The sequence below is a fragment of the Narcine bancroftii genome, chromosome 1 (genome assembly GCF_036971445.1).
Source record: "Narcine bancroftii isolate sNarBan1 chromosome 1, sNarBan1.hap1, whole genome shotgun sequence".
Classification (NCBI taxonomy): Eukaryota; Metazoa; Chordata; class Chondrichthyes; order Torpediniformes; family Narcinidae; genus Narcine; species Narcine bancroftii.
The window spans coordinates 333,147,596-333,681,858 of record NC_091469.1 but is presented as its reverse complement, the minus strand read 5'-3'; the positions used below and the strand labels follow the sequence as shown (position 1 = coordinate 333,681,858).

Here is a 534,263-nt window from a genome sequence, read left to right as displayed (position 1 = left end):
CATGTTAGCATGTCATGTCATGCACATGAAACATTAAAGAACAAAGAAAAGGAATTTTTTGTTGGGTGGGCAGACTTACTGATGGGTGCCAATTTACATCTCCTTTCCTTTGGCTTGGCTTCGCGGACGAAGATTTATGGAGGGGTATGTCCACGTCTGCTGCAGGCTCGTTTGTGGCTGACAAGTTCGATGCGGGACAGGCAGACACGGTTGCAGGGGAAAATTGGTTGGTTGGGGTTGGGTGTTGGGTTTTTCCTCCTTTGTCTTTTGTCAGTGACGTGGGCTCTGCGGTCTTCTTCAAAGGAGGTTGCTGCCCGCCGAACTGTGAGGCGCCAGGATGCACGGTTGGAGGCGAGATCAGCCCACCGGCAGTGGTCAATGTGGCAGCACCAAGAGTCCTTGTACCTCTTCTTTGGTGCATCTCTGTCTCAGTGGCCAGTGGAGAGCTCGCCATAGAACATGATCTTGGGAAGGCGATGGTCCTCCATTCTGGAGACGTGACCCACCCAATTTACATACTGACAAATGAAAAGACAAAATGTGACCTATTCCAGCTTGCTGGTGTTTTGAACCTCGGCGGGGAAATCGACTGTAAAAACTCAAGGTCTGCAAAATGGACACAAAAACATCAAGCCGGGGCAAGACGCGGAGAAATGAAATATTGTACATATAGCAAAACATGATGTTGAACACTTTAGCAGCAAAAGGCAGAATAATTTAAGTAAAGAGAAACAAATAAATTTTGTGCACAGATCGATGAGTTTGGTTTCAGAAAATAGATCATCATTTCGGTCATCGGGATACTACTGGCAAGGATGCATAGGGAGGATTTATGCACATTTGGAAAGTTAGAAGAGGGACAGTTAATGTGAGGGATAGCATATGTCTTACCAATTTGAATTTTTTGAGATAATATCAAAAGTGGTTGTTGAAATTAGGGAGGTGAGTGTTGCCTATTTGGATTTTGGAAAGGTATTTGACAAAGTCCCTCATAGTAGGCTGATTCAGAAGATACAGGTGCATGGGTCCCATGGAGAATTAATTTTGGCTTGCCCAGAGAAGACAGAGAGGGTAATAGCATTATTTTGGCTGGAGTCAATGTTGGCATTTGTGTTGTTTGTAACATTAGAAACAGAGGTTGAAAAAGTAGATAGAGGGTTAATAAATTTGCAAATTAAGATTGAAAGAGTATGATGCACACATCATACAGAGCTATCAAAAAAAATAACAGTTACAGATTGATGGGTGGAGAAAGGGCAAATGGAGGTTAATCCAGGTAAGTGAGGGGTGTTGAACTTTTGGAGGTTAAAATGTAAGGAAAAGCCTTTGAAAAGGGTATAGAAGAGGTTTGCCAAAATAGTGCCAAGTTTAGAATGTATGATTTATCGGAGGAGGTTGAACAAACTTTGGGTGGTTGTCTCTGGAGTGTAGGAAGTTAATAGAAGGTGAAAAGTCACAGGAAGCATCTATAGATGGACTGTCAGAATATTTTTCCTCCAGAATAGAAGCATCACTTACTATAGTTTAAGAAATTTAGAAGTATAAGAAATATGCTTGGTGTATTTTTTTCCCAGAAATAGTTGCAGAAGCAGATACAATAGTAGCATTTACTAGGATTTTAGAGACATGATTCTGAAGGGGGTAGAGGGTATTGATCAAGTGCAAGCAGCAGAGTTTTAGTTTGATTTGAACTTCATGTTTTGTACAGACATGCAATCTGGAAGTTATATTCATTACTCATGACTGATCAAGGATTATTCTTGCATATATGGGAAGGAGTTGACTGACAAATTTTTGACATTGTCTGCGCCTTCCTGATGTATGGCCTCAAGCTCCTATCCTAACTTATGCACTTTGGTTGTGGGTCAGATGAAGCATTTCTTTACGTAGGCTTTGAACACATCCATAGATTTTTTTTTATTTGTCAGCCTTATAATTTCTTCCTGTGAATATCTGTTTCACCAGTCTAGTAGTAGGCTTGCAAACACAATGGCCAGCTCAACGTGGTTGAGTAAAATAAGGGCCTCAATATTCGGAATGTTGATCTGTTTGAGGGCACTGCCTCTGGTCTGCTTGGCCTTCCAATGAATTTGAAAATTTTTGCAGAGTTTGTGCTTTATCTTCCAAACTACTCAAGGTGCCTTGTAGAGCTAGTTAAAAACACAAAATGCTAGAGAAACTCAGCAGGTCAAACAACCTTGAAGAGCTGTTTCTCTTCTCTTGCAGAAGAATGCAGTGGCTAATGCAGGAATGCCTTAACTTTCCACTGCAGTTAATTAGCTCTTGGTCGATTTCCTGGTCATGCTCATGAAACTGTGCCTTAGTTCTTCCAATCTGGGAAGCCAAGAAACTCTTTGTAAAATCAGTACATTCCAAAAGCTATGGACATTTTTCAGCTCCTGTAGACAGGAATTTTTTTTTAAAACTGCAGATGATGGGAGTCTGAAATAAAAACAGAAAATGTTGGAAATGTTCAGCAGCTCAGCCAACATCTTGGGGAAAAAAGTTAACATTTCAAGACAAAGACCCTTGGTCAGAATGAGGAAAGAGACAAAAATGTTTGTTTTAAATTGCAGAGAAGATGGGAAGAGGGATGGACATGACAAAGGTGAAAGTGTAAGACCAAGGTTGCTGTAGAGATAAGTTATGGAGGACCTTTGGTCAGATGGGTAAAAGAGGGCATTAGAGAGTGATAACAAGGTTAACATGTGGAAACAGCAGGACTGTGGGACACGTCCAGTAGGTCAGACTGATAAGAGAAAAAAACTAAGCCAGAATCACAAAGGGATGACATAAGAGTTCAGACATTTAAAAAAACAAATAACCTGAAGTTAGGAGAATTCATTGTTGAGTTTGGAAGGCTGTAAGATGATGAAGTATTTTTTCTCAAGATTGACATATAGAAGACCATAGACGGATAACTTAAAGTGGAATGTGATAGATGACAGACAACGGGAAGATTCACTAAATTCACTGCTATGGACTGCAACAGGTGGTTTGCCATGGTCACACAGTCATTGGATGTCTTTTCCAGTGTGGAGGAGACAACAATGTGAACATCGAATGCAGCACACTACCAGAATCACACGTAAATCGCTGCTTCACCTGAATCGACTCCTTGGGGTCTCTGGACAGTTGGAAGAGGTGAAAGTATGTGGACCAATTCCCATAATCACTTTAGTATGATCTCTTTGGGTTGGATCCAGTGACAGGCATACAAACAATATGGCTTGCCTTAGGAGATAAAACAAACATTGGTTCGTTTATCTTGGCAATTAAGGCTTTATGCTGACCAAGCTAATGTTACCTCAGCCATACTTTGTGGCTGCTATTGGTTGTCCATATCTGAGGTATTCAGGTAACTCTGTATTTCATCATCTTTGTCTCGCTTGGCTGGGATAGGAAATGTGGCTCACATTGTGGACCTTTATTATCGAAGGACAGTATTGTGCAATGGGAGCATGGTAATAGAAGACTTCTGTTTTGGGGGTGATTGGTGTATACTTCAATATTGATAATTTGGGTTTTGGCAATTTGTAGCGTCCGTGTTACCGTGAAGTGTGGAAAGAATGACGCACACCCAAGAAGTCGAAGACTGATTTATTGCACTGGCAGCTCTCCTTATATTCTATCCCTGTTGCTGACGACAGGAGTGACATCACACTGGTGCTGGCCTTAGATTGGTCAGCGTTCCCATCTTTGCTCGTTTCCCACCATGCGGTTGTCATCTGGGACGAAGGTCGTTGGATCCCGCGGGATCTGCGCAGTTGCAGCGTTTGTCGGTCATCTTGTGTACTGGGTTGCATCCTGGTTAGCGAACTGCTACATAACTCTTTCCCCCCCCCCCCCCCACCCCCAAACTGGCGATCAGAGAGTTGTTCACCACTTTTGGTGGGCTACCTCTGCACTATGGGGCTGAGTGGAAACCGTTGGCTAATGTCCAGATGTGCTGGCTTGAGGCAGTCAATAGTGAAAGTCCCTTCCTTACCGCCGATATCCAGCACACAGGTTGATGATCCATTGTGTCTGACAACTTTATTTGGCCCCTCGAGGTGTCTGGTGTTTCCCTCCCAATGAAAGTATACTCACAGGTCTCTAAACTTTTGGGGACATAGAACTTGGCCTGGTCATGTGGTGGAGGCTGCAGAGGGGCTAGAGTACCCAGTCTTTCCCTCAGCTTAATCAATGAGGCTGTTAGGTCCTCTGGGTCCTTGGCAGCAGCCAGGAACTCCCGATATCACTAACAGCATGCTGGACACCATCTCGGCTGCTGAGGCATTGAAGTCTTCTTTTGGCATAGTGTAAATCCCCAGGAGGACCCAGGATAGGTTGCCTGACCAGTTCAGCCCCTTGAACCAAGCTATCAAGGCCACCTTTAGATGCCAGTGGAACCGCTCCACCAACCCGTTGGCCTGTGGAGGTAAGCCATGCTATAGTGGAACTGGGTTCCCAGCAAGTTGGCCAACTCCACAAAGAGTCCCAAAGTGAACTGTGTACCTCCAACAGAAGTTGTATGCTCCAGGACTCTGAATCTCGACACCCAGGTGTTAATCATCTGGCACAAGTTTTGGTGGTTGTGTCGGCCAGCTTGACCACTTGCAGCCACCTTGTGGAATAGTCTGTCATGGTGAGGAGCTATCTCGCCCCGCGGGAGACCGGTAGCGGCCTTACATCATGGCTGAACTTACATTGTGCTGGCTCAAAAGTCTGACTGGGGTGGGTGGGTGGTGTCTTGACGTATGTGCACTTTGGATGTCTGGCAGAGCATGCAGGTCTGACCTGTTTCCAGAGGGCACCATCTGAACAGTTCTGATGGCTGGGTGTGCCAGATTGTGCACTACATTCGAAAACCTGCCATCTCCATGCTGCCACCAGCATGATGGAGTAGTGTTTGACAATGGAGGCGTCACAGAGGAGTGTATGGTTACCAGGACCAATGGCGACATCCTCCAGCCTGATCCCGGAAACTGCCATTCTGTATGCCGGGATCTTGGTCTTCCTGCTGTTCCCTGGCTAGGGTTGAATAGACTGCCTGGATGGACTTGATCGCGGGGTTGGACAGTGGGTCAGCCACCATGTGGGTCTTACCTGCGATATGCTGAATGTCCGTGGGGAACTCAGACACATATGAGAGGTGATGCTGCTGCCTGGCTGACCACAGGTCCGACATTTTATTAAAGGCAAAGGTTAACTGTTTATGGTCTGTGAACAACCTGAATTGTCTATCTTCCAAAAAATACCTGACTGCCAGGTACAGCACCAAAAGCTCCCAGTCAAAGGCACTGTATTTGAATTTGGGTGGCCAGAGGGGTCTTCTAAAGAAGACCACGGGTTGCTATTGCCCTTCAATGAATTGTTCCAGTATGCCCCCTACCACTGAACTGGAGGCATCATCAGTGTGAGCAGTTGGCTCCTCTTGTCTGGGGTGTACCAGAAGAGTGGCGTTGACTTGTGCATCCTTGGCCATCTGGAACACTTCTGAGGCCTCACTGTCCCAGGTGATGTCTTTACCTTTCTCCACCATGAGTGCAAAAAGGGGGCACTTGATACGGGCTGCTGCCGGTATGAACCGGTGATTAAAATTAATCAGACTGGTGAATTCTTGCAACCCCTTCACTGTGTGGAGCTTGGTGAAGCGCCAAACAGTCTATACCTTTTTGGGTAGGGGTTTTGCTCCGTGCCTGTTGATTCGATGCCACAGGAAGTCTATTTCCAACCTGAACTGGCACTTAGCAGAGTTTATAGTTAGTCCAAATTCCTGCAGCTGGGTGCACAGTCGCTTTAGATGGGCAATGTGCTCTGGTTGATTATGGTTGACAATATCATTCAAATAGGTGAATACGAATGGGAGATCTTGGCCCACGGCATCCAACAGCCTCTAGATGGTTTGGGCTGTGTTCTTAAGTCCAAAGAGCTTTCTCAGGAACTCAAAGTCCAAAAGGGGTAATGATGGGAGTTTTAGGGATGGACTGGGATCTGGTAATAGCCTCTGATGAGGTTGACTTTTGAAAATACCCATGCCCTTTGTAAGTGAGCAGTAAAGACTTGGATATGGAGTACAGGGTACCTGTCAGGTGTGGTGGCCTTGTTTAGGTGGCGATAGTCTCCATATGGCCTCCACCCTCCTGCTGCCTTCAGTACCAGAGGCTGTTGGAATGCTGCACTATCCCCAACTCTTCCATCTTTTAACACTCCTCCTTGGCGAGGGTGAGCTTCTCGAGGGGAAGGCAGTGCGCCCTGGCGAGGAGCAGGGGGCCTTCAGTGAGAATGTGGTTCAGTGGAGGAAAACTGGCACTATGATCAAAGGAAACTCCGCTAGGATCTATGTAAATGTGTTGTTGGAAAAAGTCATGGTAGGAGTCAGGTAACATGGCTTCCCCTAGGGGCATTGTTTGAAAAGACCTGGCATATGCCAAATGCCACCCTTTAAGGTCCACCAGCAGGCAGTGGGCTCACAGGAAGTCTGTTCCCAGGAGCGGTTGCGCCACAGCTGCAATTGTGAATGTCCACGATCCGGTTGCTGCCAAAGCTGAGAGGGACGGTGCAGATGCCGAAAACTTAAATGGTGGTTGTTCGCTGCCCTCAATGCCAAGCCTGGCTTGCCATTCCAGGTGTCATAGGCCAAGGGAGTGGAAGGACACTTTTTTGGTGCTGGTGTCAATGAGGAAGCGCCTTTCTGACAGAGAGTTCCATACGTGGAGGAGGCTTTCACATTGGCCAACAGCCACAGCCATTATGGCATTACCCTGAAATATGCAGGGTGGGCGGCATGGATATCCCCTGCACTCCATTGTTGGTGATAGTAACAGTACTGTTGGGTTGTGGGGGGGGGGGGGTCCACTTGTCTCTCCATTTGTTATGGCCTTTTTGCCGGCATTGTGTAGGGCCCAGCGATCTGCTCCACTGAGGCGCCATTTTCATTCTTCATTCTCTTTTTTTAAAATTTTTTATTTTACACACCATAAACCACATTGACCATGATACATACACTTTCCTTTTCAAATATATACAGTGTCATTTTCTCCCCCCCCTCCCATCCCACCCTCCCTACCTCCCCCCCTCCCTACCTCTCCCCCCATCCATTTAAAGTACAAAATCTAAGATACATTAAACCAGTCAAACAATGTTGTCATTCAATAAAAATAAACAAGAAATTCCACGGAGTCAATTCTTTTCATTTCCTTCTCCTTTCGTTAATTTAGGTAGTGAATGTCCCCGGTAGGTTTTCTCTATTGTGTTTCATGTAAGGCTCCCATATTTGTTCAAATATTTCAATATTATTTCTTAAACTATATGTTATTTTTTCTAATGGAATACATTTATTCATTTCTATATACCATTGTTGTATTTTCAAATTATCTTCCAATTTCCAGGTTGACATAATATATTTTTTGCTACGGCTAGAGCTATCTTAACAAATCTTTTTTGTGCACCATCCAAATCAATTCCAAATTCTTTGTTTTTTATGTTACTTAGGAGGAAGATCTCTGGGTTTTTTGGTATATTGTTTTCTGTAATTTTATTTAATATTTGGTTTAAATCTTCCCAAATTTTTTCTACTTTCTCACATGTCCAGATTGCATGAATTGTTGTTCCCATTTCTTTTTTACATCAAAAACATCTATCAGATACTGTTGGGTCCCATTTATTTAACTTTTGAGGTGTAATGTATAGCCTGTGTATCCAGTTATATTGTATCATACGTAACCTCTTATTTATTGTATTTCTCATCGTTCCAGAACCTAATTTCTCCCATGTTTCCTTTTTTATCTTTATATTTAAATCTTGTTCCCATTTTTGTTTAGTTTTACCATTTGTTTCCTCATTCTCCTTTTCTTACAGTTTAATATACATATTTGTTATAAATCTTTTGATTATCATTGTATCTGTAATCACATATTCAAAGTTACTTCCCTCTGGTAACCTCAGACTTCTTCCTAATTTGTCCTTCAAGTAGGATCTCAATTGGTAATATGCCAGCACTGTATCTTGAGTTATATTGTATTTATCTTTCATTTGTTCAAAGGATAATAATCTATTTCCTGAAAAACAATTTTCTATTCTTTTGATCCCTTTTTTCTCCTATTCTCTAAAGGAAAGGTTATCTATTTCTTTCTTCATTCTCCAGAGCACGTCCGCCCAGGTTGTGACTTTCCTGGAGTCGCTGAAGTCCTCATCGGTGAGCAAGAGTCAGATATCCTCAGGCAGCTGCTCCAGGAAAATCTAGTTGAAGAGCAGGCAAGGCCAGTGTCCCTCAGCAAGGGTAGGCATTTCACTTATGAGGGCAGATGGGGCCCTGTTCCCCAATCCACCCATATGCAACAATTGGGTGGCACTTGCACCGTGAGAGCCCAAAGGTGCGGGTTAATAGCTCCTTGAGGCCATCGTATTTGCTTTGCTCCGGAGGCTGCCGCAAGAAGTTGATGACCCTTGCTGCTATGTCCTGGTTGACCGAGCTCATCACGCAGTAGTAATGTGTATCATCAGCGGTGATCTGTCAAAGGTAGAACTGGGCCTTGGCTTATTCAAACCACGTGTGGCTGTGACTTCCAGAATGTTGGCAGCTTCAACAAAACCATGTGAAGAGCCACTTGGTCTGTCATCTTCAGGTACAATTGGCGGTTGGACCTGCTGGGGTCACCGATGTAGTGTATGTGCTATTGTGAAGTGTGGAAAGAATGACACACACCCAAGAAGTCAAAGGCCTCATATTGGTTGGTTTTCCTGCTGTTGCTCATACTTTCCTACCATGCAGGTCGTCACCTGGGACAAAGTTTGTCGTCCCCTGCGGGGTTTGCGCAGTCGCTGAGCATCTTATGTATTGCATCCCAATTAGCAGGCTGCTACAAATTGAATGTCCATATCCACAAATATTGTATGTGTACTGCAGTTTGATATTCCTGGCTAGAGCCAGTCCTTTCACTCTGCCGATTACTTGTGGGTTGAACTGGGTAATTTATCGGGTCCGTGCCCAGTAATCGTGCGGTGTGAAACATCCCAATCTGGCAAGATGAGTTAAATTCAACCAGGCTGATACCTGGTGGGACAGGGGTCAGAGCCTGGCTGAGTTAACTCACTAATTGCCTTCTGGTGGTGTAAAAGCACAACCTACTCTTGCATTGTCCCCGCTAGAGGCGGTGACACCTCTCGCACCTCCTAGGAGGGTTGGCAGTGTGAAAGGGGTTGATCTGGAGAAGAGGTGACATAGCTTCCCATAGATTTTGTTAAATTTATTGGAAGTGAGGTGTAGTATTGTGAAAAGCAATTGAGGCAGTGACACTGTTCAGACATTCTAGAAAGTGGGAAAATTTGGCATGCTGCACTAAATAATCTGCCCAAATTATCCACAGAGGGTCATTTTTTAAACAAAGTCCACCTGATTCCGATTTATCAATTTAGGTAAATATTGCCCTGGTCTATTAGCTAGGGGTTTAGCCAGAATCTTGTAATCCACATTTAATAGAGAAATGTCTATATGAAGTCAGTTTTAATAGATCTCTGTATTTTTTTTGATAGGGCCGTGATATTAGCTGTTGAGAAGGATTCTTGGAAAGTCTGAGTCTCTGTCGCCTTGTTTACCACATCCAAGGCTTTTTCAATATTTGATCTTTACTTTCCAATTTTGGCAATTCAATCGATGAGGGAAATTCACCCATCTCTTGAGAATTACCTAGTAATTCTGACTTGTACAGTTTTGTATAATATTGTTTAAAAGTATAATTGATTTATTTTGGATTATATATTAATTTATCAGGCTGTTTGGATAACATTAATCATCCTTGATGTCTCTTCTGCCACGACAGAACTTTATTTGCTCAATCTCCCAATTTATAATATTTCTTTTAATTTTAAAATAGTTCTTTCAATTTTATATGATTGTAACTGACAGAGGTGCACCAAAGAAGAGGTACAAGGACTGCCTAAAGAAATCTCTTGGTGCCTGCCACATTGACCACCACCAGTGGGCTGATATCGCCTCAAACCATGCATCTTGGCACCTCACAGTTCGGCGGGCAGCAACCTCCTTTGAAGAAGACCGCAGAGCCCACCTCACTGACAAAAGACAAAGGAGGAAAAACCCAACACCCAACCCCAACCAACCAATTTTCCCTTGCAACCGCTGCAACCCTGTCTGCCTGTCCCACATCGGACTTGTCAGCCACACACAAGCCTGTAGCTGACGTGGACATTACCCCTCCATTAATCTTCGTCCGCAAAGCCAAGCCAAAGAAGAATGTATTATAGTTGTTTTTTTATTTTCCAAGATCTTGTATTTATCTTTCAAACCTGCTCTTCGTTACTCTTTTACCAGTTCTATTATTTCTTTCTTCAGACCATTAACTTTGGTATGTGTTCCTTCTTTTTTTTTAAGTATATGAAATTATCTGTCCCCTTTAATAGGCCTAAGTGCATCCCATATTCTTTTATAAAAATAACTGTCATTAGTAGAGGGACAATTTGTTTAACAGAACAATTCTAATTGTCACAGAATAAAATTACAGAAATCTGTCCTTCTCAACAGTGTAGGATTTAGACGCCATCTATAGACACTCTCTTGTTTTTCTGGCATCAGTATTGTTAGAGTCAGCGGTGCATGATCAGATAGCAATCTAGTCAGGTACTCTGTTTCAACCACTCTATTTTCCAATTGCGCAGACATTAAAAAAATCAATTTTCATAAGAGTCATGAAACTTTGAGTAGAATGAATAATCTCTCACCCTGGGCTTTGACTGTCTCCATATATCTCAAATTGAAATTCTTCATAAAAGATAAAGTAACTTTCACACCTTTTGCTTTTGTCACCATCTTTGCTAATTTATCAAGGATGGGATTCAAGCAAAAATTAAAAACTCCTCTTACCAATATATTTTGTCTTCTTTCCACTGGTTTATTGAAGACATTCTGCATAAAGGATTCATAATCAAAATTCAGAGCATATTCAGAAGTGTCCAGGATTCTGTGTATATTTGACAATGTGCCATTACAAATGTTCCCGCTGAATCAATGGATATGTCCTCGACCAACACCGGTACATTTTTGCATTGGAGTTGAAAGAAGACAAAATGATTGTCCCACCCAATCCCTTTTTATTATATTCCAATTTTATAAGGTGCATTTCCTGTGGGAAAACTTATGTTTGACTATAATTTTTTCAAGTGTTTCTTCCTCTTTGGGTCCGCTTAACCCATTAACATTATAACTAATAAACGTTAATGTTTTACTCATAATCATATCACACATATCCAACTCTGCCATATAAGCCTTCTGGTTATTCATACAGTACAATGATTTTTCCCTTTTAAAAAAAAATGCAATGCCCCTGCATTGACGATGATGTAAACAAGAAACTGCAGAAGCCAACAAAAAAAAGCCCATAGTACTATCTAAAAAAAATTTCTCCCCTTAACTTCAGTGCCATATAATCCAAAATAAATCAATTATACTTTTAAACAATATTATACAAAACTGTACAAGTCAGAATTACTAGGTAATTCTCGAGAGATGGGTGAATTTCCCTCATCGATTGAATTGCCAAAATTGGAAAGTAAAGATCAAATATTGAAAAAGCCTTGGATGTGGTAAACAAGGCGACAGAGACTCAGATTTTCCCAGAATCCTTCTCAACAGCTATTATCACGGCCCTATCAAAAAAAATACAGAGATCTATTAAAACTGACTAAATATAGACATTTCTCTATTAAATGTGGATTACAAGATTCTGGCTAAACCCCTAGCTAATAGACCAGGGCAATATTTACCTAAATTGATAAATCGGAATCAGGTGGACTTTGTTTAAAAAATGACCCTCTGTGGATAATTTGGGCAGATTATTTAGTAAAAACTCTCCTTCTCTGACATCATCAACCCCCTTAAATTGAGGTATCTGCATATTCAACTGCTGCTCTTAGTGTTACCTCCCGATCCCAATAACTCAAAAATCTTACCAGGACTGGTCATGGTGTTTGACCATCTGGTCTTCTGGGACTGAGGATCCAGTGGGTTCTCTCAATAAGCAAGTTTTCTTTGAATCTTCCTGTTCCCAACACTTGTGGAATCCATTCCTCAAAGAACCCCACTAGGTCATTCCCTTCAGTCCCTTCTTTTAATCTGCTGATACAGACATAATTCCTTCTGAAATCCTCCATGTGATTATTTTCATCCAGCAGCAGTTGTTTATCCACTTTCCATGCCATTGCATTTTCTTCCAGAGTATTCAGTTTTTCCTGAGCCATTGTCAGGTCATTTTCAACCTGGTCCACCCGAATCATCAGGTTTTCAAGTGTTGTCTGCCACCTCGCTCAGTACATCTTCTACCTTAGAAAATCATCTACTCAATGTCTCCATTGTTTCCAGCAAATTTTGCAGATCGGGTGTCATTCCCCGCCCCCTTCCCCGGTTGATTTGAGTCTCCTCCAACATCATGGCGGCACCTTCTTCACCACTCCATTCTGGACTTTCTGTCGATGATCTCAGCAACTTCTTCACCCCTTGTTTTTTGGGTCTTATTTTTCTTAACCGTTATTTTCTATTTTTCGCACGCAAATCTTTAATCTGGTAACTTTGAATCATCTTTTTAATCACTCTTCATAAAGAACTCTTCTAATACAAGTTTGACTAGATTCTTCACGTGGGCACGGCCCCATGTTTAACAATCTTGTAGTTTTTCAAGGTTACCAGGAAAGTAGATGAAAGAAATGCTGTGGATATTGTCTACATGAACTTTAGTAAGGCTTTTGACAAGGTCCTGCATGGGAGGTTAATCGGAAAGGTTCAGACATTAGGTATTCATGAGGATGTAGACAACTGGATTTGACAATGGTTACGTGGAAGAAGCCAGAGAGTAGTGGTGAATGATTGCTTCTCTTGCTGGAGACCTGTGACTATTGGAGTGCCTCAGGGATCAGTGCTGGGAACATTGTTTTTTTTATATATTTTATTTATGATGTTCTAGTCTTGAACTCCAACAGTTATCAACATTATCACCATCACTGTTAACATAGTCAGCATTGACAACAATTTACAGTAATCCATAATAGTTTCCGTAGAGTTCAAGCACCTTGTATCTCCCTTCCATCCCACCCTCCCTTTAACACTGAACGCATAAGCAATCACACATACACAGGACACTAAAAACATACGACTATTGTTGTTTGTCATCTATATCAATGACCTGGATGAAAATTTTGTAAATTGGATCAGCAAATTTGCAGATGACACAAAGATTGGAGGTGTTGTTGTCAGTGAAGACAGCTTTCAAAGCTTAGAACCATAGAATATTACGGCACATAAACAGGCCCCTTCATCCCTTCTAGTCTGCGCTGAACCATTTTCTTTGCGTAGTCCCACTGACCTGCACCATAGCCCTCCGTACCTTTCCTATCCATGTCCATGTTCTTTTTAAATGTTAAAATTGAGCTCATATTCTCCACTTCAGCTGGCAGCTCATTCCACACTCCCACCAATCTCTGTGAAGAAGTTCCCCCTCATGTTCACTACATTACAAGCTCCTGTTTCACTTTAAAGGTTAAAACAGGCTGCAAACCATTCACAGCTCAGACTCAGAGGCACCATTAAGTGATAACTATAAATAAAGTTAATGCTCTAAAAGAAGACAAAAGAACAATGGTTGTTTATTCAGAAAAACAGCAAGACGTGTTTGGGACACTTAAAGAAAGTTTCATTATTGATCAGGCAATCATTTGATGAACACAAATGTGGAGTGACTTTGTGTGAAATGGACAATTTTGCTGATTCTCCTTGTCAGGAGAATTATTGAACCACTGTAACCATTGTACTATTCCTTTTGATTGCCCCATTCTGGGTAAAGGAAGCAGGATCATTCCTGCATTTGGATCGTGACCATTTTGATGGTCATTTCGTCTGACCCATGCCTGAGCTTTGAAAGCATTAAGGAAGTTACCCCATTTTGTTTCCCCTATGCAAGGAAGAGGGGAGAAGTGACAACCATTCGTATGAAAAGACATTTCTCTGGAAGCAATTCAACAAGGATTTTTATGTTTTTGGCAGTCTGATCACCAGTGTCTCACCTCCTTCATAAATTCAGTCTGAGTTTCAACACAGGATTTCTAAGTTTGAACTTTGGGAATGACTTTCCAGAAATGTGCATAAACTGTAATGGTTTGGGTAATTTTCCTCCCCCCCTCCCCACACACACGCAGTGATTATTAGTGATTATTAATGTATTGTTTTAAAATACAATGATTTATGAAGGCCAATATTCTAATATCTCTATAACCCTCTTTATAACATCTTCCTGAGACACCAATTTCATGGAATTATGAATATGTATTCCCAGATCCTTCTGTTCCATCACATCCTCAGTGCCCTACCATTTACTGTGTATGTCCTTTCTTGGTTTGTCCTTGGAAAATACAAAACCTCATACTTATTTGCATTAAATTCTATCTGCCGTTTTTTTCCAGCTGGTCCAGATCCCTCTGCAAAGTTTTCAAAGCTTGTTGAGGGATCTGGACCATCTGGGAAAATGGGATTGAATAATTCCCCGAAAGTGGCGTCACAGGTGGATGGGGTTGTAAAGAGAGCTTTTTGGCATATTGGCCTTCATTAAATCTGAGTATATGAGATGGGATGTTATGGTAAAGTTCTAGAAGACATTGGTGAGGACAAATTTGGAGTATTATGTGCAGTTTTGGTCACCTAACTACAGAATAGATATCAAAAAGATAGAAGAGGGCAGAGAAGATTTAGTAGGATGCTGCCAGGAACTGAATTACAGGGAAAGGTTAAACAGATTGGGACTTTATTCCCTGGAGCGTAGAAGAATGAAGGGAGATTTCATAGAACTATTTAAAATTATGAGGGGGGATAGACAGAGTAAATGTAGACAGGCTCTTTACACTGAGGGTAGGTGTGATACAAACCAAGGACATGGGTTAAGGGTGAAAGATTTAGGAGTAACATTAGTGGGTACTTCTTCACACACAGAGTGGTGGAAGTGTGGAACGAGCTGCCAACTGAAGTGAATGAGGGCTCAATTTTAAGAAGAATTTGGACAGGTTCATGGATTGGAGGGGTATGGAGGGCTATACTTGGGCTACAGGTCAGACAAACTAAGGAGAATAATAGTACGGCACAGAAAGCCTGTTTCAGTGCTGTATTGTTCTATGATTCTAATCCCATTCCTTTATCCTTCCCTGTCCCCATACCTTCACCCATCTTATCCTTCTTCCCCTCTGTCCCAACTCCTTCCCCAAATCCCATCTCTTTCTACTTTCTGACCCCATCCCCGCTCCTGCCTCCTTCAATATTCCCATCCCCGCTCCTGCCTCCTTCAATATTCCCATCCCCGCTCCTGCCTCCTTCCCCACTCCTGACTGTATGCCTTTCTCCTTCTCCCGTCCCCTTGGTGCTTCACACACCCACCTTGTCCCCTCCCCTTGCTCCTTTTCGTCCCATCGGCCCCACCCCTTTCTCATCCCCGTGCCCACCCCTTTAGTCCCCTGTCCCCTCCTCTCCCCAACCCACCCTTTTCCTCCAAGCCCCACCCCTTTCTCAACCCCTCGTCTCCATCTGTCCCCGCCCGTTTCCCCTTTCCCCATCCATGCTGGCCTCGCCATCTTCTCGTACTCGTGCCGGAGGGAGGCACCCAGCAGCTGCTCTCACACACGCCACCATCCATCATCACTAGCTTCGAATCACGCTCTCCTCTTCCACGCAACCAAACCTGGCGGAAAGGATGTGCAGCCCCACGCTCTGGGTCTCCAGCGGCCGTGATTGGCCGGCCCCGAAGTGGCTGCCAGGTCTGATTGGTTGCGGGTGCTGACGATCTGGGTGGGTTTCCAGTTCCGGCGACGGCAAGTTCGGCTGCACCGAGGCGGCATGGGCGCGCGGATGGGCTCGCAGTAGTCACGGTGCTGCCTACTGGTAACCGCCGTCATGGCCGAGCGAGAGCACAAGAGCCTCGACGATTTCTTTGCCAAAAGAGATAAGAAGAAGAAGAAAGATAAAACCAAAGCGGTGAAGACAGGGCCGTCCGCGCCGCCTAAGGTTGTGCTGGCGGCAGAACCCGTGGCCTTGTCCGCGGAACCTGTTCCGACCTCGGCCCCTGAGCCGGCCGCAACTGCGGCTTCGTCCACCGATCCGGGCGCGGTGTCCGCCGAAACGGCGCCGGTATCTGTCTCTACCGCCACAGGAGTGACCAGGAAGCCCAAGAAAGAGAAGGAACGGGCGGCGAAGGGGGAGAGCCAGGACCCGCAGCAGGAGCGGCCCAGGGTGAGACACGCAGCCTGTGTAGGCCGCACCGGGCCCCTTGCCCCAGTGGACGTGGCCTTATCGACGAGCTGCATGGCCGAGGTGTAGTCGTCGATGCTGCCTCTGTTGGAGGATAAGGGGTTGGTGGGGTTCCTAAACTAGGGCGGAAACGGAGGGGCGATATGTGGTAGACAGTCGAGCTTTGTGTGTGGTGGGAAAGGTAAAACCACAAGTTTGTTGAGATGGGAAATGTAAAGGAAGATTCAGTACGGTTCTTGAGTGGCGTGGATGATAGAAAAAATGTTTCTCCAATTCAGGTCTGTTGTACACCATTGGTTTCGTTTGAACATGCTTTTGGCAATTTTACATCCAACATTCTTCAGTGTTTCCTCTTTCTCAGTTGTTTTAAAATGCCTTGAATGTTTGGCTTTAGTTTTTTTTCTGACTAGTTTTGAACTTGACTTAGCACTTCTAATGTGGTTTTATATGCGTGTTATATGTATGTTGGATCATTTCAGCCTGTGGTATGTCCAGTTTATGAAAATTAATTGAGCTTGAAGCATTCAACAGGTCAGGCCCTGTCTGGGAAGAGAACTGGAGGCTGAAGACTCTTTGTCAGAAGTGATCGAAATAAAAAGCTTTTTAAGCTGCAGAGACTATATGGAAGTTTAGATTTTCAGCACCGACTATTTTCATTCCTAAGGTTTTGTGTGCCATGAAAAGTTGATTTTAATTGGGTGGTTTTAAGCAGAAACTGGTCATCCAAGCCACTTCTGATGTGCTTTGTATCACTTGCAGAATAAATGTGTTTTGAGCTAGCCTACTAACTACACTATGCAGCTATCCACTTAAGTTTGTGGATAAACATCAATCCCCATCCTCATGTTGGTCGTTGTGGCGATCCCTCGAGGTCAAGAATGATTACCTTCATTCCATAGTGACCATGAGGGGGAACTTCTTCACAGAGAGCAGACGCCGGTGCATGTATTTACCGTGTAGTCCAAGAAACACATGCTACTTCACAAATCAACCAACTAATTCTAATGGCACGGAAACCATGACGATTGGAGCTGATGGATTTGTTGCCATCGAGTTCAGAGTAACTTTGCCTGCCTTTTCCACCATTGAGTTCTTTTGGATTGTTCTTGGAGGGACCTCACCCTCGACCTTACTGCCATGGGTGGCCCTACCAGGAGCATAACTCCAGCGGGATCTCATGACCACACAAGCTTCTCCACCGTGACAAGGTGACAATCCATGGAGAAGTCATGTTGATAAAGGTGCATTCAAAGACATTATTATCAGTCAGGAGAGATAGAGAATCATCATTTGCATTGTGTATATGACTTGTGAAATTAAACCTTATTTGCGCTGCAAATTATGAATGAGTATTTTCATTTCTGCCATTTAAGCAGTTGAAGTTGGTTAAATGTTGAAGAATCTTAGGAGACAGATCATTAAGTTGCACCAGTTCATGCTGTTTGAAAGACTATCAGTTCCACTAACTTGGCGGCAAAAGGGTGTTTACTGTTTTGGGTTGTGATTCTACTTCAGGACTGAGTGTTTAAAAGGCACTATCATAGGTGAGAGGGAGGAGTAAATGGGCTGACATTGAAGAGGTGGAACCAGGTGAAGTGGAGGATGATGGGCAGATTGAACCATTTGGGGAAAGTTTAGAGACAAGGCATTGGATGATAGTTAGAAATGGGAGTTAAAGGCAGGTTGGGTAGACAGAGGCTGATAGGTGACAGGTGAAATTTGATGTTGATGGACAGATGTGGAAGGAATAGACCAAGGGGTGAAAAACCCTGTGTGTGTGTTAAAATAGGTTATTTGTATGTATTTTCATTTGACCATGTAGAAATTTTAGCACTTCTTTATACACAGTTCCTCCATTTCAGGGCACCACAATGTTTTGGACATTTGGCTTCACACATGTTTGTGATTACTTGGGTATGTTTAATTGCTTAATTGGTGCAGATATAAGAGCTGGGCTTGCTTCTAAGCTTTTGATCACCTTTGTAGTCTATAGTTGTCATTTTTCAACATGAGGACCAGAGTGGTGACAATGAAAATCAAACAAGCCATTATGAGACTGAAAAATAAGAATAAAACAGTGAGACATTGCTCAAACCTTACCAAAATCAACTGTTTGGAACATTATTAAGAAGAAAGAGCATACTGGTGAGCTCAGTAATTGCAAAGAGACTGGTAGGCCAAGGAAGAAATGCACTACTGATTCTAATCATAATGAAGAAAAATCCCCAAACGCCTCTCCAGACAGATCAGAAATATTCTTCAGGAGGCAGATGTGGATGAGTCAATGACTACTATCTGCAGAAGACTTCATTAACAGAAATACAGAGGCTGCACTGCAAGATGCAAATCACTAATTAGCACAGAAACATATTGGCCGGATTACAGTTTACCAAGAAGTATTTAAAAGAGCCTGCAGAATTCTGGAAAAAGCCTTGTGAAAAGATGAGAACAATATTGACCTATATCACAGTGATGGCAAGAACAAAGTGTTGTGGCATATGCCCAAGATCCAAAGCATATCACTTCATCTGTGAAACGTGGTGGGAGTGTTATGGCCTGGGCACATATGGCTGCCAAGGGTACTGGCACATTTGTCTTCAGTGATGATATAACTGCTGATGGCAGACAATTATCCCAATGTACTGCGCAGTGCTTCTCAAACTTTGTGTCTGCTGCCCCCTTGGCCTCAAGGCCACATCCCAAGCAGACCCCCCCCATACAATGGCACTGGGGGTGGGTAGTGTCAGCGTTGAGTGGGGTGGGAGGATAGTATGGCACTTAATGGGGTTAAGGGGGAGTTTAGAGTAGTGGCAGCGCTGGAAGGAGGGGGTGTAGTGGCAGCGCTGGGAGGAGAGGGTGTAGTGGCAGCGCTGGGAGGAGAGGGTGTAGTGGCAGCGCTGGGAGGAGAGGGTGTAGTGGCAGCGCTGGGAGGAGAGGGTGTAGTGGCAGCGCTGGGAGGAGAGGGTGTAGTGGCAGCGCTGGGAGGAGAGGGTGTAGTGGCAGCGCTGGGAGGAGAGGGTGTAGTGGCAGCGCTGGGAGGAGAGGGTGTAGTGGCAGCGCTGGGAGGAGAGGGTGTAGTGGCAGCGCTGGGAGGAGGGGGTGTAGTGGCAGCGCTGGGAGGAGGGGGTGTAGTGGCAGCGCTGGGAGGAGGGGGTGTAGTGGCAGCGCTGGGAGGAGGGGGTGTAGTGGCAGCGCTGGGAGGAGGGGGTGTAGTGGCAGCGCTGGGAGGAGGGGGTGTAGTGGCAGCGCTGGGACGAGGGGGTGTAGTGGCAGCGCTGGGACGAGGGGGTGTAGTGGCAGCGCTGGGACGAGGGGGTGTAGTGGCAGCGCTGGGACGAGGGGGTGTAGTGGCAGCGCTGGGACGAGGGGGTGTAGTGGCAGCGCTGGGACGAGGGGGTGTAGTGGCAGCGCTGGGACGAGGGGGTGTAGTGGCAGCGCTGGGACGAGGGGGTGTAGTGGCAGCGCTGGGACGAGGGGGTGTAGTGGCAGCGCTGGGACGAGGGGGTGTAGTGGCAGCGCTGGGACGAGGGGGTGTAGTGGCAGCGCTGGGACGAGGGGGTGTAGTGGCAGCGCTGGGACGAGGGGGTGTAGTGGCAGCGCTGGGACGAGGGGGTGTAGTGGCAGCGCTGGGACGGAGGGGGTGTAGTGGCAGCGCTGGGACGAGGGGGTGTAGTGGCAGCGCTGGGACGAGGGGGTGTAGTGGCAGCGCTGGGACGAGGGGGTAGTGGCAGCGCTGGGACGAGGGGGTGTAGTGGCAGCGCTGGGACGAGAGGGGGGGGGTTGGGGGGGTAGTGGCAGCGCTGGGACGAGGGGGTGTAGTGGCAGCGCTGGGACGAGGGGGTGTAGTGGCAGCGCTGGGACGAGGGGTGTAGTGGCAGCGCTGGGACGAGGGGGTGTAGTGGCAGCGCTGGGACGAGGGGGTGTAGTGGCAGCGCTGGGACGAGGGGGTGTAGTGCAGCGCTGGAGCGCTGGGGTCGAGGGGGTGTAGTGCGCAGCTGGACGAGGGGGTGTAGTGGCAGCGCTGGGACGAGGGGGTGTAGTGGCAGCGCTGGGACGAGGGGGTGTGTGGCAGCGCTGGGACGAGGGGGTGTAGTGCAGCGCTGGGACGGGGGGTAGTGGCAGCGCTGGGACGAGGGGGTGTAGTGGCAGCGCTGGGACGAGGGGGTGTAGTGCTAGTGGCAGCGGCTGTGGGCACGAGGACGGGTGTAGTGGCAGCGCTGGGACGAGGGGGTTAGTGGCAGCGCTGGGACGAGGGGGTGTAGTGGCAGCGCTGGGAGGAGGGGGTGTAGTGCGCTGGGAGGAGGGGGGTGTAGTGAGCAGCGATGGGAGGAGGGGGTGTAGTGGCAGGGAGGAGGGGGTGTAGTGGCAGGTGGGAGGAGGGGGTGTGAGGTGGAGGATGGAGGTGGGTGGATGAGCTGGGAGGAGGGGGTGAGGAGAGGCTGCTGTGAGGGAGGAGGGGTGTAGTGGCAGCGTGGGAGGATGGGAGGGGGTGTAGTGGCAGCGAGTGGGGTGAGTGGAGGGTGTATGGGCGAGGAGGGGTGTAGTGGCAGCGTGGGAGGAGGGGGTGTGGCAGCGCTGGGAGGAGGGGTGTGGGCTGAGAGGGTTGTGCAGCGCTGGGAGGAGGGGGTGTAGTGGCAGGATGGGAGGAGGGGGCGTAGTGGCAGCGCTGGGAGGAGGGGGCGTAGTGGCAGCGCTGGGACGAGGGGGTGTAGTGGCAGCGCTGGGACGAGGGGGTGTAGTGGCAGCGCTGGGACGAGGGGGTGTAGTGGCAGCGCTGGGACGAGGGGGTGTAGTGGCAGCGCTGGGACGAGGGGGTGAAGTGGCAGCGCTGGGACGAGGGGGTGTAGTGGCAGCGCTGGGACGCCACCAATATGGCGGCTACCAAGTTCAGCTCTCGCTAGAATGCCTTGTCGCTGTTTATTTTGCTCACTACTGCCACCCTAAATCTGGCTAGAAAATTACTGCACTAGCAAATTGAATAATAAAAAGATGGAAGGTTCAGACTGCCCTCTACTCGCCGCCGCCTAACCCACAGATGGGCAGCAGTGTCCACTTAGGGAATCACTATGCTAAAGCAATAAAATCTTTCAAAGCTTAAAGACTAGAAAATTTTTGAATGGCCAAGTCAGTCACCTGATCTAAATCCACTCGAGAATACCTTTTATATGCTGAAGAGAAACTTGAGGGGAAAAGCTGAAACAAGCAGGAGCTGTAGATGGCTGCAGTAGAGGCCTGGCAGAAAGAGCATCACCAGAAAAGATACTCTGCACCTGTTCATATCTAGGGATCACATTAGAGTAGTTATTGCATGCAAGGGATATACATCGAAGTACTGAACGTGACTACTTTAATATACATTCCATTGCTATGTCTCAAATATTAAGGTGCCCTGAAATTTGGTGGTGGTGGAGGGAAACTATGTATAAAAAGTGCTGTAATTTCTACATGGTTAAACCAAAATTTACACAAATGACCTTTTAGAAAATTTGGTGAATTGTTTAATTACAAATTTAAAGCTGAAGAACATTGGGGTAAATAAAGAGGAAAAAAAAAGTCCTAAACTTTATGGAGGGCATTGCAGGTGAGTGGGTGATGGGGAGATGGTGTAATGTTGGGGGGGGAGGGGGTGGTGGTGGTGAGGGTAACTCATCTAGGTAAAAAGAAAAAACAAAATGTGAACATAGGGTGAAAACTTTTGGAGAGGCAGCTTGAGAGGACAGTTATGTTAGTCCCTAGGCTAATTTGTCATACGAGAAGAGAACAAGTAGATGGTTCTGTAATTTTTTTGTCAAATATAGTCTTTATTCACAATAAATTATTTACAATAAAAACCATTTCAAGTCTTATCACACCATAGTGTCAATTATATCTATACATTCACATCAATGTACATTGTTACATTTGATTTTGGCAGAAATTGCCTGAAATGCTTCCTACAGTCAGAAATAGAAGCAAAAGAGAGTCCCATCAGGAGTCCAAGATCACTACCTCAATCAGGGTAAACAATTTAGGATGAGTATTTTTTGTCACTTTGGATGATGATTCTTCATTTTTTTTCCTGAGTCATTTTAATGATAGTTCATTCAAAACATGAAACATTACATTACTGTGTTGATGGAACAGGTTAATCAAGCTAATATAATTGGTCATGATCTTGATGATTGGTGGCCCAGGCACCATATTCTAATTGCCACAATCTGTAAAATTAGTCACTCTATTCCCACAGTTGGAATTTATTCATCTCATCCAAAGGAATAGATTTCAATCTTTTAGGTCCTCCACTTGTTCTGCATTTTATTTGAAACTTTGCAGATAATAATTGCATTTTATTTTGTTTAGTTGGGAAAAAAAATCATCTGAAGTTTAGAATTGAGGTAAAGGTCGGTGTACAGAATTAAATCACAGTTCAGCCATCTCTTCGATAGGGACAAATGAAAATTTTGTATCCCTGTTTTGTAGTGAAACCCTAGATTGACATTTCAATAGGCGCAGCTGACCCAACTTGTTACTAGCCACATGTTTGATAAAGATGAATTTTTGAGAGTATAGCTGATAAAATACATAAGAGAAATCAAATTAATGTAAGATTTTTGGTAAGACTCTGATAAATTTCCACATGCTGGAATTCAAGCAACTGGCAAAAAAATGAGGAAAATACATTTTAAAAATATAATAGGTAAAAATATGCAAGTTTAAAATTATAAAAGTCAATGTTCTCTGAAGTAACATGTAAACCTTTGGTGAAGCTGGGAGCAAATGTTTAGCCAGCAGGGTTCCTTGGTCATGTTTTGTTCATAACAGCTGTTGGGATAAAGTTGTGTGAAACACCAATGGTGCTGCCCAAGATGAAGTGTTGATTGATGCCGCTCGCCGTGGAGTGACTGTCTTAAAGTGTCTCCTTATAGTCAAATTTGCTCCAGTCAGAGGGTTTGTTTGTAAATTTGGAGAGGGTGGGGGGGTGGGTGTTAATTATCTACAATGTTACTGTTTGCCTTTTGGGTGGGAGGAACCTTCAGATGCAGACTATTTTCAAAGAATCTTACTGAAAATAAAATAAAATGCTTTAATGCTTACATATTCATGCAAGTGAAGATTGTTCAGTGTAAGTGTAGTATTTTTGTCTTTTAAATGGTTTATTCAGATGTTGGGCATTGTCAGAACAAGTCTCAAGCAATCGGAAAATACATTTATCCGGTATCTACCAACCTACCAACCCCCATATCTACTGGATTCAATGGTTTTTACTAATTATTGACAAATTAGTTGACTACATGAAATAGGAGGGAAAATTGGATCTTTTTTGTTGGCAGTAGTTAACTGGAAGTATCAATGATTGGGCCTTAGCTATTGAAAGGTAAGAACAAAGTTTTTTCAGCAAAATTAAACTGGAATGTATTATGAGGCTTGAATAAAATGAATGAATAAAGAAAGAGCTGCAGTTTCGTGTGGAGAAATGCAAAGTTTTACACTTTGATAGGAAAAAGGATGCACATTATTTAAATAGTGTTAGACGGGGAAGTGTTGATGTACCAAGAGATTTGGATATCCTTGGACACCAGTCACTGAAAAAAAAATGTTCAGGTGCAGCCAACGGCCAAGATAAATTGTATTTAAAAGCAAAGATGCTGGAGGAACTTGCAGTGTCTGTAGGCAGTAAAGATCTATAATCAATGTTTTGGGCCTGAACCATTCTTCACTGTATGAGAGAAATGATATGTTGGCTATGAGCACGAGCATTTGAGTGAGACAACATGAGTATTGTTTGCATTTCTGGTTTCCTTTCCCACAAAGGCTATACTTGCTATTGGAGTGCAACAAAGCTTACAAATTAAACTGGTGGCATGGAATGACTGCTTGTATGAAGTGTGATTAGGACAACTTGGTGTATTTTTTTTAACCAGAATTTAGAAGAATACAATACCTTATTAAAGTGCATAAAATTCAGGTGGGGCTGGACAGTCTGGATTCAACATCTGGTGGGATGTCTAGTACATGGATGAGGTTGTAGTCTTGGGTTAGATGTCAAGAGATTTAGGATGAACAAGAGAAAATGGGTGATTAACCTGTGACATGCACTACCACAGAGTAACTATGGAGTCTAGGGGTAAAACACAGGATTCTGTAGACACTGTTAAATGAAAAAGCACACAAATGTTGGAGAAACTTAGCAGGTCAAACAGCTTTGATGAAGGGCTCAAGCCTGAAACATATCTTTACCTTTGCTACATAAAGGCACTGTTTGACCTAAGTTTCTCCAGCATTGTTTTTTTTTCAACTATGGAGACTACGTAACTGAATAAACTTGAAAATAGATTTTTAGATATAAGGCATGAGGTATGTAGAGAGAATGGTGTGATGAAGGACAATCAAGCATGATTGTATTAGATGGTGGAGTCAAGAGGCAAATAGCTTACTCCTAATTTCTATGCATCTTTGTCGAGTAACCTCTCTTCCTTGAAACCCATTGATCTGGTCTTTCACCCTTAACTCCCCAATAGCTCAGTATTGTGGTGTTCTGGCCTTTTTGACATTCATACCTTTGTAGGTATACCCCCATCCACCCATAACATGACTGACTTGTTTTTTTCTATTATTGTGTGGAGTAGCCTAATTATAGGAGAATGAAGGAACTCGTTATGTCCACTTTACTTGTGTAGATTTTTAAAAGAGATGTCAAATTAATTCTGTTCTCTCCTTTCCCCCCCCCCCCCAGCCCATAACAATGGACGTTGACATTGAATGTAGCAATGATGTCCTCTTGGAATCTCCTTTCAGATAACATTCTGTGTTACTATGCATGAAATAAGTTTTAAAAAAAACCTCAATTGTCATGCTCCTTTTTTATTTTGCCAATTAAAAGTTTTCCTTGCAGCTTGCCAATTGAAGTACTTTCTCCCTATTTTCTCAATAAAATTATCAAATGATTTGGATTGTGGACTATCTGGTTTAAGGTGACATTTTTGTCCCCTGGTCCTTCCATGTTGGTTATTTTTAAATTTAAAGTTAAACATACAGCATGGTAACAGGCTCTTCCAGCCCACAAGCCTGTGCACCCAATTAACCTACAACACCTGTACTTTTTTGAAGGATGGAAGGAAACTGGAGTACCGGAGGAAACCCACACTCCTTATAGCGCCGGGCTATGTAACAGCATGGTGATAACTGTTATGCTAACTGCTACCCTCAAGCCAATTACTAGCATGGTGATAACTGTTATGCTAACTGCTACCCTCAAGCCAATTACTGATCAGTCCCATGTGGTTTCTGGCTTAAAATTGCATTACTATTTTAGTAAATCTCTTTATTTTCTCTAAATCTTAGACATCTTTGATAAATACAATGGTCAAAATTGATAGATTAGCTGAAACCTCCTCTTCAACACAACTTTAGCATACTTTTTCATATTGTTCTTTGTGCATTTTGTCCCTTTTGCAATGGCATTTGACCACTCTCTTTTCGTGAAGTTTAAATCTATCCCATTGTGCATTTTGCTGTTCATTTTTACTGCAAAGTATGTTACTTTGTACTAGATGTGGTGTCTGAGTATATAGAGGTGTTTGGGAGATAAATTGGGAAAGGTTTGTTAGAGCAGGTCACACACAAACACTTTAAAACACAGAATTTTGGCAGGAGCTTTTGCGAGAGTGCTCAGACTCATGATGGACTGTCATTTTGCAGAAGGCCACAAATGTAACAATGGGCAGTAGCAGTTTTGTCTGGAAAAGAGCATTTACTGCCTGGAAGGTCATGTGATCTTTGCAGGCAGAGAGGAAAAAAAATAGGCTCTGCTCTCAGAGGGAGAGAGAGAGGAGAGACAGACATCAGTTCCAGAGGGACAAGCTGGCACTCTTGGGAAGATGGCTTGGTCAAAGGAGAACACTGGCTGTTCGATGTTTCCCTTGGAATAGGAGAAACAGAAAGGAACTCGATGGTGACCTGAAACAAGAAAAACTCTCTGAAAACCAACAAGAACCCTTCTGAGTGGTAACCATTTACCTGTTAAGCACCAAAGGCTGGAGAACTTTATTAATGTTAACTTCTGCGCACAGTACAAGAATTGCCTGCAACCAGTGAGATTGGACTGTGAACCAAAGAACTTTACTGAACTTAAACACACGTGTACTTAGAATTAGAAGGGAGTTAAGTAAGTCAATAGAGATAATTTAAAGTTTGATTCTATTTTCATGTTTAAAGATCATTCAAAGCAACTTTTGTTTAAGTAACCCATTGTTGTGGTGCATATCTATTGCTGCTGGGTTTTGGACTCGTAACAATGTTAAAAATCTGACACGTCTGTAAAATTAATTTATCTATATGAAATCTGCTTTTGACCTCATTGCTGCTACAGTTTCTATATTGGAAAGGGGTACTGATGGTAGTGATCAGCCATGATCTGTAAAATGGCGGTGCTGGCTCGACGGGCCGAAGGGCCTACTCCAGCTCCTATTGTCTATTGATTTAAAAAATTCTTGTTTCTGAGTCCAGGCTCTCATAGACAACTCTCATAGGCTTCGGGTTGCCATACTTTGGCAAGGAATGTTGGATAGTAGCAATCAGGCCACTGGAGTATATAGAATGCAGTTAACTAGATATCTGTGGTTGAATTGTTATTTTCTAGAAGGACGAATGGCTGTTATAGAATTTTTTGGGGGTGCTTTAAATCACATTGTGACAAAAGACACTGGCCTTTCCTTGATTTTTATTTCCCTTGTATTCGACATTTAACGCAGATCATGAGGCTTTTGCAAGTTTATCACTGATTATTTTATAAACAGACAATCTATTCAAGTGTACAAACTAACCTTTAGATCTGTTACAGGAGGATGAGGAATGGAAGGAGTTTGAGCAAAAGGAAGTTGATTACAGTGGTTTAAGGATCCATGCTTTACAAATAAGGTGAGCAAAAAAATTAAATATGCACTTTCAATAAAAGATCTTTTCATTAAACTTAAGCCATAATTATATGTTTCCACTGGCTGTGTGATTTTGTTTGCTTAGTGTTCATTGAGTAGCAAGTAACATTTTGGTCATCACTTATTAACTCATGGCCTGTGAGGGAGTCTAACTACCTGCTCTTGACATGCAATAGCTTTACCATTGCAAGAGTTCCCCATCACCTTCTGGGAGTTACTACTGAAATAATCAGGCCAATTACATACATTTTCTGTGCAAGGGCAGATCAGAGTCTGGGTATCTTGCAGCACTTTCCTTCTGATGCCCAGAGCCTATCACCTGCCCACAGTGCATAAATCAGAAATATAATTGATTTCTTAATACTTTTCTTGATGGGAGCTGGTCCTTGACACCATGTAAATCAAAGCATCCTGCTTGACTGGTACTCCACCCTAAACATGGAATACCTCCACTGCAGCTACTTGCCTAGGCTCCTTCGACAGCATCTCTTGTAACCATGAACTTTGCCACTGAAATGAAGAAGGGCTTCAGGAATACATGAGCACCACATCATGCTATAATGTTGTGTAATTACAGTTGTGAATAATTCTGAATTAGTATGGCCATGGTTTTGGCTACTATCTTTAACAGTGGATTGTGACAGACGTGTTTGTACTTACTAGTGTCTGATTTGAAAATGTCACAGTTGCTCATCATCCTGAGACTCTATCCCACATACCATTGTTGTTACCTTCGTTAGAACTACTTTTTATTCCAATGAGATCAAAAACCTAAGAAATACAAGAGAAAATTTGGGTCCATTAGTTTCTGGTGTTCGCCTGATCATATTGTGACACAGTGAAGTAAGAGAATATTTGATATACGGTGCCCCTTTTGTTGTTCTATCACAGTTATTTTTATTCCATCTTCTAATATTTAACATCTGAAATGTAGCTGTTGAGTCTGCTGTCACCTTATCAGGCAGCAAATTCCCTATTACAGTTTGCTGCTTTGTTTCTTCATGCTACCCTCTTGTACTTTTGTGAGTCATCTTTTCATCAGTTCCATTTTGCTGCTAAACTTCCTAATAGAAAAGGTTTTTCAAAGCTGTGCATAATTTTTAACAAACAATTTTATTTTTATTAAATTATTTTCATCAATACCTTTTCATCCACTTTACTTTTGTTGCCTTTACTATTTTTATCCCTAGCCTTCATTGTAACTGGAGCCAGCATCCTTGATCTAGTAGTTAACTTGTGTAGACTTCAAACTCTGTGTCTCTCCTACAGCATGGTGCCCAGAATTCTAGCTGAGTATTCAGCATTATATATAGATAATACGATAATTCCATGCTTTTGTACTCTGCCTCTTGATGGTTTTTTTTGGTTATAAAACCTTGTTCTGCTTTTGCCAAAGATTAATAGGATTGATGGATGCAAGAAGTTAAAGATTATCCATAATGATCAGATAAGAGGACTGGGAAAATGGCTTGCTTCTGCTATTACTTACGATTTGTGTCTTTTAACATTTTCATCCTTCAACTCATTTGAGGAAAGTGCTGTAGTATTAGCTTAAAAAAGTTAAGCATCTCAACTTCAAGAAAATACTTGAGGACCTGACCATTTTTAGCTGCTTGTAGAATAGAAGAGATTGCAACACCTGACTCAGTTGAGTATGTTATGTGCATTTGCAGCTGGGCCTGAAAAATATTAAGGTGAGGTTTAAAGGTAGTGCTCTAGCCACAGTAAAGCCAAATACCCAGCTGTAGGAAGGATATCAATAAATTGCAAGGGGTGCAGAGGATATTTAGCAGGTTATTATTGGGACTGGATGCATGAGTTATAGGGATTGGATAGGCTGGGTCTTTATTCCCTAGATAAGAAGCTGTTTTATAAAATTATGAGGGATGTACATAAAGAGAATATTCAGTCTTTTCCCCAGGGTAGATGATTCCAAAATTAGAGTGGGTTCAAGGAAAGAGGCAAAGATTTTAAGGGGAACATAAGAGGCAATGTTTTACTCATATTGGCCAGCATTTGGAATAAGCTGCCAGAAGAAACCATAGAAATGGGATACAATTTTGACATTCAAAAAACATTTGGACTGTCATGGATTGGAAGACCTTGAAAGGATATGGACCAAGCACATTGGACTAGCCCAGAATGCCAACTTGGTTGACCTAGACAAGTTGGGCAAAAGGTCTGTTCTGTGACCATTTGTAGGAAAATAATGTGAGAAAAAATGCACAATACAAATGTGTTGAGGAAATTCAGCAGGTCACACAGCATCCATAGGAAGAAAAGGGTAGCCAATGTTTTGGGCCTGAGCCCTTAGGGAGAAGCAAAAACAGGCAGGTGCCTGACTTTATAAAAAAAGGTGGGGGAAGGAAGAAAAGCAGAGAGGAAGGGGGAGGAGCACAGACCAGCAGGCAAGAAGTCATAGGTGGATACAGGTGGGAAGCAGGAGAAAAAAGCTGAGAAGTGATGGGGAGAGAGAGTGGCTCTCTGATGGGAAGGGGATGAGGAGCTGGAGGAAAGTAGATAGAGAGATTTGGGGAGGGGATGAATGGAAATTGGAGAAGTCAGTTGTCTGGTTGGAGAGTGCCCAGAAGGAATAATGAGGTGGTGTTCCTCCATTTTGCACGGTCAAAATTTCCTTGGTTTAAAAATCCATTGGTGACTGTTCTATTCATGAATTATCATAGCCCAAAAGTTCCTGTGTCAAAAGGCAACTTAATTTTGGTTTTGCTCAATTAAGTCCAAAGTATGTCTTACATATATGCATATCTATATATAGCTCCTGTGAACTGCTTTGACAATGAGCGTTGTGATTTTCATTACTAATTCTAGTGATGAAAGGGAGGAAGAAGATAATGAGAAGAAAGAAGATCAAGATGAGAATGGAGAAAATGTTTCTTACAGAGAAGGAGACCGGACCTTTGGACCTTGGAACAAGATAACACCAGTGCAGGCACCTGTCACTGTGGGTAAGCATAGACATAAAAAAAAAAGACGTTTCCTCCAGTACTCCCACAGTGCTAAATAGTTAGAATCGTCAGGCAGTGTGCACCGGCATTCTTGAAATGTAGACAGAAGTTATTTATTCCCAGAATTTTATGAAATTCTTGTAGGACATTTACATTCACCTCTTAACCACAGGATCATGAAATAGCCATTAAAGCAGATTTGTGTTTGAATGTTTTTTATTATGCCACTACATTTATTATGTGGAACACTTTTTAAAATAAAACAAAAATCACTACTTGAAGACTGCATGCTTATTGAACTTGACCCTTATTTCCTGAGTTGAATGATTTTGTGGCTTGAATGAAATCTTCAGCATATAGGGGTCTTAATATGAGAGCTGAAGTGGGCTTGAGTGTCTTTTATCTGAATTGTAAAGCCATTATGCTTCCTTTTCCCATTGATTTTCAAGACTCATTAGATATGGAAATTATTTCCATTCTAAATCTCTTTGCCAAGGAAAAGGAAGCCATCTGATTGATTTAAATTTAGCGTTTGGTGTGCAGCTCTTAAGAAATGCCTATTGCCCATTCTAGCATCTTTAAGTTTAAAGAGTTGTGGTTGAAGTTTCCATGCATTGAAGGAGGGCTTACTTTTGTGTTCACAAAAGAAATATGTAACTTTTGAATGTGGAGGAATCAGATGTTATAGAGAATAATATCAATGTGTTGATTCATTATTTTTTAAGCAATGCTTTCTCCTACCTTTGCTATTTTGTAAATCACTCCATGAGCTAAAGGATCAGAATAATTCTACTTGGCTTATTGCTACTTATAAGTCAGTTGAAATTGTCATTCTTAACCTTAATTCTCTTTCTTCTAGAACAGGGTACAGTAAAATCCCTGGTATCTGGCGCCTAAAGGGATTGCAGCTACTGGAAATCTGAATTTTCTGGTTGCCTAGACATGCTTTTACAATGCCAAATTAAGCATTAAGAATAAACAGTATAAATGACAAAATACAGTGAAAAATGAAGTTATTTGATTAAAACAAATCAGTATTGTAGTCTTTATTATGTAAAGTTCACTTTAATCAGGTAATTCCCATAATTTAAATTCATACCCTAGACACTAACAGTGTTGAGCTAACCATGCCATTGTTGTACTTAACAACCCCCCCCCCCACCCCCCCCAAAGTTTACAGATAAAGCCTTACTAAAATACCAATGCTAATAAAGATTAAAAACTAGTCAGGGATAGGGAGACACTTTGGGAGAGTCACCACAGCTGCAAGTGGCATCAATTGACTCTTCATACTAGGTGCCACCTTTTAATTCAAGCTTAACTTTATTCAAAATGCTGCTGCAGGCAGGGCATGATCAGGTCACTCCACTGGCTGTTTTGTGTTGCTTTGGAGAGCATTTACTTTTACGATTTAAAATTTTTATTTACATTTTTATTTAATCTTGTTTAGTTATTTTCTTTTTTTTTGCCAGTTGCTTGGGTTGCCGATTGCTTGAATTCAGGATACCAGGAATTTTACTATATTCATATAATCATACGTTTTGTATGGTTAATCTTGGATTTAACACTGGAGGCATAGGGTACGATTTTTGATTTCCTTACTGTGTAAACATTTGAACTGCCTGAGAAAATTTACTTTTTTGTTTTCAGTTGAAGAAATTCCAGAAGCAAAACCTGCTGGTGTCTATCGACCTCCAGGAGCCAGATCGGGTAATGTGAGAAGAACGCAATCACAAGGACCGCCCGAGATCTTCAATGATGCACAGTTTCCATCCCTACAGGCATCAGCGAAGCACGTAGAAACCAGAAAGTAAGCCTTGATATCTTGCCGTTGGTGATACCTACTTATTTGTTTGAAAAATGGTTTCAACAAATTGTCACCTTTGATGACCATGTTCTTTGCTAACATTTTCTTAAGGTTCTTCATTTTCATTTTTTTAACTGATAGATTTGATGGCCTGCCAAATGTTAATCAATATTGTACGTAAATCTTGCAGATTATACTGCAATAATAGGTGGTCCATGAAGATGATATTGTCTTGGCTTATTTCTATCAATGCAAAACGTGCAATATTTGTAGTTTTAATTTCAAAATGGTTCTGACCAGACACTTAAAATTTTTGTTTAACAAATGGGAGTAAGAATCTGAAAAAGGATGAATGAATAAATACAGTGCAATACAAGTGCTTCACCTTTTATCCGGGATCATTGGGACCGGATGCCTGCCTTTGTTCGGAATCTTCCAGATTTCAGAATCATTTTAAAATGGCAATCCCCTTAAGCAAATGTTATGTTTCAAAATCGCACAAAACGGGGTGGGGGGGGGGGGTGCGGGGGTTGTTAAATAAAGTCCATAAAAGACTCTAATATCACTAGCTTGTTTATTTATTTTAAAGTAAAACTTCAAAATAAAACTGGCTCAGACCCCCCCGTACCTATCCCTGCCATCCTCATCCCTGCCCTCTCTTAGTTTCAGTGGAAAGGTGACTCTTGGTCTCGAGCCCAGAGTTTAGAAGTCGCAGTGGCTGACTCAATGTGGGAGTAAAGGCTGGCTTCCTTATCCATAATCCACCACTCAGCTGGAACCGCTCTGGTGCTGGCAGAATGGTTCCAGCTGTGGGGATTATGGGTAATGGAAACAGCCATTGTTCCCCCATTAAGCTGTCGCCAGCCACTGCCACGAGTGAGTTCCGGGTTCGGCAGCACGGCACCCCTGCTGCAATGTCAGGAATTAGATTGGGAGGGGATGACGGCTGGGGTGGAGGGGGGAACAGACAGACAGCTGGGGGCAGGGGTTCGACCGGCAGGTGGCTAGAGGGGGGGGCGACCAGCAGCTGAGAGTTGGGGGGAGACGAGGAGCAAGGTGGTCGGGCATTTTCATTACCAAAAATAGTGCCGGCTTTTGGAGGTTGCCGGTGTTTGGAATCCTGGATAAAAGGTTAGGCACCTGTTTTATACTTTCACATTTTGGAGGGTTGCTTATAAATATTTACATTTCAATAATCTATTTTTTCATCTTTTTGTTCAATCTCCACATACAAATAGGCTGCTATGATTGAATTGTTTTCTGGACTAAATCAGCTAATCTAAGCATGGTTGCAGTGACCCCAGCACAGGAGCCAAATGGTTTGACAACTTGGGAGTGAGCTAGCTAGTCAAGCAAAGTTCAGAATCTTGCAGTTCCAAAGAACTTTTGTGTATAGTTATACTTGGATTCATGCCGTCTTATTAATTAAACACCCCATTTGACAGTTTCATTGAACAAGCATGTATTTCCTGAAAAACAAGCAATTACAAGCTTTCTGAACTGTGGTATGCATTGCCTGGATGCCTGAACATGCAAGTTTCCTTTGGAAACTGCACAGGCTACACATTTGAATTCAGAAATTGAAAACAAATATCCTCACTTTCTGTTCAGACTTGAGTGGTGGATTGTGATTTAAAATAAAAATTGGACAGGAAATTTTTAGTTGAGAAACTTGCTTAAGAATGAGGAGTTCTTGGATTTTTCCAAAATTTAGAAGAATAGCCATGGAATAGGCAACGTGATTAAAAATCCTTCAGTCTTGTTTCAAGGATCTGGAAGGTAAATTTTAAATTTAGATATACCACACAGTAACAGGTCCTTCTAGCCCCTGGGCCTGTGACCTCCGAATACACTAATTAGCCTACAACCCTAATAGGGGGAATCTGGGTCATTGGCATTGGAATAGTGTTGTGCTAACCATACTGTCCACTGTATTCAAGACTTTTTTTTACTAGCGAGTAATATATGTTAATGTGATTCCAGGGAACTGAATAATAAAAAATCAAAATTTAGTATTGAATTTGTGTGAGTTAATGTACATGGATGTTTGTACAGAGCAAGAAGTTATCACTTTTATCTTTTTAAACTGGGTACCCAAGTTTTTGGTGATCTTTTGCATTGAATCATTCCTGGGCCAGCTATTTGTAGAAGTGCTAGATGATCCCAATAGATTGATGTTTGAATAGGAGCAGGCTGCGCCAGAGGGCCTCACGGCCTGCCCCGCGATTCAGTGTGACCATGACTGATCTATCTTGGGTGCAACAACTCCCCTGTCAGATCTCTATAGCCCTTGATTCCAATTTTCAAAACTATCTACTATATCTCCACTTTAAATACTTCATAAAATTCCAGAGATTTGCCACTTTCTGTGGGAAGTGTCTAGACTGCTTGGGAGATGAACAATATCATAATATTGCTTCAACATCTGAATTCACACTCCTTTATGGATTGCATGGAGCCCTGAAATTATTAAATTTTCAGCTAATTCTGCAGGGTGCATCAACTGTATGCCACCAATCTAACAGAAAGCATCTTTTCATTTAATTTTGAGAGAAATTAGCTCAGATTGAGCCAGAAATTGCCCGCCATTTTAAAACACACAGCAGCTATCTTGTTGGAGATGATGCATTGAGTCAAATTAATAAAGTAGCTTGAGCACCACCTGTATCCATTGCCCAGATGTTCTTGGGTATTCCACCTGCAGGATCTCCAGTATGTATAATCCTCATTAGGAAGTATATCTGCCTGTATTTGTCACTGGGTCAAAATTTAATGTGTGTATATATCATATGTGCCACACAGACTTTGAAGGGCAAAAAGGGATGGGAACAGATGAGCAAATTCTGGGCTAGCGCAGTACACGAAAGTACCTGGAGAAGCTCACCAAGTCGTGCAGCATTCATAGAAAGTAAAAACTGGTCATTTTGGGACCAAGCCCTTTGTCGAATGTTGAGAAGCAGGAAGAAGCCTGAAAGTGTGGAGTGGGAGGAGCAAAGGCGAACAGGCAAGAAGTTATAGGTGGATGCAGGTGGGAGGGTTGAAAGGAAAGAAGCTGAAAAGTGATGGGAAAGAGGGCAGTGGACTGAGAAGGATCTTTTTATGAGTGGATAGCTGGAGGAAGGGAAACTGGGTGGGGGGGACAGTAGAGAAAGAGAGCGTGGTGTTTATACTTCCTGTGCTTAATTTTCAAATTTATTTAATTTTGTCTTTCCCTATTCCTATATTTGTTTACCAGTCCATTGATTCCTGTACTGGCTTCTTGAGTCAACTCACTCCATTGATTCTAATTTTATCTGCATTGGGCTTGAATACTCAAATTTTTCCTTGAATCTTTGTGTTTCCAGTTTTAAGCCGATCAACACATCTCTGGCCAAACCTTTGGTTGTCTGTCCTAATCGTGTCATCACTGGTCTAATTTTAGGAGAATCTGATACTCTTTTGGAGGGGGGGGGAGGGAGAAGGAATTTCATCATCCTTTCCTGCTCTGGTGTGTATAATTCAAGATCCATTAATGTGAGTGAATTTTCCTACTATGCCCAATCAGGGAAGACAATAAATACTGGCCTTGTTACTCTCCATGCCAGAAAAGAGAAATTAACTGAACATTTGCACTGTTGTTTCGTACACTGTTGTCATCTTTGAAACTCGATGACAATAGTAGAATTTGTACATATTCCATTTGTACTCTGGTGTTGAAATAGAGTACCTCGTGTGGCTGAAGCTCAATCAGATTGGACTCTAGTGAATCTATCATTTTGATATTTGTGAAGCTTTCATGTACTGACTTAGTTTAGAAAATTTCATAACAAAAAAATTTGTAATCAAGATGTGTATATATATGTGTGTGTATGTGTGTGTGTGTATATATATTTATGTATATGTGTGTGTGTATATATATATATATTTATGTATGTGTGTGTATATATATATTTATGTATGTGTGTGTATATATATATTTATGTATGTGTGTGTATATATATATTTATGTATGTGTGTGTATATATATATATTTATGTATGTGTGTGTATATATATATTTATGTATGTGTGTGTATATATATATTTATGTGTGTGTATATATATATTTATGTGTGTGTATATATATATTTATGTGTGTGTGTATATATATATTTATGTGTGTGTATATATATATATTTATGTATATGTATATATATATATATTTATGTATATGTGTGTATTTATGTATATGTGTGTATATATATATATTTATGTATGTGTATATATATATATTTATGTATGTGTGTATATATATATATTTATGTATATGTATATATATATATGTGTGTGTATATATATATTTATGTATGTGTGTATATATATATTTATGTATGTGTGTATATATATATATTTATGTATGTGTGTATATATATATATATTTATGTATATGTGTGTATATATATATTTATGTATATGTGTGTGTATATATATATTTATGTATATGTGTGTATATATATATTTATGTATATGTGTGTATATATATATTTATGTATATGTGTGTATATATATATTTATGTATATGTGTGTATATATATATTTATGTATATGTGTGTATATATATATTTATGTATATGTGTGTATATATATATTTATGTATGTGTGTGTGTATATATATTTATGTATATGTGTGTGTATATATATTTATGTATATGTGTGTGTATATATATATTTATGTATATGTGTGTGTATATATATATTTATGTATATGTGTGTGTGTATGTGTGTGTATGTATGTGTGTGTATGTGTGTGTATGTATCTGTGTGTATATGTGTGTGTATGTATCTGTGTGTATATATATGTATATTTATGTATGTGTGTGTGTATATATATATTTATGTATGTGTGTGTGTATATATATATATATTTATGTATGTGTGTGTATATATATATATTTATGTATGTGTGTGTATATATATATATTTATGTATGTGTGTGTATATATATATATTTATGTATGTGTGTGTATATATATATATTTATGTATGTGTGTGTATATATATATATTTATGTATGTGTGTGTGTATATATATATTTATGTATGTGTGTGTGTATATATATATTTATGTATGTGTGTGTGTATATATATATTTATGTATGTGTGTGTGTATATATATATTTATGTATGTGTGTGTGTATATATGTATGTGTGTGTTGTGTATGTATCTGTGTATGTATCTGTGTATGTATCTGTGTATGTATCTGTGTATGTATCTGTGTATGTATCTGTGTATGTATCTGTGTATGTATGTGTGTGTATGTATGTGTATATATATTTATGTATATGTGTGTGTATATATATTTATGTGTGTGTATGTGTGTGTGTAAAGATGTGTGTGTAAAGATGTGTGTGTAAAGATGTGTGTGTAAAGATGTGTGTGTAAAGATGTGTGTGTAAAGATGTGTGTGTAAAGGCGCGTGTGTGTAAAGGCGCGTGTGTGTAAAGGCGCGTGTGTGTAAAGGCGCGTGTGTGTAAAGGCGCGTGTGTGTAAAGGCGCGTGTGTGTAAAGGCGCGTGTGTGTAAAGGCGCGTGTGTGTAAAGGCGCGTGTGTGTAAAGGCGCGTGTGTGTAAAGGCGCGTGTGTGTAAAGGCGCGTGTGTGTAAAGGCGCGTGTGTGTAAAGGCGCGTGTGTGTAAAGGCGCGTGTGTGTAAAGGCGCGTGTGTGTAAAGGCGCGTGTGTGTAAAGGCGCGTGTGTGTAAAGGCGCGTGTGTGTAAAGGCGCGTGTGTGTAAAGGCGCGTGTGTGTAAAGGCGCGTGTGTGTAAAGGCGCGTGTGTGTAAAGGCGCGTGTGTGTAAAGGCGCGTGTGTGTAAAGGCGCGTGTGTGTAAAGGCGCGTGTGTGTGAGGGTGCGCGCGCGTGCATACATGTTTGCAGAACAATCTTCAAAAATCCAATGTTGACATGCAGTATTTAAATGGATGCAAAGATGTTCAGTAAGAAGGTGGGAGAGACCACTGTGACAGACTGTTATAAACTCATGAAATCCTTGTTGAGGTGCTTCCAGATAAATGTCCCTTTCAGACAAGTGGCAATCATAACTCCCCTTCTCTTTGCGTAGGGATGGGTCATCCGAAATGCAGTATTTCTTCTGCTTCCAAAACCCTTTCATGGGTCAGCTGTTCCAAGTGACCTTCACAATGGCACAATCCAACTTCAGAATTCCTCTGCTTCCAGAACCATTTTGTGGATCAGCTATTCTAAGTGACCTTCCCTTTTGGCCACGGTGTGGCATACTCATTCTGCTGTAACACAGAAACCACTTCAGAACTATTATTTTCAAGAGCTTTGCTCCAAAATGGCCTCTGAGCAAATAGTCTTTAATCTGTTGGTCACATGTTCTTTGCACTTGTGTTTTCCATGGCCTTCCCCTCTCATCAGAAGTATCCAATTTGGGTATACACTGCCCCCAGCCTGTCGACGCCCAGTCAATCTCCAAAGCCTGCAGGGTTTGCAGTTTGATTTGTTCTCTTAAAGTGACAGTCCCACTCAAATGAAAAAAACTGAAAATGGGACCATGTAATACCTGCCACCAACAAGGAAAATTTTGAGTTGCAAGAGCAAAATTTTAACTGCAACCTACAATGTTTGAAATAACACATTCACTATTTCCATGACATAATACAAATATAACATTTTCCAGTAATGTTAAGTTCGCAACATTGAAAGGCAATCTTTTTCTTTAATATGAGTTATCATTAAATCATATTCCTGTAGAACTAGACTCCAGTTTAACAAATATCTATTTGTATTTTTCATTTTACTAAAGAAAACAAAGGAATTATGGTCAGTATACACAAAAAGTGGTTCCTGAGCTGTGCAGATGTACACATTGAAATGCTGCAAAGCCAATACAGGGCCAATAATTCTTTCTCTATAGCAGAATAATTCTTTTGATGTTTATTGAATTTCTTGGAGAAGTAGCTACTGGATGATATATACCAAGATGACCACCCAAGGATTGCTATGGGCCAAGATTAAAATTTTGTCCCTATAGGAGGAACTACAATCTGGTGAACAACTGTCCATTCTCTATTGGTAGGGATATCAGGTGGTCTCCACTTCCTCATTATTACCCCCTTCCTTGTAATAGTATCCAGCTGGCACTTTCTTAATTTCATCCTTAGAGGCTTATCTCTCACCTTGGCAAATCAGGATCTCTGTTCTACCCACTATAAATTATTTTCAGGCAGGGACAAATCCTTGCTCTCAGGTTTAACACCAGAACTCTGTCCTAACAGTTGGTATTGGCAAGCTTCTTTTGGACATAGCTCACGTAACTGCACAGGCCAGATATATATATCTGAATCTGTCTCGGCAGTCAATCTCACCACAGGGACAACTTTACCCTCTGCAATTTGTTTCCTGCAATTCCCTTTGGAGAAATTGTTTTGCCTCCTCTTCTCCGAACTTCCCTTTCATTACATAATAGTCACCTAAAATTTTCATAGCGTACCACTGCAAGTTCAAACTTTTTTGTGATGGTCAGTTAATTATTCTTTCTTGCCCCCTGGAAACCTGCAAAGGTGGGCAATTCCAAAAACTTATCAATGTCTTTTGCTGCTATCATTCCACACACAAGCCTTTAATTTGGCTCAAAAAAATCTAATCACTCAAATTTTGACAATTAATTGATCATCACCTTCAAATTTAGTGAGATCCCAGACGATTATCCCCCAATTTTGTTATGTGCCAGACAGCAGCAGTAAAAATGAGCCCAGTGTTATATTTAAAGTAATAAGGTTTTATATTATTGCTAATAATTTAAAATATCTAATTCATCTGAAATTATCTACTTAACTCCCAACTATGCACGAATATACTAAAGTGTATGGGGAATACCACAAGCCACTACAGCTTGGGCATAATTCTGGAAAGGCAGTTCAAAGCTCAGACTCAAAAAATTTAATGTTGACATGCAGGCTTTAAATGGATGCTAATTTTTTGTCCCATGCCAGAATGAACACACTTGTGTGTAGAGTTTGAACAAAAGTGTAAATGATAGATAACCTGCTACTGGTAAGGTTGTCCATTAAATGTAGTTCAGCCTCCACATACAAAGCTATGTCTGGTGTATTAAGTTTCCTTACTTCTCTGAAATATTGAGTTTAATATTTTGCTCTCACTGCTATTGGCTTCAGAAGAACCAGATTACATTTGTAGAGTGTGTCCTTTTCTGGGTAGGGGGGAACTCTGCAACCATTCTGACACCTTTTTAAACTTTATAAGGGTCAGTGACCTGATGGATCTCCCTCATTGAATGCTACTCTGTCCATTTGTATGTGGCGGTTGAACCATTCAAACAATGAGGAAGGCCACAAGTATGGTAGGTAAACTTACTCTTGTTTGGACACGTTTCCTTATCTTTGTGTTTAAACGTTTGACTAGCTGATCGTAACTTGTTTTCCCCCAGAGATAAAGAAATGGAAAAGACCTTTGAGATGGTGAAATACAAAAACAGAGCCAGAGAGGAAGGTTCTAAAAGTCAGTCCGTTCAGCTAGAACTTGGCAACCAGTTTGCTGTTCTTGAAGAGCAGTAAATATTGGTGCATATTTTACAGACTGCTGCTCTGTTCCATCCCAGGTAATTAAGCAACATGGAACCCACCTGTCTTCACCACATTGCCAGAAAAATGTTTAATTGAGGTGGCATCGGCTTCCGTGGACAAATGAGGCACCTGCAAGACATCATGGGAATATTAAGCTTGAAGCACAATAACTGCTGTCATCTGCTTTGGATACGAATTGCTACAAGGGTTTGAATAAAGTGTCAGTCTTGGAATGACATTTTTTGGATAAAGATTGAAATTGCAGCCATTAAGTGGTCCATTTGTTTTCATCCTGCTTTCTAGTTGAATGTTGAGCCTCACAGGTGACTACCTCAATTTGGCAGTAAGAACTGTGGACACCATTTTGACTGTTCCTCATTTGCCATCACATTTTTTAGAGGAGTGTTACACTAGTTCAACATTACAGACCATTAATCTGCTAAATTCCTGGGAGCTGAAGTAGAAATATTATGACCATCAACAAATTGAAATTGCAACAGAATAATATTAAGTGACCTTAGTGTAAAGTAAAAGTTCCGTATGGGATTTATTAAAACATTTGGTTTTCAAGTTGGAGCAAACTGGCTGCATACCCTGGCTTGGGCTGCATCGCCTCCTTGATGAAGATCATTTCTGTGTTTCCGGAAGTAATGCAGAGATGTAGTACATAGCATCGTCCTCCAAATTCTTGATGCTCAAAGAATCTAACTTGGACCTTGGATAAATATTCATTTCAGATTGACATTCTAAGCGGCAACACCGTTAAAATCACACAGTCGTCAAATCTTCAAACTTCTTAAGATGGTCTTAAAACTAAAGTGGTGACCAACAGTAAAAACCTGGAAATGGGGAATGGAAAATGGGGATTTGCAAACAAGTGTTCCTTTTAGAATTATTTGCATAATCTCATCTGAACAATCAAAATCTAGTGTTTGTTACGTGGCATGAATGATGATGACATGTCACACTCTAAAGGTTGAATTTAATTCATCTAACTTTTATGTATTTATATAATTAACTATTGTGAAACCTTAACATGGGGGTGGGGGGTGGAGGGGAGTAAAGCTCAAGGTTACAATTCAAAAATTACAACTATTTATGAAGTCTGGTACAGTATTTTCCTAAAGCTTGAAGACCATCTGTAAAATTGGGCATATTGAAATAAATGCATCAGGCTCTGGCCCATTGCATTAGAAATTCCATTCCTTTTAACCCTTGCAATAAAACTAATTCTCTGTTCAAGAACTAACAGCAACACTTGGTCGACATTATTGAGTTGTTTTAAGATGCAGATTTAGAACCTATTTTGTGCTATACAAATGGAACAGCAGCTATTGTCTGAACATAAGTAAATCCTGGGCATGTATTATGGCTGTACTGGTGGAAACATTTAAATAAATCAATAAATCTGCAACATGTGCATATTTTGTTTCTTTTATAATGACTAATGTAGGAATTATTACTTAATATTTATTGGGTAACAACTTTCGTATTGCTGCAGGACTAATTAGAGCAATACCATTGAATTTTTCTGAATTTTACCTTAATCTTTTCCAGTAGATGATCTGGTGTTTTTTTTGGGGGGGGTGGGGGGAGAAGTAGAGTATTCCACAGATAGATGAAACTGGCCTGTGTCATCTACTAAAAGTCTTGTCTATTGGTTGCAGTTCGCATTGGGATCCAACTTGTTTTACAATATTTTTTTTAAAAGGAAACATTTTCCATTTTGTGCTGTATCCAAAATCTTTTATTTTGGTCATGAACTTGGTCAGAGAAAATGTGTTCTGACATGTCATATTTTGTACTACGAAAAGATGTCCCTCCCTGAGGATAGTTGCGGTGTTCCCATTGTAATTTTCTGGACTGTGGTAACCATGCATCTTTTGCTGTTGAAAGTAATTATGTAAAGTGCTTTGTCCATGAATGTTAGTGAAAAAACACTCATTTTTTAAAATTAAGTTTTTATCTAGATTATCAGTTAACCTTGTGACAATCATTTGCCATGGTAGTATCTATGCATGCATTTATTCTCAAGGTTTAGTGGATATTGGGCAAAATGAGCCAAAATGCTAAGTGATCAGTATTGAAAGGGACAGTAAATCAAATAGCAAGACAAAAAAAAGCTACAAGTAGAAGAACAAGCACCGAAGCTCAAATGGCAATTTTAATAAGATTTAATGGTACGAAATACCTGTGAGACTACTACCCTCCTGGTCAGATCGGATTCCGCATCCAGCACTTGCTGTCAGCCTTTTTATAAAAAGGCCTTGCATTTAAACAACAAGGGAAGGCTGTTTAAGCATTAAAATAATGTTTCATTCTCATCAAAACAAATGCTAGCTGTAACACCGCCGCAGACCACTGCCACCGCCAATCCCCTACATGTCCCCACTGCTGCCGCTGATCCCTGGGGAGGCTTCCTGGGCCAGTGGAACACTCAATGGAGAGTCACCAGGCTCATGTCTCTGAGTTCAGATTCCAAATCCTCCCCTCGGTCTACTACCGCACACACACTGGAAATCTCGTGTACGATTGTTGGCCAAGAGGAAGGTTCGGAGTTGGTGTCGGGAGCTCTGGTGTGCTGAGGAGGGAGGAGAGGGAATGGCACTGAGCCCAAGGTCCCACTCCTGCTCGGGAGGCTGCTCTCCTTGATGATGCGGCTTGTGGCTGGGAGGCAGTTTGAGAGGGAGAGTCAATAGGGGAAGGTAAAGAAGAAATGGAAAGGGAGAGGGAAGGGAGTTACCTGAAACAAGGACAATTATTCTAAGTTCATGTTGAGTGAAATCATTTTTCAACCTGTGAGGTTATTTTGGCTCCAAAAATATTTTAGATTTGTTTTGGATATCCTCATTTATCGGAAATTATTTTGGAGAATCCAATTTTGGATAAATGGAATTGTACTACTTTTGACTGCAGTAAGTACCTGCGTCGTTTGAGGTGTCAGGAAATCAGATGGGCGGGTAGCTGGCTGGGAGCAGATGGAAAGTTTGAGTTTGGGGTGTTGGGAGCTTGGTTGGACCGGCAGCGAGGGTCTAGGCAAGAGCTCACAGTCAGGGCTTTGGGAGCTCCAGTGGGTGGGTAGCCTGTGCCAAAAATGGGGAGGTGTCGATTTTTGCATGTATGAATATGTATACATGCAAACCCAAAAAAGGGGAGGTGTCGATTTTTGCATGTATGAATATTTAAAATGGATGATGTACAATTTTTCCCTGAAAGTCTTGACTCTTCCTCAGGATGGTGGGAACAGAGTAAACATTTTCATGTTGAGTAAGACTGGTTACTGTCATTGGAGGGGGAGGGAGGGGAGAGGGAAAGAAGTACTGATCTGGCCGCAATGTCAACCCTGTCTTGATTTATTGAAAGAACAGGTTCCAGGGGCAAAATTAACTAAAGTAGAAGAGATTCTGAAAAGATCTATGCAAGGCAATAGTTGAGGTCACAGTGATGATAAAGCAGATTAACTCATTAAATTTAGTATAGTTTGATCCATTAACAGGAGCTGGCCTGATTTCCCTATTCCTTGCTCTGCCTGGGATAAGTTCCTTTGGGATTTAAGGATGTCCCACTTTGTCAGTAGCACTCGTGTAAGAACAGCTCATTAAGGACTTGGTTAAATTTAACCAACAACGCTGTTTCAATAATCTAATAGCATTTGGGCTATAATCATGGCCTCTTGCCTATTCTTAAGAGCTAAGGAAATTCAGCTGTCTGGATAATGGAGACCTAAGAGATGGGCTGCAAATCTCATACTGCATTTGCAGTCTGATATGTGCTTCTGTGTACTCCTTTTCAGAGGTGAGAGCTTCAAACTTGGTGATGAAGAGGCTGATGGAGATTGAGGAATGAGATTATACTGTGGGTTCTGTGCTATGACCGTTTTCTGACTAACACTGTTCTTGGTGTGCAATTTTAGCAATGGGAAGTCGAGTCTTTCCACAGTGACTTTCTTCTCTCTCTTCTTCCCTTCTACCCCCCCCCCCCCACCTTAAAGCTTTTAAGAACATCTTTGAGATGTTTTCATTGCTATCTAGGAAGTGTTAGTGAAGTGCCAAGGTCACACGGGGGGCTGCAGATGGTGGAATCTGGAGCAAAAAAAAAATCTAACCTGGTGGAGGGGCTCAATATGTCAGGCAACATCAGTGAGAGAAAAATAATGGAACCCTTTATCAAGGTGCCTATCTAGGGTGCTGGGGATAGGAACAATGTCACCTGCCCATAGGAGCAGGCTGAGTGTACTATATAAGCTTTGATTCTGAAGCCATCGGCATGGGAAAAGGTGATAACTCTGATTTATTAGAGCTGCATTTCTTAAGAACGTTTCCACTCTAAGATTGCCTTGTGTTGATGGTTAATTAGTTCCTGGTTATTCTCATCAAATCAGTCTTGGGGTTTTTGATAGCTCGAGTGGGTGCACTGACTTCTGGGAGTGATGAAGCCATCTGATGCACTGATGGAGATGCACTTTTGTGCCACAGTATATCTGTTGCTGCAGTTGTTCAGGGGCTAAGGTGAAGTTTGAGCATGAGGACAGGTAATGTGATGCCCTTGTCAGTGATGTAGTTTCATAATCACCCGCATTTGGAGCAGCATGTTGCGCTTGTCTTCACCACAAGGAGATCAGCTACTCACGAGGGATTTCTCCTCCCCTTCCACCCCCCCCCCCCCCAACCCCCCAACTTTCCCTTTGTCAATCACACATTCCCAGAGGTTTGCATCCTCTGGCGCTGAAATATTGTAGGAGAATCAGTTCTATCACTGTGACTTGGGCTAGCCACTGGTCAAGTTGGAGTAGAGTTTTTTTCCTTCACCTCTTCACTAGTTTTTGGGATTGAACTTTCTACACCAGTGGTTCTGAACCTTTTTCTTTCCACCCACATACCACTTTAAGTATTCCCTATGCCATCGGTGCTCTGTGATTAGTAAGGGGTTACTTAAGGTGGTATGTAAGTGGAGAGAAAAAGTTTGAAAACCACTGTTTTAATCGTACTTAATTGACTCGTTATGTGCCCGGTTTCATAACTCCAAAGGAAATGGGCCAATGACAATTTCTCTCAAGCAAAATATTTCAGTAACAATTGGGTCTAGAGCAGTGGTTCTCAACCTTCCCTTCCCACTCACATTCCACCTTAAGCAATCCCTTACTAATCACAGAGCACCGATGGCATAGGGATTACTTAAAGTGGTATGTGAATGGAAAGAAAAAGGTTGAGAACCACTGTTCTACACTGACTCCATTTTGGAATGCACTGGAGCATCCTGAAACATTAATTTATCCCAAAACAGGCCACCCATGAAGACCTCATTCTTATCACTTCTTTCATTCAACTATCCTTTCCCTCTGCATTACCCAGGGTAGTTGTCTCCATGTGTGTTCCTGCAGTAAAGTGTTCAGGTCTGTCACTAGGATGTCCATGAGGTAACTGGCATTCTCTTCTCCTGTCTTGCCACATCAGGCTCTTGTCCTTTTGCCTTAGCTGTAGAACATCACAGAGTAAAGGCAAGAGTAAATGCCTCATTTAACTTAAATTTTTAATTATAGAGAAGTAGCATGGTAGCAGGCCCTTCCAGCCCATAACCCAATGCTGCCCAAATACACCCATCTAACTAATGAACATACTATTTGTCTTTGGAAACTGGAGCACTAAGGGGTGAATGTACAAACTCTTTGCAGTCAGCAGTGGATTTAAACCTGGGTTGCTGATGCCATAATAGCAGTGTGCTAACCATGCCCTAACTAGCTGGAAAAAGCCAAGTACCAAAAGTATTAAAAGAAGAGAATTGTTCTCTGACACTTTGTCTTTTGCACTGGTTTTAACTTTAGTAAAGTGCTCATCAACTTGTGAAAGAAATGTCCCATTTCTATCCCAAGGTTCATCTGTCTTAAACCAAAAGGCATGGGTTTCGGGTGGTTAGAGAGGATCGCAAGAACCCTTTCACCCAGAGGACGGATGCAATCTTCAGCACACTGCTGGAAAGGATGGTGGAGGCAGGAGCTTGCAACCAAATACTTAACTAATCATCTTTTCTAACCCTCTTTGTTAGAAACAAGTTTTAAGGAATGGTATAGATTAGGCATTAAAAGTCTGAAAGATCTTTTAATCAAGGTGAGGGGGTTGGAGGGTTATTGGCAGAGAATGGGAGGTTTGAGCAAGTGGAGTTGTTCTAGTGAACCGGTGTGGACTCAAGGCTGACATGGCCTGTTTCCGCTCTATAAATGGTTATATGGTTAAATCACCAAGCATAGTTGGTCATGTGCTCAGTGCTACTATGTGAGATTAATGTGGATTGGTGTTGGCATGGACAGATTGAGCTGCATTAATCCATGACTTGAATTAATCTTAGTAAAAAAGACAGCTTGCCTCCTGCAATGTGTCTGACTCTTGGGCACATGGATGTAAGAATAATACATGGTTATGTGTGTAAGGTAGGGAAGTTGTGGAGTAAGGCATGATATGGTATATCCAGCAAGTTGGTGGGGAATATGATGCTGACCACTGCGGAATATCATGGGCCCAAATGTAATATTTTTTGTATCCCGTATAGATCAAGGGATTAGAGATGTTTTACCATCACGCATCTCTGGGGTTTTTCTTCACGTTCTTTCTTCTTACTACTTTTCTTTTTTTTTGTTCAACACCTGGATTGTGAATGTAGGGGGTTGAGGGGGACGCTGGATGGACACATGGTTTAGTATTGGTCTTTAATGGCAGGTAAATTGACTTTTATTAGTATTAATATTAACAGAATTCAGAATCCGATAAAGAGAAAAAGGTTATAAAAGAAAAAAAGCCAAAGTGGATTTAGCTTTTTTACAAGAAACTCATTTAATGAAAATAGAACATGCAAAATTAAAGAGGGATTGGGTAAGAATGGTATTGTCTTCATTTAACTCTAAAGCCAGAGGGGTAGCGATATTAATAAGTAAAAGTTTATCATTTAAAATATTGGATATATTTATTGATAAAATAGGAAAATATGTGATGATAAATTATAACATTTATTTGGAATATTGGACATTGAATATATATGCACTGAATATAGATGATGGAAAATTTATACAAGATGTTTTTATGCAGTTACCCAATGCAGAGTTTATCTTACAAACTCTGAAATTTCATTAAAAAAGTAAATGTTCGATTGACAGAGTATGATTCAATATCAAGTTATAAAGTAAATATTGAAAAAAGTGAAGTGATGCCCAATGATTGAGGCTGATTCTACTCAAGCTAAGAAAATGACAACATTTAAATGGCAGAAGGAGGCAGTTAAATATTTAGGAATCAATATTGATAAGGATTTGAATAATTTATTTAAATTAAATTATATACCTTTACTGAAGAAAATTAAAGAAGATTTAATATAAAGGAAGGATTTACCAATTTATTTAATAGGAAGGATAAATTGTGTGAAGATGAATATCTATTTTTGTACCAACAACCTTTTTCAAGATTTAAATAAAAGTGTAAGAAAATTTATTTGGTGAGACAAAGCCCAGGATGGCTTTGGAAAAATTAACATGGAAATATGATCAGGGGGACTACGAATGCCTAATTTAAAAAAAACTATTATAAAGCAGCTCAACTTAGATTTTTGTCTTTCTATTATCAGACTGGTGAAAAGACCACATGGGTACAAATTGAAATGAATAAAATAGGGGAAAATAATTCTGAACACATTTTGTATAAGTGGCACGAAGAGCTGTTAAAAGGGAAAATAAATACGCCAATTTTTAAACATAAAGTATGGAATGGAATTCATATAGAAAGTGGAATGAAAAATTATCATTTAGCTAGAATGTTAAAGCAAAATCCTTTAATTCCCACTGCAGTTAATAATTTTTTTTGATATTTGGTATAACTAATAAAAAGGATAAAGGATTGTGTTTTGGGTTATTTTTCTTTTGACCAATTGAAAGATGAGTATAATGTACCAAATAATACTTTTTTTCTTATTATCAACTTAAATCGTATTTAAAAAGAAAGTTAGGACTGAATTTTAGATTACCTGAACAAAGTCAATTTGAATATATAATAACTGAAAAGATTTATTACTAATATATATATATATATATATAAAATTGCAAGAGACTATGCAATAAAAAAGATCTATTTAAATCTAAATTGAGATATGAAAGAGCTTTAAATATACAAATTCAAGAATAAGTATGGTCAAAACTTATGAAAGTGTTACCAATACAATTAATGTCAGATATCAAATTTTACATTAGTTATATTATACTCCACATAAACTACATGAAGTTAATTCAAATTCCTCTGATTAATGTTTTAGATGTAATAAAGAGGTAGGAATCTTTTTACATGCAATATAGCAATGTGAAAAAGTAGAACAACTTTGGGAAGATAGAAGTATTTTATTGGGATGTTGTGAAAATGCAACTTTTGAAAGACCCAAAAATATTTTTGTTAGAGGATATTTATGATTTGAAGTTGGATATTTATCAGAGGGAATTTTTAAGTATAGCAGTAGCAAAGAAATGTATAGCCGTAATGTGTAAACTAGATAATTGGGGTTGAACAGATGGCAAATGATGGCAGATTACAAAATTGTATACCATTAGAGAAAATAACGTATAATTTGCGGAATCAATCAGAAAAAAATTATTAGATTTGGAAACCTTATATGGATTTTATTGGTAAGAGTTCATCTACAGAGACTACTATTCTTGCCCCAACTCACTCTAGTTAATTTAAGGTCTAAGATTATATTTGTAAATTTGAAATTTAATTAATCAATGAAGGATATATGATTAATTCAGACAGGTTTTTTCTTACTTTTCTGGGGAGGAAGGGGGAGGGTAGGAGGAGAAAATATCAAATGATGTATTCTTGGATTGTTTTTTAATTATTCTGTATGATTACGGATAGTACTGTATTTGTTATTGATGCAAATGAAAAATAAAATTTTCCCCCCAAAAATTCCCCAAGTCCTGTAGATCAGGATTCTTCACTTAATTCGATGGTTTAGTTCTGTCTGTGCCCCAGTTTTGTAACGCTAGCTGCTTGACCTTTTTGAATGAGTTACTGGACTGATTTCTCCACCTTAAAAGTGGAAAGCTGGTTTGTTGGTAATTGTGTTTACCATGCACTTGAGTGGGGATCCTGCTCTTATTTTCTTTTGTTTTCCTGTTGAGCTCAATACAACTATGCAATGTTTAAAAGAATATCTTGCATTTCACCTATGTTTATTTTCCTTTGTCTTGTGTTCAAGTAAACATTACGAAATAAATAGTGCAAGTTAAATAGTTTTACTGAACAATAAACAAACTGTATTCAGTACAGTGGAAACCAAACTGCTTTGCCTACTATTGTTTGGAAGTTCAAACATATGCTAAGTAAAACGAGAAATTGATCTGCAATAGCAGTGGTGAAAGGCAGTAGTAATCAGTTTTTGGGATAATGGTTTAAACAGCAGTGAAACATTGATAATTTTTTTCTCCCACTAATGCTACTCAAACTACTGAGTTCCCACAGCAGTTTGTTTTTTTGCTTCATATTCCAGCAACTACGGTCTTCTGTGCGTTTCCAATGAAATCTGATGCTGTATGAAAGATGGCTTGATCCTTTGGATGACCAGAGCCTTAGCCCATAGTGGACGTCTCCTCCATTGTCGTCTCTGGCAGTGTATCGTTCCCTCATTGCGATGTCAGTCTGGATGGGAAGGAATAGTTTGCTGGTTCCCTGCCAACTATTACCATTGTCTAATCCAGCCATACTCCATGTGGGCCCTAAGCCCTCCCTGGAGGCCACAGGACATTTAAGTAAAAGCCTTATTTTCTTTTCACCTTGCATAACATTAATATTGTTTTTTTATGTAGTTGGAAGGAGAGAAGTGTGGAAGAAACCAAAACTTGACTGGTTCACAGTAAAGGGGACCCATAAACTTTGAGTAGAGTCTTAGGGGGCCATAGCTGATACAAGGTTGAGAATGGCTCCTTTAAATCTTTCTAACAATACATTTAGTTATTAGTCCATTGGAGAGTAATGTGTTAATGATTTGTCATATGGATTGCATGATGTACATATGTACCAAAATTCATATTGCTGCAGCTGAACATTAAAAAAAAACTTTCATATATTAAATTGAAATGAGATAAATACAAAAGATTATGGGCCCAGATAACCCCAAAACCTAGCAGCAATAAAAATTCACCAAGACAAATGGTTATTTAAACAAAAGTTGCTTTTAATATCTTTAAACATAAAACAGGATCAAACTTTAACTTATTATTATTATTAGCTAACTTAACCCCCTTCTAATTCTAAGTACGTGTGTGTGTGTGTGTGTGTGTGTGTGTGTGTAATATATATATACACACACATATCTTTTTTTCTTTGGCTTGGCTTCGCGGACGAAGATTTATGGAGGGGGTAAAAAGTCCACGTCAGCTGCAGGCTCGTTTGTGGCTGACAAGTCCGATGCGGGACAGGCAGACACGATTGCAGCGGTTGCAGGGGAAAATTGGTTGGTTGGGGTTGGGTGTTGGGTTTTTCCTCCTTTGCCTTTTGTCAGTGAGGTGGGCTCTGCGGTCTTCTTCAAAGGAGGTTGCTGCCCGCCAAACTGTGAGGCGCCAAGATGCACGGTTTGAGGCGTTATCAGCCCACTGGCGGTGGTCAATGTGGCAGGCACCAAGAGATTTCTTTAGGCAGTCCTTGTACCTTTTCTTTGGTGCACCTCTGTCACGGTGGCCAGTGGAGAGCTCGCCATATAACACAATCTTGGGAAGGCGATGTTCCTCCATTCTGGAGACGTGACCCATCCAGCGCATATATATACACATATATACACATACATATACATATATATGTGTGTATATGTGTATGTATATATATGTGTGTGTGTGTTTTTATATAAGTTCAGAATAGTTCTTTGATCCACAGTCCAATCTCATTTCTCATTCCTCCAAGTTCTCTGGTTGCAGGCAGTTCTTGTACTGTGCACAGAATTTAACATTAATGAATTTCAGCAGGCTTTGGTGCTTGGAAGGTAAATGATTTCCGGTCAGCAAGATTCCTTTTGGTTTTTAGAGAGAGATTTGTTGCTCGTTGGACACAAACTGATTTTTTCCGATCAGCCACATCTTAGTCTTGCCAGAGAAACTTCCCCCATCAAGGTTTTCCAGATGAAAACCTTTCTTTTAGGTCACCACAGAGCTCCTTTTCTGTTTCCTTTATTTTAAGTGAAACATTATGCAGCTAGCCATCTCCTCTTGTATGGACCACAAGGGTTTTAACCAGGCTGAACTACGAACTTACAACCCGTTTTCAAAATGGGGTTTTTCCACAAGCTTGCCAGCCTGTCCTGTTCCAGTCCCAGCTGTTGCTGCTGAACTGTGGAACTGAATTCTCTCTCTGTCCCTCTCTGTCACTCAGAGAAAAGCACAACCCTCTGAGAAGAGCCAACTGCACTCAGATTGTGGCTCCGGACCTAATCTTCTGAGTTTGTTCATTTGTTATTTTCCAAAACAATAATTCATTACTCCACAGCATGTCCAATTAACAGCTAATTGTGAAGTCCTTATAGGTATTCTTTGCAAGTTTTTGCAAAGGCACCTGGGAGCCTGGACTATCTGGCTTGAGCAGAGCTCTGGCATTTTAAATGAGCTCTGTTTAGAAGTGTTTGTATGTGACCTACACTTAAAAAAAAACTGCCACAATTTATCTCCTTTTTAAAACATAACTATATACAATATAAAGCAACATAATCTGTCACATCAGAACATAGAAAAATTTGGTATTACAGTGCTTCTGTGGTGTTGAACCAGTCAATTCCTTTTTTAAAAATGTTCCTCAGGCATTTGTAAAACATTTGCCAAATTTACCCTCATCCAAAATCTATTATGTCTTAGGTAGAATAATCTAAAATATTGTCCCTAGCGTTTAGAACTGTGTTGAACTGGCTAGGAAAATGCCAGCTTCCAACCTCTGGACTTGTTTCTCCAAGAAAGAGTTTGAAATGTACAAGGGTGTTTGTTGCAGTAACCATGCCCTGCTCAAAAATCCTTGCGTGTGTACACGCCACATTTTGAAATCTCCTTCAGTTTGTTTCATATTTGCAATGATCTTGACTAAATATTATTCCATTTCAGATCACTATAAATTGTAATACCTTGCTTGAGGCCTTGCAAGTGAATTCACAGAATTCCCCTGTAGGAGTTTGAATTTAATGCACCGCATTCATTTTTCCTTGAAGCATATAAATTTTTTAACTTGCAATGTACGATTGAATCAAGTGATTCAGTAAGTGCGGTGTTTGACCTTTTGGCAATGTCTGTTCACATTTTCAGTGTTACGTGTGTAAAGTATGTCCACATTTGCCATAATTTTAACTTTTTATTGGAAATCAGAGGGGCTTGAGTAACTGGAGCAGGATACTGAGGGAGTGCTTCTTGTGGCTGATTTGGGCTTGCTATTTATGCAGTTTGGAATTCTTTACCCTAATGGTGATGTGGATCTTCTTGTACATTTAAGGGTGACATTGATTTTCTGGGAGGGGGGAGTAGTGAGGATCATATGTATGACCATAACTGATTCTTTATCTCGACACCAATTAGTGTTGAGTTAGAGATTTGGTCATTATCTCATTGAATGGCAGTTTCCTTGACAGCTTGATATTTCTATTGGGGTTGAGGTGATAAAGGTTTCCTTTAAAGTGAAATAGGGATCAGATTGGAAATAGAACAGCTTGCAACATTGGAATGTTATTTTATCCATATGGGGAGAAGGGATATGGGGAGAAGGTGGGTAGGTGGAGTTAGGTCATAAATTAGATCAGCCATGATCTTATTGAATGGCGGAGCAGGCTCGATGGGCCATTTTTGGCCTACTCCTGTTCCTACTTCCTATGTTCCTATTCTCTATCGATGTAAGACTGTAGACTAGGTTTTGATGCAGAACTTGGGTGCTATTTAGCTCTGATACATTTCATTGGGTGGGGTTGATGCTATCTTGTGCATTTTAAATCTTGGACTCTGGTGCTCTGCACAGTTGAAAGCACAGCCACCACATTGAGGGTCGTTAATGACTCTATATTTGAATTTAGTGCGCACCCCTTTAAGAACAGCATGGGCTCAGTCACCACGTGTGTGGTGACATCATAATCGCTGCCCAAGGCACGCACTGAGAGGGAGGTTTGAATCAGGAAGAACCCCTGATGGCGCCATCTTCCCATGGCTGCCCCACCACACGGCGTTACATGCGGGGCCGGTTCGCCATGAGAGAGTGCGTCGCCACACAATCTTCCCAGATCAGGCTATGCGTCCCACCGCTTGGTCAGGCAGCCTCGGCGCTTGGCCATGGCTGTCTTTACTGGCTGCGACGTCCAGGTGGGCCACTTTCCAACTGTCCACTGTAAAAAGTTCCTCTTTCCCCCTCCCACCATGTTTAGAGTGAAAGTTCTGCTGGATCGCTGGAGGACCTTATGTGGATCTTCATACAGGTGCTGTAGTGGTGCCCGCTGGCCGGGTGCTATGGCGTGATGGGGATGGAGGGGCCAGGGAGGCCAGTTTCCTGTGGAGAACCACCAGCAGGTTCACGTCCTTGGGTGCTGTGCCCGTTTCTGAGCTGAAGAACTTGCCAGGCAGAGAGAGTGGTACGCTGTATACCAATTCTGCCAAAGAGGCTTGCAGGTCCTCTGGTACCATTCTGAACAGAGGAGGACCCAGGGCAGCTCGTCTGTCCATCCGGGCCAGTGAGACTGGCCATGAGAGTGGACTTTTGGTGCTGGTGAAACCTCTCCACCAAACTGTTGGATTGTGGGTGATAAGCAGTGGTGTGGTGGTGTTTAACCCCCAAGAGTCTTGCCAGGTGGGCCCATAGTGCGGAGGTAAACTGGGCACCCTTGTGTCAGGTGATGTGCGCCAGCATGCCAAAATGAGCGATCCACTGGCAGACGAGGATTCTAGTGCACATCTCGGCCAAAGCCTCTCTGATCGGGATGGCCTCAGGCCATCTCATGGCTCAGTCCACTATCGTAAGTAGGTAGCGCGCCTCTCTGGATACCGGCAAGGGGCCTGACGACATCGTGGAAGTGCTGGAGCATCCGCACTGATGAGTCAAAAGGTTGGATTTGGGCCTTTGTGTGCCTGTGGATCTTGGAGGCCTGGCACTTGGTGCAGTTCCTCGCCAGCTCCGCCACCTCTTTCTTAAGTCTGTGCCACATGAATTGCTCCGCCACCATCCGCACAGTCGTCTTCAAGGGAAGAGCAAGGTTGTGGACTAGACTGAAAACTCTCACCCTCCACTGCAGTGGGTCTACTGGGCGTGGTGGTCCTGTAGAGACGTCGTCCGGGCTGTTGGGCAACTGGATGTCTTTGAGGTCGAGGCCCGAGATGGCGGTCCAGTGGGCTCGTGTCTCTATGTCATGCTGCTGAGCCTGGGCTAGCTGTGTGTAGTCCAGGCTGGGGGCTAGAGTATTGATGGACGGGTGAGAGAGTGCGTCCGCTACCATGTTGTCCTTGCCTGCCCTGTGCCGGATGTTGGTAGTGGCACTGTTGTCTGACTGACTATGGGTCCTTGGCCATGGCGAGTGCCTGGGTGAGGGGCTTATGGTCCATGAAGGCTCTGCCCTCCAGGAAATAGTGGAAGTGGCAGATGGCCAAGTACAACACCAGGAGTTCCCGATCGAACATGCTGTACTTGAGCTCCGGTGGACGCAGCAGCTTACTGCCCATCCAACCATTGCTCCAGCACTACCCCGACCGACATGGCTGAGGCATCCACTGAGAATGCCGTGTGTGCCTCCGGGCATGGGTGCACCAGCAGCGTCAGACTGGCGACGGCTTCCTTTGTCGCAATAAACGCCTTGTCCGCCTCCTCTGACCAAGATAAAGTTTTTTCCTTCATGACGATCAGTGTGAACATTGGACACATGGTACGGGCGGCGCTGGGGATGAACCGATGGTAAAAGTTCATCATCCCGTTGGGTGGCGGGTTTGGGGAAATGTTGGATGGCCGCCACCTTTTACGGCACCGGAGTGGCTCCAGCCACCAAGATGGTGTGCCCCAGTAACTGCAGCGACTGCTTTCCGAACTGGCATCTGGCTGCGTTGACCATGAGGCTGAACTCCGCCAGCCGGGCAAACGGTGCGGAGATGGGCCTTATGTTCTTTGCGATTGCGACTGGCGATCAGGATATCATCTAAGTAGATGAACACAAAGTCCAAGTCCCTTCCCACTGCATCCATGAGGTGCTGGAATGTCTGGGCCATATTCTTTAACCTGAATGGCATACTGAGGAATTCAAAAAGGCCGAACGGAGTGATGATCGTATTCTTTCCAACATCGTTGGGGTGCACTGGTATCTGGTGATATCCTCGCACCAGGTCGACTTTGGAAAAGAGCTGCGTGCCATGGAGGTTGGCCGAGAAATCTTGTATGCGAGGGACTGATACCTGTCTGGAGTTGTGGTGTCGTTTAGCTGTTGGTAGTCTCCACAGGGACTCCAGCCTCCTGATGATTTGGGGATCACGTGGAGTGGTGGGGCCCAGGTGCTGTCTGAACGGCGGATGATCCTCAACTCTTGGAGCCTTGAGAATTCCTCCTTCCCTGCTGTAGTTTTTAGCGGGGGTAGCCGCCTGGGCTTGGCGTGCAATGCGGGCCTTGCTTGGCGATGTGGTGAAAAAGTCAATGTGTGGGGAAAGCGGTATTGAAGCATGGCTCCAGAATGGCGGGGAATTCGTGGAGTATCTCGGCGTACTCATCCCTGGCGGTGGCCATGGTGGCAATTTCAGGTCTGCAGGCGTCCGCTGTGTCCAAAAGCACGGAGTGGAAGGTGCGGGCGTTGACCAGCCTCTTGGCCCTCATGTTAACCAGGAAGCATGAGCCCTCAGTAAGTCGGCCCCCAACAGCGCAGTGCCCACCAAGACCAGCACAAACCTCCAGTGGAATTTTTCTTTGCCATTCTGGATCTGCGCCCTGCAGGTGCTGAAGGTCTTGATGGTGGAAACATTGGCCGCCCACAGGGTGATCGGGCGCGAGTCTCTAGTGCCATGGGGGGGTAGGACACTCAGTTCAGCCCCTGTGTCCACCAGGAAAAGCCAGCCGGTGGACTTGTCGGTGACATAAAGGAGGCTGTTCACATGACCAGCCGTCGCAGCCATCAAGGGCGGCTGGCCTGGTCGTTTCCCTGGAAGCTGCAGGGTTGGCAGCACTTATGGGCTTGGGCTCCCTAGAGCTGGTAGAAGCACCAGGTCGGATTGCTCTCTTCTGGCTTGTGCTTGGAGGTGGCTTGCGGTTGACTGGTTCCTAGTCTTGAAACCTGGTTGAGGGCGGCCTCGTTCTCCCTCTTCGTGCGCCAGAGGTCATCCGCTCGGGCTGCGACCTTGCGTGTGTCCACGAAATCCTTGTCTGCCAGGTGCAGCTATATATCTTCTGGCATTTGCTCGAGGAAAATCTGGTGGAAGAGGAAGCAAGGCTTATGATCCTCTGCCAGGGCCAGCATTTCGTCCATTAATGCCGATGGGCTGCAGTCCCCAAGCCCATCCAGGTGCAAGAGCCTGGAACCCCGTTGCTGGGAAGAGAGACCAAATGTCCCCAGGAGCAAGTTCTTGAGGGCGGCATATTTACCCTCAGCTGGGAGATGATGGATGAGATCGTCCTCCCTGGCTGCTGTGTCATGATACAAAACGCTCACGACGTGGTAGAACATCGTGGCGTCTGCTGATATGTTTCTAAGAAGGAATTGTGCTTCCGCCTGCCAAAATCACGTCCGCGGGCAATGAGTCCAGAAGGGAGGCAGCTTGACTGCCACGGTGTTAACCTCTGCCAAATCCATACTTTTGAGTTCAGAAAGCCGTCTGGGCTTGTCGGGGTCACCACTGTGGCGCTCTGCACAGTTGAAGAAAGCATAGCCACCACGTTAACGACTATATATTTGAATTTAGCGTGCGCCCCTTTAAGGGCAGCACAGGTTCAGTCACCAGTTGTTTAGTGACATCATAATCACTGCCCAAGGTGTGCGCTGAGAGGAGGTTTGAATCCGGAAGAAACCCTGATGGCACCCTTCCCATGGCTGCCCAACCACGTGGTGTTACACGCGGGGCCGGTTCGCCATGAGGGAGTGCGCTGCCTCAGGACCTTAGTTCTTTTGGAGGTTGAAGAAGTGGGAAACCATCTTTCCCAGGGCTTGGTGTTTGAGAAATATTTTATTTGTGACAGTTTTCTATATTCTGATGTTGCTATAAAATAATCAAAAGTTCGGAATAAGTGTTGCCTGCGATAGTTCCTGATGTAACTTGGCAGTTATCAGAAGATGGATTTCAGCTTTTACCTGCATCTCAAAGCCTCTATCTCTGAGGTTCTCTATTGTTTTGATGGGAAACTCCAGCAGGAAACATTCCTTTGAGGCAGCAGCTACTCTGCTCCTGCAATAACACACACACAGACGGGTTGAGCTCAGTGAGCAGACTAGTTTATTGCAGGCTGCTGGGCTGCACTTATACTCCCAGCCCGGACCTGGCTGAGAACCATGCTGGAGGGCGCTGACATCACCCGGGCATCACGTGGTCCCCCAGCACGGGGCTTCTGAGCCCCGTGCTGGGAAGAAGGGAAGACCCCTGATGGTGCCATTTTGGCCAGGTGCCCCACCACGTGGCTTACAAGCGGGGCCAGTTCGCCTGCCTAGTGGTGAGCCACCACACAGCACCCCTCGCCCTCCCCTCCGATGTCCTTTTTCGCCGGGCAGCCTTGCTTCTTGGGCTGGGCTATGACCATGGGCTCAGTGGGATCAAGGTGCGCTGGCTTCAGCTTGTCCATGGTAAACAGCTCCCGCCTGCTGCCAATGGCAAGTGTGAACATGGAGCTGGAACACTGAACAACCCTGTACGCCCCCTCGTATGGTTGCTGCAGAGGTGCCGTGGTTGGGCCCTGCCGATCGAAAACTTACTCCGCGGAAAGCAGTTTGCCAGAAATGTGACGGCGGTGGGGGTTCGAATGAGTCCAAGCATGTTCTGAGGTGAGGAAGTAGTTTGTGTGGCGACCACTGGGGATTGTGAGGTGCGTTGACGAATTCACCAGGTAGTGCTCAGCAGATGATGCCTGCAGATCTTCCTTGGGAGTAGGGCGGATGCCCAGGAGCACCTAAAGAAGTTCATCTGCCTGTTGAGACCGGTAAGGCGGGCCATGAGTGCCGACTTAAGGTGGCAGTGCAGACGTTCAACCAGTCCATTGACCTGTGGGTGGTAGGCCATGGTGTGGTGTAGCTGGATCCCCAACCTGTTGATGAACTGTGCCCAGAGCGCAGATGTGAACTGGGTGCCCCGATTGTTGGTGAGGTGACCTGGGACGCCGAACCGGGTGACCCAACCATGCAACAGTGCTCGGGAGCAGGAGTCGGTGGAGGCGTCTGGCATCGGGATCACCTCGGGCCAGTGAGTGATGCGGTCCACCATCGTAAACAGGTAACTGTGGCCCCGGGAAACAGGTAAGGGCCCGACGATGACCACGTGAATGTGGCTGAACCGTTCCCGGACGTGCTCAAACTCCTGTACAGGTGCCTTGGTGTACCTGTGCACCTGGGTCGTCTGACAATGGGTGCATATTCTGGCCCAGCCTGAAATCTGCATACGCAGCCCATGCCATATGAACCGTTCTGCCGCCATCTGGACCATGGACCTGATGGACGGATGTGAAAGGTCGTGGATGTGATGGAAGACCTGCCTGTGCCACTGCTGGGGAACCACTGGTTGTGGGGTGCCCATGGAGATATCACACAGGATGATGCCTTCGCCACTCGGAGTGAGGAGGTCTCGGAACCACAGGCCCATGATGGCGGTCTTGAAGGCCCTCGTCTCCTCATCAGACTTCTAGTCCTGGGCAAGCTGGTCGAAGTCGAGGCCGGGCGTCAGTGCGCAGATGGTGGTCGAGAGAGTGCATCGACAACCACATTGTCCTTCCCAGCCTTGTGCCGAATGTCGGTGGTAAACTCCGATACGAAGGAGAAGTGACGCTGCTGGCGGGCTGACCAGGGATCCTTTGCCATCGCGAGTGCCTGGGTGAGGGGTTTGTGGTCGGTGAAGATGGTAAAAATAGCGGAAATGCTGCACAGCCAGGTACATGCCCAGTGACTCGCGGTCAAAAGAACTATACTTGCATTCTGGCGGGCGGAGCAGGCGGCTGAAGAATGCCAGCGGCTTCCAATGTCCCTCAGGTGCCTGCTCCAGGATGGCACCGACAGCTGTGGCAGAGCCATCAGCAGAGAGTGCCATATGCAGGTCGGTGTGCGGGTGGGCGAGCATCGTGGCCATCGCGAGGGCATCCTTAGTGGCCTCTAATGTGGTGCAGGCTTCTGGGTTCCAAGCGAGCATTTTGTGCTTGGCTGCGATGAGAGCGAATAGCGGCTGCATGATGCGCGCAGCTCCCGGGATGAAGCGGTTGTAAAAGTTGACTATACCCGGGAACTCCTGCAGCCCCTTGAGGCTGTCCAGGCGTGGGAACTCCCTGATAGGAGCGACCTTTGCAGCGGCAGGCGTGGCTCCTTCGGCCGTGATGGTATGGCCCAGGAGCTGTATGGACTTTTTCCCGAAATGGCACTTGGCTGGGTTGATGGTAAGGCCGAAGTCAGCCTGCCGGGAGAAAAGGGCGCGTAGGTGGGCCTTGTGTTGTGCTTGGTCCTTGCTGGTGACAAGGATGTTGTCCAAAATGTCGAAATGCTGCACAGAGGGGTGGTCCATGAGGTCGGTTCCTAGACTCGACGACCGTGGCCAGGATGATGCTGATCTTGGCTCCAGTGTCAATGAGGAATTGCCAGCCGCTGACTGACTCCGATAGGTAGAGGAGGCTGTGTCCTTGCCCACCCGCCGCAGCCATTAACAGTGGCCAGCCTGGTCATTTCCCTGGAACGAGCAGGGCTGACGACACTTCCGAGCCTTGGCTCCCCAGTGCTGGTGGTAGAAGCAGAGGCCTGGAGCGGATGCTGTGGCCCTAGGGGCGGGCTCGCATGGTCGTGCCCGTGTCTCGTGACCTGCTGGACCGCTGAGCCCTCCGGGAATCGTGTGAGCCATAGCTCTTGGGCCTTCTGGGCGACTCCTCGGGGTGGTGAAGCTCTCCTGGACCAGCAACAGGCGGATGTCCCCAGGCATATGGTCGAGAAAATGCACTCGAAGAGTGGGCAGTTGGTGTGCTCACCCATGAGCGTGAGTATCTCGTCCATCAGCTCCATCGGGTCCTGTCCCTCAGGCCATCGAGGTGTAGCATCTGAATCGTCTGAGGGATCTGGTAAGCACTCGCTTCATGGTCTCGTAATTGTCTTCGGTGGGTTGGTGCTGAACGAGGTGCAGCATGCATCTGGCGGTGGCCTCGTCCAGGGCAGTGACCACATGGTAGAATTTGGTTGTGTCGAACAAAATCTGGCAGAGGTGAAACTGAGCCTCCACGTGGCCGAACCAGGTCTCCGGCTCCTGAACCCAGAATTCAGGCAGTTTCGCAGCTATAACACTGATCCCAGGCTCTCTCATGATGGGTTCAAAGATGTTTGAACCAGTCGGGGTCACCAATTGTAGCGGGAGCTACACCTGCTCCTTAAAGAACACACACAACCAGACGGGTTGAGCTCAGTGAGCAGACTAGTTCATTGCAGACTAGTTTATTGCAGGCTGCTGGGCTGTACTTCGTGCTGGAGGGTGATGACATCACATGGTCCCCCAGCGCGGGCTTCTGAGCCCTGTGCTGGGAGGAAGGGAACACCCCCGACGGCGCCATTTTGGCCGGGTGCCCCGCTGCGTGGCTTATGTGGGTCCGGTTCGTCTGCCTAGTGGTGAGCCACCGCACCTTAACATTTCTATTATTTTTCATGTGGGGGAACAAATGAGCATTTTTGCTTGTTGACATTTGTTCAAAATTTATTCTCTTTCGCAGACTAAATTCCCTGCTGTAACTTTGAGTTGATCAATACATAGGATTCTGAATAATTTATTTGAAGTATAAAATCTCGGGTTGAGTAGGGTTGTGTTTTGATTTGTGGCTGAGGGATAGTTGCCTCCTGCAGGGACTGCATCACCTGACCTGTTTGTTTTCTCCTCCCTTTTTGTTTTCACTTTGGCCTTTCCCACCTTTGGCTAACCCTGAACTATATGGAAGCTTAATATGAAGAGTGAGAAAAAACCTCTGCCAAGGTAGGTCATATTTCTATATGGTATCTTAAATCTAGTAAAAATCCACATTGAATCTCATTTTATGTCATCATGTGGGTTCTCAAGTGGTGGTAATATTTGTAATTAGGAGTGTTTTCAAGCAAATTACAAAGCAAAGACATTGGTTGAAATGATTACTTTGTTTTGGTATATTTTCAGTGTTTAGTTATGTACACAAACCAAAATATTTCTTCCAATGTGATATGTGCAGAGTTCATGTCTGACCAGTCACTGCTCTAATGGAATGTCATGACCAAGTTATAATGATGCAAAAGTGAGGTAAATGTAAAGCTGTTAAGTGTGAGTTCATGAACAGAATGAAATTACTCAGTGTTTGAAAAAGGCTTGCTTTTACATACAGTAAGACTTCAGCCATTGAAACACTTTGAAGTTTAGTAAATGCATCTGTTATCAGGACTGAAACTCACTGGGGAATAACTCCTATTTCTGCTTAAAATAACACCACGCCCACCAGGGAACTCAAGTAATGCCTCTTTAATGTCTCATAACTGCACTGGGAGAAACATCCTGGGTTCTTGTCTTCGGGTCTCTGAAGTGAATTTAAATCCCATTCTTTTGTTTTAGTGAGCCAGTTACCACCTAACACACGGGAAACATAAATCAGCAAATATCCTCCCACAACAGAGTTTAAAAATGCAAGAAGCTTATGTTCAACAAACCATCTAGAATAAAGAAATGCATCAGTTCTGTTCGCTGGAATGATGAAAGAATGTGACATAAAGATCGCAGTTTGAGAAGGAATCCCCAGTCATCCTAAGTTTTGTGTTTAGGAAATTACAAATGCTATATTGCTCCTGTTTTATGACACTTTTAAAGATGATTAGGTGTTGAAGAAATCACATTGCCTGTGTTAATCTAATTGGGGTATAACAATTGTGATGTGCATTGAGAGGATGCAGACAGTCTTGCAATCCATTTATTGACTTTTTAAATTTAAAATATTCTTCACAACCGAGAGAGTTTCCTAGAAGGGAGGACAAAAGGATGCAGTCCAGTGGAAAAATAAAATCAGGAAAGAGTGGACAATACCCAATGTAGGATTTACCTTGCCTTAGTATCCAAGACTTGAAAGATTGTGTTTAAAACATTCTGCAGGACCAACGATGAAGCTGGTCGGTGGCATGGTTAGCCCAGCTGTTAGCCCAACATGTTACAGCAGCAACGACTTGGCTGAGGTTCAAATCCCGTGCTATCTCTAAGGAGCTTGCACATTCTCCCTGACTCTGCGTGGGTTTCCTCCCACCCTCCACAAATGTAGGGTAATTGGATATAACTGGGCAGCATGGCTCGTGTGCAGAAAGGGCCTGTTACCATACTGTAGGTTTAAATTTAAAAAATAAAATTTAAATGGTAAAACATGCACGACACCTGCAGCTATTCTTCAAGTACATCCAAAATACCGCAGATGCTGGCAAATCTGAAGTTTAAAAAAAAAACTGGATAAATCTCAAGTGCTTAGACAGGATCGTCAGAGAAAAATAGTTAACCTTTCAAGTCTTTAATTAAACGTACAGCACATTCTAATGAGTTTGTTAACCTGAAAAGTTAATTTTTCTTTTCTATACAGTGAAAACTAACTCAGTTTGGGGGCACAAAATATCATCCAAAGAGCTTCAGAAGAGGCAGTTAAGCAGCTGTTGTTACAATGCTTCAAAACATTATACATCCTTCCCAGAACACGCTGAGAGACAACGTGTTTTAAGATGGAATAAACACCAAAACCACTTAGTTTTTGAGGCAGGGTATATTTTAGTGCTAAAATTATTATAGATAAAATCTGTTCAATAAAATTCATGTTAGTAGCCCAAGGATTGTCTTCTACCACACCACAAGATGAGGATTTAACAGGCAGTAGATTGTGAACCTTAAACATTTCCAGACCTTTTTTTTTGCAAGCTATTATAACGGTTATTCTTAAGAAAGATAGGGATCCTTTGAATCCAGTCATATAGACCAATTTCATTATTGAATGTTGATTATAAACTTTTGATTAAGGTTCTAGCTAATAGATTAGCTCAATTTTTACTGACGTTGATTCATATTGATCAAGTGGAGCAGGTTTTATTAAAGGTTGTTATTCTGCAGATAATATAACTAAATTAATTAGTTTAATTAATATTTCACGGGAGAAATCCAACTTACCAATAGTCTTAGCATTAGATGCTGAAAAAAGCATTTGATAGGGTTGAATGGTGTTTATTTAAAGTGTTGGAAAAGATTCAATTTGGACCAATGTTTATAAGTTGCATTAAGGCAATATATAAATATCCATAGGCTAGATGACAAATGGACTTTTATCTGAGTCCTTTAAGTTGAAAAAATCAACTAGACAAAGTTGTCCTTTGTCACCTGCATTATTTGCATTGGTGATAGAATAAGGCAGGATAGTGATAGGTATTAAAACAGGATTGGATGAATTTAAGATTAGTTTATTTGCTGATGATGTCTTGATTTATTTAACAGAACCACAAGAGTCGTCAAATGTTTTACAGGAAAGATTAAAACAATATGGAGAATTATCGGGATATAAAGTTAACTGGAAGAAAAGTAAACTTATGCCACTGTCTGAGGCTGATTCTTCTTCTTGTAAAGATGTAGCTTGGTTTAAATGGACAAACAAAATTAAATATTTAGGTATTAAAATCAATAGATATATAAATAATTTGTGTTTTAAATTATTTACTGTTATTTTCTAAAATTAAAGATGATTTATTTAAATGGAAAGACTTACCGATAACTTTAATAGGGAGAGTGAATTGTATTAAAATGAATGTATTTCCAAAAGACTTCAATATATTTTTCAATCTATTCCGTGTAAAATCCCTAAATTTTTACAAAAAGATTTGAATATGGTAGTTAGGAAGTTTTTAATGGAAGGGTAAAATGAGAGTACCCATTCAGAAATTAACATGGAAATATGAATTAGGAGGTTTACAATTTACAAATTTTCAAAATTATTATAAAGCTGCTCAGTTAAAATTCATTAACAGAATGTATGATTCTGATAATTTGTAGACTTTGGCAGATATAGAATTAATGAAAATAGAAGGGATCAATTTGTTTATAAATGGAAAACAAAATTGCTATGCCCATATAAGTTGCCAATATTATCTCATTTGATAGAAATATGGGATAAGATAAATGAAGAAATTGGTACTCAGGTAAAATATCTAGCTAGACTCTTCTGTATATCAGAATAATTTTTTTCCTTTTTATAGTTAATCATCATCATAAAATTTGGGATCAGAAAGGCATTAAGATAGTAAATGTTATGAATCAAATTGATATCAAACACGACCCATTCGCTTTTTTGTTATTATCAAATTAAATAGTTGTTTAATGATTGTGGTAAAAATTTGGAACTTCCAAAGGAGTCGAAATTTGAAATGATAATTCGGGAAAGTGAAAAGAAAGGATTTATATCTGAAATGTATAAATTATTGCAACAGAAAATGTCTAAAATAAATTTACAAAAGTCAAGATTAAAATGGGAAAAGGATTTGAATTTAATATAGATCATTGGAAAACTATTTGTAAAGATAGCAGGATTATAGACTTGGACATTATAATTTTATACATCAATTACATTTAAATCCCAGAGAGTTTAAAAAGATATAATTTGATTTATTACGATTTATGGTTTATGTGAAAAAGTTAAACCTTTTTGGTCTCGGGTTAAGGAATTTTTACAAGATATTTTGAAAATTAAGTTTTCTTTGGACCCAGGAGTCTTCTTAATTGGTGATATAAGTACAATTTGTTTGAAAAATGGTTTAGATAAATTTCAAAAAGCTTTTTTAAGATTGGCTTTAGCAGTAGCGAGGAAGTGTATTGTAATTATGTGGAAAGACCAGATAGAACTTAATTTAGAGATGGCATTCAGATTTAAATCTTGTATTCCTTTAGAAAAAATAACATACAATTTGAGAGATAAATACTCTGCTTTTAGGAAGGTTTGGAGCCCTTGTGTGGATTATTTGGATTTGAAATTTTAAAGATTTGGGCCTAGTTGTGGCAGGGTCTCCCCATCACATGACTTGGTTATTTCTCTTTTGCTCCTCATTTTCTTTCTAGGGGTTAGTGAGGTTTTAGATAAGGGTTGTGATGTTGGGAGGAGGCTAATGTTAATATAAGGGGATATGAGTTGATTTAGAGGTGTTTTTATTATGTAAACCATGTTTTAAAGATATATTTTTGTATTGTGTGTAATCATAGTTATTTAAATTTTAAATAAAATATTTAAAAAAAACAGGTAAAAATCACGGCTTCGTATATAAGCAAGATCAGATAAATTTACCATTCAAGCCACTATAATTACTGTTTCTCACTGATCTCTTCCTTTGATCATTTCTTCAGAGAATTAGATTTTGTTTTTTTAAGCCACCAGGCATTTTATAATTTTTGATTTATATATCTTTTCTGTCACGTTTCTTTTCAGGCACTGATGGATAACTGGAAAAGTGCAGCCAGATCCAGTGTGCCACCATTTTGTTAAATCGATGCTGGAAAACCAATGCGGATCAAACGATACTGCTACCATTTCTGTAGGAAGAGTGACAGCACTTAATGCATTCAACTGTTGAGTTAAAATTGTTTTGTATGTAGCATAAACCATTAAATTACAAAACTAATTACTTCTATTGACAAGCTTTCTGATTATTTGGTGAAACAAATTGTATGAAAATGCAGTAGAATAGGAGTATGTGGAACTTTTCTATTCTATGTCAACCAATTCTAGAGTTGCATAGAGTGTATCTTTTTTGTTTGAGGGGATTGTTAATGGGGCAGGAAATAATTCCATAATGTGGCCAGGGTAGAGAGCAAAGGAGACATTGGGAACAAGGGGCTCACTGTGGGTAAACTGATAATCTAGAGCTGTAGAATGTAATGCATTTAAACAATATTGGTGGGAATATGAAATAATTAGAATAGTTTGAGTTGAGTGGGACTCTGATGAGGGGAAATGTTTATCCAGGGAAATACAAGAAAATCCACTGGACATTGAAACTTTCATCTGTCCCAGATCAAACCAGGACCCACTGGGGTCAGGCAACTTTCTTAGCAGAGGTAGCAACCTGATAGAACTGCTAAGTCATGTTTGAAATGTTTTTTTCTATCCCTTACAGTACATAATTCTGGCAAAAATCCATCCCTTTTGGTCCTTGGCAACTGTTAATATCTTCCAATGCTTTTCCAAAATGTGGGATTGCATTTGCCTTACTTCAGTCAGAAACTGGTGTCTTGAAAGATTGAAAGCACAACAGCCCAAGTCACTGTTGTGACTATAAGTGTGGGTGAGACATTTTGGTTGGCGTGGGCAAGTTGGGTCGAGGGATTTGTTTCCACACTGTCTCTGTCAACACTTCTGCACTGAACCCTTTACCAATTCATTGCCCATTTACTTGCTCAACATATTGCCTGTGTTTTAATTTAAAACTCATTTCACTCTTCCCTTGACAAATGAAAGAAGCCTCAATACAGATAGAGGAGACACCTATCACATACTGCTTAAAAAAAATTACTTCTACAATTTGACGGCAGCATTCCCTGTAGATGTTTGCAATGGCAGAGAGGGTTTTGCCTGTGATGTACTGGGCTGTGTCCACTACGTTTTGCAGGGATTTCCACTCAGGAATATTGGTGTTCCCATATCAGACTGTGATACAGCCAGTCAGCACACTTTCCACCACACACCTGGAGCAATTTGCCAGGTTTCCAATGTCATACCAAAACTCTGCAAACTCCTGAAGAAGCAGAGGTGCTGACATGCTTACTTCATAATGCCATTAGTGTGTTGGGTCCAGGAAAGATCTTCTGAGTTGGTGACTCTCAAGAACTTAAATTTGCTCACCCTCTCTTCCTCTGATCCCCTAATGATCACTGGTTTTCTCTTCCTGAAGTCAATTGTCAGCTCCTTGCTTTTGGTGGGTGTAAAGTTGTTAGTACATCATTCAGACACATTAACAATGACCCTCTTCATACAACCCACTACCATGGTATCGTCAGCAAATTTGTAAATGTTGTACCCAAGTCAGTCGTAGGTGTACAGCGAATAGAGCAGGAGCTAAGAACGCAATTTTGGGGAGATGTTCTTACCAATCCTCACTGATTGTGGTCTGGAGGCGAGGGAATGCAGGATCCAATTACACAGTGAGGTGTTGAGGCCCAGAGCTTGGAGTTCACTGATCAATTTTGAGAAGATGTTGGTGTTAACTGCCAAACTGTAGTCAATAAAGAGCATCCTGATATATGCATTGTTTGGCCTGGACGTCAGTCTGAAGAAAACTGAGGTCCTCCATCAGCCAGCTCCCCACCATGAGTACCAGCCCCCCCACATCTCCATCGGGCACCCAAAACTCAAAACGGTCAACCAGTTTACCTATCTCGGCTGCACCATTTCATCGGATGCAAGGATCGACAACGAGATAGACAACAGACTCGCCAAGGCAAATAGCGCCTTTGGAAGACTACACAAGAGTCTGGAAAAACAACCAACTGAAAAACCTCACAAAGATTAGCGTATACAGAACCGTTGTCATACCCTCACTCCTGTTCGGCTCCGAATCATGGGCCCTCTACCGGCATCACCTACGGCTCCTAGAACGCTTCCACCAGCGTTGTCTCTGCTCCATCCTCAACATTCATTGGAGCGACTTCATCTCCAACATCGAAGTACTCGAGAAGGCAGAGGCCAACAGCGTCGAATCCACACTGCTGAAGATGCAACTGCGCTGGGTAGGTCACGTCTCTAGAATGGAGGACCATCGCCTTCCCAAGATCGTGTTATATGGCGAGCTCTCCACTGGCCACCGAGACAGAGGTGCACCAAAGAGGTACAAGGACTGCCTAAAGAAATCACTTGATGCCTGCCACATTGACCACCGCCAGTAGGCTGATATCGCCTCAAACCGTGCATCTTGGCACCTCACAGTTCGGTGGGCAGCAACCTCCTTTGAAGAAGACCGCAGAGCCCACCTCACTGACAAAAGACAAAGGAGGAAAAACCCAACACCCAACCCCAACCAACCAATTTTCCCTTGCAACTGTGTCTACCTGTCCCGCATCGGACTTGTCAGCCACAAACGAGCCTGCAGCTGACGTCGACATTACCCCTCCATAAATCTTCGTCTGCGAAGCCAAGCCAAAGAAGATCTAGGTGTTCCAGGGCTTTGTGTAGAGTCAGTGAGATGGCATTTGCTGTAGTCCTGTTGCTACATTTCAAAACAGTTCACAGGATAATAGTCATTTAGGCAGATTACCACACTCTTCTTTGGCACACATATGATTGACACTTGTTTGAAACAGGTGGTCACTTCAGAAGGAGTATTAGTATTCAGTCAAATTGTCCAATAGGCAAGTCTGGGAGCAACTGTTGGTACTTTGTTTCTAGGCAGATGATGAGGTATCAGTCTGTTTTGTGAGGTGCAAGCTCTTACAGAATACTTCCACCTTGTTGACTAGAATTTTTGGCACATATTAAAAAAAAACAGGTAATTGAAGACAGAAAAAACATATTCAACTTACAGAGTTTGGCTGGATTGCTGCAGGGTTATTTCCTAATCATCACTAATAAACTCTTGCATATACACTGAGAAAATCAGTGTTAACAATGTTGGACATGTTATTTTCACAACACACCACACTACTTCTCACCAATTGTTCTCTGTCCCAGCAACAGATTCTGGTAACAACCATACAAGTTAACAATTTCCCTTGGGTAGTTTTCAGACCAAAAGATAGCAAGTGCCTGCTACTTCCCTGTGAAAAGGGATGGAATGCAAAGAATGTAGATGAGAGCTAGTAGGCCTCTTATCAGAAGCCGCAAGGATCTGGTTCAGGCTGGTAGAGTGACCTAAGGTAGTGTTATAGCTAGTACTGCGCTTGCTTAATAGATGCCTCTAAGGAGGGAATGAACTAATTAACATAACATGTGAAGTATGAAGAGGAACTGAGTGATACCTGTATTGATGGAAGGGAAAAGGAGAATGTTGTAATGTACTGGGATACTGATTGGAAGAAGGTAAATGAAGGTGGGGTGATGTTGAGCGCGGGACTATACAAAAGAGTGATGATTCTGAACCTCCGTCTCCAGACCAGGGACACCCGACTCTGCAGACTTGAAATAAAGCTGAACCTGTTCTCCAAGACTTTATCTCCACAGTAGGGATTGTGAACACTTTATATTTCACAAATACCCATATTTGTCAAGCTGCCCTCTGCATATTTTTTTAAAAATAATCGCTAGATTATTTAACAAGAAACAGTAAGCTTACAGCCACTCAAAACAAAGCTCGAAGCAACTAATGGAGGATCAGATTCTCTGTTCATTACTTGATCACTGTATATTTCAAAAGGTGTAGTACCAGCTGGGGGATAAATTTTAATACATCGAGCACAGGTAGAGTTTGTAGAGCCCATCAACATGTTTCATGTAATCTAGCCTATACATGAAGTAAAAGTTTTGGATGTATTTATGTTATGGTTGACTCTTCCTACTGGAGTTTTATCAATTACTGTTCAGCACATCAACTATGTTATGGAAATAAATAACATTTATCAAGGTTACTTTTCACTTTAATGGTGTGAGCTCCTTGGAGTTTTATCATCTTAAATGGGCTGAACCATGGGTACCAGTAATTAATGGTCTCTAGAAAGTGAGAACGTGAAATAAAGTGTTTTAGATTGTGCAAACCACAAACATTAAAAGATACTCTTAAAAATAATTCAGTCTGCAGTCAAGATTTTCTAGGCAAATAGATTTATTAAAAATACAAATGAAAATGTAATCAAATAATCATTTTCTAGTGGCCTTGGCAAAAAAAGTTTAGTATTATTTCAAATTTTCCAGCTTGCACCTCTGAAGCAGGTGGAATTTAGATATCTGATGGCTGGAAAATACATCTGGCTTTAGAAAGAACTGCAGCTCGGTTCTGCAATATATTTTTGTAAAGTTTATCAAAAAGGGAAAATTGAAATTCACGTTTTTTTACTCCTTTTTGAATTTGCATGATCGTCAGATGATTTCCGTTTCCGTGCTCCATTTCCTGCCTCAGTGAGGTAGTAATTCTCGATCGGAGGGGGGCGGTCCTGAAAAAAAAGTAGTTTGAAACTTGATGCCTGAAAGAATAGTTCTCAACAACTGCCACTAAATATGAAGTTTGTCTCAGTTTTCCCAGAGCTACATTCCTTGGGTAAACCTCTCCAATTAATTAGACAATAGACAATAGGAGTAGGCCATTTGGCCCGTCGGGCCAGCACCGCCATTTTAGATCATGGCTGATCATTACCATCAGTACCCCTTTCCAGCCTTATCCCCATAACCCTTAACTCCATTACCCACAAGAGTCTTATCTAACTCTCTTTTGAACATAGTCAGCGAATCCGCCTCTACCACCCTCTGTGGTAGAGCATTCCACAGATTCACACTTCTCTGGGTAAAAAAATGCTTTCTCATCTCCGTCCTAAAGGGCCTACCCTTTATTCTTAAACTATGCCCTCTAGTCCTCGTCTCCCCCATCATTGGGAACAAGTAATCAGACTTCACCTTGTCTATCCCCCTGATGATTTTGTATACCTTAATCATGTCCCCCCTCATCCTTCTAAACTCCAATGGATACAAGTCCAGTTTTTCTAGCCTTGCTGCATAGGACAACCCTGCCATCCCTGGAACTAACCTTGTAAATCTGCACTGCACACCCTCTATAACTAGTATGTCCTTCCTCAAGTTTGGAGACCAGAACTGGACACAATACTCCAGGTGGGGTCTCACCAGGGCCCTGTATAACTGCAGAAGGGCGTCTCTGTTCCTGGTTCATCCAGTTCAATCCAATGCCAAGTAAGTGTACCACAATCTCTATTTCCTTAGAAGCCTGAGGAAATTTGGCATGTCACCAGCATCTCTTAACAACTTTAATAGGTACACCACTGAAAGCATCATGTCAGGGGGTATCCCTGTGTGGTACAAGAAATTCCAGAAGGTTGTGAGCGTGGCTCAGTCCATCACACAAACCCCATTCCCCTCAATCAACTGCAAACCTCCCATCTTGGAAAAGCAGCCAACATATTAAAGACTCATCCCACCCCAGTCACACTCCACCACCACCCTGTCAGAAAGAAAATTCACGGAGTTTCCTTCCTGCCATTTTCAGACCCCTGAATGAACCCCAAAATAGTAAAATGATGTTGCCTTTGCACTGGACCAACTGATCTCTTTATAACTGCACTTTGTCCTGTCTTACTTGCTGTACTATGAATGAGGTATCTCACTGATCTGCTTACACATCTCTGGCACTGATTCTTAGTACCTGTGACAATGAACTTGAAGATGTCAAACCATCATTCTCCAGTTAAAGCAAATTTGTAACTTACCCCCAATTAACGTAGATCCACTAGGTAGCAATAAATAAACATAAAAGACCCTTACATCATGGAAAGAGGCCAAGTCTGTCCATGCCAAACAACGTGCCCCCCTGTTTTAGTCCCACTTGCTTACATTAGACCCATAGCCCACCAATCCCCTCCCATCCACAGAGTTATAAAAGTGTTTCTAAAAGGAAGCTTATGTACCTACCTCCAGCACTGTCCCATCATATCCCTTCTAAATCTATAGATTCATCATAAATTCTCCTTCTCTGGGAAGATGACGGACACTGTTCACTTTATCGACACCCCTCTGATTTTATAGACCTCAATATGATCCCCTCAAAGCCTCCTGCACTCCAAGTAAAATTTCCCAGTCTCCCTCAATAATTCAACTTCCCTATTCCCAGCAATAGCTCCATCAATTCTTCTGTTCCAACTTTATAAAATCCTTCCTACAGCTGGGCAACCAAAACGGCACACAATATTCTGAATGTGGGTTCAACATTGTCTTGTATAACTTCAACATAAAATGCCAACACTTGTACTCAATACCACCATCAAGACCAGCATTCCAAGCACTCTACCCTACTGCTTACCTCTGCTGCCTTCTTTAAAGAGCTGTGTACCTCCTCCCCATGGTCCCTAAAGTCTGCCATTAATAGTCCTGCCCTGGTATGATATACCCAAATGCAGCACTTCCTACTGGTCAGAGTTAAACTGCATCTCCCATCCCTTAACCTGAGTTTCTCATTTAATCTAGGTCCTGTTGCAAATCCAGGTAACCTTCACTGTAGCACATAGTTTCATGTCATCAGCAAACTCAAACATCCTTGTCCATCATTTACATATATTACACAAGGCCTAGTACTGAAACCGAGGCAATCCACTGGTCACTATCCTCTGGTCCGAAAAACTTTCCTCTACCACCACTCTGACTCCTATCACTGAGCCTATTTTTAAATTTTAATCTAATTGGCCTCCATGTGGGACCTTATCAAACACACAAAATCCATATAAATAACATCAACTGCTTTGCTCTTGTGTACCCTCTTCAAAAATTTTTATCAAATTCGAGAAGCATGATTTTGTACATACTGGCTCTCCTTAATTTTTCCCTGGCCATTCAAATATTGATAGATTCTACCTCTCAGAATCCCCTCCAGCAATTTCCCTGCCACTGATATCAGAGTTACAGGCCTGTAGTTACCCAGATTATACTCACAGCCCTTTTCAAATAATAGCACATGTGCCATCTTCCAGTCTTCTGGAACTTCTCCTGCCCTTAGTAATAATGACTAATGGTATCCTTTTCCAAAACTATCTTAAAACTAACAGAATTGTGGTTCCCCTACTGATAGTTACCTGAACAGCTTCATTCCCTAGTCAAGGTCTAATATTGCCTCTTCCCAGTAGTCCTATCCAAATATGGTGAGAGAAAGATATCCTGGACACATTTAACAAAGTTTATCCCATCCAAACCCCTAACACTTTGACATTTCCAGTCAATGTTGGGGAAGTTGAAATCCTACAATAACAGCTCAGCTACTTTTAAGGACATCTGCAATCTCTACATATTTGATCCTCTAACTCCCAGTGACTGGTGGCCTATTTGTATACACCCATCAAGGGGATGACACCTTTTCAGTTCACCACACTGCCTCACACCACAGTTCTCTGGCTATAACCTCTCTACACTACAGTGACTAATATTGCAGCCCACCTCTTGTCCACTAATCCAATCGCACCTGTAACCCTGGATCATTAAGCTGCCACTCCTGATCCTCCTTTAACCACGTCTCCATTATGGCTGGAATATTCCACTTTTCTGTATCTGTCCAAGCCCTAAACTTGTCCACTTTTCCCTTCTTACATTAAAATAAACAAAATTGACCTCTCCTACCTCGATGCTTGACCTCCACTAAGCTATTCTGCTTCAATGCACTTCCTTTCTCTCCTTAATCCATTTTTTTTTGCAGGCTCTAGTTTTGACATTTATAAAGAGTGGCAGCCTACACTATAAATCATTTTTATGCAGATCAAGAATGTAGGACAAACCTGTATGAGATAGTCTGCGATGTATTCTGGCTTGAGGCACAGGACATTCTGCTCCAAGGCCTCAGTCAAGTTCACTCTTGGGTCCTCCGGTTTAAGTTTACTGAAGTCAGCAAAGAGATGAGTGGCCTCTTTGTATTCAGCAGACAGGTGACCAGGAAGGACCTTAAAAGCACAGTGACTGGTATATTAATCCCAAGGACAGCCACACTTGTTTTACACTACATCCAATATCCTTCAAATAGAATTCAGAAGAGTGCATTCAGACTGTTCTATAAGTTAGGAGTAAAAACGTAGAAATCCTAGAGAAACTCAGCAGGTTCCACAGCGGCCATAGGAGGTAAAGATATATTAACAACAGTTCGGGCCTAAGCCCTTCTTCACGGTTTAAAGTAAGGGACGTTAAGTTACTTTATAACACATAAAAAATAAAAATTTCTACCATAAAATGCTAAGTGCATCTAAAGGAAAAATGCTTCCTAAATGACAGGATGTCAAGAATTTTATTTTTGTTTTCTATTTCTGTGAGAGGATGGGAACTTCATAAATTGGATGCACATTCCTGGAACTAACAGAATAAACATTTAGTTGATTCGATATTTTGAAGAGCAGATGGTTTTAATTGAGAGGATATGTATGAAATGCAAGCTAATGAATTCCCAGTCAAGATGTACAAATGTGAAACACCACAATCAGAAAAAAGGACTGACCTTGGCTCCACCAGAGAGCAGAAGTCTCCTGAAGCCTGCCTCCTTGGTGTGATCAAAATTTAAAATAACTTCCCAGCCACTGAATGCACCAATCTGCAGAAATAAGACAAAGTACACAACTTACAAAAAATATACAGAGTACAAACAGGCCACATGGCCGAAACTGTCCACTCTGGTATCCCATACTCCACTTGAACTTCCTCCCATCTTTACACCTCCAAGTCTATCAATGCAAAACTCCAATACCATTTCCCTTATAAATTTGCTCAGTTTTGCAACCTGTGTGTGTGTGGTGTGTAAAACACAAACATAATGCCGTCCTGTATTGTACAGAACAATTCCCATACCACGCCGAAATACTGTGTCAGCACACTCTCAACAGTAAGTCTATAGAAATCCAATAGTATTCGAGGGCAGGCGGAGGTGTAACTTACTCATACGTCTCAAAAAATAAAGACATTGTGTGCCCTTTTGATCAACATTGATGAATTCAAACACCATGTGAGATCATCAGAGATATGGGCGCCCAAAAATTTGAAGTTCTGTAAATGCACCATTGATGTAAATAGGGACGTGCTTATGGATTCCCGCCCGTCTAAAATCCACAATGATCTATTTTGTCTTTTGGGTATTAAGTAACAAATTGTTCTCAGCACACCACAGGTGCTCAATCTTACCCCCTATAGGCCTTTTCATCGTCTCCTGTGATCAGGCGGACCACCATGGTGTCATCTGTGAACTTTATAATTAAGTTTGAGTTGTACATGGGAATGCAGTCAGTAAAGATGGAATACAAAAGGGGGCTCAGTTTGCAATCCTGGGGCATCCCAGTGTTCAAGATGATACTGGAGGAGAAAATATTGCCCAACCTAAGAGACTGGGGTCTGTTAGTAAGGAAATCCAGAATCCAATTACAAAGGGATGAACTGATACCATACAAACAAAGTTTGGTTATCAGCTTTGATGGTACAACAGTGTTGAAAGCTGAACTATAATCAATAAATAGTAATCTTACATAAGAGTTCGATCTATCCAGGTGACTCATAGTAGAGTGTCGCACTGTGAAATGACATCCTCTCTCGTCCTATTTGCTTGGTAGGTGACTTGATGTTGATCCATAGTGGCAAGATTTCAGATGAAATAAAACCACTCACATGAGATATATACACACACAAATACACTCACACTTGTATGTACTGTGTATATACCGTATTTGGTGGCATGTAAGACCCACATTTTCTCCCCAAAAATTGTTCAAAAACATCCCCCAGGTCTTTATGTGAAGTTGAAATTGGGATGAGTAATGCCAAGTGATCATCGTAGAACATAGAACACGACAGCACAGCACAGGCCCTCAATGTTGTGCCAACCCATAGATTCCTTCCTTAAAAAAAAGTACTGAATGCTCCCTACCCGTAACCCTATATTTTTCTTTCATCCAATTGTCTAAGAGTTTCTTAAAAGCCCCCAGTATTTCAGCCTCCACCACCATCCCCAGCAAGGCATTCCAGGGACCCACAACTCTGTGTAAAAAAAAAACTTAACTCTGATGGATCCCTTAAATTTCCTTCCCTTCACTTTGAACATATGTCCTCTGGTGTTTGCTGATCCTGCCCTAGGAAATAGGTGCTGGCTGCCACCTTATTGATGCCTCTCATAATCCTGTAGACCTCTATCAAGTCTCCTCTTGTCCTTCTACGCTCCAAAGAGAAAAGTCCCAGCTTTGCTAACCTTGCCTCATTTGTTTCGCATTCCAGGCAACATCCTGGTAAATCCTCTCTGCACCCTCTTCACAGCTTCCACATCCTTCCTATAATGAGATGACCAGAACTGAACACAATACTTTAAGTGTGGTCTCACCAGAGATTTGTAGAGTTGCAACATGACCTCACTACTCCTGAATTCAATCTCCCTATTAATGAATCCCAGCATCCCATAGACCTTCTTACCTATTCTATCAACCTGTGCGGCGACCCTGAGGGATGTATGAATTTGAACCCCAAGGTCCCTCTATTCATCCACACTCTTAAGTAACCGACCATTAACCCTGTACTCAACCTTCTGGCTCGTCCTTCCCAAATACATCACCTCACATTTATCTGGATTGAAATTCATCTGCCACTTTTCTGCCCAACTTTGCATCCTGTCTACACCCTCTTGTAACCTTCAACAACCTTCAGCTTGATTCACAACTCCTCCAACCTCTGTGTCATCTATAAACTTACTGATCCATCCTTTTGCCTCCATCCAGGTTATTAATAAAAATCACAGGGAACATACGAAGTAGGAACAGGAGTAGGCCAAAAATGGCCCATCGAGCCTGCTCCGCCATTCAATAAGATCATGGCTGATCTAATTTATGACCTAACTCCACCTACCTGCCTTCTCCCCATATCCCCTAATTCCTCTATCATGTAAAAATTTATCGAACCGAATTTTAAGTATGTTTAATAAAGCAGCCTCAACCACTTCCCTGGATAGAGAATTCCAAACATTCACTACTCTCTGGGAAAAACTATTTTTCCTCATCTCTGTCCTAAATCTACTCCCCCGAATCTTGAGACTGTGTCCTCTCATTTTAGTTTCCCCGGCCAGCTCAAAAAACCTTCCTACATCTATCCTATCCATACCCTTCATAATCCTATATGTTTCTATAAGATCTCCTCTCATTCTTCTGAACTCGAGGGAATACAATCCTAGACGATTTAATCTTTCATCATAAGTCAACCCCTTCATCCCAGGGATCAACCTAGTAAACCTCCTCTGGACCATCTCCAAAGCCAGTATATCCTTCCTCAAATATGGAGACCAGAACAGGACACAGTACTCCAGGTGCGGTCTCACCAGTACCTTATACAGTTGCAACATTACCTCCCTACTCCTGAATTCAATTCCTCTAGCGATGAAGACCAACATTCCATTTGCCTTCTTAATAACCTGCTGCACCTGCAACCTAACTTTTTGCGATTCATGCACAAGCACTCCCAAGTCCCTCTGCACAACAGCATGCTGTAATTTTTCACCCTTTAAATAATGTTCAGCTCTTTTATTTTTCTTGCTAAAGTGGATAACCTCACACTTACTAACATTGTACTCCATCTGCCAGACCTTTGCCCACTCATCCAGCTTAACTATATCCCTCTGCAGACTCTCCACATCCTCATTACAATTTGCTCTTCCACTCAATTTGGTGTCATCCGCAAACTTGGCTGCACCACATTTTGTCCCCTCCTCCAAGTCATCAATATAAATGATGAACAGTTGTGGGCCTAACACTAACCCCTGCCAACCTGAAAAACTCCCATACTTCCCGACTCTCTGACTCCTGTCAGACAACCAATTTTCAATCCAGGGCAATATATTTCCCCAGACTCCACTTTCCTGTAACTTACTGATAAGTCACTTGTGCGGCACCTTATCAAACACTTTCTGGAAATCCAAATATACAACATCAACCTGTTCCCCTCTATCCACCGCACCCATTATATCCTCAAAGAATCCTAACAAGTTTGTCAAACAAGATCTTCCCTTTCTAAAGCCATGCTGCGTCTGCCTGATTGAACCCTTACATTCCAAAAGTTTCACTATTTCATCTTTAATGACGGCTTCAAGCATTTTTCCAACAACAGACGTCAAGCTAATTGGCCGATAATTTCCAGTCTTCTGCCTACATCCCTTCTTAAAAAATGGCGTTACATTTGCTGTCTTCCAGTCTGCTGGGACCTGCCCAGAATCCAAGGAATTTTGGTATATGATCACCAATGCATCAACTATAACTTCTGCCATTTCCTTCAGAACCCTTGGATGCATATCATCAGGACCAGGTGATTTGCCTGGCTTTAGTCCCATTAGTTTCTCCATCACTACTTCCTTTGTAACAACTATTTTATCAAGGCCCTCCCCAACATTTGCATCCTTAACTCCGCACTTGGGCATGCTGGACGTGTCTTCCATCATGAAGAGTGACACAAAATATTTGCTCAATGCCTCGGCCATTTCCTCATTTTTTGCTACCGGTTTTCCTTTCTCATCCTCCAAGGGTCCTATATTAACTCTGGCCACCCTCTTCCTTTTTGTATATTTATAAAATTTTTTGCTTTCTGTTTTTATATTTTGTGCCAATTTACTTTCATAATCCTTTTTCCCATTTCTTATTATCCGCTTTGTAACCCTTTGTTGTCTCTTAAAGTTATCCCAGTCTTCCAGTTTCCCCCTGCTCTTTGCAGCTTTGTACACCTGCGCCTTCAATTTTATACTCTCCTTTATTTCCTTTGTTAACCACAGTTGATTTTTCCCTCCCTTGCTGCCCTTTTTCCTAACCGGAATATATTTTTGTTGAGCATTACAAAATATTTCTTTGACAATCTTCCATTTTTCATCAATTAGCCTGTGCTCCCAGTCCACTCTGCCCAATTCCTCCCTCATCCTATGGTAGTCACCCCTGTTTAAGCATAATATATTAGTTTTAGATCTAACTATTTCCCCTTCCATCTGAATGAGAAATTCAATCATACTATGATCGCTATTTCCCAGATGGTCTCTGACTATTACATCATTTACTCTACCTATCTCATTGCACAACACTAGATCTAGGAGAGCATATTCTCTTGTGGGTTCCTTAACATGCTGCTCAAGAAAGCTATCGCGGATCCATTCTATGAAGTCCTCTTCCAAACTCCCATGACCAACTTGATTTTCCCAATCTATGTGGAAGTTAAAGTCTCCCATGACTACTGCCGTATCATTATTACATGCCTCACTTATCTCTCTATTTATTTCCTGTGCCACTAAACTATTGTTATTTGGTGGGTGATAGATAACACCCACCAATAATTTTTTCCCTTTGTTATTCTTTATCTCTACCCAAATGGACGCAACATTATGCTCTTTAGATCTTATATCATCCCTCACTATTGCCTAGAGCGCATCTTTGATTAAGAGTGCAACTCCACCTCCCTTACCATCCTGTCTATCTCTTTGCACCATCTGATACCCTTGAAAGTTTAATTCCCATTTAGTGTCATCTTGTAGCCATGTTTCCGTGATAGCTACCAAATCATAGGCATGGGCACCGATTTTCACCTCAAGTTCACTAACCTTATTTCTAATACTGCGGGCATTCAGATAAAGTGCCCTTATGCTCTTTGTCCTTTTAATATCTAGTGACTTCTGTAACCTTTTCTTTTGATTTTTCTGCCCACTATTTTTCTTTGTAATTTTCTTAAGACTATCATTGACCCGAAAACTCACTGCACCATCTGATTTTTTTTACTTTCTCCTCCCAACATTACTTTTCCTATTTTACTTTTCCTGGCCATTACTTTATCTTCCCTACCCTTTTCCCTATCACTCAGGTTCCCATACCCCTGCCAAATTAGTTTAAACCTTGCCCCATTGGTGTTCCAAACATACTTGCCAAAATGTTGACACCTTTTGGATTTAGGTGCAACCCATCCTTCTTGTAAAGATCATGCCTTCCCCAAAAGAAATCCCAATGATCCAAGAAGCCAAATCCTTGCCCTATACACCAGTCCCTCAGCCACACGTTCATTTTCCTTATCCTTACATTCTTTTCATCACTTGCATTTGGAACAGGTAATAATCCCGAGATCACCACCCTAGCGTTCCTGTCTTTCAGCTTTTGTCCCAGCTCACTGTAATCCCTTTTCATTACCTCCTCCCTTTTCCTGTCAATGTCGTTTGTACCCACATGTACCAAGACATCAGGCTGCTCTCCCTCTCCTCTCAGAATATTTTGGACCCGATTTGTGATATCTCATACCCTTGCACCAGGGAGGTAGCACACCATGCGGGTATACTTATCTGGCTCACAGAACCTCCTGTCTGTACCCCTGACAATAGAGTCCCCAATAACTACTGCATTTCTCCTTTTCTTTTGCACCACTCTGCCAGGCTCATTGCCATTGACCTGGTGCCTGTGGCCATCTTCTGTCTGGTCATCTCCCTCAACAGAATCCAACACAACATAACTATTGCTGAGTGGGATAGTCACTGGTGTGCTCTCCATTTTTCTCACTTTTTTCTTTCCTCCCCTGACGGTTTCCCACTTACCTGACACGGGTTCTGGAGTATTTATCGCCCTGAAAGTTGAGTCGATTAACTCCTCACTCTCCCTTACAAGCCGCAGGTCATCAATCTGGAACTCCATATCCCTAATTCGCACCCTTAGTAACTGCATCTCGGTACACCTGGTGCAGATGTGGCCAGTTGGGAGGGTGGAGGTCACCCATTGTTCCCACATCTGACACCCAGTACAGAGCACTAACCCTATTGGTATGACTCTGAATACGAAGGCAAATAACTCAGCTTACCTTTTCTCCTTGCCTGCTTTTGCCGAAGCCTGATGAGCCAAAGCCAGGAAGTCTCACTCCTTCACTGCTCCATTCACTCACTGAGCCGCTCCTCGCTGGCCGCTCCCTCCCCTTTCACTCCTTTTATTGGCCCCTTGACCAATTAACCCCGTCACTTTCACCAAGCTCCTCCTCCGACTCACAGTCCGACTCTCTCCAAGCTCCTCCTCCGACTCCCAGCCGAACCAAGTAGGCCCAAGCCCCGGTAAGCCCCCGACTTTAATAGCTTACCTTCTCGTCACTTTCACCAAGCTCCTCCTCCTCCGACTCACAGCCCGACTCTCTCCAAGCTCCTCCTCCGACTCCCAGCCGAACCAAGTAGGCCCAAGTCCCGGTAAGCCCCCGACTTTAAAGGCTTACCTTCTCGTCACTTTCACCAAGCTCCTCCTCCTCCTCCGACTCACAGCCCGACTCTCTCCAAGCTCCTCCTCCAACTCCCAGCCGAACCAAGTAGGCCCAAGCCCCGGTAAGCCCCCGACTTTAATAGCTTACCTTCTCGCCACTTTCACCAAGCTCCTCCTCCTCTGACTCACAGAACAGATCCCTGTGGCACTCCACTAGACACTAAACTCCAGGCAGAATACTTTCCTTCCACTACTATTCTCTGCTTTCTTCTTACAAACCAATTTTTTATCCACACAGCCAAAGTTCCACTGATCTCATGACTTTCTGGATGAGTCTCTTGTGGGGAACTTTGTTAAATGCCTTGCTAAAATCCATGTAGACCACATGTACTGCTCCACCATCATCAATTTCTTTTTTGTTACCTCCTCAAAAAACTCAATTAGACTCATGAGGCATGACCTTCCCTTCACAAAGCCTATCCTTGAGTGGACTGGACTTCTCCAAATACTTGTAGATCCTATCCTTAAGAATCCTCTCTATTAGTTTGCACACCACTGACGTAAGACTCATTGGTCTATAATTCCCAGGATTCTCCCTATTACCTTTTTTAAATAAGGTGTCTTTATTTGCTATTCTCCAATTCTCCAGCACCTCCCCTGGAGCCAAAGAGGATTCAAACATCATTACAGCAGTTTTGTTATTAAAAAGATTTTTCCAGTTGTTCTTCTTGCTTGTTTTGCCCAAGTTTTAAATGCTGACCCATAAATACACTAAAAAAATTCTTAATATTCTCTGCTAAAATGGGGGATGGGGGATGTCTTATATCTCTGTCTCTCTATATTTGTGTGTGTGTTATATACTCACTCATCTACACAGAGAGATAGTGAGCTAGAGTGAGAGAGAGAGACAGACAGAAAGACAACACGCGAGACAGAGCGCAAAAGAGAGAGCCCTAAAAAAATTCTTAATGTTCTCCACTAAAATGTGGAATGGGGAAGTAGTGTCTTATCTCTCTCTCTCATTGTAAACAAACTCTTCACCTTAAGGTGTACGGTAGTAAATAATTGAATGCTCGCTTTTCCTTTAGTTTCGACCAACTTTCCTTATGTTCACTTTTATCTCTCTGAAAATAAACTTAGCGACTGGTCCTACCTTTTAATGAGCTTCGCATGTCTCGATATTAACATTACTAATGTTGTTTATTTTAAATTTATTTCTCTTAAACAAATAGTGATATAGAATTTATATAAAAATGCTGGAGAAACTCAGCAAGTCATGCAATATTCTTTATGTGGTGACATGTTATGTGAAGCAGTTAGTGCAATGCTGTAGCATCAGCGATCAGGATCTGGATTCAAATTCCACATTGTAAAGAGTTTGTATGTTCTCCCAATATCTGCATGGTTTTCCCCAGACTCTCCGGTTTTCTCCCACCCATCAAAACATAATGGAGGGTTTAAGACAATTGGGTGTAATTGGGCAGCATGGGCTTTTGGGCCGAAAAAGCCTGTTACCATGCTGTATGTCAAAATTTTTAAAAATTAAATGTAAAAATAATCAATATTCGTGCCTGAGCCCTTTATAAGTTATGAGCAAAAAGCAGATAGGCATCTGAATAAAATGGTGGTGGGAGAGGCAGGGACAGGAGCACAGGCCAACAGGCAAGAGGTCATATGGGTGGGAGCGCACAAGAGATAAAAAGATGAGAATTATAGGAGAGGGGATAGCTCTCTGAATGGAGTGAGAATACATAAAAATCCTGGAGACTCTCAGCAAATTCACAAAAATTTTGGAGAAACTCAACAAAATATTTAATCACTGCAGGCTTTCTTGTTTATCTTTGATGTGAAATTTCTCATTTTGCAAGAATTCCTGCATAAATCTTTGCTGCTTCCAAGCATCTGTTAGAAGGATCAGAAATGCCTTTCAAGAGCACAGTTAATGTATTTGCTCTAAACTGAATCTTTTTAGTTCATTCCATTTTATCGTATTGCAGTTCCTGTAACTGCATTGTTCTTGAACTCCAGTTAGCAAGGAGCAAAGAGGCGGGAACGTGCTGTGTGAACGAACGTGAGTAGAGTGGTCCAAATCTGTTATTTGAATTGTAAGGGGAAGGGTTTCTTGGTGTAAATTTAAAGTTGTAGTTAATTTAATTTTAAGTTAAAATTTAAAAGGGGGAGGGGGCTGGTGCGCAGGCGTGTGGTGACGTCAGCAGGGAGGGAGTTTTAAAAACAAAGAAAACCTTACCTCAGTGGTAAGAAAACCTTACCTCAGAGGTCCAGTTGTCAAGGAGCGAAGAGGCGGGAGCGTGCTATGCTGATCGGACGTGAGTAGAGTGGTCATTTAGTCTTAATTAAGAGTTAATAATTTAGGTGGGGATTGCTGTTCAGTGCAGAGACAGTAATTGAATAAGGAGTGCAGGTGGGAGTAATTAAAGGATACTGGTTAGGATTGGACAGTGCTAGTGGTGACATTGGGTAATATATTAAAGTAAAGGAAAGGTTTTTGGGAGCGGCAGCGAGTGAACGGCCCAAGCGAGTGAGTGGGAGCACAGGTTGAGGACGAGTCACTGCACATTAAGGTAAGATAGTCTTTATTACTACTTCATTGGGGTAAAGGATGAGTGTTAGGGCTGTGTGTTGTTGGGAGTGCCAGATGTGGGAGGTCCTGGAGTCTTCCAGACTCCCAGATGTCCATATCTGCACTAGGTGAGTCGAGCTGCAGATTCTTAGGGACCGTGTTAGGGAACTAGAGCTGCAGCTCGATGACCTCAGGCTGGTTAGGGAAACAGAGGAAGTCATAGACAGGAGTTACAGCCAGGTGGTCACGCCAGGGCCACGGGAGGAGGAAAGGTGGGTAACAGTTAGGAGAGGGACAGAAAAATGTAAGGTGCCAGAGAGGAGCCCTATGACTGTAACCCTCAGCAATAAGTACGCCTCTTTGAGTACTGTTGAGGAGGTTATCAAAGTTGGGGGGAGCAGCAGTGGCTGTGCCTCTAGCACAGGGTCAGCTCCTGTAGCTCAGAAAGGTAGGGAAAGGAAGTGGAGGGCAATAGTGGTAGGGGACTCCATAGTTAAGAGGATAGATAGGGGATTCTGTGTACGCAGCAAGGAGAACCGGATGGTGGTTTGCCTCCCTGGTGCCAGGGTCCGGGATGTTGCTGCTCGTGTCCCGGATATCCTAAAGTGGGAGGGACAGGAGCCAGAGGCCGTGGTACATGTAGGTACCAATGACATAGGGAGGAATAGAGAAGAGGTCCTAAAAAGTGAGTACAGGCAGTTAGGTAGGGAGTTAAAAAGAAGGACCGCAAAGGGGGTAATCTCTGGATTTCTCCCTGTGCCACGTGACAGTGAGAATAGAAATAGAATGAGGTGGAGGATTAACACGTGGCTGAAGGGGTGGAGTAAGGGACAGGGTTTCAAGTTTCTGGATCACTGGGACCTTTTTTTGGGGAAGATGTGACCTGTACAGTAAGGACAGGTTACACTTAAATCCCAGGGGGACCAGAATCCTGGCAGGGGTATTTGCTAGGGCTACTCAGGATCCTTTAAACTAGAATGGTTGGGGGGAGGGAGCAAAATAGTACAGAGCAGTAAGGAGAAGGTTAGAATGCAAACAAAGAAAGTTTGTAGTAAGTATTTGAATATGGATGGGAAGGTGATAGAGAAAGGAAATGCTCTGGAAGAAGATGAAGGGCAATTGGCAGGAAAAGGAAATAATGTTATTAAAGATGAGGGAAAACAGGGATTAAGAATTGGGAAATCTCTGAAATTCATATATTTTAATGCCAGGAGTATTGTAAAAAAGGTGGATGAGCTGAAGGTGTGGATTGAAACTTGGAAGTATGATGTGGTAGTGATTAGTGAGACATGGTTGCAGGAGGGATGTGATTAGCAGCTGAATATCCCTGGGTTTCGTTGCTTTAGGTGTGATAGAGTCGGAGGGGCAAGAGGAGGTGGTGTTGCATTGGTTGTCAGGGAGAATATTACAGCGGTGCTTAGGCAGGATAGATTAGAGGGCTCGTCCACGGAGGCTATTTGGGTGGAACTGAGGAGTGGGAAAGGAGAGGTTACACTTGTAGGGGTGTATTATAGACCACCCAGAGGGGACCGAGACCTAGAGGAGCAAATCTGTAGGGAGATAGTGGCACAGGGTTGTAATTATGGGAGATTTTAATTTTCCATATATAGATTGGGAAACACATTCTGTGAAAGGGCTTGATGGGTTAGAGTTTGTGAAATGTGTGCAAGATAGTTTTTTACAACAATAATGTAGAGGTGCCGACCAGAGAAGGAGCAGTGTTAGATCTACTGTTGGCAAATGGGATGGGTCAAGTGACGGAGGTTAGTGTTGGTGAGCAGTTTGGGTCCAGTGATCATAATGCCATCAGCTTCAATGTCATTATGGAAAGAGATAAGTCAGGGCCAAGGGTTGAGGTTTTTGATTGGGGAAAAGCTAGATTTGAGGAGATGCGAAAGAACTTACAGGGTGTGCATTGGGACAATTTGTTTTATAGGCAGGATGTAGTAGAGAGATGGAAGTCTTTTAAAGATCAGATTTTGAGAGTGCAAAAGCTTTATGTTACTGTTAGGTTAAAAGGAGGGGAAAAAGGTTTGAGAGAGCCATGGTTTTCAAGGAATATTGGAAACTTGGTTCGAAGAAAAAGGGAGGCGTACATTAGGTATAAGAAGCATGGAATTAAGGAGATGTTTGAAAAATACATTGAATGTAAGAGGAATCTTAAGAGAGGAATTAGGAAAGCTAAAAGAAGGTACGAGGAGACTATAGCAAGCAGGGTGAAAATTAATCCAAAAGGGTTCTACAAATATGTTAATGGTAAAAGGAAAGCGAGAGGACAAAATTGGTCCCTTAGAGAATCAGAGCAGAAAACTGTGCGTGGATTCACCAAGGAGAAGGATATTGGGAGATGTGAGATTAAAAAAAAGCAAATTGGGTAAATATGGAGAATATAGTGATTACGAAAGATGTAGTGTTAGGATAAGTCTCCGGGACCAGACGGGATCTTCCCCAGGACATTGAGAGAAGTAAAGGAGGAAATAGCAGAGGCTCTGACGGTAATTTTCCAAATGTCATTAGAGATGGGGATAGTGCCGGAGGATTGGCGTATTGCGCATGTGGTTCTGTTATTTAAAAAGGGTTCAAGGAGGAAGCCTGGCAATTATTGGCCTGTAAGTTTGACGTGTGTGGTAGGTAAATTAATGGAGAAAGTTCTTAGAGATAGGTCTGATCAGGAGCACTCAACACAGATTTGTGGGCGGATGGTCCTGTTTGACCAATCTGATTGAATTTTTTGAAGAGGTGACAAGGAATGTGGATGAGGGTAGCGTGGTGGATGTTGTCTATATGGACTTCAGTAAGGCCTTCGATAAGGTACCACATGGAAGGTTAGTTAGGAAGGTGCAGTCTTTAGGTATAAATTTTGAGATAGTCAAATGGATTGAACATTGGCTGAAAGGGAGAGGCCAGAGAGTGGTAGTGGAAAATTGTCTGTCAGGTTGGAGGCCGGTGACCAGTGGTGTGCCTCAGGGATCTGTATTGGGCCCATTGTTGTTCGTTATATACATTAATGATCTAGATGATGGGGTGGTGAATTGGATTAGTAAATATGCAGACGATACTAAGATAGGCGGAATAGTGGATAATGAAGAAGGTTTTCAAGGATTGCAGAGGGATTTGGGCTGCTTAGAAAAGTGGGCTGAAAAATGGCAGATGGAATTTAATGCTGATAAGTGTGAGGTGCTTTATTTTGGTAAGAAGAATCAGAACAGGACATAGGTAGTAAATGGGAGAGCATTGATGAATACAGAAGAGCAGAAGGATTTAGGAGTAACGGTACATCGTTCTCTGAAGGTAGAAACTCATGTGAATAGGGTGGTGAAGAAGGCATTTAATATGCTGGCCTTTATCAATCATTGCATGGAATATAGGAGTTGGGAAGTGATGTTGAGATTGTATAAGGCGTTGGTGCGGCCTAATTTAGAGTTCTGTGTGCAGTTCTGGTCGCCTAATTATAGGAAGGATATAAACAGAGTGGAGAGAGTGCAGAGAAGATTTACCAGAATGTTACCTGGGTTTAAGCATCTAGAGTACAGGGAGAGATTGGGCAGATTAGGTCTTTATTCTTTGGAGCGTAGAAGGTTGAGAGGGGATTTGATAGAGGTATTTAAGATTATGAAAGGGATAGACAGAGTGGATGTGGATAGACTATTTCCGTTAAGAGTAGGAGAGATTGAAACAAGAGGACATGAGTTAAGAGTTAAGGGGCAGAGGTTTAGAGGTAACATGAGGGGGAACTTCTTTACTCAGAGAGTGGTAGCGGTGTGGAACGAGCTTCCGGGAGAAATAGTGGCGGCAGAGTCAATTTTATTATTTAAGAAAAAGCTGGACAGGTATATGGATGAGAAGAAGTTGGAGAGTTATGGTCATTGTGCAGGAAGGTGGGACTAGAGAGGAGTGTTTGGTTCGGTGAGGACTAGAAGGGCCTAATGGCCTGTTTCCGTGCTGTAATTGTTATGTTATGTTAACATACAAATTATTTCCCATGAATTAGAGACCCAAAGTGGCAAAATAAAGCTTTAAAATAGTTATTTAAATCAAGTCAAGCTTCTCTTAAAGGTTTCTGCATTTGCACCCCAAGTTATATTTCTTTTTCAAGTGTTCATACACAATGTTTCACTGAGCAAATAATTAGAGCAGTACAATAGGTTATCGAAAAATGTCAATTTACATCCATCTATCACACTTCATTGAGTCAATAGCTTCACACATTCAAGAAAAAGTACAAAGTATTTTCCACATCTTTCTACAGGGAAGAAAATAATAGAAGTGCAAAGGTATACATATTAGGAAAGGATAAACAGACTTGCTTTCTTTTCAATGGTTTGCAAGATAGTGAATGCACATCTCGAAATGGGCAGCATGGTTAGCGCGATGCTATTACAGCACTGACAACCCAGGTTCTCTTCATGACCTCTGTGGGTTTTCCCGGATCTCCTGTTTCCTCCTACCCTCCAAAACATATGGGTTTGTAGGTGGCCAGAATCAGCTTATACATTGTTTTTAAATTTTAAAAAATTAAGAATTAAAAATGATTCACTGTAAGCGAACTCTTCACCTTAAGGTACACGGTAGTATATAAGTGAATGCTCATTTTTCCTTTCAAGAAGTTAACACTTCTGATGCTGTATTCACATCCATTCAAAATCATTATAAACCTGCAAAACAGTTCATCTTTCAAGACTGGTCTAAAGGAAATTTCAACAACTTCCTTTTTGTTTCATATGAAAAAAAATCTGATATTCGTATTTGCATCTTATACCGTGGCCTAGCTATCTGGCAACAACATGTAATCTGTATATCCTGTAACCGCCTATCGGCGTTTCCTGTATCTAGTGACTCAGGAAGTCCTCATAAAGGACACATGAAACAGCAACAATGAGAACAATTCATGATTGCAGTACCTCAGCACCAGCGTTCTTCTGTCTCAGCATCTCCAATCTTTTCCTCCATCGCATAGCAGCAATCGCAAGTTTTTTCTGTTGCAAGCTAATTCCAGGAAGCACATCAAGGATGAAACTACTGCCCCATTCATAATTTTCCTCCTGAAAAAGGTAAACAAATTATGAGTGAAATTGAAACATCAACAATGATTTTCTCTTCACAAATACTGTCTGATCTGTTGAATACAGTGTCCCCCATAATGTTTGGGACAAAGATTTTTTTTCCTTTATTTGCCCCTGTGTTCCAGTTTTAAATTTGTAATCAAACATTTCACATGAGATTAAATGTTTCACATTACAGATTTTATTCAAGGTTATTTGTATACATTTTGGTTTGACCATGTAGAAATTACAGCACTTTTTAAACATTATCCCCTCATTTCAGGGCACCATGATATTTGGGACACATATTAAAGTAGTCATGTTTAGTACTTCGTTACATATTCCTTGCTTGTAATGACTGCTTGACATCTGTGATTCATAGACATCACCAGGTGCCAAGAATCTTCTCTGGTGAAACTCTGCCAGGCCTTGACTATGGCCATCTTAAGTTTCTGCTTGCTTCGGGGGCTTGTTCCTTAAGTTTTCTCTTCAGCATATGGAAGGCATGCTCAATTGGATTTAGATTGGGTGACTGTCTTGGCCATTCAAAAATTTTCCAGTTTTTAGCTTTTTTAAAAAATATTTTATTTTTGATTTTATTTTCAAAATTATACACAGTAACATTTTAAATGTGCAATATATTAAACTTTTTTCTTACAAACAAAAGTCCCCGTCCCCCCTCCATACATACAGATCTATTCACCATCAGAGCTTACATATATTTTAAATTTATAGAGTACAACTGGGGAAACTACATTTTTGTACATAAAATAATTACTTTTATAACTTTTTTCTCCCTTTTTATTACTGTATCTGGCCCCCTATATGGTCCAGGTATGGCTGCCAGACCTTTACAAAAGTGTCATACTTGTTATTTAAGTTATATGTGATTTTTTTTCCCCCATCACTATACAGTTATTCATTTCCGCAGTCCATTGTGCTATAAGTAGAGGGAAGTCCGACTTCCAAGTGATCGTGATACGTTTTTTCACTCCCACCAGTGTTATTTTTATAAATGCGATTTTATAGTTCTTCAATTTGTTGCTTATTTCCATAAAATTACCAAGTAAATATGGCTCCAAGTCACCCGTGAAGGCCATTCCTGTTATAATTTTCCTGCAATTTCTTGCTAAAATGGCCTCACCTTCACACACGACCAAGTGGCATGTAGAAAAGTTCCTGTCTCAATCCCACATCTCTGAAATTTCAGCTTTTGATCTGTGGAACTTTTGTGGGGCAAGATATAATGGTGTAAAAAATTATACTGAACCAATCCATAGTTTGCATTTATAATTGACGTCATGCTGTCCTTACACCAATCAGACCAGCTTCTTTCAGAAATCACCACACCCATGGTCCAACTTCCATCTCTCCCTTGACCTCTGCAACCCTGGTTTTGCACTTTCGCTCCGGAGAGCACAGTACATTTTTGTTATAAATTTGGGTGTATTCCCCATCCAGACCATTTGTTCAGTTTCACTAATTTCAGGTAGGGGTTAACATTTCTAGTTTTTATCTTTGAAAAACTTCTTTGTTGCTTTAGCAGTATGTTTGGGATCATTGTCTTGCTGAAGGAGGAAGTGCCATCCAATGAGTTTGGAGGCATTTGCTTGCCCCTGAGCAGATATGTTTCTATACACCTCAGAATTAATTTTGCTACTGCCATCAGCGGTTGTATCATTATTGAAGATAAGTGTTACACGGATGATTTCACACCATTGCCACTGCTTCCAGATTTGTAAAATATGATGCTAACTTCAATTTTCAGTAAAACTGACTACAAGTAAGGACTTTTTCCTACTTATCCATCACTCAACCTGGTCACTCAGTTATTGTATCTTAGGCAGTTCCTTTACGCCTCCAGACTTTGCTCTTGCCATCACAGATATTGGTTAATCTTGGTCTCATCTGTCCACAAGACCTTTTCTCAGAATTCTGAAGGCTCTTTTAAATACTTCTTGGCAAACTGTAATCTGGGCCATCCTGTTTTTGTGGCTAACTTGTGGTTTGCATCTTGAGATATAACCTCTATATTTCTGTTACGGAAATCTTCTGCGGACAATAGTCATTGACACATCCGCACCTGCCTCCTGATAAGTATTTTTGATCTGTTGGACAGGCGCTTGGGGATTCTTCTGTCATCATCAGCAGAGACCTTCCTTGGCCTAACGGATCCTTGGCGATTACTCTGTTCACCAGTATGCTCTTTCTCCTTAATGATGCTCCAAACAGTTGACTTTGATAATCCTAAAGTTTGGGTGATGTCTAATGACAACTACTGACTCCAAAGGTGATCAAAAGCTTAGAAGTAAGCCTAGATCTCTTATACCTGCACTAATGAAGCAATTAAACATACCAGAGTAATCACAAACACATGTGAAGCCAAATGTCCCAAACATTATGGTGACCTGAAATAAGGGGACTATGTATAAAAAGTGCGTAATTTCTACATGGTCAAACCAAAATATACACAAATAACCTTGAATAATATCTGCAATGTGCATTTTAATCACATGCAAATTGTTTGATTACAAATTTAAAATGAGCACAGGGGTAAATAAAGGAAAAAAAGTGTCTTTGTCCCAAACATTACGGAGGGCACTGTATATCAAACATTTTCATCCATTTTTGTTTCTTTACATTTTTTTGAGTTGCAAATTCAGAAGAAATTAATACCCAAAATATCAAGTGTAATCTGCTACAGTATCCATGGCTGTTCCAGTTATAACTCAGAATTTGAAAGGCTGTTTTTCAATAGTTCCAATTAGAGCTCAAATCATAGTCATAAAAAAACCTGATCAAAAAGATATATCAATAAATATTTAAATATTTATCAAATTTAATTTGTGTTAATTGTTTTAGCAGTTGCTAGGAAATGTATAACAATATCATTAAGTCAGAAATAGATTTAGGCATGGAAAAATGGCATGCAGAACTTCGTAGTTGTATACCATTAGAGAAAATTACTTGTTATTTGAGATAAATATCATTTTTTGGAAAATATAGAGCAAAATTTTGTTTGCATGTATGATTGACTCTTTGAAGACCTCACTTCTTGGTAATCTCCAATTGAATTTTTCTGTACAAATGTTTTATTTCTTGGCATTCTTCAATTTTTTTCTTCCTTTTTTCTTTTCTATGGGTGGGGGATTGGGAGGGTAGGTTGTGGGGAATGGGAGTTTATCACCACATGTAATAATTTTTTCAAAAATAGTTTACAATTGAATGTAATGTAATTATATTGTGGTTTAAAATTTGTATTAAATTTGTATTGTATTAAAAATATATCAATACAAGTATTTGAAATAATAAAATATAATTTTACTAACAATTAAATCTTTAAAATACAAATAATGCAACCCAAAAATCTCTAATAATCAAAATCAAGCATTAAAATGACTATACAAGGTTTTCCAACTATGATTGTGATCTGGGTTATCAAGACAAAAATCTACAGGAAAGAGCAAATATGGATCTTGGAAGCTGTAATCACTTTCACACATCACCTGCATTGCTTTAAGGATTTGAAATAAAGGGGATACAGAGAGCTATGAGTAAGAGTTGATAATGTGAATGAGACAAATGCTTCAAGTGGTTTCTTGGGAGTACATTACCTGGATAAATCTAGCTGCAGCTCTGCATGCCTCCAAATAGGATCGATGTAGAACCCACTTTCCAGCTGCCATAGAAGCTAAATATTTTTCATTTCTCAGTGGCTGTCCAACAATGATATGAGTACAGGAAGGATCAAAGCACTGTCTGTCCAGTACCACAGCACCTAAAAGCAAGCAACATTTTCCTCTATAACTGGCAAACTATTGAAGACATATTCACTGATTGTGATTGGTAGGCTCAAAATCCTGGAATACAATGCATGAACAGAAAGTAATTGACTTGAAACATTAATGCTGTTTATTTCTCCAAAGACACTCCCTGGCCTGTTGAACATTTCCACCTTTCCTCGTTTTATTTCAGATTTCCAGCACCTAGGTTACTTCAGCTCAGAAGGTTGGCAAGATTGGATTTTCTGTACCAGAATATGATGGTTCGCCATGGCAAACCACCATTTTTAAACGAACTTTTGATTGGTCGACTTTCTTTTTCACAAATAATCAGTTTACACAGATTTTCCAGTGTTTACATATTGAATGTTCAAAGCCAACAAAGTAAATAATTGATTTCTTACAGCAAAGGGGGACATCTGGCTCATTGAGACCACACTGGCTCATTTAGACTAATCCAATTAGTTTTATGGCTCCATTTTGCCCTGCAAATTATCTGCAGACATATGCCCATCTAATTCCCTTTATACAGCCCTGAATAAATGTTTCTGTTACCCATTCAGGCAGTGAGATCCAGACTGTGACTACTGTGCAGTAAAACTCTTCCTCCCCTGTGGTTTTGCCCATCACTTTGAATCTGCATCCCCAAGTAGTGATGGTGCACACTAAGCTCCCAGAAACAGCAATATGAAAACAATGTGATCGGTTAAGGGATACACTTTGGCCAGAATATGAACCAGAACTTTTTTGTAAATATTGCCAATGAATCTTTCAAACTTGCCCTAAAGATAGCACCCTATTCGCACAATAGTGGAACTTCAGCTGAGATTAAGTCTTTGGGATGGGGATCAAGCTTAAACCTTCCAAGTCAGGCAAGCGTGCTACCAACTAAACTACCATGGAAGAACAGAAATTTTAAAATTTGAAAACTTAAAATTACTTGTATCAGAAAGCCATAGCCAAGCGGACTACCAAGTATCCTCTTATAAAGAGAAGTAAAGGTGAATCAGGTTATTCTTTTGACAATATTTCCAAACCCTCAAAGAAGGTAAAAACCTGTGATATGCGAGCTATATACTGGCAGTGTAGCTGCTTCTGAGATTGTGTAAATCGCCACTGCATCCAGATTTGTAAACTTCAATTCTCAGTAAAACTGACTGCAAAGTAACTACTCTCTTTTGCTTATCCACCACTCAACCTGGTCACTGAGTTACTGCATCCCCAACTTCTAGACTGAAAATGTCACATCGCATGGAAACTCGTCACACAGTAAGTATTTGGATTTTAGTTTGGATAGCTGCAAGATGCAGAATTGAGGAAAGACTACAATATTTAAGAAGGAAAATGTTGCTAAGGATTTAAAAGGTTTCCAAGCTAGAGTTCAGATTATAAAAAGGATGGCTCCAGTTTTTTAGATATTCTTCATTTAGTGGTTGGCAAGATGTTTTAACTGGATGCCAATCAGATCTTTTGTAGCATAGAGTTGTCAAGGGAGAGTGAGTGTTAAAAAGTGAAAATGCAGAGCTGGATACCCCATAAATGTATCTCATGCTGTGATGATGCTGGAACAGAACTAGAGCTCACAGAAGAGGTGTGGAAGAATAATGGAATGATTCACTTTGTGAATGGCATCTAAGGGATTAAGGACAAGAGCAGAAAGCAAGTCACAGAACTCTAACATTTGCTGCACATCTGCCTTGGTTGTCTCTATCTCTAGACCCAATAAGGACAGGATTCCCCCTGTCCTCACCTACCACTCCACCAACCACCACATCCAACATATTAACCTCCACAATTTTCAACACCTTCAACATGATCCCACCACCAACCACATTTTCCCCTCTCTGCCTTTTGCAGGGACCATTCCTTCCGTGATCCCTCATCCACTCATCCCTTCCCACTAATCACTCCCTTCGGTACCTATTCTGTGACTGCAGGAAGTGCCATATTTGCACTCACATCTGCTCTCTCAACACCATGAGGCCCAAACAATTCTTCCAAGTGAAGCAACTCTTTACTTTTGAATCTGCAGGGGTCATCTACTGCATCCCATAGTGGTCTTCTCTACATCAGAGAGACTAAACGCAGACTGGGAGATCGTTTAATTGATCACCTTTGCTCTGTCTTCATCAATGGCAGGGATCTTCCAGAGGCCAATTATTTCAATTCCGTGCCCACTCCCACACTGACATTACTGACCATGGTCTCATGCATTGCAAAACCAAGACCACCTGTAAATGGGAGGAGTAACACCTAATATTACACCTGGGCATTCTCCAAACGAACGGCATAAATATCGACTTCTCCGGTTTGCGTTGGGCCGCTGCCCATCTCTCTCTTCCCCATTCCTCAGTCTCCTTTATCCAGCTCTCTGTCGCCTTCCTTCTCCATTCAGAGATATCCCTTCTCCCATCACTTCTCATCTCTTTCTTCTTGTGCTCTCTTACACATATCCACCTATGACCTCTTGTCCATAGTCCTGTGTTCTTCCCCCTCCCCTTCCCCCATCAATTTATTCAGACACCTTCCTGCTTTTTGCTCATACCTTGATGAAAGTTTCAGGCCTGAAACATTGGTATGTATCTTTGCTACATGAAGAACGCTGTGTGATCTGCTGAGTTTTTCCAGCAATTTTTTTGTCACTCCAATCAAAATGTCTGCAGATTTTCTTGTTCAAATCACAGAAGGATAAAGGTTGAAACTGGATTATGGGGAGCTAAACAGGAGAAGTGAAAGAAAGGAGACTGCAAATGATGAGAAGATAGATGTGCCAATTAGAGATAAAATGTTTAGACAAAATTAAGGGTTTTCTTTTACAGACAACTGATAATAGAAGTTTTGAAATGAGCAGCCAATAAGGTGATATGAAAGGAACAAAATCCAACATCCCCCATATTCCAAACATGTGTAGGTCGGTAGGTAATTGGCCACTGGAAGATGTCTCTAGTCTGCAAGTAGGTGGTAGAATCTGAGGATGCCAGAGGGGTGGTTGGTAGGAAGGTGAAGAAAATAAATAGGGATTAGTGTAAAAGGGATGGACTCAGTGGGTTGAAGGGCCTGTTTCCACCTTGTGTGACTTTGGATTACAAATATAGAAGTTAGATAGCACTCAAAAGTAGAAAATCTATCAGTTGCTGAAATGATGCAGACACTGGTTGAAATTTCTCATTAAATAATGGGAGTGTTGCCAATGAACTGGAATGTTACCATCTATTTAAAAAAAAATGGTATGAAACAAATCAGATTAGACACCTCACTGATGGCAGGAAGTCTTCTTGAGCCATGTCAGAGATAAAATTAATTATCACTTTGAATAACACAAGTTCACAATAATAACCAATGTGTATTTTTAAAGACAAACCCATAGGTAGATGGACAAAATGCCACTGATGAGTGCAACAATGCTCAGAAAGTGTTTGATAAAAATGCTGTAGAATTGTTAATGTTCAAAAGGAGATTAAAGTGTTTTGAGCATTGAATAGACAACCTGTCAAGAAGCCAGATAGTGGCAAGCACTTATACTTTCCCAATCTATTACATAAAGTAGTTTTGCAAGGGACCATTGCTCTTTTTGACAGTTTATATTTCAGTCAGGATTAGGAGGCAATTTTCTGAATATTGCAGAAACACAAAACTTGAATGAGTAATTTTGTGAGAATTGTAACAAACTCCAGGAGGACAAATAAAGTGTTAAAAGACCTATTTTAAAAAGCATAAGGAGGCAACACAAAATAAACAGCACAGTAAGAGAAAGAAGAAAAATACCACACCTAACTGCTCGATCAGATGGCAGTAATCAATCCGCTCCTGAGGGTTCAGCGATGATAACTGGAATCTCCGCTGAACGGGAGGTTCTTTACTCTCATCCACAGCCACCTAGAAGTTTTACCAAAAACACTATGAATTCCATTCCTCACAAACTGTATCTACTCTCTTGCAACTATCTGGGGTTGAGTCAAACTGTTTGCACCATTGGTCCCCGAGAGGAGTTTCTGAGCAAAGATCTGTGTCAACACTGGGGTGTCCATTTGTACCTCCTTGAAGCTTCCAAACTCTACCCCCACTTCAGCTCTTGTGAAATTGGAACCCTCCTCTATGCCTTTGATTCATCTAGACTTAATTATTCCAACTCACTTTTGGTCACCTTTTCTTAAATGAGGTCAGCCAAAACTCTGGTGCTCAGATCTTACATGGATCAAGTCCCACTAAATTTCCTTGCCTTGTCTGGCTTCTGGGAAAGCCACATGTAAATTTTAACAATCTATCTTTCAAATTCTTCCGCAGTCTTATCTTTCACTGTATCTATAATTTCCTCCAATTGTTAAATTTGTCAGGGTATCACAAGCAACCAAAATTTAAATGTGCATCACAATTGAGGCTATGTTTTCAACTACCATGGCATGTCCTATTTTGTAATTCTCTCCCTAACGATCTCTGCTTCTTTCCTCCTTTGATCTGATCCTTAAAACCTTTCTGTTTGAGCAACAACCCCTTTTGCAACTTGGTGTCAATTTTTTTCTGGTGGCCCAGTAAGTTGTTTTATTATATTCAATGCATTATTGCCACAGGTTATTTGGAATCACAGAGCAGGATGTTTTGCTCTTCATCTCCACATGGATTTTGAAATCGATAGATTGAGAGGTCTGGAGTTCATGGCTTGAAGAGTATTGAGGCTTAGGATCTATTTTCAACCTATGGTCTGGTGGCCCCTCAGCTGTTAAGATTTTCTATAGTGAGGAGAGAACATGGAGATCAAAGGATGGACGAGCCAACTATAGTTTTCCCACATTTCTCACCGCACCAATCATAGAAAGTTAAGGGCTTGAAGGGAGAGAGGATATTGTGAAGAGACAATATACTAAGTCAGTGTGGGTGTAAGTCAGAAACAGGAAGCTTAATATCTTTGGTGGAAGGAAGGTGATTATTTGAGCATTAATTCACGGGAGGGCACGGTACAGCAGTACAGTTGCGTAGCGGTTAGTGCAACTATCCGGATTGTGATTGGACAGGAGTTCAAATTCGCGTTGTCTGTAAGAAGTTTGTATGTTGTCCCCATGTCCTTGTGGGTTTTCTCCAGGGGCTCCAGTTTCCTCCCATTGTTTAAAACATACCAGGAGTATAGGCTTATGGAGTGTAAATTTGACAGCACGGACTCTGGGTCGAAGTGGCCTGTTATTGTGCTGTATATCTTAAATTAATTTTTAAAAAACATTTAATTTCACTATCAACACCACACAATCGTTCACATCAATTATCTCAACACTACTATTTAACCTCTATCAACTGCCCTCAGGAAATTATATTCCCATCAGTTAACTAGACTTGAGTATATCTCAATAGTTTGGGAAAAGTTTCTTAATCATGAGAACTAAAAGAATGTCTATTGAATATTAAAAAATATGTACATAAACACAAGAAAGAGCACACTTTTTGCTTGTAAATGAGAACTAAAAAATTTGCAATGATACAGGACAATGCTTCTTATTGAACCTTGACATCAATTTCAAAATAAAAGAGGAATGTTGGTTTAGATTCAAAACAATCAAGAATCTATTTCTAACATAGCAATGCCTCAGATGGTTTGCATGTTCAGTGTATTCTCCTGCATTTATTTACAAATACACTTCCTTCATTTCCCTATATTGCTATTTTTATTGCAAGAAATTCTGTATTTTCCAAACCTGTTCTTTAGGCTGTGGTGCCACTGGAGGTTTTGCTAGTGGAAAAGCAATACTGGGCGCTTGAGGAGTTGGGGTGAGATGGTCAACCTTTACTGGAACATCACAGTTTGCTGCTGCAAGAGGTTGCGGAATTTCTGCGACATAAGTGGAGTTAATATCAAAGCTTCATAATGTGTTTCCGATTATGGCATATTTAGTAAAATATTAAATACTACAAAAGGCCACCTAAAATTAAAAATTGGCTGAAATGTTTTGCAAAGTCAAGCAACTGGGCAGCACGCTTAGCGTAGTGGTTAGTGCAGTGCTGTTACAGTGCCATTGAACGCAAGTTTGTACGTTCTCCCCGTGTCTGCATGGGTTTCCTCTTGGTGCTCCAGTTTTCTCCCACCGTGGAAGACGTACTGGGGGGTTGTAGGTCAACTAAGTGTAATTGGGCAGCACAGGCCTATGGACCAAAAGGGCCTGTTACTGTGCTGTACGTCAAAAATTAAAAATTTAACTCAAGATTATCCACATGGCCATAACAAGCATGATAAATATATTGAACAACAGTAAGAAAATGTATTTTTTTTAAAAACACAACACTTAAAATTAAATTTATGTACTGGGGAAACCAAAGTATTTAAGGCATAGGAAAAATTAATGTACCTAATGCAGCAATTTCTGAATCAGTTAAAGACTCTGCATGTTTAGCATTTTGTTCCTCCACCTGCTCTGTGTTTTTCTGAAACTGCTCAGAGTACTGAGAGGGGCTGCCAGGCCACTGCAGGTTGTTAGCCAGCTTGGCTCTCTCTTCCCTAGCTGTTGGATCATCCCAAATAATCTGCTCATTCTGTGACGGTTCCGTATTGATATCCATTACAGCTGGATGAGAGCACCTAAAGATGAGAATATTGAAAATTAATGTTGAATGTATGTGTATTTACGAACTGGCATGTTATGGCTTTCCTTATACAGTAAAATCTCCATTATCATGCACTCAATCAACCAGAAACTCAAAACACCAGCAAAAAAAAAAAATCAAGGAAATAAATGTTAAGATAAAGTCTTAAATAAAAGTTTAAAATTGTTAATTATTAAAGTGTCTACCTATCCCTACCTGTGAGAGTCTTTGTCTTTATTAGTATATTATTAAGAATATTGTCTGTAAACTTGTGGGTGAAGGGGGTGGGGTTAATTATGATGGCAGCATGGTTAACATAGCAGTTGGCACAACGCTGTTACAGCGCTAGTGAATAGGGTTTGAATTAAAGGGAGGTGCGCCAAGGGCATGAACGGGACACTTGCATGGTGGTGAGTCAGGATACACTGAGGGCCTGACTGGAACACTTAAGTGGAGGTGAGGTTTGCACCGAGTGTCTGACTGGGACACCAGATGCTGCTAATCGCTGGGGTGACTCTCCCCAAGTGTCTCCCTATCTCTGCCTAGTAAAAGTCTATATCTTCATTAGTATTAAAGTATATTAGTAAGGTTTTATCTGTTAACTTGGAGGGAAAAAGGTTAATTATGATGGAGGCACAGTTAGCATAGTGGCTAGCTCAATACTGTAACAGCGCCAGCAAATGGGATGGAAATTTAAATTTTATAAGTTATGGGAATTACTTGGTTAAATTGAATCCATAATTAAAGACTATAGTACTGATTTTTTTTCTAATTACTTTACATTTTGCACTGTATTTTGTCTTTTAAATGGTATATTCTACATATAAGTGTATTAATTAAGCATTGTAAGAATGAGCCTGAGTCAACTGGAAAATTCACAATTCCGACACCTGCAATCCCTGTCGGTGCTGGATAATGGAGATTTTACAATATATTCATTTTAATACTTTTTTAAAAATGTTCTAAATTAATTTGCCAGAAAGTTGCAGAAAGAAATTAAAATGAATTACAGCTCTTTATAGTGCTTTTCCAATAGTGTTTTATTATATTTTTTCTATTAACATAGAATTCTAAGCTATTGAGTTCTTATTTGACTAAGGATAAAATTGCAATCCAATAATGCAGCTGAGTAGCAAATTCATGAAACAAAAATAAAACATTAATTTAAAAATACATTTGAAAGACAAGAACTAATTTTCACTGACCAAACAAGTTGTACAATTTGAGCAGTGTGGGCATATTATTTCCCACAATATAATTGTTAAAATAAACAGCAATTTCTACAAAATGATATTAAAGATGTACCAAGTATTCTACATCTTTAAAAAAGTTGAAATGTAAAGTCAATATAAGAGACCTGAGGGATTCCAGTGCTCTGCTGCGCCCTGAACGAACAGCACTCTCAGCTAAAGAAGAGTATTCCAGAATTCCCCTTGACACCACTCCACGGTGTACTACTGATTTCTCCACTTTTGTAGCAGACATTATTTCCTGTAACTGACGCTGAAAATTCTCTCTCATTTCAGAAGTTTCTGTCAAGTCTGTAAAATGGTATATAAAGGCAGAAAAGTTAATAATTTAGGTTGTTTTGAGAATCCTGCTTTACAATAAAACTATCAGAATATAAACAGGAATCTTGGAGGTTAGGTGAGCTGTGATCCTTGTCCTTTAAGTAACAGAGGTCATGTATTTGGGAGGTGCTCCTCAAAGCTCTTAACAAGCTACCATAATTTATGTTTTGTAGATGATAAATATTCCTCCCATGTTACCCACACAGTAGAAGTAGTAAACCTGGAGGCCCGTATCAACAGTGCGTTGCAGGAGTTGCTGCTGGGCCCACTGTTGTTTGCCATCAATTTTAAAGACTTGGATTACAATGTTGCATGGTTAGTAATTTTGTAGATAATACCAAAGTCTGTGCCTAGTGAACAGTGAAGAAGATTATCTAAAAGTAAATAAGATCAAAATGAACTGGGAAAGTAGGCCAAAGAATGGCTGATGGAATTAAACTTGGACAAGTGAGAGGTGCAGAAGTATGTGGATGCCTAACCAGGAAATGTCTGTTCAATTACTGGATGTAATACCAGTAGTCGAACAGGTTAGAAAGAGGGTATCATGAGGGAGAAAGTGATCAGGTAGAAAAGGCTTTCCTCTCCAAGCAGAGAGCAGGAGAAGGGAAAAAGGAACAGTATTCTGAAGTTATTTTACTGTGCTAGCAGATTATGCCGAAGCCAGTCACACAGGATTTTTACTGTACCTTGTTTCAATAGATAAGTCAACAAACAAAGGTTAAGAGTTTGACAGAGTTAGAGTAAGGGTGGCCAAACATTTTTGGTTGTGGGCCACATATAGAAAAAATACAAGGAGTCACGGGCCAAATAATATTAACCCTGGTAGTTTTCTATCAGAATCCGTAAGAAAAACGTCATCATTTCTATTTAATTATGCGGCGACATCTAGTGCAATGATAGCTTAATATTGTTCAAAATGGGAGCGGCATCAAGTATTGAAACTAAGAAGTGCAATGCACATCCATGAAATTTATTGTTAGAGACGAGGTTCTGATGGGCCACTTAAAAATGGGCAACAGGCCACAATTGGCCGTGGGCCATAGTTTGGCCAGCCCCAAGTTAAAGTTTATACAAACACTAACCTGTCTGGACTAATTTTGATCTGTTACTAATGCAAAAATATTTTTTAATACATGCCAAAATTCAGATGACAGTGAGTAATAAAAAAAATGTTTGTCATTAGATGTCAAAAAGCAGAAACAAATACAAAGTGAAACAGTTTACTGAATAATAATGACTTTACCTCCAAATCCTTCTTTTTGAACATTATTTTCCTCCTGGGGAGGTTGTTCATTGTTTGACGCTTCATCATTTTCATTCTCAATTTGCTCATGCACTGGAGGAATAATCTGACAAAAACCCATCAGCAGCAGTTACTTATTTGCACGAGCTCAAAGGTTAGAACATATTCATACCAGTTTACTTCATTAATAAAATAAATGATGGAATTAGTCCCTCGATGCCAACTTATTCCTTTGGGTATCAGCTGCAATTTTAAAAGAGTGGTTGATGATGGATTATTCTGATATGCAACCCAGATAACTATTGACCTGTACTGGACCAAATAAGGGCTATTTTAGGGGAGACAACAGATTTATGTCTTTCCATTTATTTATTTTACACAGAGAGTAGCAGATGCCTGGAAGGCATTGCCAGGGGTGGTGGCAGAGGCTGGTATAATCAGGACATTTCAAAGACTCCTGGACAGGCACATGGATGCAAGAAAAATAAAGGATTATGGGTGTGAGGTAGAGAAGGTTTATATAGGTCAGCACAATGTCATGGGCTGAAGGGCCTGCATAGTGCTGTTATATTTTGTTTAACTGAGAGTAGGAACACCTAGGGGCTAAATTAAAAAGTAGAACTACAGAGGTAATCATCTCTCCCCATTACCAGGTCCTTTATGTCTGCTCTGCATTCAACACGATCATGGCTAATCATGATTCACAACCTAATTTCACCCACAGTACCCCTAATAACAAATCTGTGAACCACAAAATTGAGAAATACTGCTCTATCTCAATTCTGCTCTCTCCCCGATTTCCTTCATGATTTCTTTCCTTAAAAATATTCAGTGATTAACCTCTGCAGCCCTCAGTAGTAGAGAATTCCACAAGTCCACCACTCTCCTTTTTATCTCAGTCCCAAATCTCTCACTTTGTAATATGAGATTAAACTCCTCAATCTCAACATGTGAGCCAGAGGAATATCCAGTCTGTCAAGCACTGTCAGAATTTTCAAAGTCATATTTAGATCTATTTTCATTCTTCTAAGATCTGATGAATACAAACGTAATCTACCTAATTTCCCTCCAAAGGCAGTCCAGCTATTGCAGGGTTCAGAAATTGATCATGGATTAGAGAAATGCTCATGCAACAACTCCACTGACACTGAGGAAAGAAATGTTCATTTGAGACAGGCTACACTTGAATTAGTCCAGGACCAGCATTGTGACAAATCAAATAACTAGGGGTAGAGAAATACCTTTAAATACTGGCAATTCTCACCTTACAAAAATTGAGAGGAGAAACATCTTGTAGGAATATACCATCAAAACCCATGATGGAAGTGGAGATGCACTCCTATGAGATGTTTATCTCTCAATGGTAATGGTGAATGTCACAGCTATTGGTTCACAATGAAGGATGATTTGAGAGATTGTGCTTGTCAGCCTCCAAAGCAAATCTTGCAAGTAGTCAGCAACTGCATTTGAAGGCACAAGTGACTGCAGATCTCCTTCCAGCCTTCAGCTTGAATGGAGGCATTGGAAATATTAATGATACAATTCACAAAAAGTACTATAGTTATTTCTTCCTCAACATCAGACCCAACCAGTCTCTCTCCACCACCACCTCCTCCTCCAGATGGCAGAATATGTCCTTGCCTTCAATAACTTCTCCTTTGACTCATCCCACTTTCTCCAAGACAAAATAGTAGCCATGGGTACCCACATGGGTCCCAACTATGCCTGCCTTTTTGTTGACTATGTGGAACAATCCACCCTACAAGCCTTCACAGGAAAGGTTCCTCAACTCTTCCTTCACTTCACTGATGACTACTTTGCTGCTGCCTCATGTCCCCATGATGAGCTCGTTGACTTTATCTACTATGCAGTCAACTTCCACCCCATCCTAAAATACACTTGGTCTATCTCCAGTAACACTCTCCCCTTCCTACATTTGTCTCCATCTTGGGAGACAAACTCTCAACAAACATTTTCTACAAACCCACAAATTCCCACAGATATCTTGACTACACCACATCCTGTCCTCTGTAAGGATTTCATTAATTTCTCATAATTCTTCCATCTCCATTACAACTGGTTCCAGGACAAGGTCTTTCATGCAAAATCATCTGAAATATCTTAGGTTTAGGTTTACATGAAGCAAAACATGTTTGATAATAATAATGAATTTATTGTGATATACATTTTACAATGAACATATGCAATAAAATTCTTGTTTGCTGCAGGCAAACAGCTACTCTTAGATTTCACTCTGCCTATATCCAAGAGCAACATATCATCTACCTTGCTAATTTTTTGTTGAATCTGAACATTAATGACCAGTGATTTGTCCACAAGGACACTCACTCTGAAATTAACCTCTTTCAATTTATACAATTTAAAAAAATATACCATCTCTCTCCTCATCTGCCAAAGTAGATGACCTTACATTTCATAATATTTAATTTTCCATGCACTTCCCAGCCTACATCTCCTGTAGATACCCTGGATTCCCTTCACACTGCCACGAAGATCTGGGTACATTTTACTTGATCTTTGCTGTCAAGATTGCAGGTAGGGCTGTTTCACACAACACTACAAAAATGACCCATTTATCCCTAATTTCTGTTTTTCTCAATCTATGCCCAAATGTTACTCTCTGGTCTGTGCACCCAATTTTGTTTAAAATCTCTTGAGTTATTTTTTCAAATATCTTCTGAAAATTCAAAACACCACATCATAAGTTCAGATTGACTGCCCAATCTATTATTAGTTTCCTCGTGTACTAGAACTACATTTCAATAATGATGCCTGCATTTTTCTCAGTTTATAATGTCAGGCTAACTTCTACAGATCCGTTTATTTCCCAGGATTACATTTACTATCTTCTAAACTATGAGAATTGTACAAGAATCTACAGAATTTTGAAAGATGATAATCAGTGTATCCACTATATTCATAGAGGTCCTCTTTAATGTGCTCAGATGCAGGTCAAAGAATCCCAGGAACTTACCACATTTCAGTCCTCTGATGCTTGTTTCTCCAAATCCGTCTAGATTTGCATTTACAGTAGATTTTTACATTAGGATTAGATAAAATATTGCCCAAATTCTTTTAATTTCCTTATTGAGCAAATCTTTTCCTCTTCAAGTATCTACCAAAGCTCTTGTAATCTATTTTTATGCATTTGGGATCTTCCCTTTTACATTCCACTTTCAAAATTCTTGCGAATACTATAGTCCATACATGACTCATCATGAAATTTTCCCAATCCTCGTTCCTCCTGCTATGTTTGGTAATTCTATGATCTTTTAGATGTGATATAATATAATTTGTCACTTTGTTCAAAGCTATGGTTGCCCAGTTTCTCATTGACTTTTTCTCCCTTAAATTTAAGAAGTTAGACATTACTAGTTTACTGTGATACTCTTTAACATAGCTAGCTTTCTCTACCTTAACCAACTCACAGCTCATGCCTTTGTGGTTAGCTTTATTCAGGTTCAAGGCCTGGGAGCAAATTGAAATAAATATTTTTCAACCTTTACATGAAATATTTTATGATTATTATTAGCATCTCAACAATTACCCCTTTTTCATTACATAATACTAAAGCAAAAATAGCTTTTCCCTGCTTGGCTCTTCAACATAATTATCAAGGAAACATCATGTGTATATGCCATAAATTTATCTTGACACTATTACTGTGCAATAGGATAGACGAATCAGGGAATACAGATACACAATTGCCTGACAGTATGATCATTGAAAGAGCTTTTGGCATGGTGGCCTTCATAAATCAAAGGAGTCGGAATGCTACAGTGAAGTTGATATTGATGAAGCCAAATATGGAGAATTGGGTGCATTTCTGGTCATCTAATTACAGGAAAGATGCAAACAAGATTTTTGAAAGGCTCCAGAGAAGATTTATGAGAATATTGCTGGGACTTGATGAACTGAGTTACAGGAAAAAGTTAAGCAGGTTAGGACTTTATTCCCTGGAGCATCAGAGAATCAGGAGAGAACTGATCGACGTATACAAAATCCATGAGGCAAATAGCTCAAGTTTATTATCATCTAACTGTACATGTACAACCTGATGAAACAGCATTTCTCCAGACCATGGTGCAGATTTGTACACACACACACACACTATATATATATATATATAATAAAATTAATAAAAATAAATATTTTTGGATCCTTTACTCAGTTACAGGATATTGTTCAGCAATCTCACAGCCTGCGGGGCAAAAGACTATTACCCAGCTTAGCAGTCCTGATTTTGATGCTCCTTTACCTCCTGGTTGATCTTAATGAGTCAAAGATACTGTGTGCTGGATGGAAAGGGGGAAAGGGTCCTCTAATTCTTTGAGTCCTTTTTAAGCAACACTCCTGGTAAAGGTCATCAATAGAGGGAACAGAGACCCCAGGGAGACAGAGTAAATGCAAAAAGGATTTTCCACTGTTGAGGTGAGACAAGAACTAGAGGACCTGGGTTAAGGGTGAAAGGTAAAATTTTCAAAGGGAAATTTAGGGAGAATTTCTTCACTCATGAGGGTGATGAAAGTGTGAAACGTGCTGACAGCTGAAGTGGTGAATGTGGGCTCAATTTTGACATTTAAGAAAAACTTGGATAGGTACTTGAATGGGACCATCGAACACACCAGATGTGCCAAAGGGTATGCAGTCTGCGCTGTAGTGTTCTATGGTTCTCTACTCAGTACCTGTGTTCCCACTGACCTTTTGGGTAAATACTTTTAAAGATTGACTTGCTAGATGAAGACATTTCTTCTTATTTCTGCCCTGAAAGGCTGACCCTTTATTTTGAATCTGTGACCCCTGCTTATGGACACCCTAACAAGGATAATTTCATCCTTGTTAAGTTCTGGAATAATTTTGTATGTTTGACAAGACCACTACTCAGTCTAAGCTCAAGGCTCAGTCTGCTTGAACCTTTCCTCAGAGGAAAAACAACCTCATGTCTGGAGTTAATCTGATAAACTTTCATTGTGCTCTTACACCTGGAATGTATGACCATCCTTAGTCAGAATGGACATAACATTTGGTGGTAGGTTAATCATCCTGCATTTTATCATTATTAATTTAATTTTAAAATTAAATTTTATTAACCTTTTGATTTTAAATTGCAGAGATATAAACAAGAAAGACTAACATGTAACTGGGTAAGAACTAGAAATAATTAATTATGCAAGTCATGCTGTTTCCTGGGGATATAAATTCATAATTCCAGTTGAAGGCCCACCTAGCATGAAGACACACAAGATGGTGAAATCTGAAGCTAAAAAGTTGGAAGAACTCAGCAGGTCTAGAAGCCTCACTGAAGGGTTTGGGTTTGAAATGTTGACCATTCTTTTTCTCCCACTTATTCTGTTTGACCTGCTGAGATCCTCCAGCAGATTGTGTTTAGCTAAAGGCCCAGAATGTCTGTTTTTAGCAAAAGCATCTATTAAGTGGGACTTCAGTAAATAAGTGATTTGGCCATAGCAAAGCAGCACAGAAAAAAAATGAGATAAATAAATTGAAATTGTGTCAAGAATGGAAAAGGCAGGCATTGTACTTCCATTAGAGTACGTAGGAGTTGAGGGAAACCATTGGAATCTATCTTTCGGCATTACATCTTAAATATTATTATAAACCCACTCTCATAATAGACTGAGAATGAAAGGAGAGTGGAGAGTGGAATTTCTTTATGTTAATCAAGGTTTTCAAGATGAAAAAGTGGTATATTTATTTCAGAATCAAGAGGGTTCACTTGGTCCATAAACTTTATTGTTTTATTCTCAGGAGTACTAACACATAATAATTCTTTTGTGAAATAGGAGAATCAATGGCAGTATCACAAATTATGTACTGCATTATACATTGTTACAATACCTGTTCATCTCTGCATTTTGCTTCAGAAGGGCATTGGCGAGAGGAGACTTTAGTTTCGTGAACTGCACTCATATCCAGACTCATATTAGGATTATACGTGTGAGGATAAAGAGATTCAGGCACTCTTTTCTGTTCATCAGCACACTGTTTTAAAGAATTCCAGAGTTAGTGTTTTAATTTACAAGTTGTTCATAAAAAACAAAAGCTCTAAGCATTAACCATATTCTACGTCAAGTCCCACATCAATCAAAATAACCAAAGGACCTGTATTGTGCTGTAGATTTTTATGTTTAAATATTAACTTATTTCTATTATAATTATGTTCTTTTGAAATCTAGAATCCAATAATTTGTTGCTCTATTCCACTTTATCCCCCACTACAAATCTGTGCAAAACTGGAAACTAAAGGCGACAAAACAGTGGAGCAAAAACAAAATATGCTGTAAAAAACATGGCAGTTCAAGCAGTCTCTTTGGAAAGAGAATGTTTCACGTCTTCAGTTTCGACAAAGGGTTTCAGAACGGTATCATTAACTATTTCCATTTTCATAGATGCTGCCTGACCAGTTGTGAGTTCCAGCATTTTTATGTTTAGTTCCAGGTTTCAGTATATGCAATTTTCTTGATGTTTAACAAAACTGTGTGGGCTTTGGGAATAAAATAAAACTTCAGATTTCATGCAAATCTATGAAGAGAGAAAAAAGGGTCAATCTTTCAGCTGAGTGATCCTTCCTTAATGGATAAGCTTTAACACTGCAACCAGTCAAGAATTAAAATCGTAGAGACACTGCAAAGAAAATATAATAGAATAGTACTAGGGACCTCAATAATGTGACAACATGAGGGAAACTGTATAAACACACATTTTCTCCTTAGAACTGAGAATTTTAATGCCATTGTCTCTAAATAATGAAGGTTTTTGTGAAAAAGTTAAATCTGGCAGAAAAATAATACTAACTAATGCAAACATAAAAGAGATGGAAAGACACTTTGGTGAGAACAGTTTTCAGAGCTAAGGGTAAAGGACAAAAGAATGGGACCTATTTGAGTTTTCTGCAAGGAGCCAGCTTGGTCTCAATTGGCTTCCTTCGCCACTACAACAAATTCATGATTCAAAGTTTTACATCAGGACTCAGTTAACATGTTTTGCTATTCCTGCAGATGCTGCAATTTAACACGACAGTACCAGGATTAGACCCCTTAGCAGATGCAAGGAGTAATCATAATTTCTGCTAAATATGTGAATGGGACAATACATAGACTAAACCATGGAATTTTCATTGAGAGTAGCATCAATTGTCTAAATACATTCACAACAGTTAACAGTTTAAACAGAGAACAATCAAAGTAAAATGATATCATATTCAAAGGGAATGGCTAAAGGATTGTTTATAATAGTCACAAATGCGGATTTTCCACAAGTACAATGTCCACCACCAAATCCACAAAAACTTTAAAATGTATAATTTTTACTGTTTTGTTTAAAGAAAGAGGTCATGAGGATTATTTTGTTTTAAAAAAAAATGGGGAATAATTTTTTTTTAAATGGGATGAAAAGAATGCAAAATTCTCTTACTCTAGACTTGCAGCTGATGATTCAAACATTTAGACCTATAAAGTACTGTATAGAACAGAATATTCAGACCATCACTGGTGCAAATAAAGTGAAATAAGAATTCAACTTGTGGGCAATCAGGTTTTTTCTGCAGGTCACTAGAACCACACCAGATCAAAAGGTAAATCTCTTACTGCAAAAAGCCAGTATTCCGAGACAATGTGAATGCCCTTTTCTTTGACAGACTTGTACTCCCGACTGGTGTCATTCTGCCTGCCCTGGTAAATTAAATGCGTTACTGTTTCATCGTAACTCCACCTAAGAACAAAAATATCAAAATTTTGTTTCGACCTAAGTTGGAAAAAAATTTATTCTAAGAAATGGTGCATTGCAGCAAAAAATAAATACCTGTAATCTGCTCCCAGTGAGGCTGCAATTGCATTTAAATCACCCTGTCGCTTACCAAGCTTCTTGCTGACACAAATCACAACATCGGCTAAGATGTTACGTTCTTCCTGTCAAAGAAACCAAAATTGCAGTGAACGTTTTATTTATTATGAAGGCAGATTTCAAAGGAATGAATTTCAAAACATGAGAAAATACATCTCAAGCCACAGAAATCTAATTTATCTCAACTTATGGGTGACACAGTAAACATAGCAGATACTACAACACTATTAGTGATATGGATTCAAATTGGGCACTGTCTAAGAAGTTTGTTACCCCCTCCATAAATCTTCGTCCGCGAAGCCAAGCCAAAGAAGAAAAAAGAAGAACATTTTGTCTGTGTGGCTTGTCTCTGTATGCTCCGGTTTCCTCCCACCCTTTAAAATGTACAGGGGTTGTGGGTTAATTGGGGTATTTGGGTGACATGGGTTCATGGGCCAGAAGGGCCTGTTACTATGCTGTATGTCTAAATTTAAAAAAAACATGATCTCAACCTATTTATTCCAATAAACCAATGTATTGCACCAACACAAGAGTAGAATGAATAAGCAAAGTGCTCCACAATTTTTTTAAAGTTTGAGTGCAATCTGGAAAATGTTTGATTCAATACTAAATAATTACTATTATGAAGCAGAAGTTATCATTTAGAAAAATGTCTGCAAGGTGAAGCACCATTATTTAAAATGAAAGACTATTGAAGAACATAGGATAAAAGATTCAACCAAAAGGCTCACTGCACAAGAATGTTATCAGAGAATTGAGTGACCAGCATTGTTTTTATTTCTGATTTTCTGTATCTGCACTAGTTTCTGCTCTTACTTTTGATTTACAATACGTACAGTATTTCCCTTCAGTTCTCACATTGGCAACCAAGGCTTAACATGGTACTGTATTTGAATGCAATAGAGAGAAGGAAATAGATGCCCACATACAAAGCCTTATATTTAGTCAGACAATTATGTTTATGAAGATCATAGAGTCAGGATGCAAGTGCTTCACCCCATTACACCAACTATCAGGAACCCCATCTATACAAATCTCATTTTCACCTCTTTTGTATTCCCATCAATAGTTCCCTTTCCCCAATCATCCAATTACCCCTTTACACAGGTGACAATTTACAGTATTGACCAGCACAACTTTGCTTTTTGGAAGGAAAATGAAGCACCTCAGAGATGACATGGTGAAGATACAAACTTAGTCAGACCGTCAGTTAAGTCACATCTTGAAGAAGGGCTCAGTCCTGTAATGTTGGTAATACAGTGCCTCCATTATGTTTGGGACAAAGACAATTTTTTCCTTTATTTGCCTCAGTGTTTCACAATTGTAAATTTGGAATCAAATAATTCACAAGTGATTTGGCCATTCAAGAATTTTACAGTTTTTAAAACGTTGAAAAACTCATTTGTTGCTATAGCAGCATGTTTGGGATCATTGTCTCAATGTAGGATGAAATACTGTCCAAAGAGTTTGGAGCCATTTGCTCGAACTTGAGTAGATAAAATGCTTCTATGCACCTCAGAATTTATTTTGCTACTGCCATCAGTAGTCACATCATTAATGAAGATAAGCACACCAGGACCTGTGGCAGTCATATGTCCCCAGGCCCTAACACTCCCACCACCAAGTTTCACAGATGAGGTGGTATGCTTTGGTTAATCTTGATCACATCTGTCCACAAGGTTTTTTTCCAGAATTCTGCACATTTTTTAAATACTTCTTGGCAAACTGTAATCCAGTCATCCTGTTTGTGACTAACTTGTGGTTTGCATCTTGAGATATAACCTCTGTATTTCTGTTCATGAAATCTTCTACGGACACCTGCCTCCTGAGGTGTTTGTGGATTTTTCTTCATTATTATGAGAATTCTTGTCATCAGCAGTGGTCTTCCTTGGCCTTCCAGTCCCTTTGAGATTAGTGAGCTCTGCAGTATGCTCTTTCTTCTTATTGATGTTCCTTTTCTTTTAAAATGAATTTTATTGAGTTTTATCATGCAACCATACATAATAAGTCCATATAAATTAAATATAATATAAATTTGGATTGGTACCCTAACATATAGAAATAATAATACATGGACTCATACTCCAATCTAAACATATAGTGAATAGTAAAACAGAAAAGGAAAAAGAAAAAAAATGTTGATATAAAGATCTAACCCCAAGCATCAACCAAGGTTGAAATTTTTTCAAAATTTATTTTATTGACACATGTATTCAAATTACATATATAGTCAAAGCTTAATCTAATCAAAAACATACATGCTTTTTGTCCATTTTTCTCCCTCCCCCACCCACTCCCTTCCATGAAACCCCCGAAGAAAGAGAAGAACTAAACTAGTTTAGCAATAATATTGGATAACAAAAAACAACTATATAATATGTTAATAACAATCTAACAATAAAGGTATAATATATAACAATTTTAAAGATTATAAAAATACAATTGTAGCTAATATTAAATAAAATATAATAAAAACATTTCATCATAATGAGGCCATGGAGTGACAAATTACCTCAGATTTAACCAATAATCTTAATATAACATTATAAAGTAACAACATCAATCTTCTGCATATATGGGAACCAAATTTTTTTTTAAATCTCCATATTTATTCCTTAGATTATAAGTGATTTTTTTTCAAAGGTATACAACTTCAAATTTCATTATGCCAGCATTCTAGTACTAGATCTGTTTCCAATTTCCACGAAACCACTGTACATTTTCTAGCAACTGCCAAAGCAATCTTTAAGAACTCCTCTCCTTCTGGAACCATTCCAAGTTGGGCCCCAGATTAATCTTTGATATATTTTCTAACAAAAATAACATAGGGTCCCGTGGAAGTGGAGTCCCTATTACCTGTTGTAAAAAAATCAAATTTGTCCAGAAGGAATTTGATTTAGGGCATGTAGAATGCATCAAAAAAAAAATCTGACAAGTCTAATTTCAATTTATTAAGCTTTTGTGGCGTAATATATAACTGATGCAAAAAGTTATATTCTACCATTCTATATCTAACATTTATTGTATTTTTCATACTATCGTAACATATCTGGGCCCAGTTTTTAACAGTTTATAACCATACCTAAATCACCTTCCCACCTTTGTTTAGATTTATAAAAGTATTTTTTCTTAACTCCTCTTAAAAGTAAAAGATACATAACTGAAATAAATTGTTTAAGGTAAGGATCCGTTATGATAGTTTCAATTTCATCTTCTTGTGGTAATAAATGACGTCAAATGTACCCGTAAAAAAGCCTTTAATTGATAATATTCAAATATTGTATTATTTTGTATCCCATAAGTAATTTTCAATTGGTCAAACATCATTAAACGTCTACCTTGATAACAATCTTTAATAAACTTTATTCCTTTCTTTGACCAATCAATAAAATTCTTATTATTCAACATAAAAGGTATCAGTCTATTTTGTACCAATGGCATATTTGCTAATCCATATCCCTGCATTCCCATCAATCTATGAACCTTATGCCACATTCTTATGAAATGTCTCAATATTGGTGTATCTACTTTCCCAGTCATTAACACTTCATAGCATTTATATCTCTTCAGATTGTTGTTCACCTATCTTATTCATTTCAGCATTGACCCACGCTACTTTATCCCCTTCCTCAAAACAAAATCGTAATTGTGTTGCTTTATAATAAAGTTAGGAAGTTGTAGACCACCCAATTCATACTTCCAGTCAATTTTTCCATAGAAATCCTTGGCATCTTTCCATAAAAACTTCCTTATAATTTTATTTCAGGTTGAATTCTTAATGATGTTCCAAACAGCTTATTTTGGTAATCCTAAGGTTTGGGCGACGTCTCTTACTGTTTATTACTCTTGTTTTTCAGCCTCATAATGGCTTCTTTGACTTCCATTAGCACAATTTTGACTGGCAACAACAGACTGCAAAGGTGATCAAAAGCAAGCCTCACTCTCTTAAACCTGCACTAATGAAGCAATTAAACAAGCCAGAATAATCACATACACTTGGGAAGCCAAATGTCCCAAACATTATGGTGCCCTGAAATGGGGAAATTACATATATAAAAAGTGCTGTAATTTCTACATGGGCAAACCAAAATATATATAAATAACCTTTAATAAAATCTGGAACGTGTACTTTAATCACATGTGGATTGTTTGATTATGAATTTAAAACTGTGCAGCATATGGACAAATAAAGGAAAAAAAAGTATCTTTGTCCCAAACATTATGGAGGGCACTCGATATCTTTACCTCCTATGGATGCTGTGAGACCGGCTGAGTGCTTTGATGACAATCACAGCATCTTCAGACTTTCATGTTTTACTTCAGTCAGACTGCTGTCAAGGTCAAGGTTAAACCTGAACTGTGATGCTGCACATCCAACTGCTGTAACACTTAGTAAGGCTTTACTAAAATCATCTGATTTACGTAGAAATTAAGTGGCTACATAGAATCAATACATTTATCTCCTGGTACTGAAATATTATACTCTTGTAGAAAGATTGAACCCAAGCGTCAACCAAGGTCGTATTCTTAATGATGTTCCAAACAGTTGATTTTGGTAATCCTAAAGTGCTAACCAAATGAAAAAACGAGGCCAGCAGTCAGTGGGCTCGTCGGAACTCGTGAGCTTTATTTTGACAAGCGTGCTCCCACTTTTAAGGCATTCGAAACTCCTTCCCCTGCGTGCTGGAAACTACGTCATCGTGATGTAAGTGTTGTATTTGCGCGCATGTGGGCCCTGAACTTCTACCAGAAAAGAAGGCCGTGCAATGCCATCTTTGATGCGGCTGCTGCGATGGCGCGCACCTAACACATGGAGCCAGATCGCCTGGCCATCAAATATGTGCATAGTCACACTCTCATTTTACCTTGCCTGGTTTAGACACACAAAGTTGTGGGCTAGCTGCAGATGTTGTGACCACATTCCGCCTACTGTTAGCCAGAGCTACCTTCAAATTCCTACCAATGATTTCAGAAAGGGGAGTACTCATCTTTCTGTGGTGTTGATTTGGATTCTTTGGAGTTTCCAGAATTGCCAATGCATCCTGCAATAAAGAAAATATAGCTGATAAAAAAAATTGAGAAGGACCACAGCATCAATAAATTGAAGAGCAAATGTATCACATTTACAAACATCATTGCCTGTATTGGATAAGCTTCATGACATAAATAGACATTTTAATTGAGAGTTTTATTATACAGCTGTGCTTTCAGGAGACTCCACCGCAGCTTTATAGGATGATTTAATCATTTATCAAGAAATTGTCACTGAATTCAACATTTTAATCTATTTATTATATAATCAATTTATGTGTCTGCTGAGTAAATATTGCTTTCCAGGATTCCAGTGTTAAAAGACTTCACTTTCAAAGCATAATATATACAAATAGAAATTACTCAAAATTAGACTGGAGAAAGCAATATGATATTAATTTACCCCAAATCAGAGCTATATGAACATATACCCAATACTAGAGCATGATTTTGTGGCTCAGTGGCAGGAGTACTTAAGGTGGAGATTGATACATTTTTTTTTCGACATTTAGGCATGGGATTGGTGTAGGAAAGAGCCAGAGGTAAAACATCCTGCATCATCCTGCTGAGTAGTTCAGCGGGCATGAGGGATTGACTGGTCTTATTTCTCATGTCTGAGATGAGAAAATGTAAAGAAAAAAATCTGAGCTATGACTAGGCCAAAATTTTTGGTGATCTCTCAATTCCCTGAACTAATACAGTGCTTCTAGTGAATGTGCCTCAAGTTCAGTTGGGTAGGAAGTGGCATATTTAAACTCACCGATGATGAATGAACAGATATACAAATTAATATGGTGTGAAATTTGGATGGATGTTTCAATGCAGTTGACTCTTCTATCTACTTGGTGGGAGAGGTCACAGGTTTGGAAGTTGCTGTCAGAGTAACCTAGGTGAGTAACTGTAAAGGACTGTGTTGACTGAACACACTGCAGTATAAATATTAATGTTTAGAGTGGTGAGCACTTTATCCTAGATATTTAGGTTCTTGAGTGTAGTTTGAATTGCACTTTTCCAGCAAGGGGATTTTTCCCCATTCCATTTCTGACTTGTACCTTGTTCATGATGGGAGAGGATTTGAAATGTCAGAAGCTAAGTTGCTCACCACAAGATACCCAGTCTTTGACTTGCCCTTGTAGCCACAGTGGCTGGTTCAGCGAAGATACTGGTTACTTATGATCGGTACAATGTTCATGATGGTTAAGTCACTTCATAATGGAGTAGGTAAACATTAATTTGCCAGACACTTAAGAGGCACAAGTGTCACTCTTTGTTTATCAGTTCATGTCTGAATCTTGTTTGGGTCTTTGTTGAATGACTCATTAGCAGAGGGTCTAGAAATGGAAAGGAATGCCATTCACTTTCAGCAGAAAGACGTCATTAGTAAACCTACTTTTCACTTTGGGATGGATGCAAGTTCAATGAAGCAGCAGCTGCAGATGGTTGTGTGTTGAACACTGCCCTGTGGAACTCCTGCAGTGATGCCTTGGGAATGAAGGACCTTCAACAATCACAAATGTCGTCCTTTGTACAGGTATTGACCAACTATTGAAATATTTTCCATTTTGACGTAAGTTGACTCCAAATATACCAGGGCTCCTTAAATGCTCAATCACAGGGCCAAGAGCGGCAGAGAGGACTACTAGAGGTCTCCCTCCACTCCATTGACGTGATCTACTGGGATCGTTGTCTGAAGAGGTTGCAAAAAATCATTGTCTCTTTCATCCTGCACACAGCATCTTTCAGCTGCTCCAGTTGGGAAAGAGTTAAAGGAATATCAGAGCCACCACCACCAGGTTGAGAAACAGTTTCTTCCCACAGGCATTGAGAGCGCTGAATGACCAAAGGAACTGCTCACACTAACCATCCAAGACTCTCATATTTACAAAATAATATTTATTCATTTGTATATATGAATACATCCTGGATATGTATTGTTGTCTGTATGCGTGTTACAGTACATCTCGTGTGTCTGTGTGTTTTACACTGAGCACCAGAGAATGCTGTTTTGTTGGGTTGTACTTGTGCAATAAGATTACAATAAACTTGACTTGCTGCCTTGATCAGCCCCATTCACATAATCCCTGCTATTAAATTCTTTGGTCTATGCTGTCATGAAAACAGGAGCCTTGTGATTTTCATGCACTGCTTTCATTTGCTCACAACTGAGAAAAAACAGATTAGGCAATAATCGGCAAGGCACAATTTTTTTTTGCAATTTTGTACATTACCGTGTTGCATTAATTCTGGCATATGTCAGCGAAAAGAGACAACTAATTCTGCCACCAAGCTATTTAATTCTACAGCTAAGATGTTGTGCAGTCCTTAGCCTTTGCTATATTCAGTGCCCTCAGCTGTTTCTTATTGAGTACATTGAGGAACTTGGATAAAGCCTGCCTCCTACAAAGATGGGATCCAAGGATGAAGGTCAGACTGATCATCCACTGGGTACACCTGGCTCAACAAAGTGATGATTGCTTTATATTTGTCCTTTACACTTCCATGCAATATCCTGCTACTATGTTATTGCGCTTCGTCCTCCCATTAGCTGTTTAATTGACCATTACCATTCACTGTCTGACAGGGACAGACTGTAATGCAGTGATCTGGTTTGATGGCTTTGAATGAACAAGATGAATGGTGAGTCCGCATGGAATATTGTGTGGAGTTTTGGCCCCCTGCTATGTTTACTGCATGCTATTCGGCTAATAAGTATTCCAGTGCTGTAGTTTCACTAGATTGGCACTTTATTTTTTGGTATCCCTGGTGCTACACCTGTAGAGCCTTTCAACAATGAAAGGGTTTATCTCCTGGCTCAGTAGCACGGTAGAGTCAAAGCTATGCTGGGCTATATATGATGGCGTACATTCCTGTTGCTGTCACAGTTCCTCATGGGTACCCAGAGCAAAAATCAAACTGCTGGAGGAACATACCCAATCAATCCAAGATCTGTAGAGAAACAGATGGTTGATATTTTGGGTTACAAACGTGCTCAGGGTTGAGGGTGTAGAGAGTTTATAAGTGATATAAAGACATGAAGGAAAGAGGTGAGATTGGTGCCAGCAGGAGGTGCAGATCCAGGTGAGGAGGGTTGATGACAACTGAGAGCTTAAGTTGGCAATTGCATCCAGTGCACAAGCACTCAACATAGCCATCACTTAGTCTGTGCTGAGTGTTGTTAAATGCCAAATCTATTCAGAGTCTATCCCAATAAGCATGCCACTCAATAGAAGATGCCCTCAGCATGAAGACAGGATGACACCAAACTGGTGGCACAGTTGGCAGTGTGGAAGGTTGACTCGGATTACATCTGGGTTTAGATGAAATGGGGAAGTGAGTAGATGGAATTTAACTCCAACAAGTGTGATGTATTTCATTTTTTGTAGGTTAAAGGTGCAGCAGAACTTAGAAAATGGAGAACAGAGAGGCTTTGAGGAACAGGTATATAGTCCCAAGAAAGCGGCAAAATATGTAGACAGGGTGATTCACATACTTGGTCAGGGCACTGAATACAGGAAAAGAGACATCATGTTGGACTGTACAAGATGATGGTGAGTCTGCTTGGAATATAGTGTGGAGTTTTGGCCCCCTACTATCGGAAAGATATTGTTTAGCTGGAAAGGGAGCAGAAAAGATTTACAAGAATGTTATCAGGATTGGTAGGCTTAAATTGTAAGGAAAGGCTGACAAGCTAGGGCTTTCTTCCCTTGAATGCAAGAGACCAATGGAGCACCTTATCAAGTTTATAAAATTATGTGGGCATACGCAAGGTAAATAGCCATAGTCTTATTTCCCAGATAAGGAGAATCTAAAGCTAAAAGGCATAGGTTTGAGGTGAGAGGGGAAAGATTTAAAAGGGACCCAAGGAGCTCCCTCCTGGTACGGAGGTGATGGGTATATGGAACAAGATGTCAGAGGAAGAGTCAGATGGCATCAATATCTCCTCTTCATTTCATCCAATGTTTTTTATGGGATCTTTCTAATGTTAAGGGTGCCTATGATGGCACAGCCTTTAAACGAGGGGAATTCCACTTTCAACACTTTTACTGTCACCGCTTTTCTCGATCCCTGACCAAGACAAGACAACCCATGTCCTTGCCTTCCATCCACCAGCCTTCAGTGAACAGCAGCTCATCCAGAACTCCTGAGAGCTCTGATGCTGCTGGATGACAAATTTTCTTATCTACTCCCATTTCAGCATTCTTTTTCTTTGGCTTGGCTTCGCGGACGAAGATTTATGGAGGGGGTAAAAGTCCACGTCAGCTGCAGGCTCGTTTGTGGCTGACAAGTCCGATGCGGGACAGGCAGACACGGTTGCAGCGGCTGCAGGGGAAAATTGGTTGGTTGGGGTTGGGTGTTGGGTTTTTCCTCCTTTGCCTTTTGTCAGTGAGGTGGGCTCTGCGGTCTTCTTCAAAGGAGGTTGCTGCCCGCCAAACTGTGAGACGCCAAGATGCACGGTTTGAGGCGATATCAGCCCACTGGCGGTGGTCAATGTGGCAGGCACCAAGAGATTTCTTTAGGCAGTCCTTGTACCTTTTCTTTGGTGCACCTCTGTCACAGTGGCCAGTGGAGAGCTCGCCATATAACACGATCTTGGGAAGGCGATGGTCCTCCATTCTGGAGACGTGACCCATCCAGCGCAGCTGGATCTTCAGCAGCGTGGACTCGATGCTGTCAACCTCTGCCATCTCGAGTACTTCGACGTTAGGGATGAAAGCCCTCCAATGGATGTTGAGGATGGAGCGGAGACAACGCTGGTGGAAGCGTTCTAGGAGCCGTAGGTGATGCCGGTAGAGGACCCATGATTCGGAGCCGAACAGGAGTGTGGGTATGACAACGGCTCTGTATATGCTTATCTTTGTGAGGTTTTTCAGTTGGTTGTTTTTCCAGACTCTTTTGTGTAGTCTTCCAAAGGTGCTATTTGCCTTGGTGAGTCTGTTGTCTATCTCATTGTCGATCCTTGCATCTGATGAAATGGTGCAGCCGAGATAGGTAAACTGCATTACAAATGCAGCATTTGCATCTAATTTTCCTTTATTTTTAAATGATCTGATCCAATCCAGTTAATTATTGTTGATCTCATTTACAAATACAATTGATGAGGTTTTTTTAAAGACATACAGCACAGTATCAGGCCCTTTTGGTCCATGTGCCCATGCCACCTAATTACACCCAATTAACCTACAACCCTGGCATGTTTTTGAATGATGAGAGGAAACCAGAATGCCCACAGGAAACCCATGTAGACATGGGGAGAACGTACAAACTCTTTACAGACAGTGCGGGATTAAAACCCCGGTTACTGGCACTGTAACAGCGTTGCACTAACCACTACGCTAAATGTTTCCATATGGGCTGTGCTGCTGAGTATTTCTTGCAGTTTCAATTTTTACTCCAAGTTTCTTTCTTCCAATTTGAGAACCTTGTTACCTTATTTTTGCCTACCAGGCAAAAATTACACAATTACACTATGATCTGGAATAATTGTCTGGAACTCTGACAACTGTATAAACTTCTTCAGTATCTTTCCAATTTTATAATACCCTTCCTATAGCTAGGTGACCAAAACTGCTCACAATATTCCAAGTGCATCCTCATCAACATCTTCAACACAATGACTTAACACTTGAATTCAATGCCCTGACTGATGAAGGCAAGCACTCCTAATGCTCTCTTCCATACCCTGCCTCCAGCTAGTAAAGAGCTATGTACCCTAGGTCTCTCAGCTCCATCAGTCTTTAGGACACACTGCCACTAAAAGGGTCAGTCCTTCCCTGGTTCAATTTACCCAAATACAGCACATCACACCTGCCATTACTTAACCCATATTTTGTGACATCAGCCAACTTGCTCACCTTGCCAAAATAATTTATGCATATTATAAAAAGCAAAGGTCTGAGTATTGTACCCTGAGGTACTCCACTGCTCACTGTCCTCCAATCTGAAAAACCACCCTTTACAGTCACTCTCTGATTCATATCACTAAGCCAATTATTTATTGTTGGCTTCCTATCACGTGCCCTAGCCTTCCAATACTAAACTTCCAAACGGGACCCTATTCAATACTTTGTAGCAGCCATGTAGCGGGCCGATCGGGCGCATAGCACGGTATCATGAACTGTCACAGGTGTGGCTCATCAGCGGATGCGTGGAGTAGCAGGCCAGGCTGCTATGCGCTCACCTGGGCAATGGACCGCGTACATGTGGTACTGTGTGCTGAGTAGCGGCACGTTGGGTTACTATGCCCCTTTCTAGAGGGCATGGGGCTCCCACTGTGTTTACTTTAACACACCAGCATGCAGATTGGTGGAAAACATGTAGTGACATCACCCCCCCCCCCCACCCCCCACCCCCATCCTGTGGAGCCTGGGGTGGGAGAGATACAAGGATGGCAAACTCAAATAAACAATCTTTGGCTGACTAACCTTGATTTAGTAGCTCTACCATATAAATAACAACAACAGCCTTGCCTGAATATACCCTCCTTGTCACTTCTAATGTTTTTTTTAAATCAAGTTCATGAGACAGGATTTCCCATGCACATATCCATAATGGCTCTCTTTAATTTTCCCCTGGCCATTCAAATGTTATTAGATTCTATTTCTCACAATATTCTCTTGCAGTTTCCCTGACAGTGATGTCAGACAAACAAGTTACCCAGATTATTGTTACAACCCATTTTAAATAACAGCGCCACATTTGCCATCCTCTAGAACTTGTAAAAACACAGATGTCGGAGGAACTCAGCTGGTCTCACAGTATCCATAGGAGATAAAGTTATATTACCGATGTTTTGGGCCTGAGCCTTTCCTCATACCTTCTTACCTCCTATTGTAATCTGCGAATTTGCAAATGACACCATGGTTGTTGGCGGAATCACAGATGGCAATGAGGAATTGTACGGGAGAGATAGATCAGCTATTTGAGTGGTGTCACAATAACAATCTTGCTCTCAGCATTAGGGAAACTAAGGATTGGACTACAGACCTCAGGAAGGGAAAATCAGAACACAAACCAGTCCTCATTAAGGGGTCAGCAGTGGGTGTCAACATCTCTGAAGATCTATTCTGGGGATACCAGAATAGATGCAATCATAAAGAAGGCTCGCCAACAGCTATATTTTGTTAGGAGTTTGAGGAGACTTTTTATGTCACCAAAGACTTTCAAATTTCTACAAGTGTACCGTGGAGAACATTCTTGCTGGATGCATCATTGTATGCTATGGAGGTGCCAATGCACAGGACAGGAAAAGGCTACAGTGGGTTGTGAACTCACCCAACACCATTATGAGCATCAGTCTTCACTCCATTCAGGATATCTTAAGAGGGGTGTCTCAAGAAAGCAGCCTCTATCATCAAGGACCCTCATCATCAAAGTTCTGCCTGTTCTCACTACTATGATCAAGAAGGAGGTACAGGAGCCTGAAGATGCCCACCCAATGTTACAAGAACAGCTTTTTACCTTCTGCCATTCGATTTCTGAACAGACCATTAACCGATAGACACAACCTGACTTTTCTTCTCTTTTTGGACTAATTATTTTTAAATATCGTATTTACAAAACCGTAATTTATTGCAACTTTGAACCTGTAATGCACAATACTGCTGCTGCAAAACAACAAATTTCGTGACAGAGAGGCAGGACAATAAACCTAATTCTGAACCCTTTTAGCTCTCCTCATCTCCCTCTTCACTACATTCCTGGATTCCTCAAACCCCTCAAGAGATTCCATGACACAGATATAGGAGAAGTAATCCATGCAAGCCGTTGAGTCCACTCTGCCATTCCATTATGAACTGATCCATTTTCACATTCAGCCCCACTCCCTGCCTTCTCCTCATAACCTTTGATACCTTGACTATTCAGATAACCCTCAAACCCTTTTTTCCCTGTAACTAATATATGCCCCCTTTTCATTTATGATCTTTGCCTCTATATAGTTTGTTAACCAAGGTTCCTTTACCTTGCCATTTCTGTCCTTTATCCTATTGGGAACATGTGCGTCGTGGGCCTTCTTTATTATACTCTTAAACACATCCCATTTAGAAGTCACACTTTACTCTCTAATATTCGCGTCCAGTCAACTATTACTAACTCCTGCCTAATCCTGTCAAACTTGACTGTGCCCCAATTTACGGTCCTAACTTGAGAACCAATGTTATCTTTTTCCATAACTATCTTAAAGCTGATAGAATAGTGATCACTAGACCCAAAATGTTCCCCTATCAATTCCCTTGGTTACCTGACCAGCTTCATTCTCCTGCACAAGATTCAATATTGTCCCTTCCCAAGAGAACCTATTCACGTACTACTGTAGAATTTTCCACTGGACAAACTTCCACCCCAACCAATTCCTAACACTTGGTATTTCCAGGCAATGTTGGAGAAGATGAAACCCTACAATAACAGCTCAGCTATATTTTTTTAAAATACGGATATCAGCAATCTGATTAATCTTTCCACATATTTGATCCTTTAGTTTCCAGTGACTGTTTGGTGGTCAATGGTATACATCCATCTCCTTTTTGGTTCCTGATTTTCACCCACACAGCCTCACACAATAGTTTTCTGGCAATAGCTTCTTCTACTACTGTGGTATCTTTATTGATTTGTATTCCAAACCCCCTCACCACTTTTCCTGTCACACCTGTAAGTGCACTACCCTGCCACTCTTGGTTCTATTTAAAATGTTTTGGCCATAACATCCCATTGTTCTGTACTAATCCATGCCCTAAATTTGTCTGCTTTCCCTGTCAGACTTCTGGTTTTAAAATAAACCTAACAAAATTTATCTGGCCTTCCTCAACACGTCCTACATCATCCTGTTCTAATTCAACATACTTCCTTTGCCTTCTTCATGATCCTTACCTTTGCTAGTCAGTCTCTCTACATCTTGGATTTCAACCGCTTGCCAGACAAGTTTAGAGCCTTCTGAATAAACTGTAATGTAGGAAATACCATACTTTAGGCAGCAGAGAGAACACTGGGGAAGCTATCGCATTTAAAATGAATAGAAATGTACCAATCTGCAAAATCAGCATCAATTCCACACATCACTTTTACTATTAAATTTGCTGTGTGTTTGGATACTTCCTTCACCTGCCATTGTTCTATTATTTAAAATACTATTCTTGAATAACACCTTGTTGTAACCATGATTCCACACCTGCAAGATTAAATTCAGTGTTCATCCAACATGTGTAAATTGTTAACTCACCAAGTATACTTAATCCAAAATAATTCAAATCTATCCGGCATGAAAAAAATGTGCAAGTACCTGAACATCAAATGATGGCTTGAAGAGCTTGTCCTTGCACAAGAATTTTGAAGGTGTATCAAGCCACAAATTAGCTTCTTTCTGCTGACTGGGTTCTCCCACTTCTGCTTCTGTTTTCCCTGTTCTGTTTTGTTGAGATATGACCATCTGGAAGGCTTTACTCTGGAACCTATTTATATCCAGTGGAGTTACAGCAGTGCTTGGTTTGGGCGAGGGAAGCTCAGGTGTACGTTCTGGTATTTTGTTCACATCTGCGGCAGCCTGATTCACTTCTTCAACTTTGTTCATGTTAAAATTCAATAAAGTTAAAAATATTTGAACAAAACCATGCATAATTACAGATACCAACATATCTTAAATAAAGCTGCAGAAATCAGAAACTTTCCACTAATACAATAAAGAACCCTATCAGCAACATTAGTTAAATTCTTAGCTCCAAAACAACGTAGCATTTATTTAAAGCCTCAGATTAAACGTCTCATTGGGCATTTAACCAGACTGCTGTTGAAAAAAAATTGTTGATAATAGAGCAGATTTTTTTTTTGAAAAAGCATGATCAAGGTAGTAAGTTTCAAGAACTATCTTTCAAAAAGGGAAGTGCTTTATGGAGGTAAGCATAATATTTATGACATTTGAATGTAGAAGAATATTGTGTAAATCTGAAATAAAAGCAAAATCTATCAAAACTATTCAGTCAGCAGCTAGAAACAGAATTTGCAGGTTCAAAGTTGATTAATAGTTTTAAATGATAAAAGGGCAGGGAAGTTCCTACGTGCTGTGAAAATATAGTTTTCTAAAACCATTTTATTTCTTGTTAAAACAAATGTGAAATGTCTCATAAATGAGAACAAAGTGCTGGAAATTCTCAGCATGACATGCAGGGTTTGTGGAAAGAAACTTAATATTTCAGGTTGATAATCTTTCAACAGTTCTGACCTTTTAAGTATTTTTTATTCCAGTACCTTGTTTTGGAAAGTTTTAGTTAAAATGCTCATGATTAGTCTATTGAAGGAGTCTTGAGATTCTGATGTTGCAGAAGCAGGTAATGGTGGTCTATGGAACAAGGGAGGAAGGCACAGGCATCCCTAGCAATGAAACGAGAAAATTTTGAACAGAAGCATGGGCTAAGAGCAGCACCAAGAATACTTAAAAAATGAAGTGTCAATTTAGTGAGCTACAAAACAGTAGTCTGTATGCATACTAAACAGCAAAAACCATGCAACAGACACATCACTATCGAATTTAAAGCTCTCAGTCCTGTCACATCTAGTTGAAAATTATAATGGACAATCAATTAAACAACCAATGGGATGACATCAAAATTTCAAGCAGAAGTGATGAGTGGTTAACCTACCAAGGTTATCAGTTTGATACAATTCATCCAGGTGAGAACACTGGATATAACAAAGATTAGGGCTCTAGGTCTTCTCGGCAACTATTTTAGCTGTTTCAGTACAGTTATATAGTTATATATACCCAACATTATGGAAAATTGCTCAGGTAAGTCCTGATGCTAAAAAGCAGATGATTGACCATCCTATCACTAGCACATGATGGAAGGTTTCAGCAATGAAATTCAAATGATACAGGAACAAGGTCAATATACAAAATATTTCTTTCTCAAACTTCCAATCACACTATCTCCAAAAAGGCTCATTTGATTCACTCATACATAACAATGAGCTTACTTTGGACTGACATACTTTTGATTATCAACATTTTCAGCTTGAAAATTCATTTTGAACAATCATTCACACACTTACCAGGCTTAATAGAATTATCTACTAGGAATTTGTTTTCATCAGCCTTCTTCCCCAATCGAGCCGATTCAAAAAGCCAAGCAGAAGATACAGCTGGTAAACCCCATTTTATTGCAGCTTCATACTTAGAGCCTTGTGGTTCTTGCAAGACCAAATGAGTGCTAGCAAGCATGTCTTTCTTCACATTAGCTTTTCGAACAAAAAATTCCTGCACTCTAAATAAAGCAAAATAAAATCAATAAATTCTGTTGCATGTAGACATCTTCTGAGTAAGGCTGTATTTCATTTAAAGCCTATTATTTTTATTCCCTATCTGTAATGTACCAAGTTTTGGCAGAATAACAGTTTCTAACAATGCACTTAACAACTGAAAGGCAAAATGTATTTTCCCTTGTGTGGAAAGATCAATAACAATTCCAACAAACCACTGCTAACATCAAAAGTAACACATGATTACTTTGTACAGGACTACAACTTGGTTCAAATTCTCGATTGCCATCCTCTCAGGAACACCATTATTCCCTCAAAACTGATCAGCAAACTGCAAGACCTGGGCCTCAATACCCCACTGTGTAATTGGATCCTGGATTTCCTCATCTCCAGGCCACAATCAGACCAGATTGGCAAGAACATCTCCACAATCTCTATCATTACCAGAGCAGCACAAGGATGTGTATTTAGCCCCTTGCTCTACTTGCTTTACACCTATGATGGCGTGGCTCGGTACAACACCATTTACAAATTTGCTGAAGACACCACAGTAGTGTGTTGTATAAAAAGGGGCAATGATGGAGATTGAAAACTTGGCTGAATTATGTCCTAACAACAATTTCTCACTGTATGTCACCAACACCAAGGAACTCAGATTCATATTCAATTTATTGCAGGAGTACATACATAACATCCCATACAGCGCTGAGAATCTTTTCCCTGAAGGCAAGGCAGAATGATCACTTATTGGCAATATACATATGTAAACAAGTAAAGAAATATAAACAAACTGACTGTGCAACAGGAACATTCTTGGTGACAATGCAAAGAATAATTGGAATTATATTTTCTATGATCATAAAAGGGCCTGGCTAGTGTCTCACTTTGTTCAAAATAGTGCTCAAGGACACAGTCTGAACATGAATATAAACAAGTACAAAACTAGTCAACGGGAAAAAAAAATTATTGAGAAGTTGAAATAAGTAGTAATGATGAAAAATTTGCCTGATATATTTAATTGCAAATTAGACAAATCACATTCAAGAAATTATATGTTTGTCTATATGTGATTATCTGGCCACTAATCTTAGTTCTTTCAACCATTCTTTATCTTTTCAGAAATCACACACTGTTATCCTGAATAAAATGTCTCAGTAATTGCCAAATCAACCCAGCAGGCAGAGTCCTCCAAAACCCAGAGAACTATGTAATTTTCCAACCATAGCATACAGGAATCTTCTGGCAATCTTAATTAGACTTTCCTTTCTCCTCATACAATTTTCCAACAGACTGCCCACACGTTGAAGCTCTGACCCATGAATATAGATTTTCATAAAAGGCAGGTCAAGCAACACCTATTCTGAACATAGAAATCGACTGCACAATGCAGGCCCTTCAGCCCAGTCCTGTGCCAACCTAATAACCTACTCTAACAACTATCAAGAATTTACCAACTGCATAACCCTGGGAAAAAGCCTCCGGCCATCCACACAATCACCCTATAGAGTTCAATCAGGTCACCCCTCATTCTCAGTCACTCAAAGGGGAAAAGGCCAAGTTCACTCATCTTTCCACTTCCTCCTCCAGGTCATTTATACAAATCACAGAGGAGGGGCCCCAAAACAGATTCCTGCAGAACACCACCGGTCACTGACCTCCATGCAGAATATGAACCATCTTCAACCACTCTCTACCTTCTCTGGGCCAGCCAATTCCACAAAGTAAAGCTTCCTTGGATTCTACGCCTCCTTACTGTCTGAATGACCATTGCATGGAGAAGCTTATCAAACACCTTATTAAAATCCATATACACTACCTCCATCACTCTACCTCCATCAATATTCTTTGTTTATACCCTCAAAGAATTCAATCAGGTTCAAGAGACACTGCCTTCCCTTGACGAAGCCTTGCTGACTATCCTCATCTGAATATGCCTATCTAAATGCTTGCAAATTTTCTCAGCTTTCCCACCTCAGTAAGACTCATTGGCCTATAATTTCCTGGGTAGGTCTATTCCTTTTCTTGAATAGGGGAACAACATTTGTCACCCTCCAAATCTCTGATACTTCTGATCCCAATGATGATACAAAGATCATCGCCAGTGGCTCTGTAATCTTGTCCCTTGCTTCACATAGAATCCTTGGGTAAATCTTGCCTGGTCCCAGTGACTTCTCTAATTTCATGCTTTTCAAAAGCTCCAAAGCATCCTTATTCTTAATTTCATGATGCTCAAGTGCTTCGGTCCACTTTAAGTCATCCTCACAATTGCCAAGATCCTTTTTTTCTGGTGAAAACTGAAACAAAATATTCATTAAGGACCTATGCTACCTCCTCCAACTCCAGTCACATGTTTCCACTAATACCCCGGACAAGTCCTATCCTCAACAACTCATCCTTTCGTTCCTCATGTAGAAGGCCTTGAGTTTTTCCTTAATCTTGCTCGCCAAGGCCTTCTCACGGACCCATCTCGCTCTCCTGTTCTATCTTAAGTTCTTTCCTAGCAATCCTGTAATTTTCTAGAACTCTTGTCAGTTCCTATCTTAAACTTCTTTCAAGTTTCATTTTCTTCTTAACTCGATTTTCTACATCCCTTGTTCACATCATGGTACTTTCTCCTTACTGTCCTTTCCCTGCCTCAATGGCATATACTTGTGCAGAACATCATGCTCTCTGAACATTTCTCACATTTCTGCTGAGTACATCTGTTCCCAATTTATGCACCCAAGTTTCTGCCTAAGAGCATCATATTTTACCCTATACCTCAATTAAATGTTTTCCAAATTCTCTATTCCTATCCTTCTCCAGTGCTCTGGTAAAGCAGAGATTTGTGATCAATTTCTCTGAAAAGATCGCCCTCTGAGAGCTCTTATACCTGACCTGGTTCATTTCCCAATACCAGATCAAGTATAGCCTCTTCTCGACTTGCTAACTGCTTCTTGCCTCCGAAGTGTGACAGCCTCCCTATAACTCTTCCCTATGACTCCCTCTGCCTCCCAAATGATCCAGAGTTCATCCGGCTCCAGTTCCCTAACTCGCTCTGCAGAGCTGCAGCTGCATGCATTTCTTACATGTGTAGTTATCAGGGACACTTCTGCTGTCCCAGATTTCCCACATCTTTTCAGAGGAGCACAAAGTACTACTCCCATTCAGCCATTCCCACTGCTGAGACTGTACAACAAGACCTTACTTGAACTCACCTGCTCTTATGTTTGCCTTTGCTCAAGAAGGCCACTGTCACCTACACCATCTCCTCAGCCTCTGCTTGCCAAAGCTTCTCAAGCCAAAGTTTCAAGTTCTACTCTTACACTGACCACTCTCATAGTGGTCGCTCCATTTAACTTTCCCTTCCTTTTGTTGGCTACAGTTAATTATCCAATTATAAACTAGCAGGCACCTACCTTTGCAGTGCTTTTCAATGGTCGTGTTCTCGCTCCAACTCTCACTCTCACCACTGCTATGGAGAAACTAAGAAGCACCAAACTTTCCCAATGCTTTTCAAAGATCCAAATTCTTGCTCCAATGCTCACTCTCGCAGCTGCTGAGCTGAATGCTCCCTCAAGCATTCCTTCAACGGCATGTCTGTTCTTAGCCTCATTCATTGTCAGAATGAGGCCAAACATAAACTTGGGGAAAGCATTGGATTCCTCCGCAACAGCCTTAAACTTAACAGCATGACCATTAATTTTTCTAATTTTGGGTAAGGATGAGAAGTATGGTTTTAAGCTACATGTTGCAGCAGACAGCCTGTGGATTCCTGATATTACTCAGTTACCTTGCTCCAATTAATTCTGCTATGTTAAAGAGTGCATCACGTTCTACTCCAGAAAACTGGCTAACAGAAAGTACGCAGTTATTCAGTGGATTGCTTCCTTCCACATAGGATATAGGAGTAAATAAGGGATTGGAGTGCGAAGGAAAAATACATTGCTGATCCATGCACATCGCCTGCAAAAAGAGAAAAATGTAGGTATCATCAAAAAAAAAGTGATGGCTGCACACACAAGAATGAATTTGAAGTCAATACAACATAGTTTTAAAAATTTTAGACATACAGCACGGTAACAGGCCCTTTCGGCCCACGAGACGGTGCTGCCCACTTACACCCAATTAACTTACAACCTCAGTACATTTTGAAGTGTGGGAGGAAATCAGATCACCTGGAGGAAACACACGCAGACATAGGGAAAACATACAAACACCTTACAGACAGCACTGGATTTCAATCCCAGTCACAGGCACTGTAACAGTGTTGCGCTAACCGTTACACTAACTGTGCTGCCCCTTTACCTTTTAAAAAGGCAAATCAAATGTCAATTATTTCAGTTATAGAAGTTCCATTGGTCTTCTCCAAAATTTAGTTAAAGGGATATTTTGATCAAATGCTGTACAAATAATTCTTCATTTAATTATAAATGAATGCCATAATCAGCCAGAATAGCCAAGATAAAAACATTGCATTATTTAAAAAAAAACAAGATATGGAAAACTAGGCTGTGCTTTGACCATCTAATTGATCTTTTACCCTCACATCCTGTATATTGCTATTGGAAGTGAAAGGATGTTTACAAAATACATTTCTGTAAATGTGAAGTTTGCCATCAGGACCAGCAATATTGTCTACAAGGTTGTTAGAGAGCAGGAAAATCATCTGAGGGTGATCTAGCTGGCTATGCTCTCTTTCTGCTTCCCCCACAAATTCCTTGATTACAATAATGATTTATATTAGATTCAGTTTCAGTCTGGTAAAGGAGGGATTTAACAGCTAGAATTTATGATAGAGGCTAAAGGTAATGCCTTCACAATTAAAATGAGGCAGAGGATTCATGAAGTAAATTAAATGCGTCATTGCTGTACACAAATCTGAAGTCGTGTATTCAGATAAAGCAGCTGTTGAAAAGTGCATGATAAAGGAGGTTAAAAGTATGCTTGGGGAAACCAAAAGAAACAGGCAAATGAGAGATGAGACAATTTGGTGATTCTTTGGCTGGATGGACAAGATTGAAATAAGGTAAGTGTTTTCCCCAAAGCTGGGTGATGAAGGATGAGGTACCAACCTTTAAAGAATGATGAGGAATCAACTAGTTTTGCCTAATCGTAGAGGTTCTCAAAACCAAAGCTGAAAAGAGCAATTCACTAATGTGAAAGAGACAAAATCCTGATCTGTCGTGTGATTTTTGAAGTATTCCAAATGGATACTGACAAACCAAATCAGTTTTAAGGGCAGATAAAATGGTTGAGTCAGGTTTATCACTGAGAGGTTCAATTGGGATAGGGGGATAATAGAAGTACTGTATATGCTTAATGCCTAAATAAAATTTTTTTTAAAAGTTGGAAAAACTTGCAGTCAGACGAAGTGAGAGGAAACTTCCAGGCAAACCTCAAAGCAAAGCTCGAGGATGCAATCCGCCTCACGGACTCGTCCCCTGAAACCCTCTGGGATCAGCTGAAGACTACCATACTGCAATCCACTGAAGAGATACTGGGCTTCTCCTCCAGGCAAAAAAAAGAACTGGTTCGACGAAAACAACCAGGAAATCCAGGAGCTGCTGGCAAAGAAGCGAGCTGCCCACCAGGCTCAACTTACAAAGCCGTCATGGCCAGAGAAGAAACGAGCCTTCCGTCGCGCATGCAGCCATCTTCAGCACAAACTCTGGGAGATCCAAAATGAGTGGTGGACTAGCCTCGCCAAACAAACCCAGCTCAGCGCGGACGTTGGCGACTTCAGGGGTTTTTACGAGGCTCTAAAGGCTGTGTACGGCCCCTCACCCCAAGTCCAAAGCCCGCTGCGCAGCTCAGATGGCAAAGTCCTCCTCAGCGACAAGATCTCCATCCTTAACCGATGGTCAGAACACCTCCAATCTTTTCTCAGTGCCAACCGCTCAGTTCAAGAATCCGCCCTGCTCCAGCTCCCTCAACAGCCCTTAAGGCTATAGCTGGATGAGGTCCTCACCCGGGAAGAGACATATAAGGCAATTGAACAACTGAAAAGTGGCAAAGCAGCAGGTATGGATTGAATCCCCCCAGAGGTCTGGAAGGCTGGCAGCAAAACTCTGCATGCCAAACTGCATGAATTTTTCAAGCTCTGCTGGGACCAAGGAAAGCTGCCTCAGGACCTTCGTGATGCCATCATCATCACCCTGTACAAAAACAAAGGCGAGAAATCAGACTGCTCAAACTATAGGGGAATCACGCTGCTCTCCATTGCAGGCAAAATCTTTGCTAGGATTCTCCTAAATAGAATAATACCTAGTGTCGCCGAAAATGTTCTCCCAGAATCACAGTGTGGCTTTCGCGCAAACAGAGGAACTACTGACGTGGTCTTTGCCCTCAGACAGCTCCAAGAAAAGTGCAGAGAACAAAACAAAGGACTCTACATCACCTTTGTTGACCTCACCAAAGCCTTCGACACCGTGAGTAGGAAAGGGCTTTGGCAAATACTAGAGCACATCGGATGCTCCCCAAAGTTCCTCTACATGGTTATCCAACTGCACGAAAACCAACAAGGTCGGGTCAGATACAGCAATGAGCTCTCTGAACCCTTCTCCATTAGCAATGGCGTGAAGCAAGGCTGCGTTCTCGCACCAACCCGCTTTTCAATCTTCTTCAGCATGATGCTGAAACAAGCCACGAAAGACCTCAACAACGAAGACGTTGTTTACATCCGGTACCGCACGGATGGCAGTCTCTTCAATCTGAGGCAACTGCAAGCTCACACCAAGACACAAGAGCAACTCGTCCGTGAACTACTCTTTGCAGACGATGCCGCTTTAGTTGCCCATTCAGAGCCAGCTCTTCAGCGCTTGACGTCCTGTTTTGCAGAAACTGCCAAAATGTTTGGCCTGGAAGTCAGCCTGAAGAAAACTGAGGTCCTCCATCAGCCAGCTCCCCACCATGACTACCAGCCCCCCCACATCTCCATCGGGCACACAAAACTCAAAACGGTCAACCAGTTTACCTATCTCGGCTGCACCATTTCATCGGATGCAAGGATCGACAATGAGATAGACAACAGACTCGCCAAGGCAAATAGCGCCTTTGGAAGACTACACAAAAGAGTCTGGAAAAACAACCAACTGAAAAACCTCACAAAGATTAGCGTATACAGAGCCGTTGTCATACCCACACTCCTGTTTGGCTCCGAATCATGGGTCCTCTACCGGCATCACCTACAACTCCTAGAACGCTTCCACTAGCGTTGTCTCCGCTCCATCCTCAACATTCATTGGAGCGACTTCATCTCCAACATTGAAGTACTCGAGATGGCAGAGGCCGACAGCATTGAATCCACGCTGCTGAAGATCCAACTGCACTGGGTAGGTCACGTCTCCAGAATGGAGGACCATCGCCTTCCCAAGATCGTGTTATATGGCGAGCTCTCCACTGGCCACCGAGACAGAGGTGCACCAAAGAAGAGGTACAAGGACTGCCTAAAGAAATCTCTTGGTGCCTGCCACATTGACCACCGCCAGTGGGCTGATATCGCCTCAAACCGTGCATCTTGGCGCCTCACAGTTCGGCGGGAAGCAACCTCCTTTGAAGACAGCAGAGCCCACCTCACTAACAAAAGACAAAGGAGGAAAAACCCAACACCCAACCCCAACCAACTAATTTTCCCTTGCAACCGCTGCAACTGTGTCTGCCTGTCCTGCATCAGACTTGTCAACCACAAACGAGCCTGCAGCTGACGTGGACATTGCCCCTCCATAAATCTTCGTCTGCGAAGCCAAGCCAAAGAGAGAAAGAGAGAAATATTACTAAGTTAGATACTGAACCAAGGCCAAACAGATATCGATCATAACGAGAACACTCTCTGTACATGATATGTACTCAGTACTGATCAACTAGCAAGGGTGGGCAACCTTTTAATTTTTAATTTAGACATAGAGCAGGGTAACAGGCCATTTCGGCCTGCGAGTCTATGCCCCCCAATTAATCTATGCACCCCCCCCCAATTAATCTACACCCCCAGTATGTGCTTGTGGGCTGAAATGGCCTGTTACTGTGCTGTATATCTAAATTAAAAATTAAAAGGTTGTCTACCCCTAAAGATTTCATGTAAGTGAAAAACTAATGCTAATCAACAAACTAGAACACAAAAGCTTCACAATTAAATGAATACTTTAGCATAAGGCATTCATTTTAAACATTAAATTTTCACAGGTCAATATGAACCAAATTTGGCTCCTGCAAACTTGATCTAGGACAACTAAATTAAATCAAAAATCAAATGAAAGTCTGGCTATTTGATAATCATATCCATTAGCCTTTATATTCTGTTCAAAATTAAATTTTGTTGATTATTTCCAAATTTCTCCAGAGGAGAAATTTTTTAAAAATTTGTTATACCACAAAATAAGAAGTCAACCTTTGCCTAAAATACTGTATAACTGAAAAAGCAGTTGCTCATATTACTTATCTTCAGTGCCCTGCATAATGTTTGGGGCAAAGACACATTTTTCCTTTATTTGCTCCTTTGCTCCATAGTTTTAAATTTGTAATCAAACAATTCACGTGATTAAAATGCACATTCCAGATTTTATTAAAGGGTATTTGTATACATTTTGGTTTGACTATGTAATTACAGTACGTATTAAACATAGTCCCCTCATTTCAGGACACCATAATATTTGAGACACAGCAATGGTATGTCTATAAGTCATGTTTAGTTCTTTGTTGTAAATCCCTTGCATGCAATGACTGCTTGAAGTCTGTGATTCACGGACATCTCTAGGTGCTGAGCATCTTCTCTATTTTTTTTTTTTTTTTTTTTTTTTTTTTTTTTTTTTTTTTTTTTTTAAAATTTTTTATTTTTCACACCATAAATCACAATAGCCATGATATACACTTTTTCTTTTCCACACATTTACAGTGACTTTTTCTCCCTCCCCCCTCCCTCCTCCCAAGCCACCCCCCCATCCCTCCCCCCTCTCATCCATTTTAGTTATACAATCTAGGTTGCATTAATTCAGTTAGACAATGTTGTCATTCAACAAAAATACACCAGAAATTCTACTGAGTCCATTTTTTTCTTCTCTTCTCCTTCCATCAACTTAGGTAATGTTTGTTCCCGGTAGGTTTTCGCTATTGTATTTAATGTAAGGCTCCCATACTTGTTCGAATATTTCAATATTATTTCTTAAACTATATGTTATTTTTTCTAATGGAATACATTTATTCATTTCTATATACCATTGTTGTATTTTCAAATTATCTTCCAATTTCCAGGTTGACATAATACATTTTTTTGCTACAGCTAGGGCTATCTTAACAAATCTTTTTTGTGCATCCTCCAAGTCAATTCCAAATTCTTTATTTTTTATGTTACTTAGGAGAAAGATCTCTGGATTCTTTGGTATATTGTTTTCTGTTATTTTATTTAATATCTGATTGAGATCATCCCAAAATTTTTCTACTCTCTCACATGTCCAGATTGCATGAATTGTTGTTCCCCTTTCTTTTTTACATCGAAAACATCTATCAGATACTGTTGGGTCCCATTTATTTAACTTTTGCGGTGTAATGTATAGTCTGTGTAACCAATTATATTGTATCATACGCAGCCTCGTATTTATTGTATTTCTCATCGTTCCAGAGCATAACTTCTCCCATGTTTCCTTTTTTATCTTTATATTTAAATCTTGTTCCCATTTTTGTTTAGTTTTACCATTTGTTTCCTCATTTTCCTTTTCTTGCAGTTTAATATACATATTTTTTATAAATCTTTTGATTAACATTGTATCTGTAATCACATATTCAAGGTTACTTCCCTCTGGTAAACTCAAGTTGCTTCCTAATTTATCTTTCAAGTAGGATCTCAGTTGGTAATATGCCAGCGCTGTATCTCCCGTTATATTGTACTTATCTCTCATTTGTTCAAAGGATAAGAATCTACTTCCTGAAAAACAATTTTCTATTCTTTTAATCCCTTTTTTTTCCCATTTTCTAAAGGCAAGGTTGTCTATTGTAAAAGGGAGTAGCTTATTTTGCGTCAATATTAGTTTTGGTATTTGGTAATTTATTTTATTTCTTTCTACATGTATCTTCTTCCATATATTGAGGAGATGGTGTACTACTGGAGAAGTTCTATGTTGTACCAATTTTTCGTCCCATTTATATAATATGTGTTCAGGTATCTTTTCCCCTATTTTATCTAATTCTAGTCTCGTCCAGTCTGGTTTTTCCCTTGTTTGATAAAAATCTGATAGGTACCTTAATTGTGCGGCTCTATAATAATTTTTGAAGTTTGGCAATTGTAAGCCTCCTTGTTTATACCATTCTGTTAATTTGTCTAGTGCTATCCTCGGTTTCCCCCCTCTCCATAAAAATCTCCTTATTATTTTCTTTAACTCTTTGAAGAATTTTTCTGTCAGTTGTATTGGCAATGCCTGAAATAAGTATAGTATCCTTGGAAAAATGTTCATTTTAATACAGTTTATCCTTCCTATCAGTGTTAGTGGTAGCTCTTTCCAATGCTCTAAATCGTCCTGTAGTTTTTTCATTAGTGGATTGTAATTGAGTTTGTATAATTGGCCTAGATTTTTGTTTATTTGCACACCTAGGTATCTTATTGCCTGCGTTTGCCATCTGAATGGGGATTCCTCCTTAAATTTTGAGAAATCCGCGTTATTCATAGGCATTGCTTCACTTTTATTTACGTTTATCTTGTATCCCGACACTTCTCCATATTCCTTCAATTTCTTATATAGTTCTTTTATTGATAGTTCTGGTTCTGTTAAGTACACTATCACATCATCCGCAAACAGACTGATTTTGTATTCCCTGTCTTTTATTTTTATTCCTTTTATATTATTATCTCTTCTTATCGATTCTGCTAGTGGTTCTATAGCTAGCGCAAACAATAATGGTGATAGTGGGCATCCCTGCCGCGTTGACCTGCTTAAGTTAAATTGCTTTGATACATGTCCATTTACTGTCACTTTCGCTAACGGTCCCTTATATAATGCTTTAATCCAATTAATATACTTCTCCGGTAAACTGAATTTTTGCAATACTTTGAACAAGTAATTCCATTCTACTCTGTCGAAGGCCTTCTCTGCGTCTAAAGCAACTGCTACTGCCGGTGCTTTATTTCCTTCTACTGCATGAATTAAGTTAATAAATTTACAAATATTGTCTGTTGTGCGTCTTTTTTTGATAAATCCAGTTTGGTCTAAATTTACCATTTTCGGTACCTGTTCTGCTAATCTGTTCGCTAATAGTTTAGCTATTATCTTATAATCTGTGTTTAGCAAAGATATTGGTCTATATGACGCTGGTGAGAGTGGATCTTTCCCTTGTTTTAGTATCACTGTAATTATTGCTGTTTTACATGAATCTGGTAAGTTTTGTGTCTCATCAATCTGGTTGATTACATCCAGGAGGGGCGGTATTATTAGGTCTTTAAATGTTTTGTAGAATTCTATTGGGAGTCCATCCTCTCCTGGTGTCTTATTATTTGGTAAATTTTTTATTATCTCTTGTATTTCTACTGTTCCAAATGGTTCTGTTAATTTATTTTGTTCCTCTATTTGTAGTTTTGGTAGTTCAATTTTAGTCAAAAATTCATCTATTTTCCCTTCTTTCCCTTCGTTTTCGGTTCGGTATAATTGTTCATAGAATTCTCTGAAGTTTTCCTTAATTTCTTTTGGATTATATGTAATTTGTTTGTCTTTTTTCCTTGTTGCCAATACCGTTTTCTTAGTTTGCTCTGTCTTAAGCTGCCATGCTAGGATTTTGTGTGTTTTTTCCCCTAGTTCATAATATTTCTGTTTTGTCTTCATTATATTTTTCTCCACCTTATATGTTTGTAATGTTTCATATTTTATTTTTTTATCCGCCAATTCTCTTCTTTTGGTTGTATCTTCCTTTATTGCTAATTTTTTTTCTATGTTTATTATTTCCCTTTCCAACTGCTCTGTTTCCTGATTATAGTCCTTCTTCATCTTGGTTGCATAACTTATTATTTGCCCTCTAATGAATGCTTTCATTGCGTCCCATAGTATAAACTTATCTTCCACTGATTCCGTATTTACTTCAAAGTACATTTTTAATTGTTTTTCAATAAATTCTCTAAAATCCTGTCTTTTAAGTAGCATGGGGTTTAATCTCCATCTATACATTCTTGGAGGGATGTCTTCTAGCTCTATTGCCAATAACAGGGGTGAGTGGTCCGATAATAGTCTAGCTTTATATTCCGTTTTCCTAACTCTCCCTTGTATGTGGGCTGATAACAGGAATAGGTCTATCCTTGAGTATGTTTTATGTCTAGTCGAGTAGTATGAGTATTCCTTTTCTTTTGGGTTTTGTTTCCTCCATATGTCCACAAGTTTCATTTCTTGCATTGATTTAATTATAAATTTGGTTACTTTGTTCTTCCTGTTAATTTTTTTCCCCGTTTTATCCATATTTGGATCCAAATTCAGATTGAAATCCCCTCCTATTAGTATGTTCCCTTGCGTATTAGCTACCTTCAAAAAGATATCTTGCATAAACTTTTGATCTTCTTCGTTAGGTGAATATATATTAAGTAGATTCCAAAGCTCTGAATATATCTGACATTTTATCATAACATATCTCCCTGCTGGATCTATTATTTCCTCTTCTATTTTAAATGGCACATTTTTGCTAATTAATATAGCCACTCCTCTTGCTTTTGAATTATACGATGCTGCTGTTACATGTCCTACCCAATCTCTCTTTAATTTCTTGTGCTCCATTTCAGTTAAATGTGTTTCTTGGACAAATGCTATATCTATTTTTTCCTTTTTCAGTAAATTTAGTAGTTTCTTCCTTTTAATTTGGTTATGTATTCCATTAATATTTAGAGTCATATAGTTCAGCGTAGCCATTTTATATTTTGTTTATCTTCTCTTTCCGTTTTTCCATCATTACCTTTCCTCCTTTTCCATTTCTGTTTTCTTATTTTCAACTCTTTACCAGACAACATTCCTACAACATCTAACATTTTCCTTATTCTCCTATTTCTATCTTCTTTATCCCCAATCTCCCCTTCCCCTCCTGAGTTGCCCTTTATCCCTTGTCGGACAACCACATCTCCCCTCTCCATTTGGATTTGCGAATCCACTCGCAAGCGTCAACTGATTTTGCAGTGACCGCTCTTTTCCCCCCACCCAGCCCCCCCCAGAAAAGATTTCGTTTTTTATATGTCACAAAGGTCACTCTTTTAGTTCCCTCCTTATTCTCTCTATTCCATTACCTTCCCTTATTAATTCTTGTCTATACTTTCTATGTTTTCCTCTAATTACAGTTACTTTCACATATGCCCGTTGTCTCTATTCACTCTTATACCTCTTTACCCGCATACATATCAATCGTGGTCATTTTTACCCTCCTTACCCGTCTTCATCCCTCAGTCTATTTTTGTCTTTACCCACATACATATCAATCGTGATAATTTTTGCTCTCATTACCCGTCTTCATCCCTCAGTCTATTTTTGTAATTGTTCTGCAAATTTTCGTGCTTCTTCTGGATCCGAGAATAGTCTGTTTTGTTGTCCTGGAATAAATATTTTCAATACCGCAGGATGCTTCAGTGTAAATTTATATCCTTTCTTCCATAAAATCGCTTTTGCTGCATTGAACTCTTTTCTCTTCTTTAGGAGTTCAAAGCTTATATCTGGATAAATGAAGATTTTTTGCCCTTTATACTCCAGTGGTTTGTTGCCCTCTCTTACTTTTTCCATTGTCTTCTCCAGCACCTTTTCTCTTGTAGTATATCTTAGGAATTTTACTACAATAGATCTTGGTTTTTGTTGTGGTTGTGGTTTAGGGGCCAATGCTCTATGTGCCCTTTCTATTTCCATTTCTTGCTGTAGTTCTGGACATCCTAGGGCCTTAGGGATCCATTCTTTTATAAACTCCTTCATATTCTTGCCTTCTACATCTTCCTTAAGGCCCACTATCTTTATGTTATTTCTTCTGTTATAATTTTCCATTATATCTATTTTTTGGGCTAGTAATTCTTGTGTCTCTTTAGTTTTTTTATTAGATTCCTCCAATTTCTTTTTTAAGTCTTCTACCTCTATTTCTGCTGCTATTGCCCGTTCTTCCATCTTGTCCATTTTTTTCCCCATTTCTGTTAAGGTCATATCCATTTTATTTATTTTCTTTTCTGTGTTGTTTATTCTTCTTCTTAAATCATTGAATTCCTGTGTTTGCCATTCTTTAAATGACTCCATGTATCCTCTAACAAGAGCAAGTACCTCCTTTACCTTGCCTATCTTTTCTTCTTCTATTTCCCTGTACTCTTCCTCTTCCTCTTCTTCTTCCTCTAGGTTGACCATCTGTTGTTTCTTTGCTGCCCTTTCCTCCTCTTCTTTCTTGTTTCCATTGTCTTCTGTGGTGTCTTCTTGCTGCAGGTGTTCTGCAGCTGTCGTTGCCGGCTGTGGAGATCGACTCCCCAGCTGGTCCCCCCTCCCGTCGGTGTGTTTTTTTGTATGCGCATCGCGCATGCGCGAGGAGTCGCGCATGCGCGGTTGCGCACTTTTACTCGGCTCTGTGAGCCATTGTTGTAGTTCTCTTTCTACCGACCTGAGGTAGTGGGGTCTTCTCTCCGCAGCGGGCCTCTTCGGACAGGTAAGGCCTTCACCTTTTTCCTCCGTTGTCTTCTCTTCCTCTCTTCTTTCCGTTGATTTTGATTTTTCTCCTTTTGTCTCCATCTTCTTTCCACCTTTATATTCACTTTTCTTTAACTTGTATTTCTGTGCCTTTGTATTTTCTCTCGTTTTTCCCGACTTTTCTGGAGAGGGCTGGAGTTCACCGTCCGGCCACTACTCCATCACGTGACTCCTCCCCGAGCATCTTCTCTATTGATGCTCTTTCTGCCAGGCCTCTATTACAGCCATCTTCAGCTCCTGCTTGTTTCGGGAGCTTCTCCCCTTAAGTTTTCTCTTCAGCAAATGAAAGGCATGCTCAATTGGATTTAGATTGGGTGGCCAACTTATCCATTCAAATATTTTCCAGCTTTTAGTTTTGAAAAACTCCTCTGTTGCTTGAGCAGTATGTTTTGGATCATTGTCTTGCTGTCAGAAGGAGACATTTGAGTGAATTTGAACAGAAAATATGTTTCTATATACCCCAGAATTCATTTTGCTACTGCCATCAGCAGTCGTGCTGTCAACGAAGATAAGCGGCAGCCATACATGCCCAAGCCATAACACCCCCATTACCATGTTTCATAGATGGGGTGGTATGCTTTGGATTTTGGGCAGTTCCTTTTTGCCTCCAGACTTTGCTCTTCCCATCATTTAATCTTGATCTCATCTGTCCTCAAGACCCTTTTCCAGAATTCTGCAGGCTCTTTTAAATACTTCTTGGCAAACTATAATCTGGCCATCTATTTCTGTGGCTGACCAGTGGTTTACAGCTTGCAGGGTAGCCTCTGCAATCTTCTGCAGTCAGTCGTCATCAACACATTCACGGTTTCTGATTGGTTAGACATACATTTGGGGGCTTTTCTTCATTATGATGAGAATTCTTCTGTCATCACAGTGGAGGGCTTCCTTGCCCTACCAATCCTATGCAATTACTGAACTCATTAGTATGCTCATTCTTCTTAATAATGTTCCAAGTGGTTGATTTTGGTAATCCTAAGGTTTGTGTGATGTCATTCATTGGCTTTGTTTTTTAGCCTCATATTGGCTTCATTGACTTTCATTGGCAAAATTCTGGTCTCATGTTGAAAAATGGCAACTACAGATCCCAAAGGTGATCAAAAGCTTAGAACCAAGCCAAGCTCTCTTTTATCTACACCAATGAAGCAATTAAACACCTGTGAAGCTAAATGTCCTAAATAGTATGGTGCCTTGAAATGGGGGAACTATGGGGAATGTGCTGTAATTTCTACATGGTCAAACCAAAATATATATAAATAAGCTTGAATAAAATCTGGAATGTGCACTTTAATCATATGTGATTTGTTTAATTACAAATTTAAAATTGTGGAGTACAATGGAAAATGAAGGGGAAAAAAGTCTCTTTGACCCAGTCATCATGGAGGTCATACAGCCAATCGTCACTATAAACAATTTTCTTACCAGCCACGTATTTGTCACCACTTCACCCACAGTTGCATCCACATAGGTTCCCAATAAGGGCACGATGGCATAGTCTGCAATAGCCCGGCTGTGGGATTGGAGGACTTTCCCACCATTTCTCTCAATTAATTCAGCCATATAAGTTGTGTCTTCATTAGTGAAACCAAAAATTAGAAATCGCTTTTTACAAAATAGTCCTTCCTCTGCAGAATTTGTTTGGTTTGCCGATTCATTATTTTCCAGCATGGTTTTGTGGAAACTATCTGTTTTATTCCCATTTTCATGACCATCTATTTGACAAGAAAAACATTGGATTAACTTTTCATTTATTGAAACACAGGGGAAAAAAATGAGAAAGTGGAAAGTTTAATTGACTGAGCAAGAGAACAATTCAAAGTGCAAAATGAAAAAACTCGGAATATAATGAAATAGATGCAGGTATGTAGGAAAAGGAATAAGCTCTGAGCTCCTCAAGCCTGCCCCACCATATAATAGGATCATGGCTGATCCACTCACCTCATCTCTGTCAATCTGTCATTTCCATTATCTTTCAAAAATGTAAGTTTTCTTCACTTTAAATACTTGTTTAAATTAAATTAAATTTTATTTACATGGTAGAAGCTGATTCTGGCCATTGAAACACATGTCGCCCAATTACACCCTATAACTCCATACTTTTTTGGAGGGTGGGAACAAACCAGAGCACCCTGGGAAAACCAACAAAGATCATGTGGACAACTCCTTATAGACAGTGCTGGATTAGAACCTGCGTAGCTGGCACTGTAATAGCATCAGCCTCACCGTTATGATAGCCACCTGTTCATTAGAACTGGCTTTTTCAGATCAATCATTGGACAACCATGCATTTTAAAACTTTGTGAACTGCCTCCTTTCAAATACCCAGTATACAATAAGTGAATTAACAATGGTAATTTTGTATCTCACACTTATACACCACAAGATCAAGATCTTGCCTACATTAAGTTTGACTGAATATTGGATGAGGATATCTTGATAACTAACTGTTTTAAAGGAAACAGGAATGACAAATACGATGAATGGTTAGTCCAGCATTGCTTTTTCCCTTCTCCCTATTTATACATTCTTCAGACAGATCAGTTGCAATCACCGAGTTTTCATCAGCCACAAGTATAACATTTTATGTCTCAGTGTTCCCTGCATCAGATGTTCCCTTTATTATCCTCACTCTTCCCCATTCCTTACAAATTGAAATATTATTGATTTCTAGCCATTTCTAACTCCAATGATCATTCCTGCTGATGCTGTCTGACCTGCTCAGCATTTTGAGCACTTTCTGCTTTATGTTATTAAGTTACACCATCTGATCACAGTAATTCTGATAAGTCTGAGGCTGATAAAGAAATCAACATTAACTTTTCCTTTCCCTGCTGTCCATTAACTAGAGATTTCAGCTGCTGGTGTAGTAACAGTTTGTATGGGAATGAGCAGCAAAATGTGGTTTCCACAATCCCAGACTGAGAACCAAGGACATTTAAAACTCTTATCTACAATCTGCGATTATATGAATTAAGGATGTATAGAGAACCATATTTTGCATTCGGGCCAAGCAAGGAATTGCACATGAACCAGTGGGGTGCAGGGAAAATAAAACTCCAATTAGCAAGACAAAATACTGATTATGCTGACACTCACCATACATGTAGCTATCTGAGAAAAGTATCGCCAAATTTTTTAAAATGCCAAATGATTGAATACTCATGCATTATTTCAATTCAGAAGGTATTTGCACAGAAGCAGAGTCCACTCTGACCATCAACCAACTTCATCAATACTACAAGTACAAACTAAAATGTGGCCATTCCTGGGGACTGACCTCAATCAACCCCAATTAGTACTTCACTTTTGACCAACCTTTCAAATGATAGCAGGTGTTTGTTAGATGGCTGTTGACCCTATGAGAGGGTTCGTCTCCCCTTTGACAGGTCTTGTTTTCATCCTGCAAGGTGTCTAGCCTTCCTCTGCACCAGGCAAGACTGATGCACTCAAAGCAGTCTTGAAGTGCATGAATGGCCCCCACTGGCCAGGTTTTAACCTGCTTCCTAACTGGTCTGGAATGTCTGACGAGCAGTCTGTATGCTGGGGTTAGCATTACAGAGATGTGATCTGAGTATCTGAGGTGGAGGCAGGGCTCCGCCTGAAATGTTTATATACACAAAGTCCAATGACTTCATCCCTCTCAAAGCAAAATCCACATAAAGACCTGCCTTGAGCTTTGCCTAGTTAAAATCTATTGCAATAATTATCAGTCCGACAGGTTGTGCAGTCTGCAAATCGCTTATAACCTCATACAGTTCCCAGATCACCTCCCTAATGTTAGTGCCGGTGTGGGGGGGGGGCGGTATACACTGTGACTATGAGGACTGTGGTGAATTCTTGCAGTAGATAAAATAGTCTATTCTTTCTCACATTGAATCTCCCTCCAGCTGCCAGTTTTCCCATTGGCTGAATCTGTCTCTCTTATGATTAGTATAATGGTTAGCACATTATTACAGCACCAGAGACCTGACTTTTCAGTCTATGCATCAATAACATGAATGAAGAAATATAGCATGATAAATTGATACCAAGTTAAGATGCACAATAAGTAGCAAATTACACGGCAATTTAATTTTAGAAATACTGCACAGTAACAGGCCCTCCTGGTCCATAAGCCAGTGTTGCCCAAATACACCCACCTGACTAATTAACCTATTAACCCTGTGCAACCTTACATGTGGAAGAAAATCAGAGCATCCAGAAGAAACCCACACAGAAATAGGGAGAATGTACAACCTCCTTACTGGCAGCTCTGGATTCAAACCCAGGTCTCTAGTGCTGTAATAGTGTGCTAACCATTACACTGACCATAAAAGAGACAGATTAACCAAACAGGAAAACTGACAGCTGAAGATTCAATATGAGGAAGAATATGGTCATCTACTTCAAATCCAAGATAAAATAATTGATTATTATACAACAGCACTGATAAGCTTCCTTATAACTAGTGAAAAGAAAAAGTTTCAAGTCTTATCCAAAATTAAGGTTAAGCATAAAGTTAAAAAAGATGAATACTGACCCAATAATGCCCAAGCCCGAGGAAAGAAACCGTGCATCACGTTACTATAATATTTGAAATTGAAAAATAAAAGATTAGTCTCTCACCTACAGATTTGTCGTTCTCCAGGTACTGAAACAGGAGATCATCGTCTGCTTGTTGCTGTCTGTTCAGACTGACTTTGGTTGCTTTCATCGTGTCAATCCCATTCAGAGTCAAATGAGTTTGGTTACCGCTGACATGTCCTGGTACTGGAACATCAGGCTGATAATTTGGATGGAAATACTGCTCAGCAGGAAGAAGACGTTTCTTGGAAAAGCAATCCACCAACCATTTTGCTGTAACCACATGTGGCCTAACACAAATATTAGTTCAATAAATATAATTCCAATGAAAAGTTGGAAATCTTTGAAAGATAACTCATCATGACCAACAATGTTATATATCAAGTGTCTTCAATTTCAACAAGTGGCCTGTCCTAATTATGACTTACGATTCCACATAAACCATTGGCTTACTATTTTATACCTAATTTGGGTATGGTAGTGGTACAAAAGTTAAATAACTGGACAGCAATCTAAAAACCTGGCTAATAACCAGAGACTGGAGTTCAACTCCCAACACATCATATACCTTGATGAAGGGCTCGAGCCCAAAACGTTGGTAATGTACTTTTATCTTTGCTAATATAAAGTACATTGTTTGACCTGCTGAGTTTCTTCAGAATTGTTTTTACTCCCACATCAGCTGTGATATATAAATTCAATTAATAATCTTTAATTAATAATATTTATAATTTTATGTCATACATAACAATGAACACAAAATTGCCAGACTGCCACAAAAACGATTTAGTTCATGAATCAGATTATACAAAGTTTTCATTGCATCTCATCATGCACAGCCAAACATTTTAAGGCAAAGCCAAGAAAAATTTGACATTTCGGTGAGCTTTGCCTTTATCTGATTCTGGTGGCAAGGCTAATGGCTTCACAGTTCTGTATTGCTGTCAGTTTGTTTGTGATTTTGTCCCCTTTCCTTATACACTAGATATTAGGTCTAAGGTGATATTGGATCCCCAATATTTAAAGGTGGTCACTCAGGCTTTTTTATCTTGAATCATTTTTCGGGATCTGGACATTACTGGCAAGGCTAGCATTTATTGACTGTCTAAGAAAAATAGGAAGCACAGAATTGCCCCTGCAGACTGAATATTGGTGCTGCACAAAGCATCATCCAATATGCCTTTTATGAATAGCAGGAAAGGTAGAAGCGAGCAAAAGTGGAAGGAGATATAAACTTAAGCAAAGACAAAGGAAGCAAAGCAAAACAAGAAAAAAAAAACAAGGGAAAGCAGAATGACAAAATAAAACTTCAGCAATCCAGTACTCTTAGGACTTTGGTACTGTTGGACTATGTCTCTGCAGTTCACTCAATGATACTCCTGTTTTTATCTATACATGTTGAATAGTATTTAACAAATTTTACAATAAACCCAGTGAATTTAGTGAGTGGGAAATCTATAAGCACCACAGATCCTAGATCTGGCACACCTATCCACATTCCTGATATCAATCAAAACTGTGGCCAGTCTGGCCCCTGGTCCCACTATACACTCCTAGCACATTCGGACCAATTCATCCACACTGACCAAGTTAAATTCTGGGCTTGTCCCATTATCTGTATTTGGTCACTGTTTTCCAAGCCCTTCCTACTGATCTATCAGTCCAAATGTCTCTGATCATCTAAACTATGCCCTCTTCATTGGTTTCCTATGGCAGATTGTTACAGATACAGACCATACTCTGAGTGAAAAAGCTGCCCTTCAATTCCCTCTTAAATCTCTCCCTCTCACTTTTAGCCTATGCCCTGCATTTCTGGAATCATCTACTCTGGGAAAACACTGAACATTCACCTGAAACATGCTCCTCATTATTTTATAAACAGCCACCTATGCTTTAGGGAAAAGAGACCTGGCCTATTTAACTCCTTTGAAAACATTTTTGTGAACCTCCTCTGCACACCTTCCAACTCATTAATGTCCTTCCTATAACTCAATGCTCAGAACTGCACACAGTTTTCCAAATATGGTCTCACTTAAGCTTAGTATTTAACATCACTCCCAATGAGGGAAAGCAATCAACTATCTTCTTCACCACCAGTGCCACCTGCATTGTCACTTTCAGAAATTATGCATTTGGACACCTAGGCCTCTCTGTTTTACAACAGTCCAGAGTCCTATCATTCATTGTGTAAATCCTACCCTGGTTTGACTTAAAGTGCAACATTTCACATTGTCAGAGTAAGTGGTTGCCATGCACACCACTTGGATTGTAAGCCCCCAACTCACATCCTGTATTTATGAATGAGATCGATGTTGTACCATCAGGATTTTTCAACAATTAAAGTTTTACATTTCTTCAAATGTAAAATTCTTCAAAAGAATACATGAATAAAACAAATTTTCTGCGATAGGACTTAACCAGGATGAGTAACGGAAATGAAAGTGCTATCATCTACTTCTACAGTGATTGTATTTTTTAGATTTGTTTCCAAGGGCATAGAAGCTCAAATTTCAATCCCACCACAGCAATATGAAAAATTTAGAGCTGAAATCAGTTATGGCAACCGCAAAAATGTTAGACCAGTGGTTCTCAACCTTTTTCTTTCCATTAACATCACTTTAAGTAATCCCTATGCCATAGGTGTTGTGATTAGTAAGTGATTGCTTAAGTGGGTGGGAAGGGAAGATTGAGAATCACTGTTCGAGACTCAATTGTTACTGAAATATCTTGCTTGAGAAAAATTGTTATTGGTCCATTTCCTTTTGAGTTATGAAACCCTGTGCATAACGAGTCAATTAGCTACGATTAACACAGTGGTTTTCAAACTTTTTCTTTTCACCCACATAATACCTTAAGCAATCCCTTACTAATCACAGAGCCCCTATGACATAAGGAATACTTAAAGTGGTATGTGAGTGGGAAAAAAAAAGGTTGACAACCACTGTGATAGACTGTCATTACAAAATCCATCTTCTTCACCAATGCTTTCCAGGGATTTTAAATATGCCATCATTATATATGCCAACTGATTGGATGATGAGTAACTCCAGACCCACAGCTAACTGGTTACCTTATAAAATAGTGCATCAATAAATCACAGCAAAGTATTTCTCAGGACCAGAGAACAAATACATTAAAAATATTGACTCATTTTCTGTGAGCAATGACATGAGATCTGCTACATAACCAAATTAACACGTTTTCCATTCATTTTGCAGTTGGAAATAAGAAATAAATTCAGACTTTCCAGCTCATTTTGGTTCTGATGAAAGGATATCAACATGAATTAGTATTTCTAATACTTTCTGTTTTAATCTAAAAATATAAAAGTTTCGAGGAGTCACGTGATGGAGTAGTGGCCGGACGGTGAACTCCAGCCCTCTCCAGAAAAGTCGGGAAAAACAAGAGAAAACACAAAGGCACAGAAATAAAAGTTACAGAAAAGTGAGTATAAAGGTGGAAAGAAGATGGCGACAAAAAAAGAAAAGTCGAAAGCAACGGTAAGAAGAGAGGAAGAGAAGACAAAGGAGGAAAAAGGTGAAGGCCTTACCTGTCCGAAGAGGCCCGCTGCGGAGAGAGAAACCCGCTCCCTCAGGTCGGTAAATAATGGACTACAAAAATGGCTCGCAGAGCCGAACAAAAGTGCGCAACCGCGCATGCGCGAAGTTTCGCGCATGCGCGATGCGAATGAAAAAAAACACACCGACGGGAGGGGGGACCAGCTGGAGAGTCGATCTCCACAGCCGGCAACGACAGCTGCAGAACACCTGCAGCAAGAAGAGACCACAGAAGACAATAGAAACAAGATAGAAGAGGAGGAAAGGGCAACAAAGAAACAACAGATGGTCAACCCAGAGGAAGAAGAAGAGGAAGAGTATGGTGAAATAGAAGAAGAAAAGAGAGGCAAGGTAAAGGATATACTTGCTCTTATTAGAGGATACATGGAATCATTTAAAGAATGGCAAACACAGGAATTTAAGGATTTAAGAAAAAGAATAAACAACACAGAGGAGAAAATAATTAAAATGGAGATGACCTTAACAGAAATGGGAAAAAAAATGGACAAGATGGAAGAGCGGGCAGTAGCAGCAGAAATGGAGGTAGAAGACTTAAAAAAGAAATTGGAGAAATCTAATAAAAAAACTAAAGAGACACAAGAACTACTAGCTCAAAAAATAGATACAATGGAAAACCATAACAGAAGAAATAACATAAAGATAGTGGGCCTTAAGGAAGATGAAGAAGGCAAGAATATGAGGGAGTTTATAAAAGAGTGGATCCCTAAGACCCTAGGATGTCCAGAACTACAGCATGAAATGGAAATAGAAAGGGCACATAGAGTATTGGCCTCTAAACCACAACCACAACAAAAACCAAGATCTATTGTAGTAAAATTCCTAAGATATACTACAAGAGAAAAGGTACTGGAGAAGACAATGGAAAAAGTAAAAGAGGGCAACAAACCACTGGAGTATAAAGGGCAAAAAATCTTCATTTATCCAGATATAAGTTTTGAACTCCTAAAGAAGAGAAAAGAGTTCAATACAGCAAAGGCGATTTTATGGAAGAAAGGGTATAAATTTATACTAAAGCATCCAGCGGTATTGAAAATATTTATTCCAGGACAGCAAAACAGACTATTCTCGGATCCAGAAGAAGCACGAAAATTTGCAGAACAATTACAAAAATAGACTGAGGGAGGAAGACGGGTAATGAGAGTTAAAATGATCACGACTGATATGTATGTGGGTAAAGACAAAAATAGACTGAGGGATGAAGACGGGTAATGAGAGTAAAAATGATCACGATTGATATGTATGCAGGTAAAGAGGTATAAGAGTGAATAGAGACAATGAGCATACATGAATGTATCTGTACTTAGAGGAAAATATAGATAGTATAGACAAGAATTAATAAGGGAAGGTAATGGAATAGAGAGAATAAGGAGGGAATTAAAAGAGGGACCTTTGTGACATATGAAAAGTGAAATCTTTTCTGGGGGAGGCGGGGTGGGGGGAAATAGCGGTCACTGCACAATCAGTTGACGCTTGCGAGTGGATTCGCAAATCCAAATGGAGAGGGGAGATGTGGTTGTCCGACAAGGGATAAAGGACAACTCAGGAGGTGAAGGGGAGATTGGGGATAAATAAGATAGAAATAGGAGAATAAGGAAAATGTTAGATGTTGTAGGAATGTTGTCTTATGAAGAGTTGAAAATAAGAAAACAGAAATGGAAAAGGAGGAAAGGTAATGATGGAAAAACGGAAAGAGAAGATAAACAAAATATAAAAGGGCTACGCTGAACTATATGTCTTTAAATATTAATGGAATACATAACCAAATTAAAAGGAAGAAACTACCAAATTTAAATGAATAAATGTATTCCATTAGAAAAAAATAACATATTGGTTAAGAAATAATATTGAAATATTCGAACAAGTATAGGAGCCTTACATTAAATACAATAGCGAAAACCTACCGGGGACAAACATTACCTAAGTTGATAGAAGGAGAAGGAAAGAAAAGAATGGACTCAGTAGAATTTCTGGTGTAATTTTGTTGAATGACAACATTGTCTGACTGGATTAATGCAACCTAGATTGTATACCTAAAATGGATGAGGGGGGGGGTGGGGGGGTGGTTTGGGAGGAAAGGGGGGGGGGGAGAAAAAGTCACTGTATATGTGTGAAAAGAAATAGTGTATATCATGGTAATGTGATTTATGGTGTGAAAAATAAAAAAATTTAAAAAAAAAAAAAAAAAAAAAAATATAAAAGTTTCAAGATAAAAGGTGCAAAGTATCTATCTTCTCTGGTGATAGAACACAGATCAAAATCATCTGTGCAAAAAAAAAAATCAATTTCTGCTTCATAAATATACTCCAGAGATTTTGAATCTTGCAACTAATAGATTTTCTTAGTTCAGGGTTAACCAAAAAAGATACATAATAATCAAAGATATTGATAATACAAACAAATAGCAGATCATATTTAATGTTACCATTAAAAACCAAAAAAACTATAGATGTAATAAAACTAAAATAAAAATGAAAAATACCAAAAGTAATAAGTGGTCAGGTAACATTAGTAGAAAGACAGAGTTACGTAACATTTCTAATCAATGGCCTTTCATCAAAACTGAGCTGTTAAGTTCATAGCTTTAGGTTTACTACACATTTGATTATAAGCAAAAGCATTCAAAATGCACGTTCCTTCTTATTCATTTTTCTTTGCTAAATTTATCAATTTTTCTTCCAGGAAAACATTCATAATCTCCCTAATACCTTTTTACCTCTATTTATCAACTATAGTCTGACTTTGAACAATGCTATGAGACATTTCCTGATGACATTTCAGCAGAAAGTTACATTAAAACCAACAAATAGCTTGCAACAGGAATTTTGTTTTGCAAAGGATATATTTGATATGCAAGTGTAATGTAGCGACTATACCTGTGTGATATTTTGTTTAAACATTGTTTCAGGTCCTTATCTTCTTTTCCCACAATTATATGAGTAACATCTTCAGAAGTTTGATTAAATCGAACACCACCTCCAAAGTTAATCATCCGCCTTAATCTATCCAACTTTTTACCACCAAATCCTGATAAATAGATCTGACAAAAATACATATATATATATTTTCATACATTAGATTTTATATGCAAAATGTTATCCATTTACAATACTTCTTAATCAGAAAAACAAGTTTGTCATTACAAGGTTAATAAAGAATTATGTTTTTAAAATGTTTATACATGAGCAAACATGAAACAAAATATCTTATCCATGTACTTCCTCTCAATACAATTATTCAGTGGTACAGTTCTTGAGAAATTACTTCAAACATTCTTACTTTACATCCATCCAACAAATCCTCAGGAACTTCAGAAAGACTAATATCCAGTGCTTCAAGTTGGTCATCAGGAACTTCAAGCCTGGCCGTCATGGCAGAGAACGCAGATTCATTGATGGAGCTCGTGCTAATGTTGGAAATATGGCTCACATCTGATAGGGGTCGAGCTAAAAATAGGAGAAGCATAAATGTAAAATAAAGTCAATCAAATGAATGAAACTAAACTGATAGTTAATAACAAATTAATGGGCATTATGTCCACTTTGAGGTGAAAATTTACAAAAACAAAACAAATTGGTTATAATACTATTTGAGTATCATTTAAACTAAAGCAATTCAGGAATACCAAATTCTGTACCACTACTGAAAAATAAATAAAAACACGCATTTAAGCTCTACTTACAGTTCAGTGCATCGTTCATATTTGTAGGAGTTGAAGTGCTTGGAGCCAAATCTTTAGATGTTCTTCCCAATTCAACTTTATAATTGCCTTCATCTTGGCAGGCACCCAGCTTAATAGAATTAAAGAACCATTGGATAGACACGCAATACACATTCCATTTTTGTGCGCATTCATACTTTTGACCTGGGCAGACAGCAGAAAACACAGTCAAATCAATGATTCATATTTGGTTAAATTAAAATAGTTCTTTTTAACTATCATGAATCATTCAACATGGATCTATTCCATAAATTTTGTTGACTGTTGAAGGATTATGGGAGTTCAGTCACATAATCTGAAGTAGAGCGCTAACCTGGGAATGACTTCTAGAACAACACATTGACAATTTTGCATGATGTAATTGATTTTTACAGTATTTGAAACAAATCCTACAGTGTATGTACAAGGATAGGAATGTGGTTCTCATCTTTAAAGTAAAAGTAAAGCTGGAGAAAGATTTTTGCTAAAATATAGGTAAACTAATTGAAAGCATTATGAATAACTCAACTTGGATAAAGTCTCAATTTCAAAACTAATACTGTTGAATAATTTGCATTTGATGAAAGTCAGCATTTGTACATTGTTGAAGCAGAGAACACTTCTCATTAAGAAAACAGTTAATTGAGCAGATAGGAACCTGAAGGGGACAGGCTTGTCCAATCCTGCAATGTAATAAATAATTAAAATTGTATTATACATGATAAATTTCATCCTTTGCTTGCCACAAATCAAAGAGCCCCTAACAAAAGGAGAAAGAGAAGCAAGACTTCCTTCAAAGACAATGAATGTCCATGGATTCACCTCCAGCACTCCCTCAGCCACAGAAGTCCAGTTTAAATGATCAGTAACCCGAGCTCCAGATCCAAAGACCCGATACAATCAGGAAGCCTTCAATGCCTGAGGGCCTTCAAGAACTCTTCTTTATCTCATCACCCTTTCGAATCCCAATTCCTATCCTTGGCTCCTATAACCCAGTCTCCAGCAGCCTATGTGGGTCCTTTGACTGCAAGTTAACAACAGCCCACAGCCTGTGTGATCTTACAGTCTCTGAGTCCATGGGAGGTCCACTTCCAAAATTAGAGCGCACTCTAACTTTGAGTAATTAGTATACAAAATTATCAATGGTTAGATTTTTTGAATATTTTTCATTTTTCATAAATATACATAGTAAAATCTTCACTATCACAATATATTAAACTTTTTCATATAAAAAAGAAAGAAAGCCTCTCCCCACTTCTTACAAAATATAAATCCACATACCTACAGAGCTCACACTTAAACTATCCATAAAAAAAATCTATGCGGGGAAGTCACATCTGCTTATATTGTTACAGCATCTGTTTTTATCATTGGGCCCCTATATGGACCAAATATGGCTGCCATATCTTAATAAATATCATACTTATATAATTTTCTCCACAGGTATACAGCTATTCATCTCCACAGTCCATCGTACTATGAGTAAAGGAGTGTCGGACTTCCAAGTAGTTGCAATACACTTTATAGCCACTGCTAAAGCTAATTTGACAACAGAAAATTGGAATTTAGTTAATTTATTACTTATTTCAATGAAGTTACCAAAAAGATAAAGCTCCAGGTCGCCTGTGACGGCCACTCCTGTTATCCTTGTTAATATTTCAGCAATATCCAGCCAAAAAGGCCTCACCTTCACACACGACCACGTAGCATGTAAAAACATTCCTGTTTCAATCCCACATCTAAAACACATCTCTTATATTTCAGATTTTGACCTATTTAGCTTCTGTGGTCTAAAATATAATTGGAGTAGGAAGTTATTCTGAAACTATCCAAATCTTGTATTTATAATTGATGTCATACTATCCAAACACCAACATCTTTCTTGTATTATATCTGACTCCCATCTTTCTCTCGACCTCTGCAAACCTGGTTTGCACTTTCACTCTGGAGAGCAAAATACATTTTTATTATAAATTTAGGTGTGTTCCCCAGCCAAATCATTTATCCCATTTCAATTTCAGGTGGGACCAACATTGGCCACCATCTTTCTCTCAAGAACGACCTTAGTTGGAGGAAGCAGAAGAAAGTTCCTTTAGCTACTCCATATTTCTATTTTAGTTGATCTAAAGACATAATAACTCCCACTGCATAGCAATCTTCAATGTATCTTATTCCTTTGTCACACCAGGAGTTTAGTATTCTGTTACCCAGATTCATAGGGAGCAACACATACTTGCATAATAGTGCTCTTAACGATATCCCTGCTTTTTGTCAACACACTCATCGATTTCTTGCCATACTCTAATCATATATATTAACATAAGATTATCCATCTTTTTTTTATTATTGATGTAACATTCCACTTATAAATAAAATCTTTTGTTGTCCCCTCTCTCATTTGAATCCAAGAGGGTGGGGCTACTTTCTTTAAAGAAGGAAGAAAGGAATCTAGATTGGGCAGCCAAAAAGTACTTTTTGATATTCAGTACCTTAAGTCCCCCTAGCATATAGTTTCAAATTAACTTTTCCAACAAAATCCATGGCACCTTATTATTCCAAAGGAACTGCCTAATACAATTATTTAGTAATTTAAAGAATTTTTTCAGCAAAGAAATAGGCAGCAATTGGAAAAGATATTGTAATCTTGGCATCACTTTCATTTCAACAGAATTAACCATTCCCACCAAAGTAATCGATAAATCTTTCTATTTCTGCAAATCCTTCTCCATCTTCCCTAAAAGGGGAGTATAATTTAATTTATACAAATTCTGCAAGTTATTATCAGTCATTATTCCGATATGTTAAATTCCACCCTCCTTCTGTAAAGGTTAAAACCTTGTGTTTTTATTCATAGTTAATTTTGTGCCTATCCCTTTAAGAAAAATATTTTTTGTAGTGATACCATAGTGACAATGATGTTATATGTCGTAATATCTGAGCAGAGCGAGATCTTGCATCTCATTCTTCGAAGAATTATGAACGGGACGCAAGCATGAGATATGTTTCTTTGTATTGATCTTATTTTGTCTATTTCTTCTTACATCTGTTTAAAGTTGAATATCATTATATCATTTACAGTATGCATTGTTTATACATCATTATGAAAATATCAATGAAAAGTTATGAAAATGTTTATCCATGAATTAAAGCTACTTAAATCTTCATCTACAAAGTTTAGTTTATTGGATTAATAAAATAGTAATTCGGAATATTATCATTCAGGTTTCCTTTAAAGATGACACATTTTGAAATCGGGAAATATTAGAACTTGGAAAGTGTCATCTATAATTTTAGTCAAAGAAAAGTTATGATTGTGAACTTTGTTTGGAAAAAGGCTCGTAGAATTACAACTTGATTTAAAAATCAAGATGTATTTAAGCCTTAACAAGAAGTCCAGTTGCCTTTGAAAATATTCCAGAAGCTTCTGTTAGAATGTCTATCTGACTGCAGACACCTGTAACCTTGGAAAGAAAAGAGCTAGTGGTTTGCAGAATCTGGCAGGAAGCCCAGAAGGATGTTTTGAAAAGTTATTAAAACAGCCTGATATGCAAGCTTGTGTGAGACAATTCAGCCAGAGAAATCCTCTTAAAGGGACCATGCAAGATACAAATTTGTTTACAGTTCCCAGAAACCAGAAGAGGAGAAGACAAGCTGCAGTGTGAAGAACCCAAGAGGGAGAAGAAGTCTCATCAGGCTAAAGACCTTGAGCAAACAGCTCCTCTCAAAGAGCTGTTTAGTTGTGAGTTGAACCAGCAAGGCAAACCGACAATGTTTGGCAGGAGATTGGAGCCAGCCACCAATGAAGAAGAGGCTTCAACTACCAAGCAAGAAGAAGACTCTGATAATGCCCTGCAGGAATTGAAACAGATGAATGTACATTGCAAAGCCCCACTGGTGCTATAGCTGAAGATAGAGACTCAATCAGCAGTATGATGATAGTATTTCCAAGGTTATGAGCACAGGAAGATCTTCAAAGTCTTCAAAGGCATCTAGAGCAAGTACAGCTTCACATGCTTCAAGCATATCAGCTATGCATGCTAAGGCGCAAGCAGACTTGGCTACTATCTGCACACAACATGAGTGGTTGGAGAAAAGACACGCTTTAGAAGATATGGAAGCTAAAATGAAGAATCAGCAACTCAGGCAAGAATCTAAAATCAAGAAACAACAATTCCAATAAGAAAAACAAAAAAGATTATTGAAGAGAGAAAAGAAAAAAAAACTAGATCTTGAGGAACAATATGCTATGAATATGGCTAAAATAAAAGCATTAGCTCAGGCTTCTGCAAGATCTATCACTCAAAGTGAAATACCCAAGGTGCTAGCACCTAACATTCCAACAGATCAGTGGGTACCGCAGCTGTAAGAAATGAGTAGACTCGAGCACGGAGCCAAGGGTGACGCTGCTAGTGCTCAAATGTCAATGACCAACCCTGTGGAAAGGGCTAGCGACATTCAATCTCTTCCGAGCGCACAGTCTATGAATCTTCCCAAAAGAAGAGCATTTCAACCATGCAAGTTGGTCATACTCAACAAATGATAACTCTTCGTGTTGCTGAAGAACCAGCAACAAATCAAGGATCTCCACCAATGCCATCACATACATACCAAGGATCCCCATCAATGCCACTATGAAATTCAAAACTATTGAAAATGTAGCAGGTAATGAATGCCTGCAGAGAACCAACATTTTAGATCAATGCTATTTATTAGAATTAGAAAAATTAGAATTAGGTCCTACACCTATGGCACCAGTTCAAGTTCAGCCAGCTCCATTCACAAGACAACTAGTCACAAGCCATGGTGGACAAGCAAAACAAAATGAAATTTCTGCTATGTTAGCACAGCACAAGGTTCATATGGTATACCTAAGAAAGAAATTTGTTTTTAAATGGAGATCCATTGCAATATTTGACCTTTATGAAATCCTTTAAACATCATATTGAAAGTAATACTAAAAACACTAAAGATCATCTGTATTATGTCCTGGAGGACAGGTGAAGGAGTTAGTCAAAAGTTGCCAATATATGGATCCAGACCAAGGTTTTATAAGGGCAAAAGAATTATTGCATCATCATTATTGGCGATGAACATAAAATCGTAAGGGCCGATAGAGACAAGATTCTTTCTTGGTCAGTAATAAAAATCAGAGAACACAAAGGCTTTATAAGCATATGCACTCTTTCTGAGAGAATGTTTTAACACAATGGGAAGAAGTGGACATTTGCAAGAGCTAAATTTGCTTGCTAATTTGTCGATTATTGTAAATAAATTACCTTATAAATTGAGGGAATTATGGAGAACTAAAGCTGCAGAGCTTAAGATGCTTTCCAGAAGGGACTCCATTTTTGAGGATGTTGTACAATTCTTGGAATGGCATGTATAGGTTAACACTATACCAGTATTTGGAAATATTAAGGATACTTCAATGTTCCTAAAGATGTAAAGAAGTCTAATCATCGTCTCAACAGAAACCAAATGGAAGTACCTTTGTTACTGCTGTGTCAGATGCAAGCACAAAAGCGAACAAAGAAACAAAGGAAAAATAAGATCAGACTGTGCAGGAAAGCTGTTTGAATTGCAAGGATAAGCATACTTTAGAATAATGTTCACAATTGGAGAAAAAGTCATAGGATAAGAAAAATAACCTTTGTAAAGAAGAATGGAATATGTTTTAGTTGCTTGTGTAAAGGACACATCAGCAAAACTTGTAATAGTTGCTCAGTTGTGATATATACGGTTTAAAGCCTCCCAAGATCAAGTTTGACAACTGAAATTCTGTTGACATTTACATTTGATGACTCCTGAAATAAAGTTGATAAAAAAGACAAACAATCTGAATCCAAGACTAAAGGCACAGTCAAAGAGAATGCCTCAGCTTCGGAGCAGACAAACAGTCTTAATGGGGACGGTGACAGAGCTCTCTCAATAGTTCCTGTGCAGGTTAAAGCTAAAAAAGGAAACTTCAAACTGAAGACCTACACATTTCTTGATCCAAGAAGTACTGCATCAATAATCTTAATCTTCATGGTAAAAGATCACAAATCTTGTTGAAGACAATGAATGATGAAAGGAACATTGAAACTAATATAGTTTCAGGTTTACAGATTGCTGGATTGAATAGCAATGAATTTTGCCCTCTTCCAAGTGTATATACTCAGAAGACTATGCCAATGAACAAGGAGAATATTCCCTATCAGGATGATATCAAACAATGGGATCATCTAAAAGATGTTTGCTCACCCAAGATTGATGCTAAAATCAAGTTATTAATTGGATTATACGCACCAAAATCTCTCAAACCTCTAGAAGAAATAAGGAGTCAAAATAACGGACCTTATGCCGTGACAACTTTGCATTGATGGACAATTAATGGACCATTAGGAGGAAAAATGATCAGGAGTCATCAAATGTAAATGTCAACAGAATTTCAGTTGTCAAACTTGATCTATGGGAACAAATCAATTTCCCTGAATGTCTGAACCTTCGAAGGAGGGCAGTTTCTGGAATTAGTTTCAAATTCTGTTACACATGTTGATGGTCATTACTGTATAGCATTACCCTTGAAGAAAAATTTGTATGCCAGATAATAAAATAATTGCAGAACAGCAAATGCTGAATTTGAAGAGAAAATTCAAAATAAATTCTTCCTTTCCTTTGGAATATACCAATGTTATGTTGGACAAGAATAACCAAGGGTATGTAGAAAAAGTATCAGAAAATATCTTGGAATGTAAAGATGGTAGAAAATGGTATTTACTTCATCATGAAATTATACTTCCACAAAAGGAGAAACTACATATAGTATTTGATTGTGGACCATCATTTCAAGGAGTTTCATTGAATTCTCAACTTTTACAAGGTCCAGGCTTAACCAGTATTTTAATAGGCCTTCTGATGTGATTTTGCAAAGAGCCTATTGTAATTGCTGCAAATATTGAAGCGATGTTTCATCAAGTGAAAGTACCATCAGAAGATCATGATTTTCAATGATTATGGTGGCCTAATGGCGATTACAGTGAAGATATGATTGAATACAGAATGACAGCTCATTTATTTGGAGCAACTTCGTCACTAAGTTGTGCAAATTTTGCTCTCAGGCAATGTACTGAAGATAATGAGTGCAATTTAGTTCTCAAGCTATAAGCATCATCGAAATAATTTCTATGTTGATGATTGTCTTCAGTGGTTTCAAAAAAAGCAGCAATAGATCTTTATCATGAGTTAAAAGATCTGTAATAAAGGAGGTTTCTTCCTTACAAAATGGATTAGCAACAGTTGAGACATGTTGGTTGATATTCCTGAGGCAGAAAGCGCAAAGGAGATAAAACTCTTGACTTGGATTGTGACGTTCTACCTGTTGAAAAAATTCTAGGAGTGAAATGATGTGTTCAATCTGATGTTTTCAAATTCAAAATTGTTTTGAAAGAGTGACCTTTGAAAAAAAGAAGTATTCTTTCGATTGCAAGCTCTATATATGATCCTTTGGGAATATTGGCACCAACAGTATTAATACCCAAGAAAAATTCTGCAAAAATTGTGCAGAAGAACATTTGGATGAGATGAAACTATACCAGATTCCATCGCACAAGATTGAATGAATTGGATTGAGTCTTGAAATGTTAGAAAGTTTTGAAGTCAATAAATGTTTTAAACCTACAGACTTTGGAATTGCCACATTTGCTCAGTTACACCATTTTGTTGACACAAGCAAAGATAGTTATGGTACTGTCAGTTATTTAGAACTGCTAAATAACCGAGGGCAAGTACAATGTGGATTTGTAATGGGAAAAGCCAGAGTGGCTCCATTAAAACCAGTCACTATACCTCGAATGGTATTGTCTGCTGCTACTCTGGCTAGCAAAGTGGACACTGTTAAAAAGAGAATTACAGATGGAGTTAGCAGATTCTATGTTTTGGACTGATAGTACATCAGTGCTTAAATGCATTAATAACAAAACTATGAGGTTTCATACCTTTATGACTAACAGAATTAATGAGATTGAAAAGGTTTTGCATGCTAATCAATGGAAATATGTTAAAACAGTGGATAATCCAGTTGACATGGCTTAATGAGGATCTAAAGTTCAATAGTTTCTGAAAAGAGCCAACACTTGGGTGTTTGGTCCTCAATTTCTTTTGCAATCTCAAGAAGAATGGCCTCAAAATCCAGAAGAGTTAAAAGAATTTTCAATGGAGGATCCAGAAATCCAAAACACTAATGTGAATACTATTCAAATATCTAAATAGAATGATCCAATTATTCAATTAATTTGCTATCATTCTTCATGATTTTGTTTGAAAAGGGCAAAATTGGATCAAAAAGAGAATCTAAAGTCTCGAAAGTGCTGTTACCTAAGTGTTGATGAATTAGCGAATGCTGAATTTGAAATAATTCAATTTTATCAGAAAAAAGCATTTGATAATGAGATATCAAAATTGAAGAAGAATCTGAATGCTATAAAGGCAAGTTGTGTTAACAAGCTAAATCCTTTTCTTGTAAATGACATATTGAGAGTAGGAAGAAGATTAGAAAAAAGCAATAATGCCAGATGAAATATTATATTATACAATTATATTAGTTAAGGAATTTCATATTTCTGAATTGATTGTTCGACATATACATGAGAAAACAGATCATGGTGGTTGTAATAATGTTATCAGAATTACACCAGAAATATTGGATACTTGGTCCTTTGCAAGTAAAACAAAGAAGTGTTGAAAAACGAAACGGAGCTATTTTTACTTGTTTGACTACAAGAGCAATTCATACTGAAGTAACATCATCACTTGAAACTGACTCATTTATCAATGTTCTTCGACATTTTATCACCAGACGTAGTCAAGTAAAAGAATTACGTTCTGATAATGGATCTAATTTTACAGGAGCTCAACTAGAGTTATGAAACGCAATTCAAAATTGGAATCAACATCAAATTCAAGATGCATTACTTCAAAAGGAAACTAATTGGACATTTAACCCACCCACAGGATTACATCATGGAGGTGTGTGGGAAAGAATGATTAGATCAATCAAGATAATTCTTAATTACATTTTGAATAGTCAAATATTGAATGATGACAATCTTCAGACAGTATTGTGTGAAATCGAAGCTATTTTAAATAGTCGTTCAATAATGAAAATTTTTGTTGATTCAAATGATATCGAGGCACTTACACAGAATCATCTGTTACTTCTTAAACCTTTAATGCCTCTAGGTCAATTTCAGAAAGAAGATATTTATGCAAGACACAGATGAAGACAAGTGCAGTTTATTGCGGATTTATTTTGGAAAAGATGGATTAAAGAATATCTTTATTACAAAAAAGACAAAAAATGGTCTAAAGCTAAATGCAATTCTGTATGCAGAGGCAGTGTAATTATCATGGACGATTCTGCATCAAGAAATTCTTGGTTGTTGGTGAAAATCATGGATACAGTCAAGAAAGATTTTGTTCAGCAAGTGCAGATTAAAACCAAGACTGGTTACTTAAATCAATCTATTACTAAAATCTATCTTTTACAAGGAGCAGAAAGTTTTTATTTCTAATCTTATACTTACCATATTTACTTTTGTATCTGTAGTAGTAATTATTATATACTAGTCATTAATGTCTATAATAATAATTAGGGGCCGGAAAGTAAAGGTTAAAACCTTGTGTTTTGATTTGTAGTTAATTTTGTGCCTATACCTTTAAGAAAAATTGTTTCTAGTGTTACCATAGTGATGTCATATGTTGTAATATCTGAGCAGAGCGAGAGCTTGCATCTCATTCTTCCAAGGATTATGAACGGGACATAAGCTAGAGATACTTTTCTTTGAATTCATCTTAATTCGTCTTATTTTGTTTAAATTTTGTCTATTTCTTTTTATATCTGTTTTAAGTTGTATATTGTTATATCATTATAGGCAATAAGACATATAAGGCAATCGAACAACTGAAAAGTGGCAAAGCAGCAGGTATGGATGGAATCCCCCCAGAGGTCTGGAAGGCTGGCGGCAAAACTCTGCATGCCAAACTGCATGAGTTTTTCAAGCTTTGTTGGGACCAAGGAAAACTGCCTCAGGACCTTCGTGATGCCACCATCATCACCCTGTACAAAAACAAAGGCGAGAAATCAGACTGCTCAAACTACAGGGGAATCACGCTGCTCTCCATTGCAGGCAAAATCTTCGCTAGGATTCTACTAAATAGAATAATACCTAGTGTCGCCGAGAATATTCTCCCAGAATCACAGTGCGGCTTTCGCGCAAACAGAGGAACTACTGACATGGTCTTTGCCCTCAGACAGCTCCAAGAAAAGTGCAGAGAACAAAACAAAGGACTCTACATCACCTTTGTTGACCTCACCAAAGCCTTTGACACCGTGAGCAGGAAAGGACTTTGGCAAATACTAGAGCGCATCGGATGTCCCCCAAAGTTCCTCAACATGATTATCCAACTGCACGAAAACCAACAAGGTCGGGTCAGATACAGCAATGAGCTCTCTGAACCCTTCTCCATTAATAATGGCGTGAAGCAAGGCTGTGTTCTCGCACCAACCCTCTTTTCAATCTTCTTCAGCATGATGCTGAACCAAGCCACGCTGTTTACATCCGGTACCGCACAGATGGCAGTCTCTTCAATCTGAGGCGCCTGCAAGCTCACACCAAGACACAAGAGAAACTTGTCTGTGAACTACTCTTTGCAGATGATGCCGCTTTAGTTGCCCATTCAGAGCCAGCTCTTCAGCGCTTGACGTCCTGCCTTGCGGAAACTGCCAAAATGTTTGGCCTGGAAGTCAGCCTGAAGAAAACTGAGGTCCTCCATCAGCCAGCTCCCCACCATGACTACCAGCCCCCCCACATCTCCATCGGGCACACAAAACTCAAAACGGTCAACCAGTTTACCTATCTCGGCTGCACCATTTCATCAGATGCAAGGATCGACAATGAGATAGACAACAGACCCGCCAAGGCAAATAGTGCCTTTGGAAGACTACACAAAAGAGTCTGGAAAAACAACCAACTGAAAAACCTCACAAAGATAAGCGTATACAGAGCCGTTGTCATCCCCACACTCCTGTTCGGCTCCGAATCATGGGTCCTCTACCGGCATCACCTACGGCTCCTAGAACGCTTCCACCAGCGTTGTCTCCGCTCCATCCTCAACATCCATTGGAGCGCTTTCATCCCTAACGTCGAAGTACTCGAGATGGCAGAGGTCGACAGCATCGAGTCCACGCTGCTGAAGATCCAGCTGCGCTGGGTGGGTCACGTCTCCAGAATGGAGGACCATCGCCTTCCCAAGATCGTGTTATATGGCGAGCTCTCCACTGGCCACCGTGACAGAGGTGCACCAAAGAAAAGGTACAAGGACTGCCTAAAGAAATCTCTTGGTGCCTGCCACATTGACCACCGCCAGTAGGCTGATATCGCCTCAAACCGTGCATCTTGGCGCCTCACAGTTTGGCGGGCAGCAACCTCCTTTGAAAAAGACCGCAGAGCCCACCTCACTGACAAAAGGCAAAGGAGGAAAAACCCAACACCCAACCCCAACCAACCAATTTTCCCCTGCAGCCGCTGCAACCGTGTCTGCCTGTCCCGCATCGGACTTGTCAGCCACAAACGAGCCTGCAGCTGACGTGGACTTTTACCCCCCTCCATAAATCTTCGTCCACGAAGCCAAGCCAAAGAATTATACAATATGTTTTGTTTATTCATCGTTATGAAAATCTCAATGGGAAGTTATGCAAAATGTTTATCTGTTTTGTCACAATTTGAAGCTACTTAAAGCTTCATCTACAAAGTTTGGTTTATTGAATTAATAAGATAGCAATTCGGAATACTGTTGCTCACGTTTCCTTGAAGATGACACGTTTTGAAATTGGGAAATATTAGAACTTGGAGAGTGTCATCTATACCTTCCATTTAACGACTTCTTCTTTGATATCTTTCATAATCAAAGTTCGTCAATGGCAATTATCTCACTTTTATCCAAATTAACTTTATAACCTAAGATTTTTCCCATATTTTTCTAGTGTTGTGTGTAATTTCTCCAAGGACTCAATCAGATTGGATAGGTACAATAGCCCATCATCAGCAAAAAGGCTAATTTTATGTCCGGATCGCTCCTTATAATCTCCGCCAGCAGATCAATCGCAAGGATAAAAAGTGCTGGGGACAAGGACACCCCTGCCTACTCGATCAACACAAAGGGAAGACTGCTGAAATCTGACTATTAGTTATAATTTTAGCTTGTGGTTTATGATAGCGTTTTTATCCAATTTATAAATATTCTACCTATACCAAATTTCTCCAAACATTTTAAACAACAAAGGCCATTCTAATAGGTCAAATGCCTTTTCAGCATCCAAAGAGAATGTTATACTAGAATTCAATTTTGATTTAGCCGTATGTATTATATTAAATAGTTTGTCTTCCTTTAACAAATCCCACCTGATCTGAATGTATCAGTTTAGATAAATATTGCCACAGCCTGTTGGCTAAAGCCTTTGCCAATATCTTATAATCATCATTCAGAAGTGAAATAGGCCTATATGATGAAGTTTTTAAATGGGTCCAAATTAACATTATCTGTTGAAAAAAAGTCCGACTCTCTATTGCCCAGTCCAGTGCATCCATCAGAAGAGGCATCAGCAAATCCTTAAATTGTCCATAGCACTCAGGTGGGAACCCATCCTCCCCTGGAGACTTATTAGCCTGAAAAGTGTTCAGAGCCTTCCCCATTTCCTCTCTTGTGAAAGGAACTAGCTTCATCTGATCTCCGGCCTTTAATTTTGGAAGCTCAACAGTCGCAAGGAACACGACCATCTCATTATTATCTCCTAATAATTTTGATTTATACAGCTTTGTATAATATTGTTTAAAAATATAATTGATCTCTTTCTGATTGTGGGTTAGCATGTCTGCATCTGCTTAGATTGCATTTATTGTCCTCAACGACTCCTCTACCTTCTCTTACCAGGACAAAACCTTATGTACTTATTCTCCTAATTAGTAATATTTTTGGTTAGTTTTTAAAATAGTTTTTTTTCTGTTCTGTACATTTGAAACATATTGTTTCTCAATTTTTTAAATATTCCTAAGGTCTATACTTTACTTCTTTCTCCAATTCTGTTATTTCCTTTTCCAAACCATCCTAATGGTTAGATTTATCTGGACATCTAAAATCCAGAAAGCTCCAAAAATCCGGCAAGTGGGGAGAGACCGGCAATGCGAGTCAGGCGGGCGGGTGGGGGTGGTAGATGGCAGTGCGACTGGAAGGGAGTGGGGGTAGATACGGCTGCACAATTCGGGAGGCTTAAAACTGACTTTATGAAATCCGGAACACACTATCCTCCAAGAGTTCCGGATAAAGGATTCTGTATCTGTATTTTGAAATGCTTACCATACCAAATAGCTGATTTTTTTTTTAGAAATTGCAATGTTCTAAGAAATGTAGAGAATATAGTAGATATACCAGTCAACATATCAAAATGCAGATCAGTAATCAATCATCATAAAGATGGGAGAGGTTGCAAGATTCAAGTCTTTTAGTCTACATTTTACAATTCTGATGACAGAGTCACAAAGAAGAAATGCAAGCCCTTTAACCCATTCAAGAAACTTAACTGTCAGAAGAGTGAAGGAACTTTAAATTTCAGACTGAAGAGGGAACAGAAGTAGTTAAAGAGGTAAATCCAGAACTCCACAGTAGGTCGAGGGACACCAATTTAAAATTTAAAATTATGAACATCTCCTTGAATACCATCAAATCTATAATTCATTAGATCATTTAATTTAAAACTTATACTATTTTAGTATTACTTTTGAATTTAAATATCCATCCCAGTGACTTCTCCATAATTCCATTGCTTTACTTCTATTTTGACAGAAACCTTTCTCCAGATTTACTTTAAGGAGAGAAACCGATTCCATCCCTACCCGATACACACTCTGTAGCATTTGTTTCAGACATTAATACTATTTCTCTTTCCATTGGCATGACTTTATTACTTTTGGTCTGTTCTGACCATTTCTAGTCTTTGCATCTTGTATTATAATCATATATATTAAATTAACTTTTAGATTAAGTACCTGAGACAAAAAGAATGAATGATTTAACTGGATTCCAATATTGCCAATTGTTACGCACATTAGCTGCAAGCCACATTAAAATGATGGCTTGAAATCCAGAAAATAACAAGGATTGTAGTTGCAATAGTCACATGATGCAAAAAATTAGGGAGTGCAAGCAACCAGGTGAGAAATAGATCCATCAGTCAAGGAAACAGTTGTGAGAATTTCGAGGATGGAATTTTAAGAAAAAAAACATTACAGCAAATTGGTTTGTAACTGACAGAACTTGTAAAAGACAAAGAGTTCAAGGTCTGTAAGAAGGTGATTCTCTATACAAATTCCAAAATGCACTAATTTACAACCAACTGTCTTAATTACGACAGAAGCCTTGATTGGTTGAATGTAAGTTCTCTGCAGGAATGGTCAATTTCAGATTTATGGTCAGAATACATATATCACATACAACCCTGAGAGTCTTTTTCCTGCAGACGAGGCAAAATGACCATTTATTGGTAATGCAAAAAAAATATAAACAACTGACTGGGCATTACAGAGAGTTAAAAAAAACAATAAAGTGCAACAGTAAGACTTCTTAAATGAGACCCTGATTGAATTTATTGTTGACAAGTCTGATGGTGGAGGGTAGTAGCTGTTCCTGAACCTGGTGGTGTGAGCCTTGTGGCACCGATACCTCTTTCCTGATGGCAGCAGCAAGAACAGAGCATGTGCTCGGTGATGTGCATCCTTGATGATTGCTGCTGCTCTCCGACAGCTGCATTCCCTATCGGTGTTCTCAACGGTGGAGAGGGTTTTGCCTGTGATGTCCTGGACAACCTTTTGCAGGGCTTTACACTCAGGGGTATTGGTGTCCCATACCAGACTATGATAAAGACAATTGCCAGGGTTTCCGATGCAATGCCAAACCTCTGCAAACTCCTGAGGAAATAGAGGCACTGACGTGCTCTCTTCTTGATGCCATTAGTGTGTTGGGTCCAGAAAAGGTCCTCCAAGATAGTTACTCCCAAGAACTTGAATTTGCTCACCTTTGATCTCCCAGTGATCACTGGATCTTGTACAGCTGGAATTATCAGCGAATTTCATATAGTTTGGGGCTTATACCATTGTATATTTGCTAAATACCTAAACAAGAAGTTAAAGTCCCCACACTAAAAGAAGCCCATCCTGCTTCTAATCTTCTAACAATTGGATTAGTGAGTTAAAGGACTTTTATAAATCGGTTGTTGATTTGGAATATTACTTCTTTCCTAAAATAAATGATAAAACCTAGCAGCCTAGTGCAGGCCAAGAATAAATTAGAGAGAATTGTGGGGTCGATCTCTTCTGTGACCACCTCAAGAAAATAACCAAAAACCCTCAACTTGTCAACCACCATGTTGCACATCACATGTCTGTCTTTTAAGATTAGAGTTGCATTGATGATAAATGTTATTCTTCATGATCAGAAAACTCCAATCTCCAAACATTTGAGTAATCTGTGATCTGAAATAGATTTGCCTCTGCACAAAATCAGATCAAGTATCTTCCACTAAATTAACTGTGTGCCTAAAACACTGTGGCCATTATCAAGTACACAGCTCTCTTGGCTTCTGTCAGAGGGTTTTGCGTCACTGCTTTGTTTAGCAGAGTTGATTATGTCTATGGATTAGAACAATCCTAGAACAGCAGGCTCTGCCACAGTTGCTACAAATATACGGTATAGTTGAACTGTTGTGCACTGTGCTCTTTGCTCCTCAAACTAACTCAAGACCACACCTTCACCTTTCTCTAGGTGTTGTGGTCATCAGTTGTATCCTCCTAGCACTGTGTTGATTTTTAAGGCTTTCATGTGGCGCTGGCAGAGGTCCTTGAAGCGAAACTGGGGTCTACCAAGGTTTCCTTGCCTATTGCTAGTTCTCCGTAGAGGATGCCCTTTGTCAGTCTACCATCCTTCATGCGACGGATGTGGCCCAACCAGCAGTCTGCATTGTCTTAACAGCGTGAACATTGTGGGAAGTCCAACTCGGGAAAGGACCTCAGATTTCCAGGTGATGCCGAGGATGCAGCGAAGGCTGTACAGGTGAAAACTGCTGAGTTTCCTTTCAGCCTCAGAATAAGTGGTCCAAGTCTCACTACCATACAGGAGGATGCTGATAACATATGCATTGTACACAGAAGTCTTGGTCTTTATAGTGAGTTTCTGATTCTCCCAGACCCATGAGGAGAGTCAAACAAGGATCGATGCTGGTCTGCTGAGATGCCTATTGATTTCAGCATCAAGTGAGAGAGTGTTGCTCATGGTTGACCCCAAATATGTGAACTCATGGACCTCTTCTTGACGGTAGTTGTCGATGATAATGGCTGGTGCCTCCACTATGTTCTGGGGAAGGACATTTATTTTCTTTAAGCTGATGGCAAGTCTGAAGTCCTTGCAGGCCTTAGAGAAGCGGTTCATAAGAATTTGCAGTTGCTGCTTGCTGTGCGAGGTTATAGCAGCATCATCGGCAAAGAGCACATCGTGTCATAAGATCTTTTGCCCCTTTGGAATTGCTCTCAAGTGCGCAGGATTGAACAGCTGCCCAGACCTGGTGTGCACCTGGCCTTCTGTCAAAGTCCCAAACGCGTGCTTCAATAGCAGAAAGAAGATGTCAAATAATGTTGCAGCCAACATGCATCCTTGTTTGACTTCACTACACATAGAGAAGGGTTTTGATGAGCTGCCATAATACTGAACAGTAGCCCTCATGTCATCATGGAATGACGATGATACTGTGGAGTTTTGGAGGACAGCTGATCTTGGGGAGAATCTGAAAGAGCTCACCCCTGCTAACAAGGTTGAATTCCTTGGTCAAGTCAATGAAAGCAACACAGAGGGGTTTCTGTTGTTCCCTGCACTTCTCCTGGAATTAATGGAGTGAGAAAATCATGTCGACAGTTGACCTCCCTGTGTGGAAACCACACTGAGATTTAGGGTACCCCTATAGAAATTTCTAGTGTATAACAATGCTGTAAATTTTCCAGATAATTAAGTGAAGATAGTTTTCATCATTTCAATTGTCTATTGATACACACATCCCATTCTCCAATCTAGCTGTATACTGACCACAGCTAATTTACAAATACAAAATTTTTCATACTTAAAAGCAGAAGAAAAATGAGTACATTCTAAATAATTTCTATATTTATCCTAAAAACAAAAAGCGTGGAGTTAATAATGAAGATAAAAATGTAGTTTTATTTAGCAAGAAATGGAGCTGAAACACAAATTGAAAACTGCAATATTAAAAAGCTAAAGTTTTATTGCAATGTAAACAGAGAATTCACTTTTTTGAATTAGAAAGGTATAAAAATCATGGTGCCTTTACCTTGAGCTTCTTGTGCAATAAGATGTGTGCAGTCATTCATCTTCAGCTGTCCAGTATACCGACCCCCATTTTCCAGGGTAAGTCTCTGCACTTCTTGCCTGTCCAAGCTGCTGAGTCCTGTCACACAGATGGTGCAGCCAAGGAATGGAGGACAGAGATGCTCCTCCAGTTTCACATCTGTAAGGTTAATCATTCTGTTTGAAAGAAAGTCAAACCAGAGTAATTAATGATACAATTGCATTATTTCATTGTGATCTTTAGCAATAAATGAAATCCAATTTTGAATACATTAAAATGCTTAAAATGTTTCTATTTACAATGATCACACTCTCAGAGTAGCTCAAGGTACACTGTATATAATGAAGAACACAAAGATGCTAGAGAAACCAGCAGGTCATGCAACATCCATAGAATGTAAACGGTAATAGATGTTTTGGGCCTGAGGGCTCAGATTAATAATTTCAATGATTAATTTTGGACTCAAGCCCAAAACATCAACAGCCTTTTACTTCCTATGGATACTCATGCCCTACTGAGTTTCTTCAGCATTTTTTGTGTATTACACAGGACCCCAGTGTCTGCAAATTTTCTTGTTTAACTTTGTTGTTGGTATTATTTGTAAAGGCATTCTTGATTCTCATTTCTATCTGATTTTTCTTATCTATTTCTTTTCATTAATTTGTATTAAAATGTGCAACTGTTTTCAACAGTCATTTTTCTGACATAAGCATTCACTTTCTTTCAGATATCGGAGATAAAAGTACTAGTTTAGTGGAGCAGAGATCACAAGCCCTCTTTTTTCAAAGGACACAGATACCAACTCAAAAGCCTAGCCGACCAAGGATAGCTTATGGAAATGCCATATGCACTTTGCAATTTGACAACATGCTTGAGGACAATGGGTCAGGTTCTCATAGTTCAGAGTATACATTTTTTCCCCCAGGAACAATAATGTTACGATAATGTTTCTTCAATAACATTACAACTGTACAAGATGTTGGTAAGACTACACTTGGACTGTTATGTGATGTTCATGTAACCAAGGTAAAGGAAGGATGCGATGAAACAAAATTACAAGTTGTGAATATAATCAGTGATGTACTGGTTACAAGACTAGTAACCCAAAGATTGTGGGTGGAAAGAACAAGTTTGAAAAGCACTGTTTTAATCATACCTAATTGACTTGTTATGTGCACGGTTTCATAACTCCAAAGGAAATGGGCCAATTACAATTTTTCTCAAGCAAAATATTTCAGTAATAATTGGGTCTAGAGCAGTGATTCTCAAGCTTCCCATCACATTCACATACCTCCTTTAGTAATCCCTTACTAATCACAGAGCACAGGGATTACTTAAAGTGGTATGTGAGTGGAAAGAAAAAGGTTGAGAACCACTGGGTTAGCATAAGGGGAACATTTGTTGGCTCTTGGACTGTACTTGGAGTACAGGATGAGGGGGCACATTTTGGATGATGAAGGGCCTGGACAGAGTAGATGTGGAAAAAGTTGTTTCCCATGGTAGGGAGTCTAGAACAAGAGACCACAATTTCAAGATAAAATGGTACCAATTTAAAACAGAAATGTGGAGAAATTTCTGTAGCCAGAGGGCCCATGAGTCTGTGCAAATATGTTGCCACAGGTGGCAGTGGAAGTGAGGTCGTTGAGTTTTTAATTAGTCAGGGCATCAAGGTTATGGGGAGAAGGCCAGGGAGTGGGGCTGAGTGATAAGGATCAGCTCATGATTAAATGGTAGAGCAGTCTTGACTGCCTGATTGGCTTACATTTGCCCTTATATCTTGTGATCTTGTCTGGCTCGTGGGAGCCAGCTATCAAAACCGGAATTCGAGAGAGTGCTGAATTCAAGAAGGGGTCTCAAAGGGCCTCGAGCATTGAAGGCTTCCTGATCATGTCGAAGGTTTGGATCTGGAGCTCAGGCTGCCAATGAATCAAACAGGGGTCTGTGTAGCTGCAGGAGCATTGGAGACAAATCTACAGACACTCAATGACTCTAAAAGGACCCTCTTTCACTTCTCTTCCTCTGTTACTGTAGGGGGTGGGGGGGGGGGAGGCAACACTAATGGCGACAGTCTGCCTTACAGCAGGCAGAAGGCAATTTTGAGTAATATATGTTCTGTACCATTACATGTCAATAAAGGAATCTTGAAAATCTTGGAAGTATAATAATACAATATTAAAGATATAAAATCAAATAAGTAGATTTGAGGATTTAGCTGACTACGATGAGTTAGGAAATTAGGTTATACAGCATGATATTACAATAAAATTTAAAGACAAAAAGATTAGAATAAGGCCACCCTCAAGCCTGTCCTGGCATTCAATAGAAGCCAGACTCATCTGCCCCAGGATTTAATTCTTCTGTGCCACAAAGCCTTTCACAAAGTCTTTCAAAAAAATTATCCACTTCCCCTTGTGAGGAGCTGTCTTAAGAAGACAGCCATCACCCTAAAGGACCCCATTCACCCTGGTCATAACCTCTTCTCCTTGCTGCCATTGGAAGAAGATACAGAAGCCTGAAGACCAGCAACTTGAGGCTTAAGAAGAGTTTTTAATCCAACAGCTGTCAGGTTCTTGAACCTTCCTGTACTACACAAATCTTAAATTGTTCCAACATTGCAAAAGGCTTGTCTGCACGATTGTAATGCCACGGTTTTTCCTACACAACGGTAACTGTGAACGTTATCTATTGTACTTATCTCTTTTTAACAATGTATATTACTGATTGCTGCTTTTCTTTAAAACTAAGTACCTGTTGGCCGCAGCAAGTGATTGTCATAGACAATGTATATGGTGATAAATTAATCATTTTAATGGCTCCAATTACCTAGTCTTCACAACCCTTGATGAAGAAATTCCTACACACCTCAATTTTAAATTATTGTCCCTTACCATATCATATGGCCCCCATGTTGGAAATGCTCTCCTTTGTGCAAACATTTCAGAATCTAAATTTATTACCTTAAACACATCATGCACTTTGTTGTCTTACAGCAGCAAAATTGCGATAAATAACATTTCAAAATAAATAAATAAATAAATAGTGCAAGAAAATAGGATAAAGTGAGGTCGAGTCAGTGGCTCATTGTCCATTCTGAAATCTGATGGCAGATGGGAAGAAGTTGTTCTTGTGTTGTTGACTGCTCATCTTCAAGCTCCTGTACCTCCTTATCAGGAAGCTGGGGTCATTGGAGTCTTTTCCTGACCTGCACATTGGCACCGCCATGTCACACAGTGATGCAACCAGATAGAATGCTCTCCATGGTACACCTGTAGAAATATTTGAGTCTTTAGTGACAAATCAAATCTCCCCAAACTCCTCACGAAGTATAGCCATTGGAGAGACTTCTTCATGATTTCATTGATGGGGAGGCCCCTCGACAGATCCTCAGAGATGTTGACACCCAGGAACTTGAAGTTCTTGACCCCTTCCACTGCTGATCCCTCAATGAGGACTGGTTCATGTTCTCCTGATTTCCTCCTGAAGTTCACAAACAGCTCCTTAGTTTTGTTAACATTGAGTGCAAGATTATTGTTGTGACACCACTCAACGAGTTGATCTATCTCCTTCCTATATGCTTCCTCATTGCCATCTGTGATTCTGCCGATGACCAAGGTGTCATCGGCAAATTTGTAGAAGGCATTTCAATTGTGCCTAGCCTATGGGTGTAGAACAGTGGGTTAAGCATACATCCTTGAGGTGTATCTGTGTTGATTGTCAGGGTGAAGGAGACGTTGTTTCCCATTCGTACTGACTCTGGTCTTCTGATGAAGAAATCAAGGATCCAATTGCAGAGGCCCATGGTCTGAAGCTTGTTGACCAGCATTGAGAGAATGATGGTGCTGAAGGCTGAACTGAAGTTGATGAAGAGTAGCCAGATGTTCTTTCTTCTTTGGCTTGGCTATGTGTTAGCCAGATGTATGTGTTACTGATCCAGAGCTTAGTAGAGAGCAAGTGATATTGCATCTGCTGTGGAGCAATTGGAGTAAGTGAATTGCAGTGGGACCATATCTTTACTTAGGTACGTGTTAATTCTAGCCATGGCCAACCTCTCAAAGCATTTCATCACAGCAGATGTTAATGCTGCTAGGTGATAGTCATTAAGGCAGCTCAGGATTAGGCTTGTTCTTAGGCACCGGGATTATTGATGCCTTTTCAAGCAAATGAGAATGTAGGACTGCAGCAGCAAAAGATTGAAAATGTCCATTAACACTCCATTTAGTTGAATGGCACAGATTGGTACACCATCAGGGCCTGAATCCTTAAGGATTCACCCTCTTGAATGATGTTCTAACACCAGCCTCAGAGACAAATATCACAGGGTTGTCAGTCTCTACAGGGATTATTATAGGCAGAGTTGAGTTTTCCTTCTTAAAGTGAGCACAAAAGGTGTTCAGTTCATCTACCCTGTCACACTCCCTTTTGAATTTATATGCTACTGTAGCTGACCGCTACAAAGAAACACACACAAACACAATGTGGCAGGTTAAGCTCACTCCTTTATTAGGGCTGGAAAGGCTGCTTTTATACTGTTCAATTTCCGGACATTTTTGCTGATTGACTGAGTCATCTGTATGAATAACAAAAGCAGGCGTGAACATCCATGCACATGAATGCGCTTCTTCCCCAGCCTGTTTCTGCTGAGTTAGCTGGGCAGCTTGACCAATGCCATTTTAGGGCTGTTGGTCTGATGCCCCAGCTTCAACCCCTGCCGGTTTGTTGTCCTGGGAGTCCTGGCCGCGCGATGTGCCGGCCCAATTTCCGCAATTGCAGGCCGTCACATGACCCCTCACCCCTCCACCCCTGTTGGAACCAAGGGGTTAAGTAATCATGGAAAATATGCCTATGTACTATTCATTAGGTATTCATTAATCCATTACTATGTTATGCCTATGTACTATTCATTATGTATTCATTAATACATTATTATGTAACAATTTACTATTTACTTCAATTATACTGTTTAAGGGAAATATTAATGCAATTAAGTAACAGCCACAGTATGTAGAAAAGTTGGCTGATTATAGTCTGTGTAGAATTTGCTGCCTCCAAATACAAAGAGAGAAAATACTTTCATCCCCAAGGTTACACTGCTAATTGTAAAGCACATATGGGAGAAAAAGGATAGCAGATAGGAGAAGTTAGACAGGATGAAGTTGGAGGAGCCATAGGGACAGTGATTTATTCTGAAACAGGCTAGGGACAGGAAGATAAGTGGATTGCAAGGATAAGTGATAAGAGTACCATGACTGAGAATGTCAGAGACAAACAAAATGGATAAACCAATTTAGTAAGAATACTAAGTCATAAGGATACATGGGAGGTGTTGATTAGAACAGAAGACTATAGCCCGACGAGAACAAAGGAATAATTAGAAATATCTGTGGTATGAATTGACTTCTGATCAAAACAGCAGGATATTCTGGCCTTAGGATTAAGATACGAGGTCTACACCACAGATAATTGCAGAGCAGGAAATTGCTTGTGATACATCTTAGGCAAGGAGCCTATCAAAGAAAGCCAACTTTTGTTCAGTGTAACAATGTTGATCTATATAAACAGAAGAGACTGGACAGTAGGGGTCAGTCTTGGGGAATAGCTCACTGAGCAGGTGACCTATGAACTAACGACTGAACCAGAGCTCTGTTAAGCTTTATTCTTGTGCTATGTAATAAACTGATTGTGAAACCGAATACCTTCTCCTATCACTTCATTCAACGAGCACGCTGGACTCAGACAACACATAGACCAAATTGAGGGAAGGGTCCAACACCCCCCAGTCGATAGTGTCCGTAGGTATGGTCCCCAAAGTTTTTTGTGGTTTGGCTTGCTCCGGATGACTTGAAAAGGACCTTCGTATAGCTTTTGCAGTGGTGAATGGTGGGGTCCTCTGCGTACAAATACGTACTCACAGTCCTTGAGTTCTTTGGGAATGTTGGACTTGGTTTGTCCGTGTCTGGAGGGTGGGATCAGAGCCAGGTTACTGACCTTTTCGCACAGCCTGTCCAGGAAGGTGGTTGTCTCCTCCTGCTGTCCTCTGGCCTGTGAAACGAAATCCCTGGGTACCGTAATTGGGGCTCCATAGACTAGTTCAGCGGAGGATGCGTGGAGGTCTTCTTTCGGTGCTGTTCGGTGCCCAGTAGTGCCCATGGTAGCTTGTCCACCCAGTTGGGGCCCTTGAGTTTGGTCATGAGGGTGGTCTTGAGGTGCCTGTGGAAACACTCCACCATGCCGTTGGCTTGTGGGTGGTTTGCTGTCATATGGTGCAGCTGAGAGTCCCACAGGTTGGCAATGTCGGTCCACAAACTGGAGGTGAACTGTGCACCTCGGTCAGAAGTGATGTGCTGTGGCAGTTCAAATCTTGCAATCCAGGATTGGCACAGGACCTGGTGGATGCGTCGGACAGAAGGATTGCTTCTGGCCACCGGGTGAAGCAGTCAACCACTGTGAACAGGAAGTGGAAACCCCCGAGAGATTGGCAATGTGGTCAAACCTGCGTTCCGTTGGCTCGAAAGGCTGGGAGGGGATCTTGGTGTGTTGCTGCACTTTGGCTGTTTGGCATTGCATACATGCCTTGGGCTAGCCCTGGACTTGTTTCTGCAATCCATGCCACACATACTTGCTGGCCACCAGCCAGACTGTAGTTCTGATGAATGGGTGTGCCAGTCTATGGATGGAGTCAAAAATTTGTTGCCTCCATGCTGTAGGGACAATAGGTTGAACCTGCCCAGTGGCCACATCGCACAGGAGGGTGGTAGTACCTGTACTGACTGGAATGTCCTGAAGCCGAAGGCCTCTGACAGTGGTCCTGTACTGCAGGATCTCATCGTCCTGTTGCTGTGTCTCTGCCAGTGCTGCAAAGTCCAGACCATTGACAAGGGAGTGGATGCTTGTCTTGACAAGGCATCCGCATCCACGTTGTCTTTGCCCAAGATGTGCTTGATGTCGGTGGTGTACTCCGAGATGTAAGACAAGTGTCTCTGTTGGCGGGCTGACCAGGGATCAGAGATTTTAGCCAGGGCAAAAGTCAGTGGTTTGTGGTCCGAGAAAGCCCTTCCCTCAAGAAAGCACCAGAAGTGGCGGATGGCTAAGTACAGCGCCAGCAGCTCTCTAGCAAAAGCACTGGACTTTAGTTCAGGGGGTGATAGATGTTTGCTGAAGAAAGCTAATGGGTACCAACTTCCTTCTATCTGCTGTTCCAGGACTCCACCAATCGCTGTTCCTGCGGCATCAACTGTGAGGGCCGTGGGTACATCTGGTCTGGGGTGGGTCAGGAGTGCAGCTTTGGCCAGGGCTTCTTTGGTTTCCACAAATGCACATGCGGATTCGTCGTCTCAGGTCAGGTCTTTCTCCTTGCCGGACATCATGATGAACAGAGGGTGCATCACTCAAGCAGCTGCTGGGATAAACCTGCGATAAAAGTTTATCATCCCCACGAACTCCTGCAGACCTTTGGTTGTACTGGGCTTCGGGAAGCTGCGGATGGCCTCTACCTTGTCAGGCAGTGATGTAGCCCCATCATTTGTGATCCTGTAGCCCAGGAAGTCGATGGTGTTCAGGCCAAAATGGCATTTGGCCAGGTTGATGGTGAGGCCGAACTCCTGCAGATGACTACAGAGATTTCAGAGGTGCTGAAGGTGTTCCTGTCGGGTTCTACTTGTCACAAGGATATCGTCGAGGTAGACAAAAGTGCCATCCAGGTCTCGGTCCACTGCGTCCATCAGTCGCTGGAATGTCTGTGCCGCATTTTTGAACTCGAACAGCCCAAATGGAGTGATGATGGCCATCTTAGTGATGTCATCAGGATGCACCATGATCTGGTGATATCCTTGCACGGGTCTATCTTTGAGAATATTGTTGCCCTATGCAGGTTTGCCACTAAATCCTGGAAGTGTGGCATGGGGTAATGGTCTGGGGTGGTGGCTTCGTTAAGCCGGCAATAGTCGCCACATGGTGTCCAGCCCCAGTTGCTTTAGGCACCATGTGCAGGGTCGAGGCACATGGGTTATCTGACCATCGAACAACAGCCAGCTCCTCGAGCTGGCGGAACTCCTCCTTGGTCAGTCGGAGCTTCTCCGGGGGAATTTGTCCTGCCATTGTGTGGAGAGGTGGACCCTTGGTCAGGATGTGATGTCTGAGACCGTGTCGAGGCATCTCCACTGTGAACTGAGGGGAAAGGATTGCCGGGAATCCCGCTAGCACCTTGGAGAACTCATCCCCCGAGCTGTGGATGGAGTCCAGGTGCATTGCAAGAAACCTAGCAGCCCTCAGTGCGATGGTCTGGTAGGTCTCGGTGTGGACGAGTTGCTTACCCTTAAGGTGCACTAGGAGGCTGTGGGCTTGCAGGAAATCTGCTCCAAGGAGTGGTTGTTCCACTGCAGCCAGCATGAACTCCCATGAGAAGTGACTGCCCCCAAAGTGGAGCTCGGCCCTACGAGTGCCATAGATCCATTTACTGCTGTTGGCAGCCCTCACGCTGACCTCTGCCCCTGTATCTACCCCAAGAGGCGTCTGCTGGACAGGTGGTTCCAGACATACAGTAGGTTCTCTTGCTGGCCAAGCATCATGGCCATCAGCGATGGCTGGCCTAGTCATTTCCCAGGAACTCGCAGGGGGACTGGCATCAGCGGGCCTCGGTGCCCTATCTCCAGTGGTAGAAGCACCATCTGTTGCTGGACTTGCTCCTGCCCCTCATCTGCAGTTCATTGCTTGGGACTGCTCTGGTCTGATTGCAGGACTTCTTTACGAGGCCTACAGTAGCCGAGCACTTCTGTTTCTGTTTCCACAGAATGTCTGACCGTGCTGTGACTCTCCGGGGATCGGTGAAATCCACATCTGCCAGGAGCAGTTGGATGTCTTCAGGCATCTGTTCCAGGAACACCTGCTCGAACATGATGTCGGGCTGCTCATCTCCCAGGAGGGCCAGCATCTCGTTGATGAGTGCTGACGGGGATCTGTCTCCAAGCCCATCCAGGTGAAGCAAGCGTGCTCTTGACTCTCACCGCGAGAGTAAGAACGTCTCGGTTAATAGATCTTTGAAGGTAGTGCAAGTTCCTTCCAATGGTGGCCTGTGAATAAAGTTGGCCACTCTGTCTCCAGCCTGCGGATCCAGGGAGCTGACCATGTGGTAGTACTGGGTGGTCTCTGCTGTGATGCCCCGAATCTGGAACTGAACTTCAGAATGGTCTCTGCTGTGATGCCCCAAATCTGGAACTGAGCCTCCGTCTGGTTGAACCACACACCAGGTCAAATGGTCCAGATGGTCGGGAGCTTCAGGCCGACTGAGCTGACTGCTGCTTCGTTCTCCATCGCTAGGTTTATATTCCTTCTAAACTGTCAGGGTCACCAATTGTAGCCGACTGCTACAAAGAAACACACACACACACTCCTTTATTAGGGCTGGAAAGCCAAATGAATAACAATGGCGGGCGAGAACATCCATACATATGAATGCCCTTCCTCCCCAGCCGGTTTCTGCTGAGTTAGTTGGGCAGCTTGACATTTTAGGGCTGTTGGTCTGATGCTGCCCCAGCTTCTACCCCCGCCGGTTTGTTGTCATGGGAGTTGTTTTAGCGATCTCTGTCCGTGTCTGCTGCCGCGCAATATGCCGGCCTGATCTCCACAATTGCGGACCGCCACACTACTATAAAATTACAATCCACTCTAAAGAATACAGATCCACCTTATTCATTCAGAGGATTGAGAGATGTGGAAACTAATTACAAGGGTGATATTGAACGAAAGACGAAGATCTGTCCGACATTGTGAATGTAGTCAAAAGACAGAAGTGCAGGAGGAACTCAGACAGTGTCCATAGAGGTAAATATATATTTCTGACTTTTCCTCAAGGTCCGAGTGGAAAAAACAGATATCCAAATTAAAGGATGGGGGGAAAATGGGAAGGGAAGGAGTAAAGACCAGCATTCAAAAGGTATTATTTGAATATGATGAGAATAAAGGTGAGAATTGATTTTGGCTCTGTGAAAGGAGACAGAGGGAAAAGGGGGAGAGGGAAAAAGAGAGAATGCACTAGATGAAAGTGGGTCATGGGGTGTGGGGGGGGTTTCTAATGGAAACTGGAGGTCAATGTTAATGCCATCCCATTGGACGGTGCCCAGACAGAATGTTGTTCCTCCAACTTGCAGGTAGTCTCAGTCTGGCAGTGCATGAGACTCTGGCCAGATGTGCCAGCAAGAGAATATGGCCAGGAATTGAAATGGTTGGCCACTGAGAGATCCAGTGATATTATTAGATGTGGAATTCAGTGCCATCAAAGGATATGGGGATTAAGAAGGAAGATGATCAGCCGTGATCTTGTTAGGCAGTTGGAGCTTGAAGGACCACAAGGGTTAATCCACTTCATATTTGCAAGTCTTTAAGAAGATGGCAAAATTAATTTCTTTTGCTTTGCACTGATATCATTGTCAGTGGGACAAAGTCAGCTGAACCATATTGATGAACCACATCAATGTCCCATGCCAGCAATGTCCAAGCTGATGTTATCAATGTTTCTAAATAGAAAAAATTACATTTGACAACATAATCACATCAATGTTTGCAGGTGTTTGCTGTGTGCACAAACCAGCATGGACATACTTCATTACTAACAAAATGCTCTGAGACTTTCCAAATTAATGTAAAAGATTAAGTGCTTACTATATTGTGAAGGTCTGGCTCCCACAACCATCTACATTATAACAATAATTACCATTTATTTCGGCATACAAGTCAAGTCTTGAATCCTTCAAAAAAAAGGATGGGGAGTCAACTTGTATGCCAGAAACAAAAATGAGACTTTAAATTCAAATTTTAAACCACTTGACACTGATTCGGCATACATCAACCCTTGAAAAAAATCACAACAAATTTTCATGCTATCAGTATATTAGAACAAAATTTTTATTGAAAAAAATTTAGAATCCTTCAAAAGCACCATCATCGACTGAGGAAAGATCTCAGCAAGTACATCCAGAGTCTTAGTTTAAACCTTCATCATACAGTTCCAGTCTGTATCTGATGAGGCGGTTTCTGCTTCGTCGTCAGTGTCCCACAATAAATCATGTTCCACACCATTCATTGCACTAGAGATACTGCAATTTTTAAACAATTTTATTAATCTCTACTTTCACTTTATCCCAAGCTTTGAGCGCAGCCACACAGCACATCAAGTGATGCAGAATGCATTGCCTTGCCTTTTGGAAACAATTTTTCTGCACTCAACATCCAAGTATTCCATTCTTGACACACTTGGTCTATGAATGGATTATTATTCAAGCAGACATTTAGAGTTAAATCACCTGGGATAACCGCCATGTAAGTATTATTTAGTGCTAATCTACTTTTCGTGTTCTCAGTTAAGCGGCTACAAAATATAGCCCAGATCAGCAAACTCCATTCTTTGTGTAAACCGCTTAGCCACTTGTTCCACACGTCGTCTATCCATAATTTTACACCACTTTCATCCATTCATCCTTTTATCATGAGAATGTACAAAATACCTGTTGGGAATTTTGTTTTAGTTTAAGTTTGCTCTTGAAGATTACCATGGGTCTTAACGTTGTCCCATCAGCCATGCATGATAACACCGCTGTAAACCTGGTCCTTTCATGGCCTGTAGTTCTGGCTTTATATTCCACTGTTCTACTGCCTATTATGTCAAAATTAATGTGGGTTTTGTCCACGTTTCCAATATATGCCAATGCAAACTGATGTTTCTACCAGTTACGTATAATAAACTGGTGAAAACTTACAAATTTATGATCAAGTTTCTGTACAATTTTTATTTTTTTGTTGTAATACCAGATTTTTCCTGTTCTTGAAACGGTTGTACCAGCCGACTGTAGCTTCAAAATCTTTACTGTGTTCTGGGTGCAACTTTGCCCACTTCAGTGCAAATGCTCTTTGTTTATTTCACGTGACTATGTAGCAATCTTGCCACTGGTCAAGTACCCATGCTGCAACGTGACTTTCCAACTCTGGCCAACGAAGGAGCCCTCTTCTCATCGAGCATCGCTTCTTTGGCATTTTTCTTAAGTATTTCTTTTTCCAACTTCTCATATCTTAAATTTTCTTGCAGCAGTTCAGCTGGTGGAGCTCTTGGCCATTTTTATTACATTTAACTTAAAACTCACTTCATACTTTTGTCATTTTTCTGGTGGCTCCACAGCAACCACCCTGAGGCAACGCCCAACAGGCCAGTCATCGTAATTTTGGTTGGGGGGGATGTCAACATAGGCCCGATAAATGAAAATGAGGCTGAAAATAGAAACCCAACTGATCTGAAGGTTGACTTTTACGCCAAAATATATGGTATGCTCTAAAATTTAATGAAAGGTCACTATAGAGATGGTGTCTAATCTGCTGATTATTTCCAGCATCTGTTTTTCTTCAAAACTATCTCATTGAATTGATAAGAAGTTGGGCCTTTCTGACACTGGATTAATTTCCTTTAATAAAAGGCAACAAATGCGTAACAGACTGTTATCACTGCATTTTAAAGAGACAAAGGGATGCATTAATTGGGTAGCGATGAGCACCTACCTCTGTTGTGTTTTCTCCCAACATGCTTTGACCCAGGATGGGAGCAAGATGGGTTTTTTCAGATTGGCAGCCACCAGGTACTTCTTGCTTCCGACCTCCCCAGCTATCAGATGAGTTACTGAAATGTTAAAGTCACGGAGGATCCTACCACCCATCAGTTGGACTTGTCGATGCACTTCATCCTTGGGAGATAACATGGAACATTCATCAGGAAATAAATATTTAAAATGTAGCTTTATTGGCTCTTTGAACTTTATTTCAAGGTACAAAATGTGTTCAAACTGTTGTAGTTGGTATGCTCTGCAGCAAACAAAAGAAAAACCACAGAAGCTGCAAGCAAGCTGAACCAACCAAATGATTTTACTGGAACTTTCTGAGACCTTAGCACCACATACCCCATGATCCTATGTAGTGTTTCCCCCCCCCCCCCCAACCCCCCACCCGGACCATTGTGATGTCAGCAAGTGCCAGCCTGCACCTCTATGACCACTGTGGTTCACTTGCAGGTCAGTGAAGCCCACTACACTGTTACTGTTATCAATGCTGATTGATTGCATTTCATAATTAATGTATATTCATGTCAACATAAAGAAATAATTGAGTAAATTACATCAGTCTTTACCATGGAAGATACTAGCAGTGTGCTGGATGTCCAAGGGCATCAGGGAAGGAAAGTGAGTGCAGTTAATATTTCAAGTGAGAGGTGCTCAGAAAGATGAATGATCCAATGGTCGACCAGTCTCCCAGACCAAATGGATTGCATCCTCAGGTTCTGAGAGAAGTATTTGCAGAGATTGCGGAAGCATGGATAATGAAAAGACCATAAGCCTATAAGGCATAGGAGCAATAATAGGCTATACAGCACATCAAATCTGCCCCATCATTTAATCATGAGCTGATAGGTGGAGGAGCAAGTAGTGTTGAGGAAACAGGTAAACTCCAGAAGGACTGAAGACAGATTCGGAGAATGGGCAAAGAAGTGGCAAATTAGATACAATGTTGGAAAGTGCACAGTCATGCACATTGGTAGAAGAAAAAACAGGCAGATGATTTCTAAGTGGGGAGAAAACTGAAAATTCCCAGATGCCAAGGTACCTAGGAGTCCTCATGCAGGATACCGTGGTGTTGAGTCAGTGGTGAAGAAGGCAAATGCAATGCTGGCATTCATTTTAAGAGGAATAGAAAGAGCAGAGATATGATGTTGAGGCTTTAAAAGGCACTGATAAGGTGTTACTTGGGAGCACTGTGAGCAGTTTTAGACTCCTCATTTAAGAAAGGATGTGTAGATGTTGGAGAGGATTCAGAGGAGGTTCACAAAGATGAATCTGGGTATGAAAGGGTTTTTTTTTTAAAAAAAGACAAAGCATGGTAACAGGCCCTTTTGGCTCACAAGGCCTTGCCGCCCAATTACACCCAACTGACCTACAACCTTAGTAGATTTTAAAAAAAATCTCCTCCCTCTAATCAAGGTTACCGTATAAATTAATTTTTTTTTAATTAATAATGTGGAACCACAGACAATCTCCAGAGAACAGGGAATGAACCACCAGAACATACAATAATTGTTAATTCTTTCAATTATAAAAAAATTCTAAGAATGGACCCCTCAATTTCATAAATTGAAATTTTCTATCTTTAATATTATATCTAATTTTTTCTAAACTTAAATAGGACATTACATTATAGAATCACTGTGTATGAGTAGGGGATGAATCATCTTTCCATTTCAATAAAATTGATCATCTGGCGATCAATATGGTAAAAGCAAAAACTTTTTCCTGAGATGCCAATACAAGTTTATCTGAATCACGAGAAAAACAAACAAACCAATTAATGGGCAAGGATTCAAATTAATCTTAAGAATTGTTGATAAAGTTTGGAAAATGTCTTTCCAGAATCTCACTAAATTTGGGCATTCCCAAAATATATGGATCAGTGAAGCTTCAAAAATTTTACATTTCTCACATAATGGATCAATATCTTCATAAAAATAAGATCATTTAAGTTTGGACAAATGAGTCTGTGCACTACCTTAAATTGTAATATGCAATGTCTTGTACAGAATGAGGAATCATTAATCAAACTGAGAGTAGAGTACCAATCTTCATCTGAAAATGTTAAGTTCAAATCTTGTTCCCAATCGCTCTTGATCCCAGCCATGGGAACTGAATTTAAATCCAATAAATTATTATAAATACATGATGTTAATCCACCATGAAAAGAAAACCGTAAAATAAAAAAACAGATCAAAAATATTAGTGCTGTAAATTCGTGGAAAATTCAAAACCTTAGACTGAATAAAATGTCTAATTTGTATATATCTAAAAGTGTTTATTGAAAAGATTAAATTTAATTGGTAATTGTTTGAAATAGGCAAAATTATATTGAATAAAAGAAATCATTAAAACTTTGAATACTTATTCTATGCCATTCCTTGAAAGCTATGTCCAACAAAGATGGTTGAAAAAGATGTACATTTTGAACAGTGGGAGGAAACCCATGCAGACACAGGGAGAATGGTCAAACTTTTTAAGACAATATGGGATTCTAACCCAAATCCGATTGCTGGCACTTTAACAGTGTGATGTTAACTGCTGCTCATCATATGAGGAACATTTGACAGCTCTTGACCTGTACTCGTTGGAATTTAGGAAAATAATGGGGAATCTCATTGAAAGATTTTGATGATTGAAAGGCATGGACAGAATAGATGTAGAAAGGCTGTTTTCCATAGTTGGAGAGTCTAGGATAAGAGAGGATTGAAGAGTTTCCATTTAGAACAGAGATGCATAGAAATTTCTTTAGCCAGAGGGTGGTGAACCTGTGGAATTAGTTGCCACAGACAGATGTGTAGGCCAAGTCATTGGGTGTATTTATGGCAGAGATTGATAGGTTATTCAATAGCCAGAGCATAAAGGTTGTGGGGAGAAGGCCAGAGAGTGGGACTGTGTGGAAGAATGGACCATCTCATCATTGAATGACAGGGCAGAAGGTATAGACAAATCACAGTGTACAAGTCCAAGGATCCCTGAAGATGGCAGTATTGGTAGTTAAGATACAGCTATAAATGGTGGTGGACAATACAATAGCTAAAAGTTGGAACATTGATGAACATGACAAGATTTCAAATCAGGAAGAGTGCAGCAAACAAGTCCAAAGGAAACTTTTGGAATCAGAACTGCCAGAAGTCCCCATCATAACAAAACCCAATTCACTCCATGTGATACTCAGAAACAGCTGAACAAACTGAATATAGAACAGGAATAAGATCTGCTTGATTAGAGCAATGTCTAAAATATGTCTAAAACTGGTACAGCTCTCTGGCCAAACTTTTCAACAACCATCTAGAAAACTGGAATTTTTCCACATTGTTGGTTAGATGTATTTCAACACATTATTCTTAAATTATTACAGAGAAAAGCTGCATTTAACTCAAGGAGCTGAAACAAAATAGAGATGATCGAGATCCGGAAAAAAAATCTATTCAATACCTTGAGCATTAACAAAACAAAACAATTCAAATTATATCTACATTAAGGGAAATGTCCTGAAGCTAACCATTGCACTCAGAAATGGGATGCTTGGAAGTGTTCTGTTGTCCACACAGATAATGAACTGGACTGTGGCACCTACTGAAAGACCTGGACATTATCAAGTCTGGGCTGATTTACAACAGAGTGTCAGGTAAGGACCATTTCTACAAGGGTATACAAATAGCATTATCATCACTGAATCCTCCACCAACAACATTCTGCAGGAGTTGATGCTGATAAGAAATTTTACTGATCCAGTCACACCTGAATAAATTACCACCCAAGTCTCCAAAGCCTTTCCACTGTCTTCAGTACACAAGTCAAATGGGAGATCAAATATTTGGATCAATGATTGTAGTCCTACCAAAAGCTCAATAGCTTCCAGAATAAAACAATCCATTTTACTACCATCTCATACAGCACTTTAAACAATTTCACTTCATTACAGAATGAATCAAATATGCTATCGGTTCAACTTATTACGTTTTAGCTACTACTATGGACTCACCTTTCTTCGACATGGGATAGTAATTATTGCCATTTGTTAAAGGTGCAGGTATGCCTCTGGGGCCTTAGTGGTAGAGCTACAGTCTCCAAGCTCTAGCAATCTAGTTCAATCCTGACTTCTAGTAATGCCTGTTTAGAGTTTGCACAGTGGTTAATTGCCCATTGTAAATCACCTACAATGTGTAGGTGAGGGGTAGAATCTGTAATAAATTGGTGGGAATGTGGGGAGGGGGGGAATAAAATAGTAGGAGTCTAATTAGGCTTGTGATGGTTGGTACAGCCAGGGGTCACCTGCAACCCAAGGGTCTGCTCTCAGTTTGTAGAAATACAAATGCCTTATTAATTTGAACATGTTAGAAAATTCAACAGTCAGGTACAGAAAGAGTATAGTTCTGACAATCCTCGGAGCAACGGCTAAAAGCAAAAAGTGTGTTAGTTTTAATGTCAATGGTTTAAATGCAAATCAAGAGAAAAATGGCCTTGGCACACATTAAGAAAATGAGGGCAGACCTGCCGTTCCTTCAAGAAACCCACCTAACGGAATGAGTTAAAAAGAGGATAGGTGGGCCAGGTAAGAGCTTCCTCATTTTGTTTGAAGGCAAGGGGGGGGGAGGGGTGGCAATTCTGAGAGGGAAAAGTGTTCCAGTGAGAGTGCAGGTTGTGACTGCAGATAAAGCAGGTATATTTGTACTGGTGCACTGTTGGAATTATTCGGAATCCTGGACTTTAGTTATGTATATGCCCCCAACTTCGATGATGAAAAATTTATGCAAGATATTTTTCTGAGATTGGCAGAGAGAAAGAACATCCTAGTTGGGGGAGGTTTTAATTTCTGTCTGGGTACTGTCTTAGACAAGTCAACAAAGAAAATAGTGAAAACAAAGGCGGAAAGAGCCACCATTGACGGAATGAGAGAGCTGAATTTGATAGATATATGGAGGTGGTAGCATCCGAAGGAGAGGGACTATTCCTTCTACTCAAGGAAACAGGACTCCTACTCTAGAATAGATTATTTTCCTTGGCTTAAGCCCATGTGGGTGTAGGATCATGGAAGCTAAGTATGCAGCAAGACTTCTCTCAGATCATTCACCCTTGATAATAACAGTGGAAATGCCACACAAGCAAGATACAGTATACAGATGGTGTCTTAATTGTTGTTAAAGGAGCTGGAGTTTTGTAGTTTCATAAGAACACAGATAGATAAGTTCTGCGAGGCCAATTGTACCTCAACTTGAGATAAATTCCTCTTATGGGACACCCTCAAATCATTTATGAGGGGGTCAAATAATTGGCTATACTAAAACAATAAGGAAAGAATAAGAAAAGGAGGTGGATAAATTGGAACAAGAAACTGCCCATCTGGGGGGGGGAGGGCGGGGGGTGGGGGGGGGGGGGAAAAAAAAATCAGCCTAAGAAGATCAATCCAGGGGTATAACAAATAAGAAGCTGAAAAAGGCCATATTGCGGTCAAAGCAAAAATATTATGAATTGGGTGAGAGAGCCCACAAAATCCTTGCTTGGCAGTTGAGGACAGAGCAGGCCTCAAGGACAATTAATGTGGTACAAATTAGGATCTGCTAAAAGCCAAAGGAAATTAATGACACCTTCCGGAAATACTATGAAGGTTTATATAAATCAGAATTTGTAGGGAGGTCGGACAAAACTGATAAGAACAGAAAATAAAATAAAAGGGATAAAAATAAAAGAGAAGGAATATAAAATCAGTTTATTTGCAGATGACATCATAGTATACTTAACAGAACCAGAATCATCAATAAAAGAATTACATAAGAAATTGAAGGAATATGGAGAAATATCGGGGTACAAGATCAACGCAAATAAAAGTGAAGCGATGCCAATGAATAATGCGGACTTCACAAAGTTTAAGAAAGAATCACTATTTAAATGGCAAACACAAGTAATCCAATACTTAGGTATTAGACTAGATAATAATCTAAGCCATCTATACAAATTAAATTATCAGCCATTAATGAAGAAATTACAAGATGACTTAGAACATTGGAAAGATTTACCACTAACACTGATGAGAAGGGTAAATTGGATTAAAATGAATATCTTCCCAAGGATACAATACCTATTTCAATTGTTACCAATTCACCTAACAGAGAAATTCTTCAAGGAGCTAAAGAAAGTAATAAGGAAATTCTTATGGAAAGGGGGAAACCGAGGATAGCGCTAGATAAATTAACAGACTGGTACAAACAAGGGGGCTTACAGCTACCAAACTTTAAGAATTATTATAGAGCAGCACAATTAAGATATATATCAGATTTTTATCAAACAAGGGAAAAACCAGATTGGACCAGGGGAGAAGGTACCAGAACATATACTTTATAAGTGGGATGGAAAAACTGGTGCAACATAGAAGTTCACCAGTACTGCACCATCTGCTCAACATTTGGAAGAAGATTCACGTAGAAAAGAAAAAAACAAATTATCAACTACCAAAATTATTATTGATGCAAAATCAACTAATCCCTTTCACAATAGATAACCTTTCCTTTAGAGAATGGGAGAGAAAATGGATCAAAAGAATAGAAATGGTTTTTTAGGAAATAATTTATTATCTTTTGAACAAATTAAGTACAAATATGGTATAACTCACAGTACAATGTTTGCATACCACCAACTGAAGATCTACTTAAAGGACAAATTGGGAAGCAGGCTGAGGTTACCAGAAGGAAGCAGCTTTGAATATGTGATTACAGACACAATGATAATTAAAAGATTTATAACAAACATGTACATCAAGCTGCAAGAGAAAGAGAATGATGAAATAAGCTGTAAACCGAAACAAAAGTGGGAACAAGATCTAAACATAAAGATAATAAAATGAAATATGGGAAAAGCTATGCTCCGGAACTATGAGAAATACAATAAATACGAGGTTACGCATGATATAATATGATTGGTTACACAGGCTATATATCACACCCCAAAAGTTAAATAAATGGGACCCAACAGTATCAGATAGATGTTTTCGATGAAAGAAGGAAACAGGAACAATAGTACATGCAATTTGGGCATGTGAGAAAGTGGAAAAGTTTTGGGAAGATCCAAATCAGGTATTAAATAAAAATCACAAAAAGCAACATACCAAAAAATCCAGAGATCTTTCTTCTAAGTAATATAAGAACTAAAGAATTAGACCTCAAACTGCATGAAGCACAAAAAAGATTTATTATGATAGCCTTAGCCGTAGCAGAAAAATGTATAATGTCAACCTGGAAATCAGAAGAGAGCCTGAGAGTACAGCAATGGTAGATAGAAATGAATAAATGTATTCCATTGGAAAAAATAACATATCATTAAAAAATAAAGTCACAGTATTCAAACAAATTTGGGAACCGTACATGGAACACAACAGAGAGGACCTACCGTGGACCTCCACCCCCTAAAATGATAGAATGAGAAGAAGACCAAATGAACTGACCCAGTGTGTAAAAGTAGATGACACAATTTTCTTGTTTATTTTCATTGTGTGATGACATTGTTTAATGGGTTTATTGTATTGTATATGTTGAATGTTTAGTGCACAGGGAGTGGGGTGGGAAGGAGGGAGGGGGGGGGGGAAAAGGGGAGAAAATGACACTGTGTATATTCAAGAGGGAACTGTTTGTGTGTAATTTGGTTAATATGGTTCATAGTGTGAAAAATAAAAAAAGACTTCAGTATCTCTTCCAGACACTGCCCATGGTGTTTCCCAGGGGAAACTTGCTGTCTCGTTTGAGAGCATTTTTATGGTACGGAAAAGTAGCTGGCCTCTCTATGGAAAAATTGACCTGGGAGTACAGTGTTGGTAGACTATGAAACCAGACTACAAAAAAAAACTATTGGGAAGTCCAGTCGAGATACATTTCCTCACTCTTTGAAAGAGGGGAAGTACCGTCCTATACACAAATTGGTCTGCACTGGTGGGCGAGAAGTGGAAGAGGAATTTATCTACAAATGGGACAGTAAATTGTTACCTGGGAAAAGACAGCCCATGCTAAAACAAATTATCTGCATTTGGAATAACATTAACCAATATTTAGGAATTAAAGTGGGGCTGTCCCCAAAAACACCTGACTCCGAATAGATTAATATCATTGATAGTAGGTAACAAGATCCTGGACACCTGGAGTCAAAATGGTGTTGGGTGTAAAGAGGACTGTTACGAGCAGGGGCAACTAATGCCATTCGAACAACTTAGGCACAAGTACAATTATCAAATAAGTAAATTTCATTGCTATCTTCAGGTAAGATCTTTTCTGCAGGACAAATTAGGTCCAACCATGGCCCTACCACAGTGCAGTGATATAGAGACCATAACTCAAAGGGGGAGCCCACGGAAATTCATTTCAGCAATGTGTTTCTTGCTCCAAGCGGAAGGACCCAAATGAGGCCTTCACAAATCAAGACAGATTTGGGAGTCGGACTTAGGAATAGCGATCGATGAGCGGTGCTGGTCCAACACAGTGCACGATACAGGTTGGTGCAATACAATTTTCTGCACTAGCTGTACCTGACACCACAAAAGATGAACAGATCTAAACCAGAACTATCAGATCAATGTTTCAGATGTGGCACTGAGACAGGAACTTTTGTGCACGTGACTTGGACATTTGCCAAGGAGAGACACTTTTGGGTGGAACTGGGCAAAGTCTAGGGAAAAATTATAAGTAAGGAATTCGCTGAGGATCCAGAATTGTTCCTGTTGGGTAACATAATGGACATAAGACTTAAAATGAAGCTGTTCAAATTTCAAATTCAATTTGTAATGATCACATTAGTGGTAGCCAGGAAGTGCACAGCGGATACCTGGAAGTCCGACTCTTGTCTGATTATTGTATGCTGGAGCAAGGATATGTTCCCCTGGAGAGATCATTTATAACTTAAGGGAAAGGTATACTTTCCAAAAAATCTGGCAACCATACTTAAATTTTATAGGAGCACAGTTGTAAGGAGTACCATTGGACCTTGCTGCCCTGCCTTCCCCGTTTACTCCTCAAACGTGGGAGGGGTGGGGAGCCTGTCTCATTCAAACCAGGTAAAGTCAAGAAAAGAAATCATCCTGAGCCTGGGCCACCATGCCGTGACAAACCTACAATACCCTAATATATGATTTATACCTCTGTTGTGAGTGTCTTTAGTGTCCTGTGTGCTTTTGGTTAGTTAAGTGTTATGTTTAAAAAGAGCCGGGGGGGGGGGGGGAGGGGGAAGAGAGAGAACTTGAACCCAGCAGAGAAACCTGTATAGAATTGATATGGATAAGCTGTAGTCAGTGTTGATTTATAAACACGGACATCAATAATTTTGAAAACTGTTCGTCTGGAAAATCATAAATAAAATTTAAAAAAAAGAAAATTCAATAGTCTTTACTAACCTTTAGTTGGTCCCACTATTACTTACTCTGATTTTCTTCTCCAAGCTGGTGCAAGAAATCACCACATCAGCCATGACCATACTGTAGACAGGATGAATGGCTTCAGGTACATTCCGCTGTTGCTGAAGACAAAATATAACCACTTGTGGACCAACAATCCTACAACCAAGCTGCACAAAATGACAAGAAATCAAAAATTTAAGACAGTTGGATTGTTAAACATTACAACTATCTATGGTGTTTGCCCTCGCTTTGTAGGATATAATGGTCTGGAATCTTTGCCTTAGTTGGCAAGTATCTGTGTCTATCTCTAGCTTCCTCTGGAATTGCTTCTTTGTTGCTCATATAGCCTTCCACAGTTTGTACCTCGACTTCTTGTAGATATCTGGATCACCTTTAAACACCCATGATCTCACCCTCAGCAGGTTGAAAGTCTTCTGGTTCATCCAAGGTTTCTAGTTAGAAAACTCCCCGTATTCTCTCCTACACCATTGTTAAACTTTTTTTAAAATCAAAAAACATTCACCGGATGCATTTAGTTGGCAACATCAATTTTTAATAACCAATCTAACTAAAGAAAGTAGTTTCCAAAACCATTTCACAGATAAGTTAAGAATTAGCCACATACTTGTAGGTATAGAATCAGATGTAACACAGACGAGGTAGAGCGATGATTTCATTTGATATGAGTGTTTATTGTTTCCGCTCACGCATGCACATACCAATGTCCAGATTATGCAAGATTCACCAACCAGCAACAATAGTATAAATTACCAAAATGATATTGGCATAAAAAGAGCTAATACAAAACGGTAGATAAATATTCAGAGTTGCAGTTAGTGCAAAAAAAAAAGAAATTTCAGTCATGCAGACAGATCACTTAACCTATTGACCTCTCTGCATCCTCCATGTAATTTGTTTCTCTGCTCAACTTAAGTGTATCATTATAGCTTCAAACATTTTCTTGACTACAGACGTTAAGTTACTGCCTACGTCCTTTTTAAACAATGAAATGATGTTTGCCATATTCCAAACCACTTGCCCAGAGTACAGAGAATTTTGGTAAATTATCTCAAGCTCCTCTCCTATAAATATTGCCATTTCTTTCAGTAACTTGGGACACCTTCAATTGGAACAGGGGGTTTTCCCACCTTTAGACCTGCTAGTTTACTCAATGCTACTCCTTTATTAACAACAATTGTACTGAGATCCTCATCTCCCATCACACTCATAATACCACTCTATGGCATGTTAGATATCCCTTTTAAATCTTTCCCTCACCTTAAACCTATGCCCTCTTGTTCATGGCTTCCCTACACTAGAAAAACTATGACTATTTATCTAAGCCTCTCATAAAGTCACTCAACTTCCTTCATCAGGGAAGACACTCACAACAGAGGTGTAAATCATATATCGGTATTGTAGGTCCCAAGCTATCCTTATGACTCAAGTCTTCCAATTCTGGCAACATCCTTGTGAATTTTTCCAGCACCGTTTCCAGCTTAATGACATCTTTCCTATAGTTGGGTGACCATACTGCACACAATATTCCAAGTGTGGTCTCACTAATATCTTGTCCTCAACTCCTGCATTCAATGTCCTGAATTTAAAAACACATTCACCTCCCTGTCAACGAGTCCAGTAATAAATCACTGCAGCACCATATCCTATGATATTGGAAGAGTTGCTCTTGCTGTACCTCTAGATCTTATTGGTAGCTTCCTATTGCATTTACTGAGGAACCCTTGCAACATTCTCAGAACTTGGACCTATCTGTGTTCGTCCATCTTCGCTTTCAACATTAAAACATATTGAGGTTTGTATGATGGCTGTTTAATAACCAAATATTGGGTATTACCCTTAAAAAAATTTTCCAGACATTAAACTCAATGCAAAATTGAAGAGATTTAATTTCTTATTTTGTACAGTCCTCAATCCCATTATAGCATAGCACAGGAAAGAGATAACTTAAACTTCTAAACCTCCATAATGAGATACTTCATCCAATTATGCTTTATGTTGCATAGATCTTTAGCTGCAAAATAATTGATTGTATTTGAGTAGCTAAAAAATATTAGATGATGTCTGTTAACGAGAGAGACACAAGAGACACAGAATCTGGAATCTAGAGCAAAAAATAAAAAAGTTGGAAGAACCCAGTGGATCGGGCAACATCTCTGGCAGGGGGAGAATTGTCAACTTTTTGGGTTGAACCCCTTCACCCTTGATGCACTCTCCAGTTTCATGGGAAACCACTGCAACACAAAGGCTGGTTGATACAACCAGATCTGAGTCACAAAGGAAGTGTTCCCTGAAAAACATATTTCTATTGGTGGAATCTTTCTTTTTCAATATTTTTATTGGAATTTACAAAAATAGTACATACGTAGAAGCCATTCATCAAAGATAATATATAAAAAGGAATATACAGAAAAAAGTTATACAAGAAAAATAAAACTATTATAATAGTTAAACAGAAAAAAGGTAGTAAACACTTAATCAATTATAACATATGGCGACTTGAAAAAGATTTTTAAAAAGTAAATATACTATACTACAAATTCTCCCCCTTTCCCTTCTGAAGATATCCAATAGGTACATATAATTTCACTACCATTAAAGAATTCACAAACTCTGTTGATAGAATCTTATTGGAGTTGGAAGAAATTGCAAAGAATGATCTGTTGGGGTAGAAGATGATAAATAGGGGAACTCTGTTTTTGCTCTATCAATAAAGAGAAGGAGAAAGAGAATAAGTGCAGGAAATAGTCAAAGGTTTTGTTTGCTGTATAAAAGGAGAGACGGAAAACATTACAGGGAAAGCTTTGTGGAAAATCTCATCACTGGAGTAAATGTCAGAGACAGAAGAACTGGGAAAATAGAACCTGTACAGAGGCAAAGTATAGTCAAAATAGCTGTGAGAGTCTGTGGGCTCATAAAATGAATGTCTGTGACCAACTTGAGATGAGAGCGAAAAACAAAATTTTTTCCTGTTTAGCACTTAGCAAACACTAGTTTGTACTATGCCAAGATCAAATACAGTATACTGGTTCGTATCTTGGCGTAGATTTTTCTGGTATGCTGATATTTCCAAAAAGTACCAACATTTTCACATTTAAATCTTGAAATCCACATTCTCATATCCAGACAGTATCTAGTGAGGTCTTAGAATCTCTAGCAAACATTGTTCTCATGCTTTGACTCCATGACACCTTGACATCCTTTGATAGTAGGCAAGACAACATGGAGCAAGCCTTCGTCTTCTGGCAAAACCGGGACTGTAACATAAAATGTGTCTTAATGCAAAGATGTGTACAAACCATTATAATGAACATAATTATTTTTCTAAAAATACAAAAAAAACATGAAAATGCACCAGCATATTCAAGATTTATATCTTGGAATTTATTTATAATGGAGTAATTGAATATTGGTTGTAATATGCCCTGGTAGTAAACAATTGATGATGAGTTAACACTTTAATGAGTTTATCAGATACTCTGATTGGACTGCATTCTGTCCATCTCTGAGCAATTCTTGTCTTGTCCTTATGAACCAGTTGAACTATGCCAAACTTGGGTGGCCCACAGATGGTTTTTGAGAGTCCCCTTTGAGCGAAGAAATAAACCATTGGTGGAATTGTCAGTCAAACAGCAACTGTGGAGGTTTTAGTAAACAGTTCCAGGGCTAAGAATGTAGAGGAAAGTACATAGAGAAATGGCAAAGTTGGATGAAACAGGGGCTGGAAGTGATATGTGCAGCAGAGTGGGGGGGGGGGGGGGGGGGAGGAGAGTGGGGAGTAGGTAGAGACAAAGACTGCAAGGTGATAATTTTGAAGGACAGAATATCTCCATTGCAATTTTAAATTGATGGAGAACAATTCCAACTTTCCCTTTGAATTCATTGATGTTAGGTTATTCAAAAGTGAAGTTGAAAGTACGCACTAATGGAATTATGGGAATTTAATTATTTCCACTTTCCTTAGTGTATCTAGGTACAATACACCATATAAAACTGTAGCAGTGAGTTATTTCATTTAGTTTATGCTTTTGCAGAAAATGAAACAAAAACATCAAAATAAAATCCCATTCTGCAATAGTAAAACATAAAAATAAGCACCTTTTGTAGATGACCATAAGCAGCTCCCTCAAACGGGTCACATATATAAAGTGAACTGTCGTTTACTTTTAAACTAAATATTTCATCTTCATGGACAATCTGCAGAAATTCCTCAGATTGAAATTCTTTAACAGCCTGAAAAGCAAGAAAATACTTCTCAAGTTTGTCTGAATTTAAGACAGTTAATAGTGAAAACTTCAACTTTATTTCACCAACCTTAAAAGCTTTTGTGAAATATTCACTATCTTTCTCCTTTGCTTTTATAAATTTTACAAGGAAAGGTTCTTGGCATGGAGACTTTGGCATTTTCACAATCTAAATTTGGAGACAAAAAAATTCATAAGACAATAAGAAACAGGAGCAGAAGTACGCCACTTAGTCCGTCAAGTCTGCTCTATCATCATGAGCTGATCCATTCTCCCACTCAACCCCACTCCCCTGCCTTCTCTCCATAATCTTTCATACCCTGACTATTCAGATATCTATCAACCTTTGCCTTAAATAGACCCAATGACTTGACCTCCTCAGCCGTACATAGCATCAAATTTCAGAGGTTCACCACTCTTTGGCTAAATAAATTCTTCCTCCACATCTCCATTTCAAATGAGTGTCCTTCAATCCTGAAGTTGCATCGTCTTGTCCTTGATTCCCCTTCCATGGGAAACAACTTTGCTCCATCTACTCTGTCAAGGCCTTTCAACATTCAAAATGCTTCTATGAAGTCTCACCTCATTGTTCTGAACTCCAAAGAGTACAGTCCAAGAACTGTCAATTTAGTCTCTCTCATTACTTGAACCCAGTGGCCTTCTGTAAACTATTAAGCAACATGAGGATGGTGTGATTGGTGTAGTGGTTAGTGCAATGCCTTCACAGCTCCAGCAATCAGGACTAAACCTGGGTTCAAATCCCACACTGCCTGTAAGGAGTTTGTATGTTCTCCCCATATCTGTGTGGGTTTTCTCTGAGGTTTCATCCCATCGCTCAAAATGTACTGGGGGGGGGGGGTGTAGGTTAATGGGGTGTAAATTGGGCAGCATGGATTTGCTCTCCAGCTATCATTTCAAGATAATAAAGCAGTAACAATCCTGTGGTATTATCTTAAAGGAGTGGCAATTGAAATCTCAACCCTGCATCCCCAACTTTTTGTGGGCACTTTCAAATCCATGCTTCACTAATAACTATCTACTACTATCCAAAAAATACTCAACAATTCTTTTCCATCAGATTTTGAGAACACCCATTGAGTGAAAATAATCATCACAACTTTCTTAAATAGGGGAATGGTCTTACCTAGTTCTAGAAACTCTCACGAGGAAACATCCTCTCCAAATCTATCCTGCCAAGGTTCCTCAAGTTCTTATGTTTCTATCATGCACCTCTCATTCTTCTGTTAAAATGCATCTCAGTAAACAGCTCCCATAATAATGGCCATGATCAGATTGTTGAGACCTACAACACTTTATTGGTTCCAAAGTGTCTGGGGGACTCATCCAAAAGTTAAGAAAGTTTCTATAGAAATATAGTGTATTTCAAAGAACCTTCGATTGCTCCACAAAAATCCATCATTCTATGTTCAACTTCTAAGCCTGACAATGCAGTCCCCAAAGAACTGAATTTCCATTGTAATCAGGGCAGCTTCTTAAAAAAATAAATCTTCTTCAACTAAGTAGACAAGCTACGTGAAGAAGATAATTCAACCAAAATTGGACACAATTGTCCAGTTGAGGTTAGACTATTATTTGGAAAAAAATTAGCATGACGCCTCTGCCTTTTTACTTTGCCTCCTTTGGAAAAGCCTAGAAGCACGTTCATCCTAACCACTTTCTCAACACACCCTGCCTCTGACGAAATGTGTGCATCCATAACCCGCCAGACTCCTCCCCTCCTGCACTTCCTTTGATGTAGCGTCCCTCATTACCTCTCCTCAACTTTTCAGAAAAATGCATCACCTCACCTTTCTCTTCACTAATCTTTATCTGCCATGTATTTGCCTATTCTCTTTATATCCTATTTATACACAATAAAGTTGTGTAGCACAAATTCTGGCTAAGTCATTAATATTGATCAGAAGAAAAAGCAATAGCCCCAGCATTGATCCTTGAGGAATGTTACACTTTCCTCCAGTCCAAAGGACAACCATTCATTATGATGCTCTTCTATGCGTTATGAAATTAACTTCATATCCATGTTGTCAATGTCTCTTTTTTACCATGTTTCAACTTTACTACACCTGTTTCATGGCACTTTAATCAGACACATTCTGGAAATTCATACAAAACGACATTGAAAGCCTATCATCTACTCTGTTCCCTCACCAAAAAAAATCCAAAGCAGTTAAATTCATTTTGTCCATGCCAGCTTCCTTTAATTCAACCAATTTGCTCCAGGTAGATCAAGGTTTCAAAAAACTTTCTCAATACTGGTGGTAACATGCTTGGCTGGCAGTTACTAGAAATAGATTTTTTTTTTCTGAAGAAGGGGCCAACATCTGTCGATCTCTTGTCCGCTCACACCATCTTCATATCGAAAGAGCATTGGAAGATTGTGTCCCAACTGCAATTCCTCCTTTTAAATCCAAGGATACATTCCAGCCATTTTTGCTGATTTACCTACTTAAATTCAGTCAACTTTTCCAATGCCTCAGTAATCTCAATTTTTATGTGTATCTGGTGTCTTAACTACCTCATCCTTCAGTGATACATTACAAGCACTCTCTTACCCAATGATACAATCATTGCGTACTTTAATACTGCCCTCAGCACGCATGTGATATGGACTGACCCCACTCCACGCCTTCACTACCTGGTCCTCGCTTTGAGAAGGGCAGTAGTGCAGACATCAAAGTACAATAAGTCAAGGGCCAGAAAGACTAAAGGTGGTTAAAAAAAAAGCTTTCATTTGTTAATCACTTTCAATACTTTTTTATTGAAGTGATGGATTTCCAAGTGTTTGATAAGGACACTGACAGCATGAATATGAAGGGGCTTAAGTAACAGCCAAAAGAAGCACTTGATCAACTTGAGGTTCAACACTCACATATTCCTGGACAGCATTAACATTGATTTTTCTCATTTTAGGAAACCCCACCCCCATCTGATTCTACTGTTTCCATATTTTCTTTATCTACTCCAACTTTTATTCTTCTCTAATATTTTCTTCTCTTGCTGTGCTTCTATCTTTCCGACCTTCTGTGCTACATCACCTCTGGGCCCTTTCCCAACTTTCTTTCCTGCTTTATATATGTAATTTGACCTATCTTAATCTTGATAAAGTTCCTACCCTAAACGTTGACTGATCACTTCTACCTATGCAGCTCAGTTCCTCCAGCACCTGCGGCTTTGGCATTTCCTCATCATAGTGAAGGAGTGTGTGTATAGTAGCATCCTCAGAAATCACTTTTCTTCCTGATCAATATTTTACGACCTGTCAGTGAAACACAAAAGTCTGCAGGCACCATGGGTGAAGTAATGCTGGAGAAACTCAGCAGGTCAAACAGTGTACTTTATAGAGCAAAGTAAAGGGCTCAAGCCTGAAACGTTGGTTATGTATCTTTATCCTTGCTGTCTAAAATACACTTTCTGGCCTACTGAGCTCTTCCATCACCTGCAGCTTTTGCGCTTCTTCATCGCAGTGAATGCTTGTTTTATGGGCTGGAGGACGGTGCATAGTAACATCCTCAGGGATCAGGGTTGGGGAGGCTGCTCGAATTGAAGGTGTAAGCCAGACTTCCTAAACTTGCAATTACACAGAACAGCTGGATTGTGACAGTCAGTAGGATATAAAGAGAGGAATGAGTAAATTCATGGCAGAATTTAAAAAAAAAGTGGCTATAAATTGTGCACAGAGAGGGTTGGTGAAGAATAAACGGTGGAGGGGCCCGATGCGCGGAGACGGTCAGTACCGAGTCCAGGACAGAGCGCTGCCGCTGCCCGGACGCCCCAGGGCAGGAGTGGAGACCGGCCTCTCTCCCCAGGCCTCGGTACCGTCCGAACTCGGCCCCATGTTCCCCGAAACAAACCGCCTCAGGACGCGCCAGACCCGGGAATCGCCTCACCTCGGTTCACCGTCGGTCCCGCCACGGCGAGGCCCCGGTCGCCCAGGAAACTGAGGCCGCCCGAAGTCGCCTGAAGCCAACCTGACGGAGGCCAAACGTTTCCGACCGTCTCTTCACAAAGCCCGCGATTGTTTTTTTATTTATCTGAAGGAGTGAATTACATCAAGATTCCCACCTGGTTTCAGGAGAGATTTCAGGCAACGTCTGATATACAAATTTGGATGGGCCTAAAGGGAAACGCCGCGTAATTCAAACCGAGGGGATCACGTGACTGATGGGACGGGTTGAGACGTTGTCAGCGTGTCGGTAAGTGATGCAGATGTGGGCACAGCTGGGCAGGAGGGGGAGATGGTGCAGGTATGGGCACAGCTGGGCAGGAGGGGGAGATGGTGCAGGTGTGGGCACAGCTGGGCGGGAGGGGGAGATGGTGCAGGTGTGGGCACAGCTGGGCTGGAGGGGGAGATGGTGCAGGTGTGGGCACAGCTGGGCAGGAGGGGGAGATGGTGCAGGTGTGGGCACAGCTGGGCGGGAGGGGGAGATGGTGCAGGTGTGGGCACAGCTGGGCTGGAGGGGGAGATGGTGCAGGTGTGGGCACAGCTGGGCAGGAGGGGGAGATGGTGCAGGTGTGGGCACAGCTGGGCAGGAGGGGGAGATGGTGCAGGTGTGGGCACAGCTGGGCGGGAGGGGGAGATGGTGCAGGTGTGGGCACAGCTGGGCAGGAGGGGGAGATAGTGCAGGTGTGGGCACAGCTGTACAGGAGGGAGAAATTGTGCAGATATGAAAACAGTAGGGCAGAAGAGGATGGTGCAGATGTGGTCACAGCTGAACAGGAGAGGATGGCACAGATATGGGCACAGCAGGGCAGGTTGAAATGGTGCAGATGTGGACAGCGGGGCAGGAGGGTATGGTGCAGATATAGACAGCAGGGCAGGAGGGTATGGTGCAGATGTGGACAGCAGGGCAGGAGGGTATGGTGCAGATGTGGGCACAGCAGGGCAGGAGGGCATGGCACAGATGTGGGCACAGCTGTACAGGAGGGGCATTTTGCAGATATGGGTACAGCTGTACAGGAGGTAGATTCTGCAGATATGGGCACAGCATAGCAGGGGAAATGATGCAGACATGGGAACAGTAGGGCAGGTTGAAATCGTGCATATGTGGACACAGCTGGGCAGGAGGGGGTAGTGGTGCAGATGTGGGGACAGCTGTGCAGGAGTGAGAAGTGGTGCATATGTAGGCACAGCTGGACAGGAGGGGGATGATGCAGATGTGGGCACAACTGGGCAGGAGGGGGAGGTACAGAAGTGGGAACAGCTGTACAGGAGGGGGAAGTGGTGCAAATATGGGCACAGCTGTACAGGAGGGGGATGGTGCAGATGTGGGAACAGCTGGGCAGAATGGGTGGTGTAGATGTAGGCACAGCTGGGAAGGAGGGGGAGATGGTGCAGATCTGAGCACAGCTAGGCAAGAGGGGGAGATGGTGCAGATGTGGGCACAGCTGGGCAGGAGGGGAAATGGTGCAGATGTTGGCACAGCTGTACAGGAGGAAGGAAATGGTGCAGATGTGGGCGCAGCTGGGCAGGGGAAATAGTGCAGATGTGGGCACAGCTGTACAGGAGGGAGGAAATGGTGCAGATGTGGGCACAGCTGGGCAGGAGGGGAAATGGTGCAGATGTGGGCACAGCTGTACAGGAGGGAGAAATTGTGCAGATATGAGAACAGTAGGGCAGAAGAGGATGGTGCAGATGTGGTCACAGCTGAACAGGAGAGGATGGCACAGATATGGGCACAGCAGGGCAGGTTGAAATGGTGCAGATGTGGACAGCGGGGCAGGAGGGTATGGTGCAGATGTAGACAGCAGGGCAGGAGGGTATGGTGCAGATGTGGACAGCAGGACAGGAGGGTATGGTGCAGATGTGGGCACAGCAGGGCAGGAGGGCATGGCGCAGATGTGGGCACAGCTGTACAGGAAGGGCATTTTGCAGATATGGGCACAGCTGTACAGGAGGTGGATTCTGCAGATATGGGCACAGCACAGCAGGGGAAATGGTGCAGATATGGGAACAGTAGGGCAGGTTGAAATCGTGCAGATGTGGACAGCAGGACAGGAGGGTATGGTGCAGATGTGGGCACAGCAGGGCAGGAGGGTATGGTGCAGATGTGGACACAGCTGGGCAGGAGGGGGTAGTAGTGCAGATGTGGGGACAGCTGTGCAGGAGTGAGAAGTGGTGCATATGTAGGCACAGCTGGACAGGAGGGGGATGATGCAGATCTGGGCACAACTGGGCAGGAGGGGGAGGTACAGAAGTGGGAACAGCTGTACAGGAGGGGGAAGTGGTGCAAATATGGGCAAGGCTGTACAGGAGGGGGATGGTGCAGATGTGGGAACAGCTGGGCAGAAGGGGTGGTGTAGATGTAGGCACAGCTGGGAAGGAGGGAGAGGTGGTGCAGATGTAGGTACTGCTGGGCAGAAGGGGGAAGTGGTGCAATTGTGAAAACAGATGGCGGGGGGAGTGGTCCAGGTGTGGGAACACCTGAGCAGGAGGGGCAAGTGGTACAGCTGTGGGCACAGCAGGGCAGGAGGCAGTGGTGCAGCTGTAGGCACAGCGGGGCAGGAGGCAGTGGTGCAGCTGTAGGCACAGCGGGGCAGGAGGCAGTGGTGCAGATGTGGGCACAGCTGGACAGGAGGGTGAAATGGGTCCAGCTATGGACAGCTGGGCAGGAGTTATGAGCACAATGGAGAAAAGGGTGTGCCAAGTTCATCTGTTGAATTTGATGCAATAATGCAAATTTTAGTTATAGGAGTCACTATCTCGGAGGATCTCTCCTCGACCCAATACACTAATGGCATTGTGAGGAAAGCCTTTGCTTTCTCAGGATTTTGCAGAGGTTTGGAATTACATTGCAAATCCTGGTGAATTTTTACAGATGTGTGGTGGAAAGTGTGCTGACAGGCTGCATCATGGTCTCGTATGCGGACACCAATAGCCCTGATCGTAAAGCCCTGAAGAAGGTAGTTGAAACAGCCCAGGTCATCACAAGCAAAACCTTCCCCACCATCAAGAACATCTATAGGGAATGTTGCCATCAGAGAGCAGCAGCAATCACCAAGTATCCACACCACCCAGCACATGCTCTGTTCTCACTGCTGCCATCATAAAGAGGTCTAGGTGCCACAAGACTCACACCACCAGGATCAGGAACAGCTACTACCCCTCCACCATCAGACTCCTCAACAACAAACTCAATTGGATTAATTTAAAGACCACTTTATTTTTTATTTTTCTCTTTCTATTGCACAGTTTACAGTTCTTTTATTTGTTTACATATTTATGTTGATTGCAGTTTTTTTCCCCTTTGGTCCATAGGAAAAAGAATCACGGTTGTAAGTGATGTCATGTATGTACTCTGACAATAAATCTGAAATCACAACCGACCCATTTTGTGCTACAACCCCTTCTTATCACAACAATGAATAAAAAACAGGTTTTATCCCATTCCTTTTTGAATTGTTCATTTTTCAAGATAAAGCATCAGTCACAAAGGCTGAAAAGCTTCTCTCCCAGAGGTTTTTGAGAGATATTGGGGATCTGGTTCAGAAGAGAGAGGTGTACAGTAGGTATAGGCAACATGGAGAAAATAAGGAACTTGAGGAGTATACAAAATACAAGAATAACCTCAGGATTGAAAGAAATGCCTAGAAGACAACATCAGGTTGCTTTGGCAAACAATGTGAAGGAAAATCCTAAGGGTTTCTATAGGTATATTAAGAGCAAAAGGCTAGTAATGGACAAAATTGGTCCCTTTGAAGATCAGAGTGGTCAGCTATGTATGGAACCAAAAGAGATGGGGGGAGATCTTATGTTTTTTTCTCATCAGTTTTCACTCGAAACTGGCACAGAGTTGTGGAGAGTAAGGAAATCAAGCAGCGATGTCATGAAGCTTGTACAGATTAAAAAGAAGAAATTGCTTTTGTTTAAATCCCCAAGACCTGACAAGATATTCCCTCAGATGTTGAGGGAGGCCTGTGTAGAAATTGCAAGGCCTCTGGCAGAAATATTTAAAATGACCTGAGCCACAGGTGTTGTGCCAGAGAATTGGAAAGTAGTTCATATTCCTTTTTTTTTAAAATAAAAAAGGCTCCAAAGTTACCCTGGAAGTTATAGGCCATTGAACCTAATGTCAGTAGTAGGTTAATTATTGGAAGGTGTTCTAAGAAATCAAATATACAATTATGTGGATAGCCAAAAACTGATTAAGAATAGTCAACATGGCTTTTTGCATAGTATGTCATGTTTAACCAATTTTATAGTTTTTTTAAGGGAGTTACCAGGAAAATTGATGAAGGAAAGGCTGTGGATATTGTCTAAGGTACTTTAGTAAGCCTTTGACAAGGTCATACATGGGAGGTTAGTCAGGAAGGTTCAGACATTAGGTATTCATTATGAAGTAGTGAACTGGATTCGACAATAGCTGGATGGGAGAAGCCCATGGTGAATGATTGCTTCCCAGACTGGAGGCCTGTAACTAGTGGTGTGCCTCCAGGGATCAATGCTGGAAACATTGTCATCTACAGTATGTCAATGATCTGGATGATAATGTAGTAAATTGGAACAGCAGGTTTGCAGATGACATTAAGATTGGAGATGTTGTGAACAGTAAAGGTTTTCAAAGCTTGCAGAGGGATCTGGACCAGCTAGAAAAATGGGCTGAAAAATGCAGATGGAGTTTAATGCAGACAAGTGTGAAGTATTATATTTTAGAAGGACAAACCAAAAACTTCATACACAGTAAATGGTAGGGTTCTGAGGAGGGCGGTAGAACAGACAGATCTAGGGATACAGATACATAATTCCCTGAAAGTGGCATCGCAGGTGAATAGGGTTGGAAAGAGAGCTTTATGGCCTTCATAAATCAGTATCTCGTATATGAGTTCAGACATTATAGTAAAGTTGGGTAAGACATTGGTGAGGCCAAATTAGGAGGATTGTGTGGAGTTTTGGTCACCTAACTACAGGAAACATAAAAGATAGAAAAAGTGCAGAGACAATTTACTAGTATGTTGCCCGGATCGCAAGGACTGAGTTACATGCAAAGATTAAACAGGTTAGGACTTTTTTTCTTCTTGGAGCATAGAAGAATGAGGAGAGATTGGATAGAGGTATTTAAAATTATTAGGGGGATAGACAGAGTAAATGTAGATAGACTTTTCCACTGAGGGTAGATGAAGGTACAAACCAGAGGACATGGGTTAAGAGTGAAAGGGTAAAAGATTAGGGGGAACTTCTTCACTCAAAGAGTGGTGGGGGTGTTGAATGAGCTGCCAGCTGAAATGATAAATGTGGGCTCATTTTTAACTTTTAAAACAGAGCAAAAATGGTTCAGTACAGTACAGACTAGAAGAGCCGAAGGGGGGTGCTTGTGTGCTGTGGTTCTATCACATCCATGGATCCTGTCATCTCCTCAGAAACCACCGCCTCCTAAAATGAATCTTCCCAATCATTTTCAGAAATTAACCTCTCACCCATCCAGCCTTGGACATGGTATTTTCATCAAGAAATACAATATTATTAATGTGGTTATAATTATTGTAATGAATGTGTTCTTTTCTCTTTTTTCTATCTGTAGGGATTAGGGTTGGTGGGAGGTGAGGGGGGTGAAAATTGAAAACTATTTAGTATATTTTCTAATGTTAAAGCAAGTTAATTTGTAATGTATGTTGATACTAATAAATAAAATTTTCAAAAAACCCATCTCCTCCTGAGCCCGTTCCCTCTTTAGCTGAATAGCCTCCTTTCCTGTCCAGCAGTGAACCAGAGTTTGGGGATCCAAATCACCCTCCATTTCCAAACTCCTGAAATGTTAGAAAGATCCTGTGGCCACCAGCACACCCTCATAAATCTGATCTGTCCACTGCAGTGGTGGGGTTTTCCCAGTGGCCACCCATTTCAATTCCCATGCTGGCATGTCTGTCCATGGTCTCATGCATTGACAGACTAAAGCCACCCGCAGATTAGAAAAACAATATTCCAACCAGATTGTATTGATAGCTGCTTCTCCAGTTACGATTGGCTCCCCTTACACATTTCTTTCACCTTTCCCAGAGCGCGCTACCTTACCCATAGCTCTATCTTTCCCTTTGCTCTATCTTTCCCTTTGCTTTCCTCCAGCACTTCCTTCACTTCTCACCTTTCCTGTCCAATTATGGCCTTTTTTCCTGTTGGCCTGTGCTCCTCCCCTTGCCTTTCTATTCATATGCCTACCTGCTATTTGCTCATACCTTGAAGAATGGCTCCAATCTGAATGTTGGTTATATATCTTTACCTGCTAAGTTCCTCCATTAGCTTTGTATTTTTACTCATGAATCCAATACTTGGTTCTCAGAAGCTGGTCACCAACATGCCAAATCCCATGCTGGAGCCTTGTTTATTACTGTGACTACCCATTCTGTAGAATCCTTTCCAAGGAACCCCCCTCTCAGCGATTGGGGGCAGGGGAGAAAGGTGAGGAACGTGTCATCACACATCACTAGATTTAAGGATGGGTTCTTTCCTACTATTATCATATTCCTGAATGAACCTCACATTACTAAAATAATGTTGCCTTTGCTCGGTTTGATCTGAACTCTCTTGGTAAATCTGTACTTCTGTACTGTATTTTTACTGCTGTACTATGAATGGGTTGAGTAGCTGGACTTGCAAAATACATTTTCTCATTGTACCTCTGATACAAACCAAGTTAAAAATGTAAATCTTGAGCTGTCCAAATCAAAGTACCATTGAATTGTGCCCAAGATGCATGTTTTTAAACTTCATTTGTCATTCCTTTATCATGAATGCAAACCTACACTCCTGTGACATTCCAGCCCTCATCCTGTACCATTTCCTGCCAATGTCCTAAACCACAGCCCCATTATCTTCTACATTAGTTGCCCATAATTCATTCCTCAATTCACTTGGTCTACCTTCAGTAACTTTCCCCCTTTTCAATATCTCCATTTTGGAAAACAAACTATCCATCTTCTATAACCCCACAAACTCCCATTTACCTTGACCACACCTTTACCCACTCCATCTCCTGTGAGGAATAATTCTTTTTCTCAATTTCTTCATCACTGCCACATCTACTCCCAGCATGAATTTTTCCATTCCGGGACAATGGAGATGTCCTCCTCCTTCAGGAGATGTGACTTTCCCTTTATAGCCATTAACTCAGCTCTTACCCACATTTCCTCTATTCCCCACACAGATGCAACAAAAACAGGGCTACCCTCCTCCTCACCTAACACTCCACCTAGCTCCACATCCAATATATCATTCTATGCCACCTACAACATGATCACACCACCAGACACATCTTCTCCCCTCCTAGCTTCCAGACCTTTCACCTCAACTCCCTTGCCACCAATCATCTCCTTGGTACCTACCCCTTTGACAACAAGCTTTATTCCTACAATCTTATCTTTCACCATTTGGGGATCTAAACAGTCCTTCCAAGTGCATCTTGGGATCTGCAGGGGTCATTTACTACATCCAGTGGTCTCAATACAGCCTCCTCTACATCGGGGAGACTAAATGCAGACAGGGAGGTCATTCCATTCAGCAGCTCTGCCTGTAGCCCACAACTTCCATTCCCCACCCCATCGCCATGTCTGTCCATGGCCAGGATGAGGCCACTCATAAATTGGAGGAACAGTTAGTATAGCCATTAGCACAACAACACTATTACAGCACCAGCAACTTAGGTTCGTATCCAGCACTGTCTGTAAGGAGTTTGTATGTTCTCCCTTGTCTACGTGGGTTTCCTGAAGGCCATTCAGTTTGCTCTCACCCTTCAAAATGGGGGTTGTAGGTTAAATTGGGGTATTTGAGCAGCATAAGCTGATGGGCCAGAATGGCCCGCAACTGTGCTATATGCCCAAACTTAAAATAAATTTAAATTTAAAAAGACCTTATACTTCCGGTTCAGGTTTGATATGGAGTAGACACCTCTATGATTACCTTCAGTATACTTTTAAAAAACATCACTGTCAGGAAGTTATGTCATTAGTGATATCAAGGTACAAACCAGAGGACATGGGTTAAGAGTGAAAGGGTAAAAGGTTAGGGGAAACTTCTTCACTCAGAGTGGTGGGGGTGTTGAATGAGCTGCCAGCTGAAGTGATAAATGTGGGCTCATTTTTAACTTTTAAAACAGCAAAAATGGTTCAGTACAGTACAGACTAGAAGGGCCGAAGGGGGATGCTTGCGTGCTATGGTTCTATCACTCCATGGATCCTGTTAAAAAAAAAAAAAACCTGTGTTTGATGCAGGTCAATATCCCGCATTTTCCACAGCACATTTTGGGAGCTAGTTCACTTGCTGGTAAGTGTGTCACCACATGACACCCCTCCCCCCCATCCCAGAACTGGCAATCCTGCTGTGGACCCCCAAAGTCTGTATATTATTTGGGCAGCCTTCCTCTTCACCAATGCGCCTGAACTACAACTGGTCCATCCAGATCCAGATGGGCAGGTTTGAGGCAGTCAATTGCAAAAGCTTCCCCTTTACTTCCTATGTCCAAAATGTAAGTCAAACCATTGCATCTTAGTACTTCAAAGGGACCCTCATACAGATGCTGGAATGGTGCTCGGTGTGCTCCTTTCTGCACAGAAACATACTTGCAGTCCTTCAAGTTCTGGGATATTTAGGACCTGGCCTGACCATGTTGAGATGTCGGTATGGGGACTAAAGAACCAAGCTTCTCATGGAGCTTGCTTAGGACTGCTGCAGGTATCTCCTCCCATCCTCGTATGATAAAAATTCTCCTGGAACCATCAGGGATGCAGTATAGACCAGTTCTGCCTCATCTGCCATGGCAATTCATTAACCCAGTTAGGACCCTGCAGATGCACCATAAAGGCCGATTTCAAATGCCTGTGGAGCCTTTCTATTGGTCCGTTGGACTGTAGGTGGTATGCAGTTGCGTGGTGCAACTTGGTTCCAAACAGGTTAGCCATTGCTGACCACAGGCTTGACATGATATGTGTTGGCAGACTGATATGTGCTATCCAGGCAGAAATGAGGGCCCTGGCACAGGTGTTGGTAGTCATGTCTGCCAGTGGATCTGCATCCAACCAACACGTGGCCCAATTCACAACAGTGAGAAGAAAATGGGAACCACATGACACCAGCATGGGACCTACAATGTCCATGTGTACATGGTCAAACCTCAGATACGGTGATTCAAAAGATTGTACTGAGACTTTCGTGTGTGGCTGGACTTTGGCTGTCTGGCAATGAGTACACATCTTAACCCAGTTACTTACCTGTTTTCGAAGGCCATGCCACACAAATCCATTGACTACCATCTGGACAGTCATTCTGATCAATGGATGTACCAACCCATGTACTATGTCAAATACCTTCCGCCTCCAGGCCACCGGAAGTGATTAGGCGAGGATGACCTGTAGATATGTAACACAGGAGTTTGAGCTCACCCAGGCCTACTGGAATTTCTTCCAGCTGCAGGTTCAAGACTTCTGTTCCGTAACATGGAATTTATTTGTCTGCCTGTTGCGCTTTCACAAGTGCAGCGTAGTCCACCCCTTGGGCTAAGGTCTGCATGGATTGTATGGCCAGGAAAGTCAACGTATCTGCCACTATGTTGGCCTTTCCTGAGATATGTTCGATGGCCATCATGAACTCAGAGATAAGATAAATGTCTCTGTTGATGAGCCGACCACGGATCTGATACCTTAATGAAGGCAAATGTAAGTGGCCTGTGGTCTGTAAAAGGCGTGAAATGCCTGCCTTCTAGAAAGTACCTGAAATGCCTGATAGCTAGTACAGTGCCGACAATTCTCGATCAAAAGCACTGTACTATTTTCTGGTGGTCTTGGATGCTTGCTAAAGAAAGCCAACAGTTTCCAATGCCCATCGTTGTACTGTTTAAGCACACCTCCTCCTGCCATACTGGATGCATCCAATGACAGGGCTGTAGGGACATTCGTTCTTGGGTGGACCAGCAATGCAGCATTACCCAGTGCTTCCTTGGTGTTCTCAAATGCTGCTGACAATTTTTCATCTCAAGTGACTTCCTTGCCTTGCCTGACAACAGGGCAAAGAGGGAGCGCATGATGCGAGCTGCTGATGGTAGAAACCAGCGATAAAAGTTCATCATTCCAATGAACTCCTGGAGGCCTTTAACTGTGCTGAACTCAGCGAATGCCTGGATTGCCTCAACCTTTGCCAGGAGTGGGTTTGCTCCATGTTTGTTGATTCTATGGCCCAGAAAGTCAATGGTTGCTAACCCGAATTGACACCTGGCCAGGTCAATGGTCAGCCCAAACTCATTCACATTAGTGAAAAGCTTGTACAGGTGGGACAGATGTTCCTGATGACTACTAGCTAGCAATAAGTATGTCGTCTATGTATATGAAGGCAAAGACAAGATTGCATCCCACTTTGTCCATTAAATGTTGGAAAGTCTGCATGGCAGTCTTGAGCCCAAAAGGCATCCTTCTGAATTAAAAAGGCCAAAGGGTGTAATAATAGCCATTTTTGGAATGTCATCTGGGTGGACCGGGATCTGATGATAACCCCGCAGGTGTACCTTGGAAAAGATGCAGGCATCCTGCAAGTTGGATGTGAAGTCCTGTAAATGCGGTACTGGATAGTGATCCAGTGCAGTAACTTCATTTAACCTGCAGTAATCACCACAGGGTCTCCATCCACCTGCAGCTTTGGGTACCATGTGGAGCAGGGTGGTCCAGGAGTTATTGGACTGTTGCACAATACCCATGCCCTGCATCCTTTCAAACTACTCTGGGCAGATGAAGTTTATCTGGAGGGAGTCTGTGAGGTCAGGCATGCAGCGATGGCCCTTTACTTGGTAATGTGGTGCTGCACCCCATGTTTCAGGATCACTGAGGTTAATTGCGGCATAATTGTTGAGGGGAATTCCGCCAACAACCTGGAAAAATCATTCTCCGAAAGAGTAACAGAATCTAAATGCTGCAGCTTGGCCTCACCTAGGGCAAAGGTCTGGAAAGTGTTGTTGTGAAAGAGCCTTCATCCCTCTATATCAACCAGAGGCCACACGCTCTGAGAAAATCTGCTCCCAGTAGCAGTTGTGCGACCACAGCCAATGTGAATGTCCACGTGAACTTAGTATTGCCGAACTGAAGCGGGATCCTGCACATGCCAAATGTCTGGTTAGTTCTGCAGTTTGGAACTTTCATTGATGGTCCAGGTTTTCTGTTATGTGTGTCATGCCCCGAAGGGGAAGTACACTTAGTTCAGCTCCTGTATACGCCAAGAAACATTCCAGACATAAAAGCTGTCTCGATGGCCAATCATTGCAGCCATTAATGATGGCTGGTTCCAGCAATTTTCACTGAAACGAATAGGAAGGTCGGCAGCCGTGAGCTTCAGTGCCCTATCGTTGATGGTCGAAGCACCAATTGGTGCTATCTTCATCCCATTGTCTCCTGGCCCGACTGAGTCTGACAACAGATTTTAATGGCCCCGCTGCCGATCTAATGTTGTAGTTGCAAGGACCTGCTATGAATGGGATCTGGTGATCTGGCCTACGAAAATCACATTTTCTTGCTTAGCCCACCATAGAATGTCACTATGGGCCTCGACACTCCATTTGTCTCTGAAATCCTCATCGGCCAGTAGCACGTTGATATCTTCTGGCAACTGCTCCAAGAAAGCCTGCTTGAACATGAGGCAGGGCCTACACCCTTCTGCCAGTGGCAGCATTTCATTTTTCCATCCAAATAAAGTAAATAGGCCACACACAAACGCCATGAGAGTCCAAAGACACGGATGAGCAGACCCTTAAGCACCATATACTTTCCCTCCTCTAGCAACTGCTGCAGAAAATCAGAAACTCGATATGCCATCTCTTGATCCAAGCCACTTTGTACTTCTGCTTTGTTAAACCATATACGTGGATGTGAAGTCCAAAACATTGACAGTTTCAGAGCCATGGCATGCATCAAAGAAAAAAATTTGCATGTTGAGGTCCAAATATCATTTGGACTGTTGGGGTCACCAACGTAGCGAAGTATTCCATACTGAGCTACTATAGACATTAGTGTACTTGTTGTGGAATTGCTGTACACAGTCGAGTTGACGTATATGCAGGGAAGTCTATATACACACTGTAGAGTCTAGTGCAAGATTAACACCTCCAGGCTTGCATGCTGGGCTTATATGCATCACCACTTCTGTCACATGGACAGAAAGTGATATCAGTGATGTCATCAGCTCAGATAAAAAAACCCGTGTTAGATGCAGGTCAATTTTCCACAGCACATCTGCCATTTTGGGAGCCGGTTCACTTGCTGGTAAGTGGGTCGCCACACTGATCCATAAACATCTACTTGTAAAACTCTCACAAATACTCTCCCATTAGTCTTGGGAAAGCCAAATGGAGACATGAAGTCTCCTCCTGCATGGCATTTGAGATGCTTGTTGGTGAAATGTGATCCAACAACTAAACCTCACAATCTTACCCTTTTTAAGATATATTTTAATAATTTTATTAACCCATTCTGCAACATTTCTTTAATTTTGAAAGTAAAGACACAACCAAATGTTCCTCCTAGATCGATCTCCTTAGCCAATAGGATGGAAAACACTTTACCATCAGTTATTTCTGAAGATCAGATGGGGTTTATCAAGAACTGATATTCCTATTTTAATGTATGTCACATAATGAATATTATGTATTTGCCCTCAGGGTAAACCCCTGAGCATATTCTTTCACTGGATGCAGAAAAAGCTTTTGATCGAATAGAATGGGCATATCTGTTTACAATCATTGAAAATTTTATCTTTGGTTCTGATTTTATTACATGGGTTAAATTATTGTTCTCACAGCCATCTGCCACAATTCTTACTAATTTACAATGATCTCGACCTTTCAATCTGCAATGTGGCACTTGTCAAGGATACCTGTTAAATCCTTTATTATTTGATGTGGCAATTGAACCATTGGCAATTGCATTTCATGAGTGCAAAGACATCTTGGGGATATGGAGGAAAGGGATAGAACAGAGGTTCTCAAACTTTTTCTTTCCACACACACACACACTAAGTATTCCCTATGCCATCAGTGTTCTGTGATTAGTAAGGGATTGCTAAGGTGGTATTTGGGTGGAAAGAAAAAAAAGTTTGAAAACTACTGTTTTATTTGTTATGTGCACGGTTTCATAATTCCAAAGGAAATAGGCCAATGACAATTTTTCTCAAGCAAAATAGTTCAGTAACAATTGGGTCTAGAGTCTAGAGCAGTGATTCTCAACCTTCCCTTCCCACTCACCTACCACCTTAAGCAATCCCTCACTAATCACAGAGCATTGATGACATAGAGATTACTTAAAGTGGTGAGTGGGAAGGGAAGGTTGAGAAGCACTGGGATAGAACACAAGGTCTCCCTTATACAAATCCAGTCACTTCTCTCCCTATATGATGTCATTACTTTCAAAATTCAGTCAATTTTCAGGATATAAATTGAATGCTCATAAAAGTGAAGTTCTTCCATTAAATTCTCCTGCGGCAAGGAATGATTATTCTCCTTTTAAGATTTTTAAAAATTAATTTACCTATCTTGGTATTACAATTACAAAGAATCAAACATCTTTTTAAGGAGAATTATCTTGCTATGCTTAAACAAGTGAAGCATTCCCTGATCCAAAGGTCACCTTTGTCTACAACTCTAGTTGGCGTTATAAATTCTATTAAATGAATATTTTGCCTAATTTTTTTATATCTTTTTCAATCTGTTCCAATTTTTGTTCCTAAATAATTTTTGACTTACTTGATTTGAAGGGTAAGCATCCTTACCTTAATAAAGTTCTTCTACTGAGATCTAGGTAAGATGGTGGTATGGCTCTGCCAAATTTTAGATTTTACTATTGGGTAGTCAATATATGAAGTATTATGTTTTGGTCCTTTTCTAATAAATCATTCTGACTGCTCATCAAGGGTATCAATGGAGCTGAATTACCCCCCCCCCCCCAAATGTTTTTCTAATTTAGTGCTTCTTGGCTCTTCACTTCCATTTTCAACTGTTAATAAGAATATTCTATGAGAATTTCAGCACAATTTAGAAAACATTTTGCATTCATAATTTCTCTCTTTCAAGCCCTATTGTATCCAATCATTTTTTTCATTCTTTACATGATGCTATTTTTCAAAGATGGTTCAGAGTTTTAAGGATCTGTTAATTGATGGATATTTTTGCATCATTTGAGCAGCTTTCTGGTAAATTTAACCTGCACAATTTCAATTTTTTTTAGATATTTGCAAGTCTGGCATTTTCTTGAATCATAATTATCTGATTTTCCTAGAGAGTTTGAATCTAATTTTGTAGACAAGTTTTTAAGTTTAATGCCTTCTTGTAAAGGCTTAATATCTATTATTTTTGAGAAATTGTTATGTTTAAATCAGACTTCCTAGAGAAAAAAATTTTAAAATGCTCAGGAATAGGATTTGAATTTGACTCTAATGGATGTGGATTGGGACACAACTCTTAAGTTGGTTAACAGCTCTTCATTATGTGCCTGCCATTGTTTATTACAATTTAAAGTGGCACATAGGGCACATTTTTCTAAGGCTAGTCTTGTTTTTTTTTCTGATAAACACCCATCTTGTAACAGGTGTCAGAGAGGAGAAGTGTCATTAATTCCTATGTTCTGGACTTGACCCTATCTAGAAAAATACTGGAGAGAGGTTTTCCATACTTTGTTAAGAAAATTAATATAAATTTAATACCAAATTCTTTGGTACAATGGGAGGGAATGACTCTTTTATGTCTTTGGTTCAGAGTCACGCCATTTCTTTTGGCGTGGCATGCAATTTTGCTTAAATGTAAGGATGTTACCTTGCCTACTCATCATCAGTGGTTGCATGACATCATGTCCTGTTTGATATGGAAAGATTAGTTATTCAGTTAATAATTCAGATACAAAATTTCAGAAGTCAAGATGTCATTTATGACATACTAGCTTACTTCATAATTTCATTTCAATATAATTAAATCTTTTCCATGTTCTTTTTATATCTGTTTTTATTTTAATATTAATCATATTTACCATCGGCAACACGGTTAGGCAGGGGATTTGAATGTTTCTCCTTTCTCTTTATTTTTTAAATTAATTTTTAATATGGATCATTTGGAATATGAATTATGGACACGATTCACAATTTATGTATGTTTTTGATATACTGAATGTTTAAGTTAGTGTTACTATCCATATCATTTTATTGAATTGTATTTTTGTACAAGTTCTTTATTAAAATATTTTAAAAGGAAAAACCCCTTTTACTCCTATAGCAGTCTCCAACAAGATGGCATTAATATCGACCTCTAATTTCTGTTAACTCCTCCCCCAAGTCTATCTGTCCCTCATCTATCTGCTTTCCCACAGCTCCCCCACCTTTCAGAGAAATCATACTTAGCTGCATATCCTTTCCACCCATGATCTCTCAATCCCCCCCCCCCCCACCTGTATCCATCAGATAGCCAGTATTCCTTACCAACTTTCTATTCAGATATCTGCCTGATTTTCAGCACACTGCAAAAAAGATTGACTACCTTGTGCTTTCTATGCATGCTGCGTAATCTGCCAAGTTTCTTCAACACTTGTGTAGTACACTGGACCCCATCATCTGCAAATTTTCTTGCTCATATTAATCCCTCCACCATTGGCAGCTATGCATTTAATTGTTCAGGCACCATCTCCAGAACATTGCATGCTTTCCCTCATAAACTTCTCAAAAATAATCTTAAGAACTTCCCACTTATCTGCTCCATTGTCTCAAGTAGCTCAGCATCAAAGAGTTATGAAATGAATTGGGATAAATTGCAACATGAACATACTTTTAGAATGGAATATTGCCATCTATTTCCATTTCTATGTCATCACCAACTCTACTACAGCAATGCTCAGATGCAGTTGTACAAACCAGTAGCAGCAAGGTCTACCCATCTCCCTGGTCCTGCCGTCAGGAGAGTGGAAATCAATGGGAACAATTCTCTAACCTCTACCACCCCATCATCCATTGCAGAGCCTTCTGATCTTCACCAGTACCTTGGCTAGCAGGTTTTTAATCCTTTCATGTCCTTATCCTTTTTCTAATTTCTCTCCACTCCACAACATTCCAAAGTATTGCCACTCTTTCTTGGTCATCCTTGATTTTAAATGTTCCAGCCAAGGTAGTTGTAGGTGCTCAAGCTTTTGCATCTTTCCCAAACTGCTCCTTGCATCTATTTTAAGTTGCATTTAAGACACTTTGAAGTGTACAGCATCAAAATGACACTACTCTGCATTGTATTTCACAAGTTAAAAATGTTAATCCCACTTGCACTATAATACTCAGGATCACCCAGCGAAGAACAGTCACCTTGACTAGACTAGTCCATGCCAACCCAGTTGGTATTCTGGGTAATCGTATGTGCATGTATTTGGTCCACCTCCCTACAATCCATAAATCTGTTCAAATATCTTTTGAATGTTATTGTGCCAACTTCTAATGTTCTCGAGCAGCTCATTCCAGATATAAACCATCCTCTGTGCAAAAAAAAGCCTCTGAAGGCCCTCCTAAATTGTTCAACCTCTCACCCGAAATCTATGCCCTCCAGTTCTAAGACAAAGAATGTGACCATTCACTTATCCATTTTGTATAACAATCTTAAACCATAACTAATTAGGGTGGGCTGGATGGGAGTGTGGTGGACACTGTAGGTAAAGTCGAAGCAATAAAGTCCAAGTAGGGTTTCCAAATCTTATCAAATTTTTTCTGGTTGATTTTGTAAATTATACATAATTCTCTCTAATAGTATACAATTTAATAATTCCATTCGCCATCTATTCAACCCCACAATATCATCAAATTTCCATGTTACAGCTAGATTTCTTGCTATTGCTGCACTTAAAAACTTCTTTTGATACATATCTAACTTCAATTGGGAAATATCTCCCAATAAAAATATTCTGGGATCCTTCAAAATTTGTGACTTCAAAACTGGTGCCAAAAAAATATTTATATCCTTCCAAAATTTAACTACTTTTTCACATTGCCAGACTGCATACAGCAGGCGTGTCAAACTCAAATTCACGGAGGGCCAAAATTAAAAACTTGGACTAAGTCGAGGGGCGAACTAAATATTTATTGAAAATTTTCAACAACATCTGCATGTTTTCTCTTCTTTCAACATATGTAATGTTAAACTTTTTCTTATTAAAATAAATGTTTAATAATAGTTTTGGATAAACTCTTTCTAGAAGCATTAACAAATGAGAAATAAAATATTCAATAAATGATATTTCTCTATAGAGGATTTGTCAAATGTTGCTAGTGTGCTGTCAAATAGTAAAATCTGAGGGCTATTGAGAATGTGGGAGAATAACATGATTCCTGAAACAATCAAATGGGTGACTGATTGTGGGCATGAACTCTAGCAGGGTTATTTGCCATGCCCTTTTTCCATTGGTACAGATATCCTTTGATTTACACACTTTTCAAGTTTTATGCCTAATGAGCTTGTATCCAGGTGCAGGACCATTTTTAACCAGGAATATATTTATCACTGTGACATGAAACTATTGGAAGATCGTTTTATCCTGAGATTAAAGTTCATAATCCTTACTCAGGCCTGTGTGCGGGAGGGCGGGGTTTGCGGGCAATCGGGTTGGACAACGACAGTGCGGGGGCATCGGCTCTCGCTGCAGGGCGGCATCTCGGCGGATCAGCGGCCCCGTCACCGTGAGTCGCGGATCGGCCTGCGGCAGGGAGGGTGAGTAGGCAACGGTCCTGGCCAGGTCAGGCCCGAGGCCTCCAGTTCCGGGTGCTGGGAAGCGGCCTTGGCTTCCCCTGACATCGGCCAGGTCCCAAAACCAGAGTCCACGGTGAGACCCTGCAACATAAACAGAGGAGGTGGGGGCGATTAGCAGGCTGACGCCAATGCATTCTGGGATTTGTTGTATTACTGTGCATGCGCTATACTGGTGCGGCGGCCAGCGGGCCACCTCTAATACATTTTTGAAATGATCTTGCGGGTCAAATATAATTATATCGCGGGCCAAATTTGGCCCGCGGGCCAGAGTTTGACATGTGTGGCATACAGGAAAGATTCTACTTCTTATTACATCCAAAATATTCATCAGAACAATTCGAATGAAGTGCATGCAATTAGTATGGAGTATAATATAATTGATGTAAAAAATTAAATTGTACCATGTGATAACTAACATTAATTGTATTAGTTACACTTTCATAGCATAATTTTGACCATACTTCTTCTTGAATCTGTATATTTCAATCATTTTCCAATCTAGATTTGGATTTTAATAAATAATTTATGAATAGTCTCTTGTAATTTGATATACATATTAGTAATATATTTTTCAATAAACAACTGTTATTAGATATTCAAATGGACTTTGTTCTGGTAATTTAAAATTCCTCCCCAATTTTCTTTTTAAATATAATTTAAGTTGATAATATGTGTTATGGGGTATATTATACTTATCTTTAAATCAATCTAAAGTTAAAATAAATCCCTTATTTTTAAAAATTCCACAATTATACCAAACATCGAAATAATGATTATTAACCAAAAAAGGAATTAATAATCCCTCATGCCATTTATATAAAATGTGTTCAGAATTACTTTCTCCTATTTTACACCCATGCAATCTTTTTAATCGGTCTGTATGACGTTAATTGCACCAATCTGCCATTTAAATTTTGTCCTTTTTTTTATTTGAACACAGTCTGTCTCGATCATTGGCATCACTTCACTTTTATCAATATTTTCTTTGTATCCTGATATTATCCTATACTCCGCCAATCAATCATTTACTTTTTGTAATGAGCTTTAAGGATTTGTAAGATATAGTTATCTGCAAAAAAGACTAATTTTATGTTCTTTATCATGTATCTTAAACCCCTCAATTTCATTATCACTTCTAATCACCTCAGCAAAAGATTCTATAGCTAATGCAAATTTAAAAAGGAGATAATGGACATCCTTGTCTTGATGATCTTTCCAATAAAAAAGATTTTGATATTTGCCTATTTGTAATCACTTTAGCCTTTGGAGAATTATATACTCTTATCCAATTTATAAAATTTGTCAGAATTCCAAAAACCTTCAGTACTTTAAATAAATAATCCCATTCAAATCTATCAAACGTTTTTTCTGCATCTAAAGCACTGATGGTATTTTTCTTATCTGAGTCATATCTATTAAACTTAAAAATCTAACAATATTATCAGATGATCTATTTTTAATAAAACCTGTTTGGTCCATATTAATCAATTTAGGTAAACATTTAGCTAATAGTTTGGACAAAATTTTATAATCAGTATTCAATAGTGAAATTGGTCTATATGAAGTTGGAAGCAAATGATCCTTCACTTTTTTTTGAATAACTGTTATTAACACAGTTTTAAACGACTCGTGTAAGTCCCAAAGAGCTTCCATTTTATCTAACAACCCCATAAATATCAGAATTAATAACTCTTTAAATTGATTATAAAACTCTGGAGAGAAACCATCCTCCCCTGGAGCCTTATTGTTTGGTAAAGACGTTAATATATTGTAATTCTGTAAATGGATTTGTTAATTCTGTCTTCTCTTCAATACTTAACTGTGGTGAGGAGTCACGTGATGGAGTAGTGGCCGGACGGTGAACTCCAGCCCTCTCCAGAAAAGTCGGGAAAAACAAAGGAAAATACAAAGCCACAGAAATAAAAGTTACAGAAAAGTGAGTATAAAGGTGGAAAGAAGATGGCGACAAAAAAAGAAAAATCGAAAGCAATGGTAAGAAGAGAGGAAGAGAAGACAAAGGAGGAAAAAGGTGAAGGCCTTACCTGTCCGAAGAGGCCCGCTGCGGAGAGAGAAACCCGCTCCCTCAGGTCGGTAAATAATGGACTACAAAAATGGCTCGCAGAGCCGAGTAAAAGTGCGCAACCGCGCATGAAAAAAAACACACCGACGGGAGGGGGGACCAGCTGGGGAGTCGATTTCCACAGCCGGCAACGACAGCTGCAGAACACCTGCAGCAAGAAGAGACCACAGAAGACAATAGAAACAAGAAAGAAGAGGAGGAAAGGGCACCAAAGAAACAACAGATGGTCAACCCAGAGGAAGAAGAAGAGGAGGAGGAAGAGTACAGGGAAATAGAAGAAGAAAAGAAAGGCAAGGTAAAGGATATACTTGCTCTTATTAAAGGATACATGGAGTCATTTAAAGAATGGCAAACACAGGAATTTAAGGATTTAAGAAAAAGAATAAACAACACAGAAGAGAAAATAAATAAAATGGAGATGACCTTAACAGAAATGGGAAAGAAAATGGACAAGATGGAAGAGCGGGCAGTAGCAGCAGAAATGGAGGTAGAAGACTTAAAAAAGAAATTGGAGAAATCTAATAAAAAAACTAAAGAGACACAAGAACTACTAGCTCAAAAAATAGATACAATGGAAAACCATAACAGAATAACATAAAGATAGTGGGCCTTAAGGAAGATGAAGAAGGCAAGAATATGAGGGAGTTTATAAAAGAGTGGATCCCTAAGACCCTAGGATGTCCAGAACTACAGCAAGAAATGGAAATAGAAAGGGCACATAGAGTATTGGCCTCTAAACCACAACCACAACAAAAACCAAGATCTATTGTAGTAAAATTCCTAAGATATACTACAAGAGAAAAGGTACTGGAGAAGACAATGGAAAAAGTAAGAGAGGGCAACAAACCACTGGAGTATAAAGGGCAAAAAATCTTCATTTATCCAGATATAAGTTTTGAACTCCTAAAGAAGAGAAAAGAGTTCAATACAGCAAAGGCGATTTTATGGAAGAAAGGGTATAAATTTATACTAAAGCATCCAGCGGTATTGAAAATATTTATTCCAGGACAACAAAACAGACTATTCTCGGATCCAGAAGAAGCACGAAAATTTGCAGAACAATTACAAAAATAGACTGAGGGAGGAAGACGGGTAATGAGAGTTAAAATGATCACGATTGATATGTATGTGGGTAAAGACAAAAATAGACTGAGGGATGAAGATGGGTAATGAGAGTAAAAATGATCACGATTGATATGTATGCGGGTAAAGAGGTATAAGAGTGAATAGAGACAATGAGCATACATGAATGTATCTGTACTTAGAGGAAAATATAGATAGTATAGACAAGAATTAATAAGGGAAGGTAATGGAATAGAGAGAATAAGGAGGGAATTAAAAGAGTGACCTTTGTGACATATGAAAAGTGAAATCTTTACTGGGGGAGGCGGGGTGGGGGGAAATAGCGGTCACTGCAAAATCAGTTGACGCTTGCGAGTGGATTCGCAAATCCAAATGGAGAGGGGAGATGTGGTTGTCCGACAAGGGATAAAGGACAACTCAGGAGGTGAAGGGGAGATTGGGGATAAATAAGATAGAAATAGGAGAATAAGGAAAATGTTGGATGTTGTAGGAATGTTGTCTTATAAAGAGTTGAAAATAAGAAAACAGAAATGGAAAAGGAGGAAAGGTAATGATGGAAAAACGGAAAGAGAAGATAAACAAAATATAAAAGGGCTACGCTGAACTATATGTCTTTAAATATTAATGGAATACATAACCAAATTAAAAGGAAGAAACTACTAAATTTAAATGAATAAATGTATTCCATTAGAAAAAATAACATATAGGTTAAGAAATAATATTGAAATATTCGAACAAGTATAGGAGCCTTACATTAAATACAATAGCGAAAACCTACCGGGGACAAACATTACCTAAGTTGATGGAAGGAGAAGGAAAGAAAAGAATGGACTCAGTAGAATTTCTGGTGTAATTTTGTTGAATGACAACATTGTCTGACTGGCTTAATGCAACCTAGATTGTATACCTAAAATGGATGAGGGGGGGGGGTGGTTTGGGAGGAAAGGGGGGGGAGAAAAAGTCACTGTATATGTGTGAAAAAGAAATAGTGTATATCATGGCTAATGTGATTTATGGTGTGAAAAAAAAAATTAAAAAAAAAATACTTAACTGTGGTAAAGTAATTTTGGACAAATATTCATCTATTTTATCCCCAACCTTCAAAGATTCCGATTTATATAATTTCTTATAAAATTTCATAAACACATCTTTAATACCTTGTGTTTTGTAAGATGACCCGAATCTTCTTTTACAGCTACTATTGGTCTTGATATTTGTTCAATCTTCAATTGCCATGCTAAAACTTTATGTACTCTATCCCCAATTCGTAATATTTTTGTCGGGCTCGTCTTATATCCCTCTCTACTCTACATGTTTGATTTGCATTAAGCTTCAATTTCTTTAAATCCAATATTTTCCTTTGTTCATCATTCCCTCGATTTTGCAATTCTTTTTCCATCTTTATTTTCTTTTCAAAAGAATTAATTTCAGACATGTATTCTTTTTTATCCTTAGCTGTATAACTTCTTATTTGTCCTCTTAAATAAGCCTTCAAAGAGTCCCATACCACAGACTTATTAGTTACAGAATGTTCACTCAGGTCCATAAAAAGTTTTATCTGATGCCTTATAAATTCACAAAAATCTTTTCTTCTCAGCAATGCTGCATTAAACCTCCATCTATAACCTATATTTTGCTCCTCCTCCATTAAAACTGACATAACTAAAGGTGAATGGTCAGACAATATCCTTGCCTGATATTGAATACTATGAACTCTTGTCTGGAGTTGAGAGACTATTAAAAACATATCTAAACGGGATTCTGTTTTATGCCTATAAGAGTAAAATGAATAATCTCTAACATCAGGATGCATCCTCCTCCAACTATCACAAGTTTCATTTCATTCATAAAATTTTTTACATCCTTTGTCACCTTATTTTTAACCGTAATTCCTCCTGATTTATCCAACTTGGAATCAAAGATAAAATTAAAGTCTCCTCCCATAATTATTTTCCATTTTGCATTAGCTAACTGCATAAAACATCTTGTATAAATTTTCCATCATCTATATTTTACAATTTATTATCACATACCTCCTCAATTTATCAATCATTACATCCAATATTTCAATTGGTAAACTTTTATTTATTAATATTGCTACTCCTCTAGCTTTATAATTAAATGAAGAATACCCCCCTACCCAATCTCACTTTAATTTCTATTTCTGTTGAGTTTCATGTATAAAAGCTACATCCACTTTAGTTTTTTTTTCCATATAATTCAATACCTTTTTTCTTTTAATCAGATTCGGAATTCCATTAATACTAATAAATGACAATTTCCCTGCCATTAAACATCAAAATTAAAACCCATATCCCTCCATCTCCCTACCTAACCCAACTCTCCCCACATAGTATAAACAGTCCAGTGTAAGAAGCAAAAAAAAGATAAGAAAGGAAGAAAATAGAAGATAGATAAGGAAAAACCCCAGAGGCGCGTGATGTTAAAGCGTCTCTATCACCCTGATTTGTACGGGATGCAAAACTAGTCGCATTAGTGCCCATGATAGCGTAGTGGTCAGCATCACATTCCCCACTAACTCACTCGAAACATCATTCCATCCCTTACTATAAGCTTATCAATAGACCTTTTAATCCATTAATCTTATACAGTATATTAGATCCCATACAAGTTAAACCTTCCTCCCCTTTTAAACTCAATGCATTTTCAGTTATAGCAAAACCTCTCAGTTATATAATAAATTCAAACGTCTACAACCATCTGCTGATCTTTTACAGGCAATGTATTAGCATATATCCTTGCTTCACTAGGTTCAGTAAAAAATCTATTCCTCCCTCCCGGGACAAATACTTTCAAAACAGCTGGATATCTCAAAACAAAGGCATGGCCTTTTTACCACAATACATCTTTAACCGGATTAAACTCCTTTCTCTTTTTCAACAAATCAAAACTTATATCTGGATTTAAAAAAACTCTTATTTCTGTTACAAATCAAAGGTGATTTTCTTTCTTTAACTTATTTCACTAGCAGCTCCAATATCTTCTCTCTTACTTCATATTGAAGGAATCTGAGAAATATTGGACAGAACCTTTGGTCAGGTTGAGGTTTAGGTTTCAATGCCCCATGGGCTCATTCTATCTGCAAATCATCTTGAAATGCAGCCTGACCTAAAGATTCCGGTATTCACCGTTGCAGAAATTTTTTCAAGTCTTGACCCTCGTCCCCTTCTTTAAGTCCAACAATCTTGATATTATTCCATCTACTAAAATTTTACAAAGTCTCTCTTTTGCATTAACTGATCACGCTTTGCAGCTGCTTGTGTTTTCTTCATTTGATCTTTAAGATTTTGAATCTTTAATTCATTCCCTTTAATTTTTTAATCCATTATTTCAAATCTAGTGTCCACTGTCATGATAATGAATATGTATGAGATATACCGGAAGTCACGTGGTAGGAGAGAGAGATAAGAACACAAGCAAGAGAACAAAGGAAATGGGAGAATAAAAGCCACAGAGAAGTTTACCTGATAAACTTGTGTTTAATGTTTTATTAACTTCACATTTCGGGCCACAAATGTGACATTGGTGACGAGGATGAAAGAAGCTTGAAGAAAATTAAAGACTAAACAAGATTACAGAGGATTACAGACAACTTCAAGGTGATAAGAATTTTCTCTGTGACTCAGTACTTTTGGGGCTGGAATATTTCCTCATGGCTGGTGCAGACGGTGACTTCCTAACACATAGTGGAATTGTTCATTTTGACCCGACTGGTGATGCAAGCACTGTAAGTGTGAAGTGGAAGGCATGGCTGGAAGAATTTGAATCCTATGCCGACAGTCGTGGCCTATTTCTAGATACCGGTACAGTTGAACAAAAAGCGCAGAGGAGGGCGTTACTTCTTTTCACTGCAGGACCCTCAGTTCGGGAAACATTTAAGACACTTTTGAATACTGGAAGAAAGGATGAGTACCGGAAAGCGGTAGATGCATCAAATGCACACTATGTAGTAACACCGAATGCTACATTTCAACGCCATTTGTTTCGGAGAACGAGACAAGAAGATGGCCAGACAATTGCTCAGTACGTGACGAGACTACGCCAGCTAGCTGTTGGATGCAATTACATGCCAGCTGATTTGGACAACCAATTATTGGATCAAGTCGTACAGCACTGCAGATCAGATAAACTCAGAAGACGTCTACTGGAAAGAGGGAGTGAGTTGGAACTCACTGATGCTTTAACCATTGCTGCTGCATTAGAGGCTGTTGAAGGGCAATTTCATACCATGACCCTGAAAGACAACTCAAGCCAGCAAATTAAGAGGCTCTCACATCGCCATAATCAGCCAAGATATACGTTGACACAGGACGTGGAGTGTTATCGATGTGGAAACCGAGGTCACTTTGGAAAAAACCCATATTGCCCGGCCAAAGGCAAAGTTTGCAGAAAGTGTGGAGGTAAGGACCACTTCGCAAAGAAGTGCAAAAGCAAGTCCAATGCAGACCAGAAGAGGAAGAGTACAACTTCCAAAGGCAAAGCCTGGGGGGAAAGGAAAGTATCCTGGAAAGAAAGATACCATTCGCCAGATAGACGGTGACAATGATGATACCCAGGAGGAACAGAGTTGTTACCAATTTACGTTGAATGAAGTACGTCATGAGAAAGTCCCAGTGATCATTGGTGGAGTGACAGTGCAGGTCATTGTAGACTCAGGCAGTGACAGTAATGTGATTGATCGACATTTATGGGAGAAGTTGAAAAGGAAAAAGATTATCTGTACCTCAAAGAAGTGTTCCAAGAAACTGTATCCATACACAGCAACCAAGCCATTACAGACCATTGGATGTTTTACGGCAACTGTTGAAGCTGGAGATAAGTACACCGAAGCAGAGTTTATGGTCATAGAAGAGAGGGGAGAACCATTGCTGAGTAGAAGCACAGCGCAAGACCTGGCAATACTTTATATTGGAGCTTGTGTCAATTCAATTCAGTCATACGAGGATATGAAGCAAGAATTCCCCGCAGTCTTCCAAGGAGTAGGAAAGCTGAAAGGTCGATAATTGAAGCTAGCAATAGATGAAACGGTCAAACCCAAGGCACAACCAATGCGCCGAACTCCGTTTGAACTTCGTGGGAAAGTCGAAGCCAAAATTAAAGAATTGATCAAACAAGACATTATTGAACCGGTGGAACATTCGACACAATGGGTCAGTCCCGTAGTGATTGTGCCCAAACCAAAGGGTGACATAAGACTATGTGTTGACATGAGAATGGCCAATGAAGCTATAATTAGAGAACGACACCCTATACCAACAGTGGAGGAAATACTTCAAGAACTAACTACCAGCAAGGTATTCTCAAAAATTGATCTGAAATGGGGCTATCATCAATTAGAGCTGGATCCAGGTTCCCGAGATGTATCTACATTTGTGACTCACTGTGGATTGTATCGTTACAAGAGACTATCATTTGGAATTAATGCAGCTTCGGAGATCTACCAGTATGAAATCCATCGAGTGATTCAAGGCATTCCTGGAGTTGCCAACATTTCTGACGACATCATAGTCCATGCACCAATGAAGGAAGAGCATGACAAACGGTTGAGGCGTGTACTATCTAGACTACAGGAGACAGGCCTTACCGTGAATGGAAACAAGTGCCAGTTTGGTGTGTCAGAAATGGACTTCATGGGACACAGACTTACAAGGGAAGGACTAAACCCTGCAGAGGCCAAGGTGAAAGCTATTGCAGAGGCACGTGCACCTCAGAACGCAACAGAGGTGAGGAGTTTCCTGGGATTGGTCAATTTTTGTGCAAAGTTCATTCCTAATTTCGCTACAGTGGCAGAACCACTAAGGAAACTAACCAGGAAAGGTGTACCATTTCATTTTGGATCGGAGCAGAAGAAAGCGTTCACAGCGCTGAAGCAAAGCCTGACAGATGCAAAAACTCTTGGATATTACGATCCGGCGGCATCAACCAAAGTCATAGCGGATGCCAGCCCGGTTGGTTTAGGAGCCGTGTTGGTCCAGATGCATGATGGAGGACCAAGAATCATTGCCTATGCCAGCAGATCGTTATCAGATGTGGAAAGAAGATACTCTCCGACAGAGAAAGAAGCACTCGGACTTGTATGGGCCTGTGAGAGGTTCCATGCATATTTACACTGCATTGATTTTGAACTCATCACAGATCATAAGCCATTAGAGGTGATCTATGCACCTAGATCTAGTGTCTGGAATCCAAACCATTCCAATGCCAGAATAGAGAGATGGGTACTCAGACTACAACCCTACAAATATAAAGTAATCCACATTGCAGGGAAAGCAAACATTGCAGATCCGCTGTCCAGATTGGTGAAGGATGGAGGTCCACATTCCAAGTCAGAATTGGGAACAGAAACAGAGAGCTTTGTACGCTTCGTAGCTATTCAGGCGACACCGAAAGCTGTGACTACGAAGGAAGTCGAGAGAGAATTATAACGTGATCCAGAACTCATGGAAGTAATGCATACAGAGTGGACAATGGGACAAGTGTACTCACAAGGCTTACATTCCCATTAGAGACGAACTTTGTTGCATTGGACAGTGTGTATTAAGAGGTTGCAGATTGGTGATTCCGCAAAGATTGAGACCGAAGATCGTATTCTTAGCGCATGAAGGACACCTAGGTATTGTTGGTACCAAGCAAAACCTCAGAACCAAGGTATGGTGGCCAGGTTGTGATAAAGACGCAGAGAGATTTGTTAAAACTTGTCACGGATGTCAAATCACAAGTAAGAGTAATCCGCCAGAACCGATCCGGAGTACGCAACTCCCGACAGGACCATGGATCGACGTAGCTGTTGATTTTCTTGGACCTTTACCGACGGGTGAATCAATTATGGTAGTGATAGATTACTACAGCAGATACTATGATTACGTGGTGTTGAAGTCCACAACCACTGAAAAAACAATACAAGCGTTAGCAGAGATATTCGCAAGATATGGATAACCTGTTACATTATACTCTGACAATGGTCCACAATTCATTTCAGAGACAGTTACGGAATACATGAGGACAACAGGTATCCACCATCATAAAGTAACTCCGAAATGGCCGCAAGCCAATGGAGAAGTAGAGAGACAAAATCAGTCCATTGAAAAACGATTGAAGATTGCACACGCAGAAGGACAAAATTGGCGAGAAGCATTGCTATCTTATGTGGCTGTCTATCGAGCAACGCCTCATGCAACCACTGGAAAAAGTCCTGCAGAAGCATTTTTTGGGAGAAAAATCCGCACAAAAATGCCAGAAATAAAGGAAATCCGAGACGACCAGGAGATGAGGGACCACGATGCTGAAAAGAAAGGTGCAGCAAAGCTGTACACAGATTCGAAACGTGGAGCCAAGTACTCAGACATCATGCCAGAAGATAATTTTCTAGTGAGGCATGAAACTGGTCGTAAGCTAGACACACCTTATTACCATCAACCCTATACTGTCGTATCCAGAAGTGGCAGTATGGTGACAGTCAAGTCTCCAACTGGAGTCCTGTATAAGAGAAATGTCTCAGATGTAAAAAGGAACCAGTCCAGAGATACATCGAGCGAAGAGGTTGAAAGGCCAATACGAGATGCTGAAACTGAGAGACCTGATGATGTTCCAGAGGCAGTTACCAGCACTCCTGATGAAGTGACTAGAGCGCCAGAAACACCCGAAGCCGTGGTGAGCAGTATTTCCGACGCCAAGAGTGAACAACCGAGAAGCGACGACAATATCGCAGGCAGGCCGAAACGAAACCGGAAAGTGCCCAAACGATACGAAGACTTTGTGCCATAGTTTTAATAAGAACTTTGGGACAGTATTTTAATCTTATATCATAAAGTGCATGTATGAATGCTGTAGGAAGTAAACTTTATGTAGTTGAGTTATAGTATTACCATTAGTTACGATGTTTGTAAGTTTCCGAGAGATATTGGTAAGTGAAGGTAAAGTTTATTTCTGATTAAAGGAGGGATGTCATGATAATGAATATGTATGAGATATACCGGAAGTCACGTGGTAGGAGAGAGAGATAAGAACACAAGCAGGAGAACAAAGGAAACGGGAGAATAAAAGCCACAGAGAAGTTTACCTGATAAACTTGTGTTTAATGTTTTATTAACTTCACATTTCGGGCCACAAATGTGACATCCACCTATTAAATTTTCCATCTTATCACCATTCTTCCTTACTTCATCAGTTAACACTTCCTTGGGGGGGTCGAAAAAAGTAACATTTGCTTTCATTTACCAGAAGGTAAAGAAGCTTCTGAACCTTTATTTTTAAAACTTTTTTCTTGATTGTAAGTTGTTCTTGTTCTTTCCTTTGCCTTTCCAGGTCTTCTTCTTGATCACTGGAGCTGTGAGTGTCTGGAATCTTTTTAAAAATCTCCAATTTTTTGTGCTCTGCGCAAGCGTGACTCTTTGCGCACGTGCAGAGTCACTTCTTCACCCAATGTTGGCAGCCATTGTCGGGGGAGACCTCGTCCAGCAGTGTCCAAGGTCTCCCCAGCTTCTGGCCTCTCTCCTTTAGATACCATCTTACGGACAGCTCCAGGATCATTTCTTAAGGTAGGCCTCTCTTCCTTTTCTTGCTCAGTTTCTTGTACAACGGTAAGTCCTTTATCCTTCTTTAGTGGCATTGTTGATGTCTTCTTTGTGTCTTCAGACAGTTCTTGCATATATTTTCTGTAACTTTTATAACCTTTTTTCTCACCTTTTCAAGGAGAATAGGAATTATAGTCTAACCCCAGGTCATCACGTGGCACGCCCCCAACATTCATCTCATCATTCCTTTTAGTTGCAAATCCAGGCCCTGTTGCTTGATCACACTGATGACTTTATTGCTAGATGCACAAGTATAGATCCAATTAAAGTTTTGTTTCCTGCAAACAAGTGTGCATCATATGCCACAAGGGAAAGATAATAAAGATTAAACAATAAATAAATGTTCACAGTCAAAGTTAGTGCAAGGAAAAAATGTTCAATTGTTAGATGGATCTTTTGATGATCCCAGAGTAGTTTATAGTTTGTTTAGGGAGGTTGAAAAGCTTGATAGCCATTGGGGGGAAAAAAAAACATCTTGTTGGTGCTAAACTTCTGTTTAAAAGGAGCAGAGAGATGTTGGGCATGGTTCCTTTATGATGTTGGCTGCCTTCTTGAAGAAGCATGAAGATGAAAAATTTGAGGTTTGATGAAAAAAATCAAAAGGAGCTCTCAATACAAAGTATATTCAGTTGTAGCAGAAGTGGCAAAATTAGATTAGTTGCTAGAATACCACAGAACCAATGATGCCAATTCCCTTTGCACTTTATTCTTAAAATTTTATGTACAAGTACCTGTACTGATTTTCTAATGTACATTCAAATATAGAAAGTTTACATATGGTATATAGCACAGGTCACAATTACAGTAGGTATTTATAATATGAATGTCCACGTTAGCACTTTTTTGAAGCATCTTTCATCAGAAATAGAAAGCAGTTATACAAATGTTTTACAATGTTTTATTAAGCAGGCTCTTAAAGATTAGCCACTAGCAGGATCAGGCCTGATCAGAAACTGGTTTAGTTAACATCAATGATGCTTTTCAAAAAAAAACTTTCCTCACTCTCATGTTTTTAAAATAGCAGGCAGACAGTTGGAAAAGATTGAACTCCTGCTATCCCACAAACTGAAAACTAAAACTGTAAAATTAAGAAAACAATCCAGTATTTAGATTCACAGTCAGATATATTAAGTGCAAAGTAAATATTTGGGTATTTTTTGGGAAAAATCTTGAACTTTCCATCTGTGAACAATACCATTTTCAATGAAACATGTTGATCACCTGTATAAAATTACCATTTTACAAATAAAATGTAAGCATTATTTTCTGAATGCAACAAGTGGGAAGAATTAACTTTGTAATTCTGTACAACAGTTTATTTGGAAGGTCATCATAAGGATGGTTCACAATTAGGATGTACTTGATCTTCATGGCAAGGAATGTCAACCATCTGTCATCTGGCAACATCAACCACTTCACTATCTACAGGAGGTGGTCCACTTGAAATTACTGGTGACATTGTTCCTGAAGTAAGATAGCCAGCAATTCCAGGACCTGGATAAAAAGAATACAAGTTGCAGAGCATATTTGGACTGACCAAACATATCTTGGAAAGCATCTCAAACCAACATCACACAAAATCACATTCAATCACTCAAGTTTACAGTTGAGTATCCCCCAAAATATTGATTTTTCTCATTCATGCCTGCTCTTCTTCAGCTCACCTCATTGTTATGAGACCTCTGTATTCTAATTTCTTCACTGACTTCCAAAGCATCAATCCAACTCACCAGGGCTTCCTCAGCTGTATTTCCCAAACCTCTGCCAATTAAAGGTGGTCACCAGGCTTGTGGAACTCCACTCACAGGCTCTCCAGGTAACACACAATCCTGACTTACAAACCTGAATGAAACCTGAATGAATCCTGAAGCTCCTTACATTACAGCCCTGTTGGAGGACCTTTACCAGATGGAATGCAACAGCCCTAGATGGTGGCTTGTTACCACCTTCTCAGGAGCAAGTCAGATGATAAATGAGCATGAACCAATGGACTTGCCATTGTTCACATTCAGAAAAGTAATGAATTAAAAAAGAGTTCATCCACACATTGATCATATAAAATCCATATGGGCAGAAGTCAGAGAGGTCTCATTTGAGTGTGTACAATTTGAAGAGCACTTCAAAAGGCAGTGATGCAGTGAATCTACAAGGTTTGGTTCTACAGATTTTGGCTAACTAGATTTAATTTAAAAAACCTCAAAAACAAGCATTGAGGAAGATTTTATCTACCTGCTGCCCAGTTAAGAATTGAACATTGTGCCTGCCAGAGAAGCCCTAAAGCCCACTTTTGAGATGAAGGGTATTAGTACCAGTTAGGAGAGAAGGCGAGGCACCTAGGGAAGAAAAAAGATAGACAAAAGATGACAGGAGAAAGCTTAAAGAAAAGCAATGCTGTATTAGGTAAGTAAATAAAGCAGGAAAGCATAGATCATCTTGAGTAGCTGTTAATCTTTTACATAACTTGGAGCAAAAGAATTCACCAGTACAGAATATTCCGTGCAACTATGACTCAAGTGAGAGTGTACCACAAATGAACAAGCCACACGAGAGGCAAAGTCCACTGAGGACATGCTATTAAGCAACCTTTTGTGCAAATACTATGTGAAACTCTTCAGTTTGCATTTTATAGAAAGCTCAACCAATCCAAAAATAATCCGAACAGTTTCAAAGTCATTTTACAAAATATCCAAAGCAAGTTTCGTTCCATAAGACTGCTCTAGATCAGTGATTTACAGGTTCAAAAGAGGAACAAATTGTCAGAATATTGGTGACACTATGATAACTATCAGTTATTCCCAAATTTAGCAGTTAACATTTTCTTCATTTTTTAATGATCATGTGATCTAGACCTTTGATGTCCGGTTTTTAAAATCCCTTTCATGTCCACAGCCTCTAATCCAGCCTCAAATGAAGGCACTTCAAAAAATACTGGGGTTTCAACTCTGGAGGAGGCCCTTACAACTAAAGCAAAACCAATAGAAGTTACTTGAAAGCACAATTTACATGCAAAGATTTAAAACACAAACAAGGAATGGATAGCAGAATAAAATTAAAGGAACTGAGCTAATGGAACATTCTATTGCTCCATGGACAAGTGATGAGCAGTATAAATATTGCATTAAAACTGGAGATCAATTTTCTCATGCAAAAGGTATCATGGAATATGTAAAATAGCCTCAAATAGTTACTGAAGTCATTAAAATCAGTTTGAGCGGAATTAAACCAAAATGTGAAAAGAAAAAGCAAAAGATATGTGCAAGTGCATTCAGACAATCTTATTTGGTAATAATGTTACCAAGATTAGTCCATTTTTACTCAGCTCAAGTCTGAAGATTTTCCACGTTTATTGAACTTTATACCCTTGCTTTATGTGAGTGTGTATTCAAGTCGTCCCTATGTACTGTTTCCAACATCTATAGGTATTGCCATTCAGAGCAAGATTTGTTTTGCTTTCCAAATATTTAATTCACAATAGATATGACCACCAGGGCCTATAATGTGTCATTTTTTTTTCCCCCATGGTATTCTCTCCAGCTGAAACTTCAGTTGGTCTGACCTCTCCTCTTCCAGAGTGGGGACTGTTGATCATGACATTGTCATGTCAGGTGCATATGTGGGGAAAACTAGAAGCCAACTATCACAGCCATTTTCTCCTGAACAAATTACCCAAATATCTGTGGGGGGAGAGAATCATAACCCAGAGCAATTGGTAAATCTACAATGAATCTAACAGTAAATTCAAAAAAATAAATTGTCATGTACTTCAAATGGAATTCCCACACAACATTTAAATATTGGAAACAGAAAATATTGCAGAACAGCTGCCATCATACAGTGTATTACAGACGAGTGAGAATAGTACTCACCTGTAAGATATCCTGCTGTTTGAGACTCAGAAATAAATAAATCATGCTTCTGGTCTTTAAAGGCACTCCATACAGAAGAACGACACAGGATTTCATTCACCTGAACAAATAAGCTATTTAAACACATTGTGACCAACTCCCCAGATGACTGTACATCTAAACAATGCCAGCTCTCCAAACTACACAATCTAGAAATGCTTACACAGAGCTTCATGGGAAGTAGGAAAATCAAATGATCAAACCAGTGACAATGAACATTCAGGGAAATGAGAAAAGGAATATTCATTTTTTATAAGATGAATTAAATGCTCCCATTTTGATCTTCAGTTCCTGCAAATGGACTTTTTAAAATCACTCCTGGTTAATGAGCACGTTAATACAGTTCATATTAAAAATTCCACCCAACCCAACTTCTGCAGTTTTCCATCATATTGAAGATATAATTTCAAATATACAGTTGTTTCACAGTAAATACAGGAAAACAATTTCTGTTAATTTTTGGACACTAGCATCATGAACACTACACAGGCAGCTCTGCCTTCTGCACTCAAGGTTTAAGGTCACTTTCTCAAGCAATCAGAGAGAATGGAATCTAAACATTTGACACCTGGGGATCCATGGCAGTTGGGAGCTCTAGGTTTATCACGGTCAGCAATTACTGACAAAGGAAGGTGTACGTTTCGTAAATACACAGAAGTGCCAAAGAAACAGCATGGTGAGCGAGCGCAAGGGCAGCACAGTTAGCACAATGCTATTACAGTGCCAGCAACCTGGGTTCAAATCCAGCACCATAAGGAGTTTGTATGTTCTCCTCACATCTGCATGGGTTTCCTCCGGATGCTTCGGTTTCACTCTTCAAAACATATAGGGGTTGTAGATTCATTGGGTTATTTGGCAGTGCGGGGTCATGGGCCAGGTGGCCTGTTACCGTGGTCTATCTCTAAAATTTTTTAAAAAATAATTAAACTCAGCAGGTCCCACAGTGTCCAGTTTTTCAGGCTGCTGAGTTTCTCCAGCACTTTTATGCATTTACTACAATCACGGCGTCTGCAGACATTCTTGTTTCACCCAAGGAGTATATGTAGGATCTGATGACAGTGAATGTCTCCCTCGGTGTTTCAACCAACCTGGACTATGATAACTTCCATTCAGCACTACACAGACCAAGTAGCATTCACAGGGTGAACTGAAACTGGTCAACCATCAACAATTGCAAAAGTAAATAATTCATTTAAAAATATAATGTGCCAGGCAACGAATCTTGCAGGATAACCGACACGCTTTTATGCAGGGTATCTCCAAAAGCAGAGATTTCAGCAAATTTCTTTCCAAAATGGCACAGATCACACTCTACACCAGGTAGAGCAACAAGGCTTTCATGGAAAGCCACTTCAGGCTTCAGAGTGACAAAGCATTTCTGATTTATTCATTTAAGTATTAAAATTATTCTGAACATAGCTCCGTTTCTTTGGAAATTTACAAACAAGTTGTCAAGAATGGAAAAGAGGAACCTCTGTCCCTTTAGAGTTCACCTTTCTTGCCGTTAATTTTGGTTACTGGATATCCACATATAGATCATCTCTACAATAGGGCAATGTCTCGAATTGTTCAGATTGCTCTCATCAGGGCAGAATCTGTGAGACTTTGAAAATTAATACATCTTTACCTGTTCACCATACTGTAAACTCCGTGTCATTGATTTAAGTGCATTTACAATCTGAGCTTTAGTGGCAGCTTGGTTTTCAACCTTCTCAAGTCCTATTCCTTCCAACAGCTGCAAAAGATATGGCACCAACTCCACCTTTAGACCCTTGAGGAATAAAAGAGAGGAAAACGGTAACTCTGACTTGGAAATTGGAACAAAGGATTGTAAATTTACTATTTCCACATCTATAAATGTCAAATGATGGCTGGATTAACCATTCTGCAAAGCAGTGAAGGGAAATTTCCGGCTGTAAAATTTTAACAAATTAACAGGCAAATATTATATTTTGAGCCAAGCTTCAATGCTGCTTCCACATTTCACTCTGTGCACTCTATAACAATATAGAGAGTCCAGAGATATTAGGAGAAACAGATGGATATGGGGAATAATCCATCCAGCACATTCACCTCCACGTTTTAACACTGACTACATCTGCCCTGCTCATCTTCTATTACAGAGCTGGTTGCCAGTGAACCTCTGCCATGTGCTCCACACACCATAAACTTGCACTTTGCAATCAGAGAGGGTGATTAGAAGGGATAGTGAAACTGCAGCAAGGGGTTGAACCGGTGGGAGAAATGAAGTCACAGGAGAGTGAAGAGCAAAAAGATCAGTGCATTGGAATGGCCTTGGTCCTGCCAGCCCCTCCCACCTTACCCAGGATGAGAGACCAAGGACATGACAGGTGGAAAATGTGGCAAAACAGAAGGTCTTCCATTTTTGTTCAAAAATAAAGATGACAAGAGATTAATATCAATGACACAGTTAACATGCAGGTAAGCCAAACAATCAGGAAACAAACAATACTTTGGATTTTATTGCAAGAGAATTTCAGTACAAGGTTTTTCCGAGGATATGTATAGTCCCCAACAATGCAGATAAAATCTTTTGTGCTAGCTTCAGGCCCAAGGAAGGATATCAAAAGTGTGGATGGGGAAAACAGTTGGGTGTTGTTCTTGAGGGTACATTAGGCAAAGTTTAGAAGCAGACAAATTTTTTAAGGTGCACAACAGGGTAGATGTTTCCCTGGTGCATGTCCTGAATGCACTTTATTTTGAATCGAAAACTCAAAATTAGAAATGATCACTCGGGGCAAAGAATCCCTTCACTCAGAGGATTGTGAATCTTTGGCATTCTCAACTTGAAGGCTGTGGAGCATCATTCTTGATTTTAACGAATGGTGGGCAGGTTCAAGGTACCAAACAGTTCACTCCTGCTTCTTTATCTTGTGAATTTATAACCCCCTTGTCAATAAAATGTCAAACTCCTCAGGAGGCTGAGGCAAGGCTACTGGCCCCCTTTTTGACAATATTTTACAAGAGCAGATTGAGTGTCCTGTCTGGCTGTATCATGAGTGGTATGGTAGCATCAGTCTCTAAGGCATCAGACCAGAAATCAATCCAGAGGATCATCAAAATGGCTGAGAAAATCATTGGGGTGTTAATTTCCTCTCCTGAGGACATTCACCAGGAGCATTGTTTAAATAGAGTCCAAAGAATTATTTTCCATCTATCACAGAGGATCTTTGACCCACAGCCATCAAAATCAGGATTGCCAAGCTTCTCTCACAGGCCGAGTGATTGGTGAATAGTATCCAATAACCTTGGGTCTCATAAATTAAACTAGCAAATTATTCTAAAAAAATATTTTCTTGTATATTTTTTATCTATAAAAATGATTATTATGTGCCGTGTCTTGTATTTGTGTGTGTATCACAGTCCAGAAAATGCAGTTTCATCTGGTGGCATATGTACAGTCAGATGATAATAAATGAACTTGAAGCTATTTGTTCAGTATAATTATGCCCAATTACTTTCATTTCCCCTTGCATTTTCAATTCTAAAGGCAGGTCTGCCACAGGAGTAATTAAAGTGGCTTGTGATTAGTTGCAATATGAAGGGTTGTAACATTTATCACACTCCATCCTACATCTGCAGCAAGAACGTTGGTGCAAACGTACATTGTATATGTAGGACAAACTCTATCACCTCCAGGGAGGACTGGACAATTATAACCAGCTCTTTCACTCTGCCTCCCATATCCCAGGCAACAAACCACATGTTGGGGAGAAATATTCAATACTCACCAATTCAGATTCACAAAATAAACAGCTACACACCTGAGCTACCAAGTCAGTCTGCTCTTTCTGAAACATTCGATTCAGAGACTCGGAGGCAAGGCCGATCATATCCGATCGCATCTTCATTCCATTCATCAACGGCCCAATAGTTTCCAGAACTGCCATAGCTCGGACACACAACTTAAACAAGAAATTTGTCTCGTTAAAGTGGAAAACAATTTCATGTGTTTGGAAAATATTTGGGAAATTTTACTAAAAGCTGCTCTCTGACATTATTTTTAGTTATCTGTATGATCACAATCTGAAAATAACTAGCTACCATATACCAATTTCTAAGGGCATTAAGCATTCTTTTCCTCTGACTGCCATTGCTGCCATCACACTGTACAACCCAGTCTGATTCAATGGATACAACTTGGCATCTCTAGTGATATTCAGAAAGGCATCAGATGGGACATCCTTATTTCTTTCACAGCCAATGGGGATTAAACAACAAGGGGAAGGTGACCTCTGCATGAAAACCTCTGAAGCACATGCAAAATATCTATATCAAGAGTTTGGAAAGGAAGAGTGAAAAACTGCTGTTGTAATCAACGTCTGGGATAAAAAGTTCAGAGATCTTAAGTTTCTGCTGCTGGAATATCAGGAATTCATGGGCTAAATCAAAACAATGATTAGATTAAATGTGTCACCTGAATCTCTGGCTAACTGCATGGCAAGCTGGTAAGAAGATACAAGACCAAGGATTAATGCAAAGAGAAGGAGATAAAGGAATTTACAAGAAGGTGCAGAAACCTTGTGGGTGCATCTGACTGGGTTGCTTGAAAGGCTTCATGTGAGTAAATCAATCCAGCAGAGGAGTGGAAGATCTCAGCCAGACAAAACTAAAAATCAGTTTTAAGGCAAAGAAAGTAGTGAGAGAAATTCCAAGTGTTGAGACAGTACCAATATTTTTAGATTCAGAAAGGAAAAATAACAACATAAAAATGCAGTGAGAAAACAGGAGTGGATAAAATGTGGAAGATGATATTCAAGGTGAAAGAACTGACTTGAGTACTTGAATACACAAAGGAATCAAAAAGCAATTTTGAAATAAATATGTCATTAGTGATTCTAACTTATAAACTAAGTATGACTGGATAATATCCCAGGTGATAGCATTGTCAGAGGACAGGAAAATCAAAGAATGAATAGCAGCACTGATAAAATATTCCATTAAGGCATCATAAAACAATTGGCAAGAGTTTATACAACATACACTGTTCTTACAGAATAATAACAAAAAAAATGTTGCAAAGTGTTGCCTACAGACCTACTGATTTTTTTTTCCTCTCTGATTTCAGCCATCTTATTTCCATTCTTTAAATGTGTACGTTGCGTACAGTTTCTTTTTGCACTACCAATAAGTGGTAATCCTACTTCAACCACAGGAAAAAGAATCTCAGGGTTATATGTGATGTCATGCATGAACTCTGACAATAAATCTGAAATCTGTGACCTGGGGTTGGATGAATAAATGCAGAGTTTAGAAAATAACTCCACAAAAATGTGATAACAGAAGACTAATATCACCAGACAGCAGGAAATGAGGCTGGAAACAAAAAGAAATAAATTTCAGGTGTGATCAACTCAGAATAATGTATTCTGGAGTAGAGAGCAAAGGTAGTGTTATATTTAATGTCCAGGATAGATAATATTCTCAAGCTAAGGAACCAGCCACCTAGTATTGACTGCACATTGTGGAATACCACACTAAATAGGGAGAGTATAGTGAATTTATGAATAATTCAAATTCTTGCGAGACTGACTGAAGAAATGCAAATATATTTCACAGTACAGTGGGTAGCTTATGAATGCAAAAAAGGTGCGAAAAGGTTGAACAATGTACATATCATAGATGGGCAAGTGTCCTACATGTAATAAATCTTGTACAAAATCACAAGGGTTTATAGAAATGCAAAGAATAGAAATCCTATTGCTAGAGTTATAAACCACAGCAAAAGGATTTAAATACAACTAACCATTTTAAAAACTCAGAATATCAAGGACAATACTAAAAGGTTTAGAGGAGAATATGGAAGAAAAAACTATCTGACCGGCCTTCTGGTTTTGTTTCAGATTTCCAGTTTATGCATTTTTTAAAAAAAAAATTCAGGATAGAGGCTATTAACAGTTTTCTTATTACATTATCAGATAGTACATCTCTCCTTTAAAGCTCAGGCATGGTGGAGAAAAAGCCAACTTTAAGAAAAACTTTAGGGATTCTAGTGCAATAATTACAAGGAGATGCAACAGAGGGACCACATTTAGTAAACCAATGTTGCCCTTGCATTGATTTAATTTTTATTTAATGATTTTTAAAGTTAGAGATGCAGCACGGTAACAGGCCACTCTGACCCACAAGCCTGTGTAGCCAAACACCTTACAAGGCAGGGGCAATTCTAAACCGGGTCGCTGGCACTGTAATTGTAATTGTAATGCACTATCTATGACCCTTTTATTTTAAACTTTTCTCTGACCCTTTTCTCTGTAACACTATTCATTCCACTTGCTTTCTGCACCATCCTGTGGTTGAAGTGCCTGGATAGCAACTAGAACAAGTTTTCCATTGTATCTTACCATATGACATGTGACAATAAACAAATCATTTGTTGCAAAATTAATTCAAGCGATACTCAGAGATGGAGGGCTACAAATGCTGCTGAAGTACAGGTTCGGGGATCAATGACCAAAGAAAAGGAGATGATAAAATCGTAAACTATAGATCACTTTAAGTCAGCCATTCTCAACAAATATTTCATTTTTTCATGCAGTGGATAGGAGAAAAGTATGGAAGAAACCAAAATTTGACTGCTTCACCGGGGGGGGGGGGGGGGGTGTGGGGGCGGTTGGTTACATAAACTTTGAACAAAGTCTTAAGGGGGCCATAGCCAAAAAAAGGTTGAGAAATGCTGTTTTCAGGCATGGCTGTAGGACATAAATATAAGACATTAAATAAGTATTAACATTATTCCTTTAATTAAAAAAACACAAATGCACAAATATTGGGGAGAAAAAAAACAGGAAATTCTTGAAATATTCAGCAAGTTAGACAGCATCTGTGGAGAGATGAAGAGTTAATATTTCCTAATCACCAAGCTAAAACATTAACTCTGATTCTGTCTCAACAGACAGGTCTGCTGAGCATTTCCAGCATTTTCTGTTTTATTCCTCTTAACAAAAAAGGTATAAAATTATTTCTCATCTCCAAGCCGCGGCAGAGCTCACGAACAGCCTGTCTAATATGTCAAGGTAATTCAACTCCTTTAAAGATAGAGGGAAAGATTTTTACTGCAAGTTAACCACCTCCTTAGAGATTAGAATTCTACTTTATCAAGACATCTCTCGACATGGGATACATTTAAATGACCATGCAGGCTTGAAGTGAACATCAACTTTGTGTTGCACTTGGAGAGTTGTGGGATAAAGTACTTATTTTTAGATTAAATATTAATTTAACATTAAATTGTGAACCCAATATATAAACTTATTTAAACTGTCTGAGTCAAGCAGCATCTGTGGTGGGAGTGCATGGGTAAAAGAATTGCCGAAGCTTTGGGTTGAGACCCTGCAGACATAGACAATTGCTCTCCATACCCCTCCACAGTCGCAGTTCAACCGACCAAGTTCCTCCAGCAGTCTATTGTTTTGCTCCATATTCTAGTATCTGCAATCTCCTTTCTTGTCCTCGCTCAGCTTTTGTTTGTGGATTGTAAATGCCAATGATTTAGTGCATTACCTTGATCTGACAGGCTGACTTTTATAAAAAGGCAGGAAAATAAGGAGCTACATGAGTACAGGTGGTTCATTGCAAGAAAACTGAACTCAAGCTTGTGTTTAGTGGAATCTGTAAGCAGCTTATGATATTTCCTGGGCAACGTGAATTTTTAAAAAAAATGCTCACATTCTAAAACTATTTTGCTAATCCTAGAACAGTCTTCTTTTGTAAACAAACCCATGACAATGGATTAAGGTGCCTTGCAGCACAAACATTATTCGCCATTTGTGCCAACACGAAGGTAGCTGCAGAAGAGGGAGGATTACTTATGTGTCCTATCCTATGTATGTATTTGGAAGTGATTAACCTGCATGCAATACACTACATAACTGAAGTCAGCTTGATTCATATCATGGGATGGTCTTGATGGACGCAGTCTTCAGCAGCAGAACTGAAGAAAATCTCATCAGGCAAATCCAAAACTTAGGTAATGTACAGATGAATAAGCACTAGTTACAGAAGTGACAAAAATCAAATCAAGCAAATGCAATGAAGACTTAACTCACAGAACCTAATGATTAAACACAGTAAAAAAAAAATTAAAAGCTGTAGAAGAAAATCAAAATCGCTATTTCACGCTGGAATAAAATAAATCTTTACCTCGTTGTCAGAAAGAGCATGAATGAGCCGGATTGATGACTTGGGGATGGCATTATTTTTGTGGTTCAGAGCTTTAATAACTTTAGGAAGATGGCCTAATGGAGGTACCTGGTCTGCCAGCTGAGGCTGCGAATAAAAGAGGCAGACTGCTGCTGTGGTAACCATTTCTAAAGTTTCACCCTGTGCAGAGAAGACGACCAATTACAAGAGTGCAAGATACAAACTTTGTTTCCCACTAGATGATAAATTTAACCTGTAGAGAGAAAGCTACACAGATAAAATAACAGAACAAGAAAATGACATTTGGACCAACTGAATTAATGTTTTTTTCATTACTTGAGCTTCAATATATGCCTCAATTGCTTTCTCCCATACCAACCTGTGCTTTTCATCTGAGGATTCCACGTAATAGCATTCTATGTTCTTACCACTTTTGCGTTTAAAAAAAAATCCTGAATTCTTTATCAGATTTTCAGGTTCTTATTGTGCATTTTCCCTTGCTTTGAATCCCTCACAACAGGGAACATTATTTGAATGCCTAATCCATTAAACCTCCAAGCAACTAGGAAGCAAATAAAAAGTCAGCCAAACCAAGCCTTTTTAAGCAGAAGAAAGAGGCCTCTAATTATACTGGACAATGAAGATTTTGTTTCCTGAACACTTTTGGCTGTATTTTCTTGAGTTCATGATCATAAAAATTTCCTATCATTTACTTCTTGTGATTTCCTGTCATATTTTTAACATGCTTCAAGCATACAAAGCCACAAGTGCAAAATGTCATCGAAAATAATTTTTCTGCATTTGCACTTTGACGTCTTCCCTGCTGATCTTGGTGGAGTCAATGATAAACAGGGTGAAAGGTTTCACCAAGACATAGCGACCATGGAAAAACAGTATCAGGGCAACTGGACTCCGTCAATGCTGGTATGCTGGTCAACTATTGTTGGGACACTGACATGAGAGGTATCAGATGCTGAGTACAAACAAAAATAACCCACAAAACATTCTTAGGCCAGTTGAATTAAAGCAATGGATCAGCATCATTATGCAATTAAACATTCCAAATTCAATAAAAGTTAATGTTTCTCCAATTTCATTATACAGCAAACATGAAATCATCTTTGCGCTCATAATCTTTGTTTTTTTCAAGAAGCAAACTTTTTGAAAAAAAATTGGTTGTCCTGTGTTTTCAGTATTTCCTGATAGTTGCACCCACCCAGTTCTAACGACAGATAATCATTTTTGCTCTTTCCCGTGCTTCAAGTTTTGGTCTCCAAATTGCAAAAGAATTTATCTATTGTACCTCAAAAGTGCTGCAACTGTGATTTGAGTTTAACATTAATTCAAAAGCAGAGAAGTTGATTTTTCTAGAAGTCCTGGTAACTGCACATCTTATTGTGACTCAATATTTTGTGAATCTGCAGCCATTTATCATTCTCTGTTCTCTAATTTGACGAGAATAATCTCATCAAACCTTATGGTTGCAGACACACCTACAATGAAATTCATTTCCCATTTCACTCATTCTGCCAGTTTGTTGATGCTGCTTTCTGCAACCTTCTTAATGTTAACTATATTCCCATTTGGGAAAGTCATCTTGCAAATGCAGATCTTCTATTGGTTAGGTAACCATTTTTGGAAACAATTCCTGTAGGTTTAAAAATTGCATTTTAATTAACAGAAGTCATTATTTTTTTGTACTCATTCACTCATTGTTTGACAAACACATTAGACTTACATGAGGATTATTTGATTCCAGAAGTTCAGTCAACTTCTCCAGCAATGCAACAAGAAATTCTCGAGGTTTCCGGAGAACCCAACCTGGCTGTGCAATAAAGATCCGCAAAAATACTCCTCCCACTGATAATTCATCTCCAACTTCACCATAGACAACTGTAAAATCTTCAGGCAGCTAAAGAGCATGGAGATTAGTTTTACACAAACAGAAACATCATTTCCTTAAGTCTCTACCAGACTACATAAGCTATACTATAATTCACAGTTTACAAAGTAATTTTGCATTATATTTAATTACCCTGCCATAAATTTGTCACTAAGCTAAAAGTCTTTATATTAAAAAAATCACAAGCACAGATTGATGCTTGCACGACAGCACACTTCTCCTCCTGAAATTTTTTGGGTCCAAGCTTTTCCTTCAATGGCCAGGGAAGTGTCAATGTCAAACAAATTAGACGAGGCTTCCTTTCAGCTGTGTTCAACATTCACCTACATTTTGAAGGAATAGATTGTCATCTTCCATGTCCAAATGATATACCCATAAAAGCATTTAGACAAATTTAATTACACATTATCTTTAATAATAGAAACAGTTTTGCAGTGAATACAATGTGGCTTCAACTGTATCTGTAATCTATAATTAACCCCATGAAAATTTTCAGAAACACTGACATTTATATATTCACGACTGAATATGTATTTCACAGAAAAATTCAGAATCTATACCTGTTAGCAACCCTGAATGGGAAACAGCAATAATTTTTGCAAATGCTAAAATTTTATGTAACATGGACCTCTGATTATTGCTACCACCATGATTGCACAATCTAGGACAGATTCTGGTAAAATTCCAAAATAAAAATCCATCAAAATGCCTTGTTCTTCCCTCCCCACATCATACCACTGACATCCACATAGACACCCACCACACACATACACAGGGCTAGAATTTAAATTGCAGATTATACAAATGTTCTAGTCATCTAATACCTTTAAAGTGAATTATTTAAGTGATACATTTTGGGGAAGGGTGGGAAGGGGTGGTAGTAGTAAATTAATACAAGTAAATTACTAGTCTTTTTGACAAATTTATTTGCAGAAAATGGTGAAAAATCAAGGAACAAACATTAAAAATAGAACTCAAATAAAATATTGATTTTCCAGAAGGCAATGAACAGACTACAAAAAATGCAGAGTTCAAATACTACAACATAGAAGGATTACTGAAGCAAATCAGAGTATCTGCCAAGGAGAAGAAATCTTTAGGATGACTTTTTTTTTAATTAATTTTTTTATTTTTCACACTATGAACCATATGAACCAAAATACACACAAACATTTCCCTCTTGAATATACACAGTTTCATTTTCTCCCTTTTTTCCCCCCGTCCCTTCCCTCCCCTCCCTACCCCCCTCCAAACCCATTAAACGTTTAACATATACAATACAATAAAGCCATTAAACAATGTCATCACACAATGAAAATAAACAAGAAAATTGTGTTATCTACTTTTAGACACTGGGTCAGTTCATTTCGTCGTCTTCTCATTCTTATCATTTTAGGGGGAAAAGGTCGCGGTCGGCCCTCGCTGTTGTGTTCTATGTAAGGTTCCCAAATTTGTTCAAATAATGTGACTTTATTTCTTAAATTATATATTTATTCCAATGGAATACATTTATTCATTTCTATGTACCATTGCTGTACTCTCAGGCTCTCTTCCGATTTCCAAGTTAACATTATACATTTTTTTGCTACAGCTAAGGCTATCATCATAAATCTTTTTTGCACTTCATCCAGTTTGAGGCCTAATTCTTTACTTCTTACATTACTTAGAAGAAAGATCTCTGGATTTTTTGGTATGTTGCTTTTTGTGATTTTATTTAATATCTGATTTAAATCTTCCCAAAATGTTTTCACTTTCCTACATGCCTAAATTGCATGTACTGTTGTTCCCATTTCCTTCTTACAGCGAAAATATCTATCTGATAAGGTTGGATCCCATTTATTTAACTTTTGGGGCGTGATATATAGCCTGTGTAACCAATTATATTGTATCATTCGTAACCTCATATTTATTATATTTCTCATAGTTCCGGAGCATAGCTTTTCCCATATTTCTTTTTTTATCTTTTATATTTAGATCTTGTTCCCACTTTTGTTTGGGTTTACAGCTTGTTTCCTTGTTCTGTTTCTCTTGCAGCTTGATTACATGTTTGTTATAAATCTTTTAATTATCATTGTGTCTGTAATCACATATTCAAAGCTGCTTCCTTCTGGTAACCTCAGCCTGCTTCCCAGTTTGTCCTTTAAGTAGATTTTCAGTTGGTGGTATGCAAACATTGTACTGTGAGTTATTCCATATTTGTACTTCATTTGTTAAAATGTTAATAAATTATTTCCCAAAAAACAATTTTCTATTCTTTTAATCCCTTTTCTCTCCCATTCTCTAAAGCACACATGTCAAACTCTGGCCCGCGGGCCAAATTTGGCCCGCGATATAATTATATTTGGCCCACAAGATCATATTAAATATATATTAGAGTTGGTCCGCTGGCCGCCGCGCCAGTATAGCGAATGCACACTGAAGGTGAAAATGAAGACGCCGGAGGTGTGGAGGGATCTCAGAGTTCCGAATCCCGAGGATCGGAGCGCCGCACTCAGCCCGCCCAGCTCCCGGACACACAGACGCGACTGGAGTTGGGGACCATCCTCGCTGGGTCTGCGGTTCAGCGGCGACGCCGGACCGAAAGTCTCGTTGGCGATGCCTTCGCCCTCGCTCCGTGCGCGGCGGACCCTGCCTCCCGCTCCTTTTGTTGGAGACGAGCCCGGCGCCTTGAGATCGCAGTTTAATCCCTCTCCAACCATGGGAGGGGTTGGGAGCAACGCGCTCTTCTCAGCCAATTCCTTCACCGCCCCGGACGCTGGTGTTTCAACGGGGAGTTCGTGTGCCTTCGTCAGGCGACCGACCTGTTGGTCCAAGACAAGGGGAGAGCGTACAAACTCCACACAGACAGCACCTGAACTCGGGTGAACGTGGAGCTGCGACCCCACATTCCACATCAGGACTGTGTGTAAGATTGGGAGCAGTGAGACGGAAGCTTATTTTGTTCCTGTGATTTAAGCCTTTCTTGGGGTGGGGGGGGGGTCCTTCTCTGACCACTTGCCTAACAATTAACCTAATCAGATGTGGAGTTACCACAATACAACAGTTCTCAACCTTTTTCTTTCCACTCGCGTCCCTGTGCCATTGGTGCTCTGTGATTAGTAAGGGATTGCTTAAGGTGGTCTGTGGGTGGAAAGAAAAAGTTTGAAGACCACTGCTTTAATCATCCCTCATTGACTCGTCATGTGCACGGTTTCAGACGCTAAAGGAAATGGGCCAATGACAATGAAAGAGTTTATCCAAAACTATTATTAAACATTTATTTTAATAAGAAAAAGTTTAACATTACATATGTTGAAAGAAGAGAAAACATGCAGATGTTGTTGAAAATTTTCAATAAATATTTAGTTCGGCCCTTGGCTTAGTCCAAGTTTTTAATTTTGGCCCTCCGTGAATTTGAGTTTGACACCCCTGCTCTAAAGGAAAGGTTATCTATTGTGAAAGGGATTAGTTGATTTTGCATCAATAATAATTTTGGTAGTTGGTAATTTGTTTTTTAACTTTCTACGTGAATTTTCTTCTAAATGTTGAGCAGATATTGCACCAGTTTTTCATCCCACTTATAAAGTATATATTCTGGTAACTTCTCCCCTATTTTACCTAGCTCTATCCTGGTCCAATCTGGTTTTTCCCTTGTTTGATAAAAATCTGAGAGATATCTTAATTGTGCTGCTCTATAATAATTCTTAAAGTTTGGTAGCTGCAAACCACCTTGTTTGTACCATTCTGTTAATTTATCTAGCGCTATCCTTGGTTTCCCCCTTTCCATAAGAATTTCCTTATTATTTTCTTTAGCTCAATGAAGAATTTCTCTGTTAAGGGAATTGGTAATGATTGAAATAGGTATTGTATCCTTGAGAAGATATTCATTTTAATGAAATTTACCCTTCCTATCAGTGTTAGTGGTAAATCTTTCCAATGTTCTAAATCCTCTTGTAATTTCTTCATTAATGGCTGATAATTTAATTTGTATAGATGGCCTGGATTATTATCTAATCTAATACCTAGGTATCGAATTGCTTGCCGATATTTCTCCATATTCCTTCAATTTCTTATATAATTCTTTTATTGATAAATTCTGGTTCTGTTAAGTATACTATGATGTCATCTGCAAATAGACTGATTTTATATTCCTTCTCTTTTATTTTTATCCCTTTTATTTTATTTTCTGTTCTTATCACTTCTGCCAATGGTTCTATTGCTAAAGCGAACAGTGAGGAAGATAGTGGACATCCCTGCCTAGTTAACCTGCTTAATTTAAATTGGTTCGATTATGTATCCATTTACTATCACCTTCGCCATTGGACCCTTATATAATGTGCTAAAGCGAACATTGAGGGAGATAGTAGACATCCCTGTCTAGTTGACCTGCTTAATTTAAATTGGTTCGATATATATCCATTTACTGTCACCTTTGCCATTAGACCCTTATATAATGCTTTAATCCAATTAATATATTTCTCTGGTAGGTTGAACCTCTGTAATACTTTGAATAAATAATTCCATTCTACCCTGTCAAAGGCTTTCTCTGCGTCTTAAGCAACAGCCACTGTTGGCGTCTTATTTCCTTGTACTGCATGAATTAAGTAAATGAACTTACAGACATTGTCCGTTGTTTGCCTTTTCTTAAAAAATCCAGTTTGATCTAGTTTTACTATTTTTGGTACACAGTCGGCCAATCTGTTTGCTAATAGTTTTGGTATTATCTTATAATCTGAGTTAAGTAGAGATATTGGTCTATACAATGCTGGTGTTAGTGGATCCTTTCCCATCTTTGATATTACTGTAATTATTGCTGTTTTACATGACTCTGGCATGCTTTGTGTTTCTTCTATCTGGTTCATTACTTACAGGAGAGGAGGAATTAGTAACTCTTTAAATGTTTTATAGAATTCTATTGGGAGTCCGTCCTCCCCAGGCGTTTTATTGGTCGGTAGCTTTTTTCATACATCTTGTATTTCCTCTATTTCAAATGGTTTTATCAATTTGTTTTGCTCCTCTTCTTGCAATTTTGGTAGTTCAATTTTAGCTACAAACTCATCTATTTTGTCTTCTTTCCCTTCATTCTCAGTTTGGTATAATTACTCGTAGAATTCCTTAAAGTCAAATCTCTTTTGGGTTATATGTAATTTGTTTGTCCTTTTTCCTTGATCCCAATACCATACTTTTAGCTTATTCTGTTTTAAGCTGCCAAGCCAGTATTTTGTGCGTTTTTTCTCCTAGCTCTTAATACTTCCGCTTTATTTTCATTATGTTCTTCTCCACCTTATACGTTTGTAGTGTTTCGTGTTTTATTTTTTTGTCCGCCAATTTTCTTCTTTTTGTTGTATCTTCCCTTGTTGCTAGTTATTTTTCTGTACTTACTACTTCCCTTTCCAGCTGTTCTATTTCCCGATTGTAGTCCTTCATCTTAGTTACATAATTTATTATCTGCCCTCTGATGAACGCTTTCATTGCATCCCATAATATAAATTTGCCTTTCACTGATTCCGTATTTATTTCAAAGTACATTTTAATTTGGCACTCAATAAATTCTCTAAAATCCTGTCTTTTAAGTAGCATGGAGTTTAATCTCCATCTATATGTTCTTGGTGGGATGTCCTCCAATTTTATTGCTAATAACAGGGGTGAGTGATCAGATAACAATCTAGCTTTATATTCCGTTTTCCTAACTCTCCCTTGGATATGGGCTGACAACAGGAACAGGTCAACCCTTGAGTATGTTTTATGTCTACTTGAATAATATGAGTATTCCTTCTCCTTTGGGTGTTGTCTCCTCCATATATATCCAAAAGTTGCATTTCCTGCATTGATTTAACCATAAATTTAGCTACTTTGTTTTTTCTACTAGTCTTTTGTTCAGTTTTATCCATCTTTGAATCCAATTAAGGTTAAAGTCCTCTCCTATCAATATATTCCTCTGCGTATCTACAATCTTCAAAAAAATATCTTCCATAATCTTTTGATCCTCTTCATTAGGTGCATGTATATTGACCAAATTCCAGAGTTCTGAATATATCTGACATTTTAACATTATGTATCTCCCTGCTGGATCTATTATTTCCTCCTCTATTTTGATTGGTTCACTTTTATTAATATAGCTACACCTCCGGCTTTTGAATTATATGATGCTGCCATTACGTGCCCTACCCAGTCTCTCCTTAATTTATTGTGTTCCACTTCAGTTAGACACGTTTCCTGCACGAATGCTATATCTATTTTTACTTTTTTCAGTAAACAGCCTCTTCCTTTTGATTTGGTTATGTATTCCGTTAATATTTATAGTCATATAGTTCAACGTGGCCATTTCATACTTTGTTTACATCTCACTTCCACTTCCTCACCACCACCTTTCCCTTTCTCCCCATTTCCATTTCTCTGTTTTCTTTTTTTGAACGCACTGTATGACAACAGTTCTAAAACGTAAAATATTTCAACCATTCCCACATCTATAATTCCCTTAACCCCAAGTGTTTCCCCCCCCCCACCCCCGAGTCGTCCCTTGTCCTTTGCCGGGCAACCACAACACCCCTCTCCATTTGGACTGCGAACCCGTTCGCAAGTGTCAACTCATTTCGCAGTGACTGTTATTCTCTCCCACCCAACCCCCTCCAGAAAAGACTTTTATCTTCACATTACAACAAAGCTCCCCCTCTTTTCTTCTCTATTTCTTTCTATTTATTTTTTTTAACCCCTCCTCTTTTTTTTCCACCCTTCTCCCTTACTTCCCTCCTTTAGTTCTTACTTGTACATTATTTTTACTTCTTTATATGTAGTTTGCCATCATTCTTTGTTCTTGTTACATCTCTTCATCTCTCTTTCTGTTTTGCAAGCGTTCTGCAAGCCTTTCTTCCATAGGGTCAATTTTGCTGCATTAAACTCCTTCCTCTTCTTTAGGAGCCCAAAACTTAAGTCTGGGTAGGAAAAAAATTTTTGACCTTTGTATTCCAATGGTTTTTTGTCTTCTCTAATTTTATTCATTGCCTTTTCCAATATATTTTCTCTTGTCGTGTATCTCAGGAATTTTACTAAAACGGATCTGTTTTTGTTGTGACTGTAGTTTCGGGGCTAATGTTCTGTGTGCCCTTTCCATTTCCGTTCCTTCCTGCATTTCTGGCATTCCCAAGACTTTTGGGATCCATTCTTGTACAAATTCTTTCATCTCTTTCCCTTCTTCATCTTCCTTTAGGCCCTCTATCTTTATATTGTTTCGCTTACTATAGTTTTCCATTAGATCCATCTTCTGAGCTAAAAACTCTTTTGTTTTTTTAACTTTTTTGTCACTTTCTTGCAATTGTCTTTTTAAGTCGTTCACTTCCATTTCTTCCACCATTATACATTCTTCCACATTTTCTAATCTTTTTCCAACATCTGTTATGACCAGCTCTTTTCTACTCACTTTTTCTTCTGTACTTTTCAATTTTCTTTTCATTTCACTAAATTCTAGTGTCAACCATTATTTTAATGCTTTCATTTGTTCTTGAAGAATTTTTTTATCTATGTACTGTCCATTCATTTTACCTCCTATTCCTCTGTACAGAGCTTGGTGTTCTTTTTATTCTTCTGTCTGTTCTTGGGTTTGTGTCTTCTATTTCTCTTCTTTGTATCTGTGTCTCTTCTGACTTTCTTGTTGAGCTGCTTGTCTCAGTTTGTTGGGTATTTTTTTTTCCTTGGTTTCTTGATGTTGGTCCCCTTCTTCTGGGCTGGTTATCTGTTGTGTCTCTGGTTTCCTTTATTCTTTCTCCCCCCCTCCCGTACCCGTTGCTTTCTTTATCATCCAGCTGGGAGCCCTACTGTCAGGCCTCTCTCAGCTGTTCGTGCTGTGGAGTTTAACTCCACAGCTGGTCTCCCCTCCAATCGGTATTCTCCTTGTCGTGCGCATGCGCAGTAGCGCACCCGAATTTTGTCCATTCGTTTTTTTTTCTAGAGCTTTGATTTGTACTTCTGCAGACTGTGGCTGGTCTAGATTAGAATTTTTCAGCGTACCTCTCTTCCTGGAGGACTTCATTGGGACGAATTATACAGGCAAGCCTGAAGGCACTGTCATTGTAGTGCAAAACACAAAAGAGTCGGAGAAACTCAGTAGGTCATGCACCATCTATAGGAAGCCAACATTTTGGGCCTGAGCCCTTCTTTCTTTCTTTGGCTTGGCTTCACGGACGAAGATTTATGGAGGGGGTAAATGTCTACGTCAGCTGCAGGCTCGTTTGTGGCTGACAAGTCCGATGCGGGACAGGCAGACACGGTTGCAGGGGAAAATTGGTTGGTTGGGGTTGGGTGTTGGGTTTTTCCTCCTTTGTCTTTTGTCAGTGAGGTGGGCTCTGCGGTCTTCTTTAAGGGCTGAACAAAAAGCAGGCAGGCACCCAAATAAAAAGGTGGGGGGGGGCGGAAGGAAGGAGAGAAGAGGAGGTAAGGTAGAACCATAGGCTAACAGGCCATAGATAGGAGGGCAGAAAAGAAAAAAAGCTAAGAAGTGATGGGGAGGGGGGAGGGGTGTGGAGAAGAGAGAGGGAGACACAGAGAAGGGGCCTAATTGAGACTAGGGAAGTATATTTTAATGCCATCTGGTTGGAGGGTGTCTTGACAGAAAATTAGTGTTGTGCCTCCAATTTGCAGGTGACATTAGCTTGGCAGTGAACAAGAACATGGACTAACATGTTGGTGTTGAATTCAGGCATGCAATTAAAATGGCTGGCCATTGAGGTGCTCAATGAAACAATCTCCCAGCCTGTGTCCAGTCTCTCTGATGTAGAGGAGGCCACAACAGGAGCATCTGATGCAGTAGATGAACCCTGCAGATTCACAAGTGTTGCTTCTCTTAGAAGGTGTTTGGGTAGATGGAGTACAATTTCTCATCTTCCATTATTTTCTGGATTCCAATATTTATAATTAATTGTAGTATTTTGAAGTAAAATTTGGTTTGTTCACACCTTTTAAAGCAGTGGTTCTCAATCTTTTTCTTTCCAGTCACATACCACTAAGGATTCCCTATGACATAGGAACTCTGATTAGTAAGGGATTGCTTAAGGTAGTATGTGGGTGAAAAGAAAAAGTTTGAAAAGCACTGTTTTAATCGTACCTAATTAACTCGTTATGCGCAGTTTCATAGCTCCAAAGGAAATGGGCCAATGACAATTTTTCTTAAGCAAAATATTTCAGTAACAATTGGGTCTAGAGCAGTGACTCTCAATCTTCCCTTCCCACTCACATATCACCTTAAGCAATCCCTTACTAATCAGAGCACCAATGACATAGGGATTACTTAAAGTGGTATGTGAGTGGAAGAGAAAAGTTGAGAACCACTACTTTAAAGTAATTGATAATATATTCTAATCAGACAACAGTTGGGCATTTGTAATGTGCTCATTAAAATTTGGGAGCAAGAGTGAAAGGGAAGTGAGCACAGACCAACATTAATCTGGTGTCTTGTAATTTCTCTTTGATGCGCAAGATATATCAAACATTTGAACAGTAGTTGATGAGGTCACTTGATGATGTTGACCCCAAGAGTTCCCAGACCAGAAGAACTAAAAACGGTTCAAAAAGTCAAAAACGACAAAAACAAGCAAATAAAAGCCCCTATCTTGCTACAATGGAAAAGAAGAGCATCAATCAAGTGAAGGCAGTCAACAAAGTGGGAAGAACAGTTGGCACCCGACTGAGTCAGCCTCGTGGAGCCAAGATGGCGACGTTAAGTCCAGACCTAGGAAGCCCCATCAACTGAGGTCTGACCCACCGAGGACGAACGATGCTCATCCAAGACGGGAGCAGGAGATGGGACCAACCAGGGGAGGAGAGGCATCATTGTCTCTGGCTGAGCATCTGCAGATGAGGGGCCCACAGAGATATCCAAGCTTTGGAGCAAGGTGCCCTTCCCCCCTCCCCCGAAGACAACAAGCAAATAGCACCCAGGAGTGCAGCACGATGGGCAGAGGGAGCAATTTTCACCTGGGGATGTGGGAGACCTCAGCCCTACATCAGGAGGTGGCTCCAGAGGCGACCCTAGTGAGGCTGAGAAGGCAGGAGGCAGCGTTGAGAGAGAATCACGCAGAGGACCTGGGACCCACTGTGGAAGCAAATTGGCATCGGCAAGAGAGGGAGGGGGCACGGAGCCCACATTACATGATATCCTACAGGCTATGACAAGAATGGAAGAGAGACTGGCCAGGGATTTAAAGGAAAAGACAACAAAATAGATAGATTGGAGACTGCCCTAACTGAATTATCAGGAAGGATATCTGACTAGAAGATAAAACCGGTGATAATGAGGACAGAATAAATTAGAGACAGAGGTTGCCGCATGGGAGGTGGAAAGGGGATGTCTCAAGCAGAGGATTGACACCTTAGAAAAACACAGCCGGAGGAATACCATTAAGATCGTAGGGTTGCCGGAGGGCCAAGAAGGGAGAGAACCCATAGCTTTTCTTAAAACATTGGATCCTAGAAGCCTTGAGAAATGAAAAATTGGGGGATCTGATGGAAGTAGAGAGGTCCATTGGACCCTCTTCCCGTGCCCAGCCCCTGGTCAAATGCCACACTTGATTCTAGTCACCAGGATCACGAGAAAAATTTTTAAGGGGAGCGGCGGTCGGGGCAAAAGCAAGGTGTTGGGGGGAGGGGGGAGCTGGAGCGAAAAAAGATTCTATTCTCCCCAGACATAAACACAGCCCTCCTCAGGCAAAGAAAATAACTTGAGCCAATAAAAAGGATAGCTAAGCAGAAAGGATACGAAGGTGTCCTTAGGTACCAGGCAATGCCAGGAGGTAAAAGAAAATTCCTGTCAGAGGCCAAAGAGGCCCGGGTGTTTGTGAAGCGGATACTGACTGGTCTGTCAGAAACGATGTATGTATGTGTAGTGCTAAATGAACAAGAGTGTATTGTTGGAAATAGTTACATATCAAGAGAGTATCAGTAGATTTAACCATTTGGGATATAAATATGCTATCGGGAGAATTTTTTTTTTTTAAAATTTTTTTATTTTTCACACCATAAATCACATTAGCCATGATATACACTATTTCTTTTTCACACATATACAGTGACTTTTTCTCCCCCCCCCTTTCCTCCCAAACCACCCCCCCACCCCCCCCTCTCATCCATTTTAGGTATACAATCTAGGTTGCATTAAGCCAGTCAGACAATGTTGTCATTCAACAAAATTACTCCAGTAATTCTACTGAGTCCATTCTTTTCTTTCCTTCTCCTTCCATCAACTTAGGTAATGTTTGTCCCCGGTAGGTTTTCGCTATTGTATTTAATGTAAGGCTCCTATACTTGTTCGAATATTTCAATATTATTTCTTAACCAATATGTTATTTTTTCTAATGGAATACATTTATTCATTTAAATTTGGTAGTTTCTTCCTTTTAATTTGGTTATGTATTCCATTAATATTTAAAGACATATAGTTCAGCGTAGCCCTTTTATATTTTGTTTATCTTCTCTTTCCGTTTTTCCATCATTACCTTTCCTCCTTTTCCATTTCTGTTTTCTTATTTTCAACTCTTTATAAGACAACATTCCTACAACATCTAACATTTTCCTTATTCTCCTATTTCTATCTTATTTATCCCCAATCTCCCCTTCACCTCCTGAGCTGTCCTTTATCCCTTGTCGGACAACCACATCTCCCCTCTCCATTTGGATTTGCGAATCCACTCGCAAGCGTCAACTGATTTTGCAGTGACCGCTATTTCCCCCCACCCCGCCTCCCCCAGAAAAGATTTCACTTTTCATATGTCACAAAGGTCACTCTTTTAATTCCCTCCTTATTCTCTCTATTCCATTACCTTCCCTTATTAATTCTTGTCTATACTATCTATATTTTCCTCTAAGTACAGATACATTCATGTATGCTCATTGTCTCTATTCACTCTTATACCTCTTTACCCGCATACATATCAATCGTGATCATTTTTACTCTCATTACCCATCTTCATCCCTCAGTCTATTTTTGTCTTTACCCACATACATATCAATCGTGATCATTTTAACTCTCATTACCCGTCTTCCTCCCTCAGTCTATTTTTGTAATTGTTCTGCAAATTTTCGTGCTTCTTCTGGATCCGAGAATAGTCTGTTTTGTTGTCCTGGAATAAATATTTTCAATACCGCTGGATGCTTTAGTATAAATTTATACCCTTTCTTCCATAAAATCGCCTTTGCTGTATTGAACTCTTTTCTCTTCTTTAGGAGTTCAAAACTTATATCTGGATAAATGAAGATTTTTTGCCCTTTATACTCCAGTGGTTTGTTGCCCTCTCTTACTTTTTCCATTGTCTTCTCCAGTACCTTTTCTCTTGTAGTATATCTTAGGAATTTTACTACAATAGATCTTGGTTTTTGTTGTGGTTGTGGTTTAGAGGCCAATACTCTATGTGCCCTTTCTATTTCCAATTCTTGCTGTAGTTCTGGACATCCTAGGGTCTTAGGGATCCACTCTTTTATAAACTCCCTCATATTCTTGCCTTCTTCATCTTCCTTAAGGCCCACTATCTTTATGTTATTTCTTCTGTTATGGTTTTCCATTGTATCTATTTTTTGAGCTAGTAGTTCTTGTGTCTCTTTAGTTTTTTTATTAGATTTCTCCAATTTCTTTTTTAAGTCTTCTACCTCCATTTCTGCTGCTACTGCCCGCTCTTCCATCTTGTCCATTTTTTTTCCCATTTCTGTTAAGGTCATCTCCATTTTATTTATTTTCTCTTCTGTGTTGTTTATTCTTTTTCTTAAATCCTTAAATTCCTGTGTTTGCCATTCTTTAAATGACTCCATGTATCCTTTAATAAGAGCAAGTATATCCTTTACCTTGCCTATCTTTTCTTCTTCTATTTCACCATCCTCTTCCTCTTCTTCTTCCTCTGGGTTGACCATCTGTTGTTTCTTTGTTGCCCTTTCCTCCTCTTCTTTCTTGTTTCTATTGTCTTCTGTGGTCTCTTCTTGCTGCAGGTGTTCTGCAGCTGTCGTTGCCGGCTGTGGAGATCGACTCCCCAGCTGGTCCCCCCTCCCGTCGGTGTGTTTTTTTTCATTCGCATCGCGCATGCGCGAAGTATCGCGCATGCGCGGTTGCGCACTTTTACTCGGCTCAGCGAGCCATTTTTGTAGTCCATTATTTACCGACCTGAGGGAGCGGGTTTCTCTCTCCGCAGCGGGCCTCTTCGGACAGGTAAGGCCTTCACCTTTTTCCTCCTTTGTCTTCTCTTCCTCTCTTCTTGCCGTTGCTTTCGATTTTTCTTTTTTTGTCGCCATCTTCTTTCCACCTTTATACTCACTTTTCTGTAACTTTTATTTCTGTGCCTTTGTGTTTTCTCTTGTTTTTCCCGACTTTTCTGGAGAGGGCTGGAGTTCACCGTCCGGCCACTACTCCATCACGTGACTCCCCCTATCGGGAGAATTTTTGAAAAGGAAAATGGTCCAGGAGGGGGTGAGGGTCGAGAGGTGTCGTAGATAGATGGCTGCAAAATGCACAACCTTTTAGAAATGAGGGGAATGGTGATGATATAGAGAGTAAAGTCACCAGAAGCCAGGGGAGGGAGGGTTAGAGGGTTAAGTTTGGTATAGTATTTTATGTTGTCTTTGTCTGTTTTCCTTTTTCTCCCTTTTGTCGAATCTTCTTTTACTTACCCTTTGGGGGCTTGTGGCCTTTGTCTCGGTTTTATTTTCTCAGGGTATGTCGCATGCCCAGTAGGCTGGAGCGGACAGCTGGAGGAATAAGATTGCGCAAGGATGGACATGGACAGTGAAGGTATGGGGGGAGGGGGTGTAAAAAACACGGATCTGGAGATCCCTGGGGCAATGACTAAGCACAAAATACATTAGTTTTAATGTTAACAGTTTGAACAAGTGGGTACAGAGGAAAGAAGTTCTGGCACCCTTAAAAAAAAATGAGAGTGGATCTGGCCTTTCTTCAAGAAACATATTTAATGGAGCAGGAACACTAAAAACTAAAAAGGGGATGGGTGGGTCAGACAGAATCCTCCTCGTTCAACTCGCACGCAAAGCAGGTGGCAATTTTGATAGGGAAGTTTTCCAGTGAGAGTACAGAAAGTGACCACAGACAAAATGGGAAGATTTGTAATGGTGCACTGTCAGATATATTCAGAATCATGGCCCACAACTTTGATGACGAAAAGTTCATACAGAGCACTTTCCTAAGATTGGCAGAAGGAACGAGAACATCATGATTGAAGATTTTAATTTTTGTCCGGATCCTATCTTAGAAAAGTCGACAAAGAAAATAGCTAAAGCAAAGGTGGCGAGGGTTACCAATGGCTATATAATGGAGCTGAATTTGATAGTCATGTGGAGGTGGAAACATCCAAGGGAGAGGGATTATTCCTTCTACTCAAAAAAAGCATGACTCCTATTCTAGAATTGAATTTTTCCTGGATTCAGCCCACATGGACAGGTAGGATCATGGAAAGTAAGGAGATGGCAAGACTTCTCTCAGGTCATTCACCCCTGAGATTAACAGTAGAAATGCCAGATAAGCAGGATACAGATGGCGTCTTAATGTGTTGCTGTTAAAGAAGCCGGTTTTGTAATTTTAAAATAACACAGATAGACATATTTTGAGGCCAACTGTACCCCTTCTCCAGATAAATTCCTGCTATGGGATACCCTCAAAGCATATTGGAGAGGACAGATAATTGGATATAGTGAAGAAAGAATATATGAGGGAGGTGGATGTATTGGAGCAAGAAATTACTCTCTTAGAAAAGGATCATCAGGAAAAAAAACTCATTATCATTATCACAAGAAATAAAATAGACCCAAACTTAACCAAGTCTTTTATAGCTAACATAGTATTCAGAGAGCACAGTCAACTTCAAAATAACTTGTTTTCACAGTTATGATCACAAGTTATAGTGGTAGTACTACAACATCCAAATCATTAACTTTAAAAAAAAATACACAGACCTCATGAACTTTGCCCAGCATTTTGTGTTTTTAATTTCAGATTTCCAGCATTTTGGTCACTGAAATCCTGTTTATAAAAAGTAGGACATTTCCAATCTGGCTAAATACCAGTCTTTTGATTTACACTGTTCGGGAGTACAACATGGAGAAACATACCCATCAATTTAGCAAGGTGGTGGTTTGATCTTGGGTCTGGAGTTGATGATGAGGCCTTCGAATGTTAATGTTTTAATCTCAGTTTTGTAAAACGGAGTAGCTTGCTAGCCATTTAGAGGGCACTGCAAGTTAATCACAAAACTCTAGGGCCACAAATAGATTAGATTATTAACTGAATTTAAAGTTCACAGCGAACCCAATGGGATTTGGCCTTGTGCCTCTGGAATATCAGGCCAAAGCATTGAGCTTATTGGATAAGCAACAATCACTGTCCCACCATCACCAAAACAAATGGGGTTTTAACAATCCAGCAGAATTATGATTACTCCATCTAAATATCATTGTTACAAGTGAATGTATCATATCAATTTTAACCTAAGATGATATCTACAATCTTTCCTTACCTTCCAGTTTACATCTGGATTGTCACATTGATGGTTGTAGTGCCTGTAATGAAGATTAAAATATCAGTTTAATTAACATGTACTGCATTCCATCTGTTGAATTACTGAAATCTATTGATCTGCTTTTGTTCTTAGGACAATTTCAACTCCAGCTAATTCAAACCCTTGCCTCTTGCTTGCCTTTGAAATTCTTTTTTCACCCACAGTCTTGTGCCCCATGTAACACCGTCAATTCTGTGCTTAAAGTTGACTAAGTGACTGAATAGATCAAACAACTATCGACATGTCACTGGTCAGAAGGCATTTGCTTTTTATGGAATTAAAATAAAAGGGAAGACATATGTTAATCTTTAAAAAATGAAGAAAAACAAAAGATCAAGAGCTGTGAAGGTATTGGCATGTTTATTGATATTTTCTCTTGAATATAATTCAGAGGGAGATTATATAATATTAAAAGAAGGACACCAGGTAACAAAGATAGCTTTCAAATTTTGGGAAAGACTTGACCGCATGCACCTATATTGCAATCGTATATGTAGGACGATGTGAAAACTAATCATAGGCTTTAGCTGGAGTAGAATTTAAAGGAAAGAAAGATTTGTTACTACACAAAATACTGCCAGAAGTTCTATTCAAAATTCTATGCATCATATGAATGAAATGGTAGGGTGACTTAGGGAATGTAGATTTTGAAAGTGTAGATTTACCCAGAATGTGATCAAGGACAAGAGTTAAATTACAAAATTACTCAAATCCCTGAGTCTTAAACAATAATTTAGTTTTGGAATGTGAAAGGAACTGAAAGCAGTAAAGATTTTCCTGAGGTGACAATTGCAAACGCCAGAGGACATCTGTTTAAGGTGAGTGGAAGAAAGTTTTGGGGAGATATGCGAGGCAAGTTTCCCCCCACCCACCCCCAAGAGAACGGTGGGTGCCAGGAATGCATTGCCAAAGGTGGTGGTGAAGGCTGGTACATCAGGAACATTTAAAAGACTCTTAGATTGGCTGATAAATGCAAGAAAGAGAGGGTTAAGGGCGTGAGGAAGGAAAGATTAGATTGTTACGGAGTAAATTTATGTAGGTCAGCACAACATGGTGGGCCAAAGAGCATGCAATGTTCCATGTTCTATTTCACATTGATGGGCAAATCTAGGACAAGGAACACAATGTTAAGACCAGAGGCAAGCTTTCAAGAAAAAGTTTGGAAAACCTACAAAAGTTGACAGAAGTGGGGAAGCCTCTCCTATTTAATTTTACAAAATCTGAGGCATTTGTATTTTGGTAGCTACGGTGATTAGCGTAAAGGTTCACAGCAGGTGAGCAGTTGGGATCCAGGTCAGCCATGATTTTATTCAACAGGAAACAGGGTCCCTGTGAGGAACAACCACCTCCTGTAATTAAATTATCAATTTCTCTTTTTTAAAAAACCATACAGTTGAGAGTAAATATTTTTCCAAATCACTGGCAATATTTGGAGTGGCAATTCAATATATATTACACTTTAGGAACATCAATTCTGAACATAAAATGGGAAGTTACAGGAAGCTTTGCCAGTTGTTATTTAATACAAGCTAGAGGCTCACACATAAAAATCTACTATAGAAGTTTGATCATTTCATAACTTTAGAAATGCAATGTCACCATTAGCTTACGCACTCGAGCATCATTTCTCGAATAATTGTAGATACTCGCTCCCGAGAGTTGTCATTCCATATTAGTTCTGGGTTTTCATGTGTCCCCTCAAATATGTGCACAGATGCTTCAGGATTGTCCCTCATGGCATCCATGAAGACACCCGGTAGAAATTTGGTGAAAGTTATCCTCACCTAAGTTTGAAAAATAGGTTAGTGAAATGCTTTGAGTACTAAATAGTTAGATAATTGAAATGACAAACACTCAATTGACAATTCCACAACAATCCACTTCCCAACAGCATTCCTTAAAGGAGTTTGCCTGCTGGGAAAGCATTTCCAATGGGCTACGTAGGGCACCAATCCATGTCTGGGTGAGAGGTCTGCTTACAGCATGTGAAGCAGCATTTGAGAAGAGATCAAACTGAATACTGAACTGTACATCTTTATTATTAGTAAACAAATGATTCCTTGAATAACCAATCGCTCATATTTTCTTCCTCTAAATTGTTCATTAAAGATCAATTGCTTTCCACAAATGTAACTGCAGTGAAGTTTTGCTGGGTAACTCTAAAGAGTTTGTTGGTAGGAACTTGGATGAAACTGCACTCTCAAAAGAACCAAATGTAACTCCAGAAAATAAAGTTTTAAAAAAAGTAAAGGCAAAGCAGCAATGGAAAAATAAATGTTTGCTCTCTCTCCAAGTGCTTGAAGCTCAAATTCTTGCACACTTTGGAAGTGAACAGGGCCAGTTTTCAATCCACATAATAATCAAGAGCTCTGGCAAAATGTGAAAAACTGGATAGTTTCTCCATCTAAAGATCAAACTAATAAATGCTTTAATGATGAGAGCCAAAAATAAGGATTTCAAGGAGGGCGAGTTTGGAACAGTAGCTAGCAAAATGTTGTAAGTCTTAAGAAATAAATGTGCAAAGCTACACTGTTCCAGATAAATATTTACTGAAGAGATCACTTTACACTCACAATATAATAAAATTCCAAAACATTTTCCTAGGTTAATATTTTTTAAAAACGAATTTAACAAGATTTGAGGAGCAAAATATCTTGGCCTAAGATTGGTGGAGCTGTGGACAGTGTAAAGGCCTATCACAAAATAAAAAAAATATATAGAAGTTACAAATAAGAGCAGAGAAATGGCAGATAGCATGAGTATTGCACTTTGGAGGTCAAAGGCAAGGGACAAGTATTCAGTTAAAGGCAAAGCCCTTAAAATCATTGATCTGCAGAGGGATCTAAGGGCCCAAGTTCATAGATCTTTGAAATTGGCCAGGCAGAAGATAGGGTGGTAAAGGCAGCATCTGGTATGCTTGGCTTCATTGAATAGGATATTGAGTAGAAGCCCCAGAGGTATTAGAAATTATACCAAAAGATTTACTATGATGCTGCCTGGATTAGAGGTTATGAGCAGTTGCACAAGGTGGTTCAGAAACTGAGGAGCAACCTGTTAAAACTTTACAAAAGTGAGAGGTATTAAGAGAGTAGACTGTCAGAACCTTTCTCCCAGGGTAAAACTGTCAAAAGGTGGTGGGGATGGGGGGCGGGGAGAGAAAGGAGTTTAAAAGAGATAGGTGGGGCAAAATATATATATATTTTTTTAAGAGAGTGGTAGGTGCCTAGAATGGGCTGCCAGGAATAGTTGTGGAAGCGTTTGAGGCTTCTAAATAGACACGAGTATGCAGGGAACAGAGGGATATATATCAGACACAAGCAGTTTTATCTTACACTTGGCACAAAGCTTGTGCCTATGCTATATTATTCTGTACCTATGCACAAACATAGCAAAGTTTCATAGATTCTGCAGGAATACAAGGATCCAAGATTCACATTCAGAACTTTGAATGTGGCATGTCAAAACGTGCCAAATTAAAAATATGCATTATTTATTCACCATTATTTATTAGTCAGCATTTATTATTGTCATATGTACACAGATGCAATGAAAGACTACATCTAACAAAAAAGGAGAAAGGAAGAAAGTCTTTTTGAGTCAGTGGCTCGTTGAGGATCATGTCACTGTCTTCATAACCACTGCAGCAACCAGCCACCGTTGTGACTTTATCCCTTTCCTTCCTCAGTGCCCTGCGAATGCTAAGTACAAGCTCAAACCCCAGTAACCAACTCCCAGCTTTCCACTGAACCTCCAATCTGCAGTCTCAATTCCCATAAGCCATCAGAACCTGCAACCTGATCCAGCCATCCTCAGTCAGCTGTGTGAAAATACAGTTAGATACCAAACCACTTTGGGTATATCCAGAGTAAGATGGTGACTGCGGAAAGAATGAGGCTCAATGGGAACCAAAGGCTCACATGGTAAATCTTTTGGTATAACTTCTAATGGTTGCCAGGAAGGAGCTTAAGAAGAGATAGGAGAGCATGAAGGAGGCATGAGAAGGCCTTGACATGTAGAATTTAGGAGAACCCCAAGGCGTTCTATGCGTATGTGAAAAACAGAAGGATGACAAGAATGAAGGTGGGCCACTAAAGGATAGAGGAGGCAACATGTGCCTGGAGGCAGAGGTGATTGGGGAGCTCCTAAATGAGTATTCACAAGAGAAAAGGACCATGATCAGTGTGGTGAAAATTGAACAGGCCTGTATGCTGGACCATGTGGAGATTAAGGAAGCGGAAGTGTTGCATCTTCTTAAAAACATCAAGATTGATAAGTCCCCAGGGCCAGACATTATATAACTCAGATTGCTGTGGGAAGTGAGGGAGGAGATAGCTGAGGCAGCAGCTATGATCATCGAGTCCTCTTTGGCCACAGGGGAAATGACGGAGGATTCGAGAATGGCAAATGAGGTCCCCTTGTTTAAGAATCATAATAGGGAAAATCCTGAGAATTATAGACCAGTGAGTCTTACATCAGTTGTAGGCAAACTATTGGAGAGGATTTTTTAGGATAGGATCTATGAGCATTTAGAGAATTAGTCTATTCAAGGATAATCAGCATGGCATTGTGAAGGGAAGGCCATGCCTCATGAGTCTAATTGAGTTTGTTTGAGTAAGTAACTAAAGAAATTGATGAGGGTAAAGCATTTGAGAAGGTCCTCTACGAGAGACTCATCCTGAAAGTCATGAGGCACGGGATCAATGGAACCTTGGCTGTGTGGATAAAAAATTGGCTTGTAGGAAGAAGGGAGAGAGTAGTAGTAGTAGAAGTATTCTGTCTGGAGGTCGGTGACTAGTGGAGTACCACAGGGATCTGTTCTGGGACCTCTGCTCTTGGTGATTTTTAAAAATAACCTGGGTGAAGAGGCGGAAGGATGGGTCAGTAAGCTTGCAGACGACATGGAGGTTGGAGGAGTTGTGGATGGATCTGAGGGCTGTCGAAGATTACAAGAGGATATAGACAGGATGCAGAATTGGGCAGGTTGATAGGATAGTTAAGAAGGTCTATGGGATGCTGGGCTTCATTAATAGGGGGATTGACTTCAGGAGTAGAGGTCATGTTACAGCTCTACAAATCTCTGGTAAGACCACACTTAGAGTATTGTGTTCATTTCTGATCACCTCATTGTAGGAATGATGTGGAAGCTCTGGAGAGGGAGCAGAGGAGAATTACCAGGATGCTACCTGGATTACGAAATGTCATATGAGGGAAGGTTAACAGAGCTGGGCCTTTTCACTTTCAAGTGTAGAAGGATGAGAGGAGACTTGATAGGGTCTATAAGATTATGAGAGGCATAGATAGGGTGGACAGCCAGCACCATCTTCCCAGGGCAGAATCAGCAAACACATATATACAAGGTTAAGGGAGGGAAGTTTAGGGGAGAGATCAGGGGTAAATTTTAAAAAATATATACACACCCAGAGAGTTGTGGGTGCCTTGAATGTCTTGGCGGGTATGGTGGTGGAGGCTGAAACATTAGGGGCATTTTAAAAAAAACTCAGACAGACACATTGGTGGAAGGAAAATAGAGGGTTATGGGGTAGGGAGGGCTTAGTATATATTTTTTTTGGCAGGAATATATGGGTCAGAAAATATTGTGGCCGAGAATCGAACCAGAGGAGATAGGCAAGTCTCCAAATGAATTCTATTTGTGAATTCACCAAGGAAATGTGGATGGAAAATTCAGGAAATTGGATTCCAGAAGCAATCTTTGAAAACAGTAAGATGTCTTTGTAGGCTTACAGATGGATAAATCCCAGGCTGTTATGTGAGGCATTTGTGACATTTTCACAAGAAATGCCTGCCAAATGACTGGGACCTTTATTCACAAAAGGGACTGGGGAGAAGACAGATAATTATCAGCATCTATGTTTGGGAAGTTACTGGGAAAAATCCTGAGGATTACAATTTATCTGCACCCAGAGACCAAGACAGTGTGCTGTAGAAGTACAATTCAAAATAATTGTGGAAAAACTGCACCCTCACGCGTCATCAAAGGCAACTAGGAGCTAATAAAATTCACAACGTCAACACCAAACAGGTGGTAGTCTTTACCATTCCACCCATGCTGTGCCATCGAGGAAGATCATGTACTTCAGCCACTTTCCTGCCTAATTCTCCAAATAAATCTAAATACACTTCTCCCATGACATGCATAATAATAAAACACATTCATGTCTCGGTTTTAAATTACTCTCCTTCTCCTGTTTCTATTATTGAATATGGTAGCAGCCCACTACTTGGCAAGCGAACCAGCACTCAAAATGGCACACCAGCACGGTTAGCGCAGAAATGGCCTTCACTAGCCAGGAGCCTGCACAGCAGAAACCATAGCCAAAGGCCAACTCACTGTTGAGGTCACATATGCCCGCAGTGGCAGGAAGCTGGGTCAAAAAAGCAGGGTTGAGGAGATCAATAAATCAGTTTTTTTTTGTATTTCTTTATTTATCGCACTATGAACCATATCAACCAATATACTTACAGATGCATTTCTAAATATTCAGTGACATTTTCTTTTTTTTTCCCCCATCCCTGATTTCTCACCCCCCTCCAATAAAACAATTTCTTTATACAAAAGGAATACAAACAAAAAAGACGCATCATCTACTTATTCACATTAAATCTGATCGTGTTTATCTTCTTATCATTTTAGGTGGTGGTGGTCTGAGGCCTGCTCTTTCTATTATGTTCCATATATAGTTCCCTGGTTTTTTCAAACATTGTAATTTTGTCTTTTAAATTATATGTGATTTTTTTTTCCAATGGGATACACTTAAACTTGGTTATATATTCCATTAATGTTTATAGTCATATAGTCCAATGTGGCCACCTTATATCTTTATTTTCACTTCTTTTCCGCCTCTTCACCACCTCCATCCCTTTTTTCCATTACTGTTTTTTAAGTTTTCCTTTTTAATCTCAATATATGACAACGCACTTAAGACAGGAAATACCCCAACAATCCCCATAAGCAATAACCTTTTAACCCCAAATGAACCTCCCTTCCTTGGATTGCCCCTTGTCCCTTGATGGCAACCACAACTCCCCTTTCCATTCAGTTCGTGAACTTACTCGCAAGCGTCAACCGATTTTGCAGTGACCATTATTCTCCCCCCCCCAGAGAACACTATTTTCATATACTTATAACAAAGCTCTCTCTCTTTTTTCCCTTCTTCCCTTTCTCTTATCCATCTTTAAATCTTTATATATACATTATCTTTACTTTATATTTTTACATATTTTTGTATATTTTCTTGCCGGTCATCCTTCTTGTCACTCCTCCTACTCTCTTCTCCGGTCCTGCAAATGTTCAGCAAATGCTTGGGCTTTCTTTGGGTCCGAGAACAGTCTATTCCGTTCCCCAGGAATGAATACTTTGAGTACTGCTGGATGTCTTAATATAAAGTTATACCCTTTCTTCCATAAGATTGTTTTCGCCATGTTGAATCCCTACCTCTTCGTTAAAAGTTCGAAGCTCAAGCAAAAAATATTTTTTGTCCCTTATATTCCAACGGCTTATTGTCTTCTCTAACCTTCTTTCTTGCCTGCTCCAGTATGTTTTCTCTTGTCATGTATCTTATAAATTTTACCAATATGGATCTCAGTTTTTGATGTGGTGGCTATATACTAGAGCTCTATGTGCCCTTTTGATTTCTATTTCTTCATGTGAATTTGTCGTTCCCAGCACCTTCGGGATCCATCCTTTTATAAATTCCTTCATATCTGACCCTTCTTTGCCTTCTTTCAGGCATAATATTTTTATGTTGTTTCGCCTACTGTAGTTTTCCAATACATCAATTTTTTGTGACAATAAATCTTGTGTCTCTATTTTTTTTCGGTCTCTTCCAACTTCCCTCTTAAATCATTTATCTCTATTTATACAGCAGCTTCTCGTTCCTCAACATTTTTTTACTCTTTTCCCTATTTCAATCATGACCAACTCTAAGCTTTGCATTCTGTCTTCAGCTCTTTTCATTTTTCTTTTGATTGAACTAAATTCTAATGATAGCCATTCTTTTAATGACCACATTTGTTCTTCAAAAAAGGCTTTATCTAAATTTTGTCCTTCTATTTCACCTTCTTTCCTTTGAAATTCTTGGTCTTTTTCCTCCTCTTCTTCTGTGCCTGTATCTATGTCTGTGTATCTTCATCCTTCTCTGGTGAGCTGCTTCTGTATCGCGGCTGGGCCTCCTGCCGCAGTTCATCCCCCTGCCAGTCGCCCTGTTGCCGCTCACCCTCTTCCAGCCCTTCATTCTCTTTCTCACCACTCTTTTCTTCTTTCTTGCTTACTTCTCCCAGCCGAACGCCCCAATACCGGGCGTCTCTCAGCTGGCCGCTCCGCAGCTGAGTCCCCCTCCCACCGGCGTTAACCTTTTCTTTTACTTGCACACTGCGCATGCGCACCTCTTCTTGGCTCTGAGAGCCATTTTTGAAGTCCGCCGGTCGGGAGGACACCGCTCTGGGGACTCACCAACATCGGAGATCGGCCGCTGCTCTCCAAGGTGGCTCTCTGCTCCGACGTGCAGGTAAGGCTGCCTTCTCCAGTAATTTTCCTTCTTCCCTTTTCTCTGTTATTCTTACTTTTTCTCTTTTGGGTTCCATCTTCTGTCTCTTCTCTGTAACTTTCTCTTCCTGTATTTTATGTTTATTGAGCTCTGTTTTTTCACACTTTTTTTTCAATAAATCAGTCGACTTCATTTACACCCACATGTGTGTCATTCTTCTCTTGCTCTGCAGTAGCATTTTGCTACACTATCCCATTTAAAAAGCATCTTTCAGCATCCATCCTTCTGATGACCCACAAAGCAGTTCATGTTTATAGAAACAACACAAATTGTAAATCTGTTTCTTCAGCGACTTGGATTTAATCTTGACCTTGGGTACTGTGCGGAGTTTGAACTTTTTCCCTGTGACCACATGGATTTTCTCCCACATCCCTAAGATCTGCTGCTTTGTGAAGTTAACTGAGCACTGTAAATTGCTCCCAAGATGTGAGAGTATGGTGAAACCTGGGGAGAGCTGATATACATGTTAAAAAAAGTAAAAGAGGTTAATGTCGAATTTGCGTTCAATGATTGGAAAAGGCTTGATGGGTTGAAGACCCTGTGTCCGTGCCATATGACCATGTCTTCAAATTATAGGATGCTGCAACTTGAGAAGAAATAAGTTGACTGATTGCTATGTGGCAAAAATAATCTCAATGAGGTATAGGAATGTATTGGAGAATTTAAACCATACTTTTTGCTTCAGCTTCAAACCATGGTTTTTGCTCCTGCAAGGCTGAGAATCAGTAACCTGCTTGAGTCTCAGCAGACATAAGCTAAATTCCACCATGGGGCCCAGAGATGCAGTTATCTGACAAAAAGTCATCTGTGCACCAAGAACATTTAATCTTCCTGCTTGTTTTGGTCAAAGTCTTTCTGGCAGAGACCTAACCTTGATGCAAAATAAACCATTGTATTCAAAGTGATAAGCTGAAAGTTGTGTTATTCGATAGAAGCCTAGGCATGCTAGCTTGCTCGCTTATCTTTCTTTCTGTGCTGGAAATAAGTGCTTGAGTAAGTAGTTTTTGGGAAATATAAGCCATGGTCCCGCTGCTGAGACTCTCCAAGAAGTGGCAACATCTCTCAGCAAGAAGAAGAACTGCTAGAGTCCAGCCAACGTCCCGGTTGGGGGAGGTGGAGAAGCTGCTACCGGCACCCCGACAACCAAGTGTGCGGTCGTTGCCTCACCTTGGCAGTTGGGACCAGTCTAGGCGTTGATAAGTATAGTTGGGAAGGGCTTGCATATTGTAGTTTTATATCAGCTTTAGAATTTCTAATAAAGATTTGTATAAACTGAAGTGCTCTCGGCATGTGTGTCTATTTTCTTTCGGTAGCTCAAACACTGTGACCAATCTAAAACGAACAAAGTGAGAGGTACAAGTTTACCCAGGACAAAGAATAAAAGGATTATTCAGAGCAGTGGCTTTCAAACATTTTCTTTCCACTCACATACCACCTTAATAATCCCTTACTGTTTGTTATCGCACCAAATAGCAGGCAACACAAGTGGTAACCTTAGTCAACATTTTACTGTTAAACTCAAACAACACTATGTACAATGCGAACTTCTCTTAATTGTGACTGCTATTAGCCAAGCTCCAATTTTAACTGCTGCGCTCATGGGGACTCGCGCATGTGCAGTAGCACTGTGGCGAGTACGGTGGCTGCAACGCAATTGCAGTGGGTGCAGAGCAGCTGATGGGAGTGGCTGTCAACATCCCCTTTCTCGAACAACCCCCCCACATACCTCAATCCATGTTGGTGCTGTACACCACAATAGTTACAGTTCAGCAATGAACAGCCACTCCAGTTTAGTACCGAATCAAATACGCCCAGCGCTTGTTTCGTAGTAGCCACTGGTGGAAGTGGAGGCTTGGAGTGTTTCAGCCTAAGCGAATGTGCCATCCGTGGTCTCAGGGGTGCGGCCATATGTTTTACGGGTTGTTCCTGAGGGAGATCTGCCTACCCCTACCCCAGGTTCACATTCCAGATCCTGGTATATAGTCTCATCAGGAATGGTTCTGGATAGGGGTCTCCTCCTTATGGGTAGGATGTGTCGACGGTTACACCCTTCCTTCTGATTTTACCAGGTATGACCTGGGCTCTTGGCAGCTCCTTTTGACTATGTCCTTGCAGTCGTAACCTTATGGCTTGCCCTTCTGCTAATGGCTCAAGTGGTCGGCTGTTTCTGTCGTAGCACCTTTTCTGTTAGCCTCCTCTTTAGTAGCTGGGACTTAATTTCTTGTGGGCCCTTTAGCAGGGGCTCCAGGAGCCTCCTTGCCACTGGCAGGGTTGTCCACATCTGCCTGGACATGAGTCTTTGTGCAGGAGAGCCCAATGTGGCATTGCAAGGGATGTTCCTAAGGTTCAGCAGATTGAGGAATACATCAGTCTTCTCCCTGAGAGACTTCTTCATGAGCTGCTTCACGCTCCTCACAGCTCTTTCAGCCAACCCATTTGACTGTGGGTTCTCCAGGCTGATAGTGATGTGGTTAAAATCCCATATCGCTGCAAAGTGTCTGAGATTTTCCACTGGTAAACTGTGTGCCATTGTCTGATAGCAGAGTGTGGGGTGCCCATGCACCAAAAAGTGCCTCTTCAACTTAATAATGACTGCCAAAGATGTGACGTCAGGTAAAAGGTCTATCTCAAACCATTCAAAGTATGAATCGATAAGTACCAAATACTGCAGACAGTGCCATTCAAAGATGTCTAGTGCCACGGTTGACAAGGGAAGTTAGGCACCGGGTAGAGCTGCAGCAGCTCTTTCTGCTGGTGTGGCCTGGTGCTGTTGCACACCGAGTAAGCTTGAATCTCCTGGTCTGTCTTCGGTCATCCCTGTCTCTAGTCCTGCGTTTGGTTGCTTCTGCACCCAGGTTCCCTCTGTGCAGATGCTTTGCAGTGAACTTTGGACTACTGCTCTCAGGTCCTTCGTTATGATTCCGTCATTGATGTGTAATTCATCCCGGAATGGGAAGTAGGGTTGCATTTCAGGTAGTATGCTTGTCTGGCCAGCCGCCCTTGATAAAAGTGCCCACAGTCTTCAAAGTGCGTCTTCAGCTGTGTGTTGTCTCAGTTCCTCCAACCGGGAGGAGATGTGCATTACTGTCATTATATCAAATGCGTTCTCTTCCTCAGCTTGCTGGATCTTGCATTTTCTTGGAGCACGAGATGTAGTTGGTGAATTTTGAGCAGGTGAAAACTACTGGCAACAACTCTTTCTCTATTTGGGCGTACCTGGTCTCCATGTCAGTGAGTGGTCTGGATGCGTAGGCTACAGGTTTTCTATCTTACAAGCATGCTGCACCCAGACAGGTTAGCAAGACTGGTCTTCGTACGTCGTAGTACAACAGAACAGGTGGGCATAACATATGCCTTTTTCAATGCACTGAATGAATTTTGTTGCTACTCGTGCCAGGACTGCGCTACATCTTTGTGTGACAGGCGCCTTATGAAGCGGTAAGATCACTGGAGTTCGGAATAAACTTGCTCAGGTAGTTGACCATGCCCAGGAAACGTTGTCGCACTGTCACGTCTGTTGTACTGGCATTTCACTGTTTGCTCTGGTCTTTGAAGGAATGGCCTTCAGGCCTTCTGTAAAAACATGGCCTACATAGCCGACCTGGTTCAGCCAAAATCTGCACTTCTGGGGGTTGAGCTTAAGGTTACCTTCCAGGATCGGTGGAGTACTTTTAAAAAATTTGCGTCATGTTTTTCTAAGTCCTTGCCACCTATGAGTATGTTATCAACCATTATGGGACAAAATGCTTAATTGACTTTTGAAATACTTCACTGGTTGAATTGATTTCAAATCACATTTGCAGGAATCTGTATCGACCAAAACTCATGCTGAATGTGGTCAGCAGTGATGATTTATATTCAAATTTGATTTGCCAGAGGAATTCTTTGCATCTAAGACTCAAAAAACAGTAACGCAGGCCATTTATGTGGCAACTTCCTCCACAATAAGCATTGGATGGCGTGGTCATTTTAAAGCTGTATTGAGGTCTCTTGGGTTGATGCAGATCCTGATCTTGTGTCCGTCCTTTTTTTAAGCAGCCACCATGCAGAACACCCACTCGGTGGGTTCAAAGACTAGGGTAATCACTTGGGCAGACTTATCACTATGCGTTGCCACGATGAAGATGTATTCTCATTCAAATACGTGCCGATTCTTGGCCACATTTCCCTCAAACAAAAGCGGGTCGGGCCTTCTGAACCCATCCGCCATTATGGTGCAGTTACAAATGAGTTGCAAGTGTGGCGTTGGTTTTCACTTGAAGACTTCGGATGCACACGATCCCACTTCTGACACCATGTTTATTATTGCACAGAATAAGCAGACAACAAGTGGTAACCTGAGTCAATGCTTTACTGCTAAACTCAAACAACACTATGTATAACAGGAGCTTCTTGTAATGGCATCTGCTATCAGCAAAGGTCTGTTTTTAACTGCCGCACCTCGTGGGAACTCGTGCATGCAAGTAGTGCTGCGGCAAGTATGGTGGTTGCAACACAATTTCAGTGGGTGCAGAGCAGCCAATGGGGGCAGCTGTCTATACTTACTATTCACAGAGCACCTATGGCATAGGATTACTTAAAGTGGTACGAGTGGAAAGAAAAAGATTGAAAGCCACTGATTAAGAGCAATGCACACATCTCAAAATACAACACTGCAGCTTGATATGGTAATTAAAAAGTAAAATACCAAGATTTATTAATTTAGGGAAAGAATACAAAATACTGAAATGTTTACACTAACATTGAATTGACAAAGTTAAACAACATCTAAAAACAGAGGCTGGCATAAAATCAAAAACACATGTTTTAAAGATGGAGCTTGAACTTGGGTCAGTGAGATACGGTCAAAGGGTTGGTGTTGTGGCTAGCACAACACTGTTACAGCACCAGCAATTGGGACTTTGGTTCAAATCCTACACTGCCTCTAGGGATTTTGTACATTCTCAGTGTCTGCATGGGTTTTCCCTGGGGGCTCTGGCTTCCTGCCACCATTCATAAAAGTGTACTGGGGGTGTAGGTTATTGGGTGTAAATTAGGCAGCATGAATTCATGGGCTGAAATGGCCTGTTATTGTGGTTTAGGGCTAAAAAAAAATACAACAATAGAAACAGACCCACTGAGTACACGCTGATCATAAACGAACCATTTACAATAATCCCTCATTTTAATCCTATTTTTCTTATTCTCTCCATGTTCTCAACAATTCTCCAAGGTCCCACGACCATTTAACCTACCAACACGCATGTCTAGCGCATGGGGAAATCCCCAGAGTTACAGGAAAAATGTATGATCTCCACAGTCATCATTCAGTCAAAATTGAACATGGATCATTGGAGTGAGAGTCCTGTGCCAGTGACAAGTCAGAAAAAGGCAAAGACAGAGGAATTCAGTAAAATATAGCAAGAAATTAAAAGGGTATTTTGGAAGCAATATGGATCTGAAAGCTGCCAGTAGGAATGGATGAGGAAAATAAAATGCATTTGAAGAGACTATCATGGACATAACATGGAAGGAAATGTAGGGTAATGTTGATAGAGGAAAGTTGGAAGTAGAGTGGAGCAAAAACACTGGCATAAATTGGTAGGGGTGAATGGGTCTCTGGTATGCATACTATTTGATTCTATTTCAGGAATTGCATACCTTTGGTCCAACAAGTTTATCTGTGATCATTTTGGCAAACAGCTCTGCAGTTTGGGCTCGAACCTGAGGATGTGTTGAATTACAAAACATGTCGAGAAGATATACGAGGGCACCTGAAAAAACATACCAGTAGATTACTTAAGTTTACTCTTCTAAAGTGTGCTTAAAAAAAAAGCAAAATTGAAATGACAATAGGAGCATAAAAACCCCTGAAATTAAGATATTTCTTAATGATTCATGCAACATTTACATTTGGATGTCAACATGATAACCAAAGTTGCCTTTAAAAGTTTAGTGGTTCACACAAAACCAAAACATGTCGTCTTTTTGACCAGCTCTACTTTTCAATGCATTCACCGTTAATCAACTATCTAAACCCTGCATCTCCGATAAGTTTGGTGTCCAAAACATTATTGATCTCTTCCTTGAGCATCTGCAACCCTTCAGTTCAACCCTTTGTACCAAGATAACATCTGAGACTCTCCAGTTGGATCAAACAACTAGTCAACATTTACTCTCAGAACCTTATATCTCAGTGAAATATCTACTCACTGTGAACTCCAAGGAATATAGGCCAATCTCCCACAGGAATCAAGTTATTGAATTTGTGCGCTCAAAGAAATTTTACCATAAATGCCTGGTCTGTGCAATTAATAACAGCTTTCTCTATTTCATTTTCATGGGCAACTTGCTACATTCACAAACATTTCCTTTGCTTGGAAATCTGATGCATCTTTCCAAATACAAAATCCCAGTAATCCTGGACTCAAGAATTTGCTAGTGCCAATTTGGAAGATTTTTCAGATTTGACCCAACTCATATTGGCCTAATCCAGTTTTACTTTGTTATAAAAATATTCCAAATTATGAAAAAAAAATTCCAGTGAACTCTTCATTTAGAGAATGGAAAACAGCCAAAGTATGTAAAGGAAATACAGGAGACAGAACCCATTGTGTTTTGGTTTCTCTGACATAAAAGCACTCCAATTCCTGGCTTCAGCCACACACCTGGCCCACACTCCCAATTATACACGACTTCATAAAGACCTGATAAAGACAGTGAGCCATACCCAAACCATCTGAATTTCTGAACAATCAAACACTGTATATTTGATAAAGGGAAGTGTGAAGGAAGAACTGAATGAGAAACATTGATCATAAAACTTCATAGCACTTTCTAAATTCTACTCATTACAATTTAGCATCAACCCCTTTTAAGCACGAGAACATTATCAGTGAATGGAAAGTGTTACTTCATCAATCCTTTTCATAACATCCATCGTTAACCAAGCTATTCAGAAATACAGGCTGCCAGAAAACCACAGCTGCACCTGACCAAGTTTTAATAGATGTGGATTACATTTGAAGGATTTATTTTCATCACTAATTCATTAATGAGAGGAGATCTTATAGAAACATATAGGATTATGAAGGGTATGGATAGGATAGATGTAGGAAGGTTTTTTGAGCTGGCCGGGGAAACTAAAACGAGAGGACACAGTCTCAAGATTCGGGGGAGTAGATTTAGGACAGAGATGAGGAAAAATAGTTTTTCCCAGAGAGTAGTGAATGTTTGGAATTCTCTAACCAGGGAAGTGGTTGAGGCTGCCTCATTAAACATATTTAAAATTCGGTTAGATAAATTTTTACATGATAGAGGAATTAGGGGATGTGGGGAGAAGGCAGGTAGGTGGAGTTAGGTCATAAATTAGATCAGCCATGATCGTATTGAATGGCGGAGCAGGCTCGATGGGCCATTTTTGGCCTACTCCTGTTCCTACTTCCTATGTTCCTATTATCTGTAATTATCACTGCAAACATTATAACTGCATTCACTGCTTGCTGCTTAAAAGAATGGAGATATTTCAGAGTAAACAAGTCTGAGAATACTGTGCACTGGCTCCTTTGCTTCAAAATATTGGAACAGCACAATCTAAACATCAATGATATCTACAATGGGTCAATATGAAACTTACCCTTTCCCATGGCTTCTTTTATTATTTTAGTATTTGATGTCAAAGCATAGAGCGTCTCAAGGACCAGAAGGCGACCTAAGAAGCAGATTGAAATTTTAAAGAGCTATAAAATTTGGAAACAAAGTACAAAGAAAGCTTTTGTCTTTTTGATACATTTCCACAATTATATCACAAGTGGCAAGATGAGTTTATTGAGTGCCATTCCCAGTCTTTTGTTTTCCTTTTGCCCCAAATCTCTTAAATTAATTTCATCTGCAATTATTTTCCACTCAGGTGTCAAAATGTCTGATCTGTTCCATATTTCAGCTGCTGTTCAGCATGATCAGAGACACAGGCAGGAGTCGAGATTAAATACAACATGAGCAGGCCAGTCACACAGTACCATGTGTCTTAGCAGACCTAGAGGAAACCTCAGACTGTAACCAGGCATTCTGTTGAGGTCCCATGATCTAGTGCTGTTTTCCAGGCAGAAAAGGCAGAATGAACAGCAAAGATGATCCAGGGTAGCAAATGAAAATCAGAAGTAAGCCAATCTGCATGGGAGTGGGACAATTAATTCCACCATGCTAAATTATCTACATTTTTGCCCAAGTTTCAAAGATCATTCATGTACTCAAAGCAGTTCAGAGATCGTACTAAATTAAAAAATCCTTCCATCACAACATTGAAGAGGGAATGCTTTATTTGAAAAAAATCTTGTCTCTTTACAGGCAAGACTGAAGATTGAAGCCAACTTGATTCTGCTTTGACATTTTATTTTTAAATAACCAGCATAATATTGTAATTGCTTGAAATACAAACATAAAATGCTGGAAACATTCAGGACAGAGTCCCACCTCTGTATAGCACAAATATCAAGTCAAGCCCTGCACTCTCACTGGCTAACTGACAGGAAGGAGACAGGAGAATCATGATATTTACAATTTCAAAGGGACAGATTATTTACTGGCATAACCAGAAGACAGGTGCTGTCAGGCAAATGAACGAATTATCAGGTCCAACCCTGGCTGCATCCTCCCTCTTAGAGTAACAATAAAATTGATGCAGGACCTTGTCAGACTTTACCATTACTGCCCAAGAACCCACTTTCAGTAACTCAACCAAGATCATACCAACCCACAGACCAAACCATTATATCTATAAATGACTTAATTCTCAACTCTCAGCAGCCCCCTGAAATGCTCTGGCAAGTCATCAAGTGCAGAAACAAATGATGACCTGGTCCACAAGATTCACATTTCGAGATCAGATAAATCCAACATCAGATGGACTGACCGTATTCACAACCTGAGCTAAAAACAGTTAATTGATTTCTGATAATGATGGTTTACTTACTGGATGGCAATGAATGCAATAGAACGAGCAGATTTGAAAGGACCAGTGATTCAGCAATGTTATTTACACATTCTTGATTAGCAGTCACTATGTTCACTACCTATGGTGTAACAGAAGATTCAAATATTAACTTAGCTGTGTGCAGACATTCATAATAAAAGCAGATTTTGTACAGAACTGCTTCCAAAGTTGCTGTAATATTACCAGTTTCTCTCATTAGGCTTTACAGAACTAGAAAATAGATATTTTTGAGGAAACACATTAAGTGTTTATTCTAGCTGAAGGTCCATCATCATTCATAATGTATACTAGATATTCTAAATTCAAAAGTTTAGATCAGAAATACTTTTTAACATAGAGGGTCATCTTTATTTTTTTTTACAAATCACTGAAATAAACAAGTGAATGCAACAAACACACCAGAATTTTTCCCCAAGACAACACCACCACCTCTGGTAAACTGCACATCGTCTTTGTTCTAACATGAAGCGCTGGCCAGCAGAAAAGCACTCCTGCCTACTGCAACATCTATAAAACCTGATTATCACTCCCTCACAGTGAAGTACTAAGAAGGAGAAAGCTTCATGGTATGCAATGAATGTGAACAAGCACAAAGCATTGCCAATAATTTTCAAAGTTGCAATTGCCATTAAATCCTTTCCATTACTTATTAAACGACAGACAACTAGTTTTACATCACTGCACTAAATTCTTATAAATATACATAAATCAATTGCTTCTTAGAAAGAAAACCTTGAATAGTCAGAGCAGGGGTGTCAAACTCAAATTCACGGAGGGCCAAAATTAAAAACTTGGACTAAGTTGAGGGCCGAACTAAATATTTATTGAAAATTTTCAACAACATCTGCATGTTTTCTCTTCTTTCAACATATGTAATGTTACACTTTAGGATATAACTTTAGGAGGATAATGTTACAGGTCAGGAGTAGGTAGCTCAAGTTCACCCTTTGCTTGACCTGAGGGAAACATATTTGGTCCCTGTGGAGATGTAGTCAGCATTCACAGGCTGTGTCCATTTTGGCCTGCATCAGGACTCAGCATTTCCTGCTCACTCCTCAGGCTCTAGGCCTCTATTCACCCTCGACCCACCATCCCTCTACCTGACCAGTCCTTTACCCAACCTCTACTCACCCCTCACTCCACTCGCTCTGCCTCTACCCACCCCATCCTATACACGCCCCTCTACTGCCTCTCCCCTCAACCTGTTCCTACCTCTACCCATCTCTCACCCTCTAATCACCCCTCCCCTACTCACCCTGCCCCTCCCCTATCCACCCCTCCTTCTACTCATCCCTCCCTCTAACTGCCCCTCGCACCACCATAACTTCCCCTGCCCATTACTCCTCACCTACACCCTCTGCCCACCCCTGCTTACCCACCCACTCAGGCCCAGCACGCTACCGATCAGCCTTTGCGGACAGCCACCATCTCTCTTCACGTGCAGGGCCGAACCAGCCATCCCTGGGGTCCGCACGGGTACAAGCGCTGAAGGCCATGGCGACCGGGAGAAGTGCGCTCGCGCTGTGGAAGGGCCGACCGGTGCCAGTCGCGTGGGGCTCGCGCTGTCCGGGGGCCGTGCGCAGCCTGCCATGCCCGTCACGCCGACAGGAAATCACAGGCGCTCGCCAATCCGCCGTACCGCTCGACAGGTGGAAGAAGTGACTGGTTGTGCGGGGAGCCTTCCAACCGGCTTGCCGGCTGATGACATCGACAGACTTCTTGTGTTACAATTTCTTGTGTTACAATGGGGAAGGATGTGCAATGAAGGGGGAGGATGGTGGGGGTGACATTACCAAAAAACAGCATCGGCTCTCGCTGCAGAGCGGGCCACCTCTAATACATTTTTGAAATGATCTTGCAGGCCAAATATAATTATATCGCGGGCCAGAGTTTGACATGTGTGAGTCACAGCTAAAATTGTTAATGTTCCTGAGAAGTACCTTGCACAATAAAAGGTATTGTTACGAGCCCAAAGGACCCCAAAACCCAGCAGCAATAGATATTCACTACGAGAAATGGTTACTTCAACAAAAGTTGCTTTTAATTATCTTTAAACAAGAAAACAGAATCAAATTTTAACTTAACTCTATTTTTAACCTAACCCCTTTCTAATTCTAAGCGCACGTGTATGTGATGTGTGTGTGTAAATGTAGAAAAGTTCCTTGATTCATAGTTCAATCTCACTTCTCATTCTTTCAAGTTCACTGGCTGTAGGCAATTCTTACACTGTGCACAGAATTTAGCATGTATAAAGTTCATCAGGCTTTGGTGCTCGAAAGGTAAATGGTTACCGCTCAGGAAGGTTCTTGTAGGTGTGCTGTTCCAGGATTTCCACAACTGAGGTACCACCATTTGTCACTTCAGGGTCTTGCTGATGAAACTTGCCCCATCAGGGTTCTCCAGATGATAACTCTTTCTTTCAGGTTATCACAGAGTTCCTTTCTGTTTCCCTTATTCCAAGCATAACACCAGACAGCCAGTACTTTCAGCCATCCTTCACTCTGGAGCTTCTGTTTCAGTTCCAACAAGCTTCCTGCTTCAGTTTCAGCAAGCTTCTCTTTTCACCCACACTGGTTGAGACAAATTGTTTCCCTCCTTCTCTCTCTCTCACTCTGACTCACCACCTGACCTTCTCCATTAAACAATAGAAGTCACTCCTCTGGTTCATCTGTTGTTTTTAGGTAAACAAGAACCCATCAGTGACCTCTGTGAGCACTCTTCAAATCTCTGTAAAGAGGTATCAGGAGACAGATTACCCGCCTGCAGGCATGGCTAGCGGAGTTCAGCTGGCATGTTTAGGTGGCCACGGAATGGAAGGCTTTCTGGCACCTAAATGTGCCAGATGACTGCTAGCCGTCTAGCAGCGAAAGCCGGCTACTCGGGACAGCAGTCTGACAGCCCCCTCCCCGCTGCCTGAAGCCCCCGGCGCGGGACTGTGGGGCTGGGGCAGCCGTCCCCAAGAACCCTGACTTATCGAAAACTCTCACCTTTTAAATTTAGTGGGACTTTGTATGCATGCATAAGCCCCGTAGTCCACCGCCGGCAGCCCCAGCCCCATAGTCCCATGCCAGGGGACTGTCAGGCAGCAGGGAGGCACCTGAAACCTGCTAGCAGCTTTGCCTGAGCTGCTTTCAGCTGCAATGGGGAATACTCCTAGCAGGATACTATACCTACTGGAGAAGTGAGTAGACCTCCTGGCCGGCTTTTCCCGTTTCAGATGGCCACCCGACAGCCACACAGGAGTATAATGTGCGGCTTTACAGTTGGGCATTGTGGCCATCTGAAAGCGGCCTATGTCTTTTGCTGTTGCTTTAAAGACAATAGTTCATTCATTCAATTAACACCTACTCGTGAAGGCTCCATAAGCATTCTTCACAATTTCTGCCAAGTCACTGTGGATATGAATTTTCCAGTATTTCAATTAAGATCTGTTTTAAAGTGTGTGTATGTAACCTACTCTAACTTTTCCCAATTTATCTCCCAAAAGTATTCCTAAATATTCTGTCACAGTATCACAAAATACAAAACATTTAAAACAGTCCAATTATAAACTGAGAGTCAATATCAGAGTAATTGACCTTTGCTTTGGGTTACATTACATCAGGTTGCAGAGGTGCAAGAGATCAAAAGGAGAATCAGGCTGGGATGATGCACTGCGCACTGACAAATCTACCACTTACCTCCAATGCAAGCTGTTGGACCTGCCCAGCTCCATGTACCCGTAACAGAGAAAAGATCAATTTAAAATGACCAATGCATTCCATTTCAGCACCTGAAACAAAACTTTTGGTGAATAGTTGCAGGTGTAACCTGGAATTTAGAGATTGAACAGATTGCAACATCACAGTACAAGATCTTAACACAATCCAAGCATCTTTCATCTTTTGACCTGAAGGACCCCCCCCCCCCCCCACCCACAAATGAATTTTCTCTCAAAATTGGTGGATAGAACCATAAAACACAGAAATAGGCTCTTTGGCCCTTCTAGTCTGTGCCAAACTATTTTTCTGTCCAGTCCCACTGACCTCAGCCAATTATATCCATCCATACCCCTCCCAAATTTCTCACGTCAAAATTGAGCCTGCATTTACAATTCAGCTGAAAGCTCATTCAACACTCCCACCCCTCTCTGCATGAAGTTCCCCCTAATGTTCCCTTAAAACTTTTCCCCTTTCATCCTTAACCCTTATCCTCTAGTTTTTAAATCTCATCTAACTTCAGTGGATAAACCATCTTGAAGAAAATTCTCTCTGAACTCAGAAATTAGCAAATTTAAAATAAATTTGTAAATTATGATTGTACACTTGTTCCACAAAAAGGCATTTACATTTCATGGATATCCAAATGAAATTTGTCAGCAAAATACCACAATAGATTCAAGCACCTACCACTACAGACGAAAAGTTTGATGTATTCTTTATCATTAAATGACAAAATGCTGGAGAGTTGGCATGGGGGCATGTTACAAAAACCAATTCATCTTTCCTTGATTTGAAATGTAATCAGTCAGCAAATTACTTCAAAGTATCAAGATTAGGGTGATATTCTTTTTTTTAAAAAACTTAAAGGTAAATTAAAAGGGTCAGTTCTGATTTGTAAAGGCAATTCACATTTAGTTAAATTTGAGCATGAAATGCTTTGTAATACATTACATCCATTGTTCTTGCAGAAAGCTCTTCGCTATTTGAGTGATTCTCAACCTCACTTTATCCATTTTCCTTATACCCACTGATTCTTTCAAGTTCCTATAATCTCTTGAATAAATAAACTCAAACACAGAACATCCACCATTCTTAGCTAAAGAATTCCATGAAATTTCTGGAGTGAAGTAATTTCTCCTTTGTACCTTATTGAGGCAATAGGTGCTTTCAAACTGCCTTGTAAAATGGGGTTAGTGCCCCACTTACAAGGCAGCTTGAAAGGGCCTGACCTGGTCAGCATCATCCAAAGTCAACTGGGTCCCTGCCCTACCTCAGAGGTAGTCAGAGAACCTATTTAAACTGACCAAGGACATGTCGACTGGCAGCCTGAACAACAAAATGGCCAACCTTGTTACTCCTGTGACGACAGAGCTTGTATGCTGGCGTCACAGGGAAACCCTGGCTGAAGTGTCTGCAGTGATCAGGGGGAGACAGGGCTCGCTGCAGGGACTGGGGTTGAGAAGTGGGGGAGGGGGGGGGGAAGAGAGGAGTCGGCTGCCGCTGTGTTGGGGGACAGCGCGATTGGGTCCCAGAAGGGCTACCCAGGTGCTACAGTTTAAAAGCACCTAATGACATTGCTCTGGAACCCACAGGCAGGAAAACAAGCCCTGCACCTACCACAAAAAGCCCCTTAATACTTTGGTGCAGTGAGATCACCTCATTCTGTGCTCCAAGATACAGAACTTTTTCATGAATAAAAATACTTATCGAATCTTTATTTCAGAGCCCTTACGCCAGTCTAAATTGGAGTCTTATAAACATCATGCATTATTGTAGCCACTTTATTATTCATATACCCAAATCTTTGTTTTTATTCTATTTGTTTTAGCTGTATGTTTGAGATTGTGATAAAGGACATCCACACTCTGCTTTTGATATCAACCTTTACACATTATCCAACAACTGCTCAATTGTCTACATACTGATCCTGCAAGGAATAAGTGTACTCATGCATTACTGATATCATATGTTAGCCATGATACAAAAACTCTCTGCAATAGTACTGTAAATGCAAATAGATCCTCAATTTGCCATCTCCAAGAGACAACTGTGCAATAATATGGCACTCAACATTAAAATCTCAAGCTACACTTACCTGAATTGTTTTTGATGACATTACGTAGGGCTTCCAAAGCCATTTCAGCCCTTTTTAACCGGTCTTCATATTGATTAGATTCGACTTTTCCTGTCTGTGTGATGGCCATCAGCGTGTGAAGATACTGAGCTTGAGACCCTATGTAGTCAAGCAGGCTAGCTGCAAATGCCTTTGGAAACTGGGAGAGGAAATGCCATGGTGTTAGTGCAATGGAAATTCACTAAAGGTGTCAAATTGCATTTTTTATTACCACAATGCAAGCTCCAAGACAGTCTGCAGATGCTGGGGTGGAGTGCAATACACAAGCATACTAGAGAAACTCAGCAGGTCACACAGCATCTAAAGGATAACTAACAATTTGGGTCTGAGCCCTTCATCGCGCACAAGGAAAAACAGGTGGGTACGTGAATAAAATGGTGTTGGGGGGTGGGGGGGGGGAAGAGAGGAGAAGTGAGGTGGTGAGGAGGGAGGAAGGGGCAGGAGAGGAACACAGGCTAGCAGGTAAGAGGTCGTAGGTGAATACAGGTGGAAGAGTAAAGAGAAAAAGCTAACGTTATAAAGGAAAAGAGAAGTTCTGATAGGTGAGGGAGGGGTAGGAGCTAGAAGAAAGGAAACAGAGGGAGAGGAAAGAGGGAGACTCAGGAGAGAGGAAGAACAGAAATTTAAAAAGTTGATGTTAATGTTGTCTGGTCAGAGAGCCCAGATGGAAGATATTGTTCGTCCCAATTTCAGCATAGCCTCACTTTGGCATTGCAGGTGGCCATGGATAGACATCTTGTGTGGAATTGATATGGTTAGCCACTGGGAGGTACTTGCTCTTGCAGCAGAGTGAATGTGCTCAACAAATGATCTTCCAGTTTGCGTTCGCAGTCTCACTAATGCAGAGGACACCACATCAGAAGCACCAGTGCAGTAAATGACCCCTACAGATCACAATCATTTCTTCACTTGGAAGGACTATTTGGGGTTTTGTTACCAGCTTTGTGAAGAAGATTTCAATTGATGTATCCCCAAAGCTCAATTTAGAATGTTAAATGCTCTTTCTTCTTTGGCTTGGCTTCGCGGACGAATATTTATGGAGGGGTAATGTCTACATCAGCTGCAGGCTCGTTTGTGGCTGACAAGTCCGATGCGGGACAGGCAGACACAGTTGCAGCGGTTGCAAGGGAAAATTGGTCGTTTGGGGTTGGGTGTTGGGTTTTTCTTCTAATTGCTCTAATTGAAGCAAAACCACCATCACTCAAACTCTTAATTCAACACTGAGCTTCGGGGTGAAATACTCCAGAAAGTGCAACACCAATCTGAGCACAATGGGCACAAACAACTAAAAGCACAAGACAGACTAAAAAAACAAGCCCCTAGAAGCCAAGCAGGCTGTTATGCCAACTTTTTGATCGCTCATCCAGGTAAATTGCATTTATTCCAAAACACTCTTGAGCCTTGAAAGCTTTGAGGAAATCAGAAGAGTACATTCATCATAGCTGCCAACAGCTTCTTGAATAAATCCATAATTATGGTCACCCAACTAAGCTATCAACTTCTTCATATTTTGACCAACGTGCTCTGACATCAATCCTGAAATTGCCATTCACTAGTTTGTACCTTCCCTGCAGTACTAGATCAAGTTCACATTCCAGTTAATTGTCACATGTACCAAGATGCAGAGATCAAAGCTATTTTGTGAGCAGACCAGTAAACATCGCATACGTAGTGCAAGGAAAAAAATACAAAAGTGCAGGGTTACAGGGAGGTTGGTTGGAGCAAACCAAAGGCAATAATTTTACCATTTTTGGGTTCATTCAGGAGTCTGGCAATGACAAGAAAGAAACTATCCTCAAATCTGGTGATGTTAGATCTCACTCTCGGGAATCTTCTTCCTGATGCAAGTGCAGGTGGTCCCCTACTTACGACCTATGCGACTTACAACCATCCATACATATGACCAAAAAAAACTGTATAAATAAAAAAAAAATTAAAGAAAAATATAAAAATTATGCATCCGGCCCGGGACCCAGGGGTTGTTTATTTTGATGGAGCAACATGGCAGCAGATTATGTGCTGGGAGGATGCTGAGACACCGCTGCCGCTGAATGTATTCTATTTACAGGACATGAATGCAGAGGCGGATCCGGTGCTTGAGGTGAGCGCAGACTCAGAGTAACATGTCTGACTTACATACATTTCAAGATCCGAGCGAACAGTCATAACTGAACTCGGATGTTTGTCGGGGACCACCTGTAGTGCAGAGAGTGCAACTGGGATGGGATGAGTCTTTTAGTATGTTGAGTGCTTTTCAATGAGTAATAGATGGATGGGACAGGGATTATGTTTTTTTGGGTTTTTTTTTAATTTTTCACACTATAAACCATATTGACCAAGATACATACAGACATTATTCTTAAATATAAACAGTGTCGTTTTCTCCCACTTTTCCCCCCCCTCCCTTACCCCCTTCCCCATTTATTTGAAGTTCAATCTATAAGATACATTAAACCCGCTAATGTTGTCACTTAATAAAAATAAACAAGAAATTTTACTGAGTCAGTTCTTTTCGTTATCTTCTCCTTCTGTCATTTTAGGTGGTGGAAGTCCATGGTAGGATTTCTCTATTGTACTTCATGTATGGCTCCCATATTTGTTCGAATATTGTAATGTTATTTCTTAAATTATATGCTATTTTTTCTAATAGAATACATTTATTCATTTCTACGTGCCTTTGTTGTATTCTCAAGTTGTCTTCTAATTTCCAGGTTGACATAATACATTTTATTGCTACAGCTAGGGCTATCATAACAAATCTTTTTTGTGCTCCATCCAAATCGAGTCCAAATTCTTTGTTTCTTATATTACTTACGAGGAAGATCTCTGGGTTTTTTGGTATATTGCTTTTTGTGATTTTATTTAATATCTGGTTTAGATCTTCCCAAAATTTTTCCACTTTCTCACATGTCCAAATTGCATGAATTGTTGTTCCCGTTTACTTTTTACAGCAAACATCTGTCTGATACTGTTGGGTCCCATTTATTTAACTTTTGAGGTGTGATGTATAGCCTGTGTATCCAGTTATATTGTATCATGCGTAACCTCGTGTTTATTGTATTTCTCATAGTTCCGGAGCATAGCTTTTCCCATGTTTCATTCTTTATCTTTACTTTTAGATCTTGTTCCCATTTTAGTTTAGGTTTACCGTTTGTTTCCTCGTTCTCCTTTTCTTGCAGTTTGATGTACATGTTTGTTACAAATTTTTTAATTATCATGGTGTCTGTAATCACATATTCAAAATTGCTTGCTTCTGGTAATCTCAGACTGTTTCGCAATTTGTCCTTCAAGTAGGTTTTCAGTTGGTAGTATGCAAACATTGTATCGTGAGTTATATTATATTTATCCTTCATTTGTTCAAAGGATAATAATTTATTTCCTGAAAAAAAAATTTTTATTCTTTTGATCCCTTTTCTCTCTCATTCTCTGAAGGAAAGGTTATCTATTGTGAAAGGGATTAGTTGATTTTGCGTCAATATTAGTTTTGGTAGTTGGTAATTTGTTTTATTCCTTTCTACATGAATCTTCTTCCAAATGTTGAGCAGATGATGCAATACCAGTGAATTTCTACGTTGCACCAATTTTTCATCCCATTTATATAGTATATGTTCAGGTATCTTCTCCCCTATTTTATCTAGTTCTAATCTGGTCCAATCTGGTTTTTCCCTTGTTTGATAAAAATCTGACAGGTATCTTAATTGTGCGGCTCTATAATAATTCTTAAAGTTTGGTAGTTGTAAGTCTCCTTGTTTGTACCATTCTGTTAATTTATCTAGCGCTATCCTCGTTTCCCCCCTTTCCATAAGAATTTCCTTATTATTTTCTTTAACTCCTTGAAGAATTTCTTTGTTAGGTGTATTGGTAATGACTGAAATAGGTATTGTATCATTGGGAAAATGTTCATTTTAATACAGTTTATCCTTCCTATCAGTGTTAGTGGTAAGTCTTTCCAATGCTCTAAGTCGTCTTGTAATTTTTTTCATTAATGGATGGTAATTTAGTTTATATAGATGGCCGAGATTTTTATTTAGTTGTATACCTAGGTATCGCATTGCTTGTGTTTGCCATCTAAATGGTGATTCTTTCTTAAACTTTGTGAAATCCGCATTATTCATAGGCATTGCTTCACTTTTATTTGCATTGATCTTGTACCCCGATACTTCTCCATATTCCTTCAATTTCCTATGCAATTCTTTTATTGATATTTCTGGTTCTGTTAAATATATTATAACGTCATCCACAAATAGACTGATTTTATATTCCTTCTCTTTTATTTTATTCCTCTTATTTTATTTTCTGTTCTTATCAGTTCTGCTAGTGGTTCTAGAGCTAATGCGAACAGTGAGGGAGATAGTGGACATCCCTGCCTTGTTGATCTGCTTAAGTTAAATTGTTTTGATATATATCCATTTATTGTCACCTTCGCCAATGGCCCCTTATATAATGCTTTAATCCAATTAATATATTTCTCTGGTAGGCTGAATTTTTGTAGTACTTTGAATAAATAATTCCATTCTACTCTGTCAAAGGCCTTCTCTGCGTCTAAAGCAACCGCCACTGTTGGAGTTTTATTTCCTTCTACTGCATGAATTAAGTTAATAAATTTACAAATATTGTCTGTTGTTCGTCTTTTTTTAATAAATCCAGTTTGGTCTAGATTTACTATTTTTGGCACATAGTCGGCCAATCTGTTTGCTAATAGTTTAGCTATTATCTTATAATCTGTGTTAAGTAATGATATTGGTCTATATGACGCTGGTGCAAGTGCATCTTTCCCTGTCTTTGGTATTACAGTAATTATTGCTGTTTTGCATGAATCTGGTATGTTTTGTGTTTTATCAATCTGGTTGATTACTTCCAGGAGGGGAGGAATTAATAAGTCTTTAAATGTTTTATAGAATTCTATTGGGAGTCCATTCTCTCCTGGTGTTTTATTGTTCGGTAGTTTTTTTAATATCTCCTGTAATTCTTCTATTTCAAATGGTTTTATTAATTTATTTTGCTCCTCTGTTTGTAATTTTGGTAGTTCAATTTTAGTTAGAAATTCATCTATTTTGTCTTCTTTCCCTTCGTTTTCAGTTTGAGATAGTTGCTCGTAGAATTCCCCGAAGTTTTTATTGATCTCCGTTGGATTATATGTAATTTGTTTGTCCTTTTTCCTTAATGCCAACACCATTCTTTTAGTTTGTTCTGTCTTAAGCTGCCACGCTAGAATTTTGTGCGTTTTTTTCTCCTAGCTCATATTTGTTTTGTCTTCATTATGTTCTTCTCCACCTTATATGTTTGTAGTGTTTCATATTTTATTTTTTAATCTGCCAATTCTCTTCTTTTAGTTGTATCTTCCTTTATTGCTAATTCTTTTTCTATATTTGTTATTTCCCTTTCCAACTGTTCTGTTTCCCGATTGTAGTCCTTCTTCATCTTAGTTACATAACTCATTATTTGCCCTCTGATGTGAACGCTTTCATTGCATCCTATAGTATAAACTTATCTTTCACTGATTCCATATTTATTTCAAAGTACATTTTAATTTGTCATTCAATGAATTCTCTAAAATCCTGTCTTTTAAGTAGCATGGAGTTTAATCTCCATCTATACATTCTTGGTGGGATGTCCTCTAGTTCTATTGCCAATAACAGGGGTGAGTGGTCCGATAATAGTCTAGCTTTATATTCCGTTTTCCTAACTCTCTCTCGAATGTGGGCTGATAACAGGAATAGGTCTACCTTTGAGTATGTTTTGTGTCTACCCAAATAATATGAATATTCCTTTTCCTTTGGGTGTTGTTTCCTCCATATCCAAAAGTTGCATTTCTTGCATCGATTTAATTATAAATTTGGTTACTTTGTTCTTTCTGTTAGTTTTTTTTCCAGTTTTATCCATGTTTGAGTCCAAATTAAGGTTAAAATCCCCTCCTATTAGTATGTTCCCTTCAAAAAGATATCTTGCATAAATTTTTGATCTTCTACATTAGGTGAGTATACATTGAGTAAATTCCAATATTCTGAATATATCTGACATTTTATCATTACATATCTCCCTGCTGGATATATTATTTCCTCTTCTATTTTGATTGGTGCATTTTTATTGATTAATATAGCTACTCCTCTGGCTTTTGAATTATATGATGCTGCTGTTACATGTCCTATCCAGTCTCTCTTTAATTTCTTGTGTTCCAATTGTAAGGTAAAAACATCATGAGATGGGACCGGAGAAGGAGTCACCCAGTACTAAGGAGTAACAGAATGCAGATGTGACCTTGTACACTCAAGATAAGCCTGGAACTAACAAGCTGATGAGCAGCAGACTAACAGTGAAGGGTAGCAACAGCTTATTCATTGGACAGTGTAATGGTATGATAATTTACTAAGTATGTGTCCTGAGGTATTAAAAAAAACACCACTTGCTGATATCAGGAGAATGCGCCTTCTCCAACTAACACTGTTAGTTGTAAGTGTTACAATCCGGTAATAAAGAACCTTGATTTCGACTCAGTCTGGTGTCTGACTCACTCATTCTTGAACAAAGCAGACCTAACACAATTCAGTTAGATGTATTTCTTGTACGAATGCTGTATCAATTTTTTATTTTTTCAGTAAATTTAACAGTTTCTTCCTTTTGATTTGGTTATGTATTCCATTAATATTTAAAGTCATATAGTTCAACAGTCATTTCATACTTTGTTTATCTTTCCTTTCTGTTTCCTCATCACCACCTTCCCTTCTTATCCATTTCTGCTTTCTTTTTTTGAACACATTATAAGACAACATTTATAAAACATAAAATATTTCCACTATTCTCATATCTAAAATTCCTTTAACCCCAATAGTCCCTCCCCTTTCTGAGTTGCCCTTTGTCCCTTGTTGGGCAACCACATCTCCCCTCTCCACTTGGATTTCCAAATCCGCTCGCAAGCGTCAACTGATTTCACAGTGACTGTTATTCTTCCCCACCCAGCCCCCCCAGAAAAGATTTTAATCTTCATATACAACAAAGGCCACTCTCTTAATTCCCTCCTTACTTTCTTTCTTCCCTTTCTTTCCCTTCTTAGTTCTTACTTGTACTCTATTTTTTATATATATATATAGTTTGTTGTCATTTTTGTTCTTGTTACATTTCTTCATCTCTCTGTCTGTTTTGTAGTTGTTCTGCAAATTTTCGTGCTTCTTCCAGATCCGAGAATAGTTTGCTTTGCTGCCCCGGGATAACTATTTTAAGTAGTGCTGGGTATTTTAACATAAATTTATAACCTTTTTTCCATAGGGTCGTTTTTGCTGCATTGAACTCCTTCCTCTTCTTCAGGAGTTCAAAACTTATATCTGGATAGAAAAAAAAATTTCTTGACCCTTGTATTCCAGTGGTTTTTTGTCTTCTCTTATTTTTTTCATTGCCTTCTCCAATATATTTTCTCTTGTTGTATATCTTAGGAATTTTACTAGAATGGATCTTGGTTTTTGTTGTGGTTGTGGTTTAGGGGCTAATGTTCTGTGTGCCCTTTCTATTTCCATTTCTTCCTGTAATTCTGGTCTTCCTAGGACCCTGGGATCTATTCTTTTATAAATTCTTTCATATTTTTGCCTTCAACTTCCTTAAGGCCCACTATCTTTATATTGTTTCTTCTATTATAATTTTCCATTATATCTATCTTCTGAGCTAACAGCTCCTGTGTTTCTTTAACTTTTTTATCAGATTCTTCCAATTTCTTTTTTAAGTCATCTACCTCCATTTCTATGGCTGTTTCTCGTTCTTCCACCTTGTCTACTCTTTTTCATATTTCTGTCATGATCATCTCTAATCTATTCACTTTTTCTTCTGTACTTTTTATTCATTTTATTTCACTGAATTCTTGTGATTGCCATTCTTTTACTGTTTCCATATATTCTTTAAAAAACTATTTATCCATGTACTGTCCCTTCCCTTCATCTTCCATTTCTCTTTGTTCTCCCTCCTCTTCTTCTGAGTCGACTCCAGGATCTGTGTCTTTTACCTCTGTCTCTTCTGATTTTCTTGTTGGGTTGTTTATTTTATTATATTGGGTATTTTTGTTCTTATTTTTATTAAAAGTGTCTTGGTGTTGGTCTTCTTCCTCTGGGTTGGTCATCTGTTGTTTCTTTGATTTCCTATTTTTATTCTCTTCCTTCTTGTTCCCGTTATTTTCCATGTTTTCCTGTTGAGAGTCCTGCTGTTGTGTTATACTTGTCTGTTTCAGCTGTGGAGATTTACTCCTCAGCTGGTCCCCCCTCCCGTCGGTGTTGTTTTTGTCTTGTGCATCGCACATGCACGAGGATTCACGTATGCGCAGTTGTGCACTTTTGTTTGGCTCCGTGAGCCATTTTTGTAGTCCTGAGTTCGGAGTTTCCACTGACCTCAGGGAGAGGGCTTCTCTCTCCACGGCGGGCCTCATCGCACCGGTAAGGCCTTCATCTTCCTCCTCCGACGTCCTTCCCCCTTCTTTTCTTCCCGTTGTTTTTGGATTTTCTTTCTTCGCTGCCATTTTCTCCACACTTTCAATTTCACTTTGTTATGGTTTCTAAGTTTGTGCCTTAGTTTTTTCTCTATTTTTTTTTTTAACTTTTCTGGAGAGGGCTGGAGTTCCCCTACCGGCCACTACTCCATCACGTGACTCCCCCGGGCAGGGATTATGTTTGATGACATCTCAGTTAGTTCTTATTGATTACATGCTCAGTTCTCTAAGATTTATCAAGGATGATTTCCCTTTTGTAAATCCATGCTGACTTGGATCAATCCTGCATTGATGTCATCTTTAATAAATGACCAGCATTTTCGTACAACCCGTCAGGCTAACTGGTTTATAATTCCTGGATATTGGTCTCCCTCCTTTCTTAAAAAAGCACTGTCACATTCACTATCCTCCAATTCAAAAGAACTGATCTGTGCAGTGAATTGCAATCTTGGATGGAGCAGTAAAAGATAGCAAAAGGATGTTTTCAATGGTGCATCTGGAGAGGTCAAAAGATCCAATGTCGGTAGGCCAGGACAAGTCACTAAAGATGTTTATACCTAGGAACTTTGAGCTGTCTACAATCTTCACGTCAGTGCAGATGCTTTATCATGACATATTACTTGGAATTATTCTTTATTTCAATAAATGAAAAATTAATTATTTCTCTGGAGATCTTCTGGAGAAGGATACAAGGCACATCACAATAGTTTTGATGAGGCAAAAACACCATCAGGTGATGATATAATTATTCAAGAAGTATAAAGTTGAGAGTAAAAACTCAAGCCCAATGTAATGGAAAGAAAAATGGAACAAAGATTGCACAAACAGTCTAAAAGGCAAGTGCAACAAAAAGATCAGTGACCAGAGTAAATCCACAAGGAGACAGTGGACAAACTTCACTAAAAGAAATAATGCTGCAGTGATAAAGTGGAAGGAAAAAGGTGTAGGGCAAGCAGGGAAAGATCTGTCTAGATTAAACAGGAGCCTTATTACTTGTGTCAATGGGTCAGATTCCAGGGTGCAGTGGAAGAAAGCAATCACCAGATATTCACTTATAATGTCATAAATAATAGAAAAATAAGTATGAAAATTCTATTTTTCCATCAACCTTATTTTATGGCACCTTTGAAAAAATCAGTCATGGCAGCCAAAGGACAAAGCTACAGTGATATGATCTTACCTCTAACGGGAATGCTGGTTGTTCATTGTACACCCGGACAAAAATTTCACCGACAATAAGCTCCTTAGCATGTTCACTGAAAATAAACTCCGCACCATAATTTTTATCACAATCCCCCTTTAGGAAAGAAAAGGTACTGAGATTAGTTGAGATGCATTTTAAAACATTTTCTTGAGGATAAGATTGGTAGCAATATGATATTCTGTTCGTGGGCAATCAATGAAAAACAAGATGAAGATCCATATTTTCAAATATGCGATACATTAGAGACAGCACGTCTATAACAGCATGTCAAATTCTGCATTACTGTTTGGACAGAATAGACACAGACCCTGTATACACGATAATAGAGCTAAACAATGCATCAATTCATCTACCTTGCAAAATGGTTTAAATGCAAAAAGACTAGACAGATTTGAGGGGATTTTCATTCTATAAATCACCTGAAGTTTTTAAACTCTACTTGCATTAGTTCCTTTAAAATATTAAAAGAATAAAAAAGTGAGCACTGTGGTTAGAGCAATACTATTATAGCTCTGGCGTCGTCTGCAAGGAGTTGTACATTCTACCCATGTCTACATGGGTTTTCTCCAGGTGCTCCAGTTTCCTCCCACCCTTCAAAACATAAGGGGGAGGTGGGTTAATTGAGGTATTTGGACAGCATGGACCCACGGGCCAGAAGGGCCTGTAACTATACTGCATCTCTAAATTAAAATGTAAATTTAACACCCTAATGATGGCTTGTCTCCATAGCAAATTCCTTGCTCAAATCGCTGAAGTAAAGCATTCATAAACCTTATGGCCATCATAACAGAGTCTGCACCAAGACTCCCACTTCCATCTCTAACTTGCCTCATGAGCAAACATGTCTAAGCCAAGGTATTTAAATTAGTATTCAAGCCATTAGAACTTCTGAATCAACCAATCCAATAGCATGATAGTTTATTTCCCTTCATGGTTTATTGCCCATAAAAACATTCACAAATTTGCTTCTGCTACAATTTAAAAATTACACTTTTTAAGCTTTTGAAATTCATAGACTAGCCATTCTCTATTTTGAGTCCTATAACAATCATCTCTTGCAGATTCCAGTTTTTAATTGTTCCACAATTCAAGCTAAATATCTGGAAATGCCAATACCTGCAAACTTCTCTTTTTAAATAGTTTTTAGTCACAGGGAATATTCCCTCAATGCTTGGTGTAAAAATTATGTTTTTTAACTCACGAACCACCTGGCTTGCTCTGCTACTGTAAAGTCAGGACATAACTTGAGCCTTACCCTTTTTATCATGCTCTCCTGCTGTCTTTCAAGGAACTCCAGAAGCTCTGCTCTTGTGCCATTGCTCCAGATCAAATATGGGCTTTCAGTGTTACTGTTGAGCAATTTGAGGATCTGCTTAAGACAAAGCACATTCGAGTACATAGCAAACTGGATCAAAAACTTCAATCCTCATGCTAATGAGCCAGAGTTTAACAGTAGCCTGAAGAATATCCCTGATATTCAAAGAGTGGCAGGGGAGACAGAAATGGTTGACAAGTCAATTTAATTAGGTCCAATGAGAAGGAAAAAATGAGCAAGCCATTCAATTCCTCCATGTCTAATCCAACATTTTATAGTAATGGCTACATTTTACTTCAGTTGCACTTTCCTATATTTATCTTGTACTCCGATTTTATTTTAACATTTAAAAATTTATTGATAAGCAACTCCGCCTCCCCCATCCCTCCAGGGTAGAAAATTCTCAATATCACTGCCTTCTACGTGATGGAGTAGTGGCCGGTAGGAGAATACCAGCCCTCTCCAGAAAAGAAGGAAAAAAGTGAAGAAAAAGCAAAGCACACAAATCACAACAAATAAAAAACAAAGGTGTGGAGAAAATGGCACCCAAGAAAGAAATGCCAAAAACAACGGGAAGAAAAGAAGGAAAGACGCCGGAAGAGAAAGATGAAGGCCTTACCTGAACGAAGAAGCAGGGACCTGTCGTGGAAAGAGGAGCCCACTCCCTGAGGTCAGTGGAAACCCTGCAGGGTCGCGACCCACCAAACGCAGGACAGCAAAGATGGCTCATGGAGCCAAACAGAGATGCGCGATGCGCATGACAAAGACAACACCGACGGGAGGAGGGACCAGCTGTGGAGTTCCACTCCACAGCATGAACAGCTGAGAAAGATCCAACAGCAGGGCTCCCAGAGGGAAGATAGAGAAAATAACGGGAATGGGAGGGATGAGAATGAAAAAAGGAAACCAGAGACACAACAGATAACCAGCCCAGAAGAAGAGGACCAATGTCAAGACACCATAAAAAAAACCCAACAAACTGAGACAAACAGCCCAACAAGAACGTCAGAAGAGACACAGATACAAGGAAGAGAAGTAGAAGACAAACCCTTGAGCAGACACAGAAGACGATGCAGGAGAACATCAAGCTCTGCACAGAGAAATAGCAGATAAAGGGAATGGACAGTACATAGATTTTTAAAAATTTTCAAGAATATATGGAAGCATTAAAAGAATGGTTGACATGAGAATTTAGAGAAATAAAAAGAAGAAAAAGTACAGAAGAAAAAGTGAGTAGATTAGAGCTGGTCATGACAGAAATAGGGAAAAGAGTAGACAAGGTAGAAGAACAAGAAACAGCCGTAGAAATGGAAGTGGACAACTTAAACAGAAAATTGGAAGAAACTGATTTAAAAAGTTAAAGAAACACAGGAGTTGTTAGCTCAGAAAATGGATATAATGGAAAACTATAATAAGAGAAACAATATAAAGATAGTGGGCCTTAAGGAAGATGAAGAAGGCAAAGATATGAAATAATTTATAAAAGAATGGATCCCCAAAGGCCTGGGAATGCCAGAAATGCAGGAAGGAATGGAAATAGAAAGGGCACGCAGATCATTAGCCCCAAAACCACAGCCACAACAAAAACCAAGATCCATTTTAGTAAAATTCCTGAGATACACAACAAGAGAAAATATACTGGAGAAGGCAATGAAAAAAATGAGAGAAGACAAAAAGCCACTGGAATACAAAGGTCAAAAAAAAAATTTTCTACCCAGACATAAGCTTTGAGCTCCCGAAGAGGAAGGAGTTTAACGCAGCAAAATCGATCCTATGGAAGAAAGCCTATAAATTTATGTTAAGATATCCAGCGGTGCTTAAAATATTTATCCTGGGGCAGCAAAGCAGACTGTTCTCAGATCCAGAGAAAGCACGAGAATTTGCAGAACGCCTGCAAAACAGAAAGAGAGATGTAACAAGAACAAGAATGACAAGAAACTTCATTTAAAGAAGAAAAATAATGTACAAGTAGGAACTAAAGAGGGGAAGAAAAGGGAAGAAAGGAAGTAAGGGGGTAATTAAGAGGGTGAGCTTTGTTATATCTGAAGATAAAAGTCTTTTCTGGAGGGGGTTGGGTGGCAGAGAATAAAAGTCACTGCGAAATCAGTTGACGCTTGCGAGCGGGTTCACAATCTGAATGGAGAGGGTAGTTGTGGTTGCCCGGCAAGGGACAAGAGGCAACTCAGAGAGGCGGGGGGGGGGGGGGGGGGGGGACATTTGGGGTTAAGGGAATTTGTAGATGTGTGAATAGTGGAAATATTTTATGTTTTAGAAGAGTTGTCTTACAGTATGTTCAAAAAAAAAACAGAAATGGATATGGGGGGGAAAGGTGGTGATGAGGAAGCGGAAATGAGAGGTAAACAAAGTATATAAATATTAATGGAATAAATAACCAAATCAAAAGGAAGAGGCTGTTAAATTTACTGAAGAAAGAAAAAAATTGATATAGCATTTGTGCAGGAAACACATCTAACTGAAGTAGAACACAAGAAATTAAGGAGAGATTGGGTAGGGCACGTAACTGCAGCGTCGTACAATTCAAAAGCCAGAGGAGTAGCTATATTAATCAATAAAAATGTACCAATCAAAATAGAGGAGGAAATAATAGATCCAGCAGGGAGGTTTGTAATGATAAAGTGTCAGATATATTCAGAATTTTGGAATTTGCTCAATGTATATGCACCTAATGAAGGGGATCAAAAATTTATGCAAGATATTTTTTTGAAGATTGCAGATATGCTGGGGAATATACTGATAGGAGGGGACTTTAACCTTAATTTGGACTCAAAGATGGATAAAACTGGAAAAAAGACTAGCAGGAAGAACAAAGTAACCAAATTTATGGTTAAATCGATGCAGGAAATGCAACTTTTGGATATATGGAGGAGACAACACCCAAAGGAGAAGGAATACTCATATTATTCAGGTAGACATAAAACATATTCAAGGATTGACCTGTTCCTTTTGTCAGCCCATATCCAAGGGAGAGTTAGGAAAACAGAATATAAAGCTAGATTGTTATCGGATCACTCACCCCTATTATTAGCAATAGAGCTGGAGGACATCCCCCCGAGAATGTATAGATGGAGATTAAACTCCATGCTATTTAAAAAACAGGATTTTAGAGAATTTATTGAGCACCAAATTAAAATATACTTTGAAATAAATACAGAATCAGTGAAAGATAAATTTATACTATGGGATGCAATGAAAGCGTTCATCAGAGGGCAGATAATAAGTTATGTAACTAAGATGAAGGAGGACTACAATCGGGAAATAGAACAGCTGGAAAGGGAAATAGCAAGTACAGAAAAAGAATTAGCAACAAGGGAAGATACAACAAAAAGAGAATTGGCGGACAAAAAAATAAAATACGAAACACTACAAACATACAAGGTGGAGAAGAACATAATGAAGACAAAACAGAAGTATTATGAGCTAGGAGGAAAAAAAAAAAAAATCGCACAAAATACTAGTTTGGCAGCTTAAAACAGAACAAACTAAAAGAACGGTATTGGCATCAAGGAAAAAGGACAAACAAATTACATTTAACCCAACGGAGATCAATGAAAACTTCAAGGAATTCTATGAGCAATTATATCGAACTGAGAATGAAGGGAAAAAAGACAAAATAGATGAGTTTCTAGCTAAAATTGAACTACCGAAATTGCAAGAAGAGGAGCAAAGCAAATTAATAAAATAATTTGAAATAGAGGAAATACAGGATATATTAAAAAAACTACCAAACAATAAAACGCCGGGAGAGGATGGATTCCCAATAGAATTCTATAAAACATTTAAAGACTTATTAATTCCTCCTCTCCTGGAAGTAATGAACCACATTGAAGAAATAAAACATAACAGATTCATGCAAAACAGCAATAATTACAGTAATACTAAAGACGGGGAAAGATCCACCAACACCAGCATCGTATAGACTAATATCTCTACTCAACACAGATTATAAGATAATAGCTAAACTATTAGCAAACAGATTGGTCGACAGTGTACCAAAAATAGTAAAACTGGATTTATTAAGAAGAGATGAACAACGGACAATACGTGCAAGTTCATCAACTTAATCCATGCAGTACAAGGAAACAAAACGCCAACAGTGGTGGTTGCCTTAGATGCAGAAAAAGCCTTTGACAGAGTAGAATGGAATTATTTATTCAAAGTACTACAGAGGTTCAACCTACCAGAGAAATATATTAATTGGATTAAAGCATTATATAAGGGACCATTGGCGAAGCTGACAGTAAATGGATATATAATCGAACCAATTTAAATTAAGCAGGTCAACTAGACAGGGATGCCCACTATTTCCCCTCACTGTTCGCGTTAGCTATAGAACCATTGGCAGAACTGATAAGAACAGACAATAAAAGGGATAAAAATAAAAGAGAAGGAATATAAAATCAGTCTATTTGCAGATGGCGTCATAGTATACTTAACAGAACCAGAATTATCAATAAAAGAATTACATAAGAAATTGAAGGAAAATGGAGAAGTATCGGGGTACAAGATCAATGCAAATAAAAGTGAAGCGATGCCAATGAACAAGGCGGATTTCACAAAGTTTAAGAAAGAATTACCATTTAAATGGCAAACACAAGCAATCCGATACTTAGGTATTAGACTAGATAATAATATAAGCCATCTATACAAATTAAATTATCAGCCATTAATGAAGAAATTACAAGATGACAGAACATTGGAAAGATTTACCACTAACACTGATAGGAAGGGTAAATTGCATTAAAATGAATATCTTCCCAAGGATACAATACCTATTTCAATCGTTACCAATTCATCTAACAGAGAAAATCTTCAAGGAGCAAAAGAAAATAATAAGGAAATTCTTATGGAAAGGGGGGAAACCAAGGATAGTGCTAGATAAATTAATAGAATGGTACAAACAAGGGGGCTTACAGCTACCAAACTTTAAGAATTATTATAGAGCAGCACAATTAAGATATCTATCAGATTTTTATCAAACAAGGGAAAAACCAGATTGGACCAGATTAAAACTAGATAAAATAGGGGAGAAGGTACCTGAACATATACTATATAAGTGGGATGAAAAGCTGGTGCAACAGGGGAATTCACCAGTACTGCACCATCTGCTCAACATTTGGAAGAAGATTCACATAGAAAGGAATAAAACAAATTATCAACTACCAAAATTAAATTGACGCATAATCAACTAATCCCAATCCCTTTCACAATAGATAACCTTTCCTTTAGAGAATGGGAGAGAAAAGGGATCAAAAGAATAGAAAATTGTTTTTTGGGAAATAAATGATCTTTTGAACAAATGGAGTACAAATATGGTATAACTCATGGTACAATGTTTGCATACCACCAACTGAAAACCTACTTCAAGCACAAATTGGGAAGCAGGCTGAGGTTACCAGAAGGAAGCAGTTTTGAATATGTGATTACAAACACAATGATAATTAAAAGATTTTTAACAAATATGTACATCAAACTGCAAGATGAAATAAGCTGTAAACCCAAACAAAAGTGGGAACAAGATCTAAACATAAAGATAAAGAATGAAAAATGGGAAAAGGTATGCTCCAGAACTATGAGAAATACAATAAACACGAGGTTACGCATGATACAATATAATTGGTTACCACGCCCCAAAAGTTAAATAAATGGACCGAACAATATCAGACTGATGTTTCCGCTGTAAGAAGGAAACGGGAACAACAGTACATGCAATTTGGGCATGTGAGAAAGTGGAAAAGTTTTGGGAAGATCTAAATCAGGTATTAAATAAAATCACCAAAAGCAACATACCAAAAAATCCAGAGATCTAAGTAAAATAAGAAGTAAAGAATTAGGCCTCAAATTGGATGAAGCACAAAAAAAGATTTATTATGATAGCCTTAGCTGAGGCAAAAAAATGTATTACGTCAACCTGGAAATCAGAAGATAGCCTGAGAATACAGCAATGGTACATAGAAATGAATAAATGTATTCCATTGGAAAAAATAACATATAATTTAAGAAATAACATTATTCGAACAAATTTGTGAACCATACATGGAACGTAACAGAGAAGTCCTACTGCAGACTTCCACCACCTAAAATGATAGAATGAGAAGACAAAATGAACTGACCCAGTGTGTAAAAGTAGATGACACAATTTTCTTGTTTATTTTCATTGTGTGATGACATTGTTTAATGGGTTTAATGTATCATTTATGTTGAATGTTGAGTGGGTGGGGAGGGGGGTGGGAAGGAGGGAGGGGGAAAAAGGGGAGAAAATGACACTCTGTATATTCAAGAGGGAAAGGTTTATGTGTATTTTGGTCAATATGGTTCATAGTGTGAAGAATTTAAAAATTTTTAAAAAAAATCACTTTCTTCTGGTTAGAGGGATTTCTTCTCACTTTCCCTGAATGACTCACCTTTGTTTTGAAATTGAAACCTTGGCCCTCAACACCACAAAGAGAAGCTTTTCCTAGCATCGACCATGTCAAGCCGTCAAAGAATTTTGTATATTTCAATAAATTCATCTGTCATGTATCTCAAGTCAAGAGCATAGGCTATTTAATCTTTCCTCATTGGACAACCTCTATCCTTTCAAGAATCAATCTAATATTTTTGCTGCAATTCTTCACGACATCTTGAGATCAGATCCATGCACACTAGTCCAGGTGCAGCCTCGTCAGGGATTAATGCAATAGTAGTCTTCTCTCTTGTCCACGTACCTTTTTGCAATAAAAAGCCCAATGTGGGGATTTTCTGCTTTACGAATAAGCCGACTTACACAGACGACTCTCCCATCTATCTTCAAAGCATTTTAATGACTGGTTACAGTATAGATATTACTTAGTTTAATTGTGAGTAGCATTATAAAGATTATTCAATGAAATAATTGAATTATAGAAGGTGTATGCAGAGCAATATATCAGCAACTTTTGAAAACAGACATTTGATTTATGGTGAAGTCTGCTTACAGACCGTAATCAGGAACGGAACTCTTATGTAATCTGGGGACTGCCTACATTTTATTTGCTGAACTTGCTCATTAAGTTTAATTTATTCATATCCAAGGAGACACACACCTATTTGAACGCTAAAACACTCAACTTGCCTTTTAAAATGTTGTCATCTTTGTATTTTCCACCATCCACTAAAATGGATGACCAAAATGCCCTCCCCACTTAGAAATACACCCATATCCTCAGTCCATTTCTTATATCTTGCCACAAGTTACACATCACCTTCAAGACCAGCAGCCCACAGAAGTGGAGCTCTTCATAAGAGGCAACAGTAAACTGCTAGATCTAGAGTAGCATCTGGTGAGTGAATCACGAAAGAGTCACAAGTGGCATAGTGAGGAAAGCATGTCAGCACCTCTAATTTCTTAGGAGTTTGCAACAGTTGGGTATGACATCAGAAACCCTGGCCAATTTCTACAGACGTGTGGTGTAAAGTGTGCTGACTGGCTGCATCACGGTCTGGTTTGGGGACACCAAATACCCGAGCATAAAGCTCTGAAAAAGGAGGTGGGCCCAGCACACGACACCACAAGTAAAACCCTCCCACCCCGTCAAGACCATCTACAGGGAACGCTGTCATCGGACAGCAGCAGCAATCATCAAGGATGAACATCAACACACACTCTGTTCTAATTGCTATTATCAGGAAAGATGTCGAGGTGCAAACTAGGTTCAGGAACAACTGCTACCCCTTCACCATGAGAATCCTCAACAATAAACTCAATCAGGACCTCATTTAAGGACTTAGTTTTGTATTTTGATTTTTATTTCTCTTTGGATTGCAAAGTTGGTTTACATGTGTATGTGTACAGTTTTTTTGCAATTCCATCAAATGGTAATTCTGTCTTGCCACAGGAAAAAGAATCTCAGGGTTGTATGTGATGTCATGTATGTACTCCGACAATAAATCTGAATTTGACTACACTCAGAATGTCATCCCAAACTCAGACAAGTTGCAGTTTTCATACGTAACACTTCTGCAAATACTTGGAGGCCGAGCTCATTAACTAATTCACCAAAATGTACCAGAGGATAGGTCTTGTATTCTACATTTGCATGGCCAAGGCCCTCTATCAAACTGCCACCACATTACCTTCTAACCATAACATTATACATTGAAATGTAGGAAAATGTGGGTCACTTAACACACCTCAGGGGCCACCTTTTGAGGATAAATATGCACAAAACTCACTCTCGCTTTCAAATAACACAGGACAACTTTTAATAAATTGAAGAGCACTTGAAGATTAAAAACTCGGACCTGACACAAAACTCTCATCGAGCCCTTCAAGGTAGGGCTCTGGACCTGAAACATCAGTTATAGATCTTTACCTCCAATGGAAGCTGTGAGACCTGTGGAGCTCCATCAGCATTTCTGTATTTTAACTACAATCACAACATCTGCAGACTTGTGTTTCACCCCACAAAACTCATGTCTACCAGGCTGCAGTACAGGGTGCCAAATTTGTTTGAGCATCCTCTTGTAAAGACCTTCAAGATATTTTTAACGATGGAGTCACGTGATAGAGTAGTGGCTAGTAGGGTAAAACCAGCCCTCTCCAGAAAAAAAGAAAAAAAGTCAAGAAAAGACAAAGTTCAACAAATATAAAATAGAAGATAAAGTTGCAGAGAAGAGAAAGAAGATGGCACCCAAGAAGGAAAAAGTAAAAACAACTGGAAAAAAGAAAAGTCACTGGAGAAGAAAGCCTTTCCTGCACGAAGGAACAAGGAGCCATGGTGGCGAAGAGCGCACGCTCTCAGAGGCCCTGCGGAGTCACGACCTCCTGACCGGTGGACTGCAAAAATATCTCTGAGCCAAACAAAAGTGCGCAGTGCGCAATCAAAGGTAAAAGGAAATACCGACAGGAGAGGGGCTCAACCAAGGAGCGGGCAACCACGGCGCGACCAGCTGAGGGACGCCCGACACCAGGGCTCTCAGCTGGAAGATGAGTAAGGTGGCAGAGAGAGATTGAGGAATCAGGCAAGGAAGAAAGTCAACGGGATGAATGGCAAGAGGAGCAGCCCAGGAGGGGAGGACCAACAGCAAGAAGAGGCCCGACAGAGTGATACAACCAACTCATCAGCAAAATCAGAAGGGATACAGATATAAAGAAGAGAAGACACAAGCACAGGTACAGACACAGAAGAAGAGGAACAAGACCAAGGTCGTCACAGAGAAATAGAAGGTAAAACAGATGGACAAAATATAGATACAGCTTTTTTCGAAGAACAAATGAGAGCATTAAAAGAATGGTTGTCATTAGAATTTAGTGCAATTAAAAGAAAAATGAAAAGAACAGAAAATAAAATGAATGCAAAGATTAGAACTAGTCATGACAGAAATAGGGAAAAGAGTAGAAAGTGTGCAAGAATGAGAAATGGCTGTAGAAATGGAAGTAAATGACTTAAGAGGAAAATTGGAAGAAAGTGACAAAAAAATTAAAGAGACAAGAGTTATCATCTCAGAAAATTGATATGTTAGAAAACTAAAGTAGGCGAAACAACATAAAAATAGTGGGCCTGAAGAAGGGTAAAGAAGGCACAGACATGAAGGAATTTATAAAAGGATGGATCCCGAAGGTCCTGGGAATGACAGAAAGGCAAGAAGAAATGGAAATAGAAAGGGCACATAGACCACTAGCTCCGAAACCACAACAAATACCAAGATCCATCTTAGTAAAATTTTTGAGATATATGACAAGAGAAAATAAACTGGAGCGGGCAAGGAATAAAATTAGAGAAGATAATAAACCATTGGAATACAAGGGTCAAAAAATATTTTTTTACCCAGACACAAGTTTTGAACTCTTAAAGAAGATGAAACAGTTTAATTCAGCAATATCGATCCTATGGAAAAAAGGTTATAAATTCATGTTAAGATATCCAGCTGTGCTTAAAATATTTATACCCGGGGAGCAAAACAGAATGTTCTCAGATCCCGAGGAAGCACAAGAATTCGCAGAGCGTTTGCAGGACAGAATGAGAGATGAAGAGATGTAATAAGAATGAAAAACGGCGATAAATTATATATAAAGATGTAAAAACAATGTATATGTAAAGAACTATAGAGGGAAAAGAGAAGAAAGGAAGTAAGGGGGAAAAAGGGGAGAGCTTTCTTATGTGTGTAAAAAAGTGCTTTCTAAGGGGGGTTGGGGGGGAGAGAATAACCGTCAGTGTGAAATCAGTTGACGCTTGCGAACTAGATCGCAATCCAAACGGAAAGGGGAGTTGTGGTTGCCCGGCAAGGGATAGGGGGCAACTCAGTGGGGCAGGGGGGGCACCTGGAGTTAAGGTAATATTGGGTGTGGGAATTGTTGGAGTATTTTAGGTTTTAAATGTGTTGTCATACATTGAGTTTGAAAAGGGAAAACTGAGAGAAGAAAATGGGGAAAAGGGGGATGGAGGTGGTGAGGAAGCGGAAATGAGGTGTAAACAAGAAAATAAGATGGCCATGTTGAACTATATGACTATAAACATTAATGGAATACATAACCAAATTAAAAGAAAGAGGCTATTAAATTTACTGAAAAAAATAAAAAATATAGCATTTGTGCAGGAAACGCATCTAACTGAAATGGAACATAACAAATTGAAGAGAGACTGGATAGGACACGTAGCAGCAGCATCATATAATTCAAAAGCTAGAGGTATAGCTACATTAATTAATAAAAATGTGCCAATCAAAATAGGAGGAAATAATAGATCCAGCAGGGAGGTATGTAATGATAAAGTGTCGGAATTATTGAATAATTCCAATATTCAGAATTTTGGAATTTGCTCAATATATATGCACTTAATGAGGAGGATCAAAAGTTTATGCAGGATATTTTTTTGAAGATTGTAGATACACAAAGAAATATATTGATAGGAGGGGATTTTAACCTTAATTTGGATCCAATGTTGGATAAAACTGGTCAAAAGACAAGTAAAAAGAATAAAGTAGCCAAATTTATGGTTAAATCAATGCAGGAAATGAAACTTATGGATATATGGAGGAGGCAGCACCCAAGAGAGAAGGAATATTCATATTATTCGAGTAGGCATAAAACATACTCAAGGATTGATGTTTTTGTTGTCAGCACATATTCAAGGGAGAGTTAGGAAAACTGAGTATAAAACTAGACTACTATCTGATCATTCACCCTGTTATTAGCAATAGAACTGGAGGACATCCCACCAAGAACATATTCTTCTTTGGCTTGGCTTCGCGGACGAAGATTTATGGAGGGGGTAAAAAGCCCACGTCAGCTGCAGGCTCGTTTGTGGCTGACAAGTCCGATGCGGGACAGGCAGACACGATTGCAGCGGTTGCAGGGGAAAATTGGTTGGTTGGGGTTGGGTGTTGGGTTTTTCCTCCTTTGCCTTTTGTCAGTGAGGTAGGCTCTGCGGTCTTCTTCAAAGGAGGTTGCTGCCCGCCAAACTGTGAGGCGCCAAGATGCACGGTTTGAGGCGATATCAGCCCACTGGCGGTGGTCAATGTGGCAGGCACCAAGAGATTTCTTTAGGCAGTCCTTGTACCTTTTCTTTGGTGCACCTCTGTCACGGTGGCCAGTGGAGAGCTCGCCATATAACACGATCTTGGGAAGGCGATGGTCCTCCATTCTGGAGACGTGACCCATCCAGCGCAGCTGGATCTTCAGCAGCGTGGACTCGATGCTGTCGACCTCTGCCATCTCGAGTACTTCGACGTTAGGGATGTAAGCGCTCCAATGGATGTTGAGGATGGAGCGGAGACAACGCTGGTGGAAGCGTTCTAGGAGCCGTAGGTGGTGCCGGTAGAGGACCCATGATTCGGAGCCGAACAGGAGTGTGGGTATGACAACGGCTCTGTATACGCTTATCTTTGTGAGGTTTTTCAGTTGGTTGTTTTTCCAGACTCTTTTGTGTAGTCTTCCAAAGGCGCTATTTGCCTTGGCGAGTCTGTTGTCTATCTCATTGTCGATCCTTGCATCTGATGAAATGGTGCAGCCGAGATAGGTAAACTGGTTGACCGTTTTGAGTTTTGTGTGCCCGATGGAGATGTGGGGGGGCTGGTAATCATGGTGGGGAGCTGGCTGATGGAGGACCTCAGTTTTCTTCAGGCTGACTTCCAGGCCAAACATTTTGGCAGTTTCCGCAAAGCAGGACGTCAAGCGCTGAAGAGCTGGCTCTGAATGGGCAATAAAGCGGCATCGTCTGCAAAGAGTAGTTCACGGACAAGTTTCTCTTGTGTCTTGGTGTGAGCTTGCAGGCGCCTCAGATTGAAGAGACTGCCATCCGTGTGGTACCGGATGTAAACAGCGTCTTCATTGTTGGGGTCTTTCATGGCTTGGTTCAGCATCATGCTGAAGAAGATTGAAAAGAGGGTCACTATCTGATCATTCACCCTGTTATTAGCAATAGAACTGGAGGACATCCCACCAAGAACATATAGATGGAGGTTAAACTCTATGCTACTTAAAAGGCAGGAATTTAGGAGTTTATTGAACACCAAATTAAATCATATTTTGAAATAAACACTGAATCAGTGAAAGATAAATTTTTATTATGGGACACAGTGAAAGCCTTCATTAGAGGACAGATAATAAGTTATGTAACTAAGATGAAAAAGGACTACAATCAGGAAATAGAGCAGTTAGAAAGGGAGATAGTAAGTACAGAATTGGAACTAGTAAAAAGGGATGATTATAAACGAAAAAGGAGAATTGGCGGACAAAAAAAAATACGAAACATTACAAATGTACAAGGTGGAGAAGAACATAATGAAAAAAAACCAAAAGTATTACGAATTGGGAGAAAAAAAGACAAAATATTAGCCTGGCAACTTAAAACAGAACAAGCTAAAAGAACTGTGTTGGCATCAAGGAAAAAGGACAAACAAATTACATATAACCCAATAGAGATTAATGAAAATTTTAAGGAATTTTGTGCATAATTATACCAAACTGAGAACGAGGGGAAAGATGATAAAATAAAAGAGATTTTAGCAAAAAATGAACTGCCGAAATTGCAAGAGGAACAAAACAAACTGATAAAGCCATTTGAAATAGAGGAAGTACAAGATGTATTAAAAAAAGCTGCCGAACAATAAAATGTCAGGAGAGGATGGATTCCCAATAGAATTCTATAAAACATTTAAAGAGTTATTAATTCCTCCTCTCCTGGAAGTAATGAACCAGGTAGAAGAAACACAAAACTTGCCGGATTCATGTAAGACAGCAATAATTACAGTAAAACCAAAGATGGGGTAGGATCCATTAACACCAGCATCATATAGACCAATATCTCTACTTAATAATTATAAGATAATAGCAAAATTATTAGCAAACAGATTGACCAATTGTGTACCAAAAATAGTAAAACAAGATTAAACTGGATTTATCAAGAAAAGACTTACAGCGGATAATGTCTGTAAACTTATTAATCTAATTCATGCAGTTCAAGGAAATAAGAAGCCAACAGTGGCTGTTGCTTTAGATGCAGAAAAAGCCTTTGACAGAGTAGAGTGGAACTATTTATTTAAAGTATTAGAGGTTCAACCTACCAGAAAAATATATTAATTGGATTAAAGCATTGTATAATGGACCGTTGGCAAAGGTAACAGTAAATGGATATTTATTGAGCCAATTTAAATTAAGTAGGTCAACTAGACAGGAGTGTCTATTATCCCCCTCATTGTTCAGCTTAGCAACAGAACCAGTGGCAGAACTGATAAGAACAGAAAATAAAAAAGGGATAAAATAAAGGAGAAGGAGTGTAAAATCAGCTTATTTGTAGATGATATCATAGTATACCTAACAGAACCAGAAATATCAATATAAGAATTACATAAAAAATTGAAGGAGTATGGAGAAATATCGGGAGGGGTACAAGATCAACACAAATAAAAATGAAGTGATGCCAATGAGTAACGCGGATTATACAGAATTTAAAAAAGAATCACCATTTAAATGGCAAGCACAAGCAATCCAATACCTAGGTATCAGGTTAGATAATAACTTAAGCCACTTGTACAAACTAAATTATCAGCCACTAATAAAGAAATTGCAGGAAGACTTAGAACATTGGAAAGAATTACCGCTAACGTTGATAGGGTAAATTGCATTAAAATGAATGTTTTCCCAAGGATACAATACTTATTTCAATCATTACCATTTCCCTTAACAGAGAAATACTTTAATGAACTAAAGAGAATAATAAGGAAATTCTTGTGGAAAGGGAGGAAACAGAGGGTAGCTTTAGATAAATTAACAGAGAGGTACATCCAAGGTGGTTTGCGGTTAACAAATTTTAAAAATTATTATGGAGCTGCACAATTAAGGTATTTATCAGATTTTTACCAGAAAAGGGAAAAACCAGACTGGACTAAGATAGAACTAGATAAAATAGGGGAGAAGGTACTGTAACATATACTTTATAAGTGTATAAGATGGTGCAATAATAAAAGCTCACCAGTATTGCATCATTTACTTAATATATGGAAGAAGATCCACTTAGAAAGGAAAAAAAAACTAATTACCAAATACTAAAATTGTTATTGACACAAAACTCACTAATCCCTTTTACAATAGATAATCTTTCCATTAGAGAATGGGAGAAAAAAGGAATTAAAAGAATAGAAAATTGTTTTTGGGAAATAATTTATTAACATTTGAACAAATGAAGTACAAATATGGAATAACTCATGGTACAATGTTTGCATATCATCAACGAAAGCTTATTTAAAGGATAAATTGGGAAACAGATTGAGATTACCAGAAGGAAGCACCTTTGAATATGTGATTACAGACACAATGATAATTAAAAGATTTATAACGGACATGTACATTAAGGTGTAAGATAAGGAAAATTATGAAATAAGCTATAACCTTAAACAAAAGTGAGAAAAGGATTTAAACAAAGATTAAAAAATGAAGCATGGGAAAAGTTATGTTCTGGAACTATGAAGCATACAATAAACACAAGGTTACGCATGATACAGTATAATTGGTTACATAGGTTATACATCACGCCTCAAAAGTTAAAAGAATGTGATCCAACATTATCAGATAGATGTTTTCGCTGTAAGGAGGAAATGGGAACAACAGTACATGCAATTTGGGCATGTACGAAAGTGAAAATAAAATCACAAAAAATAACATACCAAAAAATCCAGAGTTCTTCCTTTTAAGTAACACAAGAAATAAAGAATTGGGCCTCAAATTGGATAAAGCGCAAAAAAGATTTATTATGATAGCCTTAGCAGTAGCAAAAAAATGTATAATGTCAACTTGGAAAATGGAAGAGAGCCTGAGGGTACAGCAATGGTATATAGAAATGAATAAATGTATTCCATTGGAAAAAATAACAATTTTAAAAATAAAGTCACATTATTTGAACAAATTGGGAACCGTACATGTAACATGACAGAGAGGGCTTGCCTCGGACCTCGACCCCCCCTAAAATGATAAGAAGACAAAATGACTTGATCCAGTGTGTAAAAGTAGATGACACATTTTTGTTTATTTTTCATTGTGTGAAGACATTGTTTAATGGTTTTATTGTATATGTTGAATATTTATTGGTTTTGGAGGGGGGTGGGGAGGGGGAATAAAAAGGAGAAAATGCCATTGTGTATATTTAATGAGAAATTTTTGAATATATTTTGGTTGATATGGTTCACAGTGTGAAAAATAAAACATTATACAAAAGATATTTTTAACTATGATAAATGAAAGATGCTATATGTCTACATTTATTTTTCCCATCTTAAATAAATGGCCAAACACCAAAAGGATTATTAATTAAGGAACGCTTTATGGAAACACCTTACAAACAAAATGATTATCGGTATTTTTTTTACTGAGGGCAAGGCCAAGAAAACCTTACGGTATAAGCTTTGTTCCAACGCACTTCACAAGCAAGCCACGAACAAAACCATTTTATCTTGCCAACTTTGGAATCACTCACAGCTGAAACGTTACAGGCATAGATATTTTCAAAAATTTTGTGCATTTAATTTGTCAAAGTACTAAAGATATTTGAAACAAGTTCAGACAAATTGATGAAGTTGTTGTTAAAAGAAAATTACCTCCGATGGACCATCTTTGGACAGCCTTCTTGAGACATAAGGTGATAATAAAGCTGCCAAGCATTTCCTTATTGTAGGGTTTTCAGGTGTTGCTTTTTCTTCAGTCAAATAACCGCCCAATCGACTCAGAGCAGTTACACAGATTTTTGCAAGACTGTTAGAAACTTCCTGTTTGAAGAAAAACACAACTGAATTCAACAGACATTTTGCAATATATTTCTCCAAGTAAAGCTGATCTCAATCGTGTGATTCTCCAAAACATAACCAGTTTAATTTTGGAAATTGAACTACAATAACAATACAATTCTGGAGTCAATTTATACCTGCTGATTTGTTTCTTCAGACTTTTGGATTCCACTTTCTTCCAGCGTATAATCATAGTTGAAGAGGTAGACAAGAAGATGCCACAGAATACCAGCTTGAAACAAGTGCGTCTGCAACCAGTAATCAACAGCAAAAGAACCAACACATTCAACTGCCAACATAGCAGTCCGTGGTAACTTCTGTGAAAGATGTACACATAAAGCACAAGTATAAAAACTTGAGGTCGATTAAAGCATAAAAATGGCTTATTCACTCCACTGCATGCAGTGCTGCATTTTTTTAAAAAACTAGTTATCAGAAAATTTAGATAAGTCAACAGAATGTAAAAAAATTAAACTGGAATAATCTGGCAATCACACCTGCTGCGCAAGTACTTACTTGGCCATAATACAGCAACCTGCAGAGGTCTCTTATGATAGTGGGCATTTCTGTTATCTTCTCCCTGCATTCCTCAAACTGAGCTGCAACACTGTAACACTGGCAGATGTGCCCACAAACCTAAAGCAAAGAGGTTCCCCATTAATGCTACTAGATTAGCTGGAGAGACCATCAGAAATTCGATGAATATTGAATGATTGTACCTGCACAGCCACGTCATCCCTTTTGCTCGAGTTTGTTAACACTGACACGCAACGTGCAAAACCATCTTGTAGGACCTGCCAAATAGTTATCCATTTAGAAAATTTGTGACAGGAGCATCTGAAGAAATAAAGCACGTCCTCTAATCTACAAACAATTTAGTGCATTTATCCAGCCCTTGAAATGTTGGGTGCAAAGTCCAATTAGATATGGGCAATGAACATTGCTGTGCAAACAGGTTTAAATATTCAGGGAAGTATTTACAATTTACATCTTCTCCCCTAACACTTTTAAATTTTTAGCACAATTAAATTTTTAAGCAATTTTTTAATCCCTTTTACACTTGTGCAATAAGTTACCTCTATTCCATTCTCTCTGCGAAGCTCCTCAGCATTCAGTGCTGAGCAGTTGACAGTGTGAAAGGCCAGTTCAGTGGAAGAAGGCAACAAGGACACCTTGGAAAACAGCTGATCATCTGAAGTTTCCATAGTAATAGTCTTAATCAACATTGGGTATCCTGCATATTTATAGGGCTCTAAGTCTACAAGGAAAAGTATGACATTAAATCAGAACAAGCAAGTAAATGATTAATTAACTGCATTTGCTCTTTGCAAAATTTTGTCCAGCTAATTTAACCACAGCAAACTACAACTCAATTCCAATGGATGGATTAATTCGAGACACTTGTACATGCAAAATTTTGCATAGCTTCAGAACCAGAGATGAACATTTCCAGGCACTTTAGTCATACTGTCAAATAACAAACAAATGGACTTTGTTTGCTCAATTTAGTCAGTTTTAAGGGTATAAATTAAGTGAATTACTCTCTATAAAAGGGCCTTTAGCACTTTATGCTAATTTCCCTTTGAAAATAGTTAAAGACAAATTCAAATATTTGGAAATTACAGTTACAAAGAGTTGTAAGAATTTATTAAAAGACATTTTTTTTAGGGTTAATTAACCAGACTAAAGAGTCGTTGTCAGGATGGACTTCCTTATGTATGTCAATAATTGGACATATTACTGCAATTGGAATGAAATTTTACCTAAATTTTTCTATATGTTCCATTCTTTACCAATTTTTATTCCTAAAACTTATTTTGACGCATTGGATTCAATTATTTCTTTGTATATATTGCAAGGCAAACAGCACTGAATAAAAAAGCCCAGCTTCAAAAGGAATGGGACTTATCTCCTCCAAACTTTAGATATTATTATTATTGGGCAGTTAATATACAAAATTTATTGCAGTTATTGCACTTGATACTTTAGCTGATCATCCCTCTGAGATAGAAATCGAATCGAGGTTTTCTAAAAATGTAGCTATGTTGGCAGTTCGAGGCTCTATTTTACCCTTTTCATTTTCAAAATTGATAGATAATCTGATAATGAGACATTAATTAAGAATGTGGGCACAATTCTTAGAAATTTATTGAGAAATTTTTTTGGTTTTCTCAATGTTTCTCTTGCTCGCCCTATCCTTCAAAATAATCTTTTTCAACCTTCTATTTTGGATGTAGGTTTCAATGAGTGGGTCTGATTGGGATTTGTACATTTGAGGTAAGATTGCTTCATTTGAACAATTAACAGTTAAATTAATCTTGCTAATAGGCATTTTTTTTTTTAAAGATACCTACAAATCAGGCATTTTCTTCAGTCTAAACTTTTTAATTTTCCTGAAACCAATATCCTTGATTTACTTTTTAATATGAAGCTATCCGCCTATCAAGGAAGTAAAAGTTACATTTTTAAAAAAAATTAAATTAAAGGATATATTTTCCTGTTGAGAATAGCCGAACAAAGCAATACAAGGCCAAGGTTCCACTTTGATCCTAAGACTCTCTGATAGAGATTTGAAAAAATTTTCCCAAAAATCTTTTAGTTTTGGACAATCCCAAAACTTATGAAACAGAGATGCCTCAAAAATTTTACATTTATCACATAATGGATCAACATCACAATGAAAACGAGATAGTTTAGCTTTGGACATAAGCATTCAATGTACCACTTTAAATTGTAATAAACAATGTCATGCACAAAATGAGGTCAAGTGTTGTATCCCAATCTTCATCTGGAATTGATATATTCAAATCTCTTTCCCTTTCAGTCTTGATTTACCTACCTGAACATATTTTTAGATCCATCAAGTTATTATAAATGATTGCTAGCAATCCACCATGAAAAATCTTTTCCTCAAGTCTGCTCTAATTTAACCAATTACTTTAAATCTATGCCTCCTTGGTTTTGAATTTGCTGCCCAACCTTATAAGGTGAAGCTATGCCCAAAACTTACTTCGCATTCCATGTATCACTGCCTTGTAAAACTATTCTCATCTCATCCAGGTTCTTTTACCAGTTCCATTAAATCTGTATTTCATTTCCCCCACTGCACAGTTACAAAAAAAAATCTATCAAATCTCTTTAAATAATAACAGAAAATGCTGGAAAAATAAATTCAAGTCAGAATCATCAGTAGAAAAAGAAATAGTTCACGCTTCTGTTCATATCCTTTATGCTTCTGTTTACCATCATCGAACTCCACGTCTTCAAAAAATTGTCAGATAAATTGAACAATTTGATGTTGCTGTTCCTTTATTTAATCATATTTTCCAAGGAGACTCATTTAATGCCAGATTCCCTGTGGTAGTTTCCACACCTCCTCCACCATCCTTGTATGTACTTTCAAATGAGAGCATTTTATACCATATGAAAATGAATTTCTACCCATAAACAAGTGCAGGATATTTAGTACAGAAAAGCAAGTCAATGTTCCTGTAAAAAGAGGATTGTACCCTTTTTGTATCTGTTGAAGAGGATGCTCTGTGTTTTCAAAATGAGAATAATGTTCTCAGGATCTGGTCCATCCACCATTTTAGCTGTCTTAGTGCACAAGTATTCATATGCCTTATTCACCTTTTCGAAGATGTCCTTGAAATAACCAGTGCAGAAGACAGATATTACAAAATAACCAATGAAACAGACACACCATGACAGATAAATCTAGTCTGGGCACCAAGTAAAAGCTTAGTCTGAAGTTGGTAATTGATTTCAAGACCACATACAAAACTAAAAAGCAAAACTGGTATTGCAAACATGCTTTCAAATCATGCACAAGGGTACTTGCATGCTTAACAATGGTTTGCACACAGAACATACCCTGCCTTCAGGATTCTTGTCCGGGTGATACTTCTGTGCAAGGCGAAAGTAAGCTTTCCTTATTTTGCTCTCATCCTGCCTATCAAGAAAATTTACAGCACATCAGATTTTACATGGCTAATTTTTTTCCAGAATATTTAGTCTTCGTCGATTGATCGAGCTTGGAGGAATGGGACACCAAGATTGAGAGTTATCAAGGTACTGAAAAGTCATGCTAATGGTCACGTCTGCCCAAGGTAAAGTCTGCATTTTGCCCTTGTAGGTCATTGAGCCAAGTTTAGAAGGTTCAATATTGAACAACACGTCATCCTTCTCTATGCAAGAATGGTCATCTTGTGGAAATACTTATTTCACAGGAGGTAAACAGAAAAGTTTCCACTTACAAGTTTATACCACAACTCAGGACAAATGATCGCTAATGAATCCAATTGCAAAAAAGGATTCAGCTCAGTTTCTGGAATGTGGAAACCTCATTCACACTAACTAAAAGAGCACAGATGGATTTGAGGAAGAAGCTGAATACTCATGACAAAATAAAAAAGGAAACTGGAGACCGCAGATGCCAGAACCTGAAGCAAAAGAATCTGCAGGATGAACTCAGCAGGTCAAGCAGTGTCAGTGGGGGGAGGTGGGGGGGGGGGAAGAAAGTCAACATTAAGCAAAGCTTTTCATTGTGGCTGGGGAAAAGTGGGAGAAGCCGGTGTCAAGAGTGGGATGGGGTCTCCATGTGGGCACCACATAGAGGTGAAACATCTCCCACATTTCCTCAGTTTCTCAGAATTCTGCTCTTTCACCTTGCCCCTCTAATCAGAACCAGGATAGATTTCCTATTCTCCTCACCTTACACCCCACCTTTCGCCTTCAGCAGATTACTCTTCATCATTTCTGCCAGCTGCAGCCAGACCCCATCACTAGACAGTGTCTCATGCACCACCACTTCCGGTCATCTTCCCATAGCCCCCACCTTCATTGTTTCCCAGTTCTATCTCCTCCTCAAGATCTACAAGCCCAATTGTCCAAGTAGACTCATTGTTTCCACGTTCTCCTGGATCACTGAACTGGTATCATCATACCTCAACTTCATTTTGTCCCCACTTGTACAGTTCCTCTCTATCTACTTCCACAATACCTCACATGCCCTCCAAAAAATCTCACCCCAACTTTTTATTCAGGCGTCTGTCTGCTTTTTGATCAAACCCAAGAAAATTACAGAAACAGGTCCTTCTAGTCTGTGCCAAACTATTATTGTCTCATGTCCCATTAACCTGCACCCAGCTGATATCCCTCCATACCCCTCCCATCCATGGAGCTGTCCAAAATGTTCTTAAATGTTAAAACTGAGCACACATTCACCACCTCAGCTGCACCTCATTTCTCTGAATGTTCCCCTTAAATTTTTCCTCTTTCTTCCTCAACCATGTCCTCTAAATTGGATCTCACTGAACTTCAGTGGAAAACGTTTACTCTATCTATCTATACCCCCAATTTTGTATACATCTATCAATTCGTTCCTTATTCTTCCATGTTCCAGGGAATAAAGTCCCAACCTGTTTAACCTTTCCCTACAATTCAGTTTCTCAAGTCCTGGCAACATCCAAGTAAATCATCTCTGCACTCTTTCAAACTGTACCAAAACTGTGCAGAATATTCCAAGTTTGGCCTCACAGGAGGTGAAACATCTCCCAATATCCTCACAAACCAAGGGTCCTTATGTCTGTCAACTTTGCCTTTAACCTTGACAGGAACAAACATACACTGTATGCTCAAAATTTCACATTTGAAGGCCTTCCACTAACTTAGCACATCCTTGCCAGAAAACCTCTCCCAATCCATGCTTTCTGGATCCTTTCTCATTTCCTTGAAATTGGCTTCTAATTTAGAATCTCAACCAGAAGACCAGACCTATCCTTATCCATAATCATCTTGAAACTAATGCCATTATGATCCATAAACCCAGTCTTCCCTGACACATACTTCTGTCAGCTGTCCTGTTCCCAAAAAGGAGATCTAGTATTGCACTCCTCTAATTAGTACCTTGACACATTGATTTAGAAAACTTTCCTGAACACTTGAGAAACTCTTAAGCCATCCAACCATTTTACAGTTTGGGAGTTCCAGTCAATATGTGGAAAGTTACAATCACCTATCACAACTTTGCTTCCTGCAGCCATCTGCTATCTCACTGCAGACTTGCTCCACTGATTCTTGCTGACTGTTGGGTGGTCTTTTACACAACCCCATTAATGAGGTCATACCTTTCCTATTCCCTGAGGAGTAATGCCAGTCCAGCTCCCTCCATCCCACCTGGTCTATCACGTCTGAAACAACAACAACCCTAGCACACTGAGCTGCCAATCCTGCGGCTCCTGCAACCAAGTTTCAATAATAGCCACAATGTCACAATTCCTCGTGCAAATCCACACTCTAAGCTCCTCTGCCTTTCCTACAATTCCTCTTGCACTGAAATTGATGACTTGAGAACATGATTTCCACCACGCACAACCCTTTGATTTCTGTCTTTATAACTGCTTTAGCACTCTTGTTCCCGTCAACCCGTAAATTTAGTTTGAACAGCCCTGGAGGAGCATGAGCAAGCCTTTCTGCAAGGATATTAATAGTTCAGATGCAAACTGTCCCATCGGTACAGGTCATACCTTCCCTGGAGCAGAGCCCAATGATCCAGAAATCTGAAGCCCTCCCTCCTGCACCATATCTTTAACCATGAGTTAAGCAGCATTATCCTCCTAGTTCTTACCTCATTGGCATGTGACATCAGTAACAATCCCCCAAGATTACAACCCTGGGAGTCCAGTCATTCAACTTTGCATACAAATCCCCAAACTCTCTTTGCAGGACCTCATCCCTCTTCCTGCCCACGTCATTGGTGCTTACAAGGACTATGACATTTAGCTGCTCAGCCTCCCTCCTCAAAATCCCATGAACTCTTTCTGATACATCCCAGACCCTAACATCTGGGAGGCAACATACCATTTGAGATTCTCTATCTCTTCAGCAGAACCCTTTTGTTCCCCCAACTATTGAATCTCCTCACTACAGTTCACTTCTTCTCCCTTCCTTTTATAGCCAGAGGGCCATACTTCTCAGCCTGCTGATTAGTCCTTTCAAAATACAGCACCTCCAGATTGAAATCTATCTGCCACTTTTCTGCCCATCTCTGCATCCTGTCTATATCCCCTTGTAACCTTCAGCTCCACTCACAGCTCTTCCAACCTTCGTGGCATCCGCAAACTTAATGACCCATTAAGTTTCTGCCTCTTCATCCAGGTCACTTATAAAAATCACAAAAAGTAGGGATCCTTGTGGCACTCCACTAGTCACTGACTTCCAGGCAGCATACTTTCCTTCCATTACTACTCTGCTTTCTTCCTACAAGCCAATTTTCAATTTTTTTTAAACCACAAATCTAAAGTTCCAATGATCCAAAGAGGATTCAAAGATCATAGCTACTGCCCCAGCTATCTCTCCTCTCACTTTCCACTGGGGTACATTGCGTCTAGCCCCAGGGACTTACCAATCTTGATGTTATGAAGAAGATCCAAAACTTCCACTTCCTTAATCTCCACATTGAATAGGTCTGTTCAATTTCGACCTCACCGTGATCAAGCTCCTTTCCCTTGTGAATACTGACGTAAAGCATTAATTTAGAACTTCCCTAACCTGCTCTGGCTCCAGTTGCCTTCTTCATCTTTTAGCTGCCCCACCTTCATACTCCTCATCCTTCTGTCTTTCACATATACATAGAATGCCTTGGGGTTCTCCTTAATTCTACATACCAAGGCCTTTGCATGTCCCCTTCGAGCTCTCCTAAGTCTTTTCTTAAGTTCCTTCCTGGCTATCACATCCTGTTTCCTATACCAAATGCGTGTTTCCTTCTTTCTCTTGACTAGTTGCCTGACCTGTTTCATCAGCCATGGTTCCCTTTTCCTCCCATCTTTTCCACGTTCCAGTGGGACAAATCTATCTTGAACCCTGCATAAGTGGTCCCTAAACTTTCTCCACATTACTTTTGTGCTTTCACCCTAAAACTTCTGTTTCCAATGTACTCTCCATAGCTCCTGCCTCATTCCTTCATAATTAGCTCTTCCCCATTTTGACTGTTTTTATCCTTTTCTATAGCTATGTTGAAGCTAAGGGAGTTGTGGTCACTCTTACCAAGAGAAAGGCAAGTCAAATAGGGTGGAATGGGTGATTAGGCTGCCACTGCTGGAATCTGATATGGTGAGAATGGTGGTAAAGATATAAAGAGAAACCAAATGGAACTGACTGGGGTGGTGAGAGAAAGCAGAAGAATCCACTGGGGTGCTGAAGAGAGAGGGGATTGATTAGCATTTGAAAATATTGAATGGAAAATTAGACATTTGCAAATTTGACCAAATTAGTGAATGGCTAATTAAAACATCCATATCTACTCACATTCCTCGTCCCTTTGGAAGATTCAAAACTTCATAAGCTTCATCAATTGTCATAGAAGGTGGCTTCTTTTCCACTTCCTTTTTCCAAGCATCCAGTGTGTCTTTAAGCAATCTTACCTAGATAGTGATGCAAACACACTTGTCAACAATTATAATCATGTTCAAAACTAGGTAGCCACCAACCAACTTCTGTAGTGCTAAAATTAAGTAAATAATTATACAGTAAAACCTCATATCCAGAATCAATGGGAATTGGTAAATGCCAGATAAGTGAATTTTCCAATTGCGTGTTGCATGATTGGCAAGCTAACAGCGAGGCATGCCTATTTAAACTTCCATATTTTTTACCTGTTTATTTTCACATTTTTTTGTCTGTTGCTTGAATTCCTGATAACAGGGGTTTACTTCTGCAGGTTTATAAAATAAAATACACAAACTTGTATTTTGTAGCTCTATTTGTGTGGAGGGATCTAGATATTAAACAGAAAACTGGTTTTGGGTATTGCACTCAATATGCCAACCTATATGGTCGAAAAATGCTCAGCTCCAATGTTTACCAAATTTTCCATAAAGCAGATTGTTATTAAACTTTAGCACAAGACATGTACAGTCTAAATTAGTGTACTGTGCACCAGTCTCTGATTAATCTTACCAGTGATATAAAATATGACTGTCTACTTGATGGGGAATACTGGGACATTTAGAAATCTCCAGTTCTCAAAGTTAAATTGGACTTACAGTACTTCTACATACTTAAATATTCTGCACAAATTCAAGTTTGAGTGCACAATTCCACAGTTCTTACATGAAGCAAGGGCAATTCTTTGTGATCTGGAACCTTTAAAATATTTTAACAAGGTACCATCAACCTTATTGAGTAATGTGCAATTCATCAGTTCTGAATCAGGTACCTTACACATGGGTTCAGGTTACCATCTGTAAACATGCTCATTTATTTCTCAGGATGTATTCACAGGGATAAACAATGAGTTACTGACAGGACTGCTGTGGCAGGAACCTGGAATGAACACCTGGCATCCCCTGTGGGAATCTCCAGTTGATATCTCATAGCAATGAAACAATGATCATCGACACAAGGCTTGGTAGGGAATGGTTCACCAAGGTATTGTGCAGTGGCTGCCTGTTGGCAAAGGTAAATAGTGCAGCCACATATGCAGAGATGCCAGGCTCAAGGCTGCACCATCACCAAACAGTGGGGTACCTGCTCCTGCCACCACTTTCCAACACCTCCTGGAGGATGGATGGCAGCTGTTGATGCCCCAACATTTATTTGGATGCACTGATATTCCCATCTTTGAAATTGCAACAATTCCAAACACAGCAGCAGACATCTATCCCGAGCAGTGGCAGATATTCACCATACATCCAAATTCCACATCTGTGCTGAGAGACTGCCTGTTCACTCAACAACAGCACTCACGAGCAGCCACTGCATAATGAAGAGTCAACACTGTCAGAGGCAGGCTGTGTGTGACAAGATTACTGTTTTATTGTCACAGAAATGTCAGCAGAGGGCGAGCACGAGTGCCATCGGTTTCTCCGCATAGCAGCATCTAAACCAAGCATTAATGAGGGGTCTCACCCCCTGTACATGTCAAGGCTCCAAGGGTTCTATAACAAGTCAGCACTGTGTGGGCCAGTGCTAAGCAAGGTACCAATATATTCATGCCCTAATCGAAGTAAAATTTGCTGCACTCTAATGGACCTTGTTAAAAGCTGCTGATAAACTGCCAAATTGTTGTGAACAAAATTAGGTAGATAGCTAATGGTTCATTCAAGACAGTGCTGGAAAGAATATCAAGGAATGTGAGAGTGATATGGTGATTTCAGGAGGAATTCCTAATGCACTGGCTTCAATTTTACCCAGAGATTTCTCCATTGTTATGATTAAACCCAACATTCCCTTCAGTTTCAACTATTGAAAAATCTTATGTAGGGAAGACAAGTTCAAAATACTTAATGCGATTAGAATTCTTTGAAAAACTTACTGGATCTTTAATAGGCCAATCAGGGAACCGCACTGTGTCACAGAGATGCTTGAGATAGTAGATGTTGCAGAAGAGCTCATTTTCCAGTTGAGGATAGCTGATTGCTGGGATAGGGCAGTATTGATACAAGGCTCTTGTATTGCTTTGCAGACGTGGAGTAAAATCTGTTAAGTGAGCAGCAATCTTCTCAATTGTTAATCGCCTATTTTATGAAATTAGGACAAGTTAGATTACAGAAATTTTAATTTTCATAGTTTTTTTTTTTTTTAAAGACAACTAACAGCTTTCCCAACCATACAAAAGGAGAAAATATCGCATCCGTTCATACCTGGCAATGTATGATTACTTTTAAGTAGCCATGTACCCCATCCCATCCAACCACGGTATCTGTAACTCCAGCTGCCTTGGAAAAGCAGCCATATTTAAGGAGTCATCCCAGCTGGTCACATTCTATTCATGCCTCTCCCATCAGGAAGATTCACAAGTGCAAGATCACACACCGCTAGAGTTCTCTTTCCACACCCAGCTATGAACAGACTCCTGAATAAGCCTCAAATTACTAAAATTAAGTTGCCTTGCTCTGTACCCTTTGGTTTCTTGCTGCAACTCTGCATTTCTGTTATGGAGAATGAGTACCCCATATCTGAAAACTGAAAAGATCCAAAAAGAAAGTTTTTTTTTTAAGCACCAACATGGTAATGATGAAGGTAAAGGTTCCAATTTTGTCATGTAATACTACATTTAGAATGGAAATTCTTTAACTTTGTCTACCATAAAGGAAAACAGAGTCGTCTCTTTGTCCAGTGCCCCTCACAGAAATGAGGCCCCAGCGAGGTTCGAACTCTCAATTTCTGGTTTAGAAGACCAATGCTCTAACCATTGCGCTATTGTCACAAGTTGAAAAAAATTTACCACCTGACTTACTCATGTGAGGCTTTAATACTCTATTGTGCCATTTGATAACAACAGAGCTCTAGTGCACAAAGATATACTAGTTGAAAATGGCAAAGGCCTGAAGCTGAAACAGTTCTGAATCCAGGTGATTGGGATGAAGATGACTTAGTTAACGCTGCAGAAAAAGTGCCTATAGATGACATGGTGAAAATTTTTGATGGACTTGTTAAAGGACTAGAGCAGCGTGCCTTGATAACAGAACAAGAAATCATGTCCATTTATAAAAATCAAAGAGAGATTTCTAAGATAAAAACCATTGTTAATGAGGCAAATGACACTGGAGGAAACATTTGAAAAAGCCATCGAGGAGAATTTCTAGTGTTTGGTGCTGCATTTATCTTCTTTTGTAAGCAGAGATAGTTTCTTTTTAGTAAGTACTAAACATCATTTCATGTGAATTTTCCACTTGTGTTGTCATGTTGATGTTCAAAAAACCTGCTGTTGTTTAACTGCTGATACAGGAATTCTGCTGATGCTTTCTTTCTTTGGCTTGGCTTCGCTGATGAAGATTTATGGAGGGGTAATGTCCACGTCTGCTGCAAGCTTGTTGGTGACTGACAAGTCCGATGCGGGACAGGCAGGCATGGTTGCAGCGGTTGCAAGTTGGTTGGTTGGGGTTGGGTGTTGGGTTTTTACTCCTTTGTCTTTTGTCAGTGAGGTGGGCTCTGCGGTCTTCTTCAAAGGAGGTTGCTGCCCGCCGAACTGTGAGGTGCCAAGATGCACGGTTGGAGGCGATATCAGCCCACTGGCGGTTGTCAATGTGGCAGGCACCAAGAGATTTCTTTAAGCAGTCTTTATACCTCTTCTTTGGTGCACCTCTGTCTCGGTGGCCAGTGGAGAGCTCACCATAGAACACGATCTTGGGAAGGCGATGGTCCTCCATTCTGGAGATGTGACCCACCCAGCACAGTTGGGTCTTCAGCAGCATGGATTCGATGCTTGAGGACTCAGCTCGAGTACTTCGATGTTGGTGATGAAGTAATTCCAATGAATGTTGAGGATGGAGCGGAGACAGCGCTGATGGAAGCGTTCTAGGAGCTGTAGGTGATGCCGGTAGAGGACCCATGATTCGGAGCCGAACAGGAGCGTGGGTATGACAACGGCTCTGTGCACGCTGATCTTTGTGTGTTTCTTCAGGTGGTTGTTTTTCCAGACTCTTTTGTGTAGTCTTCCAAAGGCGCTATTTGCCTTGGCGAGCCTATTGTCTATCTCTTTGTCGATCCTTGCATCCGATGAAATGGTGCAGCCGAGGTAGGTAAACTGGTTGACCGTTTTGAGTTCTGTGTGCCCGATGGAGATGTGGGGGGGCTGGAAGTCATGGTGGGGAGCTGGCTGATGGAAGTCAGCCTGCTGATGCTGGTGTGTTGCTCAACTCCATTGTTCCAAAAACCAAAAAAAATCTGGTCCGAAGTCTTTCGGATACCGTGTACTGCACTATGTATGAGATGTTAAATTAGCCTGCTCATAAAACAAACTATCACTACATTTTGGTACATGAGACAATAAACCTGAACTTGACCTGAATGTCCATTTCAAGTTCAAGTTTATTAACATTTGGCTGTACATACAACCACACAAATAGCTTTTCAACAGACCATGGCACAGATACATACACAATACAGATCACACAATCACATATATACAGAAAGATGTAATTTAAAATAAACATAAACACATACATAAAGGTGTAATTAAAACATAACACCCACATTTTATTTATTTTTATATACATCTCTCTCTCTCTCTCACACACACAATCACACACACAAAGATACTGCATGCTGGATGGAAAGGGTCTAATTTTTTGAGCCCCATTTAAACAATGCTCACAGTAAATGTCACCAATAGAGGAAAGGGAGACCCCAGTGACTGTCTGCCATTTTGATTATCCTCTGTATTGACTTCTGGTCTGATGCCTCACAACTACCATACCAAACAATGATGCAGCCAGATAGAACACTTAATTGTGGTCCTGCAAAATGTTATCAAGATGAGCAGGCTGGTAGCCTTGACCATCTCGGATGTTAATATGAGCAGCTCCTTCAGCATTCTCACTGCCCATGGCAAGAAGCTGTTCCTCAGCCTGGTGCTGTTAGCTCTAATACTCTTGTATTTCTTTCCCAACGGGAGCAGCTGGATGATGCTGTGTGAGGGGTGGAAGCGATCCTCAATGATTTTGCATGCCCTCTTCAAGCAACAATACCAGTAGATCATGTCGATGGGGTGATGGGGGGAGAGGAAAAGACAGAGAAACTCCAGTTATCTGTCACTCTTGTGATCCTGTGAATTGACCTCCAATCCATTTCTCTGCAACAACTGTACCACACTATGATGCAGCTGGCCAGGACACTATTGACAGAGGTCCTGGTGATGACTGACATAGTGCTGTCATTAGTGTGCCTTTCTAACAAGTGAGGAAATATTGTATTGTCCCAATAGGTCACTAGTTAAGTGAACTCCAAGGAACATAGTGCTCTCCAATAGTTGTTGATGTGCAGTGGAGGATAGTAGTTTCTGGTTCTCCTGAAGCCTGCAATCAAATCTTTCATCTTGTTCATGTTAAGATTCAGGTTGGTACCCTCGCATCACGAGATTTTCCACCTCTCTCTGTGGTGTGATTCATCATTATTGCTGATGAGGATGACTACTGTTGTGTCATCTGCAAACTTGATGACACTGTTGGAGGTGGATCTGGCAATGTAGTCGTCGGTCAGTGAATTAGTAGCAGAATTATAGTTACAAGGGAAGAGAGACCAGGCTGGGTTAGCCCTCTTTAGAGCAAAGGTGAATGAGGTAGATTTAATTGAAGTGTACGTAATTATGAGTAGCCTTGATACAGAATAGTAATTGTAGTTATTCATGGTACAGGAAGCCATCACGTCAGGCTAGCCTTTGCTATTATCAAACAAACCTCTTCTCAGTGTTGGGTTAATTGCCCTCCAGGTTACAGCTCTCAAAGTACTCATCCAAATGTATTTAATAGCGAGTGTTTCTGCAGCAAATTCCAAACCCCTATTCCAGAGTAGAGTAACTTTCCTGACTCTCTAATACTTCTAAACCCATTCCCCCAACCAAATTGATGGAATTAAATTATTACATATAAATAGACTGAGACACAGGAAAGTTACACCTGTACCTCATTTCATTGCTCCAAATTGCTTCTGGGGTATCAAATTCACCCAAAAAAATCTCTGAAAATTTTTCTGGTTCGTAGTTTTCCAAGTAACAGACCATTGCTTCAGGAAAAATATGTCCCAGAACACTCCGCTGTACTAAATCTTGCCCTTTTGCCTGCAGAAAATGAAAACAATGAGTTGGACGCTTTTTTATCTTTATAACATTAAGCTTAAAATTAGGCTTATGCTTTAAATTTTAAATGTCACTATAAATCAAAGCAGTTTCGCCATCCTTTTTTTAAATTTGCCAAGACATTCAACCATAAATGAACCTTGACAGCTCAGTGTTCTAGACTACACCAAAGTAATTTGTTTGACCAAACCAGCAGGAAACCCCACATACTCTGCACACCAAAGAGAAGCAAAGGTACTTTAACATAACTAAATATAGTGATAGGAGGTGCAACAGATTGTACAAATGTTGAAGTAATTCTGAACACCTAGTCTCAGCATCACCTTGAAAAGCCAACAAGTGACAAATCTACAATATTGGATCCACTCCAACCAAGATTAACAGTTGAACTTTCAATTAGTTAATGGATCATTCATTGTGAATTTACATAATACAATGGAGAATATTTTGGCACTGTATTAATTTAATACATATAGCCATTGTTTATGGATTCCCTGTGAAATTAAGCCCATTCTTTCTCCAGATGATTTGCTGATATCATTGCAAAGCAAACAGATTCGAAGGAGTGTCAAAAATTACCTTGTTAAAGCAGTTTGCTGATACTTCACAGCATTAATCACTTCCATACATTTTAGTTTCAAAAGCAGAAGTTGAAGGGTAAAAAACAAAATATGGCATTGCAACTTTAATTGCTGAAAGAATCCAATATATAAATATCAAGTGTGGGGCACGTAAAACAATACATTGTTTTAAGAATGATGTGTGGTAATTTGAACCTTTGAAAGATCATTGAGGAGATATCTGGAAAAGTATGCAGTTTTGGGAAAAATATCTTAATGCGCTTCACTTAAGTAGCAAAGGCCAGCAGACCTCCGAGCAACGAGGAAAAAACTGACAAAAATCAAGCACTTTTCATTCAAAAAACATCTTGGAAGTATGAGGTTTGTAAAATGCAGATGCAGGAGGGAAACTCATATATTCTGTGCAATTCAGTATGGAAATGTTTGATCCCTACAGTATCTGCAGATGCGAGTGTTGAGTGCAATACACAAATGTGCTGGAGGCCATACAGCATCCATAGATAGTAAAAGATAATCAACATTTTGGGCCTGAGCCCATGTACTGCCAAATAGAGGCCACCTGAAAATTGAAGGAATACCACCTTGTATTCGATCTTGGCATTCTCCATTCAAACGGCATTACTATCGACTTCCATTTCCATTAACCCTCCTCTCCCAGTCTCTCTTTCCCCATCGGTCTCCTTTTCTCCAGCTCCTGACCAAATTCCCTTCATTCACACCTCAGAGCTACCCTTTTTAAACCTTTGCACTTTCTCCCATAACAGCTTCTTTCTCTTTTACCCTATCACTTATATTCACCCATTACCACTTATCTATTTGGGAGTCTACCTGCTCTTCCTTTTTCCTGACCAAGTGCTCAGGCCTAAAAAAAATGGTTACCTTTCACTTTTAAAGTATGTGGCATGACCTGCTGAGTTTCTCCAGAACCTTTGGGTACAACATCAGGTCTCTGCCAGTTAAAACACCAACTGAAAGCAGACCAAAATACAGCGCCATGTGTTATTGGCATTGTATTGATCTTCAAAAATTAATTACCTGTATTTAAGATACTTAATAACAATACCATGAAGTAGATGCCCAGATTTTGCTGGGGGAGACATTTTAATATCATTGGTTTAACAACACTGTTGAATAACCTGGAGACTGTGAAAGAATGTTTCTGTATTGCTTAAATATAATTGACATCATTTTGGTCAAAAATACACTGGTGAGATTGAAATTTTAGTGGTACATGGTAAAGAGCTATCCTGAGAGACAAAAGCAGGAAAATCAAAGCTCCATACCCATTAGCATTTACCTCATGAAATATTACCTCATGGAAATAAAACAAAGGCACATTAGTAAATCCACATTACATTAGTAAAGTGGAAGAAATGAATGTCAAGAAAAATGTTATTTGAAAATATATTGGTTAACCAGAAGTTAGGAGTTTCAACATCTGGGTCATCTTGTATTTGAACTGATACCAACCTCTTCTGTTCTGAATGCCTGCTTCAAGTGAGTATACTTCAAAAACCTAGAGGGAAAGAAGGTTCAGAGAGTTTCAGAGATTCTGCACATGGTAAAGAGACCTAAGATCAGTAACACTTTTCACCTTCTCTCCCATCCTATGTAAATGGATATTGATTCCCTTACCTTGCAATAGGAAGTACATTGGAACCTGTGTACATCATTATAAAGAAAAACACACCAGTGAGGTAGAGTCGAGGTAACTGCGGGTTGTCCTGCATCACATAGTGCAACAAGATGGCAACTTTCTCAACCAGAATGGGGTCAAAAGTCACCAAAAGCTAAAATGAAAATGGGTAGGACATAATGAGTAGATAATGTTCCAAACATCCCAAAATTTAATCTAATTAAATTACCATATTATTTATTTTATCAGAACAACTCTATACAAGACAAAATACTTCCATGATGGCTTTAAATACAGGAATCGATGTACCTGAACAATGTGAGAAAGGCATGTATTGTCTGTAAGCAGCCGCTTTATTCTGGGAAGTGGTCTGATAATAGCATTATCTTGATCTCTAGAATGTAAAAAGTTCAAAAACTTTAATTACAATCCCAATTCTATGGAGTGCAATGATCTACATTTTTTAATTTAGAGATACAGCATGACATTAGGCCCTTCTGGCCCACAAGCCCGCACTGCCCAAATACGCTCATGTGACCAATTAACCCTGTACATCTTTAGAATGTGGGAGGAAACCAAAGCATCAGGAGGAAACCCATAAAGACATGGGAGAATGTATAAATTCCTTACAGACAGGGCCAGACTGGAAACAGAGTTGCTGATGCTAACCATGGTACTAACTCTGCCACCCTTTGTAACCTTAAAACTAAGTGTGTTAACTGTTTCCAAGTTTCACCCTCAAACACAGAAAAAACAGGTGTTGCCAGTCAGTCCTTCAAGTTCCCTACAATTTTCTATATTTCATCTCTCATTTTTCTCGGTTATGGCGACTCAATCTCTCAACCTAGTACAGACCTGCCATCCCAAGAACAAGTCTGGTGAATTTTCCTCACACTCCTTCTACTGAGTTGTTCACCAAGTGCACATTATCAACCTCCTTGAATACCACAGATGTTACCAGGTTTGGAAAATTATAGAGCATTCGTCATCTAATCCTCTTTAATCTATTGCACAGCACCAGTAACAGGGAGAACACCACCCTCCCCTCCAACCCCCCCCATTGAGGAGAAGCATAGGAGATGGCCCTACAGGAATGGCCACAGCAGCAGATCAACTAAGGGCTGAATGTGTGAAGGACCCACACAGGCTGTAGGCTATTGGCAACTGGGGCCGAAGGGCTCACACAGATTGTGAGCTGCTGGCCACCAATTTTTGGGAACCAGATATCAGAAGCGGGATTCAAGAGGGTGCTGAGGGCAAGAAGGGCTCCTGAAGGGCCACCAGTGCTGAATGCTTACTGATCAAATCGGAGGTTTGGATCTGGATCTTGGGGGATGATGGATAAAACAGGGGTCTGTGCTGCTGCACGAGCACTGGAGGAGAATCCTTGGACACAGTGTATCTGAAGGGACTCTCTTTGCTTCTCTTTCTTACAGCAAGGGGCACAGGGCAATGCTCATGGCAACTGTCTGCTTTACGGCAAGCAAAAAGAAATTTAGTGTAATATTACATTTTCTATATTATTATACAACAGTAAAAGGAATTTTGCCCATCTGATCTTTCAAATGAAAGTCGAATTTTACCCAGGCATGACATTTTATCCATTTTTAAACATACTAGCTTTCTTTCTCACTCCATCCCTTCAGTTCTTCAATCTTCCTCAATGTCAATACCATACACTTCTTCTCATGTGAAGTGTTTACAACCGTGTTTATATTACTACTTTAGTCTCCAAAAACACCTACTTTATTTTGTTTTCTTTTCAATTTACAACAATGTGGGGACTTTTTTTGGCCATCGATTTGCTTTCCAAGACCTTCTGGGTTTATGCTGTTATGCTCTCAGTATTTGAACTCTGCCCCCATCATTTTGTCCAGCCTTGGATTCTCTTTGGCATTCAAACTAGTCAGTTTTGTCTTCTCTTATTGCAAAGATTGAACTCTGCATTTTCTCCCCGACATCTACTATTCTTGAGACTGCTGTAGTTGTTTGCATTTCAATTTTGCTAAATTGTATCAAGCCCAAATAAAACTGGTTCAACTCTGATTTAGAAAATTTTTAATCCTAACAAAATCATGATTGCTTCCTCCACTTATTCTTCATTTACCCAAGTTCACTGCCTCACACTGAACCCAATGCAACCCTTCTTGCTGGGCTTTAGTACCAATTTAAACATGGTTTAAACCAATTTAAACCAATGTCATTCCTCATGTGCACATGGGTCATTTAAACAAATTGCTTTGATAATCATTCACATCACAAATTAAAATGGCAAAGAAGAAAAACCAATACCTGCTGGGAAAATATTCACACATGGTAATAAGCATGTTAAGGATAAGTGTAGCAAGATCAGTCTCATTCAGCACAGGCTGTCCATTAGCTAAGAGACACCATTTCAGCTGTGGAATGTTCTGCAAAGCCCGCCAGCCATCCATGCCCTGTGCCCAGCAACGAGTCTTTGGCGTTAGTACACCATTTTTCCATAATTCTTTCATCTAGAGTAAAATCATTACGTTAATGACTGCACACACAAATTAATGGTAGAGGAGTTAAATTATTTTAAATAAACTAAATATAGTTGCTCAAATATCTTGGGTGTGGAAGAGATCATTGTTTGACAGTCGTGCCAATTACTACAAAGATGGATTCATATTGTGAGTTCCTTTTGTTTGGACAGAATTTAACATTGGCTATTTTGACATCATTCCACCCAGAACTTAACCAGTTCAATAGTTAGACTGTAGCGAGCTTCCTTTGAATGTTTAATCAAATAGCAAGTTTCATGGAATTAGCCATTAAAATCCCCAAGGACAAATAAATTCAAACAAGTCTATTAACAAAAGTAAAATATTATATTTGAAATGTCACTGTGCTGGATCACACTTCCTGTATATGCTACTTTTAAACAGGAACCCAACACTGCGGCCCGGCCCAGCGCCCTCTGCGGCCCGGCCCAGCGCCCTCTGCGGCCCGGCCCAGCGCCCTCTGCGGCCCGGCCCAGCGCCCTCTGCGGCCCGGCCCAGCGCCCTCTGCGGCCCGGCCCAGCGCCCTCTGCGGCCCGGCCCAGCGCCCTCTGCGGCCCGGCCCAGCGCCCTCTGCGGCCCGGCCCAGCGCCCTCTGCGGCCCGGCCCAGCGCCCTCTGCGGCCCGGCCCAGCGCCCTCTGCGGCCCGGCCCAGCGCCCTCTGCGGCCCGGCCCAGCGCCCTCTGCGGCCCGGCCCAGCGCCCTCTGCGGCCCGGCCCAGCGCCCTCTGCGGCCCGGCCCAGCGCCCTCTGCGGCCCGGCCCAGCGCCCTCTGCGGCCCGGCCCAGCGCCCTCTGCGGCCCGGCCCAGCGCCCTCTGCGGCCCGGCCCAGCGCCCTCTGCGGCCCGGCCCAGCGCCCTCTGCTGCCCGGCCCAGCGCCCTCTGCTGAGTGGGAGCCTACTTATTCTCCAGATAAACAGAGAAGCACTTTAACAGGCAATACCTAATTTCAGATTAAGTTCCCATTTGTAGAAACCCCAAAGAGAAAATAGGATTGATAAAGAAACCATCCTTGGTACCTTAACATTGTGCACTACTGCACCTTGATGAAATCCCATGAACTTTCCTTTCTATAAGCTATAGTGCATTGGTGCTAGGTTTAGAGAACCACTATTGCAAAATGTCCGCAGAATGAGCTAACAAATTTCATACCAATAAAACATACCTCTTCAAAGCTGTAAGGGCCAAGTCTCTCCTTATCTGCATTGCCAAAGTACCATTCTTTTTCACTTTCTCTCTTCATATCAGGCGCTGCTTCAATAACATTGCTCTGAAATTAAACACAATTGTCATCATTTCTCTAATATCAGGCCAACTTAATGTAAACAACTGGTCTAGAGTTATTCTCACCTGTAATGGTACAGTTGCTCTACTTGTGTGGAGGTGAGCCAAAGTAAGCAAATCCACAAGAATTCTCACCCCTGTGGAATCCATGATATCCTTAACATTTTTCTGTAACATGCATGATACAGTATAATTGGTTACACAGGGGATATATTACTCCTCAAAAATTAAAAAATGGGATTCAACATTATCGGATAGATATTTTCGCTGTAAGGAGGAAATGGGAACAATATCACATGCAACTTGGGCATGTACGAAAGTGAATATGTTTTGGGAAGAACTAAATCAGACACTAAATAAAAATACAAAAAATAACATACCAAAAAAAAGATATTTCTTTTAAGTAACACAAGAAGAATTAGGCCTCAAATTGGATAAAGTGCAAAACAAATTCATATTTTGGTTGATATGGTTCATAATGTGAAAAATTAAAAAATTATAAATAAAATTTTTTCTAACAAACAGCAGTCCCTGTTTTTCATTTTAATGATTGGAGTATATTTATTCAATCATAATATTCACATTAATTGAATTTAAGATATTAAAAATAACCATGAACCATTTTCCAGTTCATCAAATAATAGTTTGGAAATTTGAATACTTCCTCACCTTGTTAAGAATTAATTTGTTTAGAAAAATAATTAGTCTGTCCCTCTCCAGTTTGTCTGTACACTGCAAAGACAAGATTAGCATCAGTTGTTATTTATTTGGAAATTTTCATCTTTATGAAATCCAAACTCAAGGATTAGACTCTTCAATTATTTCAAATAAGGATTCCCTTTTGTTAAAAACACAAATGTTGCATAAGACTGTAAAGAAAGAGTCAAAGCTGGCACTCGATGGGTGATATTCTTGCTTCAAGCATCAAGAGACATCCAGAGATACAAACTCAAAAACCCAGGCTGACATACAGTACAGTTCTGCATTTTAATGAAATGTCTTTCAAATGAGCAGCTGAATTCCTGACTCATTTGCATTCTTGGATGGAATTTAAAGATCCTATACCAAGAGCCGTGGAGCCGTTTATTGCAGTCATGATCAATTTCAATTGACCTTACAAAAAGATCATCATTACACTATTCCTTAACGTAGCAACAAACAGAAAAATAATTACTGCAGGCCATTCCCATGCCTCAAATCCTGTGAATTACACCACAAATAGTAGATGAGTGATTAACTTGTTTTTCCAAAGCAGTATTTTAAACTGAATTCACCAGATTGCCATTTTACATTCAGTGATTACAGATTCTATTTTATGCATTGTCGATGATGAAAAGTTCAGGAGCAAAAGACTGACCAGAGGCATTTGAGAAACGGCAAAAACAGCTATTTCAAAAGTAATATATTGCTTTGATCAAATTAATCAGCCAGGAAAAATTGTGGAGAATCGTATATGGAATAGTCCTTTATGAATTTACACAAATCTTCAGTGATTTCACATATCACATAAAGCACTTATCCTGAGCATTTCCATCACCTTTGTCACACAAGATATAAAGAATATCCACGGTTTCAAAAGGTGTTTCTAATGCTTCAGTGTTCCAGTTAGGGCACCACAGATACTGTAGCTGTTAGTGCAATGCTGTTACAGCACCAACAATCGGGACTGGGGTTCGAATCCCACGCTGTCTGTAAGGAGTTTCTAAGTTCTCCCAGTGTCTGCATGGATTTTCGACAAGGGCTTCAGTTGACTCCCACCATTCAAAATGTATTGGTCAATTGGGTTTAATTGGGCCACACTGGCTCATGGGCCAAAAGGACTTGTTTTCATACTGTATGTCTAAATTTAATTTTTGTTTTAAATTCTGTGCAAACAGATAGACTAGGGCCTATCTATTTTAAATTAAAAGGTCAACCCAAGTTATAAAATTTTCTTGTAGCAAGATCTCATTTGAGATATCTCCCAGCTAAAGTTTTCCTGTGCACTGATCTAATCAATGATCCGATAGAATAGGAAGAGAGAAAAACCAAAAGGGGCCCAAGAAATGTTGACTGCACATTGCCAAAGATCTCCCTCATGACATCCACAGCCCAATCTCATGGTTTTAAATATTTCCACCCATTGCATGGGATCTTGATAACACCTGACTGCAGGATGTACCAGCATCGTGGTACATGAATCTGGAGTAACATGGTGCCACTGACCAACAGGTGGAATTTACAATGAAAAAGCAACAGCCGTACCTACAGATACAAGATTATCCATCAGCACCATCTTGGCCTCGGGGTCCAAGTGAAGATTCTGCTTGATAAATTTAGCTATGAGACCACTGTTTGAGCCTACTGCAAAAGTTAATCTTTGATCGCATGAAAATATCTAAATTGTGACGACGATCGATTTGAAAATCACTTCAAGATATCTATCCAGAATGTCTCTCTGATGTAGCAGGGAGTGCCACATGACACATTAACACAATGTGACAAAACTGTTGAGGACAGTGTGACCCAATACTTAATATTTTATTTCAAAAATGTTTCCTTGATAGAAACATGGGAATGGTTGGGTTTCAATTCCTTCGGCTTCAACTTAATCACCTGCCATTCTGACACTCTCAAACTCCAAAAAAAACAATTAACACTCTGCGGAAGTAATGCAACAAAAACTAACAGGCGCACCAATCAAACAAATACTTTAGTTTCCAATGCTCAAAACTATTGGTTTAAATGCTTCAATTATTTACATGACACCCCAAGTCTAGATATAAACTTGGGTTCTAAGTACATGATCAGCTTTTGCAAACTAATTCAAATAACCATTGCAGCAAAATTAGAAGACATGTAAGTGCACATGCTCCATGTCTTGCAAATGACTAATCCTATAAATACAGAGGAAAACATATTTTAATACAAAACTTCTGCACTTGCCTATCCAAAAGAGTGACATCTTGTACAAGCATCATAAAGTTCGATTTGCAAATCTCAAAAAAAGGGGTCAATTTCACCCATAGCTGCACCATTTTTGAGAAAACAAATGAAAAACAATTCCATGGCTACGTTAAATAGGTTTTGTTGTGGTGCAATGAAAAAGAGTTTGCCCAATTTGGAAAACCAGATTCACTTTGTAGCTTTTCTAAAGATGTGTAAAGTGATGAAGAAAGTTCAAAAGATTTATTGTGCTCACCCTGTCCAGCATTCCAACAATGTATTTAGTGTCACTGAATGGTCCTATCTCTTCATAGCATTTGCCGTAAACAATGGTCAAAGCTTGCAAACATAAACACTTCATGTTCACTTTAGGGGTAAGCAAGAAGCGATGATACAACTCATTGAAAAATTCATACCTGTAATAAATGCACACATTGGAAAAAAAGATACAAAGAGGAAACACACAAATAAACAAAGAAATTTGTAAAATGCACTCAGGCTTACGATCTCTTGATTGCACCAGATTCTTCATTTTCCCCTTCTTCCAACAGCAGACGCAGGTAATAATCTCCAATTTTGATTTCATCTACGAGGCATTCGTACTTAACCTGAATAAGGAAAATGCTGACCAGTGCTGAAATATTCCCAAATTAAAAGTAGCGACAGCACTAAATATTAGAGGTCTTGCATGACATAACCATATTTCAACAGAAAGACAACAGAATAAAAAGAAACAAAGAACAAAATCCTTCATGGAGAAAGCTCCCAAGATTACCATTATGTCTAGCATGGTCTACATTCAATTTTCTTCAGTTTTGGTGTAAAATTGCAGAAGTGTGTATTTAAAAACCCCACCATCAGCATATGCAGATATTTTCAGCACAGTTAATACCCAGTAGGATTTCTACAAAACTAATGCCAATGAAAATTCCTTGATTTATTTTAGATTTTCGTTTGTCATATTTATGTTAGGAGAAACAATTTTAAGGAAAAAACAATTATTGAGACTGAAATTAAACAAGCAAATAAATTATTCTAGTGAAAACAAGATAAATGAAACAAAAATGTAGCAAATAAAATTGGGAGCAAATTGATAAGAGACAGTTTCCTCATTTACTGTGGCAAATGACAAGATATTGACTATTATATGTAGGAATGGCAAGAACAAACAAATCCCTAACAAACAATAATAGGGCAAGTTGCAATAGAGTCAGTCATGTAGCACTGAAATGGGCACTTGGGCCAACCATGTCCATACTAACCATTTTGCTCATCCACATTCATCTTCTCATGTACCTACATCAGTGCATTACCCTTCATACCTTTTCTATTCAAGTGCCCTTCTGAATGCCTCCAATATATTACACTTTCTCTAAGAATACACACTTCAAAACCTCACCTTTACATGCTCACTTTTTGCTTGAGGGGAAAAATAAAGACTGACTACCTACCCTATCACTTATTTTTGTACATCTCTATCTGGTCACCCCTCAGCAATTTTAGCTCCATATTATCAACAAGCCCATTTTATCCAGTCTCTTCTTATAGTTCTTGTTTTCCAGTCCAGAGAACATCCTGAATTTCTTCTACACCCTCTCCTATGCAATCACATGCTTCCTATGATGTGGTGACCAGAATTGTGGACACAACAAAATTACCATGCAAGGAATTTTTAAGAGTGAATCAAACTGATTTACTCTTCATAACCTGCACGACCTTTTAAAAGCCCGAATCACATGCTTGACCCGCGCGGACTTCATCACGAACTGATGTCACATGACCACTTCGATGCCGCGATGCCTTCTGGGACTTGTAGGGCTGCCATAGCACCGCTATACGGTGGACACCCCACCCTCCCCCCTCCTCCCGAACCAGCAGGAAGGTTTGTCAGTCTTTTATGTGGTTGACCTCTGTGACAGACTGTTGGCTGCTGCAGTGGGGAAGACTTGTCCACATGTGCTTGTTTAATAGTGAAAGACTGTGGCTTCCCTCCAATGTCCAAAATTCAGGTTGACCTAGTTTGTCTTGAGTATCCTACAAGGTCTTTCATGGGGATCTGTAGAGGTTGACTAAGTGTTCCCCTTCGGACAAAGGCAGTAACAGTTTTCAAGGTCTTCAGGCAGTGTTCTCTGTGCGAAGATGGTGGAATAGGGGTCAATTTTCCTACGGTCTCCCTTAGCCTGTTCAACAGTTCCTTAGAATCATCCCTGGAGTTGGAATGGTAGGGGACGAACTCCCCTGAACCACCAATGATGCGCAGTACACAAGCTCCACAGATGAAGCTTAGAGGTCCTCCTTTGGAGTTATTCTAATGCCCAGGGTAGCTCATCAGCCCAGTTTGGGCCCTCTAACCAAGCCATCAAGGCTGACTTAAGATGTCGATGATAGCTTTCCACCATTCCATTGGACTGGGTTTGATAGGCATTCGTATGATGAATTGTTGTACCGAATAAGCGAGACAAGGGCGTCCACATCAAGGAAGTAAATGGTGGTCCTCTATCCGAAGTAACACGTGCTGGTAAACCAAATCGAGACACCCAGGAGTGTCTGTAGTAGCATCTACCATAGGCACGGCCTCGGGCCGCTGCGTAAACCTGTCTATTACTGTTAAAAAAAGGTATCCTCTTGAAACAGGAAGCAGACCAACATGTCCACTTGGGCATGAGCAAAACACCAAGTAAGTGCTGGGAAGGACTGCAGTGGTGCTTTAGTATGCTGCTTAACCTTTGCTTTCTGGCAAGCAATGCAGGACCTCGTCATTTGTGTAACGTCTTTAAGACTGTGCCACACGAACCTGTCTGAAACCTTTCAAATGGTTGAACTAATCGATCAATGTGAGAGATCATGCACAGAGTCAAATAGTCTACGTTTCCATGATGCCAGAACTACTGGACATGGGTGTCCCATTGATATATCACGGAGGAGTAGTTTGCCATGAACGCGAAACTGGACATCGTTCAATTGCAGGTCCGTGATTGTAGTCCAATAAGCATTGTCTCATGGTCATGTTCTTGGGCCATGGCCAAAGCTGTGTAGTCAAGATCTTGATCTACAGAAGAAACCTCGACTGGAGCAGAGTGGGAAAGTGCATCAGCTACTACATTGTCTATTCTGGAAATATGTAGTATTTTTGTGGAGAATTCTGAAATGAATGATAATTGCCATTGTTGTCATGCTAATCAGGGCTCTGCGACCTTGGAAAACGCAAATGTTAATGTCAGTGAACATAGTAAAATCTCTACCCTCCAAAAATAACAGAAGTGTCGAATAGACAAGTAAATGGCCAAAAGTTCCTTATCAAAAGCACTGTATTTCTTCTCTGCTTCATGAAGATGGCGGCTGAAGAATGCTAACTGTTTTCATTGCCTAATGACATATTGATGAAGTGCACATCCTACGACCATACTGGAAGTATCTGTAGTATTTGGCGGTGTCTGCATTTAAAACTGGATAGCTGAGCAAAAAAATGGTGGCATAAGTCAGCAAATCTTTAGTCTTCACGAAGGCATGGTTTCCCTCTTCAGTCAAATGAATGGTTCTGGTGTTTCGGGATATGAAACTGACAGTAAAAATTTACCATTCCCAAGAATTCCTGCAGCCTTTTAACTGTAGCGGGTATTGAGTATTTGGTAATGGCCTCAACTTTGGATGGCAGCAGAGTCATGCCTTCCTGAGTAATCCTATGCCCCAAGAAATCAATAATTTCTTGTCCAAAAACACATTTATCTGGATTAATGGTCAGTCCAAACTTTTGAAGATGAATAAAAAGTGTATGAAGATGTTCCAAATGTTCTTCGTTAGTTCCACTGGCCACTAAAATGTCATTGAGGTAAATTAAGATATTGGTCATACCACGTCCTAAAGCATCCATCACCTGTTGAAATGATTGAGCAGCATTCTTTAATCTGAATGGCATTCGTAAAAATTCGAACAACCCAAACAGGGTAATTATTGCTATTTTTGGAATGTCTTCTGGCTCTACTGGTACTTGGTGATAGCCAAGCACAGTCTATTTTGGAGAAGACCTTCGTTCCATGCAAATTAGCTGAGAAATCCTGAATATGAGGTATCAAATAACAATCTGGAATGGTGGAGTGGTTAAGCCACCTGTAATCTCCACATGGTCGCCAACCTCCATTGTGTTTCAGGTCCATATGTGATGGAGACACCCAGGGACTGTCAGACCAACGAATTATGCCTAGTTCCTCCATCTCGGCAAACTCTTCCTTGGCTAAACACAGTGGAGGCAAGCGGCACGCTTTAGCATAGATAGGAGGACCCTTAGTACAAATGCGGTGAATAACACCGTGCTTTGCAGTAGAGGCAGAAAATTGTAGTCATCTCATGGAAATTTTCCAACAGCTTGGAGAATTCATCTACTGGTTTACTTAATGCTTGAAGGCGCAGAGCAGGGGTATAGGCGTCCACCAGAGGAATAGTCTGAAAAGTAGTTCCAACTATTAGCCAATGCCCTTCCAAGTCGACGAGGAGTGAATGAGTCTGAAGAAAATCTGCACCAACCAAAGGTTGGGATGCTGCTGCTATAATAAATGGCCAAATGTAGAGATGATTCTCGAACTTGACATTAATCTTCTTGGTGCTAAAAGTCAGAATGTTGGAACTGTTAATTACTTGTAGTTGCAGGTCCAGGGTAGGATGGCGCACGTCAAAACTGGTGGGTGGAAATACACTAACCTCTGAACCAGTATCCACTAGAAAATTTTGCTGGGACAATTGGTCCCATACATACAGTAGTCTTGCAGGTTTCTCGCCAATCACCACAGCCCTTACTGGTGGTTGGCCTGTGCGATTCCCACAAACAAGCAGGATGGAAGACACTTGCAGACATTAACTCCCCAACGCCTGTGGTAATAACACCAAGATGAGGTGTCCACAGGCTGCTTGCTTGTCTTGAGGCGTTGCCTCCTTGTAGGGAGTGATGTGCTAAGAGTATGACACTTGGTCGTCAACATCAGAGGGGTTGGTTGTGCAGACCTCTTTCCTCACTGTACATTTTTGACAGCCATAGAATGTCTGCCTCTGCTGCTACAGCCCTTGGGTCTTCAAATGAACACTTGGATAACAAGAGCCTAATATCATCTGGCATTTGCTCTAAAAAGAGCTGCTCAAATAACATATTGGACCTTTCTCCAGTTGCCAGGAACAGCATTACTTCCATTAGTTCTGATGGGGTGCAGTCTCCCAACCCATTGAGGTGTAGTAGTTTGGTTGCCTTTCCCTATGGGACATACAATATACACTTAATAAAAGTGCTTTTAAAGCATTATTTATTCTGAATGGCATTCGTAAAAATTTGAACAACCCAAACGGGGTAATTATTGCTATTTGGAATGTCTTCTGGCTCTACTGGTACTTCGTAATAGCCAAGCACCGTTTATTTTGCTGGTACGTGGTGGATCCCATAGGAAGTCGCCGACCCTCTTAGTAACGGCCTGGTCCAGGGCACTGACAAGATGGTAATAGTAATAACAAGTGGTGCCCAATTCAACTTTGCGAAGGTGAAATTGTCCTTAAGCCTGCTGGAACCACTGTTCAGGCTCAGCTGTCCAGAAAGGTGGTAGCTTCACAACAACGGCTGCAGAGACCACATTTGTCCAAAAATACGCTTTTGGACTTGTCTGGGTCAAAATTGTGGCCAGTGGAATCACAGTGGGCACGACAAAATAACCACACAAGGCACTTTTCATGTGAATCAAACGGATTTATTCTTCATCACCCACGTAACCTTTTAAAACCCCGAATCATATGCTCAACCCGTGCTGATGTCATTATGCACTGACATCACATGGCCAGTTTGATGCCTTCTGGGAAATGGTTTAAGTAAAGGAAACACTACATGGCTTTTCATCCTTACTATTCTAAACCAGACATATTTCAACTAATAAAGGAGCAGTAAAAATGGAAGACTTTCACATATTACAATTAATACTTGAGTAACTAACCAGAAAATATTGATAGAGTCCTTGAACGTAAAAGCTTGCACAAAAATAGTACAAAGAGTGTGCTTGATTTGGTTTTAAACCTCCCACATTTTAAAAAGTAGAAAACAACTCCACCATAATTTTCCAAAGGGGAAGAGGGAAGGTGTAATGAAGCAGGTTGGAGAAAAAAAGATAAAGTGAGTTAGAAAGAAAATACACATTTGTTGCTGAAAGGCATTGGACATAAAAAGCTCATATAATAGAACACAATAAGATAATGCATCAAGAACTTAGAATAGCCATTTTCTCTTACTTCAAATTCCTGATGATTCCATGAGATAACACTGGCATTGCCCAGCTCTCTGTCAATGTTAAATGCTCTCAATTCTGCTTCAAAAGCATCTCTTAATTCTTCTCTTGTTTTGTAATTCCAGATTAGGTTGGATTTGGCATGATCCATCTGAAATCTATTTGGGGGGGTGGGGTAGGTTGGGGAAGATAATTGCTCATTAGTTTTAGATTTGATTTTTATTTAAGAGATACAGTATGATAAACATAATGCTATATATTTAGAGATGCTGAATCTCTAAATTTAAAAAAATACAGCATAGTCACAGGCCCTTCTGGCAGAGCCAAATATATTCAATTAACCCACTATCCCCACACATCTTTGAAATGTAGGAGAAAACCAGAGTACTCAAAAGAAACCCACATTTACACAAGGATGTACAAACTTCTTTCAGATAGAGCCAGATTCGAACCCAGGTCGCTGGTGCTGTAATAGTGAAGAAGTTAGCGCAACACAAACGGTGCCACTCTCATTTATGAAATTTACAATTGCATTTAAGCAGAATTTCCTTGAACAACTATTGAAAAAAAACGAAATAGATTTTTATAACACAATTTTACATTTAGGACTTGAATAATTTTCTTGTTCTGAATCAGTTCAAGTTTTCTTTGGGTTTTTTTTACATGGCAACACGTGTTAACTTATGCTGATCATTCAGAAGATACCTTAGCCATCAGTATCTAGTCTCCCATGTAACGAGCAACTTCCCAAACAACTTGTCATTAACGGAAGCTTTGAGGACTATGTACAGTTCTAGTCTCCTTGCTTGAGAAAGATATACTAGCCCTAGAGGCAGTGCATAGAAGGTTCACTCTTGATTTGGGAAATTAGAGATAGCTTATGAGGAGATAACAAGTAGTCCAAGGCTATACTGATTGGTGTTTAGAAGGATTGGGGGGGGGGGTGGGGGGAGTATCTTGGAGACTCAGATTATGAAAAGAATAGCTCGAGTGGAAGCAGGGAGGTGATTTCCACTTATAGATGACAATAGTATTAGAAGACGGTAAAGATTCAGGGATCGCTTCCCTTACCAGAAAGTAGCGAATCTGTGGAATTCTTTGCCCAAGGAAGCAGCAGAGGGTGTCTCATTGTATGGTATTTAAGACACAGATAGAAAGATTTTCAAGGAGGATTAAGGGTGATGAGAAATGGACAGGTAAGTGGAGCTGGTTCGACAGCCAGATGACCTTTGATGTTATTGAATGGCAGAGCAGGCTTGATGAACCAGATGGCTGACTCCTGCTCCTATTTTTTTATGTTCTTATGAAGGGAAATGTACACTTATTGTTGTTTCCCAATCTGAGTTTCTTGGTATAGAACAAGTACACTGCAGATGCTCAAAACCAAAAATAAAAAGAAAATATTGGAAACATTCAGGTTAGGCAGCCACTGTAGGGGAAAAATAATTGTCTTATTTTGGAGCTAGAGGGAACCCTGGAAGTCTGAGGAGGTTTGTCATGTTAAATATTCCACTGTGGAACATGTACTAACTGGTTGCATCATAGCCTGGTTTGAAAACTCAAAATGCCCAAGAATGATGAAGGCTCCAGAAAGTGGAAAACCGAGCCAAGTCCATCATGGACACCAACCCACTCGGCCATAATCACATCTTGTTGCTCCCTTCAGGCAGAAGGCCTGAAGTCCAACACCTCAAAGTTCAATAATAGTTTTTAATGCAACAGCTATCAGGCTCTTGAATGTCCCCATACTACTCTCAGCACAACCATAAAGTACCGCAGGATCAAAAGATCTGTCTGCACGACTGAAAGTTTTGCCTTTAAACTGACAATGCTCTTATAATGACATAGTTGTTCAGTCCAAATCACCCTTCTGGGGATGAAATCATACTGCCATTCCTCCTTTCATTGAACTTTAACTTGATTTCTTACATGCCTTTCAAACTTTTTTCCTTGTCATTAATATTAAGCAATAACTTATAGTGGTTAAATAAACCAGAGGACCTGGTGGATATATAGAACATACAAATTCTACACAGCATAATAGATTAGTCTTGAAACAAGGTCCCAAGAGATGCAAGGCAGCAGCACCAAATGCTCCAACACAGTGCATCCTTAACACCACTGCTGCTGAATGTAGAGGAAGCTCTTTTGTCACAATCAAACAATTGGTATCAATATCTTTGCAGAGAAATTACACCCCAGTCTATAATTAAAGATAAAGTTACAAAATACTTTGCCAAGTATCAACTGTTCAGTGACAGCCTTCGTAAATCTGTCATAGGCAGACCATGGCAAACAAACAAGGGATTAAAGCCTGGAATGGCTGAACTGATCAAGGAGCATCGAATGGGTAGAAAAGGGATGTTTGAGGGAACAAGTACGGAATCCCAATGATCTTGAACTTCCAACTGCTGTCACTTGAATTCTCCATCCTGTTCTTGCCTCTTTTTCCTCTTGCATTGTTTCAAAGCCCAACTAACTTAAGCAACAACAACTTGTGTGCTGACTAGCACATTACAAACCTTGGGACTTACTGATTCGACAGATAACCAAAATTTGCAAATGTGATAAAAGGCCATCAATCTCTGAAATTGTTTGTTCGCTTGACACAGATGATATGCCCGATATTAATATTTCCAATGACATCCAGCATATGCTCACTTTCAGTCATTTTCTATTCCAGTTTCATCCAGATACATCAGTTGTAATTAATAAGCCTTCAACAGCACCTCCCAGGTCTGACAGAGTCCTCCAATTGAAATGCTATCCTGACTGACACAACTTGACCCGCTGAGCACCTCTAGCATTTAGTTTATGTTTGAGATAGTGATGACAGAAAGGGTTATGACACAAGAACCGAGCTGAATGCATCATGCCAAAAAGGTTTAAAGGAAAAGTAATGAAATTAAAAAAAGGTTGGCAGGCAAAAAAGGAATCCAATAGAAATTTCTACATACTTATAAGCAATAAGCAGGTAGCAAGACAAGGACTGGGAATGATCAATGATAAAGGAGGAAATAAACTGCGTCTGAATTGGGCATCAGCATGTAGCAGTGAAAAGAAATGTGGTGCAGAAAGAAATGGTGCATAGAACCAAAGTAGATAGTAGTACAATATTAGGCAAGATCGGAAGCTACAAGATGGACAACTTTACGATGTAGAGAAACTGAGAAAGGATTGAAATGGGCACAAACTTGACATTGTGGTAACATGCCTGAAAAACAAATGGACATGACTCGGTACTTGATTTTCCCCAACATTGTGTTTAAATAAGATGGAATAAGAAAACTGATCCATTCAAAACATTCTATATATTATCACAGTGAGATGGAGATAGAAAATTCTCCATGGAACTATAAGCACTGAATAGGCTAGTTTCCATCAAGTAAACTTGAATGGATTGAATCTTAGATTGGGAAAAACAAGGCTGAAGATTGCAGAAGGTTTGTCATGAATTTACAGTCATGTACAAAGTCATACTGTTTAATCCAAGTGTTGGAAAGCTTTAAGAAAATAATCAAAGGGACAAAGCAACTAAACAGAGTTGAAAGTACTTGCAGAAAAGATTTACTTGGATGGGGAATTTCAGGAAAAAAATTTAGAATGGAGATCTGGGGCTGTCGTTCCAGCTGTGGCAGAGCAAAGATTTGAGAGGGGGGTACAAAAAACCATGACTAGGTAAATGAATGAATTATTTACCTTGATACTGAAATAAGTAAGAGACAAGGGTTCAAAGTGACAGGAAATGTGAACATTTTAAAAATATATAGAATGGACTGGATCTGGAATTCAGCATGTGAAAGCAGCCATTATCAAAAGGAAACTGAACAAGCTATGAAAGGAAAATAATTTGGAAGATGACCAGAAAGAGCCAGTTAATAGGACTTTAGGTCGGGTCAGATACAGCAATGAGCTCTCTGAACCCTTCTCCATTAACAATGGCGTGAAGCAAGGCTGTGTTCTCGCACCAACCCTCTTTTCAATCTTCTTCAGCATGATGCTGAACCAAGCCATGAAAGACCCCAACAATGAAGACGCTGTTTACATCCGGTACCGCACGGATGGCAGTCTCTTCAATCTGAGGCGCCTGCAAGCTCACACCAAGACACAAGAGAAACTTGTCCGTGAACTACTCTTTGCAGATGATGCCGCTTTAGTTGCCCATTCAGAGCCAGCTCTTCAGCGCTTGACGTCCTGCTTTGCGGAAACTGCCAAAATGTTTGGCCTGGAAGTCAGCCTGAAGAAAACTGAGGTCCTCCATCAGCCAGCTCCCCACCATGACTACCAGCCCCCCCACATCTCCATCGGGCACACAAAACTCAAAACGGTCAACCAGTTTACCTATCTCGGCTGCACCATTTCATCAGATGCAAGGATCGACAATGAGATAGACAACAGACTCGCCAAGGCAAATAGCGCCTTTGGAAGACTACACAATAGAGTCTGGAAAAACAACCAACTGAAAAACCTCACAAAGATAAGCGTATACAGAGCAGTTGTCATACCCACACTCCTGTTCGGCTCCGAATCATGGGTCCTCTACCGGCATCACCTACGGCTCCTAGAACGCTTCCACCAGCGTTGTCTCCGCTCCATCCTCAACATCCATTGGAGCGCTCACACCCCTAACGTCGAGGTACTCGAGATGGCAGAGGTCGACAGCATCGAGTCCACGCTGCTGAAGATCCAGCTGCGCTGGATGGGTCACGTCTCCAGAATGGAGGACCATCGCCTTCCCAAGATCGTATTATATGGCGAGCTCTCCACTGGCCACCGTGACAGAGGTGCACCAAAGAAAAGGTACAAGGTCTGCCTAAAGAAATCTCTTGGTGCCTGCCACATTGACCACCGCCAGTGGGCTGATAACGCCTCAAACCGTGCATCTTGGCGCCTCACAGTTTGGCGGGCAGCAGCCTCCTTTGAAGAAGACCGCAGAGCCCACCTCACTGACAAAAGGCAAAGGAGGAAAAACCCAACACCCAACCCCAACCAACCAATTTTCCCTTGCAACCGCTGCAATCGTGTCTGCCTGTCCCGCATCGGACTGGTCAGCCACAAACGAGCCTGCAGCTGACGTGGACTTTTTTACCCCCTCCATAAATCTTCGTCCGCGAAGCCAAGCCAAAGAAAGAACAGGGATTTGGCTTCCTGCTGTGGCTAAATGATTATACTCCCTCCCCAAAGATTATACTTTAAGTGGGGGAGGAAGGAAATGGGAAACTGTAATTCTGCAGATATAATGCACCTTCTCCATCACATTTATGGCTGGGGTTGGCATATTCACCATATGACTAGATGTTAAACTCTGATTGTTTTAAATTAGAACTGTTTGGAGATGGGAACCAGACTACCAGAGCAGATAGTAGAATGGTTCTGGATAAAGATATTAAGCCTGCAGCCAGAAATGCAGCATGGAGTGAATAACGTTCTGAGTTGTGTCTATTTCCATGCAAAGACCATTGGGTGAGGAAAAGTGAATGAGCTTAGAGCTTGGCATTATGCCGGAGGGGCAGGACTGGCAGTTCAATGTTCTGGGTTCCATTTTGTTTTACACACAATTGAGAGGGAGGGGCGTTGCTAGTCAGGGAAAATGTCACAGCAGTGCACAGAACATTTACAAAGATGTTTATTGGGACTTGAAGAGCTGTGTTATAGGAAAAGGTTGGAGCAGAGAATGAGGAGATTTGATATAGGTATACAAAATTATGAAGGGTAATGATGATAGGGTAAATGCAGCAGGCTATTTCCACTGAGATTGGGTGAGAAAGGAACAAGAGGACCTGGGTTAAGGGTGAAAAGTACAATGTCTAAGGGGAACACAATGGGGAACTTCTTCACTCAGAAGGTGTTGAGAGTGTGGAACAAACCAGCTCCCTGTAGTTGTGGAAGCAGATTCAATTTTTCAACATTTAAGCAAAATTTGGAAAGGTACATGATTGGAAGGGTTATGGAGAAGAATGGTCTGGGGGCAGGTTGATGCGACCAGGTGGAAAAATAGTTCAGCATAGACTAGATGAACCGAAGGGTATATTCCTGTGCTGTTGAGTGTGATGGTATTGTACTTCCTTGAGTTTAAAAGAATAAACAATGAAGCATTCAAGATCCTCAAGTAAACATGGAGTCTGGTCACAAATTAGGTTTGATATTTTTGAATGGAATGCTGCGGAAGACTGATATTTCCCCCCTTGTTTTAGCCTTTAATCAATGGCAAAACACAAACTTATGATTAAGCTGTAAATTTTGCAAGTTACCCATGTGACCATATTGCAATACCAGCCAGCTGCTCCAACAGAAGTGATAGTGAAATGCAGGACATTTCATCAGAATCTACATCCTGCCCTCTGACAAATCAATGAAAATAAGAATATACAAAATGTTAATGTCTTACTTATAATAGAAGAGGTCCCAATTTGCTTCTATTTTAATCCTCTGACGTCTTTTTCTTAAAACAACTGGTTTCTGGTTGGGATTCTACAAATCCAAGACAAATTTCAATCAATCAAATGATACACATCTACACCTGACAGTTTAAAATTATTTGTGAAAGCATGCTACACAAAACTCTTATCTGGTATGGGTACTCGTATTGAAAATGTTTTGAAAATCTATTTTCTAAAATGTATAAACTATTAACCAAAAGCAAGTGCTGAAAAGTTAAATGCGGTAAAGGTTTCATTATTGCCATGTAATACTACATTTTGAATGTAACATTGAATACATTATATTCTTTAACTTTTGTCTGCCGTAAGCCAGAGAGTCACCATTTTGTCCAGCGCCCCTCACAGAAACCTACAGCACCTGATGTTCCTAGGCAATCTCCCCTCCAAGTACTGACCAGTTCCGAGCCTGCTTAGTTTCCAATATCAGAAAATCTCAGGCGTATTCAGGCTATTAGGTGCTGTGCAGCCCGAGAATAAAGATGTATTGCATTAGTATTTTTAAATTCAAAGAGTTCAGATAATAAAAAGCCCAAATTTAATCAAATTCACAAGTTTGACAAAATATTATTCTCGCTTTATTCTGGACAAATGTAGTTGAGTTATTTACAACCAGAACATACAAGGAACTTGAACATACAAGCTTCTTTTATTAAGGGGGAAACATTATTTAAAAAGTGAGACCAAGCATTTGTAAAAATGTAACTAATCGGAGAGCTATAGAACAAACCACACCCAACTTCAGGCAACAATGAAACAAGGAAATGTCATTAGATGTTAATTATTTAGACCAACAACATTCTACATAAGACTGCACAAAAAATGTGACCAAAAATAGAAGCAGTGTACAGACAAAATTGGGAATTGAAAGGGAAATATCTGATGAAAGGGATCACAATGTTTACCAGTTAGTAGGATGTGACAAATTATGACTTGCAGGGATAAAGGGCATCAGCATTTTCACTTCATTCATAAATCACTAAAAAGAACAGATAGGTACATTTCCAAGCTTGCTGACAACAATGGTGCAATGAATAACAGATGAAAGTAGAAAGGATGATTTTCTAAATGGCAATTCAGGATCTGCCGTAGAACAGATTTAAAAATTATGAATTATGAAAATGAGTGTTTTAAAGTTTCCAGAAATGAATGCCCAAATCAAAATCAATAGATCTTTCTCAATTCTGATATTTCATCATGACCATAGATTGCATTGTGCAAATTCTTACTAAATGGAAATAACATGAGAGCTAGGCTGCTCAATGATAACCCAAGAATTAGGCAATAGTCACAAGACCTCACCAATCTCTATTTCCTCCACTGCCTGGACAGACATCTCTCAATTCCCTTTGCCAAAATCTTTTCTAACACCATTCTCCAAACCACATCCTTTTATATTTTCAAGTTGGAGGAAGTAGTCTTCCCACAAACTCTGCCAATTGCTTTTAAAATCTTTTTACATTGCAGTGAAATTCGAAGAGGGAATTAAGTGAGCCAGTGTCAAACTTTTCATGGAGCAACACCAGGTAAACGATGCAGAAGTGGAGTGTACATCAGCAAAGGTAATTAAATAATGCCATTTTCCAGCAGTGACACAAAGCAAGCAGAATCATCGGTGATCACTGAATTAAATTATCATGCGTTGCATTAGGGTGGTGTATGGATATACTAGAAACAAATGGAATGTAGATACACCAAATACTCCTTCAAATTTTAAGTAGGATGTGAGTATTTAACTCATACCAGAAAACTAGATAATGATCATAAACACCATTTGCACACTTTACCAGAAGAATCAGTGGGTTAGACTACTCTCACAATAGTATTTTATGGAATATTTCATTTGTTCACTTTAACATTCACCCTAAAGCACAGGATGGACCCTTGTGAAACCCGATCAACAGCAACTGCTAACTTGCCCAGGATGTAAATTTTAATGGAATTAACTTGTTAAAATTTGGATTCCTAACCTCACTTTAACTTTTGTACAGCCATCATTGTTGCTCAACCAATTCCAAGTGAGAGGGTATAACTCAAAAGTGAACTAAGTATATATGGTGTCAGTATTTTCATTGGTTATAGGAATAACTTTTTAATTATCAGGTTTAAAAAAAAATCACAATTGACCATCCAATGTTGGCTTTAGAAAAACCCAGCCGTGTACAAAGAGAAACAACACCAAAATGTCAACAATCGACATGCACAAGCACAAGCCAAGAGAAAGCAGTTCTTACTCACCAGATTGTTTCTATCCTGCTTTTGAATTAAGAACAATGGGAGGGAAAAACAAAATTAACTTTAAAAATAAGAGGCAAACAAAATGTAAACAGAAATGGTCAGAATTTGATAAAACTTGATTAACAGTGCCTTTGTATAAAAATCTATTCATCATTCTTCCATAGAAATCTCAAAAATGCCAATGCAAATTCAAACTTCAATCTTTGCAGGCTTTTACATCGAATGGATTTCTTGTTCTTTTATATCATTAACAAAATGACCATCTGAAGTTGGTTCCTATTTAAGCCTTTCTCCCTTCTCCACCCATCACAAGGACTCCAGTCAATTCACAGAAGTTCCTCTCCACAGCAATATTAAAATTTATTCCTCTCACCCCTCTCCAGAATCTTCTGGGAATGATCAAATCAGCACCATTATTATTGAGCCTAGGCTGATACTAAATAGTGCCCTAAAAATTCAATTTCATCCACATTTAGCAAGCATTTAAGAGCATGGACACCAAGAATAAATCAAATATGAAACTTTGTCATGGGACACCAACAGTATTAACTTGGTTACAAGGGGTACTTTCTCAAGGCAGAAATACAAGCTTTCTTGAAGATATTCAAACACAACAAACTGGAGTCACCTCTCTACAGTAATATCACAAAGAAACTCCTCTCACCTCTTTTTGTACAATGCCCATTCTGTCCCTCCAGTGCAACAATAGCAAATCAACCTTTTCTTTGGCAAATTTTTCAACCTCTTTAGCAGCTCTTCCAGCTCGTCGTTGCCACTCTGGAACCTTACCAAATTTTCCATACTGATCCTGGGTGAATTTTAAAGAAAATAATCAAGAAATTCATAATATACCAAAAATAGGTAATTCTTCCAAATACGGTATGCTTCTAGAATTCTTTCGGGTTAATTTATCTAAAATAGAAGCATTAAGTGACAGAAAATTACAGTTTATACTGGGCAGTGTTGCGCGATTCTGAGAATAAAATCTTTTCATTGGTGGAGATGAATTTTTGCAGGTTTGTTGTACTGCAAGTAACTCCTGACCCAAATGCTACTTTAACCCTGCTGAAGAAAGAAACTGAAAGCAATTCCCAGTGGCCAGCTATAGACACTTTGGAAGCTGGACCCTTGTGTCTCAGGCTATTGCTTTAACCCAAAGGTGCCAAAAAGAATTGGGAATCGCACACAGTTTTATGCTAGATTAAAACATGGGACAGTGGAATCCATGGTAAGGCTGGCCTTTATTATCCATTACAAGTTGCCTGGATTGTTGGTCATCTTTCACCATTTGTCTGTAGCTTTTTTTTAAAGGGAAAGCCAGCACTTTTTATTCATTCATGGAAAAGAGAGATCACTGTCAAGTCCAGTACTAATTTCAACCTATGATGGCCCTCAAACAGACATGGCTAAACAAATTATTCAGAGGACAATTAAGAACTTTGAAGTTGTGGAATCAGAAACCAAAATGCCCAGAGAGAATGGAAGGACATCTGTGAAGCTAATTTTTTTTTAAAACAACAATCCTGCAGTTTCATGTTTGCAACTATTAATACCAGTTATACATATCAAATTTGAAGTAATCTTTCCTTATAATCCATTAATTTAAAATTCAATGGTACCAAATGATTACTTTCCCTTCCCCAAATGAAATTTGCAAACCAATTTCCACTGATCAAAATTTCCAAAAGCAAAACAACTTCCCAGCAGTCAGAATTCACTATTCTATCTTGTTTCAATGTTCAATAAACTTATACAGGAATCACTATACTGCAATATTTTATCCTCAGCAAGCAACCCATTCTCTTCCATTCTTTCACAAGGCTTCTCTACTAATTTGAGGAGCTTTTGCTGCAAGAGGTGCATTTCACTTTGGCAATATTTTATAAACAAAAACAGACTTTTATAACTTACTGCTGCAATTTTTAGATTGTCCCTGATATGCATCCTGTCGACCTCTTTCTCTGGAACTTGCTCTGTGCTATCAAGGTATGCCAATAGGCCTGTGGGCTAAAAACAAGAATTACTTTTCAGTGCAAAATTTCCCCAGGTTGAATAACAGATAGACATGAACAGGGGAGTAGTCCCATATCACTCAGGTACTCAGTCACAAATGTTTCTGGGATCTAAATGAGATAAATTTACGGTTCACCGAAACAAAGCTAAGGATACAAAGACACACTTGATCTTCCACCCAGCACCCGAACTGAGCAAACAAGTTGGATGCTGAGATGGAGGAGATCTCTGGATGGAGACATGGACTTGAGTGTTTTTTTTAAACTAAAACTGAAATAAAAATCTGGGTTTTCATTTGTCTAATTATAGATGTTTAGAAATTGAAAAGACCTGACGACAGCACAAGCTTTCTAACTACCAAAGTTCAAGTTTGACGGAACACATACAACCAGATGAAACAATGTTTCTCCGGGCCATGCTGCTCACACATACACACAAAAGTACATAATTATCACACATACATGAAGATACAATTTAAATAAATATTTTGAGATGATTTATTCAGTTACAACAACTATTAATCAATCTCACAGCCTATGGGAAGAAACCATTTCCCAGTTTGGCACTCTTGATTTTGATGCTCCTGTACCTTCATGGACAAATATGCCTCAGTACTACCAGTGCAGAACTACATGGAAGGCACAGACTACATCAAGCAAGATCTAGCCTTCTGTTTAATTCCATTCCATAAAATGCAAGAGATCAATCAAGTTACAATTACAAGATGTGATAAAAGACTGTGTATGGCATCTACTTCAATTGCTTCCAGTGTTGAAGAGTAAAGATACAAGAGATATGTCTCCATTCACTCACATATACACATGGTAACCAAGCCTGTTTTATTATCTTTTACTCTACCCTATCTGTTTGGAATTAATTTTAAAAATAAATTCATTCCTGAAATATGGTCACCCAAGCAAAGATGTTATACAGTTCCTAGCTGTACGGCACACACACTTACTTCAATTCATGAGATTGAAAGTTAAGAGTTGCAATCCTATTTGTAATCTGTATGGCCCACGTCTCATCAATTCTCCAATTAATTTACATTATCTCCTGCACCTCCACAGCACAACCATAACAAAAAAGCAGAAATAGGCTATGAAGCTCTTCATGTTTTCCCCACCATTCAATAATTCCACCACAAAGCCTTCAGAACTTGAAATGGAGTTTAGCAATTGGAAGGATTTTGTATTTACTTTTCTCTTCAGAGATATCTTTTGCTAAATTTTCCCATTATCTTCACTACTTGTATTAAACCATCTCATTGCACATTTCTTTCCTTTCCTCGTCCCCAATTCTTGAAACTTTCATGCACCACCAACTTTTCTGGAACTTACCAAAGTCTACTCTACATCATAAACTTTGTTTCTTTGCAAAGTTGCAGTCTATCATGCTCAGAAATTTACAGCACTTATTTCCATGTCTAGATTAAGAAATTTCAGAAGGTAATCTCAAACAAACTAGTTTTAAGGAATCTCAGAAGGATGATTTGGTAAATCATAGTGAGCAAGTATCTTGAATCTTCATGACACAAAAGACAAAAAATGGATCTTGTGAGATTGGACATAAAAATCAAAAATTGGCCTAGAAGTACAGAAACAGCAGTACTTGTGGAAAAGTATTCAACCTTGTTCTTTAATCTGTGACTCAGACCACAGAATACTTTGTAAACATCCAGTACCAGTCTACAAGGATGTACAGTTGGCTGTTTAAAATTACTCACCAATATCCGCTTTAATAAATTCAGTGCTGTTGGATTTTCTGCTGTCCAAAGACCCACCAGATGTCTACTTAACTGCCTGAAACAGCGTAATTCAGACATTAGTTTAAGAACCTAAAGGTTAGTTGATAATGCACGGTCACAAGATGAACCTACCTATGAGTCAACATGCGCTGATCGGCACTAATTGTGAACATTGATGTGTGCAAATGACATGGTAGAGCACCTTCACTTAAGGCAAGTTCCTGCATTTTTGTAGCTATTTCCTTGTCACCCTCCTTGTTTGAGACAAAAGTTCAAGATTACATTTTACAAAAAGATCCCAAATGCATTTGAACATTCATACAAAATTCAACACCAAAGCATTTGGAAAACATTAAGACAGGTTTGAATATAATTTCAGAGATGTGCCTTTAGAGTGGTGGTTAAAGTATGGACAAAATTTTAGTGTGGATCATGAGAGGCTAGCACGGGCTGCAGTAGAGTATCAGCAATGTTTGACAAAATTAAGCATTCAAACGGAGGGGAAAAAATTAGGCAGGTCCAGTCACAATAAGCTGTGGTAAAAGAATCTGAACTTGGGCTCCAAGTTTCAAAGCAACATCTGCCAGTATAGCTTGAATCAGTGCCCAGTGAATGGCTATGTTTAATTGGAACTTTCTGCTCATTTCAGAGATCAAACAGTGAATCAAATCAAAGTTAGTGGAAGATGACAAAAAGGATCGAAGCTATAGAGTGCATAGTTAAGAATTAATCAAAACTTACCTCGATGATAGCTTTCATTACTAAACCAGCACCTTTTACAATAGCCATGGAAGGGTGCTAAGAATAAAGAGAGATTGTTTTTTGATAAAATTTGTTATAAAATCATTGAACACATGAAAACACTTAGTAATTGTGAAAATTAATTATAGGTACATAGCTGAAAATGAATTAATAAGAATTTTGCTTTAATGATCACAAAGTTAACCTGCTCCAAATTATCTACACTATACATTGCAAATATTGTTATATATTACATTTCAAAAATAAATAAAGAGTAAGAAAATAGGATAAAGTGAGGTACTGTCTATGGCTCATTGTCCATTCAGAAATCTAATGACTGAAGGGAAGAAGCTGTCCTTGTGCTCGACTTAAGGCTTCTGTACCTTTTTCTTGATAGTAGCAGTGTGAAGGGGGCAAGGTCTGGGTAGTGAGGGTCCTTGAGAATAGAGGTTGCTTTCTTAAGATGTCCGATACGGAGTGAAGACTGGTGCCTGTGATGTCACTGGCTAAGTTAACAATTCTGGAGAATTTTTTCCTGTCCTGTGCATTGGCACCTCAATACACAACAGTAATGCAACCAGAGAGAATGCTCTCCAGGGTATATCTGTAGAAATTTGTAATCTTTGGTAATATACCAAATCTCCTTAAACTCATGAAGTATAGCTGCTGGCAAGCCTTCTTCACTATTGCATCAAGATGGAGACCACAAGACAGATCCTCAGATGTTGATTGCCAGGAATTTGAAGTGGCAGTACCTCAACCAGAGCCCTGACTCAGTTGCAATAGCATATGCAAGCTAGCTTGTAAAAAGGCAGAAATATTTTAATGCCATATACATAAGGAACTGCTCTGAGACTACTTCAAATAAACTTAAAGTTAGATCAACGTAATAACAAGGACAACCCCAATGTCCCTGAAATGGCAAAAAGGTCCTGTGGATGTATTTTCCAGAGCAAGCCTGCAAGTGCTAAATTTATAATGAAGCATTTACAAAAGAGAATGACATACCTGGAAAAGTTTGAACAATGTTCTTCCAATTTCTGCCACCATTTCTAACAACATATCAAACTGTTGTCCTTCAGTTGTCTCACTGTATGGAGCACAGAGTGCAAAGGTAAGAAAATCAAGCAGGGAACTAATCACCAGTGCACCTGTCCCATGGTCCTGCAGAGAAGAAAAATGAAAAGTAGATTGTGAAAACAGCACCAGACTGGCAGAGATCAAACAGAAAATACCAAAATACTCAGCATCATAGTTTGCCTGTGTAGAGACATAAACATCAGCATTGATTAAAATATGGTTAATAACTAGGAGGGCTGGTTTAAGAATGCTTGTAGCTTGCCATGGAGGATTCAGAGTAGAATTTTCTTGGCAACAGTGCAGCGAGCGTTGTTTGCTCCAGCTGAAGATAGTAGCATTTGGGATGACAGAATAAGTGGCCAGCTACTTAGAATGGAGATGAGAAATTTATGTCCAAGGTTCTAAATTTTTTTTGTATCCCTCCATCAGATAGGATGGAAGCAGTTTAATTTTTGTTTAATTGGAACTAAACCTTTTTGAACTTGAAAAATTTGATTCAAGATACACGACATACTCATTTCTGCCTCTTTATTCTATGCAATGACATGCCAATAAAAACAAACATCTTTGACCCCATCTTAAAACTAATCCGTGTCCCACAACAAGAAACAGATTTGTATGCAGCACTCCAGCGTGACCTATTCACTTGCAATGTAGCCACTTACAGACATGGTACAAGACAGTGAGCATGTGGAATGTAATACCAATATGAGACTGCCAGTGGTGCAGTCCTATTTCTTTATTCATCTAGAAAGCTTTACCCAATGTCACTGAATCAAAATCCCCAAAAATTGGAACCAAAGTATTTTGGTGCAAATGCCTCATTTAAAAGGCCAGTAAAATAAGTATGTCCATTGCAACTCTTTTAGCACAGTCAACTGGATTATCCTCTTTAGTTACTGTCCCCTCTTTCAAATGCCCTTTGATTTTTCAGATTCCAATACTTCAGTTTCTTTCTTTGTGGGAAACAGGGTGATTAGGACATGGACATAATAAAGGCAAGAACATTAATAAAAAGATTTTGCATTCACATCCACAATTTTCTTAAAAGTACCACTTCAATCTGGAATTCCTAAATATCTATCTTATTTGGACTTCAGTTTGCTCAATATTTCCATTTAATCTGCTCCTCCTGCACAAGCCAAAATCTGCAAAGTAGATTGGTGCAGTAAACTAGGCAGGAAGAAGGGAGGTTCAGAGTCAGGGGATTAATCTGATATTGTTTGATCAGAAATGTTGTGCTCTTGCCATAAATCTTTTGCAAAAGGTTCATCGGTCCTAGTATAAAAGCTAAGTCACACAGCAAGAGTCATTCAAATGAAACCAGTCCCAATGGCCCATCAAGTCCATACTGACTATCCAGCAACTATTTGTGTTAATCCCATTTTACTCTGCAAAACTGGAAATTGGATATGGCAAATAGACACAAAGAAAATATAATTATCTCCAAAGGCAAGGAATCTGCACAATTAAAAATTGAAATTACTTACAAATTGTTAGTCATTTTTAAAAAGATTAATTAAGAGATCAGGACATACACCAGCATTTCAAATACAAAGCACTTAGATTTTTAATAGCTAATTTGTGAAAAGCATGCAATAATCCCATTGAAAGACTTACCACATGGGCATTGAATTTATCAAGTAAATTTTCCAAGAACTTTTTTGAGGATAGAAGTGATGCTTTGTTCAATTGCTCTTGTCTCAAGTCATAGTCATCATGCATTGGCTAAATAAAATCCAAACATATTCTTGCATAAAAATATAATTGAAAATACAAAACCATTGCACAAAATTTCAAGGCTCTTTAATCAAAAAAATTCAATGAGGCAGGACAAGCCAATAAGATCTTTGGAAAATGGGCACAGTAATCTTGCTATCGTCAACAAGTTCACAACAGTAAAAAAACAATGCTAAACCTTTCATTAAATTTGTGAGATTAACAGCAGAGATGGCATCCACTCAGCTTGTTGTACCTGTGCTAATCGAAGGAGCGCCATTTAAAGTAATTCTATCTCCCAGCACTTGACCAACAGCCCTAGAGTTATAGAAGATATTCAACCAAGGTTCTTTAAATGAAGACTTATGCCCCTGCCCTTTTGAGGTTGCAAATTCCTCATCTTCAATTTTAAAAATATCCTTTTCCTCAACTACCTTCTAAACTTCCAACCTTCAACCTCAAGTCGATACCACTCATCATCACAATGGGAATTAGTCCTTCCCGAAGGAAAACATTAAGCCCAGCCAAACAAAATCCTCTACTTGTGCCAATGTCTTTACAAACCTCTGCATCCATTCCAGTGTACCTATCCATCTTGTAACATAGTATTCTAGCTTGGCTTATACAGTTCTACCATGATATTCCTGCTCTTATTTTCTGAACTTGTGCAATAAAGGCAAGCATCCATGTGTTTTAATCACCATCTCCCAAGATTACAGGGAACTGTGGAGATGCACTCCTGGGGTTCTACACTTCTCAGTAATCTACCATTTGCTTTCTCAAAACAAAAGCATTTCTTCTCCTGGACTAAATTCCTTTAGCCATATTTTGCCCATTGGACCAGTCCAACAGTAACTTCCCAAGTCTACATACTTTTCCCATCAACCACAATTTTTTTTGCTTTATTTTACAATTCCTTATTCTCTGCATCTTTGTCTGTATTACTGATACATATCAAATATTCAAGAGACACCTTACTCTGACTTATAAACAGTGGCCAAGCCCTATCCAATTCCAGGCATTACATTTCAGGAAGGATACCAAGGTTTTGAAAGGAGATGGTGCTTCTTATTGCAAGGGTTGTGGTGGGGTGGGGGAGGGGGGGGGGAGTTGCTATTTGGCAAAATGAATAGGAAGATGGGAAAGTAATTCACAGGTAGAATTCCCATTATTATTTTGTATCTAACTCATCTGGCTAGACAAAAATCGTGGGGAGAAGAGATTAATACATGTAAACAGCTGCTATAACTGACATTCATTACAATAAAGGATGCAGCACTGGACAGTGTGCCCAATACTTCAAGAAATATTATTAACCCCAATCCCCTCACAAATTCAACAAAAATATTCATTTGAGTAACATTTGAAGTAGGAAAATAATATATAAGTATTAGGCAAAGACATATTGCAAGTTCAACAGGCTGAACAGCCACATAAAACTTTATTATTGCTTGAATTACAAAGTATCCCTAGAGTGCATTGAACCCACCAACTGCACAGAAATGTACTAATCTTAAGAATACAAGATTTAAAATTTTGTATAACATGTTACTTCTGCAACTGATATGACATATGATAGAATAAATCTCAGACTTACACACATCAGTGCACATAACATATCAATGGCAGCATGAGTAACACCATCATGGTTTATTTTCAAAGCTTTCACCGTCTTCACACCAAGCCTCTCCCGAAACCTGAATATTTAAAACAGGGAAATGTGCTTATTGTTATAGAGGAACACCACAACTCCTGTGTATTTAGGATATAGTGTACTTTAGCAATTGTAAGGATAACAAAGCGACTAAAATTCTTGAACATATTGACATTAAAAAAGATTGTGTTGGAGCTTTTGACCAGACAAAATGGACTCAAGGCTACTGAGGGTATTGAGGGAGGAGATTGCTGAGCCATTGGCAATGATCTTCACATTGTCACTAGGAACAGTCAAAGTACTGGAGGAGTGAAGGTTTTAAATGTTTCCCTGTTCAAGAAAGAGAATAAAGATAACCCAGGAAATTATAAACCAGCAAGTTTTACTTCAATTGTGCACAAGTTGTAGTAGAAGATCATGAGAGCCATGTATAATTAGGAATAGAGTCATAATATAATTAGGAATAGCATGCATTCATGAAAGGAAGATCATGCCTCAAGAGCCTGAATGAATTCTTTGAGGATGTAATGGAGCACATTGATGAAGGTAGTGGATGTACCATATGTAGATTTCAGTAAGGCATCCTCTTGAAGGTTCATTCAAAAAGTAAGGAGGCATGGAAGATCTTATTACCCCCTCCCCTGCAATTTTTATAAATGATCTAGATGAGAAAGTGGAAGGGTGGTTTAGTAAATTTGCAGATGACACGAAGGTTGATAGCTTTGTGGATGAGTTAGAGGATTACCAAATGGACAGTGGTGGGCTGAGAAGTGGTAGATGGACTTTAACACCAAAGAGCATTGTGGTTCATTTCAGTAGGTCAAATGTGAAGGCAGAATGCAATGTTCAGACGAGATCGGGCGTTTTCAGGCTAGTATGGCCATAGGCTGCAGAATGCAATGTTAATGGGAGACCTCTGAGCAGTGCAGACAGAGAGATCTTGGGGGTCATGTTCATAGGACACTCAAAACTGCTGCTGTATTGGGATTCTTTAACCATGGGATTGAGTTTAAGAGCACTGAGGTAATGCTGTAGCAATAGAAGACCTTAGATAGACCCCACTTGGAATATGGTCTTCAGTTCTGATCACCTCACTGTAGGAAGAATGTGTATGTTAGAAAGAGTGTAGAAAATATGTACAAGGATGCTGCCTGGATTGGAGAGCTTGCCTTACAAGAATAAGTTGTGCAAATGTGACCTTTTCTTCTTGGAGCGATGAAGGATGAGGGATGACCTAATAGAGGTGTACAAGATGATGAGGCAAAGAATGCAAGGATGGCCAGGGGCATTTTCCCAGGGCTGAAATGGGGAATATGAGGGGGCATAGTTTTAAGTTACATGGGAGTAAGTACAGGGGAAAGTGCAAGAAGCAAGCTTTTCTGTTCACAGAGCAGTGGGTGCATGGAATGCGATACCCACAATGGTAGCAGAGGCAGGTACAATAGGATCTTTTATGAGATTAGATCAGTACATGGAACTGAGAAAAGTTAAGCAGTCCAAAAATCTAGGCATTTGTTAGGTTATTAGGATGGAACAACACTGTGGGCTGAAGGACCTGCACTGTTCTGCAGATTTTTATATTCTACAAATGAAACAGCAAAACATTAAGCTGAAGGTCCAGCAGAAGAGAATGCTCGAGGGGGTCTTGCAATTGTTTAGAATTAACTACAATTTATATGTAATATTACAGAATGGTCATCCAGAATTTTGGCTCAGTGGCACCCAACATTTTTGCCTTCCACTAAAGAATTGCAAGAAGCTAGAAGTTTCAACTGATCACAAATACAAATCATGTTATTTAGACAGTAAAACTGATGCCTTGTACTTTAGAGGCAAGGGTTGCAGCAATTGGAGATCTTCTTAGCCACACTGATAATTGTAAGATTTCAGAATATCACATCTGATCGCTGCATTGGTTTTACTCAGTGGCCTACGGCCTCTGCTAACCATACAATTCCCATCCCTAAGAAAACATCCATCTACACTGATTACAATGACTGTATCAATCTATAACTACATGCATTGTAAATCTGCTGTGCACATTCCTTGACAAAGCCATGTTTTTAGTTCAGATAGCAGATGAAAGGATTTTCTCACCTCCAGACCACAATCAGTGAGGATTGGTAAGAACATCTCCTCCACAATCTCCATCAATACCAGAGCACCACAGCACTGTGTGTTCTTTGCCCCCTTCTCTATTCACTTCATACCTACAACTGTGTGGCTCAGTATGACAATAACACCGACAAATTTGTAAAGAAAGGTGATGAGTCAGCATTCAGGAGGGAGAGTGTATTGGCTGAATGGTGCACCAACAACTTTGCACTCAATGTCACCAGAACTAAGGAGATGATAGTTGACTTCAGGAAGTGAAAGTCAGAGGTATACAATCCAGTGATCATGGGGGTCAGAGGTGGAGAGGGTGAGCAAATGCAAGTTCTTGGGATTATGAAGAAAATCTATCAGCACCCCTACTTCCTCAGGAGTTGTGGAGGCTTGGTATGACACCAGAAACCCTGGTAAATATCTATAGAGGTGTGGAGGAAAATGTGCTGACCAGCTGCATCAAGGTCTGCTAATGGGAACACCAATACCCTGGAGCATAAAGCCCTCTAAAAGGTAGTGGACACAGCCCAGGACATCACAGGCAAAACCCCCTCCACTATCAAGAACATCTAAAGGGAATGCTACTGTTGGAGAGCAGCAGCAATCATCAAGGATCCACACCACTAGCACATACTCTGTTCTCAATGATGCCATCAGGAAAGAGGCATAGGTGCCACAAGACTTGCACCAAAATATTCAGGAACAGCTGCTACCCACTCTGTCATCAGACTCCTCAACAAACAAACTCAATCAAGGTTTCATTTAAGGAGTCTTACATGGACTTTATTAATTTTTAAAAATTCTCTCTGCATTGCAGTTTGTTTATATTTGCCATCTGTTAACATTTCTTTATTTGTTTACATGTATACGCTGTGTACAGTTTTTTTGTGCTCCCAATAAGCCCTCAGAAAAAAGAATCTCAGGGTTGTATGATGTCATTTATGTACTCTGACAACAAATCTGAATCTGATACAATTTGCAATTAAACTAGAATTTTTAAGATAAACCATCAATGTCCACTTGCCAAGTATTCCAACACTACGTTTTATCTCCATTTCCAGCAACTGCTGTGTTCTGTACCTCTAGCACCAGTTGGTTTCTATGCCATAATCTGCTTCTATTTATACCTCCGCCTCAGCTACAATTAACAAGCATCTTTCACCCCACATCATGTGTCACATCTGGCTTCTCTTGGTCTCCCTCCCATCAAGACAATCACTTTGGTCTCTCCATCCTTTCCTTCTCTGCAATTTAAAACCTGGTTTAGACTGATCCAGTTCTGAAAGACTATTCAAATTCTCTCTGCAAAGTGCTTGACCTGCTGCACGTTTCTAGCATTTCTTGCTACATTTCATATTTTTGGCATCTGCAGGTTTTTGCTTTGCATTCCATTACAGGGAGTAGTTTTCTTACTTAGGAAGTTTTGTGAAAGCTTGAAAGCCAGCCTTTGAAGCAACCAATCGTCTTACGGCCTGAAATTGACTTTCCAGTTCTGTGTTATTAGCACTTTGATCCCCTTCTTGAGAGAGCAATGCTGTGATAGCATTATTTATCAATTTCTCCTTGTTCTCAGAAAAAAGGCCCTATTTAAAAAAAAAGAAATTATTTTCAATGCCTCTACCTTACATAAGTGAATGAAAAGATTTACAAGATTTTTAAAGTAATGCTTACATCTTGTGTCACTGCATGCAGAACTCCACTGTAGGAGATGTTTGCATTAAACCTGAACACTGCATCTGAAAAGTTACCATCTGAATGCAACAAGAAATTAAACTTTAGTACAGTGCAAATTTTCTTATAATCCACCCATTTATTGAACATTTTTCAACTGGAGCTTTTTTTTTTTAAATCAAAACAATATTTTAATTGCAATTTATTTTGTTGCAACGTCTTCTCTAGGAAGAAATCCATCACCAGTGAAGTTCCTGTCTGCATTATTGAAAAGTCACTCTTCCTTGCAATAAATTTGATTATGAATATTACCTTGTTCATTTATTTCTGCAAGTACAGAAATTTAATGTATACTATTCTAGCAAGAATTGTGGTGTATATGTACTTGTGCAGGACAATGAACATTACATGCTTCAGTACATGATACAAATGTGAAGTAATGATCTGTAAAGTCCACATTGGAGGGACAACTCAAAATTGCAATATTACTGTATATTTCAGCATACGTCGTCCCCCTTTTTCAGCCTCATTTTAAGGGTTTTATGGTATATTCAGCATATATGTCGACCCCATTTTCTGGCTGCCTGAGGTGGCTCGTTCACTGGCGAACAAGTCAACCCGCAAAGCTTGATGCCTGAGATGGACCATTGACCGGTGTATACATTGACCCCCATAGATCGCATGGATTGATCTGCTGGGCGTTGGCTGGAGGTGATTGCTATTATGGAGGGTACATCAACACAATACAACATGACGAAAATATGAACCGAGTTTTAAGTTGAAAATGATAGAAATGACCAAGAAAACAAACAACTGCGCTGCTGCAAGAAAATTTGATGTATATAAGTTGGTAAGAGATTGGAGGAAGAAAGGAGAGACTTAAAAAAAAATACCAAAAAGGCAATGTTCTTTGAAAAAAGAATCACTTGTTGGCCAGAGTTGGAAAATCACACTGCAGAATGGGTACATGAATAGAGTCAAGATTGCTACATAGTCACCTGAAATAAGAACATTTGCAATGCAGTGAGCAAAGTTGCACCCAGAACTCAGTAAAGATTTTGACGTTGCAATAGGCTGGTGCAATCATTCCATGAACAGGAAACATCTGGTATTACTCCAAAAAAAAAACAAAAATTGCACAGAAACTACCAAAAGATCTTGATCATAAAGTTGCAGGTTTTCACCAATTTATTATATGGAACTGGCAGAGACACCAGTTTGCATTGGCAAATATTGGAAACATGGACGAAACCCCCATGAATTTCAACATGATAGGCAATAGAACAGTGGAATGGTGTTAAAACTGTATAAACCAGAAAAGCCATGAAAGTACCAGGTTTACCATGATGCTATCGTGCATGGCCAACAGGACAAAGTTAAGACCCATGGTAATCTTCAAATGCAAAATGAAGACAAAAATGCCTGCAGGCATTTTTGTACATTTTCATGAAAAAGGATGGATGGATGGATGAAAATGGTGTAAAACTATGGATAGATAATATGTGGAACAGGCAGCAGGGGGTTTACACTAAGAACAGAGTTTGCTGGTCTGGTATATATGTTTTGAGGCCACTTAACTGAGAGGTCTAAAAGTAGATTAGCACTACATAATACTTATCATGGCAGTTAACTCAGGTGGTTTGACTTCTCTATGGCAACTTTTCAGCGCCTGCTTGAACAAGCCATTCAAAGACCATGTGCAGGAGGAAAGGAAAGCATGGATGTCGAGTACAGAAAAGAAATTTACAAATGGCGGGGAAAACGCATGCTGCATCGCTTGATGTGCAATGAAACTTCATGCTCAAGGCATGGGACAAAGTTAAAGTAGAGACTGTGATAAAATGGTTTTAAAAAGTGTGGCATCCCTAGTGCAATTATTAGCATGGAAGGTGATTCATTGTTGGACACTGACGACGAAGCTGAAACCACCTCATCAGATACAGACTGGGACCCATATGATGACTGTTTAAACAGAGAGAGAGTATGAATGTGCTTGCTACTATCTTTGCTTCAGATGACAATAGTGAGAGTGATTTTGAAGGGTTCTCAATGTGTTGTTTTCAGACAACGATAGGGCTTTTGAAGAGAGCTAATTGTGATGTCGTTTTCAATAAAAATCTCAATGAAAATCTGTCACAGTCGGGTTTTTTGGTTTCTCAAGGGTCGACTTGTATGCCAAATCAGTTTTTCAAGGGTCGACTTATAGTCCAGATCAGCGCGAATTGGAGTTTGAGCTGAATTTAAGGTCTCAAAAGAATATCCACCCTTAAAATCGACCTCCATTTTTTGAGAGATATTTTTTTATATATATAAAGTTTCATGACTCGACTAATATGCCAAATATATGGCACTTCTTAACCTCAAACTTAATGTTGAATTAAATCATTCAATACAACTATAAATACTAGAAAGATATGACAATTTTACATGAAATAGAAATCAGCTTCACTTACTTGGTGGGGCATTTAGGAACCGAAGATGTAGACTTTCCACTTCTTCATCTACTGGCATGCTCAGTAAACCCCATCTCTGACCCTTTTGAGTTGGCATCATCTTTACACACACATCCCTGTTCCCAGAAGCTCTCACTCCATCCAGCAGGCTAGCCATTAAGGAGTCTCTGAACAAGAATTTTTCATCATAGTTATGTTTAAAATTTAACAAATTATTTCTCTAAAATGTCAGAAGTTGCTCAATACCAAAAAATTAAGTCCTGCCCAAATGAAATAAGATAGTTTCCTGTGTTTATCTACACCATTAAATGGAAAAATGCAGTATGCTCATTGAATAATAGCAAAGTATTTTGCCACCTCCTTTAAAGCCAAGCAATGCCTACAGAATGGGACCCATTACTTCTGTAACCTTGACAAATGAAATTGAAATCCTGGGTCATTAAGCAAGTTCTGCTCTTTTAATGAGGATGCGAAGTATGAATGAAAAATGAATGTGCAGCCAATATGATCAAAGTGGAAGTATATACAACTCATTTTAATTAGCCAACTAAGAAACAGCTCATTTATAATAAGGATTTATGATAAGCTGTTAGATTTAATCAAGTTTACAGTAAATATATTAGCTGCCCAAAATCTGAAATATGGCTAATGAAGAAAACAAGACTTGGGCAAAAATGATTGACGTGCTTGGGCAAGGGAAAAGAAACAAAAATGCGTTTACATAAATCACAACTTTTGCTGAAATGAAAAAAATTGCTGAGTCTAGAATTAATTTTCTTGGTTTCTGTAAAGATATTGTGGGTTAAGGTCAATATAATTGAAGATATTTTGCAATGTTTTACTTGAACCTTTCATCCTAAATGAATCTCACTGTGCAAGGTTCTGTTGAAAAATTTCCTAGAATTTAATCAATATCACACAAACACGATTGAGATGTTAGATCTGATAACTGTGTTACACAATCTGCTGAAAGTTGAACTGATAACTAAACTGCAATCATAATCAAGACAAGAACTTTCAAACAAAAGTACTCTGTGGGTCAAGTAACATCTGTGGATATAAAAATATATTCCGACACTTGGGTCAAAATCCTGAGGAAAGATTGCCAGTACATCGCAGTAAAAGGGAGAGCAGCAGCTGATAAGTGGAACCAGAGGAGGAGTGGATGATGGGCTGATGGAAACGTTGGTTACCTGAAGTTGGAAAATGCTATGTTCGTAACACTGAATTGCAAATTACCCAAATAGAAGAGAATCACTACATATCTAACTTGAGGTACTAATGACTACACAAAACAAAATAGATGTGTTGATATATAATTAATGACCTGGACTTTCCTATAGTTTCAAAGTTTCCAGATGCCAACAAAATTGGGAACGCAAATCTTCAGAATGATAAAGCCAGATTGATGAAAGGGAGCAGATATGCAAACGAATTTTAATGCAGAAGTGATGAATGTTGAAGGATTAGCAGAGGCAACATTTAGATATTATTTAAATTTGCAGATGACATGAAGGTTGAAAGTTTTGTGGATAGTGTAGAATAGCGACTGTCAATGGGAGCCACACTCCCCCACCCCCCCGCCCCAACCCCGAAGCCACAGCACATTTCGGGGGGGGGGGGGCACTCTCTGAATTATAAAATATTTTATTAATTGCTTTTTTTATGTAGTCGGTAAGAATTCCAGAAGAAACCAACTAAATCACTGCTTTACAGAGAAGGATATCCATAAACTTTGAGCAGAGTCCTACAGGATCCAGGCTTTCAGAGGTTACAACAGGATATAAACAAGGGTGTAGAGTTGGGCAGGGAAGTGACAGATGGAGCTCAATCTGAAAAAGTGAATTGATGCAGTTTGGACAGTTGAACTCAAAAGCAAACCATGGGGCTAATGGCAGGATTGTTAACTGTGGAAGAACAAAGGGATCTTAGGGTTCAGTTCCATAGATCCCTAAAGGTTGCTGCATGCTGATCAAGGCACACTATGTGCTGGCCTTCATAGTCAGGAGATTGAGTTCAAGAGCCCTGAAGTAATGTTGCAGCTCTATAAAACTCTGGCTAGACCACACTTAGAGCACTGTGTTCTGTTCTGGTCATCTCATTATAAGAAAGGATGTGGAAGTTCAGAGAAGGCACAGAGGAGATTCACTAGGATGTTGCCTGAATTGGATAATTATGAAGAGAGGTTGACAGCAAGGACAATTTTCTTGAGAGCACAGAGGATGAGAGGCAACTTAGAGGTGGATAAGATTATGAGGGCATTGATAGGCTGGAGAGCCAGCACCATTCAATCAGGGCATTTTGTCAAGATTATGGTTGATCTTTTCCTCAACTCTATTTTCCTGCATTATCCTTATATACCTCGATTCCCTAAATATCTGTTTCTTTATTTTGATTTGAATAAACAGTGTCCAGGATAGAGAATTTCAGAAATTGATCTTTTTTTTTAAAAAAACAATTAAACTTCTCTCATCCCAAATAGTCCATTCCTTTCATCTGACACTGCTGCTCCTCTTCAATCAGAGGAACAACTTCCTCTTTTCAGCCTATAAACCCTGTTAAGTTTAAATAACCTCTCTGTTCTAAACAGTAGAGAATACAGACCGAGTCTTCTTAATCGCTTGTGATTGAAAAACATCTCTGAACCCAGTCTAATAAATAGATCAATAGTAAGTACATACATTGCCAGGCAAGGTGACTAAAACTATGTACAATATTCCAGGTGTGTACTCAAAACCTTCTATAATTGCTCTAGAAGACAGATTTAAAACCCTCCCTGCCACTGTCAAATTAGCTAGGATCTAGAACAAAGTTCATGGAGATCATAACAAGAGAATCTTGAGGCCGTTATGCCATTCAACAAGATTTTCGTTGATTTCGATCTTAATGACCAATCTCCATTTTTATTCACTGAACCATAAATAGACTAATTGATCCCTGCCATTAATTGCATGAAAAATCCTGGATATATGGTTTCCTGTTCCTTTATCGTTACGAGACAAGAGAATAGATGGATTACTTGCTAACTCTTTCCTGGAGCTGGCAGGGGCACAAAGAAGCAACTGGCCTCTTTTAATGCTATGCGATTCCAAGAAATGTAATTACAAGGTATATTTGAAATGTGTTAAAAAGCAAATGGTACATTAAAATTCAACAACCACCCAGAAGACTTGAAATCTAGAAGAGTTTGTTAACAAGTTAGAACATTCACAAAGTGAAATCACTTCTGCATCTTGCTCTCTTTAGTGGTCATCTGTTTTTCTCCCCAATGTTCAATACAGACAGATTTAATCTTACTAAAATATCATACCTTTCAGTCGATGAGTATTTATAAACCTGCCCTTTAATATATTCGATAGTAAATCGCTGAGGATTTTCAGAATCAAGCACAAGAGCAAATATCTGTGGGTAGAGTAAAGGGTAATGAAGTAGTGAATTTCTCCAATAGAACAATATAAAAGAGCACAAAAATGTAATTTAAAAACCATGAGCCATTCTCTTAACTGAAAATCCCAAGAGTAAATGCATTAAACTAAGTAAGGCCAGAGTTCTCATACATTGTGGGATGTGGACACAGGCTTTTCTACATTTCCAAATGAAATTTTACTTGTTCTTATTAATAGTTTACTAAAGCAGCTGGTTGATCCGGTTAAAATATCACAAGACATACAGCCCACAGCCTGAAACAGTCCCTTTCTTTCCCCCCCACCACCCCCCCCACCCCCCCCCCCCCACATTTTCATGAAATTCGCACAGATTCTACTCCTCCCTGTATAATAGGATCAAATTTAAGTGGTTAATTACTCTACCAACCACACATCTTCGTGATGTCAAAGCACATTGGGACACTCAAGAGAGAAACGCAGTCTCATAGGAATGGCATACAAGTTGTTTATTTGTAATTCAATTGTACCAGTGCAACCCGAAACAGCATTCTCCTGTCCATGGTGCAAAACGCATCATAGCACATGCAGGCAAAATAAACGAATGCACAATACAGACGTATATCAATCGATCGATATATTAAAATAAATAATCTTAATGAATTAGTAGAGTCACACGAGTTTTTGCAGGGGTCCTTAATTTGGTGAGCCCTCATCAGACAACAATCCCGGTAGAACACATCGATGGAAGAGTGGTGGGTATGACAAAGGAGACCTCCATGATCCTCTCTGCTGCTCTTATGGTCCAGTAGATTGACCTCAGATCCAATGCTCTACAGCAAATGTACCACACTTGATAGAGCCAGACAGGATGCTCTCGATAGAGTTCTTGTAGGAAGTTTACAGGGTGGTGGCTGGTAGCCTTGCCTGCCTCAGTTTTCTCTGAAGGTGCAATCACTGAGGCCACCTTTCTGATAAGCGAGGAGATCTTGTTTGTCCACAATAGGTCACTACTTAAGTGGACTGCAAGGAACTTGGACCTTTCTACTCTTCACTACTGAGTTACTGATGTGTTCTGGAGGATGATTGTCCCTGATCCTCCTGAAGTCCACGATCATCTCCTTTGTCTTGTCCAGGTGCTGTTATTCTTGCACAATTTCACAAGATTTTCCACCACTTCTCTGGATTTTGACTTCCTGTTCCTGATGAAGCCAACTACTAATGTGTCATCTGCAAACCCACATTGCAGTTGTGGTTCAATAGCATGATCAGGAGGGGACTGAACACAGAACCCAGAGTCATGCCAGTGCTCAGTGTGATGGTGGTCGATGTTGTTGCCCATATGGACAGACTGTGGTTTTTCCATCAGGAAGTTCAGAATCTAGTTACAGAGAAGGGTGTTGCATTCCAGCAATAATAGCTTTTCCACCAGCCTCTGGGATATGATCAATAAAACACTGAGCTGAAGTCAATAAACAGCAGCCTGATATATGAGGTGTCATTCTCCACTTAGGTCAGCACAGAGTGAAGGAACAAAGTTATGGCATTGTCCGTGAAACTGTTCTGTCTGAAAGAGAATTGAAGTGACTCTAGTATTTCTAGGAGCTCGTTCCATCACCACTCAAAGCATTTCATAATGGTAGAGTTCAGTGCCACTGGACGATAATTGTGGAGGCCCATTACTTCTGCTCTTTGATACCAGGATGATGGTGGTCTTGAAAGCCATAGAGGCTGCATCAATGATGTGTTGAAGAGCTCCAGAAAGACCTCCTTAGTTGGTAAGCACAGTCCTTCAGTGCCCAGCCAGGTATGTTGTCTGGTCCCACTGCCTTGTATGGATTCACCCTGATAGGAATCTCAGCCACAGCTACACAAGGAGCATGTTCTTCAGGGGGATAAGGCATATAGACAGCACTAAAGGTCAGAATTGCACATAGGTCACTGGATCTGTGAGGTAGTCATTCACCTCTGCATTTGTCACTATGCTTAAAACTATGTGACTGTAAAAGACTGTAAAACTAATAGATGCTTGACAGTCTCTAAGGCACTAAATGAATAGGTAAACCAATAACTCTTCAAAATTTAGGACAAGATTTATATAATACACACCTTTCTGTGATTCTTCTACAGGCTGCCAAATTCAGATACAAGAAAATTCCAACACATCTAGCTGCCAAATAGGTGGAGAGTTTGGAATGAATTAGTTCCCCTCTTTTTTTTAAAAAAAACTTCAGATGCCAGAAGCTTGAACAAACAGTTATAGAAAGTCAACAGGTCAGGCACCATCCATGGGTTTCAGGTCGGGATCAGCTGTGATAAGGGGTCACAAAACATTGGCTGACCATTTCTACCAATGGATGCTGCTTGACCCACTGAATTCCTCCAGCAGCACATTCTTTACATCACTTTTCCCTTAAATGGAACACTAATCAAATATATTGGTCAGGAAACAAAACATACAAACCTCTCCCAAAGGTTTTAATGTCACAATATTGTACGTAGCTGGGTCCCGTTCCACTAAACATGTTTCTGTAAGTGCTAACACTCTCTTTACTGGATCCTAGGAAAAAGTTTACAGAAGTAAATATTATATTCCCAATGCATAAACAAGAAACTGCTAATAGTAGCTGCTCTACAACTAGAGTGAGGAGCTGGTGTATAGCTCCAGGCTGAAAAAAAATCATAATGAGAAAACTTTGGATGGGAGGTGGGGGGGGGGGGCGAGGCAAGATGGCGTAGAGTCTAGACGTGCAATCTCGACCTCTCTGGCCAGACATTTAAATACCAGTTTTTTAACCCTTTGTTTTCAAGTTTAAATTTTAGTTTAAAGTATTAAGGAATTATTATGGCCACTAATGGTAAAAAGACTAAACCTCAAATTCAAAAGAAGTTACGTTTTCAAAGTGCTGAAGATTTGGGGCCTAGACGCCTTGATACAGCCCCAAGCTCAATCTCTTCATTGCCTATATCCCAAAGATCGCCTGCGGGGGCTAAAAAAATACCTATTGCTCACCAAATGAAGAATAGCTCTGGAATTACACATTCCCCGGAAGAAGGTGCGTGTTCCCAAGAAGTGGACCCTGATTTGGAAAGCCTTTCGATTTCAATGGAGGGAGCACGCAGGAAGACGACTCCATTGTTGGAAATGCATCAGGTAGCATTTCAATCTAAAGAAATCATTTTCCTTCGCGAACTGATGAGAAAACAACAAGATATGGGGGGAGACCAGTGGCAACCCCGAGGAAGTCGGGGTGCCGTCGCTGGGAGTCCAGACCCACAGTAAAACTTTTAAAATGCCTTCTGTTGAGTTGCAGCAGGAGCTGCAGTTACCTTGTTCTACCACTATGTCAGAGAGAGCAGAGCTGAGATTTACCGATTTACAATGTATGCAATTAAATGTAGTTATTCAAGCTGTTATAAAACCTTTGTTGACATCTCAAATGAATGAAATAGTTCAGATGAATGCTGGTATAAGTTCAGAATTAAATATGGTTAAGACACGTGTGGATGCATCTTATGAAGAATTTAAAAAAAACTTCAGACTGCTTTTTTGGACTGTAAACAAGTGACTTCTAACACAGAAAAAGTGTTGAAGGTGGAAAAATCAGTCACAGAATTGTGAGATCACGAGAAGGAGCTAGAAAGAAAAATGAATTATTTGGAAAATCAAAGCAGAAGGAATAATGTGAAAATTGTTGGTATGCCAGAAGGTATAGAAGGACTAGATAGTTTTCATTTTTTTAAAGACTGGATTCTGCAAATATTAGGGCAAGAATTTTTCTCTGGGGGATTGGCACTGGAAAGAGCCCATAGAGCTTTAAGAAGAATACCCTCAGCTAGTCAACCACCGAGACCGAATAATAATTCAATGTTTGAGTTATTTGGGTAGAGAAGCAATACTTCGATTTGCAGCACAAAATGCGAGACAACGACAAACCCCATTATCGATTCAGAATAGCAGTCTTTTTTTAATCCTGATCCGGGTCAAGATGTCATCGTCAACGTCGATTCAATCCAGTTAAAGAAGTTTTGTGGCGTAAAGGTTATAAGTCTACTTTTTGTTACCCTGCAGTATTGAAGGTGTTTTACAGAAACTATCAATTTCAGTTTTTTGAGACTGATCGTGAAGCAATGATTTTTGCTGATTCATTGCCAGATACAAGAGGACAAAGATGTAGTCCAACTACTAATGTGTCATCTGCAAACCCACATTGCAGTTGTGGTTCAATAGCATGATCAGGAGGGGACTGAACACAGAACCCAGAGTCATGCCAGTGCTCAGTGTGATGGTGGTCGATGTTGTTGCCCATATGGACAGACTGTGGTTTTTCCATCAGAAAGTTCAGAATCTAGTTACAGAGAAGGGTGTTGCATTCCAGCAATGATAGCTTTTTCCAAAAGAAAAATTTGGTAGCACTGGAAATGGAAGAAATGGCAGAAATGGAAAAAAGGGGAATGGAAAGAGTCTACCTCCTTCTGAAATGGGATCTTCAAGATTGGAATCTTGTGGATGAAAAGAAGAATTTTCTTATTTTATTGTTTCTTTTGTTATTATGATATTTTGATGTTACTGACTGTTTGGCTGGGGAGGGAGAGATCTGCACTAAGTTCTTTACTAGTCATCAGCCACTGCTGGGTGACCCACATCCAATTTTTGTTTAGGGGATTACTACCATTTGGTAGTTTTTTTTGGGGTGGGATTTTCTTTTATTTTCTTTATTATTTTTTTATTTTTATTTCTTTTTTAGTTTTTAATTTGTGATTTTTTTTATTGGAGGACCTATATACGTTGATTTGAGTTTTGATATTATTGGTATTTAGTAATAATAGTAGATATGTCAAAGTTGAGGTTTGCTACTTTTAATGTTCGAGGATTAAATAGTTAAATTAAACGTAAGCGAGTCTTGGCGTATATTAAGAAAATGAAAATTGATATTGCCTTTTTACAAGAAACACATTTGAATGTGAAGGAAAGCATGAAATTAAAAAGGGATTGGGTTGGGCATGTATATTCTTCTTCATTTAATTCTAGAGCTAAAGGTGTAGCAATTTTGATACATAAAAATTTATCTTTTGAATTACAATCAATGGAGGAAAAGGCAGGATATATTCTTAAATTGAATTGTAAGATTTTTAGTGAATTTTGGACTTTACTTAATATTATTGCTCAAAATGCAGATGATGAAGTATTTATTTCGGATGCATTTTTATGTTTGGGTCAAGCTAATGATAATATTTTAGTTGGTGGTGATTTTAATTGTGTTTTGGAACCTCTATTAGATAAATCTCCAAAGAAAGTTCAAAAATCCAAGATGGCAATCCAGGTCCAAGCGTTGATGAAAAATCTTAATTTAGTAGATATTTGGAGACGTCTTAATCCGACAGAGAAAGATTTTTCCTTTTATTCATCTGGACATGAATCGTTTTCAAGGATTGACTTCTTTTTAGTATCGGCACACTTACAAGGGAAAATACAACAAGCGGAATATAAAAGTAGGGTGATTTCAGATCATTCTCTGTTATATTTTACATATGAAACCTGAGAAAATTCAAATAGCTTATCGTTGGAGATTTAATACAATGTTGTTAAAAAATATGGAATTTATTGATTTTTTTGAAAAAAAAATTAATTTTGTTTTAAAGAAAATTCTACTGTTCAAAGTAAGTTTGTATTATGGGATGCTTTGAAAGCCTATTTGAGAGGACAAATAATTAGTTATACTTCTAAAAAAATAATCAATTAAATCAGAGTTTTGAATTAGAGAAACAGATCGATGAATTAGAAAAGGAATTTCAGAAAGATGCTGCAGAAGATCAGAAAATAGTATTATCTAGGCTGAAATTGAAATATAAAACTTTGCAATCTCATCAATTTGAATGTGTGATTAATAGGACTAAACAACGGTATTACGAATGGGGAGAGAAAGCACATAAGGTATTGGCGTGGCAATTAAAGAAAGAACACATATCGAAGACTATTAATGCTGTGAGACAGAATTCTCTTATTACTTATAAACCTCGTGAGATTAATGATGAATTTTATTCATTTTATAAAAAGTTATATACATCTGAAGGAAAACAGGAAACTGGATTGATTGATTTTTATTTTTAAATCGCAGTTGAATTTACCGATATTAGAGGATGGAGATATACAGGAGTTAGATGAACTATTTACTGATTCGGAAATTAAAATGGCTATGCTGGAAATGCCGAACAGTAAATTGCCTGGTGATGATGGATTTTCAGTTGAATTTTATAAAATTTTTTATGATGATTTATCTAGTGTTTGGGGATGTATTATGTCAAGTTGGAGAACATTATGATTTACCTGAATCTTGTTCTAGTGCTTTAATTACAGTAATTCCTAAAAAAGATAGAGGTTCCTTGAAAGTATCTTCATATAGACCAATTTCATTGTTAAATGTAGATTATAAAATAATAGCTAAAATATTAGCAAATAGATTGATCAATATGAATCAATTTTGGTAAAAATTTAGCCAAACAGGTTTTATAAAGAATAGATATGCCTCAGATAACATTTTGCGCTTGATTAGTTTGATTAATAGATTTCGACAATCTTTAGATCATCCGATGGTTGTATCCTTAGATGCAGAAAAAGCATTTGATAGAGTTGAATGGAATTTTTTGTTTAAAGTTTTGGAGAAATTTAAGTTTAGTCCTTCTTTTATTGGTTGGATTAGGGCTCTATATAGTAAACCGGTAGCATTGACGAATGGTTTGATTTTGGAATCTTTTAAGTTAACTCGATCAACTCATCAAGGTTGTCCTTTATCACCAGCTTTGTTTGAGTTTGTGATTGAACCTTTAGCACAGTTGACAAGACAAAATACACAGATACAAGGTATGAAAGTTTTAGATGAGGAGTATAAAATTACTTTATTTGCTGATGATGTATTGGTGTATTTAATAAACCCAGCTCAGTCACTTTTGCATTTGAAGGAATGTTTAATACAACATGAATGTCTTTCTGGATATAAAGTTTATTGGGGAAAAAAGTGAAATATTACCGGTAAGTAAAGGAGATTATTCAGTTTATAAGAATATTATTAATTTGAAGTGGATTGATCGAATTAAAAATCTGGGTATAATTTTGAATGTTAATTATCAATCTTTATACAAATTAAATTATGCTCTGTTAATGAAAAAAATTAAAACAGATTTGATTAAATGGAAAGATTTACCTATTAATTTAATGGGAAGGATAAATACAATTAAGATGAATATCTTTCCGCGTATACAATATTTGTTTCAATCTATTCCGTATTTACTTGATAAAATTTTTTTTCGAGATTTAAATAAAATGGTTAGGGGTAAATTTTTGAGAGTAGCTTTGAATAAATTAACTTGGAAATATGAGTTAGGGGGACTACGTTTACCACATTTTCAAAATTATTATGAGGCAGCCCAACTTAAATTTATTAGTTCATTGATGGATTTGGTACAGCCTCCTAGTTGAGCTAAAATTGAGATGGCAAGTATTTCTGAATTTGAAATACATCAATTCTTGTTTAGGTGGAATATAAATTTGTTACAACAATATAATATGCCTATACTAAAACATTTAATGAAGTTATGGATAAAGAAAAATAAAATGATAGGCTCTAGGGGTAAATTATTGGCTTTGACTCCATTGTATAATAATCAATTTATTTCTTTTTCAATACATATTCAAAGTTTATTGCATTAGATATTTAAAGGTGTGAAAAATTTGGGAGATTGTTTTAAAGAGGGTAAGGTTTTATCTTTTAATCAGATGAGGGAAGATTTTGGTATTGATAAGAATTCTTTATTTCTTAATTATCAAATTCGATCTTTGGTAAAATGTATGTTTGGTAGAGATATGATTTTACCTAAAATGACTAAATTTGAGACTTTTCTTATGAAGGTACCAGAGAAGGGTTATATTTCATTTATGTATCAAATATTACAGGATGGTATGGATAAAAAGGGTTGGGATAGATCTAAAATTAAATGGGAAGCGGATATTGGCTTTACTTTTTCTGAAGAGGATCGGTTAGATATCTGTTATGATAGTGTAACTAGATTGATAAATGCACGTTATGCAATGATTAATTACAATTTTTTACATCAATTATATTTGACACCTGAAAAATATAAAAATATGGTTTTAATGAATCAGATTTGTGTTTTAGATGTGGTGATACGGTTGGAATTTTTTTCATGCTGTTTGGTCATGTATACATATACAATCTTTTTGGAAGAAAATTCAATCGGGAATACCTGTATAAGATTAAAATAGTTTTAGATCCAACAGTATTTTTATTGGGTAGTTTGCAACCTCTGAAAGGCTTGGGATTAGATCAGTCTCAGCTTGCTTTTGTATATTTAGCTTTATCCGTAGCGAAAAAATGTATTGCTAGTATGTGGAAAGATACAAATATGATTGATATTAATAGATGACATAATGAGATGAAATATTGTTTAATAATGATAAAAATTACAGGTTTCGCTTGATAATTATAATTTTTTTATTAATAAGTGGCTGTTATGCTCAGAATATTTACATTTCAATTTATATTGATTAGATTTAAATATGTATATTTAATTATTTTTAAATTTTTTTATGGCTCTCTTTAGGGTAGGGGGGTTCTTTTCTTTTCTTTTGTGTATATATATATATATATATATAAAAATGTTCATGTTTAATTGCTGTATATGTCATATATTATTTGTTTTTTGAACGAATTAATAAAATTAAAAAAAAAACTTTGGATTGGTGGTTTACCGAATGAAGATCAAGAATGTAATATCACAAACACTTAATTTAACATTTTGAAAGTAACATACCTGATGCCTTTGTGCAATTTTTTGCACAGTGAATTCTGCTAGAGATGTAATAGATTCATCGGTGCTATATTTTCCAAAGCGGTGATTCTGGTACAAATCAAACTCAAACGATTCTTTCCGAATGCGTAGAGAAATGCCAATGAAGTTGCCAGCATGATCAATTGCACTTTTGATGATTTCTTCCCTTTGTTCAGATGCAAAAAGGTGCTGGAATTACAATAACATTAAAAGAGAATGGATTGCTGCACTCCAAGTGAACCTACAGTGATTTTGCAAGAGTCACTAACTTGCAGTTATTTCCATAGCTAATTTTCACAGAAGCATTTACAGACAGAGTCACACGAGCTGAATTAAGGCAGGTGACCAAAAAACTTGGTCATAGAGGAAGGTTTAAAGAGTAAATGATAAAAGAATCAATAGACAAAAAAATTTATGGAAAAATCCCAGAGTTTTGGACCTCCCAACCATAAAATACAGAAACCAATGGATACAAAACTGCAGACATACTGGAGACTGCACATGCTGCAATCTGAAAGAGGATTTCTGCAGGTTGACATTTCACGCTGGAACCCTTCATCAAGGATGTTGCTCAGCCCAGAGTTCCTCCAAGGCACTACAATACAGATAGTCCCCGACTTATGACCGTAACAGGCACGGAAGAATCTCAGAATGGATGCAAGTCAAAATTGTCCTGAAGCCTTAAAGCAAACTTTTTAAAATTACAATTTTTTTCATTGTACATTTGACGATAACAACTTAAAGCTTCCTGAATTTGTCAATCAACCTTGACGAATTTTTCCTTATTCTGCTCCATGCTTACCTTGTTGGTCGGCGATCTGGGGTTCCGGGGTTGGGTACGGCCATCTTGATTCCTGTGCGTATGCACGAGCCTTCGATGGGTTCGTTTATTGAAGTTCAGTTGGCGCATGTGCAAGAATTAAGTGCAGTGATGATATTGAATTCACATCCTTAACTTTCACGCATGCACCAACTGAACTCCAATGCACAAACCCACCTACCAAAGACTCATGCATTCGCACAGGAATCAAGATGACTGCACCCAGCCCTGGGATCCCAGAACGCCGACTAACAAGGCAAGTATGCACATTTTGGTGTTTATATGCCCTGTATCCCTATTATAGCTTGTGAAATACAACAAAACAGCATAAATTGAGTGTGTGTGTGTGTGTGTGTGTGTGTGTGTGTGTGTGTGTGTGTGTGTGTGTGTGTGTGTGTGTGTGTGTGTGTGTGTGTGTGTGTGTGTGTGTGTGTTGACCAGGCCGATTTCGGATACTTTTTTTTCTAGAGAACTGGTCATTTTGTAAAAACAACCCAGTAACAACAGCAAATCACTTGTAACTGTGTTTATGCAACAAATAACAAGGGAAGGCTTTTAAATCATTAAAAAAAATGTTTAATTTTCACCAAAATGTTGGCCGCCACCGATCACTGACACCTCCCTACCAAGGCCCTGCTTGTGCCAGGAGTCTGCAGTTACCAATGCTGATGCCTCAAGTTTCCCCGCTGCTGGCTCCAGGGGTCCTGAATTTCCCCTCTGCCACCAGGAGCCCTAGGTCCCCGGAAAGTTCAGCAACAAAAAGATTTTGGATAAATGAGGATTTCTGATTTGTTTTAGATTGAAATGGTTGGCCTCTGGGAGATCTCTGTTACTGGTGTGAACAGAGCAAAGGTGCTCAGCGAAGCAATCTCCCAGTCCTCCCCAGTGACAGAGAACTCCCAGTAGCCAACCATTTCAGTTCTGCATCACGCTCCCATACTCTCGTCTGTCCATGGCCTCAACCACAATATCACCAAGACCACCATAAATTGGAGAAACACCACCAGATTTTCTGTCAGGGCCCACACCAGCCAAATGGCATTAACAGAGACTTTTCCTGTTTCTGCTAACCTGTTCTCCTATCTCCCTCCTTCCCTCTGTCACCTCTCCACCTCCTTCCCTCTCTATTCATCTAGCTTGCTGGTGTGCCTTCCCTCCCTTCTCCACCTATTACCTTCTGCCTTTGCAAAAAAACCTCTCCCCTTACCCTTTTATTCAGATACCTGTTGACATTATTCCAGACTTTGATGAAGGGCTCAAGCCTAAAACATCGGTTATGTATTTTTATCTTTGCTTTATAAAGGACACCGTTTGACCTCCTGAGTTTCTCCAGCTTCATGTTTTTACTTCACCCAGTTTTTTTTTTAAATTTTAAACCTGAACGTCGGTCTGCCCTCATTGCACATGAACTCCTCAGACTTGACATCGACATAGCCGCTCTCAGTGAAGTCCGCCTGGCAGATGTAGGCAGCCTCCAAGAACGCGGCGCGGGCTACACACTCTACTGGTCTGGCAAGCCTTCGGATGAACGACGCCTATCTGGTGTAGGCTTCATGGTCAAGAGCTTCATTGCCTCCAAACTCGAAAACCTTCCGACAGGCCTCTCGGACCGAATCATGTCCATGCGACTCCCCCTTCAGAACAAGCGTCACATCACCCTCATCAGTGTCTATGCTCCAACCCTCCAGGCGGAACCAGCAGAAAAGGACAAGTTCTACACTGACCTGCGCAACCTCATCCAACGCACCCCTACAGCCAACAAGGTTGTCATCCTTGGCGACTTCAACGCTCGCGTCGGCAAAGACTCAGAAACCTGGCCAGGAATCCTGGGCAAGCATGGCGTCGGCAAGTGCAACGACAATGGGCACCTCCTGTTGGAGCTCTGCGCAGAACAGTGGCTTGTCATTACAAACACCCTCTTTCAGCAGAGGGACAGCCTTAAGACTACCTGGATGCATCCCCGATCCAAACACTGGCACCTCCTGGACTACATCCTGGTGCGAGAAAGTGACAAACGAGATGTGCTCCACACCAGCTGCAAGCTCAACCTTCACTTCAAGCCAAAGCCCAGGAACAGTAAAGCCCCCAGAAAGAGGTTCAATGTTGGAAACCTGCAGTCAGACGAAGCGAGAGGAAACTTCCAGGTAAACCTCAAAGCAAAGCTCGACGAAACCCGCCTTACGGACCAGTCCCCTGAAACCCTCGGGATCAGTTGAAGACTACCATACTGCAATCCACTGAAGAGGTACTGGGCTTCTCCTCCAGGAAAAACAAGGACTGGTTCGACGAAAACAGCCAGGAAATCCAGGAGCTGCTGGCAAAGAAGCGAGCTGCCCACCAGGCTCACCTTACAAAGCCGTCCTGTCCAGAGAAGAAACAAGCCTTCCGTCGCGCATGCAGCCATCTTCAGCGCAAACTCCGGGATATCCAAAATGAGTGGTGGACTAGCCTCGCCAAACAAACCCAGCTCAGCGCGGACATTGGCAACTTCAGGGGTTTCTAGGAGGCTCTAAAGGCTGTGTATGGCCCCTCACCCCAAGTCCAAAGCCCGCTGCGCAGCTCAGACGGCAAAGTCCTCCTCAGCGACAAGATCTCCATCCTCAACCGATGGTCAGAACACTTCCAATCTCTTTTCAGTTTCAACCGCTCAGTCCAAGATTCCGCCCTGCTCCAGCTCCCTCAACAACCCCTAAGGCTAGAGCTGGATGAGGTCCTCACCCAGGATGAGACATATAAGGCAATCGAACAACTGAAAAGTGGCAAAGCAGCAGGTATGGATGGAATCCCCCTCAGAGGTCTGGAAGGCTGGCAGAAAAACACTGCATGCCAAACTGCATGAGTTTTTCAAGCTTTGTTGGGACCAAGGAAAACTGCCTCAGGACCTTCGTGATGCCACCATCATCACCCTGTACAAAAACAAAGGCGAGAAATCAGACTGCTCAAACTACAGGGGAATCACGCTGCTCTCCATTGCAGGCAAAATCTTCGCTAGGATTCTACTAAATAGAATAATACCTAGTGTCGCCGAGAATATTCTCCCAGAATCACAGTGCGGCTTTCGCGCAAACAGAGGAACTACTGACATGGTCTTTGCCCTCAGACAGCTCCAAGAAAAGTGCAGAGAACAAAACAAAGGACTCTACATCACCTTTGTTGACCTCACCAAAGCCTTTGACACCGTGAGCAGGAAAGGGCTTTGGCAAATACTAGAGCGCATCGGATGTCCCCCAAAGTTCCTCAACATGATTATCCAACTGCACGAAAACCAACAAGGTCGGGTCAGATACAGCAATGAGCTCTCTGAATCCTTCTCCATTAACAATGGCGTGAAGCAAGGCTATGTTCTCGCACCAACCCTCTTTTCAATCTTCTTCAGCATGATGCTGAACCAAGCCATGAAAGACCTCAACAATGAAGACGCTGTTTACATCCGGTACCGCACGGATGGCAGTCTCTTCAATCTGAGGCGCCTGCAAGCTCACACCAAGACACAAGAGAAACTTGTCTGTGAACTACTCTTTGCAGACGATGCCGCTTTAGTTGCCCATTCAGAGCCAGCTCTTCAGCGCTTGACGTCCTGCTTTGCGGAAACTGCCAAAATGTTTGGCCTGGAAGTCAGCCTGAAGAAAACTGAGGTCCTCCATCAGCCAGCTCCCCACCATGACTACCAGCCCCCCCACATCTCCATCGGGCACACAAAACTCAAAACGGTCAACCAGTTTACCTATCTCGGCTGCACCATTTCATCAGATGCAAGTATCGACAATGAGATAGACAACAGACTCGCCAAGGCAAATAGCGCCTTTGGAAGACTACACAAAAGAGTCTGGAAAAACAACCAACTGAAAAACCTCACAAAGATAAGCGTATACAGAGCCGTTGTCATACCCACACTCCTGTTCGGCTCCGAATCATGGGTCCTCTACCGGCATCACCTACGGCTCCTAGAACGCTTCCACCAGCGTTGTCTCCGCTCCATCCTCAACATCCATTTGAGCGCTTTCATCCCTAGCGTCGAAGTACTCGAGATGGCAGAGGTCGACAGCATCGAGTCCACACTGCTGAAGATCCAGCTGCGCTGGGTGGGTCACGTCTCCAGAATGGAGGACCATCGCCTTCACAAGATCGTGTTATATGGCGAGCTCTCCACTGGCCACCGTGACAGAGGTGCACCAAAGAAAAGGTACAAGGACTGCCTAAAGAAATCTCTTGGTGCCTGCCACATTGACCACCGCCAGTGGGCTGATATCGCCTCAAACCGTGCATCTTGGCGCCTCACAGTTTGGCGGACAGCAACCTCCTTTGAGGAAGACCGCAGAGCCCACCTCACTGACAAGAGGCAAAGGAGGAAAAACCCAACACCCAACCCCAACCAGCCAGTTTTCCCCTGCAGCCGCTGCAACCGTGTCTGCCTGTCCCGCATCGGACTTGTCAGCCACAAACGAGCCTGCAGCTGACGTGGACTTTTTACCCCCTCCATAAATCTTCGTCCGCGAAGCCAAGCCAAAGAGAAATTTAGACATACTGAATGTAAACATGTCTGTGCCACCAAATTTACACCCATTTAACCTGCACCCCCGGTACATTTTGAATAGTGGGAGAAAAATCGAAGCACCCCCCCCACCCTCCCCCCAGGAAAACCCATGTGGACTCCGGGAGAATTTTCAAACTCCTTACAGATAGCGCAGGATTCTGGTCTTGTCTCAATCACTGGTGCTGTAAAGACAAAGCGTTAACCACTATGTCAACATGCTGCCCTGTCTGCAGACATTCTTGTTTTATTAATGTCAAACATTGGACTGGGAGAGAATGGATGCCAGTGAAAAAAAATGAAGTTGTACTTGGAAGTCATTTAATGTAATGAGGAGGGTTTGGTGATTTACCAATGTTCTCTGGACAGGTCCCAGCAGACTGGAATACAGTGACTATCATGGCACTATTTAAAAAAGGATGTAGATAAAAGGCAGAGAACTACAGGCCAGATAGTTTAACATCTATGGTTGGGAAAATTATTGAAGCTATCATTAAAGAAGAAATTAGCAAGGCATCTGAAGCGAAATGGATCCATCAGGAAGACAGCATTGATTCAGAAAAGGCAGGTCCTGTTTGACGAACTTACTGCAGCTCTCTGAGGATATAACGAGCACAGAAGAGGGGTGCAGATGGATATTGTTTAATTGGATGTCCAGAAGGCATTTGATAAGGTGCCACATAAAAGACTTGTACATAAGATAAGGATGGATAGAGTTGGAGGTGATATATTAATATGGGTAGAGGATTGGTTAACCAATAGAAAGCAGAGAGTTAGGACACAGGGGTGTTTTTCTGGTGGCAGTGGTGAGAGGGGTGCCACAGGGATCAGTATTGGGCTCGCAACTCTTCGCATTAATGATCTGGAAGATCATTAAGTATAGTATATCCAAGGTTGCTGACAATTGAGTGGAAAAGCAAATTATGTAGAGTACACAGAGTGTGCAGAGAGATATAGATAGGTTAAATGAGGAGGCAAGGATCTGTCAGATGGAGTACAATGTTGGTAAATGTGAGGTTATCCACTTTGGAATTAAAAAAGAGATCAGATTATTATTTAAATGGAAAATTATTGAAACATGTCATCATATAAATTACTTGGGAATGCTTGTGCATGAATTCCAAAAGGTTGGTTTGCAGGTGCAGCAAGTTATCAAGGCAGCAAATGAAGGACCTTCATGAGGGATTGAATTTAGGAAAAAACTAAGTGAAAGATTTAAGACCACAACTAATGCAAAGCCATGATTATCTTTGTATTTCAGGACTCTCCAGACTTAAAAGGTTTGTAGGCCAGCAAAAGACAAGAGCACTACAGGCTTTAGCTGGATCTAGAAATGAATGGAGGAACTAGTTGGGCATGATATCTGTTAAGGTATGATGAGAAAATGGGCAGGTAGGATTTAAGATGATGCAGCTGAGAAGAAGCCTCAGGAAGGTGAGGATAAGAATGTATTGCAACAAGTAGAAATATTAACCCGAGTGCAGAACCCAAACAACTGAAAGCCTCGAGGTATTGCATTAACTGACTTAGATGGACATGTAGTTAGGAAAAGAGCATTGTAATTGGAGGAGGGATGTACAAGAAAGATCTGTGAGGAGAAGAGAATGACACAAGATTACACAGGTAGATATAAACATGTCAATTCATATGGAATGAATGAGGGTTAAACTAGGCAATAAGTGAAAAACTAAAGCTGTAATTCAAAGGTTAAATTAGTCTTTAATTCAACACCTCATTGGATATGCACAGATATTTCCAGCATTTCCAGGAATTGAGAAATTTTAAAAACTTCAAAACACAAGTAGACCAAATTTTACTAAGTACTTCACCATGAATTCTAGCACAATAAATTACAAATGGCAAAACTTACCAATCGATTAAATCCTCCATGAATTATGCAAAAGCCTCCCTGATAATCTGACAGTTCTGCAAACCCTTCAATGTTTTTGTAGTCATAGGAACAGAGAAGTTTATTAGTTGAAGGATTGATCTGATCTATTCCTCCAGGAGTAACTTCAAGAATCACCAACTTTCTGGTATCTGTCCAATGATGCTTGTAACAGTTATAGCGCTAAAGGGAAAACAAAGCAGCAATTTTGCATCACCAATTGCACTTGTTCTGTGGGCATACAACATTAGTTAAAAAACAGAAATGCTGGAGGAATTCAGCAGGTCTCATAGGGTCTATAAGAGGTAAAGAAATATAACTGACATTTTGGGCCTGAGCCCTTCAAGGCACAACTTGAAGGGCTAAGGCCCAAAATGTCAGTTATATACCTTTACCTCCTCTGGATGCTATGAGACCTGCTGAGTTCCTCCAGCATTTGTGTTTTTCCTTCAATCATAACATACAGACTTTCATGTTTCACTCTACATAACATTAGCTTTCCAACATACAAATGTCCAATGCCAGTTCCCTGGATCCTACCAAAGATAGATCAGAAGGGTCAAATAGATTCATGTTTGAGTTAGAAAGTTCCTAAACGGAAAGCAGAATTGCAATTATTATAGTAAGTATAACATTTCAATGTTATAACACATTTGCTTCAAGAAATATTTGTTCTAAACCAATCCAATAACAGTTTAGATGTAAATTGGCCAAATGCAGACAAAATGGAACTAGTTTAGGTCGACAACTTAATCAACATGGCTATTAGGACAAAGAAATTTTGTTAAATCGCAACCACAATTTTTAGAAATCATGGAATGTTTTGCATTTGTAGCAAGAAATATGCTTCTATATTTACTTTGTTTCTGCTATTTTATTTGCAGATGTACAAAAGCAGTACACATGCACATGATGTTATGAAACTCGGGAGCCACACATTTCATTTAGTACCTATATAAATGTTATGTGAGCTACAGCAGAATATAAACAGTGATATTCTTGCAAAAGAAATCAAAACATGCACTTGTGTCTTTACAGCTTAAGTAATTGCATTAATTCATTTGATGCAGCCCTTTGTAGCTGCAGAGCATACATTATCTGCAACATCAATATAGCACCAGTTGACACGATTTTACACATTTATCCACAAAATCTCAGATATCCAAGCATTTTGCAACATGGTGTTAAACTACAAAATATACTTAATTTCTAACATATCATCCACATTTCAAACACTACTGCCTTGTCTCAGACTTAGCCAGATTAAAGACATCAGTCTTATCCAATCAACGTTCAAGATGGCAAATGTATGAGAAGGATCAAGCCTTTTTGTGAGACACCAATGCACGAGATCAGGAAAGGGTGTGGGTGATGGAGATGCATGAATTTGGAAAAGAAGTAGCATATTGGATAGTGAAGACTCATGTCAATTGGTGGGAAGTCTAATATTTTGTTTTATCTTCACTTGCCAAGGTATAGGCTTGAAAAAAAAATCATTTATTGCTGCACATCGCAACATACAAAACTTGCAATTTTTCAACTCAAGAAATAATGGTTTGCCACAGAAAACAATTAACGACATGTGAATACTGCTTCAAAGGTTCTCTGGAAGACTGAAAATACTTCACATTTTTAGACACAGGAAGTTTGAAATAAAGGTCACAAGCTTGTGAACAGCATTTTAAAATACTTAAGCATAATTTATTCAAAGTACTAAAAATTCATTATAGCCAAGAGCTCCTGACAGGATAATTGCAATTTACCTTTCCAGTAATTTTTCCTTCTGAAAATTCAGTCCTGAACCGCTGCAAAATGAAAATAAAGATGCATAAATTGTTTAGCCAAAGAAATACAGAAGAAATTATTTTTCATCATGGCCAAAAACTGATCAAGATGATACAATCAATAGATTACAAAACAGAATGAAAATGCAGAGCATAAATTATCAATGTCTTCTTAACTATTTCTTTTTCCGACCAAACCTTGCAATGATGGGACAAATAGTACCAAGCATTGATCAGTCAGCTTAATTTTTTTTTAAAAATATCGTCCTAAATCAATGTCTACAGTTCACTGACTGGCAATTCAACAGGAAAAATGTCCTGCCACCACAGTTCTTTCAATTTGTCAAAATGTGCTAAGACAATTAATAAAAATGCAATCATTTTACAGCCCTTAGGATAGATAACTACAAATTCAAAGAAATAAAAGATGGAAGTAACAGAGAGGTTTATGGCCTTGCCAACCAAAGACAGTTTAAGTAATTAAACTTTGCAATCACCAGGTCAAAAATGAACGAATACCAAATTTTGGGAAGTCAGCACCCCAAGATGAGGACAGATAAGTGAGACCAAGTTTTTAAAAAGACTGCTGATCCAAAGCCAGTTCTTAACACTTTGCAGTGGTGTGGACATGAAGAATTTTGTCTGGTCTCAGGGTTTTCAGAATGCAAAATGAGGGAAGCCAACCACCCTTGCTTAGGAAACGTCAGGTATGAAGACAAAGACAAACGTAAAGGTTTCAGCAGATGATTGAAGGCAGGGATGAAATCAAATGATACTCCAGGGGTGGGCATGTCTAGAGTTCATCTCAGAGTCAAATATGACACCAGAATTTCAAATTATAAACCATCAGTATTTTTCCAATGATTAGGAAATTTATCTGACTTCCAATAATGATGAGCATGAAGTCTGATAAATTAGAAATAGTGAAAAGTTCACAAGAGGAGCTAGTGAGGTTGAGCTGGGCAATATTATGGTCTGTGCAGAGTCTAGTACTGCATTTTCTAGATGTTAACGAGGAGCAATATGCACACAAAAAGGGGCTGCAAAGAAACATCTTCTAGGTTCACTGGAATAAACAGTGTGGCAGCAGATAACAATTCATTGTCAGCAATTCCATGGTTACAGAATAAAAAGGAATGGGATAGTCCATGGAGATGGCTGGAATGGTGAACCATAGAGGTTGCCAGAGACTGAGAAAGACCTCTGTAACAGTTTCACAGGACATTAATCATTTTGATGAGGGTACTTTGGCAGAGGTTAAACACTGGAGAGTTTACAGAGTTCAAAGGAAAATGGATGCAAAGCAGAGACCAGTTAGAGGACTTCAGAAAAGTATATATAAAAGCTGGTTGTACTTACCAATGCCTCTGTTAGCAGCTCTGTTCTATGTTCAGTGGAAAATTTAAGGGTTTCAGACTTTTTCCCACTTCCTTTACGGAAAGTGAGATTGAATTCTGTACCTTGACCTTTGCCAATAGGTCCAATGCTGCAGATATCTCCATAAGCCCACTGTAAAGCAAGTTTTTCATAGTTAACGTGTTTTGATAGCTCAAGTTAAAATAAAACATATTGCAGATGCTCTTAAGCTTCTAAGCAGTCAAATTGAAGAAATTTAAATCTTGAAAATATAGGAAGGTTGGAAAAGACACAAATTGCTAATCACATGGCTTCTTTAGAATTAACCACTTTGCAGAAAGTAAATGTTGAAATGAGCTTTTGCCCAAGTACACAAACGGTTTTATTTTGGCCAAGCATAGATAGCAAGTATTTCTGAATTTGAAATACATCAATTCTTGTTTAGGTGGAATATAAATTTGTTACAACAATATAATATGCCTATACTAAAACATTTAATGAAGTTATGGATAAAGAAAAATAAAATGATAGGCTCTAGGGGTAAATTATTGGCTTTGACTCCATTGTATAATAATCAACTTATTTCTTTTTCAATACATAATCAAAGTTTATTGCATTGGAGATTTAAAGGTGTGAAAAATTTGGGAGATTGTTTTAAAGAGGGTAAGTTTTTATCTTTTAATCAGATGAGGGAAGATTTTGGTATTGATAAGAATTCTTTATTTCTTAATTATCAAATTCGATCTTTGGTAAAATGTATGTTTGGTAGAGATATGATTTTACCTAAAATGACTACATTTGAGACTTCTTATGAAGGTACCAGAGAAGGGTTAATTTCATTTATGTATCAAATATTACAGGATGGTATGGATAAAAAGGGTTGGGAGAGATCTAAAATTAAATGGGAAGCGGATATTGGTTTTATTTTTTCTGATGATCGGTTAGATATCGGTTATGATAGTGTAACTAGATTGATAAATGCACATTATGCAATGACTAATTACAATTTTTTATATCAATTATATTTGACACCTGAAAATTTTTAAAAATATGGTTTTAATGAAATCAGATTTGTGTTTTAGATGTGGTGATACAGTTGGAACTTTTTTTTCATGCTGTTTGGTCATGTATACATATACAATCTTTTTGGAAGAAAATTCAATCGTTTTTAGAATACCTGTATAAGATTAAAATAGTTTTAGATCCAACAGTATTTTTATTGGGTAGTTTGCAACCTCTAAAAGGTTTGGGGTTAGATAAATTCCAGCTTGCTTTTGTATATTTAGCTTTATCCGTAGCGAAAAAATGTATTGCTAGTACGTGGAAAGATACAAATATGATTGATATTAATAGATGGCATGAGATGAAATATTGTTCAATAATGGAAAAAAATACTTATGTTTCGCATGATAATTATAATGTTTTTAATAATAAGTGGCTGTTATACTCGGAATATTTACATTTCAATTTATATTGATTAGATTTTAATATGTATATTTAACTTTTTTTAAAATATATTTTTTCATATATATATTAAAAAAACATTCATGTTCATGTTTAATTGCTGTATATGTCATATATTATTTGTTTTTTGAATGAATAAATAAAGTTTTTTTTAAATTTTGGCCAAGCACTCAATTGAAATGTCAATCAATGTTAAAAGAAATTCCAAAGATAATTTTTTCCCAATTTAACACATTAAAAAGTGTTGTTTTGTTGGGCAGTGACTTGAAAGGCAATTACCTCAAGAAACCATGAAATTTAGAGCACAGATAAGGATACTGTATACAAACTGAATGCACAAGGACAAAACGATTAAATCAATTTTCAATTATACAAATTGACGAATGTGAAAAAACATGCCGATTCTCAATCTGGGGTAGAAAAAAAATGTTCAGAAGAGAATTAGAACAGAAACTAGAAATCAGTAAGGTCTGCTTAAACAGTGAACCACTCAAGCACAGTCATGCTTTTGAATTTTCTCAAATGCTCAAAAGTTATAACAGGTGTAATCAAGGGATCTTGATATCAGACTACCATAACCTTATAATTATGGATAACTATCGAGAAGCAACAACTCTTTCTACATAAAAAATGTCACTTCAGTAACCATGCATTTCCCAAGAATTGAAGATAGATTAGGGTTAGTTTAGGAAAAGTTAAAAACTTTACAAATGCCATGGCAAAGCCTCAAAATAACTAGATTATGGTTGTTAGAGGGGTTGGTAATCTAAAGTGGGGCAAAGGAAAAGAATAAGTTAAGGACATACTTCCAAAATATAATTTACAGCACGAAAAAAGGCAATCCAAATGCCAGGAATATAACTATTACTCTCGCTCGTTACCTGATTAGTAACTTCAAGGGTACTGGGATTGTAAGTGGTTACAGCATGTGTACCAACAGAAAAGACTCGCTTATATCTGAAAAAAGAGAAACAAGAGCATCAGACCACACAATGTCTGTACATTTTATCTTACTTTAAATTTTGTTTTCACCAGTTCAATTTTAAAAGCATTTATTTGAATAATTGCAAGAACACCTAAAGAAATGAAACACCAATACAATTTTATTTCTGATGAGTACAAATTTCACTGTAGATAAAAGAACTGCTAGAAATGCAAAAATTTCTGGAATGGTTCACGTCAGTACATGATAGGCTGGTTCACTATGCTTCTTTGTAAAATATTTCTGAACTTTTAAACAATTCTGTCTCATAACCATAAAATCTATTTTCCTTAGGTATACAAAATTATGAGGGGTACAAAGAGAGTAAATACCAACAGGCTTTTAGAGAGGTTGGGTGAGACATTTCTCAACAGGGATTCATCCCAGGGGCCACAGCATATTTAAGTAAAAACTTTGTTTTCTTTTCACCTCACACAACAAATATAATTTTTTATGTCATTGGTAGGAGAGAAATACAGAAGAAACAAAAATTTGACTATTCGCAGGAAAGGGGGGGGGGTCAAACTTTATGCAGATTTGTGGAGGTCCTAGCCGAAAAAAGGTTGAGAATGGTTGAACTAGACAACATGGGTTAAGGGTGAAAGGCGAGATGTTTAAAGGGAATGTTAGGAGAAACTTCTTCATGCAGAGTGGTGAGACAATTGAACAAGCTGCCGACTGATTTGACATTTAAGAGTATTTAGATAAGTGGATGGGAGTGGTATGGAAGGCTATGGTCCAGATGTAGATCAATTGGAATAGGTAGAATAATAGTTTAGCAGACTAAATGGGCCGTAGGGCCTGTTTCTGTGCTGTGTGTTCTTTGGTTCTGCAATCACCTCCAAAACAGCTCCTAATCTCCTTTCTTTCCAGAAAAGTATTTTGAATATGGTGTTTTCCCAAGTTAATTTTCCTCTACAATTCTCCCTGCTGGTTTTATTTTCTCCCGAGTAGACAAAGCTGCAAGCTTTTACCAGGCTCTTCAGGAACCAGCTATGAAAGAAATCCTAAAAAAAATTCACAAGATACAAGAGCAGAAGTCAGCCCATCAGTCTGAGTCTCCTCCACAATCCATTATATTGAACAGACAATTGAAATTTCCCCATTGGTTTACTCATTTGATGGAATCAAAAGTCTCTTCCTGTAACAAATAGTTGCAGAAATGCAAAAATTTCTAGAATGGTTCACGTCAGTACATGATAGGCTGGTTCACTATGCTTTTTCGTAAAATATTTCTGAACTTTTAAACAATTCTGTCTCATAACCATAAAAACTATTTTCCTTAGGTATACAAAATTATGAGGGGTACAAAGAGAGTAAATACCAGCAGGCTTTTAGAGAGGTTGGGTGAGACATTTCTCAACAGGGATTCATCCCAGTTAGGAGCAGACAAGAGAATGCAGATGTTGGAATCTGGAGCAAAAACCCAAACTGCTGGAAGAAATAGAGTCAAGCAGCATGTGTGTTTGGGGGTGGGAGATAAAATTGCTGACAATTCAGGCCTAGACAATAACCATGATTGAGAGTGGAGAGGGAAGTCAACCTATGTCAAGGGAAGAAGGATGAGACAGTGACAAGTGGACTTAGGAAGGATGCAGGGTGATAGGGATGAGGGAAGGAGAGGGATGAAGTTGGAAGGCAGGCAGAGTGGATAACAGATAGAACAGAAAAACATTTTTTTTGTGGTGGGGTGGAGGAGAGTGAAGATGTAGATAGATACAGGAAGGTGATAAGCAGGGAGATAATGGGAACCATAAAAGGGAGAGATGAAGGGAAAATGGAACAAGATACCTTGTGCACAAAATGTATAGGTAGGAGATGAATGGAACCGGGAGAGAGAGAGGGAACCAAAATGGGTGATGGATAGATGAGAGGGAAGACAGAAGGTGAGGAAAATCTGAAAAAGGAAAATTCTAAGTTCATGCCACAGTCTGTAGATTACCAGGTAAAATACAAGGTGTTCCATCTGAAGTTTTGGCTTCACCATAGCAATAGAGAAGATAGAGGATGGAAAGGTTGGTGTAAAAGTGGAGAATAATTTGAGTCACATCTTCTTCATTATGATTTTGGTTTAAGAACACAAGAAATAGGAGCAGGTATTGGTCATTTGGCCCTTCAAGCCTGCTCCTTCAGTTAATAAAATTATAACTACTATCCATAAAAGAAACTTGGAGGCTAGGTCGAGCAACTTACTGTGACGTGTTTCGCTATAATGCGCCACTAAGTCCAGATGAGTTTTTAATGGTTTATTGATCAACACAAAAGAATTCAGGAATTTGGTAATGATAATGGGTGTGACGACATCCATTTCTAATGTAACATAGTCTTGTCACCATTAATAACGAACGTTGAATCCGTAGTAACAGTCAACAGAAAATATGCGAGCCTCACTCTCCCTCCTCATCTCTTTCAATAAAGCATTCACACCCAAACACCCACATCTGTGCCAACCCTCCCCAGTACCTGCGCCAACCATCCGAAGAGAATAACACATGCGCAGATGGAATATGGTGCTGAAAAGGGCAGCATCAACAGGAATAGCCAGACAACGCAGCCTTTGGACCCCGGGATGTCGCCGACTCCTGCAACCAACCCAACAAAGGTTTTTGGTCCGACAAAGATCATGACTAATCTGGCTATAACTCAGCTCAATTTACTTCCATGGTCCCCATTATGCTCCATTCCTGATCTCTAACCTCTGTCTTTAATACATTTTGGGAAGCATAGTTGGCGTAGTGATCAGCACAATGCCTTTACAGCGTCAGCAATTGGGACTGGGGTTCAAATTCCGTGATATTTGTAAGGAGTTTGAACGTGCTCCCGTGTCTGTGTGGGTTTTCCCTGGGGACTCCAGTTTCTTCCCACCATTCGAAATGCATGGTGTGGGGTGGGGGGGGGGTGGGTGTAGTGTAGGTTAATTAGGTCTAAATCGGCAGGACAGACTCGTGGGCTGAAATGGCCTGTTACTGTGCTGTATGTCTAAATTTTAATGAGGCAGCCTCTACAGCTTCATTGGACAGAGAATTCCACAGATTTATTTTCTCTGGGATTTCATCCATCTTAAATATCTTCTGAATCTAGAGGCTATGTCTCACCAGCCAGTGGAAAATACCTCCCTACTTTTATCTTTCCCTTTCATAACTTTGTCTCCAGGATACCTCTCATCCACAGTTTACATTTAGAGAGAGGTGGGAATTCCTGATTCTTTTTTAACCTCTGGAAGAACTTTTTTTTTCAATTTGAGTTTTCATGGGGTGAAATCCCAGTTAGGCCTACTTTGACGAGCCCTTAGCAGAAGTTAGTGCTTTTAGTTTAAAAGAAATCTATATCAAAAACTAGAATTTGTGATATTTAATAATAGAGTATCTCAATAGTGATATATAGCATTTATTGATGCTCTTTAGATTTGAAGGAACTATCCTCACATCCTTGTATCCTCAACATTCTTGTAAATAATGTTTGGCTTTATTGCATAGGGAATATAAAGTCACAGAGAACGCCCACAAGCAATTCTGCAATAAAATAAATAGTTGACCTTTAACTTTTTATACTCGTGTTTACGACACGTCACATACACTTGTTAAATGAATGGATTGGGAGTAATTTCAAGATAATTGGATAAAGCAAAATGTTTCTTGATATTCTGCTCAATGTAAATTGCTTTGGTTGACAACTTATCTTTGCATAACATTTGGGCACATCAAACCATTGGTGGAAAGAAAAATGTTCTTCCTGCCAAACACTAATTCATGACATAATTGCATCAATAAGTCTTGTGTGTACACACAGAGGACTAGAACTGTGGCATAAAATATTCATAAGATGCTGAGTACCAAAACCATTAGGCACTTTACAAGATTTAAAATTTCATCTTTAAACAAGGAAAATTTAAATAGTTTGTTAACTGGTTTTAGCAATGTATGTAACAATTTGTACTAGTATTTGACTTGGTTGAACTTCCATCCAGCTCTGATGTTATCTTCTTTGGCTTGGCTTCGCGGACGAAGATTTATGGAGGGGGTAAAAGTCCACGTCAGCTGCAGGCTCGATTGTGGCTGACAAGTCCGATGCGGGACAGGCAGACACGGTTGCAGGGGAAAATTGGTGGGTTGGGGTTGGGTGTTGGGTTTTGTCTTTTGTCAGTGAGGTGGGCTCTGCGGTCTTCTTCAAAGGAGGTTGCTGTATGTATTCTCAAATGCCAAGGTGTCAGCTACTTGCACTTTATTCATTTTGCTGTGTGCTAGGTATAGAATAGGAGCCGTAGGTGGTGCCGGTAGAGGACCCATGATTCGGAGCCGAACAGGAGTGTGGGTATGACAACGGCTCTGTATACGCTTATCTTTGTGAGGTTTTTCAGTTGGTTGTTTTTCCAGACTCTTTTGTGTAGTCTTCCAAAGGCGCTATTTGCCTTGGCGAGTCTGTTGTCTATCTCATTGTCGATCCTTGCATCTGATGAAATGGTGCAGCCGAGATAGGTAAACTGGTTGACCGTTTTGAGTTTTGTGTGCCCGATGGAGATGTGGGGGGGCTGGTAATCATGGTGGGGAGCTGGCTGATGGAGGACCTCAGTTTTCTTCAGGCTGACTTCCAGGCCAAACATTTTGGCAGTTTCCGCAAAGCAGGACGTCAAGCGCTGAAGAGCTGGCTCTGAATGGGCAACTAAAGCGGCATCGTCTGCAAAGAGTAGTTCATGGACAAGTTTCTCTTGTGTCTTGGTGTGAGCTTGCAGGCGCCTCAGATTGAAGAGACTGCCATCCGTGCGGTACCGGATGTAAACAGCGTCTTCATTGTTGGGGTCTTTCATGGCTTGGTTCAGCATCATGCTGAAGAAGATTGAAAAGAGGGTTGGTGCCAGAACACAGCCTTGCTTCACGCCATTATTAATGGAGAAGGGTTCAGAGAGCTCATTGCTGTATCTGACCCGACCTTGTTGGTTTTCGTGCAGTTGGATAATCATGTTGAGGAACTTTGGGGGACATCCGATGCGCTCTAGTATTTGCCAAAGCCCTTTCCTGCTCTACCGGCACCACCTACGGCTCCTAGAACGCTTCCACCAGCGTTGTCTCCGCTCCATCCTCAACATCCATTGGAGCGCTTACATCCCTAACGTCGAAGTACTCGAGATGGCAGAGGTCGACAGCATCGAGTCCACGCTGCTGAAGATCCAGCTGCGCTGGATGGGTCACGTCTCCAGAATGGAGGACCATCGCCTTCCCAAGATCGTGTTATATGGCGAGCTCTCCACTGGCCACCGTGACAGAGGTGCACCAAAGAAAAGGTACAAGGACTGCCTAAAGAAATCTCTTGGTGCCTGCCACATTGACCACCGCCAGTGGGCTGATATCGCCTCAAACCGTGCATCTTGGCGCCTCACAGTTTGGCGGGCAGCAACCTCCTTTGAAGAAGACCGCAGAGCCTACCTCACTGACAAAAGGCAGAGGAGGAAAAACCCAACACCCAACCCCAACCCACCAATTTTCCCCTGCAACCGCTGCAATCATGTCTGCCTGTCCCGCATCGGACTTGTCAGCCACAAACGAGCCTGCAGCTGACGTGGACTTTTTACCCCCTCCATAAATCTTCGTCCGCGAAGCCAAGCCAAAGAAGAAGGTATAGAATCAAGCATTCACAACAGGTACTATTGCTGCAGTCTCATGAATTAGCAAAGGAGGCAGGAATTTCATCAAAGGTTAATTTGTAAGTTTCTAAGTGAAAGCAGGAGTGTGGAACAAAAGATTTTGCAAAAAGAACACAGGCATTATGGGCAGAATGGTCAAAAGTTTCATGCAGCAAAGCTTTGTGACATTATATTTTGGGGCATTACAATTTGCTTTTTCTTTAGCTGAAGCAGTTACAAAATTGCAGAAAGGATTTGAATCTTGCTTAAAATGCACTTTAAATCAATGTTGATTGAAGATTGCATAATTGAAATGCAACCTCAGACAAATGCTGACTCGTCATCATACTGAAACTTTTAGAGGCTTAATGGTGTGCTCGGAAACGAAGTGTTATATTGGCCAGCATTCAAGACAAGCTTCAATTTTCTTCCCTAAGCACCGCCAACTTGCTCCATTTCTTAAAACATGTCTCAAAACAGCTGCCTGGTTCAAAAGAATGCAGTAACATAATTACACCAAAAACTTATCAACCTTGTATCAACAACTTCATGCTGTACCTCAAACTTACTGATCAGAGGGAAACCAGATTTGAAAGGACTATTCAACACTATAAACTTTTGTACCTTGTACATTCTCATTCAGAATATGAAGTGTTGGTTATACGTACAGGTACACGATCTTTTATCCGAACCCTTGGGGGATTTTTCCGGATTTCGGAAAGCCCACCCGAATTGTGCTGCCATCTCCACCCCCACCCCCTTCCAGCCGCCCAGCAGATTCCCCCGGCCGCTGGTCCCCACTTGCCGGAATTTGGAGCTTTCTGAATTTTAGATGTCCGGATAAAGGATCGTGTACCTGTATTTTGTTGTCAATTTTCGTGCATATTTGGGAATTCAGCTATAAAATGCAAATTAATTTTAGGAACATGTACCCAAATTTGACGTCCATTTTATAGCTGATTTCCCAAGCATGCACAAAAATTAATAATATGGATAACCAACATTTAATATTCTGAATTAGAATATGATTTGGGATCAATTTTCTCATCTTCATTCTTCTGCACCTCATTGAAAGATTGCTGGCAACCAAAATAATTCAGAATTTTACTTACCAATTTCAATGAAAACAGGCAAGAATCAAGAAGGAAGACAAAGGAAAGCATCAAATTCAAAAGACATTAAAATTCCTCAAACCAAGTGGGGAAGTACTAGGGTTCAGAAATATAGCTTTGCATAACCAAATGCAATGAAAAATGCTGATTTCCTCAATTTTTACCAACAATGCAGTTCGTAAATATTTTCTTTAATTATACATATTTAGTTTACATTTCTTTAAAGTTCTCCAATATTAAAATTGCATTGTGCCTCTAAAATCAAAGGTTCACTTTTAGCTTCAGGAACTTATTGCAAAACTGCATTCTTTAAAAATAAAACTTTGTTTCTTCATGGGATTTTAAGAACTCTCATACAATGTACTCTTTTTGGATGGAAGGTGATTCTGAAAAAAAAACAACGCGAACAAACAAAATAATTTTATTTAGACTAAAATTAATAAATGTTTCATTTGCTGCAGCTCACGTTTTTAAATTCAAAATAATCTTAAAGACATTGAACTAAAATTCCTGCTTCTAACATATAATTAGGACAGGAATTACATATGACAAAGCAATGTTTCCAAAGCAAATTATTTTTGAAAAACTTGACAAATGATTGAAGACATATCTTCCAGAACTGTGCACCCAAAATGTTGTGTCATCATAATGGCCACACCAGTGCAAAACTAACTGGCTTTGATAAAATGCTGAATCATCCAGAAAGTGAAACACCCTTTAGAAGTTTTTTCAGAATCAGAAATTCAAATCTCCAATTTAGTCAAAAGAAACTACACTACAACTCCGATTATCCAAAGTGGTCGGGACCAGGCCTACTTCAGACAAACGGTTTTTTCAGAGAACTGATCACTTTTTAAAAATCAGCCCAGTAGCAACAGTAAATCACTTGTATCAATGTAACAGCAACAAACAACAAAAGGAGGCTTTTCAAGCATTAAAATAATATTCATTAAAAAAATGCTGGCCACCACCGATCACCAACACCTCCCCACCGAGGCCCCACTAATGCAGGGAGCCCAACGTCCGCTGCTGCTGGCGCCGGGAGCTTGATATCCTCGATCAGTTCCGAAAAAAAATTCAGATATATGAGGATTTCTGATTTGTTTCGGATATCCTCATTTATCCAAAAATTTTAAAATTTGGATAACTGAGGATTTCAGAGAATCTGATCTCGGATTATTGGAGTTGTACTGTATTTACAAAATTATAAACAGAAATAACCATTAAACCATCATAAAAACACTTTTTCAATTATCTAAAACTGGCCATTAAACCAAGAGCTTACTTTCCCCTCCATGAGTGCTTTGTTGTATAGAAGCAGGCCAAATCCTTATTTTCTTTGATGACATTCATCTTGAAGCTTGACCTGAAAACAAAATTGTTTTACTTGTAAGAATTAGGTCAATAAAGACTTGCTTTCCAGAGCACCATTCATAAACTTTAAACTGTTCTCACTATTGTGACACATGAGAATCAGAAGTCAATTCCCACTATACGTTCCCACAAATGGTCATATAATGGCAGCATTCAAAGGATAGGTTCAGAGCAATCCACTGGACTTGCACTCCACAGACTTGATCTAACAACCCAGAATCTTGCTGAAATTCCCCATTAGAGCAGCATGGGAAAATTAAAAATCAATCTGAACTGAAAGCTTGGTCATGACAAAGATTATACTATCTGCAAAAACTTCACTGATGAAATTTTAAGAAATCTGCCATTCCAAACTCTCAAGACATGGAGAATTGCAACCAAGCCACTGAGTTCAAAAACAAATCGGGATGATCAATACATATTAGCCTTGCTGACAGTACCAACATCCCTTGAAAAGTTACTTTTCAAACTTTAATCTGCTTCGATGACATTGATTGAACACTAAACATTTGCCAATGGTGAGTATCAAACAAAAGTCAGAGAAATATTCACTGCTAGGTACACCAAATGAGAACATTTATATAAAAAAAAACTGAAGACATTCAGCCAATCTTTCACAAGTAAATCCAATCTTTCACTAAAACAAATTCAAGCCCAAAACATCAGTATTGCCAACCAAAGACTTAACAGGCAAAAAAAGTCTTGGGACAGGTGATGTTTCCTCCCTGCTCAATTTAAAATTGTCCTTTCTCCAAATTCCATACAATCTTTTCCACATCTGAACATTCCAGTTTACACTAACACTGTTCAAATCAATCCTTCATTTTTAATTAACTTTTTAAGCAATGAAATTAATGCTAATCTTCCAATATTCTTTTATGTTTCTTCACCATTTCAACCCCTTTCCTTGGTTTTCTTTCTGTTATGCAAACATCACTGACTTATTTCCAGACATAACCAAGAATAATAAACATTTTGTAGAGACTTGATATTGAAGTATGCAAGAGTATCTCTGCCTTTTAAAATAAAAATCACTGCCCCAGGAGGGCTCATCTTTTAGGATGGCATACTTGGCTCCATCATCTTCAGTTGCATCAAATGAACATTCTTCCATCACAACCAAGTGGGGAGTTCTCTGTTCAATTCCTCTGCAACTCCTTGGCAAAGAGGAGCAAGTCCATCCTGCAAACAACATGACCATCAATCCACAAAACTGCTATTAAAATCCCTGCAAAGAATCAGCCTGTGATGGCTGACTGAAAAATGTGGACTTATTTCAGTTTTTAATGTTTTGGTAAATTAGCACCAATGTTTTGGCACAAGCCTAGGCACCAAAAGGGTAATGAGAAAGTGTGAGAAAATGCACAATAGAATAAGCAAGGAATATAGAAGCTCAAAAACAAAAAGCTAAGATCAACAATAAAATATAGCCGAAATAAACTAACACAATCTATTTTTTGAATGTCATCAATTCTGTGGAAAGGTGGTGCCAAGTTTTTGGTAGTGTTCATTTGAAACATTCCATGTTTGACTGGATCTTCATTACTCAACACCCTACTCAACCAAACATTTGACAAAATAAAACTACTCAAAACTTTTTTGAAGAACAAAGGAAATATTGTTAGAAAGAAAGTGGAGGATTCAAGATTGGGCTCAGTAGCAGATTTGATGAGATGCTATCAGACCAGCCTGAAACATGACCTTGTTTTAAACAGCTGGAATATACCAACAATAGATTAAATGTTTAAACGTTTCTTATAGGTGGCATGAAATGTAGAAATAAAGAGAAACACAAAGAGCTCCAATTGCTGGAACCTTGAGTGAGCCAAGAAAAACTGGAGGGGCTCAGTGGGTCAAACAATAACAATGGAGAGAAATGGTCAGTCAAACATTTTCAGGTCAGGACCCTCTATCTAGATCAAAGTAGGAAGGGGAAATCTCCTCTCTCCTGAGGTCACCCATGTCTCCACCTACTCCTAGGAAGTGCTTCTCCAATGATTCTGATTGCAGCTCAATCTCCCCCACATCTGCAACCTTAGTCTTTCTGGGTTTTGCATGGGTCCCCATCCACTCCTCCCCTGCAAACGATCCATCCTCACTTTCCAACAACTCCCAATCATATCCCACCATCCACAATTTCTCAAAACCATCTTATCCCTCCCTTCCTTAAAGCACCCCCCAGAGACCTTTCTCCTTTTTCTGACCTTGCATTGGATCCATGCTCCAACTCCTACCATCCTTTCAGACATTCCCATCTCTGCTGCTGAATGATCTTTCCTTAGAGACGCCACCTTTGTACCCACACCTCAGTGAATTGTATGCGTGTCACAATGCTGAGCTCTTAATCTGCTACCACCTACTTCATGCCCAATTCTCTGACATGGAACCTGAACCTACCTCCTCCCAACACTTCCCCATGTTATTGGAAACCGCCCCCCCCACTCACCAGCCAGTTTCCTGCACTTTACTTATTTCTAATAGTCAACAGGGCAAGAACTGCCTGGATTTCTCCATACACACCCTCATCTCTACCCTCCAAACTTGTAGTATGTCATTTCCTCCATGCCAACACAAGGACATGGTAGGTGCTGATCTGGTCTGACAAGCAAGAGTAGGTCAGATCGTAGCTCTCAGACAATATTTGTTCCTCAATAAGGAGCCCACTAACCATCATTAGGATATCTCCCATATCATCATAGATCTCATCTCCAGGTAATCTCCCCACCTGATAAGACCCCTACTTCTCTCTCCTACCCAAGATTCATAAGCAGGTCTGCCCTGGCAGACCCATTGTTTCAGACTGCTCCTGTCCCAAATCCATCCCTTCATACCTCACACTAGCTTGATCCCCTCATCTAGTCCCTTCCCACCTACATTCACGACACCATGCACATTCTTCACCTTTTCGAAAACTTCTAATTTCCCAGCCCCCAGCACCTCATTTTCACCATGGATGTGCAATCACATTGCACATCAATTCTGCATTAGGATCCAGTTTCTTTCTTGAATGAAGATCCCTTCAGCTTCCCTTTCAATTCCTCCCTTTTTCTCCAGACCAATATGCATCCACATGGGCTCTGGCTATGCCAGTTATTTTTGTCAGTTATGTGGTCTCTATTCCACTCCAATTCTGGTACCAACTTTTTCTCCACTCCATTCAGACTGCATTAGTGCTATTTCTTGTATCCTTGAAGAACTAGACAACTTTAATGACTTCATTAACAACTACAATTCCAATCCCAAATCTACTTGCACTGTTTCCAACACCTCTCCCCCTTTCTGGACCTCTGTCCCCATCTCAGGAGACACTACCCAATTACATTTATTAAAAATCCACAGACTCCTACAGATGCTTGAACTACACCTCTTCTCACCCAAGGAGACCATCCCTTTCTCCCATTTCCTCTATCCCATCTACCCCAAAGTTTCCCTTTTCTTCAAGAAAGATGGCTTCCCCCAGCTGTCATAAGCCCTTATCCATTTCATAAATGTCCTTTTCCCACCTGCCTCACTCCAGACAAAATAGGGGTAGTTCCTTTAGGTTTTAATTTTTCACCCCACCAGCCTCTGCATTCAACACATCATTCTCTGACAACTTCAACATCCCACATCTCCCTCTTTGATGGAGGAGTTAAGTCTTCATGGGTAAAATTGGAGCTACACAAGTTGGGTGAGAGGATAGCGGAAAACCTTGTATATAAATGGAATTCTAAATTATTACCTGGCCCTAAAGAAGCCCCCTGTTAAAGCATATAATTACAATATGGAATAAAATTAATGGTCAAATTGGGGGCCAGTGGGCGGGGGTGGAAAGGAGGGGTCTTTCACCTAAAACACCCCTGGCTCAAGATATGTTAATTCCATTCACGATTGATAATAAAATTACAATATGGAATAAAATTAATGGTCAAATTGGGGGCCAGTGGGCGGGGGGGGGGGTTGGAAAGGAGGGGTCTTTCACTTAAAACACCCCTGGCTCAAGATATGTTAATTCCATTCACGATTGATACTAAAATCCTGGACACTTTGTTCCAGCGAGGGGTCAAGTATATTGAGGTTTGTTATGAGCAGGGACAATTTATGACATTTGAGCAAATTAGGAATAAATTCGGAGTTTTAAATACATCTTTTTACTGCTATCTTCATTGAGATCTTATTTAAGGGACAAATTAGGTCCAGCACTACCCTTACCACAGTGTAGCAAAACAGACTCTGGTTCAACAGGGGAGCCCAACAAATTTATTCAAAAATGCATTTCTTATTTCAGGTGGAAAGCCCTAAACAAAGGCTTTATAAATAAGACAAAGGTGGGAATCAGATTTGGGTACAGAAATTGATCCAACACACGTTGCTTTGGAAAGTCGAGAAAGAGGCAGGACTAAAGGCTAAATGCCTGAAAATAGCAAGTCAGCCTCGATGACTCTCTGTATGACTGGTTCATTCAAGACCACTCAGAAGGCCTTCCAAGTTTCGGGCCTATTCTCAAAGCTCAAGCCGGGAAGTTTCACTAGCTGATCAATGGAAAAACCTCACAGTTCAAAGCTACTTGGAGTGGAGATCACCTTGGAACACCAGGTGCTATAGGTTTTTGTGAGGGGTGCTGGACAAAGTGTCGTATGGTAGACAAAAGTTAAAGAATTTCATGTATGTTACATTCTAAATGTAGCATTACATGACAATAATAGAACCTTTGAACCTTTACCTTTAGCAATGGATGGCTAGACCAGTTTAAACGTCACAGATTTTCTCAAGCATTAGTGTCTAGAAAAATTCACTCAGCCAACAGTGCCACTGCTATCAAATGCCAGGAAGAACTAAAAAATCTCTTGGAAAGTGGCTACATCGAAGAACAAGTGTACAACTGTGACAAAACAGGCCTATGCTACAAGATGATCCCAAACCGCACATTGTCTAGCAAAGATGATGCCCATCGACATGATGGGTTCAAGCAACGCAAAGATCACATGACATTGTTGTTCTGTGTTAACAAAAGTTAAAACTGTTCATGATTGGCAAATTTTGCTCTCCCCAACACATGAATGTGAAGCCTTTATCGTTTGAATATACACATAGCAGCAATGCTGAACATTATTAATTTGGTTGTGGTCACTTGCTTTACTCAAGATGAACACCAAATTCACCACTACATTTGAAACATGGAGAAAAACTGAAGCTGCTAGAATCTTGAACACACAATGGTTGACTCTTGCTTTCCACCAACCTTGCACGTGTTTGTCCATATTTCACATATTAGCAATAAATACCTAAAAATGTTTTAAAGTTAAAACAGAAAGCTGGAGAAACTCAGCAAGTCAAAGTGTACCTTGTATCATAAAGATACACAATCAGCAGGTTATGAACAAAATAGACAAACAAAATGAAAATGAACAAAAAAAACCATTTTTTTGTTTGAGTGCTTGTCTACATTGAACCTTGATGAAGGGTTCAAGCCTGAAAAATTGGTTATGTATCTTTATCTCCACTATTTAAAGTATAGTTTGACATGCTGAGCTTCTTCAGTATGGTTTTTATTTCAATCATGGTGTCTGCAGAATTTCGTGGTTTACATCTAAAAATGTTTGTCAGCATACATGTTTATCCAACGCCTGTTTTCTACCTTCCTCTGGTTTGCTCTTTAATTATGATTTGTGGCATGAATACTCAATTGGAGGAAGAAAGATGAAAGTACAATGTGCAGCAATTCAGGAAAAGAGCATAAATATATAGGAAACAAGATAAAAATGTTTAAAGTATGGTCATGTGCAGAGAAACAATTTTCTCCAAGAATCAAAAACACTAGATTGTTATTGTAGTTAATCCAGGTTTTAAATTTCATGGGTCGTACATTTATAATAGCATTAACTACCCCCTACATTATACGTATCTTGAATGACATTTCAATAATGCACTAAAATTGAACTGTCAAATGAGTGGGACCATACAATACAAGAGAGTTGTTTAGCCTTCTGAACCTACACTAAAAATACATCATCCCACGGACGCTTTCAAGTTCTTGACAGTTGGCTGCGGACTGTGAAAGGCTTTTGGTCTTTCCGAGTACTTTTCCTTTCCAAGTTCCTGACCTCAACGTTCCATGCAGTTGTAAATGTCGCGTTTGCAACCAACTTTTAAGTTTAATGAACAAGATAACCACAAAAAAGATTTGCACAACATCCCTCCACGGGCCAGAAGTGAACGAGCAAGCCGTGGAGCGGTTCTGGCCTGATGAGCCGAGAGCGGTAACCGGCCGTCTGCTCTGTCCACGGATCACAGGGCGTGCCGGTTGCAAGCCTGCGGTTATCCACCCTCGTCCCTCACACTCCACGGCGGTGCAGCACCAAGTCCAGACCGGGGACGGTAGCGGAAACTAGCCCTGTTTTACCCACGCCGTCTCACAGTGACTGCAGTGAAGCCTGGATTCTGGACGCAGACAAATTACCTGCAGTGATGAGAGAAGCTGAGCCTCACTCCAGCCACAAGCTGTGACTCCTCTCCTTGCTCTTTCCCCACCAATCTTCGCCTAGGAAGCGGCCATTTTCCGATAGCCGACACTGCGCACGCGCCCTCGTCGTCACGCGCCCGTCGCCTGACAGACCGGAAATGGCCTTCCCCAGCTCTCCAGCAGGCGGAAGTTTTAGTTCTTTGCGGAGGCAGGGAGCTGTTGCGAACGAGTGGGAATGAAAGGTTGGCATCCTTCTGAAAGGATGCGGGATTGTCTGAGTGGCCCAGTCTTCAAGCGGTCCCTTAAGCTGAGCGGGCGTCACAGGAGCCTGTGAGGCGTCCGCGGTCTCCATGGATACGGCTTGGTCGGGCAGCAGGAGGCGGACGGGGCTCTGGCGTCGAGTGCTAATCCACCACGTTAACGAGAGACGACACGGGTAAACTCGTCCAAAACGAGCTTCAGCCACTCGCTCCGGTCGTGGAATGTGAGGGTGGGTCAGGGCAGGCATGCAGCCGACTCGTACTGCTCGACAGACAGAGCAGTTGGTGGGCTGCAGCCTTCCGCTCCTCTGCCCAGACGGTTCTCTTTCAGGCCCTTTGTGTCGGATGTTGTGCAATTTTTGTGTCATTATCTTGTTTGTTAAACTGAATCCTTATTGTAAACTTGGCTTTAGCAGCTGGTAGTTTAGGGTAGTAAGTTCGAATCATTAAATTCAAGTTTATATTCACATGTACCAAGATGTAATGATGGAGGTTGGTTTGCGTGCAAATTATTTATTCATATTAGAAAATGTGAGAATGTACAAAAAAGGCAGCGTTAAAGAGCGATCAGTTGGTATGGAGCAAAGACAACATAACTTTACTATTTTGAATTTTTAGTAGTTGATATCTGTAGGACAGAAACTGTCCTTGAATCTGTGCATAGATTTTTCACGATTGTAGAACTGCTGAGAGCAGCTCGCAAAATGTTTCTCCGCTTCAGGTTTTTTTTTCTACATCGTGCCTTGTCACAGTAACTGAAAGGACCATCTGTATGAACCAGCCTCCATGATCCCGTTCTAAATCATTTTAGCAGGAGCAATTTTCGGTTGGGATCTGGGTCAAGAAGAGTCGTCTCAAGATTCATTTTATTGGCATAGAAATAAAACAGTGCCATAATGTATGAAATTTATTTTTGCCTGCTGCAAGTCAGACAGATTTGCCACTGGCAGGAATTGCCTAAGCGCCTCTTACAGTCTGACGCAGACAGAGAGAGAGAAGCAAAAGAGAGCACCACCATTGCCCATAGGTTCACCCCCAGTTCTTCTGCAGTTCACCCCCAGTGCTTCTGCAGCCACACAGAGGCCAGTCCAACTCATTAGCAATCCAAGCTCCAGATCCAAATCTCTGGCATGGTCAGGAACCCTTCAGCACCCTTGACACCTCCTCACATCCCAGTTCCGAAACCCGGTACCCCTCCAGACAGTTCGAGCCAATGTTCAGCCTGGTACGAGTCTCCTGACAGCAGTCCCCAGCCTCCAAGGGTTCCTCACCTCAAGTCGCCAGCAGCCCACCACGCTTTGGTCTTTCAGCTGCAGATCCCCTCACTGGTACGCTGCTGTGGTCACCATCCTGGTCATCTCCTCCACTTCTTCTCAGACCTGGTGGGGGTGGAGGGGGTGGTGGTGATGATCTTCCCGTCCTCTGGTCCTCTGCTCCAGTCCTCCACTTCCCCAGAGTCTGCAGCCCCTCGTGGTGTCATCTTCGACACAGACCCGTGGTCAAGGGTTTCAAATAAAGCTACCATCAGCTCCCCAAAAGGCCGTTCAAAGCCCGTTTAGAGGCAATAGCATTTGACTGAGCGGCTGGACCCCATGGGAATCCTGTATCTCCTCTCCCTCACTCCCCACGGGTCTGCACCAGCGCTGCCATCGAAGCCAAAGCTTGAGATTCAGATTAATTGCTTATTTTCAATTACTTTCATTCCTTATTCCCCAGCCATATCCTGATAAGGTCAATTGTAAAAGAGAAAGGGATATGTCTGGAGACAGGAAACATGGGGGCTATATGGTTGGGAGGTGGGTACCACATGGTTATTTTCAACTGTCTTGTCAATCACTGACTCCCAACCTTCGAAGGTTGTCAAAGGATAAAGCAGGACATAGATTAGTTGGAAATTTTGTTGGGAAATGACAGATGGAGTTTGATCAAAACAACTATTTGGTATATTTTGGGAGATCAAATGCAAGGAGTAAATATAAAGTAAATAGTAGGCTCAAGGCTTTAATGTCTAATGGGTTGATGTGGAAGTGCACAGCTTCCTGAATGTGGCAACAGAAGTGGTTAATGTGATAAAGGGATATGGCATTCTTGCCCCCATTAAGCAGGTTAAACTAGAAAATCTACAGATTGTTAAGTCCAAAGGACTGAAAAACCCAGCAGCAATAGAAATTCACCAAGACAAATGGTTACTTAAACAAAAGTTGCTTTTAATTTTCTTTAAATATAAAAACAGGGTCAAACATTAATTTATTACTAATAACTTAACAACCTAACTTAACCCCTTTCTAATTCTAAGCACATATGTATGTAATGTGTATATGTTCAGGAAAGTCCTTTGATTCACAGTCCAATTTCACTTCTCAGGCCTCCAAATCACCAGTATCAGACAATTTTTATGCTGTGCACAGAATTTAACATTTATGAATTTATTAAAGTTAAATGGTTACTGCTCAGGTCTTGATTTCAGAGAGAGATTTGTTGCTTGTTGAACACACAAAAACTGACTTCCTCTGATCAGTACTTCAGTGTCTTGCTGAAGAAACTTGCCCCATCAGGGTTTTGCAAATGATAACCTTCTTCTAGGTCAACACAGAGTTCCTCTTGTTTCCCTTATTTCAGAAGAAATACTCAAGCCAGCCATTTCTTCTAGTAAGGACTACAAGGAGTTTTCAACAGGCTGAACTCAGAACTCACAAGCAGTCTTCAAAATGGGGTTTTAACAAGCCTACCAGCTTGCCATGTTGCAGCCTCCAAAAGCTACTGCAGAACTCTCTCTCTCTTCTTAAAAGAGAAATCCTATTTGTTTTTTTTTGTCTCTCTGTCTGTAAAAACCAAAACTCCTTGCAGGGCTCCAAAACCAGATCTTATCAGCCTCTGAGCGTGGACTGTCCATTTGCACCTGCTTTTTAAAATTCTTTCCAAAGTAATCTCATTGTCTTTGCAAAGGCACTTAGAGCCTGGTTGTCTGGCTTGAGCAAAGCTCTGGCATTTTAAATGAGATGCGTTTTGTAAGTATCTGGTTGTGAAGTGCCTGATACTAAACACCCCACAATCTATATCTTTTAAGGACATATTTATATATAATATAAAATACCTCGCTATAAGATGCTGGGGTCAAGCGCAATACACCAATTGCTGGAGAAAACTGCATCCAGAGGAAGTAAAGTGTAACAAACTTATTGCTCCTGGGCAGATGCCCTGAATAAGAAAGGGATGGGGGGAGGAGCACAGACTTATAGTTACTGCCTGTGAGTGGGGTAAGAAAAGAATGACAATAAGGAATAATGGGGAGAAGGTTGAGAAAGCTGCTGTCTGATAAGGGAAAAGGGAATGGAGGTAGAGGAAGCAAAGGAGTCAGGGATGAGGAAAAGTGAGGGGGTAGAAAAGAGAAAGAGGGGGAGAGGGGTGTAGTGAACTGGGATTCACTAGAAGTGTGCTGTACTGACGAATGGTCCTGCCTCCTGGCACCTCCCCCTGGGGCCCATATATAACCCTGGTTTCCCACCTAAACCCAGAACCCCTCTGAAGACTGTTCATGAACCCTACCAGTGTTGTAAGCTAATAAAAGCGTTTGTTCTCCCACCAGTCAAGTGTGGGTTTTTTATCTATGCTACAAGGGGTGGGGAGCTGGCTGATGGAGGACCTCAGTTTTCTTCAGGCTGACTTCCAGGCCAAACATTTTGGCAGTTTCCGCAAAGCAGGACGTCAAGCGCTGAAGAGCTGGCTCTGAATGGGCAACTAAAGCGGCATCATCTGCAAAGAGTAGTTCACGGACAAGTTTCTCTTGTGTCTTGGTGTGAGCTTGCAGGCGCCTCAGATTGAAGAGACTGCCATCCGTGCGGTACCGGATGTAAACAGCGTCTTCATTGTTGGGGTCTTTCATGGCTTGGTTCAGCATCATGCTGAAGAAGATTGAAAAGAGGGTTGGTGCGAGAACACAGCCTTGCTTCACGCCATTGTTAATGGAGAAGGGTTCAGAGAGCTCATTGCTGTATCTGACCCGACCTTGTTGGTTTTCGTGCAGTTGGATAATCATGTTGAGGAACTTTGGGGGACATCCGATGCGCTCTAGTATTTGCCAAAGCCCTTTCCTGCTCACGGTGTCGAAGGCTTTGGTGAGGTCAACAAAGGTGATGTAGAGTCCTTTGTTTTGTTCTCTGCACTTTTCTTGGAGCTGTCTGAGGGCAAAGACCATGTCAGTGGTTCCTCTGTTTGCGCGAAAGCCGCACTGTGACTACCAGCCCCCCCACATCTCCATCGGGCACACAAAACTCAAAACGGTCAACCAGTTTACCTATCTCGGCTGCACCATTTCATCAGATGCAAGGATCGACAATGAGATAGACAACAGACTCGCCAAGGCAAATAGCGCCTTTGGAAGACTACACAAAAGAGTCTGGAAAAACAACCAACTGAAAAACCTCACAAAGATAAGCGTATACAGAGCCGTTGTCATACCCACACTCCTGTTCGGCTCCGAATCATGGGTCCTCTACCGGCACCACCTACGGCTCCTAGAACGCTTCCACCAGCGTTGTCTCCGCTCCATCCTCAACATCCATTGGAGCGCTCACACCCCTAACGTCGAGGTACTCGAGATGGCAGAGGTCGACAGCATCGAGTCCACGCTGCTGAAGATCCAGCTGCGCTGGATGGGTCACGTCTCCAGAATGGAGGACCATCGCCTTCCCAAGATCGTATTATATGGCGAGCTCTCCACTGGCCACCGTGACAGAGGTGCACCAAAGAAAAGGTACAAGGACTGCCTAAAGAAATCTCTTGGTGCCTGCCACATTGACCACCGCCAGTGGGCTGATAACGCCTCAAACCGTGCATCTTGGCGCCTCACAGTTTGGCGGGCAGCAGCCTCCTTTGAAGAAGACTGCAGAGCCCACCTCACTGACAAAAGGCAAAGGAGGAAAAACCCAACACCCAACCCCAACCAACCAATTTTCCCTTGCAACCGCTGCAATCGTGTCTGCCTGTCCCGCATCGGACTGGTCAGCCACAAACAAGCCTGCAGCTGACGTGGACTTTTTACCCCCTCCATAAATCTTCGTCCGCGAAGCCAAGCCAAAGGAAAGGAACAAGGGGTACTGGAATTTGGAGGTTGATATTGATACCCTCTGGTTGAATATTGCCAAAACAAAATATAAGATGTTTCCTCCAATGTAAGTGTGGCCAAGGACCTGTACATGAGTCCATGGATAGATATGTTAGTGTGGGAATAAGATGTGGCGTTGAAGTGACTAGCCATTGGGAGATCCTTGCTTGAACAACAAGGCCGCTAATGGGTATCATCAGAACCAAAAAAGAGGAAATAAAGAAATTCTCTCATGTAGGCAGGATGCATCAGACTGAGAACTTTATCCTTCCCCAAAGATTTTGCTGTTGTCTCAGCATACGGGAATCTAATTCAGATTCTGGGTAGGCTAACAATTGACACTGAGGAGGTATGAGAAAGGTCTGCTGAGATTAGTCATGTTAATTCATCTGGTTCAGAAAGGATGTGTGCTAGCTTGTTGAAGAGGTGAAGGGGGGAATTGTTGAGGTCATGGAAATAATCTTCCAAACATTTATAGCTCTGTAGCCTGGAAACTTGCAAACATTCATATCCTTATTCCACAAAAGATGTCAATATAACCCCAGTAGCTACAAACCAGTTAGTTTAATCTCCATTGTGAAAAAAATTCTAGAAACAATGTGACAGAATTACTAATCACTTGGAATAAGTGTGGATTCATAAGAGTGATGGCAGGAGAATGGGGTTGGAAGGAAAAATACATCAGCCATGATTTGAATAAAGAGCAGATTCAATAGGCTGAATGGCCTAATTCTGCACCTATATCTTACAGTCTATATACCATTTTTTCAAGCCAGAGGATGGAAGTTCCATACCCCAGAAGATGCAGTTATTGTTTGTATTCAAAATTGACATCAATAGATGATAAAACACAAAGATTTTGGAGGATCTCAGCAGGTCTCACAGCATCCATTAAGAGGTAAAGATATATTACCAACAGTGTGGGCATGAGCCCCTCACTGCGAGACCTCCCGAGTTCCTCCAGCATTTTTGTGTTTCTACTACCATCAAAGCATCTACAGATTTTCTTGTTCATTAATTAGTTCAATAGATTTTAATATATGAAAAGGTCGAGATATGGAAATAAGACAAGGGTATTGAGGTAAATGATCACCTGTGACCCAGTTAACAGATAGTGGTCATTCCCTCCTTCCATTTCTTGTTTTTTTTTACCAATAGTGAAAATGGTCATGAATTTCATAAAGGCAAATTGTACTCACCTATCTTGAAGGAGTTTTTTGATGAATCAATGGAGAAAATTTATAAGGGAAATGCTGTAGATTGGTATATATGGACTGCAATAGGCATTTAAAAATAGTGCCACATCAAGATTGAAAGGCATGGAATTAAAGGGGTTGTGCCAACATGTCCAGTGAATTGGCTAGGGGAAAGCATGGACTGGAAACAAAACTGCAGATGCTGGAGTCTTGATCAAACATTGAGAAGCTGGAGAGTCTCAGAAGCTTACACAAAATTCATGGAGAGAAATGGGCACAAACATTTTGGGCTGGGGCCCTTTTTTAAGACTAGGCTGCAAAGGGATGGGGTGGGATGAAGGGCTGTGGAGTGTCCAAGAGCTGTTAGCATCCGAGACAAAAGGTAGCTGGAGAGACAGATGGGGGAAGAGAAAACAGGTTTGGATGGGGGTTGAGAGAAAAGTGAGTAAGAGAGCAGGTAAAGTGCAGATGGAAATGATTCCTCCCCACTCCAGACCTTCCTTCCCCATTCCCCCACCCCATTGAAGATCAGTACTTGGACCATACTTTCCTTAATTAATTTAAATGACTAGGATTTGAATTCTCAAGGCATAATTTCTAAATCTATAAATGAAACAGAATGGAGGTATTGTGAACTACCTGCAAAACAGCAGATGATTTCAGGGAGTCATGTTGGTGGAATGCATGGATGTGTCGGGATATTTAATGCAAAGAAATGAAAATAATTCCAATTTGGTTAGAAGAATGAAAAAAGGCAACATAAACAAAATTTGTAAAGGAGAGGAATGTATGGAGAGATCAGTGGATTTGTGAGCATAGTTTATTGAAAGTAACAAGACATAACAAAGTAGTTAAAGGAATGCATGGAAATCCAATCTATTGATTACAAGATTTATGTTAACATTGGTTTGGCCAGATATTTACCTTCATAAATATGTGATTTTTCTAAGTCATTAGATAGGTTTAATGTTTGTACCAGCAATGAGTCTTTCACTGGAATGGATATAAGCAACGTTGACATTATTGGCAGTTCCGATAATGGAATTTCCCTTTACTGAATTCACAAATCACAACCCAAAATTTGAGTATGGAATAAAATCTGTTCTTATACATGTACAATTGACATGCTTTGTGTTACAAAAAAAATCACAATATTTTAAATTTAGACATCCAGCATGGTAACAAGCCCTTTCGGCCCACGAGCTTATGTTGCCCAATTACACCCAGTACATTTTTAATGTAGACCACATTCTAGGAACATTAACGTACCCCCATTCCCACCACATTAAATTGGGGTAGCCATTTTGCCATAGCAATCCGACCCCCAACCACAATTTTTCCACAAATGAATTTTTGACCCCAAGAAATTAAAGATTCAGGGCCACATTCTCCATATGCCTGTGACATAAAGTACATTGTAGTTTGACTTAATGTCAAGTCCTTTTGAATTTAAACTTTGATTTAATTATGACCAAACGGCACTGACCTCTTCGCCCACTATGTTTTCCCTATAGTGGAAGTAAGTTTGAGATAAAAGGTTTAGAAAAGAACCAATGAAGAATAATTTTACCCAGTGGATAGCTTTGCCTGAGGGGGTGGTGGAGGCAGAGTTTCACTATATTTAATAATTACCTAGAGGTGTTCAGAAGTCTGCCTTACAGTAGACAAAAGTCAAAGCATTTCATGTATGTTACATTCTAAATGTAGTATGTGACAATAACAGAACCTTTACTTTTTTTAAATCTTGAATCAAATGTTGGCACATAGAATTTGTAGAGATGGGTAAATGGATGGGGGGGGGGGCAGAGAGGTTGATTTGCCTGAAATTTTACACGGGGCCCGACTGGGCCTGGGCTGCCTCACATCTTACCTCCAGGTGTGGACAGAAACTGCTGCCTCCTCTGCAAACCAGCTGCCGGTCCAAGCACAGGGGAGGTCATCCCCAACTGCTCCATCCCTGCTCTATCCAAGGCCAAGACTCACATCCATCATTGCCTCATAGCTGTGGGAATGACACTGGGTGACACTACACAGATCCTCTGACATCATCATGCAGGAAGTTCATTCCATCTGTCCTGTACCCGGGCTGTGACCACCCTGTCATGTGATGGCCAGCCCCAGAGCATGCGCATTGACGTCACAGGGCCTGAACGCTGATGCTGAGTGCTGTTGCCCCATCAATAAGCTGGTTCCCAGAGGAGGCCGCGGCCCACATCCAGATCTTAGGTTGGAGGTGAGATGCATAGGGCCGCCATTATTATTAATTTGTTGTTTTCTCTGTCCGATTTTGTTTTTTCTTCTTGCTTTGCCTGAATTTTCCTCACTGTTTTGTCCAGGCTATACTCCTATAGATGGGTATTTGATCACAGGTAAGATCATGGTGGGTCGAAAGACATTTTTGTACTCTATCACTCTAAACCAGTGGTTCTCAACCTTTTTTCCCAACTCACATGCCACTTAAGTAATCCCTTACTCACCACAGAGCACTTAAGGCATAGTATGAGTGGGATATTTTGGTTAAACAAATTGGGCCCAGGTCTGGATTAAGGCCAACTGATGCCCTAAGCGCAACCCAGCAATGGTACCTCCTCAACCCTTCCATTTTATAACTGGCAAGACAATAAGGTTCAATAAGTGCTGAATGTGAAATAATAGATTAAAAATTCAGTTTTTTTCCAGGCCTGGATCGCAATATATTTATATAGTTAAAATATCCACCCCTTCATTTTGTTAATATAAAGTAATTAATTTAATGAGAAATTTAGGAACTTTACTTTCTACTTCAGGTCATACCACATGTTAAAATAGACCAATTTATGGGTTCAAAATACTAACCAAAACACAGTGAATGAACAAAATGGTATAAATAAAAGAATGAAAATAAAAGATGTATATATATTTTGAATTTTTGATGTTTTATGATGATCAGTGTTACAGTAACAGTTACTCATGACTGTTTTGCCTGAGCAATATAAACTGCAGATTACACCACACAATAATTTACAACAATCAATAGCTATATCAATACACAGACTTTCACGTACCTCTACTGGCAGAGGCCTGCTGCACAACCGTCACCAACTCACGGCAGAGGGAGCATTAAGGTTTCTCTGCGTGGCTGTTGCCAGATTCCAATTTTGTTGTATTCCCAAGTTTAAAATATATCATTAACCTCTTCAATACTATAATAATGAAGAGTATTATTTTATTATTAATAATATTTTTTTTGTGGCCCCCAGTTCAGCTGCACTATGGTAAATGCGGCACTGGAAAAGAACTCTGTGATGCCTTCCTCCCCTTGGTGCCCTAAACACGTACTTGATAATTGATCATAGTTAATCCATGCCTGCTTGGGCTCAATGACCTGTTTCCGCTCTGCATGACTCTACATGATTAGCAAAATAGCACTAGAAAGGTAAACCAGTCAACGTTTCGGGTCATGGATCATTCTTCAGAGGACACCAATTGTTTTCGTAGATATTACCGACTGCTGAGAATTTTGTTTATTTTTTCAGATTCCAAGACTCTGTCTTTGAATTGCTATTCAGAACATTTATTAGTTTAAAATGTCAAGTTTATCGTGTGCCTTTTAATGCGCAAAGGACGAAAAAAGGGACTTGATCGTTCAAAGGAGTTACTATATAGGTAGTTTGCCAACTTTTACGAGATCTGAGAAGGAGTAGTTGATATTTTTGAAACTATTTCACGAACTCGTGCATCTCCGAAGTGAGCGCAGTATCCAACCTGACTTGCAATATATTTATTTATTTGTAATAAATGTCACTAATACATACAGTACATGATCTGCCCGTTAAAATTAAAAACCGGGGAACGATAAAAACTCAAGTACAGGCAGCGATTACTAATGAGGATTGGACGCTGCAGACGGCGATTGGGCACTGGCCGGTCGAGCGGAGAGAGGCGGGGATTGGGCGCTGTAGACGACGATTGGGCACTGGCGGGTCGAGCGGAGAGAGGCGGGGATTGGGCGCTGTAGACGACGATTGGGCACTGGCGGGTCGAGTGGAGAGAGGCGGGGATTGGGCGCTGATGGTTTGGACGCTCCAGACGGCGATTGGTCACTGGCGGGTCGAGCGGAGAGAGGCGGGGATTGGGCGCTGGGGATTCGAGTTCCGAGAGGCGGGGATTGGGTTCTGATTGATTGGGCGCTCCTGACGGGGATTGGGTGCTCAGCCGAGTGGCAGTCTCGGGGAATTCCAAGAGGTGGAGCAAACTATTGTGTAATTTGTGGAAAGGCAATTCGGGACTGAGTGAGTCCGGAAGTAAATCTGTTGAAACCCGGGGCTGCGGAGACAGGTAAGGTTCGGGAATTGACCCGCTTCGCTTCCAAATCTGCTACTGCCGCTTATTTTTTTTCCGGTGTAGGGATGTGAACCGGTGAATAGCAGAGGAACTGAGCCGGCTTCTGGTTAAAGGAGGTGGCGGTGCTTGGGTGGGGGGAGATGATGGTCAGTGAGCCCAACACACACTTTCTCAACCATTCAAATGTCCTCACAAGGTTAGATCCCATTATATCCCGTCCACCTCATCTCCTGCAATGGGCACTTTGAGTGGGATGTGCTCGACTAAGGAAAAAAAAATGGTTGGTAAAAAATGTAAAGGTATCAGATCTTTAAGGTAGTGTTGCAGACATTATTAAAGTGGAGAAAAGTTCGAAGATTTCGGTATCTGAACTTGAATTAAACAAAAAAGGCTGAAGATGCTAGGGTCGAGTGAAATACACAAACATAGCAGGTCACGCAACGCCCATAAGAAGCAAAGGGTGACGTTTCAGGCAACAGCAAGGATCTCCCCATGGCTAACCATTTTAATTCCACACATTATTGCACACCGACGTGGAGGCCTCTGGCAAATTCTTGAAACAACGTTTTGTATTTCGTCTTGGTTAACTAATTGCTCACTTGACTTCAAAAGATTTGCACTCCACAACTAGCTAAGTAACTTGCTTTGATTACTGGCAACATCTAGCAATGTGGAAAATTCCCAACATTCATCTTGTTCACAAAATAGAGGACACATCAGATGCCTATTGTTCAGTTAAACTATTTTCAGTCAAAAAGGTTGTTTAACAATGCCCAATTCACTCAAATCTCAGTTTCAGTACGCTCTTGGTCCAAATATGGGATAAATAACTGCATTCTGGATGCCTTTGACACGAAGGCATCAAGGGGGTATCTAAAACACCCAAAAGATCGAGTTACACCTTGCCTACAGGAAAATGGCTGCATTTGATGATCAGTCATTCAACATCAGGATTTCTCTGCAGGTGTACCTGCCAGTGACCTAGGGAATAAGCATTTTTAGATGCTGCATCAAAACCTCCTGTGCATTGGAAGTCCCAATGAAAATGATTGCATGGTGTTCAATTCCATTCACAATGATGCCTCTACGAAGCTAAACCTGGGAAAGCGTTGATTGGAGGCCAAGCATAAAAATGCAAGACAAGAAGAGAAAATCTATGCAAAAATGTGTGAGATTCAATGGCTTTACTGTTGCTAAGTTCCTCACTGTCAACCTCCTGGGCTTGCCATTAATGGCAAATTCAAGTGGACTGACATGTTAACATTGGTTTCTAGAGCAAATTAGAGGCTGGGTGTCCTTGAAGAGTACGCTTTTCCACTACTGTGAAAGAACTTGCCTGTATGCAACTCCAATTACAGCCAAAAAACTGACCTGGATCCTGACAAAAGCAGCCTGTTTTGCTTTTTAATGTTGAAAAGTGCATTTGATTTCCTAAATCTAGCCAGGTACCAAATAACACTTTGCTGCACCCCAGCAAGATTTTGATGAGGTTTGAACATTTATTGTGGTTGTCACTTGAATCTGACTGTAACAATTGCAATTTGAGGTTGTGTAGGTGTGCTTGGATCTAAAATACAAGTGAAGTTAGTAAATATTCAGCAGGGAAAAGACTGGAAATTAACATTTCTGCAGAGTCACATCCTTTCTGCACTTTTAACAGAACATGATTAAAAAAACAAGTGCAAAGAAAGGATGAAATAAAAGCAAAAGTTAAATAAAAATTTTTACTGGAATATTGAGTTATCAAATAGTCTTGAATATTAATAAAATACCAATTCAGTTTAAGTAATGTTTCAAAGAATATCAAAACTCTAAATAAAACATTTAAAAATATTGTTTTAAATATCTAATTTACCACACTGTTATGTATCTGCTTATTAAGTGATAGAATTCAATGCCACCCAGTAAATCTGATAAATCATTGTGTAATTCCTAGTTCTATCGAGATTTTATTGAGATATACTTGGAGCTGAGATAGATCAAAGTTGTTCAGAAAATAAATATGAGGATTTGGATTCAGTTTTATATTGTGATTTCCCCCTATAAATGACACTTTCCAAGATCAAGTATTTCCCAATTTCAAAACGTCATCTTCAAAGAGAACATGAGTGATGATATTCCAAATTACTATCTTATTAATCCAATAAACCAAACTGTGTAAATGCAGCTTTAAGTAGCTTTAATTCGTTGATAAAATGGATAAACATTGAGATTTTCATAACTATGAATAAGCAAAGCATACAGTATAATGATATAACGATATTCAACTTTAAACAGATATAAGAAGAAATAGACAAATTAAGATGAATTCAAAGAAAAGTATCTCGAGCTTGCGTCCCCTTCATAATTCTTCGAAGAATGAGATGCAAGCTCTTGATCTGCTCAGATATTATGACATATGACATCATAGGGGGTGTTTCTACTGAGCCGGGAAAAGCGCGGTGATGCGAGGTAATGCAAGGTGATGCGTGGTGACACCTCGAATCTGGCCACACTGTAAACACATCCAGTTGTGGCCAATGTGCAGCGATTCAAGGTGCTCCGGCGTCCTACTTTTGAGGTGGTCGATGCGGGGTGATGCGAGGGATGACCTCGCAGTGGAAACACCGCAGGTGACTCACCGGAAGTCGCGATTTTTCACCCGCAGTTTTCAATTGTTCATCGGACTTCCTGGTCACCTCGCATCGCCCTGCATCACCTCGCATTCCTCGCTTCACCTCGCATCGCCCTGCATCACCGCGTATTCATCGCTCGGTAGAAACAGTTCGGGTAGTCCTAAAATGCGCGGTGATGCGAGGGACAAAAAATTGCAGTGATGCGAGGTGTCCTTAGTATAAACACACACATTGATACTATGGTAACAAATAATACTTTTTCTTAAAGGAATAGACACAAAATTAACTATGAATCAAAAACACAAGGTTTTAACCTTTTCACCCACCAACACCTCATTGTTCTTTCTTCTTTATGTCATGGTTTTATTTACTTCTAAAGTGAAGTTTCTAAAATACTGAGTAAGTGTGTTTTGAAGTAAAGTTATTGATGGTTTAACTTTACAGTTAGCCCACATTCTATGCATTTTTTTTTACTATGAATTGAGTTATGGAAGGTAATTTGGTCAACATTCTTGTTAGCAAATTGTTAGCAAAGTTACAAAATCAAATAAATCCAGATAGATAAATAAAATTGATCCAATGTGATAGAACAGAAAATGGAAAATTTTTGGAAAACTCAGCAAGTCAGCATCTGTAGAAAGCAAAGCAATTGGTGCATCAGTACAGGAAATGCTCTGCCCAAGACAACCAGAAGCTACTGAGGGTTGTGAACATAGCTCAACTCATCACACATAAGCACTCCCCCTCCTTTCGCTCCATATACTCCATCCATAACTCCAGCTGCCTTGACTCATCCTACCCTGGCCACACTCTTCACCTTCTCCTGTCAGGAAGAAGAGTCATGAGTGTGAGATCACATACCACTGGATTAGTGGACAGTTTCTTTCCCATTTCAATTCCCCACTCCACTCCCTTGCCAACATCTCTGTCCATGGTCTCATGCACTGCCTGACTGATACTACCTGCAAATTGGAGAAACAACACCTCATATTCTGTCTGGGAACTCTCCAACCAGATGGCATTAATATCTTCTTTCGCGCTCTCTCTCTCTCTCTCTCTCTCTCTCTCTCTATCTCTATCTCTCTCTCTCTCTCTCTCTCTCCCTCTCACCCTTTCCCCCTAAGTCCTTTCCTGCAGTTCTGCATTCACAGAACCACATCCCTCCCCAATCAATTCTCATCTTTCCTCTACTATCCATGTTCAAAGGTCACTGTTGGCCTGTGTTCCTCCTTCCACCAGCCTTTTTATTCTGGTGCCTGCCTGCTTTTTGCTCACACCTTGATGAAAGGCTCAGGGCCAAAACATTGGTTATATACCTTTATCTCCTATGGATGCTGCGAGACCCACCATTATCAGACTCCTGAATGAACCCCATAATAGTAAAAATCTGTTGCCTTTGCTCCATACCAATTGATCTCTCTAACTGCACTACTGAACTGTCTTACTTGTACTATATATGATATATCTGTTGGTATGCTCGCAAAACAACTTCTACTGCATTTTTGATACATGTGACAATAAACCTGAACAATTAATGTTTCAGATGAAAAACACTTCATTAGACCAGAGAAAGAGAGAAACAAGAGAGGGGAGAGTGATGGTTGGGCATTTATTGATAGAGTGAAGTATGTGACAAGTGGGATCAGGTGAACCTTTGATGGCTGTGTAGGTTATTGCTAATGGGGTTCTGGCAGACTGGGGCATGTCCAAAGGCCAGACCTTACATAGAAAGCAAAAAAAAAAGGATAGCAGGGAAAACTAGTTCTTAACTAAGAAAGAGCATATAATATGAAGTTGAAAATTTTGATATTCATTTTGGAAGGCCTCAATGAGCCCAGATGGAAGATGAGATGTTGTTCCTTAAACTTGCAACAGGTTTTGTTAAAACAGCACAGTAGGCCACAGGAAGTAAAACATGAAAGTCTGCAAAATCCATTAATGAAGTAAAATCACAATACTGGAGAAACGCAGCAGGTCAAACAGTGTACTATATATAGCAAAGATAAAGATACATAACCGATGTTTTGGATTTGAGCTCTTCGTCCAAGTATGGAAAAATGTTGGCAGGCGTCCAAACAAAAAGGTATGGGTAGAGAGGAGCATGGTCCCAAAGGCAGGAAGTAATAGGTGGAGAAGGGAGGGAGAGCACAGCAACAAGTAGGGGGAGGAGGGATGGCTAGGTGAATAGGGAGGGAAGGGGGTGGAGAGCTGAAAGGGAAAACGGGGAAATGGAGGGAGAATGGAGAGTAGGTTGGTAGAAACTGGAGAAGTGATGTTAATGCCATCCAGCTGGAGAGTGCCCAGATGGAAAATCAGGTGTTGTTCCTCCAATTTACAAGTGGTCTTGGTGGGATAATACATGAGGCCATGGACAGAAGTGAGTGAGACCCAGAACTGAAATGGTTGGCTACTGGGAGGTCCCTGTCATTAATGCGGACAGAGCGAAGGTGCTCAGTGAAGCGATTTCCTAGACTCTGCCCAGTCTCTCCAATGTAGAGAAGGCCACAAAGGGAGTACCAGATGCATTAAATCAGTCCTGCTGTGACAAAAAGTGACATACATACATAAAGCACAGTAACTGGCCATTTTGGCCCACGAGTCTGTGCCACCCAATTTACACCCCCAATTTATTTTGAATGATGGGAGGAAACTAGAGCCCTTGGAGAAAACCAATGCAGACACAGGGAGACACGTACAAACGCCTTACAGACAGCATGGGGTTCGAACTACGATCCCTATCACTGGCACTGTAAAGACATTGTTCTAACCGCTACACTAACCGTGAAGTTTTGCTTCACTTGAAAGGCCTGTTTGGGACCCCAAACTGTGGTGGGGGAGGAGGTGTGGGCACAAGAGTAGCACTTCCTGTGGCTACAGAGGAAGGTGCCAGTGGAGGGCACCTTGAAACTATGCCCCCCTTGGGTTAGCCATTTCAGCCCTGGGAAAATCCTCTGGACATCCACACTATCAATGCCTCTCATCATCTGGTACACCACTATCAGGTCACTTCTCATCCTTTGTCTCTCCAAGGAGAAAATACCAAGTTCACTCAACATATCCTCATAAGGGATGCTCTCCAATCCAGGCCACATCCTTGTAAATTTCTGCATCCTCTCTACAGCATCTTTTAGGGTCGGCACCAGAACAAATGCTAGAGAGAGGCATTAGCGTTTTCGAGGGGGGCACAGTGGAACGCTCATACACTTGGTCAGCGTGAGGGGTGGTGCTGTTGGATGCTGAGACCTACGTACCTACCAACAAATGTTAACACCATCTACCCCTCTGACATAGGAGATGAGGGCGCTGCTTTTATTGCAACAAGCGTCACTAGGCGCTAGTGACATTTGACACACACTAGTGACATGGCTAGGGGCAGGTCTGATGGCGAGCGATGGCCATGACCATATTGGGGGGGCATTGACTGTGCCAATGACACTCCCACTTGGCGCCAACCCTGGATCTTTCATGTAACGAGGTGACCAGATCTGAGCATATTATTGCAAGTGGCGTCTGACTAAGGTCTTGTCTAGCTGCGACATTACCTCACAGCTCTTGAACTCAATCCCACAGTTAATGAAGGCAAACACTCCCTTGACCTTAACAATACTGTCAACCTGTGAAACAGCTTTGAGTACCCTATGGACACAAACCCCATGATTTCTCAGGTCATCGAGTCTGCTCAATGTCTTCCTATTAACATTATACTTGGCTTCCATCTGCCACTTCTCAGCCCAGCTCTGCAATGTCCCTTTGTAACCTCTGGCAACCCTCTGGACTACCCACTTCTTTTTCATCTGGAAACTTTCTAACCCACCCTTCTACTTCCTCAACCAGATTATTTATATTTTAAAAAAAACACACAAAGGGAAGATGTACGAAAACAGATCCCTGTGGAACATCACTGGTCACTGACTCTTCACATACTTGTAGAATGTCTTGTGGTTTTTCCTTAATTCTTCTCTTCAAAGCCATTTTGTAGCACCTTCTAGCTCTCCTAAGTAATATTGTAAGTTTTTCCCTGGTTCCATTGGAGCCACAGGACATTGACATAAAAGCTTTGTTTTCTTTTCGCGTCACATAACATGAATATTTTTATGTAGTTGGTAGGAGAGAAGTGTGGAAGAAATCAAAACTTGACTGCTTTGCAAAGGAGGGGGGCCCATGGCTAAGGGGGCCATGGCTAATAAAAGGATGAGAATGGCTGGTCTTGAACTCTATCATTTCTTAACCCTCTCATGGTTCATTTATCTTACTATCCTTTCCCTGCCTCACTGAAATATACTAGTGCAGAGCACTATGGGAATATTCTCTGAACATTTGTCAAATTTCTGTTGTACTTTTCCCCAAGAACATCTGCATCATATTTTCCCATACCCCAATTATGGTAAATGGTTTCCGAAGTTGTCTATTCTAGGCCCTTTCCAGCCCTGTAGTAAAGGAGACCATTGTGATTGCTTTCTCTGGAATGTTTGCCCACAGAGAGATCTGACACCTGACCTGGTTCATTTCACAATACCAGGTCAGGCCTATCTACACAGTGTGTCAGGAAACCTTCCTAAACACCTAAAAAATCCCACTCCATCCAAAACCATTCACTCTAAGATGGTGCCAATCAATCAGTTTTTCCACTCACATCCCACTTTAAGTAATCCCTATGCCATTGGTGCTCTGTGATTAGTAAGCGATTGCTTAAGATGGGATGTGAGTGGGAAGGGAAGGCTGAGAATCACTGCTCTAGACCCAATTGTTACTGAAATATTTTGCTTGAGAGAAATTGTCATTGGCCCATTTCCTTTGGAGTTATGAAACCGTGCACATAACAAGTCAATTAGGGACAGTTAAAACAGTGGTTTTCAACCTTTTTTCTTTCCACCCACATACCACCATAAGCAATCCCTTACTAATCACAGAGCACTGATGGCATAGGGAATGATCAAAGTGGTATATGAGTGGAAAAATAAAAGTTGAGAACCACTGCAGTAGACAATTCCTCCACTACTTGCCCCTTTTCTGCAACTGTGATAGTATCCCCGATCTGCAATGCCTTTCCCCTACCTCTTACCTCCCTCCCTGTCCTTTTTTGAAACATCTAAAGCCCACCACATTCAGCAGCCATTCCTATCCCTGAGACAACTAAGTCTCTATAATGGGACACCTATTGACCCACGCTCTGTTCACCTGCTCTATTCCTAATACTCCTTGCATTAAAGTGCACACATTTCAACCCATCCAACTGACTGCATTAAAGTTCCATCCCTGCCTGTCTTTCCTCACAGTGTCACCGCACATTTCAACAACTGCTCCATCATCTGTCCAAACACTCAGGTTTTCTTCCCCTGCCCCCCCCCACCCCCCACCTAGCTAGCTTAAACTCTCCATAACAGCTCTACCAAACCTGCGTGAAAGGATATTGGTTCCTTTGCAGTTCAAGTCCAACCCATTGTTTTTGTACAGGTCATACCTTTCCCAGATAAATAGCAATGATACACAAACCTGATCTCCTGCCTCTGCATCATCTCCTCAGCACATATTGATCTGCCATAACTTCCTATTCTTGCCCTCACTGGCGAGTGCCACAGGCAGCAATCCAGACATTATCACCTTGAGGTCCTGCTCCTTAGTTTCCTTCCGAACTCGCTATATTAACCCTTCAGAACCTCATCACTTTTTGTATCTAAGTCATCGGTACCAATGTGCACCATGACATCTGACTGCGTTGCCCTCCCCTCTCAAGAATTCTGTGGACTTGATCAGAGACATCTCTGCCCCTGACACCTGGGAGTCAACTTGCCATCTGAGAATCAGAATTTATTTATGATCTTGAAGTGTCACAAAATTCTTTTTTTTGCTGCAGCCTCACAGTTGCAAATGTTTATATAAATCATATTATAAAATAAATAAAAATAGTGCAAGAAAAATATAAAGTAAGGCAAGTAAGTTCATTGATTATTTAGCAATCTGATAGCAGAGGGGAAGAAGCTGTCCTTTTGCCGCCGAGTGCTCATCTTCAGACTCCTGTACCTTTTTCCCTATAGAGTGAAGAAGGCAAGGCCGGGGTGGTAGGGGTCCTTGAAGATAGAGGCTGTTTTCTTGTTTCAATCCCTTCCACAGAATCTCCTGTCTTTTTCCTCACCAAGGAATCCCTCATCACTCGCTCTCTTCCTCTCTCCCCTTCCCTTCTGAGCCACAAACCCAGGCTTTGTGAAAGACCTGGCTGCTGCGGCTTTTCCGTGGTAGCTCGTATCCCCAACAGTATTCAAGTTTATATACTTGTTATTGATGGGAAAGACCACAGTGATACCCTACACTGACTGCCTATTCCCTTTCCCTCACCTAACAGTCACCCAGCTATCTGCTTCCTTAGTGTGATTGCCTCCCTATATCTCTTGTCTATCACTCCCTCTGCCTCTCTAATGATCTGTAATTCATCCAGCTCCAGTTCCCTAACTCAGTCCATGTGGAGCTGCAGCTGGATGCAATTATAGTAGGTGGAGTCATGAGGGACAAGCGCTGTGCCAAGTTTCCCACATCCTGTAAGAAGAGCATACTCCTGCCTAGCTGCCATTCCCACTGTTCAGACAGTACAATAATTAGGACCTTACCTGAACTCATCGGATTTTACTTTCTAAGTTCAGTCACTATAACGACTGCTCTGATGTTCTTGGACCCAGCCTTCATTGAGGATTAAAGGAAGCTTCTTCTTGATTTTTTTTCCAATATGGATAGTCCTTGTCTCCAGGCAACCATACAGACTTGACAGGATGAGGATCTTGTAGCAGATAAGCCCAAGAACCCTGGAGTAAAGGATGTGCTGCACGACCATTGGCATTATACAAGGTGGAAATCACATAGAAATGTTCACAGAAACTCCTACACACACAGAAATAGGTAGAGGTGGATATCCGCTCTCTTGTCAAATCCTACCCAGCACCCTCATAAACTCACCACCTCTTATTCCCTCTTACCCAATCCTCCCTGTCTCTGAATCTTTTTTGCCTTCTATCCCATCCCTTAACCTCCTACCACTCCCCACCATTTTCTCTCTTGTGCCCTGCTGCTTACCTTCTTCACCAGGTGCCCACCCTCAAACTGCTTTGGCCTATCCTGTCCTCCCCATGCCCTTCCTCAGTCTTCAACCCTGTGGGAAAACCCCAGATGCTAGAGTAAAATGGTACTCCCTCGACAAAGAGCAATCTGGGTTGGGCATCTCAAGATTGAAGCTATGGTTTCTGTTTGGATTACAGGCACTATGATGGACCCTGGTGCTACCTGGCCTGGTGCAGCAGGGGAGCAAAGCCCACAGAGGGAAAGATAAACTGGTCTTTCAGTAGGAGCCCTTTCCCACCGCCCACCCCCCCCACCCCATCCCATCCCATTCTGTCGACTTGTTCGCTGCAGTGTACAGCCCTGAAGATTGATATAAAAAGGTCCTCTACCAACTTATCCCCATTGCCTTCTGACGACAACATTACACACCCTGGAAGGTGTGGACCTCTTTTCATTTCTCAGGAAGGCAAATAGCAACAATGAAATTCACTATCCCATTCAGAGGAGGAGCACAGACTTAGGCCTTCTAAAGCAAATACCAAGTATCAATACCTCAAATGTGGCATGGTCTAGTTCGAAACAGTGATCACTGTTCCATTGAGTGATTCTCACTAAATAAAGCAGACACCTGGAAAGGTCCCACCATTGCATCGACATGGGTGGACCACACCATTTGTGTGCCTGACATCAAATTTCTGAAGCAAACATTGCTCAGAGGTATATTGTGTATTTAAGGTAGATATTGATAGGTTATTGATTAGCCAGGGCATCAAAGGTTATGGTGAGAAGGCCGGGTAATGGGGCTGAGTAATAAAATGGATCAGCTCATGATTGAATAGCAGGGCAGACTTGATGGACTGAATAGCCTATTTCTGCTCCTATGTCTGTGGTGCATACAATAATCACATCAACATGATGGAGTGATAGAGGAGTCACGTGATGGAGTAGTTGCCAGTAGGAGAATACCAGACTCTCCAGAAAAGAAAAAAATAAAGTGAAGAAAATACAAAGTTCAAGAAATACAAAACATAACAAATAAAAGATAAAGTTGTAGAGAAAAGAAAGAAAATGGCACCCAAGAAGGAAAAAATAAAAACAACAGGGAAAAAAGAAGAAAAGACACCAAAAGAGAAAGGAGAAGGCCTTAACTGCATGAAGCAACAGGGAGCTGTCGTAGAGAAAAGAGCCCGTTCTCCGAGGTTGGTGACAACCCCGCAGAGACACAACCTCCCTGACTGCTGGACTGCAAAAATGGCTCTCTGAGCCAAACAAAAGTGCGCAGTGCACTTACTAAGGAGAAGACCGACGGGAGGGGGGCTCAGCCGAGGAGCGGGCAAACACAACGTGACCAGCTGAGGGATGCCCAACACCAGGGCTCTCAGCTGGAAGAAGAGGAAAGTGACCGGAAAGGGAGTGAAAGGAAAGAAGAGCAGCAGCAGGAGGCCCAACAGATGAGTAGCCCAGAAGAAGAGGACCAACAGCAAGAAGCCAAGCAAGAAAAAGCCCAGCAAAGTGAGACAAGCAACTCATCAGGAAAGTCAGAAGAGACACAGATACAAAGGAGAGAATAAGAAGACACAAACACAGGTACAGACACAGAAGAAGAGGAAGAAGAAGACCAAGATCTGCACAGAGAAATAGAAGGTAAAACAGATGGACAGAGTATAGATAAAGTTTTTTTTTCAAGAACAAATGAGAGCATTAATAGAATGGTTGACATTAGAATTTAGTGAAATGAAAAGAAAAATTAAAAGTACAGAAAATAAAGTGAATAGATTAGAGCTGGTCATGAAAGAAATAGGGAAAAGATTAGAAAATGTGGAAGAACGAGAAATGGCTGTAGAAATGGAAGTGACTTAAGAAGAAAATTGGAAGAAAGTGACAAAAAAGTTAGAGTCATAAGAGTTGTTAGCTCAGAAAATTTATATGTTGGAAAATTATAGTAGGCGAAACAACATAAAAATAGTGGGCCTAAAGGAAGATGAAGAAGGCACAGATATGAAGGAATTTATAAAAGAATGGATCCCAAAGATCCTGGGAATGACAGAAATACAGGAAGGAATGGAAATAGAAAGGGCACACAGAACAGAAGCTCTGAAACCACAGTCACAACAAAAACCAAGATCAGTTTTAGTAAAATTTTTGAGATATACAACAAGAGAAAATATACTGGAGAGGGCAAGGAATAAAATTAGAGAAGACAATAAACCATTGGAATACAGGGGTCAAAAAGTATTTTTTTACCCAGACATAAGTTTTGAACTCTTAAAGAAGAGGAAGGAGTTTAATACAGCAAAATCAATTCTATGGAAAAAAGGCTATAAATTTATGTTAAGATATCCAGCTGTGCTTAAAATATTTATCCCTGGGGAGCAAAACAGACTGTTCTCGGATCCGGAGAAAGCACGAGAATTTGCAGGACGCCTGCAGGACAGAAGGAGAGATGAAGAGATGTAACGAGAACGAAGAATGATGACAAACTACATATAAAGATGTAAAAATAATGTATCAGTAAGAACTAAAGAAGAGAAAGAGAAGGGAAGAAAGGAAATAAGGGGGAAAATAAGAGGGTGAACTTTGTTATATGTGTAAAAAAAAAAGTTTTCTGGAGGGGGTTGGGTGGGAGAGAATAACTGTCACTGCGAAATCAGTTGACGCTTGCAAGCGGGTTCACAATCCAAATGGAGAGGAGAGTTGTGGTTGCCCGGCAAGGGATAAGGGGCAACTCAGAGATGGGGGGGGGGACATTTGGGGCTAAGGGAATATTGGATGTGGGAGTTGTTGAAGTATTTTATGTTATAAATATGTTGTTATACATTGAGTTTAAAAAGAGAAAACTGAGAGATGAAAATGCAGAAAAGGGGAATGGTGGTGGTGAGGAAGTGAAAATGAGGTATAAACAGGATATGAAATAGCCATGTTGAATTATATGACTATAAATATTAATGGAATACATAACCAAATTAAACATAAGAGGCTATTAAATTTACTGAAAAAAGAAAAAATAGACATAGCATTTGTGCAGGAAACGCATCTAACTGAAGTGTAACATAATAAATTAAAGAGAGACTGGTTAGGGCACGTAACAGCAGCATCATATAATTTAAAAGCTAGAGGTCTCTTCTCTCTTTGGCTTGGCTTCGCGGACGAAGATTTATGGAGGGGGTAAAAAGTCCACGTCAGCTGCAGGCTCGTTTGTGGCTGACAAGTCCGATGCGGGACAGGCAGACACGATTGCAGCGGTTGCAAGGGAAAATTGGTTGGTTGGGGTTGGGTGTTGGGTTTTTCTTCCTTTGCCTTTTGTCAGTGAGGTGGGCTCTGCGGTCTTCTTCAAAGGAGGTTGTTGCCCGCCAAACTGTGAGGCGCCAAGATGCACGGTTTGAGGCGATATCAGCCCACTGGCGGTGGTCAATGTGGCAGGCACCAAGAGATTTCTTTAGGCAGTCCTTGTACCTTTTCTTTGGTGCACCTCTGTCACAGTGGCCAGTGGAGAGCTCGCCATATAACACGATCTTGGGAAGGCGATGGTCCTCCATTCTGGAGACGTGACCCACCCAGCGCAGCTGGATCTTCAGCAGCGTGGACTCGATGCTGTCGACCTCTGCCATCTCGAGTACTTCGACGTTAGGGATGAAAGCGCTCCAATGGATGTTGAGGATGGAGCGGAGACAACGCTGGTGAAAAGCTAGAGGTGTAGCTATATTAATTAATAAAAATAGAGGAGGAAATAATAGATCCAGCAAGGAGGTATGTAATGATAAAGTGTCAGATATATTCAGAACTCTGGAATTTGGTCAATATATATGCACCTAATGAAGAGGATCAAAAGTTTATGCAAGATTTTTTTTGAAGATTGTAGATACGCAAGGGAATATATATTGATAGGAGGGGATTTTAACCTTAATTTGGATCCAATGTTGGATAAAACTGGACAAAAGACAAGCAAAAATAATAAAGTGGCCAAATTTATGGTTAAATCAATGCAGGAAATGAAGCTTATGGATATATGGAGGAGGCAGCACCCAAGAGAGGAGGAATACTCATATTATTCGAGTAGGCATAAAACATACTCAAGGATTGATATGTTTTTGTTGTCTGCCCATATGCAAGGGAGAGTTAGGAAAAATGAATATAAAGCTAGACTACTATCAGATCATTCACCCCTATTATTAGCAATAGAAGTGGAGGACATCCCACTAAGAACATATAGATGGAAGTTAAAATCCATGCTAATTAAAAGGCAGGAATTCAGAGAGTTTATTGAATGCCAAATTAAAATAAAATTAAATTTTGAAATAAAGTGAAGAAAATTAAAATTTGAAATAAATATGGAATCAGTGAAAGACAAATTTATATTATGGGATGCAATGAAACCCTTCATCAGAGGGCAGATAATAAGTTATGTAACTAAGATAAAAAAGGACTACAATCAGGAAATAGAACAGTTGGAAAGGGAGATAGTAAGTACAGAAAAGGAACTAGCAACAAGGGATGATATAACAAAAAGAGAATTGGCGGAAAAAAAAATAAAGTACGAAACATTACAAACGTATAAGGTGGAGAAGAACATAATGAAAATAAAGCAAAAGTATTATGCACTAGGAGAAAAAACACACAAAATATTAGCCTGGAAACTTATAACAGAGCAAGCTAAAAGAACTGTATTGGCATCAAGGAAAAAAGACAAATAAATTACATATAATCCAATGGAGATTAATGAGAACTTTAAGGAATTTCATGAACAATTATACCAAACTGAGAATGAGGGGAAAGATGATAAAATAGAAGAGTTTTTAGCTAAAATTGAACTGCCAAAATTGCAAGAAGTGGAACAAAACAATGATAAAACTATTTGAAATAGAGGAAGTACAGGATATATTAAAAACAGCTGCCAAACAATAAAATGCCTGGAGTGGATGGATTCCCAATAGAATTCTATAAAACATTTAAAGAGTTATTAATTCCTCCTCTCCTGGAAGTAATGAACCAGGTAGAAGAAACACAAAACTTGCCAGATTCATGTAAGACAGCAATAATTACAGTAATACCAAAGACGGGGAAGGATCCACTAACACCAGCATCATTTAGACCAATATCTCTACTTAATTCAGATTATAAGATAATAGCAAAATTATTAGCAAACAGATTGGCCAACTGTGTACCAAAAGTAGTAAAACAAGATCAAACTGGATTTATTAAGAAAAGACAAACAGCAGATAATGTCTGTAAATTTATTGATCTAATTCATGCAGTTCAAAGAAATAAGATGCCAACAGTTGCCTTTGCTTTAGACACAGAAAAAGCCTTTGACAGGGTAGAATGGAATTATTTATTCAAAGTATTACAGAGGTTCAATCTAACAGAAAAATATATTAATTGGATTAAAGTATTATATAATGGACCATTGGTGAAGGTAACAGTAAATGGATATATATTGAACCAATTTAAATTAAGTAGGTCAACAAGGCAGGAATGTCCATTATCTCCCTCACTGTTCGCTTTAGCAATAGAACCATTGGCAGAACTGATAAGAACAGATAATAAAATAAAAGGGATAAAAATAAAGGAGAAGGAGTGTAAAATCAGTCTATTTGCAGATGACATCATAGTATACATAAAAGAACCAGAAATATCAATAAAAGAACTATATAAGAAATTGAAGGAGTATGGAGAAATATCGGGGTACAACATCGACACAAATAAAAGTGGTGATGCCAATAAGTAATGCGGATTATACAGAATTTAAAAAAGAATCACCATTTAAATGGCAAACACAAGCAATCCGATACCTAGGTATTAGGTTAGATAATAATTTAAGACACTTGTAGAAATTAAATTATCAGCCACTAATAAAGAAATTGCAGGAAGACTTTGTCTTAGAACATTGGAAAGAATTACCACTAATGTTGATAGGGAGGGTAAATTGCATTAAAATGAATGTCTTCCCAAGGATACAATACTTATTTCAATCGTTACCAATTCCCTGAACAGAGGAATTATTTAATGAACTAAAGAGAATAATAAGGAAATTTTTATGGAAAGGGTGGAAACCGAGGATAGCATTAGATAAATTAACAGAGAGGTACAACCAAGGTGGTTTGCAGTTACCAAACTTTAAAAATTATTATAGAGCAGCGCAATTAAGGTATTTATCAGATTTTTATCAGACAAGGGAAAAACCAGACTGGACTAAGATAGAGCTAGATAAAATAGGGGATAAGGTACCGGAACATATACTTTATAAGTGGGATGAAAAGCTGGTACGATATAAAAGCTCACCAGTATTGCATCATTTACTCAATATATGGAAGAAGATTCACTTAGAAAGGAAAAAACAAATTACCAAATACTAAAATTATTATTGATGCAAAATCAGCTAATCCCTTTTACAATAGATAACCTTTCCTTTAGAGAATGGGAGAAAAAAGGAATTAAAAGAATCAAAAATTGTTTTTGGGAAATAATTTATTAACATTTGAACAATTGAAGTATAAATATGGAATAACTCATGGTACAATGTTTGCATACCATCAACTGAAAGCCTACTTAAAGGATAAATTGGGAAACAGACTGAGATTACCAGAAGGAAGCAGCTTAGAGTATGTGATTACAGACAATGATAATTAAAAGATTTATAACGAACATGTACATCAAGCTGCAAGATAAGGAAAATTATGAAATAAGCTATAAACCCAAACAAAAATGGGAAAAAGATTTAAACATAAAGATAAAAAATGAAACATGGGAAAAGTTATGTTCTGGAACTATGAAGAATATAATAAACACAAGGTTATGCATGATACAGTATAATTGGTTACATAGGTTATATATCATGCCCCAAAAATTAAATAAATGGGATCCAACATTATCAGATAGATGTTTTCGCTGTAAGAAGGAAATGGGAACAACAGTACATGCAATTTGGGCATGTGAGCAAGTGAAAAAGTTTTTGGAAGATCTAAATCAGATATTAAATAAAATCACAAAAAGCAACATACCAAAAAATCCAGAGATCTTTCTTCTAAGTAATATAAGAAGTAAACAATTAGCCCTCAAACTGGATGAAGCACAAAAAAGATTTATTATGATAGACTTAACTGTAGCAAAAAAATGTATAATGTCAACTTGGAAATCAGAAGAGAGCCTGAGAGTACAGCAATGGTTCATGGAAATGAATAAATGTATTCCATTGGAAAAAATAACATATAATTTAAAAAATAAAGTCACATTATTTGAACAAATTTGCGAACCATACATGGAACATAACAGAGAGGGCTTGCCTCGGATCTCCACCCCCTAAAATAAGAAGACAAAATGACTTAATCCAGTGTGTAAAAGTAGATTACACATTTTTTTTTTTATTTTTCATTGTGTGATGACATTGTTTAATGGTTTTATTGTATTGTATATGTTGAATGTTTATTGGTTTTGGAGGGGGGATGGAAGGTAGGTGGGGGAAAAGGGGGAGAAAATGCCACTGTATTTTTAAGAGGGAAATATTTGTATGCATTTTGGTTGATATTGTTCACAGTGTGAAAAATAAAAAATTATAAAAAAACATGATGGAGTGATTAAATGGCTTTAATTACCAATAACCTGAGCATTACTGATACACTATTTGAACAGGTTACAGGTTCAGGAGCAAGAGGGGGCAAGTTTGGGCATGCCAGCCTTTATTGGAAAATCCGGGAGGAGCTAAGGGAGGGGTTAAGGAAGGTCAGGTAGGTTCAGAATGGCTAGTCCATACTTCTATACAAATACCTTTCACCACAATGTCTTATGGTTTTATATGACGAACTGAACTGAGGAAATTAATCAAGGATGACTGAAAGCCTACTCAACAAATTGCAACTTCCCCACTGACCTGTGGCGGCAGTGCCTCGTGACTGGCTCAAAATAGAGAAGTAGCATTGGGGTGGCTTTGAAAACCTTGACTATTTGTTAGAAGTACCCAGCAGTTTAGAGTAATTGACAGCAGGAACACGTCTTTCCCAAACAGCGCATCCACACAACCCATTAATCTCCTGCCCCATCTATAGGGAAAGTCCAAAAATCCTACATTGGTTTCATCAGTTACCTCTGAACCCTAGAACTTTGATGGAAGCACATTGTCTTTGATCCTAAAAGACTATACATGAAAATTAAGTGACATTTGGCAATAAGCTGATCACCTGTGCTCAATTTGGATTTTACTTGGGCTTCTCTACTCCAGACATAATCATAGCATTGATCCAAATTAATCAAGGTACTGAATTCCAGAGAATGACATGAGACTTCTTAAGAGAAGTAAAGGAGTGCTGGTTCAGCTGAAGTCAACAGACACCGAGAGGGAAACACTCCAATTATCACACAAAAGCTGGCAGTTGGCGGTGTTCATCAATCATCCAAGTCCTAGGACATCATTGAAATAAATCTACTGCGTCGTATCCTATCTTCACCTGCTTCACCGATGACTTTTTTTCTGTCATAATGTTAGAAGAAAGAAGGGTGCTTATTGATCATTCCACTATTTCATTCAGACCTCTTTAGAAGATGAACGAAACCACGTCTGCATGCGACAACATTCAAGCATGGCCTACTGAGTAGTAAGTAACACTCATGTCATAGAAGTGCCAGCCAATAACCAGCTCCAACAAGAAAGCGTCTGCACATTTGCCTTTAACTATTGGCAATGTTACCATCAGTAAATTTTCTCCCTCAACGAAAATTTGCCTTTACAGCAAGCAAAAGTTGAAGTATAATGTGTACAATAATTTTTTTTAAATATTATTACATGACAATAAAAGGAACATTGAAATCAAATGTCCAGAGACTCAACTGGATCTGCCACTTAAGACTGCATCTCTAAGACCAGATGAGAGGCTGGATATCCTGAATCACCTCCTGACACTTCCAAAGACTTGCTAGCATCTAGAATTCAGATTTATTGTCAAGAGTATATACATGACATCACATACAACCCTGAGATTTTTTTCTGTAGGCAAAGCAGAGTTACCACTTATTGGTAGTGCAAAAAAAACTACACTGCATATAGGTGTAAACAATTAAAGAACTGTAAACAGATAATGAATGTAAATAAACTGCAATAGAGAGAATTTTTAAAAATCAATAAAATGCGCAAGTAAAAGTCCTTAAATGAGTCTCTGATTGAGTATGCTGTTGAGGAGTCTGATGGTGGAGGAGTAGCAGCTGTTCTTGAATCTGGTGGTGAGTCTTGTGGCACCCGTACCTCTTTCCTAAAGGCGGCAGCATGAACAGAGCATGTGCTGGAAGGTGTGGGTCTTTGATGATTGCTGCTACTCTCTGACGGCAGTATTTCCTGTAATTGTTCTTGATAGTGTGGAGGATTTTGCCTGTGATGTCATGGGCTGTGTCCACTGGCTTTTGAAGGGGTTTACCAAAGGAAATGGTCACACTAAACAAATGAGACTCTCATTTGTACAAAACAAAGTCTATTTATTGATTTAGATAATAATACTTGTCCTGCATATGTATTATTTGTCTGTATGTGTATTATGTCTGGTTGTGCATCTGCATGTTTTTGCACTGTGGACCAGAGAACACTTTCGTCAGGTTGTTCTTGTACAATTGGATGACCATAAACTTAATTTGACCTGCCTTTCACTCAGGGGTATTGGTGTCCCCATACCAGACTGTGATTCAGCTGGTCACACATACACCTGAAGAAATTTGCCAGGGTTTCTGGTGTCATACCAACCTCTGCATGCTCCTGAGGAAGTAGAGGCACTGACGTGCTTTGTTTATGATGCCATTAGTGTGTTGGGTACAGGAAAGAACCTCTGAGGTAGTGACTCCCAAGAATTTAAATTTGCTCACTCACTCCGCCTCTGATCCCTCAATGATCACTGGTTTGTATACCTAGAAGACACAAGTAAGGACTATAATACAATACACTGTACTTAGCTGTATGAGTATGGGTCCAACATTTCTCGAGAGGTTCGTCACCATCCACAATAAAGCACCCTGCGTGATTAGCAACCGATCCACTAACCTGCATATTCATTCCCTCTACCCTATATGCTCCCTGCTGCAGCTACTTGATAAGGCTACACTAATAGCCCCTCAACAACTCCACCTTCTACTGCCAAGAGTACCAGACACATTGGAAAATCACCTCCTATAGGTGCTCTGCAAGGTAGGTGCCATCCTTATATGGAATATATCTCTGCTTCTATTGTTGGCGTAGGATCTAAATTTTGCACCTTTGCAAATGTATTGTGGGAGTACCTTCACTTATTGTACTGGAGAAATTCAAGAAACTAACTCACCACCATCTCAAGGACAAAAAATGGGGATTGGCCTTGAAAATCAGATATAAACAGGGGCGACTGGAAAATTTCTCCATTAATGTTATTTTGCTGAATTATGAGTGCTTACAGAATAAATGTTTAATGTACAATCCATAATATACCAAAGATACTGTCAGCAAAGGTACCAAGATGGTTGGGGGGTAGGGGATAGGATGAGGTCTGGGTCTATATTTGATGGTGTATGTGAATACTTATGTTTATGGTTTTGCTATAAAGGGGAGGGGGGAACAATGTACATCTGTATAATGTGAACAAATTTGTTTTTGATGCTCAATAAATATATTTTGGAAAATAAATGTTGTCCTTGCCAATGGCACCAAGATGTCAGTAAATACATTTGATGTTTCTGGAGCAATTTGAAGGGATAGCCTTGTAATCTATAATATGGCGAGATATATATGGTGTCTTTTTTTTAAAGGTTCATGTTGATTCCCAGAGATGGTTTGGGTGATTTAATGAGCTTATAACTTTTCTTTTAATTGGCAATCATGCATATGAATTGATTCCTCTGTTTTGTAGTAGGTATCGAGAACACGGGTTAGAAAAAGTATGTCTTTCGACGAAATCCATATCGATTCCAAAGAACTGATTGAGAAGCATCCCATGGATAGTGGAGGATTTGGAATGGTTTCATTATGCCACAGGAAAAATCATGGACTCGTTGTTTTAAAAACAGTATATACAGGACCACAGCGTATGGAGTAAGTTCAGTGTGAATACACAGCTTATTCTTTGCAAAGTTCTCTCACTTTCAGGGATGGTCATAAAATCATTGAATAACTCATCATGACGACTTTGAACTATTGTCATATATATGTACAATGTGCAGATGCACCGAAAGTCTCACTTGCTTTAGCTGTACACAAACCTCAATAGTATAAATTAACTAATAATACAAAATAACAGTTAGATAAATAGTCACAGTTGTAATTAGTGCAAAAACAAGTGATTCAATAATGCAGATAGGTCTTTTGGCAATCTTGTTCGTTGATGGTAGGGTAGTATGGAAGTCTCTTGGTAATAAATGATACAATGTTTACACTAAGATGCTTTTTGTATACAAACTTTGACTTGTTTTAGGGATATTTGGCTTGTGTTGGTCTTTCTGTATTCCCTTTTGTGCAACATAACAGTGCAGGTAGTAGTACCACCTACCTCATTGGTGCAGCAACCTCAAGGGATACCTGTGTGGTGTTTGCATCTTCTACCTTTGTCCATGTGGGTTCCCTATGAATGTTTTTGTTTCCTCCCATGCCCCAAAGACACACAGCATAACAGTGTAAATTGCCTCTAATGTGTAGCTGAATTATAGAATCCAAGGAGAATTTATGAGAATGTGGGGAGAATTTTAAAAATGAAATTAGTGATGATGTTTTGACTCGAGGCTAAAGGACCTATTTCCATGCTGAATGACACTAATTGGGTTTTGTAATTCAAGTTTATGAATTATTTTGTAATTTTCCTTTTCCCTTATTGTTAATAAAACTGTGCCTGGAGATCACAGCTTTAACTTTTTGTTCTAATCCTTCTGCACAGCCTGGTACTGGTTATTTCATTGATCAGTTTGGATACTTAAAGGTGATCTCAAAATTGATCACATTTGATCTTCACACAACCTTCCCCTATCAACTTCCTGTAATGTGCACATTTAGGATTGTGTTGTGGGATGCCAGAACATTTTACTCCGAGGTTAAGGCAACTGGAAAAAACTAGTCCAAGCATCTCAGGACAACTTTGTACTTCTTCAAAAAGCCCTTGATATAGGTAACAACCAGAACTTGTAACATTGGTGCATTTAATTGAAAGCAAGCATAAGGGTTTCCACACAACTTTATGGTGGATTTGGGATGTCAAGGGTGTTTGTTTGTTCCATAAATAGGTAATGAAGTTGGACGAAGTCACGTGATGGAGTAGTGACCGGTAAGAAAATACCAGCCCTCTCCAGAAAAGTAAAAAAAAGGTAGAGAAAAAACAAAGTCACTAACACAGAAACCATATCAAATTGAAAGTGGAAGTGTGGAGAAAATGGCAGCAAAGAAAGAAAAACCAAAAACAACGGGAAGAAAAGAAGAAGGAAGGATGTCGGAAGAGGAAGGTGAAGGCCTTACCGGTACGAGGAGGCCCGCCGTGGAGAGAGAAGCCCGTTCCCTGAGGTCAGTGGAAACCCCGAACTCAGGACTACAAAGATGGCTCACGGAGCCAAACACAAGTGCGCAACCGCGCATGCGGGAATCCTTGTGCATGCGCGATCCACAAGACAAAAACAACACCGATGGGAGGGGGGGACCAGCTGAGGAGTAAATCTCCACAGCTGTAACATACAAGTATAGCACGACAGCAAGACTCTCAACAGGAAAACAGAAAATAACGAGAGCAAGAAGGAAGAGAATAAAAATAGGAAATCAAAGAAACAACAGATGACCAACCCAGAGGAAGAAGACCAACACCAAGACACTTTTAATAAAAATAAGAAGAACAAAAATACCCAACAAAATAAAATAAACAACCCATCAAGAAAATTAGAAGAGACAGAGGTAAAGGACACAGATCCTGGAGTCGACTCAGAAGAAGAGGAGGAAGAACACAGAGAAATGGAAGATGAAGGGAAGGGACAGTACGTGGATAAATTTTTTTTAAAGAATATATGGAAACAGTAGAAGAATGGCAGACGCAAGAATTCAGTGAAATAAAAAGAAGAATAAAAAGTACAGAAGAAAAAGTGAATAGATTAGAGATGATAATGACAGAAATAGGAAAAAGAGTAGACAAGGTGGAAGAACGAGAAACAGCCATAGAAATGGAGGTAGATGACTTAAAAAAGAATCTGATAAAAAAGTTAAAGAAACACAGGAGCTGTTAGCTCAGAAGATAGATATAATGGAAAATTATAATAGAAGAAACAATATAAAGATAGTGGGCCTTAAGGAAGATGAAGAAGGCAAAAATATGAAAGAATTTATAAAAGAATAGATCCCAGGGTCCTAGGAAGACCAGAATTACAGGAAGAAATGGAAATAGAAAGGGCACACAGAACATTAGCCCCTAAACCACAACCACAACAAAAACCAAGATCCATTCTAGTAAAATTCCTAAGATATACAACAAGAGAAAATATATTGGAGAAGGCAATGAAAAAAATAAGAGAAGACAAAAAACCACTGGAATACAAGGGTCAAGAAATTTTTTTTTCTATCCAGATATAAGTTTTGAACTCCTGAAGAAGAGGAAGGAGTTCAATGCAGCAAAAACGACCCTATGGAAAAAAGGTTATAAATTTATGTTAAAATACCCAGCGCTACTTAAAATAGTTATCCCGGGGCAGCAAAGCAAACTATTCTCGGATCCGGAAAAAGCACGAAAATTTGCAGAACAACTACAAAACAGACAGAGAGATGAAGAGATGTAACGAGAACAAAAATGACAACTATATATATCTAAAAAATAGAGTATAAGTAAGAACTAAGAAGGGAAGAAAGGACGTAAGGAGGGAATTAAGAGAGTGACCTTTGTTATATATGAAGATTAAAATCTTTTCTGGGGGGGCTGGGTGGGGAAGAATAACAGTCACTGCGAAATCAGTTGACGCTTGCGAGCGGATTCGCAAATCCAAATGGAGAGGGGAGATGTGGTTGCCCGACAAGGGACAAAGGGCAACTCAGAAAGGGGAGGGACTATTGGGGTTAAAGGAATTTTAGATATGAGAATAGTGGAAATATTTTATGTTTTAGAAATGTTGTCTTATATGTTCAAAAAAAGAAAGCAGAAATGGATAAGAAGGGAAGGTGGTGATGAGGAAACAGAAAGGAAAGATAAACAAAGTATGAAATGACTATGTTGAACTATATGACTTTAAATATTAATGGAATACATAACCAAATCAAAAGGAAGAAACTGTTAAATTTACTGAAAAAAGAAAAAAATTGATATAGCATTCGTACAAGAAACACATCTAACTGAATTGGAAAACAAGAAATTAAAGAGAGACTGGATAGGACATGTAACAGCAGCATCATATAATTCAAAAGCCAGAGGAGTAGCTATATTAATCAATAAAAATGCACCAATCAAAATAGAAGAGGAAATAATAGATCCAGCAGGGAGATATGTAATGATAAAATGTCAGATATATTCATAATTTTGGAATTTACTCAATGTATACTCACCTAATGAAGATGATGAAAAATTTATGCAAGATATCTTTTTGAAGATAGCAGATACACAAGGGAACATACTAATAGGAGGGGATTTTAACCTTAATTTGGACTCAAACATGGATAAAACTGGAAAAAAAACTAACAGAAAGAATAAAGTAACCAAATTTATAATTAAATCGATGCAAGAAATGCAACTTTTGGATATGGAAGAAACAACACCCAAAGGAAAAGGAATATTCATATTATTCGGGTAGACACAAAACATACTCAAGGATAGACCTATTCCTGTTATCAGCCCACATTCAAGGGAGAGTTAGGAAAATGGAATATAAAGCTAGATTATTATCGGATCACTCACCCCTGTTATTGGCAATAGAGCTAGAGGACATCCCACCAAGAATGTATAGATGGAAATTAAACTCCATGCTACTTAAAAGACAGGATTTTAGAGAATTCATTGAACGACAACTTAAAATGTACTTTGAAATAAATACGGAATCAGTGAAAGATAAGTTTATACTATGGGACGCAATGAAAGCATTCATCAGAGGGCAAATAATAAGTTATGGAACTAAGATGAAGAAGGACTACAATCGGGAAACAGAACAGTTGGAAAGGGAAATAACAAATACAGAAAAAGAATTAGCAATAAAGGAAGATACAACTAAAAGAAGAGAATTGGCAGACAAAAAAATAAAATATGAAACACTACAAACATATAAGGTGGAGAAGAACATAATGAAGACAAAACAGAAATATTATGAGCGAGGAGAAAAAAACGCACAAAATTCTAGCGTGGCAGCTTAAGACAGAACAAACTAAAAGAATAGTATTGGCATTAAGGAAAAGGGACAAACAAATTACATATAATCCAATGGAGATCAATGAAAACTTAAGGGAATTCTACGAACAACTATATCAAACTGAAAACAAAGGGAAAGAAGACAAAATAGATGAATTTCTAACTATTATTGAACTACCAAAATTACAAACAGAGGAGCAAAATAAATTAATAAAACCATTTGAAATAGAAGAATTACAGGAGATATTAAAAAAAACTACCGAACAATAAAACACCAGGAGAGGATGGACTCCCAATAGAATTCTATAAAACATTTAAAGACTTATTAATTCCTCCCCTCCTGGAAGTAATCAACCAGATTGATAAAACACAAAACATACCAGATTCATGCAAAACAGCAATAATTACAAAGACGGGGAAAGATCCACTTGCACCAGCGTCATATAGACCAATATCTCTACTTAACACAGATTATAAGATAATAGCTAAACTATTAGCAAACAGATTGGCCGACTATGTACCAAAAATAGTAAATCTAGACCAAACTGGATTTATTAAAAAAAGACAAACAATGGACAATATCTGTAAATTTATTAACTTAATTCATGCAGTAGAAGGAAATAAAACTCCAACAATAGCAGTTGCTTTAGAAGCAGAGAAGGCCTTTGACAGAGTAGTATGGAATTATTTATTCAAAGTACTACAAAAATTCAGCCTACCAGAGAAATATATTAATTGGATTAAAGCATTATATAAGGGGCCATTGGCGAAAGTGTCAGTAAATGGATATATATCAAAACAATTTAACTTAAGCAGATCAACAAGGCAGGGATGTCCATTATCTCCCTCACTGATCGCGATAGCTATAAAACCACTAGTAGAACTGATAAGAACAGAAAATAAAATAAGAGGGATAAAAATAAAAGAGAAGGAATATAAAATCAGTCTATTTGCAGATGACATTATAATATACTTAACAGAACCAGAAATATCAATAAAAGAATTACATAGGAAATTGAAGGAATATGGAGAAGTATCGGGGTACAAGATCAACGCAAATAAAAGTGAAGCAATGCCTATGAATAATGCGGATTTCACAAAGTTTAAGAAAGAATCACCATTTAGATTGCAAACACAAGCAATGCGATACCTAGGTATACAACTAAATAAAAATCTTGGCCATCTATATAAACTAAATTACCATCCATTAATGAAAAAAATTACAAGACGACTTAGAGCATTGGAAAGACTTACCACTAACACTGATAGGAAGGATAAACTATTAAAATGAACATCTTCCCAAGGATACAATACCTATTTCAGTCATTACCAATTCACCTAACAGAGAAATTCTTCAAGGAGCTAAAGAAAATAATAAGGAAATTCTTATGGAAAGGGGGGAAACCGAGGATAGCACTAGATAAATTAACAGAATGGTACAAACAAGGAGGCTTACAACTACCAAACTTTAAGAATTATTATAGAGCCGCACAATTAAGATACCTATCAGATTTTTATCAAACAAGGGGAAAAACCAGATTGGACCAGATTAGAACTAGATAAAATAGGGGAGAAGATACCTGAACATATACTATATAAATGGGATGAAAAATTGGTGCAACGTAGGAATTCACCGGTATTGCATCATCTGCTCAACATTTGGAAGAAGATTCACGTAGAAAGGAATAAAACAAATTACCAACTACCAAAACTAATATTGACGCAAAATCAACTAATCCCTTTCACAATAGATATCCTTTCCTTCAGAGAATGGGAGAGAAGGGATCAAAAGAATAGAAAATTGTTTTTCAGGAAATAAATTATTATCCTTTGAACAAATGAAGGATAAATATAATATAACTCATGATACAATGTTTGCATACCACCAACTGAAAACCTACTTGAAGGACAAATTGGGAAACAGTCTGAGGTTACCAGAAGGAAGCAATTTTGAATATGTGATTACAAACACAATGATCATTAAAAAATTTATAACAAACATGTACATCAAACTGCAAGAAAAGGAGAACGAGGAAACAAACGGTAAACCTAAACAAAAATGGGAACAAGAACAAAACATAAAGATAAAGAATGAAACATGGGAAAAGCTATTCTCTGGAACTATGAGAAATACAATAAACACGAGGTTACGCATGATACAATATAACTGGATACACAGGCTATACATCACACCTCAAAAGTTAAATAAATGGGACCCAACAGTATCAGACAGATGTTTTCGCTGTAAAAAGGAAACGGGAACAACAATTCATGCAATTTGGACATGTGAGAAAGTGGAAAAATTTTGGGAAGATCTAAACCAGATATTAAATAAAATCACAAAAAGCAATATACCAAAATACCCAGAGATCTACCTCCTAAGTAATATAAGAAACAAAGAATTTGGACTCGATTTGGATGGAGCACAAAAAAGATTTGTTATGATAGCCCTAGCTGTAGCAAAAAAATCTATTATGTCAACCTGGAAATTAGAAGACAATTTGAGAATACAACAATGGTACATAGAAATGAATAAATGTATTCCATTAGAAAAAATAACATATAATTTAAGAAATAACATCACAATATTCGAATAAATATGGGAGCCTTACATGAAATACAATAGAGAAATCCTACCATGGACTTCCACCACCTAAAATGACAGAAGGAGTAGACAACGAAAAGAACTGACTCAGTAAAATTTCTTGTTTATTTTTATTAAGTGACAACATTGTTTAACTTGTTTAATGTATCTTATAGATTGAACTTCAAATAAATTGGAAGGGGGGTGGGAGAGGGAGGGAAGGGACGGGGGAAAAAGGGGGAGAAAATGACACTATATATTCAAGAGGAAAAAATGTCTGTATGTATCTTGGTCAGTGTGGTTTATAGTGTGAAAAATAAAAAAAAATTTAAAAAAAATTTTTTTAAGAATCAACAGTGGGATCCAGAGATCTTTGGAAAACTATGTTGATGCCTTGTTTGGTTAGTAAAGACTGGAGTTGATGAACCAGACCACAAACAAGATATTGTCTATCAGTTTCACAGTTGTAACACAGACATCAAAGATTTTTCTTTTGAAAAAAAGAGTTAACAGCCATTCCAAGAAAATGAGGCTCATTTGTGCAAATGCCTGGGGTCTGCTCAGGATTCATGTTTCTTAAGGTAAATTAAAACAAGGGCTTTTGTAGTTTTCTGTACTTTCCTTTGTATGTATTGCCTGCAGGCTGTATCTGTTCCTCTTATGTTTTGATTTAATTTAATTTAGAGATTCAGCATGGTCCCACTACCCAAACACAGATCAATTAACCAACTAACACATTTTGGAATGTGGGAAGAAATTGTAGCACTCGGAAGATATCCACAAGTTCACAGGGTGACTGTACGAATGCTTTACAGACAGTGGGAGATTTGAACTCAGCTCTTTGGTGCTGCAGTGTTGTGCTCACTGTGTCACTGTGAGAATGTCATGAAATAATCAGTATTTAAGACAGATAGATTTCTGAACAATAGACGAATTAAGGGTTATGGGATATGGGGAACAGGCAGGTAAGTGGAGCTGAGCCCACGGCCAGCTCAGCCTTGATCTTATTAAGTGGCAGACCAGGCTTGATGGACTGAATGGCCAACTCCTGCTCTGTTTCTTGTCATCAACCTCGTTCTAAGACACTTTACATTGTTATGTTGGATTAGGCAAATAGGAAAGCTGTGACTTAATTTAGCAGGCTGCCTATTTTACGAATCAGTTGGTCTTCATTCAATTTTGTCCAACAGTAAACTATATAGAAGTTGCATTTTCATTGTGTGGAAGGGGTGTTTTGAGAGGGTAAATGAACAGTTTCTAGTTCGTGCATTTCAGCATTTTAAAGCAGATTGGAATTTTTTAAGAATTGTTAAATAAAACCAGATGCATGATTAGTACCAACTGATTGTGAAGTTGTATGCTTAGAATTCATAGCTTTTTGTTAAGGATCATACCCATGGTTATTAGAGAAGTGTTGCTGCTTGGAATATTGTTTTATTGACCAAAGACAATGAAAACCAACTCCAGTCAATTTTACATATGTTAAACTTGACCGACAAAAAAATTATGGCAAACATTGATATTGTCATCACAAAGTTTTGTTCTCAAATTTTTTAAAATGTATTTCTGCTACGTTATGAAATTACAAAAAAAAATGGATTTGAACATATGTGCAGTCTTAATAATCTCCCAGGTGTGGAAATCAAAGGACTTTAATTCACATTACCCATTTTGCAGATACAAAGGATCTCTCCTGGAGGAAGGTAAAATGATGCATAAGTTGAATCACGATCGGGTAATAAAGTTGATTGGAGTTATTTTGGAGGAAGGGAATTATTCGCTTGTCATGGAATTCATGGTGAATGGAAATCTGCTGCAGCTTTTAATGAGTGTAAGTTGAAAGAGTTGTATCATCATATCAAGAAGAGTATATATCATAAACATCTTGTAAACCTTGAAAATCTGCACAAAAAACAGCATGGCCATTGGATAATGTGCAAAGAAAGGTGCCAGGTAGAAGGAAGCATTGATTATCTAATAAGCTAAGATTCAACCATGTACCTTCCAATCACAAAAGACTTTGTAACTTCTGCCTGTAATTTATACCACCCAGTGCATTTATTAGCTCTCTAGTGCAGTCCAGGCCATCTTCCTCATTCCATTCTTTACAAGCCTGCAGTCATCCTGAACTTTGCTGATGGTGTCCTAACTTAACCCATTAACTTCCCATTAACCCATCACCTCTGAATTTGTCTACCCCCACTAACTCTTGTTTGAGCTTGTCCTCAATTGTAAAATTGTCACACTTGCTTACAAGTTCCTCCATTGGTCTTGCTTCACCCAATCTTTTAATCACCTATATAATGCTCCAAGATAACTTGCTCTAGTTGTAACTTTGTAATCCTTCCCCAGTTTATTTGCTTCAGAATGTACAGTCAACTGTTAAGATCCTAAATTCTGGAATTAGATGTTCCTTGTTTAAAGCTCTCTGTGAAAAATTTTTAACCAAATTTCAAGGGTCTCTCTGTTCCACCACATTGTTTTACTATCCTGTCATTTATCATTAATTCACAGCTTCAATTGCTCTCCCCAAGTCCATGACTATGAATTTCTCCAGATCAGGGTTCTATTTGCCATTTTGATGCCCATCTGAAGGTAATAAGTTTATTGTCATACACATTGTATAATATACACATGAACTGAAATTCTTGCTTGATGCAGCCAAACAGCTGCTTCAGTTCCCTCCCACATTCCAAAGATGTATCGGTTTAGTTGGTTAATTGGTCATGTTGGGCTAATTGGGCAGCATGGATTTCTGGGCCTGAAATTTATTGCTAAATTTAAAAAAAAAACATAAAAGCAACTAAAAACAACTACCTACATAACACTTAATTCTATTAAAAAGACAATAAAACTCCCAAAAAGTTAGATCATAAATATTCATCAGTCCATTGAAGTCTTGTAGCCTCAATGTCATCAGCAAAGTTAAGCATCTCCTCTATGTACAAGTCCAACTCATTTATATGTTCCACAAAAAACAATTGGGTGAGAGGCTTTGTACCAGACCACCAAATCACTGGAGCAGCTCAGCTGGTTAGGCAGTGTCTGTGGATGGGGGAGATGGGTTAAGGAATTGGCCGATGTTTCGAGTTGAGACTCTGCATCAGATCATGTCTGTCCAGGGTCTCAGACTGAAACGTCAACAATTCTTCCCTTCCATTTACTACAGACGCTGCTCAACCTTCTGAGTTCCTATAGCAGTTTGTTTTTTTACTCCAAATTCTAGCATCTGCAGTCTTGCTTGTCTTCTTACTATTGGGCCAAATGGAATTTGACTGAATCCAGCCCTTCATCTACTAAAATCCACTTTACTGCTGAGAAAATGTATAAGGTAACTTGTTATTTTCCCTTGGATCCAATTAACACTTACAGTCTGATCACATGGATTTCAAAAGCCTTACAAAAATTCATTTTAGGTAAACTCCAATAATCTACTACCCTATCATTTGAAAATATAATGGTTTGGCATCTGGCTCAGCAGTTAATGTTTGCTTTCATCCCTCCCATTGTGCTAGGGCTTCAGTTCCACCAGGTCAGGGTCCCATTTCCCATAGACCTTTTAAACTTGCATGTGCCTCAATATGTGAAGAGAATATCTGCAAGGAACTTTTCTTCTTGGAATAAGACAATGGTTGAGGAGCATAGATAAGATAAATTCCCTTTTTCCCCAGGGTAAATGAATCTAAAGCTAGAGAGAATAGATTTATGATGAAAAGAGAAAGATTGAAAAGGGACATGGGGGGGCACATTCTTCACACAGATAGCGGATCTGTGGGGCAAGCGGTTGAAGCGGGACAATTATAATGTTTAAAAGACATTTAGATGGTGTTACAAGCCCAGAGGACCCCAAAATCCAGCAGCAATAGATATTCACCAAGACAAATAGTTACTTAAACAAAAGTTGCTTTTAATTATCTTTAAACATGAAAACAGGATCAAACTTAACTTATTACTATTTAACTTAACTAACCTAACTTAATCCCCTGCTAATTCTAAGCACATGTGTATGTAATGTGTATGTAAGTTCAATAAAGTTCTTTGACTTACAGTCCAATCTCACTTCTCATTCCTCCAAGTTTACTGGTTGCAGGCAATTCTTAGACTGTGCACAGAATTTAACATTTATGAAGTTCACCAGGCTTTGGTGCTTGAAAGGTAAATGATTACTGTTCAGGAAGATTCTTGATGGTTTTCAGAGAGAGATTTGTAGTTCGCTGGACACCCACAACTGATTCCTTGTAACCAGCCACTTTAGTGTATTGCTGAAGAAACTTGCCCCATCAGGGTTTTCCAGATGATAACCTCTTTCTTTCAGGTCACCACAGAGTTCCTTTATGTTTCACTTATTTCAAGTGAAACATTAGGCAGCCAGTCCTCTCCTCTTGTATGAACCACAAGGGCTTTGACCAGGCTGAACTAAGCACTCACAACCTCTCTTCCAAATGGGGTTTTTCCACAAGCTTGCCAGCTTGTCCTTTTCTAGTCCCAACTGCTGCTGCTGACTGTAGCACTGTAGAACTGAATTTTCTCTCTCTCTCTGAGAAAAAACCTGTTTTCTCTCTCTGCTTGCAAAACCACATGACCCTCTTAGAACAGCAAGTTCCACTCCAGACAGCCTGCAGCTCCGACAAGTTCTTTCATCCGTTGCCTTTTTGTAAATAATAATGCATTAGTGAAGTCCCTTGGGCACTCTCCAAAGCTTTTGCAAAGGCTCTTAGAGTTGGCCTGTCTAGCATGAACAGAGCTCCAGTATTTTAAATAAGATCTGTTTTAAAGAGTTTGTATGTGGCCTACACTAAAAAAGCTGCCCCAATTTATCTCCCAAAAACATATCTATAATCTGTCACAATGGATATATGGAACGGAAAGATTGAGAGCAAAGGCAGCCAATGGGACTACCTTGGGAGGCATGGGCAATTGAGTTGAAGAGCCTGTTTCTGTTCTGTAGAACTCCATAACTCTATGGCCATTGAAATTTACTAGATCCTCCGACTGTGGCTCACATCAAGACCAGAATCTAGATATTAAGTGCATCAAGCCTCTCAGTTTGGCAGCTGGATGATGCATCCATAGATAACTTGCATCTTGCTTCTGTGCAGTCCATGCTACATTGTGAAGGGTTAAAGGTACAAGTTCTGCTGACTCAGCACTAGTCTGCCAGTGGCTCGCTGCTAGCCAGAATCATTGCAGTGTGTCCCAGTTTAGTGTAAGAGTCAAACAACTCGAGGTGTGGGGACAAGGGAAGGTAGCTGGGGGCAGTGTTGACTAAATAGGTATGGATTCTTGAAAGTGGCAGCACAAATCAAAAGAATAGTTAGTGAAGCACAGTATGACGCGCTGTCTCTGGGTTCTGAATGTCCTGATGCAGTTCATTAACATTCTGCACCAAGGTGAACCATTTGCTTTTTATGAATCATTTTATTTTCCAGGTAACTATCCCATTACCTGTAAAAGGAAGAATAATACTGGAAATCATAGATGGGATGACTTATTTGCATATCATGAACATTGTACACAAAGACTTAAAGCCTGAAAACATCTTGGTCGATGCAGATTATCATATCAAGGTAAAAACCAAATATATTCTGATGAATGATCTTCCACCCAAAATGCTCTCCACTTTTTTCTCTGACACTGCACTCCCAGCATGTTCTAGTTTCATTTAAAATTGAGCAAAATTCAGCCATGAATTTGAGGTCCAGTTGGCAAGGAGCGAAGAGGCGGGAGCGTGCTGTGCTGAACGGACGTGAGTAGAGTGGTCCTAATTTATCTATTTATTTTAAAAGTCAGGTGTGTATTTATTTATTTAAATTGTAAGGGGAAGGGTTTGTTGGTGTAAATTTAAAGTTAAAGTAGTTAATTTAATTTTAAGTTAAAATTTAAAAGGGGGAGGGTGCTAGTGCGCAGGCGTGTGGTGACGTCAACAGGGAGGGAGTTTTAAAAACAAAGAAAACCTTACCTCAGTTGAGGTCCAGTTGGCAAGGAGCGAAGAGGCGGGAGCGTGCTGTGCTGAATGGACGTGAGTAGAGTGGTCCTAATTTATCTATTTATTTAAAAAGTCAGGTGTGAATTTATTTATTTAAATTGTAAGGGGAAGGGTTTGTTGGTGTAAATTTAAAGTTAAAGTAGTTAATTTAATTTTAAGTTAAAATTTAAAAGGGGAGGGGGCAAGTGCGCAGGCGTGTGGTGACGTCAGCAGGGAGGGAGTTTTAAAAACAAAGAAAACCTTACCTCAGTTGAGGTCCAGTTGGCAAGGAGCGAAGAAGCGGGAACGTGCTGTGCTGAACGGATGTGAGTAGAGTGGTCATTTAGTCTTAATTAAGAGTTAATAATTTAGGTGGGGATTGCTGTTCAGTGCAGAGACAGTAATTGAATAGGGAGTGCAGGTGGGAGTAATTAAAGGAAACTGGTTAGGATTGGACAGTGCTAGTGGTCACATTGGGTAATGTATTAAAGTAAAGGAAAGGTTTTTGGGAGCGGCAGCGAGTGAGCGGCCCAAGCGAGTGAGTGGGAGCACAGGTTGAGGACGAGTCACTGCACATTAAGGTAAGATAGTCTTTATTACTACTTCATTGGGGTAAAGGATGAGTGTTCGGGCTGTGTGTTGTTGGGAGTGCCAGATGTGGGAGGTCCTGGAGTCTTCCAGACTCCCGGATGTCCATATCTGCACTAGGTGTGTCGAGCTGCAGATTCTTAGGGACCGTGTTAGGGAACTAGAGCTGCAGCTTGATGATCTCAGGCTGGTTAGGGAAACAGAGGAAGTCATAGACAGGAGTTACAGCCAGGTGGTCACACCAGGGCCACGGGAGGAGGAAAGGTGGGTAACAGTTAGGAGAGGGACAGAAAAATGTAAGGTGCCAGAGAGGAGCCCTATGACTGTAACCCTCAGCAATAAGTACGCCTCTTTGAGTACTGTTGAGGAGGACATCAAAGTTGGGGGGAGCAGCAGTGGCTGTGCCTCTGGCACGGAGTCAGCCCCTGTAGCTCAGAAAGGTAGGGAACTCCATAGTTAAGAGGACAGATAGGGGATTCTGTGGACGCAGCAAGGAGAACCAGATGGTGGTTTGCCTCCCTGGTGCCAGCGTCCGGAATGTTGCTGCTCGTGTCCCGGATATCCTAAAGTGGGAGGGACAGGAGCCAGAGGTCGTGGTACATGTAGGTACCAATGACATAGGGAAGAATAGAGAAGAGGTCCTAAAAAGTGAGAATAGGCAGTTAGGTAGGGAGTTAAAAAGAAGGACCGCAAAGGGGGTAATCTCTGGATTACTCCCTGTGCCACGTGACAGTGAGAATAGAAATAGAATGAGGTGGAGGATTAACACGTGGCTGAAGGGGTGGAGTAAGGGGCAGGGTTTCAAGTTTCTGGATCACTGGGGCCTTTTTTGGGGAAGATGTGACCTGTACAGTAAGGACGGGTTACACTTAAATCCCAGGGGGACCAGAATCCTGGCAGGTGTATTTGCTAGGGCTACTCAGGATCCTTTAAACTAGAATGGTTGGGGGGAGGGAGCAAAATAGTACAGAGCAGTAAGGAGAAGGTTAGAATGCAAACAAAGAAAGTTTGCAGTAAGTATTTGAATATGGATGGGCAGGTGATAGAGAAAGGAAATGCTCTGGAAGAAGATGAAGGGCAATTGGCAGGAAAATGAAATAATGTTGTCATTAAAGATGAGGGAAAACAGGGATTAAGAATTGGGAAATCTCTGAAATTCATATATTTTAATGCCAGGAGTATTGTAAAAAAGGTGGATGAGCTGAAGGTGTGGATTGATTCTTAGAAGTATGATGTGGTAGCGATTAGTGAGATATGGTTGCAGGAGGGATGTGATTGGCAGCTGAATATCCCTGGGTTTCGTTGCTTTAGGTGTGATAGGCCACGGAGGCTATTTGGGTGGAACTGAGGAGTGGGAAAGGAGAGGTTACACTTGTAGGGGTGTATTATAGACCACCCGGAGGGGACCGAGACCTAGAGGAGCAAATCTGTAGGGAGATGGTGGATATTTGTGATAAGCACAGGGTTGTAATTATGGGAGATTTTAATTTTCCACATATAGATTGGGAAACACATTCTGTGAAAGGGCTGGATGGGTGTGAGGAGATGCGAAAGGACTTGCAGGGTGTGCATTGGGACAATTTGTTTTATGGGCAGGATGTAGTAGAGAGATGGAAGTCTTTTAAAGATCAGATTTTGAGAGTGGAAAAGCTTTATGTTCCTGTTAGGTTAAAAGGAGGGGCAAAAGGTTTGAGAGAGCCGTGGTTTTCAAGGAATATTGGAAACTTGGTTCGAAGAAAAAGGGAGGCGTACATTAGATATAAGAAGCATGGAGTTAAGGAGATGTTTGAAAGATACATTGAATGTAAGAGGAATCTTAAGAGAGGAATTAGAAAAGATAAAAGAAGGTACGAGGAGACTATAGCAAGCAGGGTGAAAATTAATCCAAAAGGGTTCTACAAATATGTTTATGGTAAAAGGAAAGCGAGAGACAAAATTGGTCCCTTAGAGAATCAGAGCAGAAAACTGTGTGTGGAGCCTAGAGAAATGGGGGAGATATTGAACAATTTCTTTTCTTCGGTATTCACCAAGGAGAAGGATATTGGGATATGTGAGATTAAAAAAAGCAAATTGGGTAAATATGGAGAATATAGTGATTACAAAAGATGTAGTGTTAGGGCTTTTGAGGAATATAAAGATGGATAAGTCTCCGGGACCAGACGGGATCTTCCCCAGGACATTGAGAGAAGTAAAGGAGGAAATAGCAGCGGCTCTGACGGTAATTTTCCAAATGTCATTAGAGATGGGGATAGTGCCGGAGGATTGGCATATTGCGCATGTGGTTCCGTTATTTAAAAAGGGTTCAAGGAGGAAGCCTGGCAATTATCGGCCTGTAAGTTTGACGTCTGTGGTAGGTAAATTAATGGAGAAAGTTCTGCGAGATAGTACTTATAAATATCTGGATAGACAGGGTCTGATCAGGAGCACTCAACACGGATTTGTGGGCGGAAGGTCCTGTTTGACCAATCTGATTGAATTTTTTGAAGAGGTGACAAGGAATGTGGATGAGGTTAGCGCAGTGGATGTTGTCTATATGGACTTCAGTAAGGCCTTCGATAAGGTACCACATGGAAGGATAGTTAGGAAGGTGCAGTCTTTAGGTATAAATTTTGAGATAGTCAAATGGATTGAACATTGGCTGAAAGGGAGAGGCCAGAGAGTGGTAGTGGAAAATTGTCTGTCAGGTTGGAGGCCGGTGACCAGTGGTGTGCCTCAGGGATCTGTATTGGGCCCATTGTTGTTCGTTATATACATTAATGATCTAGATGATGGGGTGGTGAATTGGATTAGTAAATGTGTAGACGATACTAAGATAGGTGGAATAGTGGATAATGAAGAAGGTTTTCAAGGATTGCAGAGGGATTTGGGCTGCTTAGAAATGTGGGCTGAAAAATGGCAGATGGAATTTAATGCTGATAAGTGTGAGGTGCTTCATTTTGGTAAGAAGAATCAGAACAGGACATACGTAGTAAATGGGAGAGCATTGATGAATACAGAAGAGCAGAAGGATTTAGGAGTAACGGTACATCGTTCCCTGAAGGTAGAAACTCATGTGAATAGGGTGGTGAAGAAGGCTTTTAGTATGCTGGCCTTTATCAATCATTGCATGGAATATAGGAGTTGGGAAGTGATGTTGAGATTGTATAAGGCATTGGTGCGGCCTAATTTAGAGTTCTGTCTGCAGTTCTGGTCGCCTAATTATAGGAAGGATATAAACAGAGTGGAGAGAGTGCAGAGAAGATTTACCAGAATGTTACCTGGGTTTAAGCATCTAGAGTAAAGGGAGAGATTGGGCAGATTAGGTCTTTATTCTTTGGAGCGTAGAAGGTTGAGAGGGGATTTGATAGAGGTATTTAAGATTATGAAAGGGATAGACAGAGTGGATGTGGATAGACTATTTCCGTTAAGAGTAGGAGAGATTGGAACAAGAGGACATGAGTTAAGAGTTAAGGGGCAGAGGTTTAGAGCTAACATGAGGGGGAACTTCTTTACTCAGAGAGTGGTAGCGGTGTGGAATGAGCTTCCCGGAGAAATAGTGGCGGCAGAGTCAATTTTATTATTTAAGAAAAAGCTGGACAGGTATATGGATGAGAAGAAGGTGGAGGGTTATGGTCATTGTGCAGGTAGGTGGGACTAGAGAGGAGTGTTTGTTTCGGTGCGGACTAGAAGGGCCTAATGGCCTGTTTCCGTGCTGTAATTGTTATGTTATGTTAAGTAATTTGTTTTACTAAGGATAATTATGTTAATTAGTCTTATTATTCACCAGCTTTGTTTTGAGATAAGACAATAGAAATGTAATTCTGAGCAGAAGCTGGGATCTCAGTTTGACATCTTATTTGAATCCTATGAGAGTGCAGTACATCTTCAGATCTGGAAGTATGTGCTGATGTCCTTGGAGTAAAACATGGCCCCACAACCTTCTAACTCAATGGAAATGATTGAGCAAAAATACTGGCAGGGCCTTACATTTGCTTTGATGAAGTTTATTGATCTTTGGGTCTCTGGATTCAAGAGATTTCTCGCTGGGGTGGAATTCTTTGCCAGATTAAACAGGGCAGGCTAATCATTCAGATTGTGCAAGGCCATTGCAAAAGCATTTCAATGAAGCTAATCAAGTGTTCAGAGAAAGAGAGACCATGTAAGAAGATTTGGCAATGTGTGAGCACAGATATTTGAAGGTGATGGGCAGGATAAGAAAATGACAAAGAAAAAGACAGGATCCTGGTCTTAACTTCTAGAGGTGTAAAGTCAAACAGCACAGAGGTTATGTTGAACATGAGCTAGTGTGTCTATTTCTTGTCACCATACCATCGGAAGGATATAAAGACATGTAAGATACGAAAGGATTAGATTTTTGTAGAGTAAATTTACATAGGTTGATGCAACATTGTGGGCCAAAGGGCCACACTGTACTCTGTTGTTAAGTTCTATGTTCTAAAACCTAGGGATGGACAACAATTGGTAGAAGAGATGTGAAAATATCAGAAAGTAACTTGCGAAAACTGAGATTCTTCTTAGAGAAGAGAAGGTGTGATGAAATTTTATGGCAGTGTTTGAGGTCATGAAAAATCCAAGCAATGATAAAGGATAAACTCTTCCACCTGATGAAATGGTTGAGAGCCAGAAGATGTTCTCCGGCTGACCACTTTAATGCAACAAGATGAGTTACGAGAAGGAAGTTGTTCATATGGGCAATGGCTTCTGTCTAGGCCAGTGGTTCTCAACCTTTTTCTTTCCACTCACATCCCACTTTAAGTATTCCCTATGCCATAGGTGCTCTGTGATTAGTAAGGGATTGGTTAAGATGCTATTTGGGAGGAGATAAAAAGTTTTAAAACCACTGTTTTTATCATACCTAATTGACTCATGTTCACGGTTTCTTAACTCCAAAGGAAATGGGTCAATGACAATTTCTCTCAAGCAAAATATTTCATTTGTTGAGGATGAGCAGTGTAAGAAGCACAGCCACCACGCTGAGGGTCGTTAACGACTGTTTTATTTGAATTTGGTGTGTGCCCCTTTAAGGGCAGCATTGGTTCAGTCACCCTGTGCGTGATGACGTCACAATTGCTGCCCAGCTGCGCCATGTGGCGTTACAAACAGGGATGGTTCGCCCTGAGCGAATGCGCCACCACACAACCCCACCCACCCCCCCCAGAATTGGCTACGCGTCTCACCGATTGGGCAGGCGGCCTCGTTGCTTGGCCTGGCCATCTGCACCGGCTGCGACATATCCAGATGGGCCGTCTTCAGGCGGTCCACCATAAAAAGTTCCTCCCTTCCCCCAACATCCTGTGTGAAGGTTCCGCCGGACCAGTGTAGGACCTTGTACGGATCCTTGTACAGGCGCTGCAGCGTTGCCGCCTGCGGTCCTCTCCAAACGAACATGAATTGGGCAGAGTTGAGTTCCTTGGGGAGGTGAGTCGGCTGAGTGCCGAGGTGCACTGGAGGTGGGGGGGGCCAGGGAGGCCAGTCTCTTGCGGAGGTCCGCCAGCAGGTTCGCGTCCCCAGGTGCGATGTCGGGATCTGGGACGAAGAACTCGCTGGGCAGGGAGAGTGGTGCGCTGTACACCATTTTCGACGCTGAAGCTTACAGGTCCTCCTTGGGTGCCGCCCTGATCCCGAGGAAAATCCAGGGTAGTTCATCTGCCCAGTCTGGGCCGGTGAGTCTGGCCATGAGCGAGGACTTCAGGTGCCAGTGGAACCTCTCCACCAAACCGTTAGACTGTGGATAGTAGGCCGTGGTGTGGTGGAGCTTGACCCCCAGGAGTTTTGCCATTTGGGTCCACAGAGAGATGTGAACAGGGCACCCCTGTTGCTAGTGATGTGTGCCGGGACCCCAAACCGGTTGATCCACTGGCTGACCAGGGACTTGGCACACGTCTCCGCAGAGGCTTCCTCGATGGGGATAGCCTCGGGCCATCTAGTGGCCCGGTCCACCACCATGAGTAGGTAACGCACCTCCCTGGACACCGGCAAGGGGCCAATGACATCTACGTGGATGTGCTGAAACCTGCATGCCGCCGAGTCCTGGATGGGAGCCTGCATGTGCAGGTGGACCTTGGAGGTCTGGCACCTGGTGCAGTTCTTGGCCAGCTCCGCCACCTCTTTTTTAAGCCATATGAACCGCTCTGCGACCATCTGTACGGTCGTCTTTACTGCAGAGTGAGCGAGGTCATATACTAGACTGAAGACTCTCACTCTCCAGTGTGGTGGGACTACCGGACCTGGCATACCTGTTGAAACATCGCAGAGTAGCGTGTCCGGGCTGTTGTGTACTTGGACGTCCTTGAGCTTGAGGCTTGAGATGGCGATCCACAGGGCTTGCGTCGCTGCGTCGGTTCTCTTGGCCTGGGCTAGTTGTGCGTAGTCCTACCCTGGGGTGAGCATGTTGATGGCCGGGTGCTAGAGTGCATCCGCCACCACATTGTCCTTGCCTGCCCTATGCTGGATGTCGGTAGTGAACTCCGACAAGTAAGAGAGGTGGCGCTGTTGTCTGGCGGTTCACGGGTCCTTGGCCATCACCAGTGCCTGAATGAGGGGCTTGTGGTCCATCAAGACTGCGTAAGGCCTGCCCTCCAGGAAGTAACGAAAATGCCGGATGGCCAAGTACAGTGCCAGGAGCTCCCGGTTGAAGGTGCTGTACTTGAGCTCTGGCGATTGCAGCTGCTTGCTGAAAAAGGCCAGCGGACGCCATTGATCCTCGTCATTGTTCCAGGACCCTCCTCCCCGACTGCTGTAGCTGAGACGTCCACAGAGAGTGTCGTGTGTGCTTCCGGCCGTGGGTGCACCAGCAGCATCGCGCTGGCAAGGGCTTCCTTTGTCACCGCGAACGCCTTATCCGCCTCTTCCAGCCAGGATAAGGTTTTTCCTTTGGTGGCCATCAGTGCGAACAATGAGCGCATGGTACGGGCGGCCCCGGGGATGAACTGATGGTAAAAGTTCACCATTCCCACAAACTCCTGCAGGCCTTTAAGGGTGGAGGGCTTGGGGAAAAGTTGGACTGCTGCCACCTTCTCTGTTGTCGGGGCAGCCCCAGCCACTGAAATGGTATCCCCCAGGAATGGAGGGACTCCTTGCTGAACTGGCATTTGGCCCCGTTAACCATAAGGCAGTGGTGGGCTTTGAGCTCCTTGCGGTTGCAACTGGTAATCAGGATATCATCCAGGTAGATGAATGCAAAGTCCAGATCCTTTCCCACCGCATCCATGAAGCACTGGAACGTCTGGGCCACATTCTTTAAGCTAAATGGCTTGTGGAGGAACTCAAAGAGGCCAAAGGGGGTGATAATGGCCGTCTTACCCACATCGTCTGGGTGCACCGAGATCTGATGGTATCTCTGCACGAGGTCCACTTTGAAGAAAACCCGTGCACCGTGGAGGTTGGAGGCAGAGATTAACACTGTCCTCCAGCCCCCAGACGATTTCGGGACCATGTGGAGTAGCGATGCCCAGGCACTGTCCGAGCATCAGACGATTCCCAGCTCCTGTCGTCTAGAAAACTCTTCCTTTGCCTGCTGGAGCTTTTCAGACAGCAGACATCTGTGCCTAGCATGCAGCAGAGGACCTTGCGTGGCAATGTAATGGAAGACCCTGTGCTGTGGCAGGGCGTCGTTGAAGCGTTGCTCCAAGATGGCGGGGAACTTGTGGAGAATGTCAGAGAACTCATCCCTGGCGGCGGCTATGGCAGCGATTTCCAGCTTGCAGGCATCTGCTGTGTCCAATTGTACAGAGTGGAATGTGCGAGTGTTGACCAGCCTCTTGCCCTTCATGTGGACCGTGAGCCCTCAGGAAGTCGGCCCCCAGCAGCGCAGTGCCTACCGAGGCTCGCACAAACCTCCAGTGGAGTTTTTCCTTGCTGATCTGGATCTGTGCCCTATGGGTGCCGTAGGTCTTTTTTTTTAAAACTTTATTTAAAATTTTATGACATGAATAAAATAAAAATTACATTTAAAGAAATAATAAAAAATAAGATAATAAAAATTAGAATACTACATCATTAAACTACACAAATTAACCCCCCCGCAATAATTATAACACAACATTAATTGTCTAATTTAAAATTAGTCCAACCCTCCCCCCAAAATAAAGAGTGAAGAATTAATTAACAATGTTGTAAATAAAATAGAAAAAACCCCACTTACAAAAAAAAGGATAAAACTTAACAACAAAAATTACTAACAACAAAAAAAATATCAATACTAAAATAATACCCTTAAACATATATTTAAATCAAACATAATACATGTATTTAACAAATGAAATCCACTTTAAAACTATGTTCAAATATTAATATCATATATCAACCACATATCTGTTATACAAAAAAATCATAATTAATAATACATAAATACAGAATTTCCATTAATACCAAGTTTCCTTTATAATTCATCGAGAGAACAAAAACATCCCTTAGAAAAACAATCAGATAAACTTTTTATTCCCTTCCCCTCCCCTTATATAAAAAAAGGAAAAAAATAGTTCAAACTCTTATAAAATTCTCCATATTCTTCATTTATATCATCTTCAAAATTCTCTATCGAAATTAACTTAATTTTATTAAACTCTTCTCCCTCAATGTATTTGTACTTGATTTTCTTCTTTTTCTTCTTATCACCTCATCTTCCTCTTCATCTAATTCAACATCCTCAATTTTTGACTTATTATCTTTTGTGACATCATCCTCTTAAAAAAGAGAGAAAAAATAGAAAAAAAAGCCCCCCAAAAAAAGAGAAAAAAAAAGGAGAGAAAAAAAACCTCCTAATTCCCTCTCAATTACAATCAGAAAACAAAAAGAGTTTTTTAAAAAATTATTTATTTTTAAAAAAAATTTAAAAAACCTTCACTTCTTAACCCAAAAATTAAAAAGAAAAAAAAAACAGGTCGGAGGTCACGACTAAACTTTTAAAAGAACTTTAACGGGCACTTAAAGACAAAACAATAAATCAGAGTCAGGAGAGGTCTGGAAGGCACGTCTGTTCCCTACGCCATCTTGCCACACCCCCGGGTGCCGTAGGTCTTGATGGTGGAGCCATTGACCATCCGCAGGGTTGGACTGCGAGATCGGGTGCAAGTCTCTAAGGCTGTGGGGGTGGGGGGGGCACTCAGCTCGGCCCCTGTGTTCACCAGGAAGCGGCAGCCAGTGAATTTGTCCGTAAAATGAAGGAGGATGTTCACGTGGCCAGCTGTCACAGCCATCAACGGCGGCTGGCCTGGTCGTTTCCTTGAAACCCGCAGGGTTGTCGGCAGTTATGGGCTTGCGCTCCCCAGAGCTGATGGTAGAAACATCAGGTCGACTGGCTCTCCTCTGGCTTGGTCTTGGGCGGCTTGCGGTCGGCTGATTCTCGGTCGTGCCTGGTTGATGGCTCTCATTCTCCCTCTTTGTTCGGCAGAGAGCACCTACCCAGGCTGCAGCTTTGCATGGGTCCAAGAAATCCTCATCCATGAGGAGCAGCTGGATGTCCTCCGGCATCTGCTCGAGGAAAATTTGGCGGAAGAGAAAACAAGGCTTGAGGTCTTCCGCCAGGGCCAGCATTTTGTCCATCAGCGCTGAGGGACTGTGGTCTCCAAGCCTGTCCAAGTGCAGGATCTTGGAAGCCCGTTGCTGGGGGATGAGCCCAAATGTTCCCAGTAGCAGGTTTTTGAGGGCGATGTACTTGCCCACAGCTGGGGGGTGGTGGATGAGGTCGTCCACCCTTGCTGCCGTGTCTTGGTCCAGTGTACTCATGATGTGGTAAAACATAGTGGCATCTGCGGAAATGTTTCGAAGCTGGAACTGTGCTTCTGCTTGGCCAAACCACATCCTCGGGCAGTGGGTCCAGAAGGGGGGGAATCCATAGTTCAGAATCCAGAAAAACGTCTGGGCTTGTCGGGGTCACCAATGTGGTGGATGAGCAGTATAAGAAGCACAGCCACCAGGGTGAGGGTCGTTAACGACTGTTTTATTTGAATTTGACGCATGCCCCTTTAAGGGAAGCGTTGGTTCAGTCACCACGTGCATGATGACGTCACGATTGCTGCCCAGAGTGTGCGGCACACGGGAGGTTTGAGTGAGGAAGAAACGCCCCACGGCGCCATCTTCCCAGTGCTGCCCCACCACGTGGCGTTACAAGTGGGGCTGGTTCACCCTGCGCGAGTGCGCTGCCACACGGTAACAATTGCGTCTAGAGCAGTGATTCTCAACCTTCTCTTCCCACTCACAGACCAGCTTAAGCAATCCCTTACTAATCACAGAGTACCGATGGCATAGGGATTAATTAAAGTGGTATGTGGGTGAAAAGAAAAAGGTTGAGAACCTCTGATCTAGGTACTGGGGAAAATAAATAACATGTCTACTCAGCTGGGTCACTCTTTCAGAGAATTAAATGTCATCAATGGGCCAAATAGTTCATGGGGAAATGCCGTCCATTTATTCCTCCTCTCCAGCCTAGCACTTTTTTGTAAGGTTTTGGCATGGCCCGATGTGAACTGTCGAAGTAAAAGTGGCAGTGCAAGTTACTTTCTCAGTAAATAAGTCTTGACTCCAAACGTTGATTGACCGTCTCTGCTGTGGATGCTGTCTGACCTGCTGAGTTCCTTCAGCAGCTCATTATTTGCTCAGCCCTGCAATTCTGTGCACTGATGGCATTGAAACTAAAAGACTTGTTAATGCTGAGTTCCATTAATTACATGTTCCATGAAAATTGTTCAGCAGCTAATGTTGGCAGAATTAGCTAACAAATATTTTCATGATAATCCTTCCTTTTGACATTAATGAATGAGATTTTCTGCTTTTTGAAATGGTTTATGCATTTGATTTGCCATCCAGAGGAATGTAATGCAAACTTCAATTGGTCTCAAGGCCAGCAGAGACTTAATGGACCAAGGATGCTATGACACTTCTCTGAGAATGCATTCAGATGAGATGGGAGGAAGTGTGGATCATAATTTCCTTGGCATTGAAACTCCAATGACAAATCCCTGCTTTCTTTGAACATGTAGCTAGCTGGAGGTCAGTGTTAAACAAAGGCTACATCATTGAATTACTGCTTTTCTCCGTCTTCCTTGCTGCACTGTTTCACTTAACCTTCATCAAACTTCCCACTGCATTGGATTCATATTCAGAGGTAAGGGGATGTTGTTTAAGCTATGACAACTATGTTCCAGAGCCAAGATCATCTGAACTTCAATAATTGATCTGTCGTGTCCAGGTGCAAACATACAGAGGCTGAACTCCAAGCCATTGTCAGTGTTTTCACTGGAGCATATGAGAGGATGGGCTATTCCTGCACCATTCACAAGATAGATTTAAACGACCACTGTACCAAACTGCTCTCTGACATGAAGAATATCACATCAAAATGCTGGAAAACTTGGGATGCTTCCCCTTCCTTCTCTCAGAGAAGGCAGACTGCAATGATTAAATCCTTCACTGCATCAAGACACTCTTTGGTTGGTCGAGGAAAGGCTATTTGAAGGTCCTGGCACAAAACCAAGATCTTCAAGGCAACAGTGACCCCAGGTACACCTGCCTTTTTGTTGGCTTTGTAGAGCAATCCATGATGAAAGCCTACACAGGCGAGGCTCCTCAACTCATTGATGACCACATTGATGATGTTTCATGAACCCATGAGGAACTGGCCAACTTTATCCATTTTGCTGCTAACTTTCACCCTGACCTTAAGTTCATTTGGTCCATCTCCGGCGACATTCTTTCCTTTCTCAATCTCTCTATCTCCATCTCAGAGACAAACTTTCTACAGATACTTTTTACAAACCTACCAACTCCCACATTTACCTCGACTATATTTTTCACAGCCAGTCCCCCATAAAGATTATATTCCTTTCTCTCAATACCTCTGTCTCTTCACATTTGCTCCCAAGATGAGGTCTTCTAGTCTAGATCATCTGAACTGTCCTCCTTCTTCAAAAAATGTTTTTCCCCTCTACCACTCAGTCCTTAACCACATCTCCTCCAATTCCCACACATCTACCCTGCCCCCCTCTGTCCCTGGTCGCCACACAAAAAAACAGGATTCCCCTTGTCTTCACCCCACCAGCCTCCACATCCAACATATTATCCTTCACAATTTCCATCACCTACATCATGATCCCACCACCTGGCACATCTTCCTCTCTCTACATTCCGTAGAGACCACTCCCACCATCACTCCCTTGTCCATTAATCCCTTCCTACTAATTGTCCCCTTGGCACACTCCCCTGTGACCGCAGGAAGTGCCACACTTAAACCCACTCCTCCTCCTCCTTCACCACCATTCGAGGCTCCCAAACAGTCCTTCCAAGCGAAGCCACACTTGTGAATTTGTGGGAGTCATTTACTACATTCGGTTCTCTCCTGTTGTGGCCTTCTCTATATTGGAGCGACTGGACACGGACTGGGAGATTGCTTCGCTGAGAACTTTCGCTCTGTCTGCATCAATGACAGGGATCTCCCAATGGCTAGCCATTTCAATCCCACTTTCAAGCCAACATGTCTGCCCATGGCCTCATGTACTGCCAAGTCAAGGCCACATGTAATTTGGAGGAGCAATACCTAATATTCTGTCTGGGCACTCTCCAATCGGATGGCATTTACATCGACTACTCTGGTTTCTGTTAGACCACTCCCCATTCTTCCCCATCCCTCCGTCTCTTTTCCTCCAGCTACACCCCTTTCTTCATTCATGGAGTCATCCTCTCTTCCCCCTGTTTGCTGTTATGCCCTCCCTCCCTTGTCCACCTCTTACATTTTGCCTGTGGGACTGTGCTCTTCCCCCCCATGCCCACCCCCCTCACCATTTTGTTCAGACACCTGCCTACATTTTGCTCACATCTTGAAGGGCTCGGGCCCGAAACTTTGGTTATGTATCTTTATCTCTGTTCTATAAAGTACATTGTTTGACCTACTTATTTTCTCCAGCATTGTGTTTTTACTTCAATCACGGTGTCTGTGGACTTTTGTTTTTTAATCCAGTGATCCATGTACCCTTTATGAAATTTGGACTGCTACAACTGGCACCTCAAGGCACAAGGAAAAATATCACAACATTGTCAATGCAAGATCTTTCAAATTGACTGGAGAGACAACTACAGTAAATAAATATTATTGTCCATCTCAACTCACTATCCCAGCATTAAAGCCCCAAATTAACTCAGTTGGCTACTTTGATAAACCATGTTGTTTATGTGCCAAACTCCAGAAACAGATCTTCTGTTCAAAAATGCACAGTTTTGAAATTGAGGGCTTTCTTACAAAGAAGGGTCAGTAGATGGGTAGTTTGTGAGGTGATGCTCTCTTCTACCTCTTACATTTGGCCTCTGTATGTTCCTGATGCATGGTCTAAAATTCCAGGTGTTCCTCCATCTTTAGTCACAATGGGCCAGGCATTCTCAGTTTCGCGTTTATTCAGGGAAGTTTTGAGAGCATATTTGAACCTCTTCTTCTGTCTGCCTGATGATCTTCTCCCATGGTAGAACTTGGAAATGGATCATCCTCTGATCAGTCTGAGACTGTCTCGAAGAAGATTGAACATGGGTGCAAGGTGGGAGGCATTTACCACTAGGTATTTATCATCAATATTAATGATAATATCTTATGGGTGCAAACTTTTAAAGAGCAGAAGGTCCTCAAATAGCAAAGTTCATTCTATTGTAAAATATACATAATTTTACGTGGTGGATTATGAGAAACTTTGATTGATTTGTAATTGGTATCTGATTGTCTTTACCTTTAGATTGCAGATCTTGGTGTGTCGATCTTTCGAACTTGGAGTCGATTGACTACCGAAGAACTTAAGAGGAGATGTCAGATGAGTTCAAAGCCCCAGAATAATGCAGGCACACTGGCCTACCTGGCACCTGAGCATTTGCAGTCCCTAAACGCCAAGGCCACGGAAAAGTCTGACGTTTATAGCTTTGCCATAGTGATGTGGGTTATTTTGACTAATCGAGAACCATATGAAAGTGAGTTACTTCTGGCTGTTCATCAACATTTACTGCTCATTTTTTATGTTTCTTTTCCAGGGTGGCTGTTCAATGTTAATGCATTCAGTTACAATTCTTTCTTCAACTTGAACATTCTCTCAAGAATAAGGATAGCTTGATTCCACTCACGCCTGTGATTTCTGAGGTGGCTAATGAGGAGGGCAATGTAGAAACTGTAGAACACAGGTTGGGCAGGAGGAGACTGTCAGTATGGGTGGATGGATTTAGAGTTATGTTCTTTTCACTGCTTATCTAGGGCTTTTGTGTGCTTCTCTATATCATTCAGAATAGTCCTCATTTTGAAAGTTTACGCAAAAGAACTTCCCAGCATCCATTGGAAAAGTTGTGCTTCAAGGAAGTGTTGAGCACAGCCTTGAATCTTTTTTTTTTCTGTTCATCTGGCAATCTCCACCCATTGCAAAGCTTGGAGTAGTATGTCTCTGGTGTCAGGATTACAAATAATATGCCCAGCCCAATGTAGCCATTTGAGATTAAACGGAGCCTCAATACTGGAGATGTTGATCCAAGATAACATTGATTTTGGGGTATTTATCCTTTCATTGAGTTTTAAAAATCTTGTGGAGAGAGTACTGGAGGTATTTTACCTGTGTCTGAAGATGCCTGCTGCAGGTAATTAAGTCTCTGAAGCATTTAGAGAGCCAATAATCACTGCTGCCCATGAGAGTTTTGTGCCAAATCTGAGGGCTTAATCTGCAAATATTTTATTCCTCGATTGACCAAATTGGGTAATGAATTGAACCATCACTGTCCACCTGTGACAAGAGGAGGTTCCTAAGATATTGGAAGCTGTCTTTTTTTTTCTTGGTCTGATCTTGAATGCCATGGAGCACTACGGGGTGGGTGGGTAGATGTTGGAAAAGATCTTTTTGCTGATGTTGTATGCATGGACCATTCTCATCGAAGCTTCAGTGATTGAGTTGATCAGGTTTAGCAGCTCAGGCCCGAGGAGTGAGCAACTGGAAGTGTCACTTGTATGCAGCATCTCAACCACTGAGCTTTGGGTGACTGTAGTTTTGGATTGTAGTTTCCCATTGGTTCTCAAAATTAGCACCATTCCTATTGATTGTTTCTTTAGACACCACATTGCAACAAGAAGGATTGAGCAAATGACATGGCCAAAATGTAAGAGGTGGACAAGGGAGGGAGGGCATCACAAGTCTTCACTGACGCTAAAAGACATAGGAGCGGAAATGAGCGATTCAGCTCATCAAGTCTGCCCTGTCTTCCATCATGACTAATTTACTCTCCTTTTCAACCCATTCTCCTGCCTTCTCCCCATAACCCTGATTCCTTCCTGACCAAGAACATATCTACCTCCACCTTAAATATCCCCAATGACTTGGCCTACACAACTGTCCACGACAACAAATTCCACAAGTTCACCACCCTCTGGCCAAAGAAATTCCTCACTATCACTCAGGGATCATCCTTGTAAACCTCCTCTAGATCCTCTCCAATGCTAACACGCCCTTCCTTGGATAAGGAGCCCAAAACGTCCTAGGATATTCCAACTATGGTTTGACTAATGCCTTATAACGGTGGTTCTCAACCTTTTTCTTTCCACTCACACCCCACTTTAAGTATTCTCTATGCCATAGGTGCTCTGATTAGTAAGGGATTGCTTAAGGTAGGATGTGAGTGGAAAGAAAAAGTTAAACCACTGTTTTAATCGTACCTAATTGACTCGTTATGTGCATGGTTTCATAACTCCAAAGGAAATGGGCCAATGACAATTTTTCTCAAGCAAAATATTTCAGCAACAATTGGATCTAGAAGAGTGATTCTCAACCATCTCTTCCCACTCACATACCACCTTACGCAATCCCTTACCAATCACAGAGCATAGGGACTACTTAAAGTGGTATGTGAGTAGAAAGTAAAAGGTTGAGAACCACCGTTATAAGGCATTAGTCTCAACATCACATCCCTGCTTTTATATTCTAAACTTCTCAAAATTAATGCTGGCATTCCATTTGTCTTTCTTGCCATTGACTCTGCATGGAAACTGATGAGCACACTTTAACTTGCACGAGCACACTCAAGTCCCTTTGTGCTTCTGATATCTGAACTCGTTCCACCAAAGTGTATAATCGTACACTTCTCTACAGTATACTCCTTCTCCCATTTCCTTGCCCAGTTTCATAACCTGTCAAAGTCCTTCTGCAGACTTGGTACTTCCTCAACACTACCTGTCTCTCCTCTGATCTTTGTATTGTTGCAAACCTGACCACAAAGCTATCTAATCCATCATCTAAATCATTGATAAATAATGTAAAAAGAAGTGGCAAACTGACCTCCACATCATTCCACTAGTCACCAGCAGCCAACCAGAAAAGGCCCCTTTTATCCCCACTCTCTGCCTCTTGCTGGTAAGCCAATCCACTATGCATGCTAGTATCTTTCCCGTAATACCATGGGCTCTCATTTTACTTAGCATCTTCATGTGGAACCTTAACAAAGGTATTTTGAAAATCCAGATAAACCATATCCACTGACTCTCCTTTTTCTGTCCTTCTTCTACTTCCTCAAAAATTCCAACAGATTTATTAGGCAAGATTTCTCCTTCAGGAAACTGTACTGACTTTGACCTATTTTACAGTGTGCCTCCAAGTAGACTGAACCTCATCCTAGATTCTAGTATCTTACCAATTACTGAAGTCAAGCTAATTGGCCAAAAATTTCCTGTCTTTTGCCTCCTTCCTTTCTTAAAGAATGACATTTGCAATTTTCCAGTCCTCAAGTTTCCAAAAGATCACTACCGATGTCTCCACAACTTCTTCAGCTACCTCTTTCAAAACCCTGAGGTGTAGTTCATCTGGTTCAGGTGATATATCCACCTTCTGACTTTTTAACTTTCCCAGCACCTTCTCCTTGGTAATACCAACTACACATACTTCTGGCCCTAGACACCCTTGATATCTGGCACAATGCTTATATCTTCCTCCATGAATACAGATACGAAATACTTATTAAGTTCATCACCCACTTCTTTGCCCTCCATTACTATCTCTTCTGTATTGATTTCCAGCAGTCCATTGTCCACCCTCACCTCTCTTTCGATCTTTATGTATATGAAAAGCTTTTCATATCCTCTTTTACGTTGCTGGTGAGCTTACCTTCGTATTTCATTTTTTTTTCTCCTTACTGCTTTTTTTAGTTGCCTTCTGATGGCTTTTAAAATTTTCGCAATCCTCTTGCTTCCCACTAATTGTTGCCATATTGTTCACCTGCTCTTACGCTGTCTTTGACCTCCCTTGTCAGCCATGGTTGCCTCTTCCTCATCAGAGAACTTCTTCATCATTGGGATGAATTTGTCCTCCGCCTTCCAAAATGATTTCAGAAGCTGCAACACCTGCTGCTCTACTGTCATGCCTGCTTGTTTCCAATCAACTTTGGCCAGCTCCTCCACTGGTATACTGACACTTCTGATTTTAGTTTCTCCCTCTCAAACTGCAGGGTGAATACTATCATAAAATGAGCACTGCCTTGTAGGGGTTCCTTTAACTTCAGTTATCTGATCAACTCTGGTTCATTACACAACACCCATTCCAGAATTGCCAATTATCCTGGTCGTCTTAGCCACAAGCTGTTCCAAAAAGCTATCCCAAAGGCATTCTATAAATTCCTTCTCTTGGAATCCAATATCAACTTGGTTTTCTCAATTAACCTGCATATTGAAATCTTCCATGACTGCTGTAACATTGCCCTTTTTCCATGCCTTTTCTATCTCCCACTGCAATTTGCACATCACATTCTAGCTACTGTTTGGAGGTCTTTATACAACTCCTATCAGTTTTTTTATTCCTACCCTCGGGGATTCTATATCTTTCTATCCACTGTCTCCCCTTTCCAAAGATTTGATTCAATTTTTTTTTGAACCAACAAAACCAGCCCCCACCTCCACCACCTATCTTCCAGTCCTTCTGATACACTTGATACACTGTGTATCCTTGAATATTTATTTCCCAGCTGTGATATTCTTTCAGCTGTGATTCAGTGATACCCATGATGTCATACCTGCCAATTTCAAGCTGTGCTGCAAGATCACAAACCTTGTTTCTTATACTGCGGGCAGTTAAATCAAGACCTTCAGGGCTGTATTCATCACCTTTTAAATTTTGTTTCCAAATTACCAAAAGTGAAATCCTCAAACTTGCACTTGCCATTTTCCCCATGGACTCCCAATCCTTCCTAATGATAACATGACACAGTGCATCTACTTGTGTATCACCTGCACTATTCACTGTCTTCACATTCTGGTTTCCATTCCCTTTCCAAACTAGTTGAAACTGTCCCCAACACCACTAGCAAACCTGCCCGCCAGGATATTGGTCCCCATCCACTTCAAGGGCAATCTGTCCTTTTTTGTACGGGTCATACCTTTTCCAGAGGAGATCCCAATGATCAATCTGAACCCATGTCCCCTGCAGTCTTCAGCCACACATTCATCTACCCTAAATTCCTATTTCTGTCCTAAATTCCTATTCCTGCCCTCACTGGTGGGTGGCACAGGCAACAATCCAGAGATTACTACAGTTGAGATCCTGCTTCCTTCCTAACTCCCTATATTCACTCCAGATCTTGCCCCTTTCTTATCAGTGCCATTGGTACAAACATGGACCACGACATCAGGCTGCTCATTCTCCCACTTGAGAATCTGAGATGGCCATCACAGTGGCACCTGGAAGGCAGCATGCCATCCGGGAGTCTTAATCTTGTCCACAGAACCAATGATCTGTTCCCTGAACGATCAAATCCCCCATCACTACAGCTCTCCTCTTCTTCGCCCTTCTCTCCTGAGCTGAAGCACCAAGACCTGACCACTGAGGCTTCTTGTAAGTGTAGACCTAGTTCTTGTGCTGTCTCAGATTTCCCACATTCTGCAATTGGAGCAAGCCTGAACTGCCCTCTCCACTGCCTACTCTGGATGGTTATGAAAAGATCTTATCTGACCTTACCTAAAGCATGTCTTCAGTCTCTGCTCTCCAGCCTCTGGAACCAAAGCCTCAAAATCTCTGCTCCCACGCTGGATCAGTTAGACCAGTAAGACTTGTTCTGTTGTTGATCCTTTAGTTCTGTGGTTCCCAACCTTTTTGTTTCCACTCACATACCACTTTAAGTATTCCCTATGCCATCAGTGCTTTGTGATTAGTAAGGGATTGCTTAAGGTGGGATGTGGGTGGAAAGAAAAAGGTTGAAAACCACTGTTTTAATTGTACCTAATTGACTCGTTATGTGCACAGGTTCATAACTCCAAAAGAACTGGGCCAATGACAATTTGTCTTGAGCAAAATATTTCAGTAATCATTGGGTTTAGAGCAGTGATTCTCAACCTTCCCTTCCCACTTCCCACTCACATAGTGGAAAGAAAAAGGTTGGGAACCACTGCTTTAGTTAGTATCGTGACTTGAATGTCAAGTTAAGACAGAATCAAATTTATGTGGGCAATCTGAATTTTAGGCAATTGTACCATTGACCTTCCTGAGCACAAACAAAGTCATATATCGTTACTGCTAATGCTGCTCTCTATATCTTGTCACAGCACCAGGAACAGCTGCTACCCCTTCACCATCAGACTCCTCAACAACAAAGTCATTCAGGGACTTGTTTAAGGACTCTTACTTTTGCATTTTGTTTTTTTTTATAATCTCTGTATTGCACAATAAGTTTAAATACATTTCTTTATTTGTTTATATTTGTATGTTAGTCCTTTTATTTGCACTGCCAATAAGTGGTAAATCTGCCTCACCCACAGAAAAAAGAAGCTCAGAATGTCATGTATGTACTCTAACAATAAATCTGCAATCTTAAGTTATTGCACAGTGTTCATTGTGGCTACAGCAGGGTGTCCTCTCTGAAGTTACTGTACTTTCTTGAGAAGGTGACTCTAAGGTCCCATAGAACATTACAGCACAGAAATGGGCCTCTTCGGCCCTTCTAGTCTGTGCCAAACAATTTTTTTTGCCTAGTCTCACTGATCTGCACCCAGTCCATTCCTCTCCCATCCATGTACCTGTCCAAATTCCTCTTAAATGTTAAAATTGAGCCTGCATTCAACTCTTCAGCTGGAAGCTCATTCCACACCCTCACCTCTCTCTGTGTGAAGAAGTTCCCCCTTGTGTTCGTGCTAAACTATACGCTTTTCACTCTTAACTCTTGTCCTCTGGTTTGTATCTCACCTATCCTCATAATTGTAAATACCTCTATCAAATCTCCCCTCATTCTTTTATGCTCCACGGATTAAAGTCCTAACCTGTTTAAATTTTCCCTATAAAACAGTTCCTGAAGTCTGGGCAACAACCTAGTAAATCTAATCTGCACTCTTTCTATCCTATTGATATTTTTCCTGTAGTTAGGTTAGCAAAACTACACACAATACTCCAAATTTGGCTACATCAATGTCTTATACAAATTTAACATAATATCCCAACTCCTGTACTCAATATTTTGATTTATAAAGACCAATATGCCAAAAGCTCTCTTTTCAACCCTATCCACCTGTGACATCACATTCAGTGTGATGTGTAATGAACCTGAGGTGATTTAGGAAATTAAAGGTAATGGAAACTTTAGGAATTAGTGATCATAACATGATAGAGTTCGGTTTCAAATTTGAAAAAGAAAAGCTGATATCAGGAGTGTCAATATTTCAGTGGAACAAACAGAATTACAGAGGAACTGGCCCAAGTTGACTGGAAAAGTAAGCAAGATGGGGATGGCAGAACAGAATTGGTTGATATTTCTACAAAAAATAAAGAAAACACAGGATAGATATATTCCAAGAAAAAGGAAAATTATGAATGGAAAAATGCCACAAATGTGGCTAACAAGAGAAGTTAAGGCTAAAATAAAAGCAAAAGGGAGCAAAAATTAGTGGAAAAACAGAGGACTGGGAAACTTTTTAAAAACTTACAGAAAGAGACAAAGAAAGTCATTAGGAAAGAAAAGATGAATTATGAAAAGAAGTTGGCAAATAACATACAAAAGGATACTAAGAGTTTTTTTAAATATATTTAAGGAGTAAAAGAGAGACATGTGTGATAGAGGTCTAAGGCAATAGAATTAAGTACAGTCAGGATTACTAGAGAGATAATGCTTAGTAAGCTGAATGGATAAGTCTCCCGGACTGAATGAGTTGCACCCTCGGGCTCTGAAAGAGGTGGCTTTGGAGTTTGTGGAGGCATTGGAATTGATTTTCAAGAAATCAATAGACCTTGGCATGGTTCTGGAGGATTGGAAGGTCACAACTGTAGTTCTGTTTAAGAAAGGAGGGAGGCTGAATATTGTAGGAAATTGTAGGCCTATTAGTCTGATGTCAGTGGTTGGAAAGTTATTGGAGTTGATCCTCAAGGATGAGGTTATGAAATACCTTGAGGTGCAAAGCAAGTCCATGGTTACATTAAGGGAAGATCCTGCCTGACCAACCTAATGGAATTTTTTGAGGAAATCTCAAGTAGGATGGACAAGGGAGAGGCTGTGGATTTTGGATTTTCAAAAGGCCTTCAATAAGGTGCTGCATAAGAGGCTGCTTAATAAGATGAGAGCGCATGGAATTACAGGAAAGAGATTAGGTGAGGCATTTGCTGATAGGCAGAAAGCAAAGGATGGGAATAAAGGGATCCTGTTCTAGTGGTGTTCCATGGGGGTCGGTATTGGGGCCACTTCTTTTTACAATGTATATTGATCATTTAGATTATGGATTGAATGGTTTTGTGGCGAAATTTGCAGATGACACCAAGATAGGTGGTGGAGTAGGAAGTGTTGAAGAAACCAAAAGGTTACAGAGAGACTTGGACAGCTTAAGAGATTGGACAAAGAAATGGCAGATGAGATACAATGTTGAGAAATGTATGGTTGCACATTTTGGAAGTGGAAATAAACAGCAGATTATTTGGAAGTGGAAATAAACAGCAGATTATTTGGAAGTGGAAATAAACAGCAGATTATTTGGAAGTGGAAATAAACAGCAGATTATTTGGAAGTGGAAATAAACAGCAGATTATTTGGAAGTGGAAATAAACAGCAGATTATTTGGAAGTGGAAATAAACAGCAGATTATTTGGAAGTGGAAATAAACAGCAGATTATTTGGAAGTGGAAATAAACAGCAGATTATTTGGAAGTGGAAATAAACAGCAGATTATTTGGATGGGGAGAAAATACAAAATTCAGAAGTGCAAAGGGAATTGGGTGTCCTCGTGGAGGATAACCTAAAAGTTAATCACCAGGTTGAATCAGCAGTAAAGAAAGTGAATGCTATGTTGGCATTCGTTTCGAGAATGGGGCTAGGGTGGTGGTGATAACATTCATCAATCTCATTAATTTCCCACACTGGCAGTCCTGATTTTGATGCTCCTGCACCTCTGACCTAATGAGTGGGTCAGAGATACCATGCGATTAGATGGTCAGATTCTTGGTAGAGAAGTGATGTGTTTCCTCACAGGTGGCAGTTGAAGTAGATGTCAAAGTAGCCCATAACCTGTGGACAATTTCCAGTTCTTGTATGCTGTGAGTTGACAGGTCATTTGGAAATTTGTGCAGAGAAATGGCAGGTGGTGTTTAATCCTGACAAGTAGGAGGTGTTACATTTTAGGAGGTCAAATGAAAGAGGAAAACATAGGGTAAATGGCAAGATCTATGGCAGCATTGATATCCAGGAAGAAGTTTGGGTGCCATATTGCTGAAAGTGGCCAACCAAGTTATAATGTATACCGATTAGGGATTCCATAGTTATGGGGAGAGATGAGAGGTTGTTTGGAAGAGGTGGAGTACCCTGGATGGTATGTTACCTCCCAAGTTCCAGGGTCCGAGATATCTCAGGTTGAGTTCAAGGCATCCGCAGGAGGGAGGGTGAGCAGCCAGATGTTGTGGTCCATGTAGGGACCAATGACGTGCGTAGGGAGGGTAAAGATGTCCTGCGAGGAGAGTTCATGGAATTGGGCAGTAGGATGAAGGTTAGGACCTCCCTGGGTTGTCATCTCAGGATTGCTACCCGTGCCATGTGCCAGTGAGGTTAGATATAGCAGGATAATGCAGCTTAACACATAGCTAAAGACATGGTGCAGGAGGGAGGGCATCAGATTTCCTCTTTCAGGGAAGGTAAGACCTGTTCCGAATACATAAGATTGGTTTGCATCTGAACTGGAGGGAACTAATATCCTTGCGGCAAGATTTGCCAGTGCTGCTGCAGGCAGTTTAAACTAGATTTGCAGAGGGATGGGGCCCAGAATCCCAGGCCAGATAGAGGAATGGAGGAGCAAATGATGATGTCAAAACTACATATAATGTTAGAAGTCAATGGATTGTACATGGTGGAAGTGTTCTCGGGTACATCTATTTCAATGCAAGGAGAATTGTAGGAAAGGCAGGCAAGCCAAGAGTGTGGATTTGCATGTGGAATTATGACATTGTGGTCACCAGTGAAACTTGGTTGCAGGAGAGGCAGGACTGGCAGCTCATTGTCCCAGGTTTCTGTGCATCATACACAATAGAACAGGGGGGGGGTGAATGGGGGAGGAATGACATTGCTTGTCAGGGAAAATATCACAGTGATGCTCAGGCAGGACAGACCAGAGGGTTCATCTACTGAGGCTATATAGGTGGAGTTGAGGAACTGGACAGGTATGACCACACTCATGGGGTTGTATTATAGACGGCCCAATAGTCAACGAGAATTGGAGGAGCAAATCTGTAGAGAGATAGCAGACATCTGCAGGAAACATAAAGTTGTAATAGTAGGAGATTTTAAACTTTCAACATGTTGACTGGGACTCCCATACTGTAAAAGGGTTGGATGGCTTGGAGTTTGTCAAATGTGTTCAGGAAAGTTTTCTAAATCAATATATAGAGGTACCAGCTGGATCTCCTACTAGGGAGTAAGACAGGACAGGTGATAGAAGTATGTGAAGGAGAACATTTTGGGTCTAGTGATCATAATATCATTAGTTTCAAGTTAATTATGGAGGATAGGTCTGAGCCTTGGGTTGAGATTCTAAATTGGAGAAAGGGCAATTTTTGAGGAAATGGGAAAGGATCTAGAATCTGTGGATTGGGATAAGTTTTCAGGCAAGGATGTGTCAAATAAGTGGAAGTTCTTTAAAGGTGAAATTTTGAAAGTACAGAATTTGTATGTTTCTGTCAAGATTAAAGGCTAAGTTAGCAGGGAAAGGGAACCTTGTTTTTAAAGGGATATTTGGGATCTGGTTCAGAAGAAGAGAGAGGTGTATAACAGGTATAGGCAACATGTAGCAAATGAGGTACTTGCGTAGTATAAAAAATGCAAGAGAAAATTGAGGAAAGAAATCAGGAAGGCTAAAAGAAGACACGAGATTGCTTTGGCAGACAATGTGAAGGAAAATCCTAAGGGTTTGTACAGGTATATTAAGAGAAAGGATAGTAAGGGACAAAATTGGTCCCCTTTAAGATCAGAGTAGTTGGCTATGTATGGAGCCAAAAGAGATGGGGAAGATCTTAAATGTTTTTTTTAAAATCAGTATTCAGTCTGGAAACTGGCACAGAGTTGTGGGAAGTAAAGATGTTAAGGAATGAGGTCATGGAACTTATTACAAATTAAAGAGGAGGAAGTGTTTATTATCTTAAAGTGAATAAGGGTGGATAAATCCCCAGGGCCTGACAAGAAATTCCATCAGACCTTGAGGGGATTTAGTGTAGAAATTGCAGGGGCTCTGGCAGAAATATTTAAAATATCCTGACGGGTGTGGTGCTAGAGGATTGGATGGTAGCTCACGTGGTTCCATTGTTCAAAAAAGGCTCCAAAAGTAACCCTGGAAATTATAGGCTGGTGAGCCTGACATCAGTGGTAGGTAAATTATTGGAAGGTGTTCCAAGAGATTGGATATACAATTATTTGGATAGCCAGGAACTGATTAGGGATAGTTGACATGGCTTTGTGTGTGGTAGGTAGTGTTTAACCAATCTTATAGTGTTTTTTGAGAAGGTTACCAGGAAAGCTGATGAAGGAATGGCTGTAAATGTTGTTTACATGGACTTTCATAAAGCTTTGACAAGATCCCACATGGGAGGTTAGTTAGGAAGGTTCAGACTGTTGGTATTCATGGTGACTTAGTAAAATGGATTCGACAATGGCTGGACGAGAGAAGCCAGAGAGTAGTGGTAGATGATTGCTTCTCAGACTGGAGGCCTGTGAACTAGTGGTGTGGCTCAGGGATAAGTGCTGGGACCATTGTTGTTTGTCATCTATATCAATGATCTGGATGATAATGTGGTAAATTGGCTCAGCAAGTTTCCAGATGACACTAAGATTGGAGGTGTTGTGGACAGTGAAGAAGGTTTTCAAAGCTCGCAGAGGGATCTGAACCAGCTGGAAAATTGGGCTGAAAAATGACAGATGGAATTTAATGCGGACAAGTGTGAGGAAGGACAATCCAAGAAAGATACATAATCCCGTGAAAGTGGTGTCACAGGTGGATAGGGTTGTGAAGAGAGCTTTTGGCATTTTGGCCTTCATAAATCAAAGTATTGAGTATAGGAGTTGGGTTGCTGTGGTAAGGTTGTATAAGGCATTGGAGTTTTGCGTGTGGTTTTGGTCACCTAACTACAGGAAAGATATCAATAAGATAAAAAGAGTGCAGAGAAGAGTTAATAGAATGTTGCTAGGACTTTAGGAATAGAATTACAGGGAACAATTCTGTGGAGCAAGGAAAAATTAGGGGAAATTTGACAGATGTAGTTAAAATTTAGAGGATAGAGTAAATGTAAATGGGCTTTTCTTACTGAGAGGTTAGGTGAGATACAAACTAGAGGACATGGGTTAAGTGTGAAAGGGGAAAAGTGTAAGGGGAACATGAGAGGGATCTTCTCACAGAGTGGTGGGAATGTGGAAAGAACTGCCATCTGAAGTGGTGAATGCGGGCTTCATTTTAAAATTTAACAATTGGGACAGGCACGTGCATTGGAGAGGTACGTGGTGGGCTATGGACTGGATGCAGGTCAATGGGACTAGGCAGAAAAATGGTTCGGAACAGATTAAAAGGGTCGAAGGGCCTGTTTCTGTGTTGGAATATTCTATGGTTCCATAAAGAAGGCGAGGTGAGACAAAAGGCAAAGGAGAAAAAACCCAACACCCAACCCCAACCAACCATTTTTCCCCTGCAGCCGCTGCAACCGTGTCTGCCTGTCCCGCATCGGACTTGTCAGCCACAAACAAGCCTGCAGCTGACGTGGACTTTTACCCCCTCCATAAATCTTCGTCCGCGAAGCCAAGCCGAAGAAGAAGAAGAAAGAAAAGAAAGAAAGATAAAGAAGGCATACCTCGCCTTCATCTGTTGGCAATTCGAATATAAAAATTGGGAAGTTATTTTGCAGCTGTATAAAACATTAGTTAGGACTCATTTAGAGTATTGTGTGCAATTCTGTTTGTCACACTACAAGAAGGCATTGGAGAGAGTGTGGAAATGGTTCACCAGCAATGGAAAGTATTAGCAAGATGGAGAAGTTGGACACACTTGGATTGTTTACAAAGGCTCAGGATGAACTGACTGAAGTGTATAAAATTGTGAGAAGCACAGATAGGATAGATAATTAGGATCTTTTGGAATCATAGAGTTCTGCAGCATGGAAATAGGCCCTTCAGCCCAACCTGTCCTTGCGAACCAAGTAAGTTCCTTTTGCCGATATTTGGCTCATATCCCCTATAAATTTTCACATGGAAGTGTTAAACTTCCCAGCGTGGAAATCTCAAATACCAGAAAGCACAGGTTTAAGGTGAGAGGTGAGGGAAGTTAAAAGGAGACTTACAAGGCAAATGTTTTTTTTTTGTATAGTCATAGACACAAGGAACCAGCTGCCAGGGGAGATGGTAGAAGCAGAGATGATAATATGGGATGATCTGGATTAACATTATGGTTGGTACAGACAGTTGGACCAAGGGCCCTGTTCCTGTGCAGTATGTTGTCAGTGAGGTGCAGGCTAACACTTGCCTTTGTGGGGTCCGTAGCATTGATCTTCTCATGCCAGTGATGTTTTGGGGCCAGGTGAAGCAATGGTCAGTCTAGCAGTCAACTGTGACCATCATTGTGTGGCTGATGTGGATTTTTGAACTGTCCTTCACTTGAACAATTTAATAGGTGCTAGTGTTTAGACTGTGATGAAATGTGGATGTCTCACTGATGCAAACAGGGTATTGTTACAGGCCCAGAGGACCCCAAGACCCAGCAGCAATAGAAATTCACCAAGACAAATGGTTACTTAAACAAAAGTAGTTTTTCATTTTCTTTAAACATTTTTTTTTAAATCACACTTTAACTTATTACCATTAACTTAACCCCCTTGTAATTCTAAGTGCATATGTATGTAATGTGTACAAGTTCAGACAAGTTCTTTGATTCACAGTCTAATCTCACTTCTCACTCCTTCAAGTTCACCGGTATCAGGCAATTCTTATATTGTGCGCAGAATTTAACATTTATGAATTTTCACCAGGCTCTGGTGGAAAAGGTTAAATGGTTACCGCTCAGGAAGAATCTTGTCGGTTTTCAGATAGATATTCATTATTCGTTGGGCATACACAACTGATTTACTTCCACCAGTTCTTCACTGTCTTGCGAAGAAACTTGCCCCATTAGGGTTTTCCAAATGATAACCTCTTGTTCCAGGTCACCACGGAGTTCCTTTAGTTTCCTTTATTTCAGGTGAAACACTCTAGCTAGCCATTTCCTCTTGTATGGACCACAAGGGTTTTCAACATGCTGAACTCAAAACTCACTACCTGTCTTCAAAATGAGGTTTAAACAAGCTGCCAGCTTGTTGCGCTGCAGCCTCCAGAAGCCACTGCAGAAAACGCTCTCTCTCTCTCTCTCTCTCTCCAAAGAATCACATGTTCTTCTCTGCTTGTAAAAACAAGAACCTTTCTTAAAACAGCAAATTGCAATCAAACAGATTGCTGGCTCCAAAATCAATTCCTGAAAGATCTTATCAGTTCCCTGAGATGGGCTCTTTATTCACCTCTTTGTGAAAACCTTCAGCAAAGCAGTTTCCATTGTCTTTACAAAGGCCCTGGGCCCAGAGTGTGTGGTTTGAGCAGAGCTCTTGCACTTTAAATGAGATCTGTTTTGTGAAGTGTTTGCTTTCTACACTAAAACCCCCACAATCTATTTGTTCCAAAAACATATCTATACATAATATAAAATATGATATAATCCATTATGACAATCCTAAGATCCAAACATTTTGTTTAAAAAGAAAAAGACTCTATTGAAATTTCTCCTTCATGCTCCATGCTTAATGATCATAGGTTGCTGGAGGATTGTGTCCTTCCCCACCATGCTGTTAAAATTGACCAGGAGAATTGCTTTGGCTCCCATTACAATGCAGACCAGGTTACTTTCAAGGTCTGAGTTGAAGTCCTTTACATTGGATGTATGTGTTGATGCAATACCCACACTCCTGTTCGGCTCCGAATCATGGGTCCTCTACCGGCATCACCTACGGCTCCTAGAACGCTTCCACTAGTGTTGTCTCCGCTCCATCCTCAACTTTCATTGGAGCGACTTCATCCCTAACATCGAAGTACTCGAGATGGCAGAGGCCGACAGCATTGAATCCACGCTGTTGAAGATCCAACTGCGCTGGGTAGGTCACACCTCCAGAATGGAGGACCATCGCCTCCCCAAGATCGTGTTATATGGCGAGCTCTCCACTGGCCATCGTGTCAGAGGTGCACCAAAGAAGAGGTACAAGGACTGCCTAAAGAAATCTCTTGGTGCCTGCCACATTGACCACCGCCAGTGGGCTGATATCGCGTCAAACCGTGCATCTTGGCGCCTCACAGTTCGGCGGGCAGCCACCTCCTTTGAAGAAGACCGCAGAGCCCACCTCACTGACAAAAGACAAAGGAGGAAAAACCCAACACCCAACGCCAACCAACCAATTTTCCCCTGCAACCACTGCAACCATGTCTGCCTGTCCCGCATTGAACTTGTCAGCCACAAACGAGCCTGCAGCTGACTTGGACATTTACCCCTCCATAAATCTTTGTCCGCGAAGCCAAGCCAAAGAAGAAGAAAGAATGTGTTGATGTCCATAGTACATTAGTTCTCTGCTAGTGTGCCCCAAAATGTTCATTTATCTTGAGAGGGAGTTGCTGAGACACCTGACAAGCTCATTCTTGAAATCAGCATACTTCTGGTTTGCTCCTCCAGATTGTCATAATTTAAAGTTGTTTCCACTCCGTAAATGGTTATATGGTTATGAAGGCACAGCCACTGCTTTGCTTTTCAATCTTGCCACCTGCTGCAGATCATGTAACTCAAAGCATCTGAGATCCTGAATTATGATAGCAGAGTTGCCAAAGTTTCTGTAGCCTTTGTGATTCTCCTCAAGGGGTTGGATCTGATTTCATATTGAGGAATGGTAGAGACAGTACAACTCCGATTATCTAAAATGGTCGGGTCTGGACCCATTTCAGATAAACAGTTTTTTTGGAGAACTGGTCATTTTTTAAAAATAGCCCAGTAACAACAGCAAATCACTTGTAACAGTGTTTAAACCACAACAAACAACAAGGTAAGGCTTTTTAATTATCACCCAAAAAAAATGCTGGCCACCGCCGATCACTAAAACCTCCCCTCCGAAGCCCTGCTCGTGCTGGAAACCATAGGGTCCCGCTCCTGGCCAGGAGCTCGAGGTCCCCACAGCTGCCGGGAACCTGAGGTCCACTGCTGCCACCACCAGGAGCCCGACGTCCTTGGTCAGTTCAGCTCCAAAAAATATCTTGGATAAATGAGATTTTTGGATATCCTCGTTTATCTGGGGAAAAAAATTAAATTTGAAAAACTGAGGATTTCGGAGAATCCAATTTCAGATAATCGGAGTTGTGCTGTACTTGTTTTGTGTGGTTGCTGTCCCACACCTACTCCCGCATGGCTTCACAGAGTAAGGGAGATTGCATCCTGAACCAGTGGCAAGGCCTCTGGAGACCAGGGCTTGCATGGTTGTTAGTACTGACATAATCATACAGACCTCTTGATTTAATTGAAGGAATATTATACTGAAGAACTAGATTCACCTGTGACTATTGATGATTGGTTGGGGTCCTTTAGTGAAAATTTTCTATAAAGCACTCATAGAACTTGGCATTTTAGCCACCACAGTGATTTGGCTTCAGATGTGGTACTTTTCTTCCAAGTCCTGATGCCTGTTGTATAACAATATCAAACTAGATTTTTTTTAAATCAATCTGCTAAGGAGAGTGCCTGCTGACTTAGTCATCATTAGTCTGATTTCTAATATACTGCGATGGAAGTTCATTAATCTGAATGTTAGCTGCTTCCCTCTCTACAACTGCTGCTTGACTTATTGAGCATTTGCAGCATTTTCTCCTTAACAACTTACTGAGACATCTGTGCTGTGTTAGGTCATTTGAAAGAAGCATACTGGGAACAATGTGGGAATTTGATTCCTGTATCAAGAAACTCTGATGTTGTAATTTTCATCACTTAAGAGATTACAAGTTAAAGAAAAATTGAGATATTACTTCCCACTGGATGAAATGGGTATCTATGGAGTTCGCCATTTGCTTAATCCTCTGCCCTAGTCTTGTCCACTTCTGACCCATGATTTGTTTGATAGCTTGACAGTGAAGGTAGTTCAGAGCATTAATGTATCAAGATATTGATGAGTATAAGTGCTTGGATGGCATGAACATTGTCTAATACAACTCATTCTGTCATTGGGCAGCACAGTTGGCATAGCGGTTAGCGCAATGCCTTGAAAGCGCCAGCTATTGGGATCTGGGTTCGAATCCCATGCTGTCTGTAAGAAGTTTGTACGTTTTCCCCAAGTCTGCATGGGTCTTCCTTGTTGGCTCTAGTTTCCTGCCATCGTTTGAAATGTACCAGGGGTATAGGTTAATTGGATGTAAATTGGGCACCATGGACTCGTGCGCCAAAATGGCCTCTTACCATGCTGTTTGTCTAAATTTCAAAAATTTAAATTTAAATTTGAAAGCAGAAAATGTGAAAGATATTCAGCAGGTCAGAAAGCATCTGTGAAGAGAGAAACAGCAGTTACAATGAAATGTAAAAAAAAAAAACCCACAGCATTCTTTTGCTGCCTTTGGGCATTGGTAGGCCATTTAAAAATAATGCCCCATGCATTTCTGTCATTGTTATTTTTTTCTTCATATCTTTCCAGATGCATTAAATAACACCCAGGTTATGAACCTTGTCATCAAAGGAGAGCGTCCTGACCTCAGTCTCATTCCTGACGAACCCCCTGAAAAGATGGTGTCTTTAATGCAGGGGTGCTGGGCAAATGAACCAGAGAAGAGGCCAACTTTTGCAGGTGAGCAACTGTCTGACCTTTCAGCCTGTTGTGAAAGCTATTTATCCTGTTGAGGAAAGCGAGGCAGAAATGACTGGTATAGAAGAGAAGGTTTCTGCCAATGAGACTCAAAGGAACTGCTGAACAGCAACCTACTTAAACACAATGATGTCTCTTCTCAGTACTTGGGGGGAGAAAACTTTTCTCTTTAATACTGTTTAAAATTATTTTAAAATATAGAACCATAGAAAACAACAACCCTTCTAGTCTGTGCCGAAATATTATTCTGCTAGTCCCATTGACCTGTACCCAGTCCATAAACCTCCAGACCTCTCCCATCCATGTATCTATCTAATTTATTCTTAAAACTGGAGTGAGCCCTCATTTACCATGTCAGATGGCAGCTCGTTCCACACTCCCACCACTCTCTGAGTGAAGAAGTTCCCCCTAAACATTTTCCCTTTCACACTAAAGCTATGTTCTCTTGTCTCTCCTAATCTAAGTGGAAAGAGCCTACTCATGTTTATTCTGTCTATACCCTTCATAATTTTGTAAACCTCTAATAAATCTCCCCTCATTCTTCTATGCTCCAAGGAATAAAGTCCTAACCTCCTCGAAAAACTCTAAGATTCAATAAACACAACCTACCACGCACAAAGCCATGCTGACTATCCTTAATCAGCCCTTGACCATCCAAGTACTTATATATCCTATCACTCAGAACACCTTCCAATAATTTACCTACTATTGATGTCAAGCTCACCAGATCAATGGAACAAACACCGGAGGCTAAGGATATTTTAAATATTTCTGCCAGGGTCCCTGCAATTTCTACACTAGTCTCCCTCAAGGTCCAACGGAATGTCATGACATAATGTCAGGCCTGCAAGATTTATCTACCTTTATTCATGGTAAGGCATCAAGCACCTCCTCCTCTTTAATCTCTATATGTTCCATGCCACCACTGCTTGTTTCCCTTCCTTCCTTCTATACTATGCCAGTTTCCTAAGTAAATATGATGCAAAATAAAACTGTTTAAAATCTCCCATCTCTTGAGGCTCCAGACATAGACGACCACTCTGATCTTCTAGGGGACCAATTTTGTCCCTTGCTATCCTTTTACTCAACATAATTGTAGAAACCCTTTGGGTTTACCTTCACATAATCTGCCAAAGCAACCTCATGTCTTCTTTTTGCCTTCCTGATTTCCTCCTTAAGTATTTTCTTACACTTTCTATACTCTTCAAGTATCTCATTTTCTCTTTGTTGCCTATACCTGCTATATTACCTCTCTCTACTTCTTAACTAGATCACTAATATCCCTTGAAAACCAAGGTTCTCTATTGCCTGTTAACTTTGCCTTTAATCCTGACAGGAACATGCAAACTCTGCACTTGAAGGCCTTCCACTTACTGAAAGCAACTTATCCTAATCTACTCTTCCTAGATCCTTTCTCATTTCCACAAAATTGGTCTTTCTCCAATTTAGAATCTCAGCTCAAGGACCAGGCCTATCCTTAACCATAATTAACATGAAACTAATGACATTATGGTCTTTTTTTTTTCTTATGTCGGTCTGCTAACTCTCTACAGATTTGCTCCTCCAATTCTCTCTGAGTATTGGGCAGTCTATAATACAACCCTATCAGTGTGGTCACACCTTTTATTAGCAATATCAACTGAATACTACAGTAATTGTAAAACACCATCTGTTTGGGTTCCCATTCCACAACACACTGCCTTTAAAGCCAGAAGGGAATACCTCAATGTCAAAAAGTCTATCTCCATTTAACTTCTTGCAGACCATCAGAGCTCAAAGGATCCTGCAGGATGATGACGAATATCTTTGGAAGTATCTCTTCGAATCCCAAGTTGAACCCTATGGGGCAGATTGTGCTTCATCCAGTTTCCATCCATCTGCCTTCCTTTTCCTTTTCCTGTATTATCCTTCATGGTTCCATGGGATGAATTGACTTGAATACTGTGGCCATTCCAAGAAACAGATTGGGCTGTGAGTAGTAGGTGAAACCCTGTCTTTATATCCCAAGACCTACTCCAGGAGGGATTATGCTTGCATTGGTCATTAGTGGAACAGAGTTCAGCATTCAGGTCATAAGAAATAGGAACAGGAGTTGGCCATCTCAACTGTCAAACCTTTGCCACCATTCCATGGTTGATCCATGGGCTCAGCTCTCCTGATCTGCCTGTTCCCCACAGCTTTTAATTCCTTCACTCTCCAAAAATCTATCAAAAATATGGTGGCACGGTTAGTGTAGTGGATAGTGGAATGCTATTCTAGCATCAGCGGCCAGCATTCAAATCCAGTGCTGACTGTAAGGAATTTGTATGTTCTCCACATGTCTGTGTGGATTTCCTCCAGGTGCTCCAGTTTCCTCGCATCGTTCAAAAACTTATGGGGATTGTAGATGAATTGGTGTATTTGGGGGGCACGGACTCATGGGCCAGAAGGGACTGTTACCATGCTGCATGTCTAAATTTAAAATTTATCTGGGTCTTAAATATATTTCAGATACTATTTATTGTCATGTAATATTACACAAAATTGCCTTTAATCTGCCATAAGATAGACAAAGATTCGCCATTGGCATTAACGTTGCCCGGCGCCCCTTACAGTCAGAAAAAGAAAAGCAAAAGAGAGTTCCCCCAGAGTCACCAAGTGTCCATGGATTTGCCTCCAGTGCTCCCACGGCCCCTGCTGCTGCACAAGACTCTATTTCAGTTCAAAACATTGGTGAGTTGGTACCACCAGTGCACTAGCTGGCCAGAGAGATTTGTGGTGTGGCTCAGTGATCTGCCAAGTATAGCTATTCCAGCAAGAATCAGCTACTATGCCGATTTCTTTTTTCCCCCACCTGGCTTTGATATTCTCATACCTCCGTAGCTCTCAAACACATTGTCTCTTCACGAAGTATCAGCGGAAGACTTTCTGTAAAGGAAGCTTGGAATAGCGGTTGAAGCCAATATTTAATAATGTTATGCCTATGTGTGATTATTATGTGCTAATGTGCACATGTACATACTGTGGTCCAAGAAACCTGATTCATCTCGTTTTGTATGTACAGTCAGATAAAAGTAAACAACCTTAATTGCCCTCTCTGTTTCAGAGTGCAATGAAGAATTCCAACCATTCTATAAAAAAAATCTACAGAAATATATTGATGAGAGTGTGGAAACGCTGAGAGTAAGTATTGTTCCAAAAAATAACATTGTAAGCAAACAGTTAAATTTCTCCTGTCAGACACCTAGAATCAATCTTTGCTGTAGGTATGTCTTAAATAAAGAGGCCAAAACACTAAGCAATGCCCCAGGTATAGGATCACCAAGTTTTGTGAAAGATTTCCTTACATTTCTCCTCCATCGCCCTTGCAATAAAGGCCAATATTCCATTTGCCTTCTCAGTTAATGCTACAAACTCAATAGTCATAAAATTTCTTGTTCAAGGACATCCAGATCTAGATCTCTCTGAATATGAACATTTAATTGTCTCAAACTGATTAGGTACTGTTCTGCTTTTCTTTCATTTAACAATCGTGACCATCTAACATTCCCCACACAATTTTGCAATTCCCTCATAGCTTCCTTTCCCACCCATATTTCATCAGGAAACTGCTTGGATACATTGCACTTGGTCCAATCATCTGACTTGTTAGCATAGATTGCAGCAGGTAGAGCAACATAACTGATGGGGGACAATGGTAACTGCAGCCCACTGCCATCTCAAGGTACACTGGACATGAACTTCATGCAACAACTCCAGCAGGGAAGGGAACATCACCAGCCACTGTATGTGACATTCTTTGATCTCAGCAAAGCCTTTCACTCCCATCAGCCAGGAGGGAAAGTGGAATTTCTTCCCCCAAATATAATTGCCTATGGAATTAATCTCCATCTCTAGGCATCCTGCAAGCTACGGACCTATAACAGAGCCAGTCGCAATGAAGAATTCAAATGATGCAAAGTGCAACAAAGATTCTTAACATTCATTGCTGTTAATAACGGGTATTGTTCTATTCCTTTGAAACCCTCACAACACACCAGAACTGACAAAAAAGACAATCTTCTTTCTTCTGAGTACTTCACTCCATCTATTTAGGTTCTATCCTTCTCACAAACAGTAACTTTATTACTCACCTGTGATATTTATTACCCAGGTTCCTTGAGAACTGGCGAGGTCCATGAAGGATTTCCCTGTCACGTTGTCCCAGACATAGGTTCTGCGATGGTCAGTCTCCAGAGCTGTTATTGAATTCAGGATTTGTCAGCCTTCTTCAAATTGGTCTCGAACCATGCCCTGAAACCTGCTGTTCGTGTGTTTCTGTTGCTCTGGCCTTCCTCATAGTGCTTTTCATTAACCTGTTATTTTAATGATTTCAGAAACTGTCCCAGAACAGGCCAACTGCTTCAAGAGAACTGATGAAAAGAATGAAATCTTTGCAAGTGGATTGTGTCGGTATAATGCCAGACATTCCTCCAAAAGGTAATTTTGAGAAGCAGGTAATTCATTTTAATAAAGTAGGAACAAATGTACAATTATATTGATCTGCTTTTGAGGCATTTTAACTGAATCAAAGATTTTTTTTACTTGATCCCATGTTTCTTTAAAATTGCAAAAAACAATCAGTCTTTACATGTCCTTCAAATTTCATGTGAATTCTTTATTTTATTCTTTTTCCACTCTTCCTTTGCCCCCCCCCACCCCCCCCCCCCCCCAGAATTGTTAATTGTTGTGTTTGGGGCTGTCCAAATGGCTTTCCTTTTGTCTGAGTCATTGCTTTTTTCCTTCAACAGCCCCTGGGAACTGATGACGAATCATTCTGTGGTGTTGCACATAACAGATGAGGCCAATGTGGAAACCCAAGACTCCTCTTGACAGGGGAGGGGTAGCCACATAATTTGTGAGCTGGTGCACTGGGCTTCTGTGTTCTCCCTACAAGTGAATATGGGTTCTCAGTGCAGTGCCACTTTGAATCTTCCTTCTTCACTTCAAGAAATTGTGGGCTAGAGATTCCCAGAAGTCAGTGAAGTCATTGTCCATTTTCAAGAAGGTTCAAAAAACATTGGGGGATGGCACGATTAGGATAGAAGTTAGCATCATGTTATCACAGCGCCAGCTGGATTTCGAATCCACTGCTGTCTGTAAGGATTTTCTACCTGTGTCTACGTGGGTTTCCTCCCACATTCCAAAGACATACTGGGTGAGTAGGTTAATTGATGAAATATGCTGGAGAAACACGGCAGATCACACAGCATGCATGGGAAGTAAAGTCTGGGCCCGAAAGTTGGTTATCCTTTACTTCCTATGGATGCTAAATGACCTGCTGAGTTTTATCAGGACATACGTATTGCACTAGACGCCAATATCTGTAGACTTTAAAGTTTAACTCCACTGAGGTTAATTGGTCATATGGTTATATCTGGGTAGCACAGGCTCATGGGCCAGCAGGGCTTGTAACCATACTGTATCTATATTTTTTTTTTAAATTAAGTATCTTTGAATCTTTTCCTTTGTCCTCTTTGTCATGGCTCCCCATAACAGAACTTGGAGGAATGCGTCTGTTTCAGGAGTCTCTTATTGGGTTTGGAGCAGACTGGTTGCAACTGGGGGATTGGAGCTGGGGGATTGGCTAAGCAGAGCATACTGGATTTGGTTAACTTGTCCATCTGATCATTGATAGCTTTTCAGTGCCTTGAGGTGCCTGTTGAGGATAGTTCAGATCCTTGAAGCATACAAAAGGCCAGCGACACTGCTGCCCAGTAATTCAGAGTTTTACAGCACGGAAACATATTCTTTGGCTCTACTTATCCAATGTTATCAAGTTGTCTACCCAAGCTCACCCCATTTGCCTGCATTCAGCCCTCTAAAACTTTCCTATCCATGTATCTGTCTACATGTCATTTGAAGGTTGCAATTCTATCACTTCCTCTGGCAGTTTGTCCACACACAGACCCATTACCCTTTGTTCCCTTTTAAATCTTGTCCCTCTCACCTTAAAGCTATAGTCCTAGATTTCCGTACTCTGGAAAAAAAAAAGCCTAAAACTATTTGTGCAATCTATTTACCTCATGATTTTATAAATATCCATAAGGTCCCCACTCAGGCTCCTATGCTCCAAAGAGAAAAGTCTGCTTATATCCAACTTCTCCTTGCAGTTGAAGCCACCAATCTGGGCAACATTCTTGTGAATCTTTACTTCACTCTTTCCAGCTTCATGACATATTTTCTAAGAATTGCACACAATTCTTCGTGTGGTCTCAGCAATGTACAGCTGTAGCATGATGTCCCTTCTCTAGCACTCAGTGCCCTGACCGATGAAGGAAGTAGGCCATATGCTTTCTTTTACAACCTTGTCTACCTGTGTTTCCACTTTCATGGACAATGTCTCCTGTTCTTTTTGGTGCCAGACATTTTGGCCCTCATAGTTTGGCGCCACAATTTTGCACCAGACATTTTGGCAGCCACAATTTAATGCTGGGCAGTTTGGCCTGCATGCCCCACTCAATGTCTGACTCTGCCCTGCCACAGTGCCTGAACCCCCTGGCATTGCAGAAACTCCCTCTCCCCCAGGAAACAGCTCCCCCAGCCAACAAAGACTTTTTGAGGCTTATAATGATATATTTAAGCTATTAAAAAGTTGGTGAATGATCAAAAACAAGGGTTTTTGGTAAATTATAATGATATGCTTATTATATTTATTGTGTTCAATTACATATAATGGAATATATAGTTAAGTGAATTTAAAATTCATCGATTAAGTCAAAATTATGGGCAAGGCCTTGTAAATACTCCAACGGTTCTTTTTCTCTATATGAAGACACTATATTCAAAATTCTTTGTTTCTGGGGGGGGGGGGGGGGGTGCAGTAGCAGACGGTGAGTGGGGTAGGGTGCCGGGCCAGTGCCAAACTGTGGGCTCGAAAATGTCCAAAGGGCTACATTTTTTCCCAAAATGTCTATCGCCAAACTGCGAGCAGAAAAATATCTGGTGCCAAACTGCGGGCACCAAAATGTCCAATTCTGTGTCCTGGGCCCTACTATTCACTATGGAAATCCCCTGGCCAGGTTTACAATGAAATGCTTCACACTTGTATGAGTTTAATTCCATCTTCCAATCCTTGCCCCCCACCCCACTTTCTCAGTTCATCGACATCCTGCCATAACCTTGGATAACTTTGGTCCATCATACCACCAATTTTTGTGTCAACCACAAACTTGCTAACCATACTAACTACTTTGTCATTCAAGTTGTTAATTTATATGACAGCACTGATCCCTGCAGCACACCACTGATCACAGTTCTAATCTAAATATTAAAGCTCCATCACACTCTCTGTCTCCTGTCAAGCTAATTCTTCATCCAATTGGCCAACCATTCTGGGTCCCATATGATCTGACATTCTGGAACAGCCTACCATGAGGGATGTTGTCAAAGGTCTTACAACATCTACCATCATTCCCTCATTAATTGTCTTGGTTTCAAAAAAAAATTCACATTTGTGAGATACAACTTCTTGTGCACAAAACAATGTTGAGTATCCCTTCTCAGTTCTTGCCTCTCTAAATCCTTTCCCTCAGATTGCCTTCCAATTACCTACCCATGGCTGACATTCATTTCACTGGCCTGCAGTTCCCTGACTTGTTCTTGCAGCCTTTTTTAAAATGAAGAGACAGCATTAGCCTCCCTGCACTCTTCTAGCACCTCACCTGTGCCTAACGATGATGCAAATATCTCTGCCAGGCCTCCTGCAATTTCTTCCCTAGCTTCCCATAATTTCATAGGATGCACTTGATCAGGCACTAATGATTTATCTACCTTGCATGTTTACACCTGGGGAACCCTGCACAATCACAAGGAAACACGCAAAGGACATACAGAGAGCACCAGAGGTCAGGATCAATCCTGGGTCACTTTGGCTATAAGGCATCAATGCTTAACCATAACACTGCCATCCCACTTAAAATATTGATCATATCCCCTTACAGCTGTTAATTGAGGCTTCCATTTGAGAAGCTAGAACCAGGCTTAAAGGCTGTTCCCAAAGTAGCCTTGCAAAGTTAGGGAGAAAATTCTCTGAGGTTCTATTGAGTGAGTATCAGTAGCTTAAAGATAAGCATTTGATTTAAACAATCCTAACCTTTAATGGTGATGCTGCTGCATTACATCTCCAGTGAGCCCAATTCAATTCTGACTGTCTGTGAGGAGTTTACATCTTCTCCCTGTGACAGCTTGGGTTTTCCCCGGGCGTGCTGGTTTCCTCCCACATCCCACAGACCCCATGCAAGTTGCTTGGTTTGTTGGCCATCATAGATTGCCCCTAGTGAAGGGAGTTGATGAGGGGGGAGATTCAGGTAGGACCCAGGTTCAGCGTAAAAGAGTGTTTGAGTGGACTCAGTAGACAAAAGGCCCTGTGTCCATCCCACATCTCTCAGGGAGAAGGTGAGGCACAGGAAGAGAGTGAGCACCCACCAGAAAGATGGTAATTTGGGAGAAAAAAATAAACAATGTAAAAAAGAATGTAAAGATCATCTATAATACTAAAGAGAATTCTTTTTGATATATATATAAAGTCATAGCTCTGCTATTTGTGGATTAAAGTCAGCAATTCTTTCTTCACACAAACATTAGTTAAAATCTCAAACTCTATGGGGTTGGCATGAGAGGGGGAAATCAATGAAAACTATGGAAAGCTGAACATGATTAATTCCAGACATGTAGCATTTTAAGGGCTCTGGAATGGGGTGTTTAGATAAAGGTTAATAGAGATTGTTTCTGACCTAATTAAATAGATTTGGGTGTGAGTGACCTCCTCGTTCTCAAGAGGCTGAATAGCCCCAGAATTTTTTTAAATGCATTTTTAATTTTTGGTTGTACTTTTTTTGGAAAATTTTAGTTAAGAGTTTTACAAAAAAAAAACATGGACAATATACTAAACTAAAACAACCACCTACTACCCCACTCCTCCCCCTCCCACTTAACCCACCTCCTACAACCCTCCCCCCTTTGGAGCTTAGTTTTAAAAATACAATAATACCGAGTTATAACAGGTTGCCGTGTGGTGTGCCATCTTTTTACTTATTTTGTTATAAATAAAATGTTTACTTAACATCTAGACCCATACATTCCAAATACAAACACCACATTTTAACAAAAGAGTAATTATTCCACAAATTATACATTATGTTTTCCAAATAAATACATGATTGAATTTCATTATGCCACCTTCGTATACTCAATTCAACATCATTTTTCCAAGTGACAGCTATACATTTTGTAGCTACTGCCAACCCTAGACATATAAATGCAATTTGAAGTTTCTCCAATCGTAAGTAAACCTGTCATTAATGGATTCATATATCCCAATAAACATACCCATGGATCAACATATAAATCTATCCTGAATAAACCTCGCAAAAATTTAATAACTTTTTCCTAAAAAGGCCTGACTTTTGTACATTCCCATACTGAATGTAAAAAAAAAAGTAGCCGTCTGTTCACCACACCAAAAATACAAATCTGATATAATAAATCCATATCTTTTCAATTTTTCAGGGGTTAAATATAACTGATGTAAAAAAATTATAATTAACCAAATTATATCGTACATTAATTAATTTTTGGTTGTTCCTAATCAAGTTTGGAGGTTTCCACTCCAAACATGGATGGACAGAATTTCAATTGCATTCCATGGGACCAAGGTCATTCATATCAGTAAATCAGGTGATATATTATAGAAACATAGAAAATAGGATAGGGTCAAGGCCATTTATCCCTTCAAGCGCTCCACCAGTCAATAAGATCATTGCTCTTCCTACGACCTTAGTAACCTAGTCCTGCTTGATCTCCATACCCCTTGATCCCTTTAGCGATAAGGGTCACATACAACTCCCTTCTGAATCTATCGAATGTACTAGCCTCAAGAACTTTCTGTGGTAAGGAGTTCCCTTACAACTCCCTGAATCAAGAAGTTTCTCTTCGTCTCAGTCTATAATCATCTCCCCCTTATCCCCAGATTGTGACCCTTGTTCTGGACTTCTCCAAAATTGGCAACATATCTGTATCTTAGCACCTTGATAAACAGGTTCATCAAGATTAATCTTATTAGATGCTTTTGGTGTGGAAATGATTAGGGTTATATTAGGGAAAGGTTTGTCCACAGAAGTGCCTCATCTAGATGTTGTCCATGTAAATCTCAAGAGTGAATATTACTGAGAGGCATTGTTGATTATACTTGCAGCATAAAACATACTGAAAAAATTAACTCTGCCATATTTTCCTTTGCAAAAACTGAGAAAAGGAGAAAAGTGGAGCTATAGTAATAATGTATTCAATTTTGCAGATGACCCAAAATCCTTGCACAGTTCGCAAGGAATTTCTGTGAATGATAATTCCCTAGGGGAAGCTTTTTCATCCTGCCAAGTAAGTGAACCATCTGAGTATGAAGTCGATAGTAGCGCCTGCTATGATGACAATGTTGATGATGCACAAATAAGAAGAAAACTTGAAGAGGAAATGAATTATCACTTAACTGGCAGCCGCTTGGACACTTCAGTTTCTATGTCAAGGATTGAACAGATCAGGAAGGAACGGAATAAAAGAGTTTCTAATGAACCTACTTTCAGAAGTTCCCACCATTCTTCAACGGCACCTTCTCTTGTTCCAAGGATGTCTATGGTTGGATCGTCCAAAGATCTGTATCGCTCTCAGGATTCAGTCCCTCAACAGGCTCAATACGATGTAAAAGCCTCTGTTATGAGTTTATTGCCCCTTTCAAAGCCAATCAAGGAAGAAACAAACTATCACAACACAGGCAAATTAAGTTCTACAGAATTCCCTGCTGAGTACAGAGTACCTGTCCAGAGAACACCAGCTCCTGATACTAAAATTGGTAGTTCACAAAGTGGACAACTCAAGAATTGGAATCCATATCTATGGACAGGTAATGGGCTGCAGGGCTTTGAGGTGTCTTGTGTTGTCAGACCTTCTATTTTTAAATACTGCTCTTGTGTCTCCTATTGTTAAAGGCAGCATTGTTTTCTCTAAACAATGCTTGACTTATTGTTAGAAATAAAACACGAAAATCTGCAGACACCATGGTTGAAGTGAAAACACAAAGCTGGAGAAACTCAGCACGTCAAGCAATGTTCTTTTATATAGCAAAGGTAAAAATACATAACCGACGTTTCAGGCTTGAGCTCTTCATCAAGGTAATCAAGCTGAGTTTCTCCAGGTTTGTGTTTTTACATGACTAATTGTTCTTGTTTGAGGGTCCTGCATAGAATATTGAAATTGGTCATTTGTATTTGAGGAATTCTCCTCAGATTTAATTCCAGAAGCACAATGATGTGCTGTTCCAAACAACTTTTAACAATGGAAAGAACATGAACCAGACCCGTTTGATTTATTTTGACGTTTATAAATGGGTGAATTGGATAGGGTGAGCTGTCAATTGATACTGATTCTTCTTGATGGTAGGAGACAGAGAGTGGTACTGGAGAATTGTTATTTAGACTGGAGGCTGATGGGTTAATTAGTAACATGGGTGTATTTGAGCAGCACAGACTCGTGGGCCAGAAGGGCCTATTACTATGCCATAGCTGTAATAAATTAATGTTTACTTTAGGAGATCCAATCAGAGATCTGCAGCTGATAATACAGTATGTGAGCCGAGAGCTCCTAAGATGCTAGTTATCATTTGGATTCGAAGAGGAAGCTGGAGAGGCTAGAACTTTATTTGGGTGACCTTGAATAAGTATACAAATTAGCTCATGTTTCAGTGTACAATAGACATTTTCATGCTCCAGGATTGGTCAAAGCTCCAGTCCTGTAGAATCACTAAAAGCTATGGATTGGCTTTAAATGATCTTGATTGGGATGCACAGATTTAAAAGATGTCCACTTAAAGATAAGTGATTAAAATGTTTATTTACCTTGAAAATCCTTTCAAGATGTCTGTATTTTTCTCAACTGGAGGACAGCTAAAACTCTGACAAAAAAAAATCATAGATAACCAATCTGGATAAAGTGTCTTCAGGACAAATGAGGAATAGCTGACAGGTCCTGACACATATCGTAGAGCAGTTTCGCCCTTCAGTGCCCTCTCGCTAGTACCATGTTACCTACTGGGAGTTATGGAAAGGTACCATGGTATTATCTTCCACACCCTGAACTCCTCAATCTTGACACCTGAGAAATATTCATTTTCCTGTTAAGTTGATCCCTGCTTTCCTTGTGAAATTGAGCAATGTGTTACCTTTTCAAATAAGGCTTTAACTCTTGTTATTATCTGTGAAAGCTGAAAGACTTTATCTCAGAATGCTCTGGTCACGTAAATATTTGGTCACGAAGGTTTGCATCTTGCACCACAACTGCCTGTGAGATACCAAAACTTTACAATAGGTTTACATAAGATCTCTGACTTAAGGATATTACATCAGCATCAACAATGGCTGCCTATTAAATGCAACTATTGAATTGCCCAACTATGCCCTTGACCCAGCTTTTGTTTACTGCCAAAAAACATTATTAATTTCTTTTGATACCTCAAGCTTCAACTATAGTGACAACTTTCCTTCCTGGCTTCCCTTGCCCTACCTTCCATACATATGAGGTTCTACAAAACGTTGCCACTTCCAATCTTGCACTGATCTGTAGATGCATCACTCTCTGCTTACTATTCTTGTATGGGTAACATTTGAATTTTAAATTGCTCATCTTTCTTTTCAGCTCTGTATTTGTGCTCTTCCAGTTCTGCATCAAGAGACATCATCCTCGAATTTTAACTATCCCACCACCATGGTCTGGTGTTCTGGAATTTCATCCTGTTCTGCTTTAAGGTGCTCCTTAGAATCTGCCTCTTTGTCTAAGGTTTTGCTAGCCTGCCCTATCATCTCCATACATGGCTCAGTTTTACATTTTGTTAATAATCCTTCCTTGAAGCAAATTGGATATTTAGTAGTGGTAATGAGTTCATTGTCATATACATTGCACAATGTACATTCGCTATGTCAAAGTTCCTAAGTAAATAAAAGTTGTGGGTATTACAAGATGGAGACATTGTAGCCCAATAGTGAAGGTTTCCATTGTGCTTCTAATAATTTTGTGTAATTTTATGCGTGGCCTTTGGACTGATCTTCTTGTTTAGATATTAAGTGCCTGCTATAAAATCATGGAGCTGTAGAGCATGGAAAATGGCTGTTTTACCCAAAGTCCAGGCCAACCAAATTGCTCGTCTGAGCTGGTCCCACATCTTCACACTTGTCCTATACCTCTCTAACCTTTTCCAATCCACGTACCTGTCCAGATGTCATTTAAATCCCTTAATAGTCCCACCTCCACCATACTCCACAAAACACACCACCCTCTGTGCGGGGAAGTTGCCCATCAAGTCTCTTTTAAGTCTTTCACCCCTTATCTTAAATTTAGGCCCTCTAGATTTTGAATCTCTTACCTTGGGAAAGATTATGACCGTTAACCTCATCTATGCCACTCCCTGAACTCTTGTCAATCGTGACACCCGAGAAATATTAATTTCCCTGTTAAGATGATGCCGGCTTTGCTTGTGTCCTCATGACTTTATATCTCTATAAAGTCACTCCTCAGTCTTCTACCTTCCTGAGAAAAAAGCCTCAGCCTATTTAGCACCTTCTGTAACCCAAGCCTTCCAGTCCTGGTAACACCTTTTCAGCTTAATGACATCTGGGCAACCTGAATTGCCTGCGGTATTCCAAAAGTCTTAAATACAAAGAGAAATGCTGGAGGGACTCAGCTGGTCTTACAGCTTCCATAGGAGTTAAAGGTATATTACTGATGTTTCGGGCCTGAGCCCTTCTTCAGGGAAAGGTCTCTCCTTGCTCACTCAAAAGTAGTCTTACCCATGTCTTGTACAGCCATAACATGGTTCCACTGCTTCCTGTGGCACATCACAGCACAGAGCAGCACTAATTCCTGCAGCACACAATGACACAAATCAGCAGTGCTTTCTTTGGCACACCATTGCACAGACCAGCACTGAGCGCTATGGCACACCATGGCACAGACCAGCACTAATCCCTGCAACACACCATGTAATAGAACAGCACTGAGCTCTGTGGCACATCACATCATAGACTAGCACTGATCCCAACACCACATGGCACTGACCAGCACATCCCTCTGCCATGCAGCACAGAGCAGGACTGATCCCTGAGGCACACCAGAGCACAGACCAGCATTGAGCTCCACAGCACTGACCAGCACAGTTCCTTGTGGCACACCACAGCACAGACCAGCATTGATTCCTGCTGCACACCACAGCACCAAACAGCACTAATCCCAGTGGATCATGGAAACATCTTATCTGAAGATAGCAGTGGAATGTCTTATTTGATAAATCATACTTGTGTCTAAGTTGTTCAAATGACATTAGTTAACCAGCACTGATCCCTTCACCACCCTACATTGACTAGCACAGATCCCCATGACATACCATGTCAGACCAGCACTGATCCCTTCGCCACCCTACATTGACTAGCACAGATCCCCACGGCACACCATGTCAGACCAGCACTGATCCACGTCACAGACCAACACTGATTCCAATGGCACACCATGGCATTGACCCCTATGGTGCACCATGTCACAGACCAGCACTGATTCATATGGCACTGACCAGCAGAGATTCCTCCAGCACACGGCACTGACCAGCACTCATCTCAGTGGCACACAATGGTACCGATCTCCAGTCTTAAAACACTCCACAATCACCCTGTTCCTTTCCCTTGGTGTCATTGATTCATTTTCCACTACTGTCACATACATTGTATCTTTGCAGAATATTGTTTCTGTGTCAGAAACTTTACAAACTAACACTTAAAATCATTCAGAATGGTTTTTTTTTTGTCTTTTTTTTCCCCTCAGAGTCAAGAAATCAAAATGAACCTGGCCCACGTAATGGAAATTTTCTTTTGAATCCTACCACCCATTTTGATTACAGGCAACCTGGCAGCCTGAAATATTTTAGCCAAGGTAAGAGTTTGTTTCAAAATACATTCTGCTAGAGAAATCAGAGGGTTGAGCCAGCATTAGTGGGAGAAAAAGAACAGTCAAGGTTTTGGGCCAGAACCTCTCATCAAGACAGTCTTGACCGTTCTTTTATATCCCACTTTACCCAATGAGTTCCTCCAGCAGATTTTTTTTTTTGCACTATATTCCAGCATCTACTATCCCTTGTGTGTCTTTAAGAGCTTGTTTCATCAGGGAGTTATTACGCTATCAGTGTTGAAGAGGTGAAATTGTAACATGTTTATTGGAGAAATGGTTCATCATGGTACTTTTCTGGCAAAGAATCATAAAAGTGCTTTACTGTAAGATATTAAGATCAAGTTGTCCCTCAGCATGTTCACACATTCCAACTGAGTGCCTTATAATGAACAATTCCAAGTAGATAATAAACTAGAAAGAAGGCTGGAAAGTTGATCAAGCATTTGGATTTCCCTGGTGTATCTCCTGAACTGTTTGAAATGAAACTTTGCCGAAGGCCTGGGCTACACTTGCTTCATAATAATGATGCAGTATACGAGACCAGAGAAGACTTAAGGCGAACTAGTTTGCTTTGGATTCCAGTCCTCAGCCACCAGGCCTATGGGAGGGATTGGACAGGGGCATCCCCAAAAGTGGGCTTGTCTGCTGTAGCATGATAGGACTCTTGTGATCAGAAAAGGGGGATGGGGGGGTGTGAGGAAGAAGTCAAGGAATTTGGAAAAACATTTCAGGTGAGTAAATGATCATCACTCTTCAATGTGTGTTCAGTCAACTTTCACAAAGTTTAACATTGCTAAAATGAAATTGGTAAAAGGAGAGTCATCACGGAGGAAATCAACTGTCGTCTTTCCTCGTACCATTTCAGAAGAACAAAATGTCGTATTCTGACTGGGTAGTGTACAACCCAATGGGATGCACATAGAATTTTCTATTTCAGCCCCTGTGCATCTACCTCTTTCCTGATCCACTCAACTGCTCCCCCAGCAAACTTCCCACCACCCATCTGCTTACAACTGTACATCACTCACGCATTTAACCTGCAGGTTAACCCCTCCCCATCAGTTTCATCTGCATTATCCTACCCTCACCTCTTTATTCATGGCTGTCTCCACTCTGCACTCTCAGTCCTGATTCAGAGTCTCAACCCAGCACATCATTATCCCTCGAGGCATCCCCACACAGATGCTGCCTGATCCTTTAAGTTCCTCATCAGTGTGTTTTTCGCTCCAGATTTCCAGAATCTACAGTCTCTTATGTGTCTCTTTTTCTTTAGATGCCTCACCAAACATCCTCATGTCTGATGCCAAGGGAGTGCAAATTGGTAACAATAACACGTTGTACATTGGTAAAAGGTCTTACCATAGAAGAAAGGAGACAATGAATACTCAGAACCTAGAGATTTTAAGTAAGACAAAATTTAAAACATCAAGTAATCTTATTGTTGATATTATTATTGTAGAGTAATTAATTTTTGAAAATGGCATTGATCATTATCTTCACAATGGGGTCCTCCTGAGCTTGAGAATGGCTTGATTATGTTGGGATGGTTGACGAGACTCATTTGAGACCTGGAAGATCTGCTGCGGGTTGTAGAGTGCTGGTGAGGAGATGTTTGACGGGGTGTAAAGGTTGAGTTTTACAAGAGCTGGTGCACGCTTCCTGCCATTTTGCTGGACTCGTATCTGCTCCCCACAAAAGGCACTCAAGCTCCTTGTTATCTTCCTGCAAACTCGACCTCCATTTTAGGTCAGGCAGAGGTCAGAGCTCTCAATTGTTGAATAGTTTCCTCTTCTAAATTTTTACCATGCCTGTGCTTCGAATGGGGGGCCTGCTTCAAACATGCAAAGGATGTGCATTATTGTTTGAGAAAGTGGAGACCTGCCACCTCAAACCATTACCCTCCTTTCGATGAAGGTACAGTATTTAGAAAATGAGTCAGGAATCTGATCCAATGACGATGAAAAACCATATTTCCACAGAGTGGTTGTCATGACCTCCCAGTGGCCAACCACTTCAATTCCACACCCCATTGCCACACTGACATGCCTGTCCACGACCTTGTGTACTGCCAAAGAGACCCTTCATAAGTGGAGAAACAACACCTTGTATTCCATCTCGGTGATCTTCAACCAGACAGCATTATTATCGACCTCCAATTTCTGTTGACCCCCTTCCTTGATCTTGCTCTTACCCTCTTCCCTCTGTCTCCCTTCCTCCAGCCTTTCACTTCTTTCTCTCAGAGATATATTTCTTTTCCCTCTGCCCTTCTCCTATCACCTCTTAGCTCCTTCTTCCCCCTCCTATCCTGTATCCACCTATCCTGTGAGTTTGTGCTCCTCTTTCCCCAAACCCCCCCCCCCCCCCCAAGTTCTTATTTGGGCATTTGCCTGATTCTCAGCACTAAGGAAGGTTCAGGTCCAAAACATCGACTAATTTTTACTTTATATCTATACTGTGTGTCCTGCCAGAGTTTTCTAGCACACATGTATTACAGACCCCAGCATCTTCCAAAAAGTGCATGTCTATCGACTTCTCCCAATAATAGTCACAAGTTGTTCAATAGACAACTGACAAATGATAATACTGTCACACTTTTAAACTCATTCATGAAGAAAATATCCAGCATAAATGCAGGCATTGCAAGGTACAGTGCTACGCTCAACAATTAATAGGAAACAAGTGAAGGATCTCTTTAAGGGGAAGAAAATCAGACTAAGATGTTGTAGGGCAATGTCGTACGGCCCAATTTGCGAGTGTGATGCTCCAAACTCCTGATCACAACATGACATTGAATTTAACTCCCCAAGCTCAGAAGGTGAGCATATTCTGGGACAAGTCCTCCAACTGCTCACAATCAAGACTCCACAGCAACTGAACTCAGCATTGTTGGGCATTTTTTTTATATCCATTGCATTATTTGAGCTGCTTTTAACCCACTTCATAGATATTTAAGGATGTATTTGAACAATTGTGCATCAATCATTTTTTAAGTACATTGAATATAAAGAGTAGTCAGGCCAATAATAATCTAACAATAAAAACATTTTTCCAGCATAAATATTTTATTGCTTTTAAAAGTCTTACTAAATTTTTTAAACTTGTTAACAGAATTTGGTATTTCATCAATAACATTCTTTTCCTTGAGGTGATGGTAAAGGGTAGGCACAAGATACAGAGTTGGAAAAGTGGCAGATGGAGTTCAATCTGGATAAATGTGAAGTGATGCATTTTGGAAGGACAAACAAAGGCAGAGTACATGGTTAATGGCAGGATTCTTAACCACGTGGAAGAAGAGGGATCATATCCATCGATCTCTCAAGATTGCCACGTAGGTTGATGTGGTAGTTAAGAAGGCATATTCTGGCCTTTATTAGTCAGGGGATTAAGTTCAAGAATCATGAGGTAATGTTGAAAATCTATAAAACTCTGGTTAGATCACACAGAATATTGTGTTCAGTCTAGTCTCCTCATTACAGGAAGCTTTAGAGAGAGTGGAGAAGAGATTTACCAGGATGTTGCCTGGATTGGAAAATGCATATGATGAAGCAATGTTAACCGAGCTAGCGATTTTTCTCTTCGGAAGGAAGGATGAGAGGCAACTTTAATTAGAGGTTGACAAGGCATAGATAAGGTGGACAGCCAGCACCTTTTTCCTGGGACGACGGTAGCAAATACTAGAGTTCATCTGTGTAGGGGAGATCAGGGGAAAGTCCTTTTTTAATATATACACACAAAGTAGTGGGTGCCTGCTCTACATTGCCTGGGGCACTGATGGAGTCTGGTAAAATGAGGACATTTTTAAAAAACTCTTTGACAGACATATGGATGCAAGAAAAATAGGGGTTTATGGGTGTGAGTTAGGGAAAGTTTAGATTGTTAAGTAGGTTTATATAGATCAGCACAACATTGTGGGCCGACGGGCCTGGACTTTGTTTTTATGTTCAATTAAATGTTGTCTTAACTTGTTGCTAGTCATTTGGTGAAGGTAGTAATGTGCTTGGCAGAGTTTCAGAGATCTGACTCAGCAGGAATGAAAGAATACCTTTCTAATTTTGGTCCACAGTTATGGATACTCAGCCTCTGACCACAATATTTGTGTGGTTAATCCAGTTATGTTTTTAGTTAGTGGTGGTCATCTGGATGTTCTTGATAGATAATTCAGTAATTCTGGAGCTTCCCTGGAAAACAGGCACTTCAGCCCATCAAATCTGTACCAACCATCAACCACCCATTTACTCTAATTTCACACGTTATATTATCTCCACATTCTCATCAAATGATCCACTAACTGCTCATCTTTGAGAAGTGGAAGCAAACCAGACCACTATAGGAAACACCTGCAGTCATGCTGTGAGGAACATGAAAACTCCACACCAACAGCAGCTGAGGTCAGGACTGAGCTGGACTGAGCAGCAACTCTACCAGCCGTGTCAGTGTGCAACATAACATTAGATTGTCTTGAGAACCTTTGAAGAACGCGGTACTGACTTTTATTTCTCCCCACAATTTAGATGATAACCCAGTTAAAGAATCTCATCTGGACCTTTTGCGAGGAGAACTTGGGAAAGATTGGAAACACTGTGCTCGGAAACTTGGGTTCAGAGAATCAGAAATTGATGAAATTGACCATGACTATGAAAGAGATGGACTGAAAGAAAAGGTTTTTAAAATGTTATACAAGTGGCAAATGAAAGAAGGATTAAAGGGTGCCACTGTTGGGAAACTAGTTCAAGCCCTTAATAGTTGCAACAGGTCAGACCTCACTCTGAGCCTTCAAAACTGTCTCTAAGTTTTGTACTGTTTCATGGTAAGACTGATATAGAATTATGTGCGTTGATGCACCATCTCAAGGATTGAGATTGCCTTGCTGCTCCTGTACTTGAACTTTTAATGATGGACTATTTTAGAATGATAATACTCCAGCTTTTTAAAGTACAGGATGGGTCTTGGGCCATCACTGCTCGACTGCTTAAACATATACCCTGTAGAAGCACAGCCCTTCAGTGAATTGCACCCAGTTAGGGTGGCCTGCAATGGAACTCTTTCTAAAGTCCTGCCTGTACTTTGCAGGGTTTGATTTTGAGGAGTTTGCTGCATGAGCATTCGATCTAAGCGAAGATCAGGATGTGCAGTGTTTCAGGACTGGATTTGAGGGTAAGATCCTGCTACTCCTTATTCCAGAGGGCATTTTTAAATGACTTCCTTCAAGTGAACATGACTGGTTGGAAACTGAAAATACCTGCCCAGTTTTCAATTATTCATTTTGCAAACAAGACCTTCTCATACATTTACAAATGCATCCAGGACACCTCGAGAATGTGTCCAGCAGTGGGGATAATGTCTTGTCAGAAAAACAGGCACAAAAAAATTCATTTCTATCCAACTACAACTGAGACAAGGTCTCGAACCGAAACCTCAGCTATGTCTTTATCTCCACAGATGCTTGACCCACTGAGTTCCTCCAGCAGATTGTTTTTACTCCAGATTCCAGGTTTTAAAGTCTCTTGTGTCTCCACCACTTATTTGATCAATGTAATCACAACATGTTCCTTTTTTATTTACTACAATTATTGCCCAATTTTGTCTGATAATTTCCTTCAGCTTTCTGCAGTGTAAAAAAAAAATACATCAGCTTATCATGTGGCTATTCATACTCATCAAATGTGCTGTTTAATTTGTAATGAAGTTAAATGTTCATTTGACAATGATAATCAATTAACTATCAGCTAAAAAGCACATGGTCTGTACAGGGAGCTCATTCAGAAGACGAGGATCTGAAATTCATATCAACATTTACCAGAGCCAAAATAATATAATAAGCAAAATAGTTTGGAATTGAACAGGTTATTCAGAATCTACACTCGCAAATTAGTTCATTATGAAATCTTTTGCTGCATTCCTATACAAATCCTTGCATTGTTAAGTACATGAAGCAGGCCATAAGAGTTAACTAGTGAAATATTTGTTTAAGGGGAGGAGAATCTTCCAAGGAATAAGATGCTTTCACTTTTGTTGTGCCCGATGAAAAAGAGGAATGGGTGGTCAACTACAAATTCATTTTCGAAGCAGAAGCTCTGAAATTCCATGGTAGCCTGGGTGCTGACTGCTCCTTCAGTTCCTTCTTCATTTAACTTCCACAAAGGATTTGTGCATTATTTTGGATAAAGACAGGCCACCTGCCACTGTCATTCCTGAGAAAACTGCACTTTTACTGTCAAAAGTTTCCGACATTCCCATTGCAAAAAGTGTCTGTTCCAGATCGTAATTTGCTTCCAACTTGAATTTGGGCAGATAAACTGACATTTCAAAAGGATCCATCTTTTCTGAGCTGGTCCATTTCATTAGTTTGTCACTTGTCAGCTTTTTCTCAAGCTAAAGGAGAAACAAATCAGAGATTCATGTAATAGATATTTTTCCCACAGGAACTCCAAGCATAGTCTGTCCAACAGACAAAAATCAAGCTCAACATCTCTTGAATCTCTTCAGTTATTTTACTGATGCTGTGAAACATTACACAACAGGATTATCAGGATCAAATTTTCCATTGAAGATGACCACTAAAACATTGCAGGTTAATTCAACCTTTCACTGTTTAAATTATATCCAGTGACCATATACAGAGCTTAAACAACAAAATCTGCAATGCTGGCATCAAGTGCAATGCACAAGTGTGCTGGAGAATCTCAGCAAGTCACACAACATACATAGGAAGTAAAAGGGTAACCAACGTTTCGAGCCTGGACCCTTCGTCAGGAATGCCAGAGCTATTTTTTACGACTCTGGACAAACTAGATGTAAAGGCGCATTACAATGCACAAAAAGGTCGGAGAAACCCTGCAGGCCACGCAGCATTTATTGGAAGCATATGGACATAACGATGGCCTGAGCCCATTGTCCAGATCTGAGATTCAGGCAGTGCCTGAATAAAATGGAGGAAGTAGGAGGGAAGGAGCAGGGGGAGGAGCACAGGCCAACGGAAGAGTTCATGAGTGGATAAGGGTGGGAAGGCAGAAAAGGAAAAAAGTTGAGGGGGATAGCTCTGTGAATGAGAAGGGAACGGGGTTGGGGAGCTAGAGGGTAGGAAACAGAGGGATGCAGTGGTTCTCAACCTTTTTCTTTCCACTCACATGCCATCGGTGCTCTGTGATTAGTAAGGAATTGCTCAAGGTGGTATGTGAGTGGGAAGGGAAGGTTGAGAATCACTGCTCTAGACCCAATTATTAGTGAAATATTTTGCTTGAGAAAAATTATCATTGGTCCATTTCCTTTGGAGTTATGAAACAGTGCACAAAACGAGTCAATTGGGTACAATTAAAGCAGTGGTTTTCAACCTTTTTCTTTCCACCCATATACCACTTTAAGCAATCCCTTATTAATCACAAAGCACCTAAGGCATAGGGAATACGAAAAGTGGTATGTGAGTGGAAAGAAAAAGGTTGAGAGCCACTGGGGCAAAGAGATTCAGAACAACAAGTGTCGAGGCAGAATATTAGGTGTTGTTTCTACTATTTGCAGGTGGCCACAGTTTGGCTTTTGAGTATTGCAATCGTAGCATATGCAAACATTCCTGTTTTAATTGTAAGGGCACAATGGGTGCTTTTCTTGAACCAGTTTAAGTCTGCTTTGATGTTTAATCATTTTTACCTGTTCAAATCCATCAATTTCCTCAGGTAGCAGGATTATCATACTCAGCTCATCCTGAACATAAGGGAGCTCTAGAACATCAGTTGCAAGCTCCTCAATAAATGACGTCTTGAATGTTTCTTCCTGGGAAAATCATTAGGAAAAAAAAAATGACCTCTATGGCATTCACAAGGACAAGCTTTGACCGTGGATCAACTGTACCTTGAGCCAACAAGTTCTGGATCTTGTCTAAAATTACATTGGGCACAAGGTTTATTATTTTCATAATGATTTTTATAAAACAATTTCATGGTTACAAAATGCTGTATATTCGTGTAAGACAATCCAAACAAAAATTTCACCATAAAAAATCAGGGTCATCCTATTCGCTAGGTCTAAAATCCGCACATTGACGACAAAGTCTCAAAATCACTGCCATCTTCCCACTGGCTCCATCACAATCTCATACATGCAAAGTCTCAGCATTCCTGCACAGGGTCCATCTGGCCAGGTCAATTGCTGTCATTGTACAGGTTTTAAAAGGCCTGTTACAGAAGCCGACAGTGGTTTATTTTAAAATATCCAAATAAAATTGAAACCTCTACATGGTAATTTGTTATTAAAATATTGTGATTTGCTGTTAATTGCATCCACTGGTCGGTGGTAAGTACCAGATATGAGGTAGTCTTACACAAAGGGTGTAAAACCAACATTTTAGCTGGAAATTCCAGGGTCATCCTATATACTAGTAATCCTAATATGACGGTATATACAGTAATTACAGTGAAATACCCATAATCTGTCTTGCTTGGGACTTTGATGCTGAATTGGCAAATTTACTAGACAAATGGATGTTATACCAATTAATATCCCAAATGCACTATTAACTTACATTTTGTAACTAGAGTCAAGAGTTCTGCAGCAGGAAAACAGATCCTTCAGCCCAATTTATCCATGGCAATCAAGCTAGTCCCATTTGCCTGAGTTTGGCCCATATGCTCCTCAACTTTTCCTATTCATCTACCTGCCGGAATGTTTTTGAAAATTGGCCCACTTCTACATCTGGCAACTTGTTCCACTCTGTTTGAACAAAGTGTCCCTCATGATCCTTTTGAATCTTTTCCTCTCTCACCTTAAACCAGTGGTTCTCAATCTTTTACTTTCTACTCACATACCACTTAGAGTAATCCCTATGCCATAAGTGCTCTGCGATTAGTAAGGGATTGCTTAAAGTGGTATGTGAGTGGAAAGAAAAAGGTGGAGAACCACTGCCTTAAACCTATGACCTCTATGACTAGTTACCTTATCTATGCCCCACGCATTTTTATAATCTGCCATATTCCATCCTTATCCTCTTGTGTATCAGGGAGAAAAGTCCTTGCCTATATGGCTTCTCTTTCTAATTCAATACCTTAGACCTGGCAACATTCTTGAAAATCTTTTCTGCATCCATTTCAGCTGAATGACTTCTTTCCTATAGCTGGGGGACTAAAAATGCACACAATACTCCAAGTGGAGTCTCACTAATGTCCTGTGCAGTTGTAACCTAAAATTCATGCTCCTATACTCAATGACCTGATCGATGAAGGCAAGCCTATCAAGTACCTCATTACCCAGTCTATGAACCTACATCACCTCCGTCACAGAACTATGTACCTGCACCACCAAGTCTTTTGTTGTATGCATTTCCCAAGGCCCTACCTTTCAATGTGTAAGCCCTGCCCCATTTTAACCTACCAAAGTGCACTTGTCCAGGTTGAATTCCAACTGCCAATCTTTGGCCCATATTCCAAATTCATCTAGATCCTGTGGTAATTTTAGATAATTATCACTGTCCACTATACCACCAATTTTGGTGTCATCCACAAACTTAATAACCATGCTAAAATCTTTGTCAACCAAGTTGTTATTTATTGATGACAAACAACAGTGGACCAGCACTGATTCCTCCAGCACACAATTGGTCCCAGGCCATCAATTTGAATTACAACTCTCCACCATCATCTGCCTCCGTCTCCTAACATCCAAATGGCCAGCTCACCTGGGGTCAACACAATCTGACTTTCCAATCCAGTCTATCATGCTGTATAATACCCCATCCTAGCTTGTTATATTATTCACATCATATCACAAGATATTACATTCATACTAGAAACACTGACTACCTCCATACCATGTGTCAACGACAGCAGCTGCAGTAACATCCCATTCCCCCACCTTCACATATGCATCTTATCATTCCCTTTCATATCCATTGCTTAGTTAAAAATTCTATTTTATAACACTACGTGCCTAATAAAATCAGACGTGTAATACCAATCTGAAATTTTTTCATTTTGGATCTCAATTCTTTAAATTTCAACAAATTAGTGAGGCTATTACCGTGATATTTTTCCATTTCTTTTTTAGTGCAGTTTTAGTCCAGACAGGTAAAGATTACTGCCAACACCAATAAAATTACTAGCAGAACTACCTGCTCCTACACCTTTCATAGAATATGAAATCAGATACCTATGCCCTTTGTGCAAACAAAACATTTTAAATGCAAAGAAATGCTCCATATTACAATAGAAAGGCCTGTTTCTTTTTGTCCTCTACTCACTCTGATTATCTATAACAGCTCTACATTTAATATAATGGCACGCCTCAAACCCTGTGTATCAATCAATACATCAGGATTTTTTGTTAATGCTTATAAAAAGTATTAAGTGCTAAGAAACCCCCTTACATAATTCATACACCAATATCTAATCAGGGTGTACAATCTTAGGTTAATCTTAGCCAAACCAGTTGGTAGGGGGTGTTGGGAAACTGGATGATAGGGTAGAGAATTGAGCAGATGGTGGAAAGATTGATGCAATGTGTAGTGAGATTGTGAAAGGCAGTCGATGGAGCAGAGAAGTAGTCAGTTGTAGGGAAGGAAATGTGTTTATTTAAATTAGGAGTAAGGAAGATCAGAATGTGGAATGACTATTGTGTACAGAGATTTGGCTGATGCAAAAAAACAGGTCTGACTGATGACCTCAGCCATGTATTAGATGTTTCAAAAGGGATAGAAAGGGAGATAAAAGGGGGTGGGGGAGTGGCATAACTAATCAGGGATAGTATCTCAGCTGCAGAAAGGGAGAATATTGTGGAGGAAGACAGAAATAGGAAGGGAGCGATCACTCTCTTGTAAGTGGTCAATCGGCCTCCAAATAGCCCTCAGGTTAAAGAGGAGCAAATAAGTAAGCAGATTTTTGATGGTGCAGAAATAACAAGATTGTTGTTATGGGAGACATCAACTTCCGTAATATTGATTGGCACCTCCTTACTGTAAGGGGGATAGATGGGACAGAATTTGACAGGTGTATCCAAGAAAGATTCCTTTTTTTAAAAAAAAACTTTATTTAAAGATTTTATCACAGGAATAAAAAGAAAAATTACATTAAAAAAATATAAAATAAAATAATATAATTACAGTACAACATTAATAACCTAACTTAATTCAACCTAACCCCCCCACATATATAAGAACTAAAAAAAATCTATATATAAAAAAACCCACCCTTCCCCTCTCCCAAAATAAAGAGTGAAGAATTAGTAAAATTAATAATATCATATATTTAAAAAAACACAAAAAAAATATGACAAATAAGAATAATAAAAAAAAAGGATTTATCAAATCTAAAATATCACATCTAGGAACATACTTAAATCAAACTTAATTGCATATACTTAACAAATGGAGTCCACTTCAATTTATAAAAAGACATCTTGAATTGAAAAATATATCCTTTCCATAATTAAACAAGACTTCATCTCTCAATACCACCTATCCAAGGTTAGAATATTTCTATCTTTCCAAGTAGATGCTATACATTTCTTGGCCACTGCTAAAGCTAAATAGATAAAAGAAATCTGATAATCATTTAATCCTAAATCAATTAATGATTGCATATTCCCTAATAAAAATATATCAGGATCTAATACAACACAAATATATAGTCTATTAAATATAGATTGAATACCTTTCCAAAACTGTTGCAATCGGTCATAAGACCAAACAGTATGTAAAAAAAGTACTAGCTATCTGATCACAACGAAAACAGCAATCTGACTTACTAAGACCAAATTTTTTAAATTTTTCTGGTGTTAGATATAGTTGATGTATAAAATTATAATTAATCATCGCTAATCTAGCATTAATCAATTTCCGAATACTATTTTGACAAATTTCCATCCAGGTTTCTTCAGCTATGGTAGAACCTAAATCTTTTTCGCATTTCAACTTATTTTTGTCCCAATCTTTCTTACTTTCAATTTCTTGTAAAATACAATACAAATCAGATATATACCCATTTTCTGGTATTGAAAGTACATATTTCTCAAAACTAGTTTCGGGCAATAAAGTCATTTGACGACCACATATTTGTTTTACAAATACAGAATTTCCACTAATACCAAATTTCTTTTGTAATTCCTCAAAAGAACAAAAATGTCCTTCAAAAAAAAATCAGATAAATTTTTTATTCCTTTCCTTTCCCATTGTTTCAAAGTGATATTGGAGACCGTAAAAGGAACAAGTTGATTATTATATAACGGCAATCGCCCAGACCATTTATTTTTAAGCCCCATTTTATCAAGTTTACTGGTCCATAGATTCAATAAATGTTTCAATATTGGTACATCATAAGTTCGTAGCAAATTTTTATTCCATTGAAACAAAAATTCATGTGGAGATTTTTCTAAAATAACTGCCAGTTCTATCTTTGCCCAACTGGGCGGATCCTCCATATTCATTAATGCACTAAGAAATTTAAATTGAGCAGCCTCATAATAATATTGAAAATTAGGTAATCTCAAACCTCCAAATTGAAAGTCCCACATCAATTTTTTCATTGCTACCCTCGGAAATTTTCCCTTCCATAAAAATTCTCTAACTACTTTATATAAATCTTTAAAAAACTTTTTTTTTAAATAAGGAATTGATTGAAACAAATATTGCATCCGAGGAAAAATATTCATTTTTATAGTATTAATCCTCCCCAATAAACCTAAAGGTAAGTCCTTCCACCTAATCAAATCTAGTTTAATCTTTTTTATTAAAGGAAGATAATTAATTGAATATAGATCTTGATATTCTGTATTAACATTAATTCCCAAATATTTAATTTGTTTTGTCCACTTCAATTTCGTAATATTTTTATAAATCGAATAATCATCTTTACTAATTGACAAAATTTCACTTTTAACCCAATTTTCCTGATAGCCAGATAATTGACCATAAATTTCTAAAGATTCTTGAATTGCTGGTAAGGAAATATCAGGATCTACCAGATATAATAAAACATCATCTGCAAATAAATTAATCTTATATTCCTCATTTAAAACTCTCATACCCTTAAAATTTTCATTTTGACGTATTAACTGTGCCAAAGGTTCAATAACTATAGCAAATAAAGCAGGTGACAATGGACATCCTTGTCTAGTAGACTTTGTTAAATCAAAAGATTCTGAAATCTGTCCATTAGTAGCAACTCTAACCTTCGGAATATTATATAAAGCCTTTATCAATCCAATAAACGAAGAACCAAAACAAAATTTCTCAAGTACTTTAAATAAAAACTTCCATTCCACTCTATCAAAAGCCTTTTCTGCATCTAATGAGACCACTATTGGATGATTCATTTGAGATTTAAATTTATTTATCAAAATAATTAATCGCAAAATATTATCAGACGCATATCTATTTTTTATAAATCCTGTTTGATCTTTATGTATTGTTTTAGGTAAATATTGAGCCAATCTATTAGCCATAACTTTAGCCACAATTTTATAATCTACATTTAACAACAATATTGGTCGATAAGAAGAAACCTGTAAAGGATCTTTATCTTTTTTTGGTATAACCATAATTATTGCATTAGAACAAGATTCAGGTAATTGGAAAGTTTTATAAATTTTTTGTATTACATTCTTATAAATAGAAGATATATCAACATAAAAAGTTTTATAAAATTCTATAGAGAACCCGTCTTCGCTAGGCGCCTTTCCATTTGGCATATCTCTTATAGCCATTTCAATTTCATTCTCTGTAAAAGATTTATCCAACTCTTGTCTATCTTCTTGATTCAACTGTGGCAAGTTAATATTTTTCAAAAAAGAACCTATTGCATCTTCATTTACATCTTTACACTCAGATGTATATAGTTTTTTATAAAAATTACAAAATTCCTCATTAATTTCTTTTTGTCTAAAAGTAATACCCGATTTTTTTCTAATTACTGGTATAATCCTAGATAATTGTTCTTTTTTTAACTGCCATGATAAAACTTTATGAGCTTTCTCACCCCATTCATAAAACATATTCATTAAACATTCAAATTGATATGTTTGTAATTCATTATACTTTAATTTTAAATTAGTTAACTGATTCTTTTGCATTTCAGTAGCATTTTTATGAAATTCTTTTTCACTAACAGTTATCTTTTTCTCTAAATCTTCAATCTCTCTAATTCTCTCTTTCTTTACTTTAGATGCGTAGCTAATAATTTGACCTCGTAAAAAAGCTTTCATTGTGTCCCATAAAACAAAATGACTAGAAACAGAATTATCATTATTACTAATAAAATCCTCAATTTGTTTTTTTAAATAACATAAATTCTGGTTTTTGTAATAACATAGTATTAAGTCTCCATCTTGGGGTTCTCTGAACATTTTTTGAACTCTGATATTCTAATAATAATAATGAATGATCTGAAACCAGCCTTGCCTTATAATCCACAGATATAACCTTATCCTGCAAATGTGTTGAAATTAAAAAATAATCAATTCTTGAAAAGGAATTATGTCGTGAAGAATAAAAAGAAAAATCTTTCTCTGTAGGATTAAATCATCGCCAAATATCAACTAAGTTCAAATCTTTCATCATATTAGTCACTTGTACTGCCATCTTAGATTTCTTAATTACTCTTGGATACTTGTCCAATAAAGGCTCCAATATCACATTTAAATCTCCCCCAATCATCACATTGGAATTTGTTTGTCCAAGTAATAAAGACATGTCTACAATAAAAGCTGTATCTTCAACATTTGGAGCATAAACATCAAGCAAAGTCCAAGTCTCATTAAGAATTGTACAGTTCAATTTTAATAATCTTCCTCCATTTTTCTCTTCATTCTGTAACTGAAATGGTAAGTTCTTATGCACCAGAATTGCCACTCCTTTCACCTTTGAATTAAATGAAGAATAAAAAACTTGTCCAACCCATTCACATTTAAGTTTCAAATGTTCCTTATCTGTTAAATGAGTTTCCTGCAAAAAAGCCACATCAACTTTTAATTTTTTTAAGTAAGCAGGTACTTTCTTACACTTAATAGGATTATTTAAACCCTGAACAATAAGAGAGGCAAACTTAAGTTTAGACATTACTTACAATAACACAAAAAAAAGAAGAGAAAAAAAAGAAAAGAAAAAAACACCCCCTTCCCTTATCCCCCCCTAAAACTACAAGAAAAAAAAATTTAAAGATAATAAAAAAAAACTTCACTCCTTAATCCAAAAATTAATTTAAAAAAAAGAACAGGTAGGAGGTTACAACCACCTCCTCCTGTCTCAACCACTCAATGCGGTAACTCCCACAAAATATTGGGTGTGAGATAACTCACACGTAGCTGATGACTTCTGGAAAATGATGCCCACCCAGCTCCCTCTCCCAACTCCCATTTCACATTAAACTATCATCATTATCTGAAATCTTCTCAGAAAAAAAAAATATTTTTTTTAATCAACTTTGTCACTCCGACCACCATTGCTTCCATTTCTTCTTGAAATTCGGTTCCCATCTTGCGACTCCACTCTCCTTGGAGACCGTGGACTATGTCGTTCCTGAAATTGCGTAATTGGCAATAATTGAGCAAAGTCCATAGCTTCCTTAGGATTATCAAAAAATTTTGGTTGATAGCCATCTTGAAAAATCTTCAATACTGCAGGGTATCTAAATGTTGCTTTATATCCTTTTTTCCACAACATTTCTTTCACAGGGTTAAATTCACGTCGTTGAGACATAACTTCTTGACTCAAATCCGGATAGAAAAAAACACGATTATTCTGAACCATCAGGAGAGATCCTCTTTGTTGTGCATTTCTTATAGCCACACATAAAATTGTCTCTCTATCATAATAATTTAAACAACGAACCAAAACAGGTCTTGGATTTTGTCCTGGAAAAGGCTTTCTTTTCAAAGCTCTATGAGCACGTTCCAGTATTATGCCTTCCGGAAACTTTTTGTCCTAACACTTGTGGAATCCATTCAGTGAAGAATTTTCTTGGATCTGATCCTTCCATATCTTCTGGCAAACCAACAATTTTTATATTATTCTGTCTAGATTGATTCTCCAAATAATCAACCTTTTTCACCAAATTTTTATTCTGAATTTGTAAAATTTCAATTGTTTTATTTACATCTTGTATTTGGTCTCGTACCTCAACTATGCCTTGATCACAACCATCAAGTCTTTCACTCGTTTCAAGCTTAAAAGCTCCATAATCAATCATCTGTTGAGTATTAATGTCCACCAAGGTATTAAGCTTTGTATTAACCTGAACTAAAGACTTACCTATTTCTTTTATTGTAGAGGATAATTTAGATTCAACATTCTTAATAAGCATATCTACTGGAATAGATTCAGGCACAGTAGGATCTTGCTGTTTCTGTTTAGCAAAAGGGTCTTCTATTTCCTTTGGTTTAACTGCTTTTCTTGTAGTGTGACTGTGTGTGGAAACCCCTGTCACAGCCTCCTCAGCAGTGCCTGGAGGCTGTTGGCCAGGGTTATCCTTAACCCATATTATATCAAATGCCTTCATTACATCAATGTCTGTTGAAGTCTTCATTATAGGAGGTGCATTTCGCAGCGTCACCGCTACATCAATCGGTAAGCGTCTTTTCAAGGTCGGGTCTTCAGCTGGCAGCGTCCCAGCTGTCCTAGCTGTCAAAGACTCACTGACAGCGCTCACAGCGGGTGTTGATTCTCGTGCATGTGCCTGGCCAGCCCTTTGTTCCAAGGGCTGCCGGGCGCCATCTTTAAAGAGCCCTGCCGACAAAGAGTAGGGCTCCGTTGCCGAGTCTTGTACCTCTTTTCCTGGATCCATTCCACGCTGAGTCCTGGCTTCTTGTAAACAGGTAGACTTAGATAACTTCGGAAAATGCAATTTCTTAACGATCTGTTGCCGTTTTTTTTTGCTTCTTTTCAACAGTTGTACCATTAGAAACTAATTCAACACCTCTAACTATTTCTAAACTTTTAAAAAGTTTTAACGGGCACTCATAGACAAAACAATAACAAAGAGTCAGGAGAGGACTGGAAGGCACGTCTGTTCCTTACGCCATCTTGCCACGCCCCCCCAAGAAAGATTCCTGACAGTATGTCAGCTGACTAGAGGAGAGACCATATTGGATCTAGTGCTGGGTAACGTACCTGGTCAGGTGGCAGACCTCACGGTGGGGAAGCATTTCAGTGACAGTGACAACTCCCTGACTTTTAGCACAACTATGGACAAAGATAGTAGACAAAATGGTAAACTCTAATTGGGGAAGGGCTGATTATGTTGGGATTAGGCAGGAACTGGGGAGAGTAAATTGGGAACAGATGTTCTCAGGGGAAAAGCAAAGAAGTAATGTGGAGGATATTTCAGGACCACTTGCACGGGGTTCTGCACAGGGAAAAAATGGTAGGATTGGGGAACCGTGGTTGAGAAAAAAAGCTGAGACAGCTAGTTCAGAAGAAGAAGGAAGCATACATAAGGTTTAGGAAGCAAAAGACAGGAAGGACTCATGGGAATTATATGGTAGCCAGGAAGGAACTGAAGAAAGAACTTGGAGCTAGAAAGGGGCACAAGAAGGCCTTGTCAAGAAAGATTAAGGAGACCCTCAGGTGTTCTTTGCTTACGTGAAGAACAGAAGAATGACTAGAGTGAAGGGAGAGCTGCTTAAGGATAAAGGAAACAACGTGTGGCAGGAGGTAGGGGAGGTCCGAAATAGATACCTTGCTTTAGTGTACACCAGAGAGATGGACCTTGGTTAATGTGAGAACAGTATGGATCAGGCTTATATGCTGGAGCATGTTGGGGTTAAGAAAGAGAAAATGCTGGATCTTCTTAAAAGTATTAGGACTGATAAGTATGCAGGACTGGATGAGATATACCCTAGGTTACTACAGGAAGAGTAGTTGGCAATTATCTTTTCCTCCTCCCTGGTCACAGGGAGAATGGCAAATGTAGTCCCCTTCTAATAAAAAGTTAATAGGGAGAATCCTGGGAATAATAGACCAGTGAATCTTGCACCAGTGGAGGGCAAACAATTGGAGAGGATTCTTAGGGACATGATTTACAAGCATTTAGAGCATAGTCTTCTCAGGCTTAGCGTGGCTTTTTGAGGGGCAGGCCATGCCTCACAAGCCTATTCGTCCTTTTTGAGGAAGTAACAAAAGAAATTGATGAAGATAGGGCAGTCGATGTCATTACAAAGATTTTAATAAGGCATATGACAAGATCCCTTGTGGAAAGCTCATTCAGAGTCATGAGGCTTCGGATCCATGAATGGCTGTGTTAATTAGAATTGTCTTGTCTGCAAAAAAAAAAGAGGGTTGTAGAAGATGCAACATATTCTACCTGGAGGTCAGTGACTAGCAGAGTTCCACAGGCAGTGCACTGTACTTGAACCCCTGCTCTTTGTGATTTTTAGGAATGACCTGGATGAAAAGGTAGAGGGATGGCTCAGTAAGTTTGCAGATGACACGAAGATTGAAGATGTTGTGAATAGTGTAGACCACACATGTCAAACTCTGGCCCGTGGGCTTATATTTGGCCCGCAAGATCATATTAAATATATATTAGAGTTGGCCCGCTGGCTGCCGCGCCAGTATAGCGCATGAACACTGAAGGTGAAAATGAAGACGCCGGAGGTGTGGAGGGATCTCAGAGTCCCGAATCCCGGGGATCAGAGCACCGCACTCAGCCCGCCCGGCTCCCGGACACACAGACGCAGCTGAAGTTGGGAACCATCCTCGCTGGGTCTGCGCTTCAGCGGCGACGCCGGACCGAACGTCTTGTTGCCGATGCCTTCCCCCTCGCTCCGTGCACGGCGGACCATGCCTCCCGCTCCTTTTGTTGGAGACGAGCCCGGCGCCGTGAGATCGCAGTTTAATCCCTCTCCAACCATGGGAGGGGGGTGGGAGCAACGCGCTCTTCTCAGCCAATTCCTCCACTGCCCCGGACGCCGGCGTTTCAACGGGGGGTTCGGGTGCCTTCGTCAGGCGACTGACCTGTTGGTCCAAGACAAGGGGAGAGCGTACAAACTCCACACAGACAGCACCTGAACTCGGGTGAACGTGGAGCTGCGACCCCACATTCCACATCAGGACTGTGTGTAAGATTGGGAGCAGTGAGACGGAAGCTTATTTTGTTCCTGTGATTTAAGCCTTTCTTGGGGTGGGGGGTGGGTCCTTCTCTGACCACTTGCCTAAAAATTAACCTAATCAGATGTGGAGTTACCACAATACAACAGTTCTCAACCTTTTTCTTTCCACTCGCGTCCCTGTGCCATTGGTGCTCTGTGATTAGTAAGGGATTGCTTAAGGTGGTCTGTGGATGGAAAGAAAAAGTTTGAAGACCACTGCTTTAATCATCCCTCATTGACTCGTCATGTGCACGGTTTCAGGATCTCAAAGGAAATGGGTCAATGACAATGACAATGAAAGAGTTTATCCAAAACTATTATTAAACATTTATTTTAATAAGAAAAAGTTTAACATTACATATGTTGAAAGAAGAGAAAACATGCAGATGTTGTTGAAAATTTTCAATACATATTTAGTTCGGCCCTCGACTTAGTCCAAGTTTTTAATTTTGGCCCTCCGTGAATTTGAGTTTGACACCCCTGGTGTAGACGGTTACAACAGGAGTTGGCCATAAAAGTGGCAGATGGAGTTCAATCCAGGTATGTGTGAAGAGATGCATTTTAAAGGTGAAAGATTCTTAATAGGGTGGAAGAACAGGGGGACCTTGGGGTCCAAATCCATAGCTCTCAAGGTTGCTGTGCAGGTTAATAAGGTAGTTAAGAAGGCTTTATGGTATGCTGGGCTTCATTACTTGGGAGATTGAGTTCAGAAGCCATTAGGTAATGATACAGCTCTATAAAACTTTGGTTAGAACACACATGGAACATTGTGTTCAATTCTGGTCACCTCATTAAAAGGAGCATAGAACCATAAGAACAGGTCATTTGGCCCTTCTAGTCCATGCCGAAATATTCTGCTTAGGAACATAGGAAGTAGGAACAGGAGTAGGCCAAAAATGGCCCATCGAGCCTGCTCCGCCATTCAATAAGATCATGGCTGATCTAATTTATGACCTAACTTCACCTATCTGCCTTCTCCCCATATCCCCTAATTCCTCTATCATGTAAAAATTTATCTAACCGAATTTTATATATGTTTAATGAGGCAGCCTCAACCACTTCCCTGGTTAGAGAATTCCAAACATTCACTACTCTCTGGGAAAAACTATTTTTCCTCATCTCTCTCCTAAATCTACTCCCCCGAATCTTGAGACTGTCGTCTCATTTTAGTTTCCCCGGCCAGCTCAAAACACCTTCCTACATCTATCCTATCCATACCCTTCATAATCCTATATGTTTTTATAAGATCTCCTCTCATTCTTCTGAACTCGAGCGAATACAATCCTAGACGATTTAATCTTTCATCATAAGTCAACCCTTTCATCCCAGGGATCAACCTAGTAAACCTCCTCTGGACTGTCTTCAAAGCCAGTATATCCTTCCTCAAATATGGAGACCAGAACTGGACACAGTACTCCAGGTGCGGTCTCACCAGTACCTTATACAGTTGCAACATCACCTCCCTACTCCTGAATTCAATTCCTCTAGCGATGAAGTCCAACATTCCATTTGCCTTCTTAATAACCTGCTGCACCTGCAACCTAACTTTTTGCGATTCATGCACAAGCACTCCCAAGTCCCTCTGCACAACAGCATGCTGTAGTTTTTCACCCTTTAAATAATATTCAGCTTTTTTATTTTTCTTGCCAAAGTGGATAACCTCACACTTACTAACATTGTACTCCATCTGCCAGACCTTTGCCCACTCATCCAGCTTAACTATATCCCTCTGCAGACTCTCCACATCCTCATTACAATTTGGTCTTCCACTCAATTTGGTGTCATCCGCAAACTTGGAATCTGGAGATTGCATATACTTAGTATACTTGCTTACAAAAAAGATAAACCTTTTTGTATTTCTACAGGAATCACTGCTGGGAAGTTAGAGTGGTATTGAGCCCTTGTTCCAATACACTTGGCGCACTGAACTGTTCTGGTCTCCAAGTTTTAAAAAAAAGTACAGTATCAAAATGCTATCAGCATGTTTAACAGAAAATCAAGCTGATTAGGGCGGAATTCATTTCTTTTAAAAGGGAAAGCTGAGGGATGACCTGCCTCAGATTGTGCAAGGATTTGATATGTGCAGGGAAGATGTTTTAAGCTGAGATTGGAACTAGGAGAAGCCTCCTTGGGGGTTAGCAATGGCTAGAAACTGAACTAGTGTATCCACTTACACGAAGTGTCTGTAAGGGCAGCATAATGCTATTACAGCACCAGTGGCCTGGGCTCGAATCCGATGCTCTCTGCAAGGTGTTTGTACATTGTCCCTGTTTCTGCGTAGTTTCCTCTGGGTACTCTGGTTTCCTCCTACCCTCCAAAAATGTACAGGGTTTTTTTGCTGCTTCATTTGTGTATTTGAGCAGGATGGGCTGGAAGGGCCTGTTACTGTCGTGTATCTCAAAATAGGTTAGAGACAAAGACTCCTGTGGTGAGTAACATACTTCTCAATTCCTCCCAAGCCCTGACCACCATCTACAAGGCTCAAGTCAGTAGTCTAATGGAACACTCCCCACTTGTCTGGATGAGTGCAGTTCCAACAATGATGTTCGCCACCAACTGGACATAACAACCCCCAAATAAACACCTCATCCTCAGCCACTCACTCCACCTTTGATGCACAGTAACAGCAGTATGTATCATCTACGTGAATGCACTGCAGCAACTCACCAAGGCTCCTTAGGTAGCACCTTCCAAACCCAAGCCTTCTAAATCCATAGTCTCCACCAGAGAGATACACATGGGCAGCAAACCATCACCTGGAAGTTGCCCTCCAAGGCACATGCTATCCTGACTTGGAACTATCATGCTGTTCCTTTACTATAACTGGGTCCAAACCCTAAAACAACCCACCATGACTGCAGTGATTAAAGAAAGCAGCACCCCACCACCTTCTGAAGGGCAATTGGGGACGGGCAATTAAATGCTGGTTCCGCCTATTCCTTGAATGAATAAAAAATACAAGCCCCAAACTTTAAAACTAATCATAGCTTTCAAAATGATTAGCAAAATTTGTGGTAAAACACTTTCATTATTGGATGGAGCAACATACACGTATCTATTACCTTCAATGTTTTGTGTTGTTCCAGTATCTGCAGTGACTCTTGTTTGCCTTCATCATTGACTAGATTTTGTAGCTATCGAAACAGAAACCAAATAGTGAACCTGAGCATGTGTGTTTGTGTACACATGTCTAGATATTATGATTGGATGGCATGATTAGCGCAATGCTATTACAGCGCCAGAATTCAGCACTGTCTGTAAGGAGCTTGTATGTTCTCCCCATGCCTGTGTAGGTTTCCTCCTGGTGCTCTGGTTTCTCCCACCCTTCAAAAACCTATGGGGAATGCAGGTTAATTGGTGTAAACTGGGCACAAGTTCATGGGCCAGAAGGGCCTGTTACTGTGCTGTGTGTCTATTCTGGTCATGTGTAGTGAAAAAAAGTGTCTATCACATGAGTAGCACCTAGTGATCTGGATTATTCACCACACACAAAAACAATGGTTAACCACTGATTAAGCCATTATACCTGAAACCAAAATATTCCAGATGCTGGAAAAATACAATGAAAAAAAAATTGCTGGAGGAACTTGTGATGTCAGGCCACAGTCTTTGACGGGGGAGGGAGGGGGGGGGGGAGGGTGAGTAAGAGAAGGCTGGGTTGACAGCCAGAATTTCTGGCTGCACAATGTTAGTGTGCCAGGAAACCATCAATGGCTCTGCAGCGTCACTCAAATTCCTGAGCAGTAAACAAATCAAACTGCCAGTGCAGGAATCTGGAACTAAGCCAGAAATGCCCGGAAAAAGTCGGCCAGTCAAGCAGCACAGAGAAACCAGTTGCAAAGTTGCCATCTTAAGTCACTGAGTCTCCATAGGCATTTTTGGCACTCTTCTCCAGCACAAGTCAGGGAAATTGGGCATTCACCAAAAGTATATTCTCAATGAAATACACTGAAAATCTTGTGCTTTGTTGTGGAAGATGCAAGGCATTTTTTTAAAAGAACAAGTACCAAACCATCACTACTGTTAAACAAACAGGCCCTAAAAGAACTAACTTGGTTTTTATATTGGGACTATAATATCCTCCAATCTATCACGGTACAAACACATTTTTAAAAAGCTACTTGTTTTTAAATGGCTTTCTTCTATCCATGTTCTGATCCATCTTTTGCAACCTAGATTCTTTAAAATACAGGCTAAAAAGTGTCTACCTGTTTTTCCAGATACCCCGTCCCAAAACGATAATTGCCTTTTATTTTCTATGGATGATGCCTGACTTGCTGAGTTTCTCCAGCATTTTTGTGCATTGCAATCGACTCCAGTATCTGCAGATTTTCTTGTTTAAAACCTTCTCCTCCCTGTGTGCTGTGCAAGAATGTTTTAATATGCGGTGGTTCAGCCTCCATAATGGTTACTGAATCCTGGGGAATCCATGAACTGACAGCAGCAGATGAGTTTTTGAGGACAGCCACATGCATTGCAACTTCTCCTCGGATGTGTTCTGATGAAAGGACTAAGATCCACACGGCACATCCAAGGAAATACTCAGGAGACTGCAAATGCTGGAATCTGTCACAACTCAGCAAGTCAGGCAGCATCAGAGGGAGAAAAAGAATGGTTGACGTTTTGGGTCAGAATCCTTCATCAGAGGGGAGATAGCTGGTAATAATATGGTCAGAGTGGGAGAGGTGGGTCAGAGGGTGAGGTGCACCAGGGAATGGGTAGAGGATGAAGGACAGGGGCAGTTGATTGGCAGGTAGCAGACAAATGGAGAAAGAGGCAAGAGGTGGAAGAGGATTCATACAGGATGGAGCAGAGAGATAAAGACTGCCAGTGTTGGAATCTGATAAGAGATATCTGCTACAGTAAATCTAGCACCTATGGCCCTTGTTGATGCCAGTCTTACTGATACCGTTCCCCAGCTGTGGTCAGATGTCCAGCCTAGTAAAACACAACCTACCTCATGAATACACAGATCCATCAGTAATGAAGACTTAGTATTTAAGTAAGTGAGCCAGATGCTGACCCTCTGGGGTTTCCAAACAACCGATTACTGGATTAGCAGAGTTTTAATGTCAGTGCTTGCCTCTTCCATTCCTTGATGTCCTGAATGATTGAGGGATTACACTATGATGTTTGTGGATGAAATCTTTGGATCAGGATTTATTATAGCTTCAAATGTCAGTTCATGCCAGATATATTAATGTATAATAACCAAGCAGTCTTCAATTCCAATCAATACACAAAAGCACTGGAGAAACTCAGCAGGTCTCACATCCAGAAGGTAATGATGTATAACCATCTGTTTGGGCCTGAGCCCTTTGAAATGTTGGTTATAAAACTTTACCTCCTATGGATGCTGCAGGACCTGCTGAATTTCTCCAGTGCTTTTGTGTGTTTTCTTCAATCACAGTATCTGCAGACTTTCTTGTTTCATTTATTTCCATCCATGACGTTCTAATGGTCGAAGTATCCCACTCAGCTCAGACACATCAACAGCAGAATGCTAAGAAAGTAGTTTTCTCCCCACCGCTAAACCAGATTCATTTAATCTTATGGTTATAAAAAGATTTTCTTGAGCTGTAGCAAAAATGTATTCTTCCAAGCAACACAGGCATTACTAGTTAGATTGTGGAGTGACTGGCATTTTGGCAGAAGTAGTGTCCGTGAATTGAATACTGGCAAACACAGCAAGCAGATTTAATCATCTGGCCTGATCTCTGAAGCCACTCTTTAAAGGGAAGGCCTTCAACTAGGAATCACCCCATCTGTTTATCAATTATTAAAGTGGGCTGCAGAACAAACTCAATTTTCCCTCCATTTACATAAAGAACAATTGCCCTCTTGTTCAGCAACGTTTGATTTTACATGATATTTTACATGATAGAGGAATTAGGGGATATGGGGAGAAGGCAGGTAGGTGGAGTTAGGTCATAAATTAGATCAGCCATGATCGTATTGAATGGCGGAGCAGGCTCGATGGGCCATTTTTGGCCTACTCCTGTTCCTACTTCCTATGTTCCTATGATTGCACCTTTCCTGGTGAAAGCTGAAACTTTTTCCCAGTAGAGACCATTTGCTGCCTTCAGAAAATGGGAAGGACTGGGTTTATTCACATCAGACTGGAGTTGCTGGAATCCAACGTGCGGTCACTCTTCAGCACGAAACTACAGCACCTGGAGGAATAAAATTAATTCCAAAAATCATTGGAAGAACTTCATAAATTCAGTCATTTCAGAATCTTTGCTTTATTATTTACTTTAACACTGAGTAAAGTGAGGGATTGTGGAATCAAACATCTTTTCACTTTATGTGGAGTGTCAACTTGGAATATTGATCCAACTTCCATTTATTGGTCATCTTTCAAGCTTCATGGTGGGGAAGGGGGTGGATGGAGTCCAAGAACAAAATAACAAGTAAAGGAGATGTTAGGTCAAGTGACCAATGTTTGGTTGAAGGCAAGCTTTGAGGAGCTTCCAAAGAGGAACAAAAGAGGTTTTGGGCCAGAACTCTATATTAGGGCTTTAGTAGCTGAAAATACAACCATCTGCAGCAAGGATATTGGAAACAAGAAGGTCAAAGAACTGGACTGAAACACAAAAGTCCACAGATGCTGTGATTGTAGTAAAAACACAAAAATGCTGGAGGAGCTCAGCAGGTCTCACAGCGCCCATCAGTGGAAAAAACATGCAACTGAAGTTTTGGGCCTGTCTTCAAGGTATGAACAAAATGCAAACAGGTGCCTGAATGAAAAGGATGAGGGAGGGGAAAAGAAAGACAGGGGGAGGGGCACTTGTCTGCGCAGCAATTTTGGGTGGGATATCTATGGATTTGGACCCCCAAAGTACCTCTGTTCTTCCACACTAAAGAATCCTGCCATTAACCATCTACTTTGCCTTCAGGTTTGACCTTTCAAAATGCATCATTTCACACTTATCCAGATTGAACTCCATCTGCCACTTTCCCTCTCAACTCTGCATCCTGATCAGTGCCCCAAAATCAGGGTTTCTGGACCAGAGTCTTTAGCACTTTATCCAAAATATTTAAAGTTAATTTGCAACCCTGCCCATTGATGGTAATATTCAGAATCTCTGATTACTCCCTAAATTCTCTACAGAAAGATTTAATAGTATTTACATCTTTATTAGCCAAGTTGTCTAATTTTATTGCATTGAAATCTGATAGATGTCCCTCTATTTCTTTCTTTGGCTTGGCTTCGCGGATGAAGATTTATGGAGGGGGTAAAAGTCCACGTCAGCTGCAGGCTCGTTTGTGGCTGACAAGTCCGATGCGGGACAGGCAGACACGGTTGCAGCGGCTGCAGGGGAAAATTGGTTGGTTGGGGTTGGGTGTTGGGTTTTTCCTCCTTTGCCTTTTGTCAGTGAGGTGGGCTCTGCGGTCTTCTTCAAAGGAGGTTGCTGCCCGCCAAACTGTGAGGCGCCAAGATGCACGGTTTGAGGCGATATCAGCCCACTGGCGGTGGTCAATGTGGCAGGCACCAAGAGATTTCTTTAGGCAGTCCTTGTACCTTTTCTTTGGTGCACCTCTGTCACGGTGGCCAGTGGAGAGCTCGCCATATAACACGATCTTGGGAAGGCGATGGTCCTCCATTCTGGAGACGTGACCCATCCAGCGCAGCTGGATCTTCAGCAGCGTGGACTCGATGCTGTCGACCTCTGCCATCTCGAGTACTTCGACGTTAGGGATGAAAGCGCTCCAATGGATGTTGAGGATGGAGCGGAGACAACGCTGGTGGAAGCGTTCTAGGAGCCGTAGGTGATGCCGGTAGAGGACCCATGATTCGGAGCCGAACAGGAGTGTGGGTATGACAACGGCTCTGTATACGCTTATCTTTGTGAGGTTTTTCAGTTGGTTGTTTTTCCAGACTCTTTTGTGTAGTCTTCCAAAGGCGCTATTTGCCTTGGCGAGTCTGTTGTCTATCTCATTGTCGATCCTTGCATCTGATGAAATGGTGCAGCCGAGATAGGTAAACTAGTGACCGTTTTGAGTTTTGTGTGCCCGATGGAGATGTGGGGGGGCTGGTAGTCATGGTGGGGAGCTGGCTGATGGAGGACCTCAGTTTTCTTCAGGCTGACTTCCAGGCCAAACATTTTGGCAGTTTCCGCAAAGCAGGACGTCAAGCGCTGAAGAGCTGGCTCTGAATGGGCAACTAAAGCGGCATCGTCTGCAAAGAGTAGTTCACGGACAAGTTTCTCTTGTGTCTTGGTGTGAGCTTGCAGGCGCCTCAGATTGAAGAGACTGCCATCCGTGCGGTACCGGATGTAAACAGCGTCTTCATTGTTGGGGTCTTTCATGGCTTGGTTCAGCATCATGCTGAAGAAGATTGAAAAGAGGGTTGGTGCGAGAACACAGCCTTGCTTCACGCCATTGTTAATGGAGAAGGGTTCAGAGAGCTCATTGCTGTATCTGACCCGACCTTGTTGGTTTTCGTGCAGTTGGATAATCATGTTGAGGAACTTTGGGGGACATCCGATGCCTCTATTACACATGGATTAAGTATATAATTTGCTTTATTAAACTGGAAAAAAATCAAATACACATTAAGAGGGTTCACCTCAATCTTTTTCATAAATGGCAATCCCTTATGCATTATTTCTCTGAATTTCGATTGCTTACGGAGTAATTGTTTAACTGTGGTGCATGTATTAGCATAATTAGTAATATTCTGATGATACTGACAGCAAAGGTGCCAAGGTGGTCAGGGAGTGGGAGGGTCTGGGGATGTATGTGAATATTCATGTATATGTGTGTTGATTTTTCATTTTTCTGTTTAAAAAAAAGTGGTACAACATACATCTGTATAATGTGAACGATGTTGTTTTGATACTCAATAAATACATTTTTGAAAAAGACTCCACATTCTGTCTTTATCCTGTTGTAGCCTTCTACATTATCCACACCTCAGGCCTTTATATAATCTGCAAATTTACTAACCCATCCTTTACTTCTTCATCCAGGTCATTTTTAACAATCACAAAGAGAAGGGATCCCAGAACAGATCCCTATGGAACTCCACTGGCCACTGACCTCCAGGCACAATACATTCCATCTACTACTACCCCTCTGTTTTCTGCAGGCAAGCTGATTCTGAATCCACACAGCCAAGATTCCATGGATCCCACGCCGGACTATTTCCTGAATGAGTCTACCATGGGGGACCTCATCAAATGCCATTCTAAAATCCACATACCCCACATCTACTGCCCTACCTACTGAGAGGCTTTTTTTCACTTTCCGAGTGGTTGATCTGTGTTCGAGGAGGTGGTGGAATCAGATACAGTTACATTTATGACAGACACAAATAGACAAGGCACAGAAATATACAGACCTAAAGCAGATGGACTGGTGTAGATGGGCAAAAGGCCAAACAGCTGGTTTCTATGTTGAAGGACTCAATGACATCAGTGATGGAGATATTAAAATCTGCAGTTGAATGTAGAGGGATGGTCCCTTTACTTTGAAGGACTGAGTTTATGGTTGAAGATTCCCAAGGAGATACATTTTGGCAGTATGTCCTTGGGAATCTTTAACCTAATGGTTCTCAACCTTTTTCTTTCCACTCACATACCACTTTCAGTAATCTCTATGACATCGGTGCTCTGTGATTAGTAAGGGATTGCTGAAGGTGGTATGTGAGTGGAAAGGGCAGGTTGAGAATCACTGCTCTAGACCCAATTGTTACTGAAATAATTTGCTTGAGAAAAATTGTCATTGGCCCATTTCCTTTGGAATTATGAAATCGTGCACATAACGAGTCAATTAGGTTCGATAAAAACAGTTTTAAAGCTTTTTCTTTCCATCCACATACCACCTTCAGTAATCCCTTACTAATCACAGAGCACCTATGGCATAGGGAAGGGTGAGAACCACTGCTTTAACCACAAGATCTTGAATTAACATTTTCTTTACTCATGGTCAAATCTAATCCAGCCTGTTCCTGAGTAGGTTCTCGAATATGTTTTATGAAGCAATCCCTGAGGCACTCCATAAAATTCTTCTACAATTCCCCATGTCAGTTTTGTTGTCCAATCAATATGAAGATTACATCCTCTGTAATAATTGCAGTTCTCTTCAAACATTCCTTTGATATTTCTCCATTTAAGCTTTGTCCTATTAAGAGGCCACATAATATTTACATCCCTACTCTCCTACCCTGGATACACATGATTTCAGTCCAATCTGAATCCACATTACTATCCACTACATTTATATCATGTCTCAACACTGCTCTGAAACTTTACTTGAAGCTACCCTGCCTGCTTTGTGATTCATTTGTTCTTTGGGAACATCACGCAAGCTGGAATAGAGGGCCCAGTCTGAGTCACCCTCCAACTCTGTCTTCTTTTACCTATTAGATCAAACTTTGTTGCTCAACTAATCTTCCTTATTGTAATGCTATATGCATTCAAATTAGAAAGGATACGCATTGTCTTCTTTACACTTTTTAGAAGGGTGGCACGGTTGGCGTAGCGGTTAGCCAGCGATTAGGACACAGGTTTGAATCCTGTGCTGTCTGTAAGGAGTCTGTGTCTGTGAGGGTTTTTTCTGGGGTCTCTGGTTTCCTCCCAATGTCTGAAACGTACTGGTGAAGTTTAATTGGGTGTAAATTGGGCAGCATGGACTCATGGGCCAAAATGAGTACATCTTAAAAAAAATGTTGAAATTAAATTAAATTTAATCCTGGATTTGTTTCTATGCTGAATACTTTTATTTGCATTTTCAGTCCCTTCCTGGCACATTTTGATCATCGATTCCCCCTCACTATCCTGTGCCACTATTTTTCCTCTTGATTCTTTCAGTATTGTGTTCTTGGAGACCTCCATCCTTTCATATAGTTTAAAGCCCTGTTCACAACCTGAGTTACCTGAGGCATTTCCAGGATGGTTCAGTGAAGCCCGTTCCCTCCTTTCCCAGTTCCGGTGTCAGTTCCCCCATGACTCAGATCCCACTTCTACAGCACATTTTGAGCCACAGATTTCCTTCCCAAATCCTATTTATGAATGTAACTATTCCCAAAATGGCATTACCTCCAACATTCAACCACCATCAAGGCCCTAGGTGTCAACATTGACCAAAAACAAGGAGTCATGTGATGGAGTAGTGGCCAGTAGGAGAATATCAGCCCTCTCCAGAAAATAAGAAATAAAGTGAAGAAAATACAAAGTTCAAGAAACACAAAACATAACAAATAAAAGATAAAGTTGTAGAGAAAAGAAAGAAAATGGCACCCAAGAAGGAAAAAGTTTAAAAAAATGAGAAGAAAAGAAGAAAAGATGCCGGAAGAGAAAGGAGAAGGCCTTACCTGCATGAAGAAACAGGAAGCCGTCGTGGAGAAGACAGCCCGTTCTCCAAGGTTGGTGACGACTCTGCAGAGTTGCACCTCCCAACCACTGGACTGCAAAAATGGCTCTCTGAGCCAAACAAAAATGTGCAATTGCGCATGCGTGCGGAGTCGCGCATGAGCAGTGCGCTTACTAAAGAAAAAGAGAACACCGATAGGAGGGGGACCCAGCTGAGGAGTGAGCAAACACAGCGTGACCAACTGAGGGATGCCCGACACCAGGGCTCTCAGCTGGAAGAAGAGGAAAGTGACAGGAAAGGGAGTGATAGGAAAGAAGAGCAGCAACAGGAGGCCCAACAGTTGACTAGCCCAGAAGAAGAGGAACAACAGCAAGAAGCCAAGCAAGAAAAAGCCCAGCAAAGTGAGGCAAGCAACTCAACAGGAAAGTCAGAAGAGACACAGATACAAGGAAGAGAAGAAGACACAAACACAGGTGCAGACACAGAAGAAGAGGAAGAAGAAGACCAAGATCTGCACAGAGAAATAGAAGGTAAAATAGATGGACAGAATATAGATTAAAAAATTTTCAAGAACAAATGAAAGCATTATAAGAATGGTTGACATTAGAATTTAGTGAAATGAAAAGAAAAATGAAAAGTACAGAAGAAAAAGTGAGTAGAATAGAGCTGGTCATAACAGAAATAGGGAAAAGATTACAAAATGTGGAAGAATGAGAAATGGCTGTAGAAATGGAAGTGAATGACTTAAGAAGAAAATTGGAAGAAAATGACAAAAATGTTAAAGAGTCACAAATTGATATGATGGAAAATTATAGTAAGTGAAACAACATAAAGATAGTGGGCCTAAAGGAAGATGAAGAAGGCACAAATATGAAGGAATTTATAAAAGAATGGATCCCAAAGGTCCTGGGAATGACAGAAATACAGGAAGGAATGGAAATAGAAAGGGCACACAGAATACTAGCTCCGAAACCACAGACACAGTAAAAACAAAAATCCGTTTTAGTAAAATTTTTTGAGGTATACAAGAGAAAATATACTGGAGAGGGCAAGGAATAAAATTAGAGAAGATAAAAAACGATTGGAATACAAAGGTCAAAAAATAATTTTTTACCCAGACATAAGTTTTGAACTCTTAAAGAAGAGGAAGGAGTTTAATACAGCAAAATCGATCCTATGGAAAAAAGGTTATAATTTTATGTTACGACATCAAGCTGTGCTTAAAATATTTATCACTGGGGAGCAAAATAGACTGTTCTCGGATCCGGAGAAAGCACGAGAATTTGCAGGACGCCTGCAGGACAGAAGGAGAGATGAAGAGATGTAACGAGAACGAAGAATGATGACAAACTACATATAAAGATGTAAAAATAATGTATCAGTAAGAACTAAAGAAGAGAAAGAGAAGGGAAGAAAGGAAGTAAAGGGGAGAAAAAAAAGAGGGTGAGCTTCATTATATGTGAAGAAAAAAGTATTTCCTGGAGGGGGTTGGGTGGGAGAGAATAACCGTCACTGCGAAATCAGTTGACGCTTGCGAGCGGGATCGCAATCCAATGGAGAGTGGAGTTGTGGTTGCCCGGCAAGGGATAAGGGGAAACTCAGAGAGAGGGGTGGACATTTGGGTTAAGGGAATATTAGATGTGGGAATTGTTGAAGTATTTTATGTTTTAAATGTGTTGTCACACATTGAGTTCAAAAAAGGAAAACTGAGAGATGAAAATGGGGAAAAGGGGAAAGGTGGTGGTGAGGAAGCAGAAATGAGGTGTAAACAGGATATGAGATGGCCATGTTGAACCAAATGACTATAAATATTAATGGAATACATAACCAAATTAAACAAAAAAGGATATTAAATTTCCTGAAAAAAGAAAAAATAGACATAGCATTTGTGCAGGAAATGCATCTAACTGAAGTGGAACATAATAAATTAAAGAGAGACTGGGTAGGGCACGTACCATATAATTCAAAAGCCAGAGGTGTAGCTATATTAATTAATAAAAATGTACCAGTCAAAATAGAAGAGGAAATAATAGATCCAGCAGTAAGGTATGTAATGATAAAGTGTCAGATATATTCAGAATTTTGGAATTTGATCAATATATATGCACCTAATGAAGAGGATCAAAGTTTATGCAAGATATTTTTTTGAAGATTGTAGATATGAAGGGGAATATATTGATAGGAGAGGATTTTAACCTTAATTTGGATCCAATGTTGGATAAAACTGGACAAAAGACTAGCAAAAAGAATGAAGTGGCCAAATATATGGTTAAATCAACGCAGGAAATGAAACTTATGGATATATGGAGGAGGAAGCACCCAAGAGAGAAGGAATACTCATATTATTCGAGTAGGCATAAAACATACTCAAGGATTGAAATGTTTTTGTTGTTGGTCCATATGCAAGGGAGAGTTAGGAAAAATGAATATAAAGCTAGATTGTTATCTGATCATTCACCCCTGTTATTAGCAATAGAACTGGAGGACATCCCACCAAGAACATATAGATGGAGGTTAAACTCCATGCTACTTAAAAGGCAGGAATTTAGAGAATTTATTGAACGCCAAATTAAAATGTACTTTGAAATAAATATGGAATCAGTGAAAGACAAATTTATATTATGGGATGCAATGAAACCCTTCATTAGAGGGCAGATAATAAGTTATGTAACTGAGATGAAAAAGGACTACAATCAGGAAATAGAACAGTTGGAAAAGGAAATAGTAAGTACAGAAAAAGAACTAGCAACAACGGACGATATAACAAAAAGAAGAGAATTGCCAGACAAAAAAATAAAATATGAAAGATTACAAACATATAAGGTGGAGAAGAACATAATGAAAATAAAGGAAAAGTATTATGAGCTAGGAGAAAAACCACACAAAATATTAGCCTGGCAACTTAAAACAGAACAAGCTAGAAGAACAGAATTTAAAAAAGAATCACCATTTAAATGGCAAACACAAGCAATCCAATACCTAGGTATTAGGTTAGAGAATAATTTAAGCCACCTGTACAAATTAAATTATCAGCCACTATTAAAGAAATTGCAGGAAGACTTACAAAATTGGAAAGAATTACCACTAACGTTGATAGGGAGGGTAAATTGCATTAAAGTGAATGTCTTCCCAAGGATACAATACTTATTTCAATCTTTACCAATTCCCTTAACAGAGAAATTTTTTAATGAACTAAAGAGAATAATTTTATGGAAAGGGGGAAACCAAGGACAGTGTTAGAAAATTTAACAGAGAGGTATAACCAAGGTGGTTTGCAGTTACCAAACTTTAAAAATTATTATAGAGCAGCACAATTAAGGTATTTATCAGATTTTTATCAGACAAGGGAAAAACCAGACTGGACTAAGATAGAGCTAGATACAATAGGGGAGAAGGTACTGGAACATATACTTTATAAGTGGGATGAAAAGCTGATACGATATAAAAGCTCACCAGTATTGCATCATTTACTCAATATATGGAAGAAGATTCACTTAGAAAGGAAAAAAACGAATTACCAACTACCAAAATTATTATTGACGCAAAAATCAGCTAATCCCTTTTACAATAGATAACCTTTCCTTTAGAGAATGGGAGAGAAAATGAATTAAAAGAATAGAAAATTGTTTTTTGGGAAATAATTTATTAACATTTGAACAAATGAAGTACAAACATTAAATAACTCATGGTACAATGTTTGCATACCACCAACTGAAAGCCTACTTATAGGATAAATTGGGAAACAGACTGAGATTACCAGAAGGAAGCAGCTTTGAATATGTGATTACAGACACAATGATAATAAAAATATTTATAATGAACATGTACATCAAGCTGCAAGAGAAGGAAAATGATGAAATAAGCTATAAAACCAAACAAAAGTGGGAAAAAGATTTAAACATCAAGATAAAAAATAAAACATGGGAAAAGTTGTGTTCTGAAACTATGAAGAACATAATAAACACAAGGTTACATATAATACAGTATAATTGGCTACACAGGTTATATATCACACCCCAAAAGTTAAAAAAAAATGGGATCCAACAGTATCAGATAGATGTTTTCGCTGTAAGAAGGAAATGGGAACAACATAACATGCAATTTGGGCATGTGAGAAAGTGAAAAAGTTTTGGGAAGATCTAAATCAGGTATTAAATAAAATCACAAAAAGCAACATACCAAAAAATCCAGAGATCTTTCTTCTAAGTAATATAAGAAGTAAAGAATTAGGCCTCAAACTGGATGAAGTGCAAAAAAGATTTATTATGATAACCTTAGCTGTAGCAAAAAAATGTATGACTTCAACTTGGAAATCAGAAGAGAGCCTGAGAATACAGCAATGGTACATGGAAATGAATAATGTGTTCCATTGGAAAAAAATAACATATAATTAAAAAAAATAAAGTCACATTATTTGAACAAATTTGCGAACCATACATGGAACATAACAGAGAGGGCTTGCCTCAGATCTCCACCCCCTAAAATGATAAGAAGACAAAATGACTTGATCCAGTGTGTAAAAGTAGATGACAGATTTTTCTTGTTTATTTTAATTGTGTGATGACATTGTTTAGTGGCTTTATTGTATTGTATATGTTGAACATTTAAAGGGTTTGGAGGGGGTGGGAAGGGGGGGAGGGAAGGTAGGGGGAAAAAAGGGGAGAAAATGCCACTGTGTATATTTAAGAGGGAAATTTTTGTATGTATTTTGATTGATATGGTTCACGGTGTGAAAAAATTTTTAAAATTAAAAAATAAAAACATTGACCAGAAACTTAACCAGATCAGCTTCATAAGTCAGTCAAACACTGAGTTTCCTGTGCTAAGCAACTTATTGCCTGAAACCCCAGGGCCTTACCACCATCTGGAAGGCATGAGTCAGGAGCATGGTGGAGGGCTCTCTACTTGCTAGATTGAGTGAGGCTCCAAAAACTACCAAGAGGCTTGACACATTCCAGATACGGCAGCCCTCTTGATGGCACTCCAAGCACCACGCCAAATGTTTATTCTCCTTACCACACTTCACACAGACCACCACATGCCTCAACTGCAAAATGCACTGAAGTTACTTGCCCAACTTCATAACCTCTAACACCAAAAAAGACAATGCCAGCAAATTGAGTGAGAAGACCATCAATTCCAGTTCATCTCCAAGTTTCACATCATCCTGACCTAAAAATAAAACCCCTGGTATCTGGTACCTATGAGGATTGATAGATGCCAGATCAGTAAATTTTCCGGTTGTTTGAGATTGCATGTTGCATGAAATGGCAAACTAATGGCGAGACGGGGCCAATTTTAAACTTCTGGATTTTTAAAAAACCTATTAACTTTCTTCAGTTTTTTTTGCCAGTTGCTTGAAGCCATTGGTTGCTTGAATTTTGAATAACAGGTTTTACTGTACATGACTAGTCCCTTACCTTGGCTGGAGCCATATCCTAGATCTCCCTCATCAACAGCATGTTCACCAGAAGGACTACAATGGTTCAAGAAGATGACTCATTCTGACCTTCTTGAGGGCTCTCAGAAATGCACAATAAATGCCAGTCTTATGTACAACAACAAGATTCCAAAAAATGAACCAATCAAAACAATTGCATTAGTCAGGAAAGAATTTTGTTCACCTGTACAAACGTGAAACGATAAAGAAATTGATTGTCCTCATTACATTCTTGTACAATTATACCATCATAATGAAGTGAGATGAAGAGGGTTCATTTAAAATACATTGCACAGAAGCACTGAAATTCTTACCTGCTGCAGCTACACAGGTATGCAAGATATACCAACCGCAATAGTCTAAATTACCACAATGCACCACAGGGCAAAAAATATAAATACAATACAAAAGGATAGATAAATAAATATTCACGGTTTCAGTTACATTAAAAAAATAAAAGCTGCTGGAGGAGGAATTCAAAGGGTCAGGCAGCATCTGTGGAGGCAAAGGGTCGTTTGAAACCATCAGAGAGTGTAAAAAGTATATAGAGGAAGGGGACGCATGAGGCTGGGATTGACAAGTGGGTCCTGGTGAGGAGGGATTTATGGGAGGATAGAGTCAGAAGGCGGGGGGGAATGGATGTGCAGTGCCCATTCTCTTTGCACCTCCCTGGTTCACTCATCCTTACCCACTCATTTCTCCCTGTCCCCAAGGCACTTTCCACCACAACAATGGAGCTGCTACACCTGTCCCTACACCTCCTCCCTCACTAGGACCTAAACAGATCCCACCAGGTGAGGTGGTGATTCACATGCACCTCCTCCAGCATTCAGTATTCCAGTCATGGTATCCTCAATGTCAGTGAAAACAAGTATAGACTAGGAAACTCCTTTGCCAAGCATCTGCACTCTGCCACAGTCAGTACCTGAAGCTGTTTCAGCCATTTTAACTCCCCTCCCCAATCCCAAAACAACCCATCTGCTCTGTGCCTTGTCTACTGCCAGAGTGGGGCCAAATGCCAACTAGAAGACCAGCATCTCAGATTCCCTCTAGGACATCTACAATCAAATAGCATCTCCCTATGTTCCTTTCTTTCTCCTTCTGATGCACGCAGCTCCTTACACTCCCTGTTCTCCTCCCCCTGTTACCCAGTTCCTTTCCCTTCTCTGACCTACATCTGCCCATCACCCACACACTTCTCCTACTGTCAACCATCCTTCCCCCACATGGTTCCACTCATAGCCTTCCTTTACCATCGATTCCCTTTATTGTCTCTACTTGTCACCTCCTGGTCTCTGTGGTATCTTTACTCTTCCTTCCACAGCTTGACTCCATCTCTCTATCAACCCACCCCCCCTTCACCCGGATCCATCGGTCCATCAACCCCTCTCACTTGGCTCCACAAGCCCATCAACCTGGTTTCACCTGCCCATCAACACCCTCACCAATCTGGCACCACCTGCCCATCAACACCCCCCCAAAAATCTGGCACCACCTGTCCACCAAACCCACCCCCCCACCCACCTATTTACATCTATCCACCAACCCCCTGCTCACCTGGCTCCACCTATCCCTTGTCCCACCCTTCCCCTTTACACTACTAACTTCCAGTCTATATGAAGGGTCACAACCTGAAACACTGATCATCCATCTCCCTTCATAGATGCTAACTAACCTGCTTATTTCCCCTCAGGGAAATATTATGGCATCTGCAGCCTCTCATGTCTATTAATCTTCACCTAAATTGGCCATCTCCATGGCAGTCTTGCCTTTAGCACCAAGGTGGACCATTAAGAGAGCTGTTGATATACTTAATGGAGAAAAGAAGATATTCCCTCTTCTGTCGTCTGTGCTGAGCTGCCTCAGTAGATCGAGGGCAAACTTAGCATTGGCTTCAATCAGTAGATCCATCACAATTCTAGAAAGAAAGTAAAACACAAGATGAGCAAAATGCCAGCAACCAGAGTTCGAATCTGCCGTTGACTGTAAGAAGTTTCCACATTCTCCCAGTGATGCATGTGGGTTTCCTCTGGGTGCTCCTGTTTCCTCCCATGTTCCAAAGACCTATGGGGCTAGTAGGTTAATTGGCCACATGGATGTATTTGGGCAGCATGGGCTTGTGGGCCAGAAGGAACTGTCACTGTGCCGAATCTCTAAATTAAAATTGTCCATGAAGTAGCCCCACTTCAAACTAAAATCTTGGATTTTTAAAAAATTCTTTTCCATGAACTTTTGGGAAATAGTTTTTAATCTGTTAGAGCAGATCTCTTGCCTGTTTGTAGACCACTTACTGCACCTACACCACCCCCCACCCTGCCAACACACCCATCCATCTCCCATTGATCTCCATAGTTTTCAAGTACTGTATATATATATCCATGTAATCGTCAAATTTTTTGGACCACTTTTTCAGGTCAAAAAGAGAAGGGTCGACTTTTACACAAGTCAAAATTTTAGCCTCATAAGTACCTGTGTCGTTTAAGTTGTTGGAGGCTCTGATGGCCGGGATTGGGTGGTAAGTCTGCGGATGGAGTATCAAGAACTCGGATGTGCGAGCGGCAGGGGGCAAGGATCTGTGATCGAGGGTTCATATGGGAGCATAATTAGGGCCAAAAATGTGGGGGGGGGGGGTTGACTTCTACGTGGGTCATACAAAAACAGCCAATTTTTGGGCAAAAAAAAACCAGGGAGCTTAAAATAGGCCAGAAGGTCTGTTTCTGTCCTGTAGTGTTCATTGATTCTATTCATGTGAAAACTACCACCCCTACCCAATTCATCCCTGACTCCAACCTGATCCCATGGCTGAACTTTAAATGCCATCTAAAATAGCCTTGTAAGCCACTTCATTCAAGTAAAGGAGGGTGGAATCTTTGCAATAATGCCCAAATACTAGAAAAAAAAGAATCAGCATCTGAGGAACAATCCAGAAGGAAGAAAGGCCAAGTGAATATTTGGAGCTCCACATTTCTGAGGAATTTGGAAGAAAAATGCTTTGCAATTCAGTTAGAAACTGAACCTTGTTGACTGTTTTTCCTCATAACATTGGGGTTACAGGAATGATTTTTAGACACTTCACATCTTACACCCAAAGGAAACTCAAATAACAGCTGAAGCAAAGTTGGGAGCAGCACCTGTTCCACACAGGATTGCCACACACATCACCAATAAAACTTAAATGGAGCCAGGAAACTCCAAAATAATAATGAAAGCATACTATTATTACTTGTTGAAGGTTGATAGCTGCTATTGAAGCCCCTAATGATACTTCTCTGGTTTCTGGTCAGTAGAACATGGGAGATAGGTGGAATCTTAAAAGTTTTTTTAAGGGGTGTGGTGATCACCAGGACTAGTGTTTACCAGCCAGTATTCAAACATCCGTGCTTATTAATTTCCCAAGGTGAAACACTAACCATTCTCCGTAGGTAGTGTGATGTTTCTTTGATTACAAAAATAAATTTGGGTTCTTTTAAAACAACTAAGTGTATTAACCAAAACAAAGAGCACTAAGATAGAACACACACAGACCAGAATCTACCCAAGATGTATCAGCATTCCCAAGATGCAACATTCCAAGATACGACACACTCTATCACTGACTCCTCCTGGTGGTAGCACTCTATCACTACATCCCCTTTCCTTGAGATGTTTATTCGATAACCAGCAAGTAATTCTTTCCATCCACATGGAACAGATCAGTCCCAACATTTTGCCATGGTTCCACTG

The 534,263-nt window shown here is 40.1% G+C and overlaps 4 protein-coding genes, 2 long non-coding RNA genes and 1 pseudogene across 29 annotated transcripts; 4 read left to right on the top strand and 3 right to left on the bottom strand.

The window, feature by feature from the left end:
- Nucleotides 1-15,817: 15,817 nt before the first annotated feature.
- cdv3 (carnitine deficiency-associated gene expressed in ventricle 3) lies at nt 15,818-66,326 on the top strand. 5 transcript variants are annotated; one of them, XR_011348200.1, is made up of 7 exons: nt 15,819-16,255; nt 27,093-27,169; nt 30,016-30,152; nt 31,803-31,962; nt 61,613-61,647; nt 64,150-64,320; nt 66,125-66,326. XR_011348200.1 is itself a non-coding variant. In XM_069909173.1 (6 exons), exons 1-5 carry the CDS (start codon nt 15,920-15,922, stop codon nt 61,620-61,622), a joined length of 720 nt encoding a protein of 239 aa, XP_069765274.1. In that variant the 5' UTR covers nt 15,819-15,919; the 3' UTR covers nt 61,623-61,647; nt 66,125-66,326. The 5 variants fall into 5 exon arrangements, 4 of the variants coding, with proteins under 4 accessions (XP_069765264.1, XP_069765274.1, XP_069765279.1 ...); XM_069909173.1 differs by lacking the exon at nt 64,150-64,320; XM_069909163.1 differs by lacking the exons at nt 61,613-61,647; nt 64,150-64,320; nt 66,125-66,326 and adding an exon at nt 40,385-41,934 and having other exon boundaries at nt 15,818-16,255.
- Nucleotides 66,327-70,427: 4,101 nt separating this feature from the next.
- Nucleotides 70,428-200,766, bottom strand: topbp1 (DNA topoisomerase II binding protein 1). 5 transcript variants are annotated; one of them, XM_069909114.1, is made up of 28 exons: nt 200,515-200,766; nt 196,677-196,775; nt 196,461-196,595; nt 192,368-192,511; nt 182,916-183,097; nt 170,361-170,554; nt 152,918-153,100; nt 152,515-152,681; nt 152,112-152,275; nt 145,703-145,950; nt 142,520-142,809; nt 130,237-130,409; nt 126,258-126,469; nt 124,495-124,772; nt 115,055-115,231; nt 110,148-110,254; nt 109,934-110,057; nt 108,186-108,329; nt 102,309-102,414; nt 100,852-101,035; nt 99,260-99,489; nt 98,612-98,745; nt 96,701-96,806; nt 92,763-92,926; nt 89,008-89,148; nt 74,811-74,903; nt 74,104-74,265; nt 70,428-70,773 (listed from the first exon to the last, which is right to left on the bottom strand). In XM_069909114.1, the coding sequence occupies exons 2-28, from the start codon at nt 196,764-196,766 to the stop codon at nt 70,663-70,665; spliced, it is 4,443 nt and encodes a 1,480-aa protein (XP_069765215.1). In that variant the 5' UTR covers nt 196,767-196,775; nt 200,515-200,766; the 3' UTR covers nt 70,428-70,662. The 5 variants fall into 5 exon arrangements, with proteins under 5 accessions (XP_069765215.1, XP_069765206.1, XP_069765196.1 ...); XM_069909105.1 differs by lacking the exon at nt 200,515-200,766 and adding an exon at nt 200,362-200,506; XM_069909095.1 differs by lacking the exon at nt 200,515-200,766 and adding an exon at nt 199,740-199,892.
- Nucleotides 183,351-192,574, top strand: LOC138748624 (uncharacterized). 3 transcript variants are annotated; one of them, XR_011348194.1, is made up of 3 exons: nt 183,351-183,421; nt 186,330-186,599; nt 192,387-192,574. It is a non-coding gene; the product is annotated as an uncharacterized lncRNA (long non-coding RNA). The 3 variants fall into 3 exon arrangements; XR_011348193.1 differs by lacking the exon at nt 183,351-183,421 and adding an exon at nt 183,431-183,589; XR_011348192.1 differs by lacking the exon at nt 183,351-183,421 and having other exon boundaries at nt 183,608-186,599.
- Nucleotides 200,767-200,777: 11 nt separating the features above from the next.
- LOC138748634 (uncharacterized) lies at nt 200,778-203,950 on the top strand. The gene is made up of 2 exons (XR_011348199.1): nt 200,778-200,820; nt 203,443-203,950. It is a non-coding gene; the product is annotated as an uncharacterized lncRNA (long non-coding RNA).
- A 26,839-nt stretch (nt 203,951-230,789) lies between these two features.
- Nucleotides 230,790-403,848, bottom strand: LOC138748554 (dnaJ homolog subfamily C member 13). Of its 6 annotated transcripts, none has more exons than XM_069908984.1 (57): nt 403,429-403,808; nt 396,901-396,981; nt 388,786-388,861; nt 386,444-386,593; nt 385,064-385,105; nt 383,283-383,483; nt 376,044-376,250; nt 369,679-369,774; nt 367,142-367,233; nt 363,832-363,998; nt 361,379-361,458; nt 361,121-361,290; nt 357,545-357,644; nt 355,849-355,956; nt 354,157-354,312; nt 353,149-353,205; nt 352,540-352,661; nt 352,387-352,462; nt 350,559-350,654; nt 349,312-349,455; nt 348,648-348,665; nt 346,361-346,443; nt 339,977-340,130; nt 334,226-334,329; nt 333,978-334,137; nt 331,466-331,528; nt 330,863-330,964; nt 330,678-330,782; nt 329,284-329,486; nt 327,301-327,385; nt 326,991-327,145; nt 326,826-326,871; nt 324,602-324,756; nt 320,512-320,713; nt 318,504-318,619; nt 314,070-314,148; nt 313,706-313,841; nt 311,273-311,454; nt 310,916-310,990; nt 310,713-310,832; nt 310,334-310,513; nt 310,011-310,178; nt 293,883-293,996; nt 292,604-292,720; nt 282,921-283,098; nt 280,805-280,896; nt 277,104-277,203; nt 275,769-275,843; nt 273,794-273,906; nt 261,204-261,373; nt 259,548-259,590; nt 243,910-244,083; nt 242,172-242,297; nt 237,794-237,934; nt 235,636-235,779; nt 233,970-234,069; nt 230,790-231,597 (listed from the first exon to the last, which is right to left on the bottom strand). In XM_069908984.1, exons 2-57 carry the CDS (start codon nt 396,966-396,968, stop codon nt 231,497-231,499), a joined length of 6,687 nt encoding a protein of 2,228 aa, XP_069765085.1. In that variant the 5' UTR covers nt 396,969-396,981; nt 403,429-403,808; the 3' UTR covers nt 230,790-231,496. The 6 variants fall into 6 exon arrangements, with proteins under 6 accessions (XP_069765085.1, XP_069765063.1, XP_069765068.1 ...); XM_069908962.1 differs by having other exon boundaries at nt 242,172-242,351; nt 403,429-403,798; XM_069908967.1 differs by having other exon boundaries at nt 242,172-242,351; nt 348,648-348,662; nt 403,429-403,798.
- Nucleotides 403,596-501,032, top strand: ripk1l (receptor (TNFRSF)-interacting serine-threonine kinase 1, like). Of its 9 annotated transcripts, none has more exons than XM_069909041.1 (13): nt 403,597-403,867; nt 434,031-434,132; nt 434,830-435,008; nt 443,525-443,678; nt 447,277-447,414; nt 462,113-462,341; nt 479,555-479,704; nt 482,808-482,884; nt 484,078-484,180; nt 490,038-490,637; nt 494,597-494,704; nt 495,993-496,124; nt 499,231-501,032. In XM_069909041.1, exons 3-13 carry the CDS (start codon nt 434,857-434,859, stop codon nt 499,506-499,508), a joined length of 2,121 nt encoding a protein of 706 aa, XP_069765142.1. In that variant the 5' UTR covers nt 403,597-403,867; nt 434,031-434,132; nt 434,830-434,856; the 3' UTR covers nt 499,509-501,032. The 9 variants fall into 9 exon arrangements, with proteins under 9 accessions (XP_069765183.1, XP_069765142.1, XP_069765114.1 ...); XM_069909013.1 differs by having other exon boundaries at nt 434,827-435,008; XM_069909021.1 differs by lacking the exon at nt 403,597-403,867 and adding an exon at nt 414,205-414,308 and having other exon boundaries at nt 434,827-435,008.
- On the bottom strand, nt 500,564-533,131 carry LOC138757872 (serpin B6-like; annotated as a pseudogene).
- Nucleotides 533,132-534,263: the final 1,132 nt, after the last annotated feature.

What these genes read in the sequence shown, in the direction of transcription:
- ripk1l (XM_069909047.1), top strand. Translation starts at nt 434,857, where the DNA reads ATGTCTTTCGACGAAATCCATATCGATTCCAAAGAACTGATTGAGAAG. An exon ending in GCCAGACATTCCTCCAAAAG is followed by an intron (nt 484,181 to 490,037) that starts GTAATTTTGAGA and finishes TCAATTTTGCAG; the next exon opens with ATGACCCAAAATCCTTGCAC. An exon ending in TCAGAACCTAGAGATTTTAA is followed by an intron (nt 496,125 to 499,230) that starts GTAAGACAAAAT and finishes CCCACAATTTAG; the next exon opens with ATGATAACCCAGTTAAAGAA.
- LOC138748554 (XM_069908962.1), bottom strand. Translation starts at nt 396,968, where the DNA reads ATGAATGTCATCAAAGAAAATAAGGATTTGGCCTGCTTCTATACAACA. An exon ending in ATAAATTCAATGCCCATGTG is followed by an intron (nt 354,313 to 355,848) that starts GTAAGTCTTTCA and finishes TCTTCTCTGCAG; the next exon opens with GACCATGGGACAGGTGCACT. An exon ending in ATTCGAGAAATGATGCTCGA is followed by an intron (nt 259,591 to 261,203) that starts GTGCGTAAGCTA and finishes TCTTCATTACAG; the next exon opens with GCACTACAACCATCAATGTG.
- topbp1 (XM_069909095.1), bottom strand. Translation starts at nt 199,805, where the DNA reads ATGCCAAAGCCGCAGGTGCTGGAGGAACTGAGCTGCATAGGTAGAAGT. An exon ending in GTGATCAGTCAACGTTTAGG is followed by an intron (nt 196,776 to 199,739) that starts GTAGGAACTTTA and finishes CTCCAAATTTAG; the next exon opens with ATTGTGAAAATGCCAAAGTC. An exon ending in GCAGAATTAATTGGAGCAAG is followed by an intron (nt 126,470 to 130,236) that starts GTAACTGAGTAA and finishes TGCTTTATTTAG; the next exon opens with AGTGCAGGAATTTTTTGTTC.
- cdv3 (XM_069909163.1), top strand. Translation starts at nt 15,920, where the DNA reads ATGGCCGAGCGAGAGCACAAGAGCCTCGACGATTTCTTTGCCAAAAGA. An exon ending in CGCAGCAGGAGCGGCCCAGG is followed by an intron (nt 16,256 to 27,092) that starts GTGAGACACGCA and finishes GATCTGTTACAG; the next exon opens with GAGGATGAGGAATGGAAGGA. An exon ending in ATCCATGCTTTACAAATAAG is followed by an intron (nt 27,170 to 30,015) that starts GTGAGCAAAAAA and finishes TACTAATTCTAG; the next exon opens with TGATGAAAGGGAGGAAGAAG.